Raw genomic sequence first — 576,716 nt, 5'->3', positions numbered from 1 at the left:
GCTCGAAACACTGCGGAGCTCGAGGTCGAAGGCTCGAAACACTGCGGAGCTCGAGGTCGAAGGCTCGAAACACTGCGGAGCTCGAGGTCGAAGGCTCGAAACACTGCGGAGCTCGATGTCGAAGGCTCGAAACACTGTGGAGCTCGAGGTCCAAGGCTCGAAACACAGCGGAGCTCGAGGTCCAAGGCTAGAAACACTGCTGAGCTCGAGGTCCAAGGCTCGAAACACTGCGGAGCTCGATGACGAAGGCTCGAAACACAGCGGAGCTCGAGGTCGAAGGCTCGAAACACAGCGGAGCTCGAGGTCGAAGGCTCGAAACACTGCGGAGCTCGAGGTCGAAGGCTCGAAACACTGCGGAGCTCGATGTCGAAGGCTCGAAACACTGTGGAGCTCGATGTCGAAGGCTCGAAACACTGTGGAGCTCGAAGTCGAAGGTTGGAAACACTGCGGAGCTCGAGGTCGAAGGCTTGAAACACTGCGGAGCTCGAGGTCGAAGGCTCGAAACACTGCGGAGCTCGAGGTCGAAGGCTCGAAACACAGCGGAGCTCGAGGTCCAAGGCTAGAAACACTGCTGAGCTCGAGGTCCAAGGCTCGAAACACTACGGAGCTCGAGGTCGAAGGCTCGAAACACTGCGGAGCTCGAGGTCGAAGGCTCGAAACACAGCGGAGCTCGAGGTCGAAGGCTCGGAACACTGCGGAGCTCGAGGTCGAAGGCTCGAAACACTGCGGAGCTCGAAGTCGAAGGTTGGAAACACTGCGGAGCTCGAGGTCGAAGGTTGGAAACACTGCGGAGCTCGAGGTCGAAGGCTTGAAACACTGCGGAGCTCGAGGTCGAAGGCTCGAAACACAGCGGAGCTCGAGGTCCAAGGCTCGAAACACTGCGGAGCTCGATGTCGAAGGCTCGCTGGGTCCCCGCTGGGTCATTCGCCTGTCAACAGCATGCAGTCTGAGGCTGTGTAGGGCCCTTTTAAAGCACAAGCTCGCATCACACACATATTTACGCGTCTAAAGGCTACATGGGGAGTGTTAGAGGAAGAAAACTAAACACCGAAACATTGTTGTAAAATTCAAATTGTACACTGCAGCACAGCAGGCATCCATCATTTTCGGCAACTGAAGGTTCTATACTACAGTTGCTTAGCAAAATGCGTGGGCCTCCACAGGTTACACTTAGTGAGACCAAGTCCTCCCCATCCAGTTCCAATGCACACAAGTCTTAAAGAGCCCCTCACGAGATCTGGTCATTTTGAGCTGACAAGCGCAGAGCACAGAATGCACAATAACGATTGTATCTGCAAAGTATTACATCGCTACACACCGCGGAAAGAGCTGAAATTTCAAACCAAACGCCGTTTGCCCTTCTCCTCATGGGCGCCATGCTCCAAGACGATGATGTACGTCAGCAAGGGATGTCGCTTATAGTGATCTGTGACGCTCCGAGGATTATTCAAGGCAACATATGTTACTTGTGTAATATGTTGCGTCCATAGAAGAAATAAAGTTTAGAAAAATAATAAAACACACATACCGAATGCCTGCATGTTTTTGTTTTACTTCGCACCTCAGCAAGAGATATGCGCTGCCGTTTCGTCTGCTTTCTCCCACGTCGTGCAGTCGCGCGTGCTGAGAGCGCAATTATGTCATTTTCAACCATGTTCCAGCGCGCGATCAAGCTCTGTGATCCGCTTGTGTCTGCCTCAGTGTACTCGTAGCTCTGACTTATACCGTTAGTCAAGTGTTCTCATGCACAGCGCACAAAATTGTGCGCTGCACGAAACAAGACGAACGCAACAGCTCGCGCGCGCGAGGAAAAAAAAAGAAAATGGAAGAGAGAGAGAGAGAGAGAACGGGCGGGGCCCACCAACTCCGGAGAACCATGGAGGAAGAACGCAGGGAAAGAATTTCGCTAGCAGAGGCTAGACGGGGCAAGTGGAGGGAGTGTCCTCGTTGGCGCTGACGCTCACCTCCTGAAATCATGGGTTCGCGGCACTTAAATATTGCTGTCTCGGCTATTAATGAACCAATTTGAAAAATTCTTGCGCTAGAACGTCTCCAAGAGGGCATGTAACAACTTCCGGGGTATAACCGAAATTTGCTGTGTGACCTGGTGAGGGGCCCCTCACCTTGCCGTCCTCTCTTTGGTCAGCCTGTTTTGGTGTATCGCCATCGCAATACTTTGACTAAGGAAATTGTAGAAGCTACAGAGACTGCACGGGCAGGAGTTGATTGCGTCACATGGCCGTCAGTGGCTTTATCAAAGAAAGAGCATCAATTCTTTACACAAACTGCACGTGGCAGTCTACCTTCGTCTTCTCTGCCGATTCGGATGGGTGTATATATATGCTCAGGATTCGCAAAAAAATCTTAGTTGAAAGTTAGCGCTTGACCTGTCTCGACTTGTACCTCGTCCTTACTGCGCTATGTTACTTGCTTTACCATGAATAACCAACATGCCCAAACCTATACCCTGCTAAATATGCACGCAGGCAACACTACGTTATTATACATTTAGTTTTCTCGAGTAGCAAATAAATTAAAGCTCAATGTCCAAGTCACACCCAACGCGCAAGCCACACGCAACAGCAGGCGCGATCACGCTTGGCTGGCAACGCCCTTGGCGTCGGTCCCAGAAGTTGCGGCTGCGGTGCACTCGCCCCCACTGCTGGGAACTGCGTTCAGTCGTCGCGGATCCGGAGTCTCTACATCCGCGACTGATATTTCTCCGCTAGCCACTGCAGCGGACGTGGCGTCGACATGGCTCCTTTCAGAGGCGCCAGCGGTCGCGGACAATACAGTCTCCACCGCGCGGTCACTCCCTGCTGCCGCTGGCATCACGGCCTTGACGGCGGCGCCACCATTTACGCCATCAGCGGCCACCTGCTTGCCAGCGCGGAGCTGGTCGTCGGCCCCCTTGGCCCTGGAGGCGATGTAGGCGCGCACTTCGTCGGCGTTCCTCTTCAGCTTGGTGTAGTTGCTGAACGAGTACGTCAGCACGGCCGCGCAGCCCAGTATCGAGACGCCCAGCACGGCGATGATGACGTAGAGGCCCTCGCGGTTGACCAGCACCACGGGAAGGTTGACCCTCGTCTGCAGTTCGGCATCCATGGTCGACTCAGTCGCGTCGACGGATGGCCGAGATCGATCGTGACAAGATGGCGCAGAACCGATCTTGAAATGGGCCTAGAGCGATGTTGCTGTTGCCTTCACGGTATGGCATATGCCCACAACGGGGGACTGTCCAAGGTTCGCAATGCAAGCATATTATTATGCCTTCCTTTCCGCTATTCTAATGCCCTGTATTACTTCTATTTAGACAATAATAATGAATGCAGAGAGATGTTGAAAAGTGATCATGCCAATTTTTGGCCATATGGCTTGAGAACGAAAAGAAATCCAAATCAAACGTTAGTGATGAAAAAAAAAAAGCTGTTTAACATATCAGCCTCCATGTAGCAATAATGTGTTCAGGTAGAATATGACATACTTCCTTTCGGGCACGACTAAGGGTGCCCATACCAAAATATGAGATATCAAGTACTGAGGGACTAATGTCAGTATGCCGTAGGGGTTGCTGTAAATGTGTCTTTCTTTGGATATTATATCTTTTGCAAAAGAGGAGGAAATGGTCAAACGATTCTACATCACCGCATGACGCGCAAAGGTTCGAGGGAGCAATCCCGCACCTACATGTGAAGGTTTGATTTCGACATTAGACACCGTAGGACGGTAAACGATACTTCGCATTGCCGTGAGGGACACGACCGGGCATTCAGGGGGAACGCTGAATGTCTGAAGTCTGCTGCAGCTAGGAGGAATTAATTTTTGCGAACGAAAAATTGTTGTTGCCTTCAGAATCTTGTCACTGCCAGCAGGGTAAGTTTCGCTGTGAGAAAACCTACGGGCTCCCGAATCTCGTTATGCGCAAGTGAACAGTGTCCAGAAATCCAGAGGAACCGAATTTCTTTCACATGAATTGGAATGAAAAGGCGTAGCGACCGGCGCAGCAGTGAGTTATTTCGTGCTTGTAGGCAACCTAAGGACTGCGAGACAGTCGGCGAGCAAGATTATATGCGAAACTTTGTTCGAAAGTTTGTATAAGGCCAAGCAAATGGCCAGGAATCCGGCCTACAAATGGCTGTGTAATCAGGAAGGTGGATAGCAAAGCTCCGATGACAGTGATTCTTTCATGTTTCGTTCTTTAATCACTCTTTTTTTTTCTGTGAGGCATCCGTGGACACTGCCGGTGCGAAGGGATATCTTCCAGACATTCATTGAAGAGTCCAACTAGCATCTGGTGGGCTATTTATATCTTAGGAGTGCTTGGCATAAAACATAATCAAACTTAGTTATTACAATCTTCACTTTGAATTGACACTTTGAATTGATCGTAGGTTAACGTTTATTAGAGTGAACACTTTTGTGAACAATGGCACAGGCCCCCTCTGAAATCAAGCAACGTAAATATAAAAATTTAAAGATTATTAAAGTTTAAAAAATGAAGCACAACGGTTAGCCATTGACAGGCCAGTGATGTGAAAAAAGGAATTGAAATAAAAAACAATATAGAGAAATAGGAAAGAACAAGAAAGAATTAAAAAATTGAATGGCTGATTGAAAACTCTCGTTACGTAACCCAAGAGTCAAGGCACTCAAGCTCAAAAGAACGGGAATGTTTAAATTCTGTCTATGACGGCTGTACGGTGTATAGAAGTTGCTTTTTATACAAGTCCAAAGTAAGAACAAGAAGATAAAAGTTAAGAAACAAACTTTCAGTACATGCAAGTAACATAATGAATAGTGAGAACGTGGTAATGAAAAAATAACCTTATGCAATTTTAGTAAGTACTTATAAGTTCCCGCTATTAAAATTATGTTGATTAACAAACACCAACAATCACTCAATGCACTTATTTTAGGTATTTAGCCATGCAATCTCCTTTTGTTTCTAAAAGAGTCATGGGTGGTCATGCAAACATTTCATTTGTTGAAGCACAACGCTATAAGCTCTCGAGAGAAAGAATAACTGGTGAAATTTTGGAAATAAAGGTCACCCAATGAAGACAAGTTCATAGTATATTGTCTCCAGTTTGCAAGAAAGAAAGAAATCTAGGGAGGTCCACGTCATTGCGGCCGGCACATCATTGTCCAATCGTCTTTGTCATGAATTCATGTCATGGTTGCATGAATCCCTCTTAATTGCCCTCTGTGTGTTTTCCGTTTTTTGTTTTATTTTTGTTTTTGCCACAAAGTGACACTCCGTTCTTCGCTGTAAACAGCTCATGCCAAATACTCCTCACAAATATGGCTCTAGACCTAGCATAGCATTTGAGAGACGACCTGCGATACAGTAATGAGATGTGCACTACGGCCAAGATTAGCTGAGAAAAACGAAAATGCCGTCATCCACACCCCTACATGCAAATTAGCATTCAATTTGATGGTAATGGGCTTCCTCGTTATTGAAACCTAGCTAACTTCACTTGAATTTATATCCTGTATATTCTGGGGAGAACGTTACTTATATTGGAGCTGAACAATTTTCTTGAGGCCAGTCGCAGTCACGTATGAGCGGGAGAGGAGACCGACAGACATACAAAGAACTTTATTGATGGTCCTGAGGAGCCGCATTAGGGTACCCCCCCCCCCCCCCTTTTCAGGGAGTCCCCTTAGCCGTCGCGGGCCGCACCAACGTTGGGGTCGCGGAAGATCGTGGTCCTCCGCCCTGTCGCAGGCCCTCTGGACAGCCCGTCGTTGCTCTGAGAGGTCGCCGCTCTTAACGGCTGCCTCCCAGTCCGTTAGAGTGGTAAGCGATCAGCTGCGTCACGCAGGGCATTGCCAGAGCATATGCGATAAAGAGCAGTACGCCTCCCCACAGTCTGGACAGTGGGGTTCTATATTAGGCGCGAAGTGACTGAATCGGCCCCTGGAGGGGAACGACCCCGTCTGGAGCATGCGAAAAGCCGATGATTGTGGTCTAGTGAGTTTAGGATGTGGTAGCGGAAAGGCCCGCCGAGCAAGTTGATAATGTGTGAAGATTTCGTGGAAGGTGATAAGCGAATCCCTGTACAGTGCCAAGTCGCCGCCCGTGAGTCCACCGGAACCGCCGCGGTGTGTAAGACCTCGCGCACAGTCATGGGCCAAATCATTGGCGTTAAAAACCTCAGAGCGCACATTGATTCCCATATGGAAGAGAAGCCCGGCTGCCGCATGACCGAACGCACCGGCGCGCCAGGTATTTCGAAGGCGGGCTTCTCGGCGGCGCCTCTAGATGGCGCGCAATGTTCATAGGGTGCAGAGTTACTGTATGGGCTTCCTTTGGGTACATCTCCTTAAGAAGGCAGTAACTCTAATAGGACAGGACTTCGCTTGAAGTCAATGAACAGATATTGAAGCAACGGAAGAGGCAAGATAGAATCGGAGTCGTTGCAAGTGAAGGTAATGGCACACTATAAATATAGAAGTTTTGGTGACAAAGAGTAAATATCGAGGTCAGATAGGCAATGTGCTAGACGGCGATAGATGTAGCAAGAACCTGATTAGATGAAGCAGGCTAGGTGATGATTTGTCGCCGCCCCGTTTGAGAGGGGATGACAATAAACATCGCCACCGCCGAAGTGCGAGAGACCAGTCCCACGCTGGGCAGCACACGCTTCATACATAATGTATTTCGATGGTGGCAACATGTTGTGTCGCTAGATTGCTTCAGTTGTAAATGCATTAACGTTGACTGTCATCGCTAGATGGGTTCCACCGAACTTTTTTCACAACAGGTCGAAATCTCAAATGAGGGGACTGAATAAAGAAAGCTACAATTTTTGTAATACTTTTTTTTCGTTCGAGGTGCCCTATGCAGGGCTACTGGCTATGCCCGGCAGTCGGTACGTGCCACGAGAACTGCGGAGGAAGAAGACGATAAATGCATACGTGGACCCATGTGTTGAATCCGTATAAACAGCAAGGCCCGCTTAAAATTTCGTTCTGTGCCATCGTTGCACTGCTGCACTTGGTTCTCCGTCGACGCCGCTGAGTCGACCATGGACGCCGAACTGCAGACGAGGGTCAGCCTCCCCGTGGTGCTGGTCAACCGCGAAGGCCTCTACGTCATCATCGCCGTGCTGGGCGTCTCGATCCTGGGGTGCGCGGGCGTGCTGACGTACTCGTTCAGCAACTACACCAAGCTGAAGAGGAACGCCGACGAAGTGCGCGCCTACATCGCCTCCAGGACCAAGGCGGCCAGCGACCAGCTCGGCGCTGGCAAGCAGGCGGCTGCTGACGGCGTCACCTCGGCCGACGAGCGCTCGGCTACCGCCGGGGCCAACATGCTGGCCGCAGCGGAGAGTGACCACGTGGTGGACACGGGACTACCTACGTCAAGCGGCGTTTCCGAAGGCCGCACTGCCAACGATACGTTCGTGCTAGTAGCCAGCCAAGAAATATTCGCCATAGAGACAGCTGTCTCGGATTCGCGCCTTCAGAACATGGTCAAGGGCTCAGACAGCAGCAATGCTGCAACGACTGGAACCGACGCTGTCGGCGTTGCCGACCGAGGGTGAGCGCGCCGTCTTACGTGAGGCGCGCACTTCGAGTGTGACCTGGACATTGAGTTTTAATTTATTTGCTACTCGAGAAAAATAAACTTATAATATCGTATACTGTGGTTCTCTCCCGTCGCGTATGTGGCTCCTACCCACAATGGGGGATTGGCCAAAAGATGTATGGATTATTCCAATTTATAATGCATAAATTTCCTAATATCTATGAACTTAGCGCTGTATAAGGTAGAATTATATGTTAAAATAAAATCAGTAAAGTGAGATAGAATGAAAGACACTGCATTTAAAAGTACACAAAAATGAAAAAAAAACGTATTTAGCAGGGCATACGGTTGGATTCTATAAGAAACTTTTGGACAGCGGAGCAGGCATCCCTGAGGCTGAATCCTAAAACGGAGGCCCAATATCAAAGAATAACAGGCTCTGTTAAGTCCAGGCCAAGGCTTCGAAAATGTATTTCCAATATTCTTGTTCTTGCCGCTGTAAAGCGGTGAGAAGATAGCAGGAAGTGATGGATTGTCTCTTCCACATTACTAAACGAGAAGAGAGAGGAGGGAGCCGAACCCTACATATGTAAGCAGAAATTCAGGGAGGGAATGCGGCAACGTATTTTTGTGAGAGAGACCTCAATCATCTTTGTGTTACAGGATGCGCTAGGCCAGGCAAATGTCAGGAGCTCTTAATCGGTAGAAGCAGTCAGCAATGGGTTCGATTAGGCTTTCATAATTCATGGCATCTGAAATCTAGCCGCCGCTTTGTGTGCTGTAGAACAGGAAGGACTCGGCCGAAAAGTGATGCCTTTGCCAGTGAATCGACAGTGGCATTAAAAACCAAACCTTTATGACCGGGTACCCAAATCAAATGAACACATTGTAGATGGGCAGGAACCAGTTTAAGCATAGGCAAATTACTAGTAGCGCTAAGGGAAGAGTGCACAGTACATGTGGCCTATTTTTTTTTTTCTCGTTGCAAAAGCAAGTTACACGTTGTCCATAGCACATAGTGGAACATCGCACTGCAGCTTAATGTATAGGCCGATGATTAGACTACGCAGTCGAAGGTGCACATACTGCACAATGAACAACATAGTACTATTGGAAATATCTACTCAAAATCTTCTGAAGGCAAGCAGGAGTCTCCGAATCATCTGAATCATCTGAAGCCGTCCCCTTTGTCGCCCCATATTATAGCCCACTTTTGCCAGAAGGTTGCGCACCACCTATTTGTGTTTGTGGTCATCGTGTTACCGATGCGATCGCCCACGTAACATACGCACATACATAATGGCCATATGGGCGCCCCCAGAATCGGTACGTGCCACTGTGAAAGGGGGGGGGGGGCATAAAATGTACGTAGATATGTGTCGTACATACATACATACTTATGAGTAGCCATTCTTCTTTGGACTAACATTATGATAGCGCCTTCGTAGTGAGGCAGGCCAACCACTGACTAGAGAAACTCTGCGCACATAACATGCATGCGATGAAATAAAAAGGGGGCCTAGATTTCCTAGGTATACTCTGTGGCGCAAAATACATTTATTGAAAAGGGACAGAAGAAAGGAAGATAGTGAAGCGCCAACTGTCTTCCTTTCTTCTGTCCCTTTTCAAGAAATATTGCCGCTTCACTGTCTTCCTTTCTTCTGTCCCTTTTCAAGAAATGTATTTTGCGCCACAGAGTATACCTAGGAAATCTAAGCACCAATTTGCCCAAGAAGAAGTTCTTTTGAAAAAGGGGGCCCCTTGCTTTAGCAACATTATGGTGAGCGGGCACGTCATAATAGTGTACTGGCTATGACGACGTGCCCCCTCACCGTAGTGAGTGCCATTTTTTTTAATCTTCTGCTACAACAGGTGACATAATTGTTCTTTGCGTGTGCTATGAAATTGTTGACCTGGGCTGTTAGGCCGGTAACTTGACTTGTGAGAGTCCTACCTACCTACCAAGTCCTACCTCGACAGCCTTCTCAACACGACCGAGCAGGGTAGAAAGAAGGCTCGCACGAACAGTCGCAATGCCTCCCGCTCGATCTCACCAAACCATGAAGCTGCCTGTGAAGCTGAAGAGCCTCATGATGGCGACACCTAAAACCACAACAAAGAGCTCGCAAAATACTCTGCGCATCTGGCAATGGAACTGTCGATCCTTCCGTCCCCGGTATGCAAACCTACAAGAACTCGTCAAACTGGACCACCCTGATGTAATTGCCCTGCAGGAAACCGATACCCACAACGTCCGACTTCAAGGATACACCGCTCATACACAAACTCAACGCACAGCCATCCTTACCAAGAAATCTCTCACAATGCAAGAACACGAAATAGAAGACATCCCCATCGAGCACACCCTAGTGGAGATCATACCAGACAGAAAAACGCAGCAAAGCCTTTTTATCCACAGCATATACAGCCCTCCTCGTGATCAACTTCCGGAATTCGGCCACTTTGTCCGTGAACTCAGGAAACGCACGAAAGGCCATCAAGTTGTTATAATGGGAGATTTCAACGCCCCACATACAGCATGGGCTTATCCAAACACCACCAAGAAGGGAGCGCGAGTGCACGACACTGCTCAACAACACAGGCTGACCCTCTGGAACGACCCATTGCAGGCCACGAGAGTCGGGAACAGTGCCTCTGGGGACACAAACCCGGACCTTACGTTCACAGCGAACGTTCACTGGGCCGAATGGAGTCGACTCTCGGAGAGGCTCGGAAGCAATCACCACATTATCCAACTTGACATCGCGCATAACCGGAAACCAACCAAGACTGGAGTTGCTCGACTAACAGACTGGAAGTCCTTCAGAGACAAGCTCAGCGGCAACACAACAATCGACGACATCGACCATGGGCTCAAGCGCCTTCTCATCACCGCAGAAAACCACACCAAGAGCATCCAGCTAAGCACCAACACCCCCGCAGTCGACCCGCATCTCCATCTCTGGGAGGCCAAAAGAAGCCTCCTGAAGAGGTGGAAGAGACAAAAGCTCAATAGAAAACTTAAGCAACGAATCACCCTTCTCACCATACAGGCCCAAGATTACGCGGAGCAACTTAGCAGGCAAAATTGGCGCACTTTTTGTGACAGCATACAAGGGACACTCAGCACAAAGAAAACCTGGCATCTGCTACGCGCTCTCTTAGCTACCGATCGCACCAAAACGCAACAGAGGCAAGATCTGCGCAGACTGATCCACAATCACGCTGGATCGGAGGATGATCTCCTTCTTGAGCTTCAGCAAAAATTAGCAGCGACAAGCCCACTTCATCAGCAAGCGGAAAGACGTACGACGGTGCACCAAACCCAGATCTCGATTGACCATTCACCCAGGCAGAGCTCCACGCAGCCTTATCCAAACTCACTAGAAACATCAGTCCCGGCAAGGACAGAATAACTAATAAGCTCCTACGCAACCTCCCGCAATCTGCCACTACAGCACTGCTACAGTACTACAACGACTGCTGGGAAAAGGGGGACCGACCAGCAGCCTGGCAGCATTCGGAGGTCACCATGATCCCCAAACCCAACAAACCCCTTCGCATCGAAAACCTCCGTCCCATTTCCCTCACATCTTGCGTGGGCAAACTTCTCGAGCACATGGTGCACGACCGGTTAACAACATACCTCGAGGACAACGGACAATTGCCGCACACCGTGTTCGGATTCCGACAGCAGCTGTCCACGCAGGACGTACTCCTGCTCATCAAAGAAGACATGCTCGACTACTTCGATCACAGACGCAAATCATCAATCTTGGCAATCGACGTAAAGGGCGCATTCGACAACGTGAGCCACGAAGCCATTCTCCGCAACCTAGAAGATACAGGCTGCGGAGCCCGGATCTATAACTACATCAGCAGTTTTTTGACACACCGAATAGCAACAATAGGCGTCTGCAAACTCCGCAGCGATAAATTTCGCCTACCCAACAAAGGAACCCCACAAGGATCACTTATTTCACCCCTCCTTTTCAATATCACAATGATCAAGCTACCGAAACAACCGAACGCCATCCCAAACCTACGCCATGCCCTTTACGCCGACGACATCACACTCTGGACCAAAGCACCTACTACTGGACAACAAGAAAGCAATCTGAAAGAAGCCGTCGATACTATCGAAAGGTACCTCCGAGACTGCGGTCTCCAATGCGCACCCGAAAAGTCGGAGCTTCTCGTCCTGAGAGCAGGGACACGAGGAAGACCTCCTAACTATATCGAACCCGATCCTAGCGTCTCGCTCAACGGAACCAAGATCCCTACAGCCGACTCTCTTCGCGTACTCGGACTTCATATCCACAAGGACAGATCAGGAGTCGCCACTCTCCCTCGTCTCCAACGCACACTGTCAGAAGTCACGCACCTCGTCAAGAGGATCACAAACCAAAGAAGCGGACTCAAGGAGCACGACACACTAAGCATAATTCAAGCTCTGCTAACTAGCGGTATCACCTACGGAACTCCCTACTTGACGCCCAAGCCGGCAGAAATCAAGAAACTCAATGTTGTCATTCGAAAGGCAATCAAAGTAGCCTTGACCCTCCCACCCATGGCATCAACGGAGAAACTCCTCAAGCTCGGCGTCCACAATACGTGGGACGAGCTTGTCGAGGCTCATAAGATCAGCCAACTAGAGCGGCTCAAGCTCACACCCACCGGACGTGCAGTTTTGCGCTACCTCAACTACAGTGAAAGCTTCATTGAGACACAGACACAGACCAGAAAGCAAGAATCCCACCTGCAGTCCGAGACTGTATCAGCGTTGCAAGTATACCGCGCAATATGCATCCAACTTACAATAAGGAGCGTCGGCAAAGCAGAATCCGCGCACTCATAAAGAAATACGGGAGACACCCTGATACGAGGTACACCGATGCTGCCCGGTATATTAAACAAAACACCTTTGCCCTAAGCGTCACGGATCACCAAGGCAAAGAACTTGCAGCTGTCACCATCCGAGCAAGAGCCCCCGAGACTGCAGAGGAAACGGCAATCGCTCTGGCAATAACAACTTGCCCTGAAGTAGCAGTAATATTAACAGACTCCACAGCAGCAGCTCGCAACCATCAAAAAAGACGCATATCAGAAACCGCGCTCAAAATACTTAGAAATCACATCGCACGCGCCCCGCTCCCCGACACAACTGGGTTCCAGGCCATCAGGGCATGACAGGAAACGAGGCGACACACGCCACTGCCCGCGAGCATACCAGCCGGGTTTTCCTGCAATCCCACACTAGGCCGGCCACCAACGTTGATGACATCGCCCTTAAGTACTCGGAGCTTCTGTAACACCACCGACTCAGCAGAAGAAAGTACGCTTCACCACACAATAATCTTAGCAAAGAGGAAGCAGTCATCCTGCGCCGCCTACAGACCAACACGTATACGTACACGGAATAATCATTCACAGACTGTACCCTACGCTGTACTCGTACACATGCCCCCATTGCGACGTTCCGGGCACCCTGCAACACATGGTCCAGGATTGCCCACTGTGTGACACATCCGCAGACCCTACCTCACAAGCTCCACAAGATGACTCCAAAGAAAGCCGCCCCATAGAAGCACAAGAAGAGCGCCCCAACTCACCGCAGATATATAGACAACTGAAACGTGAGAGGCCAAGCTTTCCTCTGATGACCTGGACGGCCAACGCAATCTCGTCGCCCGGGCCAAGGAGGCAGCCCAAGCCAGAGGGTTCTTGGAATAAGGAATCCTCCCCACTAGGGTGAACCGGTTCTGACTCGGTTTACCGTTTCGGAAAATAAAAGTTTAGTTCTCTCTAGTTCTGCTACAACAGGGAAACTTGAAACCTCACAATCTTTAAGAAAGGTTAGTGCACGTGAAATGGAAGATTTCAGAAATACTCACGAGGTCCACAGTATATACGGTATAAACATTTTTTAGCTCTTCTTGAAAATGTTCACCCAAAACCATATGTGCTTGGTACACTCGAAATGACTTGCAGTGTCCTGATGGTGTTTACAACCCCTAATATCACCTACGTTCAAGGATTTCGGCTGTGGAAACGAATATTATTGCATTAATTTTGTGGCTTCAAATTTGCGCAGTATCTCTTCACCCGTATATAAAGAAACGAAAAAGTGTGTTTTTCCACACAGCGAGTTATTCGTTCCACGTAAAATCAATGAGTGCTCCAAAGCAATGTCCTAATTTTGACGACGAATTTGGCGGAAATGTACGAAGTACAATAAGCTATTCTCAGGCGTTCACGTACCTCTCACCACCACGTTTACAGCTTTGTGGGGTTGCCGTTTTGAATATTAGTGATTTCGCTCTTTAAATGCGCAAGGATTTCTATGGCTACCCAACGAGAAAACCCGTCTGCCTGTCAGTCTCTTGCGTAAAACGTATTGCTTTAAATTATCGTATAAAACAAATTAAATTGGACAGAGAAAACATTGGCGATGGCGAGTTTCGAGCTCACAAGCCCGAGTGTTTTACCCACTGGACTAAACACCCACACAAGCAGTAGGTAAATATTTCGGAACTATATGAATGTGTTTTACCGGCAGCACAAAACAAATGTCAAAGGATAACAGTTTTTATGAATGCTGTGTTGATTATGAAGATGTTGTGATGGTGTAATAAAAGACATCTCTAGCATCACATGTAGATCCAACGTGGAGCATTCTAGACATCAGGAAAGTTCCGATTTCGCGAATATTTCGAGCCAAACACGGCACATCCACGATGCGTTTCAGTGGTCGCGGGACGCGCCTGTCGTTGGGGCGTTCCTTCACCGACCGAAATGGCACTGAGGTCGCATGCTTTTCACGTCGAAAAACACAGACAGATAAGCAGTCAGTGACTTGATGCGTATGATAAGGAGTGATCAGGGGTTATATGGGCCTCACCACGGTTGATAATAGTTCGACGCGGATGGATAAGGCGCTAAAGAGCGGCAAGGCCTTATATTGGTCGGAGTGGTTTATAAGCACCGATAAGGTTGATAACGATCGATAAGGGTTGATAAGGGTTTATAGTGGCCGGATAAAGTTTCATAACATTGACAATGACAGCGGGCAACGTGGAGACGATCAAATGGCACAATGCTTAAGCGTACTTGGAAAACACCCAGAGGAATTTCTGGTAGATAAGTTAGGAGTTCATTCTTCTTTCACCAAACGTACGCTTAAATGTAGACAGTTCTTTATTCCTGTAGAATTAGGAGCAGAATACAGGCACTTGCAAACAAGAGCTTCTAGTGATGCAAAAAAAAGTGCTATGAGGCAGCGTCCATGTTTGCGTGCTTTATGACGTAAGACTACGTTTTACCAAGCAACCCCTAGTACAATTTCAGCGACTTCACAGAGGACACCATAGCACCGTTATAGCACCGACCTTATGTCTGCGCATGCAAGATGCAACGTGCCGGCGTACACTACGGCGCCACAGCAGTGTTTATGTACGAAAGTAACTTGCAATCATACGGTACAGGGATACATACAATAAGCAGGGATTTTCAAGCTAATGGCGAAGATCAAGTCCGGCGTAGTGCAGCAGCGATTTGTCAAGTATCGCTGTGATGTCTCTTTCATAATGTTTCAGCAGGTCTGTACTGCTTACTCGCGCACTATTCTATTTTCTTTTTCTTTCGTTTGCTCTTCTTTCAGTTTCTACCTTCTGCCGCCCGAATCATGGCCTATTCCACTTAATGAGTACGTGTCATAAATGCGGGTCACCATGATCATCTTCATCAGCAGCAGCATCATTATCATTGCTGCACCGTAAATGAGAGATGACAAACTTATTTCTCCGTACACTGTTAGTGCTGGGTCCGATTGTTCGTCGGACCTAACAAACAACACCTACAGCATTGAATACACTCGAACATATTAACGAAGATACAGGCATCCTTAACAAGTACTAGATATCGCGCTGAATAGACACACACGGTAACTACAACTTGCTTTCATTATTTGTAATTATTAGCGCTTGTATATTATCGTGTCATACTCTGTTGTATTCTGTGTTGAAACTCGCTCTTGACTGTCATATTCTGTGCGTGTATTATTTTAACTCTGCAACTCCTCATCTGTTCACATGTCCGGTCAACGTCGCGGCCGTTTGTGTGACTTTGTGACTGTTGACAAGCTCATTGTGCTGCGACTTGCCCTTGACGTTTATAATATGTTCGTGGATGTATAGGGCTGTGCGCTGTGGATTTCTGACCCCGTGCCGTTGTTTTTCATTTTTACTACTATATATATATACTGTCATTTATGCTATAAAAAGGAGTAGCCGTAACCATTGTAGGGCTACTATATCTCTATTATTTTCATTCCAATAAAAAAAAAAACATCTACAACGCTCGAGCGATTCGTGCGTTCTGACTGGCAAGCCACTCGTCACAAGTCGTCCTCCTTAAATCAGACGGTAACAACGTAGGGGACGAGTGACCATCGACACTGCACAGACTGCCCTTATGCTGCCCAACAACACGCAAGTCGTGAAGACAGCGCTTTGAAAAGCGCACAGCACGTAACGGGCATAACGCACAGTTACAGCAGGCGTCCCTGCCCTCCCTCAAAATACGATGAAATTAGAGTTTCGATGCAGGTGACACGGTGTCACCCGTTAGACGTACAAGTCGGTAAACAGAAAAAAAAGAACTCTTAAAGGAAAACCTACGGAAGCACACTTCGGGGAAAAAACAGCTTCGCAGTTTCCAAACCTTATAACGCAGAAATAAAGTCATCATTGTAGAAATCACGACCCTATAGGAACATAACAATATATAAAGCTAAGGGAATGAAAGATGTCCCTTGACATATGGATTTGACGTCAGAAGAAGTCGGACACTTGGCACGCGTTGCGGGGAACCATGGGCGTTCCGACGTCGCATTTGAACGCGCGACCAAAGTCCGGAGTGCCTCGAACCGCAGCGTTGCAGTCTGGACCGCGCTCCATGTGTCGATGTGCCACGCACCTGTTCCGAAAGTAAAGCCAAGGAGACACTGTTCACAGTCGCTTGTTAATGCGATCCTTCGCTCAACGCTCCTCCACCGAGATGAGCACAGCGCCGCACCAATGAAGACGTTACACTCTCCCATAATTGCAGCGGAGGGTCAATGAACCGCAGCGACCACTTCTCTCGAAGGGCGGCGTTGTCAAGCGCTTTCTTGAGTCGAGGTGGAGCGTTGAGCGGAGGAACGTTCTTGAGACGCGTGATCTTAAGCAACATATTTAGGCAAGCGCAATGAATTACGACTTCAAAAGTCGCCCACATCCCGTTATAGGCATTTAGCAGAGAAAAAGAAGAGAGAAATTCAGAAAGTGACGCTTACAAAGTACCGCTACGCCGGACATAAAAAAAAACTTTTCATATATCTGTGACTTCTTACTGAAAGTTGAATTTAAAAAAAAAAACTCCATTCTTCGCAAGCGCGCTATCTAGGTGTTTCAGCGCACCCAAAACTGCGTTTCTTTTCCTTCCGTTTTGGTTACCGTTGCAAAACTACGCGTGGCACACAAAACGCGATACTGCGCAGCTGTCATCATCAACTTCATCGTACCAATCTCCTTCGTCTTCACATACTACCTCTGCTTCTCTGCCGAGCTCTTTCCCCGGCGTGGCGTAGCACGCCAGAGACACTTCGCTCAGGCAACGCCACCTACAGATAGCACAAGGCCGGCGCACTTCGATTCATGACGTCGGGCAACCTTGCGCGACCGCCACAGAATTTAATGGGGATGCTCCCGAGTATAAGCAACACTACCTACATAGCACAAGGCCTGCTCACTCCCATCCATGACGTCATGCTACTGGTCCGACCGCCATAGAATCTAGTGCGTATGCTCCAGAGTAAGCCGCGGTGATTTTGACGTCACCGCTTTCGTCACGCCAGCCTTGGCAATGGAAATTTTGGTCCGAGTAGCATGATATCCTAAAGTAGATTCCAGAGGCCTGCTATATCTGTAAGGGGCGTTGACTCAGGCCTACCTCTCCTTTCTACCACTACTCCTGGTTATGCGCAACGAGCACAGTTTATCAATCTCTAACAGCAATAACAAGCCGATGGCTTGATGCTGATTGTACGAAGCACCATTTTTTGGGGACGCAGCAAGTGGAATGCATGGGCCAACGACCTTGGTAACGTTTGTGTAGGAATGCGATAACGGCGCCATCATGTCCGCATTGGGGGCGTCTTTAGCGGGCGCTGCCGGCTCGAAGCACCGCAGAGGGCATTTGCTGCTTCAAAGCACCCGGTGTGAAATGCGCAAATAATCTGTACGCCTCGCTTATCGGCGTTGACGATTTAGCTCATACTGCATGGTGTCGTCGGGATCGAACCACGTGCGGCCAAACAAGTGCGATTCCTCACCTCGACATTTCTCCCATCTCCCACCACCATCGTTGACCTTAGCTTAGCCAATATCACTCCATCTGCTCAAATTGTACTTCAGTCACCGGAACAGCCGCGTCGGCAACAGGTACACTTACAAGAATTGACCAAACACGGGCTCGTACGGCATAAATTCGTACATTTATCCTTGCCGTGATTCAGATTCTGTTACTGCGCTTCGTTCACAGCCGTCTCTATACAAATTAGTGTCGTGCTCTCTCTCTCTCTCTCTCAACTGCGAGCAGCAAATGCGACACGAACGGCGCATGCGCGCGCACCTGCTCCGACAGTAGGTCAAGAAGAACAGCTGGTCTTCGCCGTACAGGCGCTCCACGCGGTTCTCGTCCTTGATGGCGATCACCGACCGATGTCTCGGACGTTGCCCGTGGCGCTCCTTGTCGGCCTGCTCCTCCGCCTTGAGCGCCTGCCAGGCGAGTCCCATGGCGAAGACGTCGCGGGTGTTCGCCACGAATTCGTCGCTGCAGTTGAGGTATTCGGCCCGTTGATAAATGCCGCTAATATTGGTGAAGTGCTGCGCAACGGCGTCGGTGTTGAAGTCCGCCGCCTGCGTTGACGGGTACACGCCGGAGGCATATTGCAGTGCTTGTACATAATCTTTGTGCAACGCTCCTTATCGCGGTAGTGCATGCGTGCGTGCGTGTGTCTGCACGTGTGTGTGTGTGTGTGCGCGCACGTGTGTGTCACCTAGTGATGGGTTAATGTGTGACATGTATCTGGCTATATAACCTCGTTTTGAGCTGCGCAGAATCTTACCACATAGGACAACCTTTCCATGTGAGGATAGAGATTATGTGCCGCGAAAGTAGGCTACGACAATGAGAAGAGGAAGGTACAGCCACGTAGCCACGACGGCATTACGACGACTACTACGACGATGGCTTGACGGCAAGGGCGTCTCCTGCTCACCAGCAACAAGTTGTAGCCTTGAAGTCATGGGTGAAAGTCGCACGTATTAGGGTTGTCAACTCTCGAGTGGACGAAGTCGAATTGAATTCTGGAGTGTGTCACGTGCCAGAACCAGGATTTGATTGTGAGGCACGCCGTAGTGGGGGACTATAGATTAATTCTGGCCACCAGGGGATCTTTAACGTGCCCCCAATGCGCGGGACGCTGGCGTTTTTATGCATTTCGCCCCCATCAAAACGCGGCCTCCGCGACAGGGATTTGATCCCGAGACTTTGTGTTTAGCAGCGCAACACGAAAGCCGCTAAGCCACCGCGATGGGTTTGGACGAAGTCGGGACGAAGGGATTGGGGAAGAGAGCGGCAAGGAGGAGGGGGAGCGGCTGGCAGCGAGTGCAGGCCTATACTGCTACATTGATCTAATGCTAAAGGCATTACGGTCGACACGGATCGAGAGATGGGTTCAGCCTATTTTTTAGGCCTACTGTATCGGGATTTGTAACGATACAGATGGAGTACAGCTGCCTGAATTACACGGTACTAATACGGATAGTGGTACTGTGATGGGTTAGGCCCTACAACAGAACTCTAACCACGACCAAAACGAAACTGCTTTTATGTTTATGATAATTCTACAAAACCTCAAAAAGAATAATGTCCAACTGAGCTGTCAGGCATTATATGTATAAAAAAAGGATATCCGGTCTACTTATTGTTATCCAGCAGGAAAAAAAATTGGTCCGCACTCCATGCTGTGAAGGTGGTTGGACAGCGAAGCTGTAAACAGCAACTGAAGATTACCCATTGCGACGTAGCTTGAAATTATTCACATGGCGAAATTTACATACACTTTACCTTCATATTAGGCTAAGATATTATTAGGCAGCTACGAAGAGTGGATCAGAGAAAAGAGAAATGCACTTAACCACACTTTCGCCGCGCCTCGCATGCAGGCTGCTCTTTAGCATCCTCACTATACAACACAAATAACTTGCCAGGCGGGTTCCTCTTTTACACTCGAAAGTGTCGTTACGTAACTCCCTGCTTCGTACGCTACAGTTGCCGCCTCCCGGCAACTGCAGCTCATGCAACCGTTATCTTTACCGGAAAACGCTTGCGGCGAACGCTATGCGCGTTCTTTTCCCCACAAGGCCGGCACCGCAGATGCACGCATGCGAGCGCCATCTGCTGGTGCTGCAAGGAACCCAGCGGCGCACGCGGCATGCGTCTCCCGAACTTTTGGTTATGTAGACGTCCGACCCACTGGAAAGTAGAGCTATACAGCTTCGCTGTAAAAAGTGGCAGAACCCATCTCAAGATGGCGGTCGACGGCAACGCGTTAGCGTCCAATCAATATAGCGACACAGTGTATTGCCACTGTCGAACTGAGTGACGTACGAGGCGTGTACTGGGCAGCGGGACTCCTCTGTCGCGCTTCCCTCGGAACACTCGGCGCCATCTAGCCGCGCGGCCGCGAAGCCTGCGCGTGGCCTTCGAAATGCATGGTGTCGTGCGAACGCCGAGAAAGGCGCCACGCGGCAACCAGCACCCTCCCTCTCCCACGCTTCTCTCTGGACACGCTGCGCCCTGTAGTGGCGCTGCCGAGAATTTCACGCGTGGCATCCGAGACGAGAAGCGCGGTGCGCTAGTGCCCGCGAATGCTGAAAATTGCTTCGTCACTTGCCGCACACCGGGTGGCACTTACTCAGCGACCCAGGTTGGCGAGAAATTCATTGAAGAGCAGCACATATCCCGTACATTCATGGCACAGCTCGCTAAAGCTTCGGCGGAAAGGCACTCATTGATAGCGCCGCATACACAGCACATGTGTGGTGCATCCTGATAATTCGTCGCCGTTGCTGTCCTCGAGGAACCCCGTGTGGGATGGGATTGATACCGCTCATCATCCAGAGAAAGTTAGGGGATCGTTTTCGTCATTGCAGAGCGGCACATTTCCAGTGCAACATACCTAGTTACCCAAGTTGGCGTCAGAGACGTTCATTCAAGACCAGGACGGAACGATTGACACATATCCAGTGTTCCAAGTGAGCGACGGTCAAAGAATTTCTTTCCAACAGCGGTGCCTACCCCGTCCCGCATCTAAAGTGACCCATTAGGGCGTGAAAGACGTTCGCTGGAGAGCGGCACGTATGTAAACGCTGGCACAAACTCAGTAACCTAAGTTGATCCGATGGTTGGTTTTGAACCCCGTTACCTCAGCACAGCAGCTCCATGCGCTAACCATTCGGCCACGGACCACCCAGAGACACAGGTAGGCGGGAAAACGGTTACGTACATACATACATACATACATACATACATACATACATACATACATACATACATACATACATACATACATACATACATACATACATACATACATACATACATACATACATACATACATACATACATACATACATACGTAGCCCCCTGAAACCTGAAAGTGCGTGAAGTATCCTAAGAGTCCTAACGCATTGAAAGATTAATAAGAGTGAACTGAACAAGTTGGTTTTAACTCATGTCAAAAATTTCGCTCTACAAAAGACGAAGATAGATGACAAGCTGGACCAGATGACGAGGGAAATCAGCGAGGCTTACAATATAAAGAAGCATGGGAATAACAGGGTGTCATTTTTAGCTGCACCAAATAGCTAAAACAAGCCTGGGGCAGATAGCACAATTCTAGCCCATGATCTAAATTAACTGATAAGGCGGCCATTACTACTGCTAGAAATCAATCTAATAATAAATATAATTACGCTAATTACCGCTGGAATTAATCATTTTACGGCACATCTTTTAATCCACAAATTGTAGCTGGCGAGTTCGTGAGGCGTATCCACTTGGAACGAATTCTCAGCACTGCCCCATTTCTCGAGATAATTTTCGATGTATCCAACGAAATGCATTGGCGTTTCAGTTACTTCTTTGAAGAAAACGCTGCTTTATATATTGAAGCTGAAAACTAACTGGAACGCCGATGCATTACGTCGGACAATTTGAACATTAATATCTCGAAACTGGGGCAGTCGTGAGAATTCGTTGCAAGTGGATATGTCTTGAGAACTCACTAGCTACCATTACTTGATTAAAATGTGCCGTAAAATGATTAATTAGGTAGTTAATTAGCGTAATTGCATTTATCATTCAGTTAGGTATTTTGATTTCTCGTAGAAGTTATGGCCGCCTCGTCGAGTAATTTAGATTAAAGGTTAGTATTGTGCTACCTGCTACAGGCATATTTTTAAATATGTCGTGCAGCTAAAAAAAGAGAAAGAAAACCTGTATGTGTCAACGAACCTGTGAATATCAACAAAGATCAGTACCTGCAGCCACCACATCGCCACACTAAACGAGTAAATCACAATAAGCACATCAGACCATACGTCACCCGTTGCAATACATTTAAGTTCTCTTTTTTCCGTCGTCCGCCGAGTTATGGAATTCTTTGCCACGGGACCTTGTTGACAGCGATTGTGTGTCTAGCTTTGTAACCAAATTAGAATCTTCTTTTTCATCCTGTGCCATAACGCTGAAGTCGTATGTGCTCTTTTGAAACTTGGCCAGAATGATGTGTTGCGGAACAGTACACTGATGTGCAAATGTCGTGTATATAGTGATCGAAACTGTGAATACCCCTGTAACCCACCCCTGTATGGGCCTGCCAAGGCCTACAGTATTGCTAAATTAATTAATTAATTAATTAATTAATTAATTAATTAATTAATTAATTAATTTATTTATTTATTTATTTATTTATTTATTTATTTATTAAAAACCCTCTAGAACGCTACATCAGGAAGCGCTGTTTTATATTTTGGAGCGGTATGACAGCCACATTTTGTATGCTGGTTGAGTGTGTGATAGAGCCTTGCCTTGACGTTCATGTTTCTTCTGGTTGTGTTATCGCTGTAATCACTTTTTCTCCGCACGCACGTGCAAGTCCTACTACACATTTCTATTTATTTTTTCTTGAATAAACCTTCTGTTGTCAGTAAGCGCTCGTGGTGCGTCCTTCCTCTGTCTTCAGTCTTTCTAACGCTAAATTTTCGACATGCATTAAGATTACTGCAAGGCTGGACATTTAGCCGTCCCGACTGGGTCACATAGGGACATGGGTCGTTAACTCAAAAAGTCTGAACTGTTTTACTAAATTCAGTACGGTTGGGAATCCTAGTACATACGCAGATAGGCCCTATTGTCTCATAGCGGCACCTGGCATGACGGAATTAAGTACGCATGTGTCTGGTGGCCTAATTGGCCTAATACGATAATATTACAAAAAAACGCCCGTCGTCTAATGGATAGTGTTCTTTGGGTCGATGTGCATAATACAAAAATTAAGCACGTTTTTACTAAGCACTTGCCCAAGACGAGACCGAATAAGCAAAGTCGCTGCAACAGGCAAACAATGTTCAACATTACAAACCGACGGCTGGCTGTTGTCCGCTTTCATTTGTGTCACGTGCTCATTCTAATCAGTCACTCTAAGCTGCTCGCTCTAATCAGTCAGGCAAAGCCTAATTGGGAAGGCATATGGCTGTTGTACTCTTGATCATCATGCTCTCTTTTGCGTATAATTCCTTTAAAAATGTTGAAAAGTGGTTCAACCTCTTTAGTTAACGCAGTTCAAAGGCTATGTCTTCCTGAGGTGGTTGCGGATGTGAAATGGGCGGAGTCTCTGCGCCTCATCTATTGCGTCACCCCTCACGTGAGAGGAGCAGGAGGAGCGTCGGAGTGATCTTTTTTTTTTACTGCCCTACTTTCGGGAACAGCCGACATTTTAAGACTGCACAATCTCCGGGGTAGGCCTAGCTACACGAAAGAGGATAGAAGCACTCGTACCAGATACGGAAAAGTGGTGGTAACTCGCTAGGAAAGACGTTATGTGCAAACTCTACACAACCGGGGGCTGTTACCGGGCCACTCATTGGTCCCTTTTTATGGTACTCTCACTTGTTAGATACGGGACATTTTTCTGAGCCTCCTTCGAGTTTCCCAGACCACATCGAATCGCGCCACAGCTAATTAAGGAGCGCAGAAGCACGTATACCACATTCCCGAGGCGTGGCACGGGCAAACGAGTTGGCGTCCCCCACCTCGTGTGCCGCAGGTGGAGCTATTCACTGCTTGACTCTTTCCGAAAGTGAAGCGAGAGCCTGGCACTGTTCCAGGTAACGCACGTCCCGAGCAAAGCTGCTTTGCAGCACTGAAACGTCGCCCCTTCAGCCAATTTGTGACGGCGCTTGCAAGTCAGCAAGGCCTCAGGGAGAAAGCCCTCGGACAATTGGGGCCCAAGGAGCGACCCTCTCCGCCTTCGTGACGATAGTTGCAGACCGGGACGGCAATACCGCAGAGAGAAGTAAGCACTCGGACAATTGGGGACCAAGGAGCGACTCTCTCCGCCGGGTGTGACACAATCGCACGGGCGCCTACCATTGGCCGAAAATGACGACACCTGAGCGGGCTCGCCGATTGGCCGAAAATGGCATCACCTGAGCGGGCTCGCCGATTGGCCGAACGTGACGTGTCTTCGAGACACCGAAGCGCTTAAAAGCCAGAGACCGGGAGCAGCAAGAGAGCATTCCTTGATTCATCTCTTTCAAGCTTCTTGCCACGGGCCGCAGCGTCCGAGTTGCTGCCGGCCCGTAATGACTCTATGACTGTTAATTTCTTGGTCGTCTCACTGTAAATAATGTAAATAAACCTCCAGTTTTCATCCCGAAGTCCTCCTCAACTCTCACAACTGGTTGCCAGCGGTGGGATCGCCTCCAAATGCAACAACTGGTGGCAGCGCTACGGATCAACCTTTGTCGAGAGAAATCCTGAGGAACCGGGAACAGCGGACCAATGAACCAGATGGCAGGGTGCTGCAACCGTAAGTGAGCGCGTGGTTTTTTTCCTTTTGATTCACCAGACTTCAAATGTTGTGTGTTTATTTTGATAGTTCTAGGAATTGGGAATTTGTTGCATTGTGTGTTTGAACAAATTAATTAAGGAAAACAGTTCTAACCACCAGTCGGGGCAGCTGCCATGGATCTTAGAAGCTTGACGAGGTTAGACTTGTTGGTGTGCGACGATTTGGGAGTTGAGGCGGACGAACAGATGAAAACGCCAGCTATCATAAAGGCAATTCAAGATAGTGGCAATGATGATGAAAGCATTGAGCTTGCTTGGGAGGTGATACAAGAACCACGGGAGCGTGAGCGTCGTGAACGTGAGCGTCGTGAACGTAAGAGTGAGCGTAAGCGTCAAGAACTCGAGAATTAACGGAAGCGTGAGCTTCAAGAACTTACTCTTAGGTGTGAGTGTCAAGAACGTCAGCGTGAGCGTCAAGAACGTGAGAATGAACGTGAACGTGAGTATCAAGAACGTAAGCGTGAGCGTGAGCAAAAGTACGAGAGAGAGAAGGCAGCATTGATAAAAGAGATACAATATTGTGAGCAGTTATAGACACAGAGACAACGGCTGTCTGAAAATTCTGTAGGCAGTACAGAGCACAAGAATGAGGAAGTATCGAGCGGATTTTCGCCAAAAGCCGACGAGAAGAGTAGTGCCTGTGAGATTGGCTGCATATTCATAGGTGAAGGGAAAAGGCTAGCTGCTAACGATGCCTTAGTGGCAACACAGGTCGTTAAAGGCCGCAGTGAGAGCGACGAGGTGCTGTGCCAACAGCGCACTGTAGAGACAGCTAGGCCAGCTGTGAATGAATTGGCACAGTCACCGCCCGTGTGCGTCGCAGGTAATAGAGAGTTTTAGCCCAGCGGGTTTACGGCCAGCGGAGCGGAGCGGGCGAGCGGAGACGCGACTGCGCATGCGCGCCACGCTGAGGCGGCCAGCGGTTTTACGGAGCAGCGTTTACGCCCGCTGGAAAGCACTCCCCAGCGGAGGGTATACGCAGCGCGCGAGCGTGCGTAAGCGCGCGCGGGCGTGTATGGGAAATGCAAGATGGCAGCCGCGAACATGAACGCCGGCAGTTCTGCATCGACGACGGCGACTGCGGCGCTGACCCGTACATTAGTACTCAGCACATTATTAACAAATAATGTACTGAGAACATGTAATATATCTTTATTCAACATTTCTTGCATAATAAAAGCAAGCGTAATTCAAATTCATTTCTCAGTAACTCCTATTCGGGCCACTAGGTGGGGCAGCAAAGCGCCCTGCTCTAAAGCCCCTCAATCTCCCAAAGTAGCGCCATTCGCTTCCCTCCTCCTCCGCTCGGCGCGGCCTCGACGGTGGCGCCGCCGGTGGTGGGCCTGCCGTAGCAGACGACGGCTAACACGCTACGGGAGGAAATCCGCAGAAAAGTTCGTTCGAGCCCTGCGGAGCAGTTTTTTCAATCGAGATCTTTCTTCGTCAGTCGGTAACGGGCCTTTAGAATTTCGTGTTAGAATTGCGGAAGAAATAGAGAAAATGACCATTATTCAAGGCGTATTTAAGGCGTAAAGCGCGCGACGTTGAGAGTTCGTGTTGCTGAAACACGACGCAAGCACGCGGTGTACTCAAACACGCGCGTAATTACCAATGTTTCAGGTGTTGACAGCGTGAAAGTATGTGTACGTGGTTTCGTAGGTTCATTCACGTACCTGCAGGACACTTTTGTTTGTCGGCGCGTGAGAGATTCCGGCTGTGTGCGGTCAGCAATGCCTGGCAACAGGGCCGTTTTTTTCATTGCGCGGTGCTTTGGTAATCGTGACGATATATTGTTTTTTTTTACAAGTACTGATCCAGGAGGGCACATGTAATGGCTAACGGAGGCTTCTGAAGAGCACGTAACATTACACTAATGCAGGCGTCGCAGGGAGTGTTCGCGTACAAAATTGGCTGTCCGCGATCTTATACCCCCTTGGCATGCACAGGCTTCGGCGAGCCCCATCCAGCCCTGGTTCTAGCTTTGGTGTTCCCGTTGCCGCTTTGGTGCCCTGGAGGCGCCGTCAATAATACTAAGTAATGACAAGTTGTTACAACTAGTAAATAAAATTTATTGAAGAAATACAATCGCGCCGAGGCGCCAACTTCTAAAGCAGCGCTAGCGCGCGAGTATTATGAAACGCCAACGAGGAATTTACCTGCCCACGTACGACTCTACAACAGAAGTGCACGTTAAACATCCCCAGGTGAGCTAGATAAAGTTATCCGGTGCCATCCACTACGACCTCCATCCTAGCTTTAGTCGCTTCGGAACGTTAAAAACGTTAATCACCACAAACCAAATCAATACATGCGGGCGTACATTCGAAGCTAAAAGACTGCATCGTGAGTCATAGTGAGCCTTGCAAAAGCGTCGAGAATGTGCTAACTTCTGGTGGAGCTCAAAACACACCCTGAATAAAGTCGCTTTTATGTCACAGGCCAGCTGCAGATGCGTGCATTTCACCGCAAGACGATACTACATGAAACAAAGAGAGCACATTCGAAAAAAGAAAGTCAAACAACGCGCTAAAAACCCCGCAGAGCATGAACACACGCTTGTTCGAAGCGGAAGGCGTGAACTAGGCTCAAAATAAGAGGTTGTGAGTAGCCGTGGCCCTTACTTCACTAAGCCGTGCGTTCTTTGCCACTTCCTCGAAGTCAGCCCGCCCGATCCTGCGAATCCACACTTCTTTTTGCGTTGCGCCCGCCGAACGGCAAAGCAAAAAGCTTTTTGCCCTCGCTGTGTCTGTGGCGGCAACCGAAGGCGCAGCAGCATGGCATCGCATTTAAGTTCTCGGCCCTGCACGTTCTATTACGCTAACGCACTCCGTCAGTCCGCCTGTCGTACTTTCGTCGCGCAGGCCCAACAATGGAGGTCGGCGCGCGCTGGAAAGAAAAAATATAAAAAAGCGCGGCGCCTGCTCCGCGCTGGAAAGAAAAAAAAATATACAAAAGCGTGGCGCCTGCTTCCATGTGACACAGATTGGCCAATGGGGGAGCGGAGGAGGCTGGGGAGACAGGAGGCGTGGAGGAGGACGCGCCAGGGTGAGCGGGGTGGCGGAAAGATCTAAGAATGGCGCTACTTTTGAAAAATTGAAGGGCTTTACCCTGCTCTTTGCCCCGCTCGAGTGGGTGAGTGATCCGCCGAAATAAATTCTTTTTTCGCGAGCCGCTCCGCTGGCGCAACGGCGGAAACCGCGAGCGGAGCGAAACGTAAACCCGCTGAGCTAAAAGTCTCTAATAGAGACTTTTAGCGTGTCCGGTATTCGGGCAAGCGCGGGCGGTTTTCCGGTTTAGCGGGGGCGTCAACGTGAGCGGCCAGATTGGTGGCGCCAGCTGGGGGCGCAAAGCTCAACCACACAAACACAGAGCTAATTACTATATTCTGCTTAGCTGCTGGGGTAAATTTTCGACAGTGGCCTAATCATGTTCACAATTACGCCGCTGCCAAAAATTTGCACGAGTGGCGAAGCAGGATATGGTGAGTTACTGCAGTTTTAGCTCTGCGTTTGTCTGGTTGAGCTCTGCAACACCAGGCGGCTTCACCGCTCACGTTTACGCCCCGACCATCCGGTAATCCGCCCAAACCGCTCCCGTTTACCGGAATAGCGTACAAGCTAAAAGTCTCTAATGTTAACGAGTTGGTTAACGAAGTACAGAGTACCGCTGGCCCGACAGACGCGAGCACCCATGTCGAGCCAGATCTGCGTGCAGAAGTGAAGGGCGAGCTGAGCGATGCAGTTGAAGGTAATTCTCAGGAGTGCGAGCTGCGTAGCTCAAGAGAAGACAACTGCATTGTTCAGGGATCGGTGCAGCTCTCCGCCAGTCTAGGTAGCCAAGAGAAGGGTGATTTAGTTATTAATCACTCAGACTGTGCGGGTAAGAGATCGATCCGGGCCGACGAGATGTGTACCGGCCAGCACGAGGCACGCGAAAGCGGCATGAAAGGGAATTCAAAGAAAAAGCGCCGCAGAAAGAAGCGCCGTAAGGATCGGAATGCGGTGGCTAATGTAGCGAAGCCAAAAACGGCGACGGGTGCGAGGAAAAGAAAGGTGCGGTCGTCGTTGACGATGTTGACGCACCCAACACGTTAGAGCCAGTGGTCAAAGAAAGACCGGGAAGCAGGTTCTACACGGACGCGGACAAAGGACACGGGGCAGTTATGTTCCTTGTCGGTCCATCGTTCTTTTCGAAGTTCAGCGTGTAGTACAAAGAAGCGCAAGGTGTGCAAGACGAGACCAGGTGGTAGGGAGTCGCGACGCAGTCATTCGAGTTCGTGGTGAAAGAGGGGCGCCAGGACGCAAATTGGCATTAGACTGTAACGTCTTGGAGGAGCTTATAGTGAGTCAGCCCTTTTGTTGTTCCTCGGTAGCTAGAGTAGCTTTCGAACCGCGACCACCTCGCTACTGGCAAGACGAGACCAGGTGGTAGGGAGTCGCGACGCAGTCAGTTGAGTTCGTGGTGAAAGAGGGGCGCCAGGACGCAAATTGGCATTAGACTGTAACGTCTTGGAGGAGCTTATAGTGAGTCAGCCCTTTTGTTGTTCCTCGGTAGCTAGAGTAGCTTTCGAACCGCGACCACCTCGCTACTGGCAAGACGAGACCAGGTGGTAGGGAGTCGCGACGCAGTCATTCGAGTTCGTGGTGAAAGAGGGGCGCCAGGACGCAAATTGGCATTAGACTGTAACGTCTTGGAGGAGCTTATAGTGAGTCAGCCCTTTTGTTGTTCCTCGGTAGCTAGAGTAGCTTTCGAACCGCGACCACCTCGCTACTGGCAAGACGAGACCAGGTGGTAGGGAGTCGCGACGCAGTCATTCGAGTTCGTGGTGAAAGAGGGGCGCCAGGACGCAAATTGGCATTAGACTGTAACGTCTTGGAGGAGCTGATAGTGAGTCAGCCTTTTTGTTGTTCCTCGGTAGCTAGAGTAGCTTTCGAACCGCGACCACCTCGCTACTGGCAAGACGAGACCAGGTGGTAGGGAGTCGCGACGCAGTCAGTCGAGTTCGTGGTGAAAGAGGGCCGCCAGGACGCAAATTGGCATTAGACTGTAACGTCTTGGAGGAGCTGATAGTGAGTCAGCCTTTTTGTTGTTCCTCGGTAGCTAGAGTAGCTTTCGAACCGCGACCACCTCGCTACTGGCAAGACGAGACCAGGTGGTAGGGAGTCGCGACGCAGTCAGTTGAGTTCGTGGTGAAAGAGGGGCGCCAGGACGCAAATTAGCATTAGACTGTAACGTCTTGGAGGAGCTTATAGTGAGTCAGCCCTTTTGTTGTTCCTCGGTAGCTAGAGTAGCTTTCGAACCGCGACCACCTCGCTACTGGCAAGACGAGACCAGGTGGTAGGGAGTCGCGACGCAGTCAGTCGAGTTCGTGGTGAAAGAGGGGCGCCAGGACGCAAATTGGCATTAGACTGTAACGTCTTGGAGGAGCTGATAGTGAGTCAGCCTTTTTGTTGTTCCTCGGTAGCTAGAGTAGCTTTCGAACCGCGACCACCTCGCTACTGGCAAGACGAGACCAGGTGGTAGGGAGTCGCGACGCAGTCAGTTGAGTTCGTGGTGAAAGAGGGGCGCCAGGACGCAAATTGGCATTAGACTGTAACGTCTTGGAGGAGCTGATAGTGAGTCAGCCTTTTTGTTGTTCCTCGGTAGCTAGAGTAGCTTTCGAACCGCGACCACCTCGCTACTGGCAAGACGAGACCAGGTGGTAGGGAGTCGCGACGCAGTCAGTCGAGTTCGTGGTGAAAGAGGGGCGCCAGGACGCAAATTGGCATTAGACTGTAACGTCTTTGAGGAGCTGATAGTGAGTCAGCCTTTTTTTTGTTCCTCGGTAGCTAGAGTAGCTTTCGAACCGCGACCACCTCGCTACTGGCAAGACGAGACCAGGTGGTAGGGAGTCGCGACGCAGTCAGTCGAGTTCGTGGTGAAAGAGGGGCGCCAGGACGCAAATTGGCATTAGACTGTAACGTCTTGGAGGAGCTGATAGTGAGTCAGCCTTTTTGTTGTTCCTCGGTAGCTAGAGTAGCTTTCGAACCGCGACCACCTCGCTACTGGCAAGACGAGACCAGGTGGTAGGGAGTCGCGACGCAGTCAGTCGAGTTCGTGGTGAAAGAGGGGCGCCAGGACGCAAATTGGCATTAGACTTTAACGTCTTGGAGGAGCTGATAGTGAGTCAGCCTTTTTGTTGTTCCTCGGTAGCTAGAGTAGCTTTCGAACCGCGACCACCTCGCTACTGGCAAGACGAGACCAGGTGGTAGGGAGTCGCGACGCAGTCAGTCGAGTTCGTGGTGAAAGAGGGGCGCCAGGACGCAAATTGGCATTAGACTGTAACGTCTTGGAGGAGCTGATAGTGAGTCAGCCTTTTTGTTGTTCCTCGGTAGCTAGAGTAGCTTTCGAACCGCGACCACCTCGTTACTGGCAAGACGAGACCAGGTGGTAGGGAGTCGGGACGCAGTCAGTCGAGTTCGTGGTGAAAGAGGGGCGCCAGGACGCAAATTGGCATTAGACTGTAACGTCTTGGAGGAGCTTATAGTGAGTCAGCCCTTTTGTTGTTCCTCGGTAGCTAGAGTAGCTTTCGAACCGCGACCACCTCGCTACTGGCAAGACGAGACCAGGTGGTAGGGAGTCGCGACGCAGTCATTCGAGTTCGTGGTGAAAGAGGGGCGCCAGGACGCAAATTGGCATTAGACTGTAACGTCTTGGAGGAGCTGATAGTGAGTCAGCCTTTTTGTTGTTCCTCGGTAGCTAGAGTAGCTTTCGAACCGCGACCACCTCGCTACTGGCAAGACGAGACCAGGTGGTAGGGAGTCGCGACGCAGTCAGTCGAGTTCGTGGTGAAAGAGGGGCGCCAGGACGCAAATTGGCATTAGACTGTAACGTCTTGGAGGAGCTGATAGTGAGTCAGCCTTTTTGTTGTTCCTCGGTAGCTAGAGTAGCTTTCGAACCGCGACCACCTCGCTACTGGCAAGACGAGACCAGGTGGTAGGGAGTCGCGACGCAGTCAGTCGAGTTCGTGGTGAAAGAGGGGCGCCAGGACGCAAATTGGCATTAGACTGTAACGTCTTGGAGGAGCTGATAGTGAGTCAGCCTTTTTGTTGTTCCTCGGTAGCTAGAGTAGCTTTCGAACCGCGACCACCTCGCTACTGGCAAGACGAGACCAGGTGGTAGGGAGTCGCGACGCAGTCAGTCGAGTTCGTGGTGAAAGAGGGGCGCCAGGACGCAAATTGGCATTAGACTGTAACGTCTTGGAGGAGCTGATGGTGAGTCAGCCTTTTTGTTGTTCCTCGGTAGCTAGAGTAGCTTTCGAACCGCGACCACCTCGCTACTGGCAAGACGAGACCAGGTGGTAGGGAGTCGCGACGCAGTCAGTCGAGTTCGTGGTGAAAGAGGGGCGCCAGGACACAAATTGGCATTAGACTGTAACGTCTTGGAGGAGCTGATGGTGAGTCAGCCCTTTTGTTGTTCCTCGGTAGCTAGAGTAGCTTTCGAACCGCGACCACCTCGCTACTGGCAAGACGAGACCAGGTGGTAGGGAGTCGCGACGCAGTCAGTCGAGTTCGTGGTGAAAGAGGGGCGCCAGGACGCAAATTGGCATTAGACTGTAACGTCTTGGAGGAGCTGATAGTGAGTCAGCCTTTTTGTTGTTCCTCGGTAGCTAGAGTAGCTTTCGAACCGCGACCACCTCGCTACTGGCAAGACGAGACCAGGTGGTAGGGAGTCGCGACGCAGTCAGTCGAGTTCGTGGTGAAAGAGGGGCGCCAGGACGCAAATTGGCATTAGACTGTAACGTCTTGGAGGAGCTGATAGTGAGTCAGCCTTTTTGTTGTTCCTCGGTAGCTAGAGTAGCTTTCGAACCGCGACCACCTCGCTACTGGCAAGACGAGACCAGGTGGTAGGGAGTCGCGACGCAGTCAGTCGAGTTCGTGGTGAAAGAGGGGCGCCAGGACGCAAATTGGCATTAGACTGTAACGTCTTGGAGGAGCTGATAGTGAGTCAGCCTTTTTGTTGTTCCTCGGTAGCTAGAGTAGCTTTCGAACCGCGACCACCTCGCTACTGGCAAGACGAGACCAGGTGGTAGGGAGTCGCGACGCAGTCAGTCGAGTTCGTGGTGAAAGAGGGGCGCCAGGACGCAAATTGGCATTAGACTGTAACGTCTTGGAGGAGCTGATAGTGAGTCAGCCTTTTTGTTGTTCCTCGGTAGCTAGAGTAGCTTTCGAACCGCGACCACCTCGCTACTGGCAAGACGAGACCAGGTGGTAGGGAGTCGCGACGCAGTCAGTCGAGTTCGTGGTGAAAGAGGGGCGCCAGGACGCAAATTGGCATTAGACTGTAACGTCTTGGAGGAGCTGATGGTGAGTCAGCCCTTTTGTTGTTCCTCGGTAGCTAGAGTAGCTTTCGAACCGCGACCACCTCGAGTACGGCTCAAAAGTGAGTCAGTCAAAAACGTTTGGAACGGGAGGCAAACAGAGCTTCCGTAGAAGTGCAACGTTCTGTTTTGTTTTATTTTTGAGCATTTGAAAATTTTCGCGCTTTGAGACTCTTCAATATGTAAGGTAGGAGCTTTGTTAATGTTTTCGTTCGAGAAGCTCCGAGGTTTCAAAGAGGTGTTTTATTCAAACAATTAGTCTCGCGAGTGTTAGTTAATGAGTATACAGGCTTTCGTATTTTTGTGTGTGTGAGTAACGTGAGTGTCAAGGTTATCGCTGAGAGGCCTATGGTAACGCGCATGTGTATTAGTTAACCTTCTTTTTTTATGCGTTCTTTTTATTTTCTAAGGTTAACCGCGTAGGTTTTCAGTGAGTGCATGATTTGCACTGAGAAGCGTTCGTAGGGCCATTAGCGCGTGTCCTGTGTGGACGGAAGGAAGCAGGTTTATGACTGGGTTGCTCATGTGTGTTGAGGGCAGCCGTATTCTGACTTCTTTAGTGAGCGTGCGTAGAACTACTAATTAGCAGAAGCATTTTTAAGGATTCTGCGGTGTGCGTAAGTTACGCAAGTGTAGTTGCTCGGTTAAGTTACGTGTCCTGATTGGACTAGAGAAAGACACGTGAGTAAGCGTGATGAAACGTTTGCGTGCGACGCAAGCACATGTTTGGAATAGGGACCACAAAGCTAGCGCGCTTGTTATTATGTACTTGTAGAGTTGACCGGACTATTCAGTGGCCCCAATACGTGCGATAAGTACGTTACTGCGATAGGTTGGAAACATGCTGTTCGTGTAGTTAGGCCACTTCAGTTATGTTCGGCTGTTTTGATTTGTTGTTTGCAACGACAACGACCCTTTGTTTTGCAACAACAATAACACTCTGGTCTTGTCGGCATTCGGGGAGAAATGGATAGCGGTTTGGAAAGGTGGTTGGAACTGCTTTGTCAAAATTGGGGAAATAAAAGATCAGGGTTCATTTTGACTCAGTAATAGCCTGGCGAGTCAGGGGTGGAGAGCCTGCGCTTACACGTGGTGCAGCGCTGTATTGTTTTGTTTGTTTGACGCATGTTCTCCAGGACCCAGGATCCCGAAGTTCGTCAAACGAGGCTCGACACCAGTACCCTGCAGGTTCTTTCAGCGTTCCTCATGGCCAGCGAATTGATTTCACCGGCCATTCCGAACTTCCGGGGCGAGGACGAGCTGTTAGATACGGGACCTTTCCCTGAGCCTCCTTCGAGTTCACCAGACCAGATCGAATCGCGCCACAGCTACTTAAGGAGCGCAGAAGCACGTATACCACATTCCCGAGGCGCGGCACGTGCAAACGAGTTGGCGTCCCCCACCTCGTGTGCCGCAGGTGGAGCTATTCACTGCTTGACTCTTCCCGAAAGTGAAGCGAAAGCTTGGCACTGTTCCAGGTAACGCATGTCCCGAGCAAAGCTGCTTTGCACCACTGAAACGTCGCCCCTTCCGCCAGTTTGTGACGGCGCTTGCAAGTCAGCAAGGCAATACCGCAGGGAGAAAGCCCTCGGACAATTGGGGCCCAAGGAGCGACCTTCTCCGCCTTCGTGACGATAGTTGCAGGCCGGGACGGCGATACCGCAGAGAGAAGTAAGCACTCGGACAATTGGGGACCAAGGAGCGACCCTCTCCGCCGGGTGTGACACAATCGCACGGGCGCCTACCATTGGCCGAAAATGACGACACCTGAGCGGGCTCGCCGATTGGCCGAACGTAACGTGTCTTCGAGACACCGAAGGGCTTAAAAGCCAGAGACCGGGAGCAGCAAGAGAGCATTCCTTGATTCATCTTTTCGAGCTTCTTGCCACGGGCCGCAGCGTCCGAGTTGCTGCCGGCCCGTAATGACTCTGACTGTTAATTTCTTGGTCATCTCACGGTAAATAATGTAAATAAACCTCTAGTTTTCATCCCGAAGTCCTCCTCAACTCTTACACGCTACATCGACTCTCACGGTGCACTGAAGCAGTGTTCTGTTCATCTTGAGTTTAAGCCCCAGCGCCGCAACAAAGGCTCATTACAACTACTGGATGCAGCCATTGGCTAACTTTTTGACCCTTTGTGAGTAGATTATGAAATTTTTGATAATACTAAAAAATATAGCAACTGAAGAGAATGATGCCTGTGACGACAGGGCATGGCGAATATCGGCTTCTGTTCTTGCACTCCGAACCCTCAATTGTCCACTCCGAGATAAGTTATGGGCAGCTGCTATCAAGCAGGACCACCTCGACATGTCGACGCTATATAATGAAAGGAACGGACAAACAAGCGCGCTATAATCGTCATATTAATGGCGTTCAATAATACGTTCATGTGTGTGCAGTAGTACAGATGTGTGATACCTTTCGACGTGACATAAGAAGGAAGCTGTATGGCATACACCGTTACTGGAGTAGATTGCAAGGGTGTAAAAGAAGGGAAAGGGGAGGCCGCGCGTAACTGCACGAGAATCTCCAGAAAACGCGAATTCCTAAACTATAGGTTTCCTATCGCGTTGTTCTCAATATACAAGTATTTTCTACAGGTCAAACCGCAGACGAAGTTCTTTAAACTGACTGTGCTTATTCAGGCACGCGTTCCGCCACTCTGTATAGAGGGCGAAAGACTCGTTATCTAAATATGCCAATAGTATTGTTGGTATTGCAAGACCAGTTTTCTTAACAGCTATCTAGCTATCTAGATTGCCGGAGAGAAAACTGATCTGACAATGCCGAGAATGTTATTCGCATTACAATGTGGGCCGATTCCGAATGAGGGCACCTCAGCCTAAATATATGTGGGCCGTTCGCGTGATTCTGTGCCACTGCGTATGCGCCCGCCGTGCGATAGGCTACATAAACATGCAGGGGGGGGGGGGCGAAGAAAGCAAAAGTGGGCAGAGGAGCAGGTAAATAGAGAACCAATCGGGGTGTATGCGGTTACAGAAACGCACCATAGATACTCGGAAGAGCCGCGAGTGATTGAGAATTATGTTTGGGAAGGGTGCGACAGAACTAAGTCGGAAAGCAAGGCAGGGGGAGTAGGAACGCTCATCCATTGGTAATCCAAATCGAAAAGAGTAAATTCAAAATGTCAAGAGCATGTTTGGTTATCAGGTACAATTAGCGGGGGGAAAAACTTGGCTGGGCGTAAGGTATTTGTGGATTGGAAATAATTGCAGAGGGAAGAATAGAGAGTCAGTGAAATGCCTAAGTGCTGATATAAAGAGTTTCGGGAATGACGCCAGAATGTTCCTATTAGGTGACACAAACGCCCACGTACAGGATCTAGATGGCTACATCGACAACAACGGGAAGTCAATGCTAGATCTTTGTGAGCAACATAACCTCGTTATCGTGAATACAGGGCCTAAGTGTGTAGACCACGTGGGAAGTGGGAAACCGGCAATTGACCATTGATTACTGTCTGATGACAGAAGAAATTCATGATAAGCTGAGAGAAATGATCATTGACGAGGAAGGGTATAGCAGCATAGGGAGTGGCCATAAATGCATCATTTTAAAATTGGGATATGAAGTATATGAAGTTGGGAAAGAGAGAAAGGAACGCGAAACGGCCAGTACAAATTTGAACACTGAACAAAGACCAAATATAGTCACAAGAGTGGAGGAAGAACTTGGCAAATGGCCAATCAAAGAGTGGGAATATAGTGAGCTTCTGAATGTAATAACGTCAGAAATACGGAAAGAGAAGCGACATGCCCTTTGGAAAGGAAAAAAGAACGAAAAGCTGGTGGAACAGGGACATACCAGAAGCGATCGCCGAACGACAGAAAGCATCCCGAGAGCACAGGCTGGCAAAAAAAAAAAAAAAAAATTGCCCAGTTACCGCTGGATGAAGTAGCCAGAAAATGGGAAATATACCGGGAGAAAAAGTGTGTGGTTCAAAAACTGGTGCAAACAAACATAAAAGGTGAAAGTGAACGTTGGTTGTCAGAAATACGTGAGAAAAAGAAGGCCGCACCAAGAATATTTTGGAACCACATAAAATTATTAGGCAGCAAGTCAACAACAATACAACAACATATCCTAGACGAAGATGAAAACAGACTGGAAGGAGAAGCGGCAGTAAATTACATTCGAAAAATAACAAGCGAATCTTTCCAAGGCAATGGCGAGGTTGCATTTGAGGAAAAAAAAGAGCATGAAAGAGAAGCAGATGGAAAAGGAGCTGTTGCTGACAAATTTCAGCTGGAAGAAAGACAGAGAAAATTCCTAGGCGCACAGCCACAGGGTTAGACGAGGTTCCCGTTAGGCTGGTTAATGAACTAGGACCAAAAAGTAAGGAAGCTCTGTTGAAAACAGTAGAAAAAACTTGAAGATAGTCGAATACCAGACAGTCGACGACAAAGTAGAATGAATTTAATTTATAAAGGGTAAGGGGGAGAAAGAATTTACCCATATAGACCACTGACCATTACAACGGTAATTTACAGGTTAGCAATGCAGGCAATTAAATTAAAGCTGCAAGCATGGGCCAAGAATATTGGAATTTTGGGAAAACTTCAGAATGGCTTCAGAATAGGTAGGCGTCTGGATGATATCTTATTTTTCCTTACTTAGTGTATTGAAATATCCAGAGTAGAAATGAGACCATTATATGTGGCCTTTTTAGACATTACAGTAGCGTATGACAACCTAGACCGCAAAATTTTGTGCGATATTCTGGAAGGGGAAGGCTTAGGCGACGATTGTCTACAGCGTTTGAGAGAGATTTACCTAGAAAATACCGTTTGCGTTGAATGGGAAGGGATGCGGAGCGAGGAAAAAGTTTATATCAACAACGGACTGAGGCAGGGGTGCCCTTTATCCCCACTGCTGCTTGTGATGTACATGGTGAGGATGGAGAGGGCGCTAGAATGAAGTAATACCGAGTTTAATCTCTCAGACAAATAGGCGTTGACAGTAGTAGAGCAGAAGCTTCCAGGTTTGTTTTATGCCGACGACATTGCGTTGCTAGCTAACAAGCAAAGTGATATGCAACGTCTTGCTAATTAATATCTATGCGCAGGAAGGTGCGAATTTAGGTCTGAAACTTAGCGTTAAAAAATCAAGTGCTACGGTATTCAGTGAAAGCAGTGTACAGACAATGGCAATACAGGGCGAGGAAATACCTCGTGTGAAAGAATGTAAATACCTTGGTGCATGGATAAATGAAGGCAATAGACATATGGAAACACAGGAAGAAACAATAACAGTAAAGGGGAAGAGAAATGTAGCCATAATGGAACACAGAGCGCTATGGGGATACAATAGATACAAGGTTCTCCGGGGTATGTGGAAAGGTGTGATGGTTCCAGGACTTACATTTGGAAATGCGGTTGTTTGCATGAAATCAGGTGTACAATCAGGACTCGATGGCAACCAAAGGTCAGTGGGACGTCTCGCATTGGGCGCTCACAGGGAGGTTAGAAATGAAAGTGTGCAGGGTGATATGGACTGGACAAGCTTTGAAGTGAGAGGAGCTCAGAGAAAAATTGATTATGAAGAACGACTGAGGAATATGGAAGACGTAAATGAGCTGGGAGAGTGCTCAGGTATTTGTACAATAATAACATTGATTCACAGTGGAGGGAAAGAACTAGGAAGCTTACCAGCAAGTATGCGACGTGCATGCTGGGCAACATGTCAAAAAAAAAAAAAAAACGGCAAGCGGAAGGTCAGAGAGGCTGATATATTCTCATGGGTGGAGGCAACGGAAAAAGACCTGCTATGAGTAACTACTTAAGAGGAAAAGGCAAAATCAGGAAAGAAACAATTTCTGATAACTCAAAGGGAAGCTCACTACTTTTCGAAGCCAGATCAGGATGCCTTATAACACGCACGTATAAAGCGAGATATAAGAAGGACGAAGAAGCGTGTGCTTGCTGCGGTAAAGCTAGGGAAACGATGGAGCATGTTTTATTAGAACGCGAAGATATCTGCCCAGTGGTCGATTTAGGAATCACTGGCCTCCTCGAAGCCCTTGGGTTCAGCGAGAGCAGTGGGAAAGTAAACATGTCCCCAATAGAGATTAGCAAGATGAGATTGGAGGATTTGTTAAGACAATTAAGTAGGAAAACGACAAACAACGCAGGCGTACAAGAACAACAGGGTTTCGGGAAGTTTGGTTATGGTAATTGATCGTGGGCTTTCTTTTTCTTTTCTTCTTTCAGGCATCAGGCAACACAACAAGAGCTTGGTGGCGCAACCCACCACCCCGTTCCAAAGGGGACGCTCCTAACATACATCCATCCATCCAGCCCCGTACATACATCACGCGGTTCGGCTATTCGCGTATACTTGAATAGCCATCGTAGATCAGTCCTGGCCGAATTTCGCACTCTCGCGGAGTAAAGAAAGGCGCTCGTCCCAGCACTAACCGGTAGCTCGAACATCTGCAGCGCGTTTAGCACGAAGGCCGCTCCGAGGCCGCCGTAGTTGGCCGGGCGCCGGGCGGTGCTCTCCGGGCGGTAGAGCAGGCTGCTCAGGGCAGCGTGAGACACGCGCATGCGGTTGTTCCACGGCTCGTAGCGCAGGAGCTCGAACTGGTGCTCCTGCCACAGCCACTGCATGCGTTCGCGCTGTTCGAGGGACAGGTCCCAGAACTTCCTGCTGACCTGCCACCAGTAGTCCATAAGCAGGGGACGCACGGTCGACTTGGTCGGCGGCGCCTCCGCTGCTGTGCCGCCTTTGGACTCGGCGCTTTCGCTGCACATGCTGCAGAAGCCCGCGTACAAGGCCGAAAGCGTAGCATTGGATTCGTACATGTCAGGTGGCCACGTGATAACCTGCGGCGCAGCAATCAAGAAAAAAAAAAGCATTCACGTGCGGCGCAGTGAAACAATACACAATAGACACAAACGTAATTGCAATAAAATGGATCCCACCGCGAATCCGCTTCGTCACACCCGTAGCTTCATGTTCTTATGACAAAACCCCCGATCGAATGGCCCCATTGCGGCTGTTGGAAGTGATTATGTTAATTCTCATACAGAGCGAACTGCCGTCGTTCAGGAGATCCTGAGTAACAGAGCTTGGCCGCAGGAGACCGATGCGGCAAATACACACGTTAGGCGGAGCCCCAAGAAATGAGTTTCACGAATAGCCGACCCGGCAAAATTGTCAGACAAGCACGTGGCACGGAAACGCCGCCTCTGCTGGTCGTCACATGGCCTCTTTCACTAAGTGTCAATTGCATGCATGTTACATGAACGATTTCTTTGCTGAAGCTGGTTATTCTATTGTACTGCGGACGGTACGGTGCGCAATCTTTGCGACGATGTGACCTGGTGCCCTATGTCGTAAAAGTATTCCAATATGTTTTTATTCCAATCTCCTGACGTCAAATTTACGTAACCGCCCGCGCAAGCATCGGGCAGTGACCCGCAGCGTTGTCCGAACAGCCCAACCAAATGCTCTCCTCGTTTATAGGTCACTTTTGTTTGCTTTCAAAACGAATAACATTGCCTACATATGGCGGGTTTTCTTATCTAATTGGCTGACAAGAGGTGAGGAGCACGCTCAGGTGGAGAGGATTTCGATGGGCCCGAGCCAGCGCGCTGAAAATAGATAACCGGATGAAGAGAGAGGTGGTGGCTTCTGCAATTGGTCCGCTTTCACTTACTTGTCTTAGGGTGGCTTTTCTAAAATTGCGGCGGCGTCCAAGGGACAGTTAAAGGTGCTGCTAAAAAGGATCCTCAGCAAAGAAGCGTTGGCAGAGCGAGGTCGTATACGTGCTGAAAGGGCTCGATGACGTTATTCGGCAACGCAAGAAGTTAAGTTATACACAAATAAACACACGGTCTCCGGCAGGTGCGAATAACTAGTGCCCGAGCGATCGGCGGCGACCATCTTGTACTAATTTGGGAACGGGGCAGTCTCCGGCTATTCAGAAAAAGAATTCACTTTCGTCCGGCATATTAATGCATCTTTAACGCGTACATGTCACTTTGACGCCGTGAGTTTTCCCGGTTTTGTGACGTCCAGTAAAAGGCAGGTGAAGTGGGTGCAGCCTGAAAACTTTTGACCAGTAGCAGAGGGTTAATGGCGGAAAGGCGTCGAATCAGAAAAACATTTTTTTTCTTTCGTTCGGTCGAATCATGCATAATCAGTGTGCACACCTCATGCCAGATTGGGAGCTATCGCGGTGTTCGCGACGCCGCATGACAGGCATGTGATGTGGGGGTGGTCCAAAAAAGTTTTTGACCAATCGCGGAGGGAGGGCTGATTGCAGAATTGGAATAGAAAAGTTTGGAATAGCTTTACGTTATAGCGCCCTTTTATACCGAATAATTTCAGTGGTCCCAAGCGCTTCGTAATAAAGGCGCTCGACTTTAATAGGTACACAAGTGCCACCCCGAAATGCACGTTTATACCGGCTGACGAGCGCGCGTACCATGTATAAGAAAGCGTCAGCTTAGCCTAGCTGTGACAACTCCGCGATACTTGGCACGAGGTGAAGCATCTTTACCTGCGGAACTTTATCACGAGCGGACTGTCTTCTGCTCCCATTCGCTAATCACTATCCGCTTGGCTGTGCGTACCTCGAGGTCCTGCAGAAGCCTCGAGGCTCCGTATTTGGCTTCCTCGCTCAACCATGGCGCCCTAGCGGCAGCGCTTGCGAGGAGGCTGATGATTTCCGTGAAGAAATGCGTCACCTCTTGCCGCGAATCGCGGTTGAAGAGCTTGACGGCACTCTCCGCGGCTATCAGCAGACCAAACCGGTCGGCCATTATTCGATAGCACTCCAACTTCACCTCGCTCCGAGCGGCCTGCAAATGGTTCGAGTAGAAAAAAAAAAAAAACCGATCATTTTGTCCGATAAGACATTTAAATGAAACATTGTTTTGAATATCTCGAAATAAGTTCGCGCACGTGCGCGTTTGTGTTTGGGCCGTGGGCGTGTGCGTGCGGGCTGTCGCGTGTGCGTGTTTTTTTTTTTTTTTTTTTACATTCGTATCTGGAAACGTTCTTACGCCAGCAGAGGCTGGACCTCGCGAGAGCCACCTCGCGGCGCACTCGCTTTGGACCAAGCGCGAAGCTTTCTGTAATGGGGCGAAAATGTTCTCCAACATAACAATGGAAGGGCTCTACGGCAGCCCATCCGGAAACGGCGGAGTGCTGAAAACATTCAGGTAAAAAAAAAATAGACATGCATTCATTATGTCTGTTTTAATTATATCAGTAGAGGAGGTCGAATTTGCGTGCACCATAGAGAAAGCCAGTCCGTGTGACTCCGTCAATTGACACAAAAGCGGCACTGATAGCTGACAAATTTCTGGAATAAATAAATAGCCCGAACACGAAAACCTAACTCGCAAACCTATTTCTCGCATCTGCGCAGATCCCTCGGAATAGAATCGGTAGCACAGCTCGAATCCGTAGAAAAAATTAACTGCCACGTATAAAACCGAATGCAAGTATGTTGCAGCTACAGTTAGCGACTCGAACTTCGCCTAATTCACCATGCGACGTCTCTACCAAACGAAAGAAAGAAAGAAAGAAAGAAATAGTGAAAGAAAGAAAAACTATCTAGCTCGATATTTCTTTGATAATGTACTCGCGATAATGTTCGAACCAAGAACACTCACCAGACGGCGGGTGCTCGTTTCTAATTTCTTTTGTTTTATATGGATTTACAGCTATGCTCGTGTCGACCCGACATATGCACGACATATATAGACTGTCCACAGGGTCTATAGGATGACTCATGATGCTTATTGTGCCGCGTGTTTACAAACTGTCTGCCCATTCTGTTGGGTTACTGGCTTCATTAACGAATTACTGTCCGCGGATAAGGTACATAGAGTATGCACAACCAAACAGTTGCGGCTGAGCCCATATCACGATGAATGTCGATGGAAATGCGATTAGCAGAGAAGTAATGCAGCGGCACGCTGTATTGCCACCGTAGAGACGCCTCATGTACGAGGCGTGTGTGTGTGTATGCAGAGGGGCCTGCTCTCTCGCCCTTCCCTCCGGGCACGCTGCATCATTCAGCGGCGCCGCTAAAAGCAAGACCATGGGTGGCGCTTGTGTAAACGTACATTCAGACATTCCGGCAATTATCCGGCGCCGGATGATTTTTAAATGATTTTTTGTTGTCATTGAAGAACGTCCAATTACATTGTGGCCTGTATTTACCCTAACTGGGGTCAAATATGTTAATTGAAAAGCAGCAAGCACATACCCAGTGGCACACGCCAAGTGACCCAAGTTTGAGTCGGAGAGATACATTGAAGAGTGGGACATACCTAGCGTCCCGTAACCAGTGGCCCAAGTCGGCTCGGCGGTTGGTTCTGGACCCAGTTCCCTGAGCACCGCAGCCAAAGGCTCTACCCGGCCATTAGAGCATGCACTACCCAGTGATACAATTGTTGGCGGGAAAACACTGACACACAGACAGACGCAGAAAGACCGACCGACCGACCGACCGACCGACCGACAGACAGACAGACAGACAGACAGACAGACAGACAGACAGACAGACAGACAGACAGACAGACAGACAGACAGACAGACAGACAGACAGACAGACAGACAGACAGACAGACAGACAGACAGACAGACAGACAGACAGACAGACAGACAGACAGACAGACAGACAGACAGACAGACAGACAGACAGACAGACAGACAGACAGACAGACAGACAGACAGACAGACAGACAGACAGACAGACAGACAGACAGACAGACAGACAGACAGACAGACAGACAGACAGACAGACAGACAGACAGACAGACAGACAGACAGACAGACAGACAGACAGACAGACAGACAGACAGACAGACAGACAGACAGACAGACAGACAGACAGACAGACAGACAGACAGACAGACAGACAGACAGACAGACAGACAGACAGACAGACAGACAGACAGACAGACAGACAGACAGACAGACAGACAGACAGACAGACAGACAGACAGACAGACAGACAGACAGACAGACAGACAGACAGACAGACAGACAGACAGACAGACAGACAGACAGACAGACAGACAGACAGACAGACAGACAGACAGACAGACAGACAGACAGACAGACAGACAGACAGACAGACAGACAGACAGACAGACAGACAGACAGACAGACAGACAGACAGACAGACAGACAGACAGACAGACAGACAGACAGACAGACAGACAGACAGACAGACAGACAGACAGACAGACAGACAGACAGACAGACAGACAGACAGACAGACAGACAGACAGACAGACAGACAGACAGACAGACAGACGGACGGACGGACGGACGGACGGACGGACGGACGGACGGACGGACGGACGGACGGACGGACGGACGGACGGACGGACGGACGGACGGACGGACGGACAGACAGACAGACAGACAGACAGACAGACAGACAGACAGACAGACAGACAGACAGACAGACAGACAGACAGACGGACGGACGGACGGACGGACGGACGGACGGACGGACGGACAGACAGACAGACAGACAGACAGACAGACAGACAGACAGACGGACGGACGGACGGACGGACGGACGGACGGACGGACGGACGGACGGACGGACGGACGGACGGACGGACGGACGGACGGACGGACAGACGGACGGACGGACGGACGGACGGACGGACAGACAGACAGACAGACAGACAGACAGACAGACAGACAGACAGACAGACAGACAGACAGACGGACAGACGGACAGACGGACAGACGGACAGACAGACAGACAGACAGACGGACGGACGGACGGACGGACGGACGGACGGACGGACAGACGGACAGACGGACAGACGGACAGACAGACAGACAGACAGACAGACAGACGGACGGACGGACGGACGGACGGACGGACGGACGGACGGACGGACGGACGGACGGACGGACAGACGGACGGACGGACGGACAGACAGACAGACAGACAGACAGACAGACAGACAGACAGACAGACAGACAGACAGACAGACAGACAGACGGACGGACGGACGGACGGACGGACGGACAGACGGACAGACGGACAGACGGACAGACGGACAGACGGACAGACAGACAGACGGACGGACGGACGGACGGACGGACGGACGGACGGACGGACGGACAGACAGACAGACAGACAGACAGACAGACAGACAGACAGACAGACAGACAGACAGACAGACAGACGGACAGACAGACAGACAGACAGACAGACAGACAGACAGACAGACAGACAGACGGACGGACGGACGGACGGACGGACGGACGGACGGACGGACGGACGGACGGACGGAAAGTGCGTTAAGGGGAAGCTTTAGCTCGGGTGCTCCTATCTAAATACATGTAGAAGGAGAATTCGTTTTTCTCAGCAACCACTGCACCAAATTTGGCGAGGTTTGTTGCATTTAAAAGAAAGCTTAAAATCTAGTGACTGTCGGTTTCGAATTTTCGATCTAGGCCGTCAATTTTTTATTAAAAATTAGCGAAAATTGAAAATTTTCAGAAAACGATACTATCAACTTTACAACACTGTAACTCAGCAAGGAAAAATGATATCACAATTCTGTGAATTGCATATGATAGTACATCTAAAGCGAACAAAATTGCTGTGTTACACGTGAATCTAACAAAATTCAGTAATATGGAAATACAGCTTTTGCGGAACCCCTGTAACAACTTAATTCACGTAAGATACAAACTGGCATATCGAATCTGTCCGCTTTGAATGTTCTAATAAATGCCGTTTACACAACCGCGATATCTGTTCTTGATGCAGACTTATTAAGCTGTAAACTTCATGCTTCTATTTTTTTTCATACTTATGTATTTCTGAAAATCTTTTAAAAATATTTCAGGCCCTAAATCGAAATTCCACTTCCAACAGTCACTAGAATTTAAACGTTTCTCTCAAATGCAACAAATTTCATTAAAATCGGTCCAGGGGCTGGCTCACAAAAACGTTTTTGCGTTTTACATGTATTTGAATAGGCCGTGTTGGAGTTGGGCCCGAGCTAAAGCTTCCTCTTAAGTATACGCTAAGAATATGCTAATCGCAGTGACCTCCGATTATGTAAGCCAATGATGGAATTCAAATGACGCGAATTTATGTAGGTAGCAGCATCAGTAACGTGCGGCCCGAGCACGGCCTCGTCCATGTTGGCTCTCTGCGTCACGATTACTAAAGAATGGTGATTTAAAGTTGTGTGCACAGAGAATTGCGACGCATATGCAAACACACTTAAGAAATCCTGCACACTTCGTCTCACAGCGATACATGCCCATTTGCATATACCCGGCCACCGATGGTAAATTATGCGGTTTTACGTGCCAAAACCACGATCCGATTATGAGTCACGCCGTAGTGGGGGACTCCGGAAATTTTGACCACCTGGGGTTCTTTAAGGTGCACCTAAATCTAAGTACACGGGTGTTTTCGCCCTTCGCCCCCACCAAATGCGGCCGGCGTTGCTGGGATTCGATCCCGCGCCCTCGCGCCTAGCAGCCCAGCACCATAGCCACTAAGCAACCACGGCGGGTGGCCACGCATGCTGTCGACGCGACAACGTACCCAGAGGCACATAGCCCAATGACCTAAGACTCGGCAAGACAGCACTCGCAAAGCACCAGGGGAACACGCAAGCGAATCTTGAGCTTAAGAGGAAGCTTTAGCTCGGGCCCAACTCCGACCCGGCCTATTCAAATACATGTAAAACGCAAAAACATTTTTATGAGATAACCCCTGGACAGATTTTGACGAAATTTGTTGCATTTGAAAGAGAAAGTTAAATTCTAGTGACTGTTGGAAGGCGAATTTCGATTTAGGGCTTGAATTTTTTTTAAACGATTTTCAAAAATTTGACCGTTCGAAAAAAATAGAAGCACGAAGTTTACAAATTCATAGCTCCGCATCAAGAACTGATATCGCGGTTCTCTAAACGGCATCCATTAGTTCATTCAAAGCGGACAAATTCAATACGTCATTTTACATCTTACGTGAATTTGTTACGTTGGTTACAACGGTTTTGCAAAAGTTGTATTTTCCTATGATTAAATTTTTTAATATTCATGTGTAACATATCAGTTTTGTCCGCTTTAGATGTACTATTAGATGCACTTCACAGAATTGTATTATCATTTTTAGTGGTTGAGTTACAGAGTTGTAAACTTGATAGTTTCATTTTTTGAAAATTTCCGATTTCTTCCAATTTTTAATAAAAAATTGACAACCTAACTCAAAAATTCGAAACCAACAGTCACTAGATTTTAGGTTTGTCTTTTAAATGCAACAAACTTCGTCAAATTTGGTGCAGTGGTTGCCGAGAAAAACGAATTCTCCTTGTACATGTATTTAGATAGGAGCACCCGAGCTAAAGCTTCCTCTTAAACAATTGGCGGCGCATACATCTTTTAGAGATGACTAGCGACTTTAATGCTATTAGTAATCTATCTGATGGTTCGTGGGTAATTGTTCATGACGTATGTTTTACTAATGAAAGGTGGCACGTACCGAGCGGCACAACTTGGCATCAAACACGTTTACTGAAGAATGGCACATGCATGTCAAGTGGCAAATACAATGTTACCCAAGTTGACGTCACAACTAGCCACGGTTCATCAAAGAGAGGAACATGCACATACCCAGTGCTCCAAGTCTGCGTAGGAGAGCAACACGCACCCAGAGTTATTACGTATACCCAGCGGCCCAAGCCGGCGTGAAAGAGGTCCACAGCAGAGCGGCTCGTACTCAGTTGCCCCTACCCAGTGACCTAAGTTTATACGTGGGTCCTTTCCATCTGGTCACGAAATTTCCGCGTAACGCTATGGGAGAACTTCGCATAGGGCCCGCAGTGGGCGCACCGCGGCGCTGCCGCAAGCAGAAGGTTGGGCTGGAGCAGACGCCGAACAGACGCCACAGGCATTCTGCGCGTACGCTCGCATTTGCGCGAGGGATCGACCGCCTGTAACGGCACGTGAACATTGTCGACACAACGTGCAAATCGCCGCCCTCTTTCTGTACAGTGTTCAGAAGCTTCAGCTCGAACAATTCGGAAACAACTACGACGCCTTGTTTCATTTCCAGGTTCAACAGCGTTCGCAAGAGCGGCTTAATTCGTAATTGTACACTCGGACTAATACATCGTCAGAAACCGACTACAGAGCAAGTTCACGTTGAACTTTTGTCTCGAGCGTAAACAAACCCATGTTTCAAACTAACAAAGCTAACCAACTGATTACTAAACTGTCAAATTACTAAACGTATTACTAATTGCTGAACTAATTACTTAACTAACGAAGCCAGCCAACTGATTATCTAACCAAACAAATAATTTGTAAACTAATTTTCAAACTCATAACTAACCTAACTTGCTGGCAAATCTAAGAACCACAATAAATAACTGAACTCACTAATAACTAACGTGACAATCTACAGTAACAAAACCAACTGAACCAATAATCTAATTATATAATAACTAATACACCAACTAAATAGGGTAGCTACCAAACCACTTAACTAATCAAACTAACAAAGCTAACCTACTAATTAAGTTATCTAAACGAAATAAAATTATTCGCTAATAAGTTGTTAACTAATACACTAATAGCTAACACACTGAACTAGCTAACCAAATATAACTAACTTATCTATCTAGACAAAGTGCAAATAGTGACAGCCGAACGAAACCGTTTGTGCAGGGAAGGCTAGTATAGGAGGAGGGGGGCGACGTCAATCATAAAGCGCTGCCGTGTAGTATTTAAACAAAAACGCATCGCACATTAAATAATGTTGCCAAGATTCCCGTTGCATGTTCACTCTACGAACACGTTGAAATAAGTGTGGGAAAGGCGCTTTTATTCGTGGAAAATTTGCATGATCGTGCAGCCCGGCCAGCTGGCGCGGCAGGTTGTTGACCTTCTACTCACGCCAGCGCATCTGGTGTCACCTTCTGTCCCTATATGAAACTTCCTGGGAAGCTTAATGACCAGATAAAAAGTATTCAGGGACCTTGTCTATACTGTGCGGTTGGTTTTGTCCCGGTTCAGCAGCACAGCAGCCCGGTGCTCCACCCATTTTACCGTATAGACTACCTATTAGTGACCCAAGTCTCTATAACGGAATTATTTTTGAACAGTTCTGATAGCGCCCACGCAACAATGGTTGCTAGTGTACTGTCAAATGTTCATATTCTGCGCCCTAAAGCTCACGGTTCGGTGCGAAAACGCGCTCGCAGCGAAAGCTAAACATCGTGCGCGGACATGCATGCAGACGCGCAGTAGGTCGCTGCGAATCCGTCCGACCGCTCATTTGAGGCTTCATTCTGTTATGCTCCATTCGGTTATACAGACAACGCACTTGAGGAACATATTTCGCATAGTTTGCTCTCAGCGTCTGCCTACCTTTCACGCAAGAAGTCGGTTCGGGAGACTCCATCGCGGCGACTGCGCGCTGTTGCGTTAACTGCATACATATTCGGTAAATAGTGTCTGTAAACTATTCTATGCCTCCAGTTTGCCCAAATTTATTATTTTGACAATCAAAATCTTCCCCAGTTTTGAGAGTACTTAGACAAATCTCCAGGAGGGCTGCCGCGTGGTGTTCTTATTGAGCGCCGTAAGCCAAACCTACGAGGAGCGCGCCGCGTTGTCCCTTATACTACGCAAGGGGGGCGCTTCCGACAGATGGCGTCTCCGTAAGTCCTTGCCCCCAATAGCGACACAATAGACAGATTTAGTATAGCGTAAAACGCTTGCGTTAGCGTTAGCGTGCGACGCAACGCTAACGCAAAGAAAGGCTGCACTGCGCGGCACAAGGTAGTGTTTTAGAATAGCGAAACGGAGCAAAACGCTAACGCTAACGCAAACATATACGGCGCCATCTAGACGTAAAAACACAAAGTACTGGAAAGCCAAATCCACACGAAATGTCGAGCTGATCTAATGCCGAATCCGCAAGTGTGTCCCTAAGTCAAGCTTATTCAAAGCCACAGTCGCTGCGTTATTTACGCATGTAGGTGTTTGGTTTCAGTGTTGTTTTATCGAGAGTCGCGAAACACACCGATTACTCTTAGCATGCCGCGATCGAGTGTTCTGTGAGACCCATATTACCTGGCCTTTTTAAGTTGGGATGACAGACGTTGGATGACACAGAACCTCCTTCAGGAGGTTCATGTCGTCGTCGTTGGTAAAGCGCACACGCATCATGACCACAGCACCGACAACACTACTTTGTTTTGCCACGGAAAACGTGACATGCATCGGCTGGACATGCGGCTTTCCACCAAGTGAACGAGCGAAGTACACTTGGGCGCCATCTCGAGGCGGATACAGCAAACATGAGCAAACCTTCTCGTTAAGCCTACTGTCCCGCTAATGGAGAACGTATATCGCAAATAACGTCCATTTGTCACCTGTACGCCGCTGTCGAAGAAAACTAAAGCGAATACGACCATTAGTGGGAAGTCTAAGGTTTGACGAAAACTCGTCTGGCGAGTAAAGAACATGGCTGATTAAACGTACACTCGCCAGCTGAAAAAAATTAAAACACAGATTGCGTTTCGGCGCTTTGTTGACAATGAACGACGCAAAGAGAGAAAAGATTATCATCCCGATTGCTCCTTGAATAATTCTGCATACAATCTACTACTAACACGACAAACCGGACACAGGGACCCCTCCCTGATTTGTACGCAAGCGCATTACGTCTTCCGACGCGTATATAATAAAGACCACCATGCATTCGTTCATTGGGAACAAGGCACCCCGTATTGGGCGCCGAAACGTCAATCTGTGAGTTGAATTTTTTCAGTTGGCGAGTGTATGTTTATTCAGCCACGACCATTAGTGGGGAACGAATAAGCCGAACAGAGCATGCCGACGACTCGATAGATCCGAAGCGGCCAGCTCCACTTCGACTGGCGCCGCCATGTTGCCGTACGTAAGGCTCCCCTTGCGTGCGTTAGCGTTCACCGCTAAATCCCGAAAATAGCGTACGTGCGCAACAGCTCCAGCAGCGTTTACGTACAGCGCATGCGCAGTGTGGTGCACGCAACGCTAACGCTAACGCCTTGCGTTTGCTACTTTACGATATACTAGAACTGTATAATGTATTGCCAATGTCGAGGCGAGTTATGTACGAGGGGTGTACTACAGCGGGACTACTCTATCGCGGTTCCTTAAGAATACTCGGCGCCATCTAGCGCCGCCGCCGCGAAGCCTGCACGCGGCCTCCGAAACGAATGGTGAGCCGGTGCCCGCGAACGCTGAAAATTGATTCCTCACTTGCCGCACACCGGGTGGCACATACTCAGCGACCTAAATTCGCGAGCGGTTAATTGGAGAGCGGCGCACACTCAGTGCATTTAAGGCGCATCTCGCTAAAGGCGTTCATTGAGAAGCGGCACATGGCGCATTTGTGGCGCAGCCTCGTCGCGTTGCTCTCCTTGAGGAACCCTTGTGACATTTCCTGAGCATCGGAGAAATTTAAGGGGTCTTACTCGTCATTGTAGAACGGCACATTTCCAGTAGCACATGCCTAGCTACCCAAGTTGACGTCAAAGACGTTCATTGAAAAGCGGCATATGCCTGCTGGGACGTGCGTACACATTCCCGCATACTAAGTGACCCAAGTTGGTACGACAGTTGGCCTCGAACGCTGTTTCGCTGGCACAGCAGCCTAGCGCTACCCGTTCAACCAGGGACTACTGAGTGACCCAGCTTAGGCGAGAAAACGGTTACATACATACATACATACATACATACATACATACATACATACATACATACACACATACATACATACATACATACATACATACATACATACATACATACATACATACAAACAAAAATAGACAGCACCCGGAAAGTGCATCAAATACCCTCAGAATGCTAACGCAATAAAAGCCGTGCTCAAACTTTGCTGTTAAAGGGTAGAAGCCAGTAGCCAACTCACCTCTTGACTTCCAGCAATCGCCACGTACCCCTGGGGCCAGCCGATCACGGTGAGAATCTGCACCAACCACCAGGACAGGTGCTTCATCAGAACCGCCGCGGTGTAAGTGCTCGTCAGGTGCTGGATGGCACGCAGAACGCGCACGTCTTGCACGGCTGCCATCGTACTGGAGTCCGCTGAACGGCCCCCGGGCGCGTCGACGACAGGGTTGAGCCAGTTCTCCAAGGTGGTGTTGGCAACGGCGTCCGCGATAGTGGCGATGGAGGCGACGACGGCCCTGGGTGCGGTTCCGGGCGATCGTGCGGCGTCCAGTGCGACGAGCACGTCTTTCTCGACGGCCAGCTCTCTCGCAATGCTTTCCGGCTCCGGTGTGGTGGCATTGTAGTGCGAGTAAAACAACCTGTAGTACTTCCCGCGGCTGTCGCTGGAATCGAGAGTCCGCACGAAGTTGAGCCACGACGAAGCCCGCGCACCCGTCTGTGTAGATAAAACACGCGGGGCAGAGGCACCACTCGCAAGCTCATCCCCACCCGCGACTCGCAGAAGTCGCAAATAGTCGCGAATGGTCGATATATGGTCGAAAAGCGACAATTTTGGTTCTTGATTTTTTCAGTCATGCGAACGCAGACGCGAAGTTTCTGAGCCAACCAGATGCGCAGGAACAACATGTCTGTTTACGCTGACGATTATTTTACGTGGCGACGACATTGCGAGCAGACGAAAACGGCATCAGTCGATCGCGAGACATTCTGGTGCGGCGACTGGCGGGTCGCACTTGGTGGCGTGAACATCGATCGCCTTGAATCACTTTTACAACGAAAGCTACGTAGCTCTAACTCCCAATGGGTCTGTCGTGTCCGTAGGCAAAACTGGAGAGGCGCGCGCCGCTAGGTTCCTTGCAGCACTAGCAGATGGCGTCCGCATCCGTAGCACCGTAAAGCCCAACAGCAGCGGCGGCGCCGGCCGTGCGGGGGGGGGGGGGGGGATAGAAAAAAAAAAAGAACGAGGAACTTCGCCTTCGCGTACAGCATTCGCCGCAAGCGTTTCCCGGTAAAGGTTACGGTTGCACAAGCTGCAGTTGCCGGGAAGCGGCAGTTGTAGCTTACGAAGCAGGGAGTAACGTAACTACACCTTAGTGTGTAAAAAAGCCGCTTAACAACTGATTTTTGTTGTGAGCGTGCTATGGGAAGGTCACATAAAGTGTTACGGTTGGCGTGTAACACCTCGGGCAAAAAGAATGCTCAAAGGCCATGCCTAATCGAAACGGAGAATGGATTCCTAATTTGCTATGGTTGTCTAGAGTGGTTACCCGCCTGGCAGGCACCCCGTAGTCATGACAGGCCCCTTTGCGTGTGTGCGACTCTGGGGGAGAACCCTTTTCACAAACTGTGTGTGTCTCTAGAGGAGGACCCCTTCGGCAAACTGTGCGACCAAGTGGAGAACTTTCCGCGAACTGACCGACTCTGGAGAAAGGATCAGCCGGCCATCTCTGACCAGACTACGCGGGTTGCCGCCAGCGGAGGCAAGCACGTGAAATATCGCCCACGAGAAAAGGAGCAGCCGCAAAGCAACGACGGGGACGTGCAACATCGCCCAGCAGAGAAGGAGCAGCCGCAAAGCAACGATGGGGACTCAGTGCATGTCACATGAGGTTGACGTGAGCAACATCCCGCCTACGATTTTAGTGGGTCGATTTAAGGGGCCCCGCAATGTACTTTTTCAATTCATTCATTCTCTTCTTATCCTTCAGCTACCATTGAAAAAAATGGCAGTGGCTTAGCTCGGCTATGCCAGGATATACGTAGCGAAAGCTAAGGCACAGCATGGTAAGCCTTGGTTAATCTTGATTGCAAGTCCAGGTTAGTCTGGTTGTCTAGCTATGATGCGGCGTTTAGCCGGTCGTTCGGCGCGGTATTCATTTTTCTCCTGGGCGATTCGTTTCCTCTTCATCGCGGTACGATGTCGATTCCAGGCCTCCTCCTGCTTATCAGAATTGTCGCCGTCCATAATGCCGCCTCAACTGTGGTTGCGGCGCACGCGAGCTCTCCTTTTCAATCCTCCGACATGTTATCAGGCATGCGACGCAGCTGGCGAAGCGAGCGGAGGCGAGCGCAACGACGAGGAACGCTGTGTGACGTCATACCAAACGGAAGCGGTTGAAAGGCGCGGCGCTGCGCAGCGGCGGAACACCTGTGGCTCGGTGCTACTAGTGGCGCATGCGCAGTAGTGACTAGGGAGTGAGAGAGAGAGAGAGTGCAATATCCGCCGCGAGGCGCTCGTTGTGACGTCATGTGCCTCCTCGGAGCGCCGCCACGGCGAAATCGCAAGTTCGCGGTCAGTAAAGCTTTCGCTTTAATAAACAGTGCAAGTTTCGCACTAGAAATCGCCTCGTCCCTGCCTGGTCGCCATGGTCTACTGAACGCCTGCAGCCCGCCGACAACGCCACGCTACCCAAAAGTAACGCCGGTCGAGGTTCGAGAAACAGGCGTCCCAACAATAGTACGTGAGGTCTTCTGAAGAACAGCGCGCATACGAGGCGCGGCGAAAGTGTGGTTAAGTGCATTTATATTTTCCTAGGCCAACTACTTGTACGTGAACGAAGTAGCTGCGTAAGCCAAGTCGCAGGCCGTTGAATCGTCTTAGACTAATAATTATCTAAACTGCATGTGAATGTTGCCATCTGAATAATTTCAAACTATGTCACAATGGGCAATCGTTATAGTTGTTCTTTACAGCTTCGCGCGCACGCGGTGTACTCAAACACGCGCGTAATTACCAAAGTTTCAGGTGTTGACAGCGTGAAAGTATCTGTACGTGGTTTCGTAGGTTCATTTACGTACCTGCAGGATACTTTTATTCGGCCGGCGCGTGAGAGATTGCTGACCGCACACCGCCGGAATGGCTGTGTGCGGTCAGTGATGCCTGGCAACAGAACCGTTTTTTTTTCATTGTGGGGTGCTTTGGTAATAGTGACGATATATTGTTTTTTTTTTTACAAGTACTGCTCCAGGAGGGCACATGCAATGGCTAACGGAGGCCTCTGAAGAGCACGTGACATTACAATGCAGGCGTCGCAGGGAGTGTTCGCATACAAAATTGGCTGTCCGCGATCTTATACCCCCTTGGCATGCACAGGCTTCGGCGAGCTCCATCCAGCCCTGGTTCTAGCTTTGGTGTTCCCGTTGCCGCTATGATGCCCTGGAGGCGCCGTCAATAATACGAAATAATGACAAGGTGTTACAACTAGTAAATAAAATTTATTGAAGAAATACAATCGCGCCGAGGTGCCAACTTCTAAAGCAGCGCTAGCGCGCCCGCGCTAGTATTATGAAACCGCAAACGAGGAATTTACCGGCCCACGTACGACTCTACGATCAAAGTGCACGTTAAACATCCCCAGGCGAGCTGGATAAAGTTATCCGGAGCCATCCACTACGACCTGCATCCTAGCTTTAGTCGCTTCAGAACGTTAAAAACGTTAATCACCACAAACCAAATCAATACATGCGGGCGTACATTTGAAGCTAAAAGACTGCATCGTAAGTCATATTGAGCCTTGCAAAAGAGTTGAGAATGTGCTAACTTCTGGTGGAGCTCAAAACACACCCTGAATAAAGTCGCTTTTATGTCACAGGCCTACTGCAGATGCGTGCATTTCACCGCAAGAAGAAACTACATGAAACAAAGAGAGCACATTCGAAAAAAGAAGTCAAACAACGCGCTAAAAACCACGCAGAGCATGAACACACACTTTTTCGAAGCGGAAGGCGTGAACTAGGCTCAAAATAAGAGGTTGTGAGTAGCCGTGGCCCTTACTTCACTACGCCGTGCGTTCTTTGCCACTTCCTCGAAGTCAGCCCGCCCGATCCTGCAAATCCACACTTCTTGCGTTGCGCCCGCCGGACGGCAAAGCAAAAACCTTTCTGCCCTCGCTGTGTCTGTTGCGGCAACCGAAGGCGCAGCAGCATGGCATCGCAATTATGTTCTCGGCCCTACACATTCTATTACGCTAACGCACTCCGTCAGTCCGCCTGCCGTACTTTCGTCGCGCAGGCCCAACAATGGAGGTCGGCGCGCGCTGGAAAGCAAAAATATACAAAAGCGCGGCGCCTGCTTTCACGTGACAGATATTGGCCAATGGGGGAGCGGAGGAGGCTGGGGCGACAGGGGGCGTGGAGGAGGACGCGCCAGGGTGAGCGGGGTGGCGGAAAGATCTAAGAATAATGGCGCTACTTTTGAAAAATTGAGGGGCTTTAGCCCTACTCCCTCCGCGCGCTAGGAGAAAAGTGTGGAGGAAATGACGTAGTAGGTTCTCCTCTTTCTTGCTGTTTTTTTATTTCTTTGATGTAGCGGCCACGCCTTTCGGGCCACAATGGCGGCTTTGTTATGGTTCTGTGCACTCACACGTGTTGCTCCGTAGGTTTCGTACCGTGTCAAAGGCGCCGAGCGGGCAGGTTTGCGTTGGTCTTCGTGTTTTGTTGCGCTGTGTTATCTGGACCGTGCTATACTGGATGTTGCTGTGGCCAGGTGGGACAGGAGGAACTAAAGTTCGTGAAACGAACGCGCATGCAACGCTGTACGCAATGTACCGCGCCACAGCAATGGCTACGGACGAAGGAATATCCGCGGGAAATGTTGCCCTCTTTCGCGGAATCATGCTAACGTGCTAACGATTGCTTAGTATTGCTGCGGAGCGCGCGGGTCCGAGTAGCACGGTTGCGCGCAGCGCGGCGTGGTTTCGCGAGAAATGCAAACAAGAGAGGAGAGCTGGCCCGATAGGCGGAGCAACGCCATGAGCAACGCCAACTTCCGGCTTCACTTTAGCTTCACAAAGAGTGACGTCAGGGCCTCTCTTTAGTTTCCTTCCTCTGTGGCCCAGCACGTGGTTTTGCATACCGAGAAGCGCGCACGTGTGGAAACTGGTAGTACGTCACTGACGTGCATCCCGTTCCGGCTGCCTGCTATTGGCTAGTCGCTCACAGCACTTCCGGGCGACGAGCGACGAATACCAGATTTGCACAACCGACCGATCGCGCGACAAGACCGAGCGATCTGTTCAAGCGATGGCCCGATCCGTCGCTCGAAGCTGTCGCGCACAAGATCGCGCTCATGGGGTTTAAGCTTTATATGTCTCTCGATGAGCGATGCCAAAGGCGTCGCCTGAAATGCCAGCCTCGCCACAAAGCCGCGTCTATACAGCTGACGGTGGTGAACATTCCAGTGACAGGTGTGTTGATTATTGAAATTGTCGACAGTTTCGCGTCCTTTCGCAAATTTCTAGTTAACAAGTTGGAAGTGCTGCATGCTCGATTGCTAGCGGCCGCATAATATTCTGATGGTTCTTAGGTTGCTTTATAGCTGTGGCACATGCATTGCTTCGTTTACTTGTTCGCTTGCTTGATTGACTGACTGGTCGACTTTCACATCCGCACAGGAACCATACATTGCAGCGAAATACTTGCGATTAAATTTCAATACGCGATAACTTTTAACGAGAACTCGAAAACACGGCATGCTAAATGCATTTTGCCCCCTCGACCGGAGCGCGGCCGCTCATGCAAACCACGAGGTTGCGCTGAGCAGCCGATCGCCGTTGCCAGTAAGCCTCTGCGTAGTGCAATCGGGCAACCTGGAAGCTATTTTAATTCTGCAGGAGCAAAAACTGCGGCAGGCAATATTCATATCCCTGCGTATCCTCCTCAGACGTGGAGACAGCCCACGGTCATGTTAGTGGCTCGGTTCGGTTCGTATTACCTATGTTACACAAATGTGGCCCTTTTAACGCGACAGCGTTAAGGAGCTCGTGTCGCAGAAAAGCCGGTGTCGTCGGCGTCGGCGGCGTTGGCCGTGGGCGATAAATCCCAGAAGGCACTTCATAAATAAAAAACACCTTGCAAGATCGGCTGGTGGGAATCGAACCAGGGTCTCCGGAGCGTGAGACGGAGACGCTACCACTCCGCCACGAGTTTTTTTTTTATTCACATAAAGACATACATATATAAAAACACGTTGGTTTACTTGGACCAAGGTGACAAGCTAAAATTTCTTGAAATTTACCGAATCATCAAGAATACCCAACCAGTCAGGCGGATCTGCCTGTACACGATATATCTCACGTATGAAAATAATGCTCTCAATAAAATTTTCTCGTGCTGAGCGCACATTCACATCAGCGTGTGTCACCGCCATCCGTGTCTTCCAAAGACTGTGGAGGCCCAGGAGCATTATCATATCGTACGGTAACCCCTGATCGCTGTCTACCGGCAAGAAACGTATACCCTGTGCTGTTATCGGCAGTTCCTTTTTAAGAGTTCTTTGCAAGACGTCCCAATAAAATATTGCATCCCAGCACTCAATGAAGGCGTGCTCAATTGTCTCCGGCTTGTTCGTTCCTTCAAAGCGCGACAAAATCGCCTCTAGTGAATGCGGTGTTGCCTTAGAAACGCGCCGTAGAAAGTTATACTGCGGTGTATATCGGTAATTATGACCATGTAACTTACAGAAGTCGCAGTTTCAGGAGTAGCGAAGTACGTTTGCGCTACATTTCTACTGCGCTCTGCGCACACGCAGAGCCATCTTGCGGCAAACACAAAAGACCCCCCCTCGCAATGTACGGCGCTGCCCCGACACGCGGCGCGCCACTCGTCCCATGATCGCGTCGGCCTTCATGGCGCGCCGCGGCCCGGTTATCTGTGCCGATTGCGACGTTTGGGTGGCGTAGATCGTTTGAGTAGGCGGTGCGAACGGGGTGCGATAACGCTATCGCGTTCCACTCTTGAAGGCGAAGCTTAAGCATCCTCCTATTTTTTCAAATATTCTGCTGAGATATTGAAGGCACCATCCCCTCGCACGTGGAGGCCAGAACTGTTTTGTTTCGTGTCGTAAAAAGCCTTTTACAGTAAAAGATTTACTACGCCATGTCTCGCAAGGTCATTCATCGCGGCGCAATGACCTCCAGCCGCCGGAGCGCGTGTACGGCACGTGTGACGTCACGTCACGTGATCCGCTGCGGAGAGGCATCGCAGCAGCGCTCGCTCGAAGCCTCGCCGCGGCGGTAAGCTTGGTCGCTCAGTCTCGCCATAGATGGCGCACCGGCTGGGCCGTCAGTGGAGGAAAAGAACTAGGAACCTTACCAGCAAGTATGCGGCCTGTAGGGTGAGCAACACAGCAAGAAAGAACGTCAAGCGGAAAGTCAGGGAGGCTGAAATAATCTCATGGGTGGCGGTAATGGAAAAGAAACCTGTCATGTGTAACGACTTAAGTGGAAAAAACGAAATGGGGAAAGCTATAATATATGATAACTCAAAGGGAAGCTCATTACTTTTCGAAGCGAGATCGGGATGCCTTAGAACACGCACCAATTAAGCGAGATATAAGAAGGAAGAAGAAGCGTGTTCTTGCTGCGGTAAAGCTAGGGAAACGATGAAGCATGTTTTATTAGAATGTGAATACATCTGCCCAGCGGACGATTTGGGCACCACTGGACTCCTTGAAGCCCTTGGGTTCAGCGAGAGCAGGGGGAAAGTAAACATGTCCGCAATAGAGATTAGTAACAGGCGATAGGAAGATTGGTGGAAGTAGGAAAACGACAAAAAACGGAGACGTACAAAAACAAAGTTCACAATAGGGAGTCAGAAAATTTGATTATAGAAATTCATCGTGGTTTTTTTTTTAACCTAGGTAGGGCATTATGCAGTATAATAGCAACAGCTTTGTGGCCCAACCCACCACCCAGTTACAAAGGGGACGCTCATAACATCTATCCCTACAGTGAAGCATCTTAAACTTCGTAAAGTAGCAACTCTCTCCTCCTCCTCCTTCACACCTCCTTGTTCCTCCTCTCTTTCACGTTCCCTCCCCGAATGCGGGGCCGCCTATATCGCTCGAGCGCAGCAGACGACTTTTCGCAGAGTAAATGTGCGCGTAGCAAGACGGTGCGCTTTAGGCACTCGCGTTGGCCTTCTATATCTCCGAGTAACTTCGTGCACAGCAGATAATTTCTGTACGGACAGTTATACAAATTCAGTGACGGCAGCGTTCTTTTTTTTCTGTTTTGATAATTATTTTTTTAAGTATCCGAACGAGCGCTAACGCTGTGTGCCATGACGACTCCGAATGTATTGCTTGCGCTACAATTAGGTACGCAACATTTGTCAAGTGAGTGTCGCAAAGTGCTGTTGCGAATGGTTGTAAATAACACATGTATGACTGAATGCCAACATCTGCCACACAACAGTAATCGTCATCTGCCTTGTCCGCATTTCCTTTCTCTAACGCGGCGAGCCCAGTACTTTCCAGTAACGAACGCCATGCGCGTTATCAGCATGACATAGCATTCCCGACAGGAAAGTAACGAGCGCAGCGTTTTCAAGAAAGGATATGGGCAACACAGATGACGATTATCGTTGTGTGGCAAATATACACTCCAAAGGGTGTAAACTTTTCTTAGGGTGTAGCGAATGTCCTATTCTACTTGGGCGGAATTCCTCGTGTCTGATTCCGGACACACGAGGACGAGAACTCTAGCTGGGATGCTTTCAAGGAGAAGCTCAGCGACCTCTTTGGAAATCCCACCGGTCGGCAGCTGGCTGCTAAAAAAGAGCTTGCCACCCGAGTTCAGCCTTCCACAGAATCGTGTGTCTCATACATACAAGACGTGCTCGCTCCTAGCCGGAAAGTCAGCGAGAAAATGGTCGAGGTTGACAAAGTCGGCCACGTACTCAAAGGGATCGCGGACGACGCGTTCAACTTGTTGGTCTTCAACAATGTGTCCACCATCGATGTCATTGTCAAGGAATGCCGCCGCTTTGAGCTCGCCAAAAGCCGCCGCGTCATTCCACAGTTCTCCTGGCTCCTTAACACGGCTGCGACGTCGTCTTGCGTCGACCTCACCATTTCACCACCCTTAAATGAGCACGTCACACGTATTGTTTGCCGCGAGCTCGAGGCTACAAGTCCTGCGCCGTTCCATCCACGCCCACTTGACCCCACCATTGACCAACCAGCACCAGCGATCTTTCTCATTCAGGTAGTTGTGCGGCAAGAATTTGCAAACCTAGGTTTTCCTGCTGTCTGCTCCGTCTCCCGACCTGACGCCCGACCGTTGCCGACGAGCAACGCCGTGATGCCACCTTGCGCGACATCATTGATGGCTTACAATCTTCGCCTTCTGATCCGTCCCTTCACCTGTTTGTTCTCCGGGATGGTGTATTATACCGCTAGAATGTACGCCCCGACGGTCCTGCCCTACTCCTCGTCATTCCTAAGCTTCCTCCGGTCAGCTGTTCTCCAAGAACTTGACGATTTACCAACGGCAAGTCATCTTGGCGTCTCCCGTACCTACGACCGGATTCGCCGACGCTCCTTTTGGCCAGGCCTTGCCCGCTTCGTCTGGAAATATGTTGCGGCGTGTGAGAAATGCCAGTGGTGAAAAACACCGCCGACGCTGCCGGCCGGGTGCCTTCAACCGACAACGGCTCGGCATTCCTTCGGAACCGTTGTTTCGCATTGGCTTGGACTTACTTGGCCCTTTCCCTCTATCCACGTCTGGCGACAGGTTGATCGCTGTGGCGACATATTACGCCACTCGCTGCGTCATCACCAGAGCTGCGCCACAGATGTCGCCGATCTTTTACGCGACGTGACTCTGCAGCATGGTGCTCCACGCCAACTGCTCACAGACCGTGGTCGGACATTTTTCTCAAGTCATCGCCGACTTCCTGCAGTCCTGCTCAACCAAGCAGAAGCTGACATGCCTTAACCATTCACAGACTAATGGTCTAACGAAGCATCTGAATAGTACCCTAACAGACATGCTTGCAAAGTACGTCTCGTCCGACCATAGTGATTGGGACCTTGCCCTACCCTATGTCACTTTTGCTTATTATTCTTCGCGTCACGACACTGCCGGTTATTTCCTGTTCTTTGTGTTGTTCGGCCGAGAACCCACATTGCCACTGGACGCATCTCTACCATTCGCCGCAGCAGAGACCAACGAGTATGCACTTGATGCCATCACCAGGGCAGCCCAAGCACGCGAAATTGCCCTAGCTCGCCTCCTGACCTCCCAAGGGAATAAGCAACGGGGTTTGTACGATGGCCAACACAGAGACGTCCACTTTTCGCCTGGATCTGTGGTACTCCTGTGGTCACCGACTCGTCACGTTGGCCTGTCAGAAAAACTCTTGTCTCGGTACACAGGCCCATATCGAGTGCTGCGGGTCGTGACTCCAGTTACTTATACGAAATCGCCCCAGTCGGTACCCGTGCCTCATCTGCCCCGAATTCCACTGACGTTGTGCATGTCGCACGCCTCAAACCGTATTGCTCTCCTGTTATCACCGATATTTAGACGCTCCGGGACGGTGCTTCTGCCGCCGGGAGTAATGATGCATGCATATGGCGTGTTTCTTGCGGTACGATGCACGCGGGCGCCCCGACGAAGACGACGAACGCTCGCTGGCTGTCGAGAGTCCGCTGTGGCTGAACTCACCAGCTCTGCAGTTATCGTTTGTAAGTATGCCTTGTAAATAGTCTCCCGTTCTTAATCCTTCGTTCCCGTAACACTGTAGAAAATTAAATCAGTTTTTTAAATATTCGTTCGCGAATCGGTAATGCGGTAACAGCGCTTCATTCAGGCTCAAACAAGTGCATTATTTTTTCTGGTTAGAGATTCATCGCGAATAACATTTCATCGTGCGTTAGCTCGTCCGATCACGAAGTGACTTACTCGTCGCGAACCGAGTTGCACCAAGATGCATGCATTGAGGACGGTTGCACTCACTCCGAAATAACATTTGCGAGACGTGACTTTAGTGAAGTATCGACCGCGCAAAGAGTTGCCGCGCTATGACGCGGCCGAAATTACGGTAAGTGAAATGATGCAATCGTTCGTATTGAGGCACCATTTGTTGTCTCATTACGTGCGTCTCAGAGACAAATATAGTGGTCGAGCGAGCTAATAGTTGAACGAACGAGTGAGCGAACGACTAAACGAACGAGCGAACGACGACTAAACCAGCCAGTGAACGAGCGGGCGACCGCACGTTTTCTTTGCGAGTGCTCCACCGCCGCATCTTAACCTACACAAGCTCACACGAATCAACGCGTACGTCTCAAAGACTTATTATGCTGTCGTTCGGCGACGAACGCGGTTTCGGGAGAGCACGCACACTTTTCCTTTGTATCGCAAATCCACTGGGCGACCGCCAATGACGAAGACGAACAAAAGAGGCAAACAAAGCTATTCGCTCCAAAGAAGAAGGCTAGTTGGTAACCGCAAAATGCAGAGAGTTGCTTTCCTAAGATGAGTTTTCACGCTCGAGCGCCAAATTTTGTCAAAAGGAATGCGCTGAATCCTAAAGGTTTCGTTATGACGTTTTCGCGCGCAGCCTCGCGTGCCCGTGTGCCTGTTGGCGTACAATATGATTAAGCGTGCCAAATACGACCGTACCGCTTCGTTTATATAAACGAAGTACGCGTCACGTAGGACTATACTATCAGAGACTCGCAACTACCTCGTAAAGTCATGTGGAGAATGTTGGTCTGAAGTTGTCCCTCCCTATTCGATGAATCGGTGTTTCTTCCTAACCCCTAGCGCTTACCGGATGGTATCGAGAAGAGCTTCTTGTCTTTGCTGAAACTATTTTGACATACGAAGGCGCAGCAGGTTACTGTGATAGTAAGTGCCGTGAAGCGACGTCGCACTTGCCACAACAGTTCAAGGCGTTCGCAAACCAAAGTAACACAGAAGACCAACGGCGCCAACATGTGCTCCTCGCCGCTGCGTAGACGCTTCTCAAGCGAAAATGGCGCTGAAGCGCGACTGTAAATAAACGAAGCCGGGGCGAGGGCCCACGTGATGCCATTAGGCCAATGGCAACGCTGCGTCGGCCTCGACCAGAACGCGCAAGGAGGGGCGGCATTCTTCAAAGCGTGGCGCTACTTTTTTTACGAAGTTAAAAGGGCCCCTCACCAGGTCTGCCCCTTTTGAGCTGACAAGCGCAGAGCATACATTGCGCAATAACGATCGTGTCTGCAAAGTATTACATCGCTACGCGCCGCGGAAAGATCCCAAATTTCAAACCGAACGCCGTTTTTCCTTCTCGCGGCCGCCGCACTCCAAGCCGGACGGTGACGCAATCGTGCCCCGCGCTACGTAATCGCGTCCGCAGTGTGACGTCGCTCGTGGTGACACGTGACTTCAAGAATTATTCAAGACAACATGTTATCTGTGCAATCTGTTGCTTGAATTTACGAATTGAAGTTTAGAGAAATAATGAAATACACAAACGGAATGTCTGCGCGTTTTTTGTTTTACTTCGCACTGAAGCAAGAGAGATGTACGAGTGGCGTTCAATAAAGAATTCCCCTGAATCACTTCTGTTTATTGCAGGATGCTGAAACTGCGCATGTGTAATGTCAAAAGTCCCTATGGGTCACGTGCCAATGTGCAACTCTGAACTAATAACGGTCTTTCTGTTACAGGTGCTGAAGTGGTCTGAGGTGTGATAATGGATGCAGTGGAATACAGAGCAGTCATCAAGTTCCTGCACTTGAAAGGCCGCACTCCAAGGGAGACGTTCAATGAGATAAAAGTGGTTTGTGGGGAGGATTCCCCATCATATGATGTAGTGAATAACTGGCATCGTCAATTCAAATGTGGTGGGACTTCGGTGGAAATGGCTCCGACTCCGCTATCGATGAACACACCATCCAGCAAGTGGAGGGCGCCATTGTGGAAAATCGCCGCTTAACCATTCGAGACCTAGCCCAAAATGCCAAAATTAGTGTGGGGTCCATAGAAAAAAATCATTCAGGACCATGTTAATGTGCGTAAGTTATCCGCTCGCTGGGTTCCCCGGCTGCTCACACCTTTCCAAAAGCAGGAACGAGTCGAATGCTCCCAGGCTCTTTTGACCGTGTGCGATGGAAACCAGGATGACTTTTTCAACACTCTGATTACACAGCATGAAAGTTGCGTCCATCACTATGATTCGGAGAAAAAAGTCCAGTCGATGCAATGGAAGCACTTGGATTCACCACCTCCAAAGAAGACACGCGCCCAGCCCTCGACGGGCAAGGTCATGCTCAATGTTTTTTGGGACCAGCATGGAGTTCATGGATTTCCTAGCAAAGGGTGCCACGATTACTGGGCCATACTATGCTTCCCTGCTGCGGAAATTGCGGGAGGCCATCAAAAGCAGGAGACGTGGCTTGCTCACCAAAGGTGTCCGCCTTCTACAAGACAATGCCCCAGTTCACAACTCACATGTTGCCCAGATGGAAGCACGCTGCTGCGGCTTTGAAATTCTACCGCATCTCCCCCTTATTCACCCGACCTCGCACCATCGGACTTCCACCTCTTTTCAGAAATGAAGTTATATTTGGAATGCAAGCATTTTCCTGGTGATGAGAATCTAATTTCTGAAGTCACAACATGGCTTTTGAAGCAACCTGTCGACTTCTACAAGCGAGGCGTTTAGAGTTGCATAAAAAGATGGGAGAAGTGTGTGTCCCTGGGTGGCACCTATGCAGGGAAGGAATAATAAATCTGCAAAGTTTCGTTGCTCTCCGTCCACAGGAAGTAGGTCAGGGGAAATCATTATTGAACGCCCCTCGTACTTCCGCTTCGTCTGCTTGTTCCCACGGTCCTGCGGTCACGTGCGCAGGTACCGAAACTATGATATTTTCTACCGTGTTCCAGCGCGTGATCATGCTCTTCGATCCGCTTGTTCTGTCTCAATATTCGTGGAGCACTGAATTATACCGCTAGTCATGTTTCCTTGTGCACAGCGCGCAAAATCGTGCGCTGCGCGAACGAAACAACAGCTCGCGCACGACGCCATCGGCGGAAGTGCGTAGCGCTTAAAAAGAAAGCATGGAGAAAAAAATATGACGGCGGGGCCTGTGACGAATACGTCACGCGATCCTCGATGTCCGGTATGGGAGAACGTAGGGAAGGAATTTCGCTTGCGTACGCTAGACGGGGCGAGTGGAGAGAGCGCCTTGCTTGGCAGTGGAGCCCGCCTGCTGAAATCATGGGTTCGCGGCCCTGAAATATTTCTATCTTGGCTATTGATAAGCCGACCTGAAATTTTTTTTTTGCAGCAGAACGCTCCCTAGAGGATACGTAACAACTTCCTGTGTATAACCAAAATTTGCTATGGGGCCTGGTGAGGGGCCCTTTAAGGGGCTTTAGCCATCAGCGCGTGCGGTTCAGCGCAAGCGATAGGCTGAATCCAATCATCCAGTAGATATCGTTAACGGCAGGCTGCGAAATCTCAAGCAAAGGCAAAGTTGCCTGCTGAAACGCAGGTGCAAAGGGAGGCCAGATTAGCACGTTATAGAGAAGTTTACCAAGCGCGGAAGCGTGCAAAGATCGAACCTACTGCATCCATCACCGTCGTTCAGCAACACGAACAACAACAAGGAGAAGGAGACGAAGCCGTGGATACAAGCAAGGGCACCCACAACGAACGTTTGACGAATCACGCCCTTCGGCTGGCGGCAAGCTCGATTGCGATGGCCAAGTTTTACCACGACTTCACGGACAACCCATTCGGCAGCATGTGCAGCGTGCGTGAAAGACTGTGGCGTAACTTTACAGAAACACTGTGTGCATAGTCTTTGCAAAACGAAGCCAAACAGATCTTTCGCTCGTGATGACTAGGTATACAAGAGCTCAACCTGAGCCAATTTTTCTTTCTTCTTGGCTTAAAGGAGGTGTACCACGGCGTGTTGATTGACAGTTTGATGGTGCGTAGTGCTCTTTTTTAATGTCAATCCGCGGTATACGCAACGCACCTCAGTAGTGCGTTTTGTCGTCTGTGACGACGCAACGGTGTAGGCCAATTCGGTGTCAATTTTCGCGATGGCTGACGACGAGAATACGACGAGACCACTTCCATATACCCTTACGCGTGCGCGCTCTCCCCGACTGTTTTTTTCCGACGAGTATTTTACGTTCCGACACCTAATTTTGAGATGGATTTAACGTAACGCGTATTATTATGACAACGTACCGAGGTAGGTTCCACGGGATACATCGTCGCCCCAAACCGTACTTTAGTACTCTACTAAACGCGTTTCTGAGCTCGATCCACTCGCCTCGATGAACAGTGCCGGCAAGTGGCTGAAGTTGGAGGACAGCCGAGCGCGGCCCACCACGTGGACGTAGGCGCGGAACCAGGTGTCGACGCCCCACTTGAGGCTGAGGTCCAGGACGGCCTCCAAGGGATGCACCTCTTCCGCGCTGCCGTTGTTGCTGCCGCCGCCCCCTGGCGGGTCGAAAGGCCACGGCACCGACACGTACTCGAAGAACTCGCGGAAGCTTTCGACGGACGGCGGTTTCTCGTAGCGGCCATTGCTGCACTCCTGCAAGAACTCTGCCACCATTCTACGTGGAGAGAGAGCAGCCATTTATTAGATGTGCGACGTGAAATAAGATTAGCGATAGTAATGACATATACTGCTCTAACACAACAGTAATAGCATCCTTGTGGCGCAATGATTATATCGCACCTCTGAGGGCCCGCGTAAGCCCGCAACTCGCTTGTACGGTGGCACCTTCCCGAACTATGTACGGAGTGATCGCTTTTAAGTTTGACGAATTTTTTTTTTAATGTCGCCTGTTCAGCAGGCGGCATATAGCACATTATAGAACATTATGGCATATAATTCTTGACGTTTAGGTGGAGTATTCGAGCAGGCGGGAGATTTCAAGCACGAGAAATCGAGACACACGTACAATTACCTAACAAAAAAATTACCAATTACTTTCTTGATCAGTTACCTTACGGCATGCATATTGCAATTTACGAATTGTAGCCGGTGAGCTTGCAAGACGCATTCGCTTGAAATGAATTTCCGCGATGATACCAGTTCCGAGATATTTCCCAAAGTGTGGTACGAAATACATGAGCGCTCCAGTTGTTGTTGGCCTTCAGTTCAGTTCAGTTTTATTCCTTAAAGCCCCCCCCCCCCTTTTTCTTTTATGCGGGGGAGGGGCTTCAACGCATAAAAGAGCGTTTTATGGAAAAGTAAGCGGAGCAATAGTGCATTCTTTACGATGAGTTGGATGGCGCATATCTCCAAACTGGTGTCATTCAGGAAATTCTTTCAAAGTGGATATTCCTGACAATCTTACCGCTTGCAATTCGTTAATTGCTATATGCGCCGGAAAATAACTAACTGAGAAGTTAATTAGTATTTTTTTCTCGATTAATTTAATACGCATTTCGATGTTTCGTGCGAGTAATGTCCGTCTCTCTGAACAATGTACCTCAAGGACCAGGATCACGTTATTTGCAGCAGGGGATCTTTTAAAATTTCATAAAACCTAAAAAATAATCGCCCCGCAAACACGTGCGTCAGATGCACTATGCCGAGTGTTTCAGCGAACACTTTCAAAAAATTAACAAAATAATTGCCTGTGGCAGCTAGCATAATTCTAGTCCGTGAGCTGGTCTATTGGAAGAGGCGTGCATTTCTTGCACAAAAAAATTGAAATGCACTCTTTGCAAATGCTTTGTCTTCCGGCATCTGGGCAGGAAGGCTGATATACTAGAAGACGCCTTCCCTCACACCTCAGCATGTCCAATAGAGTCAGCATGTATAGCTTAGCAGTGTGAACGGGGCTTCGTCTATTTTGATGGTAAATATATTCGTGCTCTTCGCTTCCAGTTTTTAGTTCTATACAACTAACCGAACACGGATTGATACAACTCAATTTCCTTGACCTGGTCTCCTTTATTTTTCCTTTTCTTTACAAAACCCGAAGCGATTATCTTGATAGTTCCTGTTTTCTTATAAAACCGGCCATAGTAGGTATAAACCATCAAACTCAAACCTGCGCTCACCATCATATAGACAAGGCCCACAATTCTGAAATTTTAGAGCGCAGCACCTAGGCGCCACTTCCTGCATTGAACGTCGGCGTGCCTCGGCGTCCCTCGTAACCGGGCGAACGAGCACAGCGAAGGATAAAAGAGCAAATGCGCAGTGCAGCGGGAGATGAAAGACGGCGATAGCGAAGAGAGCGCGAGGAGGAAAGCGGAGGAGGAGGGCGCACCGGTACTATGAGGCGGAAAGCGAAGGAGGGCGATATGGCGAAAGCGTGAGAAGAAAAGCGTAGTGCCGCGCAAGACGGGCTCTGCGGCGACGATGACTACGAGATGGCGCCAAGTAGCTCGCTCCACAGATATGGAAACAAAGCGCTGCATGAGCGGAGGTTTGTTTGCGGCGGCAGCTGTGAATCGCGCCCACGTGTCACCGACGCGGTTCCTCTCGCGATCACCTGATTGAAGAAAAAGAAAACAGCAAAAAAAAAAAAAAAAAGACGCACACAAGAACCATACAAGTAGACAGGAAAGAGGCTGGACTACCAACTGTTTATTCGGCAGAACAGGGCTCTAATTTATAAATGGAACTCTATCATATGACCATCGCACAATCGGCTTATCGCAACCAACCATCAAGAAAACAGCAATAAATTCCAAAGGCCGCATGCACCTTTATATTCCAAGGGATCTTACATCTATCTTTGCCTAAGCCTAGTGACGAAAATTTTAGCAAAGCAGAGTCACATGTTCATAGCAAAAGCTAGAAAAGTCAATACCAATAAAACAACTAAACAAAACCAACCAGTACTAGAAAGCTGTAAAACAACACCCAGGAACACTGATAGTGCCTAATAAAACCAAATGACCAAACACACCAAGCAGAACTGAACACCATGTCACACCTAGCGGTTTCCTATTAGGTCGTTACGGTTACAGAAAAATGTCATAAATTCAATTTCCTTTCTTCGTAGGGCAACCGACGAGTCACTGCAACACGCTTCCCCTTTTTTACCAATAAGAAAGGCCTCTAGTACCTCACGTGCCAACTTATTGCGACTAATGCAAGGATCCTAATATCGCCAAGCACTGGCTGAATACAATTGTGAGCCGGTGCTTGGTGATATCCGGATCTCCATTCAGGACCCCCATTTGCAAGAAAAAACTGGCTGCGGCTTAGCTCAGCTAACCTTGGATATGCAAAGCAAAAGCTTGGTTCAACCTGTCTAAGTCTTGGTTTAACTTGGTTAACCTTTGATTTAGCTGTAATTATTATGCTTCGGTATACAATCATCGTTAAGCCAGGTGTAACGGCTGTGCCTAGGTCGTTGGCTAGACATGACTGTGATTAGACTTGGGTATACACACGCATCTTTCGACAGTGCTACGCCTGTTGTGCCACAGGGAAAGCGCAAGTGCTGACATGCAAAGAGACACCGTGAACATGCGCAGCGTCGAAGCACAAACAGACAGGGTGCGAACGCGGTCGCTACATTGATCTCTACGGTGTGACGCCTGTTGCATTCCGGACCATCTCCAGTGAAGCAGCTCGCTGGGAGATATCCGCGGGGTGGCCAGACGCCACTTGACGACGACGGCTCAAAGCCAACCCCGCTCCCCCGCAAACGCTCAGAGAAGACGGCCCGGCCTCGCTCTCATTCATGGCCAAGCTCGCACTGCCTAGGCGAGCGCGGCGCTCCTCTTAGCCAGACGCGCGGCGAGTCACGCGGCGGCCCAGCTGCGGAAAGCGCATGCTCCAAGCCGGCGGCGGAGCTCGGCGCGGCGAGTCACGTGATGCGGTATCAAGGCTACCGCAGCTGCGGTCAAATGCAGGTCAAATTGCTGGCGACGGCGAAACTCGGCTCGACGCGGTTAGTAAAGCTTCCGCTTTGAAATCAATGATTTCGTTCGTTCCGCGCGTGCCACTGCACATGAGACAGCCTTTAGACGTAGACTCTTGTCGCGACCGACCAACTTACCCGGACGCCGCGAAAGCGGTGTCCCCGTCAACGAACAGCTTGACCATCTGCAGCTCGTAGTCCCGGATGACCTGCTCGACGACGCTCAGCGCACCGCGGCCTCCGCCTCTGGCTCCGTATCCATGGCGCAGACCCTTGGAACAGACGAACGCGTCCAAGTCGTCGCACGGGTCTACGCTGTAGTTGAGCACGCCGTCGAACGCCGCCGCCAGTTCGGCGCACGCGTGGGACACGCAGACGCCCTGCGCGTGGTGCTGGAACGTGGCGCCCATGAACCACAAGAGGAGCGCCACGATGGACACGAACACGGCCGCGAACAGGAGCAGGAACGGCAGGTACTTCATCTCGTTGTCGAGGTTCTGAGACTCCGGATTGGACCGCTGGCTGACCGTGACCAATCGCGCCGGCGTCGTGTAGGTCTTCAGCGAAGTCGCCTGCGAGAGGTCGAGAAAGCGAGCGACAGAGCTGTACGCCCTATCGCGCTTTTGCCGAGTTTCAGCTTTCGTCGTGGGCGTGAAGCGACTATGAGAACAGTGCTAATGGTTCTGCTTCGAAGCAGGTATGCCGCACATTGGTGCGTACGTTTATGTGCGCGCGTCTGTTAAAACAATGGTTGAACAAGAAGTGTCGCTGTAGACAATGTTCCGATAACACCTGGTTAATACAAGTCCCCTGGATGAAGCGTTAACTGCAGATTGAAGCGACGTTCCTTGCTCAACCACTGTTGATCACAAGCCTCCGTCTTTCTGTGAACTCCTGTGAACTTCTGTGCGTGTGTTTTCAAAGGTTTGTCATTGTGATGGGAATAATCACGAAAATAAACACGTTATTTAGACCGACATGGTGATGATACAATAATCAAGAGAAAAAAAACGTGTTATTTAGACCTTGTGTGGTCAGATTGATACTCAGCTGGGATGTAATCACGGGACGCACGTGTTTTAATTTTCACTGTGTACGGCTTGCCTACATTCCCCCGCAAAACGCAGTGCCCTTGAATCTAATATTTTGATGGCATTCCACTTACCAGCTCCTGCAGCGTAGTGTAAGAATACGTAGACAACCTTCTCTTGCCGTGGCGTTCGAAGGCAGTTCCCTCGTCGGCACCAGACGCCTTTGCTGCTCCACCGCCATGTCTCCACTTGACGTAAGGTGGCTGTGCCGTTAAGGTAGGCGAACGCACCGTCACTGTGCCGCGAGATTTGCTTGTCTTGTTGCTCTCCGTTCTACCGCAAGCTACGCTTTCTATTTGGCCTTCGGACGCTTCTATAGTCATTTGTTCGGCACCGACAGTGCCTGGTTTGGCGGCATCGCACGGGCTATCTGCGTGGCTTGCTGACTCTCGAGACCGGTCGTTCGGCCTCGAATAGGAACTTTCGCTTCCTTCCTTCTGCTGATGTTCGTTGTCACCGCCAACGTCAGCAGTTTGTGAGTCTTGGACGGTTTGCGCTGCTGCCGGTTGCTCACCCGTATTGCCTTGAGCGTCTGCGGCGGTGAGTGTTGCAACTGCGCCAGGCTGTCGCTTTTCGTTAGCGGCTACAGCGCTAGCTTCGGCGGCGGCCGCCTTTGATTTGCGCCTTTTAGAGCGACGCTTCTTCTCTCGGCGCGAAGTTGAATCGGGTTGTGCTTCCGTAACCTTCCTCGACTTACGCGAAGAGTGCTTCTTTCGGCGGCGTCGCCAGATTCGACCTTGCGCTGTCGTGGCCGAAACTTGGGTACCAGTGTCTACGTGCTGTTTGGCTCCATCTTTAGGACCAGCCGCCGGCTGGCGTACGCCTGCTGGATCGGGAGGCTCTACTGTCGGAACCTGACTTGCAGCAGGGATTCCATTGGCTGTAGGCGGAGGCCCGCTGCTGTCCGGGAGCAATGGGGGTCCCGCCCTGTGCTTCTCGGTTGTTGCAGTAGGAGCGAGAGACTTTGCCGGTGCCGAAGGAAGTGGAGCTGTTTTGGCCCCTTTGTCACCTGATATTCCAGCTTCCGAGGAGCTTCGGCGCGGGCGTTCGGACTGCTTCGACTGGTCGTCCATGGTTGGGGGAAGCCAACCCTACAGTGCCACTTGGCTCGCAAGTTGGCGTGACTGCTTGCCGCGGATATGTCACCTAGAAAGGGGAAAAAGACAAACGGCCCCCGTGTAACTCGCGAAAATATTCGCATGCAATTGATAAACGGTTAATTTGGAGATTGCAGCCCAACGGACATTTATATCAATTAGTATTGCAAACGTTCCGGCTACCTGCGTTTCATACCTGACCATAAATGTTCTCAGGCACTACGATAACAAGCTAACCTACGTGGTTTCAAAAAGTAAAGAATAAAAAGACAATTAAAATTGTGAACAACAACTTTATACCAGCGCCTTTCACGATACGCGACCACTTTTGATAACAAATACAAACTCTGTCAATGACGCGGAAGATGCGATCTTCAGTAATTTAAGCCTGACATTGCGCTTGATTAAATGAAGGCCTGAATTTCTGTCAGTAACAGCGCTGCAGCAGTTGGCATATACCACACGCGTATGGGGTTCCCATTCCCCCACTAAAGAACGTAAGACAGATATTTCGGCCACTGCAAAAATATGAGTCAAGTCTATTTTCCAACTACAGACCTTGAGTGTCCCACAGACGAAAAGCGGTCATAGAGCACTTGAAAGTGCCTGAGAGCCCAATGAGGCACAGCGGCTACATAAACTTGCATGTTCACCGTTGAAAAGAAAGAATTTGGAGGACGGTTAAGCTTCGCCTTTAAGAGTGAAACGCTATAGCATTCATACATCCCTGACTACTACTCACGCTTCCCGGCAACGGCAGCTTATGTAACCGTAATGTTTACCGGGAAACGCTGGCGGCGAACGCTATGCACGAAGGCGAGCTTTCTAGTAGAAACGCGGCCTCTTGCGTGGGCCGCGATGCGGCAGAGGCGAGTGCCATCTGGAAGTGTTGCATGTAACCAGGCGCGCCGTACCGTGGCCTCCGAGATTTCCGCGCGCTGGTGCGTGCAAGTCTCGGGCGCGGTGGCAGGTCTATGAATGGTAGAAACACTGCAAAAGGGATCTATGTTTGAGTTTCCGCGTAACAGAATGATGTTTTCTCGTATATTCAATTTACAATCTGACGCTATCAGGTCTGTAGGTTTTGTTAAAGTTGAAGTTTACGATTTTTCTAACATATTTTACTTTGAGAAATTCAATTACTCAGCAACTTCTTTGCGCTACACAGATGGCCTGCGTGGTTGGGTATGCGTGGCTGGGAATGATTCTTGCCGAAACGACGGTCGACGAGGGACGCTAACGTCGAATTTTCTGCGACACTGGGCCCTTAGCGCTACCACGCTAGAACTCCGCTAAACACGGTGGCAGAGGTTAAAATGACATAAAACGCGACAAGCAACATTAAAGCTATGTCATAACAGACAAAGTGAGATAAAGCAGCATATACTAATAAAATAGGAGCTTACCAATAAAAAATTATAGTGAGCTTGTCCGTTAAGAGCTCGTTACGAAACCAGAGAAATCAACTGGGGAAAGGCAGGCTACAGCAGAGCAAGGTCAGGGTTGCAGCTACACAAACGCGCACTGCATTCTCTCTGCGCAACAATGTTAGATGTGATCAGGACTGCATGTAGCCGTGTAACTGCGTCGAGATTCCCGCTCACCGTTTGTCCTTCCTTGTTCTGCGCCTTTGTGCAGCGGTTGTCCTCAGCTCAAGCGGGCTGGCGGAGCAAGCAACGAACGTCCTGAAACGATGCGCGTGATCTTCTCATCTCACGCGGCGGGCTCCCTCGTGGTCGTCTTTCACTTCCATGGGGAAATGAAAGGGGAAAAAAATTCGCTTGGGGCTGAGCGAGGAAAATCTCTGCAACTGAAGCGCCATGCTGACTTAAATAGACATTTCAATAAAAAGCTAGTCGTTGTCTTCGAGCTTCTGCCACTTCACCTTCCTCTCATTTTCTGCACTGTGCTTCTTCACGCCACTTTTTTTGTTCCGGCCATGACAACGATATCCGCCGAAATGGCCCTGATGAAGGAAGTTTCACTTCCGAAACTGTTGGAAAACAAGAAGTAACTATATCTGATAACGCCCCATTATGCTTTCGTTTCAAGTTTGAACTAGAAGATGAGTGAGTGAGTGAATAAACTTTAATGCAGGTCCGGCGAGGACGCGAACTCGTCGAGCAACCGGCTAGTCCCACGTCGGGACCGGCAGGTCTAGCCCACCGGCCCGGTCGCGGGCACTGAACTAGAAGATGACTCACTGGACTCCACTTCGCATCACACACACACACACACGCATATATATATATAATCGCACCGACTGGGAGTGGGCCAGTACCGTAAGTGCCTTCGCAGAGGGAGGGGCAGTATGTGAACGGTAGCATGATGAGCGGCAACGGAGGCAGCTGTGGAAGACGACGACGAACGCGCGAGCTGCGGCACGGAGGGCTGCGCTCTAAAACCACGAGACAACCTGCCGCGGTGGCTTAGCGGCTATGGCGTTGTGCTGCTGAGCACGAGGCCGTGGAATCAAATCCTGGCTTCGGCATTTTGACGGGGGCCAAATGCAAATACGCCCGTGTCCCGTGCCTTAGAGGCACGTTAAATAAAACCCGGTGGTCAAAATTTGCCGCGTGATGAACTCGTGGTTTCGGCACGTAAAGCCCCAGAATTCAATTTACCACAAGGCTGGAAACCTTACTGACTTCGGGGTAAAATTAATTTATCTCTTTTCTTTTTCACTCGTCTCGTTTCTTCTGTGTCAGTTTTGTTGTTTCGGCAAATATGGCGAGTGCAAATATCGCTAGTATTTTATAAGCTTATAATATGTAATATTGTTAATTTTGAACGCAAGTAACTCCCTCACTCTCCTTAATGTCCAGGCGCATGAGAGAATGTAAAATTACTAAGTAAGTAAATAGAGAAATACTGAACGGTAAGAAAAGAAGTGAGAAACGAAACGGAGATATAAGAAACAAACCTGTTTTGCCTTCCGTGTTTCTGTCATTATTTCTTGTCTATGTGGCACTAAATTGAAGAACCTAAATTTTTCTTTCGACCGGTAACAATGCAACCTTCCTGCGAAATGTTGTGTTCCCCATAGAGGAAGAAGGAGGAGGGAGGAGTAGATTTTAATGGAGAGAAAGGAGGAGAGGTCGGCCTGGAGAGCGTGTCTCTAGCCTGCTACTCCTCACTGGGGAATGGGGAAGTGGGAAATACAGGGAAAGGTAGGTGGCGGATGATTATGATATGGTACAATGAGATACTATGTACACGTTGTCCAATATGCGGATGCGCACTGGAGACGCAATACACTAAGAGTAATCTTGTCCATACAAAAAGTAATCTTGTCACAAAAAGTTTTTGCGCGAACACAAGAAAGAGAGAGTAGTAGTACGACTGTGGGACGCTTCACTTTATTTTCATTTTATGTTAAATTTATGTATAGGCCTTCTATGAATTTCTATTAGCATTTAGTTGCCTAATGCTTCCTTTTGAATGTAAGCTTTTACCCCTTTGGGATATTTTATGAGATGCATCTTTCAATAAATCCAGTGTGGCCAATCCCCCCCCCCCCCCCCCCCCCCGGTGGGTGCGAGCCAGGTATTGAGGCAACAACAACGGCGTCGCTTGAAAAGTGAGTGAGTGAGTGAATAAACGTTTGTTGGGTCCAGCAAAACGCGATAAAACGCGCACCCGGCTAATTCCACGATGGGACCGACAGATCTAGCCTGCCGGCCTGATCGCGGCCGCGCTGGACGGCCAGGATTTGGTCTTCAATGACGGGACTCCGGTGGAGCGCGTCCCACTCTTCCTTGGTGAACTTCGGGCCCAACGACGCGCATCCCCAGAGCATGTGAGACAAAGTAGCAACCTCACCACAGGCCACGCAAGAACAATTCGGGTAAATCTCAGGAGATATGCTGTTAAGGGACATCGGATTTGGGTAGGAGTTAGTTTGCAAGAGTCTGAGCGTGACCGCCTGCGGCCTGCTTAGCTTGGAATGAGGCGGCGGGAAAACCCTTCTCTCTAAGTAAAAGAATTTAGTAATTTCATTGTGCATGATAGGAGCGTCTCTGTGTCTGGGGAGAGAGTCGCCCGATTCAAGGGCAGCGCGGTCGGTGGGCAGACTCGTTATGAGACCCGTTGAGGTTCAGAGGAACCCCTAAATCGCCCTGACGTGAGCAGGGACGGAGTGTATGGAGCTGTCGCCGGGTTTGGCACCTTTCAGAATTTGAACTACCTGCCGGTCTACCCGACCTTTCCGGAATGCCCTGACGGCCGCTTTCGAATCGCTATACACCCTGTCTCTCCGACCGTCTTGCATGGCGAGTGCAATGGCCACTTGACAAGTGGTAGGTGCGGCACTGCTCGCCTGCAGCTGCAAGGTATGGATAGGGGAGGGAGGGGAGGGGATGTTAGCACACGTGAAAATGCATCGGGAGTGCAGGGTAAACAATTGCTCCGCGAGCATTTAGGCACTTCTCTCTTGACCAGAGGATTCCTGCAATTCCCAAGAACAGTATACGAAACCACGTTGTCACTGAGCAATTCGCTGATTGCAGACACCTGGTAATTTAATGCGACAGCGCTAAGGGCCCCATGTCGCAGAATATCCGCCGTCGGTGTTGGCGCCGGCGGTGGCGACGTTGTCCCTGCGAGAAAGATCGGCCCGAACCGCGCATCCCCTTCCCCGCAGGCCCTCCGCGTGGCGCATAGGCGTTACTGAAATAATTGAATTTATTAAAGTAAAATGCGCCATAAAATTTGTAATGTACGACTTACACACAACCTCCAGAGATGATAGCGTCGGATTGTAATTTGGATATACGAGAAAACATAATTCTCTTACGCGGAAAATCAAACGCAAGCCCCTTTTCCAGCCGCTGCTAGGAGCGGCGCGCCCCGCTCGCTTCACTGCAACACCATCCTGATGACGCCAGCCTCCGCGCATCCGCGGCAACGGCGGCACCCGCCGTGGGGGGAAACAAAAAGAAAGAACCAGAAAACTCGCCTTCGTACACAGCGTTCGTAGCCAGCGTTTCCAGGAAAGCATCCCGCTTACATAAGCTTCAGCTGCCGGGAAGCGTAAGAAGCAGTCGGGGATCTTTCAATGCTATCGCAACGACGACCGACTGTAAGAAGCACAGTTCTCGAAGTACTTGTTGGCGGCAGCAGCATTCGAAGATGGTTCCTGCACGTTTCGCTTCGCGGCACCGAGCGCTCATCAGGCCTCATCGGGTCTAGTCGCAGCTGCCGTTCGATCCGCGCCTCCAGTGGGGACATATAGACGTTGCCGAGCACGCAGTATGCACGCAGGATCACCGAGGATGCTTCTTGGAGGCATTTTTAGCGTCCTAGCTATGGCAAGCAGCCGCGATCGCAGTCGTGAGCAATATGAGCGAAACAATTACTCGTGATGTGTGAATTAAAATTTGATAATTTAACATGCGCTGGGTAGCTCTCCCTCTAACGTTTAGTGCCAACGAGCACTTTCGTGCTGGAAATGCACGTTGAGCTACTACAGCGTTTTGAAAGCGTATTCTTTGTTCGCTTTCGTATTGCTCGATGGGGCACGTTGACGACACACCGCAGGCTGACCAAAGGGAAGCGAACCAATGGAGTCCTCCTCCACTGGTGACCTACATTTGCTCAGCTGGCTCCACCTCCCTCAAAATCCTGTTCACCTCTGCGCGCCCCTTGCCCCTTGGTGCGACGGCCGGGACTCTGTTAGATGGGGAAAATCTGCCGCGGTATATAGGCGAAGTAAGTTACTTGCTTTAAAATCCTGCAGGTTCCGTTGCCGTCAAGAACCGCAAAGCTTGATTTCAGAACTGAAAAAGTTGGGATGTGTTGGAACACCACGTACTTCGCGCCACACTACGTGAAACGGGCACGTAATTGTTCCATACAACAATGTGAATTGCATAGTTGGGCGAAGAAAAGCGATGGCTGCGTGTGTGCGTGCGTGTCACGTTGTCTGGGAAACTGCGACTGATTTTACCTGATAATGGATGACAGTTGCTAGTACAACATCAGCGAGCTTAATAAACTGCATGCTTATGCAAAGTGTACATACTTCTAATCGGAAGCTTTAGATTTTGCGCACGCAAAGTTAGGGGACGCAAAGCGCCAGACTTACAAAAGAACGTAAAAAAGTCTACTGATGAACCCCAAACGAGTACAAAAGAACGCAAGTTGGGCGTGGCGTTTTGGGTACGCATTAAATGTCCCTGTGGGTATCCAAAACCGTTCGCGTACGCAAAATCTAAACCTGCTTAGTGTCTTCCACCTAAACGTTTGGAATATCAACAGCAAAATGAAAAGAAATACAACCTTGTCATGTTTCTAGATTCCCTTGCGCTTAATTTGAGGTGCTAAGTTTCTCTGAAACCTAGTTAACGTCAAATCATGTCCCGTTAAGCTTTGAGGGCTATACGTAACGGCTCCTCTGGCCGTGGTGGTAGCATCGCCATAACATTATAGACCAACTCAATCATGAAATAATTAGCGACCATACAATAACTCCGTCGAGCATAAATTGCCCAAAGTCAAGATTAAGAAAGTGATTGTTGCGGTGCTTTACTGGCCACCAGCGGGCAGAGAGAGAGAAGAAACTTTATTAATGAATGGTCCGGCAGTTTCGTTGTGGTGGCCTCAGGTGGCGACTCGAAGTCCTTGGACTCGGGCGACATCTTTGGCTTGCCGGACGGCCCAGAGCTGGTCTGCCAACTCTGAACTTTTGAGAGCCGCCTCCCAGCGGCGGCGACGCCGATGGAGAAGGTCCCCGGCGGCCCCCGCAGCAGGGGCGGCGTCGGGAAGAAGCGAGCTCGAAGCTTCCCGTACTGTACGGACGCGTCGCGAACGGATGTGGTCCCATTACCGCGGTTGCCTGCACATTCCCAGACCAAGTGCCGCAGCGTTGCTCGCTTTCCGCAAGCTTTACAGGCATCTGTTGGATATAAACCCGTGTAGCAGTGATGTAGGACTGCGGGGCTAGGGTAGGTGTGTGTCTGGAGCAAGCGTGAAGTTACGGCCTCATTACTGTTTAACTTGTCGTGTGGCGGCGGGAATATGCGGCAGAAAGCATTTTTTTTTCCATATCTGCCAACTCTCCCAATTTGTCTGCGGGAGAACACTGAATTCCTACTAATCAGCCCGATTTTTTTCGGACGCGGCCAAAATCTCCCGAGAAACAGCCCTACTACGAGCAAAAAAAAAATAATGTAAAGAAATATCCCCGCGTCGTGCAGCACAGTCGCACTGTAATTGCCATCACGCGCCAATTAGCTAGCCATCTCCAATCCAAGTCGTTTATGTGTAGGCTCAACCAGAATTATTAATGGTCTAACCGAGGGTCCCGATGCAGTCATTGACTTTGGGACCCTCGTCTGCACACTATTTGTTGTTTACTTATTGTTTTTTGAATGACGAATAAACTGAACTGAACTGTGTTCGCTTCAGATCGATACATGCGTTGAGGAGTGCACGTGAGGCAAACGCGTATGCGTTGCGTAATGATCCGTCTCTTCAAGTTGGCCGCTATCCCGGAGCACGATAACTCAGGAGGGGAAACCTCTCCCCTCCCCCGCAGTCACGTAATGCCACGATTACGCCACGCCCAGCGAACTGGCGTGCCTGACGGGCACATCTGTACGAGGCAGTTAGACGCATCGTCAACTCCAGTCAGGCCCCCGAGATTACATGGTGGGCTAGCACGATCTTGTGGACACAGGGCATCGCTCTCGCGCGTCAATTGCGTCAGTCACGTGCACGTTAAAAGCACGTGCAAAGCGCAGCGCTCGCGAACAGGGCACAAAATAGCTACGCGGTATCGATGCACAAGTGCGCCAGAACAACTGACTCGGTGAGCGGACGACGTTCGGCGGCGCATTCGTTATCTGGCTTCGTGGACGCGGACCAACCACCGGCTGCTCTGCACCGCGAGCGAGCGCCGAATAGGGTTTCAAACCTGTTCACAAACAGGGACACTCACACACATAATGAGGGAATGCACCTCGCTCCCGTTTTCTCATCCCCCGGTCAGCAGCGGGGCTGACTGGACAGCCTGGCTCAGGTCCGGGGACGTCGACCAACAGCTTGAACTGGTGGACTGGGCGGAGAAGGCCAAGCACGCCGAGGGCCTTACTTGAGCCCGATCCCACAGCCACCTCCCCTTTCCCCTTCCCCCTTTCAATAAAGTTTACCACCACCACCTACTCAACATTAGAGATTACTGTACAAGCTCCCTACACGGAGCCGGAGTTGCGCCACTGGTTTCCGCGCGCCGTCCGCACCGCATCCAGCGATTCCAGTGCCGCTATTCGCCTAGCCCCACCACGTGGTCAAAACTGACTCCAGTGCACTGCGGAGAAGCCAACACTCTGCACGAACTCGCCGACAAAACACAATTGACAGCGGTATTGTTATTATTCTTGCCTGTTTGTCGATGCTGCTGACCGTAAATTGTTGTTCGCATGTTGTTTCTCGCCTAAATTGCGGAATCAATGTCACACGACGCAATGACAGCTCTTACAATAGGACGGGGTGTGAAAAACAAGTGCTGGATTTTTTTTTTGTTTTTAATATAAGCAGGGTGCTGCTGAAGTTAAACAAATCAATATAACCGCGAGGACTTTATTCGTTCAATAAACACGTACGTATGCATCCTTGGTCAGCACATGTGTCTGCTGCATATGAGACCCACAACAGTGCTAAATTTGTACGTGTGACGTGTAAAACGGTGCAAAGATATACTGAAATAATTAGAATCGACATACAAGGGTACAAGGGTTATCAATGCAAACAGTGTACGAGTGCATGCAATTCTTCGCGTTGTTCACCTCGATCGTTTTAGCTTTTATACTTTACAGACAAGGAATGTTGGAGGCGACAGCACTGTTTCTCGATACGCACATCCACGTCTTTTACGTTTCGCGAGCCGCGATCACATGCAGGCCTAATAAGAATTATCGCTGATTTATGAAAGCTTAGCATTGTAGTTGACGCTTCTTGGTTGACGCCTCTTGGCCGGCGGAGAAGGGAAGCTTTGTTTCGGCCGCAAAGCCCTCCACGTCTCAGTAAGGTGCCTGGTGGTGATCTCATGCGGACGCTGCCCTCTCGGTGAGCGCATATTTCCCCTCATCTTTTAAAAGGCTCATCTTTTAAAAGAAAGTATGCCTCGAAATTGACTATCGCGGACAACATCACGCCCTTTCCACGTAAGTATGAGGCTCGGAGCAGGAGCTACGGCGCTTGAAAGTAACCTGGGGCTTGACGAACCAACCGACTGAGCTATCTTTCCGGGCAACAGCGAAGGGTCACGAGTTCAAATCACCTGTTCTCTTCCTTTCCCCCCCCCTTTTTTTTTTCTTTTTTTTGAATGTCTTTTCTTTCTTTTTTTATCATTGTACGGGAACCCTCCTATATATATATATATATATATATATATATATATATATATATATATATATATATATATATATATCCTCAATTATGTATGGCCACACATGTGCAGGTCATAAATACCAGGTTCTCTAGCCGAGTGCCATCCGTGCGGTACAACCGAGCTCAGATTGGTCCACCTTGACTGATCAAATAAGGCACCACTGTAGGTTAAATGAGGCGTACAACTCCTGCGGGACCCGCCGTGGTTACTCAGTGGCTATGGTGTTAGACTGCTGAGCACGAGGTGCGGGATCGGATCCCGGCCATGGCGGCCGCATTTCGATGGGGGCGAAATGCGAAAACACCCGTGTACTTAGATTTAGGTGCACGTTAAAGAACCCCAGGTGGTCGAAATTTCTGAAGTCCTCCACTACGGCGTGCCTCATAATCAGAAAGTGGTTTTGTCACGTAAAACCCCATAATTTAATTTTTAATTTAACTCCTGCGGGCACGGTAGAGTATCCGCCTCCCGTGCAAGAGGACCGTGATTCAAATCCCGGTGCCGCGCAATTCTCCACCGGAAAATACCAAAAAAAAAGACCGTGTGTTGAGAAAATTGCACGAACAGGCCTGGAGTGCGGCCTGATCCCGGTGACCAGAACGGGTATAACGCACTCTGTCACCAGAGCAGGATTTACCACCCTGGTGCTGTACTTGGCCACAACCTCCTATATGAATACAACAATCAAACCCCGGTCCTCAGTCTCCAGCAGCCGCGAAGCAACTGACTACGGCGGCGGTAAGATCTGTGACGCAGCAGAGGGTGCTAAGAATACCTGGCTCCGGACAGGCCGCCATTGGAATCTGAAGCTGGCAACGTTTAACGTTAGAATGTTATCTAGTGAGGCGAGTCTAGCAGTGTTATTGGAGGAATTAGAGGGTAGTAAATGGGATATAATAGGGCTCAGTGAGGTTAGGAGGACAAAAGAAGCTTATACAGTGCTAAAAAGCGGGCACGTACTGTGCTACCGGGGCTTAGCGGAGAGACGAGAACTAGGAGTCGGATTCCTGATTAATAAGGAAATAGCTGGTAACATACAGGAATGCTATAGTATTAACGAGAGGGTGGCAGGTCTTGTTGTGAAACTTAATAAGAGGTACAAATTGAAGGTAGTACAAGTCTACGCCCCTACATCCAGTCATGATGACAAGGAAGTCAAAAGCTTTTATGAAGACGTGGAATCGGCGATGGGCAAAGTCAAAACAAAATACACACTGATGGGCGACTTCAATGCCAGGGTAGGCAAGAAGCAGGCTGGAGACAAGTCAGTGGGGGAATACGGCATAGGCTCTAGGAATAGCAGAGGAGAGTCATTAGTAGAGTTTGCAGAACAGAATAATATGCGGATAATGAATACCTTTTTCCGCAAGCGGGTTAGCCGAAAGTGGACGTGGAGGAGCCCGAATGGTGAGACTAGAAATGAAATCGACTTCATACTGTGCGCGAACCCTGGCATCATACAAGATGTAGACGTGCTCGGCAAGGTGCGCTGCAGTGACCATAGGATGGTAAGAACTCGAATTAGCCTAGACCTGAGGAGGGAACGGAAGAAACTGGTACATAAGAAGCCAATCAATGAGTTAGCGGTAAGAGGGAAACTAGAAGAATTCCGGATCAAGCTACAGAACAGGTATTCGGCTTTAACACAGGAAGAGGACCATAATGTTGAAGCAATGAACGACAATCTTATGGGCATCATTAAGGAGTGCGCAATAGAGGTCGGTGGTAACGCCGTTAGACAGGAAACCAGTAAGCTATCGCAGGAGACGAAAGATCTGATCAAGAAACGCCAATGTATGAAAGCCTCTAACCCTACAGCTAGAATAGAACTGGCAGAACTTTCTAAGTTAATCAACAAGCGTAAGACAGCGGACATAAGGAACTATAATATGGACAGAATTGAACAGGCTCTCAGGAACGGAGGAAGCCTAAAAGCAGTGAAAAAGAAACTAGGAATAGGCAAGAATCAGATGTGTGCGTTAAGAGACAAAGCCGGCAATATCGTTACTAATATGGATGAGATAGTTCAAGTGGCTGAAGAGTTTTATAGAGATTTATACAGTACCAGTAACACCCACGACGATAAGGTGAGAGAGAATAGTCTAGAGGAACTTGAAATCCCACAAGTAACGCCGGAAGAGGTAAAGAACGCCTTGGGAGCTATGCAAAGGGGGAAGGCAGCTGGGGAGGATCAGGTAACAGCAGATTTGTTGAAGGATGGTGGGCAGATTATTCTAGAAAGATTGGCCGCCCTATATACACAATGCCTCATGACCTCGAACGTACCGGAATCTTGGAAGAACGCTAACATAATCCGAATCCATAAGAAGGAGACGCCAAAGACTTGAAAAATTATAGACCGATCAGCTTACTGTCCGTTGCCTACAAAGTATTTACTAAGGTAATCGCAAATAGAATCAGGAATACCTTAGACTTCTGTCAACCAAAGGACCAGGCAGGATTCCGTAAAGGCTACTCAACAATAGACCATATTCACACTATCAATCAGGTGATAGAGAAATGTGCGGAATATAACCAACCCTTATATATAGCCTTCATTGATTACGAAAAAGCCTTCGATTCAGTCGAAACCTCAGCAGTCATGAAGGCCTTACGGAATCAGGGTGTAGATGAGCCATATGTAAAGATACTGGAAGATATCTATAGCGGCTCCACAGCCACCGTAGTCCTCCACAAAGAAAGCAACAAAATCCCAATAAAGAAAGGCGTCAGACAGGGAGATACGATCTCTCCAATGCTATTCACAGCATGTTTAAAGGAGGTATTGAGAGACCTGGAGTGGGAAGAATTGGGGATAAAAGTTGATGGAGAATACCTTAGCAACTTGCGATTCGCTGATGATATTGCCTTGCTTAGTAACTCAGGAGACCAATTGCAATGCATGCTCACTGACCTGGAGAAGCAAAGCAGAAGGGTGGGTCTGAAAATTAATCTACAGAAAACTAAAGTAATGTTTAACAGTCTCGGAAGAGAACAGCAGTTTACGATAGTAGCGAGGCACTGGAAGTGGTAAGGGAATACATCTACTTAGGGCAGGTAGTGACCACGGATCCGGATCATGAGACTGAAATAACCAGAAGAATAAGAATGGGCTGGGGTGCGTTTGGCAGGCATTCTCAAATCATGAACAGCAGGTTGCCACTATCCCTCAAGAGGAAAGTGTATAACAGCTGTGTGTTACCAGTACTCATGTATGGGGCAGAAACCAGGAGGCTTACGAAAAGGGGTCTGCTGAAATTGAGGACGACGCAACGAGCTATGGAAAGAAGAATGATAGGTGTAACGTTAAGGGATAAGAAAAGAGCAGATTGGGTGAGGGAACAAACGCGGGTAAATGACATCTTAGTTGAAATCAAGAAAAAGAAATGGGCATGGGCAGGACATGTAATGAGGAGGGAAGATAACCGGTGGTCATTAAGGGTTACGGACTGGATTCCAAGGGAAGGGAAGCGTAGTAGGGGGCGGCAGAAAGTTAGGTGGGCGGATGACATTAAGACGTTTGCAGGGACAACATGGCCACAATTAGTACATGACCGGGGTAGTTGGAGAAGTACGGGAGAGGCCTTTGCCCTGCAGTGGGCGTAACTAGGCTGATGATGATGGTGATGATGATGATGATGATGATGTAGATTGCAAAGTCTCACAGACGTTGACACCATGCGCCGGTGTATGTGTTCGTCGCACGCTGCATTTTCGGTAATCGTTAAATAATAAGGCTCGCAATCGTAATATCTAGGCTTGTAATCATGAACTGAGCCGTCGACATTTACTCGCAATAAATTAAAGCATAAAAATAAAGTGACAAGAGGAAAGTGCTGCTGGCACTGTCGAGAAATAAAGCGCGGCTCCTACGCGTACGGGGCATGGCTTCCCCGCATAACTTTGGAGCAAAAGTTGGCGTACCTTGGCGCATTTCTGCCGTCGGGGTCGCCGTGAGGTCCAACATTTAATTATTTAATTAACACTTATTCACCGTAATTGACAGCAATGATTGTGGGTTCGTCTCCCACCAAAGGTCGAGCGTTTGAGTGCCTTAACTAACTCTATCTTAATTAACGGCGGCTAATTTACTTATCAAATCAACTAATTAAATTAGCGCGCCTGGCTACGCAGCTACGGCGCGATACATTCAACTCTCAGCGAAGCAGATTTATATCATGTGCTAAGAGATTTATTAGCAACGGGGGCAGGCGAATGCGTAGCAGTCAGAAGCGTTCGACACGGACAGCAACCACGAGCTCATACCGGTAGCGATGGTGCTGTGGCGCAGGCAGGTTACTCTTCTTCGTTACACATGCAAGAAAGTGCTTAACCTTTCCTTTCCGTGCGGATCTAACAGCTCTAAAAATATAAAAATTATTTTTGTAGATATCGAAGCTTTTTGGAACAATGTCAATAACAAAGTACGAAGCGGCGTCTTCCAAGGCGTCTGTGAATGAGACCAGTGAGCGCGCGCTGTCGCGCGTATGTGTGGATGCAAACCGCCATTCCTCGCGAGACGCTGCAGGCGCAAGGCGCGTAGACGCGAGCTTTGCGCGCGTCCGTAACCGTACGTGTGGTCTCGGCTTAACATTATCGGCGCCAACCGCGCAGACGCGCTACACTCTTTAGCAAAATTACACCATTTGGGGTGCATATTTGCCACACAACAATAACCGTCATCTGTCTTGTCCGCATTTCCTTTCTTTAAAGCTGCGAGCCCGGTACTTCCAAGTCACGAACGGCATGCGCGTTATCAGCATGACAGATCATTCTCGACAGGAAAGTAACGAACGCAGCGTTTTCAAGAAAGGAAACGCAAGCAAGACAGATGACGATTAGTGTTGTGTGGCAAATATGCACCGCGAAGGGTGTACATTTGTTTAAGAGTGTAGTCCCAATGCTCCCACGTTCGTCGTCGTCGTCTTCTTCCACAGCTGGCTTCGTTGTGCAAAAAACTGACATCATCAGCAATGGCTCGTTCGTCGCCATCTTCCTCAGCTGGCTCCGTTGCCGCTCAAAACTTCAAAACTCCAGGGTAGAATTTCAGTCCTGCCGTCGTGATAGGGAGGCCGCGTTTTCCGGGGTATGAGCTATTGATTAAGGGGTATGAGCTTAGGGGCGTTTCTGTGATCGGACCGCGAGCGGTTCGCCTATAGGCATATACAGCTTCGCTGTAAAAACAAGCTTCATATTTCATCGGTACATCAACCTATGCATAATTACCCACTGCGTAGACAACGAATGCAGGAACTTGCCACAAGGACAGAGCACAAACCACATACTGCATGCTTGTGCTTCTGCTGAAAAAAAAAGTACACCCACAAGAAAGTACTTTTACCGTTCGATAATGAAATTGAAACACCACATCAATAATCTATTTATATATGATTGGGTTAATAGAAAGTTGCTGTAAATTATCGCTTGCGATGTGCACCACTCTTGATGGCTATCGCCTTATATCTGCGATTCTTGTAAAATTATGTATCCATGCAATCATGTCTGAAATGCATACGCCGGCTCTGGCTCTATTTGTCTTTAAAGTGGGCTTTCGTGATTTTCGTTTTGTAACCCACACGTGGGTGTACCGTTACATTTCCTTCCGTTTATGTTAATATATTCATTGCTGCATTTCACATTTCTATTTGGTATACATGTCACAGCACTGCTGGCTGAACTTATTTTGTTTATACTTTCTTCTGCCGCTCAATTTCTATATTCTTCGTGGTTCATGAAGCCACTTCCGGCCGAATGGTCTTCAGCTTCAATTCGATTTTGTGTATAAAGCTGCAGAAATATAGATTCATTTCTTCATATGAAAAAAAAATTCAGCAAATCCAACGATTTGGAATCTAAATACAGTGAAACTTTGCGTGAGTGCAAGAGACTCGAAACACGAGCGCACGCACGCACGAACGCAGATAAATTATACCGAGCCCTTTGTTAGGCGGAGTTGCTGACTATATAGCGAAGCGGCAGACGTAGGCTTCCCCGTCCGCATCCGCAACTCAGCCGAAGGCAGCAAACGATCGTGCGACGCACGCAAGCGGGGTCGCTAGCGCATCCCGTGCTCTTGCACAAGATGTTCCCAACAGAGCATGACACTTCATGCCCGTTTTGCAGACGATCAGAAGGCACTCTATAGCACACATCCTTGCAGAGTGCACTAAGCTCAAAAACCCCCCACCATCCCTAGCCCCCACCCTCCGCAGCCCCCCCCCCCCCAGCGATGGGAGACCTTGTTGTCCAGCTGCGAACTACCGACCCAGCTCGCGCTGGCGGCTAGGGGTTAGGAACTGTTGGACGCATATGGGACCCGAGAAGAAGGTTCCACCCCGTCTGGTGCCAGCGGGCACAGACCTTTACTAAGGGCTCAATAAAAGTTGATTCTCTCTCTCTCTCTCTGCTGACTACTCGCGAGTACGACGGACGCCCAGGACGCGTCGTGGTTTTATTACAAGTTTATTAAGACAACGAATACATGATTCCCAGGGTGACTGACAAAAAGGGAAATTAATGTCTCAGAAAGCGTAAGAAGTCCCTTTGCACCAAGGCCCTTCTTCGCGCGTAGTGCAATTCCTATCCGTTTTATCCGCAAGAAGCTAATTACTTCATTACTGTGCCGCCGCGGCTGCGCGAACGCGAGCCCCATCGGGTGGTAGGTCAGGCACGTACCCAAGGGGGGGGGGTCTGCCTCGAAATAGTGGCAAACCTCCTCCTCCCCTCCCCCCCCCCCCCGCTCCCGTCCAAGCCACCACTCCTTACACACATTCCTACAGCGCCTCCACATCAAGCTTGATACTTCACAGCTATTCGGCGGTCATCATTTTGCTGCCTCTTTCACTCCTTTTGGATGGCGTTAGTTATCAGCATCTCCTGGGCGGTGAAGGCCAGTTTTCTCATCGGTCGGTGCCCGCGCAATTAACTCGAAATGCATTCATTTGTCACCATCTATTGCAACAGTCAAGCGCCTCGCTGTTCTTTCGTTAGTTCAGCGTTCTTTGTTTAGACTCCTCCAGGGACGAGAAAAGTGATTCAATTCGTAGTAAGCTGGTCTGTGTGCTCTTGGAACGAGTTGCGGCTAAAATAGATTTCTAGTAATCTATTTTAGACACGCTTGTTTAGTTGTTGTTGGCGGTGTCCTTCCTGCGCTTCTTTCCTGCGCGAGTCCATTTGATGCGGTTGTCAAGTAACGTAGAGGTGCATCTCACAGGCGTGCATACCTGTGACATGCACCTTATTTCATTTCTTTTTTGCGGGCTTATGCGTCTTTATGGCAGACGGTAGGAATTATTCACCCCGAAAAAAAAGAGATCCTGGGTACGTGGCGCGCGTACACTCCTCCCTGTTCGGCAGAGAACAGCCAGGCCGCAGCGAGTGTCAATCGAAACCCGGCGAGGCCAGCAAAGAGTCCTTCGGAAGACCAACAGGGTTATTTTATTGGGGAAAACAGAGACGAGCAGGGACGTTTCCTGCGAGTCAGCAGCGCCACGCCGCCGTCGCTACTGTGACGGGCGGGACATGAAGCGACGGTACGCCGACAGCCGCGGCCGGCGAGCGGCGGCCAGCGTCTCCATCATGGTGGCCTGCAGGTCCGCCAGCATCCTCTCGCCCTGCTGCACCAGCTCCTCGAGGCGCCGGATGGTCACCTCGGCGTCGGCGTGTGGCGGCTCCTCGTCGATCTGCAGGAAGAGCGCGTTGTTCACGCGTCACGCAGAGATGCGGGACGACAACGAAGTTAGACGCTGTTATACGTGCAGCGGGCTTGGTCGATCGATCACCTCTATCCGTGCCACCTGCGCAGAACGGGACACGACGCAGGGAGGAGACACCGCGATGCGCACCGAGCGCCGTACCGGCGTTCCTGGTGACCGTGGTTCCTGCTTCCTCTTCGTGTCCCGTTTTACTTAGCGCAGGTAACGCAAATTAAGGGTCACCGAGCGCTGCGGCGCAAAACGAACGTGACGATTTGATGATAAATCTCGAGACACTATCTCATCCCGCGGGCACAGTATGCAGCGGCAAGCTGAAACAATAATGCTCTGCATGCCTCCTCAATACTTTGCCAACTCTAATACCCCTGTCACACGGGCACCCGCGAACTCCGTTGAGCATGAAACTCCCTAACGGAGATTGACGGCAATGGAGTTGCGGCTGTGCTACACGGCACAGCGTGAGCTTTCGAGGGGCGCCGCACGGGGTACAAACGGCGCTGCTGCGCTTACTTCCGCGTGCAACTGTTCACATATACGGTCGCCGTTAAAGTAATCTACGTGCATTTTTTTAACGCAGTATGTAATAATATAAAATCACAGCGAGAAACTTTGCGGTACGTTACCGCAAGACTTTTGTTTTCCAAGCATAGCGAAGTTGCAAGCGATGCTGGCCACACTGCGCTCTTGCTTTCGTGCGTGGGCAGAGCGGGTCACGTTGTTGGGTCGGTGCGCTTCGAGTTGTGATTCCGCTGTGTAATCGCGCGTGTCTGTGTGTTCGCGGTGCGCCGGGATCGCTCATGGTGCGTGTCACCCGGAGAATTTTACCCGTACGGCTTGAACGATACGTGCGGCTCCCGTGCATATAAAAACAAACAAAATGGCGGAACGACGTTTCCCGATGCAGCGTGGCGAAGTATTGGTGTAGAGAGTACAGGTGCTGATGCCCTTAAAAACAAATTAAAACTTCCATTATGTGGCATATATCCCAAGGCAAAAAAAATAATAATGCTAAAATTTGTAAATGAACCAGTTACGACGATTTTACTAGCGTAGTTTTCTGCAGAACTGTAGCTGCCTGTGAACGAGAGTACTCCATCCAACCGTAATGGTCATTGCCGAACTCCCTTCGCCCAAACTCTCCATTTAACTTCCTTGGCGCAAGGGAGACCGTGTGACACGGAGCGCAACTCCATTGGCGTAAAGACGAAGGAGTTCAACGGAGTTCGCGGGTGCCCGTGTGACAGGGGTATTAGACACCGCCGTCTTTCCTTCCCCGTCCTCTCTCTGTCTCATCTTTCTATTCCCTCTTTCCCGTTCCCCAGTGTAGGGTAGCCAACCAGACGCATTTCTGGTTAACATCACTGCCTTCTTTATTTCTTTCCTCCCCCTTTTCCTGTAAGACTATGCATGCACTTTTATCGACACACATCCCAGTCCCGCACAAATATTTGAGTGAAGCTTAGAACTATATTAAAAAGAAAAGCTGGCATCGACGTGAGCCCCGACGGGGGTATTTGACTAAAGTGTGGCCTATCGTTGCAGCCAATGCTGGAACAACGCACGACCAATCTTGATGCCAGCATGTAACCAGTGTTACGAATTTTAGTCAGTCGAACAGCTACTTGGTGCACTGTACGCCGTAGCATCCAATGCCGATCCATCACTGCATTTTACACCGAACGGGCTCGTTTTCGGTTCGCATATGATCACTCCGGCCTTTTTTTTGTCAAAAGCTACGAACTAAAATATTCACGAAAGTCCACCACTACTATTGCAAAATGAATGTGCAGCATATCCTTCATAAGCAAGGTGCAGATTTGGGCTACATGTTTGATAGACACGATTACACATCTCCGACATAGACCTTGCAAAAAAGAAGGGGAAAAGAAAAACACGGCGCTGATTTCCATATGGCTCATTGATTTTCAGAACAGAAGCGTCCTTAACATAAACCTCTTTAATTTGATAAGCCTTCTTGGGATGCCTAGGATATCGATGTCCCGATCTATAACCATTTTCATTTCACGACAACTGGGTCACTGGGTATGTGCCGCTCTTCATAATAATCATAACATATGCATGGAATCCCCATTTGCACACACATAAAATGATACATTGGAAATGGCACTAAACGTCTCCAAGTCATCTCCAAGAGATGAATGCCGCGCCAATTTTTTATTATAATAATTGAACTCACCGTTATTAAAAGCGTACATTAAATACCTTAAGAAACCGATTGGCGTACCTTTCAGCGCTTTTTGTTGGGTGTTTACTAAGAAAACAGTGCTGCACATGTGTATATTGAGCTCGAGGTCCACCACTGGAGAGACTGGCGCTGCTATCGCTCTGACGTAGGAAGTGACATCGCGTGACTCGCGTTCCCGCCTTTACCGCAGCCAACGCAGCTCCCTGGCTGGGCGAGCTAAGCCTCGATTGTGCGGCTGTGGATAATGTGTGTCATCCCCGAGGCAGAAATTTAGTTGCCCACTCTTTTAGCATCTGTGGTTTACCGCTCAGTGGCTCATGTATTCGATCGAGCCCGATGTGAGTCTTCCCGCGTGCCCCAAAACGAAGCGGCAGCGAGATGCTTGGCTGATAAAGGCACTGAAAACGAAATAATATCGTGATCGTAAGGGTCGAGCAAGCGACGCACAACGTGCTTGTAGCGTGCATACCATGATGTAACATCAGTCAATGTATCCTGCGCAGAAACGCATGCGACTTTCACGCGCTCACACCGGAGAAGTGCGGCTTATGAAGATAAAGATGTAAGCGGTTGAAGTTCAACGTACCCTAATAGACAGGCGATAAATCTTCGTCCCGCAATAATTCTGACAAAAGTGGCAAGCCTCACTGCATGCCCGAGACGAACGCTGTGAACAGCATTGCTATTGTGTCAAAACTGCGCACTTTTACTTACTTCAAGAAAACTACTTTTATGAAAGATCATGCGAACTGAATAAGCAATATAAAAGCATCAGGCTGCTCTCTCGCTAAACGCATTTGCTGCCCTACATGACGGCGATGTGCGCGCTAGGTTGCTTTGCGGCCAAGACACACACAACTGGTAAATACTCAGAAGTGAGCGCGGCTGAGCCGCTGGAAATGCCGAACACTTCGCAGCCGGTATCACGCAATGTCACTTTCTACGTCACGGAGAGGTTCCGGCACATGACGCCACGGTATGTCCTCGAGGCCAATACACTGTCTGCTCACTGGAACGTCAGATGAGGAACCAATTCCTACCATTCACCTAATGGACAAAAATAAATAAAAATGCAAGCATTTCCTCCACTTATTAGCGACCGTTGTAGTCTGAAAAGGCATAGTGCGCCCACTTGCATCGCCTGCTGTATACTGCAATCGTTTAGTGCGTTTAATTGCGTTTAGAGCAAGCGCTTATGTCGATTCCGTCACCATCTGTCGCCATGGCCCGCGGAGAGGCTGCGGTTTGTGAAGAGGCGCATGACTACTGGCTGAAAGACGCTCATGTATTTATATTGCATGTTAAAGAACCCCAGAGGGTAAAAATTAATGTGCCTCATAATCAGATCGTGATTTCGGCACGTAAAATCACCGAAATGAACACTGGCGGCAAGCACGTGCGACAAGAATAAAGTGGGGTGGGGGAGGGATATTATAAAGGTTAGTAAAGCGAACCGTTCGCATCCTGCTCCGTTCGTTCCGCTTGTTCCCGCGTGCCCCTGCACGCAAAAAAAGCATCTGTCACCCACAGACGCTGCATGCATATTCGTGCTGGGAATGGTGCTCGTTACGAACGAATAGCGCATCTGTCGGTACTCCAACCGACTGCTGGCCCCTAGCAGTTTTCCCTTCTTTCGTACGTGCGGCTGCTGTGCATCTCTTGTCATTTGATTGTAAACCCCACAATTACGATTATTCAATAAAGCGTACGTGCCGGTCCGTCACCATGCTCGGATGAATAATCGTCTCTCATCGCTGGGATGATCTCTTAAAGTCGGGCTGCTCCTCTACGAGAGCTTTCTTTCACGTGACTTGCCTTTTAACAGCGGAGCTGTTCTAAGTCGAGCCTTCGCCGTCCGGCGTCTGGTGTCACGCAGGGGGGGGGGGGGGGCACAGCGTGCGCCGAGGCAGGGGGAGGATAGGGGTATAGGAGCAGGTGTTTCGCCGGCGCGCGCCCTTTCGCCCCGCGGATTCCGTTCGGCGCGAGCGGCAGCGCCGACGTCGCGCAAATCCCGAGCTTCGAGAGCGAGAAGCGCAAGCAAAGCGCCAGCGGAGGGAAGCTAACGCCCCACTCCGAGAGTAGGAGGCCGAGCAGAGACGTCGACGCAGAGAAATTCCTCCCATGGAGGGTGCCGATGGACGGTTCAAGAGAGAATTCCTCGACCCTAAGTGTGGCCACAGCTACAGGGTGTGTGATAGACTGTGGTTTGATCACAACCTCAGGCATCTGAAGAGTGTGCGCAATCCGGAACCGGAGCTCGAATCTAGCAAAACGGCGACAACGAGATAAAAGGCTTTCATGAAAATCGCGCTGAACACGAGTTCAAACTTCAGAAAACGACGGTCCGCTTCGCTGTTTTGGCAGCTTTTACTGCGCGGAACTGACTTTACTTTTGTTTTAGTTGTTCTGCTTGAAGTTTCACAAACGTTCACTCGTCCATCGGCGCCTATAGCATCTCCGCTGGAACTTCATCTTCACATGAACTATCACCATTATAAATGCTCTCGAGAGAGTTGTGAGGTGGCTCGAGCAGAAGGGCCACAGCTTCTCTCTAGGTGGAGCAATGACCGCCTTCATTTACTTCATGCAATATAAACTGCATGGCTTGGCGACACAGATAGCCCTAGTCGCATGGAATTGGCAAATCTGCGCTTTTTTACACTTTTATAATTAACCTACAGAAACAAACTGCTACAACATATTTAACGTTATATATGTGGGACTTAAGCAAAAGAAGAGAAAGCACTAGAATTTCCGGGCATTTAAGTTTGCTGATCTGTCCAAGAAGATTTAGCCTGAAGACGACGTCGTTGCAACAGAGCACTAGCAATCAGGAAAAAAAATGAATTATTGCTGTTAGTGACAACTGTTCAAAAAGCGCAAAAGGAAAGAAAAAAAGGCAATCCATATAGCTTATTAAAAGTGTGGTATAGATGATCGCAGGGATGAAAGTGGCATAGAGCGGTGCCATTATTTTATTATATCCAGCCGATTTACGGCATAAAATGGGTATAAATGAGTATTATGCAGTATGCACTGTCCTGCGAAGGGAAAAGGTACAACAACAAGTTAAGAAAGGATAACAAATGCAAACACTATCAGTATTATTGTGTGTCCTGTTGTTGTAAGTTATACTGAAAAAAAAAAAGACAATCCCTTGTTACCGAAAAAGATCGAGTCAGCTGGCAGTAAGCGCTGTGCTTACTTGTTTGTATTGACTGCATCAAGGATTTGACTGAGAACCGTATGGCAAGGTAAACTCGCAGCATATCAGTTATAAGTGCCGTCACTGACCAACAAGGTTGCGACCAGCGCGAAGCGATAAACACGAATTCTACCCTTCGCCCTGTTAGCTCCGTTACTCGCTCTCCTGTACTCCCGCAAGTGCCGTGAAACGCTCCTTACGTTTTCCTGCTCTGTACGGAACGGCAGCAAACGGTGCCGACAGGTGCGGTACCACCAGTGACACGAACCGCGAAGTGAAGCCCCTGTTCAGGAGCAACTTGAATGTTTTTTTTTTCTTCTTTGTTGCTTCAGCTTGAAGGTCTGTTGAAGCAGCGCGCTGGGACGAAATATAACGAGTACAACAGGACCATATAGCGCCGACTGCCAACTAAACTGTATGCCCGGTGCTTCTTCCAATGCAGTCGACAGTCAGCGTTATATTCCTGTCGTGGTTCCCTTCTCGTGCTCGTCTCATCGCGCTTCTCGAAAATAGTTGCTCGGGTAGTGCGTCGACCGCGGCGTACGGCATACCTTCATGTCGTCGTCGTCGAGCGAGTCGTCATCGCTCTGCTCGTCGGCCAGCAGGCGGCGAGGGCTGCCGAGCTCCAGGGCCGCCTCGGCGACCAGGTCGGCGAGCGCGTCCGCGTATCCTGCAGCGAGCAAGACGAGTCACGCATGCAAATGGAGGACGCACAAGGCGCGTTGACGCCGGCGCACGCCTCCCGACGTGGATTAGCGACATTAGGAAGAGACATTAAAATAGGTTATCTTAGCCGTACTAGTAAGCTATCCTTCTCGCGAGAGAGGGATCGATAGACGAGAAAACAGACAATTAAGCGCGGGTGGCGACGCCGCTTTTAAGCTTGCGCACCATCACGATTCCATGACGTCATGGGTGATTGCCAATGTGTGCGTGGGCCTAGTTAATTGTTTTGGTAAATATCGGCTACGAATCAAGCTTGGCAAGTTTCGAGAAGTTTCGAGAGCAAGCGGGGGCACGTAGCTGATAGCGGAGTTGACATTAGGTGCAAGAAATGGAATTCAGCAGGCCTTACAGGGCGCAAGGCAGATAACCGGTGAGTTATTAGAGTTGCAAAATACATTCCAGGAGAAGGAAAGTGCAGTCGAAGACGACGGACAATTAGGTAGTGGGATCAAATTGCAAAATTTGCAGGCATAAGACGAGTTCCAATGGCACGAGACGGGGGTGATTGGAGACCACTGGAAGAGGTGACCTGTTATTCGATTTTTATGTCCCGCAGGGCCGGGGCATAAACATAGGCGGAGGATGGCGGCTATCCATAAAAATCCCCTTCATTGCATTGTAAAAGAACCATCTAGAATAAACAGAGAGCTTTGACGAGTTTTCGTGGGAGAAAGCGACCGAAATACGAGAAACTACTGCAAAGTGCAAAGTACGAGACATTGGCGTCGAAATGACATATCGGCCGTGAAATTCCCGCGCGAAGTTTAAAAGAGAAAGTCTGCTTCAATTTCTTTTCTGCTAGTAATTCACCTTTTCTCACCATATGTATGAAAATAGATTTGTGAAAGATTGCTTCACCACTGCAACTTGGTTACCTAATGCGTCTGTAGGGAGTGCTTCTATGCGAGCTTCCTCGAAGGAGTGATATCATTGTTGCTTATTCGTAGGGATGATATTGCAGTGCAGAGGGGGCTAACCCTCGTTATCAACCTCAAAGGATACATGCGAGATTCACTGGCAAATAACGAAACTACATATGACGAAATAACGAATGCGAGGAAGTAAGTGAAATTCCCCTTGCAAAATCCACACGGAGCTGATATTGCTGCACATGCAATGATAGATGTAAGGAAGTAATGGATGTACACAAGTAATTCTGGCTCCCCCTTCAACTTCGTTAAACGAGGTTTCACTTATTAAGAAGAAATGAAGAAAAGAAAACCTGAGGGTACCCGAAGGTCCAGATACGAATTTATTTCGCTGCATTGTACAGTGTTCCATTACTGCAAAGAGAAAATTGAGCAAAAAAAAAAAAAAATGTGGATATCTATTTTAAGAAACCGCTGTTTTATGCACTGAAGCACCAAAATAACTGGGACGCCAATGAATTTCGACAGACACTTTGAAAACTGATATCTCAAAACTGGTGCTGTCCACACAATTCCTTCCAAGTGGATACGCCATGGGAGCTCAGCGGCTATAATTCCTGGACTCGAATATGCAGTGTAAGGTAATTATTTACAAAATAATTAGCGTAATTACGTTAATTATTCAATTGAGCGTCTTCATTTCTCGTGGAAGTACGGCCGCCTCACCGATTAATTTAGATCAAGGTCGGCTGTATCGTGACTGGCGACGAGGAAGCGGCAGGGCGTTCCTCGTCTCATCGGCAGGGCTGGGCCAGCAGCCCGGATTTTGGCCGTCATCCGACGGGAGCCGACGTTCTTCACCGAACGCAAGCTTGAGAGCAGCACGATGCCACTGCGCAAGCGCTCCGTCACGTGGCTTTTTTTTTTTCTTTTCGTATTTCGCGGGCTTTCTTTGCAACCCGGAAGAAAGGACTACGTGAGACGTATCGTAAAGGAAACAAGTCGATTGGTGGTTTCTGAATGTGCTCTACAAATCTGCGAATCATACTTTGGGTCCTCCGCCAATAATTAAGAAGTGGGGTAACCAAACTTAGTGAGTTATCGGGAAAAAAAAGTCTTGAGTTACTATAGGCTATTGCGAATAGTATGCGTTCGGTTCGATTCGCTTGCGACGCGCCTTTCATTTTTTAAATTATTGGCTCAAGTTACGTGGGACACCCTGTATGTCCCATTGCACGGTCGCCAACGCCCGAGGACGGGCAGACTTGCGCTCAAACCTGTGGATCCTCCCGCACGCGTGCGGAATGCTCCGCATTTCGCACATATAGGCGTTTAACGTGTACAACTTTCGGCTTAAACTGTTCGTGCTAACCCAGTGCAAAGCGACATTTATGCACGTGCACGTGCGAAATGTGCAGTTTTCCGCACGCGTCCACGCGCGTGTGGAAGGCCGCACGCATTAAGCGTAGCTCGGCCCTGTAAGACTTCAGTACAAGCTCTGCTCTCAGAGCCTCAGTGTATCCCAGTGCGATCAGAAACACTTTTGAAACCGGAAGGCGTCGCGGCTCGCGGGCGCGCAATCACGTGGCGATTTTCCTATCTCGCGCGCTACTAGCAAAGCTAAAGAAAAAAAGAAGAAAGAAAAAGAAAAGGATAGGAAAAGGAAAGTTACACAGGACGCAGGCCATTGGAAACGACTTGACGACGCAACAACAGCTTTCCCATTGGAAGTCAGCAAATCAATTTAAGTAGCTCAGTGCACAACCACACTATGAAGAAGGATGACCAGCGAAGCTGTGTATGTGGGCCCCTTAATGGCGAACTGCACCACCGCCGCGGATCGGTCCGGCATTTCCCTATCTACGGTATCGGCGCACGTACGGGGAGCTTCATGTCTGCACACGGACACGATCCTGGGGAAACTAGCCCTTAACAGCTGTGCTGTAAAAGTACGAAGTTGACTAAATAATTTTTATGATTGCCGAAGTAATTCCTATAAATAACATTTTTCTCGTGCCAGAAGACCACTGATGACGGAGCACGGTAGTTTTCATAAACGTACCTCACATATCGGCGTTCTTTTGACAGTTTCGTCACTTGTGTACATATTTTTTCGTGGGACGCCGATACTGAGCAAAAAAAATTAAAATTCGCCTTCACCGTGACATCACGGAAACGAGGAAATGTAATTGGCTGGCGCATTTGTACAAGTTTTCTTTCAGTTGTACAAAGGCGTTGTTGCCACTGCGCTCTTAGGTTGCCACGAACATTCGATCTAGTTTGCCCAGTTGTTCCACATACTGAAGGAAAAAAAATTGCGGCTAATATCAGGGGTTGCGCCGATGCGCTTAACCCTGCAATGTCCAAGCACATTTCCACATCAAGAAAAACACAATAAACTGGTTCATGTTTATTTCTGGCCCCGGAAAGTACATTCCTACAGATATAAAACGAAGAAATGTTATTTTTTTTTGTTGGAGCTTAATTAACACATTAGTTTATTGATCAGTAATCAGTAAAAGTCGCAGTATAGCCCGATAGGCGCAGCATCGATTGCGATTGCAAATTAGGGGCGGCTATACGAAGTAAGAATAGTAGCTTTATCGGCCGCATAAACTTGTAAATTAACTAAATTAAAAATTGTAAATTGTTGACTAAATTAACAATCATCCCCGGTGTCATGCGCGCACAAGCAAACATAAACACATCTAAGTCAATGACCGCGGAAACTCGCTGTCAAAACGCTGGAGTGAGTAAGCGCGACAGCTTCAGCGTGCGAACTGACCTTCCTCCTCCGTCTCGCATCAACGCGAAATACAGCACGTGGAGGACTGCGTCCCGTCGCTGATGGCCTTAAAGGCGCAGACGCCAGGGCGGGCGCGCGCGACCACCCAGGCAGCCCGGAGTCGCTTTCCCCTTTCCCGGAGCCCCTCCCCTTTTCTCCCCTTTCGCACGCTACGTAAGTCGGCGCGCTTCCTCCCCGCTTCCCTCCCTTGCGTGCACGAGATTGAGCCGCTCTCGCCGGCTCACCCTCCCACGCTTACACTCGCACATACAGCATACGGCGCGCGGCGACCAATTTATTACCTTGGACTTTAAACGGAACTTCAGGCGACGGAAGAAATGCGCCAGGAATGTCCATGTAATTGCTATCGCAATAAAATTCACAGCCAATGTTCACTCCAGCACATTGGAAGCGCAACGGTGGACATTGCGTTGGGTTTCGCGCGCCAGTTTTGAATATAGACATCCGTATTTTTAGACATCCAACTCAAAGTAACACGTGCGATACCTTGGGCATTACATGGACAGACGTGAGATTGGTGTGCCGGTGTTCATTCCAAAGTTTGATTTGATACACGAGCCGTTGAATGCTGATAAGGAATAATCAGATGAGTGTTCGCGCGTGTTTACCCTGCTCGCTGTCCGGCTCCTCACACGTGATGGTCGAGTCGAAGTCCAAGACCACGGCTTCGACGCCCTCGACGCCTTCACCGGCGGCGAACTGCAGTTCCGTTGGCTCCGCAGGTGGGAACCCAGTGTCCTGCGCGCGTTGGACTCCGATTTACGCTCGGCACTTCCTTTGCGAACGCGGAATACCATGACATCTGACGGAAGAGCTCTGGAATAGGGTAAATGCTAAATTACGCGGTTTAACGTAGCGAAACTGTCCACGGGGTTATGAAAGACGCTGTAATTGAGAGCTACAGAACAATTTTTACCCCCCACCCCCCGGAGTCCCGCAAACATGCACCGAAAGCACGGTACACGAAAAATATATATATATATATATATATATATATATATATATATATATATATATATATATATATATATATATATATATATATATATATATATTGTCGTTCCGTTTCCATCGGAATGCGGCTGCCGCGGCCGGGATCGAGTCCACGACCTCATGATCTGTTGCGCAACGCTATGGCGTCGAAGTTCACACGGCTGGAGGTTTCGGAATAGGCAATATGTAGCTCAGAACTTTTTGTTGGGCGAGTTGGTGCATATTAGCAAATAGTTTTATAACTGCGCAAACAAACGACCACAGAGAGAGAGCACACTACGACAGGCGCAGACTTGCAATTAAACTTTATTCTACGAAGACTGCATATAAGTACATCTCAGGAATACGCCACTCCGCGTGCGTGGAGAAACCGTAATCACCCAAAAAATTTCTGTTCGAGCAGCACGCAACTATAACTACGTGCATCAATAAACCTCATCTCATTGTTCTACAGATAAACTGAGGCGTCGCTGACACAATCAACTCCATTCTTTCTTATGTGATACGCCTCGCGTAGCTGTCTCGCTCGGATAACTCGCCACCGGCACAATATCTTCACTTCTTTCAGGATCGGCTCACAGGGGCATGTCAAGCAATGAGTAAGGAAGGTGTCCACTCGCTTAATTCTTAATCGACAATTCATGCTCACGCATGCGTATAACCACGCACTTTCCTGTTTGGCGTATACGTAGACTTTGCCGCATGATAGAGGAATCTGATAGACTACCCCAACACTGCAATCAACGTAAGAATTGGTGCGCTTTATTCCGCACCCTTGGGACCTATTCGTGCTTCTTCCTATGCGCTAGCGTAGGAAGAAGCACGCGTGAGCATGCTTGAAGCATGAATTAATCATGCGTGAGCATGAATTGTCGATTAAGAATAAGACGAATGGGCACCTTCCTACTCATTGCGTGGCATGCCCCTGTGAGCCGATCCTCAAAGAAGTGAAGATATTGTGCCGGTGGCGAGATATCCGAGCGAGAGAGCTACGCGAGGCGTATCATCTTAGAAGGGAGTTGATTGTGTCAGCGACACCTCAGTTTATCTGCACAACAATAAGATGAGGTTTATTGATGCACATATACTCATTACTGATCATTACTAAGCAATTTTATTCATTTATAATCAATTGTAGTCGTTACAATTCGTCGTTAGACATATTGGTCATTTAGTAGTCATTACAAGTCATTTCAGTCATTATTAGTCATTACTGTTCACGAGTAAGCATTTTTAGTCATTTGTAATCAATTGTAGTCATTAATTACAACCGCCGTTAGACATATTGGACATATTGGCAGTCATTAATTGTCATTACAAGTCATTAGTAGTCATTCTGGTCCTTACTAATTATAGACATTTCAAGTTATTTCTAATCAATTGTGGTCATTACAAGGAGTCGTTAGACATATTGGTCATTTCTGATTCATTAGTAGTCATTACAAGTCATTAGTATTCGTTATTAGTCATTCCTAGTCATTATTAAACTCTATAAATCTCCGATAACGTTATCACTCATTTAACTGTCACTATCAATCATTTTTCATTCTTCAATCTGTCTTCATACGGCGTTATGACGCTTCGGCGGACACTCCGACGGTCAGGTCTGCCGACACAAACTAGAAGGGCTTTCGGCCTAATAATAGCTGACTTTTTAACTACAGGAAATTCAACCACGTCGAATTTCGCTATATTCCACAAGTGATATTAAAGAAGGCTGTTCGAAATGAAAACGAAGAAGTCATGATAGAAAAACAATTTCTATCTAAAAAAAAATGACAATAGCGTGCATTATGTCGCACAATCGTACTTTCTCTAAGCACGGCGCAGACAGCGCGGTGCCTCTGAGGTGCAAGAGGTCCTCGGGTGTGCAGGATGACGTGTCGACGAGCTACGGCCCGAGCTGTACCTTCCCGGCCGCCGGCGAAACAACGCCTCACTTTTCCGAAAAGCGCCTTCAATCCGTCACATGTGTTGCTCGATAATCAGAAAGAATTGCGTCACCCGCTTTTCTCAAATTGCGAGAGGGCGCGGTACACAGCAGTGCGCTCGCCGATCACACTGCGACGGCGAACCGAGTGCGCCGCCTCGCAAATGCTTGCGCCGGCAAAGCCTGTGCCGCGTTCGGCTACACGCGTTCGGCCACGGAGCCAGCGAATCGGACGCGAGCAATGGCGCCTCGGGTGGGCACGGCGTACTCACGGAGTTGTCGGAGTCGGACATCGGCGTCGGTTGTTGGAGAGACGTGGACGGACCGAAAGCGGCGACTAGGTCGTGCGCGCACTTGGAGCGTCGGAGGCTCTGTGGGAGCAAGAAAAGGAACGACTGCACGTGCGCTGGGGGCTCGAGCGATTTCCTTCTCTACGGGAGCGGCACGCAGTATGCCCACTGCGGGGTTGGCCAAGCATGGAATGGCACTTGAGAAGAGACGCCGAGATTTATGCCGGGTAAATCAAGCGAAGAGGGAAAAAAACTGCGCAAAGGAGGATAATTAAGCGCAGTAATTTCGTATTTAGGTTTTGCGCAGCACTGGACAATCCCCGGCTTTTGGGCAAATGTGCCATATATTCTGAAGAAGGAAAGAAGATGAAGAAGCGAGTGAATGCTGTAAGAAATTCGTGGTGACTGTTAGACGGTCGATCACTTTCTTCCCATACTGCCGCCGTTTCCTATATCTAAGAAAAAGAAAAAGCATTTTAGAAACACAGTTTGGACAACTTAGTTCCCGTTTCGGAAATTCTTTCTCTGGGAGTCTCCTCTCTTGGTGACTGTCGTAGCTTGCTTAGACGGGGGGGGGGGGGGGGGGGGGAGATAGAGAGAGAGAGAAGGCAAACTGGTGTTATTCAGCAAGCGAAGTGTTCTTCGCTCATGGTGGGCAGTTTCCTCATTCTAGGAAACAGTGGATGAATTTTCGATTGCGTCAGGGCGACAATATTGATATGCTCCGAGTGCGGTATTTTTCGTTCACTTATTTCGGACGATTTCGTAGTATTTAGTTATAAATTAAGTCTTTTCCGAACACCAACTGAATCTTGACCGACGCCCCGTGATACACATGGAGGTGGAGACAACAGAGTGTCCAGCAGTTGATCATGAATATGAACCTCTGTCATGGCTCTCAAGCACAAGAATTGTTCAAACAATGTCGTCGTCGTCGTACTTGTGAATGTTTGTCGCACGTACCCACAGTGGGGGATAGGTCATAGATCGGGTGGTTAAGGGAAACGGACAAGAATAGAGGAGTTAAAGCGACACTAAAGGTTACTATGAGGTCAAGTTAAAGTGATAAAGCAATGCTCTAGAACGTCTACGGCGTCAATATAATCGCGAGCAGAGCTTTAGTAACCGAGAAATTGAGGTAAATGCATGTCACGATTTAAGACCCCCCAGCGACATTCCGGTACTAGCACGATAATAGCCTCCGGTACTAGCCTCATCATAATTTATGTCACATGTACTCAACTACTCCTATTAAAAAGATCATTTCATTAGGTTATAAGACGGAAGAAAATCTTACTTGTCTACTTCTGTTCGATTCTAAGAAAAAATAACATTTTGACGTCGCCCTTCAGTAGTATGGGTGGTCGAAAGGTTTCGTTTTCGCTCGACTCTGCGCGCTCGACTCTGCGCCGCGCGCGCTTTGGAGTTTCAGTTGTTTCGTTATCGCGTCGTGCCGTGCTGGTTCTGCTGCTTCGTGAAACTTGCATTTGGAAAAGGTAGCGAGAATGTCACGTCCATGTGATGTCGTGGGATGCGCGAACGGTCCGTGGAACTTGGCCAAGGGCGGTTGCAGCAGCGAATCCAACGTTACTTATCACTGTGTGCCAACGAGTCGACCTCTCCGTTCGAAGTGGTTAAGTGCCGCACCTCTGCCACAGTGCGTTGGCAAAGAGCCGAAAAATCGCATAGTGTGCTCGCTGCACTTTCGTCCAGAGGATCAGGAGTTCAACGCCGACTTACCGAAGTCGTGTGGAGTGCCTTTCAAAGCAATGCTTTCCCGTAGCGCTGTTCCGTCGGTCTTGCCCGCATTCTCCGAAGCGCAAGGACAACTGCAGCATCGCGAGTCAATTTGTCGTTGTCGGGGTCGTCCATTGCAACAAGCGTCAAAGTTGGCGTCATAAAATCAAGAACCAGCTGATCGTCGCGCGCTTTTCCTTCCGCTAGCCAGCATAGTTCCGATTTCGCGCTGCTGTCGGCTCTGTCTTGGCTCTGTTTCTGGGCGCGCGTTTGCGTTTTGCGCAGAAAAGCCGTAGCGCCGTCTGCGGGCGCCGTTTTACTCACCGACGGCGCAACGTCACTGTGAGACCATGACGTCACCACTCCTCGATCGGAGGGCGGGCGATTTGAACTGCTCTGGAGGTACGCGGACACTTCAGAACGCATTTTCTCTTAAAACAAGTCTCTTCTTCGCACAAAACAAGCGTTTCGGGGTTTCTGGGATGGTATTTCAACAGTCCACGTTGACTTAATATTAACCTTTAGTGTCCCTTTAAGCAAACTCGGTATGCACAACGACATGGATGAAGTGATCGAAGCGCAGGTCACCGCTCAGGTAGTCAGGCTCTCGTCAACCAGGGCAGGGAGACGCATCCTAGGCGGGGTCGGCATGGCCCGCAGAAATGTCAACGAAGAGCAAATCACCTTATCCAGGGAGGGCCGGGCAACCTTTGTGGTCAGCCCATTACCTCGGAATATGCACCCGCAATACAATGTAGGGAGGAAAAAAGCCCGAGCACGGGCGAAGGCCGGCAAGAACCAAGATTCGACTGTATTTGTCAACGCGGCTCAGTACGGCAAGTCTAGCACATTCGCGCTGACAATCATTGACGGCAAAAGGGAATTACGCTCCTCGACCTCGGTTAGGTTAGCTACGAGCGGAGTCGCGGAACAGGTCGCCATAGCCCTGGCCATGACCGACCCCTCGCGTGCCAACGTTTTCACAGACTCACGAGCTGCCATCAGAGCTTTCGAATCGGGTAACCTAGGCCTAGAGGCTGCCTCCATTCTGGAAAAGAGAGCAAACCCTGGCACTCACTTCGTCTCTTGGTTTCCCGCCAATATGGGTACGGACGTTCATCAGAACATACCTAACCTCAACGAGCTTGCCCATGACCGTGCGCGATATCTAACGCGCGGCGGCGGCGGCTTGGAGGCCTTATGGGCACAGGATGAAATCCAGCAGAACGACCCGCTCCTTACTTTTCATGAAATAGCCTCTCACTATCGGCTTAGTAGAAGGGCCTATCCTCTTCCTCACCCGAAGTTAGACAGGTCTCAGTCAGTTTCACTTAAAATGCTCCAGACGGGCTCATTAACCCACGCGGGGTTTTCTCGGCCGTATCTCCACAGACGTCGATTCAAGCTGTCCGTAGTGTAATGAGATTTATTGTTCCTTAGCGCACATGCTCTGGCAATGCCCCGCGTTGCCTAACGGCCCTCTATCCAGCGAAGCCGACTGGGAAGAGGCACTCCAGAGCCCATCGCCCCAGACACAACTACAGTCAATCCAGAGGGCCCAAGAAAGGGCGGAACATCACGGTATTCCTGCTCCGACTTGGAAGTGGCCAGCGGTTTCCGCGGCTCCCCGATAGGGGCCCCCGCGGAAGCTCCTCAGGATCCTATAAAGTTCACCGTCGTTGTGTCTGTTCCTGTAGCCTTCACATTTCTTTGTTCTCTTGAATCCAACATATATGGCAGCAAATTCACTACACTTCCTGCCGAGATAAAGTATTTATCCTTTCTCGTGTGCTCTGATAGGACCTCCCGTGACAAAGCTGCCTCTCAGTGTACCCGTTTGAGCACCGCTCTGACACGCGACCTGACACCCAATTGCGCGCGCCCCCTGACGACAATACGACGAAAGCGCTCCGACTTTCTGACGACTACACGTGAGCGCGGCTTACGGACGAAATGATTGAGACAGCTATCGTTTATTACGACGGATTATGCGTTTTGCGCGCCCGTTTCAATTTCATGCGCGCGTCCTCCTCGCATTCTCGTCAGCTTGCGCTGATTACATTATAGGTCGTTCATTAGGGTCGTTCGTTATGCAAAAAGAAATAACCGAGTTAACTGTTCTAGCTTCTGTATAACCAGCTGTTCGTCGCCACATAAGCGCTCAGCAAAACGCCACGATTGTGGGCATCTCCTTAAATTACCAAGTTGCTCTCAAATCTCTCAGGTGCCTCTGACGACGACCCGATCGGAGCGGGATTGTTTTTTTCTCAGCCAAACATGGCGGCGCGTTGGAGTGCCTGTCGGACCGCAGCATATGCGCTAGGGCATTGTCCGTAGAGTTCCCGTGTATGCTACCAAATATGCTACCTTTGGTACTATATACAGTAGCTTTAATTGTCCGCAGTGAGATTGCATAGCTCAGTCGTTCGCGTTGGTGATACGACCGCTCCAATGTACGCGCGCAACTAAACCGCGGCTAAAGAACGCATACAGGGGGTATTAAAAAGAAGGAAAAACAGAAGAAATCGGCAGAGACACCTAAGACTGCTTAGGTGTGGAAATGCTAAAGCATTATATAGTCCCTTTGGTGAAATGTGTTATTTTAGGCATGGGAGGGGGGGTGCATTCGTTGTCCAAGCAACTCAACGCGCTCAATTAATACGGACAACCTGAGACCTATCTCCCTCACATCGTGTGTGGGCAAACTAATTGATACGATGGTGCGAGATGGGCTCTCAGAATATATGGAAAAGCGTAACACTTTTGCATACACCATGTTCGGCTTCCGCCCACACAAGTCGGCACAAGACATATCATTACATCTCAATCACGGCATACTACAGCCAACGGAGCACCCTCACAGCGATAAGGTTGTCCTGGCCTTAGATCTAAAGGAAGCTTTCGATAACATCAAACACAGCACTATCTTAGCACACCTCAGTGAGACCCACTGTGGCACAAACACATTCGAGAATATCAATGATTTCTTGACGGATTGAGCCGCACTGTTCAGAATCCAAGACACTGAATGTGGACCTTACGATATGAGCACTAGGGGGACGCCAGAAGGCGCTGTGCTTTCCCCGCTGCTATTTAACCTTGCGATGGTGCATCTCCCGGCCCAGATAAACGGTATTGAAGGCGTGCGGTACGCGCTGTACGCCGACGGTATCACCATCTGGGCCACAGCGGGAAATATAGGGCATATGGAGGGAAACCTGCAAGCAGCTGCCCACGTAGTGGATCACTACGCAGAGCGCTGTGGACTCCAGTGTGCAGCAAACAAATCATAATGTGTGCACCTTAGACTAATACCTAAAGACACTACACAAATACGTCTCTCTTTGGCTAGTGGTCCCATACACGAGGCCAAGGAGCTCCGAATGCTCGGACTCTTTATCCACAATCAAAGAAGAGTCGACACAACACTAGAAAAGCTCCGCAAGGTTGGGGACCAAGTGGGCTGAATGGTCCAGCGTGTCTCCAACAAGAGACGGGGATTGCGAAGCAGGGACGCTGTGCGGCTAGCTCATGCTTTCGTAACTAGCCGAATTCTATATTCGGTCCCCTATCTCCATCTGCGGAAACATAATGAAGCCAAACCCGAGGTTATCCTCCGCAGAGTGATGAAGTTGGCCCTTGACCTCCCTGTCGCAACTTCGAACGCGAGACTTCTCACTTTGGGAGTAGTGAACACCTTTCAGGAGCTCAAGGAAGCCCACCTCACCAGCCAATACACACGTCTAGCTCAGATAAAGTCGCGACGGCATTTGCTGGACCGGCTCCACTTGAAACACGGCTTTCACATTCAGGAGCGGGTCCGAGTGCCCGAACTCTGGAGACGCGCCATCAGAGTTCGACCCCTGCCCACGAAGATGGATAGGGAAGACCACAGTGGTCGTCGCCAGGCGAGGGCGGACGCCTTGCAACACCACTATGGCAACAAACGCGGAGTCTTCTACGTGGATGAGGCCGGTCCATGCCGCGGGGGGTGGTATACTGCAGCGATCATCCACGAGAAAACGCAAGTAGATGCGCTCACTTCCAAAGCCTCGGGCTCAACACATGCAGAAGAAGTAGCTATTGCCCTAGCTGCCTGTGACCCCCGGTTTCACTATATCATAAGCGGCTCGCGCGGGGCTTGTCGAAATTATGAAGCTGGTTGGGCCACCCCGCTAGCGGAACTAATATTGGAGAAGTATCGCAACGGGGGAATTGATCCTGCCCCCCGTTGCCTGGTCTGGGCTCCGAGCCACCAGGGCCTAGCAGGGAATGAAGCCGCGAACAAGGCGGCCCGAGCACTCATCTACCGGGCGTCCCAGTTAGACCACGAGTACCTGGAATACGAAGACAGCTATCGTGTTACATTCAAAGATATCGCGACCTATTACAAAGATACGCATCGCCAATACCCAGCGCCCGCAAAGGGGCTTGGCAAGGCTAATGAACATATCTTGATCCGACTTTTCACTAAGGCTTTATTGTGCCCGGCAATATTGAAACATTTCGATTGTTCCTTCACTGGCAAGTGCCGATACTGTGGGGAGGTGGCTGACACCTACCACATGGTTTGGGCTTGTCAGCTCAATTCAGCTCTTTCCCTCAACCATAACCCAACCCGAGAGCAGTGGGAGGCGACGCTGCTCGGTTGCTCGGACCTTCAGGCCCAAAAGGCCTTGGTCCGGAGGGCGAAGCTGGCGGCTCGTACCAATGGGGTCCCGGAATAGGGACTCCCCCCATTTCAGAGCGCCTTAAGGGCTACACCTCTCTTTTTTTTCAATAAAGGCTTTCAAGCAAGCAACGCGCTCGCTTGCCCGCGAGGAGGAGTTCGTAGCTCGAAGAACTATAAAGCGGCATTGCGATGGGCAGCAGCTCAGTGGCCGGCGTTCAATGTGCAACTTGCGCGGTGACGCACTCACTGGGCCCACTTTTGAAGCGGAAAGCACTACGCTAGTCAACACCGCGCTTCGCGCGAGCCGGCGTATGTCGGAATTGGCTCCGTAAGCGTGTTCGCAGTCGGCGCAGGTGGCCACTGCCGCGCGCTATGCGTCATCGTTTGACGTTCGCCGCAAGCGCGTGTTTATCGCCTCATATAACCGCTTGCCAGAGAATAGGCGTGGGCATTCAACATGGAAGGAGAATAGAGATACTACCGATACAGAGAGCTGTGTTTGTGGCTGTACAGAAATCGCAAGACAATGTGCCCAACAATGATTAACAAAGAAGTTTAATAATCCTGCATAACTTATGGTATATATCATTGATAAGCAACTTGTAAAACTACGCAAGGCACGCGTATAGCATAACGATAAGCTAACCAAAGCATATCCATAAGTGAAACCGTAAACATGACCATGGGCTAAATCAGTAAGCATAACCATAAGCTAAACCTTAAGCATATTCATAACTTAAACCATAAGCATATCCATAAGCTAAACCGCAAGCATATCCATAGGCTAAATCATAAAGCATAACCATAAGTATCATGAAACCTTTTCGCTTCGAGATATCCAGGCTTACCCTTACCTAAGCCCCAGCCAATTTTTTGAGTCGGCAAGAACCGCGCAAGCCGCCGTGGAGAGTCGGTCGGGGAAGGCGTGCTTTCAGGGAAGGAGACCAAAGCTGGGTGTCCCAGCACAGCAGCAACCCGGCGCTCAAACCGCGTTTGGTCACAATATGGTTTAAGGGCAAGTCTTTATCGCAATAAAAAAAATCGCACTCGTGCACATGTCTGTCGTGCCAACGCGACTCTTGCGAGACGATCGACGCGCGCACAGAGTCACATTACGTAAGCGCGGTTGGGCGAATGCGGACGCAATATGCAGTTAGTTCCTTTTTTGCGCTATAGAGAAGCAGGAATGAAGTGCGCAAATGTGTTCCGCGTGATTAACAGATTACCGAAAAGCTTCATTTCACATTCGATTCCAAGATGTGCGTCAGATCTGCCTATAATTCTTTGTGGGTATGTCGCGCGCGAGGGATAGCTTAACTCCAGCACTGCATGCCGCTGGGTGTCCAGACGTGGTTTGTGAATAACCCATTCTTCAAGGAGCCAGGGACAGACGCGCGCAAATGTTGCGGAAACCACGCGGTGGATCGTTCCTGGAGGAGATACGATGGAAAGAAGAGACATTAAAAGAAAAACAAATTGATGCCGAGTGTAACATGGCTTACTTGATGGGTTAAGCATAACGTGCCGCAAGAAGTAGTAATTTCGTCATCGGGCTCGATCATTTCGGGATCAGCTGCCTCACAGCCTATTCCCATACCAATGTTTCGATCTTCTTACAATCCCGCGCATTTTTTTTACGTTGCCTTCAGAAAGTCCTGCACAGCTTGCGATGCGAACTTTTGCCCTCTTGATGACGTCATGCGCGCCTGCGCGCTTGTGTGCACTCGTGTGTTTCTTTGAGCACGTGCGTGTTTGTTCCATTTGCTGGGCTTTTCCTCTTCGTTTTTCGAGCCCTGAAAGACCTTAAGGATTGAAGACGTAATATTTTTTGTCGAAACTGTGCTGCGGATGGATGCGCTATGGTTGCAAGTACCGACGCAAGTGCGAGTGGAGGAAGCGGAGGGAGCGGTATTTCTAAGACGCTCTTTAGGCATGTGTATATGCCGGCCCCTCATAACCCGACTTCGCTCTACGAGTTTAAAAATGGCTCCATATGAGTGTTTATAGCATTAACAAAAAAAAAGGAAACCTCTATACCACGAGATCAGGACTCGCACCTATTTCCCCATTCTTTTTCTTCATTAACAGTATTTATTTATTTATTTATTTATTTATTTATTTATTTATTTATTTATTTATTTATTTATTCCGAAGCATTTTTGTCGAGTTCAACCCCATTTTCCGTAATTGGTATGTAGACGCATTCGCTCGTTCTCGTGACGCCGATACCGAAGATTATGCAGTTAAAAAGACGTGGGTGGGTTTACCACTGGGGTAACTGGGTATGTATCACTGGGTATGTGCCCCGAAGGCCAAACAACAACAACAACAACACAGTCACATTCACGTAATGCGATTTTTTCTTGCAAGTGAGGGGCGTCATCGACGCTGCGTTTGTTACAGCGAAGCTGTTAAGTACTACCTCCCCCAGGATCGCACCCGTGTCTTAACATAAAGTTATCATTATCACGATTGTCTCCAGAGTCTCCGTCTTGTTCCACAGCTGGCTCGTTGGCCCCCCTCGGCGCTACCGCGCTCGTGCGACTTCTTCCGCGTTCGTCGTCGTCATTAATTAATTGATTAAGAAACACAAAGACGTAACCATTTTACAGCCAATTACAGTGGAGCTGTTAAGGGCCAGTTCCCCCAGGATCGCGTACATGTGAACACAAAACTCCTCATGCGTGGGCCGATGCCGAAGATAGCGAAATACCAGGCCGACCTGCGGCGGAGGTGACGCAGGCGTTAAGCACTCCCCATACATGGGCCCATCCCGAAGATAGTGCAATGCCAGGCCGACTCGTGGCGGAGGCGCAGTTCGCCATTAAGTAGCCCACATGCACAGCTTCGCTGGTCATAATCCTTCATAGAGAGGAAAAGCACCGAGTTTTTTCCGGCTCTAAGAAACCGCCTTCTCGCCAAATACGATCTTCAACATCGCGTTCGTGCTCTTTTAGGGCTTTGCATGGGAGATGTTGAGCTAAGAAGCTTTCGCTGCTGCCGGAGCAGTTCACGAGGTCTGTTCAGATTTTCTCCTTAATTATACTGTGAAGAAGTATTTTTCAGAGGCCTAGAAAGATATCCAGAATCCCTGCTGTGGTCTTGAGCCATAACGTGAGGGTTTGCGCGTTTATTATTCGGGTCCATCAGCAGTAGACCCAGTGTACTCACACTGCTCACAGTCCTGACGTCGCATGCTCCTCTCATGCGTCCGTCAACTCCAGTGGAATGACCTCTATGACGAAAGAATGACTCGGTCCACCTTCTTCTCTGAGCTGTGCGATGCGCGACATGTACAACGAAGTGACCTGTATAGCGAAGGATTTCGGGGCCACCAGGCACTTCGTTTACAGAGGCGTTCGACTGTACTACAATTATTTGACACCACTGCCACGTGTACCTCCCGTCCCACATAACACGAGCTAGAGCGCTTGTGTGCGCGCCAGCTTCCATTCGGCCACCAGAATTAAGGACTTTAATTCCTCGCCTCACGAACGGCGAGCGTGCCAGTGTGTGCCATTCTCGCCTCGTCGCCGCTAACGCTTTGGGAAGTTGTGTTCATCTGCACCCTCGCCTTCGGCATCGGCCCACATTCCCGAGTCTTTTTCTCGTAGCAGAAGGCTACGAAAACGCTGCGAGACACTGCACCGCCTTAGGGATCGCACAGTTTGTACCGCTTCGTTCTGGAGCTAAAGAAAGAAAACACTGTCGTAATGTCGCCGCTGTTATACCGTCATCGTATTCATCGTCTTGCTTCTGTCGTCAACACAGGCTCGCTTGAAACATAACTGCTTGTGTTGCTTTAGGCAAGCCCGTTTGTTCATCTGGTAACCCTTTGAAGAAAGCCAAATGAAGCTGGATAGCCAGCTACGTGCAAAAGTATTCCCACAGAGCTTGGGATCTGCAGAATGTTTTTTTTTTAACCCGAAGCATTCTTTGCCTTACTCCACGCACTTTGCGGCAGATATGTTGGCAGAGTCCTTTCTCCCCTCATTTTGGATATCGGTAACCAAAGAAATGCGTGACCTAAAATGGAGTCGAACTGTTTAATTCAAGCACAGCAGCCTTATGCTCTAACGATTAGGCCACGATCACGTTTTCTTTATTGTATTTATTACCAGTTTATTAATACATAACAAGGACGCTTTTAGGATTGAGAATGGACAAATGTAATGTTTCACAAAACATCAGCTGTTGGTCGGCTGGCGACACGAATTGAAAATTCTTTGAACGTGGTCAAGTCCCCGACGCATGGCAAACGTTCCAATATGCAACAAAGCCTCTTCCGCTCTGCATTCATTTTCTGGCGCTCTCTCTAAAATGCTCCCTTGTTGGGTCACCATGAACGTGCGCGTGCTTAAACGACAATTTTGCATTTCCGTACGCTGTGTAGGGCAAGTAATATAATAATGCCGAAAGACGTCCCGTTGTCTGTTTCGACAGGCAGAGGCTTCAAGGTACAGCGGGAGTTTCTTTTCTTTTTAATCGTACGATGGAAGCTCATCCCAAAGGAAAACGGCCTTTCACCAGTCAGTAGACTTCTGCTCAATCGTTTCTTCCTTCAGGCATCACAATTCGGCCGAGACGCTTAAGGCTGCTTACGTGTTGGAATGCTAAATCATTATAGTCCCATTGATGAAGCGTTATTTTTTCCCGGCGCGTTCCGTGTCCTCGCAAGCCCTGGCCGGCGTTCTAACTGCGTCTCGGTGATGCGAAATGAAAACGCGCTCGCTCGTCCGCGAGGAGTTCATAACTCGAGGTATCGCTCAGCGGCGTTCAACTGGGCATTAATGCTTCTATTGCGATAGCTATTATGTGGACTTTCCAGACGCATTTCTGCCGTCGACGTCGGCGTGATGTTCCGCATAAAGTCCAAGCGCGATAAAACCGTCGCCGCACGCCGTATGCTGTATGTGCGAGCGAAAGCGTATAAGGGTGAGCCGGCGAACACGGTTCCATTGGTTCCATCTCGCGTGCGCGGGCGAGTAGCGAGGCCCGGATGCGTGCCCTCTCTTGCGCCCTCTGCTGTTCACTAAGCGAAAATGCCAGTCATGATGTTTGAGACAGCATCATCGCAGACTGCAGGCCAATGGCATATGGGACTCACGGACTAAAACTTTGTAAATTTGTACCCTTGTGAAAAAGAAAGACAGGGTATTACTTTGTCGCTTGTACTTATTTCTATTCAATCTTTCGCCCTGATCACCTGGCGTCAGAAATTTCGCCCGGCAAATATATCCAGATCCCATTAATGTCTTTCTCGTCGATCTCGCACAAACACGACGCATATGACAACAGGACGAGTGTCACCAGCAACATAGTAGATAATGATAAACATACTCGTCCATGTCGTCTCTAGTCTGACCTGTCGCCTTCTTTCGTGCCGTTTCTTCCAAGACGAACCACTGCCAACTATAGAACAGCAAAGAGTCCACTCAGACGGGGTGGGCTTCGAACGCAAACCACGGCGCCGTACGGACGTCAGTGTGACGTCATGGGTTTCAGAGTACGTTCGCCCGTTTTCGAGGACGGTATCGCGCGCAGAACGCATAGAAACTCGCCAGGCCCACTCTATAGAGTTACTGCTCTCTTCTGGCTACTTTAGAATGCAATGTAATCATTGCTTAGCCGCACAAGTATTATCTATTCTGGAGCAGGCGCTATCGAAATCCATGACGTCACAGACGGTTTAGGGCGGGTACTTCAAGGTGGCGCGCCGCCAGCGTATACATTTATATAGCTACAAAAAGTATTTTCACAAGTGGACTTACGAGGAAGCGTTACATATAGATGGGTCAACTTTGATTTCATTGATTCGAGTACATGCGAAACGCAGAAATGCTCTCATTGGACTACCATGCACTAAGCCCATTTGAATGAAATTGGTTGCATTTGTGACAGAACACCTCAATTCCACGCACAGCGTGAATGAGAACTGGCACTTATGGACTCATAGCTTTTACGAGAGAGAAATCGCAGAGAGGAAAGGCCGGAAGGATGACGATACGCACGTCCGGTTTGCTACCCTGCACTGTGGGAGAGGATATAGGCAGGAAGGAAGAGAGAGTGATGGGGAGAGAGAGAGAGAGCACAGCTTCTCTCACATTTGAAGGAGCGTACCGAGCCTATAAACGGTTGCCCATGGAGTGTCGACTTGAAATAGCTTTGACGAGAATTGCCGAATATCAGCGAGCTCGGAAAAGGAAAATGGAACGCGAAGTTTATGAATTCGTAACTCTGCACCTAAAAACAAATATTGCAATTCCGTAAAGCTGGATTTGTTAGATAACCCGTGATGCACGTGTAGAGATTACAGCCTACGTGGAAAATTTTCAACGCTTACAAGGGTTTCGCAAACGTCCTGCTCACTGATTAATGGTGACATATATAAACGTGCTTTATGATACAATCTTTCTTTCATTCCGTTATATGTCTTAGTAGGGGCAGTATACTGAAGTGTGATAACGTCTTTTATTTATTTTTTATGCTCGCGGAGTGTTTAATATTCTTAAACAATTTTGCCGTTTTCAGCAATGTCTTTAGGCAAAAAGGATGCCGCAAATATTAAAAAAATCTACTTCCGATATTGATCAGTACTGCACCGAGTTAGCTAAGCTACAATGGTATGAAACCTGTTAAGCAGTCAACGGGCGCATACGCACAGGGGGAAAATGAAATCTCTTTAAATACATGCTTGATGACACGCGAACCAATACCAATCAAAGACAGACATTGTGCCACCTCATTCACAGGCACAAACAAGAGGGAGGAACAGAACAAACGTTCTTAGACGAGGTAGCCAATCGATATCTGCCGATAGGCGCAGCACGCTCAGAGGAGTTTCCCAACATCGAATGTGACACATTAAATGAGCTCGATGACCCCAACACGGAGTCCGAAATCAGAACAGTACTTCACAACTTAAAAGCAGGTCGGCCTCAGGTCCGGATGGCATCTCAAACAGACTGCTAAGGAACCTGGATGGTAGGTCAATTAAGCTGCAAACGAATGAGGTCAACAAGACTTGGGAGAGCGGATGCGTCCCGGACGAGTGGAAAGCGACCTCGGTTGTGCTTATGCCGAAACCGGGTAAGCCCCTAAACCTTGACAACCTAAGACCGATATCGCTAACCTCTTGCGTAGGCAAGGTAGCGGAGCATGTGATCCTCCTCAGGATCTCGGATTATATAGAACGCCAGGATCTGTTTTCGCACAACATGGTCGGCTTCAGGCCCAGCCTTTCCACTAAGCATGTAATGCTACTCCTTAAGAAGCACATTTTCGATAACAGCACTAGGGATGACAGCACCGTAAGGGATGCTAGGTGGATCTTAACCCTTGACCTGACCAAGGCCTTTGACACTATCTCGTCGATTTGTCCTGCAGGCCACGGCCAGCCTAGGTCTGGGAACAACGTTTCAGGCTTTTGTAAGACCATTCCTCATGAACAGAACAGCCACCATCAGGATTGCGCAACTCAAGTCAGAGGAGTTCGCACAAGGGGCCAGAGGCACTCCCCAAGGAGCGGTCATCTGCCCCTTACTATTCAACATAGTCATGAAGGGCTCATCGGAGAGGCTCGGATCCCTTCCTAATATAGGCCACTCGCTATACGCGTACTATATCCCGATTTGGTGGCCGGGAGGATCACTCGCAGAGGTAGAGCAAGCGCTACAATCAGCCGTAGACGCAACGGAGTCCTACCTGGAAGACACAGGCATCCAACTGTCCCCAAACAAATCTGAATTGTTACTGTACGGGCCGGCCAGGCAAGGTGTTAGGGGGCTCACCCCCCCTTAACCAACTTCCCATATCCCTCTTTGCAAGAGACGAGCAGCCCATTCCCCAAGTCGAATTTGTCCGAATCCTAGGATTACTGATTGATGCGAGAGGATGTCTTGCCAAAACGCTCACGCGCATCACGGCCAAAACCGAAACCATGCTGAGACTTGTTGCTAGAGTATCCGGACGAAAACTAGGTGCAGACAATTCCTCGTGAAGATCCATCACGCTTTCCTAATGAGTCACATCATCTATGTAGCCTCGACCCTTAACTGGACCAAAACCGAAAAGGATACGCTTAACATTCTCAGGCGCAAAAGCACCAAAAGGTACTGGTGTTACCTGTAACCACTTGATCGGATAGATTAAAGGGACACTAAAGGTTACTATGAAGTCAAGTTAAAGTGATAAAACAATGCTCTAGAACGTCTAAGGCGTCAATATATTCGAGATTTAGTAACCGAGAAATTGAGGTAAATGCATGACATGATTTGAGACCCCCCAGCGACATTCCGGCACTAGCCCGATGACGAGGGCACTCCTCATCATAATTTATGTCATTAGTACTCAACTACTCGTAATAAAAAGTTCATTTCATTAGGTTATAAGACGGAAGAAAATGCTACTTGTCTACTGCTCTTCGATTCCAAGAAAAAATAACATTCTAACGTTACCCTTCAGCAGTATGGGTGGTCGAAAGGTTTCGTTTTCGATCGACTCTGCGCGCTCGACTCTGCGCCGCGCGCACTTTGGAGTTTCGGTTGTTTCGTTATCGCGTCGTGCTGCGCTGGTTCTAATGGCTCGTGAAACTTGCATTTGGAACAAGCAGCGAGAATGCCGCGTCCATGTGATGTCGTGGGATGGGCGAACTGTCCGTGGAACTTGGCCAAGGGCAGTTGCAGCGGCGAATCCAACGTTACTTATCACTGTGTGCCGACGAGTCAACCTCTCCGTTCGAAGTGGTTAAGTGCCGTACCTCTGCCACAGCGCGTTGGCAAAGAGCCGAAAAATCGCATAGTGTGCTCGCTGCACTTTCGTCCAGAGGATTATGAGTTCAACGCCGACTTACCGACGTCGTGTGGAGTGCCTTTCAAAGCAATGCTTTCCCGTAGCGCTGTTCCGTCGGTCTTGCCCGCATTCTCCGAAGCGCAAAGACAACTGCAGCATCGCGACGGATGGAGCATCGCGACGGATTCCTTGACGGATTGAGCCGCACTGATCAGAATCCAAGACACTGAATGTGGACCTTACGATACGAGCACTAGGGGAACGCCAGAAAGCGCTGTGCTTTTCCCCGGTGCTATATAACCTTGCGATGGTCCATCTCCCGGCCCAGATAAACGGTATTGAAGGCGTGCGGTACGCGCTGTACGCCGACGATATCACCATCTGGGCCACAGCGGGAAACATAGGGCATATGGAGGGAAACCTGCAAGCACCTGTCCACGTAGTGGATCACTACGCAGAGCGCTGTGGACTCCAGTGTGCAGCAAACAAATCATAATGTGTGCACCTTAGACTAACACCTAAGGACACTACACAAATACGTCTCTCTTTGGCTAGTGGTCCCATACACGAGACCAAGGACCTCCGAACGCTCGGACTGTTTATCCACAATCAAAGAAGACTCGACACAACACTAGAAAACCTCCGCAAGGTTGGGGACCAAGTGGGCCGAATGGTCGGGCGTGTCTCCAACAAGAGACGGGGATTGCGAAGCAGGGACGCTGTGCGGCTAGCTCGTGCTTTCATAACCCGCCGAATTCTATATTCGGTCCCCTATCTCCATCTGCGGAAACATGATGAAGCCAAACCCGAGGTTATCCTCCGCAGAGTGATGAAGTGGGTCCTTCACCTCCCTGCCGCAACTTCGAACGCGAGACTTCTCGCTTTGGGAGTAGTGAACACCTTTCAGGAGCTCAAGGAAGCCCACCTTATCAGCCAATACACACGTCTAGCTCATATAAAGTCGCGACGACATTTGCTGGACCGGCTCCACTTGAAACACGGCTTTCACATTCAGGAGCGGGTCCGAGTGCTCGAACTCTGGAGACGCGCCATCAGAGTTCGACCCCTGCCCACGAAGATGGATAGGGAAGACCACAGTGGTCGTCGCCAGGCGAGGGCGGAGGCCTTGCAACACCACTATGGCAACAAACGCGGAGTCTTCTACGTGGATGTGGCCGGTCCATGCCGCGGGGGGTAGTATACTGCAGCGATCATCCACGAGAAAACTCAAGTAGATGGGCTCACTTTCAAAGGCTCGGGCTCAACACATGCAGAAGAAGTAGCTATTGCCCTAGCTGCCTGTGACCCCCGGTCTCAATATATCATAACCGGCTCGCGCGGGGCTTGTCGAAATTATGAAGCTGGTTGGGCCACCCCGCTACCGGAACGAATATTGGAGATCGCAACGGGGGAATCGATCCTACCCCCGTTGCCTGGTCTGGACTCCGAGCCACCAGGGCCTAGCAGGGAATGAAGCCGCGAACAAGGTGGCCCGAGCACTCATCTACCGGACGTCCCAGTTAGACCACGAGTACCTGGAATCCGAAGGCAACTATCGTGTTACACTCAAAGATATCACGACCTATTACAAAGATACGCATCGCCAATACCCAACGCCCTGTCAGATTTGGCAGTCGTAGCTGTAGGAAGGAGCTTTACACTTCGTCGGGACTTAGTTGAGCAAGATTTATTTGCAGTATTTACAGTTGAAACATGAGGTACATCGACAGTCTAGCGTGACTCCCATATGCAGCACGCAAGACGACGCATACAGCAAACAGCTTACGAACACACAGCTCATTAGTACATTTCTAGCACGACAACGAGCACTCAGCTCCCGACGACGAGCACACTCTAGCAGCCGGCAAACGCTGCTTATAAGCACTTGATCCCCCCTTGATTCCGAGTGGACGGAAACGTTCGTCCAGTCATCGTTTGACGTCACCGTTCGACGTCACCGAAGATGACCCGCCCTTTTGGAGGAGGGCGAGGGATGTTGGAGGAGGATGATGACTCACATACACGTGCCGCACATACACACAGGTGCAAAGGTCCGGAGCCGACGTCAGAGGGCTTCGTAGAACTCTGCTTTGTCCCGGGTGGCGCGGCCGAGAACCACATTCCTGAGCTGACCGCGCGCCACGTGGCCGCCGGTCATCCGCAGTTCTCTGAAGTGCGCCTGGTCTGGTTGGATTGGAACACGTGCAGTGGGCTGAAAGCTGACACGTTGCCACCCCGTACGGCCATTCCTAACAGCTCCTCCATGGCCCGGAAAATCTCGCCTGGCCAGTGCTGGCAACCGCTGGGCAGGAAGAGAATGGCTGGCGAGCAAGACGATGGCTTTGCTCTCTGCAACCCCTGCGTACTTGGAATGCCTTCAACCATCTTACAACAACTGGCACAGAAGAGTCGACCCGGCAACACAATACCGCTTAGCGTTCAAACTCCCGGAATTAGCTGTTAACCTTCCAGGCTTCCTATCAATATTTCAATGCAAGTCACTCAACTGGGAATCCCAAATTTTGCCCCAGAATTTCGTGCCGCCAAGGCGAGCGTTCACGTTCCCCCTGAGTTTGACCAAACCTGACCGTCGCACTGCATAAGAGCAAAGGTTTACGTAGAACTAAACCGAAGGCTTCTCAAACACCAATACCCAAACATAACTTAAGCAGCCTACGTTCACGAACAGTCTGTTCTTATCCTATCGTAGTGGCGTACTTATCTCATGTACGGTTTCCACTGAACCGTCTGGCCAGCTCCATAGGTACGTCAATACAATCGCGCTAGCTTTGTGGTCCCTATTCCGAACACGTGCTTGCGTCATACACAAAGATTTTATCACGCTTACTCACATATGTTCCTTTAGTCCACACCGGACACGTTCCTTAACCGATCAACCAAACTTGCGTAACTTACGCAACACAGAGGCACCTTCGAACAAATGTGTCTTCTAATAACTAGCTCTACGCACGCGTACTAGAGAAGTCAGAATTCGGCTGCCCTCAACACACACGAGCAACCGAGTCATAAACCTTCAGCTTCCTTCCGTCCGCACAGGACACGCGCTAAAGGAACTAAGAGCTCTTCTCAGTGCAAATGATACACTAACTGAAAATCTACGCGCTTAACCTTGGAAAATAAAAAAAACATAAAAAAAGAAGGTTTACTAAAACACACGCGCGTTACCGTAGGCCTCTCAACGATAACCTTGACACTCAGGTTACTTACACACAAAAAAGAAAGCCTATGTACTCATTAATGAACATCTCGCGAGACTACAGGTTTACTTAAAACCCATCTTTCAAACCTCGGAGCTTTTTAAACTAAAACATAAACAAAGCTCATACTTTTACATATTGAAAGAAACTTAAATCGCGAAAATTATCCAATGCTCAAAAAATAAAACAAAACAGAACGTTGCATTTCTACGGAAGCTCTCTTGGCCTCCCTTTTCAAACGTTTACAACTGACTCATACTATTTGAGCCGTACTCGAGATGGCCGCGGTTTGAAAGCTATTCTGGCTGCCGAGGAACAACAAAAGGGCTGACTCACTATCAGCTCCCCCAAGACGTTGCAGTCCCGTATCAATTTGCGTCCTCGCGCCCCGCTTTCAACACGAACTCGGTTGACCGCGTTGCTACTCCCCAACTGGTCTCGTCTTGCTACCTTGCGCTTCTTCGTACTGCACGCTGAGCTTCGAAGAGAACGACGGAACGACGAGGAATTTAACTGCCCCGTGCCCTTTGTCCGCGTCCGTGCAGAACATGCTTCTCGGTCCCCCTTTGACCGGTGGCTCGAACGTGTTTGATGCGTCAACATCGTCAGTGACGACCGCACCTTTCTTTTCCTCGCGCCCTGCCCTTTTGTGTCTCTCGCCGTCTTTGGCGGCGCTACATTAGTCACCGTATTCCTGTCTTTAGGGCGCTTCTTTCTGCGGCGCTTTCTCTTGGAATTCCCTGTTATGCTGTCCTCTGGTGCCTCGTGCTGGCCGTTACACATCTCATCGGCCCGGATCGGTCTCTTACCCGCACAGTCTGATTGATTTTCATTTAAATCAACACTCTCTCTGCCTCGAGTGGCAGACAGCTCAACCGACTCTTGAACAATGCAGCAGGCTTTACACGAGTTATGCAACTCGCACTCTTGCGAACTGCCCTCTACTGCATTGCCCAACTCACGCTGTGCATCGACACACAGGCCGTCGGTCTCGATCGCTGTCTCACGCGCACAGTCCGAATGATTCCTAATTAAATCATCCATCTCTAGGCTACCTAGACTGGCGGAGAGCCGCACCGATCCCTGAACAATGCAGTTGTTTTCTCTTGAGCTATGGAGCTCGCAATCCTGAGAATTACTCTCAACTGCATCGTCCAGCTGGCACTTCACTTCGGCGCGCAGATCTGACTCGACATGGGTGCTCGCGTCTGTCAAGTCCGTAGTATTCTGTACCTCGCTAACGACCTTGCTACCATGAGATGCGACGCACACGTGCGGTAACTGTGCCAATTTGTTCGCAGCTGGTCTAGCTATCTCTACAGTACTCTGTTGGCACAGCGCCTCGTCGCTCTCACTCTGGCCTTTAACGGGCTCTGTTGCCACTAAGGAATGGTTAGCTTCTAGCACTTCGAGTTCACCTGTGAACGTGCTGCTACTCTCACAGGTACTACTACTTCTGTCGGCTTTCGACTGACATCTACTATCTACTCCCCACTTTCGCTGCGTCCAGCCTACAGATTTCTCAAGCCGCTGTTGACTTCGCTCGATTTCCTGCTCCAAACCTTGAATCTCTTCGTTCAATGCATCAACGTACTGCCTCGTTACTTCTGTTAGGCCTTCTTCCTGAGAAATTCTTTTCAGTTCCTGCCTAGCCTTTTCCTGTTCCTGCTTAAATTCTTCCTGCTCTTGCCTAATTGCTTCCTGTTCCCGTTTTTTGTTTAGAATTCGTTTACTCATTTGTTCTATCAATTTCAAATCATTCTCACTTTCGAGAATTGTCTGACGAATTTCTGTTTCCGTCAAGACCTCATCTACGTTTACCTCGATCTCTTCACACAACCACAACAGGTCAGCTCTCGTCAAACACATTAGGACCATGGTCGCTACTTTAAGCTTTGGCTCTGCTGTCACACAATACTTGTTGCGATACCCACGCAAATCAAAATACAAGTAAAAGATCCCAGCGAATCAAATCCAAAAACACAGAGAAATTGAAGCCTGGCAAATCTTACAGCCAAAACCAAACGCTTACCCACTGAAGCAGCACCATATCACCAGTCCTTCCCCGCCCTATCCAGTCAGTTGCAAGAGGTGGTTAATCTCAAGTCGCCTGCAACTTGATCAGGATACCGGTCGCTCCCCATGTGCCAACGTCCGTCAGCTGCCGTTGCTGTCTCCGAGTCGTACGCCGATTTAAGAGCCGCAGGCCGATCTCACCGCTGCCATACAGTTGTCAGATTTGGCAGTCGTAGCTGTAGGAAGGAGCTTGACTCTTCGTCGGGACTCATGAGAGCAGGATTTATTTGCAAAATTTATAGTTGAAACATGAGGTACATCGACAGTCTAGCGTGACTCCCATATGGAGCACGCAAGACGACGCATATAGCAAACAGCTTACGAGCACACAGCTCACTAGTACATTTCTAGCATGACAACGAGCACTCAGCTCCCGACGACGAGCACACTCTAGCAGCCGGCAAACGCTGCTTATAAGCACTTGATCCCCCCTTGATTCCCAGTGGACGGAAACGCTCGTCCAGTCATCGTTCGACGTCACCGTTCGACGTCCCCGAAGATGACCCGCCCTTTTGGAGGAGGGCGAGGGCTGTTGGAGGAGGATGATGACTCACATACACGTGCCGCACACAGGTGTAAAGGTCCGGAGCCGACGTCAGAGGGCTTCGTAGAACTCTGCTTTGTCCCGGGTGGCGCGGCCGAGAACCACATTCCTGAGCTGACCGCGCGCCACGTGGCTGCCGGTCATCCGCAGTTCTCTGAAGTGCGCCTTGTCTGGTTGGATTGGAACACGTGCAGCGGGCTGAAAGCTGGCACGTTGCCACCCCGTACGGCCATTCCTAACAGCCCGCAAAGGGCCTTGGCAAGGTTAAGGAACACATCTTGATCCGACTTTTCACTAAGACTTCATTGTGCCCGGCAATATTGAGACATTTCGATTGTTCCTTTTACTGGCAAGTGCCAATACTCTGGGGAGGTGGCTGACACCTACCACATGGTTTGGGCTTGTCAGCTCAATTCAGCTGTTTCCCACTGCTCCGTTGCTCGGACCTCCAGGCCCAAAAGGCCTTGGTCCGGAGGGCTAAGCTGGCGGCTCGTACCAATGCGGTCCCGGAATAGGGACTCCACCCATTTCAGAGCCCTTTAAGGGCTACACCTCTCTTTTTTTTTCAATAAAGGCTTTCAAGCAAGCAACGCACTCGCTTGCCCGCGAGGAGGAGTTCGTAGCTCGAAGAAATATAAAGAGGCATTGCGATGGGCAGCAGCTCAGTGGCCGGCGTTCAATGTGCAACGTCCGTGGTGACGCACTCACTGGGCCCACTTTTGAAGCGAAAAGCTTCACTACGCTAGTCTACACCGCGCTTCGCGCGAGCCGGCGTATGTCCGAATTGGCTGGAAATGGTCACCTGCGCCGGAGTCGGCGCAGGTGACCACTGCCGCGCGCTATGCGTCGTCGTTGGACGTTCGCCGCAAGCGCGTGTTTATCGCGGAGGCCGACTATATAACCGCGTGCCAGGGAATAGGCGTGCGCATTCAACATGGAAGGAGAAGAGAGTGATACAACCGACACAGAGAGCTGTGTTTGTGGCTGTACAGAAATCGCAAGACAATGTGCCCAACAATGATGAACAAAGAAGTTTAATAATCCTGCATAACTTATGGTATATATCATTGATAAGCAATTTGCAAAACTACACAAGGCACGGGTATAGCATAACCATAAGCTAAACCTTAAGCATATTCATAACTTAAACCATAAGCATATCCATAAGCTGGCTCGTTGGCCCCCCTCGGCGCTACCGCGCTCGTGCGACTTCTTCCGCGTTTGTTGTCGTCATTATTTAATTATTTGATTAAGAAACACAATGACGTAACTATTTTACAGCCAATTACAGTGGAGCTGTTAAAGGCCAGTTCCCCCAGGATCGCGTACATGTGAACACAAAACTCCTCATGCGTGGGCCGATGCCGAAGATGGCGAAATACCAGGCCGACCCGCGGCGGAGGTGACGCAGGCGTTAAGCACTCCCCATACATGGGCCCATCCCGAAGATAGTGCAATGCCAGGCCGACTCGTGGTGGAGGCGCAGTTCGCCATTAAGTAGCCCACATGCACAGCTTCGCTGGTCATCATCCTTGATAGAGTGGAAGGGCACCGAGTTTTTTCCGGCTCTAAGAAACGGCCTTCTCGCCAAATACGATCTTCAACATCGCGTTCGTGCTCTTTTAGGGGTTTGCATGGAGATGTTGAGCTAAGAAGATTTCGCTGCTGCCGGAGCAGTTCACGAGGACTGTTCAGATTTTCTCCTTAATTATACTGTGAAGAAGTATTTTTCAGTGGCCTAGAAAGATATCCAGAATCACTGCTGTGGTCTTGAGCCATATCGTGAAGCTTTGCGCGTTTATTATTCGGCTCCATCAGCAATGCGCCACCTGTCTAACTACTCCAAGGTTGCGAGTTCCAAAATGCGAAAAGTAGCCAAAAAATCTCGGAAAGTAGCCAGAAAAGTAGCGAACTTTGGCCACGTACAGAAATGTAGCCAAAAAAGTAGCCACGCTAGGGAAAAACGTTGTATTTTCATTTATTATGCAACTGTGAAGACATTATCACAGTCAACACGTAAATTTGTTTTTAGTAAATGCAGGAACATACAAAAAATATTATGAAACGTGTATAAATGACTACATCTAAGAGCGCTTTGATCAGCATGTAATATTACTAGAATATTATTACAAATCTGAATCACAGTGTAAATGTTTGAGTTAATCTTGGCGCACATTTCTCGAAGAAGGTCAAAGCTCGAGGCATCCTCGAGCGATCGCTTTCGCGATTATTTACGTGCGATTTTGCGTCTTGGCATCGGACGCGTCGCAGGCCGTTTGTTACGCTCTGCAAAGTGAGATGCCCAGTCGCGCGAAATCTCGCAAAAGTGATCGTATTCCAGAATACAGCTGTATATTTTCAAGCTCGGAACACATAAATGGACCGACTACGCCAAGAGCGCGCCGGCCAGACCGGCCGCTGACATGCTGGTAGCATGTTTACGTTTATCCCGTGACCAGCTGTCCAAGTTACAGTACACTGTATCCAAGTGTTCGATTTTGCAAACTTCGGGCAGCTTCGGGTTGTCTTAGGATCCCTCCTCACGTTGCCTTCCTATCAGCACCGGCCCTAGCTGGCTGAACTCCTAAAATCGAAGAAGCCCTATGTGTGGAAGGTGGAAGGCCTGACGCGGAACGTCAATGCGAAGATGGAACACGCTGTGACGTCACCAGTGCAAAATCATTTGCATGAAATGAAAGCGCCAGAGTCAGATTGACAATGATGATGGACCAGCTTGAAAAGGTTTGAAGTGTCGTTGTTGCGGGTTGGCCTAAATATTTGGTAATATTGCTGCATAATATGAGCTACACAAGTTTCTATCCAATTTTTACAATAGTCAAGCTATGTCAAAAGTAGCCAAAAAAGTAGCCAAGTAGCCAAGGCATTTTTTTACCCGCCAACAGCCTCAAAAAGTAGCCAATTTGGCGCAAATTAGCCAAATCTGGCAACCCTGACTACCAGTCCTGACGTGCACTCCAGCCCAATGTTCAAACCGTTCGCATGCTCCTCTCATGCGTCCGTCAACTCCAGAGGAATGACCTCTATGACGAAGGAACGACTCAGTCCAAGTTCTTCTGTGAGCTGTGCGATGCGCGACATGTACAACGAAGAGACCTGTATAGCGAAGGATTTTGGAGCCCCAAGGCACGGCGTTTGCAGAGGCTTTCGACTGTATTACACTTCTTTGACCCGACTTCAACGTGTACCTCCTTTCCCACATAGCACGAGCTAGAGCGCTTGTGTGCGCGCTAGCTTCCATTCGGCCACCACAATTAAGGACTTTAATTACTCGCCTCACGAACGGGGAGCGTGTCAGTGTGTGCCATTTTCGCCTCGTCGCCGCTAACGCTTTGGGAAGTCGTGTTACATCTGCACCCTCGCCTTCGGGATCGGCCCACATTCCCGAGTTTTTTTCTCGTAGGAGAAGGCTACGAAGACGCTGCGAGACACTGCACCGCCTTAGGGATCGCACAGTTTGTACCATTTCGTTCTGGAGTTAAAAAAAAGAAAACACTGTCGTAATGTCGCCGCTGTTATACCGTCATCGTATTCATCGTCTTGCTTCTGTCGTCAACACAGGCTCGCTTGAAACATAACTGCTTGTGTTGCTTTACGCAAGCCCGTTGGTTCATCTGGTAACCCTTTGAAGAAAGCCAAATGAAGCTGGATAGCCAGCTATGTGCAAAAGTATTCCCACAGAGCTTGGGATCTGCAGAATGTTTTTTTTTTTTTTTAACGCGAAGGATTCTTTGCCTTACTCGACGCACTTTGCGGCAGATATGTTGGCAGAGTCCTTTCTCGCCTCATTTTGGATATCGGTAACCAAAGAAATGCATGGCCTACAATGGAATCGAACTGCTGTGCTCGAACTAATTCGAGCTCAGCAGTCTTATGCTCTAACTATTAGGTCACGATCACGTTTTCTTCATTTTATTTATTACCAGTTTAATAATACATAACAAGGACGCCTTTAGGATTAAGAATGGACAAATGTAATGTTTCACAAAACATCAGCTGTTGGTCGGCTGGCGACACGAATTGAAAATTCTTTGAACGTGGTCGAGTCCCCGACGCATGGCAAACGTTCCAATATGCACCAAAGCCTCTTCCACTCTGCATTCATTTTCTGGCGCTCTCTCTAAAATGATCCCCTGTTGGGTCACCATGAACGTGCGCGTGCTTAAACGACAATTTCGCATTTCCATACTCTGTGTAGGCCAAGCAACATAATAATGCCGAAAGACGTCCCGTTGTCTGTTTCGACAGGCAGAGGCTTCAAGGTAAAGCGGGAGTTCCTTTTTTTTTAATCGTACGATGGAGGCTCATCCCATGGGAAAACGGCATTTCACCAGTCAGTAGACATCTGCTCAATCGTTTCTTCCTTCAGGCATCACAATTCGGCCGAGACGCTTAAGGCTGCTTACGTGTTGGAATGCTAAATCATTATAGTCCCATTGATGAAGCGTTCTTTTTTTCCCGGCGCGTTCGTTGTCCTCGCAAGCCCTGGCTGGCATTCTAACTCTAGGTAATACCAAATGAAAACGCGATGGCTCGTCCGCGAGTAGTTCATAACTCGAGGTACCGCTCAGCGGCGTTCAACTGGGCATTAATGCTTTTATTGCGATAGCTATTATGTGGACTTTCCAGACGCATTTCTGCCGTCGACGTCGGCGTGATGTTCCGCATAAAGTCCAAGCGCGATAAAACCGTCGCCGCACGCCGTATGCTGTATGCGCGAGCGAAAGGGAATAAGGGTGAGCCGGCGAACACGGTTCCATCTCGCGTGCGCGGGAGAGGAGCGAGGCCCGGATGCGTGCCCTCTCTTGCGCCCTCTGCTGTTCACTAAGCGAAAATGCCAGTCATGATGTTTGAGACAGCATCATCGCAGACTGCAGGCCAATGGCATCTGGGACTCACGGACTAAAACTTTGCAAATTTGTACCCTTGTGAAAAAAAACAACAACAGGGTATTACTTTGTCGCTTGCACGTATTTCTATTCAATCTTTCGCCCTGGTCACCTGGCGTCAGAAATTTCGCCCGCCAAATATATCCAGATCCCTTTAATGTCTTTCTCGTCCATCTCGCACAAACACGACGCATATGACAAGAGAACAGGACGATCGAGTGTCACCAGCAACATAGTAGATAATGATAAACATACTCGTCCATGTCGTCTCTAGTCTGACCTGTCGCCTTCTTTCGTGCCGTTTCTTCCAAGACGAACCACTGCCAACTATAGAACAGCAAAGAGTCCACTCACACGGGGTGGGCTTTGAACGCGAACCACGGCGCCGTACGGACGTCAGTGTGACGTCATGAGTTTCAGAGTACGTTCGCCCGTTTTGGAGGACGGTATCGCGCGCAGAACGCTTAGAAACTCGCCAGGCCCACTCTGTAGAGTTACTGCTCTCTTCTGGCTACTTTAGAATGCAACGTAATCATTGCTTAGCCGCACAACTATTATCTATTCTGGAGCAGGCGCTATCGAAATCCATGACGTCACAGACTGTTTAGGGCGGGGACTTCAAGGTGGCGCGCCGCCAGCGTATACATTTATATAGCTACAAAAAGTATTTTCACAAGTGGACTTACGAGGAAGCGTTACATATAGATGGGTCAACTTTGATTTCATTGATTCGAGTACATGCGAAACGCAGAAATGCTCTCATTGGACTACCATGCACTAAGCCCATTTGAATGAAATTGGTCGCATTTGTGACAGAACACCTCAATTCCACGCACAGCGTGAATGAGAACTGGCACTTATGGACTCATAGCTTTTACGAGAGAAAAATCGCAGAGAAGAAAGGCCGGAAGGATGACGATACGCACGTCCGCTTTGCTACCCTGCACTGCGGGAGAGGATATAGGCAGGAAGGAAGAGAGACTGATGGGGAGAGAGAGAGAGCACAGCTTCTCTCACATTTGAAGGAGCGCACCGAGCCTATAAACGGTTGCCCATGGAGTGTCGACTTGAAATAGCTTTGACGAGAATTGCCGAATATCAGCGAGCTCGGAAAAGCAAAATGGAACGCGAAGTTTATGAATTCGTAACTCTGCACCTAAAAACAAATATTGCAATTCCGTAAAGCTGGATTTGTTAGATAACCCGTGATGCACGTGTAGAGATTACAGCCTACGTGGAAAATTTTCAACGCTTACAAGGGTTTCGCAAACGTCCTGCTCACTGATTAATGGTGACATATATAAACGTGCTTTATGATACAATCTTTCTTTCATTCCGTTATATGTCTTAGTCGGGGCAGTATACTGAAGTGTGATAACGTCTTTTATTTATTTTTTATGCTCGCGGAGTGTTTAATATTTTAAAACAATTTTGCCGTTTTCAGCAATGTCTTTAGGCAAAAAGGATGCCGCAAATATTAAAAAAATCTACTTCCGATATTGATCAGTACTGCACCGAGTTAGCTAAGCTACAATGGTATGAAACCTGTTAAGCAGTCGACGGGCGCATACGCACAGGGGGAAAACGAAATCTCTTTAAATACATGCTTGATGACACGCGAACCAATACCAATCAAAGACAGACATTGTGCCACCTCATTCACAGGCACAAACAAGAGGGAGGAACAGAACAAACGTTCTTAGACGAGGTAGCCAATCGATATCTGCCGATAGGCGCAGCACGCTCAGAGGAGTTTCCCAACATCGAATGTGACACATTAAATGAGCTCGATGACCCCATCACGGAGTCCGAAATCAGAACAGTACTTCACAACTTAAAAGCAGGTCGGCCTCAGGTCCGGATGGCATCTCAAACAGACTGCTAAGGAACCTGGATGGTAGGTCAATTAAGCTGCAAACGAATGAGGTCAACAAGACTTGGGAGAGCGGATGCGTCCCGGACGAGTGGAAAGCGACCTCGGTTGTGCTTATGCCGAAACCGGGTAAGCCCCTAAACCTTGACAACCTAAGACCGATATCGCTAACCTCTTGCGTAGGCAAGGTAGCGGAGCATGTGATCCTCCGCAGGATCTCGGATTATATAGAACGCCAGGATCTGTTTTCGCACAACATGGTAGGCTTCAGGCCCAGCCTTTCCACTAAGCATGTAATGCTACTCCTTAAGAAGCACATTTTCGATAACAGCACTAGGGATAACAGCACCGTAAGGGATGCTAGGGGGATCTTAACCCTTGACCTGACCAAGGCCTTTGACACTATCTCGTCGATTTGTCCTGCAGGCCACGGCCAGCCTAGGCCTGGGAACAACGTTTCAAGCTTTTGTAAGACCATTCCTCATGAACAGAACAGCCACCATCAGGATTGCGCAACTCAAGTCAGAGGAGTTCGCACAAGGGGCCAGAGGCACTCCCCAAGGAGCGGTCATCTCCCCCTTACTATTCAACATAGTCATGAAGGGCTCATCGGAGAGGCTCGGATCCCTTCCTAATATAGGCCACTCGCTATACGCGTACTATATCCCGATTTGGTGGCCGGGAGGATCACTCGCAGAGGTAGAGCAAGCGCTACAATCAGCCGTAGACGCAACGGAGTCCTACCTGGAAGACACAGGCATCCAACTGTCCCCAAACAAATCTGAATTGTTACTGTACAGGCCGGCCAGGCAAGGTGTTAGGGGGCTCACCCCCCCTTAACCAACTTCCCATATCCCTCTTTGCAAGAGACGAGCAGCCCATTCCTCAAGTCGAATTTGTCCGAATCCTAGGATTACTGATTGATGCGAGAGGATGTCTTGCCAAAACGCTCACGCGCATCACGGCCAAAACCGAAACCATGCTGAGACTTGTTGCTAGAGTATCCGGACGAAAACTAGATGCAGACAATTCCTCGTGAAGATCCATCACGCTTTCCTAATGAGTCACATCATCTATGTAGCCTCGACCCTTAACTGGACCAAAACCGAAAAGGATACGCTTAACATTCTCAGGCGCAAAAGCACCAAAAGGTACTGGTGTTACCTGTAACCACTTGATCGGATAGATTAAAGGGACACTAAAGGTTACTATGAAGTCAAGTTAAAGTGATAAAACAATGCTCTAGAACGTCTAAGGCGTCAATATATTCGAGAGCAGAGATTTAGTAACCGAGAAATTGAGGTAAATGCATGACATGATTTGAGACCCCCCAGCGACATTCCGGCACTAGCCCGATGACGAGGGCACGCCTCATCATAATTTATGTCATTAGTACTCAACTACTCGTATTAAAAAGTTCATTTCATTAGGTTATAAGACGGAAGAAAATGCTACTTGTCTACTGCTCTTCGATTCCAAGAAAAAATAACATTCTAACGTTACCCTTCAGCAGTATGGGTGGTCGAAAGGTTTCGTTTTCGATCGACTCTGCGCGCTCGACTCTGCGCCGCGCGCACTTTGGAGTTTCGGTTGTTTCGTTATCGCGTCGTGCTGCGCTGGTTCTAATGGCTCGTGAAACTTGCATTTGGAACAAGCAGCGAGAATGCCGCGTCCATGTGATGTCGTGGGATGGGCGAACAGTCCGTGGAACTTGGCCAAGGGCAGTTGCAGCGGCGAATCCAACGTTACTTATCACTGTGTGCCGACGAGTCAACCTCTCCGTTCGAAGTGGTTAAGTGCCGTACCTCTGCCACAGCGCGTTGGCAAAGAGCCGAAAAATCGCATAGTGTGCTCGCTGCACTTTCGTCCAGAGGATTATGAGTTCAACGCCGACTTACCGACGTCGTGTGGAGTGCCTTTCAAAGCAATGCTTTCCCGTAGCGCTGTTCCGTCGGTCTTGCCCGCATTCTCCGAAGCGCAAAGACAACTGCAGCATCGCGACGGATGGAGCATCGCGACGGATTCCTTGACGGATTGAGCCGCACTGATCAGAATCCAAGACACTGAATGTGGACCTTACGATATGAGCACTAGGGGGACGCCAGAAAGCGCTGTGCTTTTCCCCGGTGCTATTTAACCTTGCGATGGTCCATCTCCCGGCCCAGATAAGCGGTATTGAAGGCGTGCGGTACGCGCTGTACGCCGACGATATCACCATCTGGGCCACAGCGGGAAACATAGGGCATATGGAGGGAAACCTGCAAGCACCTGTCCACGTAGTGGATCACTACGCAGAGCGCTGTGGACTCCAGTGTGCAGCAAACAAATCATAATGTGTGCACCTTAGACTAACACCTAATGACACTACACAAATACGTCTCTCTTTGGCTAGTGGTCCCATACACGAGACCAAGGACCTCCGAACGCTCGGACTCTTTATCCACAATCAAAGAAGACTCGACACAACACTAGAAAAGCTCCGCAAGGTTGGGGACCAAGTGGGCCGAATGGTCCGGCGTGTCTCCAACAAGAGACGGAGATTGCGAAGCAGGGACGCTGTGCGGCTAGCTCGTGCTTTCATAACCCGCCGAATTCTATATTCGGTCCCCTATCTCCATCTGCGGAAACATGATGAAGCCAAACCCGAGGTTATCCTCCGCAGAGTGATGAAGTTGGCCCTTGACCTCCCTGTCGCAACTTCGAACGCGAGACTTCTCACTTTGGGAGTAGTGAACACCTTTCAGGAGCTCAAGGAAGCCCACCTCACTAGCCAATACACACGTCTAGCTCATATAAAGTCGCGACGACATTTGCTGGACCGGCTCCACTTGAAACACGGCTTTCACTTTCAGGAGCGGGTCCGAATGCTCGAACTCTGGAGACGCGCCATCAGAGTTCGACCCCTGCCCACGAAGATGGATAGGGAAGACCACAGTGGTCGTCGCCAGGCGAGGGCGGACGCCTTGCAACACCACTATGGCAACAAACGCGGAGTCTTCTACGTGGATGTAGCCGGTCCATGCCGCGGAGGGTAGTATACTGCAGCGATCATCCACGAGAAAACTCAAGTAGATGGGCTCACTTTCAAAGGCTCGGGCTCAACACATGCAGAAGAAGTAGCTATTGCCCTAGCTGCCTGTGACCCCCGGTCTCAATATATCATAACCGGCTCGCGCGGGGCTTGTCGAAATTATGAAGCTGGTTGGGCCACCCCGCTACCGGAACGAATATTGGAGATCGCAACGGGGGAATCGATCCTACCCCCGTTGCCTGGTCTGGACTCCGAGCCACCAGGGCCTAGCAGGGAATGAAGCCGCGAACAAGGTGGCCCGAGCACTCATCTACCGGACGTCCCAGTTAGACCACGAGTACCTGGAATCCGAAGGCAACTATCGTGTTACACTCAAAGATATCACGACCTATTACAAAGATACGCATCGCCAATACCCAACGCCCTGTCAGATTTGGCAGTCGTAGCTGTAGGAAGGAGCTTTACACTTCGTCGGGACTTAGTTGAGCAAGATTTATTTGCAGTATTTACAGTTGAAACATGAGGTACATCGACAGTCTAGCGTGACTCCCATATGCAGCACGCAAGACGACGCATACAGCAAACAGCTTACGAACACACAGCTCATTAGTACATTTCTAGCATGACAACGAGCACTCAGCTCCCGACGACGAGCACACTCTAGCAGCCGGCAAACGCTGCTTATAAGCACTTGATCCCCCCTTGATTCCGAGTGGACGGAAACGTTCGTCCAGTCATCGTTCGACGTCACCGTTCGACGTCACCGAAGATGACCCGCCCTTTTGGAGGAGGGCGAGGGATGTTAGAGGAGGATGATGACTCACATACACGTGCCGCACATACACACAGGTGCAAAGGTCCGGAGCCGACGTCAGAGGGCTTCGTAGAACTCTGCTTTGTCCCGGGTGGCGCGGCCGAGAACCACATTCCTGAGCTGACCGCGCGCCACGTGGCCGCCGGTCATCCGCAGTTCTCTGAAGTGCGCCTGGTCTGGTTGGATTGGAACACGTGCAGCGGGCTGAAAGCTGGCACGTTGCCACCCCGTACGGCCATTCCTAACAGCTCCTCCATGGCCCGGAAAATCTCGCCTGGCCAGTGCTGGCAACCGCTGGGCAGGAAGAGAATGGCTGGCGAGCAAGACGATGGCTTTGCTCTCTGCAACCCCTGCGTACTTGGAATGCCTTCAACCATCTTACAACAACTGGCACAGAAGAGTCGACCCGGCAGCACAATACCGCTTAGCGTTCAAACTCCCGGAATTAGCTGTTAACCTTCCAGGCTTCCTATCAATATTTCAATGCAAGTCACTCAACTGGGAATCCCAAATTTTGCCCCAGAATTTCGTGCCGCCAAGGCGAGCGTTCACGTTCCCCCTGAGTTTGACCAAACCTGACCGTCGCACTGCATAAGAGCAAAGGTTTACGTAGAACTAAACCGAAGGCTTCTCAAACACCAATACCCAAACATAACTTAAGCAGCCTACGTTCACGAACAGTCTGTTCTTATCCTATCGTAGTGGCGTACTTATCTCATGTACGGTTTCCACTGAACCGTCTGGCCAGCTCCATAGGTACGTCAATACAATCGCGCTAGCTTTGTGGTCCCTATTCCGAACACGTGCTTGCGTCATACACAAAGATTTTATCACGCTTACTCACATATGTTCCTTTAGTCCACACCGGACACGTTCCTTAACCGATCAACCAAACTTGCGTAACTTACGCAACACGGAGGCACCTTCGAACAAATGTGTCTTCTAATAACTAGCTCTACGCACGCGTACTAGAGAAGTCAGAATACGGCTGCCCTCAACACACACGAGCAACCCAGTCATAAACCTTCAGCTTCCTTCCGTCCGCACAGGACACGCGCTAAAGGAACTAAGAGCTCTTCTCAGTGCAAATGATACACTAACTGAAAATCTACGCGCTTAACCTTGGAAAATAAAAAAAACATAAAAAAAGAAGGTTTACTAAAACACACGCGCGTTACCGTAGGCCTCTCAACGATAACCTTGACACTCAGGTTACTTACACACAAAAAAGAAAGCCTATGTACTCATTAATGAACATCTCGCGAGACTACAGGTTTACTTAAAACCCATCTTTCAAACCTCGGAGCTTTTTAAACTAAAACATAAACAAAGCTCATACTTTTACATATTGAAAGAAACTTAAATCGCGAAAATTATCCGATGCTCAAAAAATAAAACAAAACAGAACGTTGCACTTCTACGGAAGCTCTCTTGGCCTCCCTTTTCAAACGTTTACAACTGACTCATACTATTTGAGCCGTACTCGAGATGGCCGCGGTTTAAGAGCTATTCTGGCTGCCGAGGAACAACAAAAGGGCTGACTCACTATCAGCTCCCCCAAGACGTTACAGTCCCCTATCAATTTGCGTCCTCGCGCCCCGCTTTCAACACGAACTCGGTTGACCGCGTTGCTACTCCCCACCTGGTCTCGTCTTGCTACCTTGCGCTTCTTCGTACTGCACGCTGAGCTTCGAAGAGAACGACGGAACGACGAGGAATTTAACTGCCCCGTGCCCTTTGTCCGCGTCCGTGCAGAACATGCTTCTCGGTCCCCCTTTGACCGGTGGCTCGAACGTGTTTGATGCGTCAACATCGTCAGTGACGACCGCACCTTTCTTTTCCTCGCGCCCTGCCCTTTTGTGTCTCTCGCCGTCTTTGGCGGCGCGACATTAGTCACCGTATTCCTGTCTTTAGGGCGCTTCTTTCTGCGGCGCTTTCTCTTGGAATTCCCTTTTATGCTGTCCTCTGGTGCCTCGTGCTGGCCGTTACACATCTCATCGGCCCGGATCGGTCTCTTACCCGCACAGTCTGATTGATTTTCATTTAAATCAACACTCTCTCTGCCTCGAGTGGCAGACAGCTCAACCGACTCTTGAACAATGCAGCAGGCTTTACACGAGTTATGCAACTCGCACTCTTGCGAACTGCCCTCTACTGCATTGCCCAACTCACGCTGTGCATCGACACACAGGCCGTCGGTCTCGATCGCTGTCTCACGCGCACAGTCCGAATGATTCCTAATTAAATCATCCATCTCTAGGCTACCTAGACTGGCGGAGAGCCGCACCGATCCCTGAACAATGCAGTTGTTTTCTCTTGAGCTATGGAGCTCGCAATCCTGAGAATTACTCTCAACTGCATCGTCCAGCTGGCACTTCACTTCGGCGCGCAGATCTGACTCGACATGGGTGCTCGCGTCTGGCAAGTCCGTAGTATTCTGTACCTCGCTAACGACCTTGCTACCATGAGATGCGACGCACACGCGCGGTAACTGTGCCAATTTGTTCGCAGCTGGTCTAGCTGTCTCTACAGTACTCTGTTGGCACAGCACCTCGTCGCTCTCACTCTGGCCTTTAACGGCCTCTGTTGCCACTAAGGAATCGTTAGCTTCTAGCACTTCGAGTTCACCTGTGAACGTGCTGCTACTCTCACAGGTACTACTACTTCTGTCGGCTTTCGACTTACATCTACTATCTACTCCCCACTTTCGCTGCGTCCAGCCTACAGATTTCTCAAGCCGCTGTTGACTTCGCTCGATTTCCTGCTCCAAACCTTGAATCTCTTCGTTCAATGCATCAATGTACTGCCTCGTTACTTCTGTTAGGCCTTCTTCCTGAGAAATTCTTTTCAGTTCCTGCCTAGCCTTTTCCTGTTCCTGCTTAAATTCTTCCTGCTCTTGCCTAATTGCTTCCTGTTCCCGTTTTTTGTTTAGAATTCGTTTACTCATTTGTTCTATCAATTTCAAATCATTCTCACTTTCGAGAATTGTCTGACGAATTTCTGTTTCCGTCAAGACCTCATCTACGTTTACCTCGATCTCTTCACACAACCACAACAGGTCAGCTCTCGTCAAACACATTAGGACCATGGTCGCTACTTTAAGCTTTGGCTCTGCTGTCACACAATACTTGTTGCGATACCCACGCAAATCAGAATACAAGTAAAAGATCCCAGCGAATCAAATCCAAAAACACAGAGAAATTGAAGCCTGGCAAATCTTACAGCCAAAACCAAACGCTTACCCACTGAAGCAGCACCATATCACCAGTCCTTCCCCGCCCTATCCAGTCAGTTGCAAGAGGTGGCCAATCTCAAGTCGCCTGCAACTTGATCAGGATACCGGTCGCTCCCCATGTGCCAACGTCCGTCAGCTGCCATTGCTGTCTCCGAGTCGTACGCCGATTTAAGAGCCGCAGGCCGATCTCACCGCTGCCATACAGTTGTCAGATTTGGCAGTCGTAGCTGTAGGAAGGAGCTTGACTCTTCGTCGGGACTTATGAGAGCAGGATTTATTTGCAAAATTTATAGTTGAAACATGAGGTACATCGACAGTCTAGCGTGACTCCCATATGGAGCACGCAAGACGACGCATACAGCAAACAGCTTACGAGCACACAGCTCACTAGTACATTTCTAGCATGACAACGAGCACTCAGCTCCCGACGACGAGCACACTCTAGCAGCCGGCAAACGCTGCTTATAAGCACTTGATCCCCCCTTGATTCCCAGTGGACGGAAACGCTCGTCCAGTCATCGTTCGACGTCACCGTTCGACGTCACCGAAGATGACCCGCCCTTTTGGAGGAGGGCGAGGGCTGTTGGAGGAGGATGATGACTCACATACACGTGCCGCACATACACACAGGTGCAAAGGTCCGGAGCCGACGTCAGAGGGCTTCGTAGAACTCTGCTTTGTCCCGGGTGGCGCGGCCGAGAACCACATTCCTGAGCTGACCGCGCGCCACGTGGCTGCCGGTCATCCGCAGTTCTCTGAAGTGCGCCTTGTCTGGTTGGATTGGAACACGTGCAGCGGGCTGAAAGCTGGCACGTTGCCACCCCGTACGGCCATTCCTAACAGCCCGCAAAGGGCCTTGGCAAGGTTAAGGAACACATCTTGATCCGACTTTTCACTAAGACTTCATTGTGCCCGGCAATATTGAGACATTTCGATTGTTCCTTTTACTGGCAAGTGCCAATACTCTGGGGAGGTGGCTGACACCTACCACATGGTTTGGGCTTGTCAGCTCAATTCAGCTGTTTCCCACTGCTCGGTTGCTCGGACCTCCAGGCCCAAAAGGCCTTGGTCCGGAGGGCTAAGCTGGCGGCTCGTACCAATGCGGTCCCGGAATAGGGACTCCACCCATTTCAGAGCCCTTTAAGGGCTACACCTCTCTTTTTTTTTCAATAAAGGCTTTCAAGCAAGCAACGCACTCGCTTGCCCGCGAGGAGGAGTTCGTAGCTCGAAGAAATATAAAGAGGCATTGCGATGGGCAGCAGCTCAGTGGCCGGCGTTCAATGTGCAACGTCCGTGGTGACGCACTCACTGGGCCCACTTTTGAAGCGAAAAGCTTCACTACGCTAGTCTACACCGCGCTTCGCGCGAGCCGGCGTATGTCCGAATTGGCTGGAAATGGTCACCTGCGCCGGAGTCGGCGCAGGTGACCACTGCCGCGCGCTATGCGTCGTCGTTTGACGTTCGCCGCAAGCGCGTGTTTATCGCGGAGGCCGACTATATAACCGCGTGCCAGGGAATAGGCGTGCGCATTCAACATGGAAGGAGAAGAGAGTGATACAACCGACACAGAGAGCTGTGTTTGTGGCTGTACAGAAATCGCAAGACAATGTGCCCAACAATGATGAACAAAGAACTTTAATAATCCTGCATAACTTATGCTATATATCATTGATAAGCAATTTGCAAAACTACACAAGGCACGGGTATAGCATAACCATAAGCTAAACCTTAAGCATATTCATAACTTAAACCATAAGCATATCCATAAGCTGGCTCGTTGGCCCCCCTCGGCGCTACCGCGCTCGTGCGACTTCTTCCGCGTTTGTTGTCGTCATTATTTAATTATTTGATTAAGAAACACAATGACGTAACCATTTTACAGCCAATTACAGTGGAGCTGTTAAAGGCCAGTTCCCCCAGGATCGCGCACATGTGAACACAAAACTCCTCATGCGTGGGCCGATGCCGAAGATGGCGAAATACCAGGCCGACCCGCGGCGGAGGTGACGCAGGCGTTAAGCACTCCCCATACATGGGCCCATCCCGAAGATAGTGCAATGCCAGGCCGACTCGTGGTGGAGGCGCAGTTCGCCATTAAGTAGCCCACATGCACAGCTTCGCTGGTCATCATCCTTGATAGAGTGGAAGGGCACCGAGTTTTTTCCGGCTCTAAGAAACGGCCTTCTCGCCAAATACGATCTTCAACATCGCGTTCGTGCTCTTTTTAGGGGTTTGCATGGAGATGTTGAGCTAAGAAGATTTCGCTGCTGCCGGAGCAGTTCACGAGGACTGTTCAGATTTTCTCCTTAATTATACTGTGAAGAAGTATTTTTCAGTGGCCTAGAAAGATATCCAGAATCACTGCTGTGGTCTTGAGCCATATCGTGAAGCTTTGCGCGTATATTATTCGGCTCCATCAGCAATGCGTCACCTGTTCAACTACTGCAGGGTTGCGAGGTCCAAAATGCGAAAAGTAGCCAAAAAATCTCGGAAAGTAGCCAGAAAAGTAGCGAACTTTGGCCACGTACAAAAATGTAGCCAAAAAAGTAGCCACGCTAGGGAAAAACGTTGCATTTTCATTTATTATGCAACTGTGAAGACATTATCACAGTCAACACGTAAAGTTGCTTTTAGTAAATGCAGGAACATACAAAAAATATTATGAAACGTGTATAAATGACTACATCTAAGAGCGCTTTGATCAGCATGTAATATTACTAGAATATTATTACAAATCTGAATCACAGTGTAAATGTTTGAGTTAATCTTGGCGCACATTTCTCGAAGGTCAAAGCTCGAGGCATCCTCGAGCGATCGCTTTCGCGATTATTTAAGTGCGATTTTGCGTCTTTGCATCGCACGCGTCGCAGGCCGTTTGTTACGCTCTGCAAAGTGAGATGCCCAGTCGCGCGAAATCTCGCAAAAGTGATCGTATTCCAGAATACAGCTGTATATTTTCAAGCTCGGAACACATAAATGGACCGACTACGCCAAGAGCGCGCCGGCCAGACCGGCCGCTGACATGCTGGTAGCATGTTTACGTTTATCCCGTGACCAGCTGTCCAAGTTACAGTACACTGTATCCAAGTGTTCGATTTTGCAAACTTCGGGCAGCTTCGGGTTGTCTTAGGATCCCTCCTCACGTTGCCTTCCTATCAGCACCGGCCCTAGCTGGCTGAACTCCTAAAATCGAAGAAGCCCTATGTGTGGAAGGTGGAAGGCCTGACGCGGAACGTCAATGCGAAGATGGAACACGCTGTGACGTCACCAGTGCAAAATCATTTGCATGAAATGAAAGCGCCAGAGTCAGATTGACAGTGATGATGGACCAGCTTGAAAAGGTTTGAAGTGTCGTTGTTGCGGGTTGGCCTAAATATTTGGTAATATTGCTGCATAATATGAGCTACACAAGTTTCTATCCAATTTTTACAATAGTCAAGCTATTTCAAAAGTAGCCAAAAAAGTAGCCAAGTAGCCAAGGCATTTTTTTACCCGCCAACAGCCTCAAAAAGTAGCCAATTTGGCGCAAATTAGCCAAATCTGGCAACCCTGACTACCAGTCCTGACGTGCACTCCAGCCCAATGTTCAAACCGTTCGCATGCTCCTCTCATGCGTCCGTCAACTCCAGAGGAATGACCTCTATGACGAAGGAACGACTCAGTCCAAGTTCTTCTGTGAGCTGTGCGATGCGCGACATGTACAACGAAGAGACCTGTATAGCGAAGGATTTCGGAGCCCCAAGGCACGGCGTTTGCAGAGGCTTTCGACTGTATTACACTTCTTTGACCCGACTTCAACGTGTACCTCCTTTCCCACATAGCACGAGCTAGAGCGCTTGTGTGCGCGCTAGCTTCCATTCGGCCACCACAATTAAGGACTTTAATTACTCGCCTCACGAACGGGGAGCGTGCCAGTGTGTGCCATTCTCGCCTCGTCGCCGCTAACGCTTTGGCACCCTCGCCTTCGGGATCGGCCCACATTCCCGAGTTTTTTTCTCGTAGGAGAAGGCTACGAAGACGCTGTGAGACACTGCACCGCCTTAGGGATCGCACAGTTTGTACCATTTCGTTCTGGAGTTAAAAAAAAGAAAACACTGTCGTAATGTCGCCGCTGTTATACCGTCATCGTATTCATCGTCTTGCTTCTGTCGTCAACACAGGCTCGCTTCAAACATAACTGCTTGTGTTGCCTTACACGAGCCCGTTGGTTCATCTGGTAACCCTTTGAAGAAAGCCAAATGAAGCTGGATAGCCAGCTATGTGCAAAAGTATTCCCACAGAGCTTGGGATCTGCAGAATGTTTTTTTTTTTTTAACGCGAAGCATTCTTTGCCTTACTCGACGCACTTTGCGGCAGATATGTTGGCAGAGTCCTTTCTCGCCTCATTTTGGATATCGGTAACCAAAGAAATGCATGGCCTACAATGGAATCGAACTGCTGTGCTCGAACTAATTCGAGCTCAGCAGTCTTATGCTCTAACTATTAGGTCACGATCACGTTTTCTTCATTTTATTTATTACCAGTTTAATAATACATAACAAGGACGCCTTTAGGATTAAGAATGGATAAATGTAATGTTTCACAAAACATCAGCCGTTGGTCGGCTGGCGACACGAATTGAAAATTCTTTGAACGTGGTCGAGTCCCCGACGCATGGCAAACGTTCCAATATGCACCAAAGCCTCTTCCACTCTGCATTCATTTTCTGGCGCTCTCTCTAAAATGATCCCCTGTTGGGTCACCATGAACGTGCGCGTGCTTAAACGACAATTTTGCATTTCCATACTCTGTGTAGGCCAAGCAACATAATAATGCCGAAAGACGTCCCGTTGTCTGTTTCGACAGGCAGAGGCTTCAAGGTAAAGCGGGAGTTCCTTTTTTTTTTAATCGTACGATGGAGGCTCATCCCATGGGAAAACGGCATTTCACCAGTCAGTAGACATCTGCTCAATCGTTTCTTCCTTCAGGCATCACAATTCGGCCGAGACGCTTAAGGCTGCTTACGTGTTGGAATGCTAAATCATTATAGTCCCATTGATGAAGCGTTCTTTCTTTCCCGGCGCGTTCGTTGTCCTCGCAAGCCCTGGCTGGCATTCTAACTCTAGGTAATACCAAATGAAAACGCGATGGCTCGTCCGCGAGTAGTTCATAACTCGAGGTACCGCTCAGCGGCGTTCAACTGGGCATTAATGCTTTTATTGCGATAGCTATTATGTGGACTTTCCAGACGCATTTCTGCCGTCGACGTCGGCGTGATGTTCCGCATAAAGTCCAAGCGCGATAAAACCGTCGCCGCACGCCGTATGCTGTATGCGCGAGCGAAAGGGAATAAGGGTGAGCCGGCGAACACGGTTCCATCTCGCGTGCGCGGGAGAGGAGCGAGGCCCGGATGCGTGCCCTCTCTTGCGCCCTCTGCTGTTCACTAAGCGAAAATGCCAGTCATGATGTTTGAGACAGCATCATCGCAGACTGCAGGCCAATGGCATCTGGGACTCACGGACTAAAACTTTGCAAATTTGTACCCTTGTGAAAAAAAACAACAACAGGGTATTACTTTGTCGCTTGTACTTATTTCTATTCAATCTTTCGCCCTGATCACCTGGCGTCAGAAATTTCGCCCGCCAAATATATCCAGATCCCTTTAATGTCTTTCTCGTCCATCTCGCACAAACACGACGCATATGACAAGAGAACAGGACGATCGAGTGTCACCAGCAACATAGTAGATAATGATAAACATACTCGTCCATGTCGTCTCTAGTCTGACCTGTCGCCTTCTTTCGTGCCGTTTCTTCCAAGACGAACCACTGCCAACTATAGAACAGCAAATAGTCCACTCAGACGGGGTGGGCTTCGAACGCGAACCACGGTGCCGTACGGACGTCAGTGTGACGTCATGGGTTTCAGAGTACGTTCGCCTGTTTTCGAGGACGGTATCGCGCGCAGAACGCTTAGAAACTCGCCAGGCCCACTCTGTAGAGTTACTGCTCTCTTCTGGCTACTTTAGAATGCAACGTAATCATTGCTTAGCCGCACAACTATTATCTATTCTGGAGCAGGCGCTATCGAAATCCATGACGTCACAGACTGTTTAGGGTGGGGACTTCAAGGTGGCGCGCCGCCAGCGTATACATTTATATAGCTACAAAAAGTATTTGCACAAGTGGACTTACGAGGAAGCGTTACATATAAATGGGTCGACTTTGATTTCGTTGATTCGAGTACATCCGAAACGCAGAAATGCTCTCATTGGACTACCATGCACTCAGCCCATTTGAATGAACTTGGTCGCATTTGTGACAGAACACCTCAATTCCACGCACAGCGTGAATGAGAACTGGCACTTATGGACTCATAGCTTTTACGAGAGAAAAATCGCAGAGAAGAAAGGCCGGAAGGATGACGATACGCACGTCCGCTTTGCTACCCTGCACTGCGGGAGAGGATATAGGCAGGAAGGAAGAGAGACTGATGGGGAGAGAGAGAGAGAGAGCACAGCTTCTCTCACATTTGAAGGAGCGCACCGAGCCTATAAACGGTTGCCCATGAAGTGTCGACTTGAAATAGCTTTGACAAGAATTGCCGAATATCAGCGAGCTCGGAAAAGGAAAATGGAACGCAAAGTTTATGAATTCGTAACTCTGCACCTAAAAACAAATATTGCAATTCCGTAAAGCTGGATTTGTTAGATAACCCGTGATGCACGTGTAGAGATTACAGCCTACGTGGAAAATTTCCAACGCTTACAAGGGTTTCGCAAAAGTCCTGCTCACTGATTATTGGTGACATATTTAAACGTGCTTTATGATACAATCTTTTTTTTTATTCCGTTTTATGTCTTAGTAGGGGCAGTATACTGAAGTGTGATAACGTCTTTTTTTTATGCTCCCGGAGTGTTTAATATTTTTGAACAATTTTGCCGTTTTCAGCAATGTCTTTAGGCAAAAAGGATGCCGCAAATATTTAAAAAATCCACTTCCGATATTGAACAGTACTGCACCCAGTTAGCTAAGCTACAATGGGATGAAACCTGTTCAGCAGTCGACGGGCGCATTCGCACAGGGGGAAAATGGAATCTTTTTAAATACATGCTAGATGACACGCGAACCAAAGGCAATCAAAGACAGACATTGTGCCGCCTCATTCACAGGCACAAACAAGAGGGAGGAACAGAACAAACGTTCTTAGACGAGGCAGCCAATCGATATCTGCCGATAGGCGCAGCACGCTCAGAGGAGTTTCCCAACATCGAATGTGACACGGTAAATGAGCTCGATGACCCCATCACGAAGTCCGAAAACAGAGCAGTACTTCACAATTTAAAAGCAGGTCGGCCTCAGGTCCGGACGGCATCTCAAACAGACTGCTAAGGAACCTGGATGATAGGTCAATTAAGCTGCAAACGAAAAAGATCAACAAGACTTGGGAGAGTGGTTGCGTCCCGGACGAGTGGAAAGCGACCTCGGTTGTGCTTATACCGAAACCGGGTAAGCCCCTAAACCTTGATAACCTAAGGCCGATATCGCTAACCTCTTGCGTAGGCAAGATAGCGGAGCATGCGATCCTCCGCAGGATCTCGGATTACATAGAACGCAAGGATCTGTTCCCGCACAGCATCACAGGATGTAATGCGACTCCTTAAGAAGCACATTTTCGATAACAGCACTAGAGATGCTAGGGGGATCTTAACCCTTGACCTGACCAAGGCCTTTGACACTATCTCATCGATTTGTCCTGCAGGCCACGGCCAGCCTAGGTCTGGGAACAACGTTTCAGGCTTTTGTAAGATCATTCCTCATGAACAGAACAGCCAACATCAGGATTGCGCAACTCAAGTCAGATGAGTTCGCACTAGGGGCCAGAAGCACTCCCCAATGAGCGGTTATCTCCCCCTTACTATTCAACATAGTCATGAAGGGCTTATCGGAGAGGCTCGGATCCCTTCCTAATATAGGCCATTCGCTATACGCGGACGATATCACGATTTGGTGGCCGGGAGGATCACTCGCAGAGGTAGAGTAAGCGCTACAATCAGCCCTAGACGCAACGGAGTCCTACCTGGAAGACACAGGCATCCAACTGTCCCCAAACAAATCTGAATTGTTACTGTACAGGCCGGCCAGGCAAGGTGTTAGGGGGCTCACCCCCCCTTAACCAACTACCCATATCCCTCTTTCCAAGAAACGAGCAGCCCATTCCTCAAGACGAATCTGTCCGAATCCTAGGATTACTGATTGATGCGAGAGGATGTCATGCCAAAACGCTCGCGCGCATCACGGCCAAAACCGAAACCATGTTGAGACTCGTTGCTAGAGTATCCGGACGAAAGAAGGGACTAGGTGCAGACAACTCCTCGTGAGGATCCATCACGCTTTCCTAATGAGTCACATCAACTATGTAGCCTCGACCCTTAACTGGACCAAAACCGAAAAGGATACGCTTAACATTCTCAGGCGCAAAAGTATCAAAAAGGTACTGGGGTTACCAGTAACCATTTGATCGGATAGATTAAAGGGACACTAAAGGTTACTATGAAGTGAAGTTAAAGTGATAAAGGAATGCTCTAGAACGTCTAAGGCGTCAATATAATCGAGAGCAGAGCTTTAGTAACCGAGAAATTCAGGTAAATGCATGACATGATTTGAGACACCCCAGCGAAATTCCGGTACTAGCCCGATGACGAAGGCACTCCTCATCATAATTTATTTCACTAGTACTCAATTCTCGTATTAAAAAGATCGTTTCATTAGGTTATAAGACGGAAGAAAATGCTAGTTGTCTACTTCTGTTCGATTCTAAGAAAAAATAACATTTTGACGTCGCCCTTCAGTAGTATGGGTGGTCGAAAGGTTTCGTTTCCGCTCGACTCTGCGCACTCGACACTGCGCCGCGCGCGCTTTGGAGTTTCAGTTGTTTCGTTATCGCGTCGTGCTGCGCTGGTTCTAATGGCTCGTGAAACTTGCATTTGGAACAAGCAGCGAGAATGCCGCGTCCATGTGATGTCGTGGGATGGGCGAACAGTCCGTGGAACTTGGCCAAGGGCAGTTGCAGCGGCGAATCCAACGTTACTTATCACTGTGTGCCGACGAGTCAACCTCTCCGTTCGAAGTGGTTAAGTGCCGTACCTCTGCCACAGCGCGTTGGCAAAGAGCCGAAAAATCGCATAGTGTGCTCGCTGCACTTTCGTCCAGAGGATTATGAGTTCAACGCCGACTTACCGAAGTCGTGTGGAGTGCCTTTCAAAGCAATGCTTTCCCGTAGCGCTGTTCCGTCGGTCTTGCCCGCATTCTCCGAAGCGCAAAGACAACTGCAGCATCGCGAGCCAATGTGTCGTTGTCGGGGTCGTCCATTGCATCGAGCGTCAAAGTTGGCGTCATAAAATCAAGAACCAGCTGATCGTCGCGCGCTTTTCCTTCCGCTAGCCACCATAGTTCCGCTTTCGCGCTGCTGTCGGCTCTGTCTTGGCTCTGTTTTTGGCCGCGCGTTTGCGTTTTGCGCAGAAAAGCCGTAGTGCCGTGTGCGGGCGCCGTTTTACTCACCGACGGCGCAACGTCACTGTGAGACCATGACGTCACCACTCCTCAATCGGAGGGCGGGCGATTTGAACTGCGCTAGAGGTACGCGGACGCTTCAGCACGCATTTTCTCTTAAAATAAGTCTCTTCTTCGCATCGCACGAAACAAGCGTTTCGAGGTTTCTGAGATGATATTTGAACAGTGCACGTTGACTTAATATTAACCTTTAGTGTCCCTTTAAGAGGAAGCTTTAGCTCAGGCCCAACTCTGACGCGGCCTATTCAAATACATGTAAAACGCGAAAACGTTTTTCTGAGATAACCACTGAACCGATTTTAATGAAATTTGTTGCATTTGAGAGAGAAAGTTAAATTCTAGTGACTGTTGGAAGCAGAAATTCGATTTAGGGTTTGAATTTTGTTTAAAAGATTTTCAAATATTTGACAGTTTGAAAACATAGAAGCACGAAGTTTACAAATTCATGGCTCTGCATCAACAGATATCGCGGTTCTGTAAACGACATCCATTAGATAATCCAAAGCGGACAAATTAGATATGTCATTTTACATCCTACGTGAATTTGTTACATTGTTTACAACGGTTCTGCAAAAGCTGTATTTCCATATTACAGAATTTTTTATATTCATGTGTAAGACATAAATTTTGTCCGCTTTAGATGTGCTATTAGGTGCAATTCACAGAATTGTATTATTATTTTTCGTTGTTGAGTTGCAGGGTTGTAAACTTGATACTTTCGTTTTTCGAATATTTTCGATATTTGTCAATTTTTAATAAAAGATCGACGACCTAACTAAAAAATTCGAAACCAACAGTCTTAACCAACAGTTTTAAATGCAACAAACCTCATCAAATTCGGTGCAGTGGTTGCCGGCAAAAATGAATTCTCCTTTTAGATGTATTTAGATAGGAGCCCCCAAGCTAAAGCTTCCTCTTAACAAATTAGAACTTGCCAATTGCAGACGTAAATTCTAGTGATTGGGAACAAGTAAACCAAGCAACAGAACGCAGTATTATGAAAAAACAAATTAACTCGCCATCCCAGCCCTGCGAAAGCGGATGTGCAGCAAAGCTGTTGAAAACCACCACTACAACTGCTGAGAGAGTGTGTGTGTGTGGGGGGGGGGGGGTATGCAATGTTTTCTTGATTTAGAGTGATAGTAGTAATGCTAATTTAGAGTAATAGTAGTAATGGGAGTAATGGTAATCTTGAAAGCACGCCCCCACTGGTCGTCATCGCCGGTATACCTGGTCGACGGTTGGTCTCGACATTCCACGAATGAAAACTTGCTTAAAGGTACGCATTTTGTCCCATATGAAACCTAGCCGGCCTAAATGCATATCCTGTGAATATGTGCGTGATCTATGATGCTTTCAATGTGCTTCATCAGACCTTAAGATTACATTCAGAGCAAACGTACCACTGGTCACGTTTACAGAGAAATACATGCCATCAGATATCCCAGCCCGCCCACCCACAACTTCGGATTAGCTATACTATACCACCTCCCTGGTCCTGCAGACACGCAATTCGTTAGGGCGGTGACCCGCATAGATATGTTTCTCTGCGACTTGGCTTGGCTGCGCAACCTCGAATGTAGGCATGCGGCACGGCAGTTGCGGGCACGGGAGGGTTTCAGAAAGACTACGACCTTTGAGGCAGATGGTCCTTGCTCCGAGTCCCTGCCCAGGCCACTGCATTTTTCACACCTCGAGTGGCGCCTCAAAAAAGCACACAAGAAATCACACACACCCACAAAGAGAAGAGGGTGGAAGTGCAACACGTGGCAAAGCAATAGCGATGGCGAATCGTCACCGTTTAGTTCGTTACACCGCTCCAGTGGCGAACCAGTTTTCCGGAAACCCGCAAGGTGGATGAAGTTCCAAAAAAGGCAGAATTGTAGGAAGATGTGAAGATTTGAAATTTCTAATAGGATTCTAATAGTCATCGTCATTCCGTTTGTATATATTCAATTCGAAAGTATCCTATTAGAACTTGTCGAATATTCATTCCGTTCTAGTGCTTTTAGCGACGACAACATCTGTTACAGTCAACAGTCCCAGAAAGGCTGATTCGATTAGAGATTCGTCCAAATTATTCTGCTACAGATTGACCAAATTTGTTGCAGAGACGGATGAGATCCCCAATAAACACGTGGAGTTTGTTACTTCTGCACAATATAGTTTCCAGCCGTTAGATGAGAACGTCTCAGCTTTGGCAGCCTACCATTTGTTTTCTCGTAATCTCGCCAGTCACACTACACTTGAATTCTTTTAGACCCGTATGTGGTGTTATGTAACTGCACTTAGCTCCTACAACGATCACTACACTCTGCTACGTACGTCTAGGGTTGCCATCTCTCGAGTGGTGGAAGTCGGCAAGGGGTGTGGTGGCAGATTTGCACGTGCAACAAAACAGCATTTTTTAAAGAAATTGTATTATGTCGAGATTTACGTTAAGAAAGGTGCAGTAGTTTCGGAATAAGCTAACACGGCACCCAAATATAGATAGAGGCATTGCGAAAGGTCATATGGCATACAACAGAACTAGAACTACGACAAAAGACTAAACCCCCTTTTTGCTTACGGCAATGCAAGAAAAAAAGAACAGTGTGCAAATGAATTGTCTGACATTATAAAAAGAAAATCTGGTTTATTGGTTGACAGCGAGTAAACAGAAAAAAGTCGGGGCATTTGGCCGTCCCGACTGGGTCGGGACTTTGCTGAAAAGCCGGGACTGCCCCGCTCAAATCGGGACCGTAGGCAGCCCTACGTACATCTAGTGACGTGCAGTTTTCCTTTTTTTTTTTGTTATTACGGTCGTGTCGAGGTGCAGCACATACGATAACATTTCCTGTTTTTTATACAAATTTCTCAGTTTGACTTAGCATCAAGTTAAAGGCATCGATGGATAAAGTAACGCAAATAATATTGTTACGCCCACGAAAGGCGTTTATTGTCAAGCGGGGTATAGAGTTAGACGCGATGGCCTTGATCAGCTGAGCAGCCTGTCGAGATTCAGTTAGCCAGCCGCACGTCGTCTTCCTCGTTCACCTCTCTTCGATGCCCCGCATACTATTTGTTGAGGCGTAAACCCACTGCGCACGTAAGAGCGTCACATTTCCCTCCGCGCAGACGAAGCCCGCCGGGCAAGTCAAACAGGCTGTCGAGAAATAAAGGGCTTTAAACGGGCGACATGCGAAAGTTGAGTCTTTGCTGACCGTCGGCCATTTGACGTGAGGCGTGCTGTGCGGTAGGTTAATTCGCTTGTGCGCTCCGTAATAGCATAGGGTCCAACATAGTGGGCCAGCATTTTTTCACATAATCCACGTTTTCTGGTTGGTTTCCAGAGCCACACAAAATCACCAGGGTGATATATCACGTGTCGGCGTCGGCGGTCGCAGCGTGCCTTCGAGCGGTCGTGTGAAACAAGAGTGCGTAAAGAAGCAAGTCGTCGGGCTTCTTCAGCAAGACAGACTCTCTCTGATATACAGGCATTATCGTGGCATGAAAACTGGAAGTTAGTGTCTAGTGTATAACGAGGCGGACGAGCGTAAAGAAGAAAGAAGGGACTGTAGCCGGTAATTTCGTGCTGCGAGGTGTTAAATGTGTACGTAATGAAAGGTAGCACGCTGTCCCAGTTCTTATGATCTGACGCGACATACATGGACAGCATGTTAATAACAGTCCTGTTCGGGCGTTCCGTAAGACCATTTGTTTGTGGATGATACGGGGTGGAATGTCGAAAACGTGAGCGGAGAATTTACCCTACACCGGACAAGCAATTGGTGAAGGCGCAGGAAAGCGTCTGGCGAAGATTGCAGACAAGATCTTTCTATAACCCATACGCGTTAAACAAAATCTACCCGGACGTTCAGCCGGAATGCAAATGGTGCCAGCTAGGAACTGGCCACTTATGACCACATATTATGGAGCTGTAGCATAGCGCCGCCACCGGCGGATATTATGCGTGATCCTTCTCTCGAGCAGTGGGAGGCCGTGTTGGCCAGCTCAGACCCGGTCGTCCAGACCAGGACCCTGGAGTGGGCTACCCAGGTCGCCGTCAACCATGAGCTGATGGCCATCTAGCACGGAATCATCCGCACATGCGTTCTGACGAAAATAAAGTTTTTCCATCCATCCATCCATCCATTGAGTCACATAGACGAATCATCTCTTCGACCACGTCTACAGTGAACTGCCGCCCATGATCGCTGATGATGACTCTTGGGGGTCTATGTCGGAGAATGACAAAACGCAGCAAAAAAATAAAAAAAGAACACTTCGGTTGCAGGAGCCGATGGTGTTGAAGGTGTCTCACAGTAGCGTGTCAAGTGATCGGCACACGCGACAATCCAGCGATTCCCACCAGATGACCGCGGGAAAGGACCGAGAAGGTCGATGCCAACTAGCTCAAGGGGAGTGCTGGGGGTTGGCACTGGATGCAGTCGACCAGGAAGAGCACTCGTCGGACGCTTTTGACGTTGGCACTCGCTGCAGCTGGACACATGCTGGGCGGTCGTCTGGCGCACTTTAGGCCAGTAGAACCTTTCTTGAAGGCGGTAGACCGCTTTTTTTTTTTCAGCGGATTCACGTTTCATTCCTGCCGCTTCTTTTTCCCTTTGCCACTCCTCGTATAGAAGCTGCTCCTCGGGAGCGCTAACTATATGCGTTGCGTACTTATGGCGGTGCTAGAGCGACAATGAAATCAGTTGCTTGGCTGGTTCTTTCATGTACGAAAGGCTACAGACGTCACTCCCCACGTCGCTGTCGGCGCGGCAGCTTGCGCAGCAGTGACAAAGGCAGCTGTGTCCGCATTACGACCAGCGAACACGTCCACCCTTACGGGTTGCAGTTCGAAACTACGCGGCCCGCAGGACATTCGGCGGTGGGGTGCACTCCCCGGGCGATACACCCCTAGAACTACCGGGCGCCGGGTTCGGGAGAACCTGTACCCACATTTTTTTTTTTTTTTTTTTTTGCACTGTGGGTGCGGGCGGTGGGTTTCGAACTTGCCACCTACCGCAGCCTTGACGGGCGGCCTGGCCACGACTGCGGTTGCGCAACAGTAAAACGTGCCGGGAAACGCATGCGGGGAGCGTTGCGTGCTTCGCATTCTTATGAGGCGCGCCTTGTCATCTATTATGTGGTTCGGATGCTTGTTTTGCGCTTTTTCTGTATGTTGTATACGTGATTACAAAGAGTGTGGGCAATTTTCGCTTCACTTTGCTCAGCGCTTGAAGCCTCTGCCTCATGGGTGTACAAGCCACTCTGTTCCTGCCCCGCACTGCCTCCGCAATCGGCCTCCGTCTTTCGCTAACGGAAGTATTGCCACCACCGAGAGGCGAACAGCTTCGTTGTAAAAAGTCAGCAATGAGTTTAGAAGGGTAATTTATTGGACTCGGCAAGTTCACTTTCGATTTCCATGCAGACATTGCGAGGAATGTAGCTGCAGTCAGCGTTTTGACAAGGGTACTCGCCTTCGTGATGGCAGCCCCGACGAATTAAGAAACTAGTTTTTCTCGACCGCGTCACTAGCGCAGCACGTCTGTGTGGAAAAAGAAAAGTAAGATTTAATGGAACAAACACTAGCAGCACAAAAGCGATGACGAATCTCGCTTACATACGCACCATCGTGAGCAACATAAATGAAACTATATGTGAAGAGCGTGCTCGTACTTCGAAGGCTTTGCCACTTGAAGAGTATTTCTTTTTACTATATTATTTAACACAAGAAAGAAGAAGATGTAAATGTGTTCCGACGTGGATGACTTGAAGAGTATTTCTTTTTAGTATTTTATTTAACACAAGAAAAAAAAAGATGGAAATGTGTTCGGGCGTGGATGACTTGAAGAGTATTTATTTTTACTATTTTATTTAACACAAGAAAAAAAAAGATGGCAATGTGAAATCGGACGTGGATGACTTTGATTTTTCAGCAGCGGAAGAGGAAGCTGTCATTTTGTCGTAGTAGGAGATGTGACCTATAAGAAGTTGTTCTTCAGACCAAACAGAGGTGTGTCAGTAATTTTCGATGCACTAATGTAGCACAAAGGTGTACAGGAGCTGATGGTTAGGCATCTGGCAGAGCATAACGGGCAGTAATGCCATATTTTTCACAAATATGTCATTCATTACACCCAATCATGCAACTGGCAACGATACGTATACAGCTTGCTTTCGTGTTAATTGAGCAGATGTGTCACATTGACACCTACGTATATTAGCGCGTAAGCAGTTCTTGCATGAATGACGTAGCTATGATAGATGATGTATTAACAAAAGCAGTTTATTTCTTACGGTGAGGAATATTGTGTACAGTATGGATTGTAATTTAAGACGGGTGTCAGTTTGAACACTTGGACAGGAAACTGTCGCAAGAAGAAATAAAATGCCACTCAGAAACACGGCATGTACGCAGCAAGGACAGGGTTGTATGAAAGTTGACAGGAATAAAATGTCATAAATGTTGTTTTGCTCTGTATACATTTCAGAAATTGCTGCGACAGCATTGACCCGTGTACTTGTTTATCTTTATCGGGCGACCACGTTTCACCGCCTAACAAATCTTATCGCACAGCGCCGGACGCGCCTGTATGTATCGGAAGTTTCTGGAATGTTACCGATGGTTCCATCCGCTGTCTGTCACCGAACCTTGTTTAATCTGATTGCATGTATGCGCGATGCGAATAGTGAAGAACTTTGTGGAAGACACGCGGGTCCCAGGGATTACTCTCGAACATTCGACGGCTGATGTATAAAAGCCGACGCGCTTGACCCGCTGATCAGATTTTCGACGATCGCCGAGTGTGTTCGCCGCTATCGCTGTTCTTTGAGTGTAGCCTGCTTTTGAGGGCATGATTTCGCCCAATAAAATGCTGGTTTAGTTAATCGCAGGTTGGCTGCCTTCTTCACCATCACTACTGCGTGACAGTATTCAAAACAACATAAGTAAGAGATGAGAGGCATGTATCAGGTTTAGTCACTGCTGTGTGGAGACCAAATGCATCGTGGAAGGCCGCTAATCTGCAAAGCTCTCAAAACTGAACGTGACGGCGCGTTGTCTAATGATGAACACATCCGGTAAGTAAACTTTCCGTATCCTGTCAGAAGTGGATTTTTTTAATAAACGACAATTTAAGTAAGGCAATCGCGCTAGTTTGTGTGTTCTCAAAGGCTGCCACAAACTTAAACGAACTCTGAAACCCTTTTCTATCTAATGATAGAATGACCTCACTATTAAAGGATGTCGTCTCACGAATCTCATGCCGCAAAACATTTTGCAGTCCTTCAAGTGTAAGTGAAATGTAAATCCTCTAAATGGAAGACAAACTGAGAGGAATTCAGTACAGTCAGACGCCTTGATAAGAGAAGTGCTTGGGGCTTCCGAAATCGTTCGTTGTAGAGGCACTTCGTTGTAAAGGTCGCACATTGTAGGAATCACAATAGAGCCAGGGCATAACTATAGTTTCGTTATACAGGTCATTTCGTTGTAGAGGAGTAAGTTGTAGAAGCGTTCGGGGGGGGGGGGGGGTTGTAGATGAAACTTGCAAAAATAATTGCTCCGGAGAATTTCGAGTAACTTCTCTGTTGCATACCATTACTACAAACAGATACTGAGATTGGGAAGTTTGCGGGTGCCGCGTGCATGTGGTTCAACGTAAGACCGGGGCAATTGGAAGTGTCTGACCGAGTTAACATTTTATTTAGAGAGGGAAATGACCAGGAGCTCAAGCACTAAATGTACGAAAAGAATGGCTGACTGAATCTCGCGCATTTGTGCCGCGCACAGCGTCGCGTAGTACAAAAAAGAAACCAAAGTGCAGTACTTGGACCTTATCATGGAAATTGTGATAAATGGTATGGGATAAAGCATCAAACGTGCACCTTAACATCATCATCGTCATCATCATCCCAATTATGGCCGCTGCAGCACGAAGGCCTCTCCCGGCGATCTCCTATCAAGCCTATCTTGTGCCAGCTGACCCGCACTCTGAACCCTTTCGTGCACACATTCTGTAACTCTTATGGTCCACCGGTTATTTGATGATGATGATGATGATGGTTATGATGATTATAATGATTATGACGACGACGACGACGACCTTGATGTGTTTGGCGCATACCCGCTCACGGGGATTGGCCAAGAGTCGGGCAGACATTACAAATGCTCCCTACCCATTACAGGGTTTCATTTTCGTTCTTCTTAATGTCAACAATAGAATATCGGCTGCACACGTTTACTTCTGTAATCAAGATCGCCGTCTTCCTATCTTTCGAGATTACGCCTAGATTTCTTTCGCTCGACCGCTCGTTACGCGGTACTCAACTTGTTCTCGAGCTTCATTTTAGCTTACTCCAAGTTGTCGTCCTTGTCATCCGATGGCCGGAATCGGCCGGTAGTAAGCTAAGCGCGCCGTTAAAGGAAATGGTAGTCACCAACGGACACAGTTTGATTCGGCCGTATACGTTTGGCCAAATCTCCGAACAAGACACTGACCGCGCTCGACCACAGAGAACCGTGTATTTCTGCAGCCTCTCCGCGAGGTGCACCGCGGTGGCCCGAGCGGAGGCCGGAGGCAGCGCTGTCGTCGCCGTCGACGAGCGCGCGCTCAGCGAGAGGCGTCGGCGTCTTCGGCGGCCGAGGCGGCGCCGTGCAGCTCGGCGGCCAGCAGGGTGTTGAGGGTGTCGTTCATCTGCTCGAGCAGGTCCCTGCCCTGGGCCACCAGCCCCTCGATGCGCTGCACGGCGGCGTCGCCGTCTTCCTCCCCGCTGTGCTCGGCCTTGGCCAGCAGGTCGCGCATCTGCGTCGGACGCGTCACCGCGCTCGAAATTTGCAGCCGAACGCGACGTCCGAAGTGCGCGAGAACGAATTCGTGCGGCCCTTGGGGCAGACCGAGCGCGACGACAGGCAGCCTCGGTGAGCGAAGTTCTTCCGATCGCGCCCGGTCTTTTTTTCGGAGGCGATCGTTGAATCTTGGGGAATAGGCTATACCGTGGTTGCCTGACCTTTTCAGACGTTCTTTTGTTCGCGGTAGCTCTTAGAAGAAAGCCCATCGTCACGATGGGCCTTCGTCACCTGCTCTCCGCTCTACTATCCGCGCACACTTCCCACGCGCTTGGCGGCTGAGAATGACCGCTTTTCTGTCATTTTGTGGGGTCTATTTCCCAAGAGCCTTTCTTTTGTATTTTTTATCACTAGGTTTCAAAAGTCTGACATGACGGGCCCTCCTATAGTCTGATTTTTTCATCCTGCATAGTGTGGGCAGTCGCATATAGATACGCAATTAAGAGAACTTAATTCGATTAGTAGGCCCAGTCGTGCAGTTCTTCCAGCGCCTTTGGAGGGAGAAAGAGCGCGTATAGGATGAGGACATTGAAAGATGAACAACAGATGCGCCGACTAACAACGTCGTCTTTATTGCAATAAGGCAATATATAGAACCGGGACAGAGCCCCGCATGCGACGAGCATATCGACAAGGTTAAAAAATAATTTATAAAATATGTTACATTAGAGGGTTAATCATCGATTAAAGAAAACTGGTTTTCCCTCAGGAATGCTCTGCAGTGCACTTGATAAGAATGCGATTTCTTTTTTGCTTAGAGCTATCGAAGCCGTGCTCACACATGCACTGCCTCCTTTGTGAATCGCGTGTGCTTCGGCTGTCAAAGGTGAAGCACACGAGTATTTTTTACGTCTGTCATGTAATGACTACGCCTAATCATTTTGCCGCATAAATGGCTTGACGTTACATTGAATTGCATGACCGTACATATAATTTCCTTTTATAATTGATGCACTATGTTTTTTTAGGGGGGGGGGGGGGGGAGGAGGGGTCGCGAATGCCGGCTGCGAGAAAAGTCTGTATAACCTTATGGCCCGCTATACGAGCCCTCCTCCTTTCTATAGAAACGTCCGGCTATCGTTAGTGATTGGCTGGAGCGATCTCTAACATCAGTTGCCCTGCACGGAGTTGATGAGACGGCATACTGGAAGCGCTGTAAGAGACGTTGTGCATCCAAGGGTTAGATTCTTGACGCCGTCAAGTTCCGCCCTATATTGTCAAATTGTGCGATGCGGCCGGCGCCTCGAGCCTATCGGAGAGGCCGTACAGAGCTGACAAAGGTGACGGAATTCGCCAACGTCGAGAACGGCGCCCGGCCCACACAGTTCTCTGACAGCGTTGACCCGCGAGACAGGCGGTGCAGCAGACGCGTACCTTCTGCGATGCGGCGATATCGTCCGGTGGCAGGTGTCCTCCGTCGGGGCCCATCTCCATGGGAGAGCAGCTCATCATCTTCGCCATTATCTTGGCCAGCTCTGCGCGCACGCGGAGATGCGGCGCAAGTTAGTCTTACAGACGCATGGAGAAAAACCCCCACCACCTCATCGCCCGCGGTCCTGACTTAGATAGTCTAGGATATAGCTCGACACGGGACTTCGAAAAGCAGGCAACGGATATGAGTCCCGCCTCATTTTTATGTCGTCTGCTCCCGCTGTCCCCTTCGCTTCCAGCTTACGGTTGGTCTCGACATTCTACACATGAAAACTTGCGCAAAGATGCGCATTTTTTCACATATAAAAAATAACCGGTCTAAATACATATCCTGTGAATATTTGCGTGATCTATGATGCTTTGAATGTGCTTCATCAGGCCTGAAGATTACATTCAGAGCAAACGTACCACTGGTCACGTTTACAGAGAAATACATGCCATCAGATATCACAGCCCGCCCACCCACAACTTAGGATTAACTATACTATATATATATACGACCCCCCTGGTCCTGCAGACACGCAATTCGTTAGGGCGGTGACAAGCATCGATATGTTTCCCTGCGATTTGGCTTGGCGGCGCAACCTCGAATGTAGGCATGCGGCACGGCAGTTGCGGGTTTCAGAGAGACTACGACCTTTGCAGCAGATGGTCCTTGCTCCGAGTCCCTGCCCAGGCCACTGCATTTTTCGCACTTCGCGTGGCGCCTCAATAAAGACACACAAGAGGTGACAAAATAAAAAAAATGAAAGAGGAGGTAGAAGTTTAACAACACGTGGCAAAGCAAAAGCGATGGCGCATCGTCACCGCTTAGCTCGTTACACCGCTCCAGTGGCGAATCAGTTTTGTGGAAACTTGCAAGATGGATGAGGTGCCACGAAAGGCAGAATTGTAGGCAAATGTAAAGATTTAAAATGTCTTATAGGAATCTAATAATCGTCGTTATTTACTTTGTCTATGTTCCATTCGAGAGTTTCCTATTAGAACTCATCGAATAATCATTCCGTTCGAGTACTTTAAGGGACATCTGTTCAGCATCAGACTCGTCCAAGTGATTCTGCTGCATAAGGACCAAATTTGTTACGGAGATGGACGAGAAGATGCCGGATAAATACATGGAGCAGATTACTTTTGCACAATATAGTTTCCAGTCGTTAGATGAGAACGCCTCAGCTCTTTGGCAGCCGACCATTTGCTGTCTCGTTATTTGGCCAGCCGCACCACACTTGGACTCTTTTGAACTCGTATGTCGTGCTATGTAATTGCACTTAGCTCCTACAACGATCACTACACTCTGCTACGTACGTCTAGGTTTGCCAACTCTCGAGTGGTCGAAGTCGGCAAGGGGTGTGGTGGCAGATTTGCACGTGCAACAAAACAGCATATTTAAAGAAATTGTATTATGTAGAGATTTACGTCGAGAAAGGTGCAGTAGCTTCCTGATAAGCTAACACGGCACCCAAATATAGATAGAGGCATTGCGAAAGGTCATATGGCATACAACAGAACTAGAACTACGACAAAAAAGCTAAACCCCCTTTTTGCTTACGGCAATGCAAGAAAAAGCTGTTCAAGCGAATTATCACGCACTATGAAAAGAAAATCTAGTATATTGATTGATAGTCAGTAAAAAAAGAAAAACAAGACTTGAGACACTTGGCCGTCCCGAATGGGTAAAGTCGGTACTGTCCCGCCCAATGTGGGACCGTTGGCAACCCTACGTACATGCGGTGACGTACAGTTGTTTTATTATTATTATTATTATGGTCGTGTCATGGCACAAAAGATACGCTAACATTCCCAGTTTTTCAATTACAAACTTCTCAGTTGACCTACCATCAAGGTAATGGCATCGATGGATAAAGTAACGAAAAATATGTTTTTATTCTGAGGATTTATGTTTCACTCGGTCTCAAAATTGTGGATATCAGGTGTTCGATTAGATATCAGAATGCACTCTTTCTGGAACATTTGTATTCACTCCGCATCACAAATTTTGCTATTCGAACACCTCCTAGTAAATTCCGTCATACTTTCGAGAGCATTACGCGGCAGTGAAGGAAGCCTCCACGGCTATCTTGTAAAGATAGCATCGCCGTTGAAGGAAAATTCTTCCTTGTCCGGGGGATCGAACCCGGGATGAAAGCATCATTAGGGTGGTTACTCCACCATAGCAGGGTCTAGCACGTGGCAGAGTGACGCCGCAGAATTATTCGATACTCAAAGTCCCACGACTCTAAATATGGCGAAGCAGTTCTGCAGAAATGTGCTATATGGAGAAACTTTTATGACAAGGTAGAAATTCAAGGCTGTTCGAAGAGTGGAATTTTCAAATGGAATCGAATACGAATGCTCGAGAAAAAAAGACCATCAAATGTTGAATCGAATGTCGAACATTTTCTCATTTCGAAAGCAAAATGAAATAGGAAGTTTTCACAGCCCGGTGAAAAAGAAAATGAAATCAGACTTGTATATACACTAACATGTTCACGTCATACCATTCGCAATTAGACGTCAGGACAACTCAGCAGCTTTCCAATGACGAGCAACTGGTTTCAATCATCTGGTGCTTTCAATCATCTGGGGAACCATGACAATGACTGTGGCGAAACAAGGGAACAAAATGTTACCAGATGTTTAACCGCGTGTCACAACATGCTCGTACAGGGTTGGGTTCGCTGGAGAAAAGTGTGATGCTACAGCATTACGTTTATATTAAAGGAATGCAAAACATGGTGAGGCTAAAGAAATAACGAATCGGAACAAATTCGTACAAGGACAACCTACATGTGAGCCATCCCTACTGAATGAATGGGAACTGGAGCACTGGAACGAAAAAACTGGAATGACTGGAGCAGAAGTTATCGGCCCCGTGCGTTCACCCTCGAAATGGTGCCTTGCACAGCTACCCTGCAACATAAACACTCGGAGCAGACTTTACGCCCATCTTTCTGTATCCCTCGAGACTCGTGTTCGCAACCCTTATATATACCAGGTTTATATATACAAAGTTCAAATAGCACAGGCTATACAATTCGTATTCGAAGTTTCGAATATTCGCACCACAGCTATGAAAAACAAAATTACATGGGCCCCACTGTCATGGGAGCGCAGCAGCGGCAGCAGGGATTGAAACCCGCGACTCCGTGCATTCAGCAGCGCCACGCCATATAGCGGGGCCGAGCCAGCGAGCGTGTTGTCAGCATGACGTACCCTCGGAGTGCTGCTCCCCGGCGTTCATGTGGCCCTCCTGGAAGAAGGGCGACCCGCCGGGCTTGGCGAGGACGTGCTTGGGCGAGGCGGCGCCACCGTCGCGCTGCTGGACGTCGACGCACGCCTGCCGAGGAGCAGTGTGCGAATGAGGAGCAAAGCGGCATGTCACGCCCACATATCTGTCGCAAGTTTACGCGCGACTCGTCAACTATACATGACGAACTGAATCGTGTGTAGACAGGCGCCGGGTTTTCAATCTGCCAGGGGGGAGGGGCGCGGGGGGGAGGAGGTGGCGGGGCAATTCACACCCTCTCTTTTAAATGGGAAGCATTTATTGGGGAACATTTCCCATTTTGACAGTATCTATCTATCTAGCCGCCTCCCTCTTGGTGTTCTCATGGTCGTTTCGTTAACTTGGTATGTACCAAAATTAGCATAGTATGACAAGAGTGTATCACGAACACAAATGTTAGATCATGACATGAATGTCGTGACATGCGTGGCATGCAGGTCATGAAACAGCCGTCTACGTCTTGGTGCTTTCATGCTAGTTTCGTTAGCTTGGCAGGCTCCCCCGCACGCTGTTTCGCATAATATTGATTCCCGCTGGGCGCGCGATCTGCCGGCTTTCTTTCGTTCATTCCCGTCCCTTGCAAGAGATGCAGGCATAGAGGCAATATATGTAAACATCAGTTTCATTTGTTTCTAAAGTCGAGTGAATACGCTGAAAATAATGATCACACGGTTCTTAATTTCTTGCACACACGCAGCTGCCTAATCTTGCCACCCAAACCAGGACTCGTGTGACTTTGATAGTCCCGCTTTTGCATATTGATGTCGTGTCTCCTTACTCTCATCGTCATCATTATCATTATATTATAATTATTATTATTATTATTATTATTATTATTATTATTATTATTATTATTATTATTATATGCGAAGCAAATTCGACTAAGAAATGTGCTCTCTCCATCCAGCAAGGCACCTCATTTCAGTTTGTGAACAACGCTGGCGTGAAGGAACCGATATATATATATATATATATATATATATATATATATATATATATTCTACGACCATTTTCTTTGAATTGCGAGTTGCGGGCTCTTCAGGCGCTGGCGAGGGGCCAGCACTTCAAACTCGTCTGTGTAGCGTCGCCTCAGATGCCGGCCGAACGCGTTGGAGCTACAGCGTAAGGACCACGCGCCGCTGGTTGCAGCGGCAGGAATCGGGCAATGGAATCGAAAGACTGGAGAACGCGGTCAGCGGGAAGACCGTATGCTGCGCGCTGCTTCGCTGAAGTGCGGCCGTGGGCGACCCTGTTACCGTGGCCATGCGAGAAGAGCACGCGTTCCTACGTTCTGGCACGTCGGTTCCCAGTGAGGTGACAGGGGCAAGGAGGTTTTAACAAGTATCCTCGAGTTGCAGCTCTGGCAACTTCTTGCCAGCAGACGCCTGCCCTAACTTCACCTCTGAAAGAGTGCCACGCCAGCTTGAGATCGCTCATAGCTTAAGTGCTTTGGTTTTGCTATCGTATAAACGCTAGGGTAATAGCAAAATAATAGCTCGTCGTATCTAGCAAATTATTAGATTAGTCTTACTATCGATACCATTACTTTCAATAAACTGTGCCACGGCGCTCAGGTTTCCTCCTAAAACCAGTCACGCGAAGATAGTCGTTCAGTAATATATGTACGGCGAAAGACGAAGTGAAAAGAAAGTGCTTCCTGCTCTCAAGCATTCATGCCCCGAGTAAGATGGCGGCGGTGTTCGCTTCCCTTTCAAGACGTCATCTCCACTCCAGATCTTTTAAACAACCTTGGTCAGGAGTCGAACACATGTGCCTCAATATGAGCAGTGAATCTGTCAAGGTGAAATTGCAGCACGTGATACCAAAAAATCTGAGGACACCTAAGCACATCTTAGGACTTGTGAATGCGAAAGCATTCATGTTCAATTGAACGCCGCTGAGCAGTCCTTCGAGTTATGGACTCCTCGCTGTCAAGGGAGCGCGTTGAGACGCTTGGCCACAAGGACCGTGCACTTTGATCCATGACGTCATGCTGCCTTGCCCGACTGCCATAGAATTTAATATGGATGCTCCCAAGTAAGCTGGAGTGATTTTGACAGCGCTTTCGTCAAGTCGGGCTTGGCAATGGAAATTTCGGTCCAAGCAGCCTGATGTCATAAAGATGAGTGCACAGGCGTGCTCTCTAGGAGCCGCTGGTTTAGCGCAGGGGGTAAAACATTCGGCTGCTGAGGGAGGAGTGGTATGTGCAAAACGCATTACCACCGACGGTTTTCGTTTCGAACTTATTCTGTGTTAATGCATTAATTTCTTTATAGCAATTACCGCGGCCAAGCTAAAACACAGGCGAGGGCTTGCGCGGACAATGAACGCGCGGGTAACACAGGCTTCAGAGAGCGAGGGTGACGTGGCGTCGCGACGATGCCCATTACCCTCACGCAACAAACCTGGTGCAGCAGCAAGCGATGCCTTTCGTCCGCTGTACTCAGTCGAGGCGCGCACCTGACGCGGCCGTTGCAGCCTATGGGAATATAGGTGCCGTTTCGCCGCTACAGAAGCCGGCTTTTTCGCTCAATGAGGCATTTGATGCTTTCGCATCAAAAATTGTTTGTTTCGCTCGCAAGACCATGGGTTAGGGCTCTACTGTTGGGCAAGCGACGTCTCAACGCTTATTGCCCATGGAAGAGCGAATTACGGCATAAGCGGTTGGAGCACACTCTAAGAGTTGTGCTCTTGGGTCCCGCGTTACGAAGCAAGTATTCGCTCACTGAGGCACAGCTCGACAGGTGTAGGCGCCGCGGTACAGTAGGGACTAGCATCGGCGTGACTGCCCGCGGCGCCTCTGCGTAAATGGCAGCGGAGACGGGGACTCACCGTGTCGGTCGCCTGGTCCGCCATTTTGAGGCCCGCCGGTCACTTCTTCCTCTTCGGTCTCGCTTCGCGTACAAAACAGCGCCAAGCGCCACCTGTGTATACGCGTGCACTTCTCTCTGTGCATGAAATAGATCGCTAGAAAATACAGCTCGAGAAGCCTGAGCCACACGACGCATAGGTGTGACCAAACCTTACGTACCTTACATGTTCTTGTCTTAGGTTAAGTTGTTGCCGGTTGGCACGCCACTCCTGTAAAAAGAAAACAAGCGATGGTTGGTTTTTAACAGTACAAGGGGTTTTTCTGTTTTGTTTTTTCGTTAATGTGCGTGGTTCGTTTTGTCGACACCCTTCTCCCTCTCTACTTAACACGGGATTTAGATGTAAATAGATGCACGCAAAGAGATTCCTAGCCAAAAATTTGTCAACGTTTAAGAAAAAAATAAGATCACAGTCTCGCAGTAAGCTTAATTATTATTCAAAAGAATAGCGCAAAGTAGCAGGGACAAAGACAGAGAAGACGACAGGACGAGCGCTAAGTCCTGTCGTCTTCTCTGTCTTTGTCCCTGCTACTTTGCGCTATTCTTTTGAATAATCATGACACACCAACTAGCCCACCTTTCTGCTTTGATCGCAGTAAGCGCGAAGCAATTAATGTGATAGCAACATGCTAGAATATTGAAGCGATAGCTCAGTGGGAACCCGTAAGGTGGAGAAAAGCAATTAAAGGGAAAATGGGACATCCACCCAATCGTAGCAATTGCTACGATTGGGTGGATGTCTCATTTTCTATTTAATTACTTCTCTCCAACTTGCTGGTTTCCGCTAAACTGCTATTTCAACCTCCTGCATTTGATTCAAATTGTTGTTGGCAAATTCGGAATCGGCCTGCCATCTGCTAGCCGCCTGGTTAGCTCAGATAACAGAGCGGCTACCCCGGAGAGGCGATGGTCCCCGGCTCGAGGACCAGGATGAATTTTTCTTCAACTGCGAGGTTTTACTTTCGAGGAACCCGTGTGGGTTTCCTTTGGAGCAAATGCTACAAATTCCCAATGCAATTTCCCTTTAATGTTAGAATACTCCACGAAGTGTAAAGCTATGAAGCTGTAGTGGCAATATGAATTCCAGCGAACGTAACCTGACTTAGCAAACACATCAGGTGTGGCGTGTGTAGACACACGAACAGAGAAAACTCGATGACCGCGAGCAGCGTCGGTTAGAAGTACGCGGTCTCGTCGGCGTTGTCGCCTTGTGTTCGCCTCGCATCCCCACGTCGCCACATGCTCACGGCGGGCACGATGTGTGCGACCGCGTCGCGCTTTTACGCTGCAGGGTTTTGCCGACGTTGTCGCTTAGCCACGGCTTCCCTCAGCGCCCCGGCTGCCTGCCACCGGCGGGAAGCTGCAGCGCGCGCTGCACGCGCAACAGTGCATTATTTCTGAATATGAACTAACGGAGTGGTGTTAACGCGATAACATTAAGGACCACGTGTCGCAGAAAATCCGGCGTTGGCCATCGTCTCGCCAAAAGTCACTTGGAACCATGCATGCCCAACCACCCACGCCCTCCATGCAGCGCGCGGAAGTTACTGAACTAATGGAATTTCTCAAGGTGAAATACGTCAGACAAATCGTAAAGCACGACTTACACACAATCTACAGACATGCTAGCGTCGGACTGCAATATACGAGAAAACATATTTCTGTTACGCGGAAACTCAGAACGCAAACCCCTTTTCCAGCGTTTCTGCCACTCATAGAGCGGCCATGACCTCCAAGATTTCCGCGCGCCGGCGCGCGCAAATCTCAAAGGCCGTAAGGTGGCGCGCCCGGTTCCTTGCAACACCTCCAGATGGCGCTCGCCTCCGCCGCATCGCGGCCCACGCACGAGGCCGCATTTCTACCCAAGAGCTCGCCTTCGTGCGTAGCAGCGTTCGCCGCCTGCGTTTCCCGGTAAACATCACGGTTGCAGTTTCCGGCAGGCGTGAAACGTAGGCATCTTCGAATGCTATCGCGTTCCACTTTTCAAGACGAAGCTTAAGCGTACTCCAAATTTCTTGCGCCTATGCGGGTCCGCCTTGCTCCATTACGCTTAGCATTCCGCTAGAGCTTCTCACTGCGGCGTTCTGAAAATTCTCAAAATACGCGGGGGCATGTTTATGCGAAATGAGGAACGCGGTGCTTCGCGGCTAAAACCACGAACCGTCAGGTACTATTCTAGCCACCGTACCTTGGCTACACTACGTGTAGGAAAAAGGTGGCACAAGCCGACAGGGTCTGCATAGTCTACGTAATCTGCGTAGTTCGTTCCAGTAAGCAAAGTTGTCTAACCTGAGGTCTTAGAATACAGCTTCTACTATGCACCAATCTCTGCTACTGGGGCACGAACATGCCTAGGCATATTTCGCCTCCTGGTGTTCAAATTCTGACGCAAAATAAAATTGTAATGTTAATGTGAGTAATGTTCTTCAGAAAACATATTCAAACTAAAGAAATCAGCATCTTGCAGCAAAGCTGTGTATGGCTGGGCTTCCGTGCATTTTTGTTGTGCGTGAAAAAGATATCATCATCAGCAATGGCTCACATTCCCTTAAGCAAGCAAAAAATGCAATGGTTCATCCCTCTCGTAATGCAGACGACACACACACACACACACACACACACACACACACACACACACACACACACACACACACACACACACACACACACACACACACGCGCGCACTCACGCACGCACACACGCACACGCACGCACACACACACACACACACACACACACATATATATATATATATATATATATACACACACAATACTGCGGACTCATGGTCCAAGCAGGGTGGTCAATACAAATACAAGAAATACAAAAGAAACAGCAACGAAAAAAGCAACAATAACACAGGCTCAGAAATGTTATTTCACAGTTTGACCACTTGTTTTGATAAGGCAGTTCCATTCACTATATAGTTCTCGGGAAATAAGAAAACTTAAATATGTCTGTGCGAGCAAAATATGGGATTAGCGCGTTTTCATTGTGATGTCGGGTGGACGTGCTAGTTAAGGGTGACAAATATGTTGATGCATCTAGCTGTAGTTTGTTTTCCAAAAGTTGGGAAAGAAATTCTAATCTAAATTTTTGCCTTCGTGCCTGTAATACGGGAATGCCATTTGCTTGTATTAAATCAGAAGGTGAATCTAATGCTGAATGTGAATAATGTAAGGTGAATAATGCTGAATGTGAATCTAATGCTGAATCCACGCAAATATATATAAATAAATGTGTTTGCGTACGTTTCGTCACGATGAACCACCGATCAAGGCAATAAATGGGTTCGTACCTTTGTTCAAAATTCTGTGTCACCTCTGTGCGGTGTGCTGAACAGCTTTGGTCATCCATCTTCACAGCGTGGAATAGCTCCTGATTTTTTAAATGTTTAATTATGGATGACGGCGAAAATCGCGTGGAGTTCTCATAAAATTCGCCAAGCATTTCAACGCGCTGTCTTACACGCGGGGACTTCTTTAGGCATGCACTCGGCGGAAGACGTTCCGCCCAATTGTTAATTTCTCGGTAAATCATGCAATCATCAACGAAAAGCTTAACTTCGGACTCGATGTTCGTTGGAATGTCATTAATAAATATTATAAATAACGACCGCCCAAGAAGGACTGATCCTTGTGGCACTCCTGATGATACGTAAATAGACTCTGATGTCGCATGTTTGAAGAATACAAATTGCTTCCGGTTTAACAAAACATAAATAGTGCAAGAGGTGATGAGTCCATTACTTGAAAGGCCTTCTACTTTCGCAGTCAACTTGTTATGGCATGCGCTATGAAATGCTTTCTATCGATTTAGCACGACCATATCTGTTACAGCTTCGCTGTAATACTTTCGCCTTTTCTGTGCTCGTGCGAAGGTGAGTTCGCGATGCATCTATAATTGGAATGCACGTGGTTAGCGTGCGGATACCGACGTCTCTCTACAGGTAACCGATGAGTCCACTCCACGAGCCGTTCGGGTATACCGGATGCCCAGCGTGCGCTCGGGAGTGAAGTCCGCCGAGTCTGAGGAAGGGGCACGACGGGCCAAGAAAAGGGCTGTCAGAAAAGCGGTAAAAAAAGCGCATTTACCTTAATATTAATTTGACATAACATCGAACTGACTTTGAGACCCTCGTCTGATTGGGATTTGAGATGATTTACTACACGTAAGAATTTGAATCTAGCAGTTATGCATGTAAAACTGTGTGATAAAGCATCAAACTAGTGAAAAGAAACTAAGACTGAGTGATAACTGGTACTGATGCTTCGATTGACTTGTATGATGAAACAAAAAATGTAATCGGCTGCATTTGTGGGGAATCTTTCATAAGCGAATAAGCTTGTCTTGTAATAAGGGGGTTACTGCGCTGGCCACACTCTGATGTTTGCTGAAATGTTCTCACTTCTCTGTAGCTCAACGCGCCTTGCTCAATGGCGCGCTCTGGTCTTTCTTGTTCTCTTTTTCTCCGCACTCGGTTGCTTCTGTTGACGATTTCGTCACATCTTTGCAGCGGAATTGTTCAATTTTCAGTTGCCGCCTTCTTCTTGTCTCTTCTGCTTCTCCTATACTTGGAGTGCACCGGCTTACGAGACCGTTTATAGTGTCCCTGTGCATAGTGTCCCGCCCACACGCACTCAGTGCTCACTTTCTACCCTTTTCCTCTTTCTATTCCCCTTTCCCCCACCCCCAGTGTAGGGTAGCAAACCGGATGCTCTTCTGGTTAACCTCCCTGCCTTTCCTATCCTTGCTTTTTTCTCTCTCTTTCTCTTCTCTCTGCTTCTCCGGTCGGGCACCTGCCCAGTGACACTTACCCATTCCGAGGCATTAGCCAAAAACGTTCTCACACCCAGTGCGTCATTCCCAGTTGCACATGCCCAGTGGCCCTAGTTGTATGACTGGCAAGACAACAGCCACGTAACAGATGCCAGCTCCCACGAAATGTGGAGGTGGGAGGGGCGGGGGGGGGGGGGGTAGAGGCAGGTAAAGAAATGTTACCTGGTGCCGAGTTCCTGAGAATCTCTCTCTCTCTCTCTCTCTTGAGCCATTCAACTCTGTGAAGGTGGATGACCAGCGAAGTGAGGTGACAAAGAGGCGACACAGAATTTTGAACAAAGGCACGAACGCATTCATTGTCACTATAGGTGGTCATCGTGACCAAAGGTACGCACATACAATAATTTTTATACATCCGCCTTCATTCGTGTTACGCATTCGTTATATAAGTTCGTGCTTTCATCTCGTGATATATTCAGGCAAAGAATTTGAGACCGAAATCACCGCACCGACTGGTAGTGGGCCAGTGCCGTCAGCGCCTTGGCAGAGAGATGGGCAGTATGGGAACGCTGGTACAGGATGAATGGCAACGGAGCCAGCTGTTAAAGGGACTGACAACCAATTTTCATGGTACCCACTTTTTTTAGTGCAATGGATAACTTACCGGCCAGGGCGTCTAATCATGAAGTAGTAATGTGGAAAACGCCATGGAACATTCTTTATCAGAATTTTCCCATCTCCAGTGAGGATGAAGTCATTCACTGGAAGCATGCTGAAAACTGGGATAGGTGAGCGCGATATAGGCCGGCACTATAGTCGGAGGCAAACGACAAGTGCGGCCGTAGGTGTGAGAAAGTATTATCTGTTTACCAAGTCGATGTCTCTGCGATTCATGTTTTCCAAAGTGTTAAAGTATTTCTGCGATAACAGCTACGTGTTCTTGCTGTTTCTTGTCCAACTGCTCTGGTATTTGACTGGTCAAAACGAAACCAAGCCCATCGAAAACGGAGCGACGCTTTTACACGTCATACGCGGTTCGTGGTGCTGTAGCCAAGCGTGCAATTTTGATTTCCGATGCCTTCTCTCGAAGACCTCAGCGCGCTGGAACAAAGGATTTTAGCTCGCATGCGCGTTCAGAAGTTAGATCCTTACGAAGTAGTGCCCGAACGTCATGCTTCAATTGACAAAAGCGGCAGCGGAAGAAAGGAATCCAGCTTGCACGATAGACCACCGTCCCCGCCACAAGCAGCGCGCGACAATGCCGATTGCTAAATGCTCAATCACACTAGACCGACCCGATACCGATTTCGTTCTGCTGACTGTCGGCAACGACGTTTTTTCCTTCGTGTCGGCGCCTCTGTCACACTGTACCTACGCCGACAATCGGCCGACGGTCGGCGGAGAGCTCGACGTCGCTACAGTGTGACAGAGTCACCGACACGTCGGTAAAACACGCACCCATTTACGGCACAACTAGTCGATGGCCTCTTGTATCACAGGGAGATCATAAAACCCTGGGTACTTGCAAACTCGTGCTATACTAGCTCGCGTACAACAGCACGTGCGCCGCCGTGAATGTGGGACGACGCGAGCGCCGCTCATTAGCGTGGACTTGCTTTACTTCGTAATACGCGTAGAATAAAGCGCAAGTGTCTAATAACATACTAACTGCAATTTTAAGCAATAATTATACTGTACTTAATGAAAGTCGACTTACGTACAGTGGAACGACCTCGTGCCCGACATGAGTGAATCGCTGGTTCACAACTGGCAGAACATGCCGGTCCCCTCCCCGGCGAAAGCTTCCTTGCGATCGAGCATCTACTCGGTGATCGAGGCGGCGCAGCTGCTGGTGTTTCAGGACAACGACTTCCTCACGATGCCGTACGCCTTCGCGTTCCCCTGCTTCGACAGAGGTGCCACGAAGGCGCTCAACTAAGCTGGCGGGGGCGCGGTCGCAGCCTTCGCGCTGGCCAAGCTCTTCGCGGCGGCGTATACAGTGCGTCAACGACAGGAAACGCGTCCCCAAGCCTGCGACGCCTGCACTGCCTGCGGAACGGCTCGGCTTACGCCAGGGACAACAGCCGACTGGTGATGCTGCGTCCGCTCGCTGCCAGCGTTGCGTTCGAGACCTACAAGACCGACTGGGCTTCTTGGGACACGACCGTCCAGAAACTGGAGGACTACTCTGGCGCGCAGCTGTTCTTCATGGCGTCCTGCTATCCATTGTGTCCAGGGAGCGCTAGAGGACACGAAGATGGCATGCAGTGCAACGTCCACCTGCAGTACCTTCAGGAGTTCACGGACGCGTTTGCCTGCGCCCCGGGCACGGAGATGAACCCACAGCCGAAGTACAGCATCACGTGACCATGCTCTGTGGTACATTGCTGGCTTCGACTTGGGCACCTCCGGGTACCATGGAGAAGACCTCGCTCTTGCTGGGACTGGGATCCACCAATGAGGCAGTAAAACCAACTTGGAATGCACTGCAGCACCGCATTTAGAATACTCTTTATTACTTTTTGTGATTGTGCTGAACTTGCGATGTTTGTACTTGTTGTTTTGTATTGTTATCGATTTATTTTATTCCGCTATATAATTACTGATTGTTATTCTAAAGCGTGCTTCTTCTGTTCAGTTTTTTTTTTATTTGCTTACTCACGCTCTCGCATTGCCGTGTTGTGTGTGTTTTTTCTCGACTTGTTTTGTACTGCCTAGCGCTGACGGTCGGGAAGAACACAGTCAGAACTGCTTGCCGATAGCGGAACGTTTCTTTCGTGATCTTTTTGTGTGCGCGTCGATCTATTCCATCGTAGTGGAGAAAGGCTCTCATCCAGGAGAGACTGCTCTGATACTGACTCCCTGTGTATCAAATACCTGCAACGTGCAGCGGTGTGGGTGGTGTTCACTTTCAGCGGTCATTTATCAGTCACCTTGTAGTGCGCACTGATATATGTTACCCTGCCTTTCTGCCATTGCACGGCCAGGTAGACAGCACGAAAAAAAGGGACTGCGAACGACACCCGCAGACGACTCTGCTGCGCCTCAGTGTACCGGTCCAAGGCTGCGAAAAATTAGGACCGCCGCTCGGGAATCGCTAGAAACAGACAGGCCTCAATTACAAAACTAGAACGTTGCCTTGGAGTCGCGAAATCGCTATGCAGATGCCTTCTTGCGTGGTAGACGTCGTGTTTGCCGGCGCATGCCTGACCTCGTGCCTTGAACTTCGTGAAACACTCGCGTCGATTCGCGACACACTCGTATACGGCGGCCACGAGGCGCAATTTTGCGGGGCGATAGCGTACACATAAACACTGTATTATGCTCACTGTTGTCCTCCCTCTCCTTTCTGTTGTGCCCGTTTTCGTTTTGCCTACCCACTAGTCACAGTGTTTACTTACCTATACTGCACATTGTCTGAAGGCCAAAGGAGTAGTTCTTCTTGTTTTAGGAGTGTCGGTACCTGTGGTCGGATGGATTCGGGTAAGCCTTTGCAGATCGCTGACTATACCTGACCACACGGAGAAACAATGAAGCCAGAGAAAAGCACACGACATTTTTGTTTTATTGAACGGTAGAAATAATAAAAGGAAATACAATATATATATATATATGTGTGTAATCGCTCGCCACATTTCCTTGTTTTAGTAGGCTAGGCTGCCGTGCAATAACGACCTGCAGCCATGCACCAGGTATTATAATACAAAGCGGTGAAAACAAAAGATATTATCGGCTATCTCTATTTGAACAAGAAAATCCGCATCGAGTTAATTGTTGCGCATTCATAAATCTGTACATTTCTTACTCACCTAAGCAGAAACTGGCACTTTTTATTGTTGTCAATTTCAGGGGCTTGCGTTTAGGCATTATAAATGTGTGTTTAAAGATAAACAGATTTGTTTCGTGCAAATAATTCAATAAGAAAGAGGGTAGTAATGACCCAGCGTTTTGTGTAGGGAGGGCGCGTCCTTGGCGAAGGCCTGTGACAGGAAGGTGGCGAAGACGGGCTACGTGTAGACCGGGACAAGTCCACGGCAGGAACATTACATTCGCGATGCATTCCCGTTTTCAATAAATGGCGTCGCAGAACGGACAAGAAGTACCACGCGGAACTGTCGCGGACAGAAGGCAGTTACACTCGGTGTTGGCGCAACCCCGACACGCGCGGTCTGCGTAACGGCCACTGCCGCAAAAAAAAAAAAAAAGAAAAAAAGGAATGCCTGAGGTCTGGTGACCTCAGGCTATAACTCTTAGGATGCTTCATACTCGCTCTTATCCTAGTGTGACCTTCATGCACCGTTTATTCCCGGACGTTTTTAGCTCACAGTGTCCTAGCTGCGGCGGGACATGCAATTTAGATCACATGAGAGGATAAGGACATCACTGAACAGAAGTGGAGCTCGGCCATGAAGAGCTCGGAATGCCATCGTCAGCTTTGGGCTGTCCAGAGAGCCTGCAATGCGGCGGTTAGGTTAGGCCTAACTGTCCCCACGTGGGAGCGGCCCGCGGTGTCGCCCTAAGGGGCGGCGCTTCTCAGGATGCTTTTAATAAAGTTCTTCGTATCCGTATCCGTATTGTGATTTTTCAAGGCAATACGCACTAACCATTCCGGTCGCTGACACGAGTCACGGATAGTGAGAGTAAAGCTTTCCCTCGCGAATCCTGTCCCTCTCCCATTTGAAGGAGAAACCTGAATCGCTGTGATCCGTGCTGAATGATCGAAGCGTAACAAAAGCGCCATGCCCCGCTCCACAAATGGCAAAAGCGAGCAACACATTCGTGGGACGCGGAAAGTAAAGGTTACGCACTCAATTTATGCCCACCTCTGTGTGCGCACGCTCATGCGGGTAGAGGTGGCGGGGCGAAAAAGGTGGAACGGGTTTAATATTTGCAGCGCTAGGTTTCGAGGTGGACCTCGCTGGTATAGAAAATGTACGTAACATTTCGCATTCAAATATTTATTTTTCATTTATCTAGCTTATAAAGAAGGTTGTAATTTAACCTTCGTTAGAGTGCGAACCATATATAATTCTATATGTGTATGTATGACTAATAAAAATTGGTTCCATATATATACAAAGGACAAACGGAGACAGGCACCCGTTCACCCCGGGCTGACTGTTGAGTGAGTGAGTGAATAAACTTTTATTGGGTTCAGTCCGTCTTGCCACGTCCCTTCCTCGCACACGCCGAGCGAGCATCCCAGCCCGAGCTCCGCTCTGTCTTCTTCATACTCTGCCACGCTGCGACTGGCGCGCCGCTGAGAGAAAAACACATGGCAGCACTTTAGGTTTGCCGACAGACGCAGTTCTTCGTACGCGACACATGCACGGGTAAGTTGTTTCGCTTTTTCTTTTCTGCGTGTGAGTCAGATGCCGAGGACCGCGCTGGCCAAGGGTGCTCGCCCAACTTCGCATCTCATTCCTTCGAAGATGATGGTGCACCTCGTCGCTAATATTGTGTTCCGGCGGCGGCGTAGTGTCGTTGTTGCGCCCGTTGGGCATGCACAATCCTCTTGCGAGCCACTGTTCGTATGTTGCGGCAAAGCGTCTGACGTGCAATGGAACGTGCAATGGAACGTGCAATTTTTACGGGCGTGGCCACGCTCAGTAGCGCCCAGCGTTGTAAGTTGGCCGTACGCAGTCTCGTTAGGGGAGCTCTGTAATGCCGTATTAACTACGTATGCAGCCACTTGAAAATGCCGTGCCCTGTCGGGTTCACCTGGCTTGTTCCTACTATCCGCGAGTTTAGCTTGGAGAGTCTCGTTCGACCTCTCTGTCGGACCGTTCTCTTGTGAGTGGTACGATATACATATAAGAAAAGAGAAAGGATTTATAATAAATTATTACTTAAATATAGGTACTGCTGATCAATAAGTTAACGGGAAGCAAGCACTTAATGTTATGGCTCCATTTGCGAACCTTGGCCAATCCCCCTCGTGGGTACGTTTTCAATCAATGCCGGTTCCTCCTCCAGTCCCTACTGAAAAGCCAAGAAAACTCAGCGCAGTGATATACCAGAACAAGGCGTTGTACAGAAAGCAGCATCGGCTGCGGCAATTTCCACACCATAGGATCGCAGAAAGTACTTCATTAGAACTGTCGCTCTTTATATTCGGGATCAGTAGATTTATCTTGTCTAAGTACTCAACTTAATACTGCTTTAATTATTTTACAAGAAACGTGGTTAACTTCTGCGAAATTTTTGCAAATAAAATTTTGCAGCTCATTTAATCTAGACCGTCCTACTAGAGGTGGCGGAATAATTACATTAATTTCGTCTAAAATTTGTCATAAGGCCAAAATTTCATTTCAGCTTTCTACTCCTCAGTGTGAAATCCTATAGTGATACAGCTGAATCTCCCTGGATGTTGCCCCTTTACCACAGTAAATGCATATTTTCGTTATGGCGTAGAGAACACACGCACACTGGATAGGGATCTTAGTTCTTGTGGACGGGACATTCTACTTTCAGGAGACTTCAATTGTCGCCATATATCATGGGGATTGAGAACAGATTTGTGCGGCACCAGATTATGGAACTGGTCATTGGACAATGGGCTACCGTGCGTAAACTCTGGATCTATTACGTTTATGCGGGCTTGATCTTACTCTAGAATAGATCTTACATTTTGTAGCACGAGTCTCTCCGTATCTTCTTCGTCGGTTATTGATTATGCGACAAGCAGGGATCACCTTCCAGTAGTTTTGGAAGTAGCACGTGCTGTAACATTTATGAGTGATAAGGTGCAAACTTTCATTAATTACAATATTTTTTAAATGCTTACAAAATACTCGCTCTTTCATCTCTGTCTGATGCGCGCATGCTGAGCAATGCTGAGCAAAAAACCACGATTATCTGTTCTGCTATGGAAAGCTCTCGCAAAACGTATGAATTTGAGATTCGTCTAAATAACAGAAAGTCATACATCCCTTGGTGAAATGAAGAATGCGCTCGTAATTACAGAAAGAGAAACGCCGCTTGATAAAAATTATTACATATTCATAGTCCCAAAAATGGGAGCGATTAAAAATTTTTTCGAGCCATCTTTAAACATACACTTTCAAAAGCCAAACACGAATACGACTGCAAGCATTTTGACTTCCTCTCTAACAATAAAAATAAAGGCGCGTTGTTCTATTTTCTCCGCAGTTGCAAAGCTCTCCTGCATCCAATTAATCTTGATTCCATAGTCCTAAGTAATAATGAAATGAACCAGTCACTAGAACAAATCGTGAACAGATTAGAAATTAGATTTTCTTCCCTTTTGCCAAATTGTTCTAGCTTACCAAGTGCATCAAATGATTTTGTAGAAATTACCATGTTAAAATTGTCTGAAATCATGGAGCGACGGCCAGATTCAACTCCCGGCGCAGATTGGGTAATCTCTACCATGATAAAAATTTTATCAAAATTCAAAGTGTCGGAACACCCTTTGAAGTACGCTGAAATGTTTTCCGCCACAGATTTCAAACAGTCAGAGGGCTCTAACCTTAAAAATATCAAAAAATCGTCTACGTATCGGAACGCACGAAGCACTCTATCGCAGAGATCTACGTACACAGAGCAAGCTCAACTTCCTGGACGCACATGACCCGCTCGAAACTCGCAGCTCGATGGACTTGGTTGCAGTTCTACAAGAAGGACTGCCGGGGCAACCAGTACTGTGTCAATTAATATTGAAGACCAATACTATTCGGTGCCCCACGACGAACTGTTCATTGCCATTCGAGAATCGATCGATGAAACAGGTGTAGTCAAATTTCAGAACGAGTGTGGGGCCAACGCCGAAGCGTTTCTTGAGTTGCTAACTATGTATTTATCGTCCACTATAGTTCGATTTCGAGATCGCCACTTTATCCTGAAACGAGGGATCTGTATAGGTTCCAATGTGGCGCCTGTGCTGTGCAAGATTTTCCTGTTTAAATTTGATAAAAGGCTAATGGAGGTCACAACTAATGACGATAGAGGGCTTCGCGGGTTCCGATACGTAGATGACTTTTTTATATTTTAAAAGTTAGAGTCCTCTGACTGTTTGAAATCTGCGGCGGAAAACATTTCAGCGTACTTCAAAATGTGTTCTGACACTTTGAATTTTACCTTTGAACTGAAGGAAAAAAAAAACTCAATGCCCTTCCACTCTGTGAAGAAGCATGACCAGCGAAGCTGTGTATGTGGGCCCCTTAATGACGAACTGCACCTCCGCCGCGGGTCGGCCCGCCATTGCACTCACTATAATTGGGATCGGCCCACGTATGGGGAGTGCTTGCTTCACCTCCGCCGCGGGTCGGACCGGTATTGCACTATATTTGGGATCGGCCCGCGTATGGGGAGTTGTTTTGCTTACGACACGAAAATTTCCTTGGAGGGCAGAGGTATACAGCTTCACTGTAAAAGTATTAGGTTTTTAGACATAACTTTGCGACACAGCTTCACTGTAAAGGCATTAGGTTCTAGACATAACTTTTCGAGACGACAGCCACGTTTGCTGGATTTACTCACCCAGAACTCAGAATGCTTTGATTCAGTTTGAATAAAGCCATTCTAAGTTGGTAACAAGAAGTATAGCCACTTTATGTTTCCGGTGTGCGCTGCAGAAAAGCTGATGTCACGTATTACAGGAAAGCCTTGACCGTCAAATTCAGAGGCTAAGTGCAGCGGATGTTCCTGCACAAGTGCTTAAGGCGGTAGCTGAGCGCTTACGTGTAAAGCTCCTTTCCCGATGCACGGGACCCTCCTGCATGCAGCGCCATGGTGACCCGAGTGGCCTACGAAATTGCTCCTGTCAGTTCTACCTCAACCACTACTCTGACATCCAGTGATGTGGTGCATGTCAGTAGGCCCAAGGTCTACTGCACTGCTTCCGAGCCCGACCTTTAGTTGCTCCGGCACGGCGCTTTTGCCTCTGGGGACATTGCTATGGACCAGTACCTATGATGGCAAAGAGGGCAGTGGTGGGAAGACGACGACGACGATTGGAGGCTGGAGGGCTGGAGTGCCTTTGGGCAAGTGCAGCGTATTCATTTGCAAATATACTTGTATATTGCGTCTTCCCGCGGAACGATATCATAGCCGTAATACTCACCGGTAAGTAGTTAGAATCAATGTTATTGACTTAGAGCCTTTACTAAATATCTTTAGGGTCGCATTCACAGCACCTTTCTTTTTTCTTTGGGAGCTGACCACAATGCCGATTCCGCAAGATCCACAAAAACCATTTCTGGCTGACCAGGCACTTCTATATTTCTTCATGAAGACAAATATTTTGTTTTGTTTTCTCATAGTACCGAAATTTACTTCGTTGTTGTTGGCATTGGACAGTAAAACAGAATTTTTCATTCAAAATTAAAGATGGTCACGGGATGTGCCCGGTCGAACTTATTGAACAAACCATGAAGCACATTCCGGCCCGTGGCCCTTCGATCGAGCAGCAACTAAAAAGGATATTCCAGCGTATAAATAAATAAATAAATAAATAAATAAATAAATAAATAAATAAATAAATAAATACCACTCTTCATTTTTTTCAGGAATTTTGGACATTGCTCCCTTCGGCAATTCGTTGAACCTTGCCGCAACACACCAGCGTAACTCAATGGGCGGCACGTTGAACGATTACATTTCAAAAAATCATCCTAACTTCAACAGGCTTTCGTTAGCAACGTTGAAAGGGTACTACCTTCCAATAGCCTACGCATTTACTGCATTTAGTCGGTACTTAGCGCAGCGTTACAGCAGTTTTTTTTTTATCATAACCAGTTGTCATAAATGCGTATGCTATTAGAACAAATTACTCTCTCGACGTTGCTATTTGAAACTTGCCGAAACTCGGCCAGTCTCTTGAAATATAATTTTTCTAAAATGCTATATCCATTTAGTTACGCTGGTGTATTGTGAAGCTCAACAGATTGCCTAAGGGGCAACTGCCAAAATTACTGGACATGCGTTTCTTTCCTTTCGTATTTTTTTGTTTCTGTATTTATCTACTAGCATTCAAAGTCACAGACCAGACGAAAAAAAATAATAATAAACTGCGCGGAATGGCTCAACAGACGGACTCATCTTCCAATTTCGACGTCTGCACAGAACTGCAATGACCCGCAAATTCGAATGCAATGCGCCGCCACAGCAATAATTTTGACGTAGCTATACCCTCGAAATGCGCCATATTGTCGAAGTCGCCATCTCGTCAGCTTTGATTGCCCCCACAGATGTACTCTGATTTGCCCAGAACGCCAGCGCGATGAAACTCGCTTTAGCACTCTGTAATTGCTCATGAAAAGTATACCATCTATCGCGGTTGTAGCATGATCGAAGCTACAATGAGAAGCGAGCGCTTGCGATGACGGAGTTAATGGCTCACGTGCTTCGGTACAAACAACCGGACTGATGTGTTTTCTTTATTGGTTGTGATAGTGCCATGATGACCTTCAGCCCGAGGCCCAACACGCTGCGTGTACATATGGCACCATAATTCGGCAGTATATAAGTTGACACTGCAACTTCCCCCTCACACGCCCGCATTCTTTTAGCACATGCACTCGTCGCACAAGTGCATACATTGATTGCACTCCACCGATACTAACATATGAGGCAGACACATGGAGGTTAACAAAGAAGTTCTAGCAAAAGTTAAGGACCCCGCAATGAGCGATGGAAGGATTAATGTTGGGTTATAATAGACTCTGAGGGAATGGTGCGATTAGAGAGTAATCAGGGTTAGGCAAATTCTAGTTGACATTAAGACGGAAAAAATCACCGACGATTACGATACTCCCTAATGCGAATTTTGAGCGCAGCTGTTTGGGTGTCTTGAATTCGCGATATCAAGTCCAGGAATCCGGGACGTCTACTGCTGCGGCGAAGCCAACCTTGAGGTGATGCGGTCGGCGTACCAGTACTATGGAAAGCAATTTTTTTAAAAATTGATTGCTGAGCGATGCCTCGTTTTTCGCTAATTGCACTCTATATAGTCGCTTAATCCCGACAATGGTATCATGCCACATGTCATGTCTAGTTTAATTACGCTGGCTGCATTGTTTTCCTGGGGCACGTTTATAGACCCGTTCAAAATGCATGGGGCTATTTTCAAAATGCTAATTGCAGCGCAGCGAGAATTCATCCGCTAATTGCACTCTAGTGGCATGTACTCTATGGATTTATCTATCTGTAGGTCCAGTTTAGTTTTATTCCGTTGATTGTTTTTCTTTTCCTGGAGCGCTCTTGTTGAGGGGCTATGCGGTGAAGCAGTACTACAGGAGCAAAAGATTCGTCCATTGAATGTCATCATGGGAAAGCGCTCGTCGATCGTGTTAAAACTCGTGCACTCGAACGTGCAGCCTTGACGCATATTCGCGCCCTGACGTATAAGGAAAGATGACGCTCAGATTTTGCAAGAAGCAGCGCACCACATGGCTTTATGGAGTAGCACTCAAGCATTAAGCCAGGCTGCGCGTGCAATTTTTGTCAGGTTTCGGCGCATGGTAAAATGTATTATTTTATATTTAGAAAGATAGACATTATGTTCCAGCTTAACTCATGAAAACCAACCTGCAGTTATACTGCATTATTGAGCAATGTACTAAATAATTACACAATACAGCTAACTAATATGACTACATTTATTAGGGATCACTAGTTACTAACACACTGTGCTAGGTTCACTTGGTTTTACTTACCATTAATGTCATGGATATCAAATGAAATGCCATAAAAGGAGCGATTCAACAACGAGATTGGCTGGGAATTGGCATGATGAAGCCAATAGTTATAATCAATCCGCTATTTAACTGTACAATGGTAGTTTTTATTCGTGCACGTCATCATTGGTGTCATTCGCATTGTAATTGAATGAAAATTTTAAGATATCCTCGCTACGTGATACCGCCGAGTCTAACTCTCATGCAGCATTGCGTCATGCGTATAAAATGAAAAGTCATCCAAACTGTGACTCATTTATGATAACTACGAGCGGCAGGGCTGAGTTGCTAGTGGCCACGAATCACTCTGTCTTGTATGACAGTGGCAGCATTTATTCATATACGTCGTCATGGATATCATTCCAGTTGTCATCAAGTGACTATTTATTTGATTACCACTGTTGACCGATCAAGCCCGGTTATTAGTGATCACTGGTGATACGCTCGATATGATATCCTCGTATTTTATGCGATGTGAGCGTAATGGATATCAAATGAAAAGTAATAAAAACGATTACTCAATTACATTAACTAGGAGATAGTAGGAGCGAGTCACTAGTGATCAAAAATAGCTTTGTTTAGTGTTACAGCGGTAACCCTGATTCGTGCAAGTCGTCATTGGTATCAACCAAAAAGTGACAGCATGAGTGTTTTGGTTAGCATATTTAATTCATGATGCCGTGTCACTAGAGATCACTAGTGATACGTTCCGTTCAATGTGGTCATACTTTTAAGCAGCTTAGCATCTTGCATATCAAATGAAGTCGTATGCGGAAAGGAAGTTGTTAGGGTCGAGGCAAATAAGATGACCTGTCGCTTGCTCGTTACGGCCTCCCGGTGTCGAGAGTGTGTGCGGTATATAAATGTAGCAAGCTTCGTGCCTAATTATAAACAGTTGTGAGCGTAACGCCGCCTTTCTTTCTTTTCTGTCTGTCACTTAGATTCCTTGTTTTCCGGTTTTTTTCGCTGCAATACCATGTGGTTCGGCAAACACCAATTCGTCCAGGAAAAAGTTATTGTGTAGATATAAATGTCCCGTTCGGTCCCGGAACGCACATTTGTTGGGCGTGTAATCCTTGCTGCAAGAAAGGCCTTTTGCCGTACCGCAGTTCCCCCTCAGAGTTTTTAGAATATGGGCCACAAAAGTTTGGGGCCCCAAAGAGCTTCGCAGATGTTAGCGTGGGGGCAAGCAGGAGAGGGGGTTTTGGAACAGGGGTGTTCGTTTGCAGATAGTGTCTTGCGCTGACAGCGCCAGTACGGCGTCAAAGAAAAGCTATTAGAAATAATTAAATAAAATATACCATTGTATGATAAGAAGAGTAATTTTGACTTTCGTGTTTTCGCGTTTAATTACAATTTGGAGGTTATTCTATTAGGAGCAAGCGATTACTTTCGCTTAGTTTTCAGTAACCAACTCTACACTCTAAAACAAAATTACACCCTTTGGGTTGTATCTTGCCACACAACGATAAACGTCATCTGTCTTGTGCGCATTTCCTTTCTTTAACGCAGCGAGCCCGGTACTTCCCAGTGACGAACGGCATGTGCGTTATCAGCATGACATAACATTCCCGACAGGAAAGTAGCGGGCGCGGCGTTTTCAAGAAAGGAAATGGAAGCAAGGCAGTGACGATTATCGTTATGTGGCAGATATACACCCCAAAGGGTGTACCTTTGTCTAAGAGTGTACTTGCCTTCACCAGCCAAGCTAAGCCGTGTTTGACCTACGAGCCAAGAAATCGACAATCGAATTCGGAATCAGCGGCGTCTAATGAATCAGTCTTCATAACACACGCTAGTTGAAAGAAAGCGATAACCGCTGTCACATCTCCTAGTTTGCGAACTTTACGCGTTACCACGAATCGAGCCCAGTTTCTTGCTAGGCTAGAGCCGTCGCTTCGATGGGTGCCGCCATGCTTGCTGATGCAAATCTTTTGGGCAGCTTTTGGGGCTAACGCTAAATCAATGAAGTAGTGTGCCCGACACAAAACCCAGACCCAGTTTGCGTCTCGCGCATGCGCAGTGGCTTCGACGCTATTTCTTTGGTGCCCTAAACGTTTGGGGCCCCTATGCTAAAGCTCTCTAATAAAAAGAGGCATGTCGTTACCACACGTATACCCGCCCTGGTTGCTCAGTGGCTATGGCGTTGGGCTGCTGAGCCCGAGGTTGCGGGATCGACTCCCGGCCACGACGGCCGCATTTAGATGGAGGCGAAATGCGAAAACACCCGTGTACTTAGATTTAGGTGCACGTTAAAGAAGCCCAGGTGGTCAAAATTTCTGGTGTCCTCCACTACGGCGTGCCTCATAATCAGAAAGTGGTTTTGGCACGTAAAACACCATATTTAGGTTACCACGCGTATAAAAGCAGCCCTCCAGAAATCGCGCACTCATCAGCTGACAGCTAGCTTCGAGTATAGTAGACGCAGGCGTACACAAAGATGTGACGCGCGCATACATTTATGACTTGTCTTGGAAGAAAAACCGCCAGGTGGCCGGCGGAGCGAGCGGACGCACCTCACCTCGGCTCCGTGGATTTTCACCCGGGACGGCGGATTTTCGACGTGAAATGGACTGATACCACCCATAATCGGTCAGTGAAGGTGTTCGGCACCTGTTCCCACCATTTTTCGTGCAATTTCGATCGTTTTTGCCCGAAAAGGACTCTACCGCTCCGAGCCAGGCGCGGAACGCCAGGCCTCGCGTTGTACCTAGCACAAGGGCCCCCACCGCCGCGGCCGCCGGTTAGGCTTACGGCCACCGGTGCGTCTAGATTCACATCGCCTGCGTATTGGCCTCGGCAACGATGATTTACAGCGTTGAAGGCGACGAAATCAGCCCCGAAGACTTCGCTAACGACCCGCGCTGGTCGAGAGCAATCCAAGCCCGCAATGTGGTCTTCCCCACCCTAGCCACTTCGAATCCGGCTCTGAAGGCTTCCCAAGCTCACCCACCCGCCGATCCGGCCACGTCGGCGTCGCCCAATCAAGGCAAGACTGTTTCTACAAAACTTAAACGTCATGCTCCACTACCAAAACTCCCGGCTACGGATCTGAAAGTAATTTTCCGACCTGGTGGCGGATTGGATCTTCGACAATGTAACGGTGGCGCGCTGCTGCCTATTGTGTGCGCGGCTGTGAAGCTCAACTACCATGACGCCCGGCAGCACGACCGACTCAGAGTTAACCCGCACAATAACTCATTCACGATCAGCACTCCTGCCGAGGTGCGTGCCAAAAACTACGTGCAGCTGCAGACGCTCCAACTCAACGACAAGCAATTCCCGGTAAAGGCTTACATCGCCGCGCCCGACGATGCCGTACGTGGAATTCTCTACAACGCAATCTACAACCAAACCCAAGAAGACATATTCAACGACCTCGTCGAACTAAACCCTAGCCAATCCTACAGAATAGCAGACGCGCGCCCTTTGGGCCGCACTAAATCAATCCTGATCACCTTCGTCAAAACCAAGGAGGTTCCCAAACAGCTCAACTTCTACGGAGCCGTCTATAACTGCCACCCCTTCAAAGCCAAGGTAGAGGCCTGTTTTAATTGCTGGAGACCGGGCCACCCCCGTACAAAAATGAGTGTTGATTAACCATTGATATATTGTTGGGGAATTGTTGAAACAACGGACTTCAACAAATTTTCAAGAGCAATTGAGTTCACTCAATCTTTGCACAACAATATTACCGTTGAGTGTTCTCAATAAACAATTTATTGGGTAATTTGTGTTGATTTTTCCAGTTGTTCTTTTGTTGTGTAGCAGTTGAGTCCAGTATACAATAATTAGAAATCGCATATGAAGACATTCCAAACATGTTTTGCGATGCGTTCCAACCTAATTCCTGTCACTTTTCGGCAGGTAGGTTCTTCTTTCGCCTCGCTTTCATTAATAGAAAATTATGTGTGACCGATGGGGTGGAATCGAACGTCGGCCGTCGAGCCCGGTACTCTAACCAATAAGCCACGAGCGCGCGCATAATCCTCTCATTCGAAAGCTAGTAAGCTCTGAAATGCTTGGCGTGTGCGCCGCGTGCCACTTCCTGGTGCTGTCGCTACAGCTGGCGCTTTGAAGCGCCTATCTCCGGGACCGCCCCACTTTCGTAGCCATTTTCGCTACGTAAAAACTGCAACGTTAGACTAGATTCATGACCGCCCAAGTTCATAACGATTTATTTCTTCGCCGGTGTACAAATGCCATCGTCGTTTTAACATACACTAGATGACATAACCATTGGTACGATCCGAAATGAGCACGTTTCGGGGAGCAGAAGAATGCGAAATTCACTTGCAAACACGGTGACTACGCGCATGTGGAGTTCCCCAAAAGTAGACACGGCGGCAGCGCGGCCGGCGATAAGACAGGTGCCGACAGGCGACGACGCTACCTTCGAGCATCGGACGCACTGCGGGAACCGTAGGATGCAAGTGCGCACACGCTACAAACATACACGGTGAGGTCTTAGAATTTCCTGCGACGTACCCTATGTCCGTAAAGCAAATATAGTTTTTTGTCCAATTTCCGTGGTAGATCAAAGAATGAACGCGCTTTGAGATCGCAGCGCGCAGCCGCTATAACCATTGACTTCAAAGAGTTTCAGATTCAGCAACAGCCGCAACAGTATCACAGCTAATCGCTGTATCTGCGGCTGCTCCCGTTACTCGCCTTGCAAGAAGCACGCGATTTATTTGAGCCTCGCCGAACTGTCGTCTTCTCATGTTCCAAGCCTGCAGGTCTCGTATGTTCAGTTAAGAACACCACAGGGAAAGGAAAGAAATACAGGTAACGGACTCTTATTGTACCTTACTTGTCACCTCGTCATCTGCAAAGATGCTGCAAACTATTTTAGAAGTTTTATTTTTGTAGAAATAGCAAAACTAGTAGTAATGTTAGTTTCTAGGTGGCGCAACCAACGTCAAGGTAGGTTCGGGTGTGTATGTGTGCGCGCAAACGGGCGCAACCGAGCTTCGTTTTGCGCACACTTTTGCAACAGTACACATGGTTACCGCTAGTTTCGTAGTCGCATTTTTTGGTCGTAGTATTTATTGTTTACGCTATAAATTAGGTAGTTCTTAAAAATTTATGAAGGTTAGTTGATTAAAAATTATTGCTAATCAATTAGTGGTTCTTAAGTGCCGTTATTTTGTGTTTGAAAGGTTTTTATAACTGAATACGATATTGAAGCCAAGTGAAGCTGTGAACGGCTCTCGGACTCAGTTATTCGGTTGCAGTTGTGCGGTGGTTCACGCCTCGTGCTTCTTGATGAAAGTATTTTCTTTTCGGACATCATGACGCACATTTTAGTGAAATGCTTTAACGATGATAAGTGGGACGTTTATCCGGTGAAGTGGTTGGCTCACCCAACAACTAGTCTCCTACTGATGTGCGAGCCTGACGGTTTTGATGAGTTGCGCGGCAGAGGCCATGATGCCTCTTGGAGAGAAGGCACCCCGAAACAGTCGCAGCCGCACTTCTGAAGATACGTAAGTAATCTCGTTTTCTCGGGCACGTAGCCTTCTTTTCTATTTTGACATTCACGAGCGTGACATGTTAAGCACACCGTTCACTTTCTTGAAGCAAACCGCATGCCCTGGAGCAAATGCGCGCGATACTAACTCTCGCTGCCGCCGTCACTTCGTTTGAAACAATGGTAGGCGAAGAGGCAGCGGCGCCCCATGTGCGTAAAAGTGCATTGCTTCATTTGTTCCTGTCTAATAACGTTTCCTTCATTTGTATGAGAGAACACAATTGGAACATAAGGATCGGCTTCTCTGCGCAGTGATAATTTTCTACAGTGGCCACGTCATCTTTCATGGGGGCTCACGTATGCCGTCTAAGCGCTTGTTATCGCGTTCCGTTACGTGAGAGGCACGCTGCCTTTCAAGGTATTTAGGCAGGCACTACGAGTTTAGGAGAACCGCGACAAATAATCGTGCAGCAGGTGTGCAGCTGTGCTACGCTTGTACCACACTCGTACCGGAAGGCAGTGTTGCACTTCACGCTTACGCATTTCGTAACTATGGCGGCCTCCGTGGCAATTTGGGGCTCGAGGTCGTGGATACGATCCTTGCAGCGGCCGCATTCCAAAGGAGCGGAATGCAAAAACGCTCGTGCATTGTGCATTGTACGCACTTAAAAATTTCCAGGAAGTCAAAATTAATACGGAGTCCTCAACTACGACGTGCCTCATAATCAGATCGTTGGTTTGGCACGTGGAACATCAGAATTATTTTTTTTCCGTAGTGGCTCATCGTATACCATACGGTTAGTGTGATCACCTTTTGTGCCGTAGCGGTTAGCGCGCCTCGATTTAGGTTGCGGCTAATGATGCGGCGCACCGCGAAATATATTTCGCCTCTCTGGGACTTGCGGAGAACGGCCAACCGATTTGTCACAGCTTCCGCGCGGTGACTGTACACGGATACACAGCGCAAATGAACGGAGGTGTGGTGACGTGGTCAAAGAACACAGCCGCCGACGGGCTCACCTTATCGTCTATCACCGCCAAAACTACCGCAGTAAGCATCTTTATCTAGCGCGGCGGGTTGCCGTTGAAGGCGTACTGTACAATTTTAATAAGCGATAACCGAAACATGCCACCGTCCTCTGCTGCCTCTTTGAGTTGGACCGATCCGAATGTGCGTTGTTTCCAGAAGCGAAAGGAGCGCCAATCGGCACGTTGTCGCCTCGAGCTAAGCGTCGCACTCGAGCACCGTTTGCGCGGTGAAGAATGACGCGTGCATGAAGCTAGCTCACTGCGCGGACGCTACCGCGCAAAACGCACAAGGGCGTGTACGCGACGTTCTGCACACAAATCGCGCGGGATGATCGGAGCCACGCCGGAGCGGCTAGCTTCAAAGAAGCGGTACATGTTCTCACTCGTACAGGCACGCTCACGCTCACATCGCTCTCGGCGTATGTTTAGGTCATTCCTTCTACTGGACTTCTGCCCAAAGATTCGATATCTGTTTGGTATGGGCTATGCACTGTCGCGTGGTCTTTGGTTCTGCGAGAGAGCCGGGAATATTTTCCCCACTGTGAAACATCGCTGTGCGCTTTTTAGCTAACATTTACCGTAGCAACCCATTCCTTCCTTTTCTCGACGGCACTCGTAAAGAGTCGCAAATTTTTACTTGCCAGTATAGTGTGTAGTTCTATTTCGTGCGTAGTTATGTGCAGTGTGTGGCAGATTCTTAATCCGCGCAATATCATTTTCTGTCCACATTCCCTTCTCACAGGTTACGTATGCAGTAAATTCCCAGATGCTAAAGTGTTCTACGCCAAAAGCACCTTGGCGTCCTGCAAGAGACACCCGTTGATATGTGGCTGATTCACTAGCAAGCGCGCATCTCTGTTGCCACTCTCCATCAAGTGGGATTTTCAACTATCTTTTGTGTTGCTCTGTGGTGTACTAGCTGCCGCATGGACGCTGTGAAGGCTTACTTTCGATTTGCTCTGGCGTTTAGTGGTAAAGGATGGGCTACCTTTTGAGGGGAGGCATTTACTTTTGTTTGTGAGAATGTTTACCAGCCTAACCAAGTGATACGTGGGTACTGTAAACAGCAGCACGAACAGAGGCGGACGACGAAATAGGTAGGAGCACACACGAGCGCAAGCTCTACTAAAAGTTTGCTTTTGATGACAAAGGTATTAAACACACTGGTCAACTTGGCAAAGGTAAAAATCCGTGCATGCGTGGCAGAAACAGCCACGTGCGACAAGAAAAAAATATGAAGCCATGTCATGTAGAATAAACGTGCGTGAAGAACGAGAACTATCGGTCAAATCTATTGAAAAAGCGAAAGATTTGTCCGATAAGTGATACTACCCAACGGGAAATACTCTTTTGAGAACAACTTTTTCCCACTAAGGGCAACAGATAACTTGGTTATGCTATTGTTTCGCTTGTGATCAATAAATATTGCTTCTGGAACTCCTCTGGTGTTGCGGTATAGAGCAGAAAGAACGATTGTTTCATCACAAAGACCAGAACACAAGAGGACTTATGGAAGCATTATTTATTGATCACGAAGAAATATTCATAAGCAAGATTTCTGTGACCATTAGTGGGAAAGAGCTGCTGCAGTACTTCTCGTTAATATCACTTACAGGAGAAACCTTTCAGTTTTCATGTTTTTGTTAGTTTTTGACGCACATGTTTATTCTACAGGACGTATTTAGGTCCTTTTTTGTTGTGCCGGGCTGTGTATGCTGCGCATCCATGGCTTTTTCTTTGTGAAGTTGGCCAGTGTGTTTAAAATCTTCTTCACGAATAAACTTCTACTTGAGTCAGCGTTCATGTGTGTTCCTACCTTAATTCCTCCTTCTCGTCTCTGTTTGGGTGGTTGTGAAATATAAATGTACACCGAATTGGCGAAGTGTCCATAGAATTGATACATGAAGTTATTCGCGCTGTTTATTTCAGGAAGAACGCTATAGGGTCTTATCTTCTCAATGTTTTTGACACTGAGTACATTTTTCTAGTTCAATTTCAAGGAGTCCCCTGAGGAAGCCAATAAGAGTGATGGTAACTTCCTTTGTGTGTAAGATTTATGAATTTCATCCATTCAAGGCATGACATGGCACATGCCTGATTGTAGGTTGCAAGCATTCGTAGTAAGATCTACTTTTCGGTTCTCATGACGCTTCTTTGTACTGCGCTGCATTCTCCAGGCCCATGAACCTTTTTATGCTCTAAGTGCATGCGTTCTTTTTCTATATGTTGGAGCGAAAATTGAAAACTTAAATATGCATATATATCATTGTCCTTGTAATCTTTTTCAACATGGGTGCTGTAGCTCCCTCTGTCTTTCAGTTACTGCTTTGTCCCAATTTTTATGCAACCTTTATGTATTTTATGCAGCAAAATTCTCGTGCTATTTTAATAACATTTTATCTGCGAAATTGAGGTAATTGGTGTTTCGTATATGCATTTATTGGCGTTTTTCACTGTCTCAGCAAAATGGCTGTCGAGTCATTGGAACCTTTTCTCATACTTTATGACTATTTCTCGGGTGCTTGATACTGAAAGTGCAGGTGACCATTTATTTGGCTGTTTGGAATTGTGTTAGCCATGTGTTACTACCAATTTTCTGTGCTAAATAATTATTTTTTCTCTTATCGTTCAAGGTATTAGCCTTTCCTTATCTCTTTATTGACTGAGGTAGCACTTAGTTGCTGGGTATAGGAAAAAAGGCCCCAAAAAGTGCTTTAATTAGCTTTGTGCAGGTCCAGAAAGATTACCTGAAAATGAGCTCACTAAATTGAGGAAATGCCGCTAAGGAACTCTTCTGTACCCCACATTAACATAATCAAATGGTGTACTGTTTGTTCTTGACTTGTGCCAGGGAGATAAGCTGCTTTAATTACAGAAAAGCTTTACAAGTTTATTTTTGAAGAAAGCAATCCTGGCTTGTCAGAAACACGATTCAGGTGTTCATCATGCCCGACAACTTTCTAAATTATGTCTCGTCAAATAATAGCTAAGTTGAGTGATGTTATTTTATAAAATAATTGGGCAACATGAAAATGTATATATGTCGAAGACAAAGCTCAGGCAAGTCTACTTTGGTACTTCATTAAATTTTAATCGTGGTTGTATATATTTACGTGAAGTCATTTGTTTCAAGTTGGTTATTTTGCCTTCTCACAGTCAGCCGTAGCTCTTCCTGTGATGTGTTAGTGTGCGCAAGATTTTAATGTAACATATTCAGATGTCTTTTGTGTATTCACATGCAAGCAGCTCCAAGTGTTCATGTGTTCAAAGTTGGTTGTTACAAGGGTATGCTTAAGGCTTGGCTTTTGAGTCGCTTTGCCTTCTAGTCATAAACTTAAGTCGAAAGTGAAGAGCACAATGATCGTTTTGATTGGATTCATATGTATAGGTTTTTTCAGATGTATATTCTGCTAGAGTGCTGTAGGTACTAGCCTATGTCTCCAGGTTCGATGTAGTGGTGCCTTATGTACTGTAATGTTTCACGTGCACGCATCTTTAGTGTAAATAAAGGTACTTCAAGTTGATCAGTCTCTCCTTTGATTTTGTTTGTGTTTGGGAAAGCTACGAGCAGGCACCGGGGCATGCAAGTGTGAACAGCGAAGCAATTTCAATATATGAATAAAAATACACTAGCCCAACGAAACGTCAATCATATTTCAATGGCGACTTCTGAAATCTCAATGGCATCTCAAGTGTGCAACAATATGCTTTTCAATGCTGTGGCAATAATAACTCAACAACAGGTCAACAGAACTACCACAACGTTAGTTCAACGCAGAATCAATGGTAACTCAACAACCATTCAACAAAATGAACACAACGGGCCGTCTAGGCACAATGGACTTTCAATGGTAGCTTAACAATTATTCAACATTGAGGTACCCAATGGAGTTTCAATTCGATTTCAGTGGCCAATATTCAAGAGTGCTCAACACTCAACCCAACAATTCTCCAACATACTCTCAATAATTCCTCAATAAAAAACTCAACATTGACCAACAATATTTCAATGCCTTCTCAATAATTTTTTTTGTACGGGACCGATCGGACGTCTGCCCGCAAGCTGTCAGCAACCGATGTCACAGATGCGGCGACACCCATCCGGCAACTTCAACTCCCACATGCGACTCCAAATGTATCCTGTGCGGTGGCTCCCACTTCACGGGGTCCAAAAAATGCAAAGTCCGGTTCGACCGGGCTGGCAAACCGAAATCCAACACCAATGCTACAACCACCACAGACAATCCCGCCGGGTCTTCATCCACCGAGAGCACGGCTCACCAGTCCCGCTCATCACGCAGCCGGGTTCGGAACAACTCCAGAACCGGTTCCAGGTCCGTCTCACGGAAAAGCCAGCACAGGAGCCGGTCCGGCTCCTTCCCACCACTACCGAAATCAAACGCCCAGCCCATGGATAAACAGGTGAGCTGGAGGCCGGGACCTCCCTCGCTCGCTAAAGAGAATGAAGAGCTCAGAGCACAACTCAGACAGCAGAGTTTAGAAATTGCAGAGCTCCGCCAACAATTACAACTACTTCTCAGGAGAGAACAGTCTACAAAGAATTCTGTCCCCCCCAACCCAGTACAAAATATCACACCTAAGCAACTCACTCCTTCCCCTGCCTCCACCTCCTCCTCACGCGCTGCGTCACCTACTCGCAACCCCCCAGCTAAGCGCAAGGCGCAAGCTGAATATGACCCCCCCAACTCAGTAGACACAGCTGCGCTCACTCAGCTAACCTCGATAATTAAAAGTCTCGAACAAAACATGAACGCCCTACGCACTGATACTGCAGAATGGATGACAAACATTGCAGGCCGGATGACTGCCCTCGAGCGACGTCAAGGCGCACACGCGGCCTCTATGGCTCAAATTCAGCCCCACATACAAGGAACATTCATCACCCAGCCACACAGCCCAAATCTCATAGACCCGTCAATTGCCCCCCAACATGGCTGCACAACGTAGCTGCATTCGAGTGTGGCAGTGGAATTGCAGGAGCTTCCGAGCGAAGCGCAACAACCTGCAATTTCACCTCCAAAACCTCTCAGCAGACGAGATACCTACCGTTATAGCATTGCAAGAAACTCTCTGTAATGTCAAGCTTCGAAACTACACAGTTCATGAGTCAACCAGCGGGCTGTCACGAACGCGAGTAGCGACGCTGGTTCACCGTAACTTTACCGCAATTGAGCACGATTTAGAGCTTGATGACATAGACAGCCTCCTAGTAGAACTCTTACCCCGCACACGCAAAGGCAGCAGCCTCTTCATACTGAACATATATAGCCCGCCAAAAGGCCCTCCGGCACCTCTCATTGCAGCAATGCGCAAGGCACTCACGATCAGTGCGGACCACCCCATTCTGATAATAGGAGACTTTAACGCCAACCACACCAGTTGGGGCTACCGTAAAAACTGTCGTAAAGGCACCTCGCTTTGGACTTTCATCCAGAACGAAGGCTTATCTCTGCTCAACGACATAGATCAACCCACAAGGATCGGAACAAGTATTCAACACAACACCAGCCCGGACCTAACCCTCTCAAAACACATCCCCAACAGTCATTGGACCAACACGCAGCACTCGTTCGGTAGTGATCACTATATACTCGGCACCGATCTCAACCTCACAACCTTGGCCCAGGTTAGAAAACGACGCCTGGAGGTGGTGGACTGGGACAAGTTCCGTCAAATCCGAAGAGACGTCCCAGTCACCATCACAGATCTGGACACCTGGACACAAACCCTCACCAAGGACGTGGCTGGGGCCACATCCACAATCCCTAACACCCCAAATGCAGAGACGGCAGATAGTCGATTACTACATCTTTGGGAAGCGCATGCCAGCCTTCAAAAAAGGTGGCTCGCTCACAAACACAATCGGCCACTTAAGCGGCGCATAGCCGCTCTCGTAAAGGAGATTGAAGCACATGCAAGCCAACTGGCACACCAACATTGGGGCCAGCTGTGCGATCGTATGAGCGGCAACCTCGGCCTCAGAGACACGTGGACATTTCTTCGTTGCTTGCTCGAACCAGGAGGCACAAAAGCAGCGCAAAGGAAGAATGTCAACCGCATTCTGCACAAGCTCCCTCTGCAGGATGACGTCTTGTTAGACGCTCTTAAAACACATTACCTTACCACAACTCCACCTACCCCGCTCCCTACTTACACCGGCGGCCCCAATCCTACACTAGATGAGGACATTTCCAAATGGGAAGTTAAAGCTGCCATACAGAAACTACGCACCACTTCGGCCCCGGGGCCAGACAAAATCAACAACAAGATGCTCAGGAATCTGGACGAGCGCTCCATGCAGGCTATAACAGACCTCTTCAACAGGTACTGGCAAGATGGAGCGCTACCAGCCCAATGGACGCACGCCCGCATAACCTTTATTCCGAAACCAGGCAAACCCCTAGATCTAAAAAACCTACGCCCAATCTCCCTCACATCCTGTCTAGGCAAACTGTTCGAACATGTGGTCCTGGAACGCCTACAGAACCATATGGACGATCACGACCTACTCCCCCACACGATGATTGGCTTCCGCAGTCACTTGTCGACACAGGACGTTATGCTTCAGATTTCAGAAGAGGCCCTCCACCCCCGAAATGCAAAATGCACGCGAGCAATACTAGCTTTGGACCTAACCAAAGCCTTTGACAACGTCAACCACTCCGCCATCCTAGAAGCGCTCTCGGCACTAGGAACCGGCCCGCGCACCTTCAAATACATTTCAGCTTTCCTAAGACACCGCACAGCAGAAATCAGCTTCGGATCTCTCTCCTCCCCAACCTTCGCACTCGGCAGCAGAGGCACCCCGCAAGGGTCAGTCCTCTCGCCGCTGCTCTTCAACATAACACTCATTCCCATGGCCAAGGCGTTAAACGCAGTACCTAATCTCTCGCACTCCTTCTATGCCGACGACATTACACTGTGGACAACCACAGGAAATGCCGGAGCCATAGAAGAAACATTGCAGTCCGGTGCCGACCTGGTGGCAGCGCATGCTGCAACTGTCGGCCTGGCATGCTCCCCTACCAAATCCGAGTTACTAATTCTTCGACCACCTAGATGTAGGACGGACCTAGGCCCCCCATCTCCAATAAAACTCACGTTGGACGGCACCCCCATCCCAGAAGTGGAAAAGGTACGAATCCTAGGCATCCTACTCCAGAGCAACGGCAAGAACACCCCCACGATAACCAAACTCACAAACACCGTCCATCAGACAATGCGGCTCATACGACGAATTGCCAACCGACACAGGGGCATGAGAGAACATGACCTCCGTCGCCTAGTTCAAGCATTCGTCGTCAGCCGCATAGTATACTCTCTTCCATATCTCTTCCTCACGAGAGCAGAAGAAGAGAAAATCAACGCCCTGATTCGCCAGGCATACAAGACCGCCCTCAACCTCCCTCGACACACCTCCAACGAACGACTTTTACTCATGGGCATACATAACACACTAGCCGAGCTTACCGAAGCTCACCGGACGGCGCAACTTGAACGTCTCTCCTCCACCCCTACAGGCCGCAGCATTATTAAGAACCTAGGTCTTAACCCAACCAACACTCTCCGACCTACATACCCCACCCCCGGGGCCACCCAAAAGCTTCTAACAGTGCATCCACTCTCAAAAAACATGCACCCAGTCCACCACCAAGCTCGACGCGCAGCAAGAGCTCAGGCACTACACAAACGGTACAACCAGCACACGGAGGCTGTCTACGTAGATGCCGCGGCATACACCACTCAGCCAGCCTTTGCCATTTGCGCAATCGGTAACAATCTTTCACCTCTAGCAGCTGTATCGGTCCTAACGCACACCTCAGTAGAAGCCGAAGAAGCTGCAATTGCCCTTGCGATCTCCTCAACCACTGCCACACTCGTCTTCAGTGACTCAAAAACCGCGATCAGAAACTTTGCAAAAGGACGGACGCATGCCGTCGCCCATAAAATTCTCAACTCCTCTCAGCCCCCCACTAGGCCCATTCAACTCATATGGGTCCCCGCGCACGCGGGCCATCCAGGCAACGAAGCCGCCCATGACACCGCTCGAGCGTACGTCAACCGAGCAGGGCAAACCGCCGAGCCAGGAAGCGCCCGTGACCGAATGGTCACATACCACGAAATTTCACTCCACTACAGAGAGCAACGACTCCACTATCCTCCGCCTCACAAATCACTCACTAAAATAGAGCAGGTGACGTGGCGCCAGCTACAATCTCGCACTTTTCTCTCCCCCGCCCTTCTAGCACTAATGCACCCAGGGCTGTTCTCTCCAGAGTGTACCTTGTGTGGAGCCCCAAGAGCTGATTTCCATCACATACTGTACATATGCTCTGAGTTCCAACCGCCATCAGAATGGCAACTCACTGACCTCGAGCGATGGGAGGTCGCGGTGTCCAGCTCCGACCCAGCTGTCCAAAAGCAGCTGGTGGGCTGGGCTTCGGAAGTCGCCGGACGTCACCGACTGCTGGCCACTTCACGAGACCAAGGGCCAACCCAGGAATAGCTTAAGATACGGCTCAATATTTATTAAAGTTTGTCACCACCACCACCTTGTCTTGGAATGTGCTATAAATATCGTCTTTCCTGAATTTCTTTCTCTACGTTTCCTGTGTGAAATATAGGTCGCTTATAGGGCGCTTTTTCGAGATCCTGCACCCGCTTACTCGAAGCGTGACCGAGCCTCTAAAGGCGTATCAATTGCAGCAAAAGTGCTGATTAACAGTCCGGTCGCTCGTCTTCTACGCGCGGCCGTTATCAGATCAGCCATTCTCAATTCGCGCTCGCCGGTGGAAGCTGTTGGCGTGGTCCGGTCTGTTATTACTATATATGTTTTTATGATGTTACTAGAGCTCAACCCAGCTCCTCAGGCGCGGCGGTGCCGCCTTCAATACCACGTGACACCGTGACGTCACGACAGAGGAGAAACGGGGCTCCAACTCGCGCCGTCGCTCGCGGCGTCGCGGCGGTATATAAGCAGCTGCGCTTTTTCTAGGTGGCTTTGGCTCAACTCTTGCAAGATGGGCTGGGTGGGAATCGAACCAGGGTCTCCGGAGTGTGAGACGGAGACGCTACCACTGAGTACGATGCTTCGAAGCGGTACAAAAGCGCCTATAGTGAACGCGCTGTTGCCTTAGAAACGAACTGTTTCTAAGGCTCAGGCGTGCGTCGTTTGCTCAGGCGCACATTTAGTTGCCGCGCCGAACGCTGCGTTGCTCGACGCTCACCGCGTCCAATGCGGGGCGCGTAGTCGCTGCGCCGTAGCCCATTGTCTTACACCCCTTGGCGGGTCGACGGGAACGCTGTCGCGTTCCACTCTTGAAGGCGAAGCAGAGTAACGCATGAGTTGTTTCTTCTACTAGCCGAACCAAATATAGCCAAGCAACAGCAGTTCACCAGGCTAAACAGTGGTTCAACAACTAAAATAAAGGCTAGTATGCTTCGCATCCTGGGCTTAACCTTAGCTAAGCCACAGCCATTTTTTCCTGCAGTACACTGTGTGCGTCGTAGCGCGAATTTTCAATCTTGAATGTCCGGAATTGCTGGGGTTGATTGTGGCGAAGAATTTGATTCTGAGCGACAAGGTCCCCTCGGCGGTGGCGCCGAGCCTCTGCCGGGCAGCGCGTTCAGCAGCAGTGGCGGACAAAGCATTTCCGCCGGCTGCGTCGCTCGTTGCTCAGCAACAAAGCGTAAACACGGGAACGCGTCGATCGCGCGGGGCGCATTCTCTAGCGGCGGCGGCGCAGGCGCAGTGCACGCGCAGTGGTTCCGAAGCCATCGCTTCGTTTCCATATATGGTATCGTTGGACGCATTCGCAGAATGCCTGGTCGCCGCCGTAGAGCACGTATCACGCTCCACTTTCCTCCTCACCCTTTCGCCATTCTCTCTTCCTCCGCTTTCCTTCTTGCGCTCTCTTCGCTATCGCCGTGTTTCAGCGCCCGTTGCGCTCCGCGTTCGCTCTTTCATGCTTCGCTGTGCTCGTTCGCTCGGTTACACCGAGGGATGCCGATGCCGATTCTCAACGCAGGAACGGACGCTCTAAAAAGTGGAGTTGGACAGGCCATGTAATGTGCAGTGCAGACAACCGGTGGTCCATCACAGTTATAGAATGGGTGCCAAGGTAAAGGAAGCGTAGTCGAGGATGGCAGATAATTATAAGGGGTACGATGAAATGAACAATTTTTAGGCACTACTTCGAATCAGCTAAAGTGAAATACAGGGGTACGTAATTGCAGATCGCTGGGAGAGGCCTTCATCCTAAACATAAACATAGATTGACTATGATGAGTTATATCGCCGCTCACTCACAGTAAGTACTCACACCCACTCAGTTACATTCACCGGCACTCATTTGCATTCCAACTCATTTAACGGTACACATTCATGTTGATTCTTACTATAGCGTCCCCTCACACTCACCAACATTCACTGCTGTTTATATTCACGTCCGATATCACCCCAAATGATGCACAGATCTAGGGGGGATGTCCGGATGTCCTCGTCAAGTCCTTCTCCCCAGCTGTTCCTGTTATTTTGCTCTGGAGAAACGAGAAAGGTTCAATGATCATTGAAGAGTACCCGCCAGCATGCAAAAAGCTTATCATTATGATCATCAATCCCCATCGCAGCTGTGTGAATAAATTGCCCCAGGTTTAACCAACTTTATAACTATGGGGGTCGAATGCGCCGCAGTAGGCGGGTAGCCTGTCCCGTGAGCTCTCGTAAGTGGAACTACGTGTACGATGATCACATATATGAGGTCAAAGACTACACAACGTGTAGCTAAACAACTATATAATGGGCACTGCCAGAGAGATGTATTGTTTGATCAGTTAAACGTGCCTTGATGAAGTAACCAGGCGGCTGATTTTCGTAAAACCTTCCCGAGCGTATACGTGTTACGAGTGATCCAGGCAGCTGGCGAACAGAGTGATCCAGGCAGTTGGGCGAACACGTCCAGTGGCCTAAACAATCCCTTAGTATGTTACAAGCGGGTTTCATCGGTGTTCGAGATACTTGGACCAGAGTTCGTCGTTTGGTACTTTGCTGCACCAATGCACGAGGCAATCAGCGATACGTCGACAAGTAACCCAGCCTCGGAAACTCCGCCGCTTCGGTGGCAGAGGTAATGGGCGCCATACATCAGGAGGGCGGGAAAGCAATTCCGCTTCCCACGCACGGCCTCCTAGACCGGCGCACGCGGGCCCGCGTCGATCCAGGAGGCCGTGTCCTCTCGCCCTTCCTCTCAACTCCTCTCCCCTTGCCCTCCCTCGCAACTCCCTTACTTTCGACTGTCTCCGCGCGCGCCCGCCAGCCCGGCGCCAGCTTAGCCCGCTGCATGACATTTCATGTTTCGTTATGTGCTGTTATCGAAAAGCGTGCGCTGCTGTGCGTTGACCGGCATGGGCAGTTTTGTCAGTTTCGTAATCCTCGATAGCTGTGTGCTTGTGCTCCGCGATGTTTCACCCGTTTCACGACTCACACCGCTCGTGCATCGTGCAGTGATGCACAAATACCTTAAAAACAAGCCCTGCAAGGTTTTTCCGGGTGCCTAAAGACAACAGGTGAGCGCGCAGACCCAAGGACCTGAGAAGACGCATGAACACGAACACGGTCCTGTCCATGTGTGTGCCCCATGAGTCTCCGGACGTCGTTGCGCCTTGATTGTGCTACACTTCCCTCTTACCGGTAGAGAAAGCTGACAAATAGATGTTCTTCCTTATTGTCACCTGGTCTATGACTTGTGTTATTCTGTGTCAAGTTTCATTCTGCAACACCAGTAACTCGCCCAGCTTTCCATTCCGCTCTCAGTTCTTTTCTATGTGTCACCGTTCTACAAACGTACTAAAAGCTTAAAAATTACTGTTCCTGTTTATGTATTATCTCAGTAATTACCCATGCGAAAACCGCGCGAACGACCTTCGTGTGTAGGCACGATACGCTTTTTTTTTTTCATGAAAGCATGAGCATTGCAAGTGTCCAATATAGAGATTTTTCAGTTGGTGTTTATTATACAAAGGAGTGCCCAGTAGCTAAGACTTGGTGCCTTAAGTGACGTAATTTTACTGCTAAGCATTGAATTCGTGGTGAAATAAAGGTCGTGTTTTTGGCTTATTTCACCTGGTCTTTGATTGAAGAATAGGCCTTTCTGCGAATGTTTTCTGTGTGCTCCTGAAAAAGCTGACTACCTTCTGCTGCCCCTTGCCACCGTTACTCAAGTTGTGGTCAAGTGCAAAATAATGTGATAATGTGTATTTCCGTGTTTAGTACAATGTTATTTTTCTTCTGCCATGCCTTTTTCATTTTGTTTAGTAATGAACATGTCACGCATTTCATATACGTTTGTGTAGGTTTATAAGCAAGCTCTTTTTTTGGTGTGGCTGTCAATAAAAGGCATTTTATTTTATTTTTTAGGTATTTTGCGTGTGACTGTTATTGACATTACCAGTGAATTTTCCTTTTCTTTAGTTGTTATGACTATGTCATACACGTCGTCAAGTTTTGTGCAGTATCTCGCCGAGTATATGAGAAACTCTCAGTGCGCATATCAGAAGCTCTTCTACACTTTGGTCTTTAGGGCATCATATAAAATTCTTTTTTTATGTGTGTACATGAAACGGCCTTCGCGTTTTCTTGAGTTTTATTATTTTTTGTTACTTCACTGTCTGTAAACTTTTGTGCTGTTTAGTAGTCATGTACATGGCACACATTTTTCAATTTTGTTTATTTTCTGAACGTGTATCATACGAAGTTGTGCGAAAATATTTGTTGTCGGAAACGGAAATCAATAAAACGAGGCCAAAGATCTGTTGTGTTGGAAGTGGAATTTATATATGTTCTGTCATATGCAGGCATACTCAAAGTATGGAACAAGACTGCATGGGTGCAAACACATAAAGAACCCACGGTGCACCACGCGCCAGTTCACAAACAATTCCTGGGGTAGCGCGCGTGCGTGATGAAATAAAAAAAAAAAAATACGCGCCGAGAACCGGCAAAAAGAAAACAAAAGTGAAGGTGCGCAGGGCACGCGGAAGGGTGGAGAGAGAGCGGAGCGGGTCGTCATAATGAAACAAAACAAAAAAACAAGGAATGCTAGGGTGAGGAGGCGCTGCGCGGCTGCAGCTCCTGTTGCCACGACAACATAAACAATCGTGTGCGCCACCATTTTGCCAAAGTATCGCCCTCCTGCTAGGGCCGTAACTGAAGGGGACCTTGCCGCTAGCGTCGAAAAAGCGTCTGCTTAAAAAAAGCCATGCGGCGATTAACCCTTGGGAAGTGACCCTACTGCGCAGAAGAGTCCTCAACTGAACTGATCAGCGCACCAAGCTGCGACATAAAAGCGCTGTACAACTGGCTACGCACTACTGAACAGAGTGATCCAGACAGCTTTGTAGGCAGTCACTTCGTATGTTACAGGTACGTGCCTAAAATTGTCGAAACTGTTTTAGTGCTCGTATCTTGGATCGCTCTGACCTGTAGTTTTTGTCATGCTTGAAACAAAAACTTTGGGAACACGGTGACTGATTGTACTATAAAAGAACTTAGCAAAGCATTGATTGACATGTCGCGCAAGTTTGAGATGATCACTACCTGCATTCGAGCAGACACCTAGGGCGCAGCTAATGACAAGAAGTCATTAAATGTAATGCAAGAAAAAAAAAGCTATAATGCCACTCAGGAACTCGACTTTTGAGCAACTTAGAGAAGATGTGCAGCACCCCACTCGAGAGTTGTTCGAGGTTGAACAATTGCGAACCAAGAACAGCGAAGAAGCCCGGGACTTAAGCAAACGAATCAAAGAAACGCGTCCAGATTTTATTGACCTGATACAGTACATCCGATGAAATAACTTGGAGATAAAGGGTGTGCCTGGAGGCATGAATGTCTGAGCGACATATTATTGAGGTTAGCTTCGTCCTTGCAGACTAAGCTTCCAGTTGAAGACGTGGAGGCTGGTCACCGTGTCTTCTCAAAGAATAAGGAGCACCTAAACATTGTTGTAAAGTCCATCTCTAAAGCCTCTGGCGACGACTTTTTGAAGAGCGCTAAGTGGCGCAAAGTCGCGACAACAGCTCTAGGTTTCGCAAATGGTGACACTATTTTCGGCAATGAGCATTTCTATCCTGAGAAAAAGTTCTTCGGCAATGCTATTCAGGCAAGGCGCGAAACAGAATTGAAATTCGCCTGGGTGTCGCAAGGAAAAAAAATATTGATGAGCGAAACAGGAAATTCCAGTTTCTCACATTGTCACAGAGGAGGATCTGACCAGGATTGTCTAAAAGCAACTGTTAGACTGCCAGAAAGTTTTTGTAGTTCTCTTCCTCGAACATATTGTTTTGAATGGACTATGTAAACTTGGAATTCGATAAGTATTCATGTCCGTCTGTGCTACCCTACAACATCCGTAGCTTTAGGGAAAATGAGGACGTCTTGTGGCCATGCTCGACTCCCACGCGTCCTTGATGTTGTTTCCCCCGCTTGGCCCTGGCGTCCTCTGTAATCCGGCTTCTCCGCGTAGGTCAGCGCAGGCGGTAGTAGGTGTGGTTGCAGCTTATCACGAGAGATGGCGCCATAGATGGATGGATGTTATGAGCGTCCCCTTTGGAACGGGGTGGTCAGTTGCGCCACCAAGTTCTTGCTATTATACTGTCCAATGCACTACCTAGGTTAAAAAAGAAAAAAAAAGCGGACGGTGAATTCCCATAACCAAATTTTCTGACCCCGTATTGTGAATTTTGTGTTTGTGCGTCTCCATTTTTTTTGTTTCCCTACTTCCAACAATCTTTCGATCGTCTCTTATGGCGTTTTTCACTGGTCGATCTGGAGCGGCCGCCGAAATCCTCGAGCGAGCGCTCGGGTTTCACAAATCCGAATCGGCCAGCGGAGCGCAAAAACGGTCCGCGGCGGATCCCACAGGAAGTCTGCGTACACGTCGCACGAACCGGTTCCGAAAACCATGCCCTACTTCCGTTCTGTACGTTTCCACGGCAACCAAACTCGCCGTCCCCCGTGTGTAATTTGATCGTGGCAGTCGCATAGTCCGTCATTTCCATGTCGCGCCCGCAAGGATTGTGCATGAACAACGTGTATAGAAGTCTTCGTGCAGCACCTGCGTCACTTCGTAATCGCTGTCGTCCGAGCTCTCATTGCTAAACGCGAGCGCTGCAGCAGCACCGAACGCAGCCATTTTGTGAAGCAACACAATGTGCGTACCAACCGTGTACCGATTTCGCTTGAAGACGGAAGTGACGCGAGCTATTTCCGCCCGAATCCGCGCCTCGGCGGCGGAGCAAGTAAGAGCGATCCGGCGCGGAGCGAGTTGATCCGAAACGACCAGTGGAACGCGCGAACCCGCTCCAGATCGACCAGTGAAATTCGGATTCGTTGCCGCAGAGCAAGAAATCCTGCTCCGAATCGACCAGTGAAAAACGCCATTAGTAAACTCTAATGCGCACATGTTTGCTCTCGCTGAACCCAAGGGCTTCAAGGAGCTAGTCCAGTGATTCATAAATTGAACGCTGAAACATGCTCCATCGTTTCCCTAGCTTTACGGCAGCAAGCACATGCTCCTTCTTCCTTCTGGCATCTCGCGTTATGGGTACGTGTTCTAAGACGTCCTCATCTCGCTTCGAAAAGTAGTGAGCTTCCCTTTGAGTTATCATAAATTGTTTCTTTCCTGATTTGGCCTTTTCCTCTTAAGCAGTTACTCATAGCAGGTTTCTTTTGCATTGCCGCTACCCATGAGATTATATCATCCTCTCTGACTTCCCACTTGACGTTCTTTTTTTTTTTTTTTGCCATGTTGCTCACCATACAGGTCGCATACTTGCTGGTAAACTTTCTAGTTTTTTTTCCTCCACTGTGAATCAATGTTTTTCCTGTACAAATACCTGAACACTCTCCTAGCTCATTTATTTCTTCCATATTCCTCAGTCGTTCTTCATAATTAATTTTTCTCTGAGCTTCCCTCACTTCCAAACTTGTCCAGCCCATATCAGCTTGCACAGCTTCATTTGTAGCCGTCCCGTGAGCGCCCAATGCGAGGCGTCCCATTGACCTTTGGTTCCCGTCGAGTCCTGATTGTACCCCTGATTTCAAGCAAGCAGCCGCATTTCCAAACGTATGTCCTGGAACCATCACACCTTTCCACATACCCCGGAGAACCTTGTATCTATTGTATCCCCATAGCGCTCTGTGTTCCATTATGGCCGCATTTCTCTTCCCCTTTACTGTTATTGTTTCTTCCTGTGTTTCCATATGTCTATTGCCTTCGTTTATCCATGCACCAAGGTACTTATATTCTTTCACGCGAGGTATTTCCTGGCCCTGTATTGCGGATGTCTAGCACCTGATTTTCTAACGCTAAATTTCAGACCTAAATTCTCACCTTCCTGTACACAGATATTAATTAGCCAGACGTTGCATATCAATTTGCTTGTTAGCTAGCAACACAATGTTGTCTGCTTAAAACAAACCTGAAAGCTGCTGCTCTACTACTGTACTCACCTGTTTGTATGAGAGATTAAACCCGATATTACTTCCTTTTAGCGCCCTCTCCATCCTCACCATGTACATCATAAACAGCAGTGGGGATAAGGGGCACCCCTGCCTCAGTCCCTTGTTGATATCAACTTGCTCCTCGCTCGTCATCCCTTCCCATTCAACGCAAACGGTATTTTCTATGTAAATCTCTGTCCAAAGCTGTAGACGATCATAGCCTAAGCCTTCCCCTTCCAGAATATTCCGCAAAATGTTGCGGTCTACGTTGTCATACGCTCCTGTAATGTCTAAAAAGGCCACATATAACGGTCTGCTTTCTACTTTTGATATTTCAATACACTGAGTAAGGAGAAATAAGATACCATGCAGACGCCTACCTATTCTGAAGCCATTCTGAAGTTTTCCCAAAATTCCAATATTATCTGCCCATACTTGAAGCTTTAATTTAATTGCCTGCATTGCTAACCTGTATATTACCGATGTAATGGTCAACGGTCTATATGAGTGAATTCTATCTTTCTCCCCCTTACCTTTAAAAATTAAATTCATTCTACTTTGTCGCCAACTGCCTCGTATTCGTCTATCTTTTAAGATTTTTTTCACAGCTTTCACCAGAGCTTCCTCACTTTTTGGTCCTAGTTCATTAATCAGCCTAACGGAACCTCGTCTAGCTCTGTGGTTGTGCGCTTAGGAATTTTCTCTTCGGCTTTTTTTCCAGTTGAGACTTGTCAGCATCAGCCCCTTTTCCATCTGGTTCTCTTTCATGCTCTTCTTTTTTTCATACAACGTCGTCATTGCCTTGGAAAGTTTCGACTGTTATTTTTCGGGTGTAATTTAATTTACTTCCCCGTGCAATTTGTTTCCATCTTCGTCTAGGATATGTTGTACTGTTGTTGAGCTCCTGCCTAATAAATTTATGGGGTTCCAAAATATTCAAAATGCAGCCTTCTTTTTCTCACGTATTTCTGGCAACCAACGTCCTATTTCACCTTTTAATTTTGCTTGCACCAGTATTTGAACCATGGACTTTTTCTCCCGATATATTTCCCATTTACTGGTTATACTTCATCCTGCTGCAACTGCGCCTTCTTTGCCTGCCTGTGCTCTCGGGATGCTTTCTGTTGTTCAGCGATCGCTTCTCGTATCTCCCTGTTCCACCAGCTTTTGGGTTTCCTTTCTTCCTTTCCAAAGGGCATGTTGCTTCTCTTTCCGTATTTATGTCGCTATTACGTTCAGAAGCTCATTATATTCCCGCTCTTTACTTGGCCATTTGCCAAGTTCTTCCTCGACTCTAGTGACTATATTTGTTATTTTTTCAGCGTTCAAATTTGGACTGTTCTTTTTATATTCCTTGCTCTCTTTTCCAATTACATATCCAATTTCCAAATGATGCGTTTATGGTCACTCCCTATGCTGCTATACCCTTCCTCATCAATGACCATTTCTCTCAACTTATCATGAATTCCTTCTGTCATCAGAAAGTAATCAATGGTCGATTGCCGGTTTCCCACTTCCCACTTGATCTGCCCTTCACATTTAGGCCTTGTATTCACGTTAAGGAGGTAATGTTGCTTACAAAGATTACAACTTCCCGTTGTTGGCGGTATAACCACCTAGATCCTGTATGTGGGCATTCATGTCACCTAATAGGATAATTTCGGCATCACTCCCGAAACCCTTAATATCAGCACTTACGCATTCCACTAACACTTGCTTCTTCTCTGTGCAGTTATTTCCGGTCCACAAATACGTTACACCCAGCCAAGTTTTTTCCCCCGCTAATTGTACTAAGCATTCCGCCTCCCCCTCCCTTTGTTTCCGACTTAGTTCTGTTGCACCCTTCCCAAACATAATTCTCAATCACTTGCGGCTCTTCCGAGTCTCTAAGGTGCGTTTCTGTAACCGCATACACCCCTATACCCCTATTTGTTCTCTATTTAACTGCTCCTCAATCTCTGCCCACTTTTCCTTTCTTCTGCCGCCCTGCATGTTGATGTAGCCTATTGCATGGCGAGCTCTCTTTATTGTTTTCCTCCTTTTTCTGTTATTGACGGCGATGATATTCTGAGGTTCCCCTAGCGGAGCTTCTTCATTACTACCTACTCTGGCCTACTGAGCGCCCGTGGGCCCCCTAAAAAAGCAACAGCGCGACCACCAAGTCGCCAGCCCACTTCTCGTGCCAGCCTGTAATTGAAGTGGATCCCGTCTCGTTTAAAACCACCACACCTTCTCACTTCCCTGTTTACTTCGACAACCTCGAAGCCTTTCTCTCGGCTCGTTTTCAATATCGCCTCAGTAGCAGCCACTACGGCTCTTTGTACGTGACTGTCACGTACAGGCACCTCAAGTACCGTGCACACCCTGATCTGCACCTGAGGGGACAGCTCGCGCCAGTCGTCCACCCCCTTCGCCAAGCGCTGGGCTAGTCCGGTCCCTTTCCTATTTAGGACGTCATTTAGCCCACCTGCTACTATGACAAGGTTGCGCACGCGGGCATTTTCCGCGAGCTTTGCTTTTGCTCGCTCCATGAGAGAACCCAGTGCCCGCCCTGAAAATGTCCCTGCCGCCACTCTTATATCGCCTCTCACCCTCCCCAGAATTGCTTCTGAGCACCTAGCGATGTTTGTGTCACCGGCGATAATCACCATTTCACTCTCTCCTACCTCTCCCTGCTTCCCTTTGTCTCGTTCCGCCTTATTCGGACTCGACAAGCGACACTGACCCCTGCGCTCCTGCTTTTTGCGCGTGGCGGCCTCAAGGTGGGTGCCGCTCTTTCCAACTAGACCATCACCACGTTGCACGCATTCCACGTACTTTGCTGGCACTCCCTCTCCTGTCATGTCGGGGAACTGCGTTCCATTGTCACGACTATTCTCGTTCACAATGGCGGTCCTGTTCAGCTTTTCCTCGGCTGCTTGAAGTCTTTTTTCCACTACCTTCTGTGCATCGCGCGCCATATTTAGCTCTTCCACCTGTTTGACGAGCTCTTTCTGGAAAGCCTTCATTTTCTTCAGCATAGCATCGACATTACAGTGTATGCCGATTGACTCGATTCCCTATCCATTCTCATCCATCCCCTCGTCGGCCTTGAGGGACTCCCCGCACTGCACGCTTTCCCGGTTTTCTTGCCATGTATATTGAAATTGATTTATTCTTTATAGATTACAGGTTATAAAAAAGAATAATATACAGAAGGAGGTTCCATAGTCAAAGACTGTATCGGGACCTTCTGTTATTTATAAATATGCGTTTTCTAAAGCAACGAGGAGAACTACATGAAAATCATATATAAGGAAACATGGAAGAAAGTAAGTTCTGGATAATGCAACATACGATTACGAGTTACAATAAATCGAAGGAAGGAAAATATACAATTGCAAGGAGAAAATGCAGCAAAACTAAATGAACTAAACGAAATTGACAGTAACGGACAAAAATTTTTACCCAAACATGCAATACGAACAACAACAACAAAAAAGAATTTCGCAATATACCTACATGACCATAAATGCAACAATAGAAACAACAACAAAAGAAAACTTCGAAATATACATGACCATTAATAAAAAAGAAAGGTATCAGAACAGCGGAATATCTTTAGTAATAAGGATGAAAGAAAAAAAAAAGAGGAAAAAGAAGAGAAAAAAAGTGAATGTTAAGTATTTTCTGTTAGAAGTAAATTCTTGAGATGTTTCTTTTTTAATATGGATGTTGAATGCGAACTTTTGACGCAAAGTTGTATGCAATTCCAAAATGAAAAAGCTGAAAAATGAACTGATTGTTTGCCATAGTTGGTGCGCACCTGAGGTAAAATGAGATTATTGTTTAAAGCAAATCTAGTGACATTAGCGTTTATCAGGCATGTTTTAGGAATTATACATGCAGGAACTTGATTATTCAATAACTTAAAAATAAATATACTCAAATTATACAAGACAGTTTCTTTGACAGACAGAATGTTATTAGAGTGTAGCAATGGGAGAGCGCTAGTATTATAGGGACTAGAAGTGACTATTCTAATTGCTTGCTTTTGCAAAGTTTGAAGTGAACTGAGGTGAGTATTATATGTATTTCCCCAACATATTAACAAGTAGTTAATGTGTGAGTGTAAGAAAACGTAATATAGCGAGACAAGTGTAGACCGGTTAAAGAATTGGAGGGCTCTAATCAGTAACCGAATGCCGTAAGCAACTTTCTTTTTAATATTCGAGACATGATAATGGTATAGCACGGCTTCTTCCAATGCAAATACTATAACAATGCAGAGCGCGTGCCTTTTAGCAAAAACCGATACGCACAGCATCTAAATCCTTAAAATGTCGCAAAGTAATTCTCACCAATGTTTTAAAAGCAATCAATGCCGCACAGATTTAAAGTATGCCCCGTTTTCGCGCATGTTCAACCACGCGGCCACGCTCTCACTTTCCTACCAAGGCAGTATTCCCGATAGCAAAGCACACGCAGTAAAACCACTAATAGCTATTAGTCTCGCCACTTCCAAGCTACTATTTAAAGACTATAAAGACTTAACATCCCACCCGGTTGCAAGTGTTGAAGCACGTGGCGAGAAAGAACGCTCTGACTATCCTGCAAAACGAAATATACTCGAAACACACCCGCGCACACGAAAAGAGAGAAGAAAGAAAGGAAACTACCCAATTATTATTTAAAGGCTGAAAAAAAATCAGCAAATCAAGAACAGAAGGAAGCTCAAAGCATGCACAAAAATCTTATGATTTCGTCACCGCCACGGAGTCCTGAAAAGCACGTCCATTCGCCACAAGAACTGCGCCAGGCCGAGCCTGGCCGCCGCATCGTGGGCTCTCTGGACAGCCCAGGTTTGGTCCCCGTATAGTCGGGGCTTCGCAGTGAGGCACGCCATCTTGACTGGTCTGCTTGATCTGTGCCTCGTAACGAGGGGCATCGCCAGAGCGTATGTTCTCAGTTAGCTGACGCACTGAGAGCAGGTATTGCTAGTATGCGTGTCTGGATAGCTCGAGTGTAATGAAAATGTGTTATATCCCCGTCTGCAAAAGTCTGAAGGTGATTGTCTGCGCTTTGATCAGTTGCTTATGTGGAAGCGGATGGAGCTGAGCTGCTAAGTCAGGCCCCATAATGATAAAGTAAGAGTTGAAACGTTGCCCTGTGCTAGCATCAACTATATCAGGATATACATGTTCAACAGGAGATCTGCCAATAACATCGCTTAGTACTTTCCAGATATCCTTAGGCCTATCCTGTGCTGCTCGATTAGTAGCATGTTGTATTCCCGTTTCTCGTTTTCTGACCTCGAAATTATTGCAGGTGATATTTGTCGTGTTTGTGTTGCTTCCATTTATAGCACAACCCACCAGAGTTGCAGCTATAAGTCTGCTGCTACTATCTACCACGTCTTATGCAATACTTCTAGCCGCGTTGTATCGGCTGTATATAATGCAGTTATCGTCGACCATTGTCCGATCTTTGCACTACTTCAGACATCGGATAATGGTATTTCAAGCAAACAGCATGCTTCGTGACAAAATAAATTACGGGTTACTTCGACACAGACTTGAAAAGTTAAAAGCAGATGATATATTTATGCAGAAGATATGTCCACGTCGAGTGCGGCAACCTCATTACCACGGAATGGCTGATAGTCCTGCATGTGATGTTTGCGCATGCGAGGAGAACATTGACCACATATTGTGCCATTGTCCTCAATTTCAAGCACAAAGACAGTATTTGTCCGACACATTGAGGAAACTAGACGATCGTCCTCTGAGTGAACAGACAATATTAGAGCACCGTCCCGACCGATCATCGGCTCAGAAGGCAGTGAAGGCACTTTTGTGTTTTCTCAGAACTTCTGGTTTGCTCGAGCGACTTTAACTGAAGTGCTATCCGTACACGTACCTACATCTTCTGTCTCCCTTCTTTCTCTTCCCCTTCTCCCTTCCCCCAGTGTAGGGTAGCCAACCAGACTATTGACTGGTTAACATCCCTGCCTTCCTGTATTCATATCTCTCTCTCTCTCTTTCCTAACGGCACGTACAACATACACTAAAGATGAATACAACAAGCCACTGTGTCCGTGAATGACATGTCCGTGACTGTGTCCGTGATGACAAGCGCAGTTGCTGCAGGATGAAGTAACCAGAAAATGGGAAATATACCGGGAGAAAAAGTATATGGTTCAAATACTGGTGCACGCAAAGATAAAAGGTAAATGTGAACGTTGGTTGTCAGAAATACGCGAGAAAAAGAAGGCCGCACGTAGAATATCTTGGAACCACGTAAAATTATAAGGCAGGAAGTCAACAACAATACAACATATCTTAGATGAAGATGGAAACACACTGGAAGGGTCGCGGCATTAATTTACATACGAAAAATAACAGCCGCATCATTCCAAGGCAATTACGAGGTTGTATTTGATTAAATAAAGAGCATGAAAGAGAACCAGATGGAAAAGGAGCAGGTGCTGTCAAATTTCAACTGAAAGAAAGCCGAGCAAAAAATTCCTAAGCGCACATCCACAGGGCTAGACGAGGTTCCCGTTAGGCTGAACAATGAACTAGCATCAAAAAGTAAGGAAGCTCTGTTGAAAACAGTAGAAAAAACTGTGAAAGATAGACGAATACCAGACAGTTGGTGGCAAAGTAGAATTAACTTAATTTACAAAGGTAAGGGGGAGAAAGAAAGAATTCACTCCTATAGACCGTTGACCATTACATCGGTAATATACAGGTTAGCAATGCAGGCAATTAAAGCTGTAAGCATGGGCCGAGAATAATGACAATTTGGAAGAACTTCAGAATGGCTTCAGAATAGGAAGGCGTCTGGATGATAACTTATTTGTCCTTACTCAGCGTATTGAAATATCCAGAGTAGAAAAGAGACCGTTAAATGTGACTTTTTTAGACATTACAGCGGCGTATGACAACGTAGACCGCAACATTTTGTTGGGTATTCTGGAAGCTGATATCAACAAGGGAATGAGGCAGGTGTGCCCTTTATCCCCACTGCTGTTTATGATGTACACCGTGAGGATGGAGAGAGCGCTAGAAGGAAGTAATATCGGGTTTAATCTCTCATACAAACAGGCGAGTACAGTGGGAGAGCAGCAGCTTCCAGGTTTATTTTATGCGAACGACATTGTGTTGCTGGCTAGCAAGCAAAGTGATTAGCAACGTCTGGCTAATTTCCGTGGACAAGAAGGCAACAATTTAGGTTTGAAATTTAGTGTTAGAAAATCGGGTGTTATGATATTCAATGAAAACAGTGAACAGACAGTGGCGATACAGGGCCAGGAAATACCTCGGGTAACAGAATATAAATACCTTGGTATATGGATAAACGAAGGCAATAGATATGTGGAAACAGGAAAAAACAATAACAGTGAAGTGGAAGAGAAATTCAGCCATAATGAAGCACAGAGTGCTATGGGGATAAAATAGGTACGAGGTCCTCCGAGATATGTGGAAAGCCGTGATGGTTCCAGGACTTACTTTTGGAAATGCGGTCGTTTGTTTTAAATCAAGGGTACAGTCAGGACTCGATGGGTCAAAGGACTCGATGGGCCACTGTCAACCAAAGGTCAGTGGAACGCCTAGCATTGGACGCTCACGGGAGGACTACAAATGAAGCTGTGCAGGGTTATATGGGCTGGACAAGTGTTGAAGTGAGGGAAGCTCAGAGTAAAATTAATGGTGAAGAACGACTGAGGAATATGGAAGAAAATAAATAGGCTAGGAGAGTGTTCAGCTATCTGTACAGGAATAACGTTGACTCACAGTGGTGGAAAAGAACTAGGAAGCTTACCAGCAAGTATGCGGCGTGTAGGTTGAGCAACCCAGCAATAAAGAACGTCAAGCGGAAAGTCAGAGAGATTGAAATAATCTCATGGGTGGCGGCAATGAAAAAGAAACCTGCCATGAGTAACTACTTAAGAGGAAAATACGAAATCAGGAAAGAAACAATTCATGCTAACTCAAAGGGAAGCTTATTACTTTTCGAAGCGAGATCAGGATGCCTTAGCACACGCACCTATAAAGCGATATACAGCAAGGAAGAAGAAGTATGTGCTTGCTGCGGCAGATCTACGGAAATTATGGAGCATGTTTTATTAGAATGTGAAGATATCTGACTAGCGGTCTATTTAGGCACCTCTGGCATCCTTAAAGCCCTTGGGTTCAACGAGAGCAGGAGAAAAATAAACATGTCTGCAATAAAGATTAGTTAGATGCAATTGCAAGATCGGCGGGAGTAGGGAAACGATAAACACCGGAGGCGTACAAAAACAAAGTTCACAATAGGGTTTCAGAAAGTTTGGTTATGGGAATTTATAATTTTTTAAGCATAGGTAGGACATTAGACAATAAAGTACCAACAGCTTTGGGGCGAAACCCCCCACGCCGTTCCAAAAGGGACATTCATAGCCAGTGGCGTAGCCAGAAATTTCATTCGGGGGGGGGGCTCAGGTTGCAGCTCGGCCTCCTCCTTAATAGGAAGCTTTAGCTCGGATGCTCCACTCTAAACACATGTAGAAGGAGAATTTGTTTTTCTCGGCAACCACTGCACCAAACTTAAGGTTTGATGCATTGAAAAAAGAAAATTACATTCTAATGACTGTTTGTTTCGAATTTATCATTTAGGTTGTCACTTTATTCAAAAATGGCAAAAATCGCAAATTTTCAGAAAAAGGAACTATCAAGTTTTTATTAAAACTCTGTAACTCAACAATACAAAACGATATCACAGTTCGATGAATTGCATCTAACAGCACATCTACAGCGGACAAAATTAATGTGTTACACATGAATCTCAAAAATTCTAGTATGGAAATACGGCTTTTGCAGAAGCTTTGTACACAACGTAACCAAGTCACGTAAGATGCAAATTAACTCACCAAATTTGCCCGCTTTGATTGTTATAGTAGATGCCGTTTACAGAACCGCGATACCTGTTCTTGATGCAGAGCTATTTAGTTTGTAAACGTCGTGCTCTTCTTTTTTCGAAATTTTGATTTTTTCAAAATATTTTAAACAAGATTGACGCCCTAAATCGAAATTCCGCTTCCAACGGACACTAGAATACGACTTTTTCTCTCAAATGCAACATATTTCATTAAAAGTGACCAACGGGTCATCTCAGGAAAGCGTTTCCGCGTTTCGCATTCACTTGAACAGGCCGCGTCGGAATTGGGCCTAAGTTAAAGCTTCCTCTTAAGCAATTTGTCGAGCAATAAAATACATGAATAATAACTGCATTGCCATTGACAAAGATGCTGCAAACGAATTCTTGAACGCTAAGCACTGTCAAAACAAGTAAATTATGTACTTTTCAGGAAAAGAATATACTCGTATGCTCGAAAAATTGTGCCCAAAATAGCTAATATCAATGCTTCCATGTTTTTTGTCTATTTAATAAGTAAAGAAAATATCACACCAACTTTAGAACTATATCAGTTCGAAACCAGCAAAGCAGTGCATGCCGCTGATATGAAAAATGTAAGGGCCATGAAATGAACAACTTGAGGACAAACATGTTAATGAAACTTTGTCATTCAAGAATCGGTTGTTTACATTCTTGGACACATGCAACGGCCAGTGAAAAATCTCAATGACGCTGTTCTTTGTTTCAATGCATTGCGCAGGATCAGCTGTCACCGGTCGTGTATCGTGAGTAATTGCACCGAAATCATAGTCGCAACAGAGAGCACGTATAAAAAGCAGGAGTTCTGCAAAATATGCGAGGGCGAGTCAAATGAAAGTGAGCCAATGCGAATATATGACAAACGGGGTACTTTATCTAAAAGTAGCCTCCATGAGTATTTAGACATTTGTCCCACTGACTAACGAGTCGCGTGATTCCCGTCTCGCAAAACTCCTTGGGTCGCTACTTCAAAAATCTGTAACTGGCTCTTTCACGTCATCGTCCGACACGAATCTGGTTCCCTTGAGCTGTCTTTCTTTTTTAAGCGCTCCAAAATGTGGAAGTCACAAGGCGACAGGTCTGGGCTGTATGGTCGATGTTGCAGCGTTTCCCACTTGAACTTTGCCAGTTTTATATCGACCACATCAGCGACGTGAGGACGGGCATTGTCGTGAAAAAAGATGACCTCACTCGTCAATTTTCCACGTCGTTTGTTCTTGATTGCGACACGCAGCCGATCCGGCGTTTCACGATATCGCAAACAATTGATAGCCTCTCAAGATTTAGCAAATTCTATCTGTAATGGCCCCTGACGATAAAAAAAAAAAAGAGTCAACGCCTTTCCGGCGGAAACGACGGCGTTTGCTTTCTTGGGGTGGTGGTGAATTCGAATGTTTCCACTGTAAGCTTTGCCGTCGTGTTTCAGGCTCGTAGTAGTGGCACATGGTTCGTCTCCGATCACAATTGCAGACAAGAAATCGTCGCTCTTATTGTGATACCGGATCAGAGAGTAAAGGCAGCGCCGAACTTCTCCGCCTTCTGGCGGTGGTTCAAAATCTCGGGCATCCATTGTGCACACAAGAGCCGATAACCGAGATGTTCATGAATTATGGCGTGAACCGAACCGTGACTGATGTTCGCACGCTCTGCCAGTTCATCGATGCTTATCCTCCGTTCTTGTCTCATCATCTCATCAACCTTTGCATTTTTGATGGGGGTGATTGCACGATGGCTTTGGCCCGGTCTTGGATCGTCTTTGCAACTTTCACGTTCTTCTTTGAACCATTTGTTCCAACGCTTCACAGTGGCCAATGAAATGCAATGTTCAATTCACACGGCAGCCATACGGCGACTAATTTCTTTTTGGGAAACACGTTCAGCTGTCAAAAACCTCACGGCACCACGCTGCTCAACTTCTGGAGCGTCCATTACGTCACGCAACCATGCTCAAGCCAGTGTATGAGAGCATTAAAGAACTTTCATCCTCATACCTGTGTGTCACTTTTGTAAATGTGAGATGCCTGCGTGCTTCGCGCATGCCTCGGAGATAATGAACCAAGCCATTATTGCGCGGAATGGGTTGACGCACTTTCGTTTGACTTGCGCTCGTACATTATATATGCAAAGATACCATGGAATAAACACATGCGAAGATACAGCTTTATAAAGGCCAAAAAAGTGTCACTGGAAACTAAGTTCACTGCATGTATACACAAAACCTCGCAACAAGATATTTAAGTATACGTATAAGTCTCCAATAAATCTACGTACCTAAGAAAAATCACTGTATATGATGCGTCAAACAAGGCAAATAAACATGTTGCGCAATCACAGATTCACAGAATCCCGCCCCCATTCCATCCACTCCCCCCGTTGCATCGCGCGCGACGGAAGGCGGCACGCTTCCTCCCCGCTTTTCTCCTTTGCGCACACAAGACCGAGCCGCCATCGTTGGCTCACCTATGCCACCCCTTCCTTCCCCCCCTACGCTTTCACTCGCACTTTTTTGGAGGTCCCTCCCCAGTCTTTGACTATGGGACCTCCTAGAGTTACTTTTCCTGTACAAAATCTCAATCGCATCAATAAACTGAAACTGAAACTAAACTGAAACTGAAACATACAGCATGCGGCGCGTGGTCACGATGTTATCGCCCGCGGACTTAATACGGAACATGAGGACGACGGCGACGGCAAGAATGCGCCTGGAGTTCCTATCGCAATAATATACTAAGAGTATCCGGCAACTGAAGCGTCCCGTGGTCCGTTACTTTGCACAAAAGAAGTAACAAAGTCGAACTTTCACTATGCGACAATTTGCTGCGCCGCGACAATGTCTTTTTGTCTTTTGTGGGGCGGGAACACGGAATTGAAAAAAAAACGCAAATAAAAGCTTCTTGGCCACAATCGAATGCCTACTTTGGGCACCTAGTGTGGCTACCGAAGGAATATCGAAGAAAACATGAGACGCTTGGGCCACTGAGAACCGTACGCATACTGCTCTGTATCCTACACCGGCGAGACAAGACTTTCCAGAGAGGTTGCGCTCAAGCGGACGCGGTGCAATCCGTCGAGTCCCCACAGTGATGGCGGCGAGCGACCATTGTTTCTTTTTCTCGTCTGCCAGCCTGAAAGCGTCCAAAACTCTGCCAGGCGAAATTCCACTCGGTCAGAGAAAATCGAACGCGCACCGAAGTGCACCGCGCGGTGGTCGGGACAACACCAGAAAAACGCATACGCTCTGGCTGGGTCTGGCAACCCGCAGGTAGGGTAGTGAGAACAAAAACGTTGAAGAGGCTCAATGTGTCCTCGCGAATAAAAGTCAAAATAGAAACAATAAATAAGAACGTAGTTACCTTTGCTGGCTTTACTGTCTTGACATGGATGGTTTGGCATAAGTGAAAAAAAGAAAGTTGATATTTTCTTGTGACATGACGGCCCAAATGAACCACCACAACACTTCGTTTTATTGGACATCGCTGCGTGCTTTGTCAACTTGTCTGATAGTGTGTTGATTTGGCTTGCCTCGTTGTATGTTCCGATGTACGACGTTAGAAAAATCAATGCACCTTTGGCATCAAATGTTTACAAAAACATTGAACCCACAAATTTCTGCAATTGAAGATCTAAAGCACAACTTTGGAAAAGCCAATGCGCCTTTCACATCAAAAGTTTATAAGAACTTTATACCCATAAAGTTTCGGAATTAACATCCATGCGCTCCGCAGATTCCGCGGCCTCAGCGAGATGCCGCAGCGAGCCCGTTCGCCGTCAACACGCCCTTGAAACTTTGTGCTCGGATGGGGCTGCTTGCGTTATGTGACTACCGGTGCATGGGCGCTGCCGCGAAATCCAGCCCAAGTTCGCAATGTTCGCGGTGAAATGTTTTTTCGAGCGTGAAAAAGACATTCTCGACAAAATCCAGAGTGATTTCCGGCGCCGGGAGTTGAATTGGTCGGTGGTGCATGGACAGAAGGAAAAAAATTCGGGGGGAGGGGGTTAAAGCCCCATAAGCCCCCTCCCCACTAAAGCCCACTAAAGCCCCTTAAACTTCGTAAAGTAGTTACACTCTCCTCCTCCGCCTTCACTCCTCCGCGTTGCTCCTCTCTTTCACGCTCCCTCCTCGACCATGGCGCCGCCTACACTGCTCGAGCGTAGCAACGGCGCGAACATGCGCTCCTCGCCACTCCGTAGACGCTTCTCGAGCAAAAATGGCGCTGATGCACGGCCCGAGGGCCCACGTGATGCTATTAGGCCAATAGCGACGCGGTGTCGGCCTCGACCAGAGCGCGCGAGGAGGAGGCGGCATTCTTCAAAGCGTGGCAGTACTTTACGAAGTTTAAGGGGCTTTACCACCACCCCCCATCCTCCCCTGGCTATGCCCCTGCTCATAACATCCTTCCACCCATCCAGAGCGGTGTATTTACCGCTACAACTGCTTTTTGGTCTAATGGCGTAGCCCGTTCGGGCACCCCGCGACATCACATGGAAGTTGAGTTCTCAGCTACTTGCCGTTTGCGCGAACATCGCGAGCCAGCAAAACCAGCGCAGCACTACACGATAACGAAACTACTGAAACGAGAAAGTGTGGGCGCTGCGCGGTCGAGTGAAAACGAAACCCTTCGACCACCCGCGTCGTTGTCAAGCGTAATTTCAATTAGTTCTTTTTTCTAAAAATGAAATAGAATTAAACAAGTAGCATTTTAGTTCGTCTTATGATTCAATACAAGGATGTTTTTTTTTTTTTCGTCGAGTGACTGAGTACTAGTGACAGAATTTAACTGAGGAGTGCTTTCGTCATCGGGCAAGTGCTTGAATGTCTCGGGGGAGTCTCTAACGATGTCCTGCATTTACCTCAATTTCTCGATTATTAAGGCTCTACTCGCGATAATATTGACGCCTTAGATATTCTCCAGTGCTAAACTATCATTTTAGCTTGACTTAACATTTGCCTTTAGTGTCCCTTTAACGTTGTCAACGCTTTTTTCGAGAAACTAGGCATAGCCCAGTTACGTGACTACTTAGAACGCAATGGCACCATTAATCATGCTCAGCACGGCTTTCGTACCGCGAGATCAGCAGCTACAGCAGTTCTAGAAATAACACATAAAATATATACATCCCTAAACGAAAATGAAATCGCCGCAGTTTTATTTTTGAACATGAAGGAAGCATTCGACACCGTAAGCCGTTCCATTATAAACGCTGGAAGAACATGGTTTTTGCTGGATCCACTTAGAACTTTTTTTCTACTTACCTAAGTAATCGAAAACAATAAATTTATTTATGTAAAATTGTTTCTTCTCATTTACCATTACAAACAGGGGTTCCTCGGGGATCAGTTCTGGGTCCTGTTTTGCTCTCGCTTTATATTAATGATCTTCCGGTCTGCTTAAAAACCGAAAAAAGTGTTATTAATGCGGATGACACAGCGCTACTTTATCTCGCAAAATCATTCTTGAACATAGAAAGTACCACAAAATTTGAGTTGCCATGCATCATATTGTGCTTGCAAAGACACAACGCTAAACAGTGCTAAGACAAAGCACTATATAGCTTTTAGATCTCGGTACAAATTCTTTGACCCAGCCTCGAATAAGTTCAATTTAAATATTAGCGAACTCGAACAGGTCGATTGTATCGAATCTCTAGGTGTTACACTAAACTGTCGCTTGAATTGGAAGCCACATATTACAAACACGGGCTCAAAGCTTGCATCTGCTGGCTTCGCCTTGCTTAGAAACAGGGATATGCTTTAGTATTTCTGTACTAAAAATAATGTATCTTTTAATTGTTTTATTGACACTTGAAGTACTACTGCGAATGATGGACGTCGACTTTTGAAGCATATTTAGACCCTGTTATTCGCCTTAAGAGCTGTGCGCTTAATGACGTTTCAGAACGTCTATACACCATCTGTACAGCTGTCCAAACAACTTCACGTATCACCCTCCATGCTTGTTTGTGAAATGAAGATATGCCTCACAGTTCACAACATTGTTGGAAACAATCTCCCACTTCCGATTACCCTGCTCATTTTCCCACACAGGAGCAGTAGAAACTCCATTAATGCCTGCTTCAATTTACCAATAACTGGAAATACTAAGGGCAACGCTTGCAGCAGCACCACAGAGTGAAGATATGGAATTTGGTGCCACTGGAGATAAAAATGGCGAATAACTTTGCATAAACCATTGAAAGATTTTATTTCACAAAGATTGAGTGATCTTACATTGCACAAAACGACAGCATATTCTTGAATAACTTGTTTCTTTTGTGCGATGACAGTTTCCGCGCACAGAACTGTGTTTGCTTTTAATATTTCCGTTAGATGGATTTTTGTGATAAAACTATTGTTTTTGTTCTATGTCGTTTTACAGCTATTAAAAAAAAAATTAATATTAAATTATGAGGCTTTACGTGCCAAAACCCCTTTCTCGTTATGAGGCACGCCGCAGTGGGGGACTCCGGCAGTTTGGACCATTTGGGTTTCTTTAACGTGCACCTAAATCTAAGTGCACGGACGTTTTCGAATTTCGCCCCCACCGAAATGCGGCCGCCGTGGCAGGGATTCGATCGCGCGAACTTGCGCTTAGCAGAAATATTTTTATTTCCGTACATAATGACTCTATGTGTTATAGTTATCAATACATTCAATGTATTGTTAGTTTTTGCTGCTACATATTGTACACGAACGCGGGCTTAAGCTAGCTTCGGCTAGTAACCTAACGTTTTTTTTTAGTACTGTATGAAGGAAATAAATGAAATGAAGTCGCGATTTAGAGATCCCCGTTTCATTAATTCTTCGCAGCACTGTGAGTTCTCACTGAAGATTTTAACTGTGTGCGCTGCTTTATCTGTTAGTAAATTTAGCAATACTAATTAAGTCGCTTTTTTCTGACAACTGATTTCACTTCACGGTCGACGGCCCGAAAAACGCGCCGTCGGTCGCTGCGTCAAAAAGCTGCGCGCGTAGGCGGCGGCCGCCGCAGCGGCAGCACCATCGCGCGCGAGCGGCTAGCAGACGACGCCCATTGAGCGTTCCGCCAATAGCGCACGCAGAGCGGCGCATGCGTGCTTGCTGCGCGTCTATTAATAAGATGGCGTCCAAAATGTTCGGCGGTCTCTGTTGATGTTCCTACAAGTCCAAGTGACGATGGCCACCAAGCCCGTTGAGTGGGTTTCGTCGCTCATCACGCGTTTCGAAGAACAGGTAAGCCTCCCGACGGCGTCATTTTGGCACTGGGCCGGCGCGGACTATTGACGCGGCTGCGACAGCGGCGGCTTCGGATGCCGACAGCCGTGTTTTCTCGAGGCGACCTTTGCCGCCGATCTGGCCGTTCTCCGTTCGGCGGGGCCGGCGTTACCCTACCGACGTTCTGCCGACCTCGCATCGGGATCGCTCTCTGTTTCAGTCAGAACTGCCTGCTGCCAAACGACGTGTCGCCCCTTTTCTTTATTTTGGTTAGCGGGAGTCGCCCGCGCGTCTTCGCCGCAGGAGGAGCGCTGTGCAGTGGCGAGCGATCCGTGAGGGGAAGGAAAGAGAGAGAGCGAAAAAAAAAAAAAAAGTGTCGCATAGGAGCGGAAGTCGATCGGCTCGGACGCCCACATTCGCGCCCGTTTGGAAGCAGGTTTTCGTCCCGTGGCCCGCGCCCTGAAGGCGCCACAACAGTCGAAGACAGCGACGCATTCAACACGCGATATTGCGGTGCGACACGCCGTCACTGCACGTTCAAGTTTAGCCGGCCGGCCCGACCGAACATTGCGCGCGCCAGCCTCCGCAGCTCACATATATATATATTTTCTTTCTTTCCATCCCTCTTCTCTCAGACAGAGACTTCACGATCGATAAACCGGCACTCCTACTCCTCCGCGATCGTATAACGGAACACGGTCGCACAGGTGAATACCGGGATCAGTACATTCGCGTGTTATTTTGAGGCGCCGCTGGACGGTGGTGGCCTGTTCGTACGGCGATGCCACCGGCAACCACGAACTGCTGGGCCAGCGTCCGGACACGAAACGACCGAAATGTAGGGATCCGAACTGAAAGCGAAACAGAACCCGTCGGCAGTTTTCGCGCGTGTCCATCCTTGTTTGGCGCAGAAACCCCTTCGGCAGGTCTGCGCTAGCTGGGATACGCTCTGCCGAGCGCTCCGCCAGGTTCTGCACGTTTATGAATGGACGAGCACCGCGACACCGCGCGATTGCCCTCCCTTATCTGCGGCCGAAGCCGAGGCATATAAGCCGCGGCGGCGCACGCCTGCTGGACTGCCATTTAATCGTCACTCGATCTCGATAAACCAGAGATAGAACGAAACACCGAGTGAAACGGAATGAGATAACCACGTACGCCGGCAGTTTCCACGCGGGGTTGGGACCGGCGTGCTCTTTTATTGTGTCGGATCTTTTTCCATTTGTGGTATTTTGCACGATGTTCACCTGACGCTGGCGCGCGATTGACGAGCCCGTCAGTAGTAATAGTCATTCACGGAGTCGCCGTAGAGGAAGGAAAACGAAAAAAATAAAAAGGCGCGATCCCGTGCGCGTGATTTTGGCAGCGCCGACCTTGGCTCGGAGCGCGTGTGCACCCATTCATCGCGCGTGGGTTGGCAGACGACGGCTGTGGGTGCCGGTGCGTGCCTCCGGCCGTTGCTGCCGCTGTGTCCGGCCGCGGTGGCGTCTGGTGCGTGCGAAGCCGCGGATTTCCCGTTGTTTTCGGTTGCGAACCGGGGCTGCATACGTTTACACGCGTGGCTGGCTGCGCTTTCGTGGTCCCCAGGCTAACACCGGCCCGTGCGCCGTTGCACTTCGAATAGGGAAATCCAGGTGTCCTTTTGTTTCAGACTTATGTAAGTGGCCCCGTTGATAGCGTGTGCTTGCTTGCCTTTCTCTCACTTTTCACTTATTGCGAAGCTTTACATTCACAAAAAAAGAAAGAAAAGCAACCTCTTTAACCCTGTACAATTACGAACACTTCTATTTCCTTTGCAAGTTTTCACTGGCTTTGGTATGATGTTGACTCCTTTGACAAGTATACATCGTTTTGTCATATTGCAAATAACATGAAGCCACCTGTCACAGGATGCATGTCATAAAGGTAACATAAGTTGGAGAAAAAATGTTTAAAATCCCACTGACCTGCTGCCTAATTACAGTTTGTCAGCGTACAGAGGCGAGTTACGTTTAAAATAATTCATCATCCCCTTGTGTCGTTGCTGGCAGCCTGGACTGGAGTACCTGCATTTGGCTCAGATTCTTTTCTGAAGATTACAAAATTAAATAAATTGGTCGCACTTTTCACTGCTGTGAGAGTTCTGGATATCGCTCAGACTTCTCTTCCATGTGGGGAAGCCCTGTTGGGAAAGCGAATTGCAGCTCCTTTTGTTGTTCTTCAATGTTCAGTGGGATTGTATGTTTAGCTCAAGATTTCTTGGAAGCAATGACATGCTTCGCATGAGCAGGCAATTCACCTTGTCTCTTAATTTGATTGATAAATCAATTTGATCCTAATTTGGTTGATAAATGAGTAAATATCAACAATTCAGCTTACACGTGTGCGATATAAAAAGCAACTCTCATTGTAGGTTAATTATGTTTGATATTCTTAGCAAGTCTTTTTCTCATCAGTCTTCTCAAAACTGTGAAATGGCCGCTATTGGAGGCTCAGTGAGACTGATTGATCCATGACAGGACACATTTGCATTGAAAAATTATGTGTGTGAAGGTTAATTAATGCAAACAGGATCAGGGACATATGAAACTGGAAATACAAGGTTTGAGCAAGGTCTTGCACTGGACCTATCACTGAGAATAGTTAAGTGGACAAATTGGTACGGATTCATGTTTAAAGAGCAGCATGAAAATTGAAACAAGGCTAAGTGCTGAACTTTCAGCTGCTATAATTTATCAAACCACAGAACTTTATATAGGTCACATGCTACCGCACCATGCATGGCTCACAAAAAGAAAGGGTGTGGGGGGGAGAGAGGTTAAAAAAAAAAGTAGTGGTACCTACATCGCCTGCACTGTAGGTGATGTACACCTACACGGCTGGAGCTATCAGAGATACAAGAGCGCAGCTTTGCTTTATACGCGGGCAATTGATGGCTGTTTTGCACAATTGCTTTCATTGTGTCTTTTGATGTTTTGCGCCATACAGTCCCAGTGCCAGTATGGCATCTGCACTCTGTTGAATCACGGCTGGCATGTGCAGTTCTGACATTGTGCTGCCAGACGTGAGTGGGCCGCTGCCTTTAATTGTTGTGTGTGCCCAATGAGGCGCTCATTCAAATACTTACGACATGGCAAGCAGCGAAAGTGATAAGGCGAGAGATATGTAACCAAGGCAGAACTTGCTAGTGGGAACAAGATTGTTCCGTTAGTGCACGTAGTCCAGCTAGTGCAGCCCAGATTTCTTGTGGAGGTCGAACACCTCCCGGCCTAGCCAAAGTAGCTGCATCCACAAGTTCTTGTGAAATGTGATAGCATGGGATCTGTGTGAAGTTTCATTGCTTCAGTATATGTCACGAGTTGAAAGCCAGTGCTTAGTCTTGTTGTTTTGTGCGTTTTTCTCGTCCTGCCTTAATTTTTGTGCTCCTTTTTAAATAGTACCTGTTGTTATAGTGATAGTGCAATTGTAATGTGGGTGGCCTATCTGGATACGAGTGCCACACTTCCTCCTGCAGTAATTTGAGATTGAAGCTCTACTGGATTTGCCATCAGAATCAGTTATTTTCACTTGCAAGTTTGGTGTAATGCCATCTGTGATATTGCTAAACAATTAAATCTCCTGTCAAACATACCAGCTTATTTCTCCGCTCCCAATATTGGTCTTGAAATCTTTAGGGCAGTCAATACCTAACAAAGGTACTTTTTAATTCATGACTGACTTGTATGCACATAAAAACAATCTAAGGGATCTCACTCTCTGAGCATTGTTTTGGAGACAGAGAAGAACAAGTTGGCTTTACAAAATTGCTGTTTTATTTGGCTAAACTAGTGATGAAATCATGCGTGTAGAAGGATCTTCAAGAACCTGATACACAGGATGCAGATTTCACTGCTGAAATGGGTAGCACTTTGACACAACATTGGAAAAAGTGCAGGTACTTTAAAGAACAGCGAACGGCATGGGACAAACATTTTGGTCTCGATCAACGCAATTTATTAAATGATATAGAATTAGGGGCCTTTTCCGGAAACGGACAGGTGATGTGTGGTGTCCGCATCGTAAATCAGCCACATGACTTGAAAGCTGCTATGGTATATGCCCACTGTTAAAAAAAAAAAAAAAAAACTGCAACACGTGTTCTTCATGAGATAACCTTATCTAACCAGCATGTGTTTTTTCTATGAAGCATTACTGTTTTCGAAATGTGTGCCTGTTTTATGACGGGGCATGTGCTGTGAGTAAATCCTGCATTTAATTTTTTTTATATTTCTTTTTCAACCCATATTTATGAACTTGCCTCGCGAGCTTTGACTTGCCTCATAAGTTCTTTGCTTTCCACAGTTTTTTGTTTGTTCCTATAGTAGATTACATTCCAGTAGGTAGGGGGGGGGGGGCAATTGAAGTTTTGAGTAGGAATACCATTATTAAGTGTGTAGTATATTCAATTCGTATTTGAAAAGAACCTATTCAGTATTTTAAAATATTTTAAACTAGTCAAATATTTCGCAACTGACTGTTTAGTTCTACTTACTGTCCACTGTCTACTAACGAAAGTATCACTAATTATCAGAGATGTGACGACAAAAGGTTTTGAAGCTATGTGAATAAAATTGGTAATACAAGCTTCGTTCTTGCTTTCCTGGCGGAAGTCTACAGGGCAACCTGTGATTTTTGGTTGTAGTCTGTCATTTAGTATTTTGGCAATCTAGCTATGTAGCAGTCTTGTCTTTTATGCAACAATCAGCCATAGGCAGAAAGTTTTCATTTTTCCAGGTGTGGGGCGGAAGGGCTGGGGCCTGACCAGCTTTCAGAACCCCATATATGTGTGTGTGTGTGTTTGTGTGTGTGTGTGTGTATAATTTCTTGCACGTGAAGAAACTTCTTGTGAGCTCGAAGAATTGTTCACTGAATTGTTCAATGAGAACTTACAAGACGTCATAGTAGGAGACAGTTCAATTTCACAGCCTGAATCCTCTCCCACCACCGAGAATCTAGCGTCTCTCCGTGGTGTAGTCTTCCTTCGTGTAATTATCGTATACTTCACTATTACTAATACTGCTTCGCCTTTCTGGTGAAACTGCAGCCTCTCTGTCTTCATTTTTTTTCTGTGAGTCTGAGTATAAGCGCTCCTGCGCATGGCTGCTGTTGATTCTGGTTTCGAGTGAATCCGGCTTGGCCTCATTTCGGTTACTGAGTGAATTATACGGAATGCCCCAACTATCATGCACTATGACTTAAAGAAAGAGCAGTTGCGTTACTCGAAGAAAACTTATTGCATATTGTTTCCAGTACAGTGGAGTAGCTGCCAGTAATTCATTCGTTCCTGAAATTTAATTTGACAATTGCAATTAATTATGTAATTCGTGGAGTACTGTCCTAACTATCGAAGTGTCAACGAAGCATCTGTAAGCACCCTCAAATGACATCTAACTGCTGTGTTTTCAGCGATGTACTAATTGCGTGCAATTTTTTCCGACTGGCAAGCAAACCTCGCGAAATATTAAAAATGCCACGTGACTCCACTCCTACCCGCATCATAAAGCAGCGCCTTCGAATAAGCTCATTGAAAGCAACTGCATTGCCTGTCGCAAACCCGAAGATACAGTGCATCCCATTGATAATGGTACGGAAGGAGCGCCAACAGCAGGTTTCGTGGCTTTGCAGCTATTCCTTCCTCTCTACGTCACACTCATTATCCGTCTCTCAAGGCTGACTGATCACATTGATAACAAAATCCCCTTGATAACTCAGCCGAAGTGCTGCACTGACCATGCACGAAATGCGAAAAGCAATATAACAGGCATAGCATGTTTCAAAATCCTGGCTTTGCTCGAACCGCATCAACAGAGTGCACGCCCAGCTATACTTTGCACTAGAAACTTGCTTCAGACCAAAGCCAAATAAAAGTGACGGTCTTTTTTTTTTGTAAGAGTGTATACGTGCTGCAAAAACAGGTTCGTGACAAAAAATAAAAGCGAAATATACAGACCGGAAAGCGACCCACGTGTAGAGAAAAGGCAAAACCGATGCGTTCAAGAAAGTAAATAATCACTTCTAAGTGAGCCAAATTGGCAATCGGGATGCCTGCACAAAAACAAAAAAGAAACAACAAAAATACATCAGATTTCAGTGTGCCCTTATTATGTATGAATTCGTAAACATCGTTGAACACCAGCTGCTGCCTAGAGGACATGTTCGAATAGGCCTCCTTCTGCAGCTATGCAGTACTGAGTCTGCTTTATCACACCTTCAGTGGCTTTCTTGATGACCGACGCTCGCATTCTGTGGTAGACATCCGTTATCCTTGTCTTGAGCTAATCTGACATCCGTGTCGATCGTGTAAGCACGATCTTTCACATAACCCCAAAGAAAGAAATCAAGTGGGAAGAGGTCAGGTGATCTAGCCAGCCAATTTACGGGCCTGTGCCTTCCAATCTATTGTGCATGAAAAGTCACATCCAGCCAGTTTCGTGTTTGGCTGCTCCTTTCTGCTGGTGCTCCATCTTGCTGATACCGCAGAAGTGGAAGACGTGGCACTGGGACTTCTCTGAGAAACTCATCCACCACTCCCTCAAGGATTTCGTCCGCGTAACACTGTCGAGTCAGTGTGGGATCAAAGAAGATGGGACCGATTATAGCACCGGCCTAAATTCCACACCACACATTGAACAACCACCGGTACTGGTGGCGAGTGTGCTTTACCCAGTTTGGATTGGAGTCGCTCTAATAGTGTGCATTATGCAAATTTACCTGGGCGTTTCTGCAGTTCGAGAAATCTAGACGATTCTGCAGGTCCCTATATTCCAAGCATTGATGCTGGTTAAGGTAGCATGAGTGAAAGCCCGAGTGATATAGAATCTTCAAAACTGATGACTTGGAAATTGGTACCTGGTCGACCACATGCCGCACCCTAGTATGAGGGTTTGAGGCCATAAATGCTAGAATATCTGTGCATAGGCTAGGACTCAAAGATGGAGTCCTAAGCTGCTGTTTCTTGAAGCTGCTGTTTGTCTCAGATTTTCATCAGTTCTGATAATAGTCGATGCATTTGGTCTACCGTCACAATTCCATGACTCGTATATATTTGCGGCCTTCCTCTTGTCTTTTGCAGCTCCCAAGACAAGGATCATTTTTACCTTCTGCTCATTAGAGAAAGACGTGGCGACTGGGATGAAACAAAACACACCTTTTAACATTAGCACTGACGGTGTCAATTCGCTTTTGTGTTGATAGGTATTGTGGCAAAAGAAAGAAACACCCGTGCACTTTATCTATGCTAAGACAACAGCTATCACAGCTTGTTTCCAACTAACACCAAACGCGATGTGTTACTTTGGCCGAGGCGCAGCTGATAAGGCACTAACTCGATCACTGTTTTGCAGCAGAGCTGTATATGGCTAGCCAATTCATCCGTCTGTCGCCTGTGCGCTGAAAACTCCTCCGGTGCAACCTCATGGCAATGCACGAAAAAGCGAAAGACAGGCGCGTGATTCGCTGTGCCAGTAGTGATGTCATTGCTCCCCATCACAGCTGGGCAGGCACGCAGCAGTTTCTCTGCAGCTCCGAAATGGGTAGGCCATGCATCATAGATACTCCTGAGGAGCAGGCAGCCTTCGATAAGCAAAGCTGTGAGCAGAACCGCGAACGAGCTCGTCTACGCCATCCCGATCCTGCAGCCCGGGCACAAGAACAGGCTCGTGCAGCCGAGCACAAGCAGCAGCTGTGTACTTAGGATCCGGGAGCCTACCAAGCCGTCAATTAATGAACCGTCGGGATTAACCCAGTGATAAACACCGGGGCCGCACATTTCAGCTTCGTGGTTAACCTTCTGTACGGAGTGCTTGGGCGGTGATTTTTTCTTTATTTCTTTCATTTCATTCTAGTTAACTCGGAAGGAGCCTGTTTGAGGGCGCTGCGTTGAGGGCGCAGTCACGGGTCATTCACCATATTTCGCAGGGTTTATTTATCAGTCAGAAAAACTTAGTATGCAATTAGTACGTCGCTGAAAATACCGTAGTTAGATATCCCTTGGCTGTGCCTACAAATGCCTCTTTGACACCTTGATAATTATGATAGTATGTCTCGAGTTAGATAATTCATTACAATTACCTAATTAAATCTCAGTAGTGAAACAAACTGGCAGCTACTCCACTGTATGGGAAACAATGTGCACTACATTTTATTTGAGTAACACATTGCTTTTTTAAGAAAATTTGGTGCATGATATTTAATTGGGACACTCCATATATTTATGACCTCTGCATGCAAGTGACGATGATTCCATCTCTAATAAGTGTTGTAAATTATTAGAAGTGTTTTTTTAATGAGTCGTTAGCATTGCTTACTGGAAAAATAAACAATGCTGAGACATATCACTCGTGCATTTCACACGCTGTTGATAAAAGACTCTGCCGAAGGGTTCACTAAAGTCTACAGGTTTCCTTTAGGGTCAGAAAGCATGCAAAGCATTTTGAAGCGAGGTGAACATACAGCAACATTTTAATTCTCTAGGCATAAGCTATCCGTACCTTTATAAATAATTGTTAATTGGCTACCTCCTTCTCTTTAAAAATATAATAAACTTTGTCCTGTGTATGTATTTAAATATATTCCGTATGTGCATGGTGTTTACAGTGGAAATTTAAAACAATTTTGAAGTGAGAAAATACGGATGAGGCAGCCGCCGCTGGTACTTCCAATGCGCTTGTTCTCCTATTGTCAGGATTTGCAGAAATAAGCAAAGTATGAATTCAAAACTGTGCACGTCCGCGCCAACAATGATGCACTAGGCAATTAGCCACAATAAAATTTTAAGGGAAAAGGCCGAGGCAAGTAAAAAAGAACCTCTAATGACGTGGGTGACAAAACTCTGGCAATGACATGTTACGAGGGGGGGAGGCAGGCTTCGGCATCGCCGGGGGGGGGGGGCTCAGCTCCCCCCTGGAAACCTGTGGTGGGCCCCAGAGCCCCCCCCCATAGTCGGCGCCTATGCAATGAGCAATGGTTTTCTTGCAAGCCCTGCAGCAAGCTCTTTTACATGTGTCTAGGGCACACAAGTCCTTCGGAAGCTTTTTTTTGATACAAAAGTGTCAAATGTCTCATGGAGCGCTTAAAGGAAAAAAAAAGCTGGCATCTGGCATCTTTAGAAGCCTAAATTCCCATTGGCTGCGATGCCACGGCATGAGCGCGCCTTGACGGAGCAGAGTGAGTGAAACGGAACACAGCGCACCAGGTGTTGTATGAGGGGAGGGGGCATCGTTACGAAGCTATAATACAATCTCTGTAGTTCCTTGCAGCACTGCGGAAGCTACACGAATTCTTAACCAATAGGCAGGCCGAATGCCCCTCGAGATGTGCTCATCCACGCCGCGTTGTCTGCTCGGCGTCTGCTTGCCATCCTGTCGGTACATGCTCCATGGTTGGTGGGTTGATGAAACGATGTTTTGACGCCATAACCATAAGCTCCGTTTACATGGATGCGACAGTGGGGCTTCGCTTCAGCTGTATGCTTTCTTTGCAGTTACCTTGCGGCCTCCTTAGCAAGTAGTACGGGTGAATGCCCTCATAAATGTTCCCCTGCAGCACAGCGCGTCTGCTCGGCATCTACTTGGCGTTTTCTTGCTATCGTCATCTTAGCGTGTTAGGGCGGGGCAGTAAATTAATGATGCAGGGAACAACTAGTCCTTTATAGGGTTCCGAGTCGTAAACGCATCAGCAGTGTGAATGGTGTAGCACCATCTGCTAACTAGAAATCAAACCAGTTCTATGGCTCGGCACCGTGTCTGTAGTCCCAGCAGCATGAAAACAAACAGTCGATCACAATAATTACGACAAAACATACCCAATGATATGACCTCATCTTGAGATGAGACTTAACGATGACTGAGTTCACCACTTGTTTCTTACTGACAGGGCGGAGAGCCAGTAAGAAGCGTCGTGAATTCAGATTGAAGCGGGTAGTCGGTGCTGTAAGGGTGCTGCCATGTTGCTACATATAGTTGATCACAGTTAGGGTGGCTATTACGATTACCCACGGTAACTGCCACAGTAATTCTCGGTACACAACGGGCATGCGCAAAGGCCATGACATGTCATGTATTGCTGTACCGTATCTTGTAGCGAGCAAGAATAAAACTCTCTAGTGCAGCCAATAATCAGTAAGTTACTCATGGAACCATACCCTGCTGCGCAAGAATATTGCCTGTGTACGCCTCGTACCTTCGGCAGTGCTGTAAGGTAGTTGAAAGATGGAGTATTGACCCTTCTTGCAGTGATCCCGTGGGCCTTGCCATGTTTGATCACATGGTGAGGCGTCAATTGCTTGACTCAACTGCCTTCATTGCCTCTGTGTTTACAATGGGTGTGTATGATGCTGGTGCGGCTTAGCACACCTCTGTTTTGGGCGATATCATAGACGGTGACTGGGTGTACGACACGAAGCTTTGGCCACAGCTTCAGAGAACATGCAAAAGCGCTTTCGGAGCTGATTAAACTATGTCCATACGGCGCGAGCAGCATGTGTGGTGCTTGTTTTAAAAGCGAGGCAAATATGTATTCCAAGCTATCCAAACTTTCCGCTCATGAATTGAATCAGGATTAGTGTGTTTTGCTCTTCCTTCTTTATTTGGCAAATATTTTGAAGCAGCAGCTTGCCACATTTCTGACTCAGTAAATTTAGTCGGTGCAGTCTCTATCTGATTATTTTCTGCCAATCGCTAATGAGTGTGCTTGCTTACTCTTGTGGACCATCACGAAACAATCAGCTTTGACCATTCGTGCGCTATTGGTGCAGTCCGTCATTTATTGTGCATATATGGTGCATAGATATTGAAGTGTGCACCCATTCACTTATTGACATGTTGGCGATAGAGGGGGCGGGAGATTCCATGCCAGTTGGCGTAGATGTGTGTAGGTACTGTGCGTGAAACATACTATGACAGAAAGCGGTGCTACTCCCTTTGTCATTGTTTAATGAGCACTACTCACTCTTGCTGACCTTCTGAAACTGAAGCACTTTCTTTGTAGGTTAGTGACACAACTCTAGCGGATGAGCAAATTTCTGTATCCTCGAAGAAAGCGTACATCTCGGAGTACCAGTAACACAAACGGACAGTTGCAGCAACAGTCTGGGAAATTAGCTACACATATTCGTTCCATTTCTTAATATGCCAGTCACTATTTTTTCAGCCAACTACTGTACACACCTCCAATGCACGCGATTCAATCCAGCATGATTGGAGCACAGTGGGTTAGCAAAAACTCAGTTGCATTTCTGACAGCTGATCGCACAGAAGCAAGGTGAGGTGGTAGTGGTGCGCTGTCGCTGAGGCCAGGGGCAGCGCACCACGAAAAGCACAGTCTTGTTTCTCTAGAACAAACTGCTCCGCAAGAAGGGTCACTAGGTTGAAGCCCCTCAATAAAAATTTATTTAGGGGATTTACAATAGGTCACCCTCTCTCTTGCTTTTGGAAGCCTGTGTTATCGACGCGTTCCTTCTGCATGCAAGCCTTCGCCTGCATTCTAACTGTGCTTCCATAAGGCCAGATCAAAACGCACCAATCGTCTCAACGTGCTCACTTGCCTGCGAGGAGTTCATAGCTCGAACCGCTCAGCGCCGTTCAATTGGACAGTAATGCTTTTGCATTCACAACTCGTAAGAAGGGCTTAGGTGTCCTCAGATATTATTTTCCACAATTTCTGGGATTTTTCTGGCAACCACTTATTTACTGTTTTTGCAAAGCTAGTGATACAGCAGCAGCCATTCTTTCTTGGAGAGCTTGTTTGTAACCAGGTTCTAATGTTTTTGAGAGGCTGTTCATGCAGTTTTACTCATTGCAAATGGTGATCTTGTGTTTAAAACTAATCATTTGGCCCTTACAGTCAATTTTTTTGCACTTGTCAGTACAAGCATGGTACCTTGGTAATCGTCAGTACCATGGTAATTGCTCTGAAATAAATATCCTGCTGTGTATGTTTCTGCATTTGACTCATTCAATTTGAAATTCAGTGCTTGCTATTCGTATCCGAAAAAGTCGACATTCACTCACCTCTATATTCCAGCCATCCCACAAAAGAAACATCTCTATGGAGCGGGATAGGCTTGTCGAGCACACTGTCATGGCTTGGTGGCCCCTGGCATTGTGCTGCTGAGTTCGAAGTTGTGGGTTCAGTTCTGGCTGCCGTGGCTGCACTTCCATGGAAGCAACCATGGAGGCAGGAAAGAATAGGAGAGATTATTGGGCAGCAAGATTGAAGCAAAACGTGTCAGCTCAATATGTTATGATTACATCAAAGCACGTGGTACATTTTAAATCTCCCACTCTGTGTCCAAAGCTACAGAAGGGCAGCCAAACAAGCGTGCTTGGATTAAAGACTACCGGGAAGCAAACACTCCCAGCCAATATGCTGAGCGGTCATGTGTTGGGCCAATACTGTGAGGGAAAAAGCAAAGAGGATGGCTTCTCGTAGAGTTTCTTTGCCAAAGCTTGGCGTCGTGATGTAGAGCTCTTTCCTTGTTCACTTCCTCCCTTGATGAAGCAAATTACGCAAAAGTGCTCGTGTATTTAGAATTAGGTTCACATTAAAAGAACCCCAGGTGGTCGAAATTGAATTGGGAGTCCTCCACTGCTATGTGCTTTATATTCAGAACATGGTTTTGGCATATAACCCTCCAGAATTTATTTCATTATTTTAATGATTGGCTTCTAGGCCTGCACTCTCGCTATAAGGACCAACAACATGGCTTCCATGTTAACTTACTTCAATTGAATGGTGCCTTGTTCTTGATCTCGTGTTACCATATTATTGAGGACATGAACGTCTTGGACAGGTCATGCACACCGACATAATCAAATTGCTGCATGTAAATGTTCAACGGACACTAAAGAGATAAAAATTATTTGAGCTGTTGCTAAATTTCCCTTCTGAAATACCAAGAAAGCCACTTTTACTGTGAAAGGAGGCTTGGCAAACCATCAGAGACACAAAAATAAAAGGCACGAGGTAACACAACTTTAAAGTCTTTACACCAACTCGCTGTGATGTCATGGCCTACTTGGGCTTACTTAAATTAAAGAAAAGAAAAAAAAAAAGATGGACTGCAGTGTGTTTTGAAAGAGGCAAAGAGTGAACTTAGCAAGTTTCACAAACCTTTACACGCTACAGCGCAGACATTAAAAAATTAATGTGAAATCCATGACGTCTTATTGACGTACCGGTGCAGGGCTTATAGTGCAAAATTGAAACAAAAGGACTTTGATCTTCTGTCCTTTGAAATAATGAAGCTGTTTTACCACAAAGTGAATAAATAGTGAGTTATGGAAGAATACTTTGTCAGTTGCAACTGACTTACTGCTTCTCTTCAGTGTCCCTTTAAATGTGCCTGAGATGATTATTTACCGTTCTTGTTATTTAACCAACTTTGGAAAAGCAACTGAGAAGTTGAAAGAGTGGCTTTATTATGGAGGCTGAATTTGGGATGTTTAGGGTGAGAGGGCAGTGATGCTTGTGCCTTGCTGTCTCCATCTGTTGTTGCAAGGAAGACTAGACTGGTGTGCACTGATTTTATCTGATGCTTCACACTGATAATGATCTGCCATTGCATAACAAAAAAAAGGGGGGGAAAAGAAATTTGGCTCTTCCTTGATTCCTTCTGCCTAGTTCATTAAGTTTTCCTATGGAGGAAATGGCATTTTAATACAAAACACTGAGAAATAAGTTAGCTTAACTTACTGAAGTTTTCTTGAACAGGTGGGTCATTTTGATGGGAATATCTTGAGTTTGTGTTGGGTATACATTTTAAGTTTGCATGCAGAAAAGCATGTGGGCTCTGATAAAATCTTTTAATTCGACATTAGTGTGCTACTCCTTTTGCATGCCCCTGCATGTCTGTGTTGCTTTCTGCCGTTGTCCATTGTAGGATAAAGGCCTCTCCTAGTGGATGCTATGAATAATAATATAAGTTGCAGTCATTGCTCCATAGACTGTATCGCAAGCTGTCTGTAGAACAGTTTGTATCATTCCTCTTCTGTACTCGGACTGGCACTTACAGTGAACGAGTGCCACATGTTTCTGGAATTTAGTATTTTTACCCTTATTGCAGGCTTTCTTGAACCATGGTCAGTATAATGTAAGGATTTCTTTATTGTCTGTTGTTCACGACTGGCCATTTCCAGTGACAACGTGGGTGGTGTGCCACTCGAACCACTGACAAATTGCAAGAAGGAATGGCACTGAAGCAGAATCGTTACACTACCCTACCCGGCTCGTATCTTGTGCATCCAGCATTCTCAACTCAGACCAGAAGTTGGCATCATGTTTAGCTGGAGATTCTCTGGCACTTTGGTGGAAAGATCTGCCGCTGAATTCGGGAACGTTATCAAATAATTCATTCATAAGAAATGCTTTTCACTGACTCGCTATATCGCTAATACAACAGGTCGTTCTTGATGGATGTGTACACTGTACTCTGCTGAGGCAGGGGTGCTTGCAGGCTGCAGAGGGGAGGTGCTGAGCGCAAATGCCATAGTTGGTGCATGATGTCACTATAGTCAGGTACAAATTTAGAAGAAAGGGGAGGTTTTACCTACATGACCAAAGCGCGACGGCCGATTGCCTCTGCGACTCAAATAGTCCCGCTCAAAAAAGCCGTGCTTCTCGGTATAAATAAAGACCTTTATATTTTGATGACTCGTTTAGTGGAGCTCTCACTCTCATGGTGGCAATGCTACAGGACGTGCCGGATCGCGAGGGAAAAATAACCCTGTGCCCTGTGCGGGCGGCCATCTTTTCCATCAGCAGGGTCATCGGCCGTCCGGCTCGTGACGTCAGTCTATAAAGTGTGCGCCCATTGGTGGAGGCTTTTGTGCATCCGCCTTGGAGGAGTAAACGCCCCTTTTTTCTAAAGTTGTACCCGACTATAGATGTTGCCAGACGCTTTGAAGGTGCTTCCAGCGCATGGCTGCACGTATCATGGCCTCCATGTGAAAATTTCAGTCGTTGCTTGGTATTCACTCATCCTTAGCTGCATCTTTGAATGCCAAAAATGTGATACAGCGGGACAAATTTTAGTTTTGCGATCCACTTAATCTCATTAATGAGGTGCACCGATTTTCAATTGGACTTGAGTGATAATCGCAGTATATGGCCTCCAAGAACATTGGTTCGCATTGCACAAAAGAGTTGGAAGCCACTTAGCAGTGTTTGGACTCCACGTACTATGCATGCACATGATTAGTGTGCCTGCCGCAGCAAGTAGCTGGCTTTTTTCCCGAACCATCTAATCGTAACACTGGGATGCATCTAGTTCATCAGAACATGGTATTGTGTTTGGTTAGGTGGGACTATCAGGACGCATCTAGTTAGACGGAACATAGTGATGCGTATAGCTTAGTCTAGTGCAACATGAAGAATGCATCTAGTTAGCTTTCCCACTGTTTCGCAGAAAAGCTGACCATGTGCCTCTTGGTGCTCATTTTATGATTACTCATCTATAAGGTAAATGAATGTTGCTCCCTGCAGTACAGTGCATTGAATAAGAATTCAAAAAGTACCAAGTCAAATTTCTCTAGCAATATTTGCTATCGCAATCGGCTAGCACATTTCTCCATGAAAAGCTGTACCGTGCAGGTTGCGTTGTGAAATTCAGTCCCATTTCCTGCTGATGTCGCTTTGAGAGAAAGGTCCCAAACTCTGTGCTTTTTCTTTTTTGAAGCTCCCATGCCGGAGTGGGCCTCAGACGACTCACTCCCGCATCAACGTCGAGCAGAACAAGGAATGCCTCATCAACATCAGCAAGCACAAGTTCTCCCTGGTCATCTCGGGGCTCACCAAGATTCTCCACTCAGTCAATGATGTGGTTAGTCTCATTTTATTTATTGCTTGTTTAAAATTTCTTGCTGCTGTGTGACTGCATATCGTCATACACTGTTGGGAACTATAGTTGTGGTGGAATGGCAGCTGGACCTTTCGTTGAGATTGCTGGTCTGCGGGAATACAACAATTTGCAACTTAATTCAGGCCTGGCCATTCTTAGATTCATTTGACGTAATGGGAGCCACTGTATTATTTTGCTCAAGAGATCTAATTCACTTGCTTCAGTGTGTCTCCACTGAGTTGTGATCCTGATTCTCTCGGCATACTATTGAAGATCCACGTTTTTTCTGTTATGAGGAAGCAGTGTCCTTTTAAAACCAAGATCCATTCTGTGAAAAATGTTTCTTGTGTCTACTTATGAATGGCACGAATAATCTCTGGCTGAGCAGAATTGCCTTGGCCCTGGTAAGCTAAGTGTGGCCACAGGTGTAAAGCAGGATTGCTTTATCAAAATGTCAGGATTGTGTCGCCCACACACTGTTTTTGGTGAACCAACAATGAAAACTCATGCTGTCCTAAACTTGAAAACAGTGACAGAAGGCGTGGTCTGGAGTAAACAAATGGCATTGTTCTACGCCCGCCAGTAGAAAGGGCCTCTTGTTGTACGGGAAAGTGCAGCCAGCTGCAGAAGTTTATCGGACCCGGTATTTGCGAAAAACTAGAATTCCCACACTGCCTGGCCGCATAGCCTCAAATTCAAAGTTTCATTCTGTCATAACTTCTGTGGCGTACACAGTGATCCATTGAACTGGAAGTGCCATGCCTTAACTGAGTATAAATTCGCATTTTCCATGGAACTTGTAAGCTTTTGTGGCTGACTGTATAGCCGAGTTGATGTCTGTACAGGCCTGCACGAGTGCATGGACTATCCTTTGCAAAAATGTTCCAAAGCCGTGTGAATTCATGATCTAAAACAAGTTTTTTTTTTTCAGTTATACTTTGAATGCTCGGAGGAAGAGACTCGTGGTGGGAATTCAATGTCAAGCTGGTTTATAGCACTTTTTTTTTGTGACCTTTCCTATGGGAACGAAGGCGTGTGCTAGATAGTGCATGCGCACATGCTTGGGAGTGCTGATAAAACAGCATCCAAATTTAGAAGCGATGCACCAGGTTCTGCGTGCCACTTATTGCTGGAACACTCCCTCGATTCAAATTTGCTGCTTTTACAAATGCTACATGTTCTGAGAGCATCTGGTATTGAACAAATATATATATTACTCACGATGCTTAAAAGTGGACTTGCGTAAGGACCAGTGGAATGCAAGTTTTGATGCGACATTGTTGCTTGCCCGTTTTCACATCTTGTTTTTGATAACCCGAGGCTGAGAACGCTTTTGTTGTACTCATACATATGTTTTTTTTTACCCTGACAATCCTTGCGTGTGCAGTTTGTCTACCAGAGGTCGCACAGTCCAATCCAGCCAGAGTTCGAGAAGAACTTCTACGAGTCGCAGCTCATTGTGCTGGACACACTCGAGAAATGCCTCAGCAGGGTCAGTGTTGCTTTGCATTACTGTGCTTGCTTGCTCGCTGACTTTTTTTTTTTGCACAGTTTTTTTTTTCTTTTTTGGTTCTGCTGCGCTTGTTTTGATTTTTTTATCCTTTTGCCCATGTCCGGGTTTTGATTATTGACCGGGCTTATCAAGCAGAGCAATGATTTTTGATATGTTGCACTTGTGAGGACTTGTGTGTGTAGTTCCTTTAACCTGTTATACCATAACGTGTGTGCACTGCCTGCTCTGGTGGAATGGTTGCACTTTGATTGAGCAGTTCCAGTAATAGTGGATCTTTCGAGTTGATGGGAATAAAAATATCTGAGAGTTGTAAACTTTGAATTATCGAATGAAATACTGAAACCTTATTAATGTTTACTTTGCATAGAACAAAGGGTGGAAAAGCTGGGTGGTTTGATGAAGTTATGAAATTTGCAGGCGTGCTCAGTTTTGTGAGTGCAGAAGTGCTGGCAGCTCTCGAAGGGGGCAGTGCCATGGGCCCCCCTCTGAATCCGCTAGTAGGTTGATTATAGATGGATTGGCACGGTTCAGTTTTGGCTGCAAAGTGTAGTGGCAGCAGTATGTGAATAAAAAGAAGAGCCACGTGTTGGCAGTGCGTTTTGTGACAGTCAATGGCTGAGTTCTTTTTAACCCGCTTTGTATCAGAGCAATTGTTACCATGTTGTTTTGACTGGAGCTGCCAAAGCTGTAGGAAGTACACAGCTACGTCTCAACCCTTGCCCAGTGATCACCCATATCCCTAGTCACACAGCACTCTGAAAGCTTTAGCTCAAACAAGGCTTGCTTGCATGTGTGCCAAAGCTGAGTGAAAAGAGTGTGCTGTATTTTTCTGTTTCTCTTTTGAATCTAGAGGGACACTAACTAGTGACACTGAGTCTGCTAAAACTAGTGAAGTATTTTTGCTAAAACTAGTGAATGTAACGCTTGTTTATTGATGAACAATCAACTAGTTACAAGCAAACACTGCCAGAAATCTACAGTATCATGGAGCTCTAGTGTGAAAGAGTTGAGGCGGCATGACTACCTGTCTCTGCATTTTGCTTTCTTTTTTTTTCTGGTTACCAGATTTCTGCTCACGCTACAACCGACTTTTTCTTTGCGGTACATTAAAATTGGAACTGTTTGAGTTAACGTTCCTCTCGAGTGTCACTTTACGATCTCTGGAATGCCCTAGTCGGAAAGAAAGTCAGCCTTGCTGCATGCTTTATTGTGTGGCTGTCTGCGCATGTGTTGCTAGCGTGTCCATGCCAGTTGCATGCTGTCTCAGTGTCTCACGCAATCGGGGGTCTATCTCTACGACTGGGTGCGGGGACCTCATTCTCAACCGTAGATCTCTGCGACTCCACTTCCACAGCAACCCAAGGAGACAACGCGGTATGACGAGACCATGAACGTCAAGGCACTGCTCCGCGAGCTCTGCCAGGTCAGTTGACGCCCGAGATTTTTTCCCTCTTCTCCGCGTTATATACGTGAGCTTCAGTAGCAGTGTCTGTAGGCTCAGCCAGCATTGTTTTCATTGATTTCACAGTCATTATGTGTCATGCCAGAATGGTCACTGTAACAGACAGAAATGGTAGGGCTGCATCTTGTGGCAAGCTTCGGCACAATGTTTGATTCATGCTATGCTTAGTTGACTTTCATTGTGTTGCTTGCAGTTCTGAAATGACGTTGTAATGCTGCTGTTTCTCACAAATGTGAGCAGGTTCTGAGAAAGCTCTGGTTCGTGAAAGAAATGTTGCAAAATAAGAGGGATATGCAAGGCAGGGCGGAAGGTCGAGACATGCACTGTGGGGTTCTCCACCCGGGCTCTTGGGACAAAGGAATGACAACACAGTAGAGGAAACAATCACAAGGGCATTTATTGCACCTTTCATAGATCAATGCCTGCTAGCCGAGTTGCTACCCACAAAACATGCCGATGGGCGCGCGACAAATCTAGAAGTCCTACTCACCGCGACTGGATAACGAGCGAATACGTTCGCCCCATGCTGGATCCCAACGCCTGGTCGTTCGCGCCTACGGTCACGCGAACGGTGGCGCGCTCGAAGGCGGCCACGCAAGATGGTCTCGCAGAAGCATGGATCGGCGCACGCGCGGGACGTCCGCCGCGCTTTCCGGCCCGCCGCCCGAGTAGCCCCGCCTGTAGGCGTCGTCAGCAGTGCAACACTCGCGCCATCTCTCGTACGGCGCCTCAACCACTCCGACCGCTGCGGGTGCCAGGCCACGCGGCTAAGCCGCCCTGCAGGAGACGAGCTATGCGGTAAAACTAGATCTCAGGGGACGCGTTAGAGTCACGCATCCCCACATCCCCCCAACCTTAAATCACTACATATTCCGGCGAAACATGTCCCACGGTCTAACATCAACGCGTGCTTCTCGAACAAGGTAGAACATTCAACAGTGGCCGCGGCGAGGAAATGTCCACACGCTGTCCATAGCATGCGAGCCGACATTGTCCCTGGGTACACCGCCGGCGTCCGCTGGTCACAGCAGCAGCTTTGCAGACTCGACGGCACGATTCCAGGCCAGGACTGCGGAAACGGCGACGCAGTATTCGCACGAGCAAGCGTCGCTCGCGCCGACGCGCCCTGCTGGCGAGAGCTGCAGCAGCTGTCGGTGACCGCCAGCTCTTTTCTCCGCGGCCGAGGATAGTGAGCTGGATACAGGCGGCCGCCGAAGTCGCTGCGCCGAACTGGCCACAGCATCACTATCGCCCGGGGTGGCTCGATCGTAGTCCGGGGCAGCAGCGCAGACGATGTGCAGGTGACAGCAAACCAGGGGTGAATCCGCTCACGCTGCGTACACTCAACGCACTCGGCAAACACTAGAGTAGTGCAAGGGAGAGGAAGTCTGCATGCGCATCGCCCACGTGGTACGATGTTCAACTCGGCTAGCAAAAGATCGGGCAGCTACTCAGATGCTAAGTTTACGTGAACGAAGCTTGCTTCCTTGAGTCGAACGAGTAATTTCAATTCGTGCGAGGCTAAATAGAATGAGGGAAGCAAATTGCAACACCTCAACGCCACGGTCCACCAGGTTGTGTCCCTCCACGTGCGACAGGCAGCTTCGTAAAGCCTTAGGCCTAAAGCGTCGCTACCCTGACAACAACCGGCATCCAAAAACAACACCCAAAATGGGCGCAAAACAGGTAGCCGCGAGGAGACGTCAGCTCTGAGGTAGTCCTACTCCGCTCGGTGCACACAGCATCCGAGTTGACGGCGCCCACCGTCCCAGACGGTGTTGGAGCGCCCGGTGCCAGGCCGCAATACCAGTCAGCCCGTAGTGGCACCCGTGGCCCGCGGCCACCCGGCTCCCAGAGCCGCGACTTCATCAGAGTCAATGAGATAGAAGAAGCTATTTACATAAGAAATTCGGACCACCCACGAGGCTTCCGTACTCACTCGCTTCAGGCTTGCGAATGCCCCGCGGGCGCTAAGCCTCGCTCTCCCAGGATGCAGACCACGTGGCTCTCGTACAGACGAATGTCATTAAAGAAACACTTGCGAAAAGGCTTAGCATGTTGACATGTTCAAACACAGTTCAGCCACCGTCGCCTCGCTCAAGAAAGCACGCCGCCAACGCTAGCGATCAAAATCCACGCTAGCCCTACGCTTCGGTTCAAACAAAGGTCTCGAACGAAGCAAAACTGTTAAATCTATCGTCCGATACCCCAAGAGGTCCACGTTGGGCAGCCAGATGTGGGGTTCTCCTCCCGTGCTCTTGGGACAAAGGAACGACAACACAGTAGAGCAAACAATCACAAGGGCATTTATTGCACCTTTCATAGATCAATGCCTGCTAGCCGAGTTGCTACCCACAAAACATGCCGATGGGCGCGCGACAAATCTAGAAGTCCGACTCACCGCGACCGGATAACGAGCGAATATGTTCGCCCCATGCTGGATCCCAACGCCTGGTCGTTCGCGCGTACGGTCACGCGAACGGTGGCGCGCTCGAAGGCGGCCACGCGAGATGGTCTCGCAGAAGCATGGATCGGCGCACGCGCGGGACGTCCGCCGCGTTTTCCGGCCCGCCGCCCGAGTAGCCCCGCCTGTAGGCGGCGTCAGCAGCGCAACACTCGCGCCATCTCTCGTACGGCGCTTCAACCACTCCGACCGCCGCGGACGCCAGGCCACGCGGCGAAGCCGCCCTGCAGGTGACGAGCTATGCGGGAAAACTAGATCTCAGGGGACGCGTGAGAGTCTCGCATCCCCACAGCACTGAACTCCCAGCTAATGCTTTAGTAGAAGGCGAAAGCAAACAGCCCCCTTCTGCAATATTTAGGCGTGTCAAAAGCAAGGTGATTCAGCTAAAACAACTTAAACTGATTACAGGACTAAGATAGCTTCTTCCTGATAGGAATTCTGGCTGCTTGCATGTGTAGCTATCAAGGAAGAGAGCTGTTTGCTTTCATTGTCAACTTCGTGTAGTTATTGTCTCTGTGTGTGTCCAGACAAGTCTTTAATCGACAGTGCTTGAACAAGCGATGTCTCAGACAGAAGCCAATGTTTTGACGAGCAGGCTGTGTTTGTCAGTTGTGGCCTTGATCAGGGTGACTCCCCTTGTTGAAACATTAGCTACACGCTGAGACAGCCCTTGTTTAAGCACAATTGATTAGTACTTCCTGCGCTTGCATGTGAGTATGTACATGTATTATTTCCAACTAAGATCCTCTCCACCTTATGTATAATTTTAGCAGCTTCTTTCATGATGTGACAATGTCTACTAGCTCAATTTCCCATACGCTTTTGAATGCTTTGGCTGATGAAAATTAACTGGTGGGCAAGTTGAGTTTGTTACAGTGCATTCGCTCAAATTTAGGCCAGCCTTGTCAACAGGCTGATACTCGCGAGTTGGAGAGTTGCAATATAGGAAAGCATTCTCGAATGCAAAGTGACCCAGCAAAGGAGTCAGCAGTGGCAAAATGAGCATGAATTATAATTGCTTCTGTGATGCTACTTACAACACCTTTGTGTGATTACATCACATTGCATTCTGCTCATTGTGAGCCCTCCTAGTACGCACAAGCCTAGGATGCACAAATGTTTTTGCCAGGTTTTGCCAGGTGGAATCATTGGATCCACGCCATAAGCATAGTTTCGCATTTTATACATTTAAAAAGAAAACTATGGTGGCCTGGATTTCAGTGAATATCATATATGAGTAGTGCAAATTGACAAGACTGAGAAAACTTCATTGAAAATATTCTAGGAAAATATGCTAAGTCAGTGCTTTCTGTCTTATTTTTTTGTTTTATCACCCAAGGTCGATCCTGCTACAGTCGGCATCAAAATTTTGCAGATTTTGCTATCTGAAAAAAATTAGTGACCATAAGTTTGTGAAACTATATAACACTGTCATTTGTGTATAATGAAAATTTAGATGATTAGTTGCAAGTGTAATGATGTTTTACTTCTAGTACAAAAGGAACATTCTCGTTTTTATTTCAGATGGTCAAAATTAATCTAGCATCTGCCCCCCCCCCCCCCCCCCCCCCCGTAATGCACTGTGCAGTTTCTGGGCATTAAATCCCACAGTTTAGCCAATTTTTAAATATTGTTTTGCGCTTGCACACATAGTGAATTAGTACAGTCTGTAAATCTATACCAGGCTGTGTGCCGAGGCTGTGGATATTATCAGGTTTTATCCGCAGTTCATAAACTTTTGAAGCCGACCGTAGACTGCTTCTAACATTGAACTTTTAGCTATGCGACGTTGCAACTGTTTCTGGAACCCTTTTACAGTGCAGCTTATCGCATGAAACTCTCAACTTTAGAAGTGGCTTGCTACTGCGTACCGACTAGTCATCTTCTTTCACGGTTGATGCATGATGCAAAGCGAATATATTATGACAGGCATCCATGTTTGCTGCCCCATTATAGTTTCAACTATTTCTTAGTAATGCACAGTGCTGGGCTAGTTGGTTCATACTTTACAGTTTGTGTCATGCTAATAAGGACAACACCACAATGAAGAAGGCAGGACAAGTGCGAAAGGACAAGCATGACTCCTGTCTTGTTCCATGTGGTGCCGTCCTTGTTAATGTGATACGATTTGTAGAGTTCTAACTGCTTGCTGCAGCTGTGCAGTCTCAAGCAGGATTTGCTTGGCCTGCACCGATGTGCTGATGCTGTGCTGTCTACTCGCAGTTCATAGACATGCCAGACAGCCCCATGGTGGTGCCACTCAAGAACTTGGCCTCCAAAGTTCTTTTTGCCCTCAGCCTCAACAACTTCAACGCCGTCTTCAACCGCATCTCAGGCAGGCAAGTAGAGTGCATTCCTTTTTATCCATCATCAGGTTAATCTTTGCTCATTTTGTCTCATTAGTGCTGTGTCACTGTATATATGTAGTCATGTCATAAGAACTCAACAAACAATGACACGAAGGACAACACAGGAAATTACTTGTACTTACTAATTGAAACAAATAAATTATACATTAATGGGATTGAAGGTGGATGAAAAAACAACTTGCCGCAGGTGGGGAACGATCCCACGTCTTTGCATTATGCGTGCGATGCTCTACCAATTGAGCGTGTGCATCGCACGCGTAATGCGAAGATGTGGGATCGTTCCTCACCTGCAGTAAGTTGTTTTTTCATCCATCTTCAATTCCATATATTTATAATTTCTTTATTTCAGTTATTAACCACAAGTAATTTCCCCTGTGCTGTCTTTGGTGTCTTTTTGGTGGCTTCTTATGATATTGTTTTGGAAGGATGAAAGAAGAGAGAGAGGAAAAAGATCACGAGATGCTGGCTGCTGCGTGTTGTACTAAAATCAATCAGCCATTTTAACCCCATTGACTCTGCTTGTATATACATTGTAAATGCAGTCTTATACTCTCAACATCCCCGTAAAATATTGGTGGGAGGTGCGGGGTACCACGGCCGGGAACGGAGCTCCGCATAGGACGTCGCATCACCGTCCCCACCATGAATGACAGTGAGCACTCGGAATCAACATTGTTGCCGCCTCCGTCACCATCGCCCGCTACGTCGCTGTCCCCTTCGGTTGTGGTTGTGCAACCCAAGGATCCCGGAACATTATGCGTGACTGATGGCGCCGACTTTGAAGAGTGGGGGGTTATGTGTTTGGCAAACCAGCCGGCCATAAAATTGCCGCAAAGCAGGAACTGGCGTCTCGTGCCCAATCCCCCACAGAGCCCTGTGCTTCGTATATCCAGGATGTGCTGGCGCTTTGTCGTAAAGCCAATCACGACATGACAGAATCTGAGAAGGTAGGGCATGCGCTCAAGAGAATTGCTGACGACGCCTTTAATCTACTCATGTGCAAAAGCTGCTCTACAGTTGATGCTATCATCAAAGAGTGCTGACAATTCGAGCAGGCCAAAAGCGGACGCGTCCTGCACCCATTCACCAGACTTCCCAACACTGCCGCAACTTCGACGTGTGAAGATCAGCCCGCACAGCAGCATGCGTCGCCATCAGAGGACGTGGTGTGGATCGTTCGACGTGAACTGGACGCGATGGCGCCCACAGCTTTCTGTTCACGTAGCCCTGATGCTACCCCTTTTTCAATTCCCCTCATGCAAGCGCTGACAACTCTGCTAGGAACACATGGTACAGTCGCTCGCCATCGCCACGTGGACACCAGTCTCGCTCACCGCAAACGCGTCGGCCATCTTCCCGTTTGCGTAGCCACGTCGCCTTTCGTCCCCTGTGGCTTTTGGCCGCACCCTTTCGGAAAACTAAGAAATGCAGCCCTCGGAGGTGGTGCTGCATTGCTGACTACTGCAGAAAATCCTCTGTCTGTGCCCACCAGGAGAAGCGTAATTGACGTTAAAATAGACGGCGTACCTGTCCAAGCACTCGTCGACACTGGAGCCCATGTTTCTGTGATGAATGCTAGCTTACGTAGACGTTTGAAGGTACTCACCCCAGCAGCTGCCCGAGTGCTTCGTGTGGCCGATGGTGGCGTGCTAGTTGTGCTTGGAATATGTACTGCGCACATAAGTATAGCCGGCCGTCCTACTTCTGTTCTCTTTGCTGTGATCGACAACTGTGCTTGCGACATTATCCTTGGATTGGACTTCTTATCCCACCATTCCGCTCTCATCGACTGCGCGACCGGCGTTCTTCAGTTGGAACTGCCTCAAGTCGCCACCGTTCCACCGCACTTGTGTTCGCTTCAAGATGTGCGTCTGTCACCCGAGGCAGTCACTTACATCGCTTTGACCGCACAGTCACAGATTCCCGATGGTGAATATCTACTTCACCCCATCATCAACGCGCCTTTGAACCGGAACGTTGTTCTTCCACATACGCTGGTGACTATTACTAATAACAGCGTCGTTCTTCCGCTTCTGAATTTCAGCCTGTGCCCTCAAGTGCTTCCAGCCGGCATGCTCTTGGCCAGCGTATCGAATAATTCCGAATTTGACATTGAAAGTCTGAATGCCGAGATCGGTATCTTGGCACCAATTGCAGCTCACAGCTTTGGTTCCCTAACGGATGACTTGGCGAAGATGATTGCACCTGACCTCACCTCTGCACAGGCCATGGACATACGTCTCCTCCTCGAATCATACCTTGACATATTTGATTTTGGCGACAAGCCTTTAAGACAAACATCTGTTGTCCACCACTGTATCAACACTGGAGACACGAATCCTATTCGTCGACGTCCCTATCGTGTATCGCATGCTGAATGTCGAGTCATCCGATCAGAAGTGGACAAAGTGCTCCGCAAAGGGGTTATTGAACCATCAGCCAGACCTTGGGCTTCGCCTGTCGTCCTTGTGAAAAAAAAAATGGTACTTGGCGTTTTTGCGTCGATTATCGCCATTTAAACAAGATCACCCAAAAAGACGTCTACCCACTACCACGCATTGATGACGCCTTGGACTGTTTGCACGGAGCTAAATACTTCTCGTCCATTGATCTTCACTCGGGCTACTGGCAGATTTCAGTTGATGAAATGGACCGCGAGAAGATGGCTTTCATCACACCTGATGGTTTATATCAGTTCAAAGTCATGCCCTTTGGCCTATGCAATGCTCCTGCGACATTTGAACGTATGATGGACTCTCTTCTGCGAGGCTACAAATGGATCACCTGTCTCTGTTACCTTGACAACATTATTGTTTTTCCCCCACGTTCGGCAGCCACCTTACTCGACTCGCTGCCATTCTTGCGGTCTTCCGAAAAGCCAGCCTCCAACTGATCTCCACGAAGTGTCAATTAGGGTGCCGTCAGATTACTGTGTTGGGACACCTCATTGACGGATCCGGTGTCTAACCAGATCTGGAAAAAGTTCACGCCGTACGCAGTTTCCCTGTGCCACGTTCTGCTTTTGATGTGCGCTGCTTCGTCGGCCTGTGTTCTTACTTTCGCCGTTTCGTCAAAAACTTCGCCGACGTTGCTCGGCCTTTGACAGATCTATAAAGAACATGCCATTCTCATGGGGCCCGGAGCAGGCTGACGCGTTTGCCGCTCTCATCGGGTTGATCCATCTGCACCGACCGAAGTCCACACTGACACAAGCGGCCATGGCATCGGGGTGCTGTTCTTGCCCAACAGAGAATGGTAGCAAGTGTGTGATAGCTTACGTCAGCCGCCTGCTGTCACCTGCTGAGAGAAATTATTCCACCACCCAGCGGGAGTGCTTGGCTTTAGTTTGGGCTGTCGCCAAGTTCCGGCCATATTTCTACGGCCGCACGTTTTCGGTCGTCACAGACCACCACGCACTCTGCTAGCCATATCCCTCCGGGACCCGACAGGACGGCTTGGTTGCTGGGCTTTGCGGCTCCAGGAATTTTCATTTAGTGTCCATTACAAGACTGGACGCCTTCACAAGGACGCTGACTGCCTCTCGCGTCACCCTGTGGATCCTCCTGATCCTGTTGCGCATGACCTGGTGACCTGTGTGATGGCTTTGTCAGGACCGACATGCGTGCTGAACAACAATGCGACACATCCTTACCGTCCGTCATGGCCGGAGTGCAATCTGGCAGCACTGACAGCAGGTGCTGCATGTTCGTACTGCATGACGGCATCTTCTACCGCCGCAATATCAACCCTGACGGCCCTGAGTTGCTGCTTGTCCTTCCTCGTCACCTGCGACCCGTCGTTCTCGAACAACTTCACGATGCACCGACGGCAGGACACCTTGGAGTTTTGCATACATACGACCGCGTACGACGCCGGTTCTTCTGGCCGGGCCTCTACCGCTCTGTGTGTCGTTATGTCGCAACTTGCGAATTGTGTCAGTGCCGGAAGAAACCTCCCCTGCCACCGGTCGGCCGACTCCATCCAATTGAAGTTCCCTCTGAACCATTCTTTCTCGTAGGCCTTGACCTACTTAGCCCTTTTCCGGTGGCGACTAGAGGGAATAAGTGGGTCACCGTCGCTACTGATTACGCGACACGCTACGCTACGCGATAACAAAGGCGTTGCCGTCTAGTTGCGCAACAGACGTCGCCGATTTTCTCCTCCACGACGTCATTCTCCACCACAGTGCACTTCGACAGTTACTTACAGACCGCGGCCGCTCGTTCTTATCTCGAGTTGATGACCTCCTCCGCTCTTGTGCCACTGAGCACAAGCTGTCCACCTCCTACCACCCACAAACGAATGGTCTTACGGAACGTTTCAACCGAACAATCACAGAGATGCTGTCAGTGTACGCCTGCAACGATCACCGCGACTGGGTCGCTACGCTGGCCTACGTGACGTTTGAGTATAACTTATCCAGACATGACGCCGCAGGATATTCACCCTTTTATCTTTTGTATGGTCGTGACCCCACATTGCCGTTTGACACCATCCTCCCTTCTCTGCCACGTGTTGCAGCTGAGTATGCTCGTGATGTCATCGATCGCGCTCAGGTGGCATGTCAAGTCGCCCGGTCACGTTTGCTAGCCTTGCAGCATATACAAAAAGAGCGTTATGACCGGTGCCATCACGATGTTAAGTTCGTCCCAGGTGCTTGGATGCTGCTTTGGTCACCATGTCGTCTGGTTGGCCTCTACCAGAAGCTTCTCTCTAGCTACACAGGGCCTTATGAAGTCCTACATCAAGTTAACGACGTCAACTACGAGATCGCGCCGTTACAGTTTCATCCATCCTCAAGTCTGCCACCTGTTGACGTCGTGCACGTTTCGCGGCTGAAGCCATACTTCGCTCGCAGTTCTTCGCCTACCATGCGCCGAGACGGCGCTTCACCACCCGGGGGTCCCGTTACGGAAGGTTGAAAGGAGAGAGGAAGAAGATCGCGAGATGCTGGCTCCTGCGTGTTGTACTAGTCAGTCATTTTAACCCCATTGACTCTGCTTGTATATACATTGTAAATACAGTCTTATACTCTCAACATCCCCGTAACAATATGATTAATAAAAATTGGGCCTCTCGGTTAACCCCCTTTCTTCTTGTACATATGTAATGCAATTCCTGCCAGCCCCCCCCTCCCGCTATAATTTCTAACTTGACAAAGCATTTTGCATTCTACTGAGAACCATGGTTCAAATATTAGACGAGATTTAAAAAAATGCGAATCAGCTTGTCCACCAGTGACTGAGCGGTGCAGGAAAGCCAAATTCTTGATGGCAGGAATACTAAGTCTCAATTAACAAGATGAACTTAGTGCAACAAATCTTCAACCACGAAGTCTCCAAGCTGTACAGTGTATGGAATTCTAACATCTGGTACGGTTGTATAGCTGAAGAAAATATCCTTCTGAAATTGAACTGGTGGATCCTTGCACATTAACCCTTTCGCTGTCACGGACGTACCGATACGTCATCGCGCTTCCCCCCCACGGTGTCACTGACATACCGGTACGTTCTCTATCGTGCGTTCAAAATTTCGCGCCTGAGCGCAAAGCTGGCGCTCCTGAATTGGCCACACCATCTGTTGACTCTTTCTACAAGTTCGTATATTCTCCCCGACCTGTGTTAACCCATGTATTGAAGAGTACAGTGCGACTGCCACTCCCCGCTTTCTCTTTGCTAAGTGGCGCGGTGGCTCCGCGTTCGCTGGATCATGCGCGCGCGTGTGGTTATGGGTTCAAGGGTTGTTCTGCCATCTCCGCTCGTTTGAAGGTTTTTATTTTTCTTCTGTTGGTGTGTCTGCTACGCCGCGTCAAGTTCAGGCGCACGTGCGTTGCCTCTCCGAAAAGGGTGACTCGATTGCTGCTTTCGCTCTCTCGCCGAACCCTCGCTTCCGACTTGCAGCAGTAAACGTAAAGCCCTTCGAACTTTGTTCAGCCTTTTTCCATCTCCCTCTGTCTTCTGGATCACGCAACGTCCCATTTCTCTCCGTTGTGCGGGCGATTGAAAGCGCATCCTCCCAGCGCGCGGTTACTTTCGGATGGCTGAGCGCGCGGGACCTTCGTCTGCTCATTGGTGCGGTGGCTCAATTCCGATTTAGAATACGAGCCGAGCTCGGATTCGGACTCGGACAGAGTCGCATGCGAGGAAGAGGGTTCCGCATCGTCAGATTCGGATGTTGAACGGATTTTATAGTCAGGCTGATGATGATGATGATGTTTACTAACAGCAGCTGCAGAACACTGAAATGTGCATATAGCATTGACTATGTTATTTGTATACCAATCATAATCAAAAATAAATTGCCATGTTCATTCCCTGTTATGCTCGTTCCCTGAAACCAAGCCGACACTGGGGGTGCGTCACGGCCAGAAAGGTCCGACAGCGAAAGGGTTAAGGCCACTGTTGGTCTAGCCATATTTGAACGAGGCCATTCGGTGTAACGGAATGAGGTGGCATTGTTAGATTAACACTTTTGGGACCGCACCCATAGGCCATCGATCATATATGATCGATGGTTTTGCATGCGCTGCAAAGCTCAAATTTCTGCGCACTGGGACATGTAGCTCCATCTAGGAGGTTGTCGTGAACTAGACTCCCGTTTCCGGTGTAGTTATCTTTTTTTTCCCTCAGGCGGCGATACGTGAGAGAGCATTTTATAGAGTGCGGCGGTGGTGGATGCAGAAAAAAATGGCATTGTGCTCTTGTCTGTTTACTCGAAGAGACGTCAATCGCGTGATTCCGCTGCTTCGGCAATGGATTTTTTCGATGAACCGAGCAGCGAAGAGCCTGAAGATGACTTCGGCAGCCCCGATTTGATTTCGGACACTGATTCGGGCGATGACGAACCTGGTACTTCATCTAGCAGTTGAAACTGAGCATAGTTCCACATTCAGTTCTCTCTGAAGTAGGTAAACAAGCTCGCTGTATGTTCTCATTGTTTTATCTTTATTTGGTAGGGTCTCAACAAGCTACAGGAATGATCTCCTGCCGCCAGCACAGAAGTGGATTGAGTTTTCGCCTAGACTGGAACCCGCCGTGTACTTGGATGCTGATGTGGGCGTAGCACTCAGAAGCGGATCAAAAAAATTCCTATTTGCTCCGGACTTCCTTCTTTTTTTCTTGACGAATGTGTTTGAAGCCATTTGCGAAAACGCTAATAAATATGCTTGGACTCGCATTTTGGAGAAACCAATGCATGCTTGTTCCAACAGATCTTGGGAAGAAGTCACCCCAAATGAAGTGCTAAAGTACATTGGACTCGTAATTTACATAGGTGTCGTGAATGTTTTCCGGCTGAAGTTTTATTGGAATGTGGGAAATCTTTACACTGGGGTCTGCTCCCACCATGGATCATGTGGTGATGCCGGTTTATAGCTCTCCTTGCAATGTTGCATGTTGCAGACTTGGACGATGTCAGTCAAAATTCAAGAGGAAAGCTCCGATACATGTGGTGGTTTCTGGAGCACATCAACGAAGAGTCGGCGAATCTTTTCCAGCCACATCGTGATCTTTCCATGGATGAGCGCATGGTCAAATAGAAAGGGTGGTCAGGCATCCAACAGTACATCAATGATAAAGTCGCAAAATGGGGCTACAAGCTGTGGGTCCTAGCTGACCCTGGCACCACTATGACTTGGCTTTCGATGTAGTTTGCCAGCTGTGTGACAAATGTTTTGATCAGCAGTACAGGATTTTCTTGTACAATTTTTGCACTTCTACGCACCTGTTTAGCCATTTCCTCAACCGAAAAACATTGGCTTGCAGAACCACGCGCAAGGATTGCCGAGGATTTCCTGCCTAACTGAAAGATCCACGATGGGGAAAAAATTGCTAATCACGGCGACTTTCGAAGGTTGCACGATCATAACATCCTGTACCTTCAGTGGAAAGACCAGCGTGTTGTCAACATGATGAGCACGGTTCATGAAGCAAATGATACGGTCACCGCAAAAAGGAGGGAAAAAAGGCAAAGTTCCTGGACTCCGATATCTGTGACAAAGCCTCTGCTGATCCATGATTATAATGCTGGTGTGCTAGGCGTTGATGAGTCAGATCTAATGATTGGCTATTGTAATGTTCTAATGAGAGCGTGCGGTGGTGGAAGACTGTTCTTCCACTGCATCAATATTTCATGTGGGAACAGTTTTATACAATCCCAAGCGCACCGCACATTCCACCCAGAGATGCCTGAGCTGGCACGCACTGCCAGGTTTGACCACCTCGGTTTTAGAGAAGGGCTCATTCAGCAGCTTCTGAATCTTGACGGTACCAAGCAAGCACACACGCCTCCACCACCCTTCGCAAAACACGCACTCCACAAGCTGGGAAAAGTGGCAAAATATAAAAATTGCAAGCTGTGCTATGAGCAGAAGAAAATTGAACTCAAAACGAATGTCTTTTGCAGCACGTGCAAAGTTAATTTGTGTTTTACGACTGCCTGGAACTGTTTTGTCAAGTGGCACAAGAACCGTGGGAACTGGGTGTTGACCACTGGTGCCAGAGTGCAAAAAAAAAAAAAAAGACAGTTGTAGATAGGCGTGCCAAATTTTCATAAGAATCGAGGCAAGTAGCACACTTTGTGGATCTTGGATTTTTTAAAATGTTTTTTCACTCGTATATCCATGCCTTTTACAACTTCTTTGTGTTGTTCTCTCAGCAAATCTTGAATTTGAAATTTTTTCTAAAAATTATATATCACTTTTATATTTCTTTATGCTTGAAAGACCATGTAATTAGCTACATTTTGATATATGTTACAGCAATATAGCACAATGACTATTTGTAATAAAACATAATTTGGCACCCATCAGAATTGCCTGTTGCTTCTACGGTCCCGAAAGAGTTGAAGGGATAATGGGATTTCAGCGCGCCGCCATTTCAGCCTCGGAGTGGGGAGAGTACGCCATGCAGCCACTGCCAAATCAACTGCCGCCCTAACGAAATGCAGCACTGCATGGCCTCCAATACTCTTGCTGTCACTCCGACAGTCGCAGAGGCCCTGCATTTCTTTGCGAGATCACCCTTTAAACTACTGTGGTAGCATCGAGCCACCTTTGGCACCCTAGTTTGAGGTGGCTTTCTGTCCTAGTGTGCTCACTGTCATATAGAATGTGGCAACAGCACAGTTTCAGAAGGACAGGCTTCATTATTTATAGCGATTGCAGTTATTTACTGATATTGTTTGTAATGGTAGTGATAAACATACGACAAAACCTGTCAGGCAGTTCGAACAACTGGTGCCAAGTTTGACACTTCTTCCTTTCCTTTGCTTGGCTCACGGTTGCTACTGCTACCGATCCATTATTAACAACAGCAAAATAAACAGGAAAGGAGAAAGACGGAAGAATGACATGAACACTGCACTGACGATCAACTATCAAATTTATTCGTGTCGCTGCCCATTTTTACAGCTTATATGCTTCTGCATGACACATGTTCAGTCAAATACAAAGGAGCAACACATGAAAAAAAGTAAATAAACAGGGAGAAGGAAAAAAAATTCACTCAAGCAAGAAATCATTGATTCACACTTCTTCTTCATTCCAGCAGTGTCATTTCAGCATTAATGAGGGCAACAGATGGCTGGCTGACGCATCTTGCCTCGTTCTTTTTTTTAAATGAAGAATGCTTCCTTAATTCCTTGTGCCACTGGGTTGCGGTGCCAGTACAGTACTTGCACCCTCTTGAACTGTGACTGGATCTTGCAGCCCCGGCAGTCTGCTGCCAAGTTCGAGTGCGTTGTTGCCATGAAATTGTAATAAATGGCATGGGTTTATTAAAGGACTACTGACACCAAAATTTTAAACTCGAGGCATTTGTGTGGTTCGATTGTCCTGCATACATAGGTAGATCTGTCGGGTGAACACATGGTTTTAAAGTAAACGGGAATGCGCGTCTGAGTTGGCAGTGCCTCGCAACATTGTCATCAATGTGACCCAGTATGTACCATCTACTGCAGGCAACGAATTTCTACCAACAGGATGAGGAACAAACAACTTGCACAGACTGTGTGAGATCTGTAACAGAACGGCACCTGTGATGGGCCGGTTATTCACCTGTTATTTGACAGTCCATCACCACAGCTAAGGCGCTCCTGTCTTATCACTGCTTAGGGAGGCATAAAAATCAACTACAGTTAGTTTCTGAGATGAAATAGTTACTAATAAATAATAGTTAAACTGAGTGGTGATTTGGGTGAGTTGCAACTGTTCAGTCGTGATGGCAGTCAGTGCACTATGCAAAACGAGGGACAAAAACCAAGAATGTGTCCTTGTTACATTCTTGTTTTTCTGGCTCTTGTTTTGTGTAGTGTGCTGATTGTCATCATGACTAATGAATAAAGTTATGTTAAAGGTGTGCCTTATTTTCGAGTATTTTCTTTGAATACGAATACTATTGGTTTTGCGTAAAGGCAATTTTTTTTCACCAACCAGAGGTGCAAAAAAAAAGGCAAGTTTATTGCACTACAAATAATGTACAGGAAAATTATGCTTTGGGGTCCACAAACTTCTCTAGTACAACACTTTTGCTTATACAGTATCATAACTGCAGTTATGTAATGTTGCCATAAAGAAAGGATAGCTTCCTGACATGCTCGGCAAGCAGTGACACCCTCCTGCATGTCGCAATTTCTTCGGACACAGAAAATAGCGGCTCACTAGTCACACTAGTCTCTGTTATCGCAGGTATCTCTTCGCGAGCCAAGCCAACACTGGGTGCCATGCTTACACTATCGCTCACATGGATCTTCTTCTTGGTCTGAAATTTCATCATGCACACATCTTTCAACCTGTCCTTGTGACAGTGAAAATTGCTGCCGCAAGCAAGTAAAAATTGCTGCTGGTTGAGGAGCTTATCAGTCTTTCCACAGTGATGACGTGGAAGGAGCATCTTCAGGAGCTTTCGTTGTTGAGGACACATATGGTTTCCTTGGTGTTTAAATTTTTATTGTTTCTTCGAAAGCCAGGTTTCAACCCAGTTTGCCATTCAAGCATCCTGGTGGTACACAACTACATTAGAGTGAGGGTCTAAAGACATTGCAAAGCTTCCTACCTGATCAAATTTGTAGTTCATACACTGTTTTTAGGCACTTAGCCAGGTTAGTAGCAGATACAGAGGTTTCCACTTGCTGGCTGGTGTTGTCAAAACGCACAAAGAGGCAGTACAGTGTGGGTACTTGAGCTGATACCGTCGGGTAACCTAAGCACCAGCAGTGGCCCCGTGACAGTGCCCCCTTAGTATTACTTTTCATATGGTTCACTGCACTTTGATTTGGTTCACTGCATGGCACATGCTTCACTGCAATGCAGTCTGTATGCTTTGCTGCATAACACTTCGCATAACACAACGGCGAAGCTGACTTGCAAAACCGGCAACGGCAATTTTTTGGGGGCTTGAATATGTTGAATACTCAAAGTGTTTTCTTTCGAACAGGATCAATTACCAACCATTTCGAATATCTGCATGTCGCTAGAGGGCTGTTTGGAAAGAATTCTTTGTTCGAGCTTGTAGTGGCTGCCATGAGAAGCCCAATTTACAGCAACTTAACTTTCTTATTTAGCACCTTGAACATTCTCTCAGAAAATTTTCCCGCATAATTATCACACCTCCAAACTTCACATCAATGCTCCACAGAAAAAAAGTGGGAATGTTATGCAAGTAAATATGGCACTACTAAGTGTGTACGTCCCATGCTTGGTAAAGGACCAACTGACTGATCGGCACTCCCCCCTGCAGGCTTCATGAGCTCTCCAATGCCAACGAGGAGACCACAGACTTCAGTGACATTGAGCTCATCCAGCACATCAATGTCGATGTGACCAGGCTAATCAAGCTACTAAATGGTGAGCAGTTACACATTCATGGTCTCCTCACTGTTCGCTTTGTCCCTGCATTAACCTTGCCTGTTTTCCTTCTCTTGTGTGCAGAGATCTACTCTAAGTTCCGGTCACTGCGCAAGAACGCCCATCTCTGCCTCATGAGCAACTTAGAAAAGGTAAGGGGTCCTTTGTGACGTGAGTCGATTCTTGCAGTATGCTCAGCTGACGTGCGCTCATTCTGCCACATAACGTCATGCCTGTTGGAAATAGGCAGCACTAAATGCTGTCAGCTGGGTGAGTTGGTATGGTGTTTACCTGGGGTAATAAGCAGGACAGGACGTGTAGCCTTCTCATTCCTTTTTGTCTACATCATATCGGGCTTTTTTTGCAAACTGTAGCAAAGCACGCTTTCTGTTTTCTTGTTGGGAACTCTGAGAACAGTTTTTTTCCGCATGCTTGAGTATATAGTTTTGAGTTAGTGCAGCCCCAGTTTTTTATTTTTCCTTCCTGACATTTCATGAGTCATCACTGTTAGCTCTCTTTGTATCTCTTTCTTTGTTTTGTTTGGCATACAAATTCACTGATTTTACTGAGCTGTGACATATTCTTGGTTTGTAGTGCGAAATGACACAGATGCAGACTAGAAGAAGGCAGGACGAGTGCCAACTCTCAAATAAATCTAAACTAAATGTGTTAGCCATGTGTCCCCTTTTGTACCTTGTAACATTGGTATAGTTAATCATATTCCACTCTAGTGGAAAAGCGGCAGGTACCTCAGTATCAGACTAAAGGAACATAAACAATCACTTAACAACCCTAATACTTCACATCTAGCATCACATTGTTTTAATTGCATTTGTAAACCTTTGTTTGAGGACAGAAAAGTCCTTTCAAGACACGGATGCCAAACCACATGCAAAATAATCGAGGCATTTCACATAAAAAGATTTAGAGACTTGTGTCAGCCAAGCATCAACATCACTGTTAGGAAGGAAATTTCAATATCTTCTCAGCACATGTGTCAATCTCAAGTAGTGCATTTTCTAGTTTGGTTTTTATGGCTTCCCTATCTTCTGATATGTTTAACTGACAGTCCTTAGACCTTTTCGTGTTTGTTTGCTACGGTTATTGCAGTCACTTGTACACGTTGATATTTTAATAAAGATTTAGTTGAGAGTTAGCGCTCGTCCTGTCTTCTTCTAGTCTGCGTCTGTGTCACTTAGCGCTACATACCAAGAATATGTCACCATACCAATTCACCCAGCTGTCCATCCTTTTGCATTATTGAGCTGCTCATAGTTAAATGCAGTGGCCAAACAAGACAGTAAAATCTCAAACAGACTCAAATATTTGCAATCTTGTATTGGGAGAGTGTGGTCAAGGGTGGGCAAGAAAAGTGTGATTGTCTCAAGTACTTTCTCTCTTTCCTTGGATAAAATAAGGTTGAGACAATTGACACCGCACGTACAGTATGGTGCACATTTTTTTAGAGAACATGCAGCTTGAGAGCTTTTCCGAAAAACACGTCTGCTAGATGTGTATAATTCTCGCATGTACTCTTCAGGTTCTTTCTTCCGAGTCGGTTAGTTGCTTGGTGTTTGTCTGTTTATATGAATTTAAATACTGGCCTCATATCATTGCATGCTATAACTCCTGGTACTCCTTTCCTTTGTATTTGTTGCTTATATTCCACTGTGAAATAATGCTTGTATGGCACTGCAGGTTTACTTTTAGAAAGAAAGAAATGAGTGAAAGAGAAAAAGAAACAAACACTTTTTCTTTGAATAAAGGTTTTTCATTGGCAGAAATGGAGCACCTACTTGTTGAGCACCTGTTGAGCCCGAACAGCTGTGGAGTAGTTGAGACAGCTGTACTGAAATTGTCGTAGTAGGCTGGAACTGGTTCAGGCCATGCACTCTCTTGCTTCCTTGCTCTGGAAATGTGGCTTGCACTTCAGTTGTGTATATCTTCAGGCGTTGCAACATGCCGGAAAGAGATGCATGCCGACAGAGTCAGTTGGCTAGTCTGAATCTGCCTTTGGAATTTGACGGAAGAGATGGCACACTCTGCACTGCCTGACTCGACGTATCATTTGCGAAGTGTCTGCCTGGGGTTGACCTGTGCACTGTTGCTTGCAGGCAATCTGGAATTGGATGGACACGTATCCGCACGAGTTTATGGAGCTACAGAACAAGCCCAACGATGAGCTGGCAGGTCAGCATCAGCATTCTTTTCCTATGCTTCTTTTGTTCTGCCCTCAGGGTGTTTAGTTAACGTAGAAACCAGTCTGTGTTGTAAGAGCAAAGAGTCTTTATCATAACCAAATAATTGAAGTCCGCATTACCATTTTATCTTGCAATTATGCTAACTCACCTGTGTTTTCACATGAAATAAAAACACCTTTTCATTTCTTCCTTTCTTTTTTTCTGTGACAGTCTTGGAAAAAATAAGTTAGGCTGGTAGCAAAAAGCTTCACTGTGTCCAGGATCAGCCCTGCGCACTGCCTGTGGAAATCTCTGGCCAAGGAATCGTATTCGTTGCTCAAGAAGCATTTTCAATGGCATGCATACATATTGCTACCGCATTGTCATGTTAGTCCTACAAAAATGCGCTGGCGCTGAATGTTTTATATGTGACACGTACACATGCCCATTAGCAGTGCACAGCTTAATAATAAAGCATTTCCACTGCCTCATTCGCATAGGCCGGCAGTGTGATATGACTGGAGCAATTACAAATGTGCTCGTAGAGGAAGCAGTGATGTTCACTGAAGGAACGATGCCCTATGATCCACACTGTACTGTCATTCCTTGGTAAACACCAGTCTTCGTCATTTGTCTTCACGGTCTTCTTCATTTGTGCCGACATTGCAAAGAACAGCAAATAGCCTCTTCTTTCTTTTTCATCTTATTTCAATGGCATAAGGTGCCTGTCTGCACTGCGTGTTTTCTTGCCTCGCAGCTTTCTACCAAGCACTTGGATGAGTACTTGGAAAGGCAGTAACATCTTGTTGCCATCCTTTTCTGCAGATGCGTGCGACCGCATGTTTGATGTGCTGGACAGCTTTGCAGAGAACAACAAGCGGCGGGCCCAGGCCTGGCCCCTGCAGATCATGCTGCTGGTCCTGTGCCCTGTGAGTGATTGGCTGCCTGCGTTGCTGTTGCTTGTCCCTACCTATTGCAGCACCTTGCCTTTGGCTCTTACTCCTCCAACAGAAGATATAGTTCACCTCATCAGCTTCGTGTAATGTAGCAAATGGTATAGGCCAGTATTAGTGAATCTGAAAAGAAGTACAGCAGGGATTCTTCTCCACAACCCAACTTGGGTTGCCCTCCACGTGACGCCGACTGAATGGAATAATCACTGAAGGATTAACAGTGCCCTCCTTTCTCTGGAACAGAGAGCGAGAGAAAATTATATATGAATATGTATTGCTGAAATGCCGCACCTCTACTGTAATGAAGGCTGACTTACCTAACTTTATTTTAAAAGCACGTGTGCGACCGAACAAGAAGACAAAGATTGAAGACAATAATGCTTATGTATATGTGAGAACAATAAAACCCACACATAGCACTCAATATATATATATGTATATGTAGTTTGAAGAATGGAAGCGCGTAGGAAAAATAACGACTTTACTGATGTTTCAGCCTCAGCCGTGGGACCGGCCTGTGATGAAGGCGGGTTCCGTGACCGAAACATCAGTAAAGTCCTGTTATTTTTCCTCTGTGTGTCTATTCTTGAACTATTTCTGTTCTGGATCCTGGAATTCTATGCTTCACTGATATATATACGCACGCACGCACGCACAGACACAGTGTACGCTCATTACTATGGACTTGCATACAACAAACTTTCGGATACAACGGACCATATTTCAACCTTAGTTTGTTCTACCTATTTTATTAATGCAAGGAAGTTCACTTTTAATGGACCGCGCTACAACAACCAATCGGCTACAGTGGACGAAATTAGCAGCAATTTTTGTAAAACTCGAGCGTATAGAACTGACTCGTGCCGTGTTGACATGGGCTGGCAACTGACTTACGAGGGTCAACCGATGATCGCGGCTCAATATCGTGCGTGCAATGGAGGGAAAAAGCGGGGCGGAAGCACGCTGTCTTTTGCGCAAAAAGCAAGAAGAACACCGGTGGCTGCTCTTAACAGCGTGCCCACGTGGGTGCCCTACCTTGAAACCAATCTGCGATGTGGACAAAGTGCATGCCTACGTGGGCACGGTATCTTGAAAGCAGTCTGTGATGTAGACAAAGTGCGTGTGTCTTGAAAGTGATCTGCAATGTTGACAATATGTGCCCAGGGCCAGTAGCTTTGTATGCGCAGTGCTTTTGATGTTTAATTCACGTTGAAGCGAGAGACAGCAGGAAAGTCAATTTGCTCGCTGTTGCTGTCGCGCGTCCTCACTCCAACCTTTTGGCAGCAGCTTTCCAAAGTCAGCGAGCAAGTAGTGTTCATGTTTACGTGTGCGCGTGACACTGTGCCTGTTAATTTAGTTAGTAAGCTAATGTTTACAACTTTATACGGCCGATAAAACTACTATCCTTACTTCGCATAGCTGTCTACTAACTTGCTATCGCAATCGATGCTTCACCTTTCAGGCGAAACTGCGTCTTCTTGTATTGTTTTTTTACTTTGGACGTTCGTCGCTCACTCTTTGCAATAACATTGTTACACACCATGACCAAAGTTTCGAGTGAGGTGTTTTGGATGTTCCAAAACGGACATTTTCTTTTCTTAAAGGGTAGCTGAACGAACCCTAGGGCTTGTTGAAAAAAGCTCACTCCGTGGATAGCATACACTGCTGCGAACATTTTAGTCAAATTTTGCAGTCGTGTGCGGCACCTGGAGTTTGCAAGTGGAATGCACTCACTTTTTTTTAAAACACTCTTTTCAACAGAAGCCTTCTCGTCATTCTTTTCGGGCTGCCTTATTCCGTAATATAGCAGATTCCAATATGCAGCTGCTATTTGCCAGTAGGCAACATCACTCAAGAAGGGTGTTTTGATCAGTGCACTTTGAAACTTATTTCACAGTACTGCAGGTCAGATTGGCCCAAGCAGGAGAGACATGAAAACACAAATCATAACAGCATGTACATCAAAAAAAAAGTTACATTGCATGTGACATACAACAGAATAAAAAATTAACCTTTTGAGGGTCAATGACGTAAATATATGGCGCTGCGAACAAAGTCCCAAATGGTCGATGCCGTATATTTATGGCACCGTCTATATGTTTAAAAAGTACGCCAATTTCCTAACTTTTTCTTTTCTGTCGGGCTGCCGCTATGTGGGAATACAGGGAATTTTTTTCGTGCGCCTCCCTCTCTCGGTTTTCGTTGCATGGTTTGTTTTAGCACTAGTTCGCTCCCGCGTGTCTATATAATACCGCTCGTGCATTGGCGTGCGCGTGGGCGGATGGCAGTTTGGGCTTTGTTTCGCGGGTGATTTCGGCTCCTTGCACTTGTAAAACTGATGGCTATCTCGTTACTAATCGCTCAAAGGGCAACCGCTTGTTTCTCTCTCGTTTAGTGCTCATGGGGGTGCACATAGGGATGATGCTGCCGTGCATGCGTTTCCTTTTCTTTATTTTTTTTCTGGAGACTCGCGATATCAGTTTGCCTCTGGTTGGTGAAAAGATGAAGATTAGCGGAAGTTTGTCACGCGTTTTGCTTTTTTTGATGGACACACACCACATAGTTTTCTTGGGTGCGCTCACCTAGGCAGTTCGATTAGGCTGTGGACATAAATATTACTGTAAGAGCAGGAACATTTGAGGGTTGCGAAATATTCTCGTGTGCGCATTTTCAAAGCCTTGAACTATAACAATGCATCAACTTTTCACTTCTGATAAGTTTATTTCCTTTTTTTACTGTTGTTATTCATGAATGAAGAGTACATATATACCAACACAAAATATTTTTTTCTCACTTTACGGTCACCCTAGAAAAATTACGGTAAATTTTTTTCGAAGTAACTCCCTAAGAAGAATTGGAATTTGCAATAAAGAAAATCGACCCTGGGCGGTCGCATATGGTGAAAAAAAATCAACCCTCAAAGGGTTAAAAGATGACAGAGCAGAAACAAAAAGCAATAAATACTGAAATTCCTTATAAGAAAATTGTTTCCTTTCTACTGAAGAAACAAAGTTTGAAGGGCCTGTTCCACGTCAGGAGAGCGAAAAACTGATTCACGAAGCACGTACCAATCAGCTACTGTTTGAGGGAAGAAACTGTGCTTAAATGAGTTTGCTTTAGCAAAAATAGGCTGTAATGAGTGTTCCCTCTTATGACGGGTCCTTCAAGTAGTGGAGTGCCTGAGGAATGAGGCAGAAGCAATGCTAAGCTTTCGAATAATGCAATCAGCATTCTTTGCCTACTTCAGCCGTTGTTAGCCTATGTGTCTCTCTACCTAGCCTCTTGCGACGACCCAGTGGCTTAAGTTGCCTACCAGATTAAGCCACTGCAGTCATTCCAGCTTTGTAGGACCAAATGACCATGAGTACTAGGCACGTGTTCATGGTCATTGTGTCAGCGTCATGCCATTGTCGTCATGCTATCGTCGTCATGCCACTATCGTCAAACAGTTATCACATTCGTTGTCAGACTGCCGTCGTGGTTGTTACATCATCGCAATTCTAGTTATGTCATCCCACTCTCGTCATGCCATTGTTGCTACATAATCGTCACACCTTCATCGTCACAATTGTCATGTATTCAGTGTCACACCACCGTTGTGGTCATTCCATCATCTTCACTACAGCTTCGTCATCCCACTCGTAATGCCGTCGTCATCGTCACGCCATCACCATCATACAGTTGTTGTCATGCCATTGTCGTCATACACTCATCGCCATCCAAATGTCCTTATGCCATTGTCATGGCATCGTGGTCATTACCCACTGCGGCGGTTTAGCGGCTGTAGTGTTGTGCTGCTAAGCACAAGGTCGCAGGGCCGAATCCTGGCCGCGGTGGTCACATTTTGATGGCGAAATGCAAAAACGCCCGTATCCCATGCATTGGGGGCACATTAAGGAAACCCTGGTGGTCAAAATAATCCGGAGTCCCCCACTACAGTGTGCCTCATAGTAAAATCATGGTCATTGTGCAATCGTTATACTGTCATCATGCATTCAATGTCACAGTCTTGGCGCTGTATGCGGTCGTTGCATTGTCATCATTCTAACTTCATCGTCCGACTTTAGTCATGCTGTTGGGGTCATTGCACCTTCATCATTCCAGTTATGTCATCCTGCTGTCATCATGCAGTGTAGCCATGCCATCATCGTCGTCACACCTTTGTCATTAAACAGTCGTTATGTATTCATTGTCACACTGCCATCGCGATGCCATCGTGATCGTTCCATCATCTTAACTACAGCTTCCCACTCTCATCCCACTCTCTTCATGTCATTGTTGTCATGCGTCATACAGTTGTTGTCATGCCATTGTTGTCATACGCTCATCGCCATCTATTTTTCCTCATGTTGTTGTCATGCCATTGTGGTCATTGTGCTGTCGTCATACTGTGATCATGCATTTGTTACATCATCTTGATGCTGTTGTGATCGTTGCATTGTCACAATTCTAACTTCATCATCTGCCTTTCCTCATGTCGTCATCATGGCATCGTCGTCACACCGTTGTTGTCATACTGCTGTCTTCATGCTGTCATTGTGACGCTGTCGTTTTACCATCGTCATCACTTCAGTAACGTCGTCCCATTGTCTATATGTCATCGTCGTCATACCACTTTTGTCCTTCCATCGATGTCAATCCTTCGTCATTCTATCACATTTAGGCTCCTGTTAATGTTGTGCTGCAATTGTCATGCCATTGTGGTCTTTGTGTCGTCGCCAGACAGTCGCTATCATGCATTTGTTATCACACTGGTGGCATGATTCTGTAGTGGTCATTCCATTGTCATCGCTCAGCTTCGTTAGCAGACTCTTGTGATCCAATCGGCATCACGCTTTCGTCATAAATACTTCATGATGCGGTCGTTGTCACATCGTCACATTCCAATGTACTCCTACCATTGTGTTGCAATCGTCATCATTGCAACATCGTCAGACAGTTGCATCATTGTCAGTTGACAACTGTCAGTTGACAGTTGCATTGTTGCATCGTTGTCATTCCTTCTTTGTCATCCAGTTCTCTCCATGCCGTCGTTGTTACGCCATCGTCGTCAGACAGTCATCATCACCTCATTGTCGTCACTTTGTTGTCATCGTGCTGTCATAGTTGTCGTTCAAATGATGCCATTTCATCATTGCCATTGCGTTGACATCACACCACCGTCATCATGCCACCATGCTTATGAGTGACCTTTGCAAGCGAATGCCATACCTTAGTATGTCACTTATAGCTGAAGCAATGAAAGTCGCAGAATGCCCACAACAGAACAGACAGTAAATAAATATGACTTCGTAAATAATAGCGTGTTGCTACATTACTCAAATGCTAACTGCATTACCGCCAACAGTCATAGTAAGATGAGTTCTGCCGTAATTGTTTTTATTGGCACAGTTAACAGGCAGAAGTAAGCGAAAATCTCTGTGCTGAATTTTGATAGGAATTTACGTACTTTTCGAAGTGCAACTATCGTACTGTCACTGACTATTATCTTCCAACGCCCACATGTGTAGAAATTAAACCTTGGCCACACTGCTTATCAGTGTCGTAGCCATCAGGTCTCACTCATTTCTCATAATATTGAACACTCAACTAGCCTCGAACCACGCGGAACTTAAGGCCAAACCACATACATGCTTGCCAGCGTGTGCTGGCTCCTGGCTGCTTCTGGTTAGACGCTTTGGCAGACTTATTAGTAGCACATTAAAATGCACAAGTTGTATATGGTGTTGCGACTGGGGGTCCGAAGATGTGGAGTTTACTTTGCCTCGTGAAGGAGTTAGCGAACGTGAGGCTGCGTTTAATATTCAAGATGTTTTACAAACATGCTATATTTACATTGTGGGGTTCTCACCCGTGCTCTTGGGACAAAGGAATGGCAACACAGTAGTGCAAACAATCACAAGGGCATTTATTGCACCTTTCATAGACTAATGCCTGCTAGCCGAGTCGCTATCCACAAAACATGCCGATGGACACGCGACAAATCACGGAAGTCTGACTCACCCCAACCGGATAGCGAGCGAATATGTTCGCCCCATGCTGGGCACCAATGCCTGGTCGTTCGCACGTACAGTCACGCGAACTGTGGCACGTTCGAATGAGGCCTCGCGAGACGGTCTCGCAGAAGCATGGATCGGCGCACGCGCGGAACATCCACGCCACTGGCTGACCCGGAGCCAAAGAGGAAGATCCTTCTCCTTCTTGCGCCCAAGTAATCCTGCCGTTAGGTGGCGTTAGCAGAGCAACACTCGCGCCATCTCTCGCAATGTGCTTCAACCACACCAACTGCCACGGGCACCAAGCCACATGGCAAAGCCGGATTACAGGAGACGGGAGCTATGTGAAAAAACAACACATCAGGGGATGCGTGAGAGTCGCGCATCCCCACAACATATGTACAAGAAAATGCAAAGTAATACAGAAAAGTTGATAATGAAGTTGTAGTTGCTGATCACTCCCGCCGTCCGTTGCTCCTTTTATGCCTTGCGTGATCATTGTTCAGTCACTTCCCCCAATCCGGCGTCAGGAGACCGATGACATCAGGTCCCACCAATTCGGAGGTCGGTTGCCCTTTCCCTAAAAAGGGAGCTTGGTCGGAATTGCATGCAAATCACTGGGCATAAACAGGGAAAGGAGGGGAACGCACGCTGACTCCACAATCGTAAACTGACAGGTGATGGCCGTATCATCGTACTGACCGCGTCTCCGGCTTGGACATACCAATTTGTGCGACGGACAAGTGATGGCCGTATCTATGCTAATTGCTCAAACCTCTCCTGAACGAGGTACTCCCACACTGGTCCTAAATTATTCGTTTTGAGAACCATTTTGACGAGGCCGTCAGCCTGTTCCCCATGATCGCATGAGCCGTGACTGGAGGTTGTTGCGGGGCAAACAGCCGATCACAACAGTGGCTATTGTATGTCGGTCAAGCTGGTGCAGGACCAGCTTCTGCAGGGCACAGCCAGATTGGAGCATACGAGTGCAAGTGCACACTCAAGCCCCATCATGCACAAAACAAATGCTGCGTATGCGCATAGCAGTTACAGGTAGCTGGGGTCTGCTACGTAGCGTAGATAGCAGCTGCTGCTGGGTGCCACAATGAGTCTGCTTGCTGAGCGCTTGCTGAGCTTGCTGAGGACAGCCACGTTTGGTGCATCGTAGACTTCAAAATCAGAAATAGTAGCGTCTACGTGAACATCCAAAATCGCATTTGAACTGTGCGCCATGATGATGCTCAATAGCCGGAGCATTGCAGGCATGCTACGCTCCGCAGTAGCTTTTGCCGTGCAAGGCATTGAAGAAGGAGCGGGAACATCGCGAAGGGGATATACGTGGCCTTTGATTGCCATTAACTCCACTTCTGCTGAACACATTGAAGTACTCCTTGTGGCAAAGCATTTCCGAATTCCGAAATCGTATCTTTTAACTTCAAATGCATTTCTCGACTTCAGTAGAAAATAGTTCAGCACCCCTTTGAAACTAGTCGCAGCTTCATATAGGTAAGCGATCTAGCAACAGTGTCATCATTCCAGGAAGGTTGTTGTTCTACGTGACGATGCACAATTCTGGAGAGGCAGTGCTACTTGATATCAGATTAGGTGTTGTTTGTTTAAAAACCATCTCTTATGCCGTACTTTAATCTTGGCTTTTTACTGTTTTTACGTTAACTATAATTAGTGCCAGTGCACAGGTACTTATTGCTTTGCACATTCATTAAATCTCATTAGTCGTGTGCTTCTAAGAATGTGTCTGTGCTTGTTCAGACAATGCGTCTGCTGCTGCCTTTGATAATTGGTGTGGCCTGTGCGTGTCTTGCAGATTATCCTGGAGGAAATAGTGAATGCTGACTCTGGGGCTCCCTGTTCGCCACGCCATCTGAAGAAGGTGTGTATGAGAGCCTTGGCACTGCAACATGCTAAACTCTTGCAGGACTGGACGGCCTGTCCATGCATGTCTCCACTTGCATGTGTACAATGGAAAGCACGTAGAAGTGCATCGATTGTTCAGCTATTCAAGAAGTGCCACAGCCCACATTGTACACTGTTAATCGTAATTTTAACCACCATTTATGTCTACCCACCACGGTAGTTCAGTGGCTATGGCATTGCACTGACGAGTTCGAGGTCGCAACATAGAATAAAGAACAAACTTAGAGAAGGGAAACTGTACCTTCCGCCGTGGTTCGAAAATAAGCAGCGGCAGCGCATGGAACTTACTTTGGGGGACGCCAGATGACGTTGCTCAAACCGGAAGCGGAAGTGCGCATTTTTTTTTAGAGCAAAATTCAATATGGCCTTTTTTTGCCGGTCGCGTACACTGGTACGCGCCGTGCTTGCCCTGCAGGCTATGCGGCATCCCTCAATGCCTTCGCTGCCGCGTAGGTGGTGCGTTCTAATTGCCAAGAGCCTCTACTGACGCCCATACAAACAAGCCACAAGTGAGTGAACAGAACGCGCGACTTTATTGGCAGAAGACAAGCAGTGTACATTCTCGTGCAATAGCAGAAATAAAGTTTGCATGTCGAGATACGCTGGAATCATTGACGCGAGCTCGTAAACGGCTCACCGTCGTCGTCGCACGTGGTGGTCAGGTTAACGAGCAACAACCAGCAGCGGAAACATATTGGACAGAGTGTGCCACTTGTTTGCAGTGACAGTCGCCGTTAAAAATGCCCAAATTGCATTGCGAAGCAATCGGGAGACGCAGGCATCTGCTGCCGCAGCCTACACAGCGACATGGGCTACCCCAGATTTTAGCCGTTCACTCCTTTCCAACCTGCACATTTCTTTTCTTTCGGGGGCCGCTAATGTGTGGCTCACACTTGGTGTCTCACATTGTCTCACTATGGACAAGTCGCTTTCGTGGGCATCGCCTCCATCAGCTACTTTTGCGGGCCTTTCCAACCATCTGGCTATCAACTTCATACGCATCGGACTATGTAAGCACGTATGCTGGTCTCCGTTCATGCCTAATCGCGGCCGAGAAAGGCCAGAGGCACAATATGCCCATTGCTGCAGCAGGAAAGCGTGAACGGGGAGCACGAATCACGGTGCACGAAAATTGGGAGTCTATGTCGCTGTGCAGGCTGCAGGAGCGAATGCTTACTTCGAGAGACTGCTTCCCAGTGCAACCGACCAGGCCGCAATATTCTAAAAACATAACACTGCGACCATAACCAAGTGACATAACAGCAAAATTAAACAGCAATCAGTCACCGCATGAGGTTCAGACAATACATTATACATTGGCGACGAACCATATGGCAACAGTGAGCATTCACATACACGGGTCTCTTAGGGTACATTGAGCTGCCTACCTACAGGCGTAGTGCCTGCCTTCGTCGCATGTGGTCGTCTACTAACGAGCAACAACCAGCAGCAGAAACAGATTGGACAGAGTGTCCCACCTGTTTGCGGCGACAGTCGCTGTTAAAGATGAGCAACTTGCAGTGCAAAGCAATCAAGTGACGCAGGCATCTGCTGCCGCAGCCTACACAGCGACATGGACTACCCATCATTTTAGCATTGACTCCTTTCCAGCCTGCATGTTTCTTTTCTTTTGGAGGCCGCTAATGTGTGGCTCACACTTGGTGTCCCACATTGTCTCAATATGGACAAGTCGCTTTCGTGGGCATCACCTTCATCAGCCACTTTTACGGGCCTTTCCACCCAACTTCATACACGTCCGACCATGTAAGCACTTATGCTGGTCTCCGTTCATGCCTAATCGCGGCCGAGAAAGGCCAGAGGCACAATTTGCCCATGGCTGCAGCAGGAAAGGGTGAACGGGGAGCACGAATCACGGTGTGCGTAAATTGGGAGTCTATGTCGCTGTGCAGACTGCAGGATCAAATGCTTACTACGAGAGGCTGCTTCCCAGTGCAACCGACCAGGCCGCAATATTCGAAAAACATAAAACTGCGACCGTAACCAAGTGGCATAACAGCAAGATTAAACAGCAATCAGTCACCGCATGAGGCTCAGACAATACATTATACATTGGCTACGAACCATCTTACGGCATAATGCTTGCCTTTGTCACATGTGGTGGTCTGGTAACGAGCGACAACCTGCGGTACAAACAGATTGGACAGAGTCTCGCACCTGTTTGAACCAACAGTTGCCGTTGAAGATGAGCAACTTCCATTGCGAAGCAATCAGGTGACGCAGGCATCTGCTGCCGCAACCAACACAGCGACATGGACTACCCGGCATTTTAGCGTTAACTCCTTTCCAACGTGCACATTTATTTTCTTTCGGGGGCTGCTATGTGTGGCTCACACTTTGTCGCAATGTGGACAAGTCGCTTTTGTGGGCATCACCTTCGGCAGCCATTCTTGCGGGCCTTTCCACCCATATGGCTATCAACTTCATACACTTCAAACCATGTGAGCACATATGCTGGTCTCCGTTTTGAGCAAATCATGGCCGAGGTAAGCCACAAGCACAATTTGCCCATTACTGCAGCAGGCCAGAACGAACGGGGTGCACCAGTTACGGTGTATGTATACTGGGAGTCTATGTCGCTTTGCGGACTGCAGGAGCAAATGCTTACCTCGAGGGACTGCTTACCAATGCAACTGACCAGGCCCCCACATCTGAGAAACGTAACACAGTTACCACAGCCAAGTGTGGCAGCAAAACCAGATTCTGCAATCAATCACTTCACTGTAGCTTGCACAAAGACCCAGGCTATCAAGGAAGAGGAGCAATCATCAACGAGACTAGGAATATGGAAAATGAGAAAGCTTGCATTCAAGAGAGAAGCCACTCTGCTCTGCAAGCATTGAAGGCTAAAAACATCAAGAAAAGTAAAATGGGGCATAGCACATGTGCATAGGTTAATGCAAGACGCATGCCGATGCTGCATCAGCTATTTCAGGAGAGGAATTGCGCATGACAACATACACTAGAAGATACTGCTACAGATATGTTAGGCTGCTAGACAGTGACTGGTATTAAGTATCAGCGAAGAATCGGTTGACCTTTATATTTGGATGAGGATGAATGACCTCTAACAAAAATGGGCAATGAGAAAGCTTGCATTTATAGAAGAAAAATTACACTTGGCACAAACGGAATTAACATGGCTAGGAAGCTGATTAAGGGCAAACTGATGGAACTCAATCTTTTGGCCAGCGTCGTCCGTGCTTGGTCAGATGTTGCAGGTGTACCTGAAGACGAAGAATTTCTAGAAAGTCCTTTTTGAGTTACCTGGATGACTCAACCAAATGTCCGTGCTGGTGGAATGGTGGCTGAAGCTCTTTTCAGTCTTGACACAGTCCTCTGCAGACTTGATATCTCATTCATATTCTTCTGCATGTGCTTCTTTGTTCTTGGTGTAGAAGCCTTGCAAATTCGGCTCCAGCCCCTTCCTGTTGGCGCAGATAGGAGCTCCTGTGATGACCAAGATGTGCTTGGCATAGACTCTGTTGAGGCAAAACGGTGACACATGAGATACAGCACAGATTAGCCAAATTTATGTGTGTTTTATATGTTCGAACCAATTATACTTAACCATAAATATGAACAAACATTCATATCTGCTGCAAACAGCAAGCCAATACAGCATATATCAAACATATTTATTTCTGAACCATGTGTTGTTTACCTTGTAGTAGTAGCCAATGTCCACACAATGACCTTGTTGTAGCAGGCAGCAGCTTCTGTTTAGTGCGTGGAGTGTGTTGCTTTATACTGGTGCCGTCTTCATTACTGCATGTCTGGAACAGAAATTTTGACTGAATCAGAAATTGAAAAAGCAAAGTTTTAAAATGCAAAAAGGTGTGACATATATGTTGTAATGATTTGCGACTACAGAACACATGCAAATGTACACTGTCTGTTCTAGGGTGCTTAAGCAGCATGTTAAATAAATATTGCTATTGTCCATAAAATTGATGTCTGCCTAACTACAATGCATGTCAACAGCGCAAGTACTATTAAGATCACAAATGAGAACATTTGTGGGTTCATTTATAGACTAGAAGTGATCACACTGCTAGTTCCACAAGCAAATGCATGAAAGTCATGAAGCTATTAGAACTGATGCATCATTTTTCTGCACGAACGTGATGCACCGCTTCACTACTGCAAAAATAAATGCCCTACGGTAAACCAATCTGAACAGCAAGAACATTTGGAACCAACAAGTACGAAATATGGGTGAATTATCATGCTTGCAACTGTTTAATACATTAAATCCTGTACTTTCACTTCATTTTACTAAAGGATTATTCGGTTTTGTGGACGAAAGACGTTGCCGGCCGACTCGAAAAAAATGTTTAATATGTATATTGATAAGGCTACTCAGTCACCTACAACCACGGCTACAATAACATGAAAAATGAGACGCGCGTTCCGATATCGCTCTTTCTTTCCTGGTTGTGTGTGTAAACCAAACGACAGCCTCGCAAGTAAAGGTTTATTTAGGAAACAGCAACTGAGATCCTCACTGCCCATATGTAATGCAGGATCTAGTTCGTTAACTTGTGCCCGCCTGGAAGGTAATGACACGGATATTATATAACGATTCAAGTAGCGGTGTTAAACGACTCACCGTTATTGCCGTTGTCAGCCGCAGCAAAATCCAGCTCCCGTTTCGATGCAGACCTGTTCCGAATGGCTCACGACCGAAACCCAACTGCCGGGCTTACATGTCCGCTTGCAAACACGTAACTTCACCCCAAGTTAAATAATGCGAGACATCGAAGCGCAAGAAACTAGTCTTAGAAACAAAGCAGTCTTGAGTGTACGAACGAATGAATCCGTGCCGCCGTGCACTCGGAAATACCGGTAAAAATTTTAAATCCAGGCCAGAGGTCACGTGAAAAATCGATGATGCTGAACGCTATTTGCGTTTATAATGGCGAAGAAACAATAAACTTACTAACAAAGAGTACAATATCTAATTAGCAATGATAATTTTGCCCTGTTTTTATGTAAAAGAAAATGCTTCAGTAATTGTAAGAGAAAGTTTGTAAGATAAAATTGCGCTTGTTACGACGCCTCTACCGGGAAATGTTGGAACTAACGAACGAATCCCGAAGTGATGCTACTACGTCGGCTTTGTTAGCAGCGGCGCGCGGTCGATTTTTTCGCCCTCTGTGGCCATTTGTTGAACTTGAGAGTGTGCTACCCCTGGTCGCAAGTTCAATCCTGGCTATGGCAGTCACATTCTGACGGGGGTGAAATGTAAAAATTCTTGTGCACACTAAAGAACCCCAGTTGGTCATAATTAATCCGGAGTGCCGCACTATAGCATGCCTCATAATCATACCGTGGTTTTGGCACGTAAAGCCCCTGAAGTTAATTTTAAATTAAGAACAGGCCCTAGAATAAGTGATAATGTGGTAACATTGTATCCCTGTGACCTTAGTCTGCTAATACATGATGATTTCTGTAAATACACCACAAGTGTGTGGTTACAGCAAGCTTCTCTGGGTCATTTAATGTGCAGAGGCAGTTCATTGACAATGTCAAGAAAGCCCTGGTGCCACATGGCACCAGCAAGCAGCTGACAGAAGCTGCAGCCGTGACATGTGTCAAGCTCTGCAAAGCGTCCACTTACATCAACATCCTGGACAGCAACAACGTTGTCTTCGCCCTCGTCCAAGTGGTCATCAATGACCTCAAGGTATGAGAAACAAATGGTTTTCTCAAGGAGTGCTTAGGCGTCCTCCGATTTTTTGAGGACACATATGGGGAGAGAGCTTATGGTACATTTGATGACTGGTTGCTTTTGGGTGCATTAGAGTTCTCTGGTGGTGTGCTTTCAATTTTGCTGTCTTAAATTGAGCACTTGGAATACATTCACCTGATTCATTCAGAGTGCCATGCTTCAGCTCTGAGTGCATGGTGGTGTTTCCGCGTTCGAGCAGGGACCAAGATTTGGCAGAATTTCAGTCATGTGGCTTCTCGATTTCTCTGGGAACAGCCGAACATTTGGCTCAGGTGAACTTTCCTTGGATCCAATCTTGGGAGAGCACCGTGCAGCTGCAAATCAGGTCAGAGCATGATAGGAACCAGTTAAACGTGCCATCTTTTTCGTTAAGCGATCTGATGCCAGATTCCAACAAGACTAAGGCTGAAAATCCAAGATGAGTTAGCACATAACGACAGTGACATACTGAGAGACACCAAACAAAGTGCTAAAATGCATTGTAGCAGAGTGCACCATGCAGTAATGAAATAATAAATCTGCAAGCCTACAGAAGTGCTTATTCTGCGTGCTCTTGGTGTGTATATTCACTTCTGTCTGTATTGTTGACTGTAGTGCTGTCGGCAGTACTGCTTGGCAGTGAGGCATGCAAGACAACTCTCCCCACCTTGAGTGCTGGTGTGTGGATGCCTTTGTGGGTCGTTTGCTTCTGCACGCTGCAACCATGTGTCGCTGTGCAGCTGCTGCTGTTCAACCCGGCCAAGCCATTCGTCCGCAGCCAGGCCACGGTGGCCCAGGACGTGGAGCTCATGACTGACTGTTTCGTCTCCTGCTTCCGCATCAACCCGCACAACAACGAGGCGCTCAAGGTTGGATCCCTACCCTGCTCTTCTTCTTGTTTTTTTCTTCTTTCACAGTGAATAACTGTTAAGTGGGAGTTTGAATTTTGTGCGGACTATGGAACCTGATGTCATCCCGTGCTGGAATCTGGCTGCACCACTTGAGGGACAAGCATTCTGTCACAACACAAGTTTACATAGCCAACTGCGACAGTGTTTCACAATGAAAAGAATGTGGTGAACACAGACTGACATCTGATCTATTTTAACATGGGATCGATGCGAATACTAAGGTTGTTTGCTGCAAATGGTAATGAACTGTACAATTGTTGAACGTTTATGAGGCTAGCAATTTCATCGGAATGCAAATTGAGCAATTTTTCTTGAACTGTAGACTGGAACGAAAAGATCATAAGAGTCCTGCTCAAAGTAGCTAATTTCAAAAGAGCTAATAGTAAGAAAAGTAATCCGGTCAAAACAGTCATTCGATAGCAGGTGGTCCTATCTGAATTCCGCAGTTTCCCAAGGATTGCACAGAACCGCAGAATTTTTCTCACGGGTGGGGGTGGCAGAGAGAATTTGCAAAACTGCCACTGTGAGGCTGGCACCCTTTTAAGGGGAAGCTTTCTTTGCGAACCCCCCGTGCCTCTCTTTCCGGCCGGGGCTGCCTGCTGCTGCTGCTGCTGCTGCTCATGCATTCTCGCTGAATAGCTCACATTCGGACGGACGGACGGACGGACGGTCGGTCGGTCGGACGGTCGGTCGGTCGGTCGGTCGGTCGGTCGGTCGGTCGGTCGGTCGGTCGGTCGGTCGGTCGGACGGACGGACGGTCGGTCGGTCGGTCGGTCGGTCGGTCGGTCGGTCGGTCGGTCGGTCGGTCGGTCGGTCGGTCGGTCGGTCGGTCGGTCGGTCGGTCGGTCGGTCGGTCGGTCGGTCGGTCGGTCGGTCGGTCGGTCGGTCGGTCGGTCGGTCGGTCGGTCGGTCGGTCGGTCGGTCGGTCGGTCGGTCGGTCGGTCGGTCGGTCGGTCGGTCGGTCGGTCGGTCGGTCGGTCGGTCGGTCGGTCGGTCGGTCGGTCGGTCGGTCGGTCGGTCGGTCGGTCGGTCGGTCGGTCGGTCGGTCGGTCGGTCGGTCGGTCGGTCGGTCGGTCGGTCGGTCGGTCGGTCGGTCGGTCGGTCGGTCGGTCGGTCGGTCGGTCGGTCGGTCGGTCGGTCGGTCGGTCGGTCGGTCGGTCGGTCGGTCGGTCGGTCGGTCGGTCGGTCGGTCGGTCGGTCGGTCGGTCGGTCGGTCGGTCGGTCGGTCGGTCGGTCGGTCGGTCGGTCGGTCGGTCGGTCGGTCGGTCGGTCGGTCGGTCGGTCGGTCGGTCGGTCGGTCGGTCGGTCGGTCGGTCGGTCGGTCGGTCGGTCGGTCGGTCGGTCGGTCGGTCGGTCGGTCGGTCGGTCGGTCGGTCGGTCGGTCGGTCGGTCGGTCGGTCGGTCGGTCGGTCGGTCGGTCGGTCGGTCGGTCGGTCGGTCGGCTCGGCTCGGTCGGTCGGTCGGTCGGTCGGTCGGTCGGTCGGTCGGTCGGTCGGTCGGTCGGTCGGTCGGTCGGTCGGTCGGTCGGTCGGTCGGTCGGTCGGTCGGTCGGTCGGTCGGTCGGTCGGTCGGTCGGTCGGTCGGTCGGTCGGTCGGTCGGTCGGTCGGTCGGTCGGTCGGTCGGTCGGTCGGTCGGTCGGTCGGTCGGTCGGTCGGTCGGTCGGTCGGTCGGTCGGTCACGGACGGACGGACGGACGGACGGACGGACGGACGGACGGACGGACGGACGGACGGACGGACGGACGGACGGACGGACGGACGGACGGACGGACGGACGGACGGACGGACGGACGGACGGACGGACGGACGGTCGGTCGGTCGGTCGGTCGGTCGGTCGGTCGGTCGGTCGGTCGGTCGGACGGACGGTCGGTCGGACGGACGGACTTAGCTTTACCGCAGGGAGCACATGCTTCTTTGTCCTTGTTGTATATCGCTTTATAATTATCCGTTCCAAGGCAGCCTGAGCTCGCTTCAAAATGTAAAGAAGCTTCCCTTTGAGTTATCATAAATTATTTCTTTCCTGACTTCATTTTTTCCTCTTAAGTAGTCACTCGTAGCAGGTTTATTTTCCATTGCTACCACCCATGAGATTGTTTCAGCCTCTCTCACTTTGCGTTTGATGTTCTTTTTTGCCATGTTGATGACCACACTGGTCGCATAATTGCTGCTTAGGTTCCTAGTTGTTTTCTTGCACAGTGAGTTAATGCTTTTCCTGTACAAATATATGAACACTCTCGTAAACCATATTCCTCAGTTGTTATTCAAAACCAATTTTACTCTGAGCTTCCCTCCCTTCAAAACTTGTCCAGCCCATATTATCCTGCACAGCTTCATTAGTAGTCTTCCCGTGAGTGACCAGTGCGAGGCGTCCCACTTGCCTTTGATTGCCATCGAGTCCTGATTGTACACCAGATTTCATGCAAACAACCGCATTTCCAAAAGTAAGTCCTGGAACCATTACCCCTTTCCACATACCTCGGAGGACCTCGTACCTATTGTATCCCCATAGCGCTCTGTGCTTCATTATGGCTGCATTTCTCTTCCCCTTTACTGCTATTGTTTTATCCTGTGTCTCCATACGTCTACCTATTGCCTTCGTTTATCCATATACCAAGGTATTTATATTCTTTTACCCGAGGTATTTCTTGGCCCTGAATTGACACTGTCTGTTCACTGTTTTCATTGAATGCCATAAAACCTGATTTTTAATGCTAAATTTAAATCCTAAATTCTCACCTTCCTGTCCACAGATAGCCAGACGTTGCATATCACTTTGTTTGTTAGCAAGCAACACAATGTCTTTGGCATAACACAAACCTGGAAGTTGCTGCTCAACTATTGTGCTCGCCTGTTGGTATGAGAGATTAAACACGATATCAATTCCTCCTAGCGCCCTTTCCAGCCTTGCCGTGTACATCATAAACAGCAGTGGGGATAGAGGGCACCCCTGCCTCAGTCCCTTCTTGATTTGTTGATATCAACTTTCTCCTCACTCCTCATCCCTTCCCATTCAATACAAGTGCTATTTTACCAACAGGTAAATCTCTCTCAAAAGCTGTATATAGTTGTAGCATGAGGCTTCCCCTTCCAGAATATCCCACAAAATGTTGCGGTCCATGTCATATGCTCCGGTTACATCTAAAAAAGCCACATACAATCACTGACCGATTTTTCAGACCTCGCGGCAGTGGCGTAGCCAGAAATCTCGTTCGGGGGGGGGGCTCACAATGCAGCTCGGCTTCCTCTTAAAAGGAAACATTAGGTCGAATGCTCCTATCCAAATACATGTAGAAGGAGAATTCGTTTTTCTCAGCAACCACTTTACCAAATTTGATGAGGTTTATTGCATTTAAAAGAAAAACTTAAATTCTAGTGATTGCTTGTTTCGAATTTTCGATTTAGGTCGTCAATATTTTATTGAAAAGTGGCAGAAATCGAAAATTTTCAGAGAACGAAACAATGAAGTTTACAACTTTGTAAATCAGCAATGAAAATTGGTGTCACAATTTTGTGAATTACACATAATAGTACATCTACAGCGGACAAAATTGATGTTACACATGAGTCTCAAAAAATTAAGTATTATGGAAACACGGCTTTTGCAGAACCCTTGTACATAACATAACCAATTCACATAATATATAAATAGACATATCGAATTTGTCCGCCTTGAATGGTGTAATGGATACCGTTTACAGAACCGCGATATCTGTTCTTGATGCAGAACTATTCATTTGTAAACTTCGTGCTTCTATTTTTTTTTCGAAGTTTCAAATTTTTCAAAATATCCTAAACAAAGTTCGGGCCCGAAATCGAAATTCCGCTTCCAACAGACACTAGAATTTAACTTACTCTCTCAATTGCAACAAATTTCAATAAAAGCGATTCAGGAGTTATCTCAGAAAAGCGTTTCTGCGTTTTACATGTATTTGAATAGGCCGCGTCGGAGTTGGGCCCGAGCTAAAGCTTCCTCTTAAACAATTTGTCTAGGGATCAAATACATGAATAATAACTGCATTGCCATTGCCAAAGATGCTGCAAACTAGTAATTCTTGAACGCTACGCACTGTCAATACAAGTAAAATATGTGTTTTTTTTTCATAAAATATTATGCTCGTATGTGCCAAAATTGTGCCCAACATAACTGATGTCAATGCTTACATGTTTTTTGTCTATTTATTAAGTAAAGAAAATATCACACGAACTTTAGAACTACATCAGTTCGAAACCAGCAAAGCAGTGCATGCCGCTGATATGAAAAATGTAAAGGCCATGTAATGAACAAGTTGAGGACAAATATTTCATGAAACTTTGTCATTCAAGATCCTTGTTTACATTCTTGTACATATGCAACGGCCTGTGAAAAACCTCAATGACGCTGTCATTTGTTCCAATGTATTACGCAGGAATGTATTACGCAAGAGCAGCTGTCATCGGTCGTGTATTGTGAGTAATTGCACCGAAATCAAAGTCGCCGCAGAGATCACGTATAAAAAGCAGGAGTCCTGCAGAATATACGAAGGCGAGTCAAATGAAAGTGAGCCAATGCGAATATATGACAAACGGGGTACTTTATTTAAAGGTAGCCTCCATAAGCATTTAGACATTTGTCCCATTGACTAACGAGTCGCGTAATTACCGTCTCATAAAGCTCCTTGGGTTGTTGCTTCAAAACATCAGTTACGAGACGAATCTGGTTCCCTTGAGCTGTTTTTTTTTTTTATTTCGGTTGCCCCAAAATGTGGAAGTCGCAAATCGCTGTATGGCGGATGTTGCAGCGTTTCCCACTTGAACTTTGCCAGTTTTGTATTAATGGTGTTAGGCTGCTGAGCACAAGGTCGCGGGATCGAATCCCGGCCACGGTGGCCGCATTTCGATGGGGGCGAAGCGAAAACACCCATGTACTTAGGTTTAGGTGCACGTTAAAGAACCCCAGGTGGTCGAAATTTCCGGAGACCTCCATTAAGGCGTGCCTCATAATCAGAAAGTGGTTTTGGCACGTAAAACTCCATAATTTGATTTTAATTTTTCTTAAGTTTTGTATTAACCTCATCAGCGACATGGGGACGGGAATTGTCGTGGAACAAGATGACCCCATTCGTCAATTTTTCATGTAGTTTGCTCTTGACTGCGACACGCAGCCGATCCGGCGTTCCACAATATCGGAAACAATTGATAGTCTCTCAAGATTTAGCAAATTCTATCAGTAATGGCCCCTGGTGATCGAAAAATAAAAGTCAACTACACCTTTCCGGCGGAAATGACGGCCTTTGCTTTCATTGGGGGTGGTGAATTCGAGTGTTTCCATTGTAAGCTTTGCCGTCGTGTTTCAGGTGCGTAGTAGTGGCATGATGATTCGTCTCCGATCACAATTGCAGACAAGAAATCGTCACCCTTATTGTGATACCGGATCAGATGAGTAAAGGCAGCGCCGAACTTCTCCGTATTCTGGCGGTGGTTCAAAATCTTGGGCATCCATTGCGCACACAAGAGCCGATAACCAAGATGTTTATGAATTAGGGCGTGAACGGTGACGGTGAACCGAATCGTGACTGATGTTCACACGCTCTGCCAGTTCATCGATGCTTATCCTCCGTTCTTGTGTCATCAGCTCATCAACTTTTGCAATTTTGTTAGGGGTAACTGCACGATGGCTTTGGTCTGGTCTGGGATCGTCTTTGCAACTTTCACGTCCTTCTTTGAACCGTTTGTTCTAACGCTTGACAGTGGCCAATGAAATGCAATGTTCAGTGTACACGGCAGCCATACGGTGAATAATTTCTTTTTGGGAAACACCTTCAGCTGTCAAACACCTCACGGCACCACGCTGCTCAACTTCTGGAGCATCCATTACGACACGCAACCCTGTTCAACCCAGTGTATGAGCGCATTAAAGAACATTTATCCTCACACCTGCGTGTCACTTTTGTAAATGAGAGATGCCTGTGTGCTAGGCGCAGGCCTTGCAGATAATGAAGAGAACCATAATTGCGCAGGTTGGGTAGGCTCACTTTCATTTGACTCACCCTCAAACATTAGAAATGCGAAGATACAATGAAATATACAAATGCAAAGATACAGCTTGATAAAAGGCAAAAAAGTGCCACTGGAAACAAAGTTCACTGCACGTATGAACAAAACCTCGCAACAAGAAATTTAAACATACGTATAAGTCTCCAATAAATGTACGTATCTAAGAAAAAGTCACGCTGTCTAATGGGTCAAACAAGGCAAATAAACCATGTTGCGCAATCACAGATTCACAGAATCCTAGATCCCTCCCCATCCACAACCCCCGATGTATCGCGCGAGACGGAAAGCGGCGCGCTTGCTCCTCACTTTTCTCCCTTGCGCACATAAGACTGAGCCAGCATCGTCGGCTCATCCATTTCCCCTCACCTTCCACACGTTTTCACTCGCACATACAGCATGCGGCGCGTGGTCACGATGTTATTGCCCTTGGACTTTATGCGGAATATGAGGGCGACGGTGACCGCAGAAATGCGCCTAGAGTGTCCATATAATTGCTATCGAAGTAATATAGTAAGATTATCCGGCAGCTGAAGCGTCCCATGGCCCATTACTTTCCGCAAAAGTAACAAAATAGAACTTTCACCATGCGACAATTTGCTGCGCCGCAACAAATTTTTTTTTCCTTTTGTGGGGCGGGGGGGGCACCGTAATAAAAAAAAAAAACGCTATGGAAAGTATGTTGGTCACAATCGAATGCCTACACTGGGCAGCTAATGTGGCTATTAAAGGAATATAGAAGAAAACACTAGACGCTTGGTGCACCAAGAACCATGGCCATACTGCTCGGTATCCTACACCGGCGAGACAAGACTTTCTGGAGAGGTTGCGCTCAAGCGAACGCGGTGCAATCCGTCGAGTCCCCACAGTGATGGCGGCTAGTGACCCTTGTTTCTTTTTCTCGTCTGCTAGCTAGAAAGCGTCCAAAACTCTGCCAGGCGAAAATGCACTCGGCCAGAGAAAACCGAACCCGCACCGAAGTGCGCCGCGCGGTGGTCGGGGCAACACGAGAAAAACGCGTGCGCTCTGGCTGGCTCTGGCAGCCCGCGGGTAAGGGAACGAGAACAAAAAAATTGAAGAGGCTCAATGTGTCCTCGCGATTAAACGTCAAAGTAGAACAAAATAAATAAGAACGTAGTTACCTTGGCTGGCTTTAGTGTCTTCACTGGATGCTTTCGCGCAGGTGAAAAAAAAATGTTGATATACGTTTATGTGACATGACGGCACGAATAAACCATCACAACGCTTCGTCTCATCGGGCCTCGCTGCGGAATTTGCCAACTTGTCTGATAGTGTGTTGATTTGGCTTGTCTTGTTGTATGGCCCGATGCACGACTGGAAAAGTTAATGAACCTCTGGCGTCAAATATTTATGGGAACATTAAACTTACAAAGTTCCGCAATTGAAAATCGAAAGCACATGTTTGGAGATGTCAATGCACCTTTCACATCAAAAGTTTATGAGAACTAGACGTCCTTGAAACTTTGTGCTCTGATGGGGCTGCTTGCGTTGTGCGACTCCCGGTGCATGGGCGTTGCCGCGAAATCCAGCCCGAGTTCGCAATTTTTGCGGTGAAATGGCTTTTCGAGCGTCAAAAAGACGTTCTAGACAATATCCATAATGATTTCCGGCGCCGGGGGTTGCTTTTGGCCGGCGGTGCATGGACAGCACGAAAAAATTTCGGGGGGGGCTCAAGCCCCATAAGCCCCCCCCCTGGCTACGCCCCTGCCTCGCGGGGGCCGAGAAATAGTCGGAAAAATTAGTTAGAAAAATTTGTTCAGCAAAAAAAAAATGCATTAGGCCTAAAGCAGCTTAAAAAAAAAATCTCCAATAATGTCCTGCCTCGTACTATGCTTGGAAGCGATCAGATTTGCTTTGATTTGTGCAAGAGTGATGTGGTTGGCGATCTCCGCCAACAGAGGTCGCCATGGAGATCGAAGAAACGAGCCGCGTTTCTTCGTGCCACTTGGCTCTCGTGAAGGCACAGGAGGTGACGCCGATTACACGAATGTGAAGCCTACTACACAAATCTCTACAGACTTTTCCTTTCCTCTGCCACCTTGCATGTTTATGTAGCCTATTGCATCGCAAGCTTTCTTCTTTTCCTCCTTTTTCCGTTATTGACGGTGATGCTAGTCTGAAGTTCCCCTAGGGGATCTTCTTCATTACTACTTACCCTGGCTTCCTGAGCACTCGTGGGCCCCCCAGAAAAGCAATTGTGCAAACTTGTGCAAACTCTAAAATTGTGTTTTAGAGCAAACTAGCTCTAAAACAAACCATGCAACGAAAACCCAGAGAGGGAGGCGCGAGAAAAAAATTCCCTGTATTCTCACATAGTGGAGCACATGCCAGGAAAGAAAAAGTGAGGAAATTGGCAAGCTTTTTAAACGTACAGATGGCGCCGTAAATATACGGCACCGACAATTTTGGACTTGTTTGCGGTGCCATATATTTACGGCATTGACCCTGAAAGGGTTAAGTAAAAACTCAACATGTGGAAGAGCTTGGGGTTTTATTGCTGAAAAGTTCGCATTTCGACAGTCCCTGGTAAGTTCGGAGCTTCTACGTTCTGTGGGCCTAACTGCTGCTAGTGTGAATATGAAGTGCTGCTAGTGCGCTATGAATGCTAGTGGCTTCTATACTAGTGGCTTCTATGCTATGCTAGTGGGCTTCGAGAGTCTCGAATCTGGCAGCATTGATGTCATTAAGTAGCGTACGAGGGTTCATTAGCCATGTGCCCCCTCTCCTAAGATTGCGTGTTACGTGACGCCATTGGGCAAAAGAAGGATGTTCCATATTCGCCCACCATGGCTCTGATTGGTACTGGCTAACACTCCTAGGGCTAGATGTAGCAAACATAAATACCCAAGTTAGTGGACGGATTGATAGCCGTTGCCGTAGCACAATTGGTAGTGCAACGCATGTGTAATGCCGAGGTTGTGGGCTTGGCGACACATTAGCTTTTCATACATTTTCATTTCCATTTCTTTATTATTTTCTATGTTTCAGTTTCAATCACAGCTAGTTTCCCTGATGCTTTTCTTGGCTTCATTGTTTGTTGGCTTTATATGGTCATGATTAAAAAAAATCGAGCCCCTTGGCTCCCCTTCTTCTGACTGTTTTAGTAACTCTTTAGGCATGTCATCAGTAGCTGGATTGGGGTTTGTTTCAACATCCCTGCATGCATTAACAGCAAGGAAGGAAAAGGTTCAAGCGGTGCTTTGGGGGTTTGGAAGCACAACAATTCAGGGGCCAACAGACCTAGAGCAGGCATAAGGTAATTTAGTGAAATTGTTTACCTGTATTATGAGGAAAAAGTTGTGTAAGCATCCCATCGTGTTGGTACCTCCAAGCCCACTGGCGAAGTGCTGTGGACAGTTGGTTTTATCAGTTCTGTCGGTGGTTGCGCTTGAAGAAGTTGCGCTTGCACAGTTGTGGGGGGGTTTGACGAGAGGCCATACGTGCTCGGCTTGGCGGAAATTCTTTGGTCAGGTTGGACGGGCAGTGCTCTGGCCCAAATCCTCGGTCAAGTTGAAGAATGAGTCGTAGGCGGTAGTCCCGTCAGGTGACTGAAGAGGAACAGAACCATCCGGGCGATCTGCTAGCCTGGACAGTAACTGTAGTACGAGGAAAAAGTTGCGTAAGCATCCCATCGTGTTCGTGCCTCCAAGCCCACTCTGGAAAGCTTCGCTATAGATTGCAACAGGCCACGTTTGATCTGCTGCATTAACCCGCCGTGGTTGCTTAGTGGCTATGGTGTTGGGCTGCTGAGCACGAGGTTGCGGGATCGAATCCCGGCCACGGCGGCCGCATTTCGATGGGGGCGAAATGCGAAAACACCCGTGTACTTAGATTTAGGTGCACGTTAAAGAACCCCAGGTGGTCGAAATTTCCGGAGTCCCCCACTACGGCATGCCTCATAATCAGAAAGTGGTTTTGGCACGTAAAACCCCATAATCTAATCTGCTGCATTCTTTTCTGTTTATAAAACTATACCATGCTGCGGTTGGGTGAGTTACAATGTTCTTCAAACCTGGCTCACTTCTTTCTTTTCGTTTAACTGAGAAGACTAACAACGGTTTTATCACTGGACAACAATGTATGGGCGTGTCTGTGGGCTTGACACGGCTGCTGCTGTGCGCACGCGTGTGCGCAGGTGTGCCTGCACGCCGGCGGACCCACCTGGACGTACCAGCACGTGCTGCTGGGCTCCCTTCTGCGTGTGGTGAGCCAGCCGCGGCTGGCCTGGTGGCCCCAGGTGGACCTGCTCTACTCCAAGGCCCCCGAGCTGCGGCACATGTTCACCGACACCCTGAACCGCGTCACCCAAGGGTTCGTCTCGCACGGCGGGAGCTCCTCGGGGGGACCTGCCAAGATGATCCCCAGCCTGACGCTGAAGGAGAAAGTGAGCACTCTCAAATTCAAGGAGAAGACTGAGGAGCAGCTCTCCTACAAAAACCTGCTGCTACTCATGGTGCGACTCATCCATGCCGACCCCATGCTCATGCTCAACGTGAGTGGCCCCTGCTGCTGCAGCTGCTTGGGGGAGGGAGTACCTGCTCCGTCTGCACAGCAGCACAACTGTTCCAGTTGTGCGTTTTGCTCCGAGCATTGTACGACGAGCTTCTTCCCCTTGTGCCTCGTGCAGAGCCAGGGCAAGGCCGGCCATGAAGTGCAGAGCAGCACGCTGGAGCTGATCAACGGTCTGGTGTCGCTGGTGCACCAGCCGCCCAGCATGCAGGACCTGGCACAGGAGGCCATGGAGGCCCTGCGAGTGCTGCACCTGCCCGAGCACATCGAGCGGTGGAACCCCGAGGCACCCATCAACACCTGCTGGGACCTCTCCTCACAGGTTGGTGGACTGTGCTGGTGCAGTGTGCTGCTTCCTCTCATTGCTTGAGCTAGCCATTTAATGGATCATCTCGGGGAACACAAGACCTAATGAGTCATGTTGAAAATTTAGAACACGCCACGAGCGGGTACTGATAACTTACAGTTGTCAGTACGTGCTTTGTGGTGTGTTCTTCCTTTGTCTTCATCCTTTCTAGTGCTAAATTTTCAACATGAATCAGTACCGGCTTTCTCAGTTCACTCTCCTTATTAACCTAGTAGTGTTGGTTATTTTTGTCCCACTTGCGCCACTGCAAGAGTAACAGTACCAAATGCAAGCTTCTCTGCTTGTATATGTGTATGGGCCCAGTTGCCAATGGGCATGTCGTAAAATATCAATTTTCTTTCTTTTCTTCACTTTATTGAGCTAGTTGCGCATTCTAAATTCTACTGCGAATAGCCCTCCGCTAACAAGCCAACTCACGGAACAGAAGTGGCACACATAAATGACACAATTGGCCATGTATTGCTGCTACTCTCCCATACGTTGTTATATCCATGTTGGGCTGCACAAAGCGAAATCGGTTATCTCTTATTCTCTTGGAGTGATAGCCTTGCTTGTAGGCTTGCCAACATCTTTGCTTGCTGACACAATTCACCCCAAGTCTCTAGGGCTTGTTGTACTGCTCGTTTCTGCATATGTCATATGAGCGGTATGCCCATTTGCACCTAGAAGTGTTCGTTATTGCACGTCCAGGCTCGTTAATCACACTGCAGTGCAAGGGAACACTTGCTGAATGCTCCTCGTCCCTATCTGCGTGCAGGCGCTGTTCTCCATCTCACAGAAGCTGATCCAACACCAGATCATCGGCTACACAGACGTGCTGCGGTGGCTGCGCGAGGTGCTGCGGTGCCGCAACGCCTTCCTGGCACGGCACCGCGAGTATGCCAACCTGGGCTCCCATGTGGCCATCTGCAAGCAGGCACACATCAAGCTAGAGGTCGTCTTCTTCATGTACCTCTGGAGCGTTGACATTGACGCCGTCCTCGTCGCCATGTCCTGCTTTGCCCTGCTTTGCGAGGAGGCTGACATACGGTGTGGACAGGACGACCTGACCGTCACCTACCTGCTGCCAAACTATCACGTCTATCAAGAGCTGGCCACTGCCAGCACTGTGCTTACCACTGGTACGCAACGACACCACCTTCTTCTTTCACCGTTGTTGCATTTCGAGGTCGTATAAGAGAGTTGCAGTGTGGGACTACTGCTCCGCCATTGCTGGTACTGTCTCTGCCATCTACCAGCTTTGCTAGCTACACCACACAAAGTGTTAGAATGGCAGAGCTTAGCCGGCACATTCTGAGCTGCCTGGTGGCCGAAGTAGTTGCTTAAACATTGGATTGGCCTACATTTCTGTTGGAAGTTCCTATCTTTATCAGTATCACACAGCAGGTGAAACATTACCTTTAAAGGGAAATTCTCAGATCAAGTCCACTGCAGCCTTGCTTGCTTGCTTGAAGGGGCCTGAAACACTGTATGTTATGGTAGAATTTCTCTGGGACAAACCTCAAGAGCCTCTTTGTTTGGGGCTCTGACTTGCAGTAAGCTTTCTCTTTTTCCGTTTTCGTTTCCCCTTTTTATTGTTTCTACTTTTCTGTGAAAAAGAGAAAAGCTGATTTTTTCTATGCTCTTCCTCGCTTCACTCTGTGCTAGTCACTATATAAATATCAATTTGAAAGAATGTAAATTTGGGCTTGTTGCTTCTGTTAAACCTCAGCATAACGAACTTCAGTTCTTGTTATAACTAAAAGCTTGTTGTAACGAAGTATTTTAACTTTTTATAACTTCTTGTCCATAGAACGCCATTTATTTAGTCTTAATATAATGAAGTGTGTTTATGCAGAATATCAATATACCGTATTTACTCGCATAATGATCGGACTTTTTTGTCAGAAAAATTGACGCAAAATGAGAGGTGCGATCACTACGCGGGTTAAATTTCCCGCGAAAAGAAAAAAAAATATTTTTCGTCCCATGTTTGCTGCGGGACACCAAAACAAAAATGGCGGCTGGCGGAGCAAGCCGAATGCGATTTTTTGTTTCTTCTCGTGAGTACATTACGTGCATTGAAACAGTTTCTTCCGTATCAGTAATGAATAATATCGTTAATATCAACAAGGTTGCGGCAATAACGTAGCCATGTCCACTTTGAGGATACAGAAACAGATGGGCGCACTTAGCTGCCAGTGACATAGAAACACATGGCCGGCATGCTGCAGAAACTGCGGCATCTGTCTTCACTACTATTCTAATACGGCATGTTTCTGCTAAGGGTGGGTGAATATCTTAGCTGTGTTACAAGCGTCGGCGTATGAATAGGGTACACTTTTAACGTATCAGTGTAAGCGTGGCTACTATCGTTGCCGCTCGCTATTTGTTGCGTGCCCAAGAGTGCAGACGAGAAGAATCGAAAGGTGCCTTTCTTGTTGTTGTTGACCACAACCATTATAAAGCCTACACATAATAAAGGCAAGTCTGGTTGCAGCTTCTTTTTTTTTTTCATGGAAGTGTGGAAAGTGATGAAAGTAATGAAATGAGGCATCTACTTAAGAATGTTTGGTGCGTGCAGACCGCTTGGTTTGTCTTGAAGAGTCGTTCGCGTAGCATTCGACAGATGGTAAGCGCGATCAATATTAGCTAGACTTGGCACACGACATATCGCTGCGGCAAGTTCGGGGTGCGATGATTACACGGGAAATAAAAAAATTCGAATTTTGATGACGAAATTCAGGGGTGCGATCATTACGCGAGTGCGATCATTATGCGAGTAAATACGGTAACATAATTTCACTGCTGCCGCAAAAGAGTACGAAGGCAATAAATGGAAACTTCCAAGGACGCAGATGGTGAAATGGTTGAATTATAAGTGGCTGTTTGCAAACGCACCTCTCAGGCGTGACGTGCAACCAAGAGCAACCATTGAAGCGGAGCAGCACCATGTTCTCACGTTCCATATAAAGTCCAAGTGCGACAAGAAACTGTTGCGCCCCACGCACTGTATACTTTGGGTGCGAGTGAAAGCATACGAGGGTGAGCCGAGAAAAATGGTGGCTTGATGAGCACAGTCTTTCTAAGGGAGCAAGGGGGAGGGATTGGGGGCACATATGTAGCCTGTGTGCCCTAGTTTAGAGGTAAGCATGACGTAAGGAATGTCTGAGTCGCGAAAAGCCTTTATGGGGCATGAACATTAAAAATAAATAATAAGTCTCTATCATCAATGAACGCAAACTACGAACCCAATAGAAAACCCTAAGAAACAACGAACTATACACAGCACGAGCAATTCGACGCATTCCCTGAACTGAGTTATCAGTTCAGCAAATGCGACGCACAATGCTTTCAGGGACTGCTCGCACACGATGTATTAGTAAGTTGAGAATATTTACATTGAGTTCACTAGCGTTTCTGTGCCGCCTCGTCATTGCTGTTTCCGATGAAAAGTCGTTGGGCCCATTGATGCGCATTATGGATTCAGCATCGCTGTCTCCGCGGTCCGGTCCACAGTTCTGGCCAGAAGGTCTGGATGGTGGGATGCACCTTAGCCGCCTGGCCAACTCCGCTAGCCTGCAGATCGTAGGTACAGCAGGGACTCTTAGAAATGGCGCCATCAGCCTCTAGTTGGTCTTTGGTGACAGACCTTTGACAGCATAATTGCTTGATTGCCGCCGCCTCCATGAGCAACCCGTCACATCCAGCCTCCAGCTCCTTCTCCTGCTTGTCATCCCAGAACGAAGCTGGGCTGCTTCCTTCTGCTGCGTGTCCTTTCACAGCACTGGCCACTAGTTCCACGTTTATATTTCAGCATCTTTTCTGTTCATATATTCAGTCCTTTTCATTTGGCCACTTCCTTATTTTCTCACGTCTTCTTTCTCTTTATCTCTGCCACCTCGTGCTTTCTTGCTCTCTTTCCCAATTAAATGTCTTGTTCTTCGTTTTTTTGATCTTCGTCTTTTTCTTTATTCCCATGTTTCTTCAGTGACTCATAAAAGTGCAAAGAAGAGTGGGCATGCCGAGATGGCCTGGCATCATGTGTGCCGTCTTCTGGTGCATTTAGTCCTCGTTGCTGACTCTCAAATTTAACAAAATAAATTCTTTTCTCATGCAGATTTGCTTTTTCAGATTGCCCAATAACTTGGAAAATTTTGCTTCCTCATTCGTGAAACAAATATCTGTTGGAGACTATTTATTTGCATAAAAGGTTGAATTTGAGTGTAAAGAAGCAAATTGTCAATTTTACTGACTTTGATGTAGCGAGGTCTAACCGCATTACATTTTAGCCTATTAGCGTTACAAAGTGCTAGCAGAGTGCTTCGAGCACTGTTGTGTGCTAATAGGGTAAAATACAAATTGAGCCTCTCTTTTCTTTATCATTGTTCAATTCAACATTTGGCATGGTTACCTGCCATGTTTGTCAATAAAAGAGGTACGAATTTGCGTTTGTCTAGGCCTCTTAGTGTCCGCATCACACCTGCCTTCCCCCAAGTGACTTATGAAAACCAATGTTGCTTTGCCACAGTCCAGATACCGGAAGGGGCATGGCTACCATGTTTTAAACGTCTTATTGTGAGGGGTCCAGATAAAGGCAGATTCACATTTTCTGTCGGGTCAAACCAGGCAAGTGACAGTGCCAAATGTTATATTGAATGATCCAGACCATAAAAATGCAAATTGGCTGCGAAATTTGAGCAAGAACATATGCACTAAACTTATTTTTTTTTTTATATTGCTTTGGAGGCTGTCACACAGTCACCCGTCCTGCCGTGCCGATACTTGTCCTTAGCACACTGTTCCTCTTCTTCTACTTCCAGGTCGGGCAGTGCTGCAGAAGCGGATCATGGCCTTGCTCAGGAAGATCGAGCACTGCACCCAGGGATGCTCCCTGGTGAGCATCGTTTGGATTCACGTGCTCAGCAGTGAAGTCACCGTCTTGAGATATGCCAAAACTGTACCTGCCAACTCTCCCAAATTTCCCTTAAAGTTTAGGAATTTGGGGCTCATTCTGTGATTTTAGGAGTGTCACGTCAAGCTTTACGAAAAATGAATTCTGTTCGAGGAAAAGCTTCGCTCGTCGGTCTCCGACCGTGCCTTTAGGTGTCTTCTCATAGTGAAAAGACACCAGAAAGGTACCTACTTAGGTAGAACACGTTTATTCCAACTAGTTCCCGAGACGGGAAATCGGCAACAGAAAAGTTGACGTGATCTGAAAACTGTGATTGCTTGTCAGTTTGAGTTATCCAACTTTGCTGCTGCTTGTGGGCTGCGTCTAAAGGTAAATCATTGCTAATGAAGTGCCTATGTAATCTGCAAAAGATGTTTGCTTAGTGCAAACATAAAAAAAAAGGCAATCCACCCTTTCAGTTTTTGCCTGTGGAATTAGCTCAAAGGTTGGCAGGTATGATACAGTGAAGGGCACAATGATAGGAGCATACCGCATGGCAGAAATACGGTCTTGATGATCTTCATACCAATTATATGTTGTCACAACTTGCAACTGGAATAGCCTCATTGACGAGCATTACCATGCAAGCACAGAAGCTTGGAAAGAAAGATTGGGCCCACGTGGCCGTGTGGGCCCAATCTTGAAAGTGATCTGCAATGGGGACAGAGTGCTCAGAGTGCTGATAGCTTCGTGTGCACTATGTTCTTTACGCTTAGTTCATGTTAGACCTCGAGGCAGCAAGAAGGTCAATTCACTCGCTGCTTCGTCCCCCTATCTTGAAAGCGATCTGCGATGGGGATGCAGTGCGCCGAGTGCTGATGGCTTCGTGTGCGCTGCGTTTTTACGGTTTAGTTCGCATTGAGTAAGCGTAGACACGCTTATGCATTTAAAATTTGCCAGACTCAACTGTAGTGGACGTTTACGCAATGCAAAGCATTGCAGCAAGAGACGCTGACACGCGCTGAGTTGGTGGGGCTCGAGCTTCCTGACGCACATGTCATTTTTGCGGCTTTGGCAAGCATTACACTTGCGCTCATATTCAGCCTGGATCAGCAGCTTTGCCGAGCAGGGCGCCGTAGCGGAAAATTTTGACGTGCTCACTTGGCACGCATGGTTGCGGCGCGAGGCGCCAACACGCGTCGGCTGGTGGGGCCTGAGTGGCCTGAGACACATCTTGTCATTTTCCTATCGCACAGTGTTTAAAGAGGACAGCGATGGGAAACCAAAACGAAACCAAGCCGGTGGGCGATGCTAGAATACAATGCCAGCAGAACGAAACATGACGCTTATTTTGCACTGTTTGCAGCAGAGCGGTGGTGTATATGAGTTATCTTAAAAGCGTGCAGTGTGCGTCCAGTAACACTATGCCACGTGCCCTGTGTCACAGATGTGTGAAAATGTTTATCAATGGGCGGCTACTGTTCTCGATTGCGCACTTCCGCCTTTTCTTGTTTACATGGGATCTAGCAGCTGGAAAACATATCATACGATTGCAGTTTAGCAATGTACTGAATGTTGGTTCTGAAATACCGTGTGTTCTTGGAACGTATCGACTGGTAAAATATAACCATAACTGTATTTAGTTATTTCTTGTGTTTTCAGATGCGAACGTTGGTGCTAGTAAATCGCACAAAGTGGGATTGTATCAACGAGGTTCTACTTTACTTGCCTGCTTTCCATAGTAGTCAGCGGAATTGCTAAGCAAGAGACATCACAAAAAAGCTAGACGGACTGCTGGCTATCAACTGCATTTTGTTCATGGTCTCTTGTTCTTTCATGTTTTCTCCTGTCTTGCAATTGGGCTAATAGTTTACCTTGACTATGTGCCAACTTGCTCAGATACAGACACATTCGAAATTTTTTGCATTGATTCTGGTGTTGTCCTACAAGAACTACGACGTGCTCTTTGACTTTGAAGTCACTGGCTGTTCTCACGGATTCACTTTTTCCGTGACTGCATGGTCGCAGGCATGGGAAGACACATTCATGAACTGGGACGCAGTGACCAAGCTACTAGTGAGCTACCCCAAGTCCAAGCTGGAGGAAGGCCAGATGATCTGCGAGTCGCTCCACCGCACCATCGGCAAGCGGCGTGCCTCCCACCAGAGCACCGAGCACGAGCTTGAGGACCAGCTCAACGAGTGGGCCAACATGACGGGCTTCCTGTGTGCCCTCGGGGGCGTGTGCCTGCAGCGCAGGTCACCGTCCTCGTCCTCTCGGGCTCTGGTGCCCTCTTGCCGGTCGTCCCTCTACGGCGGTGGGGGAGGGGGAACCGGTACCCTCACTTCCCTGGACGCCCGCACCAAAGGAGGAGGAGCAACGGCTGGGGTGGCCGGAGGAGGTGGCGGAGGAATGCTCACGCCAGGACAGGACATCCAGTTCTGCCCCGTCACACAGTGAGTGGCCGTTCTGTCACATTGTCAAGGGGGCCAGGTGCTTTACTCTGGAGTGATCGCTTTTGGGGGTGCCTTCACTTACTTTTACGCATACTACGCGAAATGGCATCCAGCATATTGACTCGCTGGAAGAGTAGGCACTCTTTTCTCGCTGCCTTGGCAAATCATCGTTCACTAAAAGAAATGGCCCCTAAATCTATTGGTCTGAAACATAGCCACCAGCAATTGTAATTGTTCATTCTATGCCCAGAGGGCATGAGTCCAACACTGCAGACTGCAGAGCGAGTGGCAACATCAAAAGATTTTGTTTTCTTTGTGACATGGGACTAACCCTGAAAGCAAAGGCCACAAACTCAAACTTGTGAAGTGGGACACGTTCCGCAAGAAACGAGAAGAAGCGGGGCGAGGTGACGAGCCGATTACGGACATAGACGAGTGGACCGAGACGCTCAGAAGGGACGTAGATGCGGCAACGAGCGACGTTCCGCCCGAGGCGAACCTCGAAATAATTGACAGCAGGCTCCTACACATGTGGGAAGCAGAGCGAGCACTCCTAAAGAGATGGAAATGTCAGAGACATAATAAGGCGTTGCGCAGACGCATAGCACAATTAGACAGAGACATTGAAGAACATGCACTCCAGGTATCCAGAGCACAGTGGGAAGACACGTGCAACGGCCTTGAGAGGCAGATGACCGGGGTGAGTGCTTGGCGCTTCTTTCGACACCTATTAGATCCGGAGGAGACTCGGGTTGCTCAAGGTCACAAGACTCGTAGACTAGTAAGAGATTATAAAGGCGATAACGTCCTCGAGCGATATGTGACCGTTACATTAACCCTTTGAGGGTCGAATTATTTTGAAAAAAACTTTCCTGGGTGGTCAAATTACTTTATTGCGGATCTTGAATGTACAAAATGTATATAGTCGGGAATAAATAGTACACAAAAATTACGAACAGTATTTTGGTGTCGGCATCACTCAGAACTGCAAAATGTTCAATAGTATTTCAGAGTGTGGTACTCCTTGAAAGACGGGTCTACGCACAGCGCCTTATCGCAGTCTGCACACCTAAAATGCATGTATGTTCTTCTTTTGGTGCGAGGCATTGTGTTGGCGCACACATGACATCTTCTCTGCGTGCGGCTGCCTTGGGCAGAGGTCTGAGGCACCCTCTTGCGTAAGCGCGTTGCCGCAGAGAGCGAGAATACCCCGTGAGCGGCAGTGATAAACAAGCTGAGAGCAGCGCCAATCAAGATAGAAATCAACTTCCGCTGCCCCTGCGAGAGCGTGCGAACAAAGAAAAAAATCACGTTTCGCGCGCCTCCGTTGTGATTATGCGGTGGAACCGAAACCGTGCTGCCGCTGAGAGCGAGAATACCTCGCGAGCGGCGGTGATAAACAAGCTAAGAGCAGCGCCAATCAAAATAGAAATAAACTTTCACCGCCCTGCAAGTGAGTGCCGACAAAGAGAAAAATGACGTTTCGCGCGCCTCCGTTGCGATCATATGGCGAAACTGAAACCACAAAAGGAGTGTTCCTGCAGTCTGCGCGGCTCACTAGAAATCAGTTCTGTTTATCTCCCCAAGAAGGTAGCACAAATTTCATACGCTTCTTGTAAGTCCTAAGAGGTGGCAGCACCTCCCAGTGAGCACGCATCGTCATTATGGTGCGAAATTTCAAATGGAGGGTCGAAACCGTACCCGTACGGCAAAGACCTTGTGGGACAAAAAACCGCCGCCGTACATGTATGGCAAAAACCTTCAAAGGGTTAAGAAGGCTGAAAGCATCCAACACGGCGAATACGACGGCGTCACAAATGAGAAACTGGATGTGGAATTTAGCGAAGCAAAAATTTGGATAGTCCTGTTCGTATTAAACACCCGATCGGCGTCCGGCCCAGACCAGGTTACCAACAAGACCTAGACCTAACCTAGACGACGAGTCAATCTCCCGCCTCGCGACCTACGTCAACGAGTGCTGGTGAGGGGGCTCCCTTCCCGAAGCATGGAAACGGGCCCGCGTTATGATTCCGAAACCCGGCAGGTAAGTTACGCTCGATAATCTAAGACCGATTTCGCTTACGTCTTGCGTTCATGGAACAGCAGTTCTCATGGAACATGCAGTCATGGAACATGCAGTTCTCACCTGCGTGACCGACTTTCTCAAAGGCCGTGACGCGTTCCCGCACACCATGCTAGGATTCCGCCGCAACCTCTCCACATAGGGCGTATTGCTATTCTTGGCCTAGATATTAAAAAGGCCTTTGATAACGTCAAATACGAAGCGATCTTCAAAACAATTAGAACATTAGGACCAGGCCAAAGCACAAATAATTACGTTAAAAATTTCCTCGTGCGCAGGCGTGCATGCATCGTCGTTGGCAACGAGGAATCGCCGGAACTTGAGATGGGTCCGTCCGGCACGCTGCAAGAATTCGTCATATCACCATTACTCTTTAATTTAGTTCTACTTAGTCTACCCGAGAAGTTAACAGAAGTAGAAGGATTGCATCACAGTCTATACACGGATGACATCACCCTCTGAGTTCCCAGGGGAGGATGTGACGGTCACGTTGAGCGAACGCTACAGGCAGGAGTAGATGCTGCCCGGAATGACTTCCATGGAATGGGCCTCGAGTGCTCGGCTACCAAGTCCGAACTCTTAATCTACAAACCCACAAGGAGAAGTCGTAAAACCCTGCGCGATGAGGAACGGGAATACTCCAAAATACGCATTACATTGGCAGATGGTACTCCTGTACCGCACATAGACAAAATTAGAATCCTGGGGTTACACCTGCAGGCAAATGGCCATAACGGAGAGACGGTGCAATAGACTTCGTCGTTCGGTAGATGACACGATCCGACTCTTGCGTCGCATCATGAATAGAAGCAATGGTATGCATGAAGACTGCGCGATCCATCTCGTGCAGGCGTACGCTATAAGCCGCATAACGTATGTTGCCCCCTACCTGAAGTGGATAGGGTGCGAAAAAATGAGGTCGAGTGCATGATACGAAAGGCTTTCAAGAGGGCGGTCGGCGTTCTACTCAACGCAAGCACCGACAAGTTTCTAGAGCTCGGACTTCACAACTCACTTGACAAGTTAATCGAGGCGTGCGACGTTGCGCAATACGAACGATTATCTAATTCAAGGACAGGTCGATGCATTCTCGAGTCACTCAGCATCACGTACCACACTCATCATGGAGAAAAGACGGCGGTTTTGGCCTCGGTCCGCTACCGCCTGATCATCCCACCGCTTCCCAAAAACGTACACCCGATGTACCATGTCGGGAGACGCAACAAACGAGTGAGAGAACTTCAGAAGTTTGGCAACACCAGCGAGGCGGTGTACGTAGACGATATGGAGGAAGGAGAAGCGCACACGTTGTCATTGTAGACCGCACGGGTAAGTGTCTCACGAGCGCCACGGGACACACGGAGGCAGCCGAACAAGCTGCGATAGCCCTAGCACTGGCCGCGGTGCCAGACGCTACGATCGTGATCAGCGACTTGCAGATGGCAATCCGCGGCTTCACGCACAGTTGCGTCTCGTGGTAAGTGGCTCGCATACTCCAAATTTGTGACGGCGGCGACTTGTCATCACCCTCGCAACCCCAAGGTCCTCTGGACCCCAGCACACACCGATGTCCCGCTCGCGGGCTCGTGGTCTCACACGCCGAGCCGCCGCAGATTATGTGGCCACCGCCTCCGCCCCCGAGAGCGGGGCATCGGATCTGCTGGATCGGGACACTACAACAGAAATGCAGCAATAAGAATCACAATGGACGTGGGGCAATCGCCTGATCAGGTTCAGAGACCTCGCCCAACACTACAGACTCGAAAGACGCACATTCCCGCCACCACATGATAAATTAAACCAGAATGAGGCCGTCTTACATCACTGCTACCCGGGTTTGCTTGCGGACAGAGAGCAACGCTGCGACACGTTCTGGGAATGTGCCGGCAACCATGGTAATGAAACCACCTCCGTTCGCGACATGTCTGTAATCGCGGCCGTTGCCACAGTACGGGAAGCCTCGAGCTCGCTTCTTCCTGATGACGCACTGGCTGTGGGAGCCACCGGGGACCTTCTTCATCGGCGTCACCGCCGTTGGGAGGCAGCTCTCAAAAGTTCAGAGTTGGCAGACCAGCTCTGGGCCGTCCGGCAAGCCGAAGATGCCGCCCAAGTCCAAGGACTTCAAGCCGCCACCTGAGGCCACCACAACTAAAGCTGCCGGACCATTCATTAATAATGTTTCTTCTTCTTCTTCTTCTTTGTGAGGATTTGACATTAGCTTTTGTGCTTCAGTGCTTGACGTACTCTTGGCTACCTTTGGTGTGAAAGGTGTCTTGGGTACTTTTATTGAGAGGAAATGTCTAGCTAGGCATGCTGCAAGTGTCTCACAGTTGAGCAATGCATCTTGTGGCACACGTAACAGTGTAGGGCTCTTGAGAACAAATGCAGCTGGCAAGTGCGAAATTGTCATGGCAATGGGCAAAAAGTCTGTGCATTGTGTGTTTTAAGGGTGGACGCGACCTTTGAAAACCGAAACATCGCGAAAAAGTCGATTTTTGGAAAACCACATATTCGGGCAGTATGTCTTATAAACTTCCATTTCTGTAAATATCAGCGTCTAATTCATCACAAAACTATTTCAAATAAAGTTTATAACAAGCCGTGGCAGCCCTCGAGCCACGGTGAGCAAGCACTCAAGATACCCGTACTTGGCGCGAACGCCATTTCTCCACCACTCCCCCCGAGCGCCGCCATTTTGGTTTGTTTTTTCGTGCATTCTTGTGCTTTTTTTCCACGCCACCCGGGACGGCGGCGGCAGCATGGGAGAGGCGTAAATTGTTCATGAGTGGAGGGCTTGCGAGAGCTTTCAAATTTCCTGCGGCTGAGATGCAAAGCTGAGATTGGGCGAAGCCTGCGCTCCTCAAGGATGCGGGGGAGCCCGCGACTCCCATTGGCTGCTGTGTGCGATGACGTAGTGGTCTCGTGCATAATGCATCCGGCTGTCGTCTGCTTAGGCTCCTCCATCACCGGCACCCTTTGCGTGTTCCGCTTGCCATCATCTATCTTTGCAGCCGTTCGCATATTCTCGAAGTTTCTACCGTTTTTACGAGATGATTTTCAACCGTCTTTACGAGACCGTTGTTGCATTTAGCCTGCCGATTGTTGTGCGGTCAGCCACGATGCGCCCAAAGAAACTCAAGACGCTACATGCGCTCAGTGCAATGAAGCATTCTATGAAGCTTGCCCACATGGCGAAGCTCGCCGCTCACCCACGCACCGACGATGATCACACCGACGGTTCCTGTGGGGCAGCTTCTGCTTCATCTACGCAAGAGCGTGGTTGCATCAACGCTACTAGCAACGTGACTCCTGCTCCACCGGCGCAAGAATTTGTTGTGACGAATGGGCCTTGTGTCTCGTGCTCATCGACAGCGACTTCCACATCCTCTCTTTCATCTGCCTCGGACAGTGCGATCGCATCGTCCACTGTGCACTTGTAAACACATTTCCTGACGTGTGAGGAGAAAGAGGCGGCGGATAAAAAACGCGCTGCTGTGCAACGAGGACTTGGCGCTATCTCAGCGACGGAGCGGAAATTTCAAGCAATGGAGCACGATCCTTAAGCTACCACAGCTACAAGTGAAGGCGAAAAATTTCTCCTTGAGAAAGACGCAGAATGCATCCGAATCATTTCACTCCGTGCTGTGGTCCCTGATGCCCATAGAGCAGCATGCGTCGCTGATTGCTGTGGAGACAGCACTGCATGAGGCAGTTTTAAGATATAATGCTGGCTACCACAGAGCCACCCAAGAGCTATATTCATCAGTGGGGCTAACACCTGGCCACCTGGCCATTCAACAGGCAGCCGAGAAAGATTCTCTGCAATTGAAAAAGGCCAAGCAGCAATCGCAAGAGAAGATGGAAAGGCAGTCTCTGACTGCCTAAGGACATCTCCAGTTACGCTGCAGGGTCATTTTAGACCAATATATGTGCTCAAAACTTTCAACGCTCATTTTCTCAAAATGACTTTTTTGGCTGGTGAGGCTGCTTGTTCCAGCCATATCTCTGTAACTGCTCATCACATTTCCAGAATTTCTTTTAGTGTGTGTCTGAACAAATTTCTGAGGGCAAGACAAGCCCATTTCCTTTATATATTGTGTCTGTGATTTGGAATATTTAATCTATTGTGTCTGTGATTTGGGATACTTAATCAAAATTTGATTGATAAAATCGTAATCACCAACACTAAATTTGGTGGTCTGCTAAAATTTTTCTGCAAGGAAATTTAATAAAAGGGCTCTGTCTTGCCCTGAGGTATCCATCTGGGACTCATCATCGTGAATTTCACAGTTGCAGCACCTTTTAAAAATTCTCCAGGCCTGGAATGAGAAAACCATGTGCACCATTCTGACATATTGCTGTAACTTGAGAACCAGTGAACATAACTGCATGGAATTTTGTATTTCCCCTAATGCTTTTGCTATGAGTCTATCCTGAAAATTTCATTAAGATGTCTCAATAAACAAAGAAGTTGGTATCCGAGGGTAGCCTCCCCCATTAAATTTAGGACGCAACGAGCTATGGAAAGAAGAATGATGGGTGTAACATTAAGGGGATAAGAAGAGAGCAGATTGGATGAGGGAACAAACGGGAGGTAATGACATCTTAATTGAAATCAAGAAAAAGAAATGGGCATGGTCAGTACATGCTCGTGGTCAGGGCATGGTCAGTACAGTGGGCGGATGAGATTGAGAAGTTTGCAGGGACGACATGGCCACAATTAGGACATGACCGGGGTAGTTGGAGAAGTATGGGAGAGGCCTTTGCCCTGCAGTGGGTGTAGCCAGGCTGATGATGATGATGAAAGTAGCTCAGACAGGACCACTGTGCAACTTTGATCCACATGAAAGACTAAAGCTTACAACAATGACGTTTGTGCTGAGTGAGCTTTCTGCCATCCGTGTGCAGGTTTGTGGGTCAGCTGTTGCGTCTGCTGGTGTGCCACAACGAGAAGTTTGGCACCCAGATTCAGAAGCACGTCAAGGACCTGGTGGCCCACGAGATGAGCCCGACCCTGTACCCAATCCTCTTCGACCAGATCAAGGCCATCGTCGAGAAGTTCTTCGACCCCCAGGGGCAGGTGAGCGGAGCCGCCCGGTTCCCGTTTGGTATGTGACCACTCCTTGCACCCTCCGCACAGGAGGGCGAGGGACAGTCTTTGAAGCTGGACGTGCACGCCGGTCCGCGGCCCAATCGGTCGCGTGACTGCAGGGCCACGCGCGGTCCAAAGGCGGGCAGCATTCACGCAACCGACCAAAAGAGTGGGACCAACCGACAGACTACCGATTTCTGCCTCGGCATGAAAATGGTGCGCAATGGCTGTGCTACGCCGCTGGCAAGATCGACGAGCCGATAAGTGTGCCGCGTTGCGTGCATGTGAAGCTTTTTTTTTTAACTCGCAGAAAGGGGCACCCCTAGCTGCCTGTGCATTTAGGCCTAGCACTTATTTAATACAACAGAATCCCACTGATGTGTTTTTCAAGGAACTGGGGAAAAAATCCGTAACAGCTGGGCCGTAACATTCGGGTGAATGTAACGGTGAGGAAGGCTGCCAATCGCCACAACGTCAGTAACAGCTCTGAATGGCTGCCAGTGCAGTTATTAGACGCTTCGCCGCTTGTACTGTGATGGGATGGCGTGTGCACGTGTGTATAATTAAGGGACATGTACAATCTTTCGTAACAGTGGCCCATTTCCACTCTCTGTATGCTTCACCACACAGCTCTATTGCACCAAAACTAGGGGTGTGCGAATATCAAGATTTTCAAATACAAATTGAATACGAATACTTAGCATCGAATACCGAATCGAATATTAAATAATGACATGCAAACGCATTTATTAGCAAGTTGGTTTATTTTAACACGTTGGAACATTGAAATTACACTGTCATTGGTAAAAAAGTTAACCTAGCAAGCTGTTATACTAAAGGATTGTGTACTTGGCTCACGTTAGCTTTGGAAAATTGAGTAATTTCCGCTCGTTGTCTGTTCTCGCCAACCTGTGCCTTGTTATACGCCGTCACTTTCCTGTAAACTCTGAACCATTTGACCCTGTGCCAGCCGTCACTCATCACATTTGCTGTCAAGCAATAAGCTCAGGACTCGGGGGTAGAACCTGCACAAGAGTGCACCCTCGCTGTTCCCAGACCCATACCCCTTGCTACTGAGAGGCTGGCTTTCCTGCACAGCTTGGACGTGCAGTGGCTAAGCTCGTTTTACAGGTGAAGTTTTGCCAGCAGCATGTGATTATCGCAAAATGCAGAACAAAATCAGACAGATTTTTTTGCATTAGATAGAAATAAACGCTAAGAACCATGTTTGCTTCCGCACAGCCAGCAACATATTCGATTTGTTTCGAATATCTGTATCCAGTCGAATATTCAAAAATTTTCAATACCTAGTTTTCGAATCGAATACGAATATTAAAAATTAATATTCTATATATCCGCAATTTTAGAATATTTGCACACCCCTAACCGAAGCGAACTAAGGAGAAGCGGCAATTATGCAATGCCTGTAAGACCTTGCTGGCCCCAAAATAAATCTACTCCTGAGCTCGGCGGATTAGGCTCAGTGTGCATGGTTCCCGATAGATTTAACTGATGCGGACTCCTTCAGGTGCTTTGCCAACTGCTCTGTGCACGTTTTCTCCCGACATACTTGTGCAGCGCCTGGCTTGTGCAGCACCTGGCTTGTGCAACCTTTGTTGCTTTTGCAACACACCAGTCGCTTGTTGCAAAGTGCCAGTTGCTTGTTTCAATCAGTTGGTGCAATGTACTGGTGGATTCTTGCAACATATGCATTTATTGTCTTCATAGCACCGTGCGAGAGCTAATGTTCTGCATCGCTAAATTTATGCAACCGCTGCCTTGGAATGCAATGCAAGTTGCAGAAACATTGCAGAATGGCAATGCATCAAATGGGAACATAATACATGAGAGTCAGTAGAATTTTGGTGTGGACCACAACGAGCCGTAGCAGCTGGCAAAACATAACATCGAGGAACACAGCAGTGGGGTTCCACTGTATTTGGTATGTGTGCCGGTTTTTGACCGTCGTTTACCTTTCAAAACCCAAATGACAGCTGGTTACTGCAACTTACGTACACAGTGCCTAGATTTCTGCTCTTTTCCTGGCGTCTTGTATCCTTAAGGCGATATTTTTGGCAAGTGGTGGCTAGCAATATAGTGGGCCATGCCGCATTAGCGTGCCATGCACAGCAGAGGCACTGATGGTGCACTGCACCCTGTGAGTTTTCGTGATAAAGAAGGAAGAGAAGTTAGATGTGGTACAGGCAGAAACGGTAGTCGTATTGCTGACGGCGTTTGCATCATATAGTTTACACTGTAGTTGTGGCGCACTGACTGGCACGTCATTTGTGAGGCGCCCCCAACGTGAACTAAGGAGCACTTTGTTCATCTGCATGAGAGACAAGCAATTGCCCTGTCATGCAGTACGAAAGCTCAACACTGTGTTGCCTCAGTGCACTCCTGAGCCCTGTTGGAAACAGCTTTTTATTTCTCCCTCTGTCCTTTAATATTCTTCATGCCTTGCTCGTCGCTAGCTGCTGTTTGTGTTTCAACACCTTGTTAAACATTTACAACATAGTTGGTGATATGCAGTCACCGAGACTTTCCTTCTTGACAATCAGTAACAGCAAGAAAGTGAAAGAAAAAGCCAAAACCATTTTCTAAAATGGGCAGAAGACAGGTCAGATAAGCGATATTTTCAACACTATGTGGCCCGTGTCCAAAGTTATACTGAATTGAATGTTAGTTTTTTTGCCAGATTTAGAAACCAAGTCGTTTACCTGGCTTCGATGGACAGTCAGATGGCAGTGTTAGGCCTAAAATACGGTCGAAACCTGTCATAACGAAATCCCGTGACTTAAGAAATTCTCACGACAACGAAATATTTTCGTATCTCCGGCGAATGCCCATAAGATTCAATGCATGTCGTACCTCTCGACAACAAAGTGTTGCTGTACTACAATCTCGCGTCAACAAAATTTGCCGGAACGTAATCCCACATATTACCTACTTGTGCAAGGCTAGCAGGCTCCAAAATGTGCTCAAATGCAATTGCTTTGCACTAAAATTGCGTAGAATACCACCACATTACACATGCGTGGGCACTGCCATTTTGTTTTTAAAAACAACCAAGCGCCAGAAGCAATCGCGCCAGAAACACATTGTGGCCGCCATCTTGTTTGTTCATTGCCCGTTTGAAACAGCAGCATGTTGCTACCAACATGTTACGACAGTTTTTGCTCACCTAGTGCAGTGCGCAATGTGCGCCTCGGCGAGAAAAATGCAACAGAAACAAGGAAATCCACGTCCCATTGACGTGGAATTGTCTATGGCGCTTAAGATGGCGGTTGCAGCACGGAGTGCCACGCATCGGGCCGTGAATGAGCGATCATCCTGGAATACTCATTCCCTGCTTCAACAATAGTGGTTTTAGTGCCGGACATAGATTTGCGCGAAGGCACTGTAATCTCTATCGACTGCCTTTGGGTATACGAGATAAAGCCACTTTCGCGCTCGGCACCGGGCATGTCGGCGGCCTGCGGGCAATAGTGTGCGCTGGAGAAATGATGCTGCATGCATGGAGCGCTGCTGCTCTGCATCCGGTGCCGAATTACGCAAAATCTTGCAAAAGTGATCATATCTCCGAAAGCAGTTGACTGAGAATACCACTCCACGGCAGCGTTGCCAATACTGATTGACGCGTGCGTCACACTTTGTACTGTTGGCAATGCGGTTCTGTATCCTCGCAAGCTCGCCAAAGTAGGCTAACGGAAGTTTGACAGTAAAGTTTCGTTCTGCGTCGCATTACCTATCTGTGCTGGCTCATTTCGCAACAATGAAATTCTCGTGAAAGCGAAGCTTTTCGCATTCCCCATAGATTTGGTTATTGTGAAGTTAAACTGTATTAGGTACTTACGTGTAAACTCATATTTTGGCACTACATTACTAGGGTACTTATAATGTGTTAGGATACAATCTGCTTTCTTCTTTTCTGTTAAGTGAGTGCACTTCTTAACGTGTGAACCAGTGTACAGTACACGACGCAAATAAGCTGAGCAAACGAACAAGACAGTCGTTTATTCTGCTTCTTTGTGTCGTGCACTGTACGCTGGTTCACATACTTTAAGATGATTGGTCACCAACTCACCCAACCATTGACATTGCTGAGCACACCTGCTTGTATTCCTGTTGGCACTCCATGCGTGCAGCACTTATTCTGAATGTGTGCCAAGGTTCACAGATATTTTTCTAAACCAAAAAACTGCACCGCACTTTTTCTTGTCGTGTGTGCTCGTCTTCTGGTTGGTACGAGGTCTCCCCTGGTTTACCCTTTGTTGTGTCAATGCACACTTTTGGGACGTCTGTTTTGATATGCATTTAGGAGGCAGTGTCCTTTTGGGACTTGCTTGCCATGAAACTATTTCTTCCTCGCTTCTGTTGCACTTGCAGGTGACCGTGATTGACACGAACACGCAGTTCATTGAGCATGTCATCTTCATCATGAAGAGTGTGTTTGAAAATCGGGTGGACCACACCACGGAGCACCTGGGTGTCACCAGCATTGAGGCCATGATGCTCACCATTGTCAGGTGGGTGCACGGTCGAAGATTGTGCTGTCGTTGCACGCAGTTGATGCAGAGTTAGAAGGATTGTCGTCTGGTCGGACTGGTAAGGTGTCATTGTGAAAAGACGCAAATCGGAAAGGATGGAAACGTGTCATACCGCAGCGGCACAGGGAAATTTAGTGTCGCACAGGGTGAGTGCACTTTGCCACACAGAGCGTCACTTTGGTGCAGAAACTACTACGTTGGCAATGAAAGTGTTGTTTGGAATTGATGGCAAGTCAATAAGTAAATCAGTAGGCACAATATATGCTTTTCCTTTTCTTTTTCGCAGTGCTTATAAGTAAGTACTGTAAGTACAGTACTTGCCAAGAAATTTGTTTTAGGTAAAGTAAATTATAGTCAAACCTCAATATAATAAACACAGATATGAAATTTTTAGATATAACGAAAGTAACTCTAAGAAGGCTTTTGCCAATTTTAGCATGTAACAAATACAGTAGAACCTCGTTCATACATTCAGGAAAGAACTGCGAGAAAAAACAAACTAACCGGAAAAATGTACAATCCAAAGTAACTAAAAGAAAATTGACAACTATTCTTGACATCTACGTAATGTGAACCGTTGCGTGGATCGTTGCAGCATGAGACGCCGAAGTGCGTCGAGCTGGTGGTGCTCTGGCGGCCCGAGACGCGTTTTGTTATTTTTCTATTGCATGGTGTTTTAAGGGAGCGACGGGAAACCGAAGTGAAATTGAGCTGGTGGGCGATGCAGGGTGCCGCCGAAGTGAAACGTGATGCCCACGTCGCACCGCCTGCAGAAGGGAACGGCAGCGTTCTTGGATTATCGTCTACTAAAAGCGCGTAGTGTGCTACCAATGGCACTATGCACTACGCACCACGCCCTGTAAAACAGATAGGTGAAGATTCCTGTCGCAATGCAGTAATCCCTCATTACAACGAAGTCAGTGGGACGGCAAAAAAATGTGTTATAAGCAGTAATTCAATATAAGCGACCACGACCACTCAAAAAAAGCTAAAGCAGTCGAGCTTTAATTGTGCCACAACTGCGAGGAAATCAAAATACAATGTGTTTAGGGAAGCAAAGCTTTATTTAGGTGCAAAGGAGGCAGTGAGCTTTGGCTGTTTCAAGTTCTTACCAGGTGCGAGCAACCCCTGCTCTAATTTGACCAAGCATTGCACAAGGCCGTGGTCGCCGCCCACACATTCAACCTTATTTCGCAGCAGGCATAGGTACTCTTGCGTCTGCACCATAGTTACTTCACGTGGCTCTTCGTCTGCCGGCTCTTCATCCTCGTGGGGGCCACCAACAGCGTCAATTATCTCCGCGTCCATCGCTGGGGCTACCACAGGAGCAGCAACATAAGCCAATGCAAATGTCTTGAAGTTGTCTTCTACCTCTTGGCCAACAATCTTATGAACTGCCTCATACAGATTGCTGCAAGTCCGGTCACGTCAGGCTGGTCATTGTCAAGGTCGCTGACGACGACGCAGGAAAGGCTGGCGTCGTCAGCGATCGTCATCGGAAAAGCCTACACAATCGAATGGCATGGAGCATGAATCCAAATGCACGCGCCGTTGGCACCAAAGTGACTGAATGCGGTGGGCGACGCAGAAGGCACAAGCTTCAAAATGTTGACAGGGCATCTCGCTTTCCTCGTCAGTGCGCACTCGTGATCGTGACGCTTGCAATGGCCGGCTGGCATCGCCTTCATGTGTAGCGGAAGAAAGGCAATTGGAGTTGTGTGGCGACTAAGATGTAGGAACCGCAAAAGGGCACCCGTTAGTGGTAGATTGTGCTCGGGAGGGCAGGCCAGAAGAGGACAGCTTTGGAGGAGCAGCGACGTCAAAACTGGCAGTGAGGAGGCGAGGAGTTAACATGAAGGCGAGTGGGAGGAGTGACTGGGGTCCAAATGGCTTGCGAACTGGAGAGCGAATGAGGAGGGGAAGGCAGTGGCTGCTTTCTTAGGGGGGTGTGGCGGTCACGGAAGACTACGAGAGTATCGTGCTGGGAAGTGCTGCAAATGCTGTGGCCTGGGTCTGACATTGTGTTTGTTGTGCTCAAAAAACGATTAGCTGCTCATTGTGGGTACGCAACGCGACTGTGAAAACAACGATCTTTCAGTAGGGGCTTTGCATGATCACTGGGCAATTTTTTCGTGAGGTGTGCAGCTGTGAAGATTGCGAAAGGATAGATTTTCGGCACATCGTTGTCGATGACACTGTGCTAATTTTATGGTTTGAGGGTCAGTGTTCATGCACCATCTTGCCCGAGATCTTCGTCTTTCTCTACGTGCCGCATGTTGGGTGTGGCATTTGCCGCCCTCCAGAGAGAGCATCGTCCCGATGCTCACCCAGCGATAGGAAGATGTGTCAGACGAGGTGTGGGCATTTCACTTCATTCCGAACAATAGGGCTTCATACGCACAATGTGCGCGACTTCAGGTGGAGGCTGCCTCGCCCTGGAGGAAGCAGGACTGTCGGATAATCTCATAGTTCAGGTTGCTGAGGTGCAGTACAACCTTGTACGGACCAAAGTACCTCCTGAGTAGCTTTTCTGAAAGTCCTCGCCGATGTATGGGACCCATACACAAACCCACACTTTGTTGCCTGGCTGATATGTGATGTACAGGGGCCGTAGATTGTAACGTCAAGCGTAGTAGTCCTGTTGTTGAATGATTCTGATGCGGGCGAGTTGTCTCGCTTCTTCAGCTTGTTGAGTGAAAGCTTCAGCGTCCGTGCCTGTATCACTGCAGTCATGTGGCAACATCGCATCGCGTATCGTCGTCGCTTCACGGCCATGAAGGAGGCTAAATGGTGTCTTTCACATTGTTTCCTGTTGCGCATTGTTATAAGCGAATGTAATGTACAGTAGAATGTCATCCCAATTTTTGTGTTCCACGTCTACGTACATACTCATCATGTCTGCAATGGTCTTGTTCAAGGCCATTGCAGACATGATGGCCAAGGTCATTCAAGGTCATTCAAGGCCATTCAAGGTCTTGTTGTAGGCCATTCGTTTGCGGGTGATAGGCTGGGGTCTTTTGGTGAGCGGTGCCGCTGAGGCTAAGTGCTGTCTTTAGGAGTGTAGCCGTAAAGGCAGTTCCTCTGTCCGTTATTATCACCGTTGGCGCACCATGCCTCAGAACCACGATTTCAAAACAAAAATGGCTGTGGCTTAGCTAAGGTTAAGCCCAGGATGCGAAGCATACTAGCCTTTATTTTAGTTGTTGAACCACTGTTTAGCCTGGTGAACTGCTGTTGCTTGGCTATATTTGGTTCGGCTAGACGAAGAAACAACTCATGCAGGCGAGCGCACGAGTTGAGCCTCCGCTTTTGCATCTGTTATGACGTCATATGGTAGCTACGCGGCCGCGCGCGGCGCAGCAAGGAAGAGCGTGGTTGTGCGGCTAGTATGCTTCGCATAAAAAGAATCGCACTGCTTCGACTGCGGTGCCGCTTGGAAGGGCCTTAGGTTCTGCATAGCATGTCATGTAATCGGTGGCAACTATTACCCACTTATTGCCAATATGGGAAGTCTGGAACGGTCCGAGAAGGTCCCTCCAGATTTGGGCAAATGAGGTCATGGGCACTTGGACTGGTTGTAGTAGCCCAGCTGGTTTCATATTGGGTGGTTCACGTCGTTGTCAATCGAGGCACGTGCGCATGTAATGTTTCACAAAGGTGGAAATCCTTGGCCAGCAATATTTCTCCTTGACTTGGGCCAGTGTTCGCGTCTAGCCGCGGTGGCCAGATGTTGGTTCATCGTGGCAGGCTTGGGAGAGCTCATGACGGATAGACGTTGGGACGACAAGTAGGCGGCTGCTTCTGCTTGCAGAGAAGTTCTTGTAGAGAGCATCATTACGGAAGCAGAATGATGGCAAGCTTCTTGCAAATGTTTTGGTAGCACTTGTAATCCGGCCTTCTAAAAAATCGATTAATGGTATCAGTAAGCTGTCTTCCCACTGCTGACGAGCAATGGTGGCCATGTCTAGAACTCCTATAAAAGTCATGTCTTCATCATCTTCTGTGACTTCCTGCTCAATCGGGGACCTTGAAAGGCAGTCAGCATCGATGTGCTGTCGTCCGGACCTGTACACTACTGTCATATCGAATTCTTGAATTCTTAGGCTCCAACACGCTAGTCGACTGGACGGATCCTTCAAGTTCGTTAGCCAGCAAAGCGTGATGACTGCTGACAACACTGAAGGAACAGCCATAGAGATATGGGCGAAACTTCATAACTGCCCATACCACCGCAAGGAATTCCTATTTTGTGGTTGAGTAATTAGACTCTGCACGTCAGAGCATCCTGCTTGCGTATGCAATGACTCTCTCGGCAGAGTCTTGCCTTCAGCCAGCAAAGTGAGTGATGATCGCTGACAACACTGAAGGAACAGCCATAGAGATATGGGCGAAACTTCATAACTGCCCATACCACCGCAAGGAATTCATTTTCTCCGTTGTTTAGTAATTAAGCTCTGCACGTCAGAGCATCCTGCTTGTGAATGCAATGACTCTCTCAGTGGAGTCTTGCCACTGCACGAGCACAGCACCTAGACCTACGTTGCTAGCGTCCGTACGAATCGTGGCAGGAGCGTCCTCGTCAAAGGGAGCCAGCACAGGAGTTGAATTAGCAGAAGTCTGCCCGTATAAACAGACATCATTATATTGAGGTTCTAAATACATTTATGTTCTATGGACAAGAAATTATAATATGTTAAATACTTCATTATATTGAGAATTTCGTTCTGTTGAAATTTCTTATACCTAGGTTTAACTGTATATATGTTCACACAACCGTTTCTGACTATATATTCACAAACACATCATGCACAGACTTTGTGGCTGTGACGCTAGATGGCGCAGCATTTCCAGAGGGAAACGCAAGATGAACCTGGCTGCATACACGCTTCATACATTCTGCATCTCTGCAGTGGCCATACGGTGCGTTGATGCATTGCTTCAATCCTAATCACATTAATGTCGACATTCATCATGAGATGGGTTCTGCCAGAATATTTTTTACTTGTTAAAGCCACTCCTTGCAGCCATAAAAACTCATCAACCGTTCATCAATATTGTTCTCTATTACTTTAAGCTTTGTGCTTTTATTTGTTTGTTGGATTCTTGCTTGGCTGTGTAAAACTGCTGACTAGGAGGCGTTTTGCCTTTACCTACTATTAACCAGTGCCTCGTGTCAAGTTCATGTTTTAGAGCATAGCCTCCTGTATTTTCACAATACCTGCGCAGTCGCTTTGCAGTGCCCGGGAGCCTGTGGTCCGCTGTTGTGGGGCCACATTCCCAGATATTCCCAGACATTTTATGCCCATTGCTAACAAAGCGTGGGCATATTTGCTGCTGTCATCTTATGCCTGCTTCTTTGCTTCGGTGGAATGTGTAATCACAGAAAGTTGAAGTGACCCTAGCCATGACCCACAAACTGCCAACTACTTGGAAAGTGGCACCCTCTATATGGACCCTGCTTTCGGCATCTCTGGACATGCGTTGAAGACGTACAGGAGGCTAGCGTACACGGAGAGTGTAATTGGGGTCCTTGTTCCCGTGTGTCACAGGTACGTGCGGCACCTGGACACAACAGTGCACGCACTGCACATTAAAACCAAGCTGTGCCAGCTGGTAGAGGCTACCATGGCCCGGCGGGACGACCTGGCCTTCCGGCAGGAGATGAAGTTTCGGAACAAGCTGGTCGAGTACCTCACGGACTGGGTGATGGGCAACAGCCACCAGATGGCACCTCCAGGCTGCGGGGACGTGACAGCCATCACCCGTGACCTGGACCAGGCATGCATGCAGGCAGTAGCTGCACTCTTGCTGGGCCTGCCCCTGCAGCCAGAGGAAAGCGACCGTGGCGACCTCATGGAAGCCAAGTCGCAGCTCTTCCTCAAGTGAGTCTTGTCACACTGCATCACTTTAATACCTTAAAAAAACATTAGGGGCATTATAAAAGTAATTTCACTTACAAACGAGCAAATATGCATTTCTACTCCTGCTGTCAGGATGCTATAAATCTACCCTGCAACCCTGTATATTTTGGGGAACTGTAAGCAGAGTGAATGCATCAAAAAGCTGTACCGCAATAAGCTTGGCAGCAGCTGAGTTTGGTTGAAGCATGGGCTGTCCATTTTGTTAACGCTGATGCTGCCTCACAGAGGCACTACTAAAAGAAACCAATAACTGCACTAAATTATTGCTTCAATTGCAACTAGTTTGTACATGTGCAATGAAACAGATGCAAGCAGCGCTGAGGCAATGTCATCGCTAGAGTTAATGTCAATCATGAGCTGTTGGCACCAAGACTGTTGTTGCTGTGCTGGTTTCTTGCCTGTCACCTTCACAGTAATACAGCCGACTTCCGTTAATTCGACCCTGATGGGACTGACAAAGCGGGTCAAATTATCTGACAGGTGAATTAAACAAAATACAGAGAAATAAAAGCTCCTAACATGCCGTTAATTGACAATATTTGCCTCTAAACTTAGCTTCGCCGCAATACAGTCATGTTATGCGGCGAAGCATACCAAACGGGAAAAAGTGGCGCTGTTACGGGTCATCGTGTTGGTTAATTTACACATGGGCATGCACCATCTCCAGTCGCAGTGTGAGTACCGAGATGCCTAATAATTTTGCTGGCAGGCCTTCAGAGTTTTAGGTAGACCCCTTCTCTTTTGGCCCCTCAACTTTGAGAGTTTGTCATCTTACCACCATTCTTTTTGCTAACTTTTCCGAAACACAGATAGTTTTTCTCCGCCTCATGGTACGTGGTGCGTATAATTAAGGAACACATACGAGGCCCCCTGAGCGGTCTCTTATGAGAGACATGCATTGTGGGTGAAACAAATGCTTAAACCACCACAGAAACATCAGAAGCAGCTCTGAATGGCTGCCACTTGGCTTATTTAGCGCCTAGGTGCTCGTACGGCCACTGGAGACGATGTGTGAACGCATGTATAATTAAGGATCGCACACTAGGTTTCGTAACAGTGGCCACTTTTCATTGTTTATATGCTTCGCCGCATAACACTGCTATATTGCAGTGAAGTCAGAATTATTAGGCAAAGACAATTTTTGGGATCAAAGTAACAGAAGTTCGGGCCCATAGAAATATATGGCCGCCTGCCAGGAACTTCGGTCGGGTCAAATTAACCGAAAAATTTAATCAATTGAAGTCGAATTAACAGAAGTCTACTGTAAAAACCCTTTAGACATGTAAATAGTGTGTATAGACTAGCAAAGCTCTACGCTATGCTCTGCGGGACTGAAGCTGTCAATCAGTGGGCACCAGCTATTTTGCCGTTATGTGGCATACCACTCATAGTTGTCATGCGTTACTCATGTTTAAACGAGTGCTGCGTATCTTTGCCGAATCTGTACTGCTCCCATGCTGTAAAGAATTGCGGGCTCTCCCATTCGCTCTGGCCGCTACATGTCACCACAACTGTGACGCGTGGTGTGTGGGTTGCCCAGTTAAGTGGCGCCTCTGCCCCCTTGGTGCCCTGCAGGTACTTCTCGCTGTTCATGAACCTGCTCAACGAGTGCAGCGAAGCGGCGCCCGACGAGAAGGACGTCGGCCGCCACCGGCTCCAGTCGTCCAAGTTGGGCGAACTGCGCACCTGCACCATCCAGGCCATGTCCAACCTGCTCAGTGCCAACATCGACTCTGGCCTGATGCACTCCATTGGTGAGCTTCGATTGAGTCTGCTTGCCTTGTGGGCTTCTTCCCGCCTTGTACCATTACACGGGAGGACAGCATTGGTGTTGCTGTATGTTGCCGAGTGTTCCGAGTGTTGTGTGTGTGTGTTGTGCTGAGTGTACTGCATGAATAAAAGCAGCAGGTTTATGCGACCCTTTCGGCTTTCATTCACACCCAAATTTTGCCAGGATGGCATTTTGCCAAGTGGCATTACTTGCCTGTTTCAACCAGAATAAATCTGAAATACGCACAATGTGTGATCTAGACGAAAAATGGCGGATTGGTGGGAATGGAGCAGCTGTACCTTTGGTGAAACATGGTGTGTGCTTTGAAAAATGCAGCTAGCACATCATTTCGGAAACAAAAAGAAAGAAAAACTTACAAAGCGTAAGTTGAGACAAATTTATTTGCTGTATCAAGGTTGCAGCCCTCATCACTAGTTGCTAAGTCGCTGTGGAAATCCCAGGCCTCATCACTCCACATATTGATGCACGTATCGCTGTCATTACTGTCTGTGCCATCTTCTCGAAAGCTAGCCAACTGATGCCTTTGCAAAATGTAATACCTAATGAAGGCCTCATCTTTAATGGTGCTGGCTGATAGTCTGCACTGTTATAGTTTGCCCATTGTGCCTTCGTATCACATTCCACTCGCCACGCACCTTTGTATCACGTTCCACATTGCGAACTGTGTAACACATTCCACTCGGTGCTTTTCTAGACGCCAAAGCATCTCTCCACCTTTACATTGTTTCTGATGCAAAAGCGTCAAATGGCCCATTGAGCGAAAAAGCCAGCAGCTGTAGTCTATAGCAGCAAAACGGCACTTGAAGCCCCATTGGCTGCGACGCCACATAACGAGCGCATCTTGATGGAGCAGCGTGGGTCAAAGGGAACATCTACTGCTGCGGTAGTGTGCCCGGTGTTGTGTGAGGGGACAGCACATTGCCGCGATGCCACGTCACATTACTCTCGCTCTTGGAATAATAATAATTAATAATAATAAATAATAATAACGATGTTTATTTTACTGGCGTGCAGTGCCTGAGCCAGCACTGAAGGCTGCTTCTGCTTGCTGGCTCAGGCAACACATACTGCTATGGCACATTACTCGCTCTGCAAAACTCTGAAGGACTGCTCAGCGGCATTCAATTGGACACCCATGCTTTTGTATTCACAATTCATAAGAAGTGCTTAGGAGTCCTCAGACTTTTTTAAATTCAGAGATCAATGCTGCTTGCCGCACTGCTGTCAACCCTGCCCTCACTTTCGTTTTAACATGAATACCCCTCTTTGGCTCTTTCGGCCATTTGCATGGTTGGTCAGTGGTTGGTTGATGGTCGGTGGTTGAACTTGGCAAGAAAAACGCCCACTCTTTTGCTCTCTAGTTAGTTGATTTGTTAGTTTGTCCAGGCTATTCGCTTACATTCATGATCATCGTGGATAGCTTCGGCACAATTCTTTTAGATGGTTCTTCCACTTTCTGAGCTGCTGCAAAAAGGTTCATCGACTCGGCACCAAACCGCAACTTTGGCCGCTGACTCCTGACGAGGCGGCGCTGGTTAGACCTAGCTGCTGGGAGGTGGCGGCCCACAAGCCTTCACAGGAAGTTTGTGCTTGACATGCTCAAGCCTGTAAACGGCCACATTGGTGAGCAAGCAAATTGGATGTAAGGTCATGTGCACCAGATGAAATGATGGCCGTGTGCATGAAGCAGAGTTTTTGCTTACGGTCGATTAGTCGACAACTACCACGAATGCCTACCAATCTTGGTCCTGCACTTAGTAGACTGAAAACGGCATAGCTCATGTGTGGGAATAAAGCTTCTCTACTCAATTGACACAACACAGCCTAAACTAAGAGTGTTGCATAGTCAAGGTCACACACAATGTCTGAGCTTCTCGATGATGTGCGTTGGGCTGCATGACAGGTGAGCGTGAAACACGCCATGGTCTCGACGAATTCAGTTCAAGTAGGTATTATTTCAGTGAAGTACAACGTGGAGCAAAATTTTGTAAACAAATACTACATGGGGCTGCTGTTGCAAAAAACAAGTTTAATTCTCTCAGCAACTGTGAATGTTCAGAAACTTGCCATGTGTGTGGTAACTCAGTGCACGTGCACTGCGTCATGCACTGCTGTCTGCGTGATAGCCCACAATCTGTGGGCTTTCTTTTGTTTCAAACTCTGTTTAGTCTGAACAAATTTTTGTGCCCCTCCAAGTACATATTGTCATGATTTGGCAACAGCTTATGTGTGGCAGTGTATGATAGTTTGAGTGGCAGGATGTGGCTGTGTGTAGTTTGTTACTCTAGACGGGGGTGGCGCGCTTGTCTGCAGGCCTGGGCTACCACAAGGACTTGCAGACACGAGCAGCCTTCATGGAGGTGCTCACCAAGATCCTGCAACAGGGCACCGAGTTCGACATGCTAGCCGAGACAGTGCTGGCTGACCGATTTGAGCAGCTTGTCCAGCTGGTCACCATGATTGGCGACAAGGGCGAGCTGCCAATCGCCATGGCCCTGGCTAGCGTTGTCATCACCCCGCAGATGGTGAGCATACTGTGCTGTGCACTTTGCTCCTTTTGATGGCTTGAGTCACTTGTAAGCTGTTTTGCAGGGCATGCTTGATTGTGAAATTGCTATATGTGTAATTATTTACTGTCAAACCCACTGAAAACAATATTCAAGTGCCACGAAAATCCCTTTGTTGTAACCAGTGGTTGTCACAATTGGGTTCCATGAAAAAAAATCAGAATGGGGGATGGCAGTACTGTTCTGAAAAAACTTTAATGGTGGGGACACCAGTGCCCAACAACCTTCCTCCATCCGGTTGCTGATTGTGTGGACTCGTTTAACTGTTTCTCTGCCTCCTGCGCGCTCTGATCGCGTTTAACAAGCAGCGGCTGTTGACATTCAAGAATGGCACTGCTATAACTGCAAAGCGGGGTCACGGGTGGCAAGTGGGATGCGAGATCCACCAAGGCATTAATTTGGTGGCCTCACAAGAGGCCTCATAAAAAATGTGCCAAAGTTGCTGCGGCAGCCTCTCAGCTTCAAAAATCCAGAAGAAACTCTGGGGCGAGATTGCCGCAAGCAGCTCACCACATACTTCTCACTGGCTTGCACGAGAAAACCCCACGTTCATCAGCTTTGCTTGCTTCATGTGAAGCTTGCCGACATCCTTCTCCAAGGCATCCAGGTGCTCCTCGTAGCACAGTGGAAAGTTCCTCACGAGAACGAAGTCCCGGGGGTACTGAATCATCTGCAGGGCCTCCTGCAAGGACAACGTTGAGGCAGTTTGCCCTACCACATCATTGCTTCTGTCGTCGGTGTCACTCTTGCCGTTGCTATTCGATGTAAGCACGTTTGCGATGCTCGCCTCATCGGTTGGAAGCACTTCATTTCCAAATCCGTAGCAGTGCACTTTCTTTTCGCTGGCGACGTTGTGCATTGCCAATGACCGGCGGGTGGATCAACCTTCAGGATCATTCTTGTTCAGTCAAACGAGGCTGAGTAACCACGTGGCCAGGAATGACTGACGCAACCAACAAAGACAAGCACTATTAATCCGTTCATAGAACTGCGCAGCATGAGGGGCCCGAGAGCAGTCTGGGAGCAGTGCCCAGTGCTGTCAGCGAAGTTGGCGCGGTCCATCATTCGTGTTCGGAGGGGTGGAGGGGTGACGGGAAAGAAGCGTGTGAGGCTGGCGATGCGGAGAAGGCTGCAAAACAGCACATGGCGGCATGCACCGGCCCGAGTTTCTCTTTCTTTTTTTCTTTTGAAGGATTTCACATTCCATTACCTTTTGGCACAGACACCCAGTAGCCAGGCTTCATCGTTATAACCGATAATGCGGCAGGGGGACATTGTAGTAAGCACTCCGTCGTCGTCTTTTTCACGCTGTTCCCATTATGAATGTATGTACTCCCTTGTCATGATCACCCTTTGAAACCAAAACACATTTTTTGTTGCACATCACGATACACTCATTCTTTCATACCACATACTACAACCGAGTGGAATAAGCTGCCATCTGACATTGCAACAGAACTCTACTTTAATCAATTTCAGGAACTTGTTCAGTCATATCTCATGCCCTGAATGTTCATCTACCATGCTCGTCCCCTTTTTATCGCTGTTCCTGTTTTCTTTTCTTATTTCTCATTTTTTAATATTTACTTACTGTTAAAAACTGTTTCATGGCACTATGTTTCAGTGTTTTGCATCGTATAACCATCATCACATCACATTGTTCTGCATTGCATAACATGAAACTTGTAACACAAGTTGGCCTTACAATATTTTAAGGTGTGAATGTTTTCCTTTTTTTTTTTTTACCTTGTATATTGTTGTCACCTGTTACGTGTTACCTTTGACAATGTTGCATATCCCCCCTATGTAATACCCTCCAACCTTTAGGGTATAATGACTAAGTAACAAAATAAGCAATCTTCACGCATACATTGCGGACCGCGTGCCGCTGACAAGCAGCCGGAGCTAAAAGCTTCTCTTGTCGCCTAGGCAACCCCCGTGCGCCCGCAGAGCCAGTACGCTGCTGCTGCTCTACCCCCCCGTCTGTTCCTTGTTCGTTTACACTTTCTGCATCTCCTCCTCCTCTGCATCTCCCCCCGTCCCTCTCCCCGCAGTTGGTACACCTCGTTGCTAAGCGTGCTCGATGCCTCACCTGGCTGCGGGATTTTCTAACAACCGCAATATAGCCGGTATATTGTTTTGCTGCACTATAAGCGGTATGCATATACATTCAGTTCTATAGAAAAATAAAAGGGAATCAGAAAACACTGCATTATATCTGGTCCTGCACTGTAAGTGGTTACGTTGTAAATGGTCTGAGCAGTATATCATTGACTCCGATCGAAGCATTGTGTGATGGTGGAACAAACAAATAAAAGATACAATATGCAGTTGAACCTTGATAGAATGAACTTCAATGTAACAAAATTCTAAATGTAACAAAGTGTGAAGCTTTATATAACATCTTGTCCAGTTATTACTTGAATGTCCCGTGTGAGTCTCTAATTGTGTCCGGAATTTACAGTTACTGAAGCTTTGTTTATGATAATATTGACGTCTTAGGTGTTCTCGAGCAGTAAACTTTTACTTTAGTGTGACTTAATATTTGCCTTTAGTGTCCCTTTAACTGTGTGACGATCCAAGCACCAGAAAACGAGAAGCAGGAAGGTAAAAACAGAAAAGACGAGGAAGTAGGATCAAAATAAATTCTGTATTTTTCTGTATATAACACACCACCGCATATAACCCACACCCCCAAATTACAACAACAAATATACAAGCGCCCTAGTAAAAGTTCACAGGTAATAAAAGACACTGTGTTGTCTGGAAGATCATTCCGAAGTACAATGGCTTGCGGCAATATTGATGAATTGAGAGATGTGTTCTTCCGAGTATACATTTCATGCTTCTGTTGTTATTAAGAGGCCTAGATGTCTGAACAGGGTTTGGGGAGACATTGAGGGTGGCATTACACTTTGAATGTGTGTGCACATGATGTGTTTCTTAAGAAGAACCCACACATCCTTTCTGGTGGCGTATTTATGGAAACTTACCCTGTAAAGGGCAGTGTTGTGGACTCTACTGAATAGGCTAATACAAATAATGAAAAGCAATTGCAAATCAAATTGAATATTTTTCAAATACGAATGCTATTGGTTTTTCAAAAATGCAATTGTTTCCACCAACCAGATGTGCAAAAAAAAAAAAAAAAAAAGAGCAAGTTAATTGTTCAGCAAACAATGTACAGAGAAATTATATTTTGTTTTCAACAAAATAGAAAGTGCAACACTTTTACTTAACAGTATCACAACTGCAGTTATTTAGTGTTGTTGTGAAGAAAAGATAGCTGCTTGACATGTTTAGGGAGCAGTGACACCCTCTTGCATGTCACAGTTCCTTCAGACACTGAAAAGAGCCACTCACTAGACACACTAATTTCTGGTATTGGAAAGTACCCTTCGAAAGTCAGGGGACACCATGCTTACACCACCACTTACACTGATCTTCTTGCCCAAAGTTTTTACATGCGCATGTCTTTGAACCTGCACTTGTAGCAGTGAAAATTGCTGCTGGTTGATGAGCTTTTCAGCCTTTCCACAGCACTAACATGGAAGGAGCCTCCTCAGGAGCTTTCGTTGTCGAGGACATCTCTGCATTCCTTGGTGTTAAAATTTTTCTTGCTTCTTCAAAAGCCAGGCTTTTACCCAGTTTGCCATTTGCAGCATCTTGATGGTACTCAACTACTTTAGAGAGCAAGGCTTTAAAAACATTGCTATGTTCGATACTTGGTCAAATTTGTGGTTTGGAAACTGTGTTTTTAGGCACTTAGCCAGAAGGGGTATTATGTAAGAGTCCACCTAGTAGACTGTCCCTTTCTGCCGCTGCTGATTGGATGCAGCTGTACAAGCGAGGAGGAGACGAGCGGCCCTAGCCAATCAGCAGCAGCCTAAATGGACAGTGCACTAGGTGGACACTTACAGAATACTCCGCCCCCCCCCCTCCCCCCTCTCCTGGTTAGTAGCAAATACAGAGGTTTCCACCTGTCGGTTGCTGTTGTCCAGATGCATGAAGAGGCAGTACAGTGTGGGTACTTGAATTGATAGTGTCTGCTAGCCATAAGCACCACCATGTGAGTGCCCCCTTTTACATTTAGTATGCTTTACTGCAAGGTAAATATGCTTCGCCGCGTAACATGGCTGTACTGCAGCGAAGCTGACTAAGGAATTTTTGGGGGTTCAATCATATGGGGTTCCCTATTTCGAATAGTAAAAGTGTCTTTTGAATCGAATCGAGTACCAGCTGATTTTAATCGAATATTCAAAGTTTCATATATTTGCACAGCACTAATATGTAGCCATATGTCACCTACCAGTCTGGCCACTACCTGGAATCAGGCTTCCCGCTCTCTTGTTGCAGGATGAGTTGGCGCGCGTGTTTGTGACCCTGTTCGACGCCAAGCACTTGCTGTCCCCGCTGCTGTGGAACATGTTTTACAAAGAGGTGAGGCATGCCTTGCACACTCTGCCCTCTTTCCTTGCCCTGCTTGTGCTGGGAGGAATAGAGCGAACTGAAGGTTTCCTTCCTTCCTTCCCTTTTTTTTTTTCAAATGCATGCAAACAGTTTGTAGGGGTGTGCGAATACCTAATAGTACATTTCAAATTGAATATAGAATCGAATATGAGAAAATTCAACGCAATCTTTTATATATATGCTTCCAAATTTTGTGCAAGAAACACAATGCTGCACTTGTTCAGGAGGCTGATCACATTACTTAACACGATCTTGCTAGCTACCAGTAACTTGGGTGCCTATGAATCAAGCTGCATAGTATGCTCTACGCTTATGAAAGAGAACACCATATTAGTATGCGAGCACTGATCACGACTCAGATCGTATACGAAGGTCTGGAAAAACATTTTTTATCTGTAAAATGTCTGTCAAATAAGATCAAGTGCTTTTTCTCTCTGAAGCTGAAGGAATAACAAAGTTGTCCCAAATACCAGTGTGGCTTTTGGTTTAAAAGTGGGCCATCCTCTGCTTAATGTCAATCTTCTTTTGCTCAGAAATTTTTGCTTTCCAATTTCCTTCCAGGAAACAGGAGGGTTTTTCTATCTTTATTTGGCAGATGGTTTCTGTCAGTCATCATCAGCTCATTAAGGCTAATCTGTGCAACAGAAAAAAGCGGAGAATGCACAGCACGTCGCTCGGCACCACGCGATGCTTTTGCTGTTCCCTCCATTCGCGCACCATTCATCATTTCAATCGGTCAAGTCGACCTGGTCGAACCTTGTACTGATGGATATTGCACACTGTGGGAATGCTTGCGTGCATCAGGGCACTGACCATGGCCGGGTCACTCACTGTGGGTACCAATTATTTGAAAAATCAAATACTAGATATTTGATTCGCGAATCAAATTATTCAGATGTTTCCTGTTGATATGAAATCAAATATTCGAGTATTCGCACACCCCTAACATTTCTTTTTGCCCATTCTATGTGCAGGGGAAAGTAGCAAAGGTGTGGGCCTGAGGCTCGTGCAAAGCACCTAGCGTAAACAGCAGTAGCAGCAGGCAGTCAGTCATGTAATCACAAACAACGATTAAAAGGACATGAATACAAAATCATTGCTGTGTTGATGAAGACAACAACAATGCACAATAATGACCACACTCACATCAGGGGAAAAACAAAAAGAAAAGCTAGTAAAGATGACGTGTTCACGATAACGAAACAAGGTGCTAGCGCTAAACTCTGATTTCACAAAAGACTCCGTCAAATATTTTACCTGTAGGCTTTATATGTTACCATTATTTGGAGTGGCCACAGCCGTGTTAATCCGAAGCCATCGCTGCTACCACTGTTCCATCATACGTGCTGGGATGACACGGCAGCAGTTGTAGTGGGCACACGGCGAAGAAACTTGGCACGATTTGGCATTTGATTTGGTGCACGACTTGCGGTCAAGTTGACAGCCGATAATTTGAACTTGGCTGGGACTTCCTGCCTATATGTCTGAATAATTGGGAATCCAGAAGAACAGATTTGTGAGAGAAAAAAAAAAGGGTGCCTTTATGCAAAAGTGGCTAGAACACTCTACCGCCTTTCGTTGCCCAACGTGCGCTGACGTTGGTGCCGTCCTACCCCGCTGTGCAGGTGGAGCTGTCGGACTGCATGCAGACGCTGTTCCGGGGCAACAGCCTGGGCAGCAAGATCATGGCCTTCTGCTTCAAGATCTACGGCGCCTCGTACCTGCACAGCCTGCTCGAGCCCCTGGTGCAGCCCCTGCTGCTGGCGGACGGGCCCAGCTACGAGGTGGACCCCGCGCGGGTCGACGAGCACGAGGACGTCGAGGAGAACCGGCGCTCCCTGCTCCAGCTCACCCAGAAGGTCTTCAACGCTGTCATCTGCTCCTCAGACCGGTGCGTTGCAGAGTCACTGCCGTGGTGGCTTAGTGGCGGTGGCCTTCTGCTGCTGAGCGCAAGGTCACTGGTTCGACTCACGTACTCGCACAACACTCACTTGCGCTCATAGTCTCGTCCACTTCCACTCACGCACTTACGTTGACTTAAAATCACTGTCGGTGAGCTTCGTTGGTACGAACGCCAAACTCCTGCCCATGCTCACTCTCATTTATGCTCACGCCTGTGAAATGAGTGGGGAGCGAGTACGGGTCACAGGGTGCTCGTGGGTGAGTGTGCCGACCTTTGGCAATAATTGAGACGCTGGCTATCACCAAGAGCACAAGGGCATCGCCTGTTAATGCTCCTTGGGTGGCTAGGTTGCAGAGCCAGGCATAGTAAAAGTTTTCTTTTTGCTCTTTAATCTTGTGATCTTGGTTTCTCTTCACATGTTTTGATCATATTGGTTCTGCTATGTGATCTGTTGCGCTGTCACTTTAAGGGCTGCTGTAAAGGACAGCCATTTTTTAGACAGCACTTGTCCATTTCATTTACCAGTCTCTTTGCACCGTTTCTGTAAAATGGCGTGAACCAACTTGGCCAACTATACAGTAAAGAGCTGTGAGACAGCGGTGTGGTGGGGGGGGCTCTGGATGAATTGTGAACTTGAAGGGCTCTTTGACATGCAACCAAATCAAAGTTGGCATGCATTCTTGCATTCTAATCCCGTTGTAACGTGGCCAGCGTGGCTGGTAACAGAGTCCGGGACAGTCTCGTAGCTGCACTGAGCGTCCGCAGCGGGTAGCACCAGAAGGCGTGGCTGAGGTGTGGGTGTGTTGTACCGGTGCAGGTTTCCGCCCCAGCTGCGCAGCATGTGCCACTGCCTGTACCAGGTGCTCAACAAGCGCTTCCCCAACTTCCCACACAACATCAGCGCAGTGGGCACCGTCATCTTCCTGCGCTTCATCAACCCGGCCATTGGTGAGCGCTGCTCTCTTTGCCTTGTCTCTGGTTTATGGTGATGGCTGAAGAAAGAAAAAAACAGATCAGCTCAATCTCGACTGCTAAGTCAGCAAAAGATGCGAAACCTCGGCAAGTTGATACGGATTAGTCTTGCGGACCAATCAGCAACAGACAAGGGACAATCAAAGAAAAGACGAACCCCGATGCTTGGTCCTCAAGATGACTGCTAAGTTAACCTTTCGTAAAGCTCACAGTTTTTGTTTTTACCCATGGTATGACCTAATTGAGGAGGAAGTTTTGACTTGAGGCGCAGCACTGTTCTTTCGAAATTCAGATTGCTTTAGAAGAACATGGCGATAAGATAAGATAAGAACCAATATTGCTGTTGTTAACCCTTTCGCTGTCATGGACGTACCGGTATGTCATCGCGCTTCCCCCCACGGTGTCACTGACGTACCGGTACGTTCTCTATCGTGCATTCAAAATTTCGCGCCTGAGCGCGAAGCTGGCGCTCCTGAATTGGCGACGCCACCTGTTGACTCTTTCTACAAGTTCGTATATTCTGCCTGACCTCTGTTAACCCATGTATTGAAGAGTACGATGCGACTGCCACTCCCCACTTTCTCTTTGCGGAGTGGCGCGGTGGCTCCGCGTTCGCTGGATCATGCGTAGCGCGCGCGCGTGTGGTTATGGGTTCAAGGGTTGTTCTGCCATCTACACTGGTTTGAAGGGTTTTATTTTTCTTCTGTTGGTGTGTCTGCTACACCGCGTCAACTTCAGGCGCACGTGCCGTTGCCTCTCCGAAAAGAGTGACTCGATTGCTGCTTTCGCTCTCTCGCCGAACTCTCGCTTCCGACTTGCAGCAGTAAACGTAAAGCCCTTCGAACTTTGTTTAGCCTTTTTCCATCTCCCTCTGTCTTCTTGATCACGCAACGCCCCATTTCTCTCCGTTGTGCGGGCGACTGAAAGCGCATCCTCCCAGCGCGCGGTTACTTTCGGATGGCTGAGCGACTCGAGGAAGAGGGTTCCGCATCGTCAGATTCGGATGTTGAACGGATTTTATAGTCAGGCTGATGATGATGATGATGTTTACTAACAGCAGCTGCAGAACACTGAAATGTGCATATAGCATTGACTACGTTATTTGTATACCAATCATAATCAAAAATAAATTGCTATGTTCATTCCCTGTTATGCTCGTTCCCTGAAACCAAGCCGACACTGGGGGTGCGTCACGGCCAAAAAGGTCCGACAGCGAAAGAGTTAATGACAGAACTAAGGTGCTGTTTTTTTTTGTCGGTAAGGTGATATATCTGCTTTCTGTGTGCTGTTAGGCTGCTAGGCGGAATAATGAAGCAGTTTCTATTGAATCAGCATCAAATATGGTGTGGCACCTTTCAATCGTCAGAGGTTGAAGTCCTTGCTGATTGTAGTCCTGCAGTTGTATTTAAGCTGGGTGACCCAGAAACTGCCATATTACTTCCAGCTGTGACTTTTGTACTGTTATTCCTGTTAGGAGATATTCCCAGCTCCTAGCCCATCAAAATTACTCATCTCTCAAAGCAGCCGTCATGCCGAAGGCTCTGCGTTGCTATAACATTGCGAATTAGCGTAGTCGAAGCACAAAAGGCCGCAGCGCTACACAGGGCGCCAGGGTTATGCAGCACCGTAACCGTCATACCAGACTACGGGTATCATCAACACCAGTCATAAGCACAGCAAAAATGGCGTCGATTCCAACCAAAGCCTCCTATATACTGTATACAGTGTGTCCCAACTATCATGCAGCAAGATTTGAAAATGCTACCCAAATACCACGTAGCTAGACAAAACCAAGGTAGTGTTTGCCGTCGCTTGGAAATACTCAGATTAGTCTTTGCATTCTGCCTAATTACATGATTAGTCTTAATTAATTGACTTCTCAAATACTATAATTAGATGAAAAGTGTCAATAAGAAAATTGTAGAGCAACATGAAAGACTCCCAACACAGCTTCCTGTTGCTCAGTACGTGCTACATATAAATGTTTTTTTGAGCGTGAAAGAAACCGGTGTATATGTACACAGAAAATTTGCACGCGGCTGGCTGCTCGAGGCACTTTGCCTTATAACAAGCCAACATACACACAAGGGTGATTTAGCTAAGCAAAGGGGACGTCATGAGAATGTGGTCATCTGTGGTTTTTGCTATCTGGTTAGAATGAACTGCAGACAGGGATGAACAAAGTAGAGCACCTCTTACACTTCACTACAGTATTTACTCAAATGTAGTTTGATACTTTCTATAAAAAAAAAAATGCATGAAAATTGGAAGTCTGCCAGGATGTGGTTTGGCCGCGACCACCGGACACTGCCGACAGCAGAAAAGTCAATGCAGCAAGGTCAAAAAGCATAATTCTGAGGAGGCAAGGAGAAGCGCAACGTTGGTAATGACAGAGATCATACAGGCAAAGGAGGTCACATAGGTTCAAGGCATCACTTGAAACAAGTGCGACGGGCCTTTGACAAGTCTACTCCATTTAATCAAGTAGTGAACTGGGTCACGGCAGCGTGTGTTGAAATTAAGGCCGATGTGATAATGCAAGCATTCTGAAAGTGCAGAATTTCAATAGTGCTGTATGTTCATTTCACAGTCTAATGCTTTTTTTTTCATGTAGCATATATTCACGGAAGACTTTTATGTTTTGACCTTCTGAATTTCAAGGGGGAAGGTGGGAGGTCATCCTAGAATTGAGGCCGGCCTAGATTCGAATAAATACGGTAATTGAGGCTGGGGAATGTGATCATGACATAACTGTGCATCGAATGCACTCTAGACCCAAAAGGAAGCACCTCTGAAGGAATTGCACCAGTGTCACACACACTGGTGCACCTAAGTGGGCAGTTCACTTTCTAGTGTGTTCATGATTTCTTCTGGCTTGATAATACGTATGTTTAGCACCTAGACTTCATTTTAGTAATGACATAGCTGGTGCCTTTCTGTTTGCAAGTAATCACACAATATTGGAAATTCATTGCTGTTTTAGCAAGGGAGGCTTAAATCCTAAACCCTGAACATGTCTTGAGGTTCATATTAAGCATACAAGATCACCTCATTGAATTGGTAGTGGAAGGCACATGTATTTCTGTGTCATGTGGTGGTCCTCGAGTCATTCGCATAAGCCTCAGCTGTCAAGTATTCTAGTGAAAGGGTTTTAGAGGTGTTGCAGAACAAAGAGAAGCGTGCAGGTCTTGGCTTCTGCAAAGCCTCGCAGATGTGAAAATGTATCTTTTATTCCTGGCAGCCAGAGTATACCCGAGTAGAGATGCGAGGTTCCTGTGTGCTCCCGTTCTGCACAGTGTCCCCGTACGAGATGGGCATAGTGGACCGGCAGCCATCGTCACGCGTCAAGAGGGGCCTGATGCTCATGTCCAAGATCCTGCAGAACATTGCCAACCACGTGGAGTTCAGCAAGGAGCAGCACATGCTGCCCTTCAACGACTTCCTGCGTGCCAACTTTGAAGCCGGTCGCAGGTCAGGAACACCTTCGGCTGTTGACATTCTCGGACACTCAGGATGCCGTCCGGGGCGTCTCTTAGGTCTAGACATTTGCTGTAGCGCGTCGGATGTCAACATCAAACCGTCATCGACATTGAGACAAAGTTCTGGACGTCCACCAAAGTTTGTTCACTGGTGCATAAAGCTATATAGGCCTGAACACCACTTTAATATCGCAACAACAATGCAAACAACAAGAAAATTTCCAACACACAAGGAACACAGATAAAGAAGACATTGAGCAGATTCAAGAACATTCAAACCTCACTATATTGCACAACTATGAGACGGAACGAAGTAAATCTCAAATCTTTGTTGTTGATATCGGTGTGTAACGAATATGTGCTTATAACTAATATCAGATACAGTGAAGGTATTTTCGTGTCGGATGCGAGTTCGATCTGACACGGTTCAACTGTGTCGGCGTTTTGCTTTTCTCTGTGCTGTTGTGCCGCCACTAATGCTTGCCGACCAGCTCCACTGCCCGTTTCATGCGCTCAAGGAATCTGTGGGGCAGTGCTTACCAGGGCACATGCCGCTGCTGCAGATGGGTGATGCAGATCACGTCTGACTGTGAGTCGGTGGAGCCTGGCAGCCACAGCATGTCGTTTGTGAGCGACGCCAACGTGCACGCCCTGCACCGGCTGTTGTGGAACCACCAGGAGAAGATCGGGGACTACCTGTCGAGCTCGCGGGACCACAAGGCGGTCGGGAGGCGCCCCTTCGACAAGATGGCCACCCTGCTGGCCTACCTGGGGCCGCCCGAGCACAAACCCATGGACTCGCAGTGCGTCATCCTTTCTTGTTGCTTTTAGCTTCACTCCTGCTCTTGCAGGTTTCTCTGAGGGACAGTCTGCTGGAATGCCCTGGTTGCATGTTTACTTTGTGTGTACAGCGCATATCTCTGACTGAAAGACGGGAACACGAAGATGCGACGACGAGTGTCTTCTTGTTCTTGCCTCTCCGTTAAACATTCGTGCTTTACACATAATAGGGATCAGTACCAATTAACCTAATCAATTATGCTGCATGTTTATGCAGCTGGTTTCGGTCTCTGAGAATTGGAAGCTGGATCCATGAAAGTGGTTACAGCACCCTAGGGCAAGGCAAGATTTGGTTTCTGGGAGGGGATATTTGACTACGAATTTCTGTCCCTGAAATACAGTGTAGGTCAGTATAGACCTGTAGTAGAGATGCGATCTGCATGTTTTAAGCAAACAGGCATAGCACAGACCAAAGGAGCATTCAAATACTTCTACACTTCTGTTCCTCTCTGTTCATAGCTGTGAGCACCAGACTTCACAAGGTATCTCTTGAAAACTTGGCCACTGCTTGCTTTCTAAAAATAAAAAAAATAAAAAAGAAAACTTGACGCCAGTGGTGTTTGCAGGAGGTTTTTGCTGATGCAGAATAAAATGGCAGTGTGGCTGTACCATCACGATTTCATGCTCTGCAGCTTGTCTGTTATGCAAGATGCTAGAGATGCATACATCCACACCATAACAAAAAATTCTGTAAACTAATTTACTGCTGAGTTGAAGGTTCTCTATCTGAGCCGATGTGTGTGTCATTAATTGGAAATGTAATTGTCTATGTTGACTTAGTGAGTGGCTTTGTCCCACTTTCTACTGATGATGTTCAGGGACTGACCACAGTGCTCCACCTTCATATTTATCTCCAAGACAAACCTGCTGTATCAAAATCCTGTGTCACTTGTGCAAGTAGTTGTAAAAATTGTGGAAAACAAGAAAAGCTGAAGGCAATATTGACCCAACATAAAAGAAATAATGTTACGTTCTCAAACAGACCAACTATATACTATGTCTAATACTTGGCGTGCAACACTGTGGGAGCTATGCAAGAAGTTTGGTAATGAAAATGTATCATTTCGAGCATTTTGTGGCCAAGTTTCGTGGTCGCACATGTTCGCGCAAGTCAGTGTGCGAGGCTGCAGCGACAGGCCAGAAATGAAAAATCTTGAAAGGAAAACAAGGGAAAACAAAATGATCTAAACTAATAATGTGTTAAAGGGGCCCTAAACCACTTTATATTGAAGAGCAGAAATGCATTTGAAGTTAAAAGGGCCATTTCAGAAATGCTTTGCCCCCAAAAGTACTTTAATGCGTTGAGCAGAAGCAGAGTTATTGGCAGTGAAACACCCTCTTCGCTGTGCTACCGTTCCTTCTTCAATGCCTTGCACTGCGAAGGCTACGGCGGAGTGGGGCGCGCCCCCAACGCTCCACCTTCTAAATGTCACCGTGGCGCGCAGTTCAGATTTTGCTTTTGGATGTTCACATAGACACCACTACCGATTCTGACGCCTAAGACGCGTGAAACGCAGTTGTCCTCGGCGAGCTACAGCAAGCTCAGCCAGCGGACTCATCGTAACACCCCGCGGCAGCTGCGGTATCTATGTTACGTAGCAGATCGGAGCTACATGCCACTGTAGTGTGTGAGTGCAGCGTTTGGTTTGTGCACGACAGGGCTGGAGTGCGTGCTCGGGCTCATATTCTTCAGTATGGCCGTGCTAGGGGTGCAGAGCGGTTTTGTCCTTCACCAGCTTGGCCAACAGATTGTAGCCGCATCTACATTGCGCATTTTGAAGGGCTGTCAGTAAGTTTGCCAAAGCATCTAAGCAGGAGTGGCCAGGACTGAGCACGCACTGTCAAGCGTGCATGGGGTCTAATCTTAAGATTTGTGCGGTTCGAGGCTTGTTGAGCGTTCAAAACTAGTCGAAATTAGCGAGACCCCCTGGCTAAGACACTGATAAGCAGGGTGGCCAAAGTTTAATTCCTACGCCGGTGGCTGCAGCCGAGTGTTCGTGAGCAGACGATAGTCGGATATCTAATTCATATAGAAGTTTGCAAGCGCATTCTCGCTTGCTTCAGCCTGTTTATTAAACTACATCAATGAATATACGCAGTAACAGTAGCAAGAAGCGCACTGATCCAAACGCCCCTCTTGATTTGACGTCAGCTATTGGCCAATAGCATCCGCGTATGGGAATCCGCTTTATTACGAACTAAAGCGTCCAGAAGAGAATGAGGAGCATGCTTCTGTTGAAAAGAGAGCGTTTGAGAGAAAGGGGACTTTACGCTTCACGTGCAAGCTCCATGCGCCGTGTACGACAGCAAAGCTTGGCTGAGATGTTCACGGCAGCGTGTGCTATCCACAGACTGTTTTTTCACAAAGCCCAAGGGCTGGTTCAGGTCCTCTTTAAGAGGCATATAACACAATTTATTAATTTTTGAAGATTAAATTTTTTTTTCACACTTATTACTAAGCCTAAATAAGCAGTTTCATATTGTAATTGCTGATGGCAAACATCAGACTATTTCTTGGTGTGAACGCAGCTACTGCAAGAAGTCTTGCTAGCCTCGATAACGTTGCATGCAATGTATGAAACAAAATAGTAGTGTATAGTGCTTCCCTGTGGGCTAGTTGTTCACGTAGGAACATGACAAAACGTTGACAGCATAATGACGTGATGAGTACGCTATGCAGACAGGCTACACGCTAATGCATTGTGTTGGTTGATTGTTCACAAACCTTTGCAGCACTTTTCCTTGTGCAGGAGGAAGTGAAGGAGAAAAGAAAGCTTTCAAAATAAGATCAATCTACTAATTAATCTAGTAAAGACAAGGGTGTAAAGGTAATGGAGTGCCGCAAACCTCCATTGCAGATGGAGCAGTATGGACATGACGAGCACCAAGTTCGAGGAGATCATGTCCAAGCACAACATGCACGAGAAGGACGAGTTCAAGTCCATCAAGTCGCTCAACATCTTCTACCAGGCGGGCACGTCACGTGCTGGAAATCCGGTCTTCTACTACATTGCCCGCAGATACAAGTGAGTTTGCCACCTTGTTGTGTCTTCTTGCCTTTGCTTACAGCACTTTTGTTCGGTCCTCTAGCTTTTCATGAGTACGCACATAATTTGGACAATAATAATTAAAAAAAAGGCCGGATTGGTTGGTTGGTTATCAAAGTGTGAAAGGACAGAGCAGGGACAGTGAAGTCTGCATTAGTATTCCATCCTCTGCGGTGTGCTGTGCTTGTCACTGTTGGTCAAAGATAGAGTGCATGACACAAGACTTGTGTATTGGTGCTTTTAAAGCAAATAGCTTTCTTTAGCTCTTTTGGCCATTTTCGTGTGGGACTGGAGGTCTGTGATGGTCAATGGTCGGTTGTTGGACTCAGCAAGGAGAATGGCCGCTCTCTCTCTCTCTCACTTGCTCTTCCTCTCCTTCACTTGTTCATTTGGGCTACAGTTGAACCCGACTATATCTAATCCGTTTGCGTTGAATTGTTCTTTATGTTGAACAATTTCGGAACACTGTATAGTTACAATGAGTATATATACAGTGAAACCTTGTTAAACCATAGTTGGCTGGAGCTCAAAAAAAGTATGTGCTAAAGGGTAGTACTGTTTAACCGAAATAGCATGAGATCGACCACTTACCTGTCAAAAACGGAACTCAGAGAAGGTGCGATGAAATGGGAAAAAAACATGCAGTATTTATTCACTTCGCACGACAAGTGTTATTTTCGTTTGATGCCGCGGCGGCCTAGCAGCGACAGCGGCCTCAAACTTACTGAAGCTGTGAGGCAGCTTTTCAGCCAGCCCCCTCTTCTCAGCAAATACTCGCATGGCAGATTCCTCGTTGGCGTTACGCATTCTCCATGCACGCGTGCAGTAGCGCTGCAGAAGTCGCGGGACGCCTTTTCCATTGCGTGGTGCTGTTCTCGTCGCGACGATTGCATTCATGAGGCTGACGTAACGCACAGCTTCTGCCACTGTTGGGCCTGAATCGCCCGTGCTGTTGCTTTCCGTCTCATCCTCATCACTGTTCACTGTTGCTAGCTGACACTTGGCAACAACAACGGCAACGATGGCGAAAAGTAGAACCTCGCAGCCGACATCTCTTCGCAGTCGCAGCAGCGCTGCCGCGCAACTTCTTCGCATTCCAAATGCCACACACCCTACACCACACCGCACACCAACAGCAGATGCCTGCAGTGTGCTAGCGTCGACCTCTTCATGTCACGTTCGATAGCACGAACGATGTCTAATGTTTCTTCTATGCTGAGCATCCGGCGTCTTTTTTATCCGAGCTTCGGCATGACGCGAGTCCTCGCTTCTTCGGCATGACGCGAGTCCTCACTTGTGCGACACGCTGCCATGCTGCCGAAATGATGTTGACGTGGCTTCACGCGCAAACGCACAGGGCGCTTGGAGGCTGTTGTTCCGATCTCCGAGGCTAGTTATTTTGCCGGGCCGCCCGATGGAGATGACGCACCGCCGTGTTTGCGCGACGAAAAGTGGAAACACTAGGTGCTAACCAATGCGTACGCAATAAGCTGGTACGGTTTATGCGGATACAAAACACATTATGTTCAATGGCTGCTGAGTCGGCGATTTGACTTTACTACTTTTAAAGCGAAACTTCTGTTTACGCGGGTACGGTTTAACGAAGTTTTACTGTAGCAAAAGTTACGCTTACATCGAACAAAAATAGCAGTGACTTCGATATATCGAATGTGAAGTAGTGGAAAAGTGCCCTCAGAAGTTGGCTTTCCCTTGTGGTTGTGGGGAAACCCGCCGCCGCGGCTCCATCAAACCGCTCTCCCTACTGTGACCGTGCTGCGTCGAGCGAGCCGTCGACACCCCCCTGCAAAAAATGATCCTGACCCGTGCGCAGCGCTTGCTCAGACAGCCAGTCGGAGGCTCTTGTGCCCTCGTCATGCAAGACGGCGCAAGTGCAAGGTGTCTCGCTGCTTTTCGGGTTCATTGTGGTTGCGCCTTGTAGGCCTTCTCCCACAGTGTTGCCGTGAAGCTCGAAATCATAAATCGGGTGGAATGCGGTGAGAAGTTGGATGCCCCACAGCGTGCAAGATTCTGAGGGGCACTCTCAGCACGATCTTGAAGAATAAGGGGGAGATTAGGGATAAAGTGGACAAACTCACGACCCGGTGCCCATGGTTCCCGACGCGTACGCATGGCCGTGTACAAGCGGGTCATCCGAAATTGCTTCATATGTGCCGGCTTCCGCGTGCCCAATGATGACTGCAAATTCCGATGAGTGCGACGAAGCCGTTGCTGGTGTTGCCAAAGTTTGGAGCGAGCTATCAGAATTTCTGGAAGCTGCTGACAAATCAACGCTCGATGAGTTTGTGAGTGCAGATGATGGTGTTGCGACCATGGGAGAGCCCGAAAACGAAGACTGCCGACATTGTACTGAGCACAAGTGAAAGTGGGCACAATGGGGAAAGCAACAACGGTCTTTTGCCTACATCCTCCGAGGTGATTGGTGCGCTCGCACTAGTCCGGGGCTTCTGCGCGAATGCAGAAGGTTGCGGCCTCAAGTGCTCCGACTCCTTAGACAATGTGGGGAAGTGCGTGCGTCGCAGGCGGTGAAATTGCCCAAGCAGAAGAAAATGCAGGACTATTTCATGCGGAACTAAGCTATTTTCATCAATAAAGTGATTTTATAAATGGTATGTGCTTTTATGAAATCCAATTCTTTAGCAGGCTTATATCGAATTATGCGCTGTATCGAAATGATATGCATTTTTTTGCGAGTTCGATATAGCCAGGTTCGACTGTATTCGCTTGCTAGCCTTACGCGAGTGGGTAATATGCGAGGTTACATTCCAGCAAATTTCATTGATGCACAGTTGATGTACAGCGACATTTCATTGTCGAGACGTACAAAATGCATTGAATCCTATAGGCATTCACTGGGGATACAAAAATATTTAGTTGTTGCGGGACTTTGTTATCATGGGTTTACACTGTATGCTGTAAATTGTTACATGCCTTCTAGGGAGCATTCTACTGCAAAAATTTTTCATAATGGTTTGTTATTAGCAGAGAAAGAAATGTTTGAATTGTTGCGAACCCGCGATTTCGGGAGGCGAGCTTCTCTGCCAACACATACGCTCTCACCACTTGCCCTTGCCTAGCTTCCACACGCAAAGTTACTTTCCTGCGTTCTCCCATACTGGAGCCGGAGGATTGCCTCACGTACATGTACATGTCACGGTCTCTGCCTTTTTCTTTTTTCTTGCATCATTGCTGCAGGGCGCACTTTCAGTGACAGTCTCGTGTCTGAGCTCGCGAACTGTTGCGTTTGTTTCGTTTCGCTCCGGGCATGATCAAACGAACTGCGCACAAGAGCACCTGCATTGTTGTGTGGCTGCTTCTGCGAAATGGATCCCTCGGTGTGCACACGTTTGGAGAGACTGGCCCGGCTCATGGATCCTTATCACGTTGTTGTACCGCTGGCACCAGACTAGCAATTTGATAAGTGAGTTTCACATGAACACTGAAGTACACGTGAGCCGAACAAAGAGCATGATCGTGCGCTGGGACAAGGTAGAAACTGACATAGTTTTGTTTTCTGCGCGCACACGTGTCTGATGTGCGAACAAGCAGACGAAACGGAAGTACATATCTCTTTGAACGGTACGAAGTAAAACAAAGACACGCAGACATTCGATTTGTAGTAGGTTTTGTTATTTCTCTAAACTTTCATTCATCTATTGAAGTCACAGGTCAAACGAATAACTGCCGTTGCGTTGAATAATTCTTAAAGTAGTCCGTCACTGTGAGTGATGTCACAGCACTGCAAGTTAGGTAGGTGCACCTGTGTGAATGATGTTGACTGTCTGGCTGGGAGCGCGGCACCTGTGAGAAGGGTGCATGTTGTTTCGTTTGAAATTTACTTTGCAGACACAATCAATACTTTGCCGACACAATTGTTGGTGCGCATTGTATGCATTGTGCTTGTCAGCTCAACATGGCCTGGCCTGATGAGGGGCCCTCTTTCCTCAGTGGGTTTATGAGATGATTTTACAGAACAAGTTAGCAAAATCTCTAAGCTAAGAAGCATGCATGTGCTGTTATTATTCAGAAATATGAACTGTAATACTGAGTGCTATGTTGCTGAACTTGAGTTTGCATGTGTGATCCCTCTCTGCATTGGCATTATTCCATTAGAAGTGGAATGAAGGAATGCGATGCATGTGGCTTGTGTACTCAATAGCTAAAGGTCTGCTTGGGTTTTGCAGGGGCCCAAGTGGCTTGCTGAATGCTGACGGCAAGCCTCTTGTGTACCCCAATCTAAAACTGTCCACCAAGTGGTTCAAGTTAGTCCTGCATCCTCCATTGCACTGGGTGTCGTAAATCAGTACACCACAACATAGTGTGATTGTTGGTGCTGAAAGGTGGGAAAAGTGTTGAGATTGCTTAGTTCTTCTTTTTGTATAGTGTATTTTCCAATGGGCTGCTTGCTGATTGTGTGAAATACGTGCAGAGAACTGGTGTAATTCCTTTCTAAGATATCCGGTGCCCTTAGGAAGTGCATAATTATGCTTGCCTCCTACTACCTAAACAATTGTAAACCTGCCGAAGTAAACAATACTTGTCATACCATGTGTTTCAGGATTGGGGAGACCAATGGCGACCTGCTCATCTACCATGTTATCCTCACTCTGAAACCCTTCTGCCACAAACCATTCGAGCTCATTGTTGACTTCACGCACACCTGTGCTGACAACCGATTCAGGGTGAGCTGTCCCATGCTTGAAAGTTGAAGAAATAGGTTTTGCAAGGCTTTCAGATCATCGATAAAGCACAAGCCGAACTTGAATGTGACAAGTGTGTCTCATTTCTCTAAGGTTAGCAGTTAGTGTTGCACACCCGAAGAAAGGCGAACTATATAAAATGTTATGAGCTGCGGTAAAATTAGGAGGAGACATAGAGAAGTGCATCATGCAGACCTTGTTTTGCTTGTCCTTGCACGTGCATGTTACTTTTGCAGAGCTCCAGCTCTGTCAGTTTCCTGAAACACTTGTCTAACTAATCATAGAATGGCCTCACTGTTGAAGGGTTTTGCCTCACAAATCTTATGCCATGAATTCAAGTACAAGTGGGGTTAGAGGTAGGTATCACACCAACGTGGGGATTCCTCTGTCTCCATTAGTGCTTGGGAAGCTACACAACAAGTAGGGGAAAAGGGCAAGACCCCAGCCAAAAGGTTTATTATTTTTTCTTTTTTTCCTTAATGACGCTGCTTGTGGGTCAGGCAGGTGCGGCGCTCGGGCACATAGAGTATGTCATTTACAGAGACCAATCGGTGCACAGGGTTGTCTGATCATCTCGCCGAGAATAGGGCTCGTCGTGGCACTTTGTGGCAGCCTGTGGTATCTACACTGTGCAGCACACCGGTGCAATCTCTGAGACCATGCTTGGCAGACACAGCTCTGCGCAGCCGGCATGTGTAGACCGATAGTGCAAAGATGGAGTACTTTTCTTGGTCTTTGTGAGGCCACAGGCATGGGTATTTTTAATTTATTTAACTTAATATTAGCAATGAAAGGATTACTGAGAATCTTCTCTCGATCATAAAATCGGCCAGTAACGGTCGGTGGGCTAGGCTGCTTGCAACGTAGCTGCATGACGCCGTTGCGAAAGAAAGAGCGAGCAATTTTTTCTACCGTTCTTGATGCGAGATTGTAAATTCCCTGTTACATGCAGTGCAGTTATATTTGGCTCACACGTTCACACATCTACAGGTCGGCAGCGTTTCCTTATTATGCTCAAAAAAGTGTTTCAGGCCCCTTTTAAGAATGGGCGTTCCTTACCTCCTTTTGGCACTGCGATGGGAAAGCAGAGTTCTGCTGTTTCTTCTGACCGTGGTGGTGGATGCCACTCTCCTGTACTCTTTTGCTCATTGTTGGTTCACTTTGCTGCTGAGTGTCGGGACAACTTGTTTCTGTGCGCAATCGCTGCTGCAACCCAGCATTCTTGCGAGTAATGGCAACAGAGAGTTGCTAAATGTGCAGCAGTCCATGGTCGAGGCTGCTTGCTTGGCCAGTTTGGTTTCTTGACCACCTATAGCCTCTTGACTGCTCCCCCATTCCACAGACGGAGTTCCTGCAGAAATGGTTTGTGGTGTTGCCGGAGGTGGCGTACGAGAAAGTTCAGGCCGCTTACGTGTACAACTGCAATTCGTGGGTGCGGGAGTACACCAAGTACCATGACCGCATCCTAGCACCGCTCAAGGGCAACCGCAAGCTAGTGTTCATGGACACCCCGCAGCGGCTGCACGAGTACATTGAACCTGACCAGCAGCGCTTGCCAGGTGCCACCCTCGCCTTGGACGAGGACCTCAAGGTGTTCAACAACGCCCTCAAGCTCTCCCACAAGGACACGAAGGTTGCCATTAAGGTCGGTGCTCGCAGACGTGCGCTCTTTGAACAGTGTTGGGAGAGCGCGCCCCTCCCCACCCCCCACCCTCCCTGCAGGGAGCTTGTTCTGACAGGATCGGTGACAGTTGGTGTGGTAGCACCACCTGTGACACATCCCGTCAGAGTGTATCACATTCCCATCATAACTTCTGGAAAGTGACTTCCATCACACCTTCCATCACTCTTATCAGATTCTAACCTGACCTTCCCACAGGCAGTGTTACCACATGTATCATATTTACTCGCATAATGACCGCACTCACGTAATGATCGCACTCCGAACTTGTTGCAGCGATATGTCGTGTGCCAAGTCTAGCTAATGATGATCGCGCTTACCATCTGTCGAATGCCCCGCGAACGACTCTTGAAGACATACCAAGCAGTCTGCACGCACCAAAAATTCTTAAGCAGATGCTCCTTTTTATTCCTTTCATCACTTTCTGCACTTCCATGAAGAAAAAAAAAAATCTACTACCAAACTTACCTTGGCTTTATTATTAGTAGGCTTCATAATGATTTTGGTCAAGAACAACAAAAAAGGCGCCTTTCGTTTCTTCTCGTCTGCACTCGTGGGCACGCAACGAATCGCGAGCGGCAATGATAGCAGGCACGTTTACACTGATACGTTAGAAGTGTACCCTATTTATACGCCGACGTTTGTAACACAGCTAAGAGTTTCGCCCACCCTTAGCGGAAACATGCCATATTAGGATAATGGTGAAGACAAATGCCGCAGTTTCCGCAGCATGCCTGCCATGTGTTCCTATGTCACTGGCAGCTAAGCGCGCCCATCTGTTTCTGTCCCTTCAAAGTGGACATGGCTATGTTATTGCCGCAAACTTGCCGATATTATTCATTACTGATACGGAAGAAACTGTTTGAATGCACGTAATGTACTCACGAGAAGAAAAAAAATCGCGTTCGGCGTGTTCGGCTTGCTCTGCCGGCCGCCATTTTTGTTTTGGTGTCCTGCACTGCTCAACGGCAGCTGCTTGCTTGTTGACCTGTTGTCATCCCGCAGCAAAGACTGGATGAAAAAACAAATTTTACTTTTCTTTCGCGGCAAATGTAACCCGCGTTATGATCGCACCCCTGAATTTGTGTCAATTTTTTTTACAAAAAGTGCGATCATTATGCGAGTAAATACGGTAGTTAGGATAGCGATTTTGGCGAGTTGGTCTAAGTGGGTGGTTAGTGCAAAGACGGACAAACACGAGCGCTGACTACCGAGACAATTTTATTGGTCAAAGAACGTATATATCAACGTAGTTGAAAGGGTTATCGAACACGGTATCACAGACATATGGCAGTATTGGCAGACCCGATAACCAGCGGCAAAATTTGCAAAAAATATGTGACAAAAAAAATTATCAGTCCAGAAAATAGCAAATTAAACACGGGTTCGAAAGAGCAAATTCTTCATAGTGTAAAATCACTGAAGGTGGACTTATGCAACTGTCGCCACAACGTTTTTATATAGTCACCGGTGGATTTTTCGGGCTCCAAATTTGGACTTTATGGATATTCCAGACTTTGTAAATGCATTGTCAGGGTTCCCGTAGAGCTAATACAGTATTGCGATCGATTTTTCGGACGAATTTAGGCCCCAAAGTTCAATTTCCCGAATTAAATCTCTTGTTCCGAGCCACGTTACTTGATCTTAGAGGCTGCCATGTTGGATTTTCTGCTGGCTCGGCCAGGTTTGGCTTCCAGTGGCTCGCTCTATAGCCTCAATGATTGGGAGGCACACTATCAATAGAGAGTGTGCGTCATTCTCCCATCTCGGAGGCCATGCCCACTCTATCACAATTCATATCAGACACCCACCAGATCTTCCGACAGGTAGTGATACCGTAGTAACACCACCTGTGGTAACTTCCCATGAGACCTCCTTAGACTGCCACGAGAATGTCTGACAGGTGACCTCCATCAGATCTATCATCAGGGGTTTTACGTGAGGAGTGGGCACATGAATGTGTTTGAAATGAATAGGGTTCAAAAGAAATACAACAGCAGCGGGAAAGGCTATTCCCGTCCTTTGACACCTGAACCAAGGATCAAGCTTTAGTGAGTGACAAAGGGGGCAATTGGAGGTGAGTATGAATGGGAGTGAGCACAGGTCAACACGACTACGAACGAGTCGGTGACAGTGAATACACATGAGTAAGAACTTGCGTGACGGGGCACGAGTCGTAGGCACCTGTGCGAGCGTTGACAAGTGCGAGTGAGCACGGGTGCAAGCGAGTACAAAGCCCGCGAGACTGAGTGAGTATGGGTGAATATCTAGTTGTTCTGCTGGCCTATGCCTGACAGACACCCGTGTGTGACGTCACTTTCCGCAGAAAATATGGGACAAGAGAAGGAGACAAAATGCTTTCTCTCTTGTCCTGCATTTTCTGCATCAAGTCCCACCATGCAACCATAGCAACACAGCCAACTTTCAAACTTGAATGAAAGTGCCCACGTTTGTGTGCCTCGTCTGTTTTTTCTTTTAAGAGCTGCTAATGAAAATGGGAACGCACGTAATGTGTACTCTCAGCTCCTGTTATGCAGGTACTATGTGTTCTTAGTTGCCTGATCTCTAAGGCCACTCCAAAACCAAAGCTAGCAATGATAGCTGGAGCGTAGCGGTCATTATTTCGTGCGAAAACAGCAGCACGACTTCAAGTGCAATACGAATGACGAGAAGGTGGGAAACACTATAAGGTCGTAGAGGAGGCAGCATTTGATTGCCGACAATACCACACTCACAAGACGCATTGCAAAACCTTCTTCTTGGAAAAGATTTGCAAGATGCCTTCTAATGCTAGAGACATTCCATGCCTTCCATAAAAAGAATTGCGGAGCCCCTCTAACAGGCTTTCTCTTACGGGCATTTATTCATCGAGGGCTCATTGCAGAGCCAGGTCTTCCTAAACCGCCAGTGCCTTTTCAGTGTATTGCAGCAAGCATGTTGTGAACATGTTCACCTGATGCTGTCTTTTTGCCACTACTGTCTGTGACGGATGTTCCGTGCCCTCTGCAATTTGCAGGTAGGTCCGACAGCCATCCAGGTGACCTCTGCCGAGAAGACGAAGGTGCTCAGCCACTCGGTTCTCCTGAACGACGTCTACTACGCTTCCGAGATTGAGGAGGTTTGTAAACTTGCGACCAACACAATGACAATAGAAATGACGGTGGGCCAACCTGTGAGCTGGTCACTTGAAAAGTGCAATTGCAGCTGCAATAACCAGAGGCCACAGTATGATGATTTGAGCACAGTCGAACCCACATATAACTATACCGGTTGTAACAATATATTGGTTATAGCAATCAGAAGCTGCTGCACCATCAACTTTTGTGTGTTTTTTATGGTGAAATAACTCGCTTGCTACAATCCCCCGATGCCGCATTATCAGTAATAACTATGAAGTCTGGCTGCTGGGTGTCTGAGCCGAAAGGTAGCAGAATGCAAAATCTTTGAAAAGGAACAAAGAAAACAAGAAATTCAAGGCGCTGCACGATAGGCCGCTGCTTCAACAGTCACCCCTGCGCTTATTTTGCAGCCATCTCCGCGTGCCTCTCCCCTGTTGCCCTCCCGCCCCTCCGAATACGAATGGGCTGCATCCATAACTCTACGCTGCCCCACCCTGCGAAACAGAAATGGACCGCGCCAACTGCGCTGCTCGCAGAATGCTTGCATGCTGCTCGCAGATTGCTCGCATGTTGCTCGCTGGCTCCTCATTCAGTGCAGTACTGCAAACAGCTTAATCGCTTGCGTTCGTCTTTGTTGGTTGCGTTGAAATTGTTCCTGGCCACGCGGTTTCTCAGCCTCGTTTGACTTCCCGCCGAAACGGAAGATGGCTGATCGTTCCACTGATCATCAGCGATGCACGATGTTGCCGGTGAAAAGAAAGCGCACAGCTATAGATTAGGAAACATATGTGCGTCTAAACGATGAGGCAATCGTTGCGAATGTGCTTGGGTGCCGACGATGCCGATGCCGACGACAGCAGCGATGACGCAGTAGGGCAAGCTGCCTCAGCATTGTCCTCACACGAGGGCTGGCAAATGGTTCAGTCCCTTCGGGGCTTCGTTTTCGCAAGCAAGCTTCCGTTGCACTGTGTGGAGCACCTGGATGCCTTGGAGAAGGATGTTGGCGAGCTTCGCCTAAAGCATGCAAGGCTGGTGGACATAGGGTTTTCTTGTGCTAGCCAGTGAGAAGTACGTGGCAAGATGGTAGTGCCGCTTTTGACTCAGCATTTCTTCTGGATTTCCCAAGCTGACAGGCTGCTGTGGCAGCCTTCTCGCAACTTTTCGATGCCTCAGTGGTGCTCGCATATGGCTTGCCACCCGACCCCTCTTTGCAGTTCTTATAGCAGTGCCATTCTTTTACACCGACAGCCGCGGCTTGTTACACGCGATTGGAGCGCCCAGGAAGCAGTTAAACAAGTCAACACAGTCAGCAGTCGGATGGAAGAAGGTGGTGGGGCACTGCCCTCCCCACCTTTATAGTTTCTTCACAATAGCTCTGCCATCCCTCTATAACGATTTTTTTCATGCAACCCGGTTATAACAATTATCGGTTATAACAATGGAATTTTCGTGGCACTTTAATAATGTTATAAGTGGGTTCGACTGTAGTAGTATTTAGAGTGACAACTCTCTCGGCTTTCCGCATCTCGCCAAGTCAGGTGCCGAGAAGTTCTTGACGTAAGTGTGTGCACACAGTTTATATACTTAGCACAGTCTCTGCAAATCGATTATTATTGGATCTAGATTTGTGTATTTGGGTTAGCTGGGCCTTTGTGTTAAAATTGGTCGCTTGTCAAACTTTCCTTTGCAGTCATTCTGGAACAGGTTTCTCTGACTCTCCTTACACGGAAGGATCTGCAAAATCTTCAGGTCTATCAGGCAGTTCAAAACAGCACATTTCAAGGAGAAAGAAATTAGTTTTGTTGAATTTGAGAGTCTGCGATGAAAGATACGGTTTTGTGCCTTGTCAGCAATATCCTCACATTGGCGGTACGAAGCAAAGCACGGCACGCTTTTGTGTACACTCCGCCCTTGCGGCTCGTAGTGTTGCCCGTTGTAGTACGATAGTATTATGAAAAGTGCCGACAACAGGTAGTGAATGCTTCGTCAGCCTCTTGCTTCAATGCTTCTCCGAAACTCGAGATTACGGGGTCTCCAGCGCTCAACGTGCGGAAAGACAGCACACGTGATGCTACACCATCTTGGCATGACCAACTCTTTGCACATGCAACAGACTACCTCTACAAGGTGTGCAGACTGCCTATTCACTCAGCCACGCTGACAGCTATACCCAGCTAAGGATGCACTGAGAAAAGGAAATGCATGCCAACTTGCATGCATGCATGCCCTCAGGGTACTACAGGTAAATAAATAAATTTTAATAACAAACAAAGAGAAACATGCTTTGGAGGTGACATGGAGCTTCCTCTTTGTCGGTGGTTTCGTCAATGTCAGCGTCTCTTTTCTGCGTACCACTCTTACTATGCGGTGCTACAGGCCAAGAGCCAACGGCAATGTTTTCATGCATAGCTTTCGCAGTGACAACTAATATATGCATGGAATGGTTAATTTTGATGCTTTCACATTAACGATCTTTCAAGATAACTAACAATTTGCGATGGTCCCCTGAACTTTTTTATAGGGAGATTTCACTGTACTGAGGTTCTAAATACATGGTGTTCCATGGACTAGAAGTTATAAAAATGTTTAATTCTTTATTATATTGAGGATTTTGTTATGTTGAAGTTCGTTATATAGAGGTTTAACTGTATAAGGAAATTTAGATATAACGAAGCAAATTGCCGATTTTACCAACTTCATCATATATCAAGGTTTAACAGTGTTGAAGTTTAAGTGTATTTTTCTTTGTGAATTTGGGTCCATTGATGCACCCAAAGCTTGGATGCTTGAGGAGACCGCTCAAGTGTTTCGTGATGTACTGTGGGCACTTGGTGCCCACCAGCGGTTGTGGCGTTGCCTTGCAAGTCCAGCTGACACTGTTTCTTTGGCAGGTGTGCCTGGTGGATGACAACCAGTTCACGCTGACCATCGCCAACGAGAGTGGCCCACTGTCCTTCATCCACAACGACTGTGACAGCATCGTCCAAGCCATCATCCACATACGTACGCGCTGGGAGCTCTCACAGCCTGTGAGTACTGGCTGAACTCTTTCACTGGCATGCCTAGAGTGGCGGGGTTTCACTATGCCGGCTGTCACCTCCATAGATACTTAATCTCGAGCAAGAATTATGTGGGTACTTCTATTGCGATAGCATAAACACTCCAGGCTCATTTCTTCGGTCGGCATCGCCTTGATGTTCTGTATAAAATCCAAGGGCAATAGCATCGCCACCACATGCCATATGCTGTATGTGCAGGTGAAAGCGTGCGAGGTTGAGCCGATGACGATGGATCAACCTCCTGCATGCAAGGGAGGAAAGCAGGGAGCAAGCGTGACATCTTCCATTGCGTGCAGGGCACTGGGGGAGGGGGGTTCTTCTCCTGTGGCAACTGCGTATGGCGGAGCCGTGCAGGCCCTAACTTCAAAGGGATCTGCGATGGGGACAGAGTCTAACTGTGCCAAGGGCTCATAGCTTCGGGTCCAGTGTGTTCTTACTGCTTAACTCGCGTTGAAGCGAAAGGCAGCACAAAGGTCGCTTTGCTCGCTGCTGATGCCGGGCTTTCTCATGCGAGCATTTCGACAGTAAGTGTCCACAGCCATTTAGTGTGATGTGTTCATGTTTGCCTTTGCGTGCGTGACACCATGCAAGTGTTTACAACTTTATACAGCCGATAAAACTACTACCCTTACTTTGTATAGCTGTCTGCTAATTTGCTATCACAATCAACACTTTGCCTTTCGGGCGAAACTACAAGTTCTTATGTCGCGAGGCTAACATACTGAACTTCTTAAAGACCAGTCGCTCACTGTCTTGAGAACTTGCGCTGCCATGGCTTAGGGCCTGTTCATTGCCAGTGTTCATTTGTCGTTTTGGAGCTTGTGGCGGTAGCTTTTGTGCAGAGTGGCTTCAAGCTAGTTTCATTGCTGTATCTTTACTCTGCCTGATTGGTGATCAGGAGAGAGATCGTTACTAAGTGCGCAACCTCTCCCTGCGGTTCTCGACAGGATTCAGTGACGGTGCACACCAAGATCCGACCCAAGGACGTTCCAGGCACGCTGCTCAACATGGCCCTGCTCAACCTGGGCAGTTCAGACCCCAACCTGCGGACTGCTGCATACAACCTCCTGTGTGCGCTTACAGCCACATTTGATCTCAAGATCGAAGGGCAGCTGCTGGAGACTGCTGGTACTGTTTCCTTCTCGTGCCCTAGTGCTGATTGAGGTGCTTAATCTGTCGGGGAGAAAGAGGCACATCTCTTGATGACACTCGTTTACTCACTGCTCTCTGATCGCACCCATGGTAGCCCCTTGTCTCTACAACGCTCACGCCACTCTCGGCCGTCTCTCTCACTAGCCTGAGCCTCGTGTCTGCGGGCTTCGTTGACGCCACATAGCCCTTACCGACGTTATAGTTGACTGGTTGCTTTCGAGCGCTTCAGAGTGCTCTTGTGGTGCGGTTTACATTTGGCTGGTTGAAATCGAGCACTCTGAATACATTCAACTGGTTCATACAGAACTGCTTCAGCTCAGAGCACTTAAAGGTACTTTCACCTTTGAACTGGGAGTGTGACCGAGATTTGACAGAATTTTAATCACGTGGTTGCTTCGTTTGCTCTGGAAGCAGCCGAACATTCGGCTGGGGGAAGCTTGCAGTATAAGTGGAAGTATAAGGCAAGAGAGAGAGTTGGGTATCCTAACCACTAGACCATGCCGGAAATATAAGGCAAAATTCGCATATAAGGTGGGGGGTGCGGAGGGATGACATTGAGGTTAAGGATTCTGGGGAAAAAAAACCTTATGTTTGAATAAATGCCATATTTTTTTTTGTGTCGGTGCCTCGCGTCACTTAATTCTTTGCGGCACTGTGAGGTTCCCTGCATAAGACCAGATAGTGTGCAGTAATGATCTGGCAGTCACATGTCAGTTGTGAAGACCAGTTGAAAATTTTGATTGGTACATTCTAAAAAAGTATGTACGGTGACTGTTCTTCTTGCCTTTCAAGCTCCCTTTCACCCGCCGTATTGAACAGCACATCATGCTTTCTTCATTACCATGCTGGCCAGATAGCACAGCAGGCGGAAAGAATGGAAAATGATTGAGCCAAAAGAATAATTGTGTCACACTGGTCAACGCGGGCGTTTACCGGAGTCTCCGCCGTAACTGATCTGGGGTAAGGAGAAGCGTGGTGTACAATCACAAACCTGTACACTGACATTTCTCGTAACGTCTTTGCAAAACAAACTGGGTGATTTCCATGGCAGTTATATGATTGATTCCAAATCAAAGTCGCCATGCCCTGTGCCTGTGGGTGGGTGTAGCGTCATCCTCTCCTCCGCCACGCGCAGGTCTGTGCATCCCGTCTAACAACACCATCTTCATCAAGCAGATCAGCGAGAAACTGGCGACCAATGCATCGCACCTGACGCTGGAGTTTCTGGAAGAGTGCATCCAGGGCTTCCGGGCGTCATCCATTGAGCTAAAGCACTTGTGCCTGGAGTACATGACCCCGTGGCTGCCCAACCTGACACGCTTCTGCAAGCACTCGGACGACAGCAAGCGCCAGCGGGTGGCCACTATCTTGGACAAGCTCATCACCCTGACCATCGAGGAGGTGGAGATGTACCCTTCCATCCAGGCCAAGATCTGGGGAAAGATTGGACAGGTGTCCGACCTGCTGGACATGGTCCTCGACAGCTTCATCAAGGTGAGCGTGCTGCCTGCTCCCGTTTGCTCTACGCTGTAGACGATGCGAAATTTATAGCGTTGTCGTGCGGCCACTTTCTTTTGCTGTTGGGGTTCCTAGGGTTCGAATTTTTTGAATTGCAATTGACAATGATTGCTGCTACGGGGGCCAACATTCTATATCGAGTTGGGCGCACCAGGTTTGCACCACCTTAGCACACCAGGTGCTGCTAAGCGGGTCTAAAGCACTTGACAAATTTGTCGAATAGGTGTGTCCAAATCGCACCCCCCAGCAACTGCTCTCTCGGGAGTAGCGAAAGCCAATTTATAAGGCCATGTTATTGTGATACTGCAAGCATGAGAAGTGATTCCAGGAGCCCGAAACATGTCAGAGTTGCCAAATTGTGGACATCATCTATATGCTGTAAAAATCATAGTGCGGACACCAGCCTATGATCACGATTGACTGGATCTGTATTGAGCAAAGTCTTGATCGAAAGTGTCCATGTAGCTGTTCTCCAACCGGATTGAGCTCAATATGAAGCAGGACATCACGATTGAAAGGACCCATGCTACACGTTTATAATTTAACAAGTTGTTATGACAGATATGGATTCTGAGAGATGCCCAAGAGAATAGGTGGTGTTTGCATTGCATCTCTCAGTGGTGGCTACCTCAGCGAAACAGAAACTAATTTCGAAAACCATGTGTTTGCATACAGCAAGCACTGGAAGTGATTGCGGGTGCTTTAAACACATAATGGTCGCCATGTTTTGAACACTATTTATAAGGATGAGTCAAAGTGGGTAGACATCCTCAATTGATTGGCAGTGGCATGCCATTAGTCCTGGACAATTAGCTGGTAGGAAACCGTGCTATGCCTGACAGTCAAGTTCTACGATCGCAGGTGGTACTAGGACAACAATGTCCTGAGGCTAACACCTGTGATAGTTGTACGTGGGGGTGCTCTCTCTTTATACCAGTCTCATTAACCGAGTGTAGAAGAGATAACAGTCAGTCAGTTTTGTTGTAGAATGGTTACCAAGGGAAAGAGGACTTGATGAGGGGCTGCAGAGGAGCACTGCCAACTAGAAATGGCAAAGCCAGCTAGTCCATAGCACAAACTCTAAAACCTGGGTTACGAGCACCTAAAATCCACTAAAAAACCCGCTAAATGCAGAGAACAATCAGAATCACGTTCGAAATATGTTTTATTGCACCTACATAAAACACAGTGTAAATTGATATGTCGCCTTGAAGAAGACAAGTCCATGGTCGAAACATTGGTTCCCGCTTTTACCTTGTTCTCGTCTTGCTCATCATGTAAAAAAGACGTTACACTGGGCAGAAATGTCAGTTTTAATTTGTTTCATCCATAATGGTATAAAAGATATGGGTTATCAATATTATTAAGCACTTCTTTCTGCAGCTGTGAAGCTCGGAATGTGTTACAAAATGAAACTAAATAAAGATACTTCTGCGAACTGCAATCACTGCCAGAAATCAGGTTGAATTACCAGGCAGCAAATAAAATTACAGAAAAATGTATTCTGTTTCATGTTGGTATAGCCACGCATCCTCTGTGTGTTTTTGTTCGCTGGCATGGATGGGTCTAGGGTCCATCGGTGTCATCGCTGACCCCGTAGATTTCCTTCCTGCCGATCCTGCGAATAATGGGCTCAGGTGGCACGTAACTGAAGCAGCATTTATAATTTCTTCAGAGCCCAGCCCGCACCGTAAGGATAGCATTTGACATCTGAGCAGACATTCTCTTGTTTAGCTTAGACTTGAACGAGGGGGGGTTCGAGGCACCCTCCGTTAGAAAGACGCTGCGGTGGTGGTGGTGAACGATGACTGACCGTGAGCAGCTGTGCTCGTCTGTGTTTGTTTGGTGCGGTGATCAGTGTTGCCCATCGAGCCTGGCGGCCACCAAGCTTGGCAGGCCAACGAAGATTATGCCCGAGGGGGCATCACATGTTCGTCACAGGTCAGCTGGCTGAAAACATGCTCATTGTTGAGCCCACGTTAAACCATGCAGCAGCAGTGCTGACAAAGTAAAATAGCCAACTGCATTTTTGGATGTATTTCACTGGAGCCATTTCACGAGTCCGAATTCCCTAAAGCGCATCTGTGGAAAGGGCAAAGAGTGAAACTGCTGTGAAGTGCTGAAACTGCTAAAGCTGTAGTTCAGAGAAGGCATAAAGACGGGGAAGAAGTGCAAGGCAGACTGTTTGTGGATGATGATCACAATTTCCTCTTACTTTCAAAGGGACATGGATAAGCTACACGTTTTGACATGTGAAGCAGAAGTTATTGTAAAAAAAAATCTTATGTTATTGGACCGCCAGAAAGGTAGCCGTTGCATGAAAACTGACTCGACGGCTCATCTAACAAATCTCCATGGAATAAAAAAGTGCAGTTATGGTGAACAATTGACAGACTACAATTTCTTTTCCAATTGAAGCATCGCAAATTATTGCTCAATCCTGAACCTTACATAACACCATTGATATCACACCGGCACAAAGAAGCACTAACACCATATAGCACCAGAACTAACCTTTCTGAATTTTTTTTTCCACATACAACTAGCGAGTGGAATTCACTACCTCTTGTCATCGCTGCACTGTATAAAAGTAATTGAAAACCTTCAAGATTGATATTACGCTGTATTATATTTTTGTGTACTTAGCTATACAGTAGACTCCCGTTAAGATGAACTCGCTTAAGAGGAACCCTCGGTTAAGATGAACAGTGGAAGCCGTTTGTTTGGTTTCCCATAGAGTCAATGCAAAAAAAATCCGCTTAATATGAACACTGCACACATGCTAATTGGTTCAGATGAACTTTCACGGCCGGCCGCGCCTTACCCGCGCAGCTTTACTCGACCACCGAGCAGCACTTTAGGGGAAAGAAAGAGAAAAAAAAAAGAAAAAAATGAAAGCTTTTCTGCGCCGTCGACTATCTGTGCGACACGGGGAGACCTAACCGCCTCGGTGTTTCTGTGAAGGTTCCGCTGCTCCTCTGCTCCTCCTCTCCCACCCTTCCTCACTCACTCCTCTGTCTCTTCCCGGCCCGGCTACAAGAATTAGCCGCACCCTGAAGTTCATTCTCTCCTTTGCCTCTCCATCGCCGGACCCTCCCCCTCTGCCCTGCACAGCGCCGATGCGATGAGCCATTCATACGAGGCATTTTCAGCGCTGTGCTACTCCTCTTCCCTCCCACCGCTGCACCTCCCACAATTATCTCTCCTCTTTGTCGCCGCAGCAGGTACGCGTCGCGCTGGCTTTCTCCGAACTTGCACACTGCAGGGAGGAAACGGGACGCTGAGAGAGCTGACGCTTGCCTGGATACTTTAGTGCAGTTTTTTGAACAATGCGAGGGCGCTGAGGAATACCTTAGAAAATTAAGTGAGACGTCTGCATTTGTAGCAGCCAGGCAATTTTCTCAACAGGCACAAAAAAAAAAAAAATAACAGACTGGGTAACAGTCAGCAGTGCCTGATGCCTTACTAGGGCAATGTATAGTACACCACTAGTAGTGCAATAAATGCGTATATTGCAGTTATTTTTTTCCTGAAAAGGCATTTCATTCATTTGTTCTCATGTACGAGGTATTTGGACACACACTGCATGCTAAAACGTCATTTTTAGAAGCACTCCTGATTAGACTAACTTCTGATAAGACGAACACTTTTCATGATCCCGTGGAGTTCGTCTCAAAGGGAGTCTACTGTATATCTGTGTATGGGTGTTACATGTATAGATATATGTGTGTATATTTTGTGTGTGTAAATATATGTGTGTGTTTCTGCTATAGCTGGTTGTATTACTAGTGTGAATTAGGAAATAATGTCTTATCGTTTTTTATGCACTGTATGTAAATACTTCTTAGGTTCTGTGTATTATTATACAGCTTTGAGTGCATTCTCCACCCTCCTGCTAGGGCCGACGTTACACCTGCAGTATCTTGTTAAAAAAAAAAAAAAAGAAGAAGAAACGGTAGAAAGCTTGCCACCTACAAGTGAACAAATTTTCTCGCTATACAGAGCAAAAAACCGCTAAATTTAGCGGGAAAACCATTAAATCGGCAACATTTCTGCCGAGGGTGAGATGGGAGCATTGAGGTGAGGAAGCTTGCAGGGACAAGGTCTGAGTGACCGGCTCCGTATTCGCCGAGTGGAGAACATTAGGGAATGTTGCAGGGTCTTTTGAGAAAGCAAGCCTGATGTGTGTCTTGCAGAGAAGCGTCACTGGTGGCCTAGGCTCTGCTCAAGCCGAGATCATGGCTGACACGGCTGTGGCTCTGGCTTCCTCCAACGTCCAACTGGTAGCCATGAAAGTCATCAGCCGGCTATGCAGGGTACGTGCCTGTTGTGTTCTTGTGCACCCTTGTCCTTTTCAAGAGCATGCACAGCGTTGCCTATTATGAGATGTCTTGATGTACAGAGTGGCCCTCCATTAAAGGGGCTCTTCAACTTTTTTCAAGGTGATACTGATGGCAGTTCAGGTCGGATTTTAAGGTCATGTAATGACAGTAGCAGAAATAGCAGATCATCCTACTTAACTACAGCGAAACCCCAATAATTCAACATCTCTTAATTCGAATTGATGGATGATTCGAATTTCTCTGTTGGTCCTAGCAAAATCTTATGTATTTGAATGGAGACTCAATAGCTTAAGGCTGTTTCACATGGCACGATTTTCGCTCAGCAACACAACGATTTCCATCGCTCCTTGACTACCGCGATTGTCGCAGCTCTGTGGGACTTGGTTCTGCCAAGTTGCACGCACCACCGTGGAGTCGCAGTGATCAGTGCAATTTTGGGAGGGCTGACAGCAAGTGCTGTCACAATCGGGCTTTTCCACTGATGTCTGTTTTCTGACATGTTGTGCTGGTGTCTCCACAGTTGAGCACTAAGCAATCATAAATGTAGAATGCTACGTATTAACGACCACAAAGCTTTACTATTTTTTCTATTTTTAAATAAGTAACAACATTCAAACATATTACCGGTTTTCGTTTTGTTTTATTGTAACAATAGTGGGCGGGAATACATTGAGAGCTGGGTTCGCTGGTCGTCGCTCTGATGGAAATTGTGCCGTCGCTGACGCATGCGAAAGCTGGCAGCAACAATCACTCAGTGACGTGTATGGCAGCAGCAAATGTTTTCGCTCAAGTTGCTGCGCGGGAAATACCCTTTAGAAGTATCAGGAAGGAGCCCTCAGTGTGCGCTTGAACATGTTGCCATCCGCTCACCTTGGATGGGTTTCAAATCTCAGCTCTAGTGTTTGCAGTTGCTGTTGCGCAGGTGGCATCCGAATTGTGTTGTGGGACGTCCAAATCTCTCACAAAATGTGATCCCCTGACATGCCGAATGAAAATGACGGAAGACAGATGTTGGGGTGCAGCGAGCTGTGGCTTCGCACACTCGTAGCAGTATGGCATGTCAAGAAGCAACAGTGGACAAGCATTTAGCTTGTGCCAGTGCTCTCCAGCTTTCTAACGCTGTCGAAATACAGCAAGTGCGATGGTGTTGCATGGCCTCCGAGACAGTGGCACACTGTTGTCCGGTGTCGTCTGCCGTGCCCGGTGACTGACGACTCGGCACGCCCTAGGCCAGTCGTGTGAGGGGAAACTGAACACAAACTGATTGCGCGTTTCAAACAATGATCTCCTATCTTACTAGAGAGACAAATACGCAAGTAATAAACATGGACGATGGGACTGCCCTTTGCCATTCATGTTTCTTCTGTTAATAATCTTTTAGCAAACGCCGACTAAGCCAATAACATGTTCCCCTTCAATCATGTACGTACTGCCAAATTTAGAACTGCCATTTTCACAAAGCCTGGAAGCGTCTTCCACTTGCTTGAAGCGGCAAATGTTGCTGCTGCTGCTTTGGTTATGCCCTTTGTTTACAAAGGTTAGCCTTGTGCCAACTGTGGCTCCCCCCTCGACCTGTCCGTGCAGGTAATAGAGAAGACGTGCACATCGCCCACGCCCACCCTGGAGCAGCACCTCATGTGGGACGACATTGCCATCCTGGCACGCTACCTGCTCATGCTGTCCTTCAACAACTCGCTTGACGGTCAGTGCTGTTCCCCTGTGGCCAGTGCGTGTCGTTCTCGTCACAACCCGGGTGTGAACTCTTGCAGTGGCCAGCCACCTGCCGTACCTGTTCCACATTGTGACGCTCCTGGTCCACACCGGGCCGGTCTCCCTGCGTGCCTCCCTCCACGGCCTGGTCATCAACATCATACACTCCCTGTGCACCTGCACTAAGCCCTCGTTCAATGGCAAGTGCATAGCCAATAGTCATTAGCCATAGCCATAAGTCAATAGCCCTCGGCTTGGGCTCAGCGAGAGCTAAATGCATGCAATGGGGTTCACATTGTGTACGCATTTGAATTGAGCTACAGCTGAACCGGGATATGACGAACCTGGATAAGGCGAAATATTTTGTTTAACCCTTCAACTGGCAAGATAAGAAACACCCGACCTCGAATGTTTTTATTGAATTATTTCTTCTTGATATTGTTCAAATACATACCACATGAAATGTGAAAGGGTTTCTCTGAAAACTAAGCGAGATCCAGCGGGTCGAAAATATTGTTAACCAGCTGGTTAGAGGCAAATGTATGGTCGAAAACTTGTGTTTCATACTTTGTTTGGCAAGGTAAATGTGTGTTCTTGAGATGCACCTCAATGGAGAAAAAAGGATACTAGCTTTCTTAAAGGAAAAAAATGCGCATTATATGACCACTACGTCCGCTAAGACGATACCGATGAAGTCTTCGAGTTTTGTCACCAAAACATCTGCTGCTGTTCACGGTCTACATTTTTGCGACTACCACTGTTGAGCAGGTACATAAATTAAGGTAAATTGAAAGGCACAGACTAATATTTGGTTTTTTATAGTGTTTCCAGATATTTTTTATTTTCAATACTGTCAGTCTTATTAGGGACCATAGCAGGTGGACATACAAAGATGAAATACATGGTAATAAATATGCACGTACAAATTGCGTGTTAATAAGCCAAACAAGGGACGCAAAGGAACAAGGTAAGAATGCATAAAAAAACAAATATAGATATCACATGTCTAGCAATACAGAGAATACATCATGAAAAGGACAGCAAATGGGAAAAGAATAACGGTAACACCTTCACAATAATCAGCACAGCTTACAAGAGTTGCAAAGCATCTTATGTGAATAAGACTGCGTTACTGATTGCTTGATATGGATTCTAACCGTGATGTGAACTGAGATAATGAGTCTACAGAAATAACTGAAGGATCGAGGCGATTTCGTTCCCTTATCACGAGGGGAAAATAAGAGTACATGAATGTGTCAATATGGCATGAATATTTTGTTAAAGCGTGTACATGTTTATGTCTCGATGATCGTGACTGCGAAAAACATATGTATTTTGTTAGGTCTATCTTATAATAGTTGTGAATCAAGTTAAATAAAAATTTGAGCCGTGCTTGTTTCGCTCTTGATGATAGCGTCGCTAAACCCGATATAGCCGCAAGGTTAGTGGGTGAATCTGTGCGCTTGTACTTGTTGTGAATAAACCGCAGCGCTTTTCGCTGTACTTTTTTGAGTTTCGTTATGTTAGTTACTGAGTGGGGAAACCAAACTGTGGTTTGCGTACTCCAAAACCGGTCTAACGAAAGTAGTATACGCGAGAAGCTTAGTCGACGTGGGTGCGAGGCAGAGACATCTTCGGAGATAAAATAGCTTGCGTAATGCCTTCAAGGTCACGTTTGCAATGTGCGCGTCCCATCTCAGGTCAGAAGTTAGAGTGATGCCTAAGTATTTATGCTGGTGAACTTTTTTGTAAGGTCAACAATATTGTTGAGCTGCCAGTTACAGGGTTAATGAATGCACAAATCTTACTTTACCATACTCATGTAAAAATAACTTCCTTATAACGATTTAGACCTACCATATATCGAAGTCAGGGTTTCTGCTGTTGGTGCCTTAAAGCTGCTTGCATACTGTGAACGCATAGTTAAGCAGAGTTATTTTTTATTGTTTGTTTGCCACATTTTCCTTTCCTTTTTTTTTTTCAAATACATGTGCAGAAATGCTTAGAGACATGCTAGAAGTGTACTGAAATCTTATCAAAGCTACCGTATTTTTGCGCATGTAACCCTCCACCGCGTATAATCCACACCACCAATTACAACAGCCTGGAAAGAAAAAAAAAAATATCCCCGCATATAATCCGCTGAAGTAACTGCATATGAATACAACACTGCTCAAATCTTTGCAAAGACAGTCTCCATTCGTGGATTCACAACTTGTCCACATCATATCTTCGGCCAGCAGCTCTGTTCCCCCATTTTTTGGTGATGCTGACAAAGCTGGATTCACCCGCCAGACGTTATCGCGGACGAATCAGTCAGATGATATGTTATGTGAATCGGATCACTTCGCAGCTAGCACTCGTACAACAACGGATGACAGTGCAGATGTTGAAACCCTCGCATCGGGAACGGTAATGGAGCAAACGCTACCGAGCCCAAAATCCGAACGGTGATTTGGCTCACTACTGTGTTGCAAATCACTTTGCGCAATCTGAAGGAGCACTGTGGGAATGGGTGAAGTATGAGTTTGCCAGTGACGCATGTGCTATTCACTGACTACTAAACACAAAATGGGGACCCATAAAGTGGAGGAGAATGAAGGGAGCTTCAATACGCAGGGGTGAGGTTCCCTAGGAGATAATGAAACTTTGAATGGCATAGAAGCTTGCCTTGAGGTGTGGCTTTGCGGCAGCGCAGCGTACGTCGTGCTGCCGTGAAGGCCAGGATACATAGAGTGTTTTTCTTGACGAATTTTGCAGTGCAGGAAACGCGGCGGCGGCATGACGCCCAATTTCTGCTGGCTGAAAATACACGGAGCGAAAAAGCGGCGGGTGCCACCTCAGTGTGGGCATGCAAGGCAAAACTGCTTTAGTCAATGGGAAATGCACAAATAAAGTTTATAGACCTTTGCTCTTTCTTTACAAGGACAAAATGCAAAAGAAAAACTCTAAAACTCTGTCTAAAGCTCCTTCAGTTGTTTTTAATAATGTATCAGTATATTTTGTGCCTGTTTAGTGGGGAGATTGCATTGGAAATAAGCAGCATGGCCGCGATGTGTGTAATCGGAAAATATTGACGTACAGACGTGTCTCCGTCTTTGTAATCTTTATAATCGACCCTTCCACTACCCCACAATATGGGACGCTTCTGTACCGCGCAGATAAGCTTATCGCTAAATTCCACGCGAGCTGCCTTTGAGGTCATGGCCATGTCACTAACACAAAGTGCCAAGCCCACAAACAGAGAATCGCGCACACGAAAAGCATGTGCCAGCGAGGAAGACTGAAGTGATGGAGGTGTCGGCTAGTGAGCCACGATTGGCTGCCCTTGCTGGCCGCTTCCAGCAGCGTCCGACGACGCGAGGTCAAATATCTGGCGGGTCCTGATCTGTGGCGGTGGGTTTGTTTCTCAACGATGGGTGTCGAATGCGCGCCTTCGGGCAAAAATAGCAGAATTGCCACCGTAAAAACGCTCCATGTATCCCAGCCTTGTATCCCGGCCCATGTAAGCTACACTTCATGGCAAAATTCGCAGATTGAATTGAATTGATTTTATTCAAGTGAATGATTACATGGAAGAGAGGAAAAAAGGCAGTAATGCCTGGTGGGGTCCTCCCAGGTGGGAGGACCCTTTCTGCACTTTCACTTTACTGTTAAATTTTTTTTAGAAATTTTGGTGGGAGTTATACCCGCAAAAATACGGTAGGTCCCGTGGAGTCGCATATGCACGTTTTGCAGCATTGCTTGCATATGCTTCTGAGTGGGAAAAAATGGGTACTTGATTCCTTTCTCCACAGGCAGTAATGAATTTATACATAACGTAGCCATCAGAAAAGTTGGTTTATAGTGTGCCTGAACCACCCCTCGGCCTTGGTGAAATAACATATTCCGTTGGTAGCATACGCTGCAGTGAACATCTCAGCCAAGTTTTGCTGTCATACCCACTGCATGGAGTTTGCAAGTGGATCGCAAAGTCGCCTTTCTTTCAAATGCTCTCTTTTCAACAGAAGGCCCTGTCCTCACTCTCTCCTGGACGCTTTATTTTGTCATTCCCTTAGACGGCTGCTATTGGCCGATAGTTGACATCAAGATGCGGTTGGCTACATGGCGTAGGGGCCGCGGGGGGTGCCGCCACGAGTTCATTGGCTAAGCGCCCTGCGGCTCGCCGAGGACAACTGCGTCTGGCTTATGCTTAGCGCGTGTGTCGTAGGCACCCAAAGCAGAACTCGTGGCGTCTACCTTAACATCTCAAATGAAATTGAACTGCACGCCATGGTGACATTTACAAGGCGGAGCGCTGTGGGCTTGTCTTACTGCGCCATAACCTTCGCAGTGCAAGGCATTGGAGAAGGAACGGGAGCACAGCGGAGGCCGTGCTTGATTGCCAATAACTCCGCTTCTGCTGAACACATTGAAGTACTTTTTATGGCAAAGTATTTCTGAAATAGCCTATTTTCACTTCAAATGCCTTTCTCCACTTCGATAAAAAGTGGTTCAGGGCCCCTTTATATTTGTTATAGACGAGTTTGGCTAAATCGAATTACTAATGTCGAACTGCTTTTACTGCATAAGCCTGTTTGTGATAACTGCGTTCGACTGTAATGCTTTGTTGTAATGGTTCCCAGTGCTGGACGTGTGGATGGTGGACTTTTGCGGTGGAGGCCCATTTCTAGAACTCGCACGCTCAGGTGACCTGAATGAGACCCACTTATACAGTAACTCGAGCGGAAGGCAAGTTTGCCACACTCGCCAGCTTTTCTTGAAACGTGCAATGCATGTACCAAAACGTTTCCTCCACAACGATCCCCGAAGATTTCCTTTGAAGCATCTACATTCCCTAGAGGAGGCACATCTCATTTTTGACGTTTCCGCTAGAAGCAGCTAGAGGTAGGATGGGCAGGTGCTATGTCAGGCATTTTTTCAGGCTTTTCGTTGGTTCCTTAGGGGACCAAGTTATCTTGTCCTATGGCTCAGCTTCAACCTAAAACGCTTACCACTCACACTGTGCTGGGTGGGAGACAAACAGTGCGACTGTGTAGCACCTGTGATATGGCATGCAGGCCTCGCATGTGGCCCTCTTTAAATCTTGCTACACTCGCACAATGTTCTTGCGAAGGCCTCTCTAGCTCATGAACCTATGAACCCCCTTGCTCGGTTTCTCCTGCAGACACGCAGCGCGTTCTCAGGCTAAGCTTGGACGAGTTCTCACTGCCCAAGTTCTACCACCTGTTCGGCATTGGCAAGGTGAAGTCGACGGCAGTGACGGCCTTTCGGTCCAACTGCCGGCATGGCCTGCTAGACCGGTCCTTTGCCTGCGCCACAGCCGACCAAGAGCGTATGCCGCTCGCTTACCTCGAGATCATCACCGACGCCCTCCTCGAGATCATGGAGGTGAGTGTTTGGAAAACTTGTGGCAGGAGCAACAGCTGTCAAGCCTATTGCCATAAGGTCGAAAGGAATGGTTAGGTCAAACTGGTTATTGTTGCTTTGCTAATGTTACCGATGTACTGGCTGCTCCAGGAACTAGGGCAGTGGCTCAGTGGTAGCAATCCACACCGTGCCTTACTCATATGAGGGCAAATCAGAAAGTCTTTTCCCCTATTTTGTTTTAGCCAAATTACAGCTCTAAATGCAAAGTCAAGATATCCATTCCCAGCAGTGGACTTTTCTTGGACCAGCCTGGCCTTATCTGCCGGTAGCTCTGCAGCACGGTGCTGTTGTCAGTTGTCGAAGATGGCGGTTGCGCTTCACACGTTCACGGCAGACGAGAAACAAAGTGCGATTCGTTTTCTATGGAGCAAGGGACGAACGCCCATTGGAAATCCACGGGGCAATGCAGCCCATGTTTGGGGAAAGGTGTCTCGCTTTAAGGAGTGTGAGGTGGTGGTGTTGTGAGTTCACAAAAGGCCATGAAGACTTGCATTACGATGAGCGTTCGGGGAGGCGACGCACTTCAGCTGGACAAATTGTACTGCAGGGGCATTTCAAATTTAGTGCAGGGATGGGACAAATTTCTGAACCGGTGTGGGGACTATGTAAAAAGATAGATTAAGGTACGTAGAATAGTACCTATATTTGTAATTACCTATATGTACGTACCTTATCTTGGCTAATAAATAAAGTTGTAAAGACTTTTTGATTCGCCATTGTACAATGACAGGTGTTAAGACTGATGACTTTTCTTCAAAAGAGCTATGAGGTTCTTCACTTATGTGAAAATTTACTGCAGAACACCTTTGTTTTATGCACATACTTCCTTCATGTTGGGGAACATGTTTAATACTGATGATGGATCGTACGCAAACCTCCATGTCACATTGTGTGCTCGCTTCAGCTTCTTGTTCTTGATAATCCAGAGCAGTGGTTCTCAGGAAAGGATGTATCTCAGGGACCCCTTGTGGACCAGTGGAAGTGAAGGGGGACCTCTTGCAGTGATGAGGAGGTAGGAGGGTGGGTGTAGGTATAGATTAACACAACATGCAGTGTGAAACAAGTGCCTTTTATTGTTACCTGGCAAAGAATGGTCAAACAAAAGTGCCAGGTCAACTCAATCTGGACAGCTTGTCAACATGTGGTGCGGTCACGCACAGAGTTTCATATGCATACCTGGAAAAAACATGCTCGCATGTATATGTCGTAGAAAACTGCAACAAAAGCTTTACAGCCATCTCATGGAGAAGGGGAAACATTTCTGCAGTCCCCAACCAGAATGCCTCAAGGCTTTGCGTGAGCGTGGGTTTCGCGGGCCCCCATTTGAGAACCACTGATCCAGAGCATCTTGCATCTATCTCGCTGACTACAGTCACTGCACTTGTTGTCCTGTATCTTGTCTCCAGCAGTGATCCAAAGCCAGATTTGGTCCCTATCCACCACATGCGGCCTTCATGTTTCTTCTATGTGACATTCAACTCGATTTTTGCACAGGTGTATACTGTACTCACTAGCCCACTGTGTGCGCCAGTTTGGAGATGTGCACAGTCCAGTATTAGAGCTGATGAAAGTTGATGCAACAAAAAGGCAATGCACACAGAAATGGAAGACAAAGACGAGCACTTTACAATGCTAGACCAACTAGGCCAACAATTGATCCTTCAGTATTAGAGGCGGTGCATCTGGAGACATGGCTTTTCACAACAGCGACAACTACTACTCCAATACTACTTTGGAACCGAACTTTGAATGCATGTGGGACATTCACTACTACTACTACTACTACTACTACTACTACTACTACTACTACTACTACTACTACTACTACTACTACTACTACTACTACTACTACTACTACTGCTGCTGTTGCTGCTGCTGCTGCTGTGTGAATAGGCTGTTACGTTGTTGTTCTTGGCTTTCGTGACTGCCCTAATTGCCTCGATCGTGTTGCAGGCGTGCATGAAGAACCTTCCCAGCTGCGACTGGCTCACCCAGTGGACAGCATTGGCGAAGAGCTTTGCCTTCCGCTACAACCCAGCCCTGCAGCCACGGGCGCTCATTGTGTTTGGCTGCATCAGCAAAGGGGTGACGGACCAGGAGGCGAAGCAGCTGCTGCGTGTCCTCGTCAAGGCACTCGAGGCTTTCCAGGTACGCCTCCCCCACTGTGGTGCTTGACCATTTGCTACATCTTGGATTGGATTGGCTCATCTACAGTATAGGCTGAAACAGCATGACTCGTGGTACACTCGACTGGACCCTACTGTGCTCCAGCTAGGTTTGCAGCGATGCAGAGCGCTCTTGAGATTGGAGCCAGGGAAAGCCTGCCCCAGCCGAACATTCAGCTGCACCTAGAGCAATCGGAGTAGCCACATGATGGGGTTTTTGTTGGATGTCGGTTACACACCCGGCTTGGAGATGAGGGCACCTCTGAGCACTCTGAGCTGGAGTGTGGCACTCTAAGTGAACTAGGTAGAGGATGTGTTTCAAGCGCTCAGTTTTGACCAGTTTGATGTAAACTGTACTGCAAGAGCACTTTCGAGCACTCGAATGCAACTAGTCAAATGTGGCATAAGTGAGTGTAAAGAAAACACACAGTGCAAAGCAACTGCTTGTCCTGTGGCGAATTTCCTTTCTGATATGTTTTGTTACACTGTTTCAGCTTGTGCTGGCTGGCTCTTACTCGGTCTGTGTGGGGGCGTTCTGGAGAGGTGGTGTGTAGCCCACAGACTGTTGAAAAACTTTGTCATAGTTGCATCTGTATGGTGTGTGTGTTCTTCTGTTTTTGTACCCTTTCATTCTTCCTTCTCTCCCTCACCTCACCTGTCCTCTAGCTACTGCTCAAATATCAACCTCATGGTTACACAGTGAGTGAGAACAGTGATGGAAAGTGAGGGGATAAATTTTGGTTGGTTACAACCAGACGAAGGCAACAGGCAGCGAAGCAGGAGAAAATAGAGGGGAAATTGTCTGTTCCATATTTTAATTTCCCTTGTGATTTCCTTGGCTTCATTCGTTTGTTGCCTTCATGCGGTTACAAACATCAAGCTTAGAGAGTAACAATTGGTCAGCAGTCCTTTCTTTCCTCTTTCTCTCTCTCTCTCTCTCCACCCCACAAAGACTCACACATGTTCTCGTTCTATTGCTCGACCTGGAAGGTGCAGTGAAGAGAAAGAAGAAAAATGCTTCTCGCAAACATAGTTGCAATGCATCAGCTCTCGATCTGTTCTTGGAATTGCACTAGCCCACACTTGCAGCCTCACCAAGTCACTGGTCCCGCATTCAGAAATGCATCTTAACTTGAAGCCCATGCCTGACTTGATTTATGTGATGTCTGTTGTGAATGCGCCGAAGGAAACGCACGCAAGAAGCACCTTGGGCACGTGAAGCCAGTCATCATTTTGATTGTCAAGCATGGGCTTCAAGTTAAGATGCATTTCTGAGTGCGGGGGTGACAACCTTGGAGGTAAATACCTGTTCGTTGCAGGATGCGTAGCCATTGCTGCAGTTCAGCACCACACCAACTTAAGATTATTAACTGGCACTGATGGAGAGCGCTCGCCATTGTAGCAACGAGAAAAGCGCAAGGATACGTCCGAGAAATCGGTGCCGCCGCCGTGATGTGGAAGCCCACTAGAACAAGACAGACAGAAATTCTGCTGACTGCAAAGAAAATCACAACAGTTTGTTTGTCGGAGCACATTGCCCTCTAACTGTTCTAGGCTTTGTCTCTCGAGGTCAGGTACACACACACGCACACAGAATGCGATTGAGTGAGTTTGTGGGGCCTGCAGATGTCTGCTCAGGGACACTGTTGGTCGTTCATCTTAGGGGCAATGCAGCGTGTAATTTGAGAAGAACTAAGCAATCACTGCTGGTGAAATGTCCATCACTTCGGTTTCTGGCCATTATTGATTGAAACCAGAAAATTGATGAAATATGGAATGATATCACGATTATTATGCATTGCACCCATGGAAGAGCGTGTAAACGTGGAACACACCTCCCACATCATCCGTCGCGCTATGAACAAAACTGTATTTCCTCCTCGAAAAACCGTGATGCGATCGCGCTTTAAGTGCACGGCATGCATCCTAGCTGGACAGATTCTCTTCCTAAAGTACTTCTTTCTCTGTAATTCGAACTCCGTTTCATTCGAATAAATTTCCAGTCCCCTTGGAGTTCAATTAACAAGATTCCGCTGTGCTTCAGAAGGGTGGAAACTAGTCTAGCCTGTAAGGTACTTGTGGTGTCGAAACGCAAACAAAGACAAACTGAGATCAAACGCTTGTCCCGTGTCTGTCTCCTTCTTTCTTTTGCACTTCAATGTTGCGAATAGCTAGTACATACTTCACTTTTCCGGTCTCGACGCTCGTGTGCTGTGCCCACTGCTAAAGCACGGGCGCACATGGGTGACTCACCGGCCCGCCCCGTGTCCGTGCAGGACCTGCAGCTTATCGATGCCATCATCATGGGCCTGACGCGGCTGCAGCCCCTGCTGCGGCCGGAGTCCCCCATCCACCGGGCCCTCTTCTGGGTGGCCATCTCGGTGCTGCAGCTGGACGAGATGGCCCTGTACGCCTCCGGGCTGGCCCTGCTCGAGCAGAACCTGCACACGCTCGACTCGCAGGGCATGTTCGACACCCCACCCGTGAGTAGTAGTGCTCCAGAGGCACCCGCCGGCTGGCCCCGCTGTCGTGACCCCCCTCCACATATTACAGTGCAATGGGACACAAAGCAGTCTGGAGACCAGGGCAGGAAAAGAGCATCGCTAGCAACCGAGTGTATTCTGAGAACACAGGTTGACTTTTTTATAGGGAACGTGCATTGTGCGCAGACACATTTGCACAATGCAATCGGGCCACGGAGATGAAATTGCAAAAAGGCACGGCTATAAATTCTTTGCTGGAATTTAACATAGTCATTTATGTTTGCTTGCATATGTTATAGTTCGCATGCATTTTTGCAAATCCTGCTGTGAATAAACTGCTGTGATGCTCCTTTCTATCCTGATCTTTATATTGTTCTGCATCCTGTTGCACCTTAATAAACATGAACAAACTAGCCGAGCAGCAAGTAGTGGCCCTACCTGTTGTTATGTGATCAACACCTGTCACCCTGCCTGCATCACACAGGCAGGCAGCTAGGCAGTGTTTTTTTTCATTCACTGGCTGTTCAGTCAGTGGCATTTGAGTTTTCTCAAACCCTGTTGAATATGAAGGAGTTGTGTCGCTCCTATGTGGCAAACTGATTGGCCATTACAATGCATAAGCAATCTGATACGGAGTGCTTTCTGGTGTCGTTGTCACTGAGGACTGTTTCATATTTTGTAAAGCAACCAGCCCTGAAAATGAGCATAAACATTTAAAAAGGGAGTTCATGTTGTTGTAAATATGCGGAGATTGCAGAGTTAATATGTTAAGGTTATATGAAATGTTTTTCAGTCCTGTAAGTTGTGTCGGTGCATGTTTCCCTGTAAAGAGTGGCAAGTGTTTACACACTCTGGTGAAGTTGAAGTTACTGGCTGTGTTTTTTTCTCTCACGGCAAGAACTTCTCAGTCCTCTTTGATGCAGAAAAACAAATGAATGTCACCTAGGCAAATACTAGTTTGCTTGCTTTATTTTTATTAGGTTGCATCATTTGCTAAATGTTTGTGTTAACATGCTGCTAGTGGTCATTCCTGGACAAGCCACCTTGAGGCTTCAAGGCTTTTCAGTAGGGGTGTGCGAATACTCGAATATCACCAAATCGAATGGTGAACATTTGAATAATTTGATTCGTGAATGAAATATCTACTATTATATTTTGCACATACTCTGTATACAGTCTACATCCGATTTTTTGAACTCCCTAGGGGCTGCAAAAACGTCTGAAAAATTGGGCGATCCAAAAAATTTGGGAGGACACTTAAGCTTCGCCTTTTAAGAGGGGAATACAATAGCATTCAGAGGTTCCCTGACTGCTTCTCACGCTTCCTGGCAACTGCAGCTTATGTAACCGTAATGTTTTCCTGGAAGTGCTGGTGGTGAGCGCTATGCACAAAGGCAAGCTTCCTGGTTCTTTTTTTTATGGTGCTGTAACGAACGGAGTTGGTCGTGCCGCTCCTGCTAAGACAGACCTCAAACGGCAGCTGGAAAAAGGGTTTGCGTTTGAGTTTCCACGCAACAGAATGATGTTTTCTCGCATATCCAGATTACAATCCGACACTATCATGGCTATAGGTTGCAAGTCGTACTTTATGAATTTTGTGACGCATGTTACTTTGAGAAATTCAGTTAGTTCAGTAATGCCTATGTGCCATGTGGAGGCCCTGCATGTCTCGGGATGAACTTTTCGGTCGCGGATGCCAGTGCCAACACCGATGCCGGATTTTCTCTGACACAGGGCTCTTAACGCTGTCACGTTAAAACTGAATGCAAATGCAAGCCTTTTTCAGTCCCCGAGGGCTCTTATCACTGCTGGCATGTCTGAAATAGCCTTGAAGGCCTGCCAGTACACTTAATAGGTGTATCAATGCTTGTACTGTGGCAGTAGACGGCGGGTGCACGTCTGTATAATTAAAGAATACATAGTGTGTCCAGCGACAATGGCCCCTTTCCACTGTTGGTATGTTTCACTGCAAAGCATTGCGTATGCTTGACCGCGTAACACCGCTATATAGTGGCGAAGCTGACTTTTTGGAAACCGGCATTCTGCAGCGTTTGACCCTGTGGGGTCTTAGGGTTTCACAGGAGTACCGACCACCGTGGGTTTGAGCTTAGCAAGCCACAGGGTCGCATCGGCCATCACCTCCGGTGTGCTGCTGCGCACAAGCTTAGGCTGCAAGGGGCTGTCAAGCGATGCACGCAAGAACACGCACGCCCTGAGCTAACGGAAACCATTTGTCTCCGGTGGCACCTAACACTTCACAAACGCGCGGTCTCTGGGCACCGCGACAACCAAAGGGGCCCGCACCAAGGGTGGAAATACAGACAGGGGTGCCTATAGCACGTTGCTGCGAGAGCACAGGCTCACGTTGGGACACGCTGCTAGGAAAAGTCCCGGCCGCTATGCTACTTGCTCTCGTGATAACCAATGGGCCAACTTGCTAGAGCTTGGGCAATCTCCTTCGGCTTGGGCCTTCGATGAGTGTGGCTCGGTGTGGTACGACCTCGCGCGAGCACTAGGCACCCGTTCTTCGGCTTAGCATCCGGAAAGGATCAACGCAAAGTACGCTGTCTCCGCATGGGCAAAGGCACCATGTGTGAGGTCTTCCTAGTCACAAAGGTGTCAGCGGACGAGAGGAAGCACGTACGTACCGAATGAGGTCCCGGAGGTAAGAGACTCGCTCCCATCAAGAGCCGCCGACACCCGACCACGTCATGACATCAGTGCTGCCCCGCCCTCACTGCAAACCATCGCGAGTGGAAAGCCACCGCCGACGACTGGTTGCGAGTGGCAAGGATGGCAGAATTGGTGAATGCGTCGGTGCATTTCTCAAACCCCACAGCCTGCTGTTAAGCCATTCGCTAGGATGGCAAAGGCAGCGTCAGTGCCATTGCTGACAATGGCAAATCTTTAAAATAAGAAACACACCGCCGAACAGCAGGAAGCTTCTTGGCGAACGCCATAGCAGCTAGGCCTATTGTTACCATGTTGGTTGCAACTGCCAGCGGATCGGCGTGCGAGAGTGCTTGTTTGACGCTGCAAGATAATTAAAATGGCAGCAGCGGCGTCTTCGATCAATGCCGTTTCAGACCTGCAGTAACGTCAAAATGTTCGGAAAATCGGACTACGAAGGGTTTCAGGGTCTGAAATTTCAGACGCTTTTATACATTGGCTCTATGGATTAGTGCCAGGAGGGTGCTGAAATTACTGGGCATGTCCAAAAAAATCGGTCGTTGACTGTATTGGTTTAGAGACCTGTGCAGTGCCGCACGTGCCTCAGAGGCGCCCCTTGTGCTTGATGTACAAGACTCACTTTGTTGTCGTTAGCACAAAAGGAGTGCCAAACGTGCTGCCGACGAGCTGTCCCGGCTGATGCGGTTGCGGAGTTTGTCTCTGGAAATGTCCGACTGCATGCACTCCCCAGCGTCTGCCAGTTGCAGGGATTGCACTCGCGATGCCCGAACGGCGCAGTTCGCAGAACGACACCACACTGACTGACACGGCCTATGTCGTTACAAGGTTTGTCCAGATTAACAGGAGCAATCAAAACACAATGCGGACAGAGGGAACAGCAACAAACGCAGTGGATAATTCAGGTAGTGCCAAGGCATATTTGGAAAGTACGAAAGTAAGATTGGCCCACCTGCTGTAAAGATTGCAAAGCCCTTCTGTACTTTGAATGAAAACTGGAAGGCAAAACTTTCTGTGCAATAAGAGATTGCCATAAAAGACAGGTCCACTACCACTTCAGACACCTTCAGCTTCAGGGGGAAGAAAGCACTTGATTGTATTCAACATTCTATATATAAAGAAATATTTTCCAGATCTTCACATACTAGAGCTGAGCTGTAATCAGCGCTGGCATACTGATTTGGAGTTCCCTTTCATAAGAATAGACCATGCTGCATATCTTCATTTCTATGTACCTAAGTTACTGATATCTTACCATGTTCTTGTTATGCATTGCTGGTTTTTTCTCCTTAGTAAATGCAGCATCGCGTTTTCTTCCTGAAGCTTCGCAAACATTAAACTTTGCGATAAATTTTCTGATATTTATTATTCAATTGATTCGATATTCAACTTTTCTTGATTCAATTCAATATTGAATTTAAAATCTACTATTAAGTTCATAAAAGTGTCAGGTACCCGCTCGCAGGCATTTGCGAGAATGGCGTATGGACATGGAGGGGAAGGGTGTCTCGCTTTAGATGGCTATGCATAAAGCTGTGGTTGAGTCACGTGATGCGCACTTTGCACTTTCATCCGTCCTGCTGATTGATCTTTACAAACTGACGATAACCCACAAATCCTACCTGCCCGTAAAGCTATAATTTGGAAGGAAACTGGAAAGGAAAGCTTTGTATGCAATAAAAGATTGCCATAAAAGACAAGTCCACTCCTAAACTAAACCCTCTCTATATTCAGTACAACATAACTTCAGCTTCAGAGGGAAAAGAGCGCATGCTTCTGTGCGACATTCTATTGATAAAAAACATTTTACGGACCATCATATAGAACTGACCTGTAATCTGTGCTGGCATACTAATTTGGCGTTTCCCTTAAAATGAGAGCGAACCATGCTGTACACCTTGATTTCCTGTGTGTACCTATGCTGGTGACAGCTTGTTTCCTACTTGTTTTGCAGTGCTAGTAGACACCCGAGCATACGTGCACTGCCGTGTTTTCTTGGATAAAATTTGTAAGTGTTAATCTTCTTGAGAAATTCTCTGATATTCAGTATTTGTCCACATTTCCCCTCTTCGAAATCTGCTGTAGTCGATCCTGGATATATCGAACTCAAAGGGGATCGTGAAATAGTTCGATATATCAGTAATTTGAAATATAAAATATGCCTACATGAAGCTTATGTAAAACTTCTGCGAGTCTCGGACAGTTTGCCGGGATTATGAAAAGTGGGAATTGACCGATTCGTCAATTTGAGAAGGCACTGTCGAATGCACAAAAGCTTACTTTTCCTCTCTATTTTTTTTTTCTGTTATCCCTCCCCACACTAATGTTGTAATTTGCTTGTACAGCTTTTTAATCGCAGCACTAATCCTAACAGCCTTTGTTGCCTGGACATGAGACCGTAGTGCGCCTCATGCGATATATATATATATATATAGTGAAACCTCATTAAACCGTAGTTGGCCGGAGCTCAGAAAAAGTACGTACTAAACGGTAGTACTGTTTAACCGAATAGCATGAGATCACCCACTTACCTGTCGAAAACGGAACTCAGAGAGAGTGCGATGAAAGGGGGAAAAAAAACATGCAGTATTTATTCACTTCGCGTGACAAAAGTTATTTTTGTTTGATGCCGTGGCGGCCTAGCACGACGACGACAGCGGCCTCAAACTTACTGCAGCTGTGTGCCAGCTTTTCAGCCAGCCCCCTCTTCTCGGCAAACACTCTCATGGCAGATTCCTCGTTGGCGTTACATATTCTCCGTGCACGTGTGCAGTAGTGCTGCAGAAGTCCCGGGGGCACCTTTTTCATTGCCGGATGCTGGAGTTTAGAATACTTTTCATTTGGAATAGAATTACGTTATCGCGCCCCTGTTCTCGTCGCAACGATTGCATTTATGAGGCTGACGTAACGCGCAGCTTGTGCCACTGTCGGGCTTGAATCGCCTGTGCTGTCGCTTTCCGTGTCGTCCTCATCACTGTCGCTAGTCGACACTTCGGCAACAACACAGGCAACGATGGCGAAAAGTCGAACCTCGTAGCCGACATGTCTTCGCGGTCGCAGCAGCGCCACCGAGCAACTTCTTGGCATTCCAAATGCCACACACCATAGTCAACAGCAGATCCCTATTGCGTGCCAGTGCCGACTTCTTCGTGTCACATTCGACAGCACGGACGATGTCTAATTTTTCTTCTATGCTGAGCACCCGGCGTCTTTTTTATCCGAGCTTCGGAACGATGCGAGTCCTTGCTTGCTTGACACCATGACGCTCTCTGGCACGGCCATAGAGAAAGCACGGCTATAGCACGGCGTCGAAATGATGTTGATGTTGATGTGGCTTCGCGCAAACGCACAGGGCGCTTGGAGGCCGTTGTTCCGATCTCTGAGGCTTGTTGTTCTGCCGGGCGGCCCGATGGAGACGGCTCACCACCATGTTTGCGCACGAAAAGTTGAAATGCTGCGTTTTAACCGATGCGTACGCAATAAGCTGGTACGGTTTATGCGGATACAAAACACATTATGTTCAATGGCCGCTGAGTCGGGGATTTGACTTTACTACTTGTAAAACGAAACTACTGTTTAAGCGGGTACGGTTTAACGAGGTTTTACTGTGTATATATACTGTTTTACTGTGTGTATATATATATATATATATATATATATATATATATATATATATATAATCACTTGTGAATGTGCCCAGCAGCGTGTCTGTTACAATATGCTGTTAAATCTGATCGTCATATGTCAACAACGAGTCGACCAGGCAGACTTATGTGTCGGTAGCCGACTTCCTGTAGAAACCCGCGGCCCTCACTCCTCGAGCGCCCCAAGTCTGCCTGTTTAATTCCTGTGTACCGCTCCAACGCCTTGTGGTTCCTTCATTCTTGGCCCTTACGTTGCGTCGGGGACTGCCGACACTGCACAGACACTTAGATTCAAGGAGTGCAGATATTTGGGCTAATTGGTTCGTTGCAGTAATTGAGGTCATGGCACTGGATTCACACAGCCCCTTTGCAAACGTTGGTTTGCGCATGCGATGATTTCGCGAAGTGCAGGTGTCAAGTCGAGTGGTTTGTTAAATCCAAGCAGTAATGTACAAATCAGTCAAAGTGGGGATTGAGATCACATTTGTTTTGACCCCTAGTGGAACCCTAAAATGCCAGTCATGAAACGGAAAGCCCCTGTCTATACAAAACAAACTTGGAGGTACATACGTCTTCACTTTGCATCCCATGCACGGTGCCTCTCTTGTGAAACGGGCATATCGGACCGGCAGGCCTTTCGTATTCTGGAAGCAGAGTGGTGACCTTGCTGATAACGAACGGCCTCACTTTGCACGAGCCATCCCTGCCCTTGAGAATCAATCTGTTGTTTGACAGTATTTGCGAAAACAGTGCTGTTTCGAATTTATTGGGATTAAATATTTCCGGCAATGTGAAAAGTGTTCTCAGGCCCTTTAGGAGAAGCGCACTTGCAAGAGGCGCAACGAGGTGCAGCGTTCGATATATTGATTGTGATGGTGAATGGGGATACTGTACATGCGTAGTACATTGCTATTCTTTTGCATGGGGATTTCCAAAGCGCTGTTACAGCTGTTCAATATAGACAATAATATGTCTGAGATTTATATATATGGGATTCGCTGTTTGGTATTCACACACCCCTACTTATTGGAGCCTACGGTTCAATCAAATCAAAAGTACCAATTTCTGCGATACTGATGCGCAGTGGAGAGTACTGGGCATCAGGAGGCGACTCCTGCCATCAGGAGGCAGGAGTCCGCTTGTTGGAATATTGGCTCTCGAGAACTGTTCAACTACTGCTGTTTACTTCAAGCCTGCATCTTAAGCATGTCTTAAGGACTTCAAGCTCTCTGTGCTCTTTGTGTATGCACAGAACACCCTACGGAACATCATGATGAGCACCCGGGAGCCCCTGGAGTGGCACTTCAAGCAGCTCGACCACTCCGTTGGGCTCAGCTTCAACTCCAACTTCCACTTTGCACTCGTTGGACACTTGCTCAAGGGTGAGCGTAGCAGTGCTTCTGGTTCTTGTTGGGCCACCTTCTCTCGTTGTTGCCACGTGCTCGTGACAGGCATGATTCCTTTTGGACCGGCTGAAGGCGAGCATGGGGACAGCTTAAGTTTGGGAAAACATCGCCGGATCTGCACTTTGTTGTTTCAGGGCTACCTAGTCAACCCACAACGTTTGTTGCAGGAATGTAGGACAATCTCAGTCAGCTTTTGGCTCCGATGACTGCGGCCTAGTGTAGCAGGACTAGGCACAATCACTGGGCACTGTTCTTTGGCTTTGTTTTGTAATGAAGCAACGTTAGGTGAAAATGCGCTCACGTCAGGTTAATGTCGTCAAACATAAGATCATGTCCTAGCAATTCCCAAAGGGGCCGGCAGACGAGCGTGAGGAAACCATGTGTTCGCTGCGCACTGTCCCCAAGAGGTCTGCACTCGGCTCACTCACACAATTGCACCATGCACATCAGAAAGGTTGAGGGCTCGATTCTTGTAAATAAAAGCTTAATGCAAGTTACCCGCTGGAACTTCCGAGGAACGACATCTGTGTGACAGCCTGGTTGTTGCTTGTCCTGCTGCAGGCAAAGAGAGAAGAGCAGGGGCAGAAAAATAGGCAAGAACACATGTGAAGGCCATGGGCGGGCCGCAGTTTCCATTTCTGGAAATATTTACTGTAGTATGGAATTCGCACTATAAGGAAATGAAGTGTTGGCACGTAAACAATTACAGAATCAGTGAAAGACACAGGCGTTGTTTGTGTTAATCAATACCAATGCTCGACGCGTGGTCGTGTTCACAGCATGCAGCACACGCGATCGTGTTTGTGCACAATTACTAATCTGCTAAGCTTCACAGTAGCTGGAACCGCCCAATGATCCATGGCACGAGTTTGAGAATGCTCTGCATAATCTGCACTATTAGGGCAACACGCATTTACATGCTTAAAATGCTGACTCATTGTCAGAAATGCCACAAGTAAGTGCAAAGGCACCGACCGCAGTCAAAGCTAGACTGCTAAAAAATAAAAGGCTAAGAGACATTTTTAGGAAAGACAAACAACTTTTATCCTTGTTCTTTTAGAATTGCAAATGGTTTGTGCCCAAGCTTATCGGATGCACCTTGGTAAGTGATTTCCATTAGAAAGCACTGACATGGACACAGTGAAAGAACGCACACGATTCCCCTGCAGTGGGTCATGCTGTCTGTGTCATTGTTTTCTACTGGATACTGTTTTGCAGTGTTTTGGACTTCTTATAGTCCAGCATGCCAGACAGTGGCCGACAAAGTTGGTTATGTCATGCTGGCGACGCCAAGATTGATGAAAATTTGCTGCCTGTATAGTTTGGCACATTGAATGTAGCCCGTAGCAGTGCTGCCATCAGCTGTTGCCACAATGCTTGCGCACAGGTGCGTAGTGAACCAGCGCTTTCTCGTTTGGCAGAGACTCGGGATTGGCGAATACATTTTGATTTCTTCTGTTCTCTTTTTATTTATTGAAAAGCTGCTTATTCTGCTTGTGTATTGAAGGGAAAAAGAGTAGCTATGGGCACTGTAGGCTAAGGTTACATAGACTGATGGTTAGGTCTCTTTTCTCATTAAAAATAAGAAGAGAAAGAAAATTATGTGAAACCGCTCGCACGAAAGATGCAGCCCTCAAACTTGTACAGACTTTTCGCACTGGGCCTCTGCACTTTGTACAGTGAAGCCCCACTAATTTGACCCTGCTTAATTTTGAAAATTGCGAAATTAAGAATTACCATGCGGTCTCCTGCCAAATGTATACGTTGTTCAATGACATCAAACGCTTGTTAATTTGGAGCTGGTCGGATACGCACCAGTCAATTAGGATAAGCCCGGAAGTGCAGCAGGCGCTGCAAGTGGCAGGCCACGAGTGTGCAGAAGCTCTTCCTTTTTTTTTTTTCATCGTGGTGATGTGCACTGTTCTGAAGGGTAGGCGCTCACAAGTGTTCGGTGATCGTGCACTGCAGGTTTCAGGCACCCAACAGCCACGACAGTCTCTCGGACAGCACGTGTACTCAGCATGCTGTTGGGCATCGTGGCCAAGCCGCACAAGAGGTCAGTCTTTTCGTGAGCTTGTGCATCTGGCACAGTAACCACGGAAAGGTTCGATTGTATCGTTGCTTTTTAGCCTGATTTGCACTTCTTGATGGCAGACGTGTTGTTTCCCAACATCAACCGCAAAATAGTTCACTCCTCTTCTCAAAAATTGTGTGTGTGCAAGTGTGTGTGTGCATGCACATGTACTTAGCATAGCCATTACCAAGTACAGTTGAACCTTGCAATAACGAAATCGGTGGGGAAGGCGAAAATATTTGCTTCCGCAAGAGTTTTTTCGAAATGAGACGGCACAGGTACGTAATGCATCGCAAAAATGAAACTTTGCTGTTGAAATTCCGTTAGCTAACTTTAGCAAGTTCTGCTCAAGGGCGTAGAACTGCATTACCGACAGTACGAAGTGCGCCGCATGTGTCGATGAGCAGTGACAGCACTGCCGTGGAGCTGTAGTCGCGGTTAATTGGTTACGCAGATACGATCATTTGTGCTAGATCTTGCGTAACTCTGCACCAGATACAGAGCAATGACACTCTACGCTGCAGCGGCATTTCTCCAGCACACGCTGTCGCCCGTGGACCCAGACGTGTTCAGTGCCGAGCGCAACAGTGATCTTATCTCATATACCCAAAGGGGGCAGTAGATGGAGATTGCGGCCCCTTCACGCAAATCTATGTCCGACGCCGAAGCCGCACACGATGTCTGTTGGGTGGCACCAAAACCAGCCTTCTTGAAGCAAGGGATGCATGTTCCTGGACGGTCGCTCAATCGTGACCCGATGCATGGCACTCCATGCTGCCACCGCCGTCTAAAGCGCCATAAACAATTCCACATCGGTGGGACGCAGATTTCCTTGTTCTTGCTGCATTTTTCTCGCTGAGGCACACATTACGCACTGCACTAAGGGTGCAAAAACCGTTGTAACATGTTGGTAGCAATGTGCGTGCCGATTCAAATGGGCAGTCAACTACCAAGATGGCAGCCATTACGTGTTCTTTGCGCACACGATCATTCCCGGCGCTTGGTTGTTCTTGTAAACAAGAGTGGGGGTGCCCATGTCAATGTAATGGGGTGGTATTTTACGCAATTGTAGTGCAAAGCAATCACATTTGAGCACGTTTTGGAGCTTGCTAGCTTTGTGTGAGTAGGTAATATGTGGGGTTATGTTCTGGCAAGTTTTGTTGATGCGCAGTTGTGGTACAGTGACATTTCATTGTCAAGAGGTACGAAATGTGTTGAATCCTATGAGCGTTCGCCTGGGATATGAAAATGTTTTGTTGTTGCGAGAATTTTGTTGTAGCGAGATTTAGTTATCGCACGTTTCGACTGTAATCATGTGAGAGAAAACTGTGTTGCAATTGTTATAATTTTTGACTATTGATTGATGTCACCACTGTCGTCATTGTGCCACTGTTGTCATGCAGTAATCGTCATCATCATATTCTCATCGTCATGCTGTTCTCATTTAGGTGACAATGTCCTTGGCATGTGATCAGCAAGAGTTGCGTAAATATGTTAGGGGTTCCTTAAATTCCTGTTTCTTTTTCCTTTTTTCCTTCATTTCTAGGACTAATTCTCGTATTCTCAAACACTCAAAGTCCGTCCTTGACTCCACTCAATGGAGCACAGTGCCATCCCTTGAGCAGAGAAGGCAGCGCAGTTTAACAATGCTGTTCTGCATTTCTCTACAGTGAGGAGTTGCTCCAGGAGTACATCTTTTCTCTACTGCATTTGAGTAGATATACTTAAGAGCAGCTGGCTGCAAGATTCTCGATCTGGAATATCCATGCAATGTCACTGAAGCAAAGTGACCATTCAAATTGAGGGGGGCCCCTGCCACCAGCTTTTGTGAGTCAAGGCGGACGGTCTTGGATTGACATCAGTGTCATTCTACCGAGGTGCACTCAAAGGACCACTACTCATGAGGGAGCAGAGCGCAGTCGAGGGCAGCAGAAAATTAGACGGCGGGATGAAGTTAGAAAATTGGCAGGAGTAGAATGGACTCGGCTGACATGTGATAGGGGTAGGGAAGGGATGGGAAAATAGGAGAGCGCGCATGCGCATGTGTAGTGCAACTGACAGTGGTCTGCTCCGGGCTACTGTCAGTCACACTTCGCTCCTCTGAGAGGCAGTACATGTGTTAAGTGTGGTCCTGAACCGCACTTTGCAATGTGGTGAATCTCGTTTAAATCATCGATCCAGGAGCTCAAAGACTCGCAATGCAATGCTAGCGCATTCTCTCGCATTAACCTCTAAATCGCCACTGGATATTTTGATCCCGTGCTGATCATCTAAGAGTGATTTCAGCAAACAAGGCTGAAACTATCCTGTGCTGAGGTCTATCGTATGCGCAGCAGCATCCTAGCACGAATGGTCACTTGCCTGAATGTACGCATCTGGGAGTGGAACATGTTGTGTGATGCTGGTGCTTGTGGGCTCTTGTTGCAGGGACAAGTTTGAGGTGACACCGGAGAGCGTGGCCTACCTGGCCGGTAAGAAATGCCTTGCAATTTGCCTCTGTAGCCAGTCTCTGCGGCTATGTCCTGCACGTCTGTGTGGGTTTGCATGTTGCTTAGTAAGGTGAAAAACTTGCATGCTGGCCTGCATGTTGTACAGAACACCTGACCACTCGGAAGTGCTTAGCACTTGTACGGGAGCACATTCATGCCACAAGTTCCACAGAGGCAGCATGTGTATTGCCTTCGCTGCTATGCAGGTAACAGAACAGCAAATTGTTAGCATGTGCAGTACCATGTACAGTCGAACCCACTTATAACGATACCGGTTTTAACAATACATCGATTATAACAATGAAAAGGTGCTGCACCATCAACTTTTCAATGTTTCTATGCAGAAATAACCCACTTACTACCATGCCTCCATGCCACATTATCGGTTGATACGATGAAGTCTGGCTGTTGGGTGTCCGTGCCGAAAGCTAATGGAATGCAAAATCCTTGAAAAGAAAAGAGAAAAAGTGAAATGCGTGCCGCTGCACGATCGCCCGCCACCACAACTGCCACCACACACTTCTATGCAACGCCAGCCTCGCGCACATCTCTCTCGTCGCCCTTCCACCCCTCCAAACACGAATGAGCTGCGCCCATAGCTCTGTGCCGCGCCACCCTCCAAAACACAAATGGACCCCGCCAAATGTGCTGACAACGCTGCTGGCGCTGGGGCTGCTCCCAGATTGCTCACTGGGCCCTCATTCTGTGCAATTCTGCTAACGGACTAAGTCACTCGTGCTTGTCTTTGTTCGTTGCATCGAAGTCGTTCCTGGCCACATGGTTTCTCAGCCTCGTTTGACTCACCGCTGAAACGGAAGATGGCTCATCCGCCCGCTGATCATCGGCAATGCACGATGTTGCCAGTGAAAAGAAAACACACTGCTATAGATTTGGAAATGAAGTGCTTCTAACCGATGAGGGATCGTTCCAAACGTGCTTGCATCAGATAGCGACAGTGACAGCAGCAGTGCTGGCGCGGTAGAGCAGGCTGCCTCAACATTGTTCACGCGGGAGACCCTGTAGATGATTCAGTCCCTCAGGGGCTTCTTTTCGCGAGGGACCTTCCGCTGCGCTACGTGAAGCACCTGGATGTCTTGGAGAAGGATGTCGGCAAGCTTCGCCTAAAGCAAGCAAGGTTGACGGACATTGGTTTTTCTCGTGTGAGCTAGTGGGAAGTACGTGGCGAGATGCTTGTGGCGATCTCATCCCAGCCTTTCTTCTGGATTTCTCAAGCTGAGATGCTGCTGTGGCAACATTGCTGCATTCTTTAAAAGGCGCCTTTTGGGGTCACCAAAGTGATGCCTCGGCAGAGCTCGTATGTCACTTGCCGCCCGTGACCCCTCTTTGCAGTTGTTATAGCATTCTCGAACGCCGACAGCAGCAGCTTGTTAACAACACGTCATTGGAGTGCACAGGAAGGAGAGTTAAACAGTTAAACGAGTTCACACAATCAGAAGCTGGATGGAGGGAGGTGGTGGGGAGGGGAACTGGCCTCCCCGCCATTATAGTTTTCTCAGAACAGCTATGCCATCCCCACTTGTTATTTTTTTTTTTTTTCATGCAACCCGGTTATGACAATTATCAGTTATAACAATGGAATTTTCGTGACACTTGAATATTGTTATAAGTTGGTTTGACTGTACCTACGCATACATTGAACCTCTGGCTTTCAAGGAACTGCCCATCATTCTCAGGAATAGAAAATTGTGCAAATTGGTTTGGTAAATTGTCAAAGAAATAGTGCAAAATAAATACAGGGCATAGCATAGATCCTAGCAGTATACTTACTTGGTTTGACGCAAAAGCATGAATCTCAAAACCTCAGCTAATATAAAGGAGCAATCTGTAGCATGATGAATGCACTCGCACAATGAACGCACCCCCAACTTTGCTCTTGAAAATTTGGATTTTTATTTTCCCCTGCGTAATAATCGCACCCCCAACTTTGCTCATGCACAGTCCCACGATCGAACAGCCGCGCTGTAGTTTTTAGGAGATACTACGATCTTTTACTCTCGCACATGTGTTTAAAATAAGTGCGCTTAATGTTTAATGCAGGATTGCTGCTAGTGCCAGCGCAAAGGCACCTCGCAGACTCGAGAGGGAAAGAAACTCAACTGGCTCTCTTCCATAAGTAACTTTACACAGTTTACGGACTCTGACGTAATAGAGAGCGCACGGGATGCGCAGCCGGGTATGGGGCACAGGGAGCCCAAGTGATGACGGGGCAACCGGCACTTGGTTGGCATGGTGGGCATAGTCTGGCAGTGTGTCGAATTCCTATCTCTGTTGCTCGTTTTTTTGCCTGTCTTGGGCTTCTCTGGGTGCGATGGGTCCTAAGTCGAGTTATACGCCTGCTGCGGGATTGAGTTTATCTGCTTACAAAATGGAAATGCTGATCAAACACCAATTAACTTTAACCCGCTGATGAGCGAGATGGTCGAGGAAAAAGGCACACACCGCGCTTGTCAAAACTACAGGTGCCGATAAGCAGGGCTTCAGTGTGATGCTTGTGATAACGGCAGACAGCTGGAAGTGGCTGCGAGGACAAGCAGTTGTAGAAAAACTATGTGTATGAAGCGGCCAGCCAACTGGACGACCGGTCTGGTTGTTCCAATGCAGAGTGAAGTGCAATAAACATGCGGTTACGGTTTGCAAATAGTGCATGTGTACTTTCACTGCGATAAGTTATCTAATGCATTTTTCAAGTCATTACCTTCTTACTTTCCAATTTTTGCTGTTTCGAAAAAGTTCCCATAATATTTACCCCGGATAATAAATACATCCACCGACTTTGCTTCGGTATTTTAGGAAAAAAAGTATGTTCATCACGCTGGTATATACGGTATTAGTTACGCAGCAATCCCATGTTAGGCACTTCCACCAACTGTTGTGCTCATCTCAGTTGCTTGCCTTTTTATTGCACCACCAGCTGCCCCTAGACTATCATAATGCCCGGCCTTGCCTGAATGCAACATCAGCTATATGACAGATGTACAAATTCAGACCAATATGTATGAGGCTGTAGATTGCATATTAACTCCGTCTCGCCAAATCCATGCACTGCAGTCAACGCTACGAATTTCGTCAACCAGCCTGGAACAAGAACAGGGAGAAGTCCTCGTCCAATGTCCGTCACCAGTCCTGCAGTGCCAACATTAAACTGAAGGATCGCAAACGCATTAGCGGCGCCTAGTGGGTGCAATGGTCGAACCTTTTTTCATCATTTTCGTTCCTCAACGGCTGACAAGCTCTGTAGCTTTGACTGCCCTGCATGCATTCGGTGAGATGGAGTATAAGCAGGCAACTTCTCTTTTCATGCAGCAGCGCACATTCAGGAGTTTTAGGCTTTGTGCATCTAAAGTTACAGGACACACACCGCAGGGCATATGAAAGAATGCAAAAAGGCATACAACAGAGTGCAAGGGAGTACAAAAAAGAGTGCAACCAGGGCATTGGGCTTTGGGCACACAAAGATGCTTGAGTGCTCTATTTTTAACATTTCCTTTGATTAGTCAGCACCTATATTGTGCCTTGTGCGAACTTGATGTGGTTGTTAAAAGCCAATGCTTTCTCTGTGTGTACCACACAGCACTGGTGTCGGTGTTGGAGGAGGTGCGCAGCCGTTGTCATCTGAAGCATCGGGTGTCGACGAGGGTGGCGTCAGAGGCACTGGCACGCACACCTCCCAGCCCTGTGCCCACCTCCCTGCCGACGCAGTTGGCATCGTCTTCCTCGTCGGCCATTGGAGGCGGTTCCTCTCCCTCGGCCACAGGTGCGGCAGCACCCAGTCCACCAACATTCCTCATGCCCGCTGGGTAAGTACTCTCTTGCACCACTAAGATGAGTGCGTTGTTATGCGAGTTGGTACTTGCTTGGAAATCAAAGACGTGCACAAATGAAAGGACACAGGGCAGTTGCTCAGCTTACAACTGATCTGTATTGGAAAATGTTACATCAGTAACGTATATGTTAGAACCTCGTTGATACGTTGCTGTTAGTTACATTTGCCTAGCTCTTACATTGGCCCCGTTTAGTTCTCATAGCTCCCATTCCCAGGACTGGTTTAGTTCCTGGTCCCATTTAGTTCACATAGCTGCCATTCCCCATCCAGCTAAGATCCCGGTACCATTTAGTTCCCATAGCACCAATTCCTGGAGTGGTTTAGTTCCTGGTCCCATTTAGTCTGCACAGCTTCCATTCCGAGACCAGCTAAGTTCCTAGTCCCTTTTAGTTCACATAGCTCCCATTCCCAGACCAGCTAAGTTCTGGTCACATTTAGCACCCATTCCCGGACTGGTTTAGTTCCTGGTCCCATTAATTCACATAACTCCCATTCCCAGACCAGCTAAGTTCCTGGTCCCATTCAGCGCCCATTTCCGGATTGGTTTAGTTCCTGATCCCATTTAGTTCACATAGCTCCCATTCCCAGACCAGCTAGGTTCTGGTCACATTTAGCACCCATTCCCAGACTGGTTTAATTCCTGGTCCCATTTAGTTCACATAGCTGCCATTCCCCATCCAGCTAAGATCCCGGTACCATTTAGTTCCCATAGCACCAATTCCTGGAGTGGTTTAGTTCCTGGTCCCATTTAGTCTGCACAGCTTCCATTCCGAGACCAGCTAAGTTCCTAGCCCCATTTAGTTCACATAGCTCCCATTCCCAGACCAGCTAAGTTCTGGTCACATTTAGCACCCATTCCCGGATTGGTTTAGTTCCTGATCCCATTTAGTTCACATAGCTCCCATTCCCAGACCAGCTAAGTTCTGGTCACATTTAGCACCCATTCCCAGACTGGTTTAGTTCCTGGTCCCATTTAGTTCACATATCTCCCATTCCCAGACTAGCTAAGTTCCTGGTCCCATTCAGTGCCCATTTCCGGATTGGTTTAGTTCCTGATCCCATTTAGTTCACATAGCTCCCATTCCCAGACCAGCTAAGTTCTGGTCACATTTAGCACCCATTCCCAGACTGGTTTAGTTCCTGGTCCCATTTAATTCACATAGCTCCCATTCCCAGACCAGCTAAGTTCTGGTCACATTTAGCACCCATTCCTGGACTGGTTTAGTTCCTGGTCCCATTAATTCACATAACTCCCATTCCCAGACCAGCTAAGTTCCTGGTCCCATTCAGCGCCCATTTCCGGATTGGTTTAGTTCCTGATCCCTTTTAGTTCACATAGCTCCCATTCCCAGACCAGCTAAGTTCCTGGTACCAATTATTTCCCATAGTTCTCATTGCCTTCCCAGTCTAGTTTAGTTCCTGGTCTTATTTAGATCCCATAATCAAATTCGTGGAAGATGGGAAAAATTTTGCTGAAGCACACATTTTATTGTGAAATTAGTACTACAGTTGCCAACAAATTTTTCGGATGCCTGATTTTTCTGTCCTTGATTATGGGACTTCTTTGTGGCACCACCACCCACTCTGCAGAACCAATGTATTAATGGCACCTGAAATCTCAGATGCTACATAGTGTTTTTCTAGATTTTTTTCCTGGCTGTTCCATGTCTGCATTGTCGCAAACATGGCAACAAAGAAGCGAGTTGCCACCGTTAGGTTGTTGTTGCCCACAGCCTCACCTGTCTTGTTGAGGTGATTCCTCGGCTTTCCATATGCCATATACGGTGGCTGCCAAGACCGTTCTATTGACCCTGCACAAAACCACAACTTTGGTTGCCGGCTTCATTGAAGCGGCGCTGCTTAGGCCTGGCCTACGCTTGTGGGATCAGCAGGTACGAGCAAAGTGCCAAACGTGACACAACACCGCCTTTTCCTTTTCTGCTTTTTGAGGCTTGTCTAATAATGTGTGCCTTGTTTTCCGAATGAATAAACTTTCAGTTTCTGCCTGGAGTTGCCACACTGCGGTTGAGAGAGCAAGATCGCATGCAACCTGCAGCGGCATAAAACCAACAAAGTAGGAATCAGTGCCATCATGTGGTCCCATGCAAATCCATATTGGTTGTGGCTCCAAAGAAATAATGGGCACTTGTTTCAGTCATTTTCAAAGGAGGGCCAGCCAGCTCGTTGCCATCACTGTTGGGATGTGACAGCCTACATGTTTGTGCAGTGCAGTGAGATCTAGTCATCCCTGGCACTTTCTGGTGGAGCCGATCCATCAGTCAAACTTCCAGAATGTAGAGAATGCCAGAATGCACTTGGTTTTCGACTTGGTGTTTCCTGCACGGTAAATTAACTTCTCAAGCCCAGCACTACTTCGTAAAAATTTTGTTGAAGCAGAATGGCAAGCAAAAGAGTGTTGTGGTGGGAATTTTCATGCAGTAACTCCTTCGACCTTTGATGGGGAATCGAAAGTGCTCTGTTGTAGCGGAATTTTACTGTATTCAAAAACAGAAAAAGAGAAAAGGCTTTTTTTCCCCTGTTTCTGTCTTGTACTTTGTCAGGTTTATGGCAAGAAAACGCTTTTGGGTTGTTCAGTTAGATTCAAACATTTCGCCACTTGAACGCACTGATCCCTTTCTCTTGCGTGCAGGGGCAGCAGCAGTGCCAACCAGCTGCACCCTCCCCCTCCACTGGGCCAGCAACAACAGCAGGGCGGCCGGCGCCAGAAGTCCTGGGACCTGCTTGACCAGAACGCCCTGGCACAGGCACGGCTCGCCAAGCAGGGGACCACAACCCCAGCCCAGGGAGGAGGAGGAGGAGGCCAGGCACAGCAGCAGCAGCAGCAGCAGGTACCTCGACCTTGCAGCCACCAGTTACTCAAACGGGCACAGGCACTAGAAAGGGAGACGGGCATAAAGCTGCCTCGCACCTCCCCACCTGCCCTACCCCCTCACGCGTGCTTGATGATGTTGCCACGAGCTTGCTCGGGACGAGGCACTCACCAAGCCACCATTCTTCTCAGCTCACTGTCGCACACATTTACTCGCACCCAAAGCATTAAGTGTGCGAGGCACAATAGGATCTTAATACGTATACAGTAAAATCTCGATATAATGAATCCCGCAGGATTGCCGAAAATCGTTCATTATTTTGAAATATTGCTGTAATGACCAACTTGCAGCTATCAGCCAGTGGACAAACCTAGGCATGAAAACGACTTACCTTGGCAGTAGACGCGTGTGCAGACAAGCATACTCTCAAATAAAAGTGTTTCACTCACTTCAAAGCTGCTTTATATGAAGAAATCAGTGATTTTCTTTTGGCGCGTACAGCATGCACAACCAATTAGGAATGCGTCTACATCTTCCACATTGCACAGTACATGTACCTCCTCGGGTACGTCATTGGAGTGACGAAAGTACGGACTTTGTTCACATGCACTAAAGCATCAATGTTCGACACAGTCTCATCTTCTGTGTTCGGTGACCCACAGTCGTCTTCCTTCGGGTCGTCATCGTTATTTGAGATGTTGCGAATGCAGCTAACAACCTCTTCGTTAGTCAGGTCCGTCGTCCTTAGTGCTGCGCTGTTGCTCTCCACGTAGTTGTTGAAGGAAGAGACGGTGGGCAGCAGTTCCACAACCTCCGTCCAGAGGTCACCTGGGTTGTTGTAGGTGACCTGGGTTGTTGTAGGTCACCTCCAGGTCATCTTTTCAAGCTGCACAGGCACTTTGACAGGCCCTGCTTTTCGCCAGCAGTTGCAAATAGTGGATGCCTCCAAGTTCCACCATGTTCCTGTGAGCATTATCGCTACCTGACAAATATTGATGGCAGTTGGCTGCTTTAGGCAGAGGTTGATAATCAACCGCTGCACAAGGTGCTTACGAAACTCCGCCTTCGCACTCTTTATAATGCCCTTGTCTAGTAGTTGCAGCAAGGATGTGTTCTTTGGCGGCAGAAACTCCAAGTGAACGTGCGTCAAGCGAAAATTCACAATGTGAGCCGAGCAGTTGTTGACAACCAGTAGAATTCTTCGGTCATCCCTCCTCGTTTGGCCGTCGAATTTGATGAGCCAGTCGGAAAAGAGTTTTGTGGTCATCCAGGCTCGCTTGTTATCGCTGTAATCGTACGGTATTGACATGATGTTTTTCATGCAGCGAAGCTTCGCGTACTTGCCAATGATGAGCGGTTAAATTTTCTTCGTGCCTGTTGCATTGCAGCAGAGCAGGACTCTCTTGTGGAGATGCAACTCCTTCCCTCCTTTGCACTGCTGCCCTTTGAAGTGCATCGTCCGGTCTGGCAGGAGCTGATAAAAACATGCGGGCTCATCCACGTTGCAAATAATCTCTTCAGAGTACGATTCAGCCACCTCACCAGGAATCCGTGCCTTCTCGATCAGCAGCCTTTTCTTCGCCCGAGACTACCTGCCAAGTTATTCCGATCCTTTCGTGGATACGAAAAAGCCAACCCGTGCTGGCGTCGAACCCAGTTATTTCAAGTCAATTGGCAAATTCGCGGACTTTTTCTTGGAGCATTGGGCCAGACACAGGAACGTTTTGCAGTCTGGCATCTTTGAACCACGTGAGAACAACTTGGTCCACATTTTGAGAGTTTCCCAGTCACAGCTGTTTCCTCATACAGTTGCGACTCCCAGTGAAGCTTGACGATTTTTTCTCGGTCTTTCAAAATGGTTGCGAGCATCGATAGGGCAATGCTACGTTGTCTGCACATGTCGATTTTCTTTTTCCCTGCGTCCATTTCCTGCAATATGTTCAATTTGTCCTGCAGCGAAAACTGCTTTCACTTCTTTTTGGCACCTTCGCTAGCTGCATTCATCGTTGGATCTCGTGCAAACTTCGCCACAGCACTGTGGGGAAGTTCGTGGTGAAGCTTGCGGTGAAGCGGTTGGCGCTCGACATAGTGGTGATGATAGCTACTGCACTTGCGGTCTCTGCTTCACACGAGAGTCGCGGCGCTGTTACTTTTAGCTGAATTCGTAATACTGAAGTTCCTCGGTTATAAAGGGGAAAATTAATTATGTGCGTTATTCTGAAATATGTGCTGTAATGAAATTCACAGTTCTGAAATATTCTTACCTTGAACATATAGGAAATCTGGCAGGATTATTGTAAATATTCTTAAACTTGAAAATTCGTTAATGTGGGGTTCTTAGTAATGAGATTTGACAGTATACCATACTCACTTGAATCTAGGCCGACTCCGGAATGTCCGAAGCCAGAAAAAAGATATCTATAAAAACTTACTTTGAATGTAGGCCAAACAAAAAAGTGGGGGCAGCGTTCACAAAATGAAAACAGCATTTATTTAATATAAGCATGCAAAGCTTACTCTATGTCATCATCGCGGCTAGCCTCGTACGCTTGCAGACGTGCGCAAGCTCGCGTCCGCATGCCCACGCATGCGCAGACAGTGCTGCACAGCTTGTACGTGTCAAAACACGACGCGATCTCGGTGAACAACTTCTCTCTGTTATCTTCCTTATTGCTGCCATCTCCTCGTTGCAGCAAACGCAAAAAGTGTCCCCCGTTTCCCCCTCCAACAATGGACGTTTTCCTCATTGATGGTGAAGTCCTGCCCGGCTTGAACCTTTGACAATGCCTCTGCGGCTAGCACAACTTTTCGATTGAAAGCAGCACTGCAGTGGCATCACCTGTTTGGTGCCATTACGATAACGCCACGCCGCACGCCAATACGACGCAGGTCATAATGGCGACATCGCTCGTATATTTCAGTAGGCCACTGGCGTGGCTAGTAGCGGCTACGATACTGGCTTTTCTAGATGGCGCTAGCTATGCGACACATTTATAATTTTCAATTACGAACTGGAGTGTTTTTTAGAATCCTCAAATCTAAGCTGACCCTAGAGTTTGGTATATGATTATATGAAAGGAACTATCAACCTAGATTCAAGTAAATACGGTTTATCTGAACACGACACTGCTCCACTTCGGCGGTCACTCTTGATTTGAGAGGTGCGTTCACAAGCAGCTGCTTGTGATTCAACGATTATCTGCATGTGCGGAAGTTTTCACTTATTGTCTCGGTATTCCTTTGTGGCAGCAGTGAAATTTCATTATACAGTCTATTCTCGTTACAACGGACCCTGATAATCCGACAAAAAATTTCCGTTTTATCCAAAGTCCGTAATATCCGAGACGCCTCACTTCCGAAACATTCATCGCGATGTCTAACAGCTTTATTGCAAAGAGTGAGTGGTGAACGGCCAAAGTAAAACACGAACAAAAAAAAGTCGCAGTTTCACCTGAAAAGCGAAGCATCGATTATGATAGCAAATTAAGCAAGATAAGCATGGCAGCAGCAGCGAACGAATTGACCTTCGTGCTGTCTCTCGCTTCAACGCGAACTAAACACCCGCCGTGGTTGCTCAGTGGCTATGGTGCTGGGTTGCTGAGCACGAGGTCGCGGGATCGAATCCCGGCCACGGCGGCCGCATTTCGATGGGGGCGAAATGCGAAAACACCCGCATGCTTAGATTTAGGTGCACGTTAAAGAACCCCAGATGGTCGAAATTTCTGGAGTCCTCCACTACGGCGTGCCTCATAATCAGAAAGTGGTTTTGGCATGTAAAACCCCGTAATTTATTATTATTTTTTTAACGCGAACTAAACATCGAAAGCACAGCACATACGAAGCTGCCGGCACTTGGCCCACTTTGTCCATGTTGCTGATCGCTTTCAAGATATGGCACCCGCGCAGCCACGCCATTCACAGCAGCCACTGGAGTAGAACCTCCCTCTTTCCGTCGCCTCCCCCCCTCCCATGCCTCACGCGCGAAAGACGGCATGCTGCCATCCCGCTTTCCTCCCTCCCTAGCGCGCAAGATATTGAGCCGCAATAGTTGGCTTACTCTAAAAAAATCAGTTGGCAGCCCGTGTCAACAGGGCAGAAGTCCATTTTATGCGCCACATTTTGACGAAAATTGCCTCTAATTTCTTCTGCTGTAGCCGATAGTCAGTCATAGCGTGGTCCGTTAAAGGCGAACTTCATTGCATTAATAAAATAGGTAGACCAAACTAAGGTTGAAATATGGCCCGTTATATCCGAAAGTCTGTTGTACGTGGGTCTGTTGTAACGAGTGTAGACTGTATTGATGTCAGGTATAAACACACTTCAGTATATTGAGGTTCTAAATGCATGGTGTACAATGGGCAAGAAGTTATCCAAAGGTAAATACTTCTTTATATCATGCATTTCATTATACAGTAGAACCTGCTTATAACAATATTCAAGTGCCACGAAAATTCCATTGTTGTAATCGGGTCGCATGAAAAAATGAAAATAGGATGGCAGGGCTGAGCGTGTGAAAACTATAATGACGGGGAGGCCAGTGCCCCTCCCCACCACCTTCCTCCACCTGGCTGTTCTTCACTCATTTTAACTGCTTCCTGGGTGCTCCGATTGCATGTAGCAGGCCATGGCTGTCGGCGTTAAAGAATGGCACAGCTATAACAACTACAAAGAGGGATCGCGCGGGGCAAGCGATATGCGAGAACCACCAAGGCATCACTTCGATGGCTTCAAAAGGGCCCTTTTAAAGAACGCAATGAGGTTGCTGCGGCATCCTGTCAGCCTGAGAAATCCAGAAGAAACGCCTAGGCGAGATCGCCTCAAGCATCTCGTCACGTACTTCTCACTGGCTTGCATGAGAAAACCCTATGTCCATCAGCCTTGCATGCTTTACGCGATGCTTGCTGTCATCGTTCTGCAAGGTATCCACGTGCTCCATGTAGTGCAGCGAAAGGTTCCTTGCGAAAACGAAGCCCCGGAGGGGACTGAATCATCTTCTGAGCCTCCTGTGAGGACAACGCTGGGGCAGCCTGCCCCACTGTGTCATCGCTGGCATCGTCGGCGTCGCTATCCGATACACGCATGTTCACGACGATTGCCTCATCGGTTAGAAGCTCTTAGTTTCCAAATCTATAGGCGTGCGCTTTCTTTTCACCGGCAACGTTGTGCATTGCTGATGATCAGCGGGCGCATCAGTCATTTTCCGTTTCGGTGACGAGTCAAACCAACTGTTGGTCAAACAAGGCTGAGAAACTGTGTGACCAGGAATGATTTCGACGCAACCAACAAAGATTAACGTGAGTGTTTAAGCTGTTCGCAGAACTGCGCCATGACTGCGCTGAATGAGGAGCCAGCGAGCAACATGCGAGCAATCTGCGAGCAGCGCAGTTGGCATGGTCCATTCGTGTTTCGGAAGGTGGGCGGCTTAGTGGTGGAGCGCAGCCTATTCGTGTTCAGAGGGGTGGAAGTGTGGCGGGAGAGATGACTGGAAAATGAATGCGCTGCGGCTATTGAAGCAGAAGCCCATCGTGCGAATTTCTCTTTTTTTTTTTTTCAAGGATATCACAATTCACTACCTTTCGACTCTGACACCCAGCAGCCAGACTTCATCGTTGTAACAGATAATGCGGCATCGGGGCATTGTTGTAAGCAGGTTATTTCACCATAGAAACATACAAAAGTTGATGGTGCAGCACCTTTTCATTGTTATAAGCGATAGATTGTTAAAACCGGCATCATTATAAGAGGGTTCGACTGTATTGAAGTTCGTTATACCGAGGATAAACTGTATATGTTTCATTTATTCAACTCAAAATGACCAATAATCTATTAGTGAGGCTATTCTGACGATCACAAAATTTGCCGATAGCATTTGTGGGTCCAACTGCTTTTGATGGTGCTTCGTGATAGCATGGCAGATGCGAGAACAAGCAACCATTTGCTGTTTTTAACACGAGATTGTAAATTCTCCGCTTTATGCAGTGAATATTTGGCTTACGTGTTCGCAGCAGCCTCTATGACAGATCGGCAACAATTTCTTACTATGGTCAAAAAGTGTTTCGAGGCCCCTTTAATGTCTGTTCTGCTTTAGAAATAATTTTTTGAAGGTATGTAATGTGGAACTAATGGCAAAGACTGGCCATGTTGGTCTTTCTTCATGAGAACAGTAAATTGGGCATGTTTGTAGTTGCATATAATTTTCTCAAGTGAAAAAGATAAACATTATAGCACAGAAAAATGCATTGTATTCTATTATATAATTAAACTGAGAGCGTCGTCTTGCACTGCTGCTAGTTTGGTCGCCAAGGATGGTATAGGAGGCATCTCACTAAGTGTACAATCAGAAATCGTGCTGCCATTACAGAAGTTGCTGAAAGTGGAAACGAGGCAATGCGTTCAAGTTATCTCTAAGTTGTTTGCATTTCAAATGTCTGTTATAGTACTTACATTAAATATTGACAAGCATCATGCAAAAAGAGAAAGAAACTGCACAAATGCCGCTGAATATAGGTACAGTCAAACCTCGATATAACAAACTTCAATATAACGAAATTCTCGATATAATGAAGTATTTAACTTTTCATAACCTCTTGTTGAACTAACACCATGTATTTAGAACCTCAATACGACGAAGTTTGTTTGTATGCCATTTCAATTTAATGAAGTTTCGCTGCCGTTGCAAAGGAATGCCAAGACAATAAATGAAAACTTCTGTGGATGCAGATGGTCAAATGATCGAAATACAAGTGACTGCTTGCAAGCGCACCTCACAAATCGCGTGCGGCACGACAAAAGCGACCGCCGAAGGGGAGCCACATCGCGTTCCGTTTAGAGTCCAAATGTGATAAGATTCTATCGCTCCTCGCGCACTTTGTGCTTTAGGTGTGAGTGAAAGTGTGCAAGGGTGAGAAAGATGGATGGTGGCTTCACGTACGGGTGCTGCCTCCCCACACAAGCAAAGGGAAAGAGGGGGAGGGGAGTGAGATCGCGGTACCACGATCGAGCACGCACGAGGGGCAGGATGGGGAGAAGGGATACGTTTGCGCTCATCTTGACTGTGTATGTGCATGGCTGTAAGCGCGGCTGAGCGCATGCGCAACCGTGCACCCTGCTTATGGGTAATCTGCCATGTGTGCAAGGGGTGGGCGTGCCGAGATGGCATGGCACCATGTTAGCTATCTGCCCGCACGTTTAGTATTGAAGGTTCCGTAATGTAGAGTTTCGGTGACCTGCTGGAGGAGAGGCAGACGAAGCATTTGCTCCCCACTGCCGGCGCTTTTCATTATAGCGTCATCCCAGTTTGGGTGAGGCTATCAGCCACTGGGGCGGAGTGCACGGGAAAGTATGGCTGGCTTCACTTAATTCGTACGTTTGTAGCATGAAACCGTGTAATTCGTCGCCGACTCCCTAATTTATCAAAGTTATTTGTTTTCTTATTCAAATTTGCTTTTTTCGGTTACCCGATAATTAGGAAAATTCTGCGGCACCTTTCCATGGAAGAAAAATAGATTGGCGACTGTACTTATTTGCATAAAAGATTGAATTTCAATAAAACGAAATTTCGATATAACGAAGCAAATTGTCGACTTTACTTACTTTGTTATATCGAGGTTTAAGGTGGGACATGGTGTATAGAGCTATCTTACTTACTTTTAGACCAAATTTAATTAGAAGACATCGTCTTATTCAGCTTTTTGAGCTGATTACAAAAATTGGATTATATTTTGATAGAGTAAATAGTTGCGGCAATAATTAAAAGTCCATTAGTATTTTTTGTCGAGACAATAGGTAAAAAAATATTGTGCAGAAAGCAATAATAATGCATGAGTGGACTGCTGAATGTTTAAGGAAGGAAGTGCTGCAAGCAGTTTCTAAATCCAACAACAGTTGGCAATTTAGCAGCTCATCAAAGTTCAGTGTTTGCAGTATGACTACTAGGCAACAAAAACGAAAGCAAATAAAAAAAGAATTTGGGGGGGAAAAAATGAGGAATCTGCTTGCAGCACTTCAACCACTATGCATTTAGCTGCTTATAACAAGAAATCACAGCTGTAGCTGACCTAGATCTTGAGATATTGTTGCCACAAACAAGCAGGCTGAGCGAAAAGTTAGTTTTGAGAAAATTGAGAAAAACACAGAGAACTTGATTTATTCAGGAATATAACGAAGTATGTACATGTCACCAGTTGTAACAGGCTAGCATGCCCCTGGCACATGGTCCAGTATAACACGCTTATTATCGAAAAAAAAAGTGTGTATTTTGCCGATTACTGGCGCTCTGTATTTCGCATGCAGCAGAGATTGCTGACGAAGAATGGGTTGCATATTTGGTTGACGCGGCATCAACGCAGATCGCGCACGAGATGGATATCTTTAATCTAAAAAAAATATCATTTAAAGCCATTTGCCAATTATCGGTGCTATACATTTCGTGCACAGCGATTGTTCACGTGGAACGGGGTGCGCAATTGGCCGCCGATCATGTTCGGCAAACTCTTTGCCGAAGCGTCATCGCTGCAGATTGCACGCGAGATGACTATCTCTATGGCAAGACTGCAGTCACGTTCGTCTTTACCCGCTGCCCCACCTGAACTTATGTTTTACACAAGACAGCAGAGCCTTTATAGAATCTCGGCTTAGCATAACGAATCGCGTCTGCATCCCATCCGAGCCAGCCGCGGCGGTATCAGTGTGAGCGAGAAAATCCAATTTTCGCTTGGTAGCCAGCGTTGAAGCAATGTCCTGTAGTTTTTCTTGAGCCACCTTCACCTTCTCCAAATTGTAAGGCTGCAGTAGTTGTGCTGGAATGCCAGGACCGTTGTGCTGCCAGAACCACGTTCATCTGCTAAGCCTATTACGCAGTCACGGCTGGAGGCTTCGACAGCGCTCGGCACGGGTAGCATACTATTGCCGGCATCGTCCAAAGCTGCTGCGTACTTCTTCTTCTGTTCGCTGAATTTATGGTTCGTAGCAAACTGAATTGGACATCGTTTCGTGCCACGTTGCACACATCTGAGCGGCCCGGGCAGACAACACCGAAAATCAGCTAATGGCATGGAGTGCTTACGGTCACGCGTCTCAGTCGGCAAATGGAATTGCGCATCGGGACAACTCTTTCGTGGGCTTTTTCTTCATAGCCATCCTGTGCACGGAGTAGTGGTGGCACGAAAACTGAACAAGAAGAGTCGCTCTTTCAAACGAGACCAAGATGGCTGCGATCGGAAACTTGGAACACCAACTGCACATCATGGAAAAAGGCCCTTTTTCTGCGCATTTATCAGTAAAAATACAGCTCGCCGGCATGATACAAAGCGCCATTATGACTAGATCAATGGTCCATGAGGCATGAAAATTTCTGAGATGATGCATTAGACACTGTAGAATCCAAAATAATGTTTTCAAACGGGTGACTTTTCTGCAATTTTCGGTCTCTAAGACTTGTGTCCCTCCTTAACTGTATAAGAAACCTGAATTTAGTGACATCCAAAATATGATGGCTATCTTTATGTTTTGGAATGTTTGTTCCTCTAAACACTGTGTATATTTTTCCAGAGTTCAGCAAAACAAATTTGTTCCCTAGCATCAATTTATTGATTCCCACACATGATGCATGCATGTAAATAGAGGCAACGAACGAAACAACAGAAAAACGCCTGAGAGTGAATTCGTCATTCGCATGCATCCTTTGCTTGCGTGCCTTTGTTGCCAGCAGGTGATAAAGAACAGCATCAGTTGAGTGGAGGGCGGAATATACTGATTTGCCATCTCTTGCGATAGTACAGGAACCATGTTAGGTGCATACCAATTGTGCTTCTGATTTCACTCATGCTTTCAAATGTGCCAGTCGCAACAGGAAAACATCAAGTGGTCAAAGAGAGGAAAGGGGTTGTCTCAATGTCATTTCACTATGTTATTGCGAATGGATGCAGCAGACTTTTGTTAATTTGATTACAACTAATTTGATTTTTCCATTAATATGATCCCTACCGAAGGTCCCAGCTGGCACCCATGCATTTCTATGAGCTGAAACATTTATTTAGAACCTGAAATTGGCCCTTGCCAGTTGCTTTAATGCTCTAATGTCATTTCAACGTTTTTTCATTTCTGATTTGAACCCATAGAAAGCGCGTGCAAGTTTGATTCTAATGTGTTAGAATTAGTCAAATAATGCCAAATAAACCAGAAGGTTGGGCAGTATTTTTCTGCCTCTTGTTCAGTTCTGCCTGCTGGATAATTTGATCAGCTTCATCGGGCCTGTCAGAGTCGAATTAATGGAAGTCCACTTGTTTCGAAGAATGTTACTATGGCTTCGAGGCTCATTAAATTATTTTCAAGAAGCAAAATGGCTACCTAGCATTGGTGCGGCACGATGATGATGATAGCACGTGTACATGTGGCACCATGTAACAGCAGCCACTAGCAGCAGACACAGTCTGGACGGAAGCTTTCTTCTCCAGGCCATCTGCTATACCACGTTCCATTGTTTTTTATGCAGTAAATGATTGATCGAGTTTGTGGGATTTTGTTCACAAATGCTTACTGACAAGATGCTAACCACCAGGATTGTTCCAGAAACCGGGGACAAAAGCTTTACTGCTGAAACAAATGAATTAATAAAGGGAAAATCAGACATCCACCAGTTCATAGCAGTTGCTACAAAGGAAACCCGTACGGGTTCCTCACACCCATACGAAACCCATACGCTTCCGCAGAACTATTACGTGAAACAAATGAACCATAATATACTGAAATTTTGGCATGTCGTCAAGTTTTTCTATGCCATTATGACATCACAAATTGAGATCTGACTTTACATGTAGTTCCTTACACTGTTGTCACCAATAAAGACTGTTGCAAGATCTTTATGAGAGCAGTGTGAAAGTATGGAGGAGGAACAAAAACAATGCACTGTCAACGTGAAAAGTTTACTGGTCCCCAGGATCTTAGAAGGCTAAATAATTTTGCAGACTCGAAACGCAGCCTGGTGTTTGGATTTCCAGACTGTGCTAGTACAGTGGAACCCCAGTTATACGTCACCCGGTTTTGCGACGACCTAGGTTTTGCAATTTATTAGCGCCATCCCTGTGAAGTCCTTAAGAAGCAATGCATTAAAAACCTCAGATATCCGACGCAATTTTATGCCTGACCCGCGTTTTCGATGACCCACGCGAAGCGCAGAACTGAGCGGAGGACGAAAGTGCCGCGAGCCTCTTTCCTCGTACCACCTCTCCTTCACGTGTGGTGCGCTTGATCCTGACTGGTTCGACTCCTGCACAGCTTTCTTCTCTGCCTCGTCTCATTGTTCGTTTCTCTTTCCTCCGCAGCAGCCGCCCACTGTGCTGAAATAGCGCCTTTTCTTCTCCACAATCACTTTCTCCCTCTATTCTCGCTGGCATTGCCTCTCATTGCACTGGAGGAGCGTTTCTCTCCTTCCAAGTTCCCATGCTTACAGCAGCAGATCGCCAACAAGGTTGTGCATAGAGGCCTTTGCACGTGTTCTTCGTCGTGATAGTAGCGAACAGCATTCAGTAAAGAAGTTTTGGGTTGTTTCGAGCAACGGGGATGCATGATGTCCCGAAAGCAAACGGTTCTGTCGCTCGACGATAAGCTGACTATCATTGACGAGGCGGAAAAACTGCATGGAGCTGCACGCTCGAGGCCAATGCAGCCTTTGCTGCCACCGATTTTAGAGATCAAACCACAGCTCGACTTTTGCAGAGTGCATTGAGGCCGATGACAATGCTGCTATCTGCGGTAAAGCGAGGTGTCGCCGGATGACGTCATTGAGGAGGTCCACCGACTGAGATCATACGAGGACGACGATGGAACAGTTTCCTGCCTGTGCCCACCACGTTCACTGATGTGCTATGACACATAGACGGCATCCCGAGCTTCATCTGTTCGCGCGCTGCCGCAAAGGACCTCCTTTTGGACGTTGCCCAACTCGAGCGAAAGCTCCTGCTTCTTGGATCGAAGAAGGGGCGAAAGAAACTTACCGATTTTTTTTATTAAAGGGCCCCTCACGAGGCCCCACAGCAAATTTTCGTTATCTGCTGGAAGTTGTTACGTGTCCTCTAGGGAGGGTTCTGCCGCAAGAATTTTTCAAATCGGCTCATTAATAGCCAAGATAGAAATATTGCAGTGCCGCAGACCAATGATTTCAGAAGGCGAGCTCCACTGCATAGCGAGACACTCTCTCCACTCGCCCCGTCTAGCCTCCACAAGCGAAATTCCTTCCTTGCGTTCTCCCATACTGGACCTCGAGGATCGCATACGTCACGGGCCCCGCCTTCATTTTTTTTTTCTTTGCTTTTTTTTCGGCACAGGGCACTTTTGCTGACGGCGTTGTACGCGAGCTGTTGTGATGTCTTGTTTCGCGTAACGCACGATTTTGCTCGCTGTGCACAAGGACACATGACTAGTGGTATAATTCAGTGCTACACAAATACTGAGGCAGAACGAGCGGATCGCAGAGCATGACCACGCGCTGAAACACGGTAAAAAATGGCATAGTTTCGGTACCTGCGCACGTGACTGCACGACCATGGGAACAAGCGGACGAAGCGGAAGTAATTTCTCTTTCTTCGGTGCGAAGCAAAGCAAGAAACACGCAGACATCCCGTTTGTGTGTTTTATTATTTCTCTAAACTTCAATTTGTAAATTCAAGCAACAGATCACAGGAATAACAGATGTTGCCTTGAATAATTCTTGAAGTCGTGTGTTACCACGAGCGACGTCACTGCGGATACGACTACGTAGGCGCAGGGGCACGACTACGTCACCGTCCGGCTTGGAGCGTGGTCACAGCGAGAGAAAGGGAAAAAGGTGTTCGGATTGAAATTTCAGACATTTCCGCGGTGTGTACTGATGTAATTCTTTGTAAACACTATCGTTAGCGCGCATTGTATTCTCTGCGCTTGCTACCTCAGGACAGCCCTGGTGAGGGACCTTTAAGTGTGGAGAACCTTTGAGCACACAGTGTGCCACGATTCAGGCTGGCTGGGGGGAATTGCAGCAGTGAGTTGCGGTGCAAGGTTTGTTTTAATAAAGCATGATTGGTCCTGTACTGCAGTATTCTCTTCGCAATTTCTTTTTGGGTGATTTGGGTTTTCAAGCCCTGGAGAGTACTCGTTTCTAGTTTACACTGTAGTTTGGCGTAAATCTGTCGCATGGAACCGTGTTTTTATAGGCATAAGTTTTGTTGTTCGGGTTTTATGATGCTTCTTTTGTGGTCCCGAGAAAGTTGTATAATCGTGGTTCTACTGTATATATGGAAACAACAAAACCTTGTACAATTTTACGGGCTACGATTCTCAAACTTGTCAGAATTTCAACATCTTGTCAGATCCCAAAGTCTGTAAATTTCTGCCATCAATTGTACAAATAATCAGTGCAACAGTGCTTTACGTGTATACATTGTCTTCGCTCGTTCTGGCCGTGTGTCTTCAATAATGTTAGCAGTGCACATGCCTGAGTAGACTTTGAGGCCCGTTTTGTGCCGTGCGTGTTCAGGGTGGTGGGGGCACGCCGCCCGGCCCTCCGTCGTCGACCAAGGACCCCAAGTTCTGGCGCAGCCTGGACACTAGCGAGGGCGGGGGCCGTCCCCTGTTCCGCACCCAGCGCAGCAGCTCTATGCCGACACCTCGGTCACAAAAGGGGCCGCCCGGCACAGCCGAAGGGGACGCTGCCTTGGCACCGCCGCGTTCGTCCCGCGTGTCTGTCTCGAATGAGGACAACGTCCTGCTTGACCCCGATGTGCTCACGGACTTCCCCACTCAGGCCCTGGTGCTGACTGTCCTCGTGAGTGGTCCTCATGCTTGTTCGGAATGATTTACTGGTTACAATAGCATTTAGGGAGCCCGTCATGTCAGTCGCATTGAGAGTCAGGTTGAAAAGCTGTGTAGGTTCAGTTTGATGACTCGACTGACAAAGAGGCAAGAGAACAGGTTATAATGCGCACTGAATGGTTGGTGCAAACTGTGACGTAGTTCAGTGAGAAGATGACATGGTGCTGATGTTGCAGTAGCAGAGTGGGGACAGAGTGCATGCGTAAGCATTGCTAACCTTGATTCCCGCAGCACATAGAATCTGCATGATTTCACTGTAGGTGGACTCCTTCGTGCTATGAAACCTACTCCTTTTCACTGCACTGAATCACTCTCATCAATTGCACACTTGCACTTATCATCATTGTGAGGCTGGCTTTCCCTCGTAGCGGAGTAGCGTGGTGGTCGAGCACATCACATTTTGCCACTGTAAATCGTAGCTGAAAAAAGAATTGGCACGTTTGGCATTGAATGGTTCTGAATATAATGGGAGGCTCCTTCTCTGGCTTTTATGCCTGGGAAGCGGCTTGTGCTCTATTTGTGCGCATAAAGTATACATATTAGCTGTAACGGCCATATTCTGCCTGCATTGCCTTATGGGGAATGGAACTTGGATCCCAACAAAGAAACTTGAACGGAAGCTCGAGACTGTGCAACGAGCGATGGAGATGAAAATGGAAGGCATAGTAAAGAAGTAGAATATCGGCAGTGTCGATTGGGGATAAAGTGTGAGCAGATGATGCTAGTTGAGGTTAAGAAGTGCAGTTAGGAAGGTCGCTTAATGCTTAGAGAGAGAGAGAGAAAGAAAGGCAAAGGAAAGATAAGGAGGTTAATCAGAGATTATCTCTGCATGGCTACCCTGAACAGGGAGAGGGGCAAATGGACTTAGGTAGCTCAAATAACCAATGGCGTATCCAAGGGGCACTAAAGTGAAGCACTGAACCAGTTCAGACTGATGAAGTAGTCTTTCAGAGTTCTACTTTCGTTATTTTAGCAGTAAGAGGTTGATCATTTAAGAGAAAATGGAGGTTAAAGTTTCATTGTCTTATTTCACGTTGAAATACCAGTGCTGGTACAGTTAAACCTCGACATAATGAAATTCTTGGTATAACGAAGTGTTTAACTTTTCATAACCTCTTGTTCATAGAACAGCCTGTCTTTAGAACCTCAATATAACAAAGTGCGTATGTATGTGGTTTCAATATAACGAAATTTCGCTCCCGCCGCAAAGGAATGCCGAGACAATAAATGGAAACTTCTGCGCACGCAAATGGTCAAATGATTGAATTACAAGCGGCTGCTTGCAAATGCGCCTCTCAAATCGTGTGCAGCACGACAAGAGCGATCGACCGCCAAAGTCTTCATGTTCCGTATAAAGTCCAAGTGCGATAAGATCATATTGTGCCCCGCGCACTTTGTGCTTTAGGTGCGAGTGAAAGTGTGCGAGGCTCAGACAAGAAAGAGGGTGGCTTCATGAGTGCCACCTCCCTGCGCAAGCAGAGGGGAAAGAGAAAGGGAGGGGAGCGAGGTCTTGGTAACGCAATCAAGCGTGTGTGAGGGGACGGGGGGGAGGGGGGTGAGGTGTAATAAGTTGGCGCTCGTCGCGATTTCTGGCACGTGTCTCGGCTGTGGCTGCGCATAGCTGTAAATCCAGCTGAGCGCACACAGCTGTGCACCCTGCTTTAGAGGCAATCTGCAGCTGGTGCAAAGAGTGGGCATGCCGAGACGGCGTGGCATCATGTTAGCTGTCTTCCCGCACATTTAATGTTGGAGCTTGCGTAATCTAGAGTTTCGGTGACCCGTTGGAGCGAGAGGCAGACAAAGCATTCACTCTCTGCTGTCGGCGCTTTTCATTATAGCGTCGTCCCAGTGTGGGCAACGCCATCAGCTGTGGTGGCGCAGGACATGTAAAAGCGTTGCTGGCTTCGCTTAATTCATACTGCCGATTTGAAGATACTATCGACATGGCATGAATCCATATCATTCGTCACTGACTCCCAAATTCATCAGAATAAATTTTTTTCTCATTCAAATTTGCTTTTTTCTACTGCCCGATAATTTGGAAAATTTTCCAGCCCCTTTTAGTGAAAGAAAAACCGATTGGCAACTGTACTTGTTTGCATATAAGGTCGAATTTCAATGCAAACAAATTTCTATATAACGAAGCAAATTGCCGATTTTACCTACTTTGTTATAGCGAGGTTTGACTTTGCCTCAGAGTGAATTCACAGATTTCAATTCTTTTTCTTTTTGCCTGTTGTTGCTGCATAATGTTTTTAAAGTATGACTATTTCTGTCCTTGGCCCATTTAGAATAGAACGTATTCCCTCCTTACCGATGGAATACATTCTATTCTTTAACTAGGCCCATGCAGATAGTCGAAACAATGACATCACGACAAACTGGTGTGGGGACGTCAAAGCAACTTTGCCGCCAGCCGACTTTTGTTGTTGCATCCAATCTGGTTTGCAACCATTTTTTTCATGGTAAGAGTGGCTTTGTTTGGCATTGCAGAAAGCTAATCTGCTGATACAACTAAAATTAGTTTTCTCTTTAGTGCCCTTTAAAAAACTAAGAGGACGGGTGCCAAGGGAAAGGGCGGGCAGTCAAAGATGGCAGAGAGCTAGATATGGTGACGAGTGTATGAGCCGAGTGATTTGCGGATTTGGTTCAAGCAGCACAGGGGTTATTTGAGGTCTCTGGAAGGCAGTTCTCCCTCGGTGGGCTTAATTATGATGATGATGATGATGATGACATGTGATATAGTAAAAGCTTTGGCTCCTTTGACATTGCAGGCGACCCTTGTGCGTTTTGCGACGGATGAAAACGAGACGCGCATCCTGTATGAGTACTTGGCCGAGGCCTCTGTGGTCTTCCCCAAAGTGTTCCCCGTCATGTGAGTATACTGCAGCGCCTTGCAAGCAAAGCAAACAGTGCGCAGTGCTTACACTTATTTTGCCATGGCTACCTCCGCATAGGTGGACAAGGTACATGAGCTCAGAGAAACTGAAAGTGGCGCAAAATGTACCTGGATTACTAGCATCATCATATGTCGCCTTGAAGAAGACAAGTCCACTTGTCGATACGTTGGCTCCTGCTTTCACCTTGCTCTCGTTTTGCTCATCGTCTTAGCATCACTGTGTACCGTGAACATCAATTGAGATAAAAAGAAGTCAAGTACAATCAGGAGACATCATTGCATTTGCAGGTTTGCTTGTATTTGTAACATTTGCTTCATACAGGCTCCAAAATATGCATTCAGGACTGCACCATGCCGGCAAGCCAGCTACAGAGTGCGTGCTCATTGCTTGCACTACAAGTGTTCCAATCTCCTTTAATAAAGTGAATAGCTTTGTTGATGCCGTGAGCTATTCTTCGCTTACATTGACAATCATAGTCAATGGTTTCTGCACAACTAGTCTTTTTTCCTGCTTACATTTCAGTTTATGCTGATGGTATGTTTAGAGAATGCTTGCCACGAAAGGCGCACTTTCATAGCCTGTAAGAGTTGTTTACAAGCACAGCAGAACCTTTTTCATAAGTCTAGAAAAAGATGTAAGATGTGTACTAACTAGGAAAACATATCAGTCTGAAGTCACTAAAAGTATGGCAAGCTCAACATCAAGATTGCAGCACAAGACGCTGACGGGCTCTAGTCTGGCGGGGCCTGAGCGGCCAGAGACGGCCGTTGTTGTGTGTGCAGCTTTGGCACGCTTTCGTTCGTGCTCCTCCAATTCGTCCTGGGCCAGCAGCTTCCTTGGGCAGAGCATTTTGGTGGAAAGCTTTGATGTGCCTACCCTGTGAGAATCATTGCAGCACGAGCTCGTGGGGCAGGAGTGACCCAAGATGTGCATTGTCGTTTTAAGACGGCGATGGGAAATCGAAACAAAATTGATCTGGCGGGCCACAGCGGAATACGATGCCACGATGCTGCCAGAGCAAACCATGGTGCTCGCTTCACACCGCTTGCAGCAGGGAACAGTGGCACGTGTGGGAGTTGCCGTGTATTACCGTATTTACTTGCATAATGATCGCACTTTTTTGTCAGAAAAAATTGACGCAAATTCAGGGCTGTGATCATTACGCAAGTTAAATTTCCCGCGAAAAGAGAAAAAAAAATGTTTTCGTCCCGTGTTTGCTGCGGGATGCGGGTACGGGACACCAAAACAAAAATGGCGGCCGGCGGAGCAAGCTGAATGCGCCGAACGCGATTTTTTTTTTCTTCTAATGAGTACATTACGGGCATTGAAACAGTTTCTTCCGCATCAGTAACGAATAATATCATTAGTATCGGCAAGTTTGCAGCAATAACGTAGCCATGTCCACTTTGAGAGGACAGAAACAGATGAGCGCGCTTAGCTGCCAGTGACATAGAAACGCATGGCCGGCGTGCTGCGGAAACTGCGGCATCTGTCTTCACTACTGTCCTAATACGCATGTTTCCGCTAAGCGTGGGCGAATATCTTAGCTGTGTTACAAGCATCGGCGTATGAGTAGGGTACACTTTTAGCGTATCAGTGTAAACGTGGCTACTATCATTGCTGCGTGCGATTTGTTGCGTGCCGACGAGTGCAGATGAAATGAATCGTAAGGCGCCTTTTTTGTTTTTGTTGACCACAACCATTATAAAGCCTACCCATAATAAAGGCAAGTTTGGTTGTACCTCTTTCTGTCATGGAAGTGCGGAAAGTGATGAAAGTAATGAAATTAGGCATCTACTTAAGAATGTTTGGTGCGTACAGACTGCTTGGCTTGTCTTGAAGAGTCGCTCGTGTAGCATTCTACAGATGGTAAGCGCGATCATTATTACCTAGACTTGGCGCACGACATATCGCTGCTGCGAGTTCGGGGTGTGATCATTACACGGGATATTTTAAAAGTTTAATTTCGACGACAGAATTCAGGGGTGCGATCATTACGCGGGTGCGATCATTATGCGAGTAAATGCGGTACAAACATGTCATGCTTTCTACACCACATACACTGTGAAACAGAGAGGTGAAGGTGCGTATTGCATTGGGTTGGCAGCAGCAGCTCTAGATGCGACATTCGACTACCCAGAAGGAGATTTGCTGGTAGCGGAATAGGAAACCGAGTGCATGGTGTCATTTTCACATGACACGGGTGAGCGAGTACTGTGGGGAAGCTGCCATAAGGGTCACGTACTGTTCTCGATCGCGCATGCCTCGCACCTTTCTTGTTTACATGTGATCTAGCGGCCAAATAACATATCGTACGACCACAGCTTGGTGACATACTGAACGTTGGTGCTAAAAGATAGTGTTTTCCAGAAACGTATTGACCGGTAACAAGTAAGTATAACTGTATTGGGTGACTTTTTACATTCTTTTTTGCCAATGTTGGCACCAGGAAATCGTACGAAATAATTAACTGTAAGACTAGACATATAAAAGTACAAAGGTGCATAGATACATTCATATACATACAGAAAAAATATATACTTCTCTATGATATATTGCTCACAAAATAATTCGTGATAAGGTCAAAACACAAAGCCTTAACCAATCCGTTCTTCCCGATCGATTATGGAAAGCAGAAGAGGGAGCAAACAGAGCGATGTAATTTAGATAAAAGGAGAAGATTAGTGACAATAGGCAACTAAGTGTTGCGTACCAAAGACAAGGGTTTTTGAGCGACAAGGATTTGTCGTGATCATTCAACAGCAAGAAAGCTGAAGAAAAATATGTATACATTCAGAAAAGAGAGTCACATGTTGTACGGTGCGGCCAGAGAATTCCTTTCGGAAATAGTCCACGGAAACAAGGAGAACTTGTCCTAGCATGGTGTTAGTGTATCATAGTGTTAGTGTAGAATAAGTGTTAGTGTATCAGGACGATGGTGTTGTGTATTCCTTGTGGAAAGAGGGCTTACATATAGTGAAGGGTCCAGAGCCAATTTGTGGTTAGATTATATAAAATATCTAGCCGGTATTTCTGCCTTCTTTGTTCAAGCGAAGGAATGTCGTTGGCCAACATGAACTCTGACGGCGAGTCTAAACTTACGAATTCGGAATGAATAAAACGAACAGACTTTCTCTGTATTCTCTTGAGTTTGTTAATATTGATTTAAGTTTAGGAATCCCATGTGACGCAAGCATATTCAAGCTTTGGCCAGATGTAGGTTAAGTAAGTCAATAATTTAACGTTTGAGGGGGCATTTCTAAGCTTGTGTTGCAGATACTGTAGTTACTCGATTGTAACGCGCACCTGTTTTCCATGAATAAAAAAAAAAAAGAAAAGAAATAAATGGCCTCGATTGTAACGTGCACCCATTTGCCGTGACCTAAAAAAAGAAAAGTCCTCTACAGTACCGCGTGCTTCATTCTTTCGTACAGAAATACAACTTTCCCTCATCTGAAAAAAAAAAAAAAAAATATTTACTCCCAATGCACAAAAGTTGGGATAGATAAAGTCGCAGTTTCGCCAGAAAGGCGAAGCATCGATTACGATAGCGAATTAGTAGACAGCTATACGAAAAGTAAGGATAGTAGTTTTATAGGCCGTATAAACTTTTAAACATTTGCTTACTAACTAAATTAACGAGCATGGCATCACGTCCACACTAGCAAACATGAACACGTCTCACTCAATGACCACGGAAACTCTTTAAACACTGGAGTGAGGAAGTGCGGTAGCAGGAGTGAAGGAATTGACCTTTGTGCAGCCTCTCGCTTCGACACAAACTAAGCGACGAGAACACAGCGTAGTGCGCCTATACGCGCCTCCATCGCAGATGCCTTACAAAATAGGGGCTGCGTGGCCGCCGTTGTAGAACGCCTCTCTTGTTTGCGCTAGTCCCGCGCGCTAGTTTCAGAAACTCCGAACGGCTGTGATGTGGCCTGATTTCCGTCTGTCTCCGCAGACGTGATCGCTTTCCTTTTAATTGCGGCATCGTGATGAACTCGGCATGTCTTTGCAGTCGGCACTTCCATGCTGATAGAGCAAACGCAGAAAATGGGATGATGGACGGTGCACTAACCTAAGCCAAAGGAAGCATTGCCTAAGCACACGTACTGCAGCACATGGAGGAAGCTACGGCAGCTAGGCTCGAAGCGTGTACAAGGCGGCCATTTTGAAATGTCGATGGCAATATGGTAATGCAGATTTAGGGTATTACTCGATTCTAATATGCACGCAATTTTGGGACCCCTTTTATCGAAAAAAAGTGCATGTTAGATTTGAGTAAATACAGAAAGTTAGCTCGCAGAAGGCAGAAGAAGATAAGTTGTCAATGTGAAGGTTCCATGAAAAATTGTTAGTGAATGTTACCCCAAGGTGCTTGTAACTCTCAATTTGCTTTGATAGAATAGATCCCATTTGATATGCGTACTCCAGGAGGTTCTTTTTATGCATTACGTGAAAAGACACTTTTATCTGTGTTTGCAGCCATGCTCAATTCATTGCGCCACAAAAATTTATTATTCAAGCTAGAGTTGAATTCCCTCTGATCTTCCGTGGAGTTAATAGTACGAAATACAACGCAGTCATCTGCAAACACTTGTATTTGTGTCCCAGGTTTGACGATTGTAACAATGTCATAAATATATAAAAGAAAGGACAATGGACCTAGGATATTGCTCTCGGGAACACCTGAAGCGACCGGTAGATATCCTGAGTTGTGATCATCTACTGATACATACTGTTGGCAATTATCCAGATAGTCTGTAATCCAAGTAATTATGATCTCTATGAGGTTAATGTTTCTTAATTTTATAATTAGTTTTTCGTGAATTACCTACTTTATCGAAAGCTTTACTGAAGTTCGAAAACACAGCATCAATTTGACCGTTAGCATCTAAAGCTTTGGCAATATAATCGATTACTATTACTAATTGCGTGACATTGGAACAGCCCTTTCTGAAGTCATGTTGAGCACTTGTTAGTATAGAGTTTTCTTCTAAGAATTCATTAATGCAAGTTGAGATTATGTGCTCGAAAATTTTGCAGCAAGACGATGTCAATGATATGGGGCAGTAATTTTCTAGCAATAATCGGTTCCCTTTCTTAAAGACCGGAACAACTCGAGCCATCTTCCAGTATTTAGTCACTTTTGCGCATAACAAAGACGGTATGAACAATATAACTAAAAACTTGACAACAGTTTTGGCATATCGCCTAAGGAACACATTCTGGACGTTGTCAGGACCAGGAGTTGTTTTGGTTTTTAAATTGAGTAACATAACAGTCCTAAAATCGGCCTTCACTGGATAAGTCAAACTTGAACAGTCGGCACCCACGTTCTTGATCCTTAGGTGACCCCTATAGCGACCCCTTTAGTGGCAGCAGCTGCCTCGGTGGAGCTTGGGGGACATGGAATGTGTTGAATACACGTCGTCTCCCTTCGAAAACACCTATTATCGGCTCGCCGTAGGAAGATTTTCAAGCAAGAGCCATAGCTCGCATTGTCTGATTACAGTATTTACCCGGTTCTAAAAGTAATATTTTTTTCCGGAAAATTGGGCCGAAAATTGCCTGCGCAGTGCTAATCAGACACAATACCAAAACCGCCTTGTTGGCGATCAGGTGCTTTACCGCATATCACATATGTATTGCGGCGAAGCTGACTTTAAGAAACTGGCCACCATTGTGCAACAGATATTACACCCTTGCCCATTTTTCGTGCTAGAAGTTTCATTTCATTTCATTTTATTTGGGCCCATTTACAAGCAAATTGAGGGGGCCAAGGTAAAAGCTGCTTATTGGCAGCTTGAGTGGTCCCTGGCCCCTCTTACATATTGGCAGACCGGTGGCAAAGAACACTTTCAGAAATGAAAAACAAACAACAGTGGGCTACATCAATTACAGTAATTACATTTCTTTCACTGTAAGTACACGTGATTTTACTGAACCATGGTGATTGAAATCGTAGTTTTCTCCAGACAGATGAGCTCCGATGGTGTCAAGGCATGGATGTCAATTCCGGATTCTAGATAAGAATTTAGTAGCCGTGGCAAGGTATTTGCGACAACTTGATGGCTGTAACTCGTTCTCGAAAAAGGTATGAGCCATTTTTCATGGCTGCGCGTCTCATATGTTGGTGTATTCTTTTTTAAGTTTGCTATATTTGCTATTAAGTTGCTTCTATCTTTTACCTGAAAGTAGTAAGTGCGTAGGAGAGTTTGTTTGTAGAGATGATGACTTTTTGTTATGTTGTACTTGGTGAAAAGACCTTCAGTGTGCAAGTGGTACAGCACATTTGCGATAGCGAGTATTGTCACGTGGTAGTGACGGTTAAGAAGGCAGCAAAACTGTGATTAACGAAACGAGTGTTTTATTGGGCGAACTTGTGCCCTCAAAAACAGGCTATGTACACTCAAAGAACAACGGTAGCGGCGAACACACCCGGCGATCGTCGAAAATCTGATCAGCGGTCGTCGAATGTTCCAGACTAATCGTTGGGACCCGCGTGCCTTCCACAAAGTTCTACACCATTCGCGTCAGGCGATGAAATCAGATAACACAAGGTTCGGCGACAACAGACAGCGGATAGAAGCATCGATAACTTTCCAGAAACTTCGGATACATGCAGGCGTGTCCCGCGCTGTGCGATAACATTTGTTAGGCGGCGAAACGTGGTCGCCCGATAAAGATAAGTACACGTGTCAGTATTATTTTTTGTTTGCATCAGTAGTATTCTATAGTGATTGGAAGCTGATGGGTGCACTTAAGTTGGGTACCCTTAAGAGGTTTGCTTTGTTTGGGAGCTTTAATGTCATTTCTACATTAGCTATCTGCTTTAGATGCATAGAAAGCAGGTGCGCATTTGATTTGGGCCATGTTAGAATTGGGGAAAAAACTGCCAAATGTATCAGTGGTGTGTTTTGACGTTTTTTCTGCATCTACTCCCCCCCCCCTCGGACAACCCGGTCAATTTTGTCGATCGAATGAATGGAAGTCGACTGTGCTGTCGATGTCCGACCTCTGTGCCTGAGCATGGCTCATTGTCCCCCAATGCAGTCACAGCCTGTTGGACGCCAAGATCACGACGGTGCTGTCGCAGAACCATGACCACATCATCCTCAGTGCTGTGCAGTGCATCATCCAGAACATGATTGCCTGCGAGGACAGCAGCCAGCAGCAGCTGCACTACCTACAGAGTGCGTGTGCCTTTGCCCCCTAGAATCCATTCTCCCACCGCAGCTATGGTTTGTTGTGTGTAACATGTCCTGCTTCTCTTTCATGACAGCCTGCGGCTTCGGAGGACTGTGGAGGTTTGCTGGTCCCTTCTCCACGGTCAGTGTGATCTTGTATTTGTGCCACCCACTGTCCAATGTGCAAGTCCCCGATGCTTTCTTGTTCTAGACATGTTGACCGAAACAGCATGCACTCTTTAAAGGCCAACTGCAACGAACTTTCTCTTTGGCTAAATTTACTATAAATGCCTAGCGTATACTCTCGAAGTAATCGTGGCAAAGCTGCAGGACTGGTAGTTGCCTAATTTTGTTATTAGCAGCTATTAAACAGGGCCTATGCTGACGACGCTTGCGCCTGACAGCAAAGCGGTAGCGATGTGCATGTGGTGAATATTGAAGAAACGTAGGGGACTGTTGAGCTCTCAGTTGGAGAACACGAAGGAGAACATGACGCGGCGGCCATGGCTTAGACGCGGCGGCCAGCCACGCAGGAATGTAAATGCTGCCAGAGCGAAATGGCCGAGGCTTTACTGCGGCTGCGATGCAGCCTTGGCTACTTATAATCATTTACTACAGATGGCGGGAGTTCTGTGATCGATCGACAAGTTTGGCATTTTCAGCGTGCCGGGCAGCAGCCGTTGAAGTTGGATACGTCATGCCGGAGATGCTAAGATCGCTAAAATATTACCCTGCACTTTAAACGTGACCTGCAGCGGTGTGGCGATCGGTTGTTGCCGCAGTGCAAGTGCTCAAGTGCACAGCAAGCGAGCGCTTCTTTGTTTGTCGAAGGCACACACTCAACACGCTCACCTCAGTGAACCTGAACTGTGTGTAGGTCAGTACGCTGCCGATCAGGCAAGCTAGCGTCCGAAGCACCCTGTTACAGCTGCTCCGGCATTCGATAGGACATGTTCTATTCCCACGCCAGCCACACTAGGTTGTAGCTCGTCCAATTTTCACCAATGTAGCATAACTGCACCGTGTGTGGAACGCGTCCGTGTCAAGCCAGACTTCGCCGCACCTTTACCTTGGCCTCCCCAATGCACTTTTCTTCGAGTGGAGGCAGAACGCATAGAGACTCTGCTGTTGAATGTAGACATCAAGATGAAGAAAAGCGGCTGGACTCGGAGAATACTTTGTATTAAAAGAACCTGGTGGGAGCACATCGGGGTTCGTACAGCGCATGAAGCAGCTAACAAAAGTATGCTAACCCTGCGGCCAGCAGACGTGTGGGACATTTTCTCTGATACACAGAAATGATATACAAGCGAGGGAAGCACGCGACCTGGGTGCTGGTTTTCTACACTCCGCATATATGCCACTTCCGGCAACTAGTAATGGCGACATTCTTTTTTTTTTTTTCAGTTTCAGTATGAAAAACATCTATTTTCGCGTGCGTTTCGTGAAGTGCCCACTCGCATTTCGAGCAAAAGATTTCCCGCGGTGGCTACTGTATGTCTAAATTATCTGAAACGGGGCTTTTCATGTGCTCCATAATATCATTGCAGTTGGCCTTTAAGTACACAAATCTGTTTGGGGTGTTGTGTGCATTTCCTTGGTGATATTAGAATCATTATGTTAGTGCAGACTCAGTCTGCTGATTTTTCGCTGCAGGATGCACTTAGGTAAGCAATGCCAGCACTGATGGAGAGCAGCATACCAGGTGCACAGTGCTAAAGAAATTCGTGTGAGACGGATTGCAGTTGTTGTTGTGGAAGAATAGTACATTGTTACAGGTGTGACTTCATCAATGGTGCAGGCCTTTGTTACCAAGGCTCTTTATGCAGTGGCCTTACAAGGTGTGCAATGATTAGTTGCATGTTTATGACTAGTGGCACAAAATGGAAGATTCAACCATTACGCTGGCCTTTCACGTGGAACATGAGTGCACAGTACTTTGAATCAGTGTAGAAAATAGCCATTGACTGCCTACGTCTTGTGGTCCTCGTGCAGAGCCAGACTAACTTGGACAACGCCGAGTTGTTTGTCAACTGCCTGGAAGCCATGGTTGAGACGAGCCTGCCGGCCGACGAGGGTGAGCTCAGCCAGTACCCCAGCTCCCTGTCGGTGGCCTCGGCCATCAACCTCTCCTCTTCCATGAGCAGCCTGACACTGGCCTCTCCCACCGACAAGGACGGCGGGGCGTGCTCGGATGGGGGTGGAAGTGCACCCACACCCGGATCGGGCGCCCCGCCCGACCGCGCCCGCTCAGCCTCCCAGCTGTCCAAGCAGCGCAGCTTCAAGTGCAAAAACCCCAGTGGGTCGGGGGCACCCAAGAGTGGACGTACCTCGCACTGAACAGCTGTCAGCTGTGGGACCTTGCAACGACGGTGCAGGCTGTGATGTGATTACCTATCGTTGGACACCCTTACTCTGCAGTGCCAGGCAGGGTAGCCTGCCCTGTGAAACGTAGCCTGCGCTCCTGGGATGGGACCAAGGTGTCTGCTTCTGGCAACATCCCACCGCACACCACTAGCCAGTTCACCTCGTGTCATGTCGAGGCAGCTGCAGCCTTGGTGGTGGTACCATATCCAGGTCACCAGATCTCTCGGGAACTAGGGTGAGAGGTGTCTCAGCCTCTGGTTCAATGCTCACTTTAATGTGTGAGGCAACCCTCGGCTCGTGACTCAGCACTGACGTCATCATCCTCTTCGACAGAGGTCTAGGTGACAGCGAAGTTTTGGCGTGGATGTTGTCTTTGTCCTTGTTGTACTGATCGCTACAATCGTCTTGGCAAGGCCATCCAATTGCAAACTCCCTTGCAACTGTTTTATCAGTGGCAGGGTTTCAGGTAACAGGTTTGCCATCCCTGGAACGTAAATCTTGGTAGCTGCGTCTCGTGCTGCAGCAGTGGTGCCGCAGTCTGCTTCAGATGCCATCATACCGTGTGTGAGAGCTCGATGCTCTCGTTCATTACGGGCTACTATTCCAAGTTGTTACACTCATCTCTTTCTAGCTCACTACTAGCTAGCCCAGTCATCACGGTACTTTGTCATCTGCTAATGAACCCTTGACATGACAGCATGGCAAGCATTCTCGCATTCCATACTGGAGTCATAGCTCCGCATGACAGTCTCATTTAATTCATGCCGCAATGCATCGTATAACCCCATTTTTCGTGTCGTGGGGAAGCACAACTTCAAGCCCTAAACAGCTGCCCAATTAGGGAGCGGCTTGTTGGTTCTCTTGTAGGAATCCAGCGTACATGCTACTTACTATTGAAACATGCACGAGAAACAGAAAAGTGTCCCGGCTTCTATTCGGAGAGTGTACGTCTGGTGTGCTCAGAATGTCTTTATGAGGGCCATAAATTTACCACTCTGAAGAAGACAGGATCCTGACCAGTCACAATGATCGCCGTCTGCAGACCTTGCTTTCCAAGCAGACCGAGCCAAAAATTTTCTGCATTTAGCAATTGGTGGCATAGTGTCCTTACGCAGACTTCTGCATTTATCCCTGGCTGAAAGGTCGAAAATGTTGCTCCTTTGAAGCAGTTCTTCAGTGGACCGTGACCATCACTAGAAAGCTCTGGTATCCCAAATGTCAGCTAGTCTGGGGAGCCCACTGGCGAGGTTCTACTGACACAAGTTTATTCTGGTATTGTTTGAAAAAAGCTCAGGCTCATTTCTTATGCTTAAAAACAAATTAACAAAGGCAAGTCATCGGGATGTTTTGCATCTTGCACACAGGATTCTTCTTTGGGACAATAACCAAGGATTCTTCTTGCGTGCATTTTTTTGTGATGTGATTGACAAAGCAACTCGGAGCTTGGCTTCTTTCAGGTTGGCTGGTGAGAGCTATGAAAAGGTCATTGATGACGACATGACCAATGGCCGAGGCAGAATGTGCTGCAACTCTGTCAGATGCACCCTTCTGGTGGTGTTGTGCGAACAGCACTTGTCCCAGCCCTGTGTCATTCCGAGACGACGGCCATGTTGTCACCTCTCAGCCTCCATGGGGAAGGTGTTGAATTGGGAGTGAACAAGGGTTTGAATGTTCAGATTACTCTCCAAGAAGGCTGCCAACGCTCTGTATTGTTCGCGGCTCTAGACTTATACCACAGACGAGGAGGATGAACCTATACTCCGTATTGTACACAGCAGACAATGCTACGAAGGCTAGAGAGATTTGTGCCACTGCTCTAAATCATGACCACAAAAGTAGTGCGTCACAAAGGAGAGAAAGACATATGGAGGAGGCAAATAAGGGAGGAAAGGCAGGGAGGTCAACCACACTCATTGCATGCGTCATACTCTCTCTCAAAATAACATTTTTATGTCGCGATACATAAGGCGGTGGACTTCCATTAATTCAACTCCGGTTAATTCAATTTTTCGGTTAATTCGATCCTGACCGAAGGCCCTGGCTGGTGCTATGGGTCCAAATATTCATTATATTGTTCCTAAAATTGGTATTCACCCAATAAGTTGAACTTGACCAGTTCACATGCATGCCGACGCCAATAACAACTCCTTTAGTAGCAGCATCTGTCTTGGTGGAGCTTAGGACACAGTGAATGCTTTTAACGCACGTCACCTCACGTTGAAAATACGTATTATCGGCCTGCCCTAGGAAGATTTTCAAGCAATAATGGTAGCTCAAAAATGTCTGATTACGGTATTTACCCGATTCTAGCAGGCGCCTTTTGTTTTCCAAGAAAATTAAGCCTTAAATGGTTTGCGCGGTGCAGTCAAATACGCAACCTAAACCACCTTCACGGCATTCGTACACTTTAACATGACTGTATTGCGAAGAAGCTTTAAAATTGTGCAGTGAAGCCAACTTTAGGATATCGGGCACCATTCTAAAAAATATTGGATGTGCATTAGATTAGAAGCTTTTAAGTAATTTCTACATTAGCTTTCTACTTCGTACACACGGGAAGGGGGTACGCGTTTGGCTCGGAGATGTGTTAAACTCGAGCAAATACTGCCAAATGCAATGTGTTTTGTATTTTTTTTCTGCATCTTGTCCAATTCAACCCGGCATATAATTCAGTAATTTTTGACGGTCCCATAAGGGTCACATTAGTGGAAGTCAACTGTATAGTTACTACACGGAAGGCGTTGCAGCCCTAAACTTCTTTACCACTAAGCAAGCGAAGCGACGCAACTAGCAGCCACAGTGGACTGCTTTTGCTCACGACCAAAACATAGTACATTTCATACTGGAAGAACAAAGGTGCGCAGACAATACGGGATTTGACATAACCTCATGTCAACAAGTTGTAGTTGTAATGTACGAAGTGAGTATTCCGTAGAAGGTGTTGCAAATCACAAACTGTGCTGCGAAATGTGGGTAGTGATACCTCAGTGACTGCACTACTCACTGCAGCATTGCCTGCTAAGCATAGAACTGTACATAGTGTTGTCGTGTGGTTGCGTTTAAAGGCACACTAAAGTGCAACAGTAAGTTTGTTTGGTCTGACGGTATAATCTTAGAAGATGTGATTTTCATTGACCTGCTAGGAAGAAAAGTTAGTCAGCAGAGAATGGGTGAGAGTTTCCCTCCTTGGAAGTTTTTGCATTGGCTGCAGTATGTCAGTGGGACATTGCAGGTTTCACATTTTTGGGGCCATCCTTATTTTGGAAAAATGGGTACGTCAAGCCTTTTGTTCCTTTAGAAAGCAGTGTAATGATGTTTTATTGATTAGCTCTTAGCTGGTGCTGAGCAGATACTTTCAAAAGTTCATGATGCGGGGAGTTCAAGATAGCTTTTGTTGTTCTTTCATATATTCGGGCTTACCAAGACTTTGCTCGCAGTTAGACCAACCTTTATGATATTCCACGTCTAATTATAATAATTACATAAGTGTAATAATCAATTTGGCTTAACCTAACAGCATTAATCTTTAATGTCCCTTTAAGGTGCGCTAATTGGATTGATAGGAGTGCTACTGCCTATGCATGAGGGCATTGTGATAAGCTTTGCTGCTGGGTTCCTGCTTTCTGCAAGGGCAGTGGCCTTCGCTACTTTTATTAATGGGTCCCTGTTTTTGTGCAAGTGATAAAAGTTGCTTTTTCAGGGGTTTCCAATACCGCCGCACAATTCTGAGCCATGGCTCCCACTAGGCGCAAACTCTATTTCGTTATGTGTCTTGCACTGATCAAGCAGAGCGCACTCGCAGACCTGGTTTCTGGCATAAATTACTTCTGGCCTGGTGTGTCTATAGCTTCCAGAATTTCTATTCCCGAATGAAACTGGTCTGGTTGGGCAGACTTAGGAAACTCCTTTTTCCTGATTGATCTGCACAAGCAAACCTCCAGAGATAGGGAGGCACGGCTAGGGCAGGACCACTTCCACGGTTGTGAGATGTGTTTTACCGCTACGCCCAGCTTTTCATATCGAGAGCACCTAAGAGGATTGGCAATGGGCTTGCGATTGAAGGGACACAAGGTTGGGCTATACTTGTTGAGTTTAAACAAAATGTAGATTGAAAGGAAGTTGCATAGGTGACTAAATTGGGTAGAAGTACTACTCGACGCTTCTAGATTACTGTCAGTGACCCCTTTTCATGGCGTGCCTCATCCACTTGGCTAAACATGTAGCCATCACACAAGACAGATGATGGAGACACGTTATGTGCAACATGCCCACTGGGATTGGGTGTGTTCTGCCAAGGCACACATAGACGAATATTCAGAGGCTACCCTTTGTGCTGGGTGGAGACAGCTGTCACCCTGCCACGTGACAAACGAAAATTTCCTATGTGACCTAAATTTTTTTTCATGTCCTGGCAGACCTACCACCACCTATTCAGATCTATTCTATTCACGCTGAACACAGCTGTGGCACCACCTAATCGGCAGAAACTCAGAGATTGCTTGAGTGGTGATTGCTAACCTTGGAGGCCATCAAGTTCCAGACTGTCCGTGTCAGCTGCATGGCGGTACGAGCAATGGATCTTGCCTGTCATCTGCAGCAGACGTCAGAAATGGGTCAGGTTTCTGTAAGCACCAAGAGGCAAATATCAAGCTGATAATAATCTAGAGATGTTGGTAGCACTGGTGTCATGTTATAGTATTTTATTTATTTGACTCACACTCAATAGCCCTTCATTCAGGCCTCAGTGGTGTCAATCTCACCAGGTGGCAAGCCTAAGCACTCTCAAAATATGGCTCTATTCCATCGATGGCATTGCAGTGCCTGTTGTGAGACAAGGAGTATTTTATATGTTGTGCCAATGGTAAGTGCACCACAGACATCCCAAGGAAACATTTTTGCTTGACCAGCTTGAAACTATATTTATGCTTTGGCATAAATGCAGTCGTTATGATATCCTCTTCGTTCGCTTCATTGGATCACACATTTCAAGATGTACCATCTTTACTGATCCCCCATCCTTGTGCACTTTTTATTTTATTTGTGTCCTGCATGTGCTGAAGAGGTGTTTGTGTCCACACAGTGTGTCTGGGTCATTGGCAGTAGGCTTGAGGGTGATTTTGAAAAGGCTGCCATTGGCTCAGCACATTTTTGAAAGTGTGGACCTAAGGGGGTCATAGGTGCTGTACCATGTCAGTTGGCATCGAGACATCACTTTCCGCAGCATTGGTGCAAACAGGTTTTCCAGAGAATCATGAGCTTTGGAGACCATGCTGTCTGTCGTCTGGTGCTTTGGTACAGATCAACCTGGGCATGAGATTCAAAGAGCTGAGCTGCAGGTTATGTGGTGCATTCTTATCAAGGAGCCAGTTTCTGTTTTCCTATCAACTCTGGTGGTGTTGTTTTGCACACAGTACAGGAACATGGCTTATGCTCCTTTGCAAGCAACGCATCTTCATGACCTACAGGCAAGCAATGCGTGCAGTCGAGTTGCTTTCATTGTGGCTCGGACCATTTTCCTGCCACCTGAAGTGGTCTCCAGAGTCAACAGCGACATATACAAACACAAAATGAAGAGTACAAATAGCAGGGAGTTTTCATGAAACGAGGCTGTGATGTTTCATAAGTGGCATTCTGTCTGTTGTTTTAACTTTTTTTTTTTTACATAGACTCTGGCAGCCAATGTTGTTGCTGTCCTAGGGGTGCAGTCAATGTGTGATGATTGTATAGCCCTGTGGTTGCGCTTTGCACCATCTGAGACAGATGTGAGAATTTTATTTCCCCACCGCCGCACAATTAACAGAGCCCCGCATTCCTCAAGCTCGATGCTGTTAAGTGTTGAAAGAGATGGTGCATCCGTGTGCACACCAAAGGACACAGCTGGAGGACAACAGTGGTGAATGGTGCGTAGTCTGGCACAAAGCGGCAGTCTTTTGTCTGCTTGAGCCGTGCTGCGGCTCTCGCCCTAGAAAGTGCGACGGTCCTTGGTCGACTTGTGATGTGAGAAGTTGACACCCTCTGCCAAAGGAGTCGTGCACGAAAGACACTCTGAAGGACAATTTTTGGAATGTGCTTTCGACACGGTGCGTGGTGTTCCCCCGACTGCAGCGTCGACTCTCGAGCATTCATTGTAAGATGAGTGCGCATCGTACCACGTGCTTCTCACACTCTGTGTTCATTCCCCCCATTTCTTTTCGCTGTTGTTGTTGCTGTTGTTGCTGCCTTCATTGTCATCAGTGTTGATGATGTGACATCATGACTCGGCGTTGTTTTGCACGCTGTGTCTTCATTTGGGTATGCCAGTTGGTGCGCGAGAGAGACGTTGATTGCCTCTTCCACTTGCTGTGGAGAGAGAGAGAGAGAGAATGTGTTCTAATTTATTGCGTGGTTCTAGTTTTTACATCTTTCTACGAAAAAAGGAGACCTGCTCCTGTAGATATGTGTGAGTGATGTGTGTGTGTGTTTGGGACATGCGCGTTGGGTGTGCCCGTGTCCCTCGGCATGTGCTTTGCCCTGGTCTGTTGCCAAGTTCCTGCAGAATGTGCTTTACCTCTCGGCACTGAGTATGCACATGCTTGGCATGTGTGTCATCGACATCGCACACATTGCTGCAGAGAAAGAGATGAATATCATTCACTGTTTGCTTCAAACGATGTTCTTTTGAGAGAACTGACCCCCCCTCCCCTCATTTTTTTTTTGTCTTCATCTTGTGTTGCATACATTTGTGCCGTGCTGAACTTCTTGTTTGTGTGCCGTTTCGTGTCCTGACCACTCAGTTGTGTGGAGAACAGTGTGCCGTAAATTGGGGCTGCCCTTTCTCTCAACTTATTCGTCTTTCTTTGCTGGAGAATCACAAGATGGCATGTTCTGCGAGTCTTTCTGCATGTTCATGCAAAATTCTGTTCATAAGGTGTGGTGGATAGGGTCTTAGAGAGGGAAAAAAAAAGTGGTTAACATGCTCATTTCGGACGTGCACTCTGCAGTGCCGTGAAAAAGAAAAATGCTCTGATGGGTGAGGGATGTTTCACTCTCTGGGAAAGCATTTGTAGGCAGTAAGGACGTGCCGACATTGTGCCATCCTAAGCTTAGAGCTAGAGCACTGTCTATTACGTTCTTTCGCTCTTCAGAGATGCGTAAGGCTTAAAACGTGTGACTGTGCCACATGTGCCAAAACTGCCACGCAAAATGGCATAAAATGTCCACGCTAACTTTTGCACTTAGCATTTTTGAGCTTACCACTGCTTTGTTTTGTGCCCAAATTTTGCAACACGATCACATTTCTTAGTTAGTTGGCGTTGTCCAACGAAACACTTCGTTTTGTTGCTTACCTCGTTTGTCTTGGAAACAGGGAACAACCCACAAGTGATCCGCTACGTAGACTTGAACTGGTTTCGCCACCTCTTGGCAACTAAAGGAAACAGCTTAGGTAATGGCTCTGGCAGAATGACATTGCACGTTGAGCTGCTTCAGTTTTATCATGCGAAAATATTTTGTGATCTCATTTAAAACAATAATACAATAGAGAAATTTCACTGCGAGCCTGCAAAATTGACTTGCTGCGCCTGCTATCCACACTGTTTTCTTTAGTTGCTGACATATGGCGAAACCAGTTCAAGTTCATGCAGCAGCTGTCTCACGTGCGTAGGGAAGTGGCTTTTTTCACTTCTTTCCAGATGAAACAGGCAACCAACGATGCCGTGTGGCTTGTTGTGAAATTTTACTGCAAACGAAGCAGCAGCAAGTGCAAAATATTTTGTTGAAGTTTGCATAACAATGCAGATCACTGTAATTTGGGAAATGTTGCAAGCGCTTCACTGTTCCCTTTCTATGAGCGGTGATACTATAGAATGCCTCTCTTCTGCAAAAGAATGCACTAGGACAGGACACGTGGTTATAGTTGTTGTGTGTTTCAAGGCTCTTCATTTGGCAAGGGTTGGTACGTGCGCTGCTCACTGTGCTAACAAAAGAACATTCGTGCTCTTTTAATCTGTACCACTTTCTGGGCGTGCTTGGACAAGAGAGAACTTCGGCACAAATTTGTTGTGACGGCTGCGCCCCTTTTGTCACGCGTGATGCGTGCCGTCATGAGCTTCTACAGTGTGTGATCTTGTGCTGCCCGCAGAAATTCCACAGTGATGGAAGTGTCTATTTTTTGTAACCGTTCCGACTGTAGCAGCCGCATTGGTTGCTGTTAAGTCCCCTCTCCCGTTTTCCAAGTTGGCCAGTTGCGTATACCAAAGCACCACCTCTCGTGTTGTCCTGCTGTTCCGCCCTTCTGTCGGGAACTGTGATGGGGAGTCGGCGCACTGCCAGGCCTCGTGCCAGCATAGTGCGCCATCTCAGCAGCTCGTGTATTGTTAAATGTATATCAGAATTAAAGTCATATCTTTTATCCAGGGCTGCACACCCGCAGTGCTTGTGTTTGCTTGTGTGCATTGACTGCCGTCCGTCTCGCTGCCTTGTGGGCACAGATATACTATAACGGGGTGCCGTTGGCAGAATGGCTATGGGGAACTAGCTTTGGCCAGGAGGAGCTGCAGAAGTGCCCTACTAAGGTGTGCTGATGGCATCTAGTAGGAAGCCCACGGTTCCATATTTTGAACAATGCCATTGGCGCCCCTGTATCAATGCTTCATCCACTTCAAGGCAACTAAACACACAAAATTGAGTGTGTCCTTGCAATAACTGTTTCCTCTACCCGCACAGCTGTGAGTTATGGCCACTAAGTTTCAGCGCTGGTTGGCCGTAACAGGGTAGTCATCAGTGTCAGCAATGCAGCACACAGGACCACCATATAAGCAAAGGCTGACTCGAGAAAGATCTTTGCACTGACGCTTATTGTATCGACGTGAGCACCACAAGGCGACAGTAATTCCTTTACCCTGCCTACTCACTTTTTTGACAGTTGAAATCGTTTGGTTAACCTTTGTGGTGTGGACCATAACGATCACTAAGGTGACTGTTTGGGCATGTTGCTAGAACATGAATGCAGCTTTTTGCGCACAAGATGAGGGCGAAGAAGAGGCTGAGACACACGAGCGTAGACTTACAACAGTGTTTTATTTTGAAGAAAGTGACCACATATATAGCAGAATCTGTGACACATCACGTGTGCACTATAGAAATTGTATGTGTAATCAGGCAGGTGCCACAAATACGGTCATGTGTAAGCCGGTGTATAGTGCATGCTCGGTGGTCGGCAAAAATTGTAATCAGTTAACCCAAAAAATTATTGAAGCGAAGTTGATTTACAGGTGTGGCGACACCTGTGTGTCAAAACCATCCATCGTCCTTTCCTTCTTGCGTAGAGATAAGAATTTACTTCGGGCGGCGCACACGTGATGTGTCACAGATTCTGCTATATATGTGTACAACACGATACAATTATTTATTTAACATCATACAGATGTTGGATGTGCCGGCAAAAAGCCAATGAGAGGGCTTGATGAGGCCTACGCACCCTACAGAGGCTTGGCAGTGGTACACGAGATCATGCAAAGAAACCGTAAAAACGGTTTCGGAAGAAAAAAAAACATAATAAACACAAGATAATAAACTTGGCACTGTTTAGCTATACGTGCATCGATTGAGATTCCCTGTTTAATAAATGCGAGGGAGTGTAGCACAACATTAGACAACCATAATTAGTATGGGTCTTAGGTACAAACCACTTCAAACTAGTTCGTGTTGAGTGCTTAGGCTCTTTGCATTTTAATGCGGACAGCTGTAACATAATACAGTTATTTTTCATGACACTTGCTTTATACCGCTGGAGGAGTAAAGTTTCGTACAACTGGGGAAGGGGGGTTATGCCAAGTGTCTTAAAGATCGGCTCACTGTGTTCTAGTCGGGGCGCATTCACAATATTTCGAATGGCTTTCTTTTGAAGGAGATGCAAGCGGTTGGTATTGGTAAACTTTGTGGTAACCCCATACCAGAAAGCAATAATTACCAAGAGAATAGAACAGTGCATTATACAACATTTGCTTAATACGCTTTGGCATGAAGTATTTCAGTCTACACAAAATACTGACAACCTTTAAAATATTGTTCACCACCATTTCGACGTGATCATTCCATAATAAATTTTAATTGAAGATGACACCTAGACATTTGACTGCCAGAACTGTTGGATGAGTGACGAACCCATCCATAAAGAAGGTGCCAGCATGTGAGGCAGCTTATTGTGAGGCCTGAAAAGCACCACTTTCGTTTTTTCAATGTTTATTACTTTTTTTAATTGTATTGGGACTATTCTAGAAGAGATTGTAAACAATGTGAGGCTTGTTGCTCAATATCTAACAAATGTGCAGTTCCGAAGAATAAAGACGTGTCATCTGCGTAAATGACAAATGTTGGGAGCTTGCTTATGCAGATGATGTCATTAACATACAGGAGGAATAGTAGTGGTCCCAAAATACTAGGTACCTTGTGGAATGCCTGAAGAGATGTGCCAGAAATCTGAAGAATGATTGTGTATTTTTACCTGCTGTACTCTAGAACTTAAGTAAGACTGAATTATTTGAAGGAACTTCCCACGAAAACTGTAGTGCTCGAGCTTAGCTGACATTATTTTTCGATTGATGCGGTCAAACGCTCTTGAAAAATCAATGAATATGCCAAGAGTGCGAAATTTCTGCTCAAAGGACTCTAAGATAAGCTCTTTTTGGGTCAGAAGTGCGGTTTCTGTCGAAAGATGTTCCCGAAAACCATGTTGGCTGGGAGTTAGTATGTTATGTTTTTCACAAAAACCAGACATTCATCTAAATAGTATCTTTTTGAAACACTTGGAGAAAACAGGTAGAACGGAGATAGGGCGATGATTTGAGATTATCTTGTCTCTTCCTTTATGAACAACCGTGACTTTAGCAATTTGCATTCTTTTGGGGAATACTGCACGTTTGATGTGACAATTAAAAATATATTCTAGCACTTGACTAATTACATCAGCTGCATGTTTAATTGGTAAACTTTTAAGGTCATCAATGTCAAGCAACTTACTGCATTAAGCCAGGAGGCAATTTTTGGTTTCATTCGCATCAATTGGTGACACGAATGCACTGGAAAGAGCCCCTAAGTCGAGACATTTCACATTGATGGGATCGTCATTTTCATCCACCAGAGAGGGAAAGTAATTATTGAAATTGTCTGCCAGCCTTTTCCCACTCACAGGTTCATTGTCCACTAAAAGTTCAAGCACACTATTTTCAGCTGTACCTCGATTCAAAAATTCGGTTGATGTTCTGCCACACAAGATCACTCATTTTTAGTAAGTCTTGACTGAACAGTTTTTCCATATTAGTATTCTTGTTTCGCGTGACGAAAAAACGCCATAACTTGGTTCCGGCATGTTTTAAATTGTACAAGATTATTCAGTGCACTGTTTTGGATAAAGCGGTTATAAAGGTCTTGTTTCCTTTTTTATCGTTTTAAGGCATTCTGCGGTTATCCATGGTTTTCAAGCTTTCCGGGGCGTTTTGAGCGTTACAAGAGGAAAGCTTTGTTCATATACAAATTTAATTATGGCAATAAAGGCATTGTAAGCATCATCTGGATCATTTTTGTTGTGCACAACATTCCAGTCAATATTTGCAGGTGTTGCTAGAAAGTAATTCAAGGTGTCATTATTAATGCGCCAGTACTCGGTTGCAGGATATATATGCGTTGATTTTTAGAGTTTACAGACTCAACAATCTTGTAATATATTGCAACATTATTGGAAGGTAATCACTTATATAGGCATTAATTACTCTAGGATTAAGATGTTCTGCTGAGAAGTTGGTAAAAAAGACATCTGTTGCTGTCGCTGCCTGTAATCGTTTGGGTTCACTTATGATGGAAATGAAACCATTGCATTGCAGTATGGACTCAATCTCCAGTTTGTTGGTACAATATTAAAGAAAATCAATGTTGATGTCACCACCTAAAACCAGATTCAGGTTGTTTTCTGTGATCCATTGGAGATATTCGTCAAGAAAGAAAGCAAAACTGGATAAATAGCTTTTAGGAGGCCAATAGATAACGTAGAAGACATTTCTACCACTTTGTAGGGACACTATTTCATAGTCATCATGAGTTAGAGTGAAATCAGTGAGAAGGCTGCATTTAAAGGTTTCTTTTGTCACTATCATGACACCCCCGCCTAGTTTATCAGGGCAATTTTGCACATGCGCGTTGTAGTTTGGCAACCGTAATGCTTCATAACTATTTCGATACCAGCTTTCAGCCACCATTATTTTGTTGAAACGGAAGTTAAGTGTGGAAAGAAACGCTTCAAACTCGTCATCTTTCTTGTGCAAGGATTGTGTGTTGATGTGAAAGAAAGACGTCATTTTCTTTTTTTGAGTAGAAACAGTGGATACATCAGACGGCAAGAATTATTGACACATTGCCTGGTGCGAAAGAAAAAGAAGTGGGTCTATTAGGGGTGTGAAAACGTAAAATACTAAGCAAAGCTGGACCCCTAACATAAGACACTGTTGTAAGTTTGTGCTCGTGTGTTTAAGCCTCTTCTTTGTTCTCTTCTTGTGTGTAAAAAGCTGCATTCATGACCATAATGGGTGATGCACGGCAGCAGTCAGCGTCATGAAAGTGCACGGAAATTCCAAACTCATTCGGCATTTCTTCGCCCCTCTCCGCAGCTCCAGTGGTTGCACAAATGTTGATGTCGAATGTGCTGTGTGCTGTCTGCCATCATTGGCGTTTAATAATAAGCTGCACTTTACGTATAATGTACTTTGTTCACGTACAGTGCCCTTTGTTCTCATGTCAGTCATTGAGGATGCTGAGGCCTGATTATTGTCTTTCTTTGTTTATGAACAGTCAAAAAATTAATCTAAACCTTTTGTTTTAATTATGCGTAGCTAGGTGAAAAGAGGGCATTGCAAAATATGCAGGAGGGCACTGATGAGACTCGCTGCCCTCGGGTATAGTCTGGTGCAAAGATGCAAATTTCATGTATACTGGTCGTTTAGAGAGCATGGAGTATAACTACCTATATAAGCAAGTATCACACGCATGCGGCTAGGCTTGTGAAAAGGTAGCACGTAGTAAATATGCAAGCAATGCATGCATCTAGATTTTTTTTCTTTTGCATAAAAAGATGAATGAGACATTCATTAATATAAATTTGACATCTACATCTGAGATATTCTGTAAAAGTTACCTTGTGCCACATTTTATTTCCAAAGTGCTACGCTAAACGTTCGTTACAAGCTGGAAGAAGGTTGTCAATGTGTGATGGCATGTGAAACAGCTTCTGTTAGCACTAGAGGCACTTTGCCTTGCATGATGCCTTTACATAAAATATCGCTCGTCCGTAGGCAAATGGAGAGCCTAGCTGTGCGGAAGTCCGTTAAATTTCCTACCATTCACCCCATCCCTCACCCGTTGGGAAACTGCATGCAGAGGTTCGGGCACTGCACACCACGCCACGTTTATAAGCTAATCTAAACCAAAACCACGATGACCAAAACTGTCCTTATATAATTGGGATTATTTAGTAAACAGTATTTCAGTTTAATTTGTTGTTTAGCGCAAACAATGCTTTTGGGGTGAAAATTTTTTTTTTGTTTTAGTATTATCTACAGCAAGCTTTAGAAAGGAATATATGATGATGATGATAACGTTCACGCGGATTCGTAGTAGCCACAGCCCGCCGTAGTCGGTGCCAGCCACTTCGCTGGGCGCTTGGGGCGCTCGCTAGCTTTGACTCGCCGCTCGCTGGTGCTTGGGCGCAGTGTGTTCCTGCTGCGCCGGCGGCTTCGCTTGTTTCGCGGTGACACTGACCAGACATGCGGGTGCACAGCAATGTCCAGTGGTTCCAGTGTGGGCGTTGACACACGTGCGTGACAACCTCCGTGGATGCTAGCGCTGCACCCGAGAAACCCTTCGGAATCGGCGCCCGCGATGGTTCCCCCCGAAGACAACATCGGCGGCTCGGGCGACGAGGTCGCCGCGACGGATTCTTCGGCGACCGTGGCTTCTCCCGTCGGCGTGATGTCCGAACGTTCGCGACGGTTCGTCGAGTATGCGTCCGTCGGGATACTGTTCTTCATCAACCTCATAAACTACATGGACAGGTACACGGTAGCAGGTGAGACTCTCGGCGGTGTCATTTTGCAAACCTCGCCTACCGTAGGACTGCGCTAATGTGAAGTGACTGCCTGTTGTTCTTTTTCTTTTTCCTTGAGCACCGAGTAGAGCTCATTATTACAATTTTTAACAAGATGGAAGTGCGAAAGCATTGTTGTTCGGTGCGTCTTTGGCGTTGCACAACAATTCGGCCTGCGTCGCATAGACTGGTATGATCAGCCAATGCCTTTGGATCAGCAGAGGTAGCGATTTCACGTGGATGGATGGATGGATAGAAGGTAGGAGCGTCTCCTTTGAAACGGGGTGATGGCAGTTGCTACCATGCTCAGCTTTTTATTTTGCCTTTTATTTTTATTTACCTCACCGTCTCGAGCAGCGCGGCGAACTTGCCCAACTTAACAGGTCGTTCAGATAAACGCTACTACATACACACTGCCTTTTCTTCCATCTGTCGTAATATGTTGTATTAGTCCACCTACAAACCATACTATCATGATTAGTTTTCGGCTTGTTGGCGAAAATAAAAAGAAACAAAGATCACGTGGCTGAACATGCGGTCGTGCCCACTTGGCGTACCAACACTTTTTCGTCAACCGGCGTGCCACAGCGATCTGTTACAGCGAACTCACACTTGGCGTACCAACACTTTCCCTCGACCGGTGGGCCACGACCATAGCTGTCACATAAAGCAGGTCAAAGACGGGTAGCCTTGCTTGCGTGCAGAGCAGAAGTTAGTTGAATAGAATGCTAGATGCTTTGGACAGTGCCACCGCAGTGCTTCGTACTGCTTCGAATTTTATTATGACCTAGCTTTCGCACCGTAAAGTTTATATCGCCAGAGAACGTCTATCCGTGTGCAACGCGGTCCGTTTTCTTTTGGCATTTTTTATATTTTGTTATTTATTACTCAGATCTCGTAGTTTGCGTCGTCGTTGCTGCTCTGTTGTCGGTCAGCGATAGCCCGTTGGGAAGGGCACTGTTCAGTTGGCGTCATTAGCAGCAGGTTCACAACGCAAACCCCGCACAGTCCGCGTCAGGAGTAGGTAATACATATATCGCACTTTATATCAGTAAACGTTGTGCGTTAATATGGAAGGCCATGAGCCCACAATGCGCGCTGTTCGCGCCAAGTTCAAATTTCAAATGATTTCATTGCGCGACCTTGCTGCTGATGTGTGCGCAGGTTTTAATTTAGATTGATTACTGTGCATGTGTCGCACCTGACTGTAAGAAGCGCAGCGTGGTTTCGCGCGGAGTGTGTCCGATAACGAGTAAACGCTGTGCACGTGCATTGTGTGTGTTTGCGTGACGGCCCCGTGTTGTAATCTTATCGCGCGTTGGTTGCCCACGCGCTTTATTAAAGTAAATATCTTTCTTTGGCTCTTTCGGCCGTTTTCGACAATGAGAATGTTTGTTCTTTCGGGCATTCGCTTACATTGACAATCATCGTCGATGATAGTATCGGCAAATTTATTTCTATACACATCCTACTTCCATGTGTGTTCTGCCATAGCCTCTGTCATTTTATGTGGTCCTTATTCAACGGTAGTGGAATCTACCATGTAAGCACCTCAATCTATGATCCTTTGGTGTGCCAGAATATATATATATATATATATATTCAATTAGTAAGTACAAGTAATTTCCCATATGCTGTTGCTGGCTTCTTATGATATGATTAATAAAAATCAGGCCCCTCGGTTTAACCCCTTTCTTCTCGTTCATTACATAACGAGGGCCTCGAATCCGGCAGCATTGATGCAGCATTGTGGCCTGTTTTATGTCCACTGCAGGATGAAGGCCTCTCCCTGCGATCTCCAATTACCCCTGTCCTGCGCCAACCGATTCCAACTGGCGCCCGCGAATTTCCTCATTTCATCGCTCCACCGAGTATTCTACCGTCCTCGACTGGGTTTCCCTTCTCTAGGTCCCAGGTCAATTAGAATATCGTCTATACCCATTTGCTCTCTGATCCAAACCGCTCTCTGTCTCTTAACGTTATGCCTAGCAATCTTCGTATATATATATATATATATATATATGTATACACGTATACACACCGTGGCGCACCAAAGGAGCGTAGATTGAGGGGCTTACATGATAGATTCTACTACCGTGGAAGGACCACATAAAATGACAGAGGCTATGGCAGTCATATCATAAGAAGCCAACAAACACTGACACCAAGGACAACATAGGGGAAATTACTTGTGCTTATGAAACGATGAATTAATGGGAATTAAAGTGGATGAAAAAACAACTTGCCGCAGGTGGGAACCGAACCTATATGCCACGCTACGCTATCTGACATGCGGTGTATGCGGGTTATATCGCCACAGCGTTCTGTTACAACAGTTCCTCACACCAGCTAGGTTTTACATTCTTAACAAAATTATTCCTCAGGATTTCTAGAATGTCAGCCCACAAACAAATGCCGCGAAACAAAACACCGACAGTGCGAGCCTTTTCCCGAAAATGGTGCAATTTTATTGGCGCTGCTGTGCACTACCCCGGGGATTGGTCGAGGAAAGACGTTTGAAACACACCCGACGCGGAAAAGCGGTGGTAAACTCGCTGTGGAAGACGTTGGCTTTACATAATAGATATAAATGAAATTGGGCGATGGCCGCATTCAAGCAGAGCACGACAGCTCGGTTTACTTGGTCAGCTTACGTTTACTTCATTTCGTACTGCCACTGCAGCTACGAGTCTTACACTCCGTGTAATATTCCAACACGGTGCTATCGCATTCGCTGCTTCGTCCTCATGGTGAAACTGCGATATATATATTTTTTTTTCAACATTGCAATTTCAACCGGAGCTGATTTCCCCAGTGCTTTCCTTGGCGTCATTGTTTGTTGGCTTTAAGTATACAATTTTTCTTTAGTATATTTTTTCCCTACTTCGGTCGGCCGTACACCCGTGAGTGCACGTGTGCTTCAGTGGCTATGGCGTACTGCTGCGGAGAACAAGGTCGCGGGTTCGATTCCCGGCCATCGATGGTGGCAGCATTTCGAGGCGTTTGTACTCGAGAACGCTCGTGTACCATGCTTTGTGAGTATATATATGCTAGCAAACGGAAAGGCTGACTAGAAAAAAAAAATCGCGACGCAAAGCGCAGAGAAAGAAACAGGAAGGGTGCTAACCGTGCGTTAAAGGACCCCCGCCAGGTGCTCGAAATTAACCCGTAGACTCTGGGCCATAGCCCGACCCACCCTACCGCACCATAGGTCTGGTAGTCCGCAAATAACTCTTGGACGTTAAAAGCGCTGTGCACTTGAAGGCGTTTATGTGTTGCACTGAGGGTATTTAGGTACCGTCTGTCTTTTTTTCTCCGTTTTCTTTTTCTTTTCCTGTTCTTTTTTTCGCTGCATAATTGCGCATAGAGAATAGAGCCGGCCACCTGCACCCCTGTAGGGGTGTAGTATACAGACGGGGGTGACACGTGTAAGCCGATTCATTATATGAGGGCTGTCGTACGTGCGTGAGCTATTCGTCAAGGCAGCAGCAACACTATAGCCACGGTCGTTAAAGACCAGGAGGATTCGTATGGAAAGGTTCGTTTTAAATCCCCGTAATTTCGTTTTAACTTCGGCCAGCGTTGCAAATAAGCGCCGCGTGCGCTGGAATAAGTCGTAGTACGGTGCGCGTTTATTTCCTCTCTCTCTCTCTCTCTCTGCCTGGCTGCGTCGGTTTTAATTGCGCGTTCCTTTTGCGGAGAAGCTGCATTCGCATTTGACAGCTGCAGATGTTCCCTCACAAAAGGCCGCTCCACGAAGGGAAAGAAGAAAAGCGGAAACGAGGTTGGCATTGTTCTCGCGCGTGTCGATATCGTGCCGCATACACCGGGACAGTGAGTGACGTGGCCTGTGGCTGCGCAACTTCCCGCTCGTTTTCAGATGGGATAGCCGCTCTGATTTCACGCGCTTCATCGGTTCCCTCAGTTGATCCAGTCCGGCCATGATCCAGCAATGTGAATTCTTATGTATACAAGTTGCTAGACTGCTGTGTATACTACCTTTACACTGTAACGGAGCTGCAAGTGTGGCTGTTCAGCCAGCAAGGCAGTGATGGGGCAATATTGGGCATCGTCGAACTACGCCATCTCAAATTCTGCAACGGCGACGTTTTTAGCCAATCAGAGGGCGCGCAGCGGCTATATGGGCCAATCAACTGACAAGACGGCGAAGGCGATCAATACGGCGGAATTTGACACTGTTCAGAATGTTGCACGTGATTAATGCATGGATTTGCCCAAGCTTTGTCCGGAACGGCCTTCTGGCTCCAAACGGCGTTGCCGTTGTGCAAAATGGTAATTTCCCCCCCCCCCCCCCAAAAAAAAAGAAAAGAAAAAGAACCAGGTAATTTCACGCGAACCATTGACTGCGATAGCAATGTACAACGTTGCGCTTGAACTTCTCGTATGGTGTTGCAGCTGTACGCGGGTCCGACTAACGGCGACACGACATACGCGAGCGCGCCGACATTTCTGGGTACCTTATTAGAACCATTTATAGGGACACTAAAGTGAAAAATGATTTCTTCTGCATCAGTAAATTACCGTCCTACAACACCAAAAACACCACTCTTACAACAATAAGACGTTTGGTAAACCAGAAAAAGCGCAAGAACGAAATACGGGTGGCGACGCCTACTTAAGTTCCCGCACCTGGGGGCCGTGACGTCTTGGATTTTGATGGCATCTTCTAGGGCCTACTAATTATATATAGCGGTACAGACTGACTACATTGTGTTCTAAAGGAACCAAATATTAAACATGGAAAGTTTCGGGAACCTTTATTCAGCCAACGCGGCCCAAATGCTAAAACATACTTTGGAATCCCTGACGTCACGCTGACGTGCCGGCACTGGGGCTCTGGCGCGAAATTCAAATACTCATACTTGGACCTTCATTTTCTCATCTAATAATCAAACTATTATTTTTTTAAATGACTGCCTACAGGGTTCTCAAACAATGCTTCATTAGTCTAAACTGATTTATTGTTTCGCTTTAGTGTCCCTTTAACACGCCCTTGTAGGGACCTGTAGTGACATCGCACAGGTGCCCGTGAAGAGCCTGCACCAGTAAACTGACATCACATTCAGGTTTGAGCACTGATAACGTGGGATGGGTATACATTAGTATCAGTAGTAATACTGATATTGTTTTTCACTTTTATTATTTGATAGGCTGACGTAATTTAAAATAAAAGGCATGTGCGTGCTCTGAATGTTGAACATCTTGAAGGGGCAGCGCAAAACGACGAAGACAAAAGGCAGGAAACAGGGCAGCTGATTCTCTTGCAGTACATCGCTGAATGTTATGTTTCATGACATTTGTTTCTGTGCTGCCCATTCTGAAAATTCTGAGGAATAAGTCAAGCGGGAACTTAAGAACCGGTATGAGCAACTTTAGGGATTCAATAGTGCAGCAATCAAACCAAATTCAAATTTATTTAATAGAGAGGAGGAGCCGGGACAAAATATAATCCACACATACTGCATGGGTAAGGATATGATATCATAAGAAGCCAACGAACACTGACACCAATGACATCATAGGGAAAATTACTTGTGCTTAATAAATGAAATAAACAAACGATCAGTAATGCAAATGAAAGTGGATGAAAAAAACAACTGGCCGCATGTGGGGAACGATCCCACAACCTTCGCATTTCGCGTGTGATGCTCAACCAATCGAGCTAGCGCGGCGCCGTTTCCCCGTTCAGTTTCTTGGGTATTTGTTTCCTTGTAGAACCCTTAGAATGTTAGCCAGCGCCACCACTCACAGACTTTGGAGGCGGACGTGGAACATCCGCGGAATGCGAAGCTTGTGGGATCGTTCCCCACCTGCGGCCAGCTGTTTTTTCATCCACTTTCATGTCCATTATTTATCGTTTCTTTATTTCTTTTATTATATGCACAAGTAACTTCCCCTACGTTGTCCTTGGTGTCGGTGTTTGTTGGCTTCTCATGATATGACTGATGGCGTTTTTCACTGGTCGATTCAGAGCAGGATTCCTTGCTCCGCGGCAACGAATCTGAATTTCACTGGTAGATCTGGAGCGGGTTCGCGCGTTCCACTGGTCGTTTCGGATCAACTCGCTCCGCGCCGTTAGGGTGGCTAGCCACCCTAGCGCCGTGTCGCTTTCACTTGCTTCGCCGCCGAGGTGCGGATTCGGGCAGAAATAGCTAGCGTCACTTCCGTCTTCAAGCGAAATCGGTACCCGGTTGGTACGCACAACATTGTTGCTTCGCAAGATGGCGGCGTTCGGTGCTGCTGCAGAGCCCGCGTTTGGCGATGAGAGCTCGGACGACAGCGATTAGGAGGTGACGCAGGTGCTGCACGAAGCCTTCTATACACGTTGTCCACGCACAATCCTTGCGGGCGCGGCATGGAAATGACGGACTCTGCGACTGCCGCGGTCAAATTACGCACGGTGGGCGGTGAGTTTGGTTGCCGTGGAAACGCACAGAGCGGAAGTCGGGCATGGTTTCCGGAACCGGTTTGTGCGACGTGTACGCAGACTTCCTGTGTGATCCCCCGCGGAGCGTTTTTGCGCTCCGCTGGCCGATTCGGATTTGTGAAACCCGAGCGCTCGCTCGAGGATTTCGGCGGCCGCTCCAGATCGACCAGTGAAAAACGCCACAATAAAAATCGGGCCCCTCGGTTAACCCCCTTTCTTGTTTATGGGTGAGCATATATCATGCATGTACGCAAATCACTATTTTTGCACCGTGACCCGACTATACGCGGAGCCCCACGGTGGAACCGACGACGACGGCGAATATTCGCTTGTAGGGTCCATATAATTGCTATCGCAATGAAGCATTGCTTTCTAAATGCAACAGCAATACTTACGCGTCTACGCAAATACTATATTTTGCTTTGCTGGGCTTTGGAAATAGAGCGGAGTAACTAGAGGAGCTGATGCCAAAAGCACGAGCGCCAGAGAAATCCATGTACACGGTCGTCCACTTCCAATTTGAACACGGCTCCGGGCGGCCGGCGAGGCCGGCGCTCCGCGGAGCGCCGCTCGTGGGCGCCGGGGTAACTAACGAGCCGGCGCATTGGCAGCCACAAGCGTGGCCGTAGCCGCGTCGTCTGCTACCAGACTACAGCGCGCCTGCTGTGCTGGCGGCTGAGGCCACGCCTGTGGCTGCCAGTGCGCCGGCGCGTTAGTTAAACCGGCGCCCACGAGCGGCGCTCCGCGGAGCGCCGGCCTCGCCGGCCGCCCGGAGCCGTGTTCAAATTGGAAGTGGACGACCGTGTACACTAACCGTCCTTCCCATGGTAGCTGAGCGATCGCAACGCCAGAGTCTGGGAAACTAAATGCACAGCCTCCGAGATATGTCGTCGCGCGCATGTTGGTCTCTGAGGCCACGCATAGAGTTTCATAAGAAAGCCGTGGGTGTAATGGGTAGCGAAAGGGTAAAATTGACATTCACCTGTCTCCTAGCACGTAGCTACATAGGAAGCCCTTACGGATTTCTCAGGAAGCTACGCATTTCAAGAAATTCGTCCTGGCGCGGCAGTTGGCTGGGGTACCAACGCTTTTCTGGTGCGATAGCTCTACCATCCCTTTGATTTTCATCCTCTAATCACCTTCCACGTGACGGCTCTGAGTTGAAGCTTCATCGAGCTAACCGGGAGGCTAGCTGATCGCAGAGCGAGGGTGCATTAATCGACAACTCGAAGCACTAAATACGGAAAATCAGTTCTGCGAAAACCCGCTCGGTAGAGGAAAGTTCACGAAAGGAAAAGTTGACATCCGCCCATCTTGTAGGGCGAAGTTACTTCTGCAGCTTTCTTTCTGAGAAACTCGTACGGGTTTCCTTTACCTTCCTGCTACAAGTAATGTTTTGGAGACAGTATAATTGTTGAAATTAGAGGCTAGAAGGAGACTAAAATATGTCTGGAATACTTACGCGCCAAACCGCGATCTGAGTACGAGGCACGCCCTAGTGAGGTGCTCTGGATTAATATTTTTATCACCTCATGTTTTTTTTATTTAACTTGCACATCAATCTAAGTACACCCTCAGTGGTGGCTTAGTGCATGCTACGGCGTTTCGCTGTTAAGAGGGCGAGGGATCAAATCCCGGTCGCGACGGCCGCATTTCGATGGGGGCGAAATGCGAGAACGCTTTCGTCGCGTGCATTGGCTGAACGTTAAGGAACCCTACTACGACATGCCTTATATGATCAGATCGTGGTCTTTTGCGCGTAAAACCACATAATTTAAAATTAGATTAAGTACACGGGCGTATTTGCATTTTACGCCCATGAAAATACTGCGAAGGAGGTCGAACTCGTGACCTCGAGTTATAAGCAGCGCAACGTATAGCCACTAAGCTACCGCGGCGAGTTAGACCAATAATTACCGTAGAGAATGTTTCTGTTGACAAATTACTTTCGGGATGGCCTCTGGAAACCAGACTGACGACGTTCAGCAAATGCACGTCATTAACTATCATAAATCTTACGATGGCTGTTAGCGCACGCGAACACCATTTCGCTCTCGTATTCCTAGTATGAGATTCTCTTAATCTTGCATCCGTTCCATAGCGAGATGGCCGGGCCCTAGGGGTGCGCGAATGAATATTCGATATTTCGAACTACGAATCAAATAATATTTGCTACCTTATTCGAGAATTAACTATTATAAATTGTCGAATACTCGTTTCTGTTCGTAAGAGCACTTCTTTGGAATCTCGGCGAATAAAGACCGACGCAAGCGGTAACTGTTCCGAACGATTGTGCTGCAGGGAGATGCAACTACACAGTTTTTTCAGCATACTCGCGGAGCATCCAGCATCTGTACAATAACTTCCAGTAAATAAGCTAGAATGTCGCGCCGTTAGGCAGCCCTTGGGCTTCCTGTCTCGGCTTTGCGAATTAACTTTTTGACGTGAAATGTCTTCAAAGTCGGTCTAAGGGGATCGCTTGATACCATAACATGTTAAATATATATAAACGAGAAGAAAGGGGGTTAACAAAGGGGCCCGATTTTTAATAACCATATCACAAGAAGCCAACAAACAAGGGCACCAAGGAGAATACAGGGGACATGTACTTACTGAATGAATGAAGAACGGATAAATTAAGGGAAATGAAGGTGGATGAAAAGACAACTTGTCGCTAGGTAGGGAGCGATGCCACGTCTTCGCATTACTTGTGCGATGCTCTACCAATTGAGCTACCGCGGCGCCGTTTTCCCACCCACTTTCTTGGGTATTTACGTTTTACTACTAGTGTTAACTCCGAGTGTTAGCCAGTGCCTTCAGGCAGCATCTGTAGGTTTATTTACCAGTTGCCTTCACCCAAAGAGACCACGTACTCGTGACGCCTGTGGCAGAAAGGATGTTCCACGTCCGCCGCCAAGGTTTGTGAGCGGTGGTTAACACTCCCTAGGTTAACTCAAGTAGTAAAACATAAATACTCAAGAAAGTGGATGGGAAAACGGCGCCGCCGTAGCTCAACTGGTAAGAGCATCGCACGCATAATGCGTAGACGTGGCATCGTTCCCCAACTGCGGCAAGTTGTTTTTTCATCCACTTTAATTTCCATTAATTTATCCTTTCTTTATTTCATTTATTAAGCACAAGTAATTTCCCCTATGTTGTCCTTGGTGTCAGTGTTTGTTGGCCTCTTATGATATGAGTAATAAAAATCGGGCCCCTCTGCTAACCCCCTTTCTTCTCGTTTATTACATAACGAGGGTCTCGAATCCGGCTGCATTGATGCCTTCAGGTAGCATATGCGGGTGTATTGACCAGTTGCCTTCACCCAAAAAGATCACGTTCTCTTGACGCCTGCGGCAAAAAGGACGTTCCACGTCCGCCACCAAGGTCTGTGAGTAGTGGCGCTGGCTAACACTCCACATAAATACCCAAGAAAGTGGATCGGTAAACGGCGCCGCGGTGCTCAATTGGTAGAGCATCGCATGCGAAATGCGAAGGTTGTGGGATCGTTCCCCACCTGCGGCAAGTTGTTTTTTCATCCACTTTAATTTCCATTAATTTATCCTTTCTTTATTTCATTTATTAAGCACAAGTAATTTCCCCTATGTTGTCCTTGGTGTTAGTGTTTTCCCAGCCGTACTACCCACGCGCCTTACCTTTTGTCTTACCTAGAGGAAAAGAGCCATCACTCGGCCATGCATGCGTGGCATGCGTAGGTGATATGCCGTTGTCGCGCCACACATGACGTAATCCAAGCTAAATTTAGCCTCTCGCCCTGCGTTCAGAGAGGCTCGACAGTGCGTTTGTCGATCCGAGCGGGAGTGATCACGTTTGAGGGAGCTCATTTGCCATAGCATAGGTATAATTTGTCAAACTCAACTGGTGCTCATCAGGAGGCCTACAAGTATGATTTTTTTTTTCCGTAAGTGTCACGCTTGCTCGACTGTGGCCCCCTTGCGATCGACGCGTAGGGTTCAGAACAGTCGTGAAGAGACTCGTGCACCGAGACGGAGCGATATCCAAACTCTTTAACCACGGTGGGCTCAATGCCAGGGGATTGAGGCAAGCGCAGGAGCCTCAACCATCTACGAGTGCGACGGGCTCAAGCGGTGCAGGGTAGTCTGGGGCGCCACCAGTAGAGGGGGGGGGGTTCCATTTCTCTACCCTATTGCCCAAACACCCTCTCCAAAACAAACGGTCCCACTTCGAATAGGGAGCGAGCACGATTGCAAAGTTGTAGCGTAAGACCCCTGCTAGCTGTGACATAAGTTAAGCATGTAAGCTTTATTATGCGTGTGTATACATGCAACTTAATTGTGTATTTGGTTGCGTCATTTCTGCACTTCAGTGCCCATACACTCTCTGCAGCACGCACAATACTACGTATACCCCACTGCGGCTGTAATCCTGATACAGCCTACTCGTTTTTCTTTTCTTTTTGATTCGAAAGCGTCAAATGGCCACTTGAGAGAAAGAACCGTCGTCTGTCATCTGTAGGAGCGACACGGCACTTAATTTCCCATTGGCTGCGATGCCACGTCACGAGCGGGCCTCATAGAGCTGAGCGGGCGAAAGGGACCACCTCCTGCCGCCATAGTGCGCCAGGTGTTGTGCGAGAGGGATCGCCGTAACGTCACATCACCTTCGCTCTCAGAAGCATGTGTTATCCGCGCAAGCTATCGCTTGCGTTCTAACTGCGCCTCGGTAAGGCCAAATCAAAACGCACCAAGCGTCTCAACGAGTTCGCTCCACCCGCGAGGAGTTGATAGCTCGAAGGACCACTCAGCGGCATTCAATTGGACATTAATGCGTTCGCAGGCACAACTCATAAGTGCTTAGGTGTCCTCCGATTTTTTTTGTTTTGTTTATCTTATCACGGTTGGGTTTCGACTTGCGGTGCTGTAGTATTACACTTGGTTGCTTCAACCATCAATGAAGGATGTATGTAATTACGTACGTAACAGCCTTGGCAAGCAAACTCTCCGTGAAGCCATTCCCTTCGCTTTTTTTTTCTCGCAGTTTGGTTCCCGGCAGCCTTTAGCCGATACGGGCTTGTTTGGCTGCTCTCTCTGCAGCAAGAAATATATAACCTCCTCGGTCTGCGGAGTGCGAGCGGACTGGGAGCACTGAAACCTATACCGGGTGCTCTCACGTGACGATCACGTGGTGGGCCAACTCGTTTGGCTTCGACCGTGTTGCGCGATGCTCCCTCATAGTTATTTCCTTCCTCCATGCCTTCGATGAACACATCACACTGTGCATATAGGGGTGTGATGTTTTCCCGTTTCGTTACTGATATTGTTGTGGTGCACCACATAACTCAATCAAGTAATCTACGAGCTCCTCGTTTGACCGAGGAGAAGGAGGAGGCCGCAGGAGACTAGATAGTCTGCGACGGAATATTCTAATTTTACTTTGTTTTACTGATGGTGCATTCGGTATGTGATTCAATATTAAAAAGTAGTTTTATCGAATGTTCGCATTCGATTCTGAAGTTTCGCTATTCGAACACTCCTAGTTGTGACGTTGGCTTGTATAGCGGGGTTGCTTCATGGAGGACATAAGAAAACTAGGAGGGAGCGTGACGTGAGGCAGCTGTCTAGCCTCCGCTGACGCCGGCCCTCCTTTCTTACGGGGCCGCTGTATCTTGGGCCGTACATGTTTGTCGGGCCTTTCAAGGGGCCCTGAAGCACTGCTCGGGCTTGGTGAAAACGCACGCACGCACGCACACACGCACACACGCACACACACACACACACGCACGCACGCACGCACACACACACACACACACACACACACACACACACACACACACACACACACACACACACACACACACACACACACACACACACACACACACACACACACACACACACACACACACACACACACACACACACACACACACACCATATGACCGATCAAGAATAGGGCTGAATATACCAATACCACATTCTTTTTTGGTTCTACGTGGCATCAGTCGCCATGACTACATTGCCTGTGATTTTTATCAAATAATCCCGTAAAATAGCACTTAACATTCGATAAGGTAGGTGTTTTACATTGCTTGGAAAAATATCGTCAAATTTTGTGTTTAGAAAATTTTCCCCGTCACAAATTAGCTTTAGCTTTCTGTTCCTAACGTTCGATGGATCGAGAAGAGTTTGCAGAAAATTAACTTGAGTGTGGAATCGAGAGTAATGTGCATCGAAAAACATACTAGGCTGAGAAATGAACACTGTTTGGCAACGTCTTATTGGTGATTCTATCCCCTTAAATATGTTTGTACCGCGAGCACATGAAAACGAGTTACAAGAGAATGAATTCTTGCTTCTAGATGCAAAATAGTATTTTCTACAAATTTAGACAGCCCTAAACATAGCCCTAATGCCTCCCTCCTTTTCTAAAGGAACGAGGGGGCGAAGCTTATAGGCGGGCGCCCCAGAGCCGTACTCCAGGACAGGGCGTACATACATACGGTGGATTGATAACAAGGTGGCCGTGGGCAGCCCTGATCGACTGTTGCTCAGTCTACGTAACAGGCCCGCCACTCGAACGCCCTTAGCTCCAATATAATCTATGTGGACATGCTATGAAAGAGAGCGGTCGTGCATAACACCAAGGTACTTAACAGCACCTACTTGTGGAATGAAATCGAGCTGGTACGACAGAAATATATGTACTTGGTCCTTCAAAGTAAATACGAGCACTGAGCATTTGTTCGCGTTTAGAGCCAGACGAATGGAATGTAGCCAACCTTCTAGAACAGATAAATACCGTTGCAGGCTTTGTAAAGTGTTTGAATGTCCTTTGCCGATTAGAGCCGATTATAAGAATGCGACGTCATCCGCGCACACGTCCCCTCGGGATGGAGTGGAGCTCAGTAAAATATTAAATAGAACCGGAGACAGCACTGAACCCTGTGAAACTCCTTTTGCCTGTCTGTATGCATGCACTCGATGAAAAGCCATTCCGGAAGCAATGCAATTTTCTGACACTTTAAAATTGCGTAATCTATGATTGCAGATATTTGGGGAATTTAACTCGCAGCCGGCTTACCAATGTCTCGTGTTCGACGCTACCGTATGCCTTGGTGATATCAAGCGTAAACAATGCCGCATACTGACCTTGGCGCCGTGCAAGTTGTATACGACTTTCCAGGTCAAAGTGCGCCTGTCATGTGGAACACTCTGGCCTGAATCCAATTTGACATGGACTAAGAAACATCGTAACAATAATATTCATAACGCGAACATGTAAGGCTCTATCAACTTCGCAAAATTTGATGTAAGAGCGATTGGTCTAACGTTGTCTAGGGTACAACCATCTCCCGTTTTTTTTTTTTTTTTTTTTTGGTAACGGTTTAATCTTTGCAATCTTCCATTGTGGGGGAATCCAAGCTCATCTGACTGAGTAATTTATGATGTTTAGTAGATCGTCTTGCGGCTCTCTATATAAAATTTTTAACATGGCCGAGGTGACTCCATCAGGCCCTGGGGCCGCAGTCAGAATTTTCTGTAAGACATATATGACAATTCATCCGCAGAAATCTCCGTAAAATCCTCATCAATGTGGGAAATCAGTGTAGGGGGACGAACATTAGAAGAAAAGCGATGCTCCAGCCCGTTAGCTAGAACTTCCAATGTCTACCGGCAACGAAATCATTATTTTTTTTTTGTATGTGAGAAAGCCGAATAGCGCTTGTTTGTTATTGGTTTTTGGCAAGAAAATAAAAATGCTTTATGTCGCATTCCTATTTTGCTTTGATACAGTACGTTTAAATGCAGCTACAACAAATTCACAGTTTGACCAATTTTTCAGGCATTGCATGGTTATGTACAATTTCTTTAGGCGGCTTTTCTATGCTCACGCGAGCAGTCATCATTCCTCCAGCGCGAAGAGGATTTATCTTTAACTGCATGAAACTGAAATTCAGCTTTTCTACGGCAGTCCTCTAAGAGTAAACAAATGCTTTTTGTTTAGAATTCGCTTCAAATAGGACAGCCAATGATGATCGCAAATTACTTTGCAGTTTATTGTAATTTATGTATGTTCGCGCATGTGGCACTAAGAATGTTACCTGGCACATAATCTCAAAAATCACCGGAATGTAGTCTTGTCGCATAGTCAGCAGTCGACCAAGAAGATGCGCAAAGACCTGAACCTGAGGAAGTCAAATCTAGAGCAAAAGTAGCTAAACCTTTAACAAAAGTAGGATTACCTAAATTTTGACATAAGAGATTATTGTCATGAGACCAATGCCGCAGTCGAGTACCGCATGGGTCTTTTTTTAAGCCGCATATGAGATGATGGGAGTTGAAATCACCCGAAAATATGACGTCATTTCCGCTAAAAGAAATTACTGTCCAGAGGCCGTCTGTCGTGAACCCCCTGAAGGATAGTATATATTGGCGATGAAAAATGACCGACCTAAAGGTAGATTAAATGTTATTATTAGAATTTCGAATACAAGGGACAGAAGTTTCAGTGCAGTCTTTGCTTTGTGGCAAATTCTGGATGAAACTAATGTAAGTAATCCACGACCTCGTGTAGACCGATCTAAACTAAAAGAGCGATAATTCCCGAGATAATCTTTATCTGGGGCTAGCCTAGTTTCTTGTAAAAGGATTATATCAGGATCTAATTGAACAGTCAAACACGACAAATCTGTGGAAGCTGCAAAAGTGGAACGATAGTGCCAGTGTAATACTTTTTAGGTACCTATGGTGGAGATAGTATTGCACTAACAACAACCTTCTCCAAAATACCCTCCTTGAGAACCTTATTAGGCGGCGACTTTTTTGTTGTTATTCTGGGGCGACAAGGAAGAAGCACGGCTTAATGGTTACCGGCTACGTTTTTGAGCTCGAGCATCGTGTTCAACCTCAGTAGGGACGTGCAAGTCCAACGTGTGAGTTTCGTCAGAACTCCTTGAAGATTTAGATGTCTCACGGCTGCTCATCTGAGGGAAGCATGCTACCTTTGTTGATGTGTCGCTTACTTCTGTTGGAGTTGGTAGGTTCGAAGCTACAGGAGGATGAGATGGAGTGATATTTACCAGGTTAGCCATCTGAGTACTTGCTAGCTGGCATAAGCATTTTGAGAGGCTGGCGAATAATCGATCCATCGCTTTTGTCATTGCCTTTTCCACTGCGGCTTCAACTGTGCTCGCAAAAGCCGCATCCGTGAATGAAGATTGCCGTGCGGTAACTCCAGCGTATCCGTGTGACCTCTCCTTGAAAGTTGTCATAGCGTCTCTCCTAGAGCACCTCCTCTTTTCTATAACTTCTAGCAGCTGTTTCTTGCACGTGAACTGGACAATCTGCATGGTCCGCTGTGTGTGCACCTTCGCAAAGGCGACGCTTCTCATTTTGGGAAATGCAGTCGGTATTAGAGTGGCCCTCTCCACATATGCAACAGCGCAATCCAGATTTGCATCCACTTGCACTATGCCCGTACCTCCAGCTATTTCGGCATTGTGCGGGACGTGAAGCGAGAGGCTCAACCCTAAAGACAAGAGGCCATGCTTTGATTTCTGATGGGCATGATGTACCAGCAAACATCGCTATAACCGATTCAGTTATCCGCAATGCGATTACAGCGGTAAATCGCTACCACTCCGGCCATGGCTAGTTTCTCCAGGGTTTCAGATGGTGTTAGTTGAAAGTCAACTTCGCGCACGAGTCCCTCGGTGCGTGCAAGATGTGGTGGTATAAACGAACTCGCCGGGACAGAGGCAAATGACGAGCACTTCAGTAGATAAGCAAGCCTGGTCTGGCGACCTGCACCCTGTGCCACCGCGACCGAACTGCCGGGCATCGGTGATATTTCTGGTAGTGAGGAGTCACAGCACGCAGTTGCTCCTGGATTGCTTTGGGGTTATTTAATCTGATTGAACCGTTACCCAAGGGCACCAACGCGATGGGAATGCTGCTAATGCTGCTGCGGAGCAATGTTTCCGATGGTAATTGGTCAGTTTTGAAAGAGGCTGTCGAGGCGGAACGCCCCTGCCCGGGAGAGTTCCTGGACATCACTGCGGCCTCTGGCGTATCACTGCAAGTAAAACTGATTCAAGCTTAAATTGGAAAGGAAGGAAAACAGGAACCAAAATTAGCTGAATACTACCCGATACTTAAACAATCCGGCGCAGATAAAGGCCAAGAACAGAAACTGGCAGCCAAGGCGTCGAACGGCAGCTCGTGGACCGTATCAAACGCCAATTTCAAGTGCTAATACGTATACTAAATACTTGTAATGTGACCCAACCCCTAACAATAAATTCTGATCCTGAAATTCGAGATTAAGCTATCCTGCCGCACGTCGTCTTTCTCCTCGCCCGTTTTGACTGCCCCACATCCAGTCCAGTCGAGGCGTAGACCTAGAACGCACGTAAGATTGTCTCTCTCTCTCTTTCTATATATATATATATATTGTCACAAGCTGTCATGAACCACGCCTGCCGCGGAGACAACGAAAAGAAAGAAGAGAACGACTTAGCCGGGCTGCCGCGAGACCGCTCTTGAACAACCGCGCCTATCAACCAGATTCATCTGGTTCTGCATTAAACACCTCGTGTGTAACATTTGGTGGAGCTGTGCGGGGTAACTCCCACGACCTACAACGGAGCCACCAGCACAAGAGCTACGCCGAAGCCGTCGCCTCGCCGGACTTTCGCCGTCGCGCTCAATCATGGCCACAGAGCAAAATATCCTCACCAGCAGTGCCTCGGCGAGCCCAGTCCCTATCCAGCACTACCGAGAGCCACGCACGTTCTCGGCGAAGGCAGATGAAGATGTGGATGAGTGGCTAACCCATTACGAAAGGGTAAGCCAATACAATAACTGGAACGCTGCCAGTCAGCTTAGGAACGTTGTTTTCTTCTTGGCCGGCACGGCATTGGTATGGTATGACAACCACGCGGACATGCTAACTACTTGGACACGCTTCGTTGAGGAGATCAAAAAGTGTTTCGGTGACTCAGACGCAAAGAGGAAACGTGCGGAACTCACATTGGCCCAGAGAGCTCAGGTACCCGGCGAGACTTGCACTACCTATATCGAAGAAGTTTTGAAGCTGTGCCGAACCGTCAACCCTCAAATGACAGAGGAAGATAAAGTGGGGCACGTGGTAAAAGGAATAGCGGAAGACGTGTACAACTTCCTCATTGGTAAAGAGAACTTGCACACTGTATCAGAACTGATACGGCACTGCCGTACGTTCGAAGCGCTGAAGACTCGCCGAATTACACCAAAGTTTGGACGGCTGGCCAATGTAACGACCGTAGCAAGTGTTGACACGAGTCCTCCGCTCCCAGACCTATCGTCCGCCATCCGCCAGATAGTCCGCGAGGAGCTACAGCGACATGACGAACAGGCACGTTATGTGGCGCCACGTTGCAGCTCCTCCGTTTTCCGAGACACTCTTTGGGAACCCCCTTCGGCTACTTGGAACCACTCGGTGAACGTCGCGGATCTTAACGGCTCCAGAGACGAACCGCATTACATTGCGACCGAACCACCACGCAATGATTCGCCCCCTCAACGTTTTGATCCACGCCCACGCAACTTTCGTCCACGAAGACTCGCCGCTACCTACGACTTTCAAGGGGAAGAGCCTCGTTACCCTCAACCGATGCCTCCGGCAGAATACTTCAATTCGCATTCTGAAGTTCGCCCTTCGCCAGTGTGTTACTGCTGCGGCATGCCTGGCCATATAGCTAGGTACTGTAGCCGACGCCGAGCATCAAACTACGGATCGTCAGCGCCGACTTGGCGGTCTAGCGGTCGTCTACTGCGCATTCAGTGGCCAGGAGACTCCACTTCAGGAAGCCACTTTCGAGAGGACCGATGCAGCGCCCAGGAGACCTACCTTGGAGAAGAAAGAACCCGGAACCGCTACCGCTCCCCTGCCTCCGACCGTACTCTGACGCCACCACCAGCCTTCCGAGCCTCCCGATCACCATCCCCTCGGCCGCGATTCACGTCACCATCGCCTCGGCGCCGTTTCGTGTCGCCCCGCCGGGAAACTAGCCAGCGCGGCCGATGGAGGTGAGGTCGCTGGAAAATGTGTGCTGCCGACTCAACTGCCTCCAACTATTTTCATGCTAAAGAATAAGGTTCATGTACTGATTGATGGGGTCTCTACAATGGCTTTAGTCGACACGGGAGCAACTGTCTCGGTCATGAGTGTGGGGTTTAAAGGCCTTCTGGGACGCAAGGTTATGTTTCGTTGGGACCAGTGCACAAGTTTCCGTGGAGTCAGTGGTGAATCATTATACCCGGTTGGTGTGTGTAACGTGGATGTGTCATTGGGTGGGAAAGTTTTTAATGCAGAGTTTACTGTTCTTCCTCGCTCCTCGCATGACGTGATTCTGGGGATTGACTTTTTGCAATTGTGTGGTGCGAATGTTGACTGCCGGACGGGAGAACTCAGTGTCGACACCAGTGTTTCACCTGTGCTCTTTGAAGGTGAAGCTTGCCCGGAGAGTGTTCTGTGCGTGTCTGAGGATACAGTTGTGCCCGCCTTATCCGCGATGCGTGTTGCCGTCGCCTGTTCATCTCCGGCTCCTATCTCGTTCGACGCTGCAGTGGAACCTGTACATCGGAACTGCCTCAAGAAAAACGTGTTAGTTCCGCACTGCGTAGTCTCAGTGACCAATGGATGCGCGGGGCTGTGGGCGCTAAACTGTTCCACTGAAGCGGCAGTGCTACCTCAAGGCCTAAAGATTGCCACGTTTCAGGAAGACTCGCCCGTATCGGTGGCAGTACTTACAGAGCTCCCCGATGGAGGAGCAACCAGTGTCTCGAGCCCCGGGAGCTCGAAGATACTTTCCATGATTGACAAGTCACTCAGCGATCACGAGCGTCGAGTTTTGATGGCCCTGCTTACGAAACATACCTCGGTATTCGACTTTGCGCAGCACGATGGCCCGCCATCAATTCCTGCGTCCAGAACTCGTCACCGCATCAACACAGGAGCCGCCCAGCCAATCCGACAAAAACCCTATCGTGTATCTCCGTCAGAACGCAAGATAATCAGTGATCAGGTCCAAGAAATGCTATGCAAAGGCGTCATTCGAGAATCATCTAGTCCTTGGGCAGCACCCGTGATATTGGTGAAGAAGAAAGACGGTACGTGGCGGTTCTGTGTTGATTACCGTCGCCTAAACGCCGTCACTAAGAAAGATGTGTATCCGCTCCCACGAATTGACGACGCCATCGACTGTCTCTTTGCGGCATCTTACTTTTCCTCAATCGATTTACGGTCAGGTTACTGGCAAATTCCTATACACAAGGACGACAGAGAAAAGACAGCATTTGTAACACCCGACGGACTATTCGAGTTTAACGTGATGCCTTTCGGGTTGTGTAACGCACCGGCAACGTTCGAAAGGTTCATGGACACGATATTACGCGGCTTAAAATGGGAAGTTTGCATGTGCTACTTAGACGACGTTGTGATCTTCGGGCGAACGTTTAGTGAGCACAACAAACGTTTGGATTTGGTCTTGAACTGCTTGGAGAAAGCGGGCATTGTGCTCAATTCAAAAAAATGCCGTTTTGGGGAACGACAAACCCTTGTGCTAGGCCATCTCGTCGCTAAAGAAGGCATCCGACCAGATCCACAAAAGACTGCGGCCGTAGAAGCATTTAGAGTACCCAACTCTGTCAAGCAGTTAAGAAGTTTCTTGGGCTTGTGCTCCTATTTTCGCCGATTCATTCCCCGGTTTGCTGACATGGCTCATCCCCTTACACGCCTTCTCCAAAAAGGCGTTCCCTTTGGGTGGACTGCAGATTGCGACTCATCGTTTCGCCAGCTCAAGTTCCTGTTGACATCCCAACCAATTCTTCGGCACTTTGATCCTTCATCACCAACTGAAATTCACACCGATGCCAGCGGCGTAGGCATCGGTGCTGTGCTAGTTCAGCGTGTTGACGACAGTGAGCACGTGATCTCTTACGCTAGCCGGTCCTTGAGCCGCTCCGAGCGCAACTACACAGTCACCGAACAAGAGTGTCTGGCGGTCATCTTCGCCGTGCAACGGTTTCGTTCGTATCTCTATGGGCACCCCTTCACTGTGATAACAGATCATCATTCGCTATGCTGGCTTGTGAATCTGCGGGATCCCTCAGGACGACTAGCGCGCTGGGCCCTCCGTCTACAGGAATACGATTTCGTTATTTGCTACAAAAGTGGCCGGCGACATGCTGACGCTGATTGTCTCTCTCGGATGCCACTTCAAACAACTGAATGTGATGCGGACAATTTTGACGAATACATCGCTTTTGTGTCCCCGGAATTTCCGGATATGGGTACCGTCATATCCGAGCAGCACAAGGACGAGAGCTTACAACCGCTCTTCGCGGCAGCACAGGAGTCACCTGCAGGCAGTCGCTTTCGCCTACGTGATGGTGGCGCGCTGTATAAGAAGAGCTACTCGACCACCGGTGCACGCTACCTTTTAGTTGTCCCCAAGAACCTTCGCCACCAAGTATTACACGCCATGCACGATGACCCAACTTCCGGTCATCTTGGTTCCACACGTACACTCTACCGGGCTCAAGAACGTTTTTACTGGCCTAAGATGCGGAAAGATATCGAACGGTACGTCGCCAGCTGCTCTCAATGCCAGCGCTACAAGCGTCCGCCACAAGCGCCACATGGCCTGCTTCAACCAGTTCCCCCTTCTAGCGTCCCCTTTGAGCAAGTTGGTATAGATCTTCTGGGCCCTTTCCCGCGATCCTCCAAGGGTAATCGTTGGGTTATCGTTTGCGTAGATCACCTTACCCGCTATTGTGAGACCGCCGCATTGCCATCGGCCACAGCTACAGAAGTTTCTATCTTCTTGCTGGCTAACGTTATACTCCGACATGGACCTCCTCGCATAGTAATCAGCGATCGTGGGCGACAGTTTACCGCGGACGTGGTTGAAGAAACCCTTCGTCTGTGTTCATGTAGCTTCCGCCATTCTACGCCCTACCATCCACAAACTAATGGTCTGGTCGAGCGCACAAACAGAACGCTTGCCAACATGCTATCCATGTACGTCGATTCAGCACACAAGAATTGGGACAGTATCTTGCCTTTCATTACCTATGCCTTCAATACCGCGAGACACGAGACCACTGGTTACTCACCATTTTTCCTTCTGTATGCTCGTCCGCCGCGCTACACCCTCGACACCATATTTCCCTACTTCGTTCATGACAACGAATCAATTGATGAGATCCTATGTCGAGCAGAAGAAGCGCGACGCCTCGCTAGGCTACGCACCCTAGCATCGCAGGACCGGTCCAAGATCCGCTATGACGGGCGTCACCGCCACGTTTCCTTCGATCCTGGGGACCTTGTGTGGCTCTGGACGCCGTTGCGGAAGCGTGGCTTGTGCCAGAAGTTTCTCGCCCACTACGTCGGCCCTTACGTTATTCTGGAGCGCCTCAGCGAAGTAAACTACCGCATTGCGCGTCTCACGAGCAGTGGACGACGCTCGGCCAAGGCTGAAGTGACGCACGTCGCGCGTCTGAGGCGTTACAACCCACGAGATGACTGACTCGCCCGGCGGGCTTCGTCTGCCAGCGGGGAAATGTCACAAGCTGTCATGAACCACGCCTGCCGCGGAGACAACGAAAAGAAAGAAGAGAACGACGTTAGCCGGGCTGCCGCGAGACCGCTCTTGAACAACCGCGCCTATCAACCAGATTCATCTGGTTCTGCATTAAACACCTCGTGTGTAACAATATATATATAGAGAGAGAGAGAGAGAACGACCCTACCGCTATCTACCGCGCGCGCTCGGCACCTCGAAATTACCACTTGCCTTTCACGTGGCGAAGGCCTGTTTTGCAACGAGCCCTTCTTTCCTTGGCTTCAACAGTGTCCCGTAGCGCACTTGAATAACATGAAAGAAATTCTAAGTCTTACCTCCCACAAGCACGACCTGATTATGAAGCATGCCGTATGGTGAGGACTCCGGATTTATTTTGACCACCTGGGGTTCTTTAACCTAACCTAAATCGAAATACACGAGCGTTTTCTTATTTCGCCCCGATCGAAATGCGACCGCCGCGGCCAGCAATCGAACCCGGGATCTTGAGCTGAGTGTCGCGTACAATTGGAACGTGGTAAATTGCAAAGAGCCAAACCACGTGTGTGGCGCTATTTGCTCTCGCGTTCGTTGCGACACTTCGGAGCCCGGGATCGGTGATTTTTCTCCTGCTTCGACTCGCTTTCTGTCGTTGCGCGGCGGGCCTGCAATTCGGCGTGTACCATGTACGCTTGCTTGCCGTGCCGCCTTTCGTTTCCGGTCGCAAGATGCGCAGCACTTCCTCGGCCAAGCTCTCCTTCCTGCTCATCTTGCTGGAAAGATAAAGCCATCGAAAGTTCATCCCGTATCCTGTTGACACAGCTTGTCATTACTCTTTGCTCGCGTGCGTTGATACCTTAATAGATACGCGCGAGGATTCTTACAGCGAAGCTGTCTATGCCGACCCTGTGCCGTCGCTGTCGGGCTTCGCTAAAAGGAGACGTCGTGACCTAGCGGTCACGAAGTTTAATACCTGTTTCAGAGCCATTACTCTCCTCACTACACATGTTGCTGCTTCCGGCACTTCTGCGTGATGGGCATTGGCACGTTTTATTTGCATGCCTCGTTCTTTGATTTGAAGGATTTTTCAGTTAAACCAGCGCATTTTTCTAAGTGGTAGGCGTTCTCGCACTTGGACCATTACACAAGTAGTGGCTCATCCTCAGGGATCTGCAGACTACATGTCTTATACAGGAATCAAACATTGTTTCAAATGTACAGAGGTAATCGCAAGATGCAGTTCAACAGTACAAAGGCAAAGCAAATCAAATGGCCGCAGCAATAGCCGCGAAAATACTATTAAATTTAATATTATGGAAACACAGTGCCACCAACCTGCGAAAAGAGCAGCTTCTTTATTTTTTTTTCAGACGTTCACGGGTTGCTGCTGCTGCTGCCGCTACTCAACGGCGGCTGAATGTGCTCCGCTTTTCTTCGGTTGAGCTAGCTGGCTGTGCATGTGCAGATAAAGACTTGCCGCCAATCTCTCGCTGCAAGGGCAGATCCACGTGAAATGCACAGCCAGACGTCGACGCAACACTTCTTATACTCCGTCGGTAGGGCCTCGAAGCAGACAGCGCTGCAAAAACAGCAGACAGACAGACAGACAGACACACAACGAACTTTATTTAACATAATCCTGAGGAGCTACTGTCAGGACTTCCTAACGGGAGGCCATTGTAGCCGCTGGCCGCGCCCACGTAAAGGACAGAACGCCGTGACGCTCCGCTCTTTCCTGGGCCCTCTGGATAGCCTGGGCTTGCTTTCGGAGTACCGTGCTTCTGATGGCCTCCTCCCATTCGGCTTCGCTGGAGAGGAAGTCGTTAGGCAACGCGGGACATCGCCAGAGCATGTGAGCCATTGAGCAAAAGGTTTCAGTGCAGTCGGGACAACTAGGGTCCACATCCAAGTACATCCTACTGAGGAATCCCCGCGACGGGAAAGATCCCGTCTGCAGCATTTATAAGTGTAGCTGACTGACCTCTACTGAGCTTCGGGTGAGGCAGAGGATAAATTCTCCGACCAAGTTGGTAATGTTTGGTAATTTCATTAAATGTGAGGAGTGGATCGTTCTGCAGAGTCCCTTCAGCATTCTTTTTTTCTTAAGACGTTCACGGCTTGCTGCCGCTTCCGCCAAGCCGGTTGGCTGATTCGGCTAGTTAGTGTTTGATTAGGGTGTTTTTTTCCCTTCCTTTCTCAGGGTGTCTACCAACCTGGAAAACCGGGAAAACCGGGAATTCTCAGGGATTTTTAGTAATCTGGAAAAACTCAGGGAAAACTCAGGGAATTTGTGCCTCTATCAGGTAGCTGTAATTTTATTGAAATGGTCGAAAGTCGCGGTAATGCTGGCTCGAGTAACAGGCAGGAATCGTAACGAATCGTCTTTGACGCCCTGTTGTCGGCTGGAGGAGTTGCCTGGAGTGTAGAGTCAACGACCGACTTTCCGGATTCCCGATAATTTGGACGGCTTCGCGGCACCACCACGTACCACATAGAGTCAATGTGTCAGAACGTCTCAAGTTTCGGACGCAAGAACTCTTTGCCGTCCGATTTTCAGGACGTTCTGCATGACAGCAGGTCCGAAACGGCATTAATCAAAGCCACCACCGCTGCCATTTTGATTACCTCGCCGCCTCGAACCGGCGTTATCGCGCGCAGATCCGCTGGCAGCCGTAGCCACCACTGCGGCAACGCTACGATTCGCTGCTTCGACGTTCGCTATTAAGCTTCTTGCCGTTCGTTGCCGTGTTTCTTCATTTCTCCTCTGTCAGCAATAATTTTGTCTTCGAAGCTCGGAAAGCACGCCGCATTCCATAATGCTGGTTCCTGAAAGTTGGTTTCGCCTCGGTACAGTTGTGTGACGCGGTGAAGCAATAGCAAAAGAATTGCGGTGAAGCTTAACAAGCGTAGGAAGGGGCAATTGTCACGGGACACAGTATGTATTCCTTAATTTTATACGCATGCACCCGCCCGCTCCTTTCACAGTAGGAGCACCGCTATGCCTAATAAGTGTAGTGACAGGCATTCAGAGCTTTTTCAGACGTACCTGTTGTAGTATAGTGTCGCCCCCTGTCAGATCTCTGTGTCATCGTACATGTATGTTTTGTAGTTGTTTAGCTAGATGGCGCACCCCCCTTCTGTCATGTGACAAGCTTGGACCAATCGGGAGGTGTCATCTAGCATGTGAAGCCTTTATAAGTAATAAACGGCCGCGGGTCGGTCGAGTCTTCGTTCCGGTTTTCATCGGGAGCAGTTAGCTCCGAGTCTCCTTCACTGCGCCGGCGCTAGCCGCGCGTTCGCCCGTCGGGGCCCCCCGCTTGCCTGCCGCTGCCGACACAACACCTGTGTCGATTTGAGCCCTTGAAAGCAGTAAAAGACATGCATTTATTTTTTCGGACTGCCTGATCTTGCGGAAGTTTTCGCGGCCCCTTGGGGGTCCGAAAAATTGGACGTTCAGACTACCAAGAGTATGCTTCAAATGGTCCATAGTGCGAACGCGCCACAAAAGGAGCACGAGAACAGAAAGGACCGACACATTGAGGAATGAAAGGGGAATGAAGCATGCGAGCGCTTTGAAGGAGCCTCAGCTCAAAAAACACTCATGGCTGACGCCGAGATGCAGGTGTCCCTCATAGAAACCAAAATAAACTCTTTAAAGCAGCGAAACACAACGGTGAGGCGTCGTGCGCAGGCTTAGAATATGTCAGGACAGTTGAGGTTGACTTACGAGCTGTCGAGAGACTCTCAATTGTGACAAAATTTGGGCTTCATACCACTGAGCTTGCTATCAGTTGGTATAAATAGCTCCTATTCGAAAATATTTGCTTCTGTATGCATCTCCTTTTTATTTCTATTTGAGAATGTCTTGATTTGCAATTTCTTTTGAAGACATTTTATCTGCTGTGCATTTTACTAATCCCTCCATTCTATTCTTTTTTTTTTGAATAACATAAACACTACTCCTCAGTATTCAAATTGGATTAAGTCGGTTCTTCTAAAAAAATTTTTTTCATATGCTTACTAAAGAGTGACAGCATCGGGTGATTTGGCTCCAGCCCGTCTTGACATAAAACATAGTTCTGCATCACTCAGGGAATTTCGCAAAGGCACTCAGGGAAAACCTGGAAAACTCAGGGAATTTGGAAATGTCAACTTGGTAGACACCCTGTTTCTTTGTTTCCTTTCTTTCTTTCTTTTTCAAGAGCGCATAGTGGGAACCCGTATATAGTACAGGGTGACAATGGACAACCACGGTAAGTCTATAGGATGGGCATCGAAATGCTCACTATGCATATGATAATGTACGTCAACAAATGCTTGTAAGATAAACAGCTTCACACCTACGGCGAAGGATGCCCATGTATGCGATTTGTACCTTTTTCCCCCTTTGTTATAAGCAAGTGCAGCGAACAAAGTAAAGAAGTACGTTTTCATTAAAGTGCGCGATTCCCTTTAAATGTATTTATAGCGCCTGTCTACGAGGATTTGCATAGATTAGTCTGTCACTTGGTTTGCGAGCAGCTCCATTTGTCAATACACGTGCCCGTGAGCACTTTCGCTTGTTTGGTAGAATGTTTGTGTCAATGTAGAACGTTTGTGTCCGAAAGAAGGCCATTGCTTGCGCTGATCGTTTGTAAAATATTAACAGGAAAATGAGTAACTTTGGGCTGACGGACCACAGTACCCTAGTTTCCCCCGGTTTCCCTCTTTAAAAATGATACCCGATTATTTACCTCCCCCCCCCCCCTCCCTCCGTATTTCAAAACATATATAAAGCCAGAAAACGAAGATGTGTATCCTACCGAGAACCAGCAATTGAAAAGGTTGACCCCCATGCCGGACCAGCAGGCTCCTTGTTCACCACACTTCTGTTGCGTCGAAGCGTTTTCTCGCTGACCATGCAGCGTTCGAATGTCAGCCGGTCATGATGGCGATCGCCATGATAACGAGAGGGGGTGGGGGAAGTGAAGTTGAGCTAGACTGATACATTCGGCTTCTGTAACAATGAATTCGTCATTCGTAGCGCGAACAGAACTTTTGTAAGCCAGAAAATGACGGAAATGAAAACTCGGGCCATGACTATTGTTCCTTTCCTGTGACGTCAGCACTGGCTGATTCACGGAGCCATAGAGGAGGTCACGTGGAAATCACATCTACTCGTCCGTCTGGGCGCGGGCGGCTCAAATTAAAGAGCAGCAACGGGACCGGACGGACGGACGGAAAAAACTTTAATGGAAAAAGGACCTGCGAGGTTGCCAGCCCGGGCTCAGGCCACCCGGGCATTGTGTGCGGTGAGGCATAGCCTTTCCACCGCTGCCCGGGCCCGCTGGATAGCCCATAATTGGTCGTGTAGTTCTGAGCTAGTCAGAGCGCTTAGCCATCGCTCCTCGAGAAGGTCCGGTTCTATGTTGTCCTCTACGTATACTGAACTGATCTGTGTGCACTTCCACAAGATGTGTGCCATGTCTGCGTGTTCGTGTTTGCAGAGCTTGCAGCTTGCCTTCTGTGGAAATTTTCTGCGGAACAGACTGATATATTGGCGCACTAAAACCGTGATAGATTTTAAGACGAATAAATCTATCGATTTAGCGTGCCTTTAAAAAGCATCAGGCGACTAATCATAAGCGCCGGCGACGGGCGGTTTTGTTTGCACTATAGTAGCTTCTTAGGCTATAATAGCGCTTGACTGTAACGAGGAGACCTCTGTCGAGATCGCTGCAAGCAGGTCGAGGTTGCATTCCCCGCATCGGGAGCATCCCAAAGTGGATGTGCGTTGTTTTCCTGGATCAGCAGGAGTGCCTTCATTGAAATGGCGTGCTCTCGGCACATGTGCCGACGAAGCGTTTTTCGATGCCTTGACTCAAGCGCGCGTGCCAATCCAATTGGTGCGTCAGACAGTCAAGGGACGCAGGTTTGACAGAGCTCCCTCTATCTGTGGGCGGCGCAAGAGAGGGAGACCAAGAAAAGGAGAAAGGCGAACGCGCTGTTTTCTGTGGCGTATTCTACAACGCTCCTCCCCACTCAACCTCAGTTCAGTTTCAGTTTATTATTCTTTAAATACAATGAGTTGGTAAGATACAATGCACAGGTGAGGGTCCCAAAGTCAGACTGTAACGGGACCCTCGCTACCCAAGAAAGTGCGGCGCTGCAATACCAAACCCGGCTTTCAGGATGGAACACGATCTCCGCCGGCGCCTTATTGGTTCTCATCTCCACCGTGCGCCTTGGAGCTTATACGAAAGCCGTCGTGATTTTGCCGAAATCGTCCGCATAATTGCTCGGAAAAAGTGAGTCATAAGTCGGAATTTCATTAAAGGAAGTGCTAAGTAATATACTTGAAAAATGTTTTAAACAGGAAACTGGGGAGTGTTTATTCGGGAACTCGTTCTTAAATACACGTGAACACAGAGGTTGTTTTTCTCTGCAACCGCTGCGCCAGTTTTGAAGAAGTTTGTTGCGTTGAAGGTGTCTACCAACCTGGAAAACCTGGAATTCTCAGGTTTCCCCCTAAAAGTCACCCTAATGCTGGCTCAAGTAAAAGAGACAAATCGGAACGAATTTTCTTTGGCGCCGTGTTGTCGGCTGGAACAGTTGCCAGCGTACAGTCAACGACCGATTTTCCGAACGCCTGATTTTCGGGACATGCCCGATAATGCGGATGCCTTCGCGGCACCACCACGTACCCCATAGAGTCAATGTATAAGAACGTCTGAAATTTCGAACGCAAGAACCCGTCGCCGTCCGATTTTACTGACTTTTTGCCGCGGCTGCAGGTCCGAAACGGCATTATTCAAAGCCACCACCGCCGCCATTTTGATTACCTCGCCGCTTTGAACCGGCGCTCTCGCACGCAGGTCCGCTGGAAGCCGTAGCCACCACTGCGACAACGCGAGGCTTAGCTGCTTCGACGTTCGCTGTTAAGCTTCTTGCCGTTCGGTGCCGTGTTCTTCATTGAAATAATTCGCCGCTGTCAGCAATGGCACCGACTCCGCCTTTGTAATCTTCGCGATTGGCTTCGAAGCTTAGAAAGCACGGCGCGTTGCATAATGCCGGTTCCCGAAAGGCAGCTTCGCCTCCGTACAGCGTTGTTACGCGGTGAAGCATACTTGAAGTATTGCGGTGAAGCTTAACAAGCAAGAGAAAGGACAATTCTCACTGCACACGGTACATATTCCGTAATTATTATTCAGGCGTGTACCTGCCGTCTCCTGCCGCAGTACGAACACCGATATGCCCTAGTAGGTGTACTGGCAGGCCTTCAGAGCTTTTTCGGACGTGCCTGTGGCGATTTGAGCCCTCAAGGGCAGTAGAAGACATGCATTCGTTTTTTCGGACGTTCTCGCGGCCCCTAGGCAGCCCGTAAAATCAGACGTTGACTGTACAACTGACGAAGAGAATGCTTCAAATGGTCCGTGGGGCGGACGCACGGTCGAAGGAGGACGAGAACAGAAAGGGCGCACGCATTGGGGAATGAATGGGAGAGGAAGCTTTCTTTGAAGCAGCTTGAGCTCAAAAAACATAAGTATTGGCTGACGCCGAGATGCTGTTGTCCCTCAGCCAAACCAAAATAAGCTCTTTAAAGTAGTGAAACGCAACACTGAGGAATTGTGCGCGGGCTGAGAGCATGTCAGGACAGTCGAGGTTGACTTACCAGTTGTTGAGAGAGAATCTCACTTGCGGCAAAGTTCGGGCCACATACCAATGAGCTTGCTCCCAATTGATAGAAGTAGCTCATATTCGAAAATATTTACTTCTGTATGCATCTCTTTTTTATTCGTATCAGAAAATGTCCGACCCGATCTGCAATGGGCATTACCATTTTTTTTTTCGAAGATATTGTTGCGTAAAACATTCATTCGCTGTCCTTTAGTATTTTATATTGAGTAAGATAAACACTACCCCTTACTATTCAAACTGGATTAAGTCGCTTTTTATTTTTGAACATGCTTACTAGAGAGTGACAGCATCGGGAGACATGGTGTGTCAGCCCTGCTTGGCATATAGCAAGGTTCGGTGTCACTCAGGGAATTTTGCGAAGGCACTCAGGGAAAACCTGTAAAACTCAGGGAATTTCAAAATGGCATCTGGGTAGACACCCTGTGCATGCAAAAGTAAACTCTATCAGCATATGAATAGCACACATATACACACACACGCACACACACGCACACACACACAATTACGCTTACACGCACGCACACAGAAACACGTTGACAAACACGCACACAAAGACGAACGCACGGACGCATATACACACAGAACTCACGTACATACTGCGTATTTCTACACGTACACACCCCTATCACACGCAGAAACACGCGCACACAAACACACAGGAGCACACACACACGCACGCACGCACGCACCAGGCTGTCCGAAAAAATTGAAAAAAGATTGTCCGGCAAGCAGCAACAGCAATACACGACTGCGCCACAGAGAACCAGTATGGCGCTGGCGCTTTCAAAAGGCGGCGTGGACTGGGTCAAACGGTGTCTGCACCAATTTACTCTGAATGGCAACGCTGCTATAGAGGTACCCTACAAGAAAGCAGATTTACTGTGAACGATACGAAATGCAGGCTCCGTAAAGAGAGCCTATATACACTAACTCTAGAAGAAAGTAGATAGCAGCGGCACCCCTCGCCAGATGTGGTCACTGCTCTTCATGATGATCCCCGACAACTCTTGAAATTTTGAGACAACTCTTGAGCGGGGACAATCTTGAGATGATCCCCGCTCCCCGATTTTTCACAATCCGGCCCTTGCGTGTGCCGTTCGTTTTATATCATGGTTGTGAAAAGAACGACAAGGAGTGAGGTATAATTCTGATGGCCGCACCGTATCTGTTTAACCGACCGTCAACACACGAAAATCGGTCAGCGGAGGAAAACATGAACAGTGTATATAGCAGAAAGTAGCGAGGTGCGGAGCGAACAGCAGGGAGAAGAAAACAATTATGGCCATTTATAACATTGTTGGCATTATGTTCACCCATCATCGTCTTCATCAGTACTATGTACTCATCATCATCGCCAGCCTCATCCTCTCCAGCGCGTGGCTCTGCCGAACAGCTGCAGTCTTATACCTGTGTCACACGGGCACATTTGGAAGGCCTTCCAGTCAACGGCCTTTGAAACGCCACAACTCTATCGACTCAAAGGAGTTGTCGCGCTGCTACACGGCACTTTTGAAAGGCCGTTGAGTGGTTCAGGCGTTTCTCGCAAAATTGTGTGGCGATGTGGATCTTTATTTTCGTTTTCATGTCACGAAAAGGCAAGCAACATTGAAACCATTTAAATATACTATAATTTCTTTTATGTTTGTTTATACATTGCCATACATATATGTTTAGTTTTTAAGTTGTTCAGTAGCGAAACTGCGGCAACGTTTGCGCCGCTCGATGCGGCTCCCATTTTGGTGTGTGTTCGCGCATGTCAAGTGGCAAAAACACTTTATTGAATAATGAATGACACTCATATATAGTATTTTTAGAGCATTTGGTTTGATTTGTTCTTTCTAACCGCGAGTACGAGCTCACTGTGAACGAAAGGGCATGTTCGCGCTGTTTCCGCTTCCGTTGCTCAAAGGCCATCGAGATTTCGATTGAGTTGCAGGGTGCTCCGTTGACTCGATAGACCTCAGACTCTGCCCAGGCGACGCTGCGGAAAAACCCGTCATCAGCGCCCCCATCGCAGCCTTGGCGCTAACTGAGTAGTGCAAGGAGAGCTGTCCGCAAGCGAAGGTGCATAGGCCACAATAGAGCCTTCTCTTTCGTTTGTGTTGAGGCACGGTTTCCTAAAAATCAAGGACCTGCAAAGCTTCTTCTGCCCATCCACGCTTCGGAAAGGAAGCTCAGCAGGACGAAGTACGTGTACAATATAAAATAAAGTCTCGAGTGTTATTTCGGCGTGCTGCAACTCGCAAGTACAGAGAGCATCAGGTTTGTCTATAGGCATATCAGCATAAAAAACTAAGCATTTCAAATTGGTTCATATTAAATATGTCCTCAACATTTTTATGTATTTTATCGTAATGTTTTGTCTCGCAATTATTTATACAGGGTAAATCCTTTCATAGCCTTCTTCCAGGGCAGCAAACAGAAAACGTTTTCCAAGGCAGCAAACAGCGTGCGATCATAACGAAAGTAAGCTTCCTACAGTGCCTACACGCTGCATCTTTCTTTCTCGCAGGAGCTACAGCATCGCTCAGTACTTTAATTTGAACTTTTCGCAGACGCTTCGAGCAACAAGCGCGCACAAGTAAATGTAAATAAGCGCGACATTTTTTTTTCTTTACACACGTGCGTTACTTCGCAATTACTCATCCAGTGCTCTACAGCAACTTTATTGCTCACATTTGAAAAACGCAGTCGAGCAGGCTCAGCACATAGCGAAGCGTGCTTGTTGTATCGGCGCAGGACATACAATATACCGAAAGTAGAAATGAGCTCGCGATACAACGATGCTCTAGAACAGGATTTTGAATTCATAAACGAACCAAAATGTTTTGTTAAGCTGACCTGCCAAATCTCTCCGTTCCACTTGTTGAGTCAAGCGAAGGCGGACGTTTGTTAAAAGGTGGAGATATCGATGGCACATAAGCAGGATGGTTCGCAACGTTGTTTTTTCTGTTACCAACGAATTCGCGGCTGCAGATTCTTGAATTTTCGCTTGGTTACCACGGTCCTCCGTCAGGGCTACGCAACACAATTACAGAAGAACAAAATCGTCGCGCTTTCTCATGCGAGACGCTGTTTTGTGGGGAATGTAAGTAATTCGATTACCCAACAGGTTGAACAGCCCGTATCCAGCGCTCTCTCCTTTCCACTTCATACGATCGCGATGGAAATCGGTAAAACTGAACGTTGTTCCGTCCTTCACGTTCACGGCAATTTACAACACAACAGTAGCGTCGATTGCGGCGTTTTTTTCGTAGCGCGACGAGCTATCGCGGTTGCCGTCATTTCCGCCATCAGTCTGAAGAGTGAGCCAGCAAGCGCTTTATGGCAGTTCAGCGGCGCGTCCGACTAGCGTAGAAATCCATAGCTCTCTGTCCGAGTGTTAAATGCGCAACACACTCGCAATATGGACCAAAATCTAGTTAAATCGTCGTTTCGCAGTCGCTAGCTGCGTAGGCAACTTAGCAAGGGAGTCGGGCTTCGCACTACTCAATTACTGCCTCTTCGCAACGGCAGGTGGCACCACGCGTCTTGCAAAACTCCAGAGTCTGACGTCCATAGACTATTGACTCGGCGGCCTTCGAAACCGCCCGTGTAGCAGCTCGAACTTGACCTTTGAGTCAACTGACTATTGGTTGGAAGGCCTTCCAGACGCCCGTGTGACACGGGTATTAGAAACGTTGGACGGGATCGATGCACAGCATGCACCTCGACCATTTTCTAAGGCAGCTGTTATTTGGCCGCTTTATTCGGCAGGGCCGGGTACCCGAGAGGATGACGCGGGCGATGATGATGATGCATACCGATGAAGAGTGAACAGGGTGGTCCGAGGGTCCCGTTGCAGTCCTTTACTTTGGGACCCTAGTCTGTATATTGTATCTTACCAATGCATTGTATTTAAAGAATAATGAACTGAAAGTGAAACATAATGCTCACAATGCGTACGAATATTTGCCGGGGCTTCCGCGCTCGCGGCACTGTCGGTGTGCCGACTTTTATGGAACCAATGTGTCTAAAGACCTTGGATAAACGTTCGTTGACGGGAACCGCATTTGCTAATGCCTGCGCTAAAGCCAGCTCTAATCGTCACAGTGTCGCTTTAGTCCCCGAAGCCACGCTGCACCAGATGTCGTTTGCACAAAGCAAAAGTGTAATATACGTGCGACGAACCGTTTTTCAACGAATCCGAGAAAATGTCGCCTGCTTTCGCGAAGCACGGGACGAGCTTCCTTGTCCGAAGCGCCGATGGGGTCAATGTCATTGCGCCCTTTGGCCTGCCGCGAAAAGCGTGGCGGCTTTGCAAGGGTGTTCAGTAAACACAATCGTGTTCGGCGTTGATAGTAGATAGGACGATAACGCCGTTTGAGCGGCCTCTCGCGGTTTCCATCTGTAGAAGTTCACTGCTGCCTGTAGCAGGCCAGAGCATGGCTCAGGCCGACCTCTCTGTTTTTACGTAAATAATTTTTTTTCTCTCTCTTCTAAATTTCTCACACTGTGTACGCGAATGTACGTTTATCGCGCATGCTGCTCGCGAATTGTGCGCGTTATTTATAATCCTGTAATGTTCAAACTAAATCAAGAAAGACTTGCTCACCTTTATGGCCTTGTATAGGTTTCATACATCTGTACAAGTGTAATGCTATTTATAGTGAGAACTAAGGGTGTGCGACTATTCGATTCGAGAACTCGCTCTTCGAAGTTGTGGAATATTTCTTTCTTTCGAATATACGTATAAACGATAAAAACATTTATTAGAGTACTTGTGCGTGCATCCTAAATTTACAGACAGGGAACTTGACGCGTGGCTGTCGTGTTGCTTCCTTTTGTCCGGTGTAAATTTAACCTGCACACTAAAACAAATCATTAACCAATAATAGCTCGGGCCAAACCGTTTTAGACACACAACGATCGATGGGTGGACGGTTCCGAAGGATTCCGATGCAAGATATCAAGCAGCACAGTGGTACCAGTCTGTCCTGAGAGAGTACGTAATAATGAGTCGCTTTTGACTGCCTATATATACGAAAATGTTCCGGTTGATTATTTCGTTAGTCTCACCTTGTTGGCGTGGCTTCATAGAACAATGTGCCGTGCTCTACTATTACACTTCTCCGTTGTACGTGCATCTGGTAACATGATGTTTCCCTTGCGTCATTACTGCCATGTTCACGCCATCTGGTCAAATGGGTGTTCCGCATCCGCCGCTATGGCCACGAGTGGCTTTGGCTAACACTACCCGGATTACACGTGCATACATAAACACCCAAGAATATGGACGTGGGAGCCGAAGCCGCCGTGGCACGTTTGGTGGCGCTATACCCACGCGTAATGCGGAGGTTGTGGGTTCGGCTCCTGCCGGCGCAAGTAGTCCTCTCGTCTACTTTCGTTTTTCCCCTTCAGCTTATCATCTCTACGGTTCAATTAAAAAACTGCAAGTGACGTCCCCCATGCTTTCCTTCACTTCATTTCATATGTTTGTAACCACACACACATGGTATATATATATATATATATATATGTGTGTGTGTGTGTGTGTGTGTGTGTGTGTGTGTGTGTGTGTGTGTGTGTGTGCGTGCGTGCGTGCGTGTGTGTGTGTGGGGGGGGGGGGCATTCCTTCGCGAGATCTGTCTTCAACGCGAAAGGTGTAATGCCTTGTATCTGCAGAAAAATGCGTAATTTGCGAATACATTTGATCGTTATAATAGGGTGTAAATGATTGGTAGCTTTGTAAGCGATAAGAAACAAAACAAACAAAAATTGATCAGGTGATCCATATGATCAGATTTATGCACACCCACAGGGATACATAAGGCGCCATAGAAAATGCATGGGGCCTAGAGTATAGGGGGGGCCAACTAGAAATTTGGGAGTATATGCTTCCGAATAGTTAGATGACTCCAGTGAACTTCCTGCGTGCTTTTTCTCTGGGGTATTGAAGTCAAGGACGTTTATCTATAGCGACAAAAAAAAATGCGAGGTGGAAATGTTTTGTCAGCTCATTATATTAATTTCAGCCGCGATTCGGCCGATGTTCTGGCCCGGGCTTTTGGTTGCGGCCGGACCGAGGGCTCGACTGATGGTGTCCCGAAGCAACGCAGGTCTCCTTTGGGAGGACCGTTTGGCGGATCTATTAGATTAATTAGTACTAGCTGCGGTTCTTCAAGGGGCAGCACGCCAACATTTGTGCTTTCCAGCAGTGTCGTCGCAATGTGGACTTTTGTCGAGTGCAGCTCGAACACAAAAACTGGTGCAGGCACGCGCACATGTATGCTGTCGGACGTGCGCGCGCAAGGTCAATTACGATCGAGTTCGACTCGACAGCCATCGAAAAAGTGCCTCGATCTGTAGTACGTGTATAAAACGTACAAGCCGTGTGCATGGAAATAAATATGCGTCGTCTTGTGCTCGAAACTATAATGGTGGCAGAAAAAGGCACGCTGGGCTTGGTGCGTGCGTGTCAAGTTAGCGCGCGTAAATGTACGTTTCGACAGCGGGCTTGACGGCGCATGCAGCTGCTTTACAATCGACGCACTGGCATGTGCGAGAGTTGACAGGCTGGCCGGCAGCTGCTCTTGCTCTGGCCAGTTGTCAAGCGGGGTTGATGCGGTAGGCCCCGCGGTGAAGTAGTGCCGCCCAGTCATATCGTATTCCTTTCTATTTGTTTGCTAACGCGAAGTCGTTCCTTAATTTATTACTCCGCGCGAGAAATGCGCGCACCTTTAAAAGCTAAGCTTTCTTTTTTTTCTGTTCCGTTCTGTATCCTGTGCAAGCGTCGGTCTGCAGTCACCGCACCCACATTTCACAACGTGAAATTACTACGTTGCTGCCTTTACTTACATATAACTATAATGTGCTTGCTGCTTGGAAGCTTATAGTTTTGTTAATTTCAATGCCCGGCTGACTAATTAAAAAAGGTAAAGGACATCTTTATCTAAAAGATGTCATTTGTGGATGGTGCCGCTGGCGTATAATTTGCTACGCGGTGAGCATCCTATCTTACGCGTCCGGTTGCGCGTTAATACAAATCACTTCTACTTTGATCTAATTTACCCCCGTCGAATATATATACGGGCGCACCGCGAACTTGGAATTTGACCCGCCGTGGTAGTTAGCGGATGTGGCGTTGCGCTGCTAAGCACGAGGTCCCGGGATCGAATCCCGGCCGCATTTCGTTGGGGCCGAAATGCAAAAACGCCTGTGTCCCATGCATTGGTTGCACGTTAAAGGTGGTACAAATTAACCCGAAGTCGCCCACTACGGCGTGTCTAAAGAAGAAGAAAGGAATTAAATTTCGTTTGGAACTTGGAAATTCAAAATTCACGCGGTGGACACGAACAGTAACATCACTGCGTTGGGGCCAATGGGTGACCTGATCATAAGCACCACAAAAAAAAAAAGAAAAAAAAAGAGACGCCAGAATCGGAAGTAGCTAACTCTCGTTCGCTTTATATCAGAGTTGGAGCTTATTATTCATTCGCCAAACCAAACTGCCGTTTCGCTAACGAGTGCCTCTCCTTACAGGCTTGTTTATACAGGGTGTTACTGTTATTATTTTTGGTTCGAGCAAAGAATAAACAAAAGTCGCAATTTCGTCCCAAAGGCGAAGGGATCAAATCCCGACCACGGCGGCCGCATTTCGATCGTGGCGAAATGAAAAAACACCCGTGGTACTTAGATTTAACTGCACTTTAAGAAAGTCAGGGTGGCCGCAATCAATGCAGAGTCCCTACGGCGTGTCTCATAATCACATCGTGGTATTGGCGCCTAAAACCTCATAATTTAATTTAAATCGATTGCGACAGCAAATTAGAGACAGCTGTACGAATTAAGGTTAGTCGTTTTATCAGCTGCATAGATTGCTGCAAACATTCGTTTACTAACTAAAATAACTACCGCGCTGTCACGCACACACAGGCAAGCAAAATGCGTCTCACTCGATGACCGCGGGCACTCGCTGCCCGAACACTGGCGCGATAAAGAGCGATAGCCGCAGCGAGCGAACTGCCCTTCGTACTGCGACTCGCTTCAACGCGAACTAAGCGGCGAGAACACAGCGCACACGAGGCCAGCAGCCCTACACCACGGTCGCTCGATGAAAACGCACAGGTGTGTGTTTTCATCGAGCGGCCGTGCCTGTACTGTACTCACCGCAGATGACTATCAAGATAGAGCCCGCGCGTGTAGACACCCCTCTCCCCCAAGCTGCCTTGCGCGCGAAGGAACACGGCGCACACTCTCCCAACTCTCCCCGCCGTCCGCCCTTGCGCTCGCGAGACCGGGCCACCACCCCTCTCCACACGCCTGCGCTTTCGCTCTTACGTACAGCACACATCGTGCGGCCGCGAGGTTATCGCACTTCGACTTTATGTGGAACATCGTCACGACGCGTACGGCGCGAATGCGCCCCGAGTGCCCTTAAAATTGCTATCGCACTAAAGTCGAAGGGAAAGGGTAGTGCAGTTCTTATTCGGGCAAATTGCCTGAATGGGCGGACATTCACGATAAATCACAGCGTCATTGTAGCTTTAGTATGAAGCTTCTCAAATTCGCTTTTTTTTTATCCGCTTTAGGGCACATGTTGCACGAAATTGAATGCCCACTTTGAAATTCGCGCGCAGTTTCTAACTCTGCGTGGCTATCGCTCGCCAAAAGTGTGAGAAACAGTGCCTCGCATGTGTACAATCTGCGACTGAGCATGTAGATTCAAATTCCTGAAGGCGCTTTGAGTCCATTGCTCTTACGGTTAGTTACTTTCCAGAAACTATATATATGATTTCCTTTGATTGTTTAGTGATGCCTCGTTTTTGCTGCCACGCGTTGTCGAGGGGTATTTCGACCAATTTGTGGAACCGTTTCGAAAATAGTCGTACTGCCCGTTCTTCGCGAGCGTTCGCCGAACACTATTCCAACGCGCCAACATGTACAATTACATACGCAGTTTTCTCAAAGGTAGGACAGCGCGCTTGAAGGTCGTGCATTCTCTTTCCTTCCCCATCAATATTACCTGCGGAACACCTCAAGGATCGATTACATCTCCCACGCTCTTTGATCTCTGCATGACAGCACCGTCAAGGCAGCTGTCCAATTCCCAACCTACTTTGTACGCCGACGACATTAACCTTTGGCGCGAAACCGAATGTCCAGGATGTACAAACAACCCTCCAAGAAGGCCTAGACACCACAGTTGACCACCTACTCAAAGCCGGACTCCAGCTTTCAGCAGAAAAGTCGGAACTCCTCCTCATGAATCGAACACAATACCAAAACAAACGCCCTGATATAATTCAGCCTATTAGGTAAACAGATACCAAAGGTGGCATCGTGCCGAATACTCGGAGTCATCGTAAATCACTACAACCATGGTAACTCCGCTATACAATATAAAAGAGATTGCGGATATCTCACACACCTACTGCGACTGATCAATAGCAAAAAACACGGACTGAGAGAAGAACAAGCAACAAAGCTCGTGACAGCACTCGCGTATAGCAGGCTTCTGTACACCGTCCTGTTCCTAACGATAACACAAACACAAACTTGAAAACTCAAATCCTCACTCAGCACCCTTCAAAAGGCCGCCCCGGGTCTACCGATATACACCTCAAATCAGCGCCTTCAACACTCGGGCCCCTCTCACACTCTCGCCAAACAGCAAGACCGAAACAGGCAAGTGCCGCGCTTGTCTTGTACGGAGCAAGGATATATGCGACATCCCTAAACGACATCCTGGTGTCAGCTGGATGGGACCCTCCCCATCCAGCTGACACCAGTTAGCCAAAGCCCTCAGTTACCCCGCAACATTGCATTTCCTAATAACATACAAAAAATGACGCCACACATACATGACTGTCGATGTCAAGCGCAAGCAAAACATCACCACGGAGACAGGAAAGTAGTGCATCATGATATACACGGACGCCACGCGCTCTAACATGGGATCGTGCGCGTGTGAAATATATATGTTATATATACACCGGGATACACAGCACCGATCACCCAAACAACTGAACCATCTTCCAACCGTCCCAGCATAGCCACTCTAGAAACTCACGCGATAATATATTGTTACGTGGTAGTGACGGTGAAGAAAGCAGCAAAATTGTTAATGACGAAACTAACTTTTTATTGGGCGAACGTGTGCCCTCAAAAGCAAGTTGCACTCAATGCACAGCGAAAACGGCGAACGTGGTCGGCGATCGTCGAAATCTGATCTGCCGGTCGAGCGCATCGGCTTTTATGCACGAGTCATCGAAGGTTCAAGAGTAATCGCCGGTGCCAGCGTGTCTTCCAGGAAGTTTACACAATTCGCGTCGCACATGCGATCAGATTACACAAGCTTCGGTGACAACAGAACCATGGATAACATTCGAGAAACTTACACGCGGCCGCGTCCCGCGCTGACGTTAACATTTGTTCGACGGTGAAAAGCGCCCACCCGAAAAAGGAAACAAGTACACGTGTTAATATGCAATACAAGAAGCCTGTCTAGTTGCTATGCACCAGTCCAATAACATCAGCATTTATACCGACTCCAGAAATCCATTCGCAACGTACAACGCCGACTACTGGAAACCCACATACATGATATTCTAATAGAATCCGGTAGCCGCAACCCCAACATTACAATCACCCTGCGTTGCCAACTGGTCGTGCTGGGATCGAAGGAAATGAGTTGCTTAATCAACCTGCCCGCGAAATCGACCTGCGGACGCCCTCGATTCCCTGGCCAAATCCTACGACTGTGGAAGACGCTGCCACGTACAAAGAGCAAATAGCTGAACACTGCAAGAACATTGGGGGAAACCGCGCTATTTTACCCCAACCTCACCCTTTCACACGGAACAGGCGCATGTCCTTCTCAAAGTTCAAACTCTCTTCACACCACTAATGCTCTACAACTTCGGATGGCGTAGCAACAGCCCATTACCCCGACTGTCCGGAGAAAAGGGCAGATGCAGAACACATTCTGTACTCGTGTAACACTGCCATTACCTCTCCTAGTTTCCCTCTCCTTCCTTCCTGGAGTGCTTGGCTGCACTCGGGCCTTAGCGGAGCAAGCGCTCTTCTTACTGGGCCTTAATGGTGGCCTTAGAGTTCTTTTTTCCTTCCTTCCTTCCTGTTCGAATGAATTGAAGCGTGCGATGAGGCACTGTGTGTCAATGGCATCACTCGACTTCCCGGCACCCGCTCCGGCTGCTCGGCCTGTCGCCCCGCCCTCCTCTCTGCTCTGGCAGCTCCCGCCTGTTTCTTAACGCACATTTTGTATAGTGAATGTGAAGTCACTTATGCAAGGGAAACGCCCCTTTTCTTGCCTGTAATTTGGCATGTCACATTTTGTAAGCGTCCTTAAAAAATCGCGCCGCTAGACAATTGGAGAGGCTACAACTGTTTCTAGCGTCTATGGCTAGACAATGCAAACTCACTCTACAGGCTCGAGTGGCGACCGCAGCACAGCCGCCTCTCAGCGCGGGCGGCACAAGAGCCTGTGGCTGCGCCCGGGGCGGTAAAAGGTTCCGTAAAAGTGCAAGTGCGAAAAGTCTTATCGCGTGCCGTTTGCTGTGAGGGAAAGTGTGCGAGGCTGTGCCGTGAAGGATGCTGGCCTGATGCGCGCAAGGAGGGTAGGCTGAGCGGTTGATAACGTGATCAAGCGCGCTCTGGGGGGGGGGGGGGGGGGGGGGTGCTCGTTGTAGGCGAGCGCACGTCTTGGCTGCGCGTGGCGCGTGCCTTATCTAGGCAATCGGCGGCGGATGCAAAGGCGCGTGCACAGTGAACTCTCCTCGCATGCCTGCTGCCTCAGCGTACCCTAAGTGAGCCCTGAAAACCCGAGCTCATTTCGTGGCTCAGCAGAGGCAAAACAGACAGTCACTTTTCTTTACTTCCACAAAGACAACTATCTCAGAATGCGATATGAATGTAATTTCATTATTTAGAACAACACAGATATAATAGCAGGGTGTCCACCAACCGAGACAACCGGGAATTTTCAGCGATTTTTGATAGTCTGGAAATACTCTGGTAAATCCTGGGGAACTTGTGCTTCTATCAGGCAAAATTAGCTGTAATTTTATTGAAAGGGAACGAAATTTGCGCTGATGCTGGCTCGAGTAATAGAGAGGAATCGTAACGAATGGTTTCTGACGCCGTGTCGTCGGCTGGAGGAGTTGCCAGTGTATAGCCAACGATCGATTTTCCGGACGCCCGATTTTTGGGACATGCCCGATAATTCGGACGGCCTCGCGGCACCGCCACGTACCCCATAGAGTCAATGTATAAGAACGTCTGAAGTTTAGAACGCAAGAACTCGTCGCCGTCCGATTTTACTGACTTTTTGCCGCGGCTACAGATCCGAAACGGCATTAATCAAAGCCACCACCGCCGCCATTTCGATTACCTCGCCGCTTCGAACCGGCGCTCTCGCACGCAGATCCACTCAAAGGCAAGCTCATTACTTTTCGAAGCGAGATCCGGATGCCTTCTTCGAACTCGCACCTATAAAGCGAGATATAAGAAGGAAGAAGTAGCATGTGTTTGTTGTGGTAAAGCTAGGGAAACGATGGAGCATGTTTTATTAGAATGTGAAGACATCCGGCGGTCGATTTAGGCACCACTGGCATCCTCGAAGCCCTTGGGTTCAGCGAGAGCAGGGGAAAAGTAATCATATCCGCAATAGAGATTAGTAAGAAGGGATTGGAAGATCGATGGAAGTAGGGAAACGACAAAAAACTGGGACGTACAAAAGCAAAGTTCATAATAGGGGGTAAGGAAATTTGGTTGTGGGAGTTCATCGTGATTTTTTTCTTTTTCTTTTTTTCTTGTTTAACCGAGGTAGGACATTAGGCAGTATAATAGCAAGAGCTTGGTGGCACAACCCACCGCCCCATTCCAAATGGGACGCTCATAATATCCATCCATCCATCCGCAATCGGCCGTAGCCACCACCACGGCAGCGCAAGGTCTAGCTGCTTCGACGTTCGCTATTAAGCTTCTTGCCGCTCGGATCCGTGATTTCCATTGATGGAATTCGCCGCTGTCAGCAGTGTCGCTGACTCCGCCTTTGTAATCCTCGCGATTGGCTTCGAAGCTCGGAAAGCACAGGGCATTGCAAATTGCCGGTTTTTGAAAGTCAGCTTCACCTCGATACAGCACTGTTACGCGGTGACACATACTCCAAGTATCGCGGTGAAGCTTAACAAGCGTGGGAATGGGCAATTGTCACGAGCCACAGTATGTATTCCTTAATTATACACGCGTGCACCCGCTGCCTCCTGTCACAGTACGAGTACCGATATCCCTAATAAGTGTACTGCAGGCCTTCAGAACTTTTTCGGGCGTGCCTATGGTGATTGGAACCCTTAAAGGGGCCCTGAACCATTTTTTATTGAAGTGGACAAATACATTTGAAGTTGAGGGTTCGACGAAAGGCCGTATTGTCGGGAGGAAACATGAACCCCATTGTGAACAAGGCTTGCATAGCAGAGCCAAAACGTCTTGAAGATCATTCATTTTTAGCATTTCTTTTTGTCAGTATCTGTCGTTTTATTGCTTCAGAAAGGCATTTGAAGTGAAAATAAGCTATTTCAGAAATACTTTCCCGCAAAAAGTACTTCAATGCATTCAGCAGAAGCGGAGTTATTGGTAATAAAACACAGCCTCTGCTGTGCTCCTGTTCATTCTTCAATGCCTTGCACTCCGAAGGCTACAGCACTGTAGGGCGAGCCCACAGCACTCCACCTTCTAAATGTCGCCATGGCGCGCAGTTCAAATTTCATTTTAGATGTTAAGGTAGAAGCCACAACTTCCGCCTTTGGTGCCTACGACGAGCTAAACATAAGCCAAACGCGGTTTCCCTCAGTGAGCCGCAGTGCGCTTAAAGGGAAGCTGAAGAGTTTTCCAGAAAAAAAATGAGTGAAGAGCTGTACGTAATGGTTTTCAACTCTCCGAATTCGAATATCGCATCAAAATTGAGCGAAAGAAAGCGCAAACAGATTTTATTTCGACGAAAAGTGCAGTAGCAGACTCGGGCAGCTCGCACGCCTCGTTTCCACCTGTGATTGGTCGGGCGCCTCGTGACGTCAACATTGGTCTTCATTTGGACCGGCCGCTGCCGACACACATGACGCATGGTGCAAGGTAGTTTGGCGCTGTGGTTTGGTGAGACAGTAATGGTAAATTTCGAGAGCTTTCGTTTCTCTGAGGAGTTCAGCATTGCTCCCTACATGTATACGTAGCCGGCCTCTCCAAGAAGCAGAAGATGCTGGTAGCAAGCAGTACTTTAGACGCGAACGAAAGCGAAGTGTTAGCATCTCCTCGTGTTAAAAACGTTCTTTGGTGGGTATGTTGTTTGCAAAGCTGTATGCAGCGATCCAGTGAATTCGTTTCCGGGCAAACAACTGTACTGTTATGTTCCTGCATGCCTCCTTGTGGAACGTAAGGAGGGATGCGATCGTCGGCATTTGTGCGCTGCCCCAAAGCTGTCGGCAATCTACACAGACGGTTTACATGCAGGAAAAGTTTTCCGGCTCTTGTAGCATGTGTAGTGGCCTTCGTCAACGCGCCATCCGCACGCTAATCGTAACCGGAGCCGTAAAGGCGGCGAATTCTGTCGACTATGTGAGACGACTGGTTTCTCTCTGCATGCGAGAGAAGGGGGAGCACAGCGTCCTGGCGTGCGCAGGCTTTCAAACACATGAAAGCTTTACACTTGTACTGCATTATGGTAGCTGCATGTTGGCTGTTTCACAACACACATCCGAATAGAAAATTAACGGCAGTTTGTAACCAAACCTGCGTCAAGGGTGGGAGATGAACATGTGCCTTCCATTCAGCATGCCAACATGAAGGAGCAAGCAATAAATCAAAATCCAGGTTTGGACGAGTTCGTGTATTCATAAGGTCTTCCAAGACCAGTTACCATCCGTCCGCCCGCACCCGGGCCGCCTTTGTGCATTCGTTGTCCCGACCTTGTCACGCTGCGTTTAGAAAGCCTGCTAGCAGAAAGTGTACTTTCACTCATTCACACCTTATTGATAAACTCTTGTAGTAATCGTCGTCAAGTGGTTAGAGCACAGCACTGCTGTTCTTGAGCGCTTGAAATTCTTTCGATTCACAGCATCCTCCCACTTAGCTGCAAGCTTCTTGTCTTGCGGGTGGAACATCGTCGTGGCCGCTGGTGTTCATGCAACCGTACGCTGCACAGAACGCCGGCATGATCAGCCCACCACTTCAACTGGTGCTGCGCACGTCACTACACTCTAAGAAAAGTTTACACACTTTGGAGTGTATATTTGCCACACAATGATAATCGTCATCTATCTTGCCCGTATTTCTTTTCTTGAAAACGCTGCGCACGTTACTTTCCTGTCGGGAATGCTGTCATGCTGATAACACGCATGCCGTTGGTTACTGGAAAGTACCGAGCTCGCCGCGTTAAAGAAAGGAAATACGGATAAGACAGATGACGATTATCATTGTGCGGCAAATATACACTCCAAAAGGGGCAAACTTTTCTTAGAGCGTACCACCCTACATGCACACAAAGGAATGCAGGCTCGAGCGAGGCAGATTATGACGGCACGCACGCAGAAACAAGCGGGGTCAGGCACGGTCGCGGAGACTGCGAAGGAGCGGAACACCAGTGCTGACGTCACTACGCCGCGGTTTCCGGTCTCCGCTCGCATCGTCAGCGTCAGCAGCAGCGCACGGCGCTCGACGGGGGGCGGAGCTACAGCGCAATTTTAACCGACGATTGCGTCGCTCCTAAGTGAAAAATCCCCCCCAGAATTTTACCTTCATGGTTTATAAGGTTCCCGCATCCATATATGAGCGTTTTATTGAATTCGACAGACTCTTCAGCTTCCCTTTAACCAAGGACTCACGGCGACACCCCGTGGTGGCTGAGGTATCTACACCATGTAGATACCGCAGCCATCTAAGGGAATGGCAAAATAAAGCATCCAGAAGAGGGTGAGGACAGGGTCCTATGTTGAAAAAAGAGCGTTTTAGAGGAAGGTGACTTCGCAATCTGCTTGTGGGCTCCACGCAGCGCGTACGACAGCAAAACTTGGCTGAGATGTTCACAGCAGCACACGCTACCTGTGAACTTTGTTATTTCACCAAGCCTGACGGGTAGTCCAGGGCCCCTTTAAGGGCAGCAAAAGATATGCATTCATTTTTGTGGACATTTCTGCGGCCCCTCGGGAGTCCCAAAAATTGGACGTTAACTGTACAACTGACCAAGAGGATGCTTCAAATGGTTCGTGGGGCAAACGCGCAGAGAGAGATGGACAATAACAGAAAGGGCCGGCGCATTGACAAATGAACGAGAAAGGAAGCATGTCGTCGCTTCTTTGAAGGCGCTTGAGCTCAAAAAACAAGGTGTTGGCTGGCACTGAGATGCAGGTGTCCCTCATCCAAGCCAAAATAAACTGTTTATATCAGTGAAACACAACTCTGAGGCATTGTGCACGGGCTGAGAGTGTGTCAGGACAGTTGAGGTTGGCTTTCCAGCTGGTGAGAGAGAATCTCATTTGTGACGAAGTTCGGGCCTCATACCAGTGAGCTTGCTATCATTTGATAGAAATAGCTCATACTATTCGAAACTATTTGTTTCTGTATCTATCTTTTTTTTATTTGTATTTGAAAATGTTTGGCTCGATGTGCAATGGCCTTTACCATTTTTTTTCGAAGATATTTTATTCGTTGTGCATTTTACTAACCCCTCCCTTCCATTTTCTTTTCAAATAAAATAAACACTCCTCCCTGCAATTCAAAGTGGATCGGACAACATGGTGTCAGCCTGTCTTGACATACTCAGGGAATTTGGAAATGCTAACTTAGTAGACACCCTGAATAGCGATCAACATACAGTGGTCTAAGGATAGGTTTTGTTTTTGCTTAAGACAATATAGTGCATTATGCTTCCGTTGTACTAGATTTATCAGTCATGAGTGGACATTCTGTAACATTTGCATTAAGAACGGTGATGATTGATTAGTTCTTTTAACCCATAATACGGTTCAATTTCGCTACTTTGGAAATTTTGTCATTTTTGGGATCTTATTACAAAATAAGTACGTAGTGTAGCTGCATATATTTATTTTTAATTTGCGAGAAACCCTTCAAAGATTTGTCAGAAAAATTTTCAGCTTTGTTGCCTTAGCTAACATTTCCCCACAAAGTCACTGATGTTGAAGTCAGTGAGAGGGGCTTGACCTAAAAGCAAAGCTTGGCAGTTTTTCAGAAAAATACTGTGGTCGACACAAATCCAAGTTTCCTTGGGTGAGTAGTTCTAATGGTGTAGGATTACCAAAAGATATTTGGCAATCTGCAATGCTTTAGTTTTTTAGTGATAAGTCTTCATATTTGTAAAATCTGCAAGTCATGAAAATTTTCTTCTCTACGGTTAGTGAATCGCAAATGTTTTTTCAAAAATCCCATGCTGCATCTCGCAAAACAAACGATTCCTTTTTGCAGACATTTGCTCCCCCCCCCCCCCCTCACATAGTATGTTTGCCGAAAACAAAGAAAATGGTCAAACAAAGATGAGGGGCGACTTTAGCAAATTTTTGCAGCGAACTGTTGCTCTCTAGTTTGTCGTCATTTTTCATGCAGCCAGCCTTTGTAGACCAACTGCTCGTAACACAATTCGTTTCAAATTTACTCTCCTATATCTCCAAAAGTTGGCTCATCATGGGACCTTCGTGCACAGAATGAATGATTCCCAGTATATTTTAATAAATGTACAATTGATCAGCTGTTCTGCCAACTGCTCTGCAGACATTTTCTCCTGAAATGCATGGAAGCTGGTAGTTCCTTGTAACGTATGTTTATTTTCTGTGTGCTGCTCAAAGCTACATGTGAGTTTGACAGCTGCACATTGCTGCAGTGCTCATTTCTTTTTCTGCGTAGAGAGAATGTCTAAAGTGCAAGCATGGAAGATGCTGAAGCCTACCGTGCACTCTAATGCCAGCTCTGGTGTAATGCAATCATGTAACTGGCGTACATTGGTGGCCTTCAACACTGTAACATGATGTCCCCCCCTTGTAGACTTTTTCATTTTTTCCATGGTGACATTGCAGTGTGTGCCATTGGGACCTAGGTGTCCTACAGTGCTGAAGATCTACAGCTCATGTGTCCTCCTATGGCTTACAGGAGTGCTGGACAAGGTCATAGTCCACTACAATCTGAGGAACGCCCAAGGAGGACTGCTGCAGACAGTGTTTGTGGTAACGTACATGCTAACAGCACCTGTGTTCGGCTACTTGGGTGATCGCCACAGCCGTCGAGTCATTATGGCTGCCGGTGTCTTCTTCTGGAGCGCCACTACTCTTCTCGGTTCCATACCACCAAAGGTACAATGCCTCAGAAATGGATACATTAGATTTAACTTGGGGATCAAGGGGCGTGGTTATAAGCATGTGCTTTTGTTTTCCCTAGTTCACTTATATAGGGGTTAAAGTGCTAAGATTTATGAAAATTGCACAAACAAAAAAGGAAAAGCTCATGGATGTGGAGACAATGAAAAAGAAACTAATAGTGGAGGCTGTAATGTAACGCTTAAGCACGAAGTTAAAGAATTAAATATATTTCAAACACATGGCACACTGTTGGCGTTACAAGACCAGGCAATGCGAGCCAAAAACTCTGCTCAGCACATAATGCCTGCCTTGAAATTTCTGCAGAAAGCCATGGTCCAAAAATTGTTTCTGAATAGACGGTTTCATTCCCCATTGTTCGAACATTACGCAGTTTTGACCTCTGCTGGGCATAAATCAGCCAAGTTAACGGCACATGTGAGATATCCTCATTCGGTTTGCCACAAGCACGTGATGATGATTCAGAGTGTCGTGTGTTGTGTTGGAAGTGGTTGTGGAAGGCCAGACCTTGCCAAAATGAATGTTTCTGTGTCTCTTGGTAGGTTGACATAAAGCGAATTTTAGCTCGTGGTCTTCTACATACAGGTACAGAACACATATTTTTGCTGCATCGTGATGCTCAGGGGTGCTACCCTCCTCTGTTGTCATGATGTGTCATTTATTTATCTGCATGTACTAGGGTTCAAGCTCAAGCAATTCTTTATGAAGTTGTTTGTATGCTCTGGCATTAAAGCACCATATGCAGAAAGGCCATACGGCAAAATAGACGGGTAGCTGATGCAATTGCTTGTGTCTGTTTGTCTTTTGTTTCACCATATAATCTTTATTCCGGCACCTTGTGCTTTGCACTAAGTTTTAATCTTAAAAATGGACAAGAACAAACAACATAATTTATGCCCACCCTTTAGAAAGTGTTTATTAGAAGAGCTTGAACGTTTGGCTGGTTGACAGCGTGGGAAACAAGGCAGATGCACGACAAGGCAACAGACACTCCAGGGAAAGTTGGTGATGTGCTTGTAATGCATGCCGTAGTGCTTTTCGTATTTAGTTTCACAGTGCTTACTTCAATGGCAAGTGTAGATATTCAGGTGTGACCACTAGCCAAACAGCTCGCAACACAGTCATGCCATAGACTTGCTAGAAAGTGGAACAGTTTGGGAGAAAAAAAATCAACCTGAGGAATCAAAACTGTACTGTAAATTTTGAAACAAATGCATGCTCGAACTGTGGAGATAACAAGAAACACATCAGCTTCTGTAAACAGATTGCAAGAGCATTGGTGGGCATAAATTTCATCTGTACATGTATGATGTTATTCCTCACTTGCCAATTTTACAAAAATCAGAATGCCTGAGATTGCTTTGAGGATGAAATCAATAGTCTCCCTCTAAAAAATTAGTATGCGTAGCAGTACCACTGCCCAGCATAACCAGGCGCAAATGCTGTTCCATGTGCTGTGTTGCTAAGCGGCTTAGCAGTGGGCTTCTGGTGATACGAGCATTCATGCAACATTCATGCATTCTTGCATTGCCTCCTGCTACTGGTGTCACTGCAGTCACTGGCTGTACTTTTTGAGATGGTTGTAGATTGTGTGGCTGGGCATGTGCAGGAGTTTGCGGTGTTTGCTGTGCTGCGCGCCCTGGTGGGCGTTGGGGAGGCCAGCTACTCCACTGTGGCCCCAACAGTCATAGGGGACCTCTTCTCAGGACCACGCCGAAGCAAAATGTTGGCGGTCTTCTACTTTGCCATCCCCGTCGGCAGGTGAGTGTTTCTTGCTCTCTCTTCACTTTGGCTGGACTAGATTAGGTCACGTTAATGGGCTAGACCGTTGCTCCCAAAATTGTGGTCTGCTGACCCCCATAGGTTCTCAAGAAATTTCAGGAGGAGTTACTTGGGTACTGCTGTAGAGGTGCACAGGGTACATAACAGCAGTCCTTGAAACATCACAATGCTACTTTGAAGGCCTTGGAAGCGAGAGACAAATCCCAGCACGTACAGCTAGCACTTCATCGTTGTTTGAGAAGTGACCAATGCTCAAACGGAAATTTCAGGAGGAGTTACTTGGGTACTGCTGTAGAGGTGCACAGGGTACATAGCAGCAGTCCTTGAGACATGAAAATCCCATTTTGAAGGCTTTCAAAGTGAGAGACAAACCCCAGCATGTGCAGCTAGCAATTCATCGTTATTTGAGCAAGGACTAATGCTGTCATTACTAGTTGAGCAAATGAGTTCTCAATATATATCGTTCTAAATATATGAACATAATGTTATTTTAGCCCTTGAAACTGCTTTGCCAGCACCCTTGAAGCCCTTTGGAACCCTTGAAGTTTTCGAAAGGGTGCATTAGACCTTGGTTTCTGCTCCGACAGTCATCAGCTTTTGAAAACACAAGTGAGACATCCAGTGAGGATTATCCTAATCTACCTGTGTGAAGCTGCATTCTTAACATTCTTGGAACTAAATCCAAATCAAATTGAAAGCAAGAAACAGGATCAAAATTGGACAAGGCACCTATTACAGTTTTCAGCTGAGTTTGACATAATTAGTCTGTTTCCAAAAAGCAACACCACCTTTCTTGTTGAGTGTAAGGTATGGATGATGTGTAGAAGTCATACCAAATGTAATGAGCAACAGTATATTTTTAATTAAATTGTTAAAATATGTTGTTGAAATGAAAAGTGAAATGTGTCATGCTGGGTGCATTTTCTCATCCTCTGATAGACAGCCGTTTCCTGTATTAGCACTTTTATTCTTATTCGGAAAGGTAAAAAAATTCTGCTTTGGAAGAACCCCATCCAACCCATTAAATACATTAATACACTTTAGAGGAGTAGAATTTTCGGCCAGTCGAGGATGCACATTTGACATTGGTGAAGCACCGTCTGCGGTGGCGTAGCGGCTATGGTGTTGTGCTGCTAAGCATGAGGTCGTGGGATCGCATCCTGGCAGCAGTGGCCGCGTTTCAATGGGGGTGAAATGTAAAAACACCCGTGTCCTGTGCATTGAGGACACGTTAGAGATCCCCTGGTGACCAAAATTAACCCGGAGTTTCCCACTCCTGCTTGCCACATAATCGAATAGTGGTTTTGGCACATAAAACCTCAGAATTCAATTCAGTTACTACGGTGAAGCGTGATAGGCATGACAAATTTTTTTATTTTCGCCCATCTATCGTGCTTCACCATAGTCAACCATTAATACACTGTTGCCTTGAATGCCTATAAGGTCGCATAGTTTTCTACTATAGTGTTACGTTTTACAAGTGCAAACAAATTAAAATATAAACATGTCAGATAAGGCCTGCTGGCTGGATGCTAAAAAGCCTTTATTTTTCTTGTCTTTTTCTTCCCAATTTCCTCAAATATACCTCTTGTAAGCCAAACTTTTGAGTAAAGAAATGTATTTAATTTCACCTTGAAGTCTTCTTTCGCATTTTGTTGAGCATTCGAAAATAGTACATTTAGTGAGCATTAGTTGCCACAGGTTAAAGCCATGTGGGGGTACTTAAATTCATTTACGACAGCTCTGCAGCGTAAAGTTGACGTCATACAATGTGTTTCAGCTGTGCCACTTTCACCTTCAACAGTATGATGTGTCATATGTTCTGCTGAGACTTTTGAGACAGCTTGTTCTGCAGAAAGGGAAGGGACAGAGAGTCAGCTTTTATTGATGCCAGCAATCACAAGGGCAAACGCAGCCTCCCTCTGCCTAGCCGACGGCCGAGATCCCCTGGGTCTCAGCAGCAGCCTTGGCTAGCTGGACGGCCCAGACCTGGTCTCGCTGGTCTGAGCTGAGCAGCAGGGTCTCCCACTGCTGCCGGTTTTGAATTTTACAGCCTTCGAAAGAAGCCACCTTTGAGCATGCCCATAGAATGTGTGGCAGATCCGCCCTACCCTTACATAATTTACCTTGATCATTGTATTGCCCTGAATAGAATCTGCTGCAGGTCACCAGGTTAGGATACATGTTTGTTTGCGGGAGGCGCCGGGCTACCGCCTGTTTCTTGGTTAGCTCTGGATGAGGTGGTGGGTACCGGGCCCTTTCCAGCCAATAGTAATTGGTGATTTCTTTGTAGCTGACCATGTGGTCTCCTCTTGTTCCTGGCGGGGCTGGCTCACTTCCTCGGCAAGTAGGTCCTCAAGCTACGTTGTGAGCTACCTTGTTGCCAGGGAGAGAGGAGTGCGCAGGCACACAGATAGTTTGGATTGTCCCATGATGGTGGTTGCTGTTGCTTCGAATTTTGAGCACCTCTGGTGAAATGTGGCCTTTTGCGAAACTATGAACTGCAATCATTGAGTCGCTTATGAAAATTCTAGCTTTGGTGAAGGCCACTGTTAATGCTATTGCTGATCCTCCCCTACTTCGGCGTTGTCCGTTTTCGTGGTTTTGCTCGCTAGGGGTTCTCCGTCCGTGTCTACCGCTACGATGGCCATCCGTTTGCGTTCTCTATATTCTACTGTGTCTACGTAAACTATGCCCTCCACATCATGGTATTTGCGCCCAATGTGGCACGCCCTTGCCACTTGTCGCTCCTTGTGGCGCACCCAATGCACATTCTTTGGCAGTGGAGGAATTTTAAGGTTTCTCCTCATCTCTAATGGAATGCCGAGTTTCATGCCATGTTGTGCTTTGTAGTAAATGTTTAGTTTCCGTAGAATGTGCCGCCCCGTGGGGCTCTGTGTGAGTCTTTCCTATTGGATGGTGGTGTGCACCTAGATTAGTTCGTCAGGCATGTTATGTAGCCCCCATTCTAAGAGTTTGTCGTTGGGGGTTGTGACTGGGATGCCAATTGCCTGTTTGAACACTTGTCTGATGATGCATTCCATCTAGTTTTTTTTTTTCCGTACCAAATGTTAGGTATGGTGCCACATAGACGACACAGCTGGTGACGAAGGTCTGCACTAAACAAATTGGGCTGACCTCCCTCATGCCGTAGTGTCTATTGGCAATCCGTTTGATTAGTCTGTGTTTGCTGTGCGCTGTTCTCTAGCACAGTGATTGCATCGAGGTTTCTGCCTTCCGCATGCAACCTGAGTCCTAAGACTTTGATCTGATCTACGATAGGTATCGGGCCCCCATTCACCTGGATGTTAATGTTCAGTGTTCCTCCGTATTGTTTCCTGGTCGTAGGGTACACCAGCAGGAGTTCGGACTTTTGCGAGGAGATACTGAGCCTCCTCTCCACCGCATAGCATTCAACGGCCTCCGTGGACTGTTGGAGAAATTTATCTAATAAATGGCAGAGAGGTCGGCCTGATATTGACTGCTCTAGCCTGCTCCTCTGCGCTGGTATTTATTTGTTTAATTTCAATACTGCTGCTTTCAATTTAGAGCACAGCAGGTGGGCATACAAGAATATGAAAGTAAAAAAGATGTGTCACAAAAAGGCAACATACAATCACGTCAAGTGTGCTGAACAAAAAGAAAGGAACAACGGTTATTATGGACAAATGTTGCAACAAATAGACATTGGTTACATAAATAAAGACAATACACTTTTACACAAATACATTTTGGCACTGTTAATTCGAACTTACTGAAGGCAGGTGGGCATAAAACGATTTGAAAAAGCAAAGCATGTATGACAAAAGGGGTTAACATACAATCAGATTGCGTCTAATTAACAAAACAGAAAAAGGAAAAAGCTTGAAATGTTTAGTAATAGTCAAGCGTTTCCACCAGCAAACATTGGATACATAATTAAAGAGAACACATTGTTAGGTGAATCCATTTTGGCATTGCACACATGCATTTACAGTAGGCAGTGTTTTCATGCCATGATATGCACTGCAACTTCCCATTGCACAACTCAGTAAAAAGACGAAATGAAACAAAAAAAATTGAGTGCAAGGAACTGTATAGAAAGAAGAATAGGGGCTAGCAGTGCCACGGGAATGCTATGAATGCTGCAAAGGGATGCACTGATTCGGCAGTGCCACGGCTGCAAACTGAACACCGTAGGTTCACATTGCACAAGCTAAAAAAATAAAAATAAATGAATAACTAAATAAGTTAGGAATTGGCAGAAATCCAAACATTAAAATGTACTGTCCAATAAAGAATAAGTGGATGATAGCAGCGAAGTGGGAATGCTGCAAACAGTGGTTCAGCGTGGCCATGACATGTGCATGCATGTCTTCTGGTCTCCTGTCGCAGCTTCCATTGTGACAGTGAAGGCTGAGAATGAGTCGATAATCGTGACAAATTGGGTGAAGCTGCTTCCACCACTGCGTTGTGAGAGGAAAGAATGCGCGCTTGGAAGCCTCAATGTTGAAAGAATAGTCCGTTAATGTGTGCTGATGCTCACGTCTTGTACAAGGTTCATCAGAAAGGGTGGTATATTTAGATGTGTCCATTTTATGGTTATAAATAAATAAATAAATAGATAGATAGATAGATAGATAGATAGATAGATAGATAGATAGATAGATAGATAGATAGATAGATAGACAGACAGACGGACGGACGGACGGACGGACGGACGGACGGACACAGACAGACACAGACAGACACAGACAGACAGACTTATGTAGCAGCTGAAGTAAGAACTTTAGGCAAGCTTCTTTCACTATCGCAGATAGTTTCTTTAGACCAGAAGCTGCTTTTAGTGTTTATAGTGTCTGATAATGTCTTTAGACCAGAAGCCCCCATAGACCAGAGGCCTTTGGGGGCGAGTCAGTGCGCCTGTCTTTGTTCGGTTCAAATTTCACAGCTTTCCTCTCTCCTCCTTCTAGTTTTGCTATGGTAGTTATGGCACGAGGTTACGAAATCACATTTCTTATAAATGTTTTGTAGCTTAGTAACTTAATAGGCATAGTTGCTAGCCTTAGACTCCTTTTAAGAAAAAAAAAAATAAAGCTTGCGTATTACTGTTGCGATCCATAATTACTTTGTTTAGCGCAAAACAACGGACACAAGAAAGACGACCCAGGACAAGGCGCTACTCTCAACTGACATCATTTTATTCCGTCACTCCTTTATAGACAGCAGAAACTAGAGGAACATGCGCAGTGAGCACCACGTGCAGGAACCACCGACATCCGATCACTAGAGCGGCCTCATGCGACAGAACCAAAGAACCATATTCAGCACTGTACAAGGTTAAAGAAGGCACACATATGCACTGTGACCCCAATGACTGTATGAAGAATGCTTCCGATAACTCTCGGGTGGTGGTATCACGGCTCTTTTTCAAAATCGTGGCATCATGAAACATGGCTTTGCAAGTGCAAGCATCAGTAACTGCTGCGCACTTTTTCACATTAACTGATATTTGCCACTTCTCGCACCACTCAAGTGATGTGTTCAAGGATAGGTGGTCATCAAAGCTGTTAATTTCTCAGTAAATGATGCAGTTATGATGATGCAGTGATAAAGGAAAGGAGCGAGAAAGAAGGTTACTACTGGCGATGATACGGACAGATAGGTGGGAATGAATGGTCCTTCCCATGGCCCTTCACAGCCACGGAAAATGCCCCGTGCAGGAACGCAAGTAATGCACAAATGGCTCTGCATCTGAATTTGCAGTCTGGCTGAGGTTCCAGTCCGGCTCGTGTAAATGTGCACATATGTGCACATATAAACAGATGCATCTGTGTCAGTTCATTGGTGGTGCCATACAGAGGGAAATGGTGCCGCGCAAATATAGAGGCACGTAATTTGTTGTGAAGCCCCTCCGGCAATGCCACCGGGTAAGCAACCATAGAAAAGTGAATTGAAGGGGACCAGGAAATGTGCAGATACATGCAGTCGTTATATACTGATCTGAGTGCACAGGGCCCGGGCAAGGCCCATTGCACATGCTTTACTGCTCTCACATTTGCTCCTCACATTGATACGGAAATAACGCCACAGCTGTGCGAAAGATGTGCACCTTTATCCATTGCATCCTGCTGACTGTGTTTTCTGCGCAGTGGTCTGGGCTACATCGTTGGTGCGTCTATGGCAGAGGCGCTGCATGGATGGTACTGGGCCCTGAGGGTAAGCAACTTTGGGCATCAAGATTCTCATACTCTGGGAGGTTTTCTGAAAGTGAAAGGGCTGTGTTCGTGGCCTTCCACATTCTTGCTGCTTGTAAAAATGAAGGCAATTTTTCTTGAACCGACTGATATTGAGGGCCAGGCGTATCACAGCTCCTTTTACAGTGAGCACCTCCTGAATGCATCTCGGGATCAGTGCAAAGGAATAAAAAGATATTTGGCCCAACTTCCTTCGTGATATCTAAACTTCACTATAAAGTTTTGGTATTTCCAGTAAGATGAATGCAGAAGCACAGCTAACGCTTTGAATGTTAATTTTTGAAATTGGCAGCATGTAGTAAATAAAGCATAACTTGAATGTTGAATGTGTTATTAAAATGGGCTGTGATCAAGTAAAAAAATAGTGAGCATGCCTCTCTATAAACTTGATGTGACTGCTGTTTTTCACAGGCTCGTGTAATGTGATGGCCTGTGTCATGCATGGAAGTGAAGGACAACACAGAAATGACTAGTTGCACAGAGAATGTTTGTTTTGACTCTACTGTCGTCATCTTTATGTAGTGCAGCTTTTAGTTACTTTTATTCTTCTCTTCAATTCTTACGTCCAATAACAGTGTTGATAAAGAAGTGTGTGAGACCAACTCTTGTGATTGAAGATCTCTTGTGCATAACCTTTTATTTCCCTGATATCAATCTGGTCTATCTGGGAACCTTCGAATAACTTTGCAGTTTGTGTATGATGTGTACAGAATGCACAAAAGAACAGCGCTTTTCCAGCATAGAGTATCCAACATGCTAATGAACAGCCACACTAATGCAAAAAGCAGCCAGTGTTGCTTATATTATTTCCCCTCTTCATTTAATTTATAAGTACCCTTAAGGCTTGAAGGCATTACAGAGAGTGGTAGAATTCATAGATACAGAAGTAAGGGAGAATTTCTGGTTATATAAATATTAGCTAATACTTCACAAAAACGAAGTTTTGCACGGAAGAGGCTGATCTGGGGGGTGATTCCAGTCCTCCAAAAGCTGTTGGATAAAACGTGCAGGCATGCCTTTGTATGACATATGTTAATACTAACTTTAGTGCTATGATCGATGCATGAAAAAATATAAGAGGGTGGGGTAATTAGGTCAAGACATAGCTGTAAGATAGGATAATAGGTATTCTGAAATAACGAACACCTCCATTGTTTGCAGCAGAATGCAAGTGAGGGCATTTCAAGACCACTTTTCATGTGGTTCACACGTTAGTCCACACATGTGGTCCACAAGTGGTTGTGAAGCATGTGGACCACACGGTGTTCACAAGAACTAACAGCGCTGCAGTTGAGTCCGGCTACCAGTTGGCTGCGTTGGCTGCTGCTCCAGCGGCGCGGCAGCTCGGTATTGCCCACACGTTCGCTTGTATACATCGATTTTTTACTCCATTAAAAAGCTATACTGCCTTCGTAATTAGAGTTCATGGTTTTCACTATGATTGACAGCTTGGCAAGTGCAGTATGTATCCTAAGGGATTCGTACTAGGATTTTTACGTAAGGTGTAAGCTTCGATTTCAGCAGATATGCTATACTGTGAATCTACTCCAACATCCATCGTGACTGGATGAGTCTGCCAGCTAAGGCAGTTCATAATCGATTATGCAGAAGTGGGACAAAAGCAGGATAGCTAATGAGGGAAGAAGCAAAAAAAAAAGAACCTATTAGAGAGCATGAAAAAGCTTTAAAATTCTTGTTTATCGCACTATCTACAAATAGAGAGCTCCCTTACATCCTGTATATGCTATGCATTTCCTTGGAGAAAGATAGTCTTATTGCGCGCTGGCCCACCCACAAATTTAAGTTGGCCCACCCCGAAATTGACCCCGCGACCTTGTGCTCAGCCCAACACTGTAACTACTTAGCGACCATGGCTGGGACCCCGAAATTTAAGTTGCTCGACCTACAAATTTCAAATCGGCCCACATCCAAATTTCATATTGGCCCACATCCAAGTTTCATGTTGGCCCACTCAAAAATTTAAACTTGGCCCACCCCCGAAAGTTGGCCCACCTCCAAATTTCAAGTTAGCCCACCCCTAGTATTTGCTCCCCCATGCATTTTCTGTGGAGCCCTATGTATCCCTGTTGGTATTCACTCTGATCAAGTTTTGTTTGTTTGTTTAAATTGTCCCTTATCGCTTATAAAGCTACCAATCATCTACATTTATATTGTCATAACAATTAAACGTCTTAACATTGCAAATTGCCATTTTTGGGCAGATACAAGGCATTATACTTTACACATGACGGACCTGTGGTACGTAAAGAATGCGCACACATTAAATGTGGCGCTTAGCTGACGACTTATAGAAGCTTTTTCAACCGGGAGCAAACAGGTTCGCATATTGCATGCTTGACACAAGCCAGGCTGCACACCTCCGCAGACCAGTGTGAGCTCCGAATACTCAAACCTCCAAACAAACTTCTGCAGGACCCAACAAATGCACAGCAACAAAGCAACCACGTGAGGCGCAGCCGCAGCAAAGAAGGCGTGCATTGCCGATAGCGCGACTTGATCATAGCGGCATTAGATATCGCGACCGCCATGGGGCCCGTGTTTTCAGCGGAGCTGTGAAATTGAACTAGTTCTAGTAATGTTGCTTTCAATATCAGACAGAAAGCAGGTAAGATCAGCATCAAGGTGTGGCAGAATGAGCTGTTGGTTCTCAAATAAATCTCAACAGTCAAACCTTGTGATAATGAAGTCGCACCTGATACAAAAATAGCTTTGTTATACCCGATGCTCGTTATAAGCATGTATATGTTGTGCTGTAGTAGCAGTGAGACAACTTTTGTCTACTTTTTTATATCAGTGCTCGCTATATCTAGGTTCGACTACTGTTTGAGGGCAGGCATGTGCAGTGTACAAGAAACGTGTAGGTCATACATAATCAAGAAAGGGGCTCACAGATGTGGAACATCACACTGTCGTATAAAGATTATGAACAGCGAGAAGGTGCCTCAGAAAGGCTGGCCAACGTTTCAATAGGAGGACCTATCTTCGTAACCCTTTAAAACTAACATGCTGAGGATGACGAGGCCGCCTGTGACGAAGGTAGGTCCTCCTATTGAAACGTTGGCAGCCTTTCTGAGGCACCCTGTCCCTGTTTATAATCTCTATCCCACAGTAAGTCGTACATGTGAATTGTTGACTGCACTGGCTTGGGGGGGGCATTGCCATCTGTTTGGCATTGCTATAAAAGTACCACAAGAAAGCCATGACAGCATGAGCCTGGCTACATCAGTGCTGCGCCACATTTCTGACATTGCTTGAGTATGTTCTCGCTGTTGTTCCTAGCTCTTGTGATTCTGAAATATTTCTTTGATTATTCACATCACCTTATGGCGATCTGTTTACCCATGTGTTGTGGACCTGAACTGGCATATTCTGTTGATTTCGGCCTGTGGCATGCATTATCCAGGTATTCCGAAGCTCAAAACTTGCTAAGCCGAATATGGAGCCTTGAAGCTGCAATATGTAACGCAAATTTGCATGTGACACCTCCTTCGCCCCCTCCACATTTGTTGCAGGTGACCCCCGTGCTTGGCGCGCTGGCAGTGCTGCTGGTGTTGTTTGTTTTGCGCGAGCCTCTCCGGGGTGCCAGCGAAGGAGCCACCACCATGGGCCCTTCTACGCTCAAGGACGACCTGTTTTCCCTGGTTGCGAAGTGAGCTCACCTGTGTTGTTCGTACTTTCATGTGTTGCCAGATGGCATGCGCCACTTTTCTTGCACTGCCCGTGCACCGAAGTTAGCCAAAACAAGGAAAAGGCTAATAAAAATGCACACCAGAAGTTTCACACACTGAGAAAAAAAAGCATGTGCATAAGTGCAAAGAGAAAGATGACAAGTATGCAACGTAATCCCTTTGGCATAAAACTAGGTAACATGGTATCATATTAATGGAGTTTCTTAACGGTTTATTGTTCGTTATACCAATGCCACAAACATTGGCTTAGCCAGAGGGACGAGGAGAGGGGGGGGAGTCGAAACCCCTCCCCAATTTTTTTTACGGACCCCCCCCCCCCCCTCCTTCTTCCTCATGGAACAGAAAGTTTCAGGACGCAGCAACATCGGTGAAAGGGGAAAGCTTGAATGTGAAAGCAAGTCAAAGGCTAGTGGCAGTCTGAAGGGAGAGTGGGGGATGATCATGGGGGCAACCCCCTCTCTAATGTACTCGGTCAAAATGTCTTCTCCGTTGCACCAAAAACAAATAGGTGAAAGGTGCAGCTAACTAAGCGTCCGTGTCAGCTCATGTCTGATTGTGGAAAAAGCAACTACATTTGTGCTTGTTGGAAGAAAGATAATTTTGCTTGCTGCACTGGTGATGGCTGACACCTGAACTTTGGCCAGAAAGGGGGATGGTGCAATGAAGAGGGAACAAAATTGGAGAGAGCACAGAGTGGGGAGCAAAAAGTAAAGAGAGGCTATTTACAATAATTGCAGTACTTGTAATAGTGAATATTATGGCAATTTACTTACATTTCGCCTCCCACGGAGGGAACATGCCGTCTAGTGCGCAATTAAAAGAGCCCATCTCAAGATGCCAGGAATTTTCGAGAACCCTTTTAACTTTATTCATGGCCGGTGTCGAGACATTCTTGAAGTGAACACAAAAGTTCATCCGTGTCGCTGCTCCCCCCAGGCGTGTATGCCTATAGCAGAAACATAGCGATTGTGTGAGTGGAGAGAGAGAAACACCTTCTTGAAGGGAATGTCAACAAGCGTGCACAACACTGTCTGAAGTAACTGAACATTTTTCTTTGTTGATATACTGATGACTTTATCTTTTTGTGGAGGATGACCAACCCTTGCTTTGTGCATGTCACTGGTTGCACCCACAAAGGCCACCAGTGATGAGGTCCTCCGGGGATAAGAGATGCGCAGTCTGACCTTGCTGCTTGGGAGCCTACTTTTGAGGCCTGGACAGGGAGGCAACTAAAGAAATTCATCTGTAGAATTCCCCCTCCCCTGAACCCAATGTTTAGGACCGCTATGTTTAGGACCTCACTCCTTGTGTCAAATGAGTGCAAGGAAAGCACTGCTTTTGGTGAGAAAAGTGTTGCTCATCACCTGCAGCAGACAGAACATTGTGGCCCCAATGTGCCTCTACCTTGTTTTGGATCATGGTAATGGCAGCTGTTGAAGGGGCACCAGCGTTAAACATTACACGCACAGACAAACATGGGATGAGCACGTGCTTAAAACTCGGGTCATTGTTGTTCCCCACCAGGCCTTGTCGTCAAAGAGCTTCTCATTTCCGGTACTTGACCAAATGGTCGACCACACTGCATGGAAGAAAAGCATTCCGAAAATATCGCGACTTTCTTGTCTAGAAAATGCATAATACCTCCCTCCCCCCCCCTTTGACCCCCAGCCTTTTCTTGTTTCTTTTCCTTGTCCCTGACTTTCATTATCTAAATAAACTTGGGAAGAGCTTGCTGATGGGCTAGTTTGTACATATCTTGAAAAATGAAAGCAGTGCAAAAAAAAAAAAGTGGACAATAGAAAAAGACCTGCAGAATGCTGATTTGCGCATGGCGGTATGTATCAAGGACGAGGGTACAGGGCCATTGGAACTAGGAAACAGCACCAAGAAACAGGTGGGAGGGGAGGTAGGTGAATGGCTGCGACGTCCAGGTAGAAACAAATATATCTATGTCTATGAAATGTTGGGGGCCACCGCGCTGTTCTATAACCTGCTGAATGTTGAAAAGTGTGACAGTGACAGACGGAAAGGAGCTTTAAAGAGGGGAGTGGGGTGATACATATGAGGAGGGGGTGCGAGGATGCGCATAAACAACGTCAAGAATGGAGGTGGCAAAAAATTATGCAGATCCCACGTACTGTGGAAATCGATGTAAGCGAAGCTTTCTGTGCTGTTTGCTTTGATTGACGATAATTAGTAGTGATGTCAACGGCGAATGTTTGTGCCTCGAGCGGCCAATTGCGTGGCAATTTTGCTTGCATTTGTTGGCTTCTTTTAGGCTTGGAAAAACACTTTTATGTCGCATGCATTGAGCAACAGAAAGCTGTATCGGGGTTTTTCATGTCGCTCTACAATTTTCTCATCGACACTTTTAACCTAAATATAAAAGTTGAGAATTTGATTAAGGCTAATTATCTAATTAGGCAAAATTAAAAAAAAATTAATTTGAGCATCTCCAAGCGATGGGAAACATTACCTTGGTTCTGTCCAGCTACGTAGCATTCACATATTTTTAAGCTCTGGCTAAAGTTAGCCGGGAAAACCTTTATATACACAAAGGTAAGAAGCACAACTTCGCAGTTATTTTTAGCTTAGTTTATTTACGTAATAGTTTCGCTCGGCAGACCAACCTTTTTCGAGGAATACAGTAAAGTCTTTTGACAGTCGCTTTATATATTAAAGTAGATATATATAGATATATAAAGCTCAATATATAAACCTAAATATATAAAAAGACTGTCGCAGGAATTTCCTGTATCCCTTGAAAAGGGGTGGTCCACTGACCGAAACTGTTGGGTAAATAAACCAAAGATAACCTCGAAGTTGTAAATATGCTTGGCCCATTAAACAATCCAATCACCACACGCACGCGCGCACACACACACACGCACACACGCGCACGCACGCACGCACGCGCGCGCACACACACACACACACACACACACACACACACACACACACCGACGGTCGGACTGAGAGAGAGAGAGAGACAGACAGAGAGAGAGAGGCAAGGTGTCCCAAATATCATGCACAGATTTAAAAATATGCAAATGGCATGTAGCCAGACAGGAACAAGGTAATACTCTTTGCCATCGCTTAAAGATACTCAGATTATTTTCTTGCATTCTGCCTAATTACATAATTAGCCTTAGTTATTTAGCAACTTCTCAAACATTATAATTAGATTAATAGTGTCAATGAGAAAATTGTAGAGAAGTATGAAAAACTCCCACCACAGCTTTCTGTTGCTCAATATGTGCTGCATAAAAGTGTTTTTCCAAGAGTGAAAGAAGCCTGCGAATACATGCAAAATTGCCACACGACTGGCCGCTTGAGGCACTTTGCGTATACAGTTGAAACCCGCAATAACAAAATCACCGGGGAAAGCAAAAAATTTCGCTTTTGCAGGAATTTCGTTAGCGCGAGAGTGAGGCAGTAAAGACAGGGAAGAGAATTGGCCTGGAAAAAAAATATATATATTATTGTCAAAAGTCAGTCAGCTTACTTTGCCGAGCCTTGCCAACACTTTTACTGCGCTCGATTCATACTGCAAAAAGTGGTCCATTGCCACGTCGTCATCGTGCTCACTGAAAAATGAACGAATAACATCGAAGGCATTCAACACATCCCGCGGGTTCACTGTCTTCTCATGGTTAGGTATCTGGTGGTCGTCGGCGTTGTCGGCACCTTCGCAAACGCTACTTATGATGACCTCATCAGTCATCTCTTCATGCATGACAACACCTTCATTCACATGAACGATTTCGTCAGTGCTGAGGCCATCTGGAACACCGTCTGTCATGGCAGAAAGTTCATCCCATGCGTGGGCCAGCGATGGCGGCACTGCGCCGTCAGCACTGTCATTGAGTGCGCCTTCTGGCAAATCTTGCGATGCCATTGGATCAGCGCATGATGCTTGCCGAGTGGCAATGAAGCCGGCATGTTTAAAACAATTAGCTATCACGGCTGGCGACGTCGCAACCCATGCGGCGGCCACCATCTCAAGCGCCATGAGCATGTCCACTACGGTGGGACACTTCAACTGGGGGTTCAGCAGCAGACGCTGAATCAGCCTCTCCCTGCACTTGACGCTATGAATGATGCATTGATCAAGCAACTGCAGCACGGAAGTGCAGTTTGGTGGAAAAAAAAACCAAGTGCATGTTTCAAAGCTCCACATTGTGAACATGATGGGCACTGCAATTGTCCTAAAAAAGCCAGACTGACCTGCCTGCCTTCCGCATGTCCGTACTGAAGGCCTCGAGCCAGCTGCCAAATATGGCCCAGGTCATCCATGCTTTCAGGTTCGCGGTGTTTTGTACAGGCAGCCGACGATTTCCCTTGAAGCAGCGGGGCTTCTTGCTTCTGCCGATTACAAGCAGTGGCCGTTTATCTATGCCATCCATGTTCGTGCACAACAAAATAGTTACACGTTGCTTGCTGTGTTTCCCCCTGTGGCATTTCTGGCTTTTTAAGTCCAGGGTCTTCGATGGCAGCATCTCGTAGAATAAGGCCGTCTCATCTGTGTTATAAATGTCCGAGGGCTTGAACTGGTCCAATACTTCTTTATTGGTCAGCAGCCACGACGAGGTGTCAAAGGGTCAATGGCTGCTGCCTCCCCAGAAATGACTTTGGCCACTCTGTCGCGGCGGGCCTTGAAGCTGCTCAACCAGCCAGGGCTAGCCTTAAAATCAGCATGCCCGAGAGTGCACGCAAAGCCCAGCGTCTTCTGCTGAAGCACTCTGGCAGACAACGGCATTTTGTTGGCACGCTGTCTACAAAACCACGCGAACACCGCCTTGTCTACGTCTGGAACTGCTGCAGTGCTCACCGTTTTGTTCTTCACACTCGCATAATTTCTGAGCGCGCCGAGAATGGAGGCCTTGTTTTTCAGAATCGTAGATATCGAACAGCATGCGATTCCAAATTCGTCGGTGATATCCATTTTCTTCCTGCCCTTTTCATCTTGGGCAATAATTGGAGCCTTATCCTGCAGTGTCATAAATTTCCGATTTTTGGCTGGAGGCGGCATCTTAGCAGGCTGGCAAAGCAAATGGTCCGATTGGCACACACACACATTTGACGCACTCTAGCACCGATGACACTGAGCACACAACCATGTGTGGCTGTACACAAAGCCCACTGATAAAGCGTCATCCCTGTCGCCTGTCACGAGGCTCTTTCTTTATTGTAAACAATAATGGCGGCGGCCACACAACTGTGCTGTGGCAGTAGTTCACGCAATTTAAGTGCACAACGAATGCATTTGAGCAGTTTCTGGACACAATTGGTGTTTGCGGACTACTTGCGGATTATTTGCGGACTGTCGTTTCAGAAGATTTCGTTAATGAGGGATTGATGTAGAAAAATATTTCGTTGTCGCTAGATAGGAAATGCATTGGCTCCTGTGGGCGTTTGCGGGGGATCCAAAAATATTTCGTTGCGACGAGAATTTTGTTGCCTCGGGATTTCGTTACTGCGGGTCTCGACTGTATTCGCAGTAGTGGCCAGAGGAGACCCCTACCCACAAGAAATAAATTTCTGTCTGCACCACTGGCCACAAGTGGCTCAAGCCTGGGATGTAAACTTTTGTAGACTTGTTTCAGTGGTTCCCTAACCGTTCACGACCAGAATTTTATTTTCGAATTTAAGAATTTATACTTGATGCAACTGAATAAGAAAACAAACAAAATACTAAGAATTAAATTCCCAAAGCAGTTTTTCATGGTATGCAAGTGCTTTCTGTCACAAATTCATTATGCTGTGGCGAGCTTATGGAGCCTCAAACTTCTAAATTTCCATCACAAGTTTGAGAAGAATTGGCACAAACTATTCAGAGACGATTTTCATACCGTGCCTAAGACATTTTATTTGCCTTAGGGGGTAGGATTTTATGATGCAGCTGATATGGCTAATCTCAGCACGTGGGAGCACATGGACTTGTTCTGAACTCCATAAAGAACAGGTTAAACGCAGCATTAAGCTTGCATGCAACTTTCTGAAGAGCAGAAAAGAATAATTGTTGTTTTTGCACTGATGTATGTACCTGATGGCGATTGTGTGATGTATATAACAGCAAAAAATTATTGCACTTGTGGCTGTTGTCTAGGTGACATAGCCTCTTCAGGCACTTTACGAACCTTTTGCTATGCCTCCCAAGACAATTTGCATAAGTTGGCTTGAATAAAGAATGAATGAATGAATAAATGAATGAATTGTGTAATTACAGTGGCCGGTACACCGATTTATCAGGGTGATTCTTCCTTCCTTTTTCTTCTGAAACATGATTCCTGAAGAAATAGCTAAAGGTGCATTTAAGACAAGCATTTCATCAATTCAAACTGGCAAGTTTAAACTGCTAAGGTATTCTTTCAGAGGGATATTTTTATACATTTAGCACAAAAAGACCTAAGTCACAGAAGTTTGCAGCACTTCCAGAGTCACGCTAAGCGATGTTTTCTTCATGTCGGAACAAGCAATGCACATTTGGGCATGCAGTTCACATTCATCATTGCACTGTCTCTTGTTGCTCATATGCATTCTTAAATACATGAGGGAGGTGTAGAAAAGTTATTTAGAGTTTCTCAAATAGTAGTGCAAGAGACAGGACAGACAGAATAAAACGAACATTTCCTGTCTCTTGTGCTATCATTTGGTTCCACTTCATCATGTACCAACCAGCCCAAGTTAGCATTCCATAGTTTTCCTTCGCATTGACAGCCAAGTTCAGTGTATCTGTACTTTTCATAAGCAACAAGCCTTGTGTGGTCAAAGCCAGGTCAGCTAGACAAAGCCAGATCAAGCATGACCAAGCCATGCCACTGTTTTATTGCTTTGGTAGTTGGTTTACACTGCAGCCATTATGGCTCAATTTCTGAGCCCCAGGCTCTAGAAACACCTGGAGCAAAAGTAAGTTTCAACCATTTGGCTTTAACACGATGATTATTGTTGGCTGAAACTGGACACTGCAGTGACCATCATGGCCGAAGGTGATTGACGTCATTACAGTGGGAAAGTCAGCTTTTAAAGAACACCTCCTTGAATTTTGGCCTTTCACATACGTGAAATAGTTGAATTTTCCTTGAATTTGGAGTCGAATATTCTGTACGAACCCCACTGTTCCCAATCGCAGCCGCTCGTACATCTGGTCCACCCTGGGCTTTACGTGCGTCACGTTTGCCACGGGTGCCCTGTCCTGGTGGGCAGCCAGCTACATGACGCATGCCCTCATGCTCTACAGTCCGGATGGCAAGGCTGATGAAGGAAGGTGCGTGTACATGTTTTGTCTCTTTGTCTGTGACGGAAGCCTGTTCTCAAAAAAAAAAATCCATCCAGATAACTGCCTTTCTTTTCAAGGTATAGAGTCTGTTGGAGGGCTGGGGGAAGGTGCAGCTTCAAGTGGTGTATTTAACTAATTGAGCTGATTAGGCGGTTGAAACTAACTGCTTGCCAAGCAGATATCTGGAAAAGCACATGTATGCTACTTCTCATGACTGATGTAAGCTGCACTCTTCCTTTCATTTTCTTTTGGCAATGGTAAAGAAAACACAGTCTCCAGTCACTCTTTTCCTTAACTATGGCAAGTATTAATGAGCCCTCAGCTTCTCGATAGCTGTAGAGATTGCCACATGGTCTTGTGATGAACACCGAATTGCTCTTGGGAAGTTCTGACAACTGCAGTGCTACCTATCAAATTCCTTGACAGTGCTGGTGGTCTCGTAAAATGCAGTTTTCTTTGGCTGCTAGTTGTGCTACTGCACGAAAACAGCGCAGGTGCCCCATTGCGTTCGCCTAAAGCAGATGCCATTCACTGCACCCATTGCCTTGGGGCATGTGACGGTGCTTGCACCCGTGGAATGAAATAGAATTTTCCATCTTTGCATGCCTTTTGATTGTTAAATTGTTCTTGGTCCACTGCACACCATTCAGATTGTTCCATTGCCGGCGCACGTCTTTGAGCAGTTTGGGATGTGAAACGCACTGGACGGCACAAATTAACACCTCTAGGTGGGCTCTTCCGGCAGTGTGTCGTCTGAGGAAAGTGAGGGTGAATAAGCAAGCAGCATGGCTTGGATAAAGAAACATATTATCGAAGTGTGGAAGTTTTCGTGACACACATCATATGCCGACAAAACTTTTGTTGCTCCTTCTGCGCACCTAAGATTACTCCTTGTATCAAGTTTAAGTTGGTATTAAGGTTTTTATAGTATGCATGCCGTTTTGTCATATGCAGCCTCTTATGGCAGTTGACCACTTTGCCATCATGCTCTCTTGTGTGGTACCAACCAAATAGGTGGTCAGTGCTTGTGCAGCATTGCTGAGCAGTTGTAAGCGTGCTTGTGCCATCTGTGCTGGTCTCGTGCAGAGTGAACCGCATCTTTGGCATCATCACCACTTTGGCGGGCATAGTGGGTGTGACCACAGGCAGCGCCCTGTCCTCGCACTTCCGCAAGTGGTCGGTGCGGGCCGACGCTCTCATCTGCGGCTTGGGCATGCTCATCAGCGTGCCCTTGCTCTTTGTTGGTGCCATCATCGCACACCGCATGCCTAATGTCACCTGGGTAAGCCACATGCACCTACTACCCTTGACCAATTAAACAAAACCTAAAACTTATCTATAGACATGCTTTCATTTGTGTAAATATTGGGAGACGGCATGCTGACACAGGCGTCCCCTCTTTTCTTAATCTGGTTGGCCCATAACCATTTTTCAGCAAAAGCTTGTGGTCCCGCAGGTGTTCATTAATACATCGGCCAGTTTGGCCGATATACTCTTTCCCACACTTCAGCGGCATGCGGTATACGACCCCTTATTCACACTTTACAAAAGGGTTTGTATGTTTAATAGAACACTCTACTTTCTTAGAGTCATCAGATCCAATGAGGCGGCACAAAGTAGCAAGTTTTTGGGGCGCAGAAAAAAATGCAGGAATTTTTTATTTCACACCGACGTGTTTAAGATTATGTGCCACTTTGTGAGAATATGGTATCACCACTGGTTTAGCTTTCTTTTCCAATGTTTGACGTCCTTCACTGCTTCTTTATTTTTCTTTCATCTTGTGATTCCCTTCATATACATCTTCTGTGTTCTTGCACGTCACTGCTCCCTCTTTTTCTTCCCCTTCTCCCCATGGCCATATATTCAGCTGCTTTTGACCTCAATAAACAGTGGCAAGTAGAGCCTTGTCCTGTCTTTGTTATTTCTTAGTGTGCTGTCTCTGTTGGCATTTCATCTTTTGAAAACTATGAACCAACTAGCCCCACAATGTGTTCTACTGCAATTTTTCAATCTCCTCTAATATAGAACTAATTTGAAAAATTTTTGTGGCAAAACACTTCCTAGGTGGTGCTTTACAACTTTCAATGCATAACTGACATTTCCACGGACCTGGTGAGGGGCCCTTTAGCCAAGTTGGTAATATGAGAACAAACACACTAAAGATGGATGCAACAATAAGGATACACGCGAATGAAACATTAAACTGCATTTATTGCAATTATCGTCGTGAGTACCAGTGGCACCCACGACGATAATGGAAGAGAGAATAGTCTAGAGGAATTCGAAATCCCACAGGTAACACCGGAAGAAGTAAAGAAAGCCTTGGGAGCTATGCAAAGGGGGAAGGCAGCTGGGGAGGATCAGGTAACAGCAGATTTGTTGAAGGATGGTGGGCAGATTGTTCTAGAGAAACTGGCCACCCTGTATACGCAATGCCTCATGACTTCAAGCGTACCGGAATCTTGGAAAAACGCTAACATAATCCTAATCCATAAGAAAGGGGACGCCAAAGACTTCAAAAATTATAGACCGATCAGTTTACTGTCCGTTGCCTACAAAGTATTTACTAAAGTAATTGTTAATAGAATCAGGAACACCTTAGACTTCTGTCAACCAAAGGACCAGGCAGGATTCCGTAAAGGCTACTCAACAATAGACCATATTCACACTATCAATCAGGTGATAGAAAAATGTGTGGAATTTAACCAACCTTTATATATAGCTTTCATTGATTACGAGAAAGCGTTTGATTCAGTCGAAACCTCAGCAGTCATGGAGGCATTGCGGAATCAGGGTGTAGACGAGCCGTATGTAAAGATACTGAAAGATATCTATAGCGGCTCCACAGCCACCGTAGTCCTCCATAAAGAAAGCAACTAAATTCCAATAAAGAAAGGCGTCAGGCAGGGAGATACGATCTCTCCGATGCTATTCACAGCGTTTTTACAGGAGGTATTCAGAGACCTGGATTGGGAAGAATTGGGGATAAGAGTAAATGGAGAATACCTTAGTAACTTGCGCTTCGCTGATGATATTGCCTTGCTTAGTAACTCAGGGGACCAACTGCAATGCATGCTCACTGACCTGGAGAGGCAAAGCCGAAGGGTGGGTCTAAAAATTAATCTGCAGAAAACTAAAGTAATGTTTAACAGTCTCGGAAGGGAACAGCAGTTTACAATAGGTAGTGAGGCACTGGAAGTGGTAAGGGAATACATCTACTTAGGACAGCTAGTGACTGCAGATCCGGATCATGAGACTGAAATAATCAGAAGAATAAGAATGGGCTGCGGTGCGTTTGGCAAGCATTCTCAGATCATGAACAGCAGGTTGCCATTATCCCTCAAGAGAAAAGTTTGTAACAGCTGTGTCTTACCAGTACTCACGTACGGGGCAGAAACCTGGGGGCTTACGAAAAGGGTTCTAATTAAATTGAGGACGACGCAACAAGCTATGGAAAGAAGAATGATTGGTATAACATTAAGGGATAAGAAAAGAGCAGATTGGGTGAGGCAACAAACGCGAGTTAATGATATCTTAGTTGAAATCAAGAAAAAGAAATGGGCATGGGCAGGACACGTAATGAGGAGGGAAGATAACCGATGGTCATTAAGAGTTACGGAATGGATTCCAAGGGAAGGAAAGCGTAGCAGAGGGCGGCAGAAAGTTAGGTGGGCGGATGAGATTAAGAAGTTTGCAGGGACAACATGGCCACAATTAGTACATGACCGCGGTAGTTAGAGAAGTATGGGAGAGGCCTTTGCCCTGCAGTGGGCATAACCAGGCTGATGATGATGATGATGATGATTGCAACTACGTTAAACTTGTACATGGAGTTAATCAGGAAACGTGTACTGTTGACCACTTACCCAAGCAGAGCGATATTATAACAGGCAGCAGAGTCGAGATACAAAAGCTCTTTTCGATTCTTCTGAAGGCCATTGCTGTAGTGAGACACAAGGTACAGGAAGCTCAGGCCTGTGAAAAGGAAGCATAAAGAATTCTTCTCAGTTTGCATAGCTTGCAAACACCGCAGTTATACATATCTTTATTCTGTGCTGTTTCTTTTTCTTTTATGAAGTTGACTGGTGTGCTGTGAAATATCTGATAGTACTACACTGGCAGTTATTTAGATCACAGCATAGTGTTAACAGAGGTGTCATGAGTTACATTGTGCTGTGGTACAGTTTTACCCCCAGAGGTAAGCCTGTGATCAGTTTATAGAACCTTCATGTCTTAAGAGGACTTTCACACCACCAGTGGTTACCCAGAGTTTATTGATCCTAATGAAATTTGTACTGTACGCTTCTCCGGGCTCTTTGCATATGTGTGATGCATGTTCAAATGACATGGTTAAGTCTGAAAATGCACGGTACAATTGGGCATCCGATTTAGTGCACGCAGTGCTTAAAGTCAGGGGGGGCCCGGCTCCCCCTCCATTTTTTAAGGAGAGGCTCAGCCCCCCCTTCGACAAGTCCACTTTGGCATTGCGGCACCCATTTAACAAGCCCTAGAGGTGATTTTATTACCGCTAGTGCCTTGTGCGTGGCAAGTACAATTCTCCAATTTTTCGATTAACGATTTAATCATGATTAATTGGTTGATGTGGTGTGGCATGAGCATGAACATGAAAGTATGTATTGTCCTACTGCTGCATGCATTTCCCCGAGGTACGGCACATGACAGCCACCACCCTTGTTCGACTAAGATTCTTGGCACAGCATATTGTTTCATGAGCCACCTGAGCTTGAAGCTTCTTTGCTGCTGCCGCTGTTCATCATGTCATTGTTTCAACAGCGGGTTTCCACAATCGAGTAAGATGCGTTCATGTTTGCCTGTGCACACAACACCATGCTTGGTAATTTATTTAGTAAGCGAATGTTTACTGGAACTTATATGGCCAATAAAACTGCTGACGTTACTTCTTATAGCTGTTTAGTATTTTACATCGCAATCAATGCTTCACCTTTCAGGCAAAACTGCATTTTTTTCCCCCTTTCTCCTCAAATTAACTTTAAATTTGGTGCATGTGTGTTTCCAGTGCATGCTGCCTTTGGATTTCTGATTCTTCTTACTGGCTGCCCTGTGCTTACCTCAGGATGTCAGAAAGCTAAGGGATTTGGTATGGATTCATGGTTTTAAAAGTTCACTGTAGAAAACATGCAAACAAGATAAACAAAATGGACAGCACACAGATTGCTTCTTACCGAAGTCACGATGCAATGACTTGTAACATGTTGGTGCCAGTGAGGATGCTGTGGAGTTAAGTAGCTTCACTGAAAATGTGGTAAGGCATGTCCCTCCTTTCCTTGCAGTCTCTATAACTGTCAAGTTGGGATAGGGAAGCCGTTGTTTCACTGCAAGCTGCACAGATCGTGGAGGGAGGCAGGAATCGTTCTGCACCAGGAAGATAGTTTCCAAGCGTCCATTCTTAAAGTTGTGGTGAAGTGCAACGGAGTTTTGCTTAACATTTTTCCAGAAAGCCTTCCTTTTGCACTTCGAAGTAAAATTATGTCAGAAGTGCTGGGAGTCTCGGGATACCTACTTCGTAAAGATGCCCTGAGCACTGGCTGTATTAAAATGTACAATTGAAGCATGTGCCTTAAAGTAATCAAGTAGTAAAGTAAGCAAGAAAATAAAGGCAACATTAAAGATAACTGATAATGATATTATTGATGATTATCATGCAAATAAATGGTGTCTGCTAATAACACTACAAATCGATGGTGAAGAAACTTCTGTTTTGCCTCAACTATAACGATTAGAGACAGGCATAGCTAAAACACTTGGTACTGTAAAGCATGACAAAGGCTTGTGATTGCTGGGGAGGATGCTGCTTTCGAGTGGTGCATCTTCTTTTACATGCATACGACCACATCCTGATGACTCCATGCCACTTTGTGCAGGTGCTGTTCTTCTTCGGCATGACAGCTATCTGCCTCAACTGGTCTATAGTTGCCGACATTCTTCTGGTGAGTGGTGGCTGCTAGAAGAGTTGCAACCAACGATGGTTTCCGTACAACAGATCTCTTGTGCATAAGTTGTGAGCTTTGCCTAAAATAACCATGTAATGGTTCCTTGAAGGCAATACTGTTGCATAAACAAGTGCAAGAGGCCTCACATCTGATTCCTTCGCTTTTTAATATAAATATACAGCTTTCCACTCTTTAGTGATCAAGGAAGGAGTAGTCAACTGGATTGGGAGCAAGGTTCGGAGCGCACTCTTTCAACAGTAGTGACGTACTGACTGTGAGATGAAAAAAAAAAGGCACTCCTGAGAGGAAGGAAACATGGAAAAAGCAGCTGTGGGATAACGGCACAACTGCAGTGGGCAGTGAATGGGGGCAGGCAGTCACATGACATCGTAAATTGCTGGTTTTCCACTTCTGCGCAAATGTACTGTTGATTCAGTTTTCTTACATCGTCTAGCTTTTGCCTTGACTTGTGATCTCTTTGACAAAAACTTTATTCAGTGTATGTTTAAAGGAGGATACACTTCAGGAAATGGCATAACATGTTAACTTCGCACACTTTAGAGCCTTCAAGAAACCCATCACCTGTTCACACATGATTTCTTGAAAAAAAAATTTACTTCTAACCAGTCAGTGTCTCTCAGTAAAAGGAAGGTTATCTTTATGTGAAAAAAATGTTTTTAGTATTCAGATTTCTTTTATATCAAATTACATGCAACATTGAGCTCACTGACACTTTGTTGAGTTCAGTATAAACAGATTTGACTGTAGTCGTGCCCTTGATATACAGTGGTAAGACAGTTTTATGGCATACTTTTTCATAAGACAACTTTTTCAGTGTTGTACAGTAGCTAATTTTTCTTCTTAATTACATTACAATGCAATCATGAGGCCAGTTATCCATAAAAGATGTAATTTTAGAAAGCTTAAATACCATGCATTGTGAATAAGACTGTTGCAAGTGCTTACATTTTTCATAAATGTTCATAAATGTGAAAGCTATTTCAAATTCACAAGATTGCCTTCAACAAGATGAGAAAACACTCATTTTGCAAAACAAGAAATGCATACCATATTTGCCCAATTCTAACCTGCACCTGAATTGAATGCATGCCCAAATTTGGCGAGTTTAAAGTATGAAAATAAAAGCGCACCTGAATGTGACAAGCCCTTAATCTATAAAAGAACGTTTACCTTTACAGAGTGGATTTTTTTAATGAGCTTTCATAATAAACGTGGTGCGTCGTCGTCGTTGCCATTCGCACTTCGTTGGCTACAGGCACGAATCATAAAGGGTCAGTATTCTCGAGCAATCACGTTTAGAGATACTACTGTCACTTTTGTGAAATCTTATGTGACTCTGCATCGAGCTTGTCAAAGTATGCAGCTGACAGTATTCCTGTCACTGTAAGCAGATAGTGAGCTTGGCACAGCGCCAGAAATGCTGGCGGCTGCATACGCCGATGCAGCCAGTGCCGCGTCGCACGAAATCTCTCGAAACTGATGGCGTTTCTAAAGGTGATTGACTGAGAGAAACCACTCCAGATCGTACTCGAGCACAAAATGAACCCACAGCAACCTTCACGAAAACATTGCTCTGTTGCCGCCTTGTGGTGGCGATGACTCTGTGTCTGACACTTACTTCCATTTTGTCAAGGGTGCAGACATGCGAGAGCTGTGCCGCCTTTGGCCGACGCTTGTGTGCATGTGTGAGTTGCGAGAAAAAAATCTGGGGGCCGCACCTGGGTACTAGGGAGGAAGACACATTTTGCTTTGTTCGTCCCTAGTCGATGGCAATATGCACTACACAAGAACTGACGCTGTACTTCTGTCCAGGCAGGATCATGGTGGCTGATACAGAGTAATAGGGAAGCATTCAGTACATATTCACAGTACCAGTGTGTCATTATTAATTGGTCTGGGGCCGCTAAATTGCCATCTACCTAAGCCCCCCCCACCTCCTACGTTTTGTGCCGGGTCGCTTGGCTCCTCTTAGCAGGCACCCTACATGTCAGGCCTGATGATGAAGCATAGGTAAAGAACAACTACTGCAGAAGTGGAAGGGGGAAACAATCCAGTAATGCTAATTAAAAGGAAAGGGAAAAGACCCGTCAAGCATGCAATTTGAACTACAGAAGTGCCAAACAAGCGGAGCAACGGCTCGTTCTGGAGTATTTGTCTGCGGTCGCGCAGTGCAACCCAGCTACGGACGAACGGAGCAAAGCATGTCCTCCACTGCAGCACCTAGGGGCAGTCCCGAGATTGTTTTCTCGCATCTCACTCATGTGCAGAAGGGTCAGGCAAAAATGACATATCTCTCGCATGTCTACACTCTTGACATAATGGAGATGCATGCGTCTGACAGCTCTGACAATAGGCTGTTGCCACTGCTGCAAACACAGTTTTGGTTTCGTGTCTGATTGTAACATGCAAGCGTGGGTTAGATGAGCATGGTGTGAGTTAGATTTGGGTAGATACAGTATTTGTAATGTGCCTAGACAACATTAAAAACTGTGTTGTGTGTGTCAGAATACAGTAGAACATCCCTGATACGATCTTGCTTCATATGATTTCCCAGCACTAACGTTCGCGATCGAGAACCCAAAAAATTAATCAATACAGTCATGCTTATTTTTTGCTGGTTAATAGTATGTTCCCGGAAAACACAGTGTTTCGGCACCAACATTCGGTACATTGCCAAACTGCAATCGTATGATGCAATTTTGGGCTGCTAGATTCTGTGTGAATAAGAAAAAGTGCAAGGCACGCGCGATTGAGATCTGTAAGTGCCCACTTTAGCAGCGTCTCCATAGTACTCGCCCGCCCTTGTCACGTGAAAACGCCGGCAGGCAGTCCGTTTCCTCTTCCGGTACCAGCAGTCTCCTTCCTCATGGGTCGGCACACACCACATTCACAGCTACAGACAAACTTCGTTGTAATCAAGCAGGATGTAACGAAATAATGGATAATATTACAAAGTAAGTGAAATGCCCCTTCAAATCCCCATAGGGATTCGTAATGCTGTGCAGCAATACCTCATTAACTCACATAAAAATCTGAAAACAATTTTGAGATAAGCTGATTTTCAAGATAAGTAACGTTGCAGAAATTACAGTGCAAAGTTGAGTTCTTCCTCAAAAGTTCACCACTACTGACCAGCTTTTCAAACAGAGCTTCTAAACTGGCTTTTCATAAAGGCTTCGAAGAAAAAATAAAAACATACCAGAGATATCAACCAGCTCCGCTTTGCGGCACTGCCACTTTATTCAGTGCAGAAAAGCTGCATGAGGTTGGTCCGCTTCGCGGTAGCACTTTGACCCAGAAAGACGTCCTCGAGCTGTTTCACACGATGCAAGAGCCGATCGTTCCCACTGCCACTCTTAACTTTATTTCGCTGCAAGCGACGCATGTTTCTTGTTTTGGCTAATGTCGGCACCTCTTGAGTTCTTTTGTCATTGTCAGCATCGTCTTCACTGTCCCTTCCGTTTGTAGCCATCCCATCGATTTCAGCCTCAGTGAATTCACCTGTCACTGGTACATTGTGCTCTCATAGCGCCTACTCGTGAACACTCGTGTCGCTTTTTGTGGCACCATTTCCAGTAAGCCTGTGCCGTTGCACATTGCGTAGAATAAAATGAAAACGTGAGTCACATCTCTTATGGTAAATCACGTGTGTTGCATAAAGTGAACAAAACGAACTGCGTCAAGCATGCTATATTGCAGGGCCTGCCTCTGCACATGCTCTCCCACCACGTGATGTGCCACATGGTTGCTTGACGAAGTTTTTGTGCCACTAGGTTCCAACTTCACATTCAGGGAAAGCGTCTGCTTTGTGGTAAGCACGGCAGCCTTGTGCGAAGCTTGTTAAATGATCCAGCTGTAGAGTTTTTGTTCCACTCTCAGTCGAGATTTCGAGGTATCTGAAGTTTGGCCCTAAAATACTTCGAGATGTAGGGCAATAAATACATAGCACATATATTTAAGTGGTTCGGTGGTGCGGAAAATTTCAACTTAGCTGATTTTTAAAGATGTGCGAGTTCAAGTTAATGAGGTATTACTGTACAGGCAATAATGAATATACCAAAGTAATTGGTATAACAAAGTAATTTTTGCTCCAACTTCAGTTTCGTGATAGTGAGCTTTTACTGTACACGATAAGCATCTTTACCTATCCTGTCGGTTTCATGGTGCAGGTGGCATAGTGCAGGTGGCATAGTGCCATTGGAAGTGTACTGCACACTTTTAAAGGCGATAACTCAAACATGCCGCCATTCCCTGAAGTGAGTGTCACATTTCACTCTGCTGGCATTGCATTCCAGTGTCTCTCACCAGCTTGATTTCCTTTGGGTTTCTCTTTGCTGTTTCAAAACACTGCACAATAGGCAATGCGTGTCTCAGGCCATTAGGGCCTCACGAGCTCTGCGCGCATTGGCGAGGCGTCTCGTGCCTCAGCAATTCTCCTCGAGTGGATACATAGAAATTTCCCGCCAAAAATATGCTGCTGAAGAAGCTGCTGACCCAGGCTAAATTCTAGGAGTGCAAACGTAAGCCTGCTGAAGCTGGAAAAAGTTACGCTTTGCAAACATTCACATATGAGACACTGTTCTGAAGGGCAGCAAGGCTTTGGCATGAAAATGGTCAATACTTGAAGGATGGCTCACTTGTTACTTCGCTTGAAACCGCTAATTGTCTAGAACAAGCATTACTGTTTCTTCCCATTGCCTATTGTGCTGCACATTTTGATCTTTGTGCACTGCTTCTTTTTATATTTGCAGGTGTTAAGCTGGTGTAAGTAAACCAGCAGTTCAGTCTGCCATTTGTTTGTCAAGCGTGATGCATGGCGTACAAGTTGAAACATCTGCAATTAACCTCATTATTATAAAGCTGACTTTGTTAATCTGACATTTGCTGTGTGTTGTGCAACACTTTTTTTTTTCAGGATTGACAACATCACAGCAAGGTTTATTTTCTTTTTTTTTTCTAGTGGTTCATCTGCTATATATGCTGCCTTGTAGTTATTTGACAGATTAAAATTAATGATTGCAAAATGAAGAGGGTACCAGCATGGCATTGCTGCCAATTATTGTCGCATTTGTGGCTCCATCTAGCTGCACTGGACACTGCTGTTTTGTTTTTTGCTTGTGTCTAACTTTTGTAACAGCAGGTCATTCATGCCCCAAGAAGTGAGTCACTGCTAGTGGCTTTTAGCTGTACTTATGCATATGGACTGTGATTTGCGAGAGGTAGTCTATGGTCTCGAGTAGCCGAGCTCTGTGTGTCTATTCGACCAAAATGCCTCGTGGAGCCGCCATGCAACATGGTGTTCTTGTGGTCTGGTCCTACAGTACATCCTGGTGCCTTCGCGGAGGGCCACTGGAGCTGCCTTCCAGATCCTGACGTCACATCTGCTGGGTGATGCCAGCAGCCCATATATTGTTGGCGTGGTGAGCGATTAACCTTTCATACAAGAGGGCACTTGCATTCTGTGACTACCGTATTCACTGGAATATAACGCGACTGTGATTGTAATGCGAGGGTGTACTTTCCAGTCAGGCGAAATAAAAAAAAAAAAATTAGAACCGCGAATGTAATGCGAGATCAATGGAAAGAGAAATGGTGCCTTTATTCAAGAAGTCACAATTTGGAAACGAGTTCTTTTCACCCATCGTTGTCTGAGGAGGAGGTACAGCTTTCCTTGCACAGTATTCTTAGGCGATATTGGAGATAGTTCACTTTCACAAAATTTTATGTGACTCGGCACCAAACGCTTCCCCGACAAGTGTTTCTGGCACTACGCCAAGCTCGCTATCTTTGCACAGTGCCGAGAGTTCGGTCAGCTGGATACTTCAAAGGGTTCAGTGCCGGGACGAGCCGAGTCTTGCCAAAGCAAAAGTACCTATGAAAGGGATTGCCCGAGAATCAAGTCATCTTCCGTGCTGTGGAGCTCGTTTCAGGTTGAGCACTTCCTAAAAGACCGCACAACCATTTCATTCGGGGAAAGTACCGGGCCCCTACGTGGTCCATAAGATCGAGCCCTTTCAACTGGTCTCGCAATTGAGGAGTGCCTCCCGCAATTTCCATCATCCACAAATTGTCGACTTGTTCATGTCGAGCCACGGCGGAGTTTCCCAGCTCCTTGGCCATCAGAATTGCTTGGCTTGTGAAGCGGGCGTCATACTAAACTTGCTGCGTTACTATAATGTCGCGAATGAACAGAGTCAAAGCATATAAGAGTCCAGGGTACTGCAGCACCGCAACCGTAACACCAGTCACAAGCACAGCTAAAACTACGTCAGTTCAAACAAAATACAAGCTTTAACTTTGGTCGACGAAACTATTGATTGAATCAAGACGTAAAAGTACAGGTTGCCAACGTAGCACTAAAAACACTGCTATTTAAAATATTCATTTAAAATGGTCACTTTTGTCATTGTTCTAATGTAGCTTGAGGGTCGAGTTATGAAAAAAAAAATTATGAAAAAACTCTCATTACAATCTACTTAATACGGTAGGAGTAGGAGTGGAATAGGAGAGGCTCGTCTCAAAAAGACACGATGTGCCTGCCCTCCATCACTCTCTGCTTCATGAAATTAAAGAGGTAGCAGTGTTGCCCAAAAAAGAGACCATTGACTATGATATGAAAGTAAATAGTAGACCATTACACGAAGTAAAGCCTGTATGCTTATGAGCAGTATAACTTGCTGTTAACATCACTTCCTAACCAAACAAGCATGCCGTCGTGGACTCGGACACAGACGGAGAGAGCTTGGCAGACCGTGTGACCTCCAACACTGGGCACGCTGGCAGGCAGACCTTTTCGACTCGCCCTCGCACGCTTGTCCTGTCCCCCGGAGCACGTCACATGGCCAGAAAACGCACAAGGTGCAGGCTGCATGTGTACATGGCTGTGCGAGCAGAATAGGAGCGACCAGCTGGGTCACACGTTCTGTGCATGCGCCATTCCATCCAAGACGGCACAGTGGTGATGGTGCAGACGCACTTTTGTGTGTCTGTATAACTGCCATTGCACATTAGTTTCCTTCCAGAAGGCACCGTGATTTGCCATCTGTTGAAGATTCTTGAATCGGGAGAGTCATGCCAACTTCGCGCATAGCTCCCTGCTCCCCCCTCTCCGGCTCGTCCATCTGACGTACGTGCAGATCTGTGCAGCCGGGCGGTCAGCACACCAGTCGCGTGAAACTTTTCGCATGCCGCTTTTCACTAGTGCCATGTCACATGGCAGTGATCACATGACATGCCAAACTTCGTGACCGTGTCAGTCGGGACAGGGTGGCCTGACTGCGGTGCACTCGACGCTCCTTTTGCGCCAAAAGTAACCAAGTGAGGCGCTCGCTCGCGTGGTGTCGAGCGCGAGGGGCTCCATCTTGCACGCTACAAGCGGCACCGCATAGTTCTCTACACACAAGATACCAAATATTCAAAAAATTGAATGTGTATATTTGATTCGTGAATTGAATTATTTGAACATTCACTATTCGACTCAGTGATATCTCTTTACTCACACACCCCTACTCTAAAGGAATGAGGCACACATTGTCTTCGTCTGAAGCTTGTGTGTTTACATGATGCGCGCCTTTGAGCAGCAGACATGTGCTTCATTATTCAGGGAACCACTTTTGGATGGCACCTGGCTGGGCATCTGTTGCAGCAACTCATTCTCCCAAATAGTTTTCATGGGTAGTAACTGCAGGATTAAAGCTTTTATTCTAGTCGACCTGCACGAAATAGCTCTCGTAGTCGTTGGATTCATCTTTCCACGCCGACACGTGCTTAAAGGGTTGAGGGTTGCACCGCTGTAGGTGAAAGGTGATGTATTGCTGCGTCATTACGGCTGTGGCATAACAACTATTTTCTTTGTTGTGTGATGTGTAACTGCTGCAAATTGCAGAGATACCCCCGAGTTTTTGCAGGAAACAACTGTGCTGCCACACTGAGTAACAAAACTGGCTAGCCACGTACAGTCCACAACAAGGAATGGTTGTCGATGTTGTCATGACAATCGTGATATAGTGTGAAAGTTTCAACAATGAAGAAGGCACCACAACTGGCCTCGAACCTGGGTGTCTCCTTTAAAAAAAATTGACACTCCAGACAGCTGTGCCACGACAGCATCAGAGAAGCACAAATGCTAAAAGCGCAATCACACGTAGGACAGCTTTCGTAGGCCATGCTGAAGCAGACCCGTGTTGCTTGCAAGCAACACGGGGATAGCGCCTGATGCACATCCAGAACACTGTATACGTACAAGTTGCTGATTGCACATTCAAGGTTGTGCCCCTCATTTTTGTTTAGCAGATTGACTAGAAAGTGATTTCAGTCAAGTTTAAGCCAAAGCAACAGCGAAACTTGAATTACAGCAGAACGTGAAGCCATTTTCGCACAGGTGCCAATGTTGTTGCCACAAAAAGATTCAGTGCCCTTCTAAACTTTTAAATTTGTAAATGAAAAGTCAACCTGTATGCAGGTATTGATAACAAAACCTAAGCTAATAGTTTCTGATGGCTGTTGACATGAATTGCAAAAGCATGCAGGTCTTTACGAAAAAATTCAAATAACTGCATTAGGGCAGTTGCCTAAGTAGCTAAGCTGATGTGTAAGTGTACCATCCACTTTGTTTTCAAACAGTCAAAAACTTTTCGTAAGTGTGGCTTATGGTGACAGATTTTGCATGTCTTGTGCAAGCACTGGCATGTGTTCTTCTTGGTGTCTTTATCTGCTCTTGTCACGGTTTATCATTGTTGTCACTCGTTTTTTGCTTCTAATTTTCTGACACTTGTGTCTCGGTTTGCTCTTCTTTTATTCTCTCTGTGCAGTAAAAAACGTTCAGTCATCAGAGTTATTTCTGCTGTCATACATTTTCATTATTGTTTGTTAGCCCGTTCAACTGATTGAAGTTATCAAGCAAAATTTTAACATGAGGTAAATTTTGTATAGTGTTATGCGATGAATTCAAAGAGCTCACAACATTCACAAAATGCAAGTAGAAGGGTGTTGTTCCAGTGTGGTGCGTTATAGTTCCAGTGAGTTGTGGATTAGCATTGCTTGCAGGGCACTGACTCAGTTTGTTGAAGAGTCTCTTTGCAGGGCACAAAAAATAACGTTTTAGTGGCTGTGCGTCTGTGCAGCTGTACGACGCAATCCTTGCTGGCCGGACAGACGTTTCAGCCCACTACTTCAGCCTGCAGTATGCGTTGTTTCTGCCCGTAACTGTGCTGGTGCTGGGCAGCCTGTTCTTTGTCGTCCTCTCGTGGCACATTGTGGCTGACAGGGATCGCTGCACGGCGCTCACTCGAGGTGAGTGGTTGTCTGCATGTCTGCTTGCTGTGGCTGTGTTCCAATACTTGCCGTAGACGGCTAAGTAGACGGTTAAGCGGACAGCGGCCATCTTGAGTCTCGTTCCACTTCTCACAAAGACGCTAGAGTAGACAGTTTCGCGAAGACAGCATCAAAGTCAAAAACGATGCAGGCTACTTTCCTGTCCAAACAAGATGGCAGCTGAGCAGGACGCTTGGAAAGCCAACAGGAAGGTTGTTTGCACACAAGAAAATGTAGGCACGCTATCCTATGCCCTTAATGTAAGCTACCTCGTGTTTTTCATAGGTTCGCAGACACAGACTTCAAATGCAGAAATAATGTGGGCTTTTCTCAACTTTTTCTTGCGGCCACGAGGCAGCGTCACATTGCAGAAGTGTCTTCCAGACGGCTTGAGACGCGTTTCATTACTTGGCCTTGAAGATGTCTCAGCTGTCTCCTTAGCTGTGTGCGTAGACTGTCTCCGATGCTGGCCAGAATTGGAACACACGCTGTGTTTTGTTGATTTATTGTGCATGCTGCACCGCATGCGTCGTCTGGCTTGCCTCTTGTTGATCAGCTGAAGCTAACCATGGCGGCCTCAATTTAGAGCTGTAGCAAAAAGAGTGAGCGCATGAGAAGGAGACGCATTCGATCGCTAGACTTGCAAATGAATTTTTATTAGGCAACTGTGAGCTTAAATAAAAACAAGGAGTGTATTTGCATGTGCAGTACGGTTAAACTTTTATATAAAGGAATCAGTATAGCAAAGTATCTAACTTTTTATAACCTTATGTCTATAGAATGCCATGTATTTTAAGCCTCAATAACAAAGGGTGTTAATCAGTGATTTCAGTAAAAAATTTCACTGCTGCTGTAAAGGAAGACCAAGGCATTGAATTGAAACTACTGCGAGTGCCAGTTGTCAAATGGTTGAATTACATGCGGTTGCTTGTGAATGCATTTTTCAATTCGTACACCGCACGACAGAGAGGGAATGCCGAAGCGGAGCAGCATCTTTAAAGCGATAGCTTTAAGGGCCCCGTTGCGCAGTGAGCACGGCGTAAGCAACGTTGAGCATGATTTGACCGCGAGTGAAACATGTCTACCAATGACAGCGTGGTGCACGTCACATGGTTTCTACCAATCACGGCGCAGCGCGCCGCATTGTTACCATCTGCGGCAGAGGAGGTGCTGGCCGAGCGGGGGAAAGAAGGAAAAAGTCAGAAAGCTTGCCTTCGTGCATAGTGTTTGTCATAGCGTTCGCGGCAACCGTTTCCCACTAAAGATTGTGGTAGCATAAGCTGCAGTTGCCGGGAAGCATGACAAGCAGTCAGGGACTCTTTATTGCTATTGCATTCTACTCCTAAAGGCAAAGCTTAAGCGTCTCCCAAGTTATTTCAGCAGTGGTGAATTTAGCTGATCATGGCATCCGAGATGCACCGGCAGATCTCGGAAGCCATAAGCTGGCGGACGCGGTGTTGATCAGAGGCACTGGGGGGCACACGTACCAGCACATCGCACCATGCACTATGTATCTGCAGCATATTCTCGCACTACACATGTGCCTTGCATCAGTGGAGCTTTGGGAAAGGTACCCGGCCACTACGAAGTCCACAGAACCCTTCCGACCTAAAACCCCTATTCGACTGGCCTCGCATTTAAAGAGGCCCTCCCACTGGTGCTGCCATCCGTGGATCGTTAATGTCAATCCGCCGAGCCACGGCGGAGTTTCCCTTCTTTACGGCCATCAACATTGTTTGTCTCTTAAAGCGGGCATCATACTGAATGCGCTACATCGCCATAACATCACAAAGAAGCAGAACCCAAGCGCAGGAGACTACACCGTTCTGCGGCACCTTAACCATAACACCTATGGAAGAAAGAAAAATACAGGAGGCAGCATTATGTCACACAGCCAGCCTTGGCAAGCAAATGCTCCGTGAAGCTGCAGTGGTGGCCCAACACACGACCTCTTGCATTGAGATCACGGAGCAAGAACAGAGATTCAATGTGATGTTTGGTTCCCAGTAGCTATGCCAGCAGTTTTTATTCGGTGCACGCTTGTTCAGCTGTCCTGCCATGGGTCTGCCTGCAGAGCGGCAACACTAAAACCAATCGCGCACTTTGACGTGCGTTGGACTGCCAGGTTTGGCTTCTATCGCATCATGGTATGCATCTTCCTATCTTTTCTCTTTCTCCACCAGTCACCAGTACAGAGAAAATGGTGTCAATTCAAAAAAAAAAAAAATGTTTGAGCCACCACAACCAAAACTGCCAGACCATTCTTTTCATTAAAGCTTATTTTCATCTTTTTGACTTCGGTCGACTTGTCTATGGATTGGATTGAGACGAAAAGGTACAGGTTGCCAACCTAACTCTAAAAACCACGAAATTTAGGATATTTGTTTTAAGGTTGCATATTTTGCCGTTAGTCGAAGGTAATGCAAGGGTTAAGTTCAAGCAATGAGAATCATGAAAAAAGAACTCGCATTAAAATCAAGTACATATGGTAGGGCCCGTTGCAACGTGAAGCATGATTTGATTCAACAGTGTGTTAGCTCAGTGTTATGACAGAGGCATTAATGTGCATTATTTTTATGTAGTGGGATGTCTGCAAACACATGTTAATTAGTTACTTTTTATTATTAGCTCAATTTCTGAGACTTAGATAGCCCTGCAGCTTTGTGGTGGCTACACTTGCACTGTTGTCGCCTAAAAAAAAAAATATATTTGTCTTATATAGACCACCATTTCAGCAACAAGCATCTGTGAGTAAAGGAAGCACTCGGCCATAGATGCTCTAGCTTTCTTCTGATTAGTGCAATCACGTCCCTATATATAGCTCTCATAATAAATATCTATAGTGCCCAAACAGCTTGATGAAATATTTTCCAAATCTCGAATAAACTGAATAGATAGCTGGTGCAGCAAGCCCGCCCATTTTTCCTGTAGCTCGGTGTAACTACTCAGCTATGATCACACGGTTGGTTGCTCTTAAAGATCGCTGCACTGGTTGCCTTCTATAAACTTTCTTGTTATGAAGTCGCCGATAGTAAAAATGTTGGTAACAATTGCCAATAACAGAAAACCCGTAAAACTTGAACATGTGTATACACTTCATTCATATACAGCCAAGTTCCATTGATTCAACCTTGACAGGACTCACGAAATTAACCAGATTATCCGCCAGGTCGAATTAAATAAAATGCATAGCTGATTCATTTGCCAGTATTTGCCCGCTTCTAACGCGGCCCCGAATCAAATGCGCACCCGCTTTCTATGTCTACAGAGTAAAAAAAAAAAAAGAAGAAGAAAAACTAACGTAGAAATGACATTAAAGCTTCTAAACAATGTAGAAGTCTAACACGCACCCGACAGCATATGGGCTAGTGTCTAGTACACAATGGCGTCCGGTTTCCTAAAGTCAACTTCGCCGCAATATATCTGTGTTATGTAGTAAAGCATACAAAGGCTGCGAAGGCAGTTTTAGTTTCGGGTCTCATTGCACCGCGCAGGCAATTTTCGTTCAAATTTTCATGAAAAATGAAGACGGGCATTGGAATTGGTCAACTATCACAAGCAGACATTGTGAGCTACCATTAGTGCTTGAAAATCTTCCTAAGGCAAGCCGAAAATTGGAGTTTCCGAAGGAAGATTTATATATTTTTTATGTGTGTACCTGTACTGTCTTCTAAGCTCTGCTAGGACAGGTTGCGGCTAAAGGGGTCACTGTTAGGGTCACCATGGAGGTCAGGCTTGTGCATGCTGACTGGCCGAGTTCGAATGATCTGACGAATGCCGATTTTAGGATTGAAATAAAGAATAAAGAACTTTATGTATTCCTCAATTAAGCCGCCATAGGTTAAGATTTAGAAATAAAAATCACAAGTATTGGGAGAGGTCTCATGGGGAGCTGGTCATTCTTTACATATGTCCGCAATATTTCCCTCCCTGTTTGCTTTGTCCTAGTCTCTTGGGCACTATAGTACATCATTTTCTTCATTGATCAAACCCTACCTAACTGCTCTACGGTATACTGCGCTTGTGCAGAACCATGTGTGGAAACATCGACCGCAACAGCTGCCAAAGTGCCGAACACTGAGGTGCAAATCTCGCAGGCACAGAGGCAAATATTAAGATAGGATAACTAGGACAATATGCAAACTCTTGCTTTGTGTTGTGCGTCAAGGTGCTGCAGAGTCAGTATTATTTTGCTGTGATGTAGACATCGACACAGAACGTGTTGCCCTGCAACAGGAGATGCCCACTGCTAACCTAGCAGAAGCATTTACAAGTTTAGCACAGCAGCAGCCATGGTGGCTGCTCACAACAAAAGCTTCATTGTCCCACATTGCCCGACGTATTCGTGCACCACCTTGGCCACTCTCCCAATACCGTCAGATCTCTAAGATTTAACTATATTCGTGGTGTAAGAAACTATATTCATTACCTGATCTTATTTCCATTGAAAGCATTTTTTTTGGCATTTAACGAAGCAATGGCGTGACACAGTTTCAATTTAATGGAGTTTTTGGCCATTTTAAGCATCTGCTTAGAGCCTCTATGGATGGTAAATGTAGCAAAACACTGTTAAAAGGTCGGCCGAAGAAAACTTTCTTTGCAAGCATCCTCCGCATGAAAAGCTTGAGCAGCAAAAACACCATCGAAGCGCGCAACTCGTGTAACAACTTGCAGAGGCCGCTGAGCGCACAACAGCTTGTATAGCTCAAAGAAACACAAGAGCTGATGATTCCTTCAATACAGAGAGGGTGGGGAAGAGGTGAGTGCGTGATAAAGTGATAAAGCACGCGCTTGGAGTGGGGGGACGGGACATGCACCTAACGCGCCCTCTCCCTACAGTGCCCGTGACTTCCTCTTGGATGCCTAATATAGGATGCCGTGCGCCACGCTGATGTGTTGCGCTTGGCACGATCTGCACTGCACGCACTCGCTCACAACCATGCTATTATGGCTGGACCTGCTTGCAAGTTGTTTATAAGTGGTTACTGACAAGATACTATCCAACAAGAATGTTCTGGCAATTTGTGAAATTATATTTTTACTGCTGGAGCTTTAAAACTTGGAATTAAGAAAACTCGAAAGCACAACTTCGCTATATCGATGTTCGACTCTACTGGGAGCGTGGGCAGTATTGTAGCTCCCAGTATTGTAGGCCACGCGTGTCAACCCCCAATTTGGTGTTTTTGTTGTTGCCGTATGGCAAGCTTGGCAAGTGACATGAGCAGCATGAGTAGCCGCAAAGGCAGTAGGGACGTAGTACTAAATACAACGCCCTTTCCACTTGCGGATCTATGGTGTCTTGCTAGTGATCTCAGTCGGCGAGAGAAAGGGTGTCGCTGCTTGTGTCAGGGTAACAGAGCTCGCTCTCGATGATCTTGAAGTCTAAAGAAGCTATCCTTGACGTGCTCAAAAACAGGACAAATTTCCAGTGAAAGCAATTGGAACTAACAGACACTTTTACTCTAAATAAATGTTTTCGGTCAGTGCACTGCTTCTGCAACTAGTTTTGGACATAAGTAGCTGATCAATATTAGGAGCTGCTCGCGCTTACTCGCGGCACTGCTACCTACTCCATAAAGCTATGTAGGTGATCTGTATTAAAACCAACTCGTAAGACTTCGCTTCAAGCCATGCATAATAGTGATCCAAATTTCTTACTCCATACTGGATCTTGCTTGACTTTTTGGACCTGCTGTGCATGCGATGTCACTAAACAGAAAATGTGGTGGCCGCAAACAAATTTGCTTAATTTAGGTTGTCGCCTTGCTTCTGCGCAGTATTAAAGCTAAACTCTTTCCTCTAGCATCCGACACGTTTTGAGGCTGCATTCATTGGACTGAGTGGAGGGAAGCAGTTTGGTTCTGTGAACATAGCATTCGGTGTGGAACCACCCTGGGCAACACTGGAGGTTGTGTTAGCAAGCTGCAGCGGTACAATGCAAGCGAAAGCTTCGTTCAATGTGGTGGACCTGAGTTTCTTTCGGCTATCCATGTGCCACAAGGCCGCTGTGAAGCGCGCATCGGCTGCACTGCGTCAAACCTTAAAAGTGGCCGACAGCTTCCATGTTCAACAACATTTATTTTATTTTGTTCTTTATATTTGCTTTTTCGGGCTGCCCGATTATTCGGATGTTTTCTTGCCACTCCTTCCGTGTAAAAAAAGAATCGGTCGGCGACTGTACTTAGCGTGAATGGTTGAATTACGGTATAGCGAAATTGCAGTATAATTACCGAAAGTGTCAATTTTGCTATCTCAGTTATGTAAAGGTCTGACTGTACAACATATTAAACGTCACCTCTTGCAAAAAAAAAAGAAGAAACAAAGTGGCATTCAAACAAGGAGTCAGTGGAGGCATATTTTATTGGCAAATCACCAGACAAGCGCATGAGTCGGCTCTCCGTAGACATAAACCCGGCTGAAATACAGTTTCTCGATTGCAAATGATGTTGTTTGGACTTCTGTTGGCAGTCTGGTTTCTTGTGAAAGTGGCGTTTATTATGTTGCACTGTGTGCATGCATGTGCTCCTAGTATTTATTTAAGCTCACGGTTGCCTAATAAAAATTCACTTGTAAGTGTAGCAATTATGTGTGTCCCCTCCTTCTCTAGTGCTTTTGTCTTTTTGCGCTACAGTTCAATATGGCTAACCTATAGCAGCTCGCCGAGTTCTTTCTTTTGCTCTCTTAATGCTTTGCACATTCACCATATCACTGTTGACTAGGTGTTGAATACTCCAGCTCACTGCTTGAACTCATACTTCTGAAACTCATTCTGAAGTCTGGCTCCATTGGTGACACTGCGAATAAGCCTAGGATGAGGAATACATATTATGTGCTTAACATTCCAGCTAAAAGGAACTAGTGCCAGTGTGGCAGATTAAGACACTACTCTCAAATGAAGCTGAAACTGACAGTCGGTGTAGTCAGACTGCTTTCACTTGTGCCTTTAACTTTGGGCACATCAATTTTGACTATGGCGGCTTGGTTGTCTGGCAAACAGACATATGAATGGGTGGCTTTTCTGTTAGGCAGCATTCACGCTGGCATGTTGCAGAAGTCATGAAACCACGTTGGTCACGACGCGATGGTTGTAAGTGGGTGCGTTGCTCAAAGAGTGACTGTTTGCAGTCAGTCGCTCGCTGCTTGATTTTCCAGATCTGCAGCTCAAGTCACAAAGCTGTTGAACCAATCAGCTGCCCAGGAGCAGGGCATCAGTATGGGCCGATGTTTATTTTATGTGGCAGTGGTGGTGCAAGTTTGCGCGAGCAGGCACGAATGGCACCAATCACGAGAGAATTTCAATGTTGCGGCAAGCAGATTGCACTTGCCAGTGTGACTACCGATCACCGCGAGTCGCTCCTTGATCGTCACTCGCAGCCGGTCGTTTGACCTTTGCCAGTCGAGGGCACGAATGTGCTCTTAGGGAGACAAATAAACATGTGTGGTGTTGCATGCGCTTGGTTGTTTCAGAAATGCTCAAGGGCTCGTCATGCATTGACGACCCCTTGGACTGCAGTGATGATGTCACCTCCTGCACTGTGCCCTTGCTGGAAGACCGAGTCGTGCGAAGGAAAGAGCGTGTGGACTGACTATGCGTTGCACGCGAACTTTGTGCATCCAGTAGGATGTGCGCTTGACCACGTGTGCCTTGTGACAGACGCGCTCAGTGCCAGCTCTTTAGGGAATTGTGTATCCTAGCTACCTGCTCTGCCTTCATATTTAAATTTAGGGGCATTTCAGGTTCTTCAGTACTGTGGGGGTGTGCCTTGTTGCTTCCATCGACTACATTGACACTGGCATTGAGGACTTTCTGCCGCAAACACCATTTTTGAAGAATTACAATTTTTCTATGCAATTCATACTATATAACGTACAGCTTTTACGGTTGTGGACGTGTTGTATGGTGCACGTGTTCTTTGCTTTGCTATTTCAAGCTCTGTAATAGCTTAATTTAACTATTTTAACCCCCTCACACAAAGTTGCTTTGAGTGCTGGGATCATTCGCATTGCTATACCCTTTCTTCAGCTTTGTGGCATTGGAAAGTTTTATCCTGGACAAATGAAACCTGAGTGGGAAAAATTCAAATCGGAAGTGCAGTACCACAAAAATTGAGATTGAGATGTAAAATATGTCTGCCTGCATGATTGAAATTTGATGTGCTTTCTTTTTGTTCGAAAAAATTAACTGCAGCCCTGAGCATAAACTGCATGAACCAATTCCTGTGCGCATTTTATGCTTACATTTGAATAGACCTTGTTGTGTTGCATTTGTATGCTTCAGTGTGTTTCGGTTGTGTAAATATTTAAAATTTTTCATTTACCAATACGTTTTTAAATACCATATTTACCCAATTATAGCATGACCCCCACTCTGACGTGCACCCATTTTTCACAAGTGCGCAAAAAAAAAGTAAAAGTGCACTTGCATTTAACATGCCGCTGATTCATAAATGAAAAATACATTGTGACCCCCACGTTTACGATCAGAAAAAGCGAGACGTGCAGAATTTCTCTTCACGGAGGAGAATCTTTTTTTAATGAGCTTTTTTTTGTGAAATCGACACATTGTCTTCGCCATTTAAGCTTTGTGGGCCACAGATACCAAGCACACAGGGGCTGTATTCTCGAACAACCACTTTTTGAGACATGTACTACTGTACCACTTTTGCGAGTCTGCATTGGACTTGTTGCCCAACAAATGTTCATCTGACAGTGTTATTGGCACCGAGCGCAGATAGCAAGCTTGGCCCAGCATCAGAAATGCTGATGGCTGATTATGTCAACATATCCAGTGCCGGGTCACACGAAATCTCGTGCAAGTGATTGCATCTCTTAAAGTTATTGGCCGACAGCAACCTTCATAAAACATGCTCTGTCGCCATTATGTGATGGTGACGGCGCTGCGTCCGAGGGCTCTGATGGCCGGCTGTTGTCACAGACGCAGTTCTTGTTTTGTATCCAATTGTAACGCAGAGGCAATTTTCGAACCCATTTTCTCAGAAAAAAAGGTGCATGTTTGATTTGGGTAAATGCGGTAATACAAAAAGAAAGAACAGCTCTGTGTGACGATAGTGAGCATTTAGTGCCATCCAATTCGTGATTGAAGACATGTTACAACTGCTTTGTCAAACAAGTGCGGTCCCCTATTGGCATCAGAGCCTGTTGTACTTTTGGGTCTTTCTTGTTGTCCTCATTGGCATTGGTCGCTACGATAGTACTATCACTCTTCTCATCTCATCATGGCAATATTTAGATATCATTTTGCCATTTCGGAGATTACTCGCCAGTTCTAGGCGTCCTTAAGTCTCATGTCGAGGTACTCCAGTAGCACAGAACACTTGGTGCGTATACGCAGGCATGTTTTTCTTAATTCATTTATTTTTATTTTACCTTATATTCTATTCATTTACAAAATTGTGTCAAACGCAAATAAAACTGTTTTCTCTAAAGTTTATGTTAACGTCAATACCAAGTGTAGACTTGAAAGACTTTTGGCATTACAAGGGGCAATTCAACTATATTTGCTGCATTGATTGAACTCAACCATGTGCTCACATTATTCACATACTTAACTAAAAGGTGTTCATATTATCGTGACCTTCTTGCTATATTGAACATTTAGCTTGCATAAAAAACGCACAAAATTGAGCCAGTCTTCAGCTCCGTATCATAGTATCAACTGTGTTCATGACATTCCAAGTGTTCAGCATTTTAGCGAATTTCCAACTAAACACCCAACAGATTGGTTGGTTAGCTGTAAAAATATGCTTTGGCAAATGGCAGTTTCTTTAGCGAATATCACATTAAATTTTGTAAGCACGTTTTCAACAGATTCACGATGGTATATTTATGTGCTAGTGGAGTCTTATGCTTTGGCAGAATCACAGCCGTGATTGGCACTACTTTGATAATGTAGACTTGGAACATTGTAGCAGTGGAAACTGTGGAACACACACACACAGAAAATTAACGAATAGATGTGAATGTAGCTGAGCTTTCAACTAATTTCTTTATAAAGAAAGCAGTTGGCAGTATAGCTATGTCCATTTGTGTTAGTTGCGTGTGTGTGTTCTACAGTTTATGCTGCTACAATCCTTGAAGAATGAATCAACTAGTTCAGTTAAGCACCCTTTTGATAATGTAGATGTTGTTGTGCAGTGACCATTAGCACACTCTGCTAAATTTTATTTTTATTGGAGGTGGATTGTTTGAAGGGGGTCCAATAAGTGCTTTCTTCCATTTGCATTGTTGCTACAGTGATGACATACTCACCATAAAAATGCTTCCTGACTAGTCTTCATCTTCTCTTTCTTTGAGGTTCATGAAAATTTTTAGCAGAAGAGTGTAGTGAACTTCGGCTGCTCTTTTTGCAGAATTTTTACAAGAAAGAAGTGGCAGCATTGATCCTAAGGTAGCTAAGGTCGTGTGCGACAATACATTTCTGTGATATAGGCAAATGCCATGAGGTAGTGCAGAATAATTGCCACATTTGCCATTTACCCTGACAGGACAAGTCATTGTGAAACTCTCTGCTCCACAGGTGCCTTTCCTTGATATGTTTGGTGACTACCACGCTTACAAGTGTGCCTTAGGGAACATACACTGCTTGTAAAAGCCATTACTTCTGTGCCTTCTTAAGTAGACTCAGTCAGTGAACCTGTTGATCAAAATCCTCATGTTGCCAATTGCTTTGTACCAACAGCATATTGGGTTTTCTTTTTTTAGCTGTGCTAGAGCATGGCATAATTCGTAGTGCTTCCTTAACAGTGAGCCTATTTGTTGCTGCAAGCATGCACAGGGGTCCATTTCATAGTTTTGAGCGTTGAGTGTTACAGAAACACTAGCTAATTTCAGTGACATGTTATTGCACAATGGCAAAATGTGACGTGAGTGCTGTAGTTTAAGGCCCTTAAATGAACAAAAAAGGAGTTAGTAGTATATTAGCATGAGGAGTTTCGACATTAAAAGGCCTCGTTGTTTGCATTCATGTCTAGTAGCATTTATGTGGAATATTATGCAGGGCAGGGTATTTCTTGCGGTCATGGCAACTAACTTACATGTAACAGTGAACTGAAGAGCATCGGCACAATTGAGTCTGCATAATTTATTCCAATAGGAATTAAAAATAGCCTGATGCATATACGTAAAGTCAAGCGAGCTCATAACAAGCTTCACCGTAATGCAGAATGCATTCACTTTTATCATAATTTTTCAGTAATTAGATAATATATTTATTTATTGTGCAGTCACTCATGTTGTATTTTTGCACAAGATGACTGAATTCGCAAGCTAGAGTTACGGGCAGCAGTTAACTATTGGCTGAAAGCACTACAAGAAATGACTTCCTTGAAAGTAGACCAATAAATGGGATGAAAGTTTAGGTTGAAAAGTTTATTTTTTGAAAGCAGAGCAATAGCTGGAGTTTCAAGGTGGTCCAGTTGCTCATCACATAGGCCTCCAGTGAAGACTCACTGCGTCAAGGACAATTTGTTAGCATTTGTGTGTCTAAATGTCTAAAGCACCCAGAGTCAGTGCCAATTGGTGCTGTTGTTTGATATTAGCTAGATGAGTGCATAGCAGATTTTAATTTCTTCTATTGTTTCTTCACAATACAAAGATATTCTGAATTGTATTGTTGTGACTTTATGAAGGCACTAATTTATTGATGTTACAGAGCCATCCAATCTTTAGAAAGCATGCAATCATTTTAATTTGATCAGAATGAAGCAAAGCTTCAAATTTCAATTCCCCAAGGCTATGTGATTCATGTTAAGTTCATTATGGCCTTTGCGATTCTGCCACTCGTTTGGATCATGTGCCAGTGTGCCTTGCACAATCACGTGAGCAAAAAAAGGTTACCTTGAAAACAGCAGCACTGCAGAATGTGTTAATGGCCTTGACGAGGGAGGTGCACTTGCGAGTTTTTTGTGATGGAGTTAATTTTAAATCTGCACTTGTTTGCCACATCCTAGACACCATGCCAAACCTTGCGTGCAAAGTCTGGTGTTTACGGGGTCTCCATTGATAATGTTTGAGTGGTCATTTAAAACGGAGCATTATGAAGTGTCTTGATTGTATAAGTAACTTGGTGTAGTATGATAATATGCAAATCTACTTTTAATGCTTTATATAGACAATACTTAAATTTGAACAATGGTTTTGACAATGTTTATGTGGACTGCCAGCACAGGCTGAGTGCTCTCGAAGTTTTTTTGCTGAGTAGGACGGAGTGAAGGAGTGTATCTAGCCCAAAGTTTTTACGAAAGTACTGTACTCGTGGTCTCCAGTTGCACTAGTTGTGGTCTTGTGGCTCATCATGAACGCAATCATGTTCGTTAAATGACTCTGACCTGCTGGAGTGACTGCTTCCACTGCATGAGACCTCTGTGCACGACGTCTTAGGTCCAAAAACTTGACGCAGTAGCTGCATCTTTGTAACATCCATGTATTGAAATTTGAATGCACTTTATAGAACTCCAAGGGGTCAGAATCCATCTCGACACTTCCACTGCAGTGGCTCTGAAAGCATAGGCATATTTGTCCCAAGACATTAAGGCACCATTAATCTACTAAGCAACATGCAGCTGTGCCGAGTACAGAGACCGTGAGGCACCCCTTGAATGCTCGCACTAACCAATTCTAACTAAGCAAATAAGCATGTCATGTAAAACATAGTGGGTACGAGTTTTTCTCACAAGGCTGTTTTTCATGAGTATTATACTGTTTACCGCCTCTAACCTTTTGGGCTTATGTTCGGTGTTTACATTTGCCTTGATTGCTACTGTTAGGCAATTGGGCTAAGTTTTTAGCGTTTAGGTATTCTAAATGTGCCAAGTTTTTATGTGATGAAGTCACACAACCGCCAGGGGGACTTCTTTTTTACCTTTTGTGGTATGGCACAATAATTTCGTCCGCCAGCTGTTGCAAACAGTCAGCTGGAGCTGATATATGTCATCACTGCTAACTTGCAAGCACAGTGTGCATGTTTAAACACAGCTGAACGAGTCTTTAGCTTAGTCATTAGAACAATAGCATTCAAGCAATTGCCAAGCATTTTCTTCTGCTGCGAATTTTTACAGAATGAACGATGATGCGTCATGCTCAGGTCAGGAACATTGTCTACGGAACAAAGAATTCATAAAATGGCTAGGGTAAACGAGTGCTAAAGAGAAGCAGCAAAATTTTTTATAAGCATGTAGCTTTTTAGAGCATTATGCTTGTTTTTATGTTTAAAACAGTACATACTTTCTTGTATAGAAAATTTTGGGTAAACTTACATTGTTGACATTCATGCCCAAACTGCAGTGAACAATATTATGATGCCATTACGTCATATTTTTTCATGGTATTTTCATGTATCTGGGTACTTCTGGCGCAGGAGGTGTAAAATAATGTCAAGATCAGCTCTCTTTAATTTTTTAATGTTCTGTAATTTTCATTAACAATTTTAGCACTCATAAAACACTACCCAGATTATACCATATGTCACTTAGAAGAAGTTGGGGTTGTCATCGTCACCCATCTTTCATATTTTGTCTCTTTTGTGATGCACCAAGCCTGTACTCGCGATGAGACTGATGCATCGGCAATTCCAGGTCTGTAATGTACCAACCTAGCCTAAATTAGCTCTTCTCTTTAGTGAAGCCGAGTAAGCTCGCCTTGCAGACCTGAAGTATAAGTGCATGCAGCGTTATTTCAAGTGATGAGAGGCGACAACTTTGACAACTTTATTTATTCCCAAACATTTACTAGTACCATTCACTTGTGCAGTTCTCTGAGTCGTACAGTTGGCCATGCGCTGAGTTACTGGGCCTTCTTGAAACTTGCAGAGCTGCAGTGTAGAGGGAGTGATCATGATGATGATGCCGGCACGTGGGAACTTTAGGGCCTCTCCATGTCGTGCAGTGGTGGAATGCCCACCACCAGGACCATGCCATGAGGACAGGGCTTAACCTTGCATTGTTAAGGACATAGTTTACAAGACTATGTGCTCTTGTGATGGACAAAGACATGCAAAAGTTTGCTGGATAGCAGTGAAATTTCTGCTGCTCTCAAGTAATCTTACCATGAATGACTTAAAAAGATTGTTTTGGTTTTTTTTTGCACTGTGTTATAAAGCATTCGCTAGCCAATAACATTTTGTTTAGTTTCAACAATGGGTGCACCCCAACCTACAGCTCACTTTGTCATTTTTTACTCATTTTTTACCCATCTGTTGTACCTGTACTAGTGTGGGGAGCGTCTTTTCTTTTTTCACTTCACAAATCCAATTTCTGTTATAGCCATGACTTTAGATATCAATAAGCTGTGGCTGCCACTGGCATGTCTAGCACATGGATTTTAGATGTTTGAGGTACGAGGATTATGTACGTGCACGTATTGCCATAGCAGCAAGCTTTTCAGTTGCATTGCTGGGCTTTGCTGAGGTAACTCCCATTTGTTGTGAGCAGCATAGGTTGTTTTGTGCACTGCTTTGTTTTGTTGACATCCATCTTTATTGCGAATGGTTGCATTGTCTGTGGTTTTTTACTTCGCCTTTTGGCCCGCACTGAGTAAACACTTGAGTGAGTGGTCATGCACTCGCAAAGTACTAGGCACAACAGGCTCTAGTTCTGTCCTAGCACTGGTCTTGCCCCACCCGATTCGACGCACTCTCATATGCGTGCACATATGAGATACATATGTGTCTCATATGTGTGCACATAAATGGCCTTCAAGGCCGTGGGTGAGAATTAACTGAAAGATGGAGAAGTGTCCAAGTTTTATCTAATAAATCTGTCTGAAGGGGGGAGGGCTCCTGCCATTCTTTACTGATGATCACCATTGACTGCCCTGTGCTGACTTGTGACTGGACACATCACACTCCCGTTCTGTGGGTCTGAGCCCTTGCTGTCAACGCTGTAGCCATCATGATAAGGCCTTTTTGTTTCACTTATATGCATGTGCTTATATAAGTGATGGGAATGAGGCAAGCCCTGTGCCACTGCTTATGGTTTCCTTTCCTTGGCTCCTCCTATGCATTGCTTCAAAGGCACTGTCATTTTTGACATCATTAAACAAAGCTGTTTATAGCAGGGAAACCACTGCACTGTTTGTGCTGGACTTTAGCAGGAAGGGAGCTAGTGAGTGGCAGTGCATGCTAAAACTTGTAAAACCTATAAAGCCTATAAACTTTGCAGCACATATAGGTACTGGACTAGCTTCTCCTTTCTGTAGGTTCTTTTGATGGAGGTTGCCACTCACACCAGCAGCAGCAGCCTGGCGGGGCAGTGATGCAATATGCATAACTCTTACATACACTGGTTGTGCCTGCACCATCTGTGCCCTTAGCATTCTTACTTGCCTGGTTTGTCAGAAGTGATTCTTGTCGGCAATAAAGCCAGTCCACGTCTCTGTGGCCACTCACTTCTCTGATGGCCAGTGCGCATATAACTATGGTGGGTTCTAATTTTCTATGGACGAACTGGGTAAGCAAAGATGCCAAGTGTTCGTCAAAGAATTTGGAACAAAAGATGCAATTGTGTTGCAGAATTTGAGAGATAACAGATCAGCAGTAAGCACAAAATCTTCCTTTAATATTGGTAGAATAAACACGCAGGCCATTGTACGAGTGCTTAGCACAGCTTGTTTCAAAATTGGAATTTTCTGCCTGCAAAGACTGATTTCTAGATACTGAAGCTGCTATAAGGAGCATATAGTGTTTTGACAGCTGTGTGCCCCACTATCGATCCCCTTGGTGTCTGCTTCTGGCCACTGCTATGGCCTCCGTAGTGCTAATTGTTCGTGCATGACTGGACTCTTGCTCATTTATCATTATAGCCATGTCATAGCTAGTGGATTCTGTTTGTGTCAGAATAGCAGCATATTTTAGGAGCTTTCTGTATGTCAGTCTGTACTGTAGAACTCCTTTTAAGACTAACCTGGAAGTCTCCATCATATTTCATTACCTCTGTAGCTGTTTGTGTTGCCACATATTACAGTCAAACCTTCTTATAACTAAGTCGCATTTGACACAACTTCGTTATAGGTTATATTGATTTTAATTAAGCACACATGCTAATATCAGTGAAAAATATTTATATTCATGATCTGGTCTCTGCAGAAAATGCACAAGTGTACGTGACGCCTCGGATAGGCCAGCAACAGGTCTCCTGTCAGTTTTGATGGCCCATTGACAGCATGTCATGCCAGTACATGGCACATGAATGCTATAAAACAAATGTGCTTAGTGCCATTATTAATATACAGCTGTGCTATTGCTGTGACCACATTGGATTGGCTTGCTGGCTGCAGGACAGCCTAACCAAGCCATCGGTCACTGAGCACATATGTTCAGAATGTACCATTTCAATTTTCTTTTGCTGAGTAGTTGTCATTATTGCGACCAGAACACATACCTTCAGCTGCCAAGAAAATCGATATTCTCTTCGCTGTAACCGTCATTTTCTCTGATCTTGCATATTTGGTTTCATTGTAGCAGTAGAGTACTGCTCCGTAAAGTAAAGCACGGCTAACTAAATTTCAGATTTACTTTGTTATATATGTCTTCGTTATATCAAGGTGTATGACTGCATTCATGTTGTTCTGCACAAACATCGGCCTTCTTACCCAAGTCCAGTTCTCATGGATCCCCTTGTTGCTTGCCCTCCACCTCCCCTTGTAGGCCAGATGGACCACCCCGGTGGCGAGACTGAAGCTGACCAGTCACTGCCCAATGTAGCAGAAGGCGACAGAGTTTACCTCATTCCTGAGGACGATTGATACCGAGGCACCTTGAGCCGAAAACAACTGTTCCCCGATGTGGGTGCTGCCATTCGATGTGGCCACTCCCAATGTGCATTTGCACTTCGCTGAACAGCTCGCTCATTTGCTGCGAGTGTGAAGGCCATCGAATGGCTGCTGCAGCAGTGCGAGACTCAGGGGCCAGTGCTTGCTACAGTGACTGTTGTATATTACTGTGAAACTCGTGTCCTCCAGCAGTGGGCAGTCATTGGGTGCAATTATCTGCAAAGAACTATTGAAACTTGTGATTGACATATCAGAATTTCAGAATTGATTTAATGGTAAAAAATACAGAAATATTACATGTGTGTGATATACATACGGAGGTCCCACAGTCGAAGACTGTATCAGGACCTCATAGACTGTTGTATAAAGTTTGAGTTGATCGACCATGAAATGCACGAAGGCGGGCTTGGCTAAAGCAGGACAGCTGTCCAGTACCTTTGTCACATGCCCATTCTTTTTACAGGCCATTAGTTAATTTCAAATTGCTCAAGCCGGCTGTTGCCTAGTCAAGTGATTGTGATGGATATGTTTCCCTTACTTTATTCGTTTGATTAATCTTAATTGGGAAATTTGTTTGGCATAAGAATAACTTTCTGCGCAATGTATTTTCGTGCTGATGTAGATTTTCAGACTATCTTTGTGTCTATAATTATAGTTTGTTTGCCTCAGCAGATGCGTTCTCATGTTTTGAGGGCTGTGCAAATATTTGAAACATTAGAATAAAGAGTCGAATAGTGACTATGTGATTCGGTCTTTTAATCAAATACTCACTATTTATAAATGCTAGTATTTCCCTTATACTTTTCGAATATTTCAAAACGTGAACTGCGCCCAAATAAACATAAGATTAGAACAAAATTACGGTAACTTTTCACCCCCATAGGCGTATTATAGACATAAAACATCAGAGCTTGCATATTGAAAGAGGCTGCGTCACTTAGATAACCCCACTTTACGGGCTGTATAGTGATCAGTTGCACTCTGAAGAGTCCTGTGCATGAGAAGAAATACTTGTTTGCTCCTAATGCTCCATTTGTGCTTTTAATAAATAACGCTTATTAACGTACTATGTAATGACAGAAACTTGCTGGATTTAAGAATACTGGGATGTGAACATAGTGTTTTTTATATTGTGATAACCACTGATCATTATTCAAAAGCTATTCAAAAAGTATTTGATTTGCTTATGACACCATTTTATTTGTATTCCATCTCAAAAATCACTATTCGCAAACCCCTACCTGTTTCGTGTGTTGCATCTCAGGCCATGGCTTGTGCACGAATACGTTGAGATGTGCCTTGGGATTAACACCTAGGATAATTTTTAAAGTTGCCTCTGAAAAATATATTGCCTGCAAAGTATATGTCACATAAAAATTTTGTTTCGTTTACAACATATTTTGTTTTACAACTTCAGGCATGAGAGTTCGTGATCTCGTTCCAAGATTACGGAATATTTCTTTGCACATGCTTCGACCTAATATCAAAAGGAAGTTGGGGAATATATATGTGTGCCTTGCTGATGAATTAAGATGATACGGTTGTGAATTAGAATGACATAGTTACAACATTTGTCGCAAGACTAATGTGATCTTTCACTTGACATGCTCGGCTGTGCTAAATATGTCATGCCCCAGCACATATTGCATTGTTTTGTCATTAGCGACGGGAATATTAGGGCCATTGTCTTCACAAAATATTTTTGATCATCACCTTGTGGGAGACACTCTAGTTCGAAGGGACAAGCACAAAAATTCTGCTCTTCATGATACAGTGCAGGGATAATAATAGCCAAGCCCAAAGTAAAATAAATGTTAAGCCTCCAGTTATGAGTGTTTTCCACAGTCTATGCAGGCTGTTCTCTGTGATCTCTAGTGTGCATACATGTATGTGTCATGGAAACGAACTTTCATATAACTCCCCAAGCTTTGAGGGCTTCTGTCCTCATAAAACTGTTTTACTGTTTCATTACAGTTGTGCTAATAGTGGCAAAACATCTGTTATGACATCAAAATGACCATTGCATAACAAATGGCCTTCATTCTCATGTATTGTTTCTAAAGGTTATAGTACTTCGAGAATAAAATGGCATTTGCTTATGACCATTTGTGTCTTTCGTCATTCTGCAAGTCACCAAGACAACCAACTCTTAAGCACATCTGCTTGAAAAAAACTTTTTATTTTTTTTTCTAGAAGCCTTGTGCATTTTTAGGTTTAGCCTGTCTTGTAAACAAACAGTTAATTTTATTTATGTAATATCGCACAGATCTATGCAACAGCACTGGCGGTACCAACTTGTGACACTGGTTTAAACTAGACTACATAGAACTATAACGCTAAGCACAAAGTCACGGGATCGAATCCTGACCACGGCGGCCGCATTTCGGTGGGGGCTAAATGCGGAAACACCCGTGTACTTAGATTTGGGTGCATGTTAAAGAACCCCAGGTGGTCAAAATTTCCGGAGTCTCCCACTACAGCATGCCTCATAATCAGAAAATAGTTATGACACGTACACTCTTAAGCAAATTTACACCCTTTTGCCACACAACAATAAGCGTCATCTGTCTTGTCCACATTTCCTTTCTTTAACGCAGCGAGCCCGGTACTTCCAAGTCACGAACGACACGCCCGTTATCAGCATGACAGAGCATTGTCGACAGGAAAGTAGCGAGCGCAGCGTTTTCAAGGAAGGAAACGCAAGCAAGACAGATAACGATTATTGTTGTGCGGCAAGTATTCACCCCAAAGGGTGTACACCTCCCAAGATCAACTCGACGCATTGGCAGGCTGCGCTACAAATGCACCGGATATGTGCTGAATTTCAAAGAGCGCTTTTCACACTAACGCTCAAGCGGCCTGCGCCACGAATTGTGTGGACGTGCGCCACTCTTCAACGGACATCCGAGTAGGTGCCACTGAGTGTGCTATTCTCAGCGTTTGCAGGTATCGGCGCGCCGCGCTTCTCGTCTTGGAGGCCACTTGCATACTTCTTGCACTGCCACTAGATGGCGCAGCGCATTGAGAAGCGTTACCTGCCATGAGTAACTACTTAAGAGGAAAAAAACGAAATCGGGAAAGAAACCATTTATGATAACTCAAAGGGAAGCTCATTACTTTTCGAAGCGAGATCGGGATGCCTTAGAACACGCACCTATAAAGCGAGATATAAGAAGCATGTGCTTGCTGCGGTAAAGCTAGGGAAACGACGGAGCATATTTTATTAGAATGTGAAGACGTCTACCCAGCGGTCGATTTAGGCACCACTGGCCTCCTTGAAGCCCTTGAGTTCAGCGGGAGCAGTGGCAAAGCAAACAGGTCCGCAATAGACATTACTAAGAGGCGATTGGAGGATTGGTGGAAGAAAAGTAGGGAAACGACAAAAGACGGAGACGTACAAAAGCACAATTCGCAATAGGGGATCAGAAAGTTTGGATGCGGTAGTTCATAGTGTTTTTTTTTTTTCTTTTTTCATTGGTTAACCTAGGTAGGATATTAGGCAGCATACACTCTTAGGCAAAGTTACACCCTTTGGCTTGCCCCTTCTGCTACACAACAATAATCGTTATCTGCCTTGATGCGTTTCCTTTCTTTAACGCTGCAAGCCCGGAACTTTCCAGTAACGAACGGCACGCGCGTTATCAGAAGGGGCAATCCAAAGGGTGTAAACTGTTCTATGCTGATAACTGGCGTGCCGTTCGTTACTGGAAAGTACCGGGCTCGCAGCGTTAAAGAAAGGAAACGCATCAAGGCAGATAACGATTATTGTTGTGTGGCAGAAGGGGCAAGCCAAAGGGTGTAACTTTGCCTAAGAGTGTAGTAGCAAGAGCTTGGTGGCGCAACCCACCGCCCCGTTCCAAAGGGGACGCTCATAACATCCATCCATCCATCCGTTAGCGTTCCTGTATATGCTCCCGCAGGGAGCAGAGTTGCGCATAGGTCAGGTTTATGATCCAGCTCTGCAGTGGAGCCACTCCTTGCGCGCGCAGGAGGCAAATGGCGCGCGGTGTTCCATTTGCTTTTTTGTCTGCTGGTCGCGATATACATGCGGCAACTGTACGCAACCGCTGAGCAAGATGGCACTTTTTAATGCGGGCTCAGCTCGAGCGATTGGCGTAGCCGGAGAGGTGCCAACCCCCTGAAATTTTTAGTTTGTGTGTACATATATACACGCACATATACACACACACGCACGGAAGTACATACAAATAATAGGACCCCCTCGGTCGCTCGAAATAAAATCCTGACTACGTCCGTGGCTCGAACAGCTCAAAAGTTCGCGTGCAAACGCGCATTACCTTGTAACAAAAAGCGGTGCAATGTTTTTCAGCACGCATATGAAGATTTCTCGTGGAGGTGGAAGGCAAGAAATGTTTTAAAGGGTGTTCAAAGAAAACTTAACACATTTGTGGTAGACAATTATGATAGCACATTTTGGCTGCCGAAACGAGACGAATAATGAATGTCGCCAACAGAACTATCGTACCTGCAATTATGTCAGTGACCGTTGACCGTCATTCATCGCTAAACGTCGTTCACAGCAGCTGCATGTTCTTGATAAATGCGGTGCAGACACATAAATTTAAACGCATTTCAAAGGTTCACATGCGCACATCTTATGCAAAGATTTTTTTTACGATTCAAACAGCTGCTTCGTAGCAGCTAATCCGCAAGTGGAAAAAGATTCAAGATGCACGAACTTCTAGACCAAATTTATTTGGTGCAAGGGAATGGATGAGCAATGGTTGGTGGCAGCAGGGGATGAGTGCTGGTTCTTGGAGCCTTGGGGAGCAGAACTCAAAGCCACTGGAAAGGCAACAAGTTATTGAGAGTAACACTAGGTAATTTTTATTGGATTAATTACATAAGATGACAAACTGGCAAAGTAATTATTCACACATTACAGACTGTAATATGACAGCACATTTTTTCTTTATCTCTTCATACTACTCAGGTTAATTTACTATAACACAGCGTTTATTAAACGTACAAAAATAATTTCACATTCCTCACGTCGACGAACGGCTGACCGAACAAGCAACATATTGCGGGTGGTAAATACTCAAGCTATCGCAGCTGTCTCATAAGCGGGAGCGCACGGTGTTTTCGCTTACTACAAAACATTAAACACCAGCACATCATTCGACTTTACATGAAAAATAAGAACGCAGACAAAAAATTAAAAAAAAATATGGAGCAGGGAAAAGCTAGGGTGCAGCGGGCAAATTGTACCTGCTAGTATTTACTCTGTTCTGAACACACTTTTCTGGAGCCGCTTAGTCGGAACAATCGTACAAGCAACAAAGCGAATTGAGCGAGTTGGTAAGTTAATATTCTTGGCGCATATGTGCAGCGCGACACAGACGTGTCGTCCTTTCTTCGTACCGCGTCTGTGTCGCGCTGCACATACAGATAAAGAATCGCACAAGTGAGCAACCTCTCATGCGAGGCGTACGCATTTCAGCGTGTACAGGAGTGTTACTCGAGATAAATGCCGCTTTAGTGTAAACAAGCCGAACGAACCTCTGTAAACAAGGCGAGCGGACCTCGCAGATCCTGGTCCCCTTCGGAGCCGGCCGGTTTCGTCCGTCCGCGCGGTACCGCGTAAAAAAACTCTGCCACCTTCCTTGCTATTTGCGCAGTTTGGTGCGCTGCACCAAACTGTACACTTGTACAAGTACACCGACACTTTTTACTGGATTACAAGTGTCAAAATGATTTGCTTAGTAGCACTTCACCAAACTCATTAACTTAATATCTTCGGAGACCGTACCTGCAACCCGGAGCCGATCGTTGCTACGCACGCTCGACGGTGTGCTTATCGCAATTTCGATGGCACTGACAGAAACGAGTCGACGCCGTTTCCGTAAAGTTGCCTTCGGAGCGCGCGGTTGATCATTTGACGTCATCTTGCACCACGTGATCGCGCTCGGCGAATAGCGGTGCGAGCGGCGCCGGTAAAGTGATGCGCAACTCGGCTCCATGCGGGAGCATTACAGGAAACGTGAGCAGGGTGTTTTTGGTAAGCGGTGTTGGGTGGATGCCGCGGACGCTCCTGTGTCGAGGCTTCAGCGACTTCGTTCGTAGCTAAGTACTCTTTTTTCTTTTTATTAGCTGATGTTTTTGAAGTGTTTTCTTTTGCATGGAGCAGGAGCGCAAATTTTGAATTCGTGGTAAGCATGGTAAACGTACCGGCTTTGTCTAGGTCTGGCGGTTTCCCTCGTTAGGCCTAGGTGCTAGGCGGGACCTATTTGACAGGCTTGTTTAACTATCTCAGCTAGCTCTTCGAAGTGATTTGGCGGATGTGCTGGTTGAGCCTAAGGACGTAGGCCTAGCGATGAAACCAAAGAAAGGGAAGGCCGCGGGGGACGCGGAGCAAGTGCAGTGCGACGAGTGCCTGCGCTGGTGCTCCCTCGACGAGACCAGTTTCCAGAGCTTAGCAGAAGCGGAGGAGGCTAGCTTTACGTGCAGGCTGTGCGAAGGGGTCAGGGAAGCAGTCCAAAAACTGGAAGGAAATTGGACAGCCAAGTTCGAAGAGCTGAAAGCAGACCTGAGGGAGGAGCGGGAGAAGCGGGTAGCTTTGCAGGCGAAAGTCGCCGAGTTGGTCAAGGTGGAAGCGGTCCAGGCCTTGCAATTAGTAAGAACCGTGGCCGAGCTTGGAGAAGACAGGGACAGACAGACAGACAGACAAAAAATTTTATTAATGGTCCTGAGGAACCGGCGTTAGGGTACCTCCCTTTTCAGGGAGTTCTCGTAGCCGTCGCGGGCCGCATCCACGTCGGGGTCGGAAGATCGTGGTCCTCCGCCCTGTCGCAGGCCCTCTGGACAGCCGTAGTTGCTCTGAGAGGTCGCCACTCTTAAGGGCTGCCTCCCACTCGGTTAGAGTGCTTAGCGATGAGCTGCGTAACGCAGGGCATTGCCAGAGCATATGGGATAAGGAGCAGTACGCCTCCCCACAATCTGGACAGCGGGGTTCTACATTAGGCGCGAAGTGACTGAATCGGCCCCTGGAGGGAAATAACCCCGTTTGAAGCATGCGAAACGCCAACAATTGTGGTCTATTAAGTTTAGGGTGTGATAGTGGAAAGGCCCGCCGAGCAAGTTGATAATGTGCCAAGATTTCATGGAAGGTGACAAGCGAATCCCTGTACAGTCCTAAGTCGCCGCCCGTGAGTCCACCTGAACCGCCGCGGTGTGTAAGACCTCGCGCACAGTCATAGGCCAACTCACTGGCGTTAACCAACTCAAAGTGCACATTGATTCCCATATGGGCTGGGAACCATTTGATGCTCATCCGCGTAGAGGGCGTGACCCGTTCCTCTTACTATGGCCAGTCTGTCCGAGAGGCCCTTCATGGCGATGTTAAACAGTAGGGGAGAGATGACCGCCCCTTGCGGGGTGCCTCTCGCTCCCAATGTAAATTCCTTCGATTTGATTTGCCCTATTTTGACAGTGGCCTTGTGATCCCTGAGGAAGGAGCTAACGTACGCATGGAATCGTGGCCCCAGGCCCAGATCCGAGATGACGTCTAGCACGAACCGGTGCGAGATGTTGTCAAAAGCCTTGGACAAGTCCAGAGCAAGGATGCCCCGAGTGTCTCTAGTGTCGAAATCAATGATTTCCCTCTTTATAAGTAACATGACGTCCTGTGTGGAGAGTGCCGGCCGAAAGCCGACCATGTTGTGAGGGAATAACTCATTGTTTTCTATATGCCTAGATATACGGTTGTGAATGACATGTTCGGCCACCTTACCCACGCAGGACGTGAGCGAGATGAGCCGCATGTTCTCCGGCGCAAGAGGTTTGCCTGGTTTCGGGATGAGCACCACTGAGGCTGTCTTCCAGGAGTCGGGGACGAGGCCCGTTTCCCGAATTTTATTGACCTCCCCGGTGAGCAGCGCAACTGATTGTTCGTCCAAGTTGCGGAGGAGCTTATTGGAGATTCCATCCGGGCCCGGTGCAGAGCGACCGTTGAGCGTTTGGAGCACCTCCCAGATTTCGGATTCCGTGAAGGGGGCGTCGAGCTCCCCCACCGCTCCCCCCCGATAACGAGGATAGTCCCCGTCACCGGAGTGGCCCAGCGGAAGATACTTTTCGGCCAACTCTTGCAGGAGGACGTGTTCAAATACGCCCGCGGCCGCTTTTTGAGTATGAACTATGCGATCGATGGCTAGTCTCTGATTGCTTTTGCTTTGCGAATTGTCGAGTAAGTGTTTGAGCAGGTTCCATTTGCCCCCCGTTCTCATCTGCCCATCAACCGAGGAGCACACTTCATTCCATTGTTGTTTGGACAGTTCGATGGAATGAGTTTTTATTGTACGATTGAGCTCCGCAATTTTCTTACGAAGTCGGCGGTGGAGTCTGTGCGTTCTCCAGCGGCGCAGGATGGAGTTTTTGGCTTCTAGGAGGTGCGCAAGGCGCGCGTCAATACGATCTACTTTTAGGTCGGTCTTAACCACCTTGGTCGCAGCTTGTACGTCCTTCTGTAGTCTTGTGAACAGACTATCGAGATTATCGTAGTCGGTCTGGTCCGCCTTTCGTATTTTCCGGAAGGCATCCCAATCCGTCACTTTAAATTCCCTGGTAGGGGCTGTGCTAATCGTTAGTGTAATCTCCACAATGAAGTGGTCGCTGCCCAGGTTCTCTTGCAAATTTTGCCATCCTGCTCCGGGGGCATTCTTGACGAACGCCAGGTCCGGAGTGGTGTCTCGGACTACCGACGTGCCGGTTCGCGTCGGGTATTGAGCATCCGTAATCAATTCCAGTGAGCAGTCAGTAACTGCCTGGACAAGGAGATTGCCCTTGGTGGATTGGCGGGGTATCCCCAGGCATTGTGGGGGGCATTGAAATCACCCGCTATCACTATGGGGGGCCCCCTTGCTTAGGGCCACCGCCTTTGTCATGATCGTGGCGAATGCCTGCCGTTGATCCGACGGCGAGCTGTATATGTGTAAAAGGAAGACACTGCTCTTAAGCCAATTGTTAGGGATAATTTCGACCATAATGATTTCCGCCCTAGTTTTGCCAATTGGTAATTTGTGTACTTGAAAGGAGCACTTCCGTGCAACCAAGGTTGCTAAACTCCGCTTTCCTTCCTCCCGTATCGATACAACCCGGTATCCCGGGAAGGTGGGCGCGTCATCGAGAGTTTCTTGTAAAAGAATTACGTGCGGTTTGACCGCCTGTGCCGAAATGAATTGCTGCAGCGGAGCTTTGCGCCGTTGGAAACTGGCACAGTTCCACTGCCACACAACCAACTTATTGGGATTGACCGCCATGGTGATTGCTTTGGATTGGCCATTCCACCGTCTTGTTGACGGGGACGGCGCTTGCGGGTAAAGGTGCCCGATGGGGCTCCCTCGAAGGCTGTCTAGCCGCAGCTAACGCGGCCTGTGCACTTTCCAGGTACGCCATCCTTTTAAGGAGGGCAGTCACGCTTTCAGCGAGCTGCTGAATTGCCTGCTGCATGCTTTCCAAGTCTTTGCTATTGGACTCGGTCTCCATAGAGTCAGCGTCCCCCTCTGGGGGCGCGGCCCTACGTTTACCCGAGCGCGCCTGTGGCTCCCCTGAGGGGGGCACCTGCTGCTTTTCGACTTGCGAGGGGTACGACTTACGGAAAGACTCAAAGTCGGCCCTCATCTGCTGCATTTCTGCTTTGAGTCGAGCGTTGTCTTGCATGAGTTGAGCGACTCTGGGATCAACTTTATGCTCCGGCAATGCTACCTGCGTTACCTTTGAAGCCGGCGTCGTCTGCTTCGACTTGACACGATCGGCCCAGGTTGGCGTTTCCTGGATCCGAACCCGGGAGGTAGAGCGCCCTCGGGAACGAGAGCGCCCTCTGGAGAGGCTGCGTTGTCGACCAGAGGGCGTGACGGAGCGCTCCCTCCTGGGAGCTCCCGCCGCGCTGGAGTCACGTGGCCCGTTCTCCTTGGCCAGCTGTTGCCGCTGGTGCTTGTTCTTGGCGCGCTTACGGCGCTGTCGGCGTCTGCGTACGACGTATGGTACTTGAAAGCGCTGCTTACACGTTTTGTCCGCCGTAAGATGCGGGCCTCCGCAAAGGGCGCACTTCGGCGAACACTGGTGGTCATCGGGTGGTGAGGTTAGTCCGCAGCCCCGGCAATCCTCATTGGTGGCGTTGGGGCAGACGTCCGCGCAATGTCCCAAGCCGCCACACGCGTAGCACACCTCGGTTTGGCGTTTGTAGAGCGTGCAGCGCAGAAGGCTGACGCCGCACATGACATAGTTAGGCACTTTCATGCCGTCGAAGAGGACGACCACTGTGGTGGTGTTCTTTATTCGTTTGACTTCCAGAGCCTTCGGGTTACGATGGTTGACGATCACGCGCTGGAGTTGGGCCTCGCTGATGTCTGCGCTGACCCCTCGTATGACCCCTTTGCAGGTGTTGTCTGGGGCCGCTATGTATGCGGCCACTTTGTATAGTCCTTCGCTTATGCGGATTTGCTGGATTCCTGCATAAGCGGCGGCGTTCTTCTTCTCCGGGTGGAGACGACGAGAACGTTTTGAGTGAAATTAGGGCAGATTACGTCGCCCTCAGTTTCTGTGGGGGCTAGTGCAGCCGCCATGGCCAAGGCTTGAGCCAGCTTGATTTGACTTATCTTCTTGACGTCCAGCCCGCCCCTTGGGCGGACAATAATTCGTATGTGCTCCCTAGGTAGTCTGGGGAGCCTCGACGAGGCTGCGAGACGTTGCAACACGACTTGCGGGGCAGCCGTGCGGCAGCCACCCTTGGAGCCCACGTGGGTTTTCTTGCTCGTTGAAACTGGTGTTTCTTGCCGGGCTTTCTTGTTCTTGCCCAACGCTGTCGTCCAGCCTTGGCTGTTGGCTTCTTCGGAGGAGATTTCCTCTCCTACCACCATTTCTACTTCGGGCATAATGCCCCTCTTCGTCGGGTTAGGCCTAAGCCTACCCGCGCCTAGCGTCGCTGCGGCGTGGTCGACACAAAAAGTTCCACAATTTCCGCGCAAAGGCCACTCACCGAAGGAAGTCCTCAGAAGAAACCGTGTCGAATTGCGTGCATTTCCGCGGTAGGTGACACAAAAAGCAGACCGAAAATATTTACGAAAGCGGGAGCCGATCTTTCCACGTCCGCACTAGTCGGCGCCTTCTTCTTCTTCCTCGAGAAGAGAGGGAAAGGAGAGCAGAACTGCATAGGCGGCTCGATGCGCTTGAGACGCGGGCAGCGGAAAATGATGGGTCGGGACACCAAGCCGGTGGCAAAAGCACAGAAAGTAGAGTAGACCCTACAGGCGAAGTGGGAGGCAGGGAGCCAGAGCAAGCGGGAGTCGGCTCGCCGCCGGTGAATCGGCATAGTTATAGTGAAGCAGCGCAACACGCCCCGAGTGAGGCGACGCTGCAGCCACAGGGGCGCCAGCGAGCGCGAGGAGAGGAGGGGAACAAGCTAACCCCAAGGAATGAGGTCATAGCCAATGATAAGCATAACCTGGAAGTTAGGAGGGAGGGAGAGAATGCCCTAGTACTTATTGGTGGTGATTCAAATATGAGGAGGTGCAAAAGAGCTATAATGGAGCGTGCAAAGGGTGATAAGCGGGTAGCAGTCGGGATGTTCCCAGGCAGGACAATGGACGCAGTACTGAGAGAAACAAAGAGCGAGCTTTCTGAGAATGTTGCAGAGCGCAATTTGGTAGTGGTAGCGGCGGGGCTAAATGATGTCTTGAATGGTGAAGCTGCAAAAGTAGCGGAGAGATTAGCGGAGGGAGTTGACGATTTAAGGGCGATAGCACAGCAAGTCCAGATCGTGGTATGCACACTGCCGGAGGTGCAAGGAAGGAACGGAGCAATTGCCAAGGACGTTGTGGCTGTTAATCTTGAGATAAGAAAGCTAAGCCAGGAGAAAGGATTTGAAGTGGCAGACATAAACAGAGAAGTGCATAGAGCAGGCTTTGGCGGAGGCTTTACACGAGATGGCATCCACTTTAATGGAAGGCTAGGAGCCGAGAACGGCTGGCGCCTGGCAGGCCGGGCAGTAGATTTTTTAGTGGGTCCACTGCGCCTAAGGACGTAGGGGTAGGTGGAAACAGTGTAGAAAGTGCAACAATAGAGGCTGACGCCAATAAAATGGCCACTAGGAGGTCCAGGAAGAAAACTACAAAGAAATTTAACACCAGGATCAGGTACATAAACATGCAAGGCGGTAGAAAGAGAGCGAGGTGGTTAGAAATAGAACAGCAGTTAAAGGACGAAGAAGTTGGTGTATGCGCGCTATGCGAAACACATCTCAGGGATCTAGAAGACCCACCGTGTATTGAAGGCTACGTCTGGGAAGGGAGCAATAGAACAACAACGGAGAGGAAGGGAGGAGGAGTAGGTATGCTCATACACCAAGGTACAAATTGGCAAAGAATAAAGTTAACTTGCAAAGAACATGTCTGGGTATCAGGTACAATTGCCGGTAAAAAGGCATGGCTAGGAGTAGTTTATTTAGAGACAGGGGACAAATGCAGGCAAGAGAACAAAGATCTAGTGAAGTGTCTCGATGACGACATAAAGCAGTTTGGAGAAGGTGCCGATATTTGTCTGCTGGGTGACATGAATGGCCACATCGAGGATCTGGATGGATACACAGATTGTAATGGGAAGTTGATGCTAGGCTTCTGTGAGCGACACAACCTAGTTATAGTAAATAGAGAAGCTAAGTGTGAGGGACAAATCACGTGGGAGTCCCGTAACAGACAAACGACCATTGACTACTGCTTAATGTCGCAGGGGTTGTATAGCAAGCTCGCAATAATGGAAATAGACGAAGAGGGGAAGTACAACCTCGGAAGTGATCATAAGCGTGTTAGTCTACAGTTGGGAGCCCTACTCAAAAGAGAAATGCAGGGAAGTCAATAAGAGTACGCAAAATTAACCGACGCGCAAATAGCGCAAATAGCGGCTGGCATAGAGGAAGCAATAGAGAAACATCCCATGGAAAGGTGGGATTATAATCAGTTAGAACTACTCATTAGTACAAAAATAAAAGAAGTAAAAGGAGTAAACCGCTGGAGAGGAAAGAGGAAGCCACGAAGTTGGTGGAATAAGGAAATTAGAGAGGCCATCGAACAACGACGGTGGGCATCTCGGGAACAGAGAAGCAAAGAGGGAGCGGTTATCTGAAGAGGAAATAGGCCGAAAATGGGAATATTATCGACAAAAGAAACAAGTGCAAGTCCTCGTCCAGGCTAAAATAAAGCAGTCCTCTGATCGCTGGCTGGCTGAAGTTCGCAATGCAACTAAAGGGGGGTCAAGAAAATTTTGGAGCCATATAAGCTGGCTGGGTAAAGCTAATCACAGAAAACGGGAACGGATTCACGATGCCGAAGGAAATTGTCTAGAGGGAGATGACGCTGTGAACTACATTGGTTCAGTTATAGCAGAGTCATTTAGGAAAGACGATAGGGTAATCGCCCCAAGTGAGGGAGCAACACAGAATAGCATAATAGAAAACAGCTTAGAACTGACCAATTTTAACTGGAAAAAGGCGGGAGCAAATGTTCCAAAATGCACGTCCGCGGGGATAGACGGAATTCCAATCAAGTTAATTAATGAACTTGGCCCAAGAAGCAAGGAAACGCTGATAAAAGCATTGGAGGCAGTCATAACAAATAAGCAAATGCTGCACAGCTGGAAACAGAGTAAAATGAATTTGATTTATAAAGGGAAAGGTGATAAGAAGCACACAAAATCCTTCCGACCAATTACGGCAACATCAGTTATATAGAGGCTGGCGATGCAGGCGGTGAAATTAAAAATGCAGTTATGGGTAGAAAGTAATAGAATACTCGGAGAACTTCAGAACGGGTTCTAAAGTGGTAGGCGCTTAGATGATAGCCTGTTCCTGCTTACCCAGTGCATAGAAATAGCTAAGGCGGACAATAGACCTGTATTTAGCCTTCCTGGACATAAGTGGTGCATACGACAACGTAACAGGGAACTCCTGTGGAACATATTAAAAGCTGAAGGTATCGGTCATGAGGTAATTGATTTTCTACAGGAACTATATCGAGAAAATAATGTTGAAATAACATGGGAAAGAATTAAGAGTACGACAACTGTCGAGGTTCACAAAGGATTAAGGCAAGGTTGTCCTCTATCACCGCTGCTGTTCATGCTTTATATGACAAGCATGGAAAGAAGGTTACAACGAAGCAATCTAGGGTATAATCTGTCGTATAGATTAGGCGAGAAGATTGTTGAGCAACGACTACCGGGTTTAATGTATGCGGACGATATTGTACTGTTAGCAGATAACCAGGAAGATTTGCAAACTCTGGTTAATTACTGTGGGGACGAAGGAGACAGTTTAGGTTTCAGTTTTAGTGCAGCTAAGTCCGGTGGGATGTTTTTCAACGATACAACTGATCACGAGCTTACAATACAAGGCCATGAAATACCCCGAGTGGCCGAATACAAATATCTCGGGGTATGGATAAACAAAGGGCAGATGTACACGGAAAAGCACAACCAGTCTCTCATAGCAAAAGGGCGGAGAGATGCCGGGATAATGAAATATAAGGCATTGTGGGGGTACAACAGGTATGAGCTACTGAGAGGTATTTGGAAGGGAGTAATGGCTCCGGGGCTCACTTTCGGGAATGCGGTCCTGTGCTTAAGGGCAGAAGTTCAGTCGAGACTAGAAGTAAATCAGAGAGCTGTGGGAAGGTTGGCACTAGGTGCCCACGGGAAAACCACAAACAAAGCAGTACAGGGAGATATGGGCTGGGCATCGTTCGAAGCACGGGAAGCTCAGAGTAAAATCCTATACGAAAAGCGTCTGAGGAAATTGGACGATAACAGGTGGGCAGCTAAGGTGTTTAAATACCTATACAGAAAGAGCGTTGACTCACAATGGCGGAAAAGAACTAGGAAGCTAACCAGTAAGTATGCCAGACACAAGGACGAAGAAAGACAGAGCATTAAACGACAGGTTAAAAATGCGGAAGGTAAAAATTGGATAAATTCAATGGAAAAGAAGCATAGTGTGGAACTATACCGATACTGAAAACAGAAAATCAGGAAGAAAGCGTTTTATGATAACTCAAGAGGCAGTGCCCTACTCTTTGAAGCTAGAACAGGATGTCTTAGAACGCGGAGCTATAAAAAGAAATTTAACGAAGAAGAAGACACATGTACTGTGTGTGGTAAATATGTAGAAACAATGGAACACCTCATACTAAAATGTGATGGTATCAAGCCCGATGTCGATGCGGCCACAGTCACCCTTCCTGAGGCCCTAGGGTTCAGAGATAATAATAGTCATGTAAATAAATATGCGGTGGAAATTAGCAAAAGGCGATTGGAGGATTGGTGTCTCAAAAGCAGAGAGGTGACATAAGGTTAAAAGGGTAGGAAGACGTATTTAAAGAAAATCGAGAAATTCAACAACACACAACACAGATAAAAATAAAAATAAAAGGCAAAATAAAAATCTGAGCATGGTGGCAACTGCCATCACCCCGTTTCAAAGGGGACGCTGCCACCTTCCATCCATCCGTGAGATGACAACTTATTTGTTCTTACTCGACGTATTGAAATATCAAATGTAGAAAGCAGACCATTATATGTGGCCTTTTTAGACATTACAGGAGCATATGACAACGTAGACCGCATCTTTTTGTGGGATATTCTGGAAGGGGAAGGCTTAGGCGACGATTGTCTACAGCGTTTGAGAGAGATTTACCTAGAAAATACCGTTTGCGTTGAATGGGAAGGGATGAGGAGCGAGTGAAAAGTTGATATAAACAAGGGACTGAGGCAGGGGTGCCCTTCATCCCCGCTGCTGTTTATGACGTACATGGTGAGGATGGAGAGGGCGCTAGAAGGAAGTAATATCAGGTTTAATCTCTCATACAAACAGGCGGGTACAGTAGTAGAGCAGCAACTCCCAGGTTTATTTTATGCGGACGACATTGTGTTGCTAGCTAACAAGCAAAGTGATTTGTAACGTCTGGCTAATATCTGTGGGCAGGAAGGCAACAATTTAGGTTTAAAATTTAGTGTTAGAAAATCAGGTGTTATGGTATTCAATGAAAACAGTGAACAGACAGTGGAGATACAGGGCCAAGAAATGCCTCGAGTAACAGAATATAAATACCTTGGTGTATGGATAAACGAAGGCAATATATATATATATATATATATGGAAACACAGGAAAAACCACAACAGTAAAGGGGAAGAGAAATCCAGCCATAATGAAGCACAGAGCGCTATGGGGATACAATAGGTACGAGGTCCTCCGAGGTATGGGGAAAGGTGTGATGGTTCCAGGGCTTACTCTTGGAAATGCGGTTGTTTGCTTTAAATCAGGGGTACAATCAGGACTCGACGGGAACCAAAGGTCAGTGGGTCGCCTCGCATTGGGCTCTCACGGGCATTGAGCCCAATGCTCTCACGGGCATTGGGCTCTCTACAAATGAAGCTGTGCAGGGTGATATGGGCTGAACTAGTTTTGAAGTGAGGGAAGCTCGCAATAAAATTGAGTATGAAGAACGGCTGAGAAATATGGAAGAAACTAAATGGGCTGGGAGAGTGTTCAGGTATCTGTACAGTAAAAGCATTGATTCACAGTGGAGGAAAAGAACTAGGAAGCTTACCAGCTAGTATGCGGCCTGTAGGGTGGGCAACACAGCAACAGAGAAGGTCAAGCGGAAAGTCGGAGAGGCTGAAATAATCTCATGGGTGGCGGCAATGGAAAAGAAACCTGCCATGAGTAACTACTTAAGAGAAAAAAACGCAATCAGGAAAGAAACAATTTATGATAACTCAAAGGGAAGCGCATTACTTTTCGAAGCGAGATCGGGATGCCTTAGAAGACGCACCTATAAAGCGAGATATAAGACGGAAGAAGAAGCATGTGCTTGCTGCGGTAAAGCTAGGGAGACTATGGAGCACGTTTTGTTAGAATGTGAAGACGTTTACCCAGCGATCAATTTAGGCGCCACTGGCCTCCTTGAAGCACTTGGGTTCAGCGAGAGCAGTGGAAAAGTATACACGTCTGCAATAGGGCATTAGTAAGAGGCGATTAGAGGATTGGTGGAAGAAAAGTAGGGAAACGACAGAAACGGAGACGTACAAAAGCACAGTTCGAAATAGGAGATCAGAAAATTTGGGTGTGGTAGTTTATAGTTTTGTTTTTCTCTTTTTTATTGTTTAACCTAGGTAGGACATTAGGCAGTAAATAGCAAGAGCTTGGTGGCGCAACCCACCGCCCCGTTCCAAAGGGGACGCTCATTACATCCATCCATCCATCCGTGAGAGAAGATCCTGGTGGTCGCATTAAGCATTTCTCGGCGTTTGCACGCACCGCGGCGCGCCATCCATTTCGGAGGCCGCATGCAGGCTTCGCGGTGGCGCCGCTAAATGGTGCCGACTTTTCTTGGGGAAATGCGAAAAAGGAGTTCTGCTTCAGTACTCCCCTCATACATAATCATACATAACTCGTTTCGACGGTGGCTGTATGATGTGTCGCTGTATTGATTCAATGCTAACGCATTACCGTCAACAGACATCGTAATAGGGTTTTGCTGCATTTTTTTCTTGCACTTTGTGCTTTTCCACATTCAATGTTGTTGGACATGTAGTAAGCCTCTGATCTGCTTTGTCTCTCGGAACATGGAGCACCCTTTTCACCTTCTCTCTATTTTCACATCCATTTCTTAATACACTCTGCTTTTGGACAGAGGGGTGACGTAGATTTCAAACTCGAACAATAACAATGGGTAGCAGGCACGTACCCAGGGGGGGGGGGGGGGGGGGGACCCTCCCCACCCACGCCACCACTCCTCACACATTCCTAAAGCGCCTCCAGATCAATGTTGAGACTTGGCAGCTATTCATCGGTCAGCATTTTGCTGATTTTTTCACTCATTTTGGATGGCGGTAGTTATCGGCATCTCTTGGGATGTGAAGGCCAGTTTTCTCATAGATTCGGCGCCCGCGCGATCAACTCGAGATGCGTTAAGTTGTCACCATCTATTCAACGGTCACGCGCATAGCTGTTGCTTTTGTTAGTTCAACTTTCTTTGTTTAGGCTGATCCTGGGACCAGGAAAGGGATTCGGTTGTTAGTCAGCTGGTCTGTACTCTCGTGGAACGAGTTGCGGCCGGAGAAAACGCCAATTGCGTTTAATTTTTCCTTTTGCTTCATTATTTGCTCGAGTGACGGCTCGCCGCGACGCTAGCAGATGCCCAGAACCATATACACGTGATATGGGTTAGATAAGGTGGAAAATAAAATAATGGGAAACAGTGTCCATCATGAAACCCTGCAATAACCCTTAAACCCATAAGCAACATGACTGTCACCCGTTACCTCGTCTGTTTTTTCCCTAATTGTACAGAACTTTTCGTACAAAATTGGCAGCTGGAAACAAAAATCGCAAGGAGTTGAGAAATTAAATGATCAACTAAGGGAGGGAGCCTAGGCAACAACCAAACTGCAAGGAAAAGCGAAGAATAACAAATTTAACTGTTGTTTATGAAAATATTTACGGATCAACATCTTTTTATTTAATAAGGAAGTAGACAAAACGCCGCCGGAAGTGGAGAACAATTACGTGTTTTGAATGACGCTTCTACAGTTATCGGTCGAACCGCCCCACGTAGCCACTTCTCTGCTGTACTTATGTGGGTGTTTTTCTAACCTTTCGCGGTGGGCGCAGTATACGTCTAGAATCGCAGTGTCCTGTGCTCTACGCGGTTGTGTGGGACTGGCGGCCACACAGCGTTACGCAACTTCCCAAATAACAATACGAGTCGGTTTTCGCACTTGGTAGAGCAGTAAACGAGGAATGCAAGATAACTGTGATTGCTCCGGAAATATATATTTCGCTATATTTCTTCCAGAGCTAATACAAAAAACGCTACTATAGTCGGATACAACTTAAGTCTGCAGTGAAGCCCCGCCCACGCCCTCATTACAACCAGCCACTGTTCCTCCACGAGGCTGCAAATAATCCGTACTTCAAACTTTTCCTGTTACCCAAATAAGGCGGTAACCAAAGAAGTAAAATTATTAGCGCTTAATTTTACACGTTTTCCCTCGCCTATTACAGTGGAATGACGAAAGCCTAATTCTTTATTGAACTGAAACAAAATGCTTGCTTCGCTGCAACTATTTATTGTCAAGTTTCACTTCAGTTGGCAGTGAAGTTTCATGAGTAAAACGGGCCCAGGCAGTGAAATGAACTGTACCGCAGACTTTTGAAGAGTGAAAAATACTCAGGCTCCATACACTTTGTCCATGTCTGTTGCACACCGCATTGCTTCCGCCGTTGAAAAGACTCTTCAAGAACAGCGGACGATCCGGAGCTATCAAGCACGACGCTATTTTGAAAAGGCCGCATGACTAGTATTTTGTTTGCTTCTGTGATTAACTGGCGGAGTAACACAACCCCGCACGGTCCGTTTGCCTTGGTTGCTAAATGCTGTTTTTTAAAAAGTTGTTTTCTACTGCACAAATCTTTATTTTACACTTTCGCTTGTTTACTTGTTCTGCGCTTCTTTCCTGCGTGAGTGCATTTGATGTCATTCCTTGTTTGCCAAGTAAAGGAGAGGTGTATCTCACAAGCGTACCTGTGAAATACGCCTTATTTCATGTCTCTTTTGCGGGTTTACGCGTCTTTGTGACGAATGGTGGGCGTTATTCATATTTGTACTAGTAAATGTACCCCACCCCTCATTTGCATAGAAAGTTAGGATGGATAGTTGGGCGTGTTGGTTAAGAATGATTTCTGAAGTGAAGGCGCTAAAAAGACGGAGGACAAAGAAGAAACACACACACACAGGGCGCCACTTCCAACAATGTTTATTCAGGAAAAAACGCCACTGATTTATACTAGGAGCGTAATGCGGTGTATGTAGGGTATGACAGCAACTTTTTCTTTCTCGCGGGGTGGCTCCTGGTCCGGTTGGCGGATTCGCGACTTCTTCAGGATTGTTTCCGCTACGGACACTAAAACAGGTTGCGGGTAGACTGCCTCTTCCAGGCGGTCAATCTGCTTAAGAAAACTCGCCGCAGCTCGATGTGGACAGGACTTCTTAAAAACGTTCAGCAGGCACATGTTGGCGATGCTGCGTTTAACTAGCTTAGAGTGAGAGGAACTAAAAGGCAGCAGAGGTTTAGTAGCCCGAGGTTCATACTGCCAACAGACGTGGTTGCTTGCTAAAAACAATCTAAGATCTAAAAACCTGATGGAGGAATCTACCGAAAGTTCGTAGTAGCGTAGTCAAAGTTTTTAGATTTGTTGACGACTTCCTAATCTTGGTAGATAAAAATTGCAGTGACACCGACTTGGTCGTTAGTCAAACATTGACAACCTTCAGGCAGACTTTATCCCCCATTGAAGTGACCCACGAACTTTCGGTAGATTCCTCCATCAGGTTTTTAGATCTTAGATTGTTTTTAGCAAGTAACCACGTCTGTTGGCAGTATGAACCTCGGGCTACTAAACCTCTGCTGCCTTTTAGTTCCTCTCACTCTAAGCTAGTTAAACGCAGCATCGCCAACATGTGCCTGCTGAACGTTTTTAAGAAGTCCTGTCCACATCGAGCTGCGGCGAGTTTTCTTAAGCAGATTGACCGCCTGGAAGAGGCAGGCTACCCGCAACCTGTTTTAGTGTCCGTAGCGGAAACAATCCTGAAGAAGTCGCGAATCCGCCAACCGGACCAGGAGCCACCCCGCGAGAAAGAAAAAGTTGCTGTCATACCCTACATACACCGCATGTCACATAATTTGAAAAAGATTGCAAAGCGAGCTAACGTAAATGTCGTGTTTTCTGCCCCGTGCAAGCTCTATAAGCTCTGTCGAATGACCAACCCTTATTCCCGCAAGGCACCGGCCTGTGCTACTAAACACGATAACAAATACGTAGAATGTCAGGCAGGAGTTGTTTATGAGATTCCTTTAGATTGTGGTAAAAAGTACGTGGGCCAAACAGAGCAGTGCCTGAATGACAGGCTGAGGCAACACAATAACAAAGTGAACAATGGGAGGGAGGGCCACCTGGCAATTCATTGTAGAAATTGCAGATGTAAGCCAGACTTCCACGCCTGCGCTGTGGTCGCCAGAAGCCGTGACAAATGGGTTAGATTAATAATTGAGGCCAAAAGAATCATTGAAGCAGCTGATAACTGCGTAAGTGTTGCATCCATATCACTGTCACGCAAAGAACTGTTCTACCTAAACGCGAATGCGCCCTGAGAAACTGTGATTACGCTCCTAGTATAAATCAGTGGCGTTTTTTCCTGAATAAACATTGTTGGAAGTGGCGCCCTGTGTGTGTGTGTTTCTTCTTTGTCCTCCGTCTTTTTTAGCGCCTTCACTTCAGAAATCATGCTTAACCAACACGCCCAACTATCCATCCTAACGTCGTATATTTCTTGTGCATCGGGCTCTTCACTATGTGTTTCTTCAGACCCAAGCGCCACAGTTTCTTTGATCGCCGTCGCGACTTGCAAAGCACGCGCGCTCTCCTACTGCATTCGGCGTAAGCTCCTACCTGAAGATGTGAGGCTTCTTTTCGGAGGCTTCAACCCCTCAGTCGGTCATGGAAACCGCATTTGTAAAATTCTCAAGTCGGAATGGTCAAGACAGGCTCGCCTCTACCGAGTTCACCTAGAAGCCCAACTGCACAGCTTGATGAGAGAAGATAGAGCGAAGCGGGCCTTCTGCGATTTTAATTGTCTCGCCAACCAGACGACCGAATTCCTCTGGCAGAGTACCCTGTCCCACCTACGTGGCCAGCCTCGTCCTAAGAAGAAAAAACAAGGCCCTGGGAACTCAATTTTCACCGAGGGAAACGTCACGCTACCGGAGGACGTCAAAAAGTGTCTGGCTTTAGGGCCGAAGTTTGCCGTGAAGCCCCGGACCAGCGCTCCGGAAAAGCTTTCCCTGGTGCGAAAAGTGTCCAGTTTGGCTCCCGTGAGTGAAATGGATCGGTGCGTTTCAAGTGGCGTGGACGTTCTTCTACGGGACCAGTGTGACCCCGGTCGTCCCGCAATTAATCGTCTGGCGTCTTATTTGAAGACGAACGCCTACTGCATACTCTCATCGGACAAAGAAGGCGGCTTTGCCATCTTTCCACGAGAGACTTACAAGGTGAAAGCGTTGGAAGCCTTAAATTCTGTTTTTCATTGTCACCACAACGTATCGCTCAATAAGTTGAAATGTGAAGCGAAGAAGCTGTGCGAGAAAATGAACCTGTCAAAATTAGCTAGGGACATTAAGAATAGCAAAGTGAGCACTCTTGAGGTCTTCTTCAGCGCCAAGACCCATAAAGATAACTGCCCTCTAAGGGTAATTGTGTCGGAGCGCAATACGTGGCAGAAATGTTTAGCTGCGTTTCTGTTAGAAAGGCTGAAGCTTCTAACAGTAGACGACCCTTACCTGGTAAAGGACTCTGCACAAGTAGTCGAGTACTTGTCAACACAGACAAAAGCAGAATTAGAGGCCTTTTCTGTAGATCTGAAAGATCTATATTATAGCATGCCAAAAGCAGAATTGCTTCAGTGCGTCCAGGAAGGCATTGACAGTTTCGGCTCCCTGGCTTTTCAGAACGAAACTGGTATTCCGGAAGACAAATTCTTGGCTATGCTAGAACATTACCTGGCTTCCACCTATATTGAATGGGACAGTCGTTTGTACCTGCAAAAGAGCGGCGTCTGCATAGGGTCGTGTTTAGCTCCGATTCTGAGTGACTTATTTTTAGCTCGTGCTGGCAGAACCATTTCTAGCAGTCTCGAGGGTAGTAGCGTAGTCAAAGTTTTTAGATTTGTTGACGACTTCCTAATCTTGGTAGATAAAAATTGCAGTGACACCGACTTGGTCGTTAGTCAAACATTGACAACCTTCAGGCAGACTTTATCCCCCATTGAAGTGACCCACGAACTTTCGGTAGATTCCTCCATCAGGTTTTTAGATCTTAGATTGTTTTTAGCAAGTAACCACGTCTGTTGGCAGTGTGAACCTCGGGCTACTAAACTTCTGCTGCCTTTTAGTTCCTCTCACTCTAAGCTAGTTAAACGCAGCATCGCCAACATGTGCCTGCTGAACGTTTTTAAGAAGTCCAGTCCACATCGAGCTGCGGCGAGTTTTCTTAAGCAGATTGACCGCCTGGAAGAGGCAGGCTACCCGCAACCTGTTTTAGTGTCCGTAGCGGAAACAATCCTGAAGAAGTCGCGAATCCGCCAACCGGACCAGGAGCCACCCCGCGAAAACGAAAAAGTTGCTGTCATACCCTACATACACCGCATGTCACATAATTTGAAAAAGATTGCAAAGCGAGCTAACGTAAATGTCGTGTTTTCTGCCCCGTGCAAGCTCTATAAGCTCTGTCGAATGACCAACCCTTATTCCCGCAAGGCACCGGCCTGTGCTACTAAACACGATAACAAATACGTAGAATGTCAGGCAGGAGTTGTTTATGAGATTCCTTTAGATTGTGGTAAAAAGTACGTGGGCCAAACAGAGCAGTGCCTGAATGACAGGCTGAGGCAACACAATAACAAAGTGAACAATGGGAGGGAGGGCCACCTGGCAATTCATTGTAGAAATTGCAGATGTAAGCCAGACTTCCACGCCTGCGCTGTGGTCGCCAGAAGCCGTGACAAATGGGTTAGATTAATAATTGAGGCCAAAAGAATCATTGAAGCAGCTGATAACTGCGTAAGTGTTGCATCCATATCACTGTCACGCAAAGAACTGTTCTACCTAAACGCGAATGCGCCCTGAGAAACTGTGATTACGCTCCTAGTATAAATCAGTGGCGTTTTTTCCTGAATAAACATTGTTGGAAGTGGCGCCCTGTGTGTGTGTGTTTCTTCTTTGTCCTCCGTCTTTTTAGCGCCTTCACTTCAGAAATATTGCATAGAAAGTTACCTCTGGTTGCCCCCCCCCCCCATCTAGTGCACAACATCTGCAGGCTTGGAGTGACGTCTGTCACAGGCAAAAGATGGAGAGCGAGTGGGGCTATACTAATTCAGGTACAACCAAATTAGGAAGGCCCACTAAGCTTCAACAAGACACTCCCTCACCAGAACAGGAATTGGCCTCCCTGGTGCAGCATTCGGCCACCCCCTCTCACATGGTTCACTCAATTACCCAATGGCCCTCAGTCCCCAGCAGTTGCGGAGCAACTGACCAAGGCGGCGGTCAGACCTGTAACGCAGCAGAGGGTGCTAAGAATCTCTGGACCCGGACAGGCCGCCAGTGGAAACTGACCCTATCAACCTTTAATTGCCGAACTCTGTCGAGTGAGGCTAGCTTAGCAGGACTCTGAGCAATTATCAGACATTGTTTGGGATATTATCGGCCTTAGTGAGAGAAGAACTGGTGAGGCTTATACATTGCTGAATAACGGTCATGTCCTCTGCTATAGAGGTCTTCTAGATAAGAAGCAATAAGGGGTAGGATTCCTAATCCATAAGGACATAGCTGGCAACATTGACGAATTCTACAGCGTTAATGAGAGGGTAGCTGCAGTCGTAATCAAGCTTAATAAGAGGTATCGATTAAAGGTAGTACAAGCCTACGCTTTAACATCCAGTCACGATGATGAGGAAGTAGATCAGCTTTATGAAGATGTTGAATTAGCGATTAGAAAAGTGCAAACTCAGCATACTATAGTAATGGGCGACTTCAATGCAAAAGGCGGGAAAAGCAGGCTGGGGAACAAGCAATTGGCAACTACGGCGTCGACTCTAGGAACGCTAGAGGAGAGATGCTGGTAGAATTCGCAGAAAGGAATAAGCTTCGAATAATGAACACCTTTTTCAAGAAGCGTAGCAACAGAAAGTGGACCTGGAAAAGCTCTAATGGTGAAACAAGCAATGAAATTGATTTCATACTTTCTGCTGATCCCAGCATAGTACAGGATGTAGAAGTGATAGGTAGGGTAAAGTGGAGATCATAGGTTAGTAAGGCTAGCATTCAACCGAATTTGAAGAGAGAAAGAGCAAAATTGGTCAAGAAGAAACAGGTCAACCTTGAGGCAGTAAGGGTAAAAGCAGCCAAATTCCGGCTGGTACTTGCAAATAAATATGGAGCCTTAGAACAGAGAGATGATGATGACCTACAGCTAATGAATGAAACGGTAACTAGGTTGGTTTCAGAGGCAGCAATTGAAGTGGGAGGCAAGGCACCAAAGCAACCAGTGAGCAAGCTCTCCGAAGTAACAAAAGACGTAATAAAGAAACGACAAAAAATGAGTGTCCAACTCAAGAGATATGATAGAATTCGCAGAACTGTCAAAACTGATAAACAAGGCGAAAATAAGTGATATTCGAAACTATAACATGAGAAAGACTGAAGAAGCCGTAAAAAATGAACGCAGCCTGTAATCAGTGAGAAAGAAACCTGGCATAGGACAAACCAAGATGTATGCACTAAAAGATGAGCAGGGTAATATCATCAGCAATCTCGAAGATATAGTAAAAGCAGCGGAAGAATTCTATGCTGACTTGTACAGTACCCAGAGGAGTCAGGATACCTCACTTAGAAACAGTAATGAACAGGATACAGAAACTCCTCCTATAACTAGCGATGAGGTCACAAGGGCCCTGCCAGACATGAAGCGATAAAGAGCGGCGGGAGAAGATGGAATAACAGTCGATTTAATCAAAGATGGAGGAGACATAATGCTTGTAAAACTGGCGGCTCTTTAGATAGGTACGAAGTGTGTATCGACTGCAAGGGTCCCAGAAAACTGGAAGAATGCAGACATTATACTAATCCACAAAAAGGGAGACTTAAAGAATTGAAAAATTATAGGACTTTTAGCTTGCTCCCAGTATTATATAAAATATTTACCACAATAATCTCCAATAGAATAAAGGCAACACTGGCTTTTGTCAACCAAGAGAACAGGCTAGCTTCAGGAGGGGATACTTTACAATGGATCACATCCATGTCATCAATCAGGTTACCGACAGACAGACAGACAGACAGACAGACAGACAGACAGACAGACAGACAGACAGACAGACAGACAGACAGACAGACAGACAGACAGACAGACAGACAGACAGACAGACAGACAGACAGACAGACAGACAAAGAACTTTAATAACAAGGTCCTGTAAAGCTTTGCCCTAGGGCAGAGCTGCGGGCCGCTCCCACGTGGGGACGGGTAGGCCGAGCCTAACCGCCGCATCGTGGGCTCTCTGGACCGCCCAAGTTTGACGTGCATACTCTGAGCTCCGGATGGCAGAGCTCCATTCTTGTTCCGTGATGCGATTGGGTCCCTGTAACGAGGGGCATCGCCAGAGCATGTGTGCCAAATTGCTAACAGCCCCACAGTCGGGGCAAGTAGAGCTGAAAGCCTCTGGAGTGATTGTGTGGAAAAGGGCCAGGTTTGGATAACACTGCGTCTGAAGCATGCGTAAAGTGGACGCCAGAGGTCTAGCCAGTTTGCAGTGAGGGGGAGGATAAGTCCTCCTACCCAGGTGATAGTGCGTAGTAATTTCGCTGAAAGTAGTGAGAGTGTCCCGAAACTCGAGACCACCGGAGTCTGAGCTCAATCTTGCTCCCGCGCGGTGGGTTAGTGCGCGCGCTTGGGAGTGGGCAATGTCATTAAGATTGGGAAACGAGTCAAGCTGGGGGTCGAGGTGAGCCGGAAACCACGTGATGGTGTGCGGAGAGATTATCTTGTTCTTGAGAATCTTGTGAGCCTCCTCAGCGATGGATCCTGAAGCGAAAGCCCTGACCGCCGACCTCGAATCAGTGAAGATTTGTGATCTGCTGTTGTCTAGGAGTGCTATAGCAACTGCGACCTGCTCTGCTCTGGTTGGTGTTGAGCACTTCAGGGAAGCCGCATTCACTATCTGTCCGTTGTGATCAACGAGGGCAATGGCGAAGTTAGACGACTGTCCATATTGGGCTGCGTCGACAAAACATGCCGAGTAGGGATCGTCTTTGGTACGCTTGAGGAGGGCGAGGGCTCTTGCCCTGCGTCTGCCTACGTTGTGTTGAGGATGAACATTACGGAGAAACGGTGCAACTCGTATGTTGTTCCTTTGATTTTCTGAAATTTCATATTTCCGCTCTTTCATGAGGAGAGGGTTGATCCCAAGAACTGCCAGGATCTTCTTTCCAGCCGGGGTAGAGGATAGACGGGCCAGTGGGCTGACTCCTGGGCCTCGATTATCTCGTCCAATGTGTTGTGCACTCCTAGTTGCAAAAGGAGGTCCGTGCTCGCCCGTAACGGAATGCCTAGTACTTTTTTTATACTTTTTCTGATGAGCGTGTTTAATCGTTTCTTCTCGGAGTTATACCAGTTGTGCATGGCTGCCACATAAACTATATGACTCATGAGGAAGGCGTGGAACAACCGGAGGAGGTTGTCTTCCTCTAAGCCTCCACGCCTATTCGAGACTCTGTTGATGAGTCTCATCATGTTCTCAGTCTTGGCTGTGAGCTTCTTGAGCGTAGTATTATTACTGCCATTGGATTCGATGAACATGCCAAGGACCCGAATGGTGTCTACTCTGGGGATGGTACAGCCGCTTTTAGTGTGGAGTTTGATGTTTATTTCAGACAACGGTTTCCAGCCTCTAGGTTTGGGACCTCTCCTGACTGGCCTGTAGAGGAGGAGCTCAGACTTGCTCGGGGAGCATCTAAGCCCCGTATTTTCCAGGTACATCTCTGTTTGATCTACAGCCTCCTGTAAGCCGAATTCAACAGTTCCTTCGCTTCCTCCGGTGCACCAGATTGTGATATCATCAGCGTAGAGCGTATGATTGATCCCTTCTATGTTGGAGAGCCTTTCCGATAATTTCTTCATGGCGATGTTAAAAAGCAGTGGTGAGACTACCGCTCCTTGTGGTGTGCCTCTGGGGCCCAAACTGAAATTGTCGGACTTGAGGTCACCGATTTTGAGCGTGGCCTTGCGATCCCGGAGGAACGAGCTTATGTATCTGTGGAAGGCGTCTCCCAAATTGAGCTCTGAGATGGAGTTCAGAATGTGAGCATGGGATACATTGTCAAAGGCTTTCTCCAGGTCTAAGCCTAGGATGCCTCTTATATCTCTTGTGGTGTTGTCAATGATTTGACATTTGATGAGTTTCATGACGTCTTGCGTTGACAGGGCCGGACGGAAGCCGATCATGTTGTACGGAAACAATCCTTGTTTCTCGATGTGCCTAGAAATTCGATTGTGTATGACATGTTCCGCTACTTTCCCCACGCATGACGTGAGGGAAATGGGTCTGAGGTTTGAGAGACTCGGGGGCCTTCCAGGCTTTGGAATTAGAATGACCGAGGCCATTTTCCAGGACTCCGGGACAACCCCTCGTTCCCATATTCCATTAATCTCCTCTGTCAACCATTCTATAGAGCAGTCGTCCAGGTTTCTGAGGGCACGGTTGGGGATGCCATCAGGACCAGGGGCAGACCTGCCATTTAGATTCTGGAGAGCTTCCCTTACTTCGCATGCCTTGAAGGGGTTATCTAGCTCGGGGCAAGATGAGCCTTTGTAGGGGGGATAGTCTTCGTCACTCGAGTTGCCCAGTGGCAGATACTTGTGAGCTAGTCTGTCGAGTACGGTCTGCAATGTCTCTGATTGCGATGCCTGGTGCAGAACCTTCGCTATCACTTGTCTTTGGTTTGACTTGGTATTGGTATCATCGAGCAGATGCCTGAGTAGGTTCCATTTAGCTCCAACTCTCATCTGGCCATCCACGGAATTGCAGACCTCATCCCACTGTTGTCTGCTCAAGGTTTGGCAGTGATCTTCTATAGTTTTGTTGAGCTCCGCGATCTTTTTTCGGAGCCTTCGGTTGAGTTTCTGCCTTTTCCATCGTTTCAACAGTGACGATTTAGCTTCTAGAAGATGAGCGAGGCGGCTATCCATCCTGTCCACCTCCAGTTCAGTCTGGATTTTCTTTGTCGCCGCACTGATATCCTCCTTTAACTGTTCAGCCCACTGCTCCAGGCTAAGTGCTGAGTCATGCGTTTGTGCTCGCTGTTCCCGAATCTTGCGAAAGTAATCCCAATCTGTAATAATGAACTCTTTGAGGTTCCCGCTTCTCACGTTGACGGAGGTGGCCACGATGTTGTGATCACTGCCAAGGTCAACTTGGAGGTTGGACCAAGATGCCGATTCCACATTCCGTATGAAAAAGAGATCGGGTGTGGTATCCCTAGAGCAGGAGTTGCCGATCCTGGTCGGAAAAGCCGGATCTGTTATAAGCGTGAGGTTATTATTGACTGTAGTTTGCCATAGGTCAAGGCCCTTGCGGTTAGCTTGTTGGTACCCCCATGCTTGATGCGGAGCGTTGAAGTCTCCGGCCACCAGGAGTGGAAATGTCTTGGCCTTGCTTGTAGCCCTGTTGATAATTGCCGCGAATCATTGCCTGAGGTCTTTGGGTGTACTGTATATGTTAAGTATAAATATACTTGTCTTGAATGGTCCGCTGGGGATGATTTCAACAAGCGAGTGTTCAAGCTTATTGGATTCAAGATTGAGATCGTGGGCTATGAACGCACATTTGTTCGTGACTAATGTGCTGATTCCCCTCTTCCCATCAGCATATTGGGTATGCGATTTATAGCCTGGTAGGGTGACCTTATCCGTGAGCGTTTCTTGTAATAAGATTACATGTGGCTTTTCCGAGTGGGTCCGAATGAACTGTTGGAGGACGTTCCTTTTACGATGGAATCCCCTACAGTTCCACTGCCAGATGTTAATTACCCTGTGATGTGCCGCCATGGTGGGACGTAGTAGGTAGCTTGTATTATAAAATGCTGCGGAGCGCAGCCGCTGCCGACCTTTCAGTGTCGGTGTTATTCACTTTTTCCAACGGTGTAACTGAAGCCATTGTAGAAACGTGGCGTTCCAGATTATCGCATCTGATTCCTAGTGCTCTGACCGCCTCCGCAAGTTTGTCAATAACAATTTGAACTTTTTCGAGGGATTCATCAATTTTATCTATCGTTTTTTCCAATTTTCGAACACTGGCGGTCTTGTCTGAGGCATGAACTGCCAGCGCCCTCTTTTTGGGTAGACCATTGGCAGTCGGTTCCGCTACGGGGATCTCCATGGGCGTTTCTACTCCAGGGGCCTGACTGGGTTGAACTGCCTCTCGCTTGCTGGCTTTTTTTTAGTTCTGCAATTTCTGCTTTGAGCTGCTCCATAGCGTATTTTAACGAAGCGTTTTCTCTTTCTAATTGTGTAATCCTGTCGTGCTCTGGCGATTGACCCCCCGTTACCTTTTTCGGTGATTCCTTGACCCGGTCATCCCATGTGGTACCACGATGAGCAGGCTCCTGGATCTGAACTGCAGGCCCCCTGGAACGAGAGTGGCCTCTGGAGCGGGAGCGGGTCACGGGGGCCTTGCGGCCTCTGGAAGACGAGCGTTCCGTCGAGCGACCCCTAGAAGGGGCACGGTCCTGGTGGCCGCTATCCTCGCCCCCAGGGTCTCGGGATCGGCTCCTGGATCTGTGCGAGCTGCTGAGGGCCGGCTTGAAAGGCATTGGCGACCCGGTTGGTTGTTTGGATTGGTCGCGGTTGCGCCGTTCTCTTCTCCGTTGTCTAACTACAAACGGAATTTGGAACCTTTGCTTGCAGGTTCTGTCAGCCGTGGGATGAGGGCCTCCGCAGAGGGTGCACTTCGGTGTACATTCGTGCTTATCGTCCGGGTTGCTCGCACCACAGCCGCGGCAGATGGCATTTTCAGGGGCTGGGCAAACGTCAGCTCTATGGCCAAGCTTTCCACATGCGTAGCAAACGTCAGTTTGTCTGCGATAGAGTGAGCATTTGATCAAACTGGGACCGCATTTTACGTAGTCCGGGACTTTGAGTCCATCAAACAGGATGACTACCGTGCTTGTGTTCTTGATTCGTCTCACCTCGAGGGCGCTTGGATTCTTGGGTTGGATAATGAGGCGTTTGAGCTCCTCTCGATCGATGGTGGGATCAATGTCACGAATAACTCCCTTGCATGAGTTTTTGGGGGCTGCGATATATGTACTAACTTCGTAGCTTGCTTGTCCAATGAGTATAGCTTTCACATCGGCGTAGGCCATGGCGTTGCGTTTTGATGGCGTGCTTGCCACCAATATGTTTTGAACCATGTTCGGACATATAATATCCTCCGCCGTATCCGCTTCCGTAAGTCTAGCAGCGGTAGTGAGGGCTTGGGCAACTCTGAAGTGGCCCATCTTCTTGATGTCCAGTCCTCCACGGGGACGGATTATGATTCCAACATGTTCTTTCGGCAGGCGAGGCAATCTCTAAGCAGTCATTAGCCGTGTCTTGACACTCGCCGTAGCCTGGCTTTTATTCCCGCCACGTCGCATGTCGGTGACTCGGCCGCCCTGCCCGAGCGGGTCCTGGATGATGGGTTGTCGCTTGTGTAATGCCGTGGTCCACCCAGCGCTTTCATTGACTTCGTCGGGAGAGATATCCTCACCCTCAACGGTGACTTGCATACCTGTAGACATCGTGGCTTGAGCGTGCGGAACCGCGCTGAGCCCGCCGAGCCTCTGCCGGGCTGTGGTCGCACACAAAAGTTACAGATCAGGTTACCGAGAAATCCGCAGAATACAATAAGCCTCTCTATATGACACACAGATTACGAAAAGGCATTTGATTCAGTAGAGATACCAGCAGTCATAGAGGCACTACGTAATCAAGGAGTACAGAACGCTAACGTAAATAGCTTGGAAAATATGGCTACACGCGTGTAGTATTTGTTTGTTTGAACGAGGCGCGTGGGCGCCATCACTCTAGAAAAGAGGAGGAAGAACGAACTGGGCTCGCGCTGTGAATCTAACCGGTTAGCGCTGCAACCGCTGTTGTAAATATACCCTGTAAATAGTTGCTCGTCTTACTGACTCGTCCTTCGCGTAACAATATCTACAGAGGTTCTACAGCTACCTTAATTCTACACAAGAAAAGCAGGGAGATACCTATAAAGAAAGGGGTCAGACAGGGAGTCACAATTTCTCTAATGCTATTCAATGGGTGCTTAGAAGTATTCAAGCTATTAAACTGGGAAGGCTTAGGAGTAAAGATCGACGGCGAATATCTCAGCAACCTTCGGCTTGCCGATGACATTGTTCTATTCAACAACAATGCAGACGAGTTACAACAAATGATTGAAGACCTTAACAGAGAGAGTGTAAGAGTGGGATTGAATATTAATATGGAGAAGACAAAGATCATTATAAATAGCCGGGCAAAAGAACAAGAGTTCAGGATCGCCAGTCAGCCTCTAGAGACTGTGAAAGAGTACGTTTACCTAGGTGAATTAATCACAGGGAACCCTGATCATGAGAAGGACATTCACAGAAGAATAAAAATGGGTTGGATCGCATACGGCAGACATTGCCAGCTCCTGACTGGAAGCTTACCATTATTATTGAAAAGTAAGGTACACAATCGGTGCATTTTGCTAGTGCTGATATATGGGACAGAGACTTGGAGACTGACAAAGAAGTTTGAGAACAAGTTAAGGGCCGTGCAAAAAGCGATGGAACGAAGATTGCTAGGCATAACATTAAGAGACATAAAGAGAGCGGTTTGGATCAGAGAGCAAACGGGTATAGACGATATTCTAATTGACATCAAGAGGAAAGAATGGAGCTGGGCAGGTCATTTAATGCGCCGGTTAGATAACCGTTGGACCATTAGGGTTACAGAATGGGTACCAAGAGAAGGAAAACGCAATCGAGGACGACAAAAGACTAGGTGGAGCAATGAAATTAGGAAATTCGCGTGCGCTAGTTGGAATCGGTTGGCGCAGGACAGGGGTAATTGGAGATCACAGGGAGAGGCTTTCATCCTGCAGTGGGCATAAAATAGGCGGATGATGATGATAATGATGGTGGTGGTGCCCCCCCCCCCCCCGAAAAAAAAAAGCCTGGGTACGTGCTTGATGGGTAGTACCTTCGTTCAATGATGAATAATAAAAGTTACGTTTATGCTGTAACTATATATGCTTCAGAATTTCCTGCAAGGTATACACTTTTTATGTCTATATGTGAAACAAGCATCCTAAAAACACAGGAAGAACTAAATAATGCCGAAAATGTTTTTACGAATAAGCGAAACGTCTAAAGTAAGTAAATTTAAACATTATTTGGATGTACACTTCTTGGAAAATCTCCTGTAGATGTGCTAACGCCACATTATTAGAAGTCTACAAAACTGCTTGAAGGACGTTTTTGAGGACATTTTAAACATTTATTTCGATTTGCCAATATATTCTACATGAGTTATTGCAAATTATTGATAATAATAACCACAAGCGGTCGCACACAACACAGGCCACACAAAATTGGTTCCCCACAAACTCCCTCTGAAACCTGGCCTTTGCTCCGGTAAAATGTTCCAAGTTTGCAGGATCCTAATATGGTTAATAAAACGCCGGAGCTGCCCTTAAAGGGATACTAAAGGCAAATATTAAGTCAAGGTAAAGTGATAGATAAGTGGTCGAGAATCTCTAAGGCGTCAATATTATCGCCAACAGAGCCTTAATAATCGAGAAATTGAGGTTAATGTAGGGCATGATTAGAGACTCCTCCAAGACATTCAAGTACTTGCCCGATGACGAAAGCACTCCTCAGTTAAATTCTGTCTATATAGTCGGATACAACTCAAGTCTGCAGTGAAACCCCACCATAACCGCCACCCAACGTTCCTCCGCGAGGCTGCAAATAGTTCGTACTTCAAACTTTCCCTGTTACCAAATAAGGCGGCAACCACAAAAATAAAATTATAAGCACGTAATTTTGTACGTTTTGACTCGTCTATTATAGTGGAAAAGCGAAAGCCTAGTTCTTTATTGAACTGAAATAAAACTCATGCTTCACTGCAACTGAGTTGGCGGTGAAGTTTGATGACAAACGGGGTCAGCAGTGAAATGAACTGTGCCGCCGACTTTTGAAGAGTGAGAAGCTCAGACTCCATACACTTTGTCCGTGTCTTTTGCAAACCTCATCACTTCCACCGATGAAAAGACTTTAAGAACAGCAGATGCTCTGGAGCTATCAAGTACGACACCATTTTGAAATTGTCGCATGACAAAGATTTTGCTTGTTTCTGTGATTGGCTGGTGGAGCAACAATCCCGCGCAATCCGTGTACCCTGGTTGCCAACTGCTGTTTTTGAAATCGTATCCTACGATAGCACTCAACTACTCGTTGCAAAAAACAACCTTGCATTGTATTATCAGAGCCTATTGCCGCGTTTCGCGTCGCCGTTGGCCTCGCCGTTGTGCCTCGCCGTAACCAGCGCCATAGCCGGGGCCAGCGCGCTGCTGTAGCTGCGCGCGCTCCTGGCACCATTTCTCGCGCACGGCGCGAGCCTTTCTCTCCCATTGCCCTCCAAATCCGGATCGCGTGTTCTCGCCTATCCTCTCGTCGCGTGCGTCTATTTGTCGTACAAAAATCCCTCACGTGACCTGATCCTAGGTGCCTAGGGACAGCATCGTTTAGGGATTTTTGAGAAGGCGCGATGCTGGCGCCGAGCGACGCCGTGGCGTGTTCGTCCACGGCGTGATCGTTCTCTGGACCGCGCGTTGTTCAACATTGCACATGTGATTATGCTTGCGTTGCTTGTGTGTTGGTTGTAGGTTCTGTGTTACTTGGCGGAAAGCCGTGAGTAGTGGCGGTGCGGCAGTGCGGCTTTGGCCTCGGTGAGCTCTGGCACTACAGAATCTGCGTTGTGTGACCCGTGCTTTCTTGAGAACCCGGCGGTGTTGACAATTGAAATATCGAAGTGGCCTAGCGCCTCGGCAGCGAAGTTCTGCGAACCGCGATGTGGCGTCGCCGTGTCCGACTTTGCTTAACGGACATCGAGGGATGTGCTGCTGTCATGTAAATGCAACTCCGTCGACCGCCCACTGTTCCGCGCTGAATGTGTGTTTGGTGTGCTGTGCTTAAAACGAGTGGTGCAGCCGTGCAGCGGGGGTGGAGGAGGAGCAGAGTGGCTTAGGGGCTTCGTTTGCGCGTTCACAGACATGTGCTCCCGTTTAGGTCTCATTAGCGGCTGTCGCGGGATTGTGGTGTGCTAGCTCCTTGCCTAGTATGAAGTTTACGACGCTAACGCACAGCATGTTCATGTTTTTCCGCGCTATATGTCATTTGCATGACGACCGAGTTAAAAACGAGACATATGCCTGTGTTCTTTGCGTTTGTGTGTTGTAAATTACTTTCTATTGTAGAAGTTCTGGGAGTCTTATTACGCAAGGAGTGCGAACGTAAACATAAAACATATGTGTGTCTGAAATTTTGAATCACCCATAATACCCTTTACGACTGATAAGTGGGCTACCCAGCCTGTGTGAATCGGCTACTGTATGTTGCGACGCTCTTCCGTGCGGTAGACGGATGCATGGTGCGCGTTTATTTCTGTACTGTTGTAAAAACCATTTGTTTATTCACTCAATACAAATGTGCGGCTTCTTCGCCGCAGTACATTTTAGTTACGCGGTGAAGCATACTAAAAGTGGAAGTGGGCCGCTATCAGCCAGCATAGTACGTCCACTTGGGCGACCTGAGAGGTGGCGGGTGCGCGAGTGTATAATTAAAGAACTCTTATTATGTCCAATGATAGTGGCCCCTTTTCACTTTTAGTATGCTTCACCGCAGTACATTGCTTAGGCTTCACCGCGAAATATTAGTCTATTGCGAGAAAGATAATCGTAAAAAGCCTAATTATGCAACGTTTCTTTTGTAGCTTGCTACACCGCAACACAGGGGTGTAAAGAAGCATCACGCAGTAAAGCATACTAAGAGTGGAAAGGGCACATAGGTTTACACTGTGCTCATTGTTTTCAATTGACATAATCTGCAAATGCATCTGTACTCGTGGTAAGCTTCATTGACAATTCTTCGTACATTACAAATTCATATTGCAGGGAAGCTTAGTAAAGTACATTCGCCATTATGGTACGTGTTATTCACCTTCAATGCAGGAGCACAATGCGGATTCTTGCCCCTGCTTTTGGCTGGACTGCACATGCTCTTTGAGAATTGATTCATTGTTCATAAGTGCACTGGTACTTTACTCTAAACTGGAGGGCTCAAGTTCATATGAAAGCACAATATTTATTAAGGGGACAAGATGTTGCCGAGATGGTTGCTGCACAGCTTTTTTTTCTTCTTCCAGACACCTTTTCTACTTGAAGCTTCCATTGCAGTGTTTCGAGCCTCTTTGAACCAGCACATAGTGTATATAAAGATTGGACACTGATTGGGAACATAACTTAAGTTCATGCCTATCTATAGTAAAAAGATGTAGCACGACCAGACAAAATAAAAAAAGGGGGTGGGCTGCTGCAATACTAAGTGTTAAATGGTGCTTTATCCTTTCCCTTGAGTTTTCTGTTCTTGTGCTTTTTATGGATCCTCCGCAGTAACCATGCGAGTGCCGAACATGAGCTTGTTGGTTTCAAGTCTCATGGTTGTTACTAGCAGAACAGTGTGATAAACGAACAAGTGCTTGGAGGCATCCGTTCACCTTGCTTGCCTCATGGTGCTGCTTCATAAGCACCGTGAGCATCCAGGCCAACTAGGAGGGGAGGTTTGTTGCAATCGCTTCTGAACTGTATTGCCACCAAACCAACAGTGCTCTCAATGACAGCTTTTGGACAGTAGAATGCTTGCACCCAGCAAAGTCCTAAGAAGGGAGCATTCAGGATGTGCAAAGTGGGCTTTTGAAGCTGGCAGCATTACTGAAGGGCCTTTGCCCATCTGCCCGCTTTATCGATACACAAAGATGATTTCCTCTTTAAGAGGGATTGTTTCAGAGGTCGTTTCATGGCAACAGTGTTGGGTGTTTAGTAGCTTGTCTTTGACCACTGATAATAATCTGTTCCTTCCTCAGCGTCCCTGTGGAAGTGCCTACTTTTTGGACACAATGTGCTCTCGATGCATGCATGCATTTTTAACTTGTAAAGACGTCTATTACCCCTTGCCTCAAGCTGGTCCTTGCTGATGTCACCCAAGAAGGCATTGGGGAGTATGGCAAAGTACACTTACAAAACACTGATGATACCAGTGAGACCAAATTAATAGAGCTGCTGTTCTTTTTTTGTCCACTCCATCCTTGTTAGTTACAATGAGCAATGTCCGAACAGAAGGCATATGTAGTTGGTCGTGCATAGCCTGCACGCTAAGACTTGTTGGCATGTTATGACCTTAGCACAGTGTTTATATGTAAAAACCTTCTGATGTGTTGATGACTTCCTTCTCTTTATCATACTTTGCCTGATGGAGCCAGCAAGTGGGTCAACCAGATGTTCAACAGGCTTCCCACTTGTTTTCCCAGAGTCTCCTTTACCAGGGTGCTGCTCATAGATATCTGTTTTCATGACCTTGCACTGCACTTCAACCATGTCCACACCTGCTAAACCTATAGCATGCGATGAAAAAAGTGCTATACATCATGTTTCTCCAAACTCATGACATGTGCTACAAGGCCTTGAGGAACGCCCTCATTTATTTACGCCCTCATCATACTGTACGAAGCTTCGCATGATAAGTGCTACAATTAACATCTGCTGGTTTTTCAGTGTTATTCCTGTCCAGCTTGCTGAAAGCTATCCTGAGTGTTTCAAAAGCAAACGACCGCTGCAAGACAAGAAGTGCTTAAAACAAGGGTCGCTATAACCACACATGTCACACGAAATGAAGAAGGCCAATGAGTATGCAGGCGGTTTACTTCATATCCAACAAGCTTGGTTCTCCCTTTGCTAGTGAGTAAACTCAACTTGCCCTGTATACATGGCCTGTCACAAACTATGTGCCAGATGCTGTGTCCCCTGCAAAGCTGAAGATGTGTACGAGATCCTGACACACTGCAGCGGCAGACGGGCTACTATAGAAACGACTGCCTTTACTAATATGCAAATAACACGAAAACGCGCAGAAATTTGGCTCTTGAATTATTAACTCCTATTATATTTATGGTGGCCATATATTGCAAATACGTATCATCCACATTGTGTGCAATATGGTTAAATGTCAATTATGATAGCCATTCCTAATCTGAAATGCAACAAAAGAGCAAATATAGGCAACAAACTGCAATTCAAAGAGACAAAAGACAACCAGTGCACAGGTTAAGTGACAGACTTCCTTTTATTGAAAAAGAAATGTCACATGTGTCATGCCACCAGCAGTGGGTAGCAATCTTTCAAGCTTGGGTGCCACGCTGTAAAACGGCCTTGGACACAAAAAACCGACATCGCATTGTACAGAATGAAAGGGCAAGATTCCATCTAAGAACAGTCTATGGCACCACATACTTGACATGGTGTAAAAAATGTTGACATGCCCTACCCATAAAGAAAAAGCAACAAACACAGAAAACGCGCCTTAATATGTAATGTGCACAGTCTGAAACCAAGAAAAAACAACCCGAAAAAGGTTTCACTAAGTCTTTCAACGATTAAAATTGTCAAACTGTCTCATCACTTCTTAATGAACCTGCACAGCTGAAAAGGAAGGAAGGAAAGCCCAATAGCAGGGCTGCAGAAAATGTCACCGAATAAATATACTTTGCTTACCAATGATACCTGTGGTTTAGTTGTGGTCTGTGTAAAAACTAATTGTGTAAAAACTTTTCTTGTTTAGGATGGTTTGGCAGATAGGAAAAAAATGACCATAATAGCACCAGGTGTATGCATAGTCTATGCACGAAAAGCCATTGCTTTCTTATATTTTTTTCTCTACTACTATTCATGAGTATTTAAGTGCCTTAATAGCTCTGATAACATCCTGCTGCAAAACACAAAATTGGGCAAGTTGTGGCATAAAGAAAATTGCAGTTTCATAATGTGATACAATGATGCAGTAGCTGGTGAAATATGCGCAGGAAGCTTACTTCATGCAGTGTTTCTTGAAGTGAACACTTGCCAATGCAAGTCGGTAATCTACTCAAAAAAGTCAAATAAGAGTCGTATTTATTTGTGAGAGTTGTGCCTCCCAGTGTTGAAGTGGAAAGACTCGGCTTTTCTTCCTCCTCTTTCATATCCGGACTTGGCCACTGGTCTATACCAAAACAACCCTTTAGCTTCTTACAGCTGAATTCGTTTTGATTTTCTCAAATCTATATTTGGGCTACCCATTGCTAGGTCTCACGCTTAATCAAAGAATGAATCAATGAAATGAATCAATTCCCAAAGAGCATGTGCAGTCCAGCCAAAAGCAGGGGCAAGAATCCGCATTGTGCTCCTGCATTGAAGGTGATTAACACGTACCATAATGGCGAATGTGCTTTAGTAAGCTTCCCTGCAATATGAATTTGTAATTTACAAAGAATTGTCAATGAAGCTTACCGCGAGCATAGATGCACTTGCAAATTATGTCAATTGAAAATAATGAGCACAGTGTAAACTTATGTGCCCTTTCCACTCTTAGTATGCTTTACTGCACGAAGCTTATTTCCACCCCTGTATTGCGGTGTAGCAAGCTACAAAAGAAACGTTGCATAATTGGGCTTTTTACGATTATCTTTCTCGCAATACACTAATATTTCGCGGTGAAGCATACTAAAAGTGAAAAGGGACCACAATCACTACATAATAAGAGTTCTTTAATTATACACTCGCGCACCCGCCACCTCTCAGGTCGCCTAAGTGGACATACTATGCTGGCTGATAGCGGCCTCCTCCCACCTTTAGTATGCTTCACCGCGTAACTAAAATGTACTGCGGCGAAGAAGCCGCACATTTGTATTGAGTGAATAAACAAATGGTTTTTACAACAGTACAGAAATAAACGCGCAGCATGCATCCGTCTACCGCACGGAAGAGCGTCGCAACATACGGTAGCTGATTCACACAGGCCGTGTAGCCCACTTATCAGTCGTAAAGGGTATTATGGGTAATTCAAAATTTCAGACACACATGTGTTTATGTTTACTTTCGCACTCCTTGCGTAATAAGACTCCCAGCACTTCCATAATACAAAATAATTTACAACACACAAACGCAAAGAACACAGGCATATGTCTCGTTTTCAACTCGGCCGTCATGCAAATGACATATAGCGCGGAAAAACGTGAACATGCTGTGTGTTAGCGTAGTAAACTTCATACTAGGCAAGGAGCTAGCACACCACAATCCCGCGACAGCCGCTAATGAGACAAAGACGGGAGCACATGTCTGTGAACGCGCAAACGAAGCCCCTAAGCCACTCTGCTCCTCCTCCACCCCCGCTGCACGGCTGCACCACTCGTTTTAAGCACAGCACACCAAACACACATTCAGCGCGGAACAGTGGGCGGTCGACGCAGTTGCATTTACATGACAGCAGCACATCCCTCGATGTCCGTTAAGCAAAGTCGGACACGGCGACGCCACATCGCGGTTCGCAGAACTTCGCTGCCGAGGCGCTAGGCCACTTCGATATTTCAATTGTCACCACCGCCGGGTTCTCAAGAAAGCACGGGTCACACAACGCAGATTCTGTACTGCCGGAGCTCACCCAGGCCAAAGCCGCACTGCCGCACCGCCACTACTCACGGCTTTCCGCCAAGTAACACAGAACCTACAACCAACACACAAACAACGCAAGCATAATCACATGTGCAATGTTGAACAACGCGCGGTCCAGAGAACGATCACGCCGAGGACGAACACGCCACGGCATCGCTCGGCGCCAGCATCGCGCCTTCTAAAAAATCCCTAAACGATGCTGTCCCTAGGCACCTAGGATCAGGTCACGTGAGGGATTTTTGTACGACAAATAGACGCACGCCTCTGTCTTGGCTCGGTGCCGCCGTCTGTCGGGTGCTGTTTTACTCACCGTATGCAGCGTCATCACTTCCATCACCACTCCCCCGGTTAGGTAGCGGGAGGTTTGAACTTGAAAAAGGCATTCGGAGCCTTCTGATGCAATTTTCGCGTGAACTAAGTCTTTTCTTGGCACGAAAGAAGCGTTGCCAGGTTTCTGGAATGGTATTTAAACAGTCCACGTCTACATAGTAGTTGCCTTCAGTGGAGAAATGCAAGTTTAATTTGCGAAAATTGGCCACTACTTAAAAAAAATTCGCAGTTTCGCCCTAGGTGGAGCATCGATTGCGATAGCAAATCAGTAGATAGCCATAATAAGTAAGGGTAGTAGTTTTATCGGCCGCGTTAACTTGTAAACACTCGTTTACGAACTAAATTAACAAATTGGCGTGCACAGGCAAGCATGCACTCATCACACTCGATGACCGCGGCACTCGCTGGCAAAACGCTGGCGTGAGAAAGCGCGGCAGCAGCAGTGAACGAAGTGACCTGCGTGGTGTCTGTCCCTTCAACGCAAATTTATCGACAAGTACACCGCACGCGCTAATATACGAGCTGTTAGCCCACCTAGGCTCTGTCCCCAAAGCGGATCGCTTTCAAGGGAAAGCCCGCGCGGCCGCGCCGTACGCAGTTGTCGCCGAAGTACAACGCCCCCCACCCGCCCCGGTACCTTGCGCGCGATAAAAGACGGCGCGCTTCCTCCCTTGCGCGCGCGAGATAGAGCCGCGATCGTTAGCTCACCCCCCCTGTTGCATTGGTAGGCGATCCCACTGCTAGCGACCTGTCTCTTGCGTACTCCAGGGTAGCGTACCGTACTGCTGCCGAGAAGTAGCGGCGCCTGCCTTTCGAAGCTCGACCGACCTTTCCTTATTGGGTAGCGTGGCGTTGTCGGCGAGCTGCAGGCCTCCGGTAGACCATGGCGACCGAGGAAGGGCGAGGCGACGTTTTGCTAGTGCGAAACTTGCACTGTTTTATTCCAAGGTAGTTGAAAGAAAATAAGAAGAGAATGAAGTATCAAGATGAAGTACATGGCATCAAGTAGGAAGTATATATCACAAGTACATTTCAGATCCCCTTAAAGGGACACTAAAGGTTACTATTAAGTCAACGTGGACTGTTGAAATACCATCACAGAAACCTCGAAACGCTTGTTTCGTGCCAAGGAGAGACTTATTTTAAGAGAAAATGCGTTCTGAAGCGTCCGCGTACCGCTAGCGCAGTTCAAATCGCCCGCCCTCCGATCGAGGAGTACTGACATCATGGTCTCATAGTGACGTTGCGCCAACGGTGAGTAGAACGGCGTCCGCAGACGGCGCTACGGCTTTTCTGTGCAAAACGCAAACGCGCGGCCAGAAACAGAGCCAAGACAGAGCCGACAGCAGAGCGAAAGCGGGAGTATATGGTGGCTAGCGGAAGGAGAAACGAATTACGTCCCGCATTACGTCCCACGGCACACGGAGAGTCCGTTTTCGTTAAACTATAGGCTGCGGCGAGCTCGCAGCGTGGTCGGCGTGATCTGTGTGAAGTGACGAGCCTTTTCGCACTCGCAACAGGGAATAAAAAAGTGCGAATCGACGCAAAACTCGGCCTAGAAACGTGCTTCGCCACAGCCAGGCTCAATACGACCCAAGCTGGCGCGACCCAGATGTCGTTTCCCGCACCGCCACCAGGCGCCGCTACTATACCTCAAACTCCAGCGCAAGACGCCCATAAGCTGGTACTTCATTCTATGGCGCAAACTTCGATGCTCGTCGCAATGGACCCTGACACCGACAGATTGGCTCGCGATGGTGGGCTCAACTTCAGCGATTTGAGCACCGACGAGCGCGACCTGCTGCTGAGGGCTCGCACTGCCGGCGTCGTTGCGTACTACGACGGCGGCCTCGACACCGGCTCTCCGGAGCGGGAAAGCAACGAGGGCTTCCCACGACATCACATGGACGTGGCATTCTCGCTGCTTGTTCCAAATGAAAGTGTCGCGAGCCAGCAGAACCCTCACAGCACGACGCGATAACGAAAGTACTGAAACTCCAAAGCGTGCGCGGCGCAGAGTCGAGCGCGCAGAGTCGAGCGAAAACGAAACCTTTCGAACACCCATATTACTGAAGGGTAACGTCAAAATGTTATTTTTTCTTAGAGTCGAATAGACGTAGACAAGTAGCATTTTTTTCCGTCTTATAATCGAATGAAATGATATTTTTAATACGAGTAGTTGAGTATTAGTAACACAAATTATGAGGAGTCCTTTCGTCATCGGGCTAGTACCGGAATGTCGCTGGGGGGTCTCAAATCGTGTCATGCATTTACCTGAATTTCTCGGTTACTAAAGCTCTGTTCGCGATTAAATTGACGCCTTAGACGTTCTAGAACATTGCTCTACCACTTTAACTTGAGTTTCTGGTAACCTTTAGTGTCCCTTTAAATAGGCTCTTCTACAATCGTGTGGGCGGGATCTTGCTTGCGTCGATGACACGTGACAGGCACAGAGAGAAGGCCCCTCCTCCTGCAATACCAGGCACGGGAAGGAGAAGTCGATCCTCTTTTCGATGAATTCGGTGAGTGCGTCTCTCTTCGACGAATCTGGGGAGAGCGTCGGGTGAGTGACCTCTCCGGTACTCGTGGGCTCCGGCCAAGAGAAGGTGAGAGGGACGAGGTAAGCACACACGATACCACGACCATGAGAGGAGCGGAAGAGTGAATTACCTCTCCGGCGCTCGTGGGCTCCGGCGCAGGGGGTAGAGTGACGGGGATGAGGTAACCACACCCGATGCCATGACCATGAGAGGGGCGGAAGAGTGAATTACCTCTCCGGCGCTCGTGGGCTCCGGCGCAGGGGGTAGAGTGACGGGGATGAGGTAACCACACCCGATGCCATGACCATGAGAGGAGCGGAAGAGTGAATGACCTCTCCGGCGCTCGTGGGCTCCGGCGCAGGGGGTAGAGTGACGGGGATGGGGTAAGCCCCTGGTGCCACGCCAAGAGAAGGTGAGGGGGATGAGGTATGGCCCATGGCGTCTGGCCATACCTAACAGACTCTCCGGCGGGGGAGGAAGATACCGACTTGTAGGGGCCAGCAGCCGCTGTACGAGGGATCGGCGTTTCGGTTCAGGATTCTCCGTAGAGGTCACGAACCCTTCGTTCGTAGCAGGTAGATTCCGGGGAGTGGTCATCCGTCCTCGTGGCGCTCTTGTGACATTTCTCCCTAGTCCGGTCTGGTGAAGTTGGTCTTGCAAGCAGGTCTTGCCAATTTTCGTCTCCTGCGTCGGCAAGCAATCACCACAGAACAGTGCCGGACCCACAACCACAACGCAGCGAGCACAAGGCCACTCTCCCCCAAGACACACCCGGCTTTTAACAAAAAAGAAAACCCGCTAGACCTTTCCCATTTCCTACGCGCGTCCTCCCCACTTCAACACTAAAAACAGCCATTTCTTGAAGCGTTAGGACGTGGTTATTAAAATCAGCTGACAATCGGCTTCACTTCGGAAAAACATATGAATGCACAAAAAAATGCCACGGAAACCCGGGTGAGCATGAGGCTTTCGATAATCTAGGGGCAACGACTTAAACCGTCGGCATTGCCGTTAAGCTGACCCTTCTTGAACCAGCCATATAGCAACTAGCTTCTGCACCGCCCAAACTACACGAACCGCATGTTTCCAACCTATCGCAGTGGCGTACTTATCGCACGTATTAGTGCCACTGAACAGTCTGGCCATCTTCACAAGTACGTAATCACAAGCGTGCTAGCCTTGTGGTCACTGTTCAGAACGCGTACTGGCGTCGTAGGCAAACTTTTCATTACGCCCACTCACGTTTCTTCCCTTAGTCCCCACAGGACACGTAGCTTAAATGAGCAACTGAAATTGCGTAACTTACGCACTCCACAGAACCCTTAACAAATTGCGTCTGTTAATAACTCGTTCTACGCACGCTCACTAAAGAAGTCAGAATACGGCTGCCCTCAACACACACGAGCAACCCAGTCATGATTCTGCTTCCTTCCGTCCACACAGGACAGACGCTAAGGGAACTAAAAACGCTTCTCGGTGCAAATCATGCACTCACTGAAAACTTACGCGGTTAACCTTCGACAATAAAAAACGCATAAAAAGAAGAAGGTTAACTAAAACACACACGCGTTACCATAGGCCTCTCAACGATAACCTTGACACTCAGGTTACTTACACACAAAAATTTTTTTTTTTTGTCAGTTTATTTTGGGCAACATAAATACAAGGTTTGCCCGCAAGGTAAGGCAAAAGGAGGGCGTAATCCTCCTGACTAAGGCCTTTACCTCGCTGGAGCAGCAGAAGTAGCAGTCAACTGATAACAAAGTACAACTAATATGACACAAAACTTCAAAACTATTTACAGCAAAATTTTAAACAATGAAAAGTATAAACCGTTTGCCAAATAGCAAGTAACTGAATAAATACAGCACAGGAAAAATAAGAACATTCTGTTATTAACAAAATTATACATTCAGAATATAACATTAATAACATTACTATTGATATTAAACAAACTTTATTAACATTCGTTAAACACACAGGGATCAGAAAATATTATGTTTTGTATTGCATGTTTAAATTTGTGAATTGTTCTAGAATTTATAGCTTCGTCAACAATTTTAGGGTACATATTACATAAAGAAATGGTTTCATATTCGATCGTTTGCGTGCCATATTTTGTCCTTGGTTTCTTTAATACTATTGATGTGTGACGTAGGTTGTATCCCGTGTCTCTACTCAGGTAAAGAGTAGAAAATAGTTCCCTGTTGCTGGAGATCTGCTTAAATAGCCGTATACAGATCTTTGTTTTGTAAGAGTCTCTAATATTAGGAATGTTGTAGCGCATCATTAGTATAGAAGATCCTATGTATTGTTTTGAGAAGTTCAGCAACCGGACAGCTCGCCGTTGCAAAACTGCCAATTTTTCTATATCTGTTTTATTACCGTTTCCCCATACCAAGAGGCAGTAGCTAAGATGCGAGTGCACAAACGAAAAGTACAATTGTATGAGAAGCCCGATAGGCACAATGCATCGGATCCGTTGTAGCAAGCCGACAGATCGTGCAACCTTAGTGCGTACCTTATTTATGTGTTCTGCCCAGCTTAGGTTTTTGTGAAATGTAACACCCAGAAACGAATGGCTTGAGACATGTTCAAGTTGCGATCCAGAATAAAAAAGCTTTACGTCGTGGTCTGTTTGCTTATTCTTGGAATAAAAAACTGAATTTCGTTTTTTTTTGCATTTAAGTCAAGTTTATTTAGATAGAGCCACTCGCTAAGTTCTTGTAACCAATGGGTTGCGGTAACTTCTAGTTCGTGAAGGTCTGCTCCGGAAAAAAAGACATTAGTGTCATCAGCATACAGTATGATTTCCTCTGTCAATGGAATGTTAGTTAGGTCATTTATGTAAATAATAAATAATAATGGCCCTAAAATGGAGCCTTGTGGTACCCCATATTTAATCATGCTCTTTTCAGAACTGTAACCTTTCAAGGAAGTGTACTGAAATCTAGATTCAAGGTAGCTATGCATAAGTTCTAATGCTATGCCTCTAATGCCATAATCTTGGAGTTTGTCTAGCAATATATTATGTTTAATGCTATCAAAAGCCTTGCGAAAGTCTAGGAATATACCAATGGTAAAGTTTCTTTCTTCGATGTTATTTATTATTGTATCTCGGACTTTTAATAATGCCATTTCGGTCGATTTATTCTTCTGAAAACCATACTGCTTATCCGAGATAACGCCTTTATCCAGAAAAAAACTATTTAGACGCTTATATATAATACGTTCAGCCACTTTGGAAAATACCGGCAATACTGAAATTGGTCTATAATTATTCAAGTCATTGTGTTTTCCACCCTTAAAGATTACAGCGACACGAGCTATTTTCATTGTATTAGGAAAAATTCCACTTGATAATATACTGTTACAAATGTGTACCATGGGGCCACAGATTATGTGAGCAACTGCTTTGATAGGCTGGGCTTTAATGTCATCCTCGCCAGCAGCTGATTTGTTACTCAAGGAATTAAGAACAGAAAAAATCTCAGTTTCAGACGTAGGCATAAGAAATATGGTCTCTTTGACGCGATGTTTTATATAAGTTCGAACATTACGTTCAGTGCAAAAAGCAGACGTAGAAGCTGAAGCACCGGCATTAACAAAATGATTATTAAATAAATTAGCTGCATCATTACCATAGTACGTGTCTCCATTTACAACAATTTCGTGTGGCACATTCGGTGAAGATGACCCTATTAGTTCGCGGTATATGTTCCACGTTTTATGACCATGACTCATAGAGGCTTCAAATCTATGCGCGTAATACTGCAATTTAGCTTTCTTGAGATCACTGCTCAGCTTGTTTCTAACGTGTTTAAACTCCTTAAGCATGTCAGGGTCGCGAGTCTTTAAGAAGTTATTGAATAATTTGTCTTTGTGTTGTATGCGCTTGTATAATTGTTGATTTACCCATTCCTTACTAGCTTTTTTATGCTTGACGACAGGCACGGAGGGAAATGCTACATTGTATACTTGTTTCACTTTGGATACAAATGCATCATAAGATGCTGTAGGATTTTCTTCAGCATAAACATCAGACCAATTTACACTGGAAAGTAACGTTTGAAATATCCCTATAGTGCTATTATTTATGACCCGCTTGAAGTGATGTTTGTTATCTGTGCGCACACGAAATAGCAATGCGACAAAAAGCGGCAGATGATCACTTATGCCCGAACTGAGCACTCCAGAACATGTCTCATCTTTTGCGATAGAAGTAAAACATAAATCAATCAATGTTCTTGAGTTCAAAGTTATCCGCGTAGGAAGTTCAATAAGGTTTTCACAGCCATTTGCTAGCATAGTTTCAATAAGTTGGATCCTGTCATTACTTTTTGAAAATAAGTCAACGTTGAAGTCACCAACAATTACAGATTGTAATTTCTTCACGCTAGCAAGTTGAAGTACCGAATCCATATAGTGAAGCAGTTTCGTTAGAGCACCTTGAGGTGGGCGGTAGACAGCAACAATCATAATATTCCGAGAAACTACTGCAACACATTCAAAATCGTCAGTCACACATGTAAATTCAGCCAAGATTTCGCAGCAATGACATTCACGAATGTAAAGAGATACACCACCACCTCGTTTTCTTGAACGATAAATTGAAACGTGCCTGTAGCCCGGGAAATGTATGACGTCATACTCGCTCGCATACCAAGTTTCCGAAAAAGCTAAGAAATCAAAACAGCAGTTCAGCTGAGATAGGTATGTCTCAATATCAACCTGTTTGTTTCTTAAACTTTGTGCATTCATATGAAACAGTTTAAGTCCGTTTTCATGGAAGCAAGTATTTTTCGTTACTAAACTGTTGAAAGACGTAACACTGTGATATGGTTCCATGTTTGTGGTCTTTGATCCTTATACGATTTTGCTTAGATCGCTTTCTATGGCGAGCCTTATCGCTCGAGCATTCGGCTGCTTGCGTACAAAGATAGTTCCTTGTGAACTCCAAACGAATTGATAGTTCAATTCTCTTGCCTTGTTTTTTGCAAGCCAAAGCAACCGCTTGTTTGTTGCAGTCAAGTTGTCAAAAAATTTAATGCCCTGCGTTTTGTTCCTGAGGATTTTTTTCTTTTCGAACCATGTAGTCTTCAGTGTTCTGCTAGCAAAACGAACGAGAACAACAGGGTCCCTGTTTTCTTTTGCACGTAGACGGTGCATTCCGTCAATATCTTTTTCAGATAATGGCGGGAGGTCAAGCTGTGTAGCAATCTTATTTATTTCAGTTAACAGATTCTCGCCTTCTTGTTGAGGCAAGCCATGAATTTCCATGTTCTGTTTTCGGCTGTATTGTTCTAGAGCATTTATTTCTTCCTTTAACTTTGAGAGCATTGTTGTGTCTTGCGACTGCTCAACGGTCTCCATTCGGTGGCGCAATTCACCGATACCTTGTTCCTGCCGCTTTAGAGCTTCTTTTAAGTTATCGTAAGTATCAGACAAATGTTGTACTGACCTTTCTATGCTCTGCACAGTGTCTTGTAAGCCTATCAACTTATCTAATTTTGCTTCTAGGGATTGCACGTGCGACAGTTTTTTGTTTATTTCAGCAAGATCGGCTTGAAGGCTCGTAGATTGGCCCGCTGTGTCGGTGTTCACTACAGCAAGTTTACATGTAGGGCATCTAAGTGACTTCTTCGTGGCGTCTTTCATCATCCTAAAGGACCTAACAGTGATGCCACTACATTTCCCGACGTGAAAGTGACCAGTGCAATCGACACATTGTATGACGACATCATCATGACTAAACACGGAGTGGCAGAACGAACATGCCTCTGCAGTCATTATTACTCGAGAGCAAAACTATACATGTGACAATAGTCAAAACAGCACTCAAAGCAGCAGCAGCAGCGGAAGAGGCAGAAAAAAAAAATGAATACAATACAATATTTCAAACGAGTTCCACTAACCTGCAAAAATTTCAGTTGTGATTTTAGACGCGAATTCCGTCAACCACGCCAACCGCCACTGCTGCTGCCCAAAGAAGGAATGCGTTGGCCGAGCGTCGCTCCTTATGTAGTATCTGGCAGTGGCAAGGGTCAAGGGTCACGTGCCCCAGCGATCCGTAGTAAAGGCAGCTTGTTCTTCAGATGAACCTTATCGGACAGCGGCCAACTTGAAGGGATGATCACACTGCAAAAATTTCAGTTGTGATTTTAGACGCGAATTCCGTCAACCACGCCAACCGCCACTGCTGCTGCCCAAAGAAGGAATGCGTTGGCCGAGCGTCGCTCCTTATGTAGTATCTGGCAGTGGCAAGGGTCAAAGGTCACGTGCCCCAGCGATCCGTAGTAAAGGCAGCTTGTTCTTCAGATGAACCTTATCGGACAGCGGCCAACTTGAAGGGATGATCACACTGCAAAAATTTCAGTTGTGATTTTAGACGCGAATTCCGTCAACCACGCCAACCGCCACTGCTGCTGCCCAAAGAAGGAATGCGTTGGCCGAGCGTCGCTCCTTATGTAGTATCTGGCAGTGGCAAGGGTCAAGGGTCACGTGCCCCAGCGATCCGTAGCAAAGGCAGCTTGTTCTTCAGATGAACCTTATCGGACAGCGGCCAACTTGAAGGGATGATCACACTGCAAAAATTTCAGTTGTGATTTTAGACGCGAATTCCGTCAACCACGCCAACCGCCACTGCTGCTGCCCAAAGAAGGCTATTAGCCCAAAGAAGGCTAATTGAAAGCCTATCTACTTATTAATGAACACCTCGCGATACTACATGTTTACAAAAACCGCGTCTTTCAAATCTCGAGCTGCTCTAACAAAACACAAACAGAGCTCATACCTTACATATTGAAAGAAACTTTAGTGTTAATTCGCGAAATTTTCCAAATGTTCAAAAATAAAACAATACACCCTTTCTACGGAAGCTCGCTTGGTCTCCCGTTTCAATCGTTTTTGACTGACTCATATTTTGAGCCGTACCCGAGGGGGTCGCGGACCGAAAGCTACTCTGGCTACGGAGAAACAACAAAAGGGCTGACTCACTATCAGCTCCCATTAGACGTTAGAGTCCCCTGCCAATTTGCGTCCTCGCGCCTGGCTTTCAGCATGACCTCGATTGACCGCGTCGCTACTCCCCACCTGGTCTCGTCTTGCCACCTTGCGCTTGTTCGTACTGCACGTCGAGCTTTGAAAAGAACGACGGAACGACGAGGAATTTAATTGCCCCGTGCCCTTTTTCCGCGTCCGAGCAGAACATGCTTCTCGGTCTGGTTTTGACCAGTGGCTCGAACGTGTTTGATGCGTCAACATCGTCCGCGACCACCGCACCTTTCTTTTCGCTGCGCCCTGCCTTTTCGCGCCTGTTGCCGTCTTTGGCTTCGCTACTTTAGCCATCGCATTCCGATCCTTACGGCGCTTCTTTCTGCGGTGCTTTCTCTTTAAATGCTCCTTCATGTCGCCTTCTGGCGCCTCGTGCTGGCCGTTACACATTTCATCGGCCCGGATCGGTCTCTCGACCGCACAGTCTGAGTGATTATCATTTAAATCGACTCTATCCTTGCCTCGACTGGCGGACAGCTTAACCGACTCTGGCTCAATGCAGCAGGCTTTACTCGAGCTATGCAACTCGCACTCTTGCGAACTGCCCTCTACTGCCTTGTCCAGCTCACGCTGTGTATCGACACACAGCCCGTCGGTCTCGAGCGCTGTCTCACGTGCACAGTCCGAATGAATCCTAATTAAATCATCCATCTCTAGGCTACCTAGACTGGCGGAGAGCCGCACCGATCCCTGAACCTTGTAGTTGTTCTCACGTGAGCTACGGAGCTCGCCATCCCGAGAACTACTCTCAACTGCATCGTCCAGCTGGCACCTCACTTCGGTACGCAGGTCTGACTCGACATGGGTGCTCGTGCCTGTCAAGTCCGCAGTATTCTGTACCTCGCTAACGACCTCGCTACCTTGAGATGCGACGCACACGCGCGGTAACTGTGCCAATTTGTTCGCAGCTGGCCTAGCTGTCTCTACAGTCCTCTGTTGGCACAGCACCTCGTCGCTCTCACTCTGGCCTTTAAAGCCCTCTGTTGTCACTAAGACATCGTTAGCAGCTAGCCCTTTCCGTTCGAGTATGCATGGGCCATTAATCTCACAGGCGATACTTTTCTCGTCGGCTTTTGGCGAAATTCTGCTAGATACATTCTCATTCTTTTGCTCTGTACTGCCTACAGAATTTTCAGACAGGCGTTGTCTTTGTTCCTTTAACTGCTGAAAATATTGTATCTGTTTTTTTATAGCCGCTACCGCTTTCTCGTGCTTTTGCCTACGTCCTTCTCTTGCTTCACGTACAGCGCGCTCTTCTTCCTCTAGGCGCTTACGCTCTTCTTTTTCCTCTTTCTCTTTCTCGAGGCGCTTACGCTCTTCTTTTTCTTTAATGCTCTCGAGGCATTCCGTCAGTTCCTCGTCGTCTGCCCCGTTCGCTTCGATCGCCTCAATGATCTCCGGCTTTCTCTTTGTTTCGGCAATTCGGAGGCCCAACTCCTTGGCCAAGCTCAATAATTCCGGCTTCTTTATTGCCTTCATGTTCATGGCTGCCCTTAGTGCTGCTAAACCTTCACTCTATACAACCTCGACGTACTCCAACTTCCGTCAATGGTTTAAAAAAAATCACTGCTATGTATTTTCCAAAAATTACATAAAAGCCAAGTGATATCTCAGTGAAGAAAAGCCGTGCACTCACCATATGCAGTCATGATCCAGACACCTTCTTTCCGAACGTTGTTGCCAGGACGAAGAGGCTACGCTCTCGTAGTTGTCGTCCAAGTTGGGGTCTCCAGGATTCCGTATCCCACTGCTGCCACCAGTATGTTGCATTGGTAGGCGATCCCACTGCTAGCGACCTGTCTCTTGCGTACTCCAGGGTAGCGTACCGTACTGCTGCCGAGAAGTAGCGGCGCCTGCCTTTCGAAGCTCGACCGACCTTTCCTTATTGGGTAGCGTGGCGTTGTCGGCGAGCTGCAGGCCTCCGGTAGACCATGGCGACCGAGGAAGGGCGAGTCGACGTTTTGCTAGTGCGAAACTTGCACTGTTTTATTCCAAGGTAGTTGAAAGAAAATAAGAAGAGAATGAAGTATCAAGATGAAGTACATGGCATCAAGTAGGAAGTATATATCACAAGTACATTTCAGAGCCCCTTAAATAGGCTCTTCTACAATCGTGTGGGCGGGATCTTGCTTGCGTCGATGACACGTGACAGGCACAGAGAGAAGGCCCCTCCTCCTGCAATACCAGGCACGGGAAGGAAAAGTCGATCCTCTTTTTGATGAATTCGGTGAGTGCGTCTCTCTTCGACGAATCTGGGGAGAGCGTCGGGTGAGTGACCTCTCCGGTACTCGTGGGCTCCGGCCAAGAGAAGGTGAGAGGGACGAGGTAAGCACACACGATGCCACGACCATGAGAGGAGCGGAAGAGTGAATGACCTCTCCGGCGCTCGTGGGCTCCGGCGCAGGGGGTAGAGTGAGGGGGATGAGGTGAGCACACCCGATGCCACCACCATGAGAGGAGCAGAAGAGTGAATGACCTCTCCGGCGCTCGTGGGCTCCGGCGCAGGGGGTAGAGTGACGGGGATGAGGTAAGCCTCTGGTGCCACACCAAGAGAAGGTGAGGGGGATGAGGTATGGCCCATGGCGTCCGGCCATACCTAACACTGTACGCTTTCACTCGCACATACAACATACGGCGCGCGGCGACTGTTTTGTCGCCATTGGACTTAATACGGAAAATCACGGCGACGGCAAAAATGCACTTGGAGTGTATATAATTGCTATCGCAATAATAACCCCGAACACCAACACGGCTAACTGCTGCCGATGGACAACAAAATCTGGAATCTCTCGAGAAAGTCTCCCTTGTATAATCGTTCTAAAGAATTAATTACTTTGATCTCAAGAAAATAAATCGCGACACTATATGTTGGAAAAACTAATGTAAGCGAGCGATAGATAACTAGAAAGCGATAAATTGCCGGGACCTGATGCTTTGGAGTCACCTGTTACAAAGCTTCCAAAATTCGTTTAGCTTATGAAGCAGAAGAAATGCCAGAATCGTTTCGAAAAACGCACACGATTTTAATTCCAAAATTCGATGGCCCTGTAAAGTTCATGTTAATAAACTCCTGCTGCCCGATAACGGTAGCGAATACGGACTACAATGTATTCATTAAAGCTTTAGCCAAACAATTGCAGAGGGTTGTTAAAAGCATAGTAGGTTCTGACCGATCACGTGACATCAAGGGGCGTAGCATCGGCACGAATATTCAATATCGCTCGTGATTGCTGTGATTGTGGCTGTGAATGCTGTGATTCATATGATGACCGAGTAGCCATGATGCAACTAGACTTAGGAGAAGCTTTTGACAAAATCAGCCACGAGATTCTTTGTTAAAACTAAATCATTTGAAAGTAGCATCTGTTATTTTAGAAGGGGTTCAAATGGCTCATAAAAATTGTTATAAAAGTATTGTTGCCAACAAAAGAGTGACTAACAGTTCGCAGATTTTACGCTCCGCAAAACAAGGAGACCCAATATCCAGTTGGTTATTTGATATTTACCTTGAGTGTCTTTTTTTGTGTGAAGATAATACTAAAGGAAGAAATACATAATTTCCGTTTAATGTAAAGCGAAATTAAAATTATTTCATATGCGGACGACAGAGCTGTTTTTTGTTGTGATAAGAAAAGTATATGCAGAACGGTGAAATGTATTGATATGTCTTGTAAACAATCTTATAGCGCCGTAAATTATGAAAAATGCGCGGGCATACGGCATGGTTTTTGGGAAACCAGACCCGACTGGTTTGAGGGTATGCATTGGACTTGCTTACCCGTTAGATATCTTGGTGTGCCACTTGAACACTACAAGAATCTGAAGTACTTTTTTGAAAGAGCAGAACGAACGAGCTCGAGAAAAGACGCAGAAATGGGGATTACTGACTGCGACCTGTCCATATTTTCCCGTTCAACAGTGTGTAATCTGTTCATTGAATCCAAGGCGTGGTACATGATATACAAACGTTAAGTATGTCTCGAATGAGCTTGCAAAAAACTGCAACGATGGCAGTTTTCGTGTTGGGACCAGTGTTGGAACGCACCAGTAGAACTAATTTGTGATTTCCAGTGAAAGATATGGTTGTTACGTTTAGCACTTGGCCATTTTTTTTTAATTTTGCAACACACTATAAATAATATGAATCAGCAACACTGCAGTCGCCAACCGTATTTTGGTTCCTGGAAGCAGTGTTCGTGCCCCGAGGGCCAGTGGATGGTATGCGTTTTTTTTTTTTTTTTAGTGACGACGCAGCAGGTCTCTAAGCGGCTGAAGAACTAGCGCACAAGACGGTATGAAGCGCCTGTAAAAATTTGAGCCCCGGAAACTGGCGCAACTTTCGGAAGGAGGTTGGAGAGGGGAAGCACTCGACTGCCCGCATCCGTGATTCCAGTGGCTTGATGCCTTGAGGTGAAATGCGATGGCCGAGAAAATTCAGGGTTTCAACTCCGAAAATGCGTTTCTGGGGCTTTGGGACCAGGCCGTGTTCATCCAGTCGCTCAAATGGAAGGCGAAGGTGATCTTCATCTGTGCGACTTGCCACGAGAATGTCGTCAAGGTAGACGAAAATGAACGGCAGTCCACGCGTAACCTCGTCCACGAACCATTGGAAAGTTTGCGCCGCATTCTCAAATTTGAGCAAACTCAAATAGGCCGAATGGAGTATTGTGATTGCTGTCTTCGGAGTGTCGCTGGGTTCGACGGGGATTTGGTGGTACGCGCTCATCAAGTCGATTTTGCTGTATATTTTGGTTCCTGCGAGACGGGCGCCAAAGTCATGTTTGTGGAGAAGGGGATATTGATCCGGAGTAGCGATGGCACTCAGAACTCGGTAATCATCGCAAGCCCGCCAGTCGTCAATGTCTCTGGAATCTGATGGAGACAATTTCTGGATGAAGGACGAATACCACCGAGCTGAAGCATGTGTTCGAACCCACGGCGGGCGACTTCCAACCTCCCTTGGCAGCGCGGCGATAGGTGGGCCGGTGGTGGGGTGATAGCATGCACCACCTTGTGTCTCACAAGCAGCGCATCGTTTCGGGGCTTCGTGAGGTGCGCGTACTCGGCAAGTATCTTGTCGAACGTTGAGACCGGCCGAAACGTACGGATGTCAGATGAGGTGAGGTTGGATTGCCGACCAAGTATATCGAGGGATGTGACGTTATCCTTTAGGCGCCCATCACGAACACTCTATTCTAAGTTGAAATGGCTGAGGAAGTCTGCTCAGAGTATGGCAAAGCTGACGTCGATGATCACCAACAGGCATCTGTGTAAGCGCCGGAGTCCGATGTCTAGCGTTGTTGGCTGGAGCCCATATACGACGCGATGGCAGTGTTGTTCAGTGCGTGGGACGTGGGTGTGGACTTGCCGCGTTGGCGATCTGCGGCGGTGGCGACAGCGATAGACAGCTCGGCTCCGGTGTCGACGAAGAGGCGGGTGCCGGTGATGTGGTCAACTGCGAAGAATAGCCGGCTTACTCGAGGGCCGATGTCGCATGCCGCCGTTAGCGACTGGCCGGTGCGTTTCCCGTCCACGAAGTTGGCTGTGTGCAGCGACTTGCTTGCTCGCGAAAGCGATGGTGGTGCCAGCACAACTGCCGTCGCGGGTCTCTAGGTGCACTGTGAGACTCTGAAGCCGAATGGCTGTGCCGAAGTTGGTCGTGAGTGTTGTTGCCAGTCATCAGCTTCTCCAGTGCACTGGTAAGGCGGCCAACTGTTTCCTTCAGGCGCGAGAGTCGGTCTCCTGGCTCCGAGATTCTCGCAGCGGCGATAGGTAGCTTTGCCGAAGAAGAGCATTCGCATATGCGGTCAACGAGTGCAGCTAGACAATCGAGAATCATCTCGTCGGAACCAGCTAGTACCATGCGTGCGGACTGTGGAAGGCGTTGCGAGAACAGCTCGCCCAAATTGGAAGCTGGCTCTCGTTTGCCGAGTGGTCACCCAGCAACTGACGCAACCGGTGCAGGAGTTGTGACGGTCGTTGGCCTCCGAGTTTCTCGAAGGGGAGCTGTTGGAACCTACTCTGTTGCGATGGCTCTAGGCACTGCAGGACCGTGCGTTTCAGGTCGTCGTATGCGGTGGCCCAAGGCCTACCCACTAGCAAGCCGTCTATGCCATCGGCGATGTCGACGATGCCTATGGCATCGGCGAGGATAGCGCGGCGACGACGTGCAGGTACTTTGCTGTCTGTCAAGTGATGCGCCAGAGTTAAAAACAGACCTCTACATGCATCAACCAAACTCGGGGATTATTGGGCTACAACTTGCGAAGCTAATGTTCCGCGGCGATGGCAGTATATGTCATCGTGGCGTCGTCTCTCTCAGCAGGAGTAGGAGCAGTGTCATCCATGACTAGTGTTAAAAAAAAACGTAAATGTCCTGGGTCACTACTTGATGGGAGCTCGGTTTAACGGAGTCAAGGAATAAACGCTTGAGAACGGAGATAACTGTCTTTATTCAAAAATTAGCAGTGGCCTAGCTCGGTTATGCCTGGATATACGTAGCGAAAGCTAAGGCATGGCTTGTTTAGCTTTGGTTAATCTTGATTGCAAGTCCAGGTTAGTCTGGTTGTCTAGCTATGTTGCGGCGTTTAGCCAGTCGTTCGGCGCGTTGTTCGTCTGTTTGCTGGGCGATTCGTTTCCGCTTCATCTCGTTCCGATGTCGATTCCAGGGCTCCTGCTTAGCAGAATTGTCGCCGTCCGCACTGCCGCGTCAACTGTGGTTGCTGCGCACGAGAGCTCTCGTTTTCAATCCTCCCACATGTTATCAGGCATGCGACGAAGCTGGCGAAGTGATCGGAGGCGAACGCAACGACGAGGAACGCGGTGTGATGTCATTTGCCTCCTCGGAGCACTGCCACGGCGAAATCGCAAGTTCACGGCCAGTAAAGCTTTCGCTTTAAAAGAAAAGCAGGTTTGCCGAGTGGCTGTGGACGCGCCCGAGTCGGGCAGCCGCCTCGCTTCTAAGAAAGAGCAGGGGGCAATGACCTTTACGGTAAGGCAGGGCGAGGTAAACTGGATTTCCGGAGCGAGGGGCAATGGCCCCCCACAGCTAGGTGACGGACAGCGGCATGCTACAGCAGCATGCGGTGGGTCGCAGCTTGCTACCCACCGCATTTCTGTCTATATATTTACCCACCGCATTTTCTATGTCTATATATTTACCACAAGTGAGCTGCGAATCGCAAAAAAGGCTAGTACTTTCTTGGCGTGGCTAAAGCTTTCGTTCTCTGCCCGCTCCCGTACTTCGAATGCGCTCGACACATGTGATCCATCAATGAGCGTCACACTGGCTGCAGCGCCACTCTTTCCACTGGTGGCCCTCGCGGCCACGCACAGAAAATAAAAGACAGGATAATGCTGCAGCTTAATTTCTTTGCTTGTTCGTGTCTCTACCTTGTCGTCTTCTCTGTTTCTTTTTTGCGCAGTATCTTTTTTCTATGCACCATGAACCAATTAGCCCGGCAACAAGTTTTACGGATCAATGAGCTCTGACCAACGTTGCGCGGCATGCATTCTGCACATCAAGCGCATATCTCACTGTGGTGGTGGTGCAGGCACACACCTTGCACGAACATTAGTAAATGCAACGTTAACATCGAGGGCGTGTTATGGCACGCGCTGCTATCAACTGCCAAAGGGACAGAAAGCCAAACTCGAGAGTTAGCACAGGGAGGCCATCCGCGTCTTCACCGCACTACCTAAACATACCCGCGTAGAACTGCACAGGTATGCCAACCTTGCAACACTTGAAATTATAAACGCTTGCAACCAGGGACATGATGTGAGAAGAGGATGGAAAAAAGAAGGGCTAGAATTGCGGCGATACGAGAAGCAACGCTCCTAGGCAAAATGCGTCCCATCTCGCGCGCCACCATGGGTTGTGGCTAAAATGTTTATTAAAATAACCACAAGTCACCATGGGAAGACGCGTGCGCATGCTAGCCGAAGCTGTTGCCCAGAGCCACCAGTAAGGAGGGCCACAGCCAGGAGAGAACAAGTAAGGCTAAGGGCGGTGCGCATGAACGGATTGTTATCCACACTTGCATGGCGCGGGACAAAACCTCAGGAGTGGCAGCACACGCGGCAATGCTGACCCATGATGGAAACGTAAAGCAAGAAACAACTATGCTCGATCTGTACAGATGTTGACGAGCCTTGCCGAGCTCGAACTACAGGCGATCAAGATCACGCTTAATCGACGAGAGTCGTCCGTATACCCCCTCGCGAGAGAGTTATGTGTACACAGACTATACGGACGCGCTGAGAATACTATCTCGCTTACCAAGCATAGGCACGACTCCATACTCCGTCATGTATCTCCGTAAAATAGCAGAAAAAAAACTGGGACTCGGGTTTCGGTGGACTGGGTACGGGGCCACGCGGGCAACCAAGGCAAGGAGGCAGCCCATGCGCTGACGAGCGAGTTGATGCATTCTCGCTCTTCTGGTGCAGTCCGAACCCTACCTGCTCCCTCCTCAGCAGACAGATCCAGATCGTGAGCAGGATAGAGCATTTGCCGCGCGACGCAAGAGGATACGGGAAACAATCGCAACGAACGAACACCCGGTACCGAAAAGCCTCCCGAGATGCGCGCACGCTCACAAAGCCCGCAGCGGCTTTGCGCTCA

At 47.3% G+C, this 576,716-nt stretch overlaps 6 protein-coding genes across 8 annotated transcripts; 3 read left to right on the top strand and 3 right to left on the bottom strand.

The window, feature by feature from the left end:
- Window positions 1–39,348: 39,348 nt before the first annotated feature.
- LOC126524173 (uncharacterized) lies at window positions 39,349–73,221 on the bottom strand. Its single transcript, XM_072286955.1, has 5 exons — window positions 71,948–73,221; window positions 70,921–71,354; window positions 67,208–67,500; window positions 52,104–52,639; window positions 39,349–39,987 (listed from the first exon to the last, which is right to left on the bottom strand). Exons 1-5 carry the CDS (start codon window positions 72,944–72,946, stop codon window positions 39,376–39,378), a joined length of 2,874 nt encoding a protein of 957 aa, XP_072143056.1. The 5' UTR covers window positions 72,947–73,221; the 3' UTR covers window positions 39,349–39,375.
- A 16,558-nt stretch (window positions 73,222–89,779) lies between these two features.
- On the bottom strand, window positions 89,780–103,246 carry LOC126524478 (uncharacterized). Its single transcript, XM_055067178.2, has 4 exons — window positions 103,084–103,246; window positions 100,497–100,626; window positions 96,039–96,157; window positions 89,780–90,043 (listed from the first exon to the last, which is right to left on the bottom strand). Exons 1-4 carry the CDS (start codon window positions 103,102–103,104, stop codon window positions 89,864–89,866), a joined length of 450 nt encoding a protein of 149 aa, XP_054923153.1. The 5' UTR covers window positions 103,105–103,246; the 3' UTR covers window positions 89,780–89,863.
- A 52,790-nt stretch (window positions 103,247–156,036) lies between these two features.
- On the bottom strand, window positions 156,037–164,027 carry LOC129382982 (uncharacterized). Its single transcript, XM_055067179.1, has 4 exons — window positions 163,929–164,027; window positions 161,024–161,147; window positions 157,754–157,854; window positions 156,037–156,335 (listed from the first exon to the last, which is right to left on the bottom strand). The coding sequence occupies exons 1-4, from the start codon at window positions 163,950–163,952 to the stop codon at window positions 156,144–156,146; spliced, it is 441 nt and encodes a 146-aa protein (XP_054923154.1). The 5' UTR covers window positions 163,953–164,027; the 3' UTR covers window positions 156,037–156,143.
- Window positions 164,028–192,273: 28,246 nt separating this feature from the next.
- LOC140216585 (uncharacterized) lies at window positions 192,274–195,474 on the top strand. Its single transcript, XM_072286954.1, has 2 exons — window positions 192,274–193,360; window positions 195,323–195,474. Exons 1-2 carry the CDS (start codon window positions 192,274–192,276, stop codon window positions 195,472–195,474), a joined length of 1,239 nt encoding a protein of 412 aa, XP_072143055.1.
- Window positions 195,475–219,490: 24,016 nt separating this feature from the next.
- Nf1 (neurofibromin 1) lies at window positions 219,491–412,818 on the top strand. Its single transcript, XM_072287355.1, has 50 exons — window positions 219,491–219,598; window positions 235,272–235,415; window positions 236,821–236,925; window positions 238,301–238,369; window positions 243,096–243,211; window positions 254,977–255,083; window positions 255,168–255,235; window positions 257,198–257,273; window positions 258,089–258,192; window positions 266,038–266,103; window positions 271,678–271,854; window positions 272,619–272,747; window positions 282,976–283,332; window positions 283,468–283,671; window positions 284,474–284,837; window positions 288,519–288,592; window positions 290,618–291,045; window positions 298,037–298,208; window positions 302,610–302,749; window positions 308,320–308,652; window positions 310,267–310,445; window positions 312,797–313,008; window positions 317,407–317,490; window positions 319,146–319,411; window positions 320,241–320,371; window positions 323,692–323,866; window positions 324,438–324,677; window positions 327,573–327,740; window positions 332,338–332,461; window positions 333,822–334,124; window positions 337,177–337,278; window positions 340,171–340,308; window positions 341,286–341,466; window positions 342,626–342,984; window positions 347,205–347,324; window positions 348,936–349,053; window positions 349,121–349,261; window positions 354,229–354,452; window positions 356,445–356,639; window positions 358,933–359,139; window positions 366,724–366,853; window positions 368,846–368,933; window positions 371,379–371,422; window positions 375,033–375,258; window positions 377,935–378,133; window positions 391,626–391,913; window positions 394,735–394,835; window positions 401,917–402,056; window positions 402,146–402,192; window positions 404,046–412,818. Exons 1-50 carry the CDS (start codon window positions 219,518–219,520, stop codon window positions 404,388–404,390), a joined length of 8,589 nt encoding a protein of 2,862 aa, XP_072143456.1. The 5' UTR covers window positions 219,491–219,517; the 3' UTR covers window positions 404,391–412,818.
- A 5,256-nt stretch (window positions 412,819–418,074) lies between these two features.
- LOC126524481 (protein spinster-like) lies at window positions 418,075–519,808 on the top strand. 3 transcript variants are annotated; one of them, XM_050172792.3, is made up of 11 exons: window positions 418,075–418,509; window positions 466,386–466,585; window positions 468,219–468,370; window positions 474,523–474,589; window positions 478,161–478,297; window positions 485,470–485,604; window positions 486,703–486,898; window positions 491,520–491,585; window positions 496,931–497,029; window positions 500,732–500,900; window positions 508,389–511,214. In XM_050172792.3, exons 1-11 carry the CDS (start codon window positions 418,278–418,280, stop codon window positions 508,505–508,507), a joined length of 1,572 nt encoding a protein of 523 aa, XP_050028749.1. In that variant the 5' UTR covers window positions 418,075–418,277; the 3' UTR covers window positions 508,508–511,214. The 3 variants fall into 3 exon arrangements, with proteins under 3 accessions (XP_050028749.1, XP_054923304.1, XP_050028750.1); XM_055067329.2 differs by lacking the exon at window positions 508,389–511,214 and adding an exon at window positions 504,951–507,233; XM_050172793.3 differs by lacking the exon at window positions 508,389–511,214 and adding an exon at window positions 517,582–519,808 and having other exon boundaries at window positions 418,080–418,509.
- The last annotated feature ends 56,908 nt before the right edge of the window (window positions 519,809–576,716 follow it).

The sequence above is a fragment of the Dermacentor andersoni genome, chromosome 3 (assembly GCF_023375885.2).
Source record: "Dermacentor andersoni chromosome 3, qqDerAnde1_hic_scaffold, whole genome shotgun sequence".
NCBI lineage: Eukaryota > Metazoa > Arthropoda > Arachnida > Ixodida > Ixodidae > Dermacentor > Dermacentor andersoni.
The sequence above is the reverse complement of the archived record's forward strand: the minus strand, read 5'-3'. Positions and strand labels throughout refer to the sequence as shown.

Coding starts and splice junctions, on each gene's coding strand:
- LOC126524173 (XM_072286955.1), bottom strand. CDS start 72,946: ATGGACGACCAGTCGAAGCAGTCCGAACGCCCGCGCCGAAGCTCCTCG. Junction 52,640..67,207: donor GGCACTGTTCATCGAGGCGA/GTGGATCGAGCT, acceptor GACTTCTGCGAG/TCGCGGGTGGGGATGAGCTT. Junction 39,988..52,103: donor CGATTGCTGGAAGTCAAGAG/GTGAGTTGGCTA, acceptor GCTGCGCCGCAG/GTTATCACGTGGCCACCTGA.
- LOC126524478 (XM_055067178.2), bottom strand. CDS start 103,104: ATGTCCGACTCCGACAACTCC. Junction 100,627..103,083: donor TGTCCGACTCCGACAACTCC/GTGAGTACGCCG, acceptor CAACGCGCGCAG/GACACTGGGTTCCCACCTGC. Junction 90,044..96,038: donor TCGACGACGACGACATGAAG/GTATGCCGTACG, acceptor CTCTTCCTGCAG/ATCGACGAGGAGCCGCCACA.
- LOC129382982 (XM_055067179.1), bottom strand. CDS start 163,952: ATGGCGGACCAGGCGACCGACACG. Junction 161,148..163,928: donor CGGACCAGGCGACCGACACG/GTGAGTCCCCGT, acceptor GCTCCTCGGCAG/GCGTGCGTCGACGTCCAGCA. Junction 157,855..161,023: donor CGGGGAGCAGCACTCCGAGG/GTACGTCATGCT, acceptor GCGTGCGCGCAG/AGCTGGCCAAGATAATGGCG.
- LOC140216585 (XM_072286954.1), top strand. CDS start 192,274: ATGCGCAAGGCACTCACGATCAGTGCGGACCACCCCATTCTGATAATA. Junction 193,361..195,322: donor AACCTTTATTCCGAAACCAG/GCAAACCCCTAG, acceptor AACCGCCATCAG/AATGGCAACTCACTGACCTC.
- Nf1 (XM_072287355.1), top strand. CDS start 219,518: ATGTTCCTACAAGTCCAAGTGACGATGGCCACCAAGCCCGTTGAGTGG. Junction 219,599..235,271: donor TCACGCGTTTCGAAGAACAG/GTAAGCCTCCCG, acceptor TCTTTTTTGAAG/CTCCCATGCCGGAGTGGGCC. Junction 349,054..349,120: donor CTTCAACAACTCGCTTGACG/GTCAGTGCTGTT, acceptor GAACTCTTGCAG/TGGCCAGCCACCTGCCGTAC.
- LOC126524481 (XM_050172792.3), top strand. CDS start 418,278: ATGCTAGCGCTGCACCCGAGAAACCCTTCGGAATCGGCGCCCGCGATG. Junction 418,510..466,385: donor GGACAGGTACACGGTAGCAG/GTGAGACTCTCG, acceptor TATGGCTTACAG/GAGTGCTGGACAAGGTCATA. Junction 485,605..486,702: donor GGCAAGGCTGATGAAGGAAG/GTGCGTGTACAT, acceptor GGTCTCGTGCAG/AGTGAACCGCATCTTTGGCA.